The 547,124-nt window shown below is 37.0% G+C and overlaps 1 protein-coding gene and 1 long non-coding RNA gene across 7 annotated transcripts; one reads left to right on the top strand and one right to left on the bottom strand.

The window, feature by feature from the left end:
* The first annotated feature begins 61,633 nt into the window (after window positions 1–61,633).
* Gabrb2 (gamma-aminobutyric acid type A receptor subunit beta2) lies at window positions 61,634–294,381 on the top strand. Of its 5 annotated transcripts, none has more exons than XM_021726465.3 (11): window positions 61,634–62,008; window positions 63,158–63,386; window positions 63,510–63,601; window positions 64,618–64,685; window positions 144,377–144,597; window positions 180,664–180,746; window positions 250,367–250,504; window positions 252,155–252,307; window positions 255,440–255,684; window positions 260,008–260,121; window positions 288,335–294,381. In XM_021726465.3, the coding sequence occupies exons 2-11, from the start codon at window positions 63,310–63,312 to the stop codon at window positions 288,680–288,682; spliced, it is 1,539 nt and encodes a 512-aa protein (XP_021582140.1). In that variant the 5' UTR covers window positions 61,634–62,008; window positions 63,158–63,309; the 3' UTR covers window positions 288,683–294,381. The 5 variants fall into 5 exon arrangements, with proteins under 5 accessions (XP_021582140.1, XP_021582139.1, XP_077908171.1 ...); XM_021726464.3 differs by lacking the exon at window positions 61,634–62,008 and adding an exon at window positions 62,334–62,471; XM_078052045.1 differs by lacking the exons at window positions 61,634–62,008; window positions 260,008–260,121 and adding an exon at window positions 62,334–62,471.
* Window positions 294,382–302,201: 7,820 nt separating this feature from the next.
* On the bottom strand, window positions 302,202–397,069 carry LOC144366600 (uncharacterized). 2 transcript variants are annotated; one of them, XR_013425676.1, is made up of 3 exons: window positions 396,955–397,069; window positions 328,028–328,112; window positions 302,202–303,780 (listed from the first exon to the last, which is right to left on the bottom strand). It is a non-coding gene; the product is annotated as an uncharacterized LOC144366600 (long non-coding RNA). The 2 variants fall into 2 exon arrangements; XR_013425675.1 differs by lacking the exon at window positions 396,955–397,069 and adding an exon at window positions 328,872–329,046.
* Window positions 397,070–547,124: the final 150,055 nt, after the last annotated feature.

Here is a 547,124-nt window from a genome sequence, read left to right as displayed (position 1 = left end):
TCATTAAAGTTCTTGCAATTCTTAATGTTCTGGAAAAGAAACGAGTCTATCAATATTTGAAATATTCTAATCTATGTGTTGTCATAATTTGACTTTATGAATTTGGGCTATAGCTATCTCTTTTTAAGTATATTGTCAATATATATTTTATATATAGTAAAGAGAATGAATCTTAATTGTATAGTTCCATACATTTTCATTAATGTTTACATCAATGTAACAATTGCACACATATAAAGTATTCCCTCCAACCAGAAATTCCCTTCATGCCCTTTTCTTCTCAATTATCTTCAGAGAAAATGACTGATGTGCTTTGTGTCACTGTTGATCACATTCACCTGTTTTGAACTTGATGCAAATGGAATCATGCAGTATGGTATTTCTGTAAATGATCTCAACTTGTTCCTTTTTGTTATGTTATCTTCCACTGTGTGATTATACCAATTTGTGCTCCAGGGAACATTATTCAACAAACGAAGAAGACATATATTTTAATTTCCTCTGAGTTAATTAATACTCATGGATGGTTTCCAGGCTTTCAGGACATTGTGGCTTGACATTATTGGAAAATATGAAGTAGTTTTGTAAAATGGTTTTATCATTCTGCACTCTAAATATCAATATATGAGACTTCCAGTTTTTCTACATTCTTGTTAACACTTGGCATTGTCAGATATTTTAATTTTAGCGGTTCTGATGATATGTGATGGATTCAATATATACATTTATTGAAATCTGATAACTTTGAGAACTTCTTAACATGACTGGTGGCCATGTTTACACCTTCCAATATCTACAATTAGTTCATATTTTTCATATTTATTAATTTCTTTTCATTAATGATTTATAGAAATTATGTGTATTTTATGAAAAAGATTTTTTCAGATAAATATGTAGAGAATTTTTTTCTATCTGTATATGTCTCATTTCTTTCATATTTTAAGGTCTTAAACTTGATTAGCAGAACATTTTTTATTTGGTTAAAGTACACATTTTTAATTGTGGGTTTGACTGTTAATGCCTTTAATGTTCTGTCTGAAAATTGTTTCCTTATGAATATATTTATTTACATTTCTTATAAGGCATATAGTTTTGTATAGAAGATATAGTTTCATATTTTAAGAAAGTAGGTAGGAGCAAAGACTCATATTTTATATAGATATTCAATTATCCCAGCACAATTTGTTGGAAAAGTATTTCTTATTAGAAATATATGAGTGTCTAGGCTCAAAATCAAATATTTATAAGTGTATCTATCTCTGATATCTAGATTTTAATACTTCTTAAGCAGGACAAAACAGTTATTTATGCCCCAAACAATGGAGCATCTATGTACATCAAACAAACCCTTCTCAATTTCAAGAATCAAATAAACCACAACAAAATATTACTGGGTGACTTTAACACACCTCTCTCACTGCTGAACAGATCTTCCAAACACAAACTAAATAACAAAACTATAAAATTAAATAATACGATCAATAATTTAGATTTAACAGACATATAAAGAATATTTCATCCATCAATGAGCAAATATACTTTCTTCTCAGTAGCACATGTATCCTACTCTAAAATAGAACATACCTTATGCCACAAAGCAACTCTTAGTAAATACAAAAAAAAAAAAAACAGAGACAATACCCTTTATTCTATCAGACCACAGTGGAATGAAATTAGAAACCAGTGATAAAATAAAAAATACAAGCTACTGTATCAAATTGATACTAAATAATACACTATTGAATGATGAATGGATAGTAGAAGAAATCAAAGATGAAATAAAAAATTCTTAAAGGTAAATGAGAACACTGATAAACCATATTAAAATTCTTGGGATACTATAAAGGCAGTACTAAGAGGAAAGTTGATTGCATTGAGTGCATTTGTTAAAAGAATAAAAAGTCAACAAATAAATGACCTAACACTACATCTCAAAACCCTAGAAAAAGAAGAACAAATCAACACCAAAAGCAGTAGAAGACAGAAAGTAATTAAAATCAGAGCTGAAATCAATGAAGTCAAAACAAAAGAAACAATTGAAAAAATTGACAATTCAAAAAGTTGGTTCTTTGAAAAATAAATTAAATTAAATAAACCCCTGGCCATGCTAATGAAGAGAAAAAGAGAGAAAACTCAAATTAGTAAAATACAAGATGAAGAAGGAAATATCACAATGGGCATGTCTGAAATACAGAAGATAATTAAAAAGTATTTTGAAAATTTGTATTCCAATAAAATAGAAAATGTCTAAGACATTGACAAATTTCTAGAGACATATGACCCACCCAAACTGAATGAGGAGATCATACACAGTTTAAACAGATCAATTTCAAGTAATGAAATAGAAAATGGCACCAGAAGTGTACCAACCAAGAAAAGCCCAGGACCAGATGCATTCTCAGTCAAGTTTTACAAGAATTTCAAAGAAGAATTAACACAACTACTCCTCAAATTATTGCATGAAATATAGAAGGACAGAACCCTTTCAAAATCATTCTATGAGGCTACTATAACCCTGATACCAAAATCAGATGAAGACATATCAAGGAGAGAAAACTTCAGACCAATATCCCTGATGAACATAGATGCAAAAATTCTCAGTAAAATTCTGGCAAATTGCATACAAAAACATATTAAAAAGATGTTGCACCATGATCTAGTGGGGTTCATCCCAGGGATGCAGGGTTGGTTTAACATATGGTAACCAATAAACGTAATTCATCATATTAATAAACTTAAAAACAAGAATCATATGAGTATCTCAATAGATGCGGAAAAAGCATTTGACAAAATATAGCACACCTTCATGTTCAAAACTCTAGAAAACTGGGGATAGTAGGAACATGCCTCGACATTGTAAAAGCTATCTATGCTAAAGACAAGGACAACAGCATTATAAATGGTGAAAAACTGAATATTTTCTCTAAAACCTGGAACAAGACAAAGATGTCCTCTTTTACCACTTTCAACATCATCCTTGAACCTTTAGCCAGAGAAATTAGACAAAAGAAAGAAATTAAAGGGATACAAATAGATAAAGAAGAACTCACTATTTACTGATGCCATGATTCTACATCTAGAAGATCCAAAAAATTCCACCAAAAAACTTCTAGAACTAATAAATTAATTCAGAAAAGTAGCAGGATATAAAATCAACACCCATAATCAAATGCATTCCTATACATCAGCAATGAATCCATTGAAAGAGAAATTAGGAATACTACCCCATTCACAATACCCTAAAAAAATAAAATAAAATACCTGGGAATCAATCTAACAAAAGAGGTGAAAGATCTCTACAATGAAAACTACAAAACATTAAAGAAAGAAATTGAAGAAAACTTCAGAAGATGGAAAGATCACCCATGCTCATGGATACGCAGAATAAATATTGTCAAAATGGCCATATTACCAAAAGTGTTATACAGATTTAATGAAATTCCTATTAAAAACCCAATGACATTTTTCATAGAAATACAAAAAGCAATCATGAAATTTATTTGGAAAAATGAGAGACCCAGCATAGATAAAGAAATCGTTAGCAAGAAAACTGAAGCAGGAGGCATCACAATACCAGAACATAAACTATACACAGAGCTATAGTATCAAAAATGGCATGGTATTGGCACCAAAATACACTTATAGACCAATGGTACAGAATAGAAGACACAGAGACAAACCCACATAAATATGGTTATGTCACACTAGACAAAGATGCCAAAACATTCACTGGAGAAAAGAGGTGCTCTCAAAACTGGAAATCCATATGTAGCAAAATGAAATTAAATTTCTATCTCTCATCCTGCACAAAAATCAACTCCAAGGGATCAAAGACATAAGCACTAAAACAGAGAACTTGCACCTACTAAAAGAAAAAATAGGCCCAAAACTTCACCATGTTGGCCTAGGATCTAACTTCTTTAACAAGACTCCAAAAGTGCAAGAAGTAAAATCAAGAATCAATAAATGGTTTGGGATTCAAATTAAAAAGCTTCTTCTCTACAAAGTAAACAATCAATAATATGAGGAGAGAACCTACAGACTGGGAGAAAATCTTTACCACATGCACTGATAAAGCATTAATCTCTAGGATATATAAAGATCTCAAAAAACTTAACACCAAAAAAGCAAACAATCCAATCAATAAATGGGCTAAGGAATGGAATAGATACTTTACAGAAGAAGAAATACAGTTGATCAACATATATATGAAAAAGTGTTTAACATCACTAGCAATTAGAGAAATAAAAATGAAAACTAGACTAAAATTTCATCTCACTCCTGTCAGAATGGCAATCATCAAGAATCCAGGAAATAATAAATATTGGGGAGGATGTGGGGAAGAGGTACACTCATACATTGCTGGTGGAAATGCAAATTGGCACAACCCCTATGGAAAGCAGTATGGAGATTTTCTCAGAAAACTTGGAATAGAACCACCATTCGACCCAGCTATCCTACTCCTCGGTTTATACCCAAAGGACTTAAAATCAGCATATTAAATTAATGCAGTCACATCAATGTTTATATCAGCTCAATTCACAATAGCTAAACTATGGAATAACCTAGGTGTCTTTCAATAGATGAATGGATAAAGAAAATGTAGTGTAATATTACTCAGCCTTAAAGAAGAAAGAAACTATGGAATTTGCCAGTAAGTGGAGGGGGTTGGAGAAGATCAATGCTAATCAAAATAAACCAATCCCACAAAAACAAAGGCCTAATGTTCTCTCTAATATGCAGATGCTAGTTCACAATAAGGCAGGGGGCACAAAAGAAGAATAGCACTACCTTAAATTAGGTAGAGGGATGTGAAGGGAGGGGAGAAGAGAGAACATGTGGATAAGAAAGATAATAGAATGAAACAGACATTATTACTTTATGTATATATGTGACTGCATGACCAATATGATTCTACAACATGTACATTCAGAAAAATGACAAATTATATCCCATCAATGTATAATATATCAAAGTGCATAAATGCATTCTACTGTTATATATAACTAATTAAAACAAATTTTAAAAGTAATAAAAAATAACGTTATACTCTCTTAATTTTGAATTTCATAATATATATTAATATAGTTATAGCATGTACTAAAATAAAGAAAAGTCCTCCAAATTTTTGTATCTTATTCAAGGTTGTTTTACACACAAGACATTTTGCATTCCCTTATAAATTTTAGATTCAGTTAATCAGTTTCTTAAAAGGCAACTTGGATACTGATTGGAATTGCAGAGACTGTAGATAAATTTGAAAAGAATTGGCATCTCTTAAAATTTACTATTCCAATTGATTAATATGTCATATCCTTCCATTTATGTAGCTTTTAGCAATTTCTACTAGAACTTTATGTTTTAATTGTAGCACAGTGGGGTTCCATATGTTTGATTAACTTATTCTCGTAGTTCAATGTCTTTCATAGTTTTGTGGAGGTACTTTTTAAAAGTTTCTATTTCATTTTGTTTGTTATTGGAATATTGAAATATAGTCAATTATTTTATGCTGTGTTCTTTGCTTGTTTAAAACATCCAACTATTCTTTTTCAGTAATCTGTATATTATTATTTTTTGCTTTTCAATTACATAGTTATGTAATCTGCAAAAAATGAACACTTTGCTGTTTCCAAAACTTTTTCTTTTTGATTGTTATCATTCTTGCCTATTGCTCTGACTATAACTCAGAACAATGCTAAATAGAGAAGTGAAAAAGGTTTCTTTTCTTTTCGTCTTAGAAAAAAAAGCATTAGACATTTCTCTATTATGTTTGATGTCAGTTATAGGTTCATTTTTAGATAAGCATTTTAAACTAAATAATGTCTCTTTGACTTCTAGTTTGATCAATTTTCTTATATAGTATTGAATTCTATCAAAGGATTTTTGCATTTAGTGAGATAATAATATGATTTTTCTTCTTTATTTTTCTTTTGCTACAAATTATCCTGATTCTAAAGTTATACCAACTGGAGTGTTCCTGAAATTAACCCAAGAATTTTGTCTTCTTATATTTTCATTTTTTGATAAAACGTTAAGTTTTATCCATTGAAAAATGTTTGCATTTATGTAAATAAAGAATGCTGTCTAAAATTTTCTTTTCTTGTAATATTTACTGTTTGGTTTTGGGATCAGGGTTATACCAGACTCATGAAAAATTGATACATGTTCCCTCTGGTTCTGTCTTTGAAAGAGTGTAAATGTTGTGCTGCAGCTAAGAGGTATCCCCTAAAAGTTCATGTGTAAGAAAATGCAAAAGTTTTCACAGGTGAAATGACTAGATTATGAGAGATATAACTGAACTTGTGAATTAATCCATTTATGTGGATTAACTGGGTGGTGACTATAAACAGATAGTGTGTAGCTGGAGGAATTAGGTGGTTTGCATGAGGTATGCCTTTGGGATTTTTATTTTGCCCCTAATGAATGCAGCCCCATCTTTCCTTCCTGATTGCCATGCTCTGAGCTGCTTCCCTCTAACCAGGCTCCACCACAATAATATGCTGCCTCACTCTGGGCCACTGGTATGCAGTTCACTGACCGTGGATTGAAATTGAAAAGCCAAAATAAATTTTGTTTTCCTGTACATGTTTCTTATCAGGTCTTTTGGTCATAGCCATGACAAGTTAACTAAAATAATTTTACTATTTGACCCTTAAATGTTTAAAAGAATTTTCCCGTGAAACCATGTGGCCTTTAGAATATTCTTTATGGAAAGAGTTTTAGTTATTGTAGCAATATTATATTTTTATGTCTTTTTGTGTCTGTTTTAGTCAGTTGTGGGTTTGGAAGGACATTGTTATTTCACATAAATTATTGAATTTGTCAGGACAAGACTCACATCCCCTCAACATCCTTTTATTTTTTTAATATTCATTTTTTAGTTGTATGTAGATGCACAATATCTTTATTTCATTTTTATGTGGTTCTGAGGATGGAACCCAGTGCCTCACGCACGTTAGGTGAGCACTCTACCACTGAGTCACAGCCTCAGTCCCCACCCCATCAACCTTTTAAAATCAGCAAACCATATTCTGTTGCTTCCTATTTCTTCCTCACAGTGGTAATTTGTATCTCTTCCTCTTTCTTGATAAGTTTTTCTATTGATTATCTTAATTTTAAAACTTTTATTCAAAGAAAGCAACTTTTGTTTTTTAAAATTTCCCCCATTGTTTGTTCTCCCTTCAGATCATTTCTATTATTTTTATTTGGTTTTCTGTCTTCTGTTTGGTTTAATTTCTCATCTTGTAAAAAGTCTTCTTTGGGTTGGGGCTATAGCTCAGTAGGTAGAGTGCTTACCTCGAATGCACAAGGCCCTGGGTTCAATTCCCAGCACCACAAAAAAAAAAAAAATCTTCTTTACCTAGTAGCATGCTTAAAACCTTTCACTATTTCTGACATATGAATTTAAGGGTACTAATTTCCCTTTCAACCTGATTTTTAAATTTATTCACTGAGTCAAAATAGTTTCTAATTCTCTTTGTGAATTCTTTATTTTATGGACTATTTAGAAACATTCTGCTTAATGTCATATATTTCAAAATTCTCTAGTTTTCTTACTGTTATTTATTTCCATTATCATTCCATGATGATCTAAGAATGTATGATGCATGTTTTTAATATTGAATCAATTTTAATACATGATTTATATATAGCATAAGGTCTATCTTGGTAAATGTTTCATGTATACCTGAAAAATATATATATATATATATATTGTTCCAGGTAGTGTTTTATAAAGATTAGTTAGTCATATTAGTTAATAGTACTGTCCATAGTTTCCATATTCTTACTGATTTTTGTCTCTTTTTCATCAATTTTTTGAGAAAATAGTTTAATATTATATAATAATCTTCTTTATCCCTCAATACTCATTTTCTTGAAACTTACTTTGCTATTAATATGACTATCTTGTGATTAGTATTTGCTTTCTCTTTCTTTTCTCATTTCCAGCCTGTGTGCCTTCATATATAATTTTAGTGCAACTCATCACTAAAACCTGCTTGTCTTTTTCTGGAGTGTTTAGTCTATATACTTCAAATAATTTTAAGGATATGTTTGGTTAATGTCCATCTTCTGGCTACTGGATTTCTATATATAATCTCTAGCATTTTGCTACTTTATTATTTTGTACTAACAGTACATTTTGTGTTATGCATTATGCCATTTTCTTTCCTTTGGAATCTATTAGCTGTAGATCTTTGTTTTGTTTTTCAGTGGTTGCTTTGAATCGTTAACTTTTTACTGATTCAAAATAGCATTATATCTTAGCATTTATACTTACACTTTCCCATCTGCTAACATTATAATATATTTAAGTTCTGTGACTATCATTGTGCCTCTAAACAGTCAATAGGCAAAAAAATTAAGAAATCTATAATCTATTTTATACAGAAACATATTTACCATTTCCAATTGTCTTCATTTTTTCTTGCATAGGGATTTCCTTACTGGATTATTATTCTTACACTCAAATAAATGTCATTAAACTTTTCATGAAATGTAGGTCAGCTTTTACTTTCCCACTCAAATATGTTGACTTATCTTCCTTTTTATGAAAGCTATTCTGGGAGGAAATATAGAATCCTAGGTGCACAGTTAGCTCCCAATCTATAGTACTGAAAAAGTATCTTTTTCTTCACTTCTGACTTTCCTCCTCCTCCTCCTCTTCCTCCTCCTCCTCCTCCTCTTCTTCCTCCTCCTCTTACTCTTCCTCCTCCTCCTCCTCCTCCTCTTCTTCCTCCTCCTCCTCCTCCTCCTCCTCTTCTTCCTCCTCCTCTTACTCTTCCTCCTCCTCCTCTTCTTCCTCCTCCTCTTACTCTTCCTCCTCCTCCTCCTCTTCTTCCTCCTCCTCTTACTCTTCCTCCTCCTCCTCTTCCTCTTCTTCCTCCTCCTCTTACTCTTCCTCCTCCTCCTCCTCTTCTTCCTCTTCCTCTTCCTCTTCCTCCTCCTCCTCCTCCTCCTCCTCCTCTTACTCTTACTCCTCCTCTTCCTCCTCCTCCTCTTACTCTTACTCCTCCTCCTCCTTCTCCTCCTCCTCCTCCTCCTCCTCCTCTCCTTCTCCTGACAACAGGAGAGTCATCCTTCTCATTGTTACTAAATGGAAAAGCATTTCTCCCCTAATTGCATACAGAATTTCCCTTTATCTTTGATTTTCAACAGTCTGGCTATAATGCCTCTAGGTTTTCTTTATTTAGTTTTGTTTTTGCCTGGAATTTGGTGAGATTCTCAGTTCTGTGGTTTGGTGTCTTCCATCAGAGTTAGAAATATTTTGACTACTATCTCTTCAAGTATGTGTTTTGTTCCCTACTTTCTCTCTCCTTATCTTGAGGGATCACAATTACATATTACCATTTGTCACATGATACTGGTGCCAATGCTGTGCTCTAGTTTCATTTTTATTTTTATTTTTTCTGTTTCAATTTAAATAATTCCTGATCTGACCTTGTATATGTTGATTTTTATTTTGCTATTTCTAGTCCATACAAAGATCTTTTATGCTTTAGACATGTTTTCTTTTTGGTTCCATTTCTCTGCTGTGATTCTCCATCTGTTCACCCATTTTCACCATATTTACAGGAATCCTTTAATTTACCTATAATACCAGTTTTAATGTTCATTAAATTAGATTTTAAAAATTTTATTACTGACTCTAGTGCATAAGACATCTGTAGGATTGTTTCTATTTTTAATTTGAGTTCTGTTTTTCTGTTTCATTCATATTTTATAAATTTTAACTGCATATGGGACATTATGGTTAATATGTTATAGAAAACTCTAGATTATGCCATTGTATTTGAAAGAATGTTTATAAAACCAGCAGATTGCCTTGATCTGATTGAAGATCTAAGTGGCCTGTTAAGAGTCCTGGCTTTGTCCTGAGAATTAGAAGGAAGCCTTTTATCCTTATTGATAAGGATTTCATCAGAAATTGCAAGGTGTTTGCTGAGCACCTCTAACTTCCTGTGACTTGGAGTCCAACTTTTTCTTTTACACCAGCAGCTGAAATTCTGCTCAAGACTTTCTCTAAGCCTGCAGCTTTCTTCAATGTTCTCTTTGATATTGTCTTGCCCAGACAACAGACGGCATCTGCCAAATATTTGAAGAGAGTTTCTATTCAATTTTGGTGCTTCTTTCTTTAAGAAAATTACCCCTTCAATCTCCAGACATTCCAGTAGCTCCAGTTCCCAACCTCTGTCTCTTCATCCCAGTAAAACCATCAATACAAGCATGCAGTGCTTTTCCCTGATTACCGCTGGATGCGGGGGATTACCCTAGCAGAAGAGTTAGGTAGTTACAAACTCTGATAATTTCTTTTTTTTTTGAGGATTATTTCTTTTCTTGTTTTAGTTACTTTCCAGTTCTTTAAAGTTGTTGTTTTATAACATGTTGTTTTCAAAATTGTCCAAGGTTTATAGTCGTTTTTAACAGGATGATTAATATGAAGTTAGCTACTCTCTCTTTTGAAACTAGAATATTCAAGTATTAATTTTAAAATTGATAACATTAGTTAAGCACATTTTTTTAGGAGCCTGATACAACATTTTGTGTGCACTTTAATTTAATTACCATAAAAGTTCTATGAGGTACTTAGCATCTCATTTCTACATTAGGGAAAAAAAAAAAACCTGAAGCACAGAAAGTGATGTTTCTTTCCACAAAGCACAGATAACTAAAAGGAGGCAGCCCTAGGGCTCAGTGCTAGGTACTATATGCCCTTGCATATAATGACTGTTATACATTTTACCTCAGGCTGGGGTAAGATCATTGGTTGACCATTTGCCTGCATGCCCATGGGTTCCATCCCCAGCACCACAAGGAAAAAACAAAAGAAAACAAATCCACTGCACATTGCATCTCTAAACTTGTTCCTTCACTTTGTACCTGAGTATCTCATCTTTAACTTTCTCAAAATGTGACTTATCATACCATTGCAATCTCTCAAATATACATGGAAGGCCATTTGAATTGTTCATTGAATTACCCAAAGTGGCTCTTAACTGAGTTTATCTATGAACTGATATTCTCAAATAACTTTGTACTAAAGGTACAAATTTTTATTGGGGAAAATAAAATACATGTTGGATTGACTTGCCCTTCTTCCTTCATATTTCTAACACCTCTGTATTTTCACAGAATAAGAGATTCTTAGACTTAAAGAAATGTATGGTTGAAGTTTTTTTTTTTACTTGCATGTAAAAGACTAAATGGCCATTGAAGTAAGATGACACCCTATAATATCATACAGTGCTTAGTAGCAGATTTATAATTTTAATAAAATGTTACCTCTTTATACTTTTTTAAAATCACTCTTATATTGAAAAGATGGAGGGTAAGTATGCCCAAGAATACATATTTTTGAAGTAGTAGAAATCTTTGTCCTTGTCCACACAACCTCTGAAATTGTGTTGATTAATTCACTGAGATTTCACAAAGTAGCTCTCTTGAATCAAATCTATATTAAATGTCATGTCATTCAACTTTCTGCTGGTACACTTTACCTTCTTAAAAATCCATAGCTACCCTTCTTTGTTATTAAATTTCATATTCTTTCATTTGCACAAGCCAATCATACATTTTATTTGCTAACTATTTCAGTAACATGGAGAGCTGAATCCAATAATGTATAACTGAGTAATAATAAATATTAATGCTAAGTTGAAGAAAAATGGGGGGAAATCACTGAAAATATTTACAGATGACTTTTTAGGGGAGAAGAGCCATATCTCTTTCAAGAAGTTCTACCAACTAGATATTAACTCTACCCAACATTTTCAGCCCTGGTTTCAGGTTCACAACTTCTATCTACTATCTATCTATCTATCTATCTATCTATCTATCTATCTATCTATTTTTATAGCAACGCTATTTATAACAATCAAAAGATAGAAACAACCAAATGTCCCCAAGAGATGAATGGGTACAGATTACAGTAACATAACTTGTAACTTGCACTACGGTTTACATTTCATCTTGAGAGTATTACAAGCATGCATCCCCATTCTTGAGGCTGATAATGATACCACTTAAATATTCTGTCCATCATTATTTCATCTTTATGCAATGAAAATAATGTGGCCAAGAGAGGTGCAGTGATTTTCTCCAAGTCAAAATAATTGAGTGAGGATGAAAATTGAAATCCCAATTGTCTTCTTTTAAACAAGGTGCAGTTCTCCTGTGGAACTGTACATCTTCCTCAGTGGCCTCAAGTGAGCATGTAGACAAGAAGTTGCAAGCTAAATACACTGAGCTGATGATAAGTCCTACAAGTTTAGTCTCCAAAATTTTATCCACTAGTACTGGTAGGACACAAGAGGGGATATAAAAAAACAATCCTGGTGCTGCAGCTCGGCTGGCTGGGTAAAATAATCCGGAGGGTGACGAGGAACTTGTGTAGATTGATACAGCAGGAGTGGGTGCCATTTATTGTAGGACAGGAGGGGTATATATATATCCACACAGCTTATCTTAATTAACATAAACTAGATACAGCAGTCAACCAATAAGGAATCTCCACACTTAATGGCTTGCTGGCATTACTTTATAAACCTCTCCCTCTGGCAAAATGCCAGGTGTCAGCTTGACTTGTTTACAGACCCTAATACCTGGTCAGAAAAGTATGGCACATGCTACAAATATTTAGGGTAAATATCTAGGTAGTCCAGAGAAAAACAAAAGCATGCCCAGATGAGAATGTCCAGATAAAGTTGTATCTTGAAGGGCACCCACTCTCTAAAACTTGTTGGAAGATACCCACAGACACTGCTTTCTAGCACATATGTCAAGATAGCTGTTTCTTGGGTTGCTGGCCATATAATGCAATAAAGCTAGCTATGATGTCAGTGTTTATATAGTCTAACCTGTAAAAGCCTCTCCTTTTGGTAACTGGTGCAGAACAGAGAACCCTGGAGAAGGTAAGTGGTACTTATCCACTGGTTGCCACAAAACAAAACTTTCTGGTGAAGCAACACGAAGGATGGGGATTCTCCCTGTCCATCCTGTTCCTATAGGACCTTCCCTGTGAACAATTTTCAATGAACTTCATCAGGCACACTGTCTCTGGATGTCTTCTGTTGATCATGTTTCATATACCTGTTGGAAACTGGTAATTTGTATGTCTTGTTTTGAGAACTTTCTATTCAAGTCCTTTATCCTTTTCTTAATTGTATTAGTCTATTTTTCCTTCTATAGTTCAGAGTTTCTTATTTACTTTGAATATTAATCTCTCAGCAGATGTACGACCTGCAAATATTTTCTATCAATCTGCTAGTTGTCTCCTTATTCTGTTATTTCTTTGGTTATACAAAAACTTTATTTCCATAATAATTGAGTTATGGAATCAACCTGTCCATTAAAGAATGAATGGATATAGAAAATGTGTATATACAAAGTGGAATACTGTTCAGCCATTGAGAAGATGAAATCTTACTATTTTTAATCAAATAGTTGAAGCTTGGAGACATTCTATCAGCTGAAATAAGCAAAACAGAAAAAGACAAGTGCTTTCTGTATATATATATATATATATATATATATATATATGCTTTTTTTAGTTGAAGTTGGACACAATACCTTTATTTTGTTTATTTATTTTTATGTGGTGCTGAGGATTGAACCCAGGGCCTCACACATGCTAGGTGAGTGCTCTACCACTGAGCTACAACCCCAGCCCCACTTCCTGTTTTCTTGTATGTGAAATCTATAATGATTAAACTCAGATACAGAGAGTGAATGGTAGTTTCCAGAGACTGGGGCTGGTTTAACTGGAGAGAATAATCAAAACGTACAAAGACTCTGTCAGACAGGAAAAATAATTTTGATTTTTTTATATTTACTTCACAACACAGTGAACATAGATAATAATTGAGTATCGTACATTTCAATATCACAAAATGAGTAAATCTTAAATGTTTTCATCACAAAAGAATAAAATATTTGATGTTATAGATAAGTTAGTTTAATTTAATCATTTAACCCTGTATGAAAAATTATAGCATCACTTTATGCCCCACTAATATGTATATAATTATAGTTTGTCAACATGTATTTTTTAAGGTGTGGGAGATGTATTATACAAAGCCGAGAAGGTATTTTCTTCAGGGCTGAAATGATGTGAGGTTTTATTATACTAATATGTTATGCACACAAGTTTCTAAAAAGGAGAGACATCTCCCCAAATCATTTGACCAGAAGATCTTTTCTCTTTTCCCTGAAAAGCATCTATTACAATAAATATTTGATATACTGTACCTACAAAAATTCTTCTTTAGCTGTTTAGCTTCTCACATAATCCCCAGGACACTGGGGCAGCGTAATATAAATTTATAGAAAGAAGGAATGGACATTAAAATTGTATGTACATTCATAATGATTTATACCTAAGGTACATCTATTATCAACTCCTGGTTCAATAGTGTCACCAAGGGCCATCTTGGGAGACAGAAAGACAGTTAATCATCCCGATGGTGGCCTCAGTGAATGGAGATATATTTCAAGAATTCTACCTCCACTCTACGCTGATGAGACACTATCATTCTTAATCTCATTTAACTGCCATGTCTTTTGAAGTGACTGTCTTTTAAAAAGATTGATAGAACCCATTACTGCATGGGAAATTTTAACTGGGCTTAAACAGCTACAGAGCCACCACTACCTGGGAAATTTGCCATGTTGTTTCCAGAGAGAGAAGTCCGTGAACTGACAACCGTTTTAAGCCTCTTCCAGTTAGAGAATGAACCCTCCCCACAAAAATAGATTGTCCAATGTTCATTCCTCTGGAAGCACTGATTTGAGTTGCCAATAGAACAAAATACAATATCAAATACTATAGACAAGAAAACACAATACCATTTCTCTTAAACTTGTTGGTAAGAGGAAAAAATTCATCCTGATTCAGCTCACTGAATGGAAGATGTATATTTATCATTTACTTTTTACATATAAAGTTTTTTATTTCAATTACAGAATCAAAGCAAGAATTATTTTGCCTACCAGAATTTTTCTATTTAATAGTAAGACTGTAGATAATAAAAAAAAATAAAGTCTTTACTCTCCAGGAAATTAAAATTGAATCAGGGAGAATTAAAAGAACAAACAGTTACTTATAATTCCAGGCAGAAGGCCCTAAGTCATTCCTGAACAAAAAGAAAACACAACAAAGCCAGGCGGAGTGGGGAGGGAGGGGGTAACACATTCTACACTGAGAGATCTAGTTAGGGGATTTTATTGTTGTTGTTGTTTTGGTTTTGGTTTGGTTTTTTTTTTGTTTGTTTGTTTGTTTGTTTTTTGCCATACCAAGGATACAGGGATAGAATCCAGGGCACTTAACCACTAAACCACATTTCCAACCCATTTTTTATTTTTTTATGTTGTGACAGGGTCTTGCTAAGTTGCTTTGGACCTCACTAAGTTACTGATGCAGGATTTGAACTTGCGATCCTCCTGCCTCAGCTTCCCTAGCCACTGAGATTACAGGCATGTGCCTTGGCATCTGGCTATTCAGATTTTACATAGCATAGAACAGGAGTGACAACACTTATCAAACACTACTTCTTCCATTGAGACTTTCCTAATATTTTCTCTGTGAATTTGAGCAGAGGACAAAATACATTGATGGAAATATGGAAAAGAAGGTGTGTTGGATCCAGGACATGAATCTCTTTGAATGATGATTTTACTAAATAGTGATAGAACATTTAAGATTTTTTTAATTAAGAAAATGACACAATTAGTGACAATCAGGATAAATCTGCAATCATTTTTGTGAAAGAGGAACAGAAAAAAATGAACTGGGAGCAGGGCTGAGTAAGTACAGTGTTTCGGGCAAAAGGCCCCCAACACATATAGTGGAAGTGAGAGCTGAACAGCGAAGCTGTGGAAGAGGCATGCCAAGGCAGAAATGGCGAGACAGAAATGGATGAGTCGTGGATGGAGAGGGACAACTGAAAAAATAAACCTCAGCTTTTAAGCCTCAGTGAAAGGAAAACCCAAAATAAACACAAGAAGGAGGAAAGCCAATGTGTGGAGAATATTTAGTGACTATATTTGACATCTTGGTGAAAAAACCTGGTTCAGTTTTTGAAAAGAAGAATGGAAATTTGGACAAAAATTATAAAAGGTAAATTTACAGTTAATAGCTAGTACAATATGGGCAATCCACAGTAACGCATGGGCAACCAGAAAAGTTGCTGGCCATAATTAACTGGCTAAATTATACAGTCTGGCCACTGGAATATCCACCCAAAATTGATGGAAAAGTGACTAAGACCATCCAGGGAGAAAGTATACCACAAAAAAGGTCAGGAGAATGTTTGGGGGAACTTTTGTAAAAGAAGCTGTTAGAAGGAGAACCAAACAAGAGAAAATGACCAGGAGAAGAGGGTATAACACTGAATAGACAAACTCAGGGATTCTGGGAGCCTTGTTTGTATAATTGAAAATATGCCATTATCAATGCTTTCTCATTCCCCCCACTTAGTTTATACTTGTGACTTATCTCTAATTCACTGGATGTATATGAAGAAAGATTACATACCTCCACTATGCATATATCTCACTGTGTTTTAGGTCCTCATGTTTGTGGATCATTGAAATTTTGAATTAGCAAATAAAGCTTTCACGTCATAATATATAATGATATATATTCGTATGTATTACATAATCGGTTGTCATGATGTGGGATAGGTTACACCAATGCCAAGGATTTCAATTTACATGTGAAGCTCAGAGAGATCAAGTGTTTTGGCTAATGCCTCTGCCACAGTTGGTGGAGGATTCAAAAATTCATCCTGGTCTGCTGGGTTCATGGTTCAGAACTCTTTTCTAAATGCTCTTCAAGTTTACCTTCTACTCGTGTTCCTCTGAGTACCCCAATTTATCACATGTTCTTAGAACTTACTCTGTAGTTGCTTTGGTAGTCCTTTACTAAATATAGCAGTGACCCCTCTCGCATCTTCCCAGGCCACACTGCAGACAATCTTTCTAGGGATTAAGCTTCTGCATCCTTCCCTCTAAATTATACCAACTTCAGATAACCTTGCAGGAAAATAGGGTTTTGTCATTGTTTCTCTTTTATTTTGTATGCTGTTTGATCATAGTGTACAATAGAGGTGTTCAACCCTTGCTCACTGGGGATAGTAACAGATAATACATTTCCACATTAAAGCCATTTGCCAGGATGCCAGAGCAGTTGCTTCAATCTGAGCGAGAGAAAGGCTACTGAGGATTAAAATTGTCCTCATACAACCTTTTAATGAATTTAAACTAGAAGGACTTCCTGAATCCCCAGCTCTTCACTCTATTTAATATATACTTGGCAAGTCTTTCCTGAAGACAATCAAAAGCATTTGGATTGATCCCATATTACAGGAAGCATATCCCTTTCTGTTTAGATATTGTCAAAGTGGACCTCACAATTGGGTCCAAGAAGCTTCAGAGGAGAAGTGCATTAACATTGGCTCACCATATCTTTGTTACACAAGTCAAAACCTGTCTCCTCACATACATTTCAGTTATTAGTTTTGCATAGAACTTATCCTATATACTTGCAGAGTTCAAAAGTAAAATGTCTCAAAGATTTCACCCAAGCTTAGAAAGTAAATATTTTTACCATATTTTGCTTTCTTTGTATAACCACAGGCATATTCTTAGGATTATAAATGTCACATGCACATATATTTACTCTGAAATGGGCATGCACATGCTGTACTTGATGTTGAATGCACATAAAGGCATAAAATACATCACCATAAATGGAACCATAACACATTTGCTGAATCAACATTTTTATATTCTGATTGAATGTCTGAGTATACTAGATACAGTAAAATGTTTTTGATAAAATCAAAGACTGGTAAGGAAGACAATTGCTACAAAAATTATAGTGTTTTTTTAAGTTAGAAGGCAATATATTCTATTAACATTATATTACAAGTGAGGAAATTGAGGTATTAAGAGTAAAATTGGAGTTGCTGCATAAACTCAAGCCAAGTTTGGGACTAAGATTGTGACCATACTGCATCCAATCCTTTGATCAATGTTCTATCCAGGAGAATTTTTTTTTTTTAGAAAAAACAGGGTCATATGAATAAGTCATCTTTAATTTATAGATTGAAGATCAGCTTTCTGTACAAAATAAATCTATGCTAATCCTGCTCAATTGAGATTTGGTTATTATAACATCAGATCACTTTTTATTATAATTCCAACAGCTGCATTTATTAAACACTTATTTTATGTCAAAGATCCCATTCAAAACTTTACATAAGTTATCTCTTTAATCATAAAAATCCTAAGGCATCATAGTGTGTTGATCCTCCAAGAAACCTGGAGAGTTTAAGTAATTTCCCAGGATCACATATTTGGGGATCCCATATCCTTAAGAACATTTATGTATGTTAAAAGCATTATCATTAACTTCATTGAATAAACAGGCCTAGGAATGTGCATTTAAAATGTCAAGGCTACAGCAAATTCAAGAATTTACCCACAGGAAAAAAATGATATTCCTACATAGAAGAAGCAAAAACAATATGGAACCACAAAACAATGTTTGGGTGAAATTAATTACTGCTTATACATTAATGAGACAGCTTTTGCATAAGTATTAAATGAGATAATTCCTTATTGCTTAAACATACTAGTTCTGTCTAATTCTATTGTTAACCAACATTTTACATGATATAACAAATGGTGTACCTCATCGTAAAAATCAAGTCCAATTATAATTTGTCAAAAAGAAAAAGAAAGAGAGAAAACTGAAGGATGAACTAAGGATTGGGCAGACACATAAATAGCTAGATGAAGGTTTAAAGTCTAATCATTTCTGGAGTTCAGGAATGGAATGCTTTCCCCATGAAAGCTGTATCTTCCATTCATAACAAGTAGAAATATGTTGCTCCTCTGTTGAAATTCTCCCTCTCTGCCTATTCCACCTGTATTTATCTATCCAGTCCTATTCAAACAACTTATTTTTGTGCAAACTGTTGAACATCTCCTTTACCTACTCTGAGATCTGTCATGACTCAGACAGAACAAAATATATTTTTTACCTTCTTTCTATTTAGCAATTCATTTTTATTTGTGTTATACAAAACCTATCAGGCTAATATACTTACTGGAAAATGTTCTACCATGGAGCTGCACTCTGTCTTAATACTCACTACCTAGCACCGCTCTTCCCACAGAGTAGTTATTCATATTGGCAGTCTGTGGATGTGTTATTCAAGTGGAGTTATTTTGTATATAATAGCTCAGAATCATTATCCCATTATAAATGCTCCTAGACATGATAGGGTTATGCCCCGATAAACCCATTATTAAGTTGAAATTAGAGTAGGTAAAAAAAATTTATTTAATATACCTAACCTTCTAAACATCATATCCCAAACCCTGCCTACATGGACTGTGCTCAGTACACTTTCATTAGCCTAAAGTTGGGCAAAATAATCTAATACAAATGAATTTAATAATAAGGTATTGAATATTTCATGTAATTTGTTGAATATTTTACTGAAAAAGAAAAATAGAATGGTGACCCCATTATAAAGTTGAAGTATCTAAAGTATTTAAATCAAAACTTAGTAAGTTATCTGTATTCTCATTATAATCTTTGGATTCAGTGGTAAATCATGTGTCCATGACTTTGACCTACGTTCCACCAGACCTTGCAATCACAGGTGAGATAAAGCAAGATGGCAACTGTATAATAGCTCTGATGTTCATGCACCAAACTACCTTAACAAGAACTAAGGGAATCAAATGAGAGAATATATGTTTCCTTTTATTGTAATAAAATGAATAGACATATTAAAGAAGGTGAGAAGGAAGGAGTTGCTCATGTCACCTGTCCCCCACCCCTAAGATGCCTTCCATGGACAGAGACATCACCTAGTTGGGGAAGGGAGATGGAATTAAATCCAGGCCTTGGACAAAACCCAGTACTAGGCTCACCATGGTGAAACCCAATGCTGGACAAAGCCTCATGACGCCTTACCCCAGGTCAATATGCATAGACTGAGCATTTGGAACTGCATGAGTCCAGGCTGCTCACTGCAACCACCAGCCCTCCTGCAACCTCAGGGCATGAGACAAGCACAGGGCTTTGTCTAGGCCAGGGAAGCTGGGACAGTGCTTGGTTTTGGAGGCCAGGGCCAGGCCCAAGTCAGTGAAACTGAACACTATAGAAACTGAAGGTCTGATACACATAACAGAATTCACAGATGGAGCTTCTGTGCTAACCCCAGCATCAGGCAGAGAACTGCGAGTTGGTAAGACAGACTCAAATTTTGGCTTAGGTCATTTCTAGCCGTGAGGTGGGCCTGAGGCACTCTTATGCTCTTATAGGACCTTGTGGCATGAAAGTCAGGTGTGACCCATCATAGCCACAGCTTCAGTGGACAAGAAACTATCTTCACCAATTCTCCCCAACCTCAGATAGCACAGCTCCTGGCCACTGCTCATCAGTTAAGCTCAAGAACTTCCCTGGCATCAGGTGGAAACCTACTCCCCAGAGGGAGGGACACTTTTGTATTAACCTGCATAATTGCCAGCTGCACTATGGGACTTTGTTGCTGTGAGATTCAGGTACAAACCAGGTTGTCTTCTGCTCAGAGGCCAAAGGACGGCCATCAGCAACACTGCCCCAACCCTTGACAGCATACTATGGTACAACACCCCATTCACTGGGAATAGGACAGGGTAGTGAGCATATGACTTTTCTCTGGAACTTGGTGCTGAGCTATTAAAAGTTAATACTGGCCAATACTAATGGCCCTCATCCCATGCCTGCCTGTAAAGGAAATCTCTGGAACAGCTCCAGTGGAGATGAAAGCATGCAGCTCCAGTCTGTAGGATTTCTGTTAGCATCATCTGTAGCTTTTTGCAGTGGTCTTGGGTCACAGTGCATCTCAGCAATAGCAGGCCAAGCAGTGTGTGCCCAGGTCCCACCCCACTGTTCTGATAGTCTTGACAGAATGTGGGCTCAGGGTATGACAAGGTTTGCTGACATTGATGCCCCTGGGTGTGACATAGGAGCATGGAGCTGATCCATCCATTGTGTCCATAGGAATAAATTTCTAATCCTCCAATATCCTGGTAATGGCACATGCTAACAAGCCCTAAGAGATTTCAGGAAAATATGACATCACCTAATATTAAAATTAAAGTGCCAGAAACTTCCCAGATAGTGATCAATATTGGAGAACTGTCAGAGAATTCAAAGCCGTTGTTTTAAGGAAACTCAAAGAATTTGAAGAAAATAAAAATGTTGCAACACTCTAGCACAGAAACTTAATGAAGAGATAGAAGCAAATTTTAAAAATCAAATTCCTGAACTGAAAAATGCATGCAGTGAAATTAAAAATTCAACAAAAGGCACCAATACGTGGCAGACCAAGTAGAAGAAAGAATTAGTGAGCTTGAAACAGTTTATTTGAAAATACATGATTGGAGGGGGAAAAAGAATAGAGAAATGAAGATTATGGATAATTCCTGAGTATATTACAAGAACAGATTTTACATTGTGATAAACCACACCAAAAGAATGAAGGAGAAACAATATAGTCATCTCAATACCTGAAGAACAAGCATTTGATAACATTTTATATCTCTTTATGATAAAATGCTAAACAGATAAGGGACAGGAAGAATGGACTGCAACATAATAATGACTACGTATAAGTCAATAGATAATTTTCTATAAAATGGGGAAAAGCTGAAAAGGTTCTAGGCTCTGCAACATGGCAAGGTGCCATGATTTCACATTTTTATCTAACATAATTCTGAAAGTCCTAGTCAGAGCTATAAGGCAAGAGAAAGAAATAATGGGCATTCAAATTGGAAAAGAAGTCAATGTATCATTGTTTGCAGATGACATTATCTTATATAGGAAACCCCAAAATTTTCACTGAAAAACAACCAGAACTAATAAATGAATTCTTCACAGTGGCAGAATACAAGTTCAACAACAACAAAAAAATCAGTAGCATTGCTATTTGCTAATCAATATTTATCTGAAATATAAATTTAAAAAACAATTCTACTTATAATAACTATAAAAACACCACACATGGAATAAACTTAACTGAAAAGGGTGAAATTTCTGAACAATAAAAATTATAACACAGCAATTAAAGAAATCAAGGAGAATACAACAACATGCAAAGGTATCCCATATGTTCACAAACTGGTAAAGCATATATTTTTAAAATGTCTAACTTATCCAGACTTTGTTCCAGATTCATTGCAATTTCTTTCAAAATACTAGTGACATTCTTCACAGAACTAAAAAAAGCAATATATATATATATATATATATATATATATGTATATATATGAATTGCATATATATAAATGCATACACATACACAGGTATACACACACATGCACATACACACATGTGTGCAGGCACACACACACACACACACATACACACACACACACCCACACACATAATCTGAAAAGTCATAGCAAAAAAACCTGGAGGCTTTAAACTACCTAGCTTCAAGATACAGTATAAAGTTGTGGTAATCAAAACAGCATGGCACTGGCATAAAAACAGACCTAGACCAATGTAACATAATAGAAAACCTAGAAGTAAAACAACTTATCGACAGCCAACTAATTGTCAACAGAAATGCTAAAAACATACATTGGAAAGAAGATAGTTATTTCAATAAATGTTGCTGGGAAAATTGAAAACCTACATGCAGAAGAATGAAATTAGACCTCTATCTCCCACCAGTTACAACAAAGCAACTCAAAATGAATTAAAAACTTAAACATAAGACCCTGGAACTATGAAAGTACTAGAAGAAAACATATGAGAAATGGTTTAGGACATTATAATTCAAAATGAGTTTTTTAGAAAAGATCCCAAAAGCATAGGAAATGATAGCTTAAAGGTAGACAAATAGGACTTCACCAAACTAAAAATTTCTGCAAAGCAAAGGAAGCAATCAACAGAATGCAGAGAAAATCCCACCGTGGGAGAATATATTAGCAAACTGTTCATCTGACAAGAGGTTGATATCCAGAATATAGAAAAAAGTCTAAAAAATTTATAGCCAAAAAAAAATACTGATTTAAAAATGAGCAGTAGATCTAAAAAGACATTTCTTAAAGGAAGATATAAAACGGCTGACAGGTATATGAAAAAAATGCTCAGCATCACTAATCATCAGGGAAATGCAAATCAAAACCAGAATGAGCTATCACATCACCCTGGTAACGTTAACTGTTATCAAATGGATTACAGATAACAAGTGCTGGCAAAGATACAGAGAAAAGGGAACACTTGTACACTGGTGGGCATGTAATAAGAGTCATTATGGAAAACATTATGGAGATTCCTTTAAAAAAATAAAGATAGAACTACTACTTCTCAGCGTATATCCAAAGGAAATGAAATCAGTATATCAAAGAAACATCTGCCCTCTCCTGTTCATTGCAGCATGATTCAAATGGTCAAGAAATGGAAACAATCTAAGAGTCTTACAATAGACAACTGAATAAAGAAAATAGTGATTGGTAGGTGCATGTATACTACATATGTATTTATGTTATGTAGATTATATATAATAGATATACATATATATAATATATACAATGCATATGCATATATACCTACATGTATACATATATACTACACACATGCACACACACACACATACACACACACACAATTCTGCCATAAAAAAAAAAAAGAATGAAATCCTGTCACTTGCAAAAATATGGATGGAACTGGAGTCCGAATACATTTTAGAAATCAGTTCAATTATAAGAAAGGCATAAAGGAGAGAAAGAAGTGAAGTAGAAAAGTTTCTTCAGGTGGAAATATCCTTGAATTTCTTGCTATGGAGTTTAAATCATTAACAGCCCCAACATTACCTAAAGTTTCACTGCTCTCCAATGTCTTCACAGTCTTGGTTGATTCCTCAGATAACATGGTTTGGTGGAGGCATGAAGCATACTGCTACTGGGAGACCAAGAAGTCCCACAAAGATATGCTTACAAGGCAGTTCCCATTTGTGATGTGACTTGTCAGCAAGATTTAGGACAGATTCATCAAGAATAGCTCACTCTTCTTTTTGTGTCTAACTTGTTCTATTGACTGGCCACATTTTAAATGACGCTTTAATTTATTTCCTAGGATTGTGGAAAGAGAGTACCATAAACTGGTGGCTTACAACCACAAAAACATATTGACTCACCATCATGGAGGTAAGCAGTCCAAAAGCAAACTGTCACCAGGGTTGGTTCTGTCTAGAGACTTTAGAAGAAAATATTTCCCTAAGTCTCTCCCATAGCTTCCAGTGGCCTGCTGTCAATCTTGAGCTTACGAGGCTGATAACTTCTTCTTTTCACATGGCCTTCTTCCTGTGCATGTGTGTATAACTCCTACTGCTCCTGTTATAAGGACATTATTACTATTAGCAGACACTAGCAGACAGCTTACTCCAGGATGACTCCACCTTAGCTACTTATAATCTTCAACTACCCCATTTTCTCATTCTGAGGCAGTGGGGCAACATATAAATGAGGGGACATCATTAAACCTATAACACTGACATCAGTAGCCTCAACTTCAAGACATGCACTTATGGATCATTATAGTTCATGCAACAATGCTAAAGAACAAGTGCTTTATTAAAAACAATTCTGAGACTCTAGGAATGTAACCTAGTTATTTTGAAATAAAAGTGTAAGAAGAGGAAAGCTGAATTGATCCAATAACAAGGAAAGTATTCTGAAGGTTACAGCTGAATCATCCTGATTACAACAAAACACAAGCCCTCACGCACAGACTCACACAATTTCAGAAACCTTAAAATTAGAACTTACTGGCTCAGCTAACACCGCCTGGATTTGTTTCACCTGTGGAAATTTTCTGGGTCTGATTTGATTTTAATTTGCAATTTGAAAGTGCTAAGTCTGAGGTATGAAAAAAAAGACTGATTTCCCTATTTCTAAGTAAAACTGAAACCAGACCGACCTTCAGTCATAATTTCTGAGAATAGGAACAGAAACAAAGTTAAATGGACAAAATGTAGGGGACCCAGAGAGGTCATACCAAAAATAACTGTTTTACATTGAATATGTGACTAACCTGGGGAAATATTTACCAGGAAAAGTATGATAACACATTAGGTCTTGCAGCCCGAGTTGCTATCATTTGTGATGTCAGAACAAATTAATATTTGTATTGAAGTACATAGCCTCTCATTTTTTTTTACTTTTTCACTTCATTTTTCTGAAAATTTGATGAAAGGAAGGAAGGTCTTGCTCCAATAAAAACACTGCTTTTTATTTATTATTTTGATGGGGTATATGCAATGTTTAGACATGTGTATAAACAGTGTTGTATGTTTACAAATCATGGTAAACATGTCTGTGTCCCAAACATCATTCCTTTATAGCCCAAATATTCAACATTCCTTTTTTAAATACATAAAATATACATAAAATAAAATTAAAAACATAAAATAAAATTTGTACATAAAATTTGTACATAATTATGTATACATATAAATATGTATACATTGCATACATTCTAATCAGGGCAAAACATGTCTATCTCTTCAGTTTCATTTTACTATGATGAACATATTTGAAATATTTTATTTTAGTGTTTTGAAATACACAGTACATTATCCTTATACTTTGATCATCCTGCCATGCAATATCACACCAGAGCCCATTCCTCCTATGTCCCTAGACTCTGGAAACTACCATTCTACTCTCAACTTTTATGAGATTGACTTTCTTGGATTCCTTCTATGAGTGAGATCTGGTAGTATTTGTCATTTCTGTGGTTGGTTTGTTTCACTTATCATAAAGATCTCTGGTTCTATTCATGTTGTCAAAACTGACAGGATTCTATTCCTTTTTTAGGGCTGCATCATGCCCTGTTGTGATAATATGTACCACATTTTCTCTATGCATTCACCAGTTGATGGACACTTAGGTGGTTTCCTTTTCTTAGCTATTGTGGAAAATGCTACAATGAACACTGGAATGCAAATGTCCCTTCAACGTATTGAACAGTCAACTCTCTGTCACCATAACAAGTACCTGAAATAATCAATTTATGATGAGAAAAAAAAATATTATTTTGGCTCACAGTTTTAAAGGGTCTAAGCTATGATTGATTACCTCCATTGCTTTGGGCCTGTGGAGAGACAGTGCATCATGGCAGAAGCGGTACGGTAGAGTGAATTTGCTCAACTCATGGTCAAAAAGCATCAGAGAGGGAAAGGAAAGGACCACCTGTACCACTTGCCAATCGCAGCAAGCTGGGGACCAAGCCTTTAATAATGTGGATCTTTAGGGGACATTCCAGATTCAAATTATGGCATTGCTGATCATTTCCTTTGAATATTTGCCCAATAGCAGGACTAGTGGGTCATATGGCACCTTATTTTTTCAAATTTTTATGGAGTCTTCATCATGTTTTCCATAATGATCACTAATTTACTTTCCTTCTGACAATGTGTGAGGGTTCCTTTTCCTTCACATTCTCACCAACATTTGCAAAGCACCTTTCTGTAGGAGGACCTGGAATGACTTGTCATCTTTCCTGGACAACTTCCCAAGGAAGAAGGCATCAGTCAGGGAAATTTAAAGTAAGAAGCTGAGTCAGCTTATTCCTCTTCTTTCTATAAGCTTCTGTTACCATGATTAGGCTTTCTAGTAGATATTTCCATCTCCAACTCACTAACTTTTAGAAAGTTGCTACAAGCAATAACAGAAACAAATTCCTTCACAAAATGTACTCCATGAAGGTGGTGATTTGTGAAAGGCCAGATTGAAATGGTTTCCATTCATAAGTGGAAATCACATGAATGAGCCTCAGATATTTACCTCAGACCCACGCTACATCATTATAGTTCTTAATCTGAGCAGGCAGAGAACGTAAAATACCATATTTAAACTATGAATTTGTGGCTACTGTGTACTACAGGAATCATATCCATGTTATGAAAATTATAACATGTACCTTTTTAAATATCTGACACTGTCATCAATACATTTGCTGTTACTGCAACTTATGAAAATGTTTCACAACGAAAAAATAATCAGGAAAAGAGAACAGAAACAGCAATTTGCATTTGCCAAGGAAACATATCTGAGACCACTCTACCTGAGAGAATGAGGAAATCAGGATGAATGAAACTTAATCCCAAGCCATGACTGCATGGAAGGGCTGCAGCCTCATTCCCCACCTCCATCTGCTGATATGAAGAGGGCATCCTCCTGGAGAATATTCCCATCCTAAGTCTAGTAAGGGTTACCAATGAACATATCATAGAAGCCAGTCTGAGCCAAGCTTACAGCCTTTTCATCACATCAGCAAACTTCCTCTTGCTTGCTCCTAGCCAACTCCATTCCTACCACCCCTAGAAGGATGCCCTTTCTCATCGTCTGCACCATGATCAATTTTTCCTGCTATCAGATTTTAAAGAAATGAAAGTACACAGTATGTACTCTTCTGGGTAAAATTTCTTTCCCTCAACATATTGGGAGATTCGTCCATATTTTGGTCTGTCTCACTAATCCCTTTCTGTTTATTGAGGAATAACATTCCATCCCGTGTATGTTAGGTGTGCCTCTGTGTGAGTGTGCGTGTGTGTGTATACATGTGTGCACATGTGTGTGTTTAAATCATTCTCCTTTTGATCCATATATACATTGTTTTAGGTTCTTCATCCCAGTTCTTTTTTTTTAACCTTTATTTCCTTTAGTTATTTTTGTGTGATGCTAAGGATAGAACCCAGTGCCTGACGTGTGCTAGGCAAGTGCTCTACCACTGAGCTACAACCCCAATCCTATTTTCCAGTTTGGGGCTATTATGAATAAAGGAACTGTGACCATGATTGTATCCATCGTTTTGTGGAACATAGTCTCTTTCCTTTGAGGAAAATATCCAGAAACAGATTGGACGAACACATAGGTATTTATGCCATTTTATCTGAAATTCCAGACATCTTTCCAAAGTGAGTTATCACATCATAACAAGATGTATAAGAGTTCTAGTTGCTGTACAGTGTCACCAATTTTGGAATTGCCAATCTTTTTAAAACCTGGGCCTTTTGGGTTGGGGTGCAGTAGTATCCGATTATCACCTTCTTCACCATAACTGATAAAAAATAATGCTCAGCAGTTGTTGTGCTTATTGTCAGTTTATGCGTTCTTATGCTTCATCTACTTTTAATTGAGTTTCTTATCCTTTTAGGAGGTTTCATTTTCAGGATATGTGTTTTAGCAGACATATGTTCTAGCCAGTATTTTCTTCCAGTCTATGACTTGCTTATTTTATTTGAATAGCAGTGTCTGGAATTGCTAAATCTTCAAATATTTGAGGATTTCCAGATATGTTATTGTTATTTATTTCTAATTTAATTTAATTAGTAACATCCCAATGACATTATTATTAGAAATTCAATGAATTTGCCAAGTGCACTTGACAAGAAGTTGTGTTCTGAAGTTCTAGAGTAAAGTGTTCCTCACATATCATTTATATCAAGTCAGTATTGTGTTGTTCAGATCCCTATGCCTATACTGATTGTCTTTCTGTTTGTTTCTTTCTTTCTTTTCAATTACTGAGAGGGTATGTTATGTCTCCATATACATTTATTTCTTCCTGTAAATCTGTCAAAGTTTGCTTTAAGTGTTTTGAAATACGTTATGATGCACATACACCATAGGAATTTTATGTCTTGCCATTCATTTTAAAATGCCTGCTCCACCAGCAGTATATACTTTCTTGTATAGCTTACGGATACTAATACAATCAAAGCATCTTTCTTATAACTATGTTTGCATGAAAAATCCTTTGCCATTCTTTTACTTTCACTACATTCAATATAAAAATATTTGTACCGAGCAAACAGAAATTTCCTGCTTTTTTTTAATTCACCTTGGCCATTAATGATAATGTTTTATACATTTAATGGAATTATTAGTGTGATTGAATTTTGTCTGTTATTTTGCTGTTTCTGTTGGTCTGATGTTTTATCCCCTCCCCTCTGTCCTTTTCTTACCTTCCTTTGGTTTGAATATTTTCCAGAATTCTATCTATAGGCCTCTTTTGGAATTTTAGCTATTCTTCTTATGATTAACAGCTTTCGATGTTTCATCTAGAAATGATAATATGCACCCTTAAGTTTTTCTAATCTAACTAAACTTGGTATTGTACTAATTTATGGAAAATAAAATTTTCCATGAGATACAATCTTCATCTCCTCCATTATGGGGATATAGTTGTTCCATACATTTTGTGTAACTCTGCTGTAAACATCACAATATAACATTATACTTTTAATTCAAATAGTTATCAAAATTGTAAGAAATAGATATATGAAATATAGTATCTTAAACTTACATATTTATATTTTTTAATATTTATTTTTTAGTTGTAGTTGGACACAATACCTTTATTTGTTTTTATGTGGTGCTGAGGATTGAACGCAGGGCCTCACATTTGCTAGCCCAGTGCGCTACCACTGAGCCACAACGCCAGCCCCTTACATATTTATCTTTTGCCGTTATTTTTATTCTCTTAAAGATCTAAGCTTCATCTGGAAACATTTTTCTTAGCAAAACTTCCTTTAGCATTTCTTCTTAGGGATAAGGTAGCAGTTTTCAAATACATGATATTTGTTGTTGTTGTTGTTATAGGTATTAAATTCAGGAGAACTCAACCACTGAACCACATCCCCAGCCCTACTGAACCATATTCCCAACCCTACTTTGTATTTTATTTAGGGACAGGGTCTCACTGAGCTTGCTTAGCACCTTGCCATTGCTGAGGCTGACTTTGAACTCGCTATTTTCATGTCTCAGACTCCTGACTGCTGGGATTACAGGCCTGTGCCACTGTGTCCAGCAAAAAACATGAAATTTTTTAATTTCTTTTTACAATCTGGAATGATATTTTTCACAAACACAAATTTCTGAGTGACATATTTTTCTTCTCTCAGTACTTTAAATATATGGTTCCTCAGTCTTCTTAACATCATGGTTTCTGATGAGACTTCAGCAATAATTTGTAACATTGTTCTCTTACGTTTCACCTGATTATTTTTAAATTTATAATGGTGCCAAAGTCACATGCTTTCAGTAGAAACCATACTTTGAGTTCTGATCTTTTCCTGGGCCATCAGGATGCGATACAATTCTCCAGCAATACTGGGCATAGCTCCCAGTCAGTCACACAGTGACAGTACTGATTATTAACTTATGATGCTTGCTAGGTTAGGCATATCAAACGCATTTTCAACTTAAGATAACTTCAACTTGTGATGTGCTAATCCGGATGTGATCACACTGAAAGTTGAGAAACTTCTGGAATGTGTCATTTTTAAAAACTGCTTCAAAGATTTTTCTCTTTATTTTTGTTTTTTTAACAAATGAAGTTTTCTTTGTATTTTTCCCCCTTGGAATTTTCTGAATTTTTTAAATTTTTTAAAATAATTTTATTTTATTTCCCTCTATGTTTACTGGTGCATTATATTGTACATAATTGTTGGGTTCATTGTTACATATTTGTACACACACAATATAAAACACTATAATTTGTCCAATATCATTCTCCAGTATTTCCACTTTCCCTCTCCTCCTCCCAACCCCTGTTCTGTTTCCTCTACTTATCTCCATTCAGTTTTCATGAGACCTTACCATCACCTTTCTTTTCCCTTTTTCTCTTTAGCTCCCTCATATGAAAGAAAACATATGATCCTTGTCTGTCTGAGTTTGGATTATTTTACGTAATGTTCTTTTATTTATTTCACTGAAAACAACATAATTTCTGATTTTTTTCTTAAAAATTAACTTCTGCCTATGGTCAAGTTTGGGAAAGACTCTCTAAATTTACATAGACCTATATCTAGATATCTTTATATATATACACACACATATATATATATATTCTCTATATACAGTTTTTATATAATTATATGTTATATATACATATATATAATCATAGACATAGAAACAGATACAGAGGAAATTTAGATATATCTATAGATAAACTGATATAGATGCACACATATGCTTTTAAGAATATAAATGAAGACCTGAAATGTTATTTAAAAATAGGCTGAGAACAAGGTCAAAAACCCTCAAAACTAAAACTTTCAAAAATCTAAAGATGCCTAGGAAAATCATGCAAATATGAGTTCAATGCAATTTACCAGAATTATAATACTCCCTCTATCATAGACATGCTAAACTCAGAATTAGCAATGTGTCTGACACTTGAAGTTTGGGCATGAATCTTATTCAAGAGAATTGCAAAATGTATGCCTTGGAGCAAAGTTTTTGCTGTCTCCGGAGCTAATCTGATTGTGGTTTCAGATGATATATATGAAATTTCACTGGTGATGTAAAAGAGATTTTTATGTAAAATATTCAGGCCTTCTTCTCTGACAGGTCAGATTAAGCATTGATGAAGGTCTTAATGATCTGGGAAGGCACAGTAGGGTAGGTGAGAGATAGCTGACCATTGGAAGGCCACAGGGGAAACTGGTGTCTTGGAGTTCTGGATTCCAGCTCTGGCTTAGCTTCTTGCTGGGCAAACATATTCTAGTAAATAATATTCCTTTCTCATTTCCTACTAGTTAAGATCAGAGAGGGGAAATCTTCCTTCAAAGTAACAAAATCCCTCATTTTCCTTCTGGGTTAACATTTATAAAAATGATTTTATGAACATTCTACAAAAGCTTAAGTACTATCATACTGAAATTAACCTTGACTCGCGTGAAACATTCGGAGATATCTATTGGGTCTTTTGTAATAAATGAAGTTTGAAGACCTTTAATTGTAGTCATTTAAAATGAAAGGAACATGAAGTCATAAAAGGAAACATTTAATCAAGCATATGTTTAATTAATGATTAATAAAATTTCTTTGAAATAAAACTTTAAGATTATGGACAGGAAACAAATTATTTTTTTAAGTTGAAAATAAATCTAAATGTGCTTATATGGTGGCAATTGTATATTGCCAAATTGCTGGCATGTTTGCTTTCACACATAGATCCAGTAAGTTTTCTTTATAAGTTTAAGTTATTCCTTCTTGATAATCTCTTTCTGTTAGAAATTGAAAGGGACAACCTTAAGACAAAACAGCTCTATTTTAAAGTATTCTCATTGGTGGTGGCATTGCCTAGCTAAATGACCTTGACCACATCAGCTAATTATTAATTTTTCTGAACCTAGATTTTCTTCTCCTATAACAAAAGGATAATAATAACTGTCCTTTGTAAGTCACAAGCTTATTGTGAGTTCATTATGAGTTCTGGGTATAGGATTTGTTTAGGTTACTTTCCAATTGTGATCATTTTACAATCTAAACCTGACTTGTCCTACTATTTTTATGGCAGTTTTAATCACTTGTATTTTTAGAACTGATTGCAATGAAGAGTGATTTGAAACTGGTATCAATAATCCTGATTGCAATATAAAATTGCAAATTATTTACAGAGCTTAGTGCAGCGTGTCTTACTGTGCCTCTACAAACCTCCATGTTACCGCTGTCATTGTAGAATAACAGCTATTGCCTACTTATTTGACCTTCAGCATGTCAACTAAGGATGGTTTTCCTGTGCCTGAATTTTCTTCATCCAGAACAACTAGACAATCAAATCTGTCCTGCCTAAGTCACAGGCTTATTGTGAGGCTATAATGAACCAATGTTTATGCAAATGCTTTGCAAGTTGCAACTGCTACAGATGAAATTTTTATTATTTTAGTTTAGCTTTAAAATTCATTGCAAAGGGGGCTGGGGTTGTGGCTCAGCAGTAGAGTGCTCGCCTAGCACGTGCAAGGCCCTGGGTTCAATCCTCAGCACCACATAAAAATAAATAAATAAAACAAAGTTATTGTGTCCAACTACAACTAAAAAATAAATATTTTTAAAAAATGCATTTCAAAGAAACAGTAATAAAACCAAGACTTTTCTAGAGTCACTGAGTCTAAGAAACAACACATAAAAATGAACTTATTATATAAGTAATAAAGTCGGGAAAAATAAGGTTGAAGTTGAAGAGTTGGTCTCTAGACTGGATGCAGTGGCACACACCTGTTATCCCAGCAACATAGGAGCCACAAAGGCAAGAGGATCAAGTTCAAGGTCAGCTTTGGCAACCCAGAGAGACCCTATTGCAAAACAAAATTAAATCATGGCTGGGATGGGTAGAGTACCTCTGGGTTCATTCCCCAGTGTAGCAAAAATTTTAAAAAATAGTCTCTCAAGTCAAAAGGAATTAGGTTCAAATCACAGTTCAGTTTTTTATTAACTTTGACCTTGAACAAATTAGAAAATGTATTTGAGTCTTTGGCTTCTCAATACAGAAAATACCTACTTGATAACCTGTCAGTTAGGACAGGCTAGGACAGTTTATGCTATGATAACAATTTCCAAAGTTTAGAGGCATACAAGCAAAATTTTATCTGTTTGTTTGTTTTCCTTCTCACTCATGCTATATGTTTTTGTGCATTACTTACAGACTCTATTCTGTTCTTTCTCACTGTAGGATTTTTGTTGATGGAAAATTTTGGTAAAATTTTGTTGAACACTGAAGAAAATTAGAGCAGTTAACCATGCCCTGACTTGGCTTTAAATACTTTTATTTCTAGGGCAAAAGAAAATCATATAGCCTAAAGGGTGAAGAAAAATATCATCTTATCATATATTGGGGTATGAAAATATTTGAAGGATATATCAGTGTCACAAACAGGTTGTTGTAAAAGTATGTAAATATGAAATGCTTATCACAAGTGCCTAGCTCATAGGAAAAAAATTCAATGATATTTTATTGTTTGGTGCTTATTGTCTTATTTTATTTGTATTTTGCAAACAGAAGGAACAGGGAGGTTTTCACAATCTTTATTTACAGTGTCTTGATTGATGAGACAGAAAGAAAATAATCTAACAAACTTAAACACCAAGGTTGTTTGGATATAGGATCATCATCTCCCCCTTAAAGACTCATCTTTCTCCCTTAAAAAATATTTTAAAGAGAAATATAGTGGCTATGATAAAACATCATAGGATGTTTCAAAGTACTTTCAGCTTCCAAAAGTGCAAGAGTAACAAGTAGAGAACCCATTTTGTTGAGAGGTACCCAGAACCATCATTTCTGATGCTTCAAAGAAGGAAAAAAACCTGCAGATGGGCCTCAAAACAACTTTGCAGTTCCTTCCCTGGAATCTCTCTTGATGGTCTTCCATTCTTCATGGAGATTGTTACTCAGGTTGAGTCTCTGGGATTCCCAAAATATCTAGATATCTATCCAATCTAGATGACAATCACAAATAAGCAAGACAGAGAGTAGAGTAATTGGGAAAACAAATTCTTATACAGAGTGACTAGCATAATTCCTCAAATGTGATACATAACCTGAGCTCCATATGCTTTACATTCCATGATAAGGGATCTGTACAAAACCATGGACCTGTAAATTAATACTATTATGTTAAAATCATGAACTTACTTAACCACAAGAAGGAAGAAATGGGTGCCATTTATTCGTACTGCCTGTCTCCACCCCTTATTTTCTCAGCCACTCCTCATAGCTCCAATACAGCCTTAGAAATGTTTCTTTAAAAATGAATAATGATGTTTAATGCCAACCCAGGATTCTGATTGGTTATGTATTGAAAGTGTAGGTAAGCTTCTGGAATATGGTGCTTCAGGGTAGCAGAAAATAGGTGATATTCTTAACCAGCTGAGAATTTGGAGTTGGGAAAGGTGATATTTTATTCAGTTTCAACAATCATCTTCATATTTCCAGGCCTGCCAGATCCATGACCAGATGTGTTTAACGGTGGTCCCATTTAGACATATGCACTGATTTCCAGAAGGCAATACTTGGTTGCTTTGGAAAATACTATTTTGGGGGTATGTGAATAATTGAATAATTAGATATTCAATTTTAGGCAGGTGTTACATATCTGACAGCCTCCCCTCCTCCCCTGCCCCCCTTTTTTTTGTAACTGTATTTGCTGGAATAGAAATTCTAGAATTCTGGCCTCAAGAGCAGTAGCATTTGTTAGTGGGAGAAGGTGTGGGTGGAAACAAATGTACTTTTCGAGTCACTGCCTTGCTCAGCTCTCAGAGCACGACTCCTGCTGTTGGGATGGGTACCTGTGAGTGCTCCTTCCTTGGGGAAACTTCCTCCTTAATTTATGGACATGCTCAGCCTGATTTTAGAAAATACGTGGTGGTGCAGGCGAAGAATCAAGGAAAAATATCAAGTTCTCACAGCAGCCGCTTGCTAATTAATCCCAGTGATTACCCACCTGAGAGAATCATCCAAGAATAGCTGTACTGGGCAGTATTTTTCTTTTCTCCTTTCTTTGGGTATTCACACAGGGGAGAAAATAGAAGGTATTTGGAATCGAATATTTTGACAGTTTAAAGACAATAATCAAGGATGACATTCGTGGTCTTTGCTCGGGTGAGACACACTTAGAAGAGAAGCGGGGAGGCCTCTTTTCATCCACAACCTTGTTGATCCTTTCAAATGACTCAGTTCAGGACATCTCCAGAAGGATGCATCAAGCCAAATAAAAGACTTGAGAGATTTCCTAAAATCCCAAACTCCGGGGGCAACATGATCAATTCTCAGTAGCCTAATCCATCTCAGTCAGAAATATCCAGCCCAAATGAAACTGATAAATTTACAATAAATGTTTTCACTACACATGCAAAAATCTCCTAGTTTATTTTAAATTATCTAAAGTAGATAACAATTTGTTAAGCAATCTAAAAGTTTCCGCTCTAATATTTTTAGATTCCAACTTGTGTATATGTGTGAGTTACACATGAAGCACTCAAAACATCGTATGCCAGGCATTGTATTACATTAATACATAAATTCAGATGTCACCTGTATGAAGTTGTATACTCATACACTTATTTTAAAACTGCTGGTGAATGTGCTTCTGGAAATTATTATAGAGTCAACTTTATTATAATAATTACATGATGATCTAAAATTCTACTACCCTGAGATCTCTGTTAGCATTGCATTTTAAAACCCTCTAGATATTTCTTTCTATATACTTATGTAAAAAGCAAAACTTTCAAAAATGAGATCTATAGGTAATATAGAAATGTAGTATAAAAATATAGTGTAAAAATGTTAAGAAGGAGTGTTTTTTTCAGTTGTGCTATGTTATGTATCATCATTACTATGCAGATGTTTACATTTAGTGGTCCAGATTTCACCTTCTAAAGGATGAGGCATTGTTTTCAAGGGGCTTCACAAAGTTTCATTTTCCAAGAGCCATTCCATCAGTTCCTTTCAGTCCCACCACATTAAAGTAGGAAGATGGGAAACTAGTGATAGGACCTTTGGCAAATATTGCCCATTCCGGAACTTATTATCAGTGTCCATTCAATGACAAAATTATAGTAAATGACTTCCTGAATCTTAATGAAGTTCATCTGATCCCTCCAGGAAGGCCACAGTCTCTTCTCAGATCCCAAACTCCTAGCCTCACCCTCCTGGCCTAATGAAATGGGCTCCTGTTAAGGGAACGCTGCGAAGCTCAGCTTCTCTGTTAGGTGCTCAGGATACAGGATAACCCTGCAGGTAAGAGATTTCCTAAAATCCCAAACTCTGGGGGCAACACAATCAACACATTCTACACCTATGACATGCTGGGTTCTTCAGCCATCCTCTAGATGTAAAGGTATCTCAGCTTGATTCTAGCAGTTGTGAAGGATCCCATGGAGGATACTTGGCCAGGAGATCAAAATGGGGAGGATTTAGTGTCCAGGTCTAGCTAGCCATGACAAAACCATGTCTGTTTGGCTTGTCTTCTGCACCTCACTCTCTTCTCATCTCTAGTGGTGGGTGTTGATGAGGTTACATTGACTTACAAAGCCTGAATCTAGTTCCATGCTGGCCATAAGTCTGTTCTACTAGGAAAGCCCGGTTTACAATGAATTTTCAGAAGCTATTATTTGTTAATAAGTTAGGATAAACATCAATGTCTCCAGCTCCTGGCACATAGCAAGCACTTAATAAATGTTTTCTGAATAAAATAATTCCTGTTTCACCTCTTCTCAAAGTATAAAGTAGACATCCTAGTAGGGAGGAAGGACTTATTTTGTCTACCAAGATATTCACTAATACAGACTGATGACACCTAGATAAGCAGACAGTGTAGGCAAATTAGAAAAGGCCAAACAGCCCGAAAATACTGTTCCTCTGCCTTCTAGAGCTGACCGTTGCTGATTGCCCACTGAGATAATCATAAGTGTGCCTTGAGTTGAGGAGAGATCAGGGACATTATAGAATCAAAAAGTTCAGTGCTGTTTCTCCACTGACACAATTTTATTGGACAAGTACTATATCTTTAGCCGAATGTACATCATGCAGATGAGGAGACAAATATGTGGGTTTCAGTTGGATTTTTGTACAAATATAACCTAAAGGGTTCTCTGTTCAGAATGAGGACAGAATAAGGATACTAGCCCAAAGGTCTTTCCTAAGAAGTTAAACACATTTTTCCAAACTGTCTCTTTATTTGTAATTTTATCATCCGCAGCCTGGTTTACAAAACAGTAATATTCATAGTTTCTAGAAAGTATATTCAAGTCCTTTAACTCCTTAATATTATTGCTTTGTTTTTAGGAAATTATCCCTTGATGCGTGTGTGTGTGTGTGTGTTTGTGTGTGTGTGTGTGGTGTTCCTAAATCCACATCCTGGAATATCAAGGGGAGTAGAAAGGAGAGACTCATTTCATCTACTTAGATATTAGCTACTACATACTGATGATATCTAAGGTATGCAGACCATGGAGGAAAGACAGAAAAGGAGAAATGGCCCAGGAATACCATTTCTTTGCCTTTTCAACCTGATACTTGTTAATGATATATTTCTCTTTTGGAAAGAGAAGTATCAGTAAGGTGAAATCGTTGCAGCATTTTTTCCTTAACTGTGTGCAATCTATTTCTCGAAATGTGTGTCAGTTGCCTAGGAAACCTTAGTAGACTAACATTTGATTTGCTGTCATATTGGACTTATCATGAGAGTTTTGAACATAGTGTTAGGGTGGCATAGCCCTGGATAAGTTGTTCCAAAGATACAACAATGCAGATGCAAACTCTACTGAGTTTTCCATGTCATCTTGTTTCAGTAAGATCTGTGTGTGGAATTTTCAAGACTTTCCTACTAGAAACTATAACAAAATTTTCTCAGTATTAAAAATTTGATATCTTATCATGCATTCAAATTTTTTTTTCTGACATGTACCCTCAGATTCGTAATTTAGGACCATCTTTGAGATTCTTAATTGTGCTTTTCCTACAGAGAAGTAGAACTATTTATTACACTAGAATATTTTATCTACTATGGTTCATGATTAATTTACACATGACATAACATCCAGTAGAGATACACTCCTTACATGATGTATTTGATGATGATTTTAATATCTGTAGTAGAGTATGAGTTATAAACTGTTTCCACATATAATTCCTTGGTCAATTCATTCTGTAATCTGTTAGGTAGGACAAGTCTAATTAGCTCACTTAAAAGATGAGATATTAAAGACCCAGATAGATCAAGCTATTTGTGCATGATCACAAAATTGAAAAATGGCAAAGCTGAAACTCCTATCTGGGTCTACTGTGTAAGTTCAGAGTTCTTCCCACAAGAATTTCTAATTTCCATATCTAATAAAACAGCATGTCCTAGTTAGCTTGAGCTCCAAAATATACCTCAAAACATGTATTTCCCTCATTTTGTTTTATTGCTTATTTTATGCCCCCATCATTTCTCCTTTAGGCTTCCTAAGTATCTTCCTAGATTGTCTCCTAAATAGTACTCTTGTTCTTTAAAATTCATTCCCCCCGTGACAGTTAAAGTAATTTAAAAAAAATTTTTAATGTAGGAGTTTTTGAAGTAAAATGTGCATACCATGAAAGGCACAGATTGTAAAATTATAATGCAATGCATTTTGATAAATATATGCTTCATCTATTCCAAAATTGAGAAAAAGAACATATCCCATACTCCAGAAATTTCTCCCATGCCCAGTTCCAAACCCCACCTCTCAGAGGAAGCCACTATTTTGATTCCTTCACCTAAATTCACTTGGCTTGTTTTTGACTATTACATAAGTGAAATCCTACAGCATACATTCTTCTGATTCTGGCTTCTTTCCTCCACAGAACATTCTTGAAATGCATCCATGCCATGCTGTTGTAGGCATCAGGAAGTTGCTGTTTAAGTGTGGTAGAGTGCTTCCTCATAAGCACAGACCAAATTTTGCTTACCTATTTTACTATTGGTGGACTCTTAAGTTATTCCCTGGTTTGGATTGTAGATCCACAGAATATGTTAGCAAAATTTTTATTTTAAAAGAGGTTCAGATTTATAGAAGAGTTGTGAAGATGGTAAAAAAAACAAAAAGACAGAGTTCCACATCCAATTTCCCCTATTATTCAACACGTTATATTTATATTGGCATAAGTATAGTGTGTTTGTCATAACTAATAAACCAGTGTTGGTACAGGACTATTACCAGAAGCTCTAATTTCATTAAAATTTTCTTAAATTTTACGCGATATCATTTTTCCGTTTCAGGATCTCATCCAGAATACCTCATGACATGTCATAGTAGGTGTATTTCAAATTTGCTTATTTCTCATGACTTTTGAGAGATATCAGGAGTATTGGAGAGACATTATGTAGATGAAATTCTAAATTGATGTCTTTTGTGTTCTTTTTTTCTCTTTCTTCCCATTATTATACTGAAGTTTTTGGTCTTCAGGAGAAAAGCTACTGAGGCACGGTCATCGTCATCATGTCACACATGCCAGGGTCCATGCTACTAGTGTGACATTACTGTGGATACAAACCATGGTCCCCCGTCTGGGGCTGGGTGTGACTTGTCCTCTGTAAATTTACTCTTTCCTCCTTTCCCTATTATAACTTTCTGGAAGGAAGACACCATGGTCAACACTGATGGATGGAAGGACACCCCTACACATACTCCTTGAAATAAAAATATCTTGCTAGAATTTTAATTAGCATGTATGTAGGTTAGGATGGGAAGAACTGACAGTTACATTGAGATTTCTGATCTAAGAACCCAGAATACCTCCAAATTTATTAAGATTTTTAGATTTTTTATCAATATTTTCTGCTTCTGTATCTTTTATATATATTATTAGATAAATACATGTTTACTTACATTTGGGGGATACTGTAAGTAGTATTGTTTTTAAAATTTCAGACTCCAATTTCCTATAGTTGGTGCACACAGTGAGTTTTAAACCACAAGCAATGTCATGTCTGCTCACCTCACTCAAAATGCAAATTCCTTACTCTGACTAACAAGACCCTGCCAGTCAGTCTCCCTAACATAATCTCATATCAAATTTGTCAATGATTTGTGAAGTCCAAAAATCACTATTCTTTTTATTTCTTGACCTATTTCAAGCTACTCATGCCTCAGGGCCTTTTCACATGCTTATCACATTGCCTGGGCTTCTCTTCCCTAAAATGTTTTCCTTTCTGGATCTGTCTCCATTCATTCTTCAGGTCTCAAATTTCAAATGTCAGAGTCGTCTTCCCAACCACTACATTTAAATACCTTCAACTCTCCTTCCTTCACTTCTCTGCATTTACACTTGTTTCATAGTCTTCAAAGAATTTATCACTATTGGACATTGTCTTGTTTATTTGTTATTTTTCCTATCATAGGTCTTTACCCAAATAAAATATAAATTTGATGGCAGTAAAATGAAATGCCTTTTTCATTTGCTGTTATATTCCTAGTAATTATCACCATATCTGGAATATAATGGACACTTCTTTATATATCTTAATTGAATGAATGTATGTTCTTCTAACAAGAAAAATACATCAAGGACAAATACCTCAATTTCATCTATCATTGAGTATCTAAACTACCAATAATTATGCTCTTCTCTGAATCTCTCTAACATTCCTTTCTTTCTTACGTGATTTTTATAGTGCTTCTTGTTGACATGTATCTTTTGTCTTCTACTGTATTACAGAATTACTGAGAACAGGGTTATAATTTATTAATCTACGTATTTTCCATATTTCCTGAGAGAAAATTTTACATTTTACATATTTGCCTGTTGAATTAAAAAAAAATAAATAGCTAGACTGGTAACTGAAAAACCTTGCAAAGGATCCAAACATATTTCATCAATTAACTGTATTACTGGTATTACTGTTACACCTCAGTAGCCTAATTCCCACTCTGTAAAATGAGGAAATTTTAATGGAGGGTTTGATAATCATTAAAAATTTTTAAGGAGCTATTACAGACACAGTGAATGCTCCACCAGACCTCCTGGATCCCTAGTTCTTAAAACATCACACTCACGTGAATTCTCATCTCAGAACCACTTCTCCAGAGCCCATGTGGGGGACAGAAACAGTGGTCAGGAACTACTTTGAAAATCTGTGGCAATCCATAGCTTCTCTTAATATATATATTAAGAGAAGAGGAGAGAGAGAGAGAGAGAGAGAGAGAGAGAGAGAGAGAGAGAGAGAGAGAGAGAGAGAGAGATTTGTACAATCTATGTATTTCAATTTAAGAATCCCTTGACTAAAAATCTCTAGTGTGAGATCTTGTTCTTGAAACCATTCACTCCTTCAAAACAAGTTGAGTATCTTCTATGCTCCTGAAATCATTCTGATTCTCAATGAGATTAAAGTGAATAAGACCAACCAGATCCTTCCTTGTGTGGAGCCTATCTGGAAGCGGAGAAAGGTTTTGATGCCCGTAAGATGGATAAAAACAAGCACGTGTGGTTAATCCCATACATATAATTAAAATGGATAGAAAGCTACTGGGTGACTTCCTCTTTCATAAAATAGATGTAGGGAGGCCTCGTGAAGGATGAAGCATGTAAACTCACACTGAGTTGACAAGCAGGAGCCAACCATATAAAGATCATGGAATGGCAACATGGTCAGAAGAACAGCAATGCAGTTGGAAGGAAGAGTCAGAGCAAAATCTCTCATTAGGCTGAGTTTGAGAAACAAAAAAAGGTCTGAGTTGTCTAAATGTGGCATACAAAGTAGAGAATGTCATCAGATGACCTTGAAAAAGTGTTCTGGCACCTGGTGGTGGAGAATAAGTCAGTGAACTTTATTCTGAGATGGACATAATGATAATCAGTGCTAGTCTTCTACAGGGACATTTTAAGTGCCATAGTCCTGGTTCCTGTTCCTACAGTCTTGAGAGAGAATAGGGAAGATGACATGGTAAGTACCTGAATGAACTGAAGTTCCTTGAAATGACCCTAACTCCATGGCAAGAATTTCCATGAATATTTATACTGACAAAATGATGCTTTTGACCTCTGAGCTCTACTTCAGAAGGTGTCACATGGAGGTGACAACATTTCTGAGCATAAAGGTACACATTGCTGCTGTCTTTTGTCTTTTGTTGCGTAGGTAGATATTTGCATTGATGGCCGTTATTGTTGATTCCTTAAAGACTTCATTTCAAAGAAAAGAGCTAAAGATTTTATTTTATTTTTTTAAAGTCTCTTCAAAGGTCAATAGGTTATTCAAAAGCATAGTAGATATCAGAATCCAATATATGCAAAAAATAAATAAATAAATAACAAGCCTTCTGAAATGTCTTTTTTTTTTTCCCCAAACCCTTTCACTGGCACCAACATATTCTACGACTCATGCCCCTAATAGGAAAGGAGTCTTACTGACAAAGCACGCTTGATAAGACAGCTGGAGTTTCTTGGAGAATGTTGACCAGAGTAATTACTGTATTTCTGACAGCAGCTGTAAAGTTTCTGTTGCTAGGATAGAATTTAACCCCTAGCTAACGGAAATTTAAGAAATTGAATCTGTAAATTTTTTTTTTTTTGCTAATGCCCATCAGGATTATTACTTGAAAACCATGTGAATTATTTATTTGGATAAAGAAAGTAGTGATTTCTGTCTTGATAGTCTAGGTTCACAAGCTTGGAAAAAATTATTTATATAACAGATGAAGAAGAAGTAATTCTCTTTACTGGTCTGCTCATCCCCACTCTGGTTTCCATAGTTGCATGTACCTTAACACTCATCCTACTTAGTAAGCAACAAAATATAAGCTTCTGTGGGATATGTTTAAGCTTGAAGTTCACTTGCTTCAAATTGAGAGCACTGTAGTTCTTCAAGCAATATGGAGGTAGTATAGATGCAGTACCCTCTCCAATCTCAGATTTCCAAAATTATGTTGAAATTTTTTCTCCTACTCTTCTTCTAAGTTTTCAAAGGTCATCGTATTGCCACAGCCAGTTGCCAGGTATTTACTGCAAATCAACTATTTATGAGATGCCAGACTGATCACTAATGAGTTACCAGGAAGCACAAATCATAATCTCTGCCTTCAAAGTTTATGTTACAGGTATCAAAATGAGACACATGGAAAAATAACTATCAAAAGCAGGTAGTAAAGGCACAAGCTTCATAACGATCAAAGTTTATTATATAGTACTTGCTGGCTGCACAGGATTCTAAATAATATTGAAATTAATGATGGAAATAGCATTCTATTAGGAATTTGGAGAATGCCGAGCTGTAAAGTTCTGAGCGTTCAAAAAAGTGAGGAGGAAGCAGCTTCTTCATTTGGTGCCAAGATTCTCTAATGGGTCAAACTTGGGGCACCTGTTCTGCCAAGGTACAGCAGCACCCAATAAGAAAGTTTCCAGTGCCCTACCTACTACATAGTGCCATCCCCATCTCATTTTTGTTTTGGCCTCTTCAGATCTCCAGCATCTTCCTACCAAAAATGTTCCTCACTGTTGCCTGCAGCTCAGAGAGCCAAACTGTTTTTTCCTCCCCAAGAAATCCAGTACAACTTTTATCAGTGATCTAGGATACAAGGAAGCGGGGAGGGGGGAAAGAAAGAACAGAATAGGCTGTATCTTGTAAGCTACTTTTCTAGTGACCCAAATCTCTCTTGAGACAAGGGGTCACATAAAGCCATGTTGTCTTTGTAGAACGGATGGGGAGAAGAGAAACACCACAGGGTAAGCAAAACCAAGTTAATATCTCAGTGAATCACTCTGTCACATAAACATTGAAAACAAACAGGAATGTAATAGGCAAAGAGAAGACAGAGAATTCTAACTCACTCAATAGGTTTTATGTGTAGAGTCTTGTTGCCTAAATGGGATTCTAGCACCTGGGAGTCTGTTAGAAATGCAAAAACCCTAATATGGCATTATGTAATAATGTGGATGTGTAACCGATGTGATTCAGCAACTTGTATTTGGGGTAAAAATGGGAGTTCATAACCCACTAGAATCAATGTATGAAAGATGATATGTCATGAGCTTTGTAATGTTTTTAGCAACCAATAAAAAATTTAAAAAAAGATTAGAGAAATAAATTTAAAACAATTGAAAAAAAAAAGAAAAAGAAATGCAAAAACTCACTTGTTCTTCTGATCAGTAACACAAATATGAGTTTTCACATAATTCCTAAATGACGGGTACACATGAGAGTTGGAGAACCACTGATCTAGGGAGCAAAAAATGCAAAGCTTGTTCAGGATACAGTAAATAGATCATGTGGCCAAAATATAGGGCTTCAATTTGTGCGTTTATAAAGGATGGTTGGTCCAGAGAATCAAAAGTCTTGAAAGCTGATTTCCAGGGATTAGAAGTTCTCGTGTAGTTGGGAGCACCATGGGAAGCTTTTGCACTGGAGACTGACATCATCAAAGGATGGTTTAGGAAGATTTAGCTTGCAAGAGTGGGGAAAAGAGCACAGAGATGTATTATCTCAAATCTTCAGTGTAAAATACTCATCAAAGTCCATCAGACACTTTCAGAACTACATAAACTTTTAGGCTGGTGACATGCACTAACACTTTATGATGCAAAGATATTTTTGATAATGACTTGAAAGAGTCATTTTAGCCTTGTCACTATGTTCTGCAAAGAGGTGGTGGGATGTAGGATCCTGAGGATGAGAGAGAGTTATTGTTCACAGCCATTAGACTCCCATCAGACAGAGATGTAGGGCAAACAAAGCCCTAGGAATACATTTGTATGAATCTTTCATATTCTTTAACACCACAGTTGTGCCTTTTTTCCCCTGTCCTTTGGCAATTTCGTTATTTTTTTGAATTCTTACTTGATGTTGGTCAGGATACAGAGTGAAACAGGATGATGTTGTCATCATCTACAAGCTTCCCTGCCGGTGGTTTGCACCATCCCTGCACATTAGGATCACCCGGTGAGCCACCCAGCCTCTCCCAACCAAGTGAATGATTATTTCTGGTAGTTTCAATTATCCGGCAGTTATGATGAAAGTCAAATAAATGCTCTCAAACTGAAAATTACAATAAAAGAGAAAAAAATCTTGTATTTCTTTATTTAGAGCAAAATATAATGGTTACTATCTATTGCATTTATATCATGTGTCAAATATTCAGGTCTGGTTTCATGCATGTTATCTATTAAGCCAACCTCCATCCCTTGCAGATAAACTGTGTCCAGTAAGATTTTTCTAATATCCTCAGTTTACAGAATAATAAAATGGGACTCAAAGGAATGCATTTTCTGACCCGTATAAACTTGGGAAGCAGCCCAGACGGAATTCAACCTATGAAAAGGAGTTAGAGCCTGACCCTTGGTCTAAATCACAAATTCTGAGAATACTCTGTGGGCTCATGTAGTCCTCCTACCGTGACTCCAGGACTCCAGGCCACTGAATACAATTTTCTAATCTTGGGGAAAGAATGTGCTCTGATGCTCAGTTTGTATGTGCTCCAAATAGTTAGCAGCATGATTGGGCGTTCCTAGGTGCCATTCCCACGGTGCAGTGGGGCCCTGGGTACCATAGACATTCGACAACTGCTTTTTAAATAATGAGCCAAGTGATTGCATGGGAACTTTGAGAAAGAATACAGCAGCATCTGATCAAATCAAACTCATCACCAAAGCACACACATCACAAGGTGTTTTCAACAGCCCCTGTCAATACCTTGGCCTTCTTTGTTTTGTTCCACACTTGTCTGCTACTTTATTTGGAATCTCACATGTTCACTTCATCCATGTTAAAGTGCCTCTATCCCATTAGTCTTTTCTTCTTTCTTAGAATGGGAGAATATTTCCCACTCCCTGTTTCTCTGCTACTCTCATCTTCCCTCCATTTTTCCCCTGGAATCACATGGCTGACACTCTATCCCCGGTCACACCTTCAGGTTCTAAATTAAATGTGATTTCTTCACATAAACAACCCTGACCTCTCAGCATATCCTCCCCTGAAACCTTCCCTCATGCTTTCCCCTTCTTTTCTTTTCCCCACAATATCTTTATTTTGTTTATTCATTTTTACGTGGTGTTGAGGATGGAACCCCTTGCAAGGGAAGCGCTCTGCCACCATCCCAGCCCTCCTCTTAAAACGCTTTTCCATAACGTGCTATGATGCATGAACTTCCAGTTATATTTAGCCAGTAACTGATTCCCCACTCAATACCTTCCTTTAACATCCATATTTGTTTTACCAGTGTATTTCTAGTGCTTAAAAATACTTGGTAGGCAGTAGGTGCTTAGCAAAAGTGTTGAATGTTAATTGTTTCTAAGTATAGAATTGTTTAATTCCTAAAAATAATGTTTAAAAAATTCCCTTCCTTGGGGCTGGGATTGTAGCTTAATGGTAGAGAGTGCTTGTCTAGTACATGTGAGACACTGGATTAAAACCTGAATACCACATAAAAATAAATAAATAAAATAAAGATATTGAGTCCACCTACAAATATATATATGTACATATATATGCACATATATATATTTATATGTATATATATAGATATTTTTTTTTAATTCCCATCCTTGATAAGTGATCTAACTTATATGTAATTGTTTTTCCTCACTTCTGTGTTCTCAATGGATGCTTAAAAAAATAATCAACATATGTAGTGCTCCCAATCAGTAGACTAGTTTTTCAGAAAACCATTTGCCTGCAGGAAGTCACTGAAAATCAATGTGAATTCAAGAACATTCCCCAGAAGCAAAAAGTAACCTGAGAAAAAGAGTTCATCTGAGATGAGAGCTTTATAATATGACCAGGTAATCTACTAGGGAAATATTTTACTCCAAGTAGATTTACACAAGTAAAATGTAAAAGTCTGGTTAATTTTCAGACACAACTCTATTGTTCTAGCATTTCTGTGTTCAGAATATTTAGTGATGACCCCTAATCCATGTCCGTTGGAACAAGAGACTCCATCTATACAGAACCAGTGTGCACTCTCAAGAGATTCCTAGGGGATTTTCTTTATTTGTACCGTCTGTATACTCATTTAATCAATTCACCTCAACAAGCATTGGAAACATGACCATGATACATCTTACAAATTTCCCTTAGCTGTTCAAAATGAAAATATATATATGAAAACCTTAACAAAGTATTAGAAGATCTCCCAACCCATCAAGGTTATAAAAATGAACCCATGATGTGGGTAAGAGAAAGAGCAATCAAGATACCATGTGTTCGGGTGAGCAACAGCACTGTCAAGGGTGTTCCCAATTGGTAGATGGCAAAAGTTATGCGGCTTAATGACAAGTTGATTGGCTTTGAAATTATCTAACCTTTAATTGAATTCTGGCTTTAATATTTATTAGCTTTCCTTGGGCATATCAGCGATATCCTTGTTGAGTTGTTTTTAAGGATTAAAATATGTAAAATATAAAGTCACTTGTGTAATAATTTTCAAAAATGTGTGACTCTTATAACTGATTAGAGGAAGAAGGCAATACCGAGTGAAAGAAGAAAGACTCATGACGAGATTGAAATTCAATTGCTCCTTCGATATAAATTTTATTTCAAATGTATTGTGTGTCAGAGATATTGGATACTCTGTTGAAGAAGATGGAGTTTAAGATTACATTTTAATGGAAGGAGACAGACAAGTGAAAAAAATAGATATAATTCCCAGATATTCAGACATTGCAAGGCTGTAATGTAATAGAGTGAGGCTGGATGGTGTTAGGGAAGTACAACTTTGGCCACTCTAAGCAGATCACATGTGAACCAAGACATAAATATACAATCATTGGGGAAAGCATTCTAGTCAATGGAACAGCTCATAGACAAGAGGCTGGTTGGTGCATATGGCTAGTGTAGATGGAGAGGAGTGGAGGAGGGAGGGAAGGAATAGGGTGACTTTCCAGAAGTAATTCTGGGTCTTAACATTGAATATCTAGAAGACCAGGTAGCAAAGGGTCTGCTGCACAGCCAAGACTGTGCAGGAAGACAGCACAAGTAAAACGACCATGTAGAAGAAAGAAACCTGCCTCTAGGAAAGGAGATGAGGAAAATGAGCCCAGCTGAAGTATAAAGACAGCATCCCTGTCTCAGAATAGAGATATGGAGTTAGGAAATTAGATGCCACAGCTGCTATTTTTTCTTCAAAGGTGAATGTGGACTGTCAACAGAAGTTCAGCAATGGTTCTAATGCCTCTGAGGGTTTGTTTCTTCATTTTGGAATTGATTTTCTTGTTAGTCAAATCTTGGCGAAAGACTTTTGACAAATCTAGGTTGTGCATTCTAAATGCATTACATTCTTCATGGAGAATCCTCCTAAAATAAATTATTATGGAGGCACAATTTATATTTTTAAACAGACTGTTTTAACTTATTCTATCACTCTTCAGGAGACACAATTGTTTTTGCTTTATTGATTTTCCTTACATTTTTCTAGTCACAGGCAGATTTAGTGTTCTGTGCATCTACAAATAATAACTCACATAAACTTAAAATATAAGTGAATGATAATGTACACTTCCTTCAAAGCACATGGATGTTATTTAAGTAGTAAAGTGAAGGGGCTTTTTTAAATAATAATATCCTGTTCTCTTGCTACTTTCAATTTAAAAGAAAAAACAAAACTTTATAATTTTCCAAGTTATTTAAAATGCTTTTCTTTCATCACCTTGTAGTAGAACCCCACCACCCCAACCCCGCATAATGTACATGATTTCAGTTCATAGTCAAGTGCCAGGCAAGCTTCCTAATGTTACCCATATCCATATTCTACCTTGCTATCTGTGTATTTAGAGACAAGGTAATTGACCTTTCTGGTCTTTGATTCATGAATGTTTGTGCAGAGTTTAAATAATTAATATGCACAATGCTGAATGTAGAGTAGGTACTCAGTATGTTCTGATGTCCTTTCACAAATTCAGGAAATAGGTGTTTCAGGTTTAGTTTCCTTTAAATTTTATGTACCATTGTAAGTACTGGAGGTAATAGATCTTTCATCTTGTTTCCTAGTCCTGAGACTCTTTTGGACATCAGACATCTGTTTCCAAATTCCCAATCTCTATGAAACTTCTGGCCAGATTAAATGTCTATTTCTCTAAGTACCTGGATGACTATGATGTCATCAGTTTCTTCTCTACTTTCACTCTGTGGATCTAGACTCATCACTAGTATCTGGTCCCCACTTGGTAATCTGCATCTTTCATGTTTCACATAAGAGTTTAAGGATTTCTGGACTTTTACTCTGTGGGTCTGAGAAACTGATGTGACTCCATTTTTGAGAAACCAGCCTCTACCTCAGAGCAAAGCCTGTCCAAGAAGGGGGCATGACCCTTGTCCTTGGAAAAAGCCTGAGGGCACTCCTAGGCATATACCCATCCTGCTGAGTTGTTTTTCTACAAATAACAGGAGAGATCTGCAGTGCCAGGCGTCCCTGACTCAGTTAAGCTAGGTGAGGACCCATAGCAACCCCCTAGCAACCACCAGTCAGAATGAGACAGGGAAAATACATGGGATGCCAGATTACCCCTCAGCAGTCTGGGTGGTTGATAACATGTTAGGAAACCATGTAGTTTAGCATGTACACCCTCCCCCATGGCTTAAACCAATCAGTTCAAACGAATCCCCCTCTTGTACTAACCAATCACCACTACCCAACTTGTTCCCGCCAGTGAATGTGCTAATCAATGTTAAGAGTTGTTTGGTTTTTCCGTGGTGTGGAATGATTTGCTGTGTGATGTTGTGACACACAGAGTATCCCCCCAAACCTATAAAATCTCACTGAACAAAGGACTGGGGCTTGCTCCTTGAGACCACTGCGTCCAAAAAGGTTGTGGGTTCAGGCTTGAGCTTGCAATAAAGACTCTTGGGTGATTGCATCAGATTCGGCTCCTGGAGGTCCATTGGGGTCCCATGAATCTGGCATTACAGGTCCATAGAAAGTGTTTTAGGAAACCACTGACTTACGTAACAGTCTTCCTTATTATTATTGTATTAATATAATAATTTGTTATTGTTGTTACTTGTTATATAAACTTGGGCAAGTTCTTTAACTTTTTACAACCTCAGTTTCCTCATCTGAAAATTGTGGATGGCACTTTGAAAATTGAAGTAAACAAAGTAAAGCATAGTAAATTCCTAGCATAGTGGCTAACAAGATTAAAAATCAGGCAATCAGGCCGGCAGAGAGGAGCAAGAGAGGGAGAAAGTGTTTTAACCTTGTCACAGACCCAAACACTGCTAAAAGTGGTAATTTAAGACAATTCTGACCTGGGCAGTGTAAGAAATTTATCAACCACTTTACGTGCATTAAGAAGCATTAAGAAAAGTATTAAATTACAGCTGTAATGTCCCAAACCAAGTTATTTGTGCCAGGTTCTCATAGTAGATGATTGTTAGAACCCTGTGAATTAGAACACATTATAATCTACGCTTCTATAAGATATATATCAAAATGAATCCTATTGTCAGATATAACTAAAATAACCAATAAAGAAAAAAGGAACGCCTATGAATGATAAAGATACTCACCAAAAAGGAAAATATATATATATATATTTCTATATATATATAGAAAAGGAAAGAAAGGGGAATTTGTATCAGATGCCACTATTTCTTCACAATCTGCATTTTAGCTGTCATTTAAGGAAGATAAGTAGAAAATGACTCCATCCTCTCCTTTCTCGATGTTTCCTTGTTCTTCAATTTACACACATGTACAAACTTTTTTCCACCAAAGGAGTCTTTACCTTAGTGGAAAAGGACACGCATGTACATCTTGAAGGATTCATTTCAATGAGATCTAAAACCTCCAAATGTTACAAAACAAAGTGGCTGATGCACAGCAACACCAGGGATTGTCAACAGCAAAATCATCAACGCTCAGCATTGTCATTCATCACGTTGTCTAAGCAGAATTGCAATCTCAGAGGAAGTGGGAAGGGGATGAGAAGTGAGAAGTGGCATAAAATGATCAGTTCCGCTCTGAGACGCAGGATGCCTGTGTGCTCAGGACCAAGTCAAGCATCTTAGTTGTGAATTTGTGAATGTGTCTGCGATTTTCACCAAAAGGAAAAAAATGAAGAGAACACAAAATCACATTTTAGAACTGCATGTGATGATGAAAATGTAAGCAGGTTATATTTTATCCATGGTGTTATTTTCTAACATTGCTGAGCTTGTAGACGTGCCCCCACCCCTTCTCCTCCATTCATGTTTTTCCACATGATTTCCTGTTGATGTGAACTCGCTACAAAGAACAAAGCAAATGTGATGTTTTTACTATGAGTCAGTAGGTTTACACATCCATTTTCATTGTGTCCCTCCCAGATGAAGGCAGTTTAGCATCCTTAAAAGCACCAACTCTCGGCAGACTGGCTCGATGTGAATGTCAGCTCTGCCAGTTCTTACCCTATCTTGGCAAAGTTCCTTGACCTTAGTTTGTCTGGATTTCCTCACTTGTTTTAAAAAATGTTGAAGATGATAATAAACAACTTAGGCTACTCAATTCTGCAGTGGTAGCATGAAAACAGGCATAGACAATATCTAAGTTAGTGAGTGTGGATGGTCCATCATTTGCCATTCCCTGTTTTATTTCATAGAAATTGTGATCTGAAAGAAACTTTAGCAATCACTTCATCTGAGCCCATCATTTTATACTGCAGATAACCGAGAGTCAGAAAAAGGATGTGATTTGTGTCGTTATTAAAAATCACGTTATTAAAAATATGACAAGGGCTGGGGTTGTGGCTCAGCGGTAGAGCGCTTGCCCAGCACGTGCAAAAGGCCCTGGGTTCAATCCTCAGCACCACATAAAATGTAAATAAACAAAATAAAGTTGTTGTGTACAACTAAAAAATAAATATTAAAAATATGACAAGCAACTAGTTATGTTCTTATATAACTCATGATAACATTGTCATCTTCAGAGTCCCAAAAAGGATCTCTTCTTTTCCAGAAACAAAGGTATTCCCTGCAATGATGGATCTCAAACTTTCAAAGTTTCTGTCTTAAACTTCTTCAATTCCCTGGAGCTGACTGTAGGAGAAAGATCCATGTGCAGATAAGAAAGTAAGACAGAGAAAAGGGAGAAAGTAATCAAAGGTGAGACAAAAAACAAGAGCCCTGCAGGGAGTCGGTTTCAGCCTGATCCCACAAGGAAACTCTGGAGAACTGTCCTGGTCTTCACTTCTGCATTGGTTAGTGGGTGTCCAGGGAGTCTGCACTCACATTGTTTTCTTCGTGTCCTTGACAATGAAAGAAAATCCATAAATGAACTTGTTTTAGGGTGTGGACCAGAGATTTCTGCTGCAATCTAAGTATCTCTTTGAAGTTTATTGTATTATCTATAAAAATTTGTGTGAATTATCTTCATCAGTTACTTGAGAGTCTTTCCAAATCCATGAGTTTGATTTGCTATCTTCAAAAGTTGTTTTAACTAATATTTGATTTTTTTTAATCTTTAAATTTTAGGATTGTTTTTACCATTCTTTCCTTGGGGTTCATACAACTTCAGTTTAAGTAGAAATAGCTTCTTAATGGTTTTCTTTTCTCCTGTTCCATTTATAGTTTCCTCTCCACATAGGTAAGATGGAAGCCGGTTTCTGATATATCACATACCCCATCTTTAAGAGAAAACCAAGAAGACAGTTAAATAAACATCAATTTTTTACTATTCAGGTTCCTTTCCATAAATTCTTAAGAGTAGAGTTTTTCTAGTCTAATTTTAAAAGAATCTGAGATCTAAAGTTTCCTGCAACTCTACATGAAGATTATAAGGACCTATGATGCCATGCCAAACTTTTCAAATATTTAACTGCCTCTTTACATATGGAAATGACAAGAGACTCTCTCAAATTACAAGTGCTATTGACATGATTGAACAAGTGTGTAGCTTGTTTATTTATGTATTTGTCTTTCCTGGTAAAAACTTTACTAATGTATCCGCACCTCTTGCCCCCACCTATTGCTCCTTAAACCATAAAGTGCACCCTGGGGAAACACCAAATCCCCAAAACAGTCACTACTGCTGTGAATGCATCAATAACTACAACAGCTCATTACTTAACTCTGAAATAATTTAGGATATTTATATTTGAAAATATGCACATTGGTGCAAACTAGTTATGAGTCTTCCTTTTCTACTAAGAACTTCATCTTACACAGCAATGATGTTGCTCAATACCACACACAGTAGGAACACTTCTCCTCATTGCTCTTAATCATTGATTTCACACTAAAACCAAATTAATCTTCTCAGGAACTAGGAGCAAAACGTGTCTTCATGCAGTTTCAAACATAGAAGAACTATGCTAAAACAAATGGAAAAAAAATAGGAGGTTTTATCACCTACTCTTTTGTTTCCAATTAGAGAAGATCTTCACCCTGACAGACTTCAGACTACTTATTCTTCATTTCTCTTTTCTGAAGAGAAGTTTTTCTTCACAACAAAATCTGACACCTTCAGAATATTGTGAAATGGAGATAATATTAGAATTTTACCTCATAGTATTTTGTAAGAATTAAATGAAGTGTAGAGATGCTAGAATATCAGGAAGTATCAGGAAAGGTCATTTAGTATCCACAATGATTTATATATATCATAGTTAAATGCTAAATGTGAAGGTATATTTCTATTATTAAGGAAAAGTCACATGTTAAAAATAATTTGAGAAACTAGGAGCATTAATAAAATTATACTATAAGCACTAATATTATAAATGCCTACACAAAGAAAAAGGTTTTTATGGAATTCATTCAGTCTAAAGTTCATTTATTCAATAAATATTAATAATGCAGAAATGTAGATAATAATGTGATTATTTAACACTAATATTACAATTTTTTTCACTAATAGTTGTTAAGTTGTTGAGGTTTTCTATCTCTAGCCCTTCTTTTTTTAACATTTAAATTTTTTTTCTAATTAACTATACATGACAGCAGAATATATTTTGTTTCATTGTACACAAATGAAGCATAATTTTTCATTTCTGTGGTTGTACATGATGTAGAGTCACACCATTTGAGCAATACCTAGGGTAATGATGTCCATCTTATTCCACCATTTTTCCTACTCCCATGGCCCCTCCCCTCTTGTCTCTCCTTTGCCTAATCCAATGTTCCTCCATTCTTCCAGTATCCCCTCCCCCCACTATAGAGGAGCATCCATTTATCAGAGAAAACATTCAGCCTTTGGTTTTTTTGGTTTGTCTTACTTCGCTTAGCATGATATTCTTCAACTCCATCCATTTACCTGCAGCACAGTATAGTGATGCAGCCACATCAATGTTTATGGCAGCTCAATTCACAATAACTACATTGTGGAACCAACCTAGATGCCCTTCAGTAGATGAATGGATAAAGAAACTGTGGTATATATACACAATGGAATATACTCAGCATTAAAAGAGAATAAAATTATGGCATTTCTCCAGCCATTCTTACTCAAAATGTCTGCAAGTTTTTCTATGAATTCCTGCATGTATTTACTTCTGATTATGCAGTTGTGCCAGGACTATTTTCAGTTTTCAGAACAAATGTTTCTACATATGACTATGTGAGCCAATAAAATGTAAAAAACAATTATCTGCAGTTAATATAAATATGATACCCTCAGGTGTCCTAGATGGATGTTTTCATTCATTCATTCAATTGTTCACCCATTGATTCTTTCATCCAGTGAATTACTGGTGTTCACACAGAACAAGCAAATTAATAAACAAGTACTCAATAAGTATTAACTATGAATAATAATTGCAATTTTAATTATTGCTAAGCACCTAGTACAAGTTAGGTAAACATACTGCACTTCAGAAATAATAAAATCAAAAAGTAATATGTGAAAGTGTTGTCTCTTGTAAAATTTGCAAGGGAGAGGCTTGCAAAGGTGTTTTTAAGGTGAGCAAAGAAGACTAAGATACAGCAATTGTCTGTAGATGCACAGAAGTAGGAAGAGATTAACTCTGCTGGGGGCTGTAAGCACCTGTGACTTTCTGAGACCATCACATGTTCAAATCTTCTAACTTCTTGTGATCACTTAACATATACTATAAAGCATACTGAATGTACCTTTCTGTTATTAAACTTAATTTTGTACAATTATAGACATAGTTTATATTTTGCAGATATTTAATTAAGCATTCATTAATTTTAACACTGCAATTTGATTTTTAAATTTGGAACCAATATGTACACTTTTCAGAATTTCTAAAGTTTTGGTTTTTTTTAAAGAGAGAGAGAGAGAGACAGAGAGACAGAGAGACAGAGAGAGAGAGAGAGAGACAGAGAACCCTCCAATATTTATTTTTTAGTTTTTGGTGGACACAACATCTTTATTCTATTTTCATGTGGTGCTGAGGATTGAACCCAGCGCCCCGCGCATGCCAGGCAAGCGCATTACCGCTTGAGCCACATCCCCAGCCCTCAAAAGTTTTATACAAAGTTTTATACAAAGTCTTATACACACTTATACTCACTAGCTTTGGTATCTTCTAAGTGGATCAATAGTCCTGGTAAGGAAGCATCAGGAAAGGCCTCAGAGAAATGTGAGCTGCATTCTAGAAAAAACAACCATGCATGTTCGGTTACTTATTTCAGGCTTTTCTCAATGGCCATCCTAAGAAAATGACCTGAGAAGTTATCCCACAGACCCTCTGTGTTACTCTTGGTGTGTCAGTTTTGCACATGTACTTACTCGGATAAGTACTTCCCCTTCTTCAGGTTTTGAGAAACGAATGGCCAAAAGGGATTCCTTCCCATCTCATCCCTTTCTGGCACAGGGCTGTGGTGTTTTATGACTGCTGAGACTGTATGTGAATATAATTAGCGTCCTGTGGTGTCAGAGTCTAGGTAATTTCCTCATAGAACAATTTTACCTCCATTTGAAGCATCACTAATTTCATTTTGTACTTCAAGACACACTTTTCTTTCTACATGCCTGAATATTGATTAATCTGAGGTGGTGCCGAAAGGTCTACTCCTTCAAAAGATGTCCAATAACTCAAGCCTCAAATTTTCCTGTTGGTATTAGTCATTTGATTGTTAAAAGTGTAGAGATCCTCTGTGTAGGCTAAAATTTTATTTCTGTTACATTAACTCAGTGTGTGAGGAAAGCTGAGAATTTTGGAATAGACAAATCTAAAGGAGTCTTTCATTTCAAACTCACATAGTTGTAAGAAAGGGCTGAAACCTTTAATATTTTCTTTTTTAAACTGTATGAACTTAGAGCTACTTAATTTCTGCTTTGAACTCCTCACACCTAAAATTAGGATCAAATAATTAACAAATTTACAGGCATATTTGGAGGATTAAATATATTACCTTATATAAAGCATTTGGAACAGCGGTTGACATATTGATTTATTTATCCAAATATTAACACTAACAGTATATTTCATGTTAAATATTTTAAAGTGATTTCTATCTCATAAGGCTTACTGTGGCCAAAAAAATTTCAGAGATGCATTTTCAGTGGTAATACTACCTATTGAAAGAGGCACAAGACTCAAGGGGCATTGAATTTACATTTCTAATTCCACAGAGTAAAAATGTCCATAAACCACAATGCCTTAAAAATAATCCAGAAACCATATATGGAATTCATGGTAATTGAGAACATTTTCCCTCCAGTTTTTGGGAAGGCAAAGTTTACTAGAAAATTAACTGAAGGTGCAATTTTTATTAACATAAGGGTAAAAATATTTAATAAAGTTTAAACTGTTCTAGGTGTATTCTTTAGCACATAAAACATGAGCGCACATTCATATAAATGACATATCAAAAGATTATTTAAAATAATTCTTATTTTTATAATACGCAACTTCAGGAACCCATATACCTGGCAATACTTTGTTTCTAGGTGGCAAGTGTATGCTATTATAGGTACTGAAAATAATAAACACATACATATATGGTATTTTCTTTCTACATATTATTTCTAACTTTCTCCCTATTTGTTAATATTACCAAAATTTCTGCACACAATTTTTAAAAAGCAAATCAATATTCAAAGCTGAGAGCCATTGTTAATTTTTAAAAATAATTATATAATTACATATATTCAAATGCTTAAAGGCATTAGTGAAGTTGGTAATCCACATTCCATGAGGATCTTCTCCAAAACCACCATTTCCTGTTGCTTTTCTAGCAGCAGGTCAGAAGGATCACCTGGAACCTGTGGGTGTATCTCATACTTTTTCAATAAAAATGGTTATAAAGTTAGAAAAACTTATCACCACCCAATAAGTAAACTAAATTATCTGTCTGTAGGGATAGAATCTTGCTAGCAAGGGGAAAGTGTGCCTTACCTTTTGAATTTCAAACCATGAGTGTATAATACCTCTTTGGAATTTTTGTGAGTTTTTAAAGGATTTTAATACATTTGATTAGTTCTCCCTTACTAGTATATTCTGTGTCATTGGATTTGATAATAATGTATTAATTTTCATCTTACCGTTAGGGTCGATACAAATTTGACCAAAGCTTCTGTTAGCTGTCACTGTCTTTTGCTAGAAATTTCTCTTCTAGATTATTAAATATACACACATTCCCTCAAAAATAAGTTTTAAGAATATTCTATAAGTAGTATATTACTATATTTTATAAACAGCAATGAGGAGGGCAAAGAAAAAAAAATCAAGGTAACACTTTTTATTTCCATGCAGGAAGATAGAAAAATAGGTAAAATATGGTTATTATAACATATTCACATAGTTATAAATTATAAAGCAAAAAAAAATCAGAGCAGAAAAGGGAAATATAGTATCAAGATGGAGCATGGAAAGTTTGCATGGACCCCAGTTCATCCCTCAGGTCTGAGCTTTAGTTGCATACAGCAAAATGTCCATGATAAATTGAATTGACTAGATACTCAATATGACCAAAATGAGTATATATCATCTCCATCAACTCTCTTCTACCACTACCACTGAGTTACTCAAGCCAGAAATGTATGAGTCATCCCTGAATCCTGCTCAAACCTCACTCTCCATGTCCCATCTGTCACAGAGGTTAGCAACTTCTCCCACGTGGCTGTAAGTCACTTCTACTCATTGTCATTGTCACTATCCTAATTCAAACCAACATCATCTCTCACCAGGTCCTTGCAAATTCTTCCTGACACATCCCTTACAGCCATTACTGTCTTCTTCCAGTGTGATTAAAACTCATTTGTCACACTTCTGCTTCAACCCTACCATGGTCCCAGTCATCCTTCCCATCTCTTAACTTCTGGGAAGGAGAACTGTCTAAGAAACAATAGCCATTTTTACCCCAGTCCAATGCAACAACAATCTTACTGTTCTTCTCATTCTTCATTTATGCCAACCCTTCTTGACCCAGGAAATTTATTCATATAAGTTCCTCTGCCTGGAATATTCTTTTCTGTATCAGGTTGGCCTATCTTTCAAATTCCAACTGAATTTCTTCAGGCAAGTTTTACCTACAACCTCAGAATGAGCTACATGCATCAATTATGGGTTCCAGGATCTCCTATCTTTTTCACTTCACACATTACATTTACACCTATTTCTATGCTAGTTTTCTCTGCAACAATGGAGTGCAAACTTCAAGATAAGGGTCATGTCTGACTTTTCTGTTCATTATCCCTAGTGCTTGTTCAACAATGCATGATAAAGAGTAAGTGCTGTATATATACATTACATATATGTATACACCATTGAATATTATGAAGAAGAATGGCAGATGATTGATGACTGTTTTTAATTTGCATTTATTTATTTAGTATACAATCAGATTACATTGAAACATGATTTTTTTTTTTTTAAATTTTGGTACCAGGGATTGAGATGCTTATCCATTGAGCCACATCCTTTTTATTTTTTATTCTAAGTCAGGATCTCACTAAGTTGTTTAGGCCTTACTAAATTGGGGAGGCTAGCCTCAAACTTGAGATCCTCCTGTCTCAGTCTACTGAGTTGCTGGGATTACAGGTATTTGCACCACACCTAGCTGAAGCATGATATCCTAATAGTACTTAAATTTTGCCTACTCATTGTACATTTGGGATTATGTTCTCCAGCAACTGACACATTCTCAGATTCCATGTGTTTTTTTTCCCATTTCACATCTTCCTAGCAACCATATCAGGAATGTCTTCAAGAGAGATGTCCAGGGTTAATTTGCCATACAATAAAGACCCATTTTAGGCATCAGTAAATTTAAGGTTTATAACAAGAAGGAATGCAATTTTAATTATGTTAGTTACAGCTACTGATAAGCAAAGTCCCTGTGATGTTACTACCTAGACAAAACCAATATTCTTTCATCCTTTTTAATTTTAATTGCCGCTTGAGTCTTTAATACTAATCTTCTTTTGAACCTTCATTTATTTTCTGGAAATGTCTGCTCCTCCCTTTCTTCTCAAAGCTAAAACTGTACCAAATTTTATGTCCTCTCAATCTTTTTAAATAAATGACACTAAGGCTTCTTTTGCTTTCTTTTCATTCATTATATCTTGTTCATTAAAAGATTGCTTTATTTATTAATAACACAGCAAAGGTTACACATATTACATCATTTTACAACAGTCCAGTGGAGAAGATACTCTTCTTCCAGGAAAGGAAACTGAGGCTTGGAGAGGTTAGATCACTTGTCTAAGTATTTGAGCTAGACTTTGAAGGGAAGGTTTACTTCCTTTTTTTTTTTTTTTTTTTTTTTTGTGGTGCTGGGGATTAAAGCCAGGGCCTTGTCCATGGAAGGCAGGCACCCTACCAACTGAGCTACATCCCCAGCCCTTACCTGCATTCTTTATGCTCAATTTGTACTGCACTATTTTACTTGTTGAGATGCAAACTCCTTTTATTTAACTCTTCTCCCTTAATTTTAGGTACATAGTAGGTCTTCAACACATACTTTAAGTACTCGCTGGGTCATTATCATCGTTTTAGATGGGTGAGAGTATTTGTGGCTTCTTTTGTTTACTAAATTTTGTTCTAAGAACCCAAACTGAAGTAGGCCTAGTAGAAGGGGCTGGAATATAGGAAATACAAAGTCAATAATGGTTAAAGAAAAGCCCCGTTTTGAGATATTTTCTGGGAGAGCGCAACTTTATAAGGATTCCTCTTTTGGCTGCCCGAGTATCAAACTATTTCGTGAATCCTCTGGTTACAAATGCTGATAAGCCAAACTTTTTTTTATTTTTATTTTTTTGCCTCTTCATTATAGTTAGCTTGTGTAAAAGATTCCCACTGTATGCAATACTGGGGCAGGGAGCAGGGGGAGCACGAAAGTCAGCTATTTGCCTTGGCTATAGGTCTGTAACTGGCAACCCAAGTGCATACAGATAGGAGATTTACAGATTCTCTTCCCTTCTTCACCCTCCCACTTTCCCTCCAGTGTTTTGCTTTGGATGGCCTCCAGCGAGTTTCGGAGCCTGATAGAGCGTCACGCTGCAGATGTGCGCTGTGTCTGTAGTTGTTTTAAAGTGCTGTTTTACCCTCCTCTAACCTAGAAACTTCTTTAGTCGGTGAAAGCTCACAGCTCCCCCTTCCCGTTCGTCCTCCCTCCCAGGGAAACCCCAAGCCTTCACAAATTCCTTGGAGTCTTCTCCCTAAACTGCCTGCAAATGACCCTTTAACCCAGGTGGGGGAGGTGAAAAGTTATCTGGAGGTGTGTGGGTCATGACTGCATCCTGGACCGGATGGACCCCTAGTGCTGCAAAGTCCTGGAGCCTGCAGCTCGACCCAGCCGCCTGCAGAGGACCCTGCAGCCCAGGGACCCACCCTCTACAGGGTCCTGCCGGTACCGGTACCGGACTGGGCACCATCGTCCCCCAGCTCCTCTCACCGCCACCTCAAGAGGTCAGCGGGCCGCAGCGAAGATCTGGCAGCAGTCAGGGATCTGGACTTGAAGTTGTCTAGTCTGGTGGTTAGGAACGCTGTTTCCGAAGTGCAATTTTGGTTTTACCTCTCTCCACCTGAGTGACCTTGGGCAAGTTCCAAAGCTTCAGTGTACCAATTTCTAAATCCATAAAATGGGGGCACTGAAGTGATAACTAAAAGCTAGGATTGTTGTTAAGAGTTAATATAGCATTTCCCAGCACGTAGTAGGGGCTCTTAGTTAATGGTTACAACGTTTAGTAGTAGCAGTAGTAGTTAGAGACTAAGCACTGTGGTCCAAAATGCAGGTTTGAGCTCTGGCTCTACCAGTTCTTCGCTAGGGAGTGGGGGGGGGGGGGCAAGGGAGCGGAAGCAAGTGCCCTATCCCTTTACCCCCTTCCAGGGTAAACTCGGGATTACTCAGAGCCTGTAGTCGCGGTCTAGGGGCTCCTTCAGACGGCCCTGACATCCGTGCCGCGAGGGTCCCTTTCTCTGGAGCGGAGGAAATATTTCTTTAGTGAATTGAGCACCTTTTCCCTCCCTCACTCCCCATCTAAATCTTGCTGAATTCTCTGGGTCCCAGTAGCCGCGGTGAACCTACTGGGGCCTCAGGCAGGAGGGAAGAGGCAGCCTCGGGGTGTGCAATTCCCTCCGGGCTGGGGAAGGGAAGAAAGGGAGAGGTGGTGCGGACACCCAGGGAGAACCCGCCTGCCTCAGGCGGTCGCGAGCCTTTTCTGCATTTTGCCTGCCTTCTAGGGACCGCTGGAGCTTGTTGGATCTAGGGGCGCAATCCTTGAACGGCCGGGTGTCCAGCTCCCCAAACCGGACCTAGGGGTTGGAAGCGCCCTCTCCGCGTGCCGCCCGAGTGGGCGGTGAGCTCGGGCCCGCGGGGTAAGGAGGGCGAGCAGCGGTGGGGAGTGTGCCTGCACGTGTGTGCGCGCGCGGGTGCGCGTGCGTTTGAAGGAGTGTGGGGGGCCTAGCCAAGGCGCGTCCCACCCTGCCGCCCACCTGCCCTTCCAGCACGGTGCCGCTGCCTACACCCTCTCGTCCCCCCGCACCTGTGCTAGAGCACTGACCACCCCCCCTGCCACCCCCTGCAGCCCTCAGGCCCCCATGTTCCACCTCCCCCTCCTCCAAACCCCACCCTGCCCACTAATAGTTTCCCAATGCAGATTCAGACCAAAACCTGGAGAGACAGCCTTGCCTTCCTGCTCCCCTCGCCCCCTCCCCCTCCTGCTATAAATAACCAGTACTAGCGGGTCAGGAACGTCACACCGCCAGAAACCAGGACCCAGAGGTTTTCTTCTCTGGGAATAGGGGGCAAAGGGTGAGGAGGAAGAGAAAGGAATCGCTCGTGAGTAGTGAAGAAAAGATTGCTCTTTGACTCCTGAGACAGACTGAGCATCATTTTATTCTTTTTGTTCTTTCCTTTTTTTTTTTCCCTTTTAAAAAATGTTTTCCATTTCTTTCTTTTTCTCCGCACTCTCCCCACCCGCCCCAAATCCATGGGGTTGCTCCACACTCCTCCAATTGGTTTCTTTCCTCCCTCCCTCCGCCCCTGATTCCCTTTCCCACCCACCCCACCCCCACTGAACGTCCCCACCCCCACCCTAGTCTTGCCCCAGGCAAGGGATGCTATTCACCTAAGGAAATAAAGTTCAAACTCCTGGTCCCTGTCAGCCTGCTCAGACCCGAAGTGGGCTTCCGGGCACCCATTTTCCATTCGCACCCGACACCTGCTCTCCTCTAAATTCTTAATCTGGTTTTGCATATTTAAGAGGACACACACACACACACACACACATACACACACACACGAAGGCACACACCGAAAACCCACAACCCGCGAGGTGCAAAACTGCCTCCTGCAACTACTGAAACTTACCAGACGCTGTAGTTGTTTTTGTTTTAACGAAAGATCAACAAAGATTTTACTCTGGAATGATCCTGTGGGGTGACTTTCTATATAATTCAAGTATGTATATATTATACATGTATATGCTTTTGCTTTTTCCCCTTTAATTTTTTTTTTTAAACAAGGAAATCTGCTCCGTCCGCGGCAGCCGCTGCTGCCCCTTTGATGTTTTGGTACGCCGTGCGCATGCGCCTCACATTAGAATTACTGCACTGGGCAGACTAAGTTGGATCTCCTCTCTTCACTGAAACCCTCAATCCCATCAAAAACTAAAGGGATGTGGAGAGTCCGGAAAAGGGGCTACTTTGGGATTTGGTCATTCCCCTTAATAATCGCCGCTGTCTGTGCGCAGAGGTAAGTGTCTTTTTTCCTTTCTTACTTGGCGGAATTCTGTCTGCATACCTCTGTGAGAAGGATGCTGGAGACGATGTGCTTGCTTCCTTATTGATGCCTGTTTATTGTCATTTCTTTCTTTAGTGTCAATGACCCTAGTAATATGTCGCTGGTTAAAGAGACGGTGGATAGACTGCTGAAAGGCTATGACATTCGTCTGAGACCAGATTTTGGAGGTAATGGGGTTGCCTTGCAAATAAGAAACAGCCCAGCTACAGCTGAAGCTGCCTTTTGAGCTTTGTGTGCACTCTCTTCCTCCCCCTTAGTTGAGGGTACATGTGGCACACTGAATGAATCTCTGTCTTCCCATATTGAAAAAGGGATCCAAACTTATGCTGATGTGTTACTATCCAACACTTGAGAGGTCTTTCAGGGACCCTCTTAGTGTGGACTCAGATTTGGTGACTTGCTTTCCTTTGCCTTCACTGTCACAAATCCTTTGCTTTACTGTCTTTGCTTCCGTGAGAGACAAGCCTGTTAAGTTTGGTTAATGGTGTGCCCAGAGAATCTGTCTTGCAGAAGGCCATCGTGAACATTTTTTGAGAACAAGATGTGCAGGCAATTGGTTGAGAGGTGGCATTAACCCCCTGTGCCCGCCTACTTTGGAAGAGTTCCTTTGGCCATGGTTTAAAGTGGCTCATCTGAATATCATCCACTCCTCCAAGCTTCTGCAGCCTGAGGGAGAAGGGGAGGGGCTGTAGGGTAAGAGGGTAGGGGGGCAGCTGGGGTAGGTAGAAAATGACATCTGTCCCTGCAGTCCTAAATATAGTGATATACTCATTTAATTTTGCTTTAGACTTTTCTGGCATTCACAGAGTTAAAATCTACACACCTAGGGGGTGTGGGAAAGAATGAGGAGGAGGGGGTTTTGATGCAATATATAAAAATCTTGTCCTCTAGAATGATTCTTAAGCTTCTTTTAAGTTGTGTGCATTCACAAGCTGAGACATCTACACATGTAGACAGAGCTGGAATCCCTCAACCACCAGCACACGTGTGTGCATATTCAGTGGAGCAGTTCCTAGAGGAGTGGGTGTCTACCACTGTTTTTGCAAAGCAGCAGGAAAGTGAAGCATTTGAGAATTAGCAGTGGAGAGGGGTTTGAGGCAGGGTGTCCCATGCCTAAAAGACAACTCTTGTTAAGAATGAATAAGTTCTCAGAAATCACATGGCTGACCATGTTGGTTTGCAGGTCCCCCCGTGGCTGTGGGAATGAACATTGACATTGCCAGCATTGACATGGTTTCTGAAGTCAATATGGTGAGTATGGAGGTTTATGGCTATGTCTCTGCAGACCTTTGATTAGGAATAGGGTTAAGGAGGGAGCTGGCCATTGACAGTGGGATGTGTGGGAATATATGTGTGAGGAGGAGGAAAGGGCATGACATTTTGCCTTGAAATTCACTGTGTTTGAGGTTACAGAGCTGGCTCATTTTGGTCCCTAATATTTTTCTTTTCAACCTGATTCTGACACTAAGGTCTTGGTGTAGAATGAGAAAAATGGATCACATGTTTGTTCCTGAAAGGCAGCCACATGCTGGAGACCCCTGCAGATGTGACCTTTCTTAAGGCTCCATAGAAAATTCAGTTCATGAGTGGTTTTTTTTTTTTTTTGATGGGGTTAGGTGAAGACAAAATGAAAGAGGTATTTTTTTATTATCATGTAGCAGAAAAATTATTTGACAGAGAGTATAACCTACAAACTAAATTATGGTACAAAGAGGCTAAACAAAAAAATCTTGGATATTGAGACCCACTTGTTGCTTTTGGAAATCACCTACTTATAGTTAATGACAGCCCCATTCCCCATCCCCATGGCTTGCCACAGGCTTTAACCCTTTTAGTTCATGAAAACAAAAGTAAAAAATTATCACTCAGTTCCTAAAAGGCAGGCTAAGTTCCACGTGTCATCTCTGGTCACTTCTGGAGTGTTATTCATCTTGTGCCCTAAGCTTGTATGATTTATTGACAGCTTCTTTAGTGGTTACCTTTCTGGACTTGGGGCTAAGAGGAAAACGCCTCTGTGTTCCCCAAACGGGAAGCACTTGTGGGGGGTTTGCTTCATGCAGGAGCGCCCCCTGCTGCCCATGTTGGAGCACTGCAGACATGCATGACGATAAGTGTCCCAGATTCCCCCACTGAGGTGGGGCATTTGTCTGGTAACTTTTCTAATTTAAAGTTTTTTCCTTTGGAAAAGCCCATCTAGAAGGGCCACACTTTGATGTAAATCTCCAGAGTCACTTTTGACAGAGCACACAGCACATTTAAGAATATTGTGAATTCTTCTGTCCAGAAGGTGGATGGATAACTAAAGAAAGGGGTGTAGTGTGTAAGATTTTATGCAGACACGTCTTAGCCAGCCATCAGGAACTGAGAATTAGGACTCTTATTTATTAACTCAAGATTGTCAGTGTACCAAACTGCTAAGTTTCGAACAGGCTCTCAACATCACACACGTTTCCATATTTCCTGAATTTAAACAGGAACCTGAAATAACCAGTACAACCCTTATCCATTGCCCCCAAATAAGTGATAGTGTGTGTGGGATTATGTCAAGGTTCTGAAGAATCTTATGAAAACTTAAAGGAATGTTCAACTATTTCAGCAATGCTGTAGTGGCATGAATCTTTTTGTGTTCTAATTATTGGGAAAGTTTTTATGATATAGATGTCAGTACTGGCCAAAGACAATATTGGATGTGCAGAACCACACATTATGAGATTCCCTGTGTGGACAGACAGTATTTGTTAAATGAATTTCTCAGCTATACAGATAATCACTTTGGGGGGATTGAAGATTTTTTATCAGTTTATATTCTGAGTTTCAACATAAAAATAGGAAATGGTCCCAATGTGGGTATCTCCTAAGTTCCAGGTACTTGATTCTAGATTGTGTTGCTGAAAACAAAGTTATATATATAAAGTCATGTGTGATTCTGTGTGTCCTATATGTGGATGGATTAGACACTTTTGTATGTTTTTTAAAAAATTTATGCTGTTTTCCTGCTCTCAAATTATATTTTAATGCTTGCTTCCTTAGAGGATTATTAAAATAGTGTTTTGTGGGAAAATAGTGGGAAGAATCTAGAATTCAAAGAGACAATCATGAGATGACTAGAGTTTATTGCAATAGGTTAACTAAGTACTTAAGTTGAGTTCCATAGAAAGTTGTTTGAGTGGTAGAGTTTTTGTTTTCTTTTCCTTTCTTAAGTTGTATTCATTTTTTTCCCTTTATGAAACATTTTGGAGAGATATCTCAGGTGGACTCCATGCCAAGACCTGCAAGTCAAAATATAGATCCAGCTAAGGAGAGGTGTCATAATTTAAAGCTATTTACTGTGGCTGAAAATCATGGGATGTTGAAAGTACAAAAATAAATGTCAAGTTGTAAATGGGACAGCATTGCAGCATTACTGATTAGAACCGAGTGTTAAAAGTTTGAAGCCAAGGCTAGGGTTGTGGCTCAATGGTGGAGCACTTGCCCCACATGTGTGAGGCACTGGGTTCAATTCTCAGCACCACATATAAATAAATGAATAAAATAAAGATCCATCAACAACTAAAAAAATATTTTTTAAAAAAGTTTGAAGTCAGATTCCTTTCTTAGCCTAATGCTAACACTGGTGGATATGTTCAACTACATTGTAGCTTGTTGAAAAATGAGCATCATTTTATCTAGCAACCCAAAGAATCTAAAACTAATCCTCCAAAGAAATTTTTTTTGTTATATCTGTTGCTGCTACTTTATTTTTAAATATGGTTGCTTGCTTCAAAGCAGCAGATGAGTAATTCCATCACTAGTGCTTAAGATGATGTTTGTAGTATATTGTCCTTTGAACACATTTCTAAAAGGGTTAGGATCTTTTGGTTAGTTCCATTAATTATTTAAGTTAAATTTCAGTTGATTAATATGAATATCTCATTATCCTTTTTGGACTGCAGCCTCACTTTCTTATTCTAGCACATCTTTCTTTGAAGAATGCTGGTGCTAGACCATTTTAAATTGCTGTTGACTCATTTGTGTTGAAGAAAAAATGTCCATCTATGTCAATGTGATGCTTCTTATAAGTGACAATGATGAAAAGACCCTGGACTGAATCAGGAGTCTTGGATGGTAGTTGTACTGCTGGTGCTTAGTCATACTGAGGATAGTCACAGCCTGAGTGGGCTCAGTTTCCTTCTTGTTAAGGGAAAGTAATAGTCCCATTTTACCCATCTCAGGTGACCACAGAATTAATAAAAGATATATGTGAATGCATTGGTGTTCTATGAACAGGAATTAATACCATCCTAGTAACCAAGAGACAAAGTCTCTGGCACTCCTGCTGCTCTCCTACGTGTCTTTGCATTGATAATCTACCTCTTTAGGTCTTAGTTTGCTCATCTTTGGAACGAGAAGGAGCATGTTCAGTTCACTTCCAACTCAGAGTTACATGTGTCTCCTGCTTGGTTTGTAATAGCAACTCTACTGTGTATAGAGAAGTTTCAGGAAAACTTGGGGATTTATAAGAGCATTAGGAAAATGCAGAACTCCTAAATGGCTTAGAGTTGAGAGTTCTAAGGAAGGTGGCAATTGTATCTAAGCCATGAGACTCAGATGACTGTCACCCCATGAAAGATCTTTGGAGGAATGAGACTTCAATTAGAATGCTCCTGAGCAGGAAGCTTGGCTTTGGAATGAAATATTTTTAGATGTTTTGGTTAAATTGGCAGGAATCTTTTTGTTAAGATTCTTTGATGAAAAGTGCATTTTAAGATTCAAATTTGGCTCTGAGGATTATGGACCGAAATAGCTTTCTCTTCATTTAAAGCAGATTCTTCTCCATCTTGAAGCAACACATTTGCCAACCAACGAGTGAAGCAATATTTCACTTTTGAGGAAAGAGTTCTAGTAAACACATACACAAATTACCTTTTTATGGAATGGAGAAAAGTATCGCTTTTTTTTTTAAACAGATGTTTCTTGCATCACCAGCTGCACAATTTAAAATTCCATTCAACCAATACTTATTTAGCTGCCACTATGAGCCCAGCATGTGTAAGACCTCAGGGACAGAGTAGTGAACAAGACCAGGCTGTCCCTTGACCTCATGAAACTTAACATCTAGATGTTCTCTAATCTTAAATTCCACATCAGGTGCTTACTGTGCTTCTGCCTAGCTTAATTCTGCTCTTTTCTCTAAACCTTTTCTGCCCAGAAGGTACACAAGTGCATGCACAGTGGTCTCTCTCCTATCAGTTCCTTTATTCCTTGTTCATTTCTCCAGTCATTTCATGCTTGGTATCTCAACTTGCCTTATATTTTAGACAGTTGTTCTATCTTATTCTGTCATGTTTATAATTTATTTCTAGACAAGGCACTGTCTCCTCCAGTGGGTGAATGCCACAAATAATGAATGAGGAATTCACTTTCTTAGCAGGAATTCATGGTTGGTCACCACACACTGTACTATCTATGTAGATAAATAGAGCAGAGAATCATAGCACTCAGCTTTGAGACATTGACCATTTAAAATATCAGCATAGGATCACAAGTGCTTTGAAGAGAAAATCGACAGAACATAGTAGGCATATAGAATACTGATGCACTGCATAGAAATTAGCTTCAGGATAAAGGGGTTAGAGATCTGTGGATAAATGTTCCAAGCAGGGGAAAAAAATGCAAGTGACACAGGAAAAATAAATAGTATTAGGGATTTGAAAATAGGTTTAGATGGAGCAAAGGGGTGAGAAAACTGGCGTTGAAGCCACAGGGAGTGGCCAATTTTGTGTTTACCCAGTAGTACAACTTTTTTTTTCCCAAAGGCATTAGGGACCCAAGAAGGGGTGTCCTTAGGAGAATGACATGAGCAGATTCACACCTCTAAGAGGTGATGTGAAGAGTGGCAGGTGGGCGCATCTGGAGCGAGACTTAAGGTTGGGAGATGAGATAGACACCTGCTGCAGAAACCCGGGAAGTATTGACAAACTAAGAAAGGGGTAAAAACGAGCAGAGGTGGAATTGGTGTATTTACAGAGTAGAAGGGGATTTTGGTAAATCCCACTTCCAGTGGTTTCATTTGTCACTACAGGGAGGATGGGGAGAGCAGTGGATGCTGGGAGGATGAAATATGTGTGTAGACAGTGAGTTGAGCTTGGAAAGTGCTGAATTTTCCTTGCACAAAGGAACCTCCAAGTGGAGTTAACCAGTAGGTGATTCCTTAGCTAGGGGGATTGCAATGATGAGAGAGAGACGGCACTTATAACTGAATGGGCACAGAGAGAAGAAACTGGGCAGACAACCCAAAGTGAGGTCTTGTGAGCACTGTAATTTTCAGTGATAGGAAATCATAAAGGAGCCTACAAAAGAGATTAATACACCACTCAGGAGCAGGCGGAAAGGTACAGTAAGGCCCTCCTGAAGATAAAGCAACAAGAGCATGTGAAAGAGCAGCAGATGACCAGCTGTGTCAGATGCCACAAGAACCGGTTGTAATTAGTTGTGAGACTCGTCTCCCAGGTGTTCTAAGAGGACACGTTGGTACAGTGCCGTCAGAGGAGGTTTGGTGGATGGAGAATACACTTTTGGAAAGTTTGAATCTTAAGGAAATTGGGGAGAAGGAAACAGATGAAAAGGAATCCTGTAAGTTGGAGGGAAATACTGTTTAGAAGGAAGCAGGTTGAGGATGAAGAGGGGAGGTGGGTGGAGGAGCAGAAGGAGACTGAAGGCTTTCTTGCCTGAAAACCTTCAAGTTCTCAGTGACAGGAGACACTTTCTACTGAGATTCAGGGATTAAAATTAGCTGCTGTGAGGAAGAGGTGAGTGAGGTGTTTCAGGAAGCATGACCATGACCCTGATGAAGGGTGTGTGAACTCAGTGGCTACCAGGAGACTCTAATTCTATACGAGCTGTTCTTTGAAACTCCTATTCTATTTGGGCAAGCTCTTTTCCTGACTGCTTTTTCTCCTTCCCTTCCTCCTCCGCCTCCTCTTCCTCCTCCTCTTCCTCCTCCTCCACTGTGTATACAGTGCTCAGCAATCTCCATCATCATTATCAGCAGCAGCATTGGTATCACATTAATATAATAATATCACATATTGTTTATTGAGTCCCTAACTTACACAGATATTGTATTAATGTTTATCATCTAAATCAGACTTCCTGTAGAAACTGAGGTTCCCTACAATCAAAAGGGGAACTTGAGGCCCAGAAAGGTTAAATGGCTTATTCAAGGTCACACAGGTAGCAGGTGATTATTTTCCCATCCCCAGTTCTTAGCATGTGGTACATGTTGCTTTTAAATGCAGCAAGGCTTTCTTCTTTGATCATTTCCATTCCATGCTGACCCTGTTTCTTCACAGCTATTTTTATTCTTGTTTTGGAGACAGTGAGTGGATCAAATAGAACTAATCCTTCACGAGATGCTTCTGTTGCTCCTCTCCATCTTTATCTTCAAAATGTTTTGATTTTATTAAAGTGATTGTTTCAAGCAGGTTTTTTATTCAGTATGGGTTAAATATAAGACACAGTTCCTGTCCTTGGGAAACTTATATTTTATATTACATTTACTTAGCAGAATTCTCAAGGAATAAAGGAAGATTTATGTAGAATCTCAAGGAGTTGGAGGTGTTGCTCTTGTCCTCAATTCTTTCATTGCAAATGGGTGACATTTGTTAGCTGTCTAGTAATATTTCTAGTGCTTCAGCAAATTCTGTCAGGTAACCATCCAGGTTAATAATTTATGATATATAACTGCAAGGAAATGTTGCTTGATTCATTCTCAAGAACATTGTGGTTTTAAGCTTTGGGTGGGTGTAGTGTAAAAGACCACACCCTTTTTTTGGGGGGGGGTGGGTAACAGAGGTTGAACTTGGGGACACTCAACCACTGAGTCACATCCTCAGTATTAGTATTTTTATTTAGAGTCAAGTTCTTACTGAATTGCTTAGCACCTTGCTTTTTGCTGAGGCTGGCTTTGAACAACTGATTCTCCTTCCTCAGCCTTCCAAGCTGCTGGGATTACAGGCATGCACCACTGCGCCTGGTTTTCTTTTTCTTTCTTTCTTTCTTTTCTTTTTTTTTTCTTAAGATAACACTTTCAGTTGCATTTTTTGTTTGTTTGTTTGTGGAGAATGAATAATTTGTGCATTTTGATTGGTTGTCCCTCAAAATAGTTCTCTTAAAGGTGGTTATTTTCACCTCTTGCCTGACCTTATATTTCATCAGTTTTAAACATCTATACACTTGATAGTTTCTCAAACTGTTTCTCTTGGCTAATTCTTGGGATAAACCCTCACTGTTACTTTATGCTACTGAACAATGCTTTTGCTTGACTGAGGTATGAAAATGAGAAGCTGACTATGGGCTTAGTCTGTCCGAGAAAGCAGGTAAGGGAAGTATCTTGGATTTCATAGTTTAAATGTGCATCTGTGTTTTTTAGCTCTTTTTCCCCCCAAATGATGAAATATTCCTGGGAATTCCCACATGAACATAAGTTGGAGAAAGTGTTCTTTGGTGGGGGAGGAAGGCTTACTTTGAGGAGGGACACAGTCTTGTTTTGCAGCTGTTCCATACCAGGTTTCTAACCTTGGTGCTGTTGGCACTTTGAGCCAGACAATGCTGTGTTGTGGAGGGCTGCATTGAGCACTTCATGACCTTTCACAGTGTCCCTGGCCTCTACTTCCTTGATGCCAGTGGCACCCTGGAAATTTTGAAAGCCAAAAAAAATGTCTCCAAAAATTGCCAAGCATGCCCTGTGGAGCAACACTGTCCCCTTGAAGAAGCATGGTGTGAAGAGTCACCGTGTGCTATCTAGCAAGTGGAGAAAAGGGGGGGGGGCTCTTGAGCACAATCGCCACTTTCACTTATGGTTAGTGGGATATTGTGGAAAAAACAATTTAAAAATACTAACCAGCATCCATATCCTCATCTTTTCATTTCACCTGTTTTAGTTTGCCTGTGTAACATCCTAGTTCTTTTTTAGTATTCGTATTTTGCACATTGCACTTAGTTATCTTGTTGATGAGATGTTACACTGTATATTTTAACTTAATAGATCACGGTTATCTTTACAGTGTTATTTCTAAAAAGTACACAACATTTCTACCACCCATGTCAATGGGTGTGTATTTTTCCAGTCTTTGGTTTTACACGTATGTGCTCACACAGGAACATATTGGCAATTTCTTTGCCAACGGCCTGTATTTTTTTTCAAAATGGGAATCTATTAAATCCATTTTGTAGTTTGTTAGCCATAATTCTACTGGTAGACTATTTGAAAATGAAGTAACATATTATTTTCTTTCAAATTCAAAATAGAGAACTGAATTTAAATAATATGGAGGTTTAAGTACGTATTTGTCAATGTTATTTATTACCTTGACCTGTTACTTTGACACAGCTAATCTTTACTCAGCTTCTATCCTGATTTTCCAAAATCACACTGTTTTCAAATGACATAAACAAAACTTTGAAGCAGGCCATTAAAAGAGGAAGAAAGAATTAGAAGGGTAAGAGTTTTTAAAAATAGAAACACAAGATATATTTTACTTCCAATCATGCATTTTATTGGCAAACTATGTGTTTTATTAAATAAGGAGATACATGAGTTTACACTATGCTGTCACAATTTATATGGAAGAATATGGGGGATGTGTTGATCCATTGACTTGCTCTGGTGCTCTGTTTTGCCACATTCTATTGGCATTTCTACTGCCAAGTCTCATTTCCTTGCTCTGTAATTTGGCACCTACTGCCCATTGTCTTGCCAAGAGGCCTTAACTTAGGAGTAATTCTTCAAGCAATTGAAGATGAAATGAGTTCTCTCCTAACACAATAGGAACAATTAAATTAATCAAGTTTTAGAGTGAATCTACATGTATCTTGAAAAAGCGATATGTGAGTAAGCCATAGAGGAAGATCGAGAGATTTTGAGTCCAGTTTCTCTGCATCCCCAGAGCTGAGCTCATGCCTGATAATTACTAGATGCTCAGCAAATATGGACCGAGTTTGTTGGAGGAGTCATTGAAGGACTATCATAGGCTACCAGAAAGCGTGTCTCAAGTCCTAATTAATCTGGCACTGTACCAATTAGGCTGTATTGTAGACTGTATTGTAGGCTGTGTTTGAGACAGGTTTAACACCAGAATTAAACCTCTCTCTAGAATCTAGAAGAATTTATCATAATTGCCTAAGGGAAAGTGAGGGAAAAATGGAGACAAGAATGTTTCAGAGGTGGGACAGGAATTTGGCATATTCCTTAGGTCTAGAACTAGAAATAAAGCATCGAAAATTAAATTTTTTGCAGTTACTTTTAAACTTTCTTGCATAATAAAATTATCAATCTGGTGTTAATATTCATATTTTCTGAACCTATGCTCAGAACCTGATTCAGCAGGTCTGAGGTAGTTTCAGGATTCTTTATGTTTACAAGCTCTCTGGATGACTCTGGTGGAGGTACTATCATGGAGGAGGGTGTTGTGTTCAGAACACTAGTTTAAGTGAAGTAGAAGTGAATATCATCACCTATAACACAACTGGATAACAGCTGACCGTATCTGGTTGTAGTAAGGGTTTTTTTTTTGCAATGATAAAGACCCAATTGTACTGAGTAGCTGGGATTTGTAGAGGAAGATTTCATGGAAGAGCTTGAACTAAGAAAGAAGGAACAGGACAATTTGAATAGATGGAGAGTAAATAGAATTGTCCTGTTGGAGAAGGAAGTGGGACATGGACAATATAAAAAATGTCATTGCGTGTTAGCAATAATTGGGTTACTAAGAGACAAAACTCTAGGGTGTGTATGATCATCTCATTTAACACAAAGAAATCATACGAACTAGGAATCAACATTGCCTCTTACAAATCTGGAAGCTAAGCACTAGAAAGGTCATCTAATTTCTAAAATTCCACAGGAAGTAAGTAGATAGGCATGCTAGGGTGCATATACATGGGGAAGTTTAATTGCATACTACCTTGAGAGCTCTGCAGAGCAGACATTAAGATGTCTTAGGTACAGGCTATGACCCGAGTCTTAAGCATTTTCACAAGAAACAAAGGAGAAAACAGAAGAAACTTGCTTAACGTAAGACTGGGAAAACGAAAAAGTATTTTCCTTTAAAAACTGCCATTTAGAATATCTTCACTAATTTTATTGACACACATGCTACTTTTAGAAAAAACTGAATTAAGTCTAATAAGAGGAGGGATGAACATTTTTTGGTACTGTGAATAAATAGATAATAGCAACATGAGTTACTTGAAAATGTCTGAAAAACATCAGAACATATTGGCATTTTAGTAGACACATTGCTATATGATTTGTATAATCCTTCCTTGTTTCAAAGATGGATGATTGCTTGGTTAGTAGTAGTGGTAGTATCACATACTTTATGTGAGTAAAATGCCACTGCATCCCTTTCTGTCATTACTTGCAGCTGCTTTGTCATAGAGCTTGAAGGTATGCTTAAATGTTAAGGCCTGACTGACGGAGCACCTTGACGTTGATGCCTCCAAGATCCATATTTCACTTTTTCATTGGTGCAAGATCATTAAGTAAAAAAATTTGAAAAGTGTTTACCCACCGATTTCTCTATGATGACTCTGTTAGATATCCATTACTGTGGGGGAAAAAAAATACCTGAGGTAATCAACTTAAAGAGACAAAAGATTTGTTTTGGCTCGTGGTTTCAGAGGTTTCAATCCCTGATCACTTGGCCCTGTTACTTTGGCCTGTGGCAGCACAGTGTGTCTGGAGTATATGGCAGACAAATCCTGTTCACCTCTTGGCAGCCTGGAAGCAAATAGAGAGGGGAAGAAATAAGAGCCTGGTTCCAGTGTTCCTCTCAAGGTATCCCCCAAGGGCTTAACTCCCTCTCCCTGGGCCCCCCCTCTTAAGTGTTCCGCCTACTCCCAGTAGTGCCAGGAGCTGGGGACCTGTACTGTACACATGGGCCTTTGGGGTACATTCCAGACCCACACTACAGCAACAGTTTTAATTAAATGATTAGTCTCCAAAAGTCAATTTTTCACTCTGCTACTTTATTTTTTACATTTAATTAAAATGATGTTATTTCTATGTAAATCTTGTTATTTTGGCCCAAGCACTTCAGAGAGATAAATCTGTTTCATAATTATGCATCTCTTAAAATTATTGGTATGAAATACCCATTAATTCATATCTATTATAATTATATTTCCATAAGTTTATGTAATTTATTCCATCTTTGCACTGTCAATGTCATCATAATTAATATCTCATCATGTATGAATAGGTCATATTCTTATACTAATATGTGATGGATCATAAAATTATAAATATGTTCATTAATATATTTTGTTATATTGACCCTATCATTTCATATAGATAGGAAGTTAGAGTTAGTTATTAGAGCTTTGAATCTTTTCTAATAAATTAACCTAAAAAAAATTCCATTTTACAATGAAGGTTTCATGGATATCACTTGAAAAAATACTTCTAATGTTTATCTTTTAGTATTATGTAACAGTTTCCTGAGTAGGCCCCTCTTTTTGTAAGTCATCTGTATGTGTTCATGTATATGCATGCACACATTTATATATGTGAGTGTACAAACACATATACACATGCATATATGTACACATATATTTGAATGCTTATGAACCTAAAGTTTGTCACATATAAGGTTGTAATTTTTGGACCAAATTGTGAAAATTATTCATAATTTTGACCATGGAGACATTTATCCATGTATGTCTCTAGTAAGAACTAATCATTATTGCACACTTACCATGGGTTCAGTGCCCAGGTTGAGATACATATTATGTTTTAACTAAATTAAACTTCACAATAGCTTTATAATTGAAGGAATCTAACTGTGCTCCTTTTACAGAGGAGGAATTTAAGTTTTGAGTAATTAACTTACTCAGGGTCGCAGGCTGGTTATTGCTGAGACTTAAACTTCTGGCTGACCTGCTCACTACATGTATATGTATCTGTTTCCCTACGTACATCATGTGATGTATTATCCAGCAAAATAGAAATTTAAAGTAGATTTGGTAAAAGTAAACAAGTTATGATATTTTTATCTCATACTCACTATGACACTTACCTAAATTTTTTCACTTCCCATGAAAATAAATATTAATCTCATGAATAGTAGCAAATTCAAGGCTGTTTCAATTTGCACATAATTCTACTAATGAGAAGTATTGCGTAGTAGGATTTAAACTGAGATAATTTAAAAGTGATTGATGTTTTCTATGAGTATAGTCACATTTTCTTCTATGTTGCAATCCCTAAAGCATCAGCACAGAAAGAGTAGTGTTTCAGTGTGTTGAGCATCTCTTTCAAGAGGAAGCGTTTGTTTTAAAGTTGGAACTAATTTTCCTGATTCTTGGGACTACAGGTTAAGTAGGTTGGCAAAGGACTATATCAGATTGTTAGATTTTAAGCAAATTGCAGAAGTCATCTTTCAAACTTACTTGTTTTTGTAAGGTTGCTGATTTCATCAGCCCATTTATTTTTCAAGGAATATTTTTTTTTAACTTGAAACTTGAATGAAACAATTTATGGAACATTTGAAACAAATATCATAAATAAAAAGCTGACATGATAAAGAATTTTAAATATGAATGAACAGATGCCAATTATTAGGTTTTAAAATCTAATCACCGTTTCTTTGTACTTGTCATGGAATCCGCCACAGTTCAAAAAATGAAATATTCGTGCTCTATTCTCTTTTTCTTCACCTACAAAAAGCTTGGATATCTATATTGAAAATGTATACTTCTGTTTCTTTGGCCAAGTGAGCATTTGAGTTGCTACGTTGGAGGAAGATCTCTTGCAGGGTTCTCTGATGGGCTGTGTACATCATTTCTCTTTCAAGCGTGGTTAAGCTTCCGCACTTCCCACACTGGTGGGATTGATGTGCTGGGCTATCTAAATTTGAGTCTAGCTCATTTGTTGGAAGAATGCTTCTAAATGTTTACTTGAATCCCATTGGAGTGCCTATATGGCAAGCCATTTTTAAAACAGAATCCACTAGAGAATGACACCTTTATTTTAAAAGTCATAATATTTTAAGTTTTTGCCAACTTACAGATGAAAGATCTATATAGAATTTGAGACCACAAGAAAAGCAAAACGTTACTTTATTTCCTTCTGATGCTTTCTAGTGCCTTTTCTTAGACCTCAGGTTTGAGAGGCCAAGTTCTGTTTTGTAAGAAATCTAATAAAATCATTGTGCCGGTTTCTTTTGAACACTACAGAGAAATATTTTCTGGCAAATGTATTACTGTCTGGTTATTTGGAAAGATCAGCTCTCATTTTAATATCTTAACTGACATGTTTTCTAAGAGGCCATACAACTCTTCCTATTGATTTGATGAGTCAGTTTTGAGAACCATGTTTTAAACTTAGCTTACCTTGCTTGTTTACCACGGGCTCAGATTTTCATCCTAGGTAATCCAGTTAGGTAGAAATTTGTTGTTTTATGCAACTTTCTTCCTCTATTGGGTTCTTTAGTCAAAGTGGTAAATGCTGTAAATATGTCCTGCTTTTAAAATTCTCAGATTTGGACAAAATACCTCTTCATTGATCATATTCTCATTTAAGAAAGTAGCAACAATCTCTGAGCTCTGGGTTTCCCATTCCATTATCATGTTAGCGCACTGTGCCCTGGAGGTAAGAGCAGCCTCTGCCTATGCTGTTGGACTTTACAGAGAGCAGCGTGAGACCAAGAGAGGGAGGTGGAGAGAATTGAAAGGATGAATATCTGTGGCTTGAGTGTCTTAGTTACTTGAGAAATAAAAGGCCTTTTTTTGTACATCGTAGCTGAGTTTGTTTGGTGTGCAAGAATATTAAAGTTATGCAACAAGGATATGTACTATAAGAATGTGTAAGAATCAGAGGATTGTTTTTCTTTTTGCGTGCTGGGGATTGAACCCAAGGCATTGCACACACACACACACACACACACACACACACACACACACATACACACACACACGTGTTGTTGCTCTGGGTTTTTAAGCATTTCATAGTTTATATACAAACATTTTATTTTGTAAGACTCACTGAAATACAGGTTTGAAAAATTGTATTATAACTCAGACACATAACTGACTTGTCACTGATCATGATTCCTAATTACTGAAACTCACCATTTCTTAAGAAATACTGTGAAATTAAATGCTATTTTAAAGTTATTTTGCACATCATTTAAAAAACTCAGTGAAATAAGAAGTATTGTCACATTTTACAGATGGGTAGGCTGAGGGTTAAAAGATTTCCTGGAAGATAGAATGAACTATAACCAAGAAAAGACAGTCCCCTTTGCAGCATCTAGAAAGTGCTGGAACCAGGATTGGAGCCTGATTTCCCTTATGTCATTATTTTTGTGTTCTAAAGTTAAGGAAAGAGAATTTGAAAAAAAATAAATAAAGTGGATGGGCCACTAACTCATTATTCCAGAATGATGGTCCATAGTCCACATTCCAACTTCTCTGATGATTTTTGAGAAACCCAGAAAAAATCAGACAAATTGAGTGTATAGAATATAGAGTCTTGTAGTCTTGCAAAAGAAGATGGTTCATGTCATTTATGTATCAATTTAACTAATACCTGTTTCAGCATCACAAGAATTTGTGGGTAAATTGAAGGTTATGATCCATATTTTCTTCATTTTTGTAAATCATCTTTCATTTTTGTGGCATGAATTCAATTCTTACTCAAAACAGAAATCTGTTCTGAAAGAAGTGGATGCTAATCCTGAGAATTAAGAGCAAAATTAGATTTTGACTAAATTTTACAAGAGGCTTTCAGAGCTAAGAAAACATCAACCCTCCATGTCCTACTTGCTATTTTAATGAGTCAGTACCTCTCTCAGAATACTCAGTCAACTGATGATTAGCATTTGTATAAAATAGTAATTGTGATGTGTTTCAAGATCAGTTCAAAAGACTTCAGTCTGAATAAGCTTGTGTTCAAATTTGATAAGAGTATGTTGCTCAAACAAAATGTTTCTACTTTCTTTTTCTTTTTTCTAGTTTATCACATATTCAAATGGGCTGACAAAAAATAAATAAAATTATGTTAGATATAGCATATATGTAAAATATTGTGTGTATATGTCCAGCATTTAAAACTAATTAATAAGTCCCATGTTTCTCTAGAGAGGAAACAATACCAAAATGACATTGCATTTTTAATTGTTTATTTCTGTATTTATTCTGAAAATATCAGTAGATCAAAAGCAGGAGTTCTGAAAGTTCTGGCTTTGTCTCATATTTGTTTCTAATGACATTTAAGACAGGGAACAAATTTCTTAAATTCTGGACAACAGTTTCTATATTGGGTATTCAAGACATTTAAATGAAAGATGCAAAGTAACTTCCACGTGATACGTTGGATTTGTAAAGCAGGTTGATTTGTCATATAAATTTCTTCATAATTCTGTATTGACTTTATTACTTATTCCTGTCCATTATAAAAAATAGTAAATATAATAAGTAATACAAAATAAATTTTTAAAAAGATTTTGATAGTTGTAGATGGACGGTTGGCTTTATATTATTTATTTATTTTTTTATATGGTGCCAAGGATCAAACCCAATGACTCATACATGCTAGGCAAGTACTCTGCAACTGAGCTTCAGCCTCAGCCCTAATGTAGTATAATAATATCGTTGTTCAAAAATGATTACCTTCAGACTTCATGGGATATCACATATCTACACATGAAATAAAACAGAATGCTATCACATGTCATGTTCTAAAATATAATTTTTGCATTTACTATTTTGTGAAATTATTTTGATGCTATCTCCAATTTTTTAATTGTTGCATAAAAATTCATCATATGCCTGTGCTATATTTACTAAATCAGTCTTCTGTTGATGGATATTATGATCATTTGGAGAAATTTTGCTATTTTGAACTAAACTATATTGAACACTCTGTATGTGCATATTTAATTGTAAAATTATTTCCCTTGGTAAATTCTTGGTAATTAGTTGACTGGCCCCCAGAACATGTACATCTTACATCTTGATACTTAACCACAGAATTGTTTCTTTAAAAATGTGCTAGCTTTCATCCACATTGCCATATATGCATTCAGTTGACACACCCTCACTTCCCCAGTCTTAGGTTTCTCTCTCTGCATGTATGTTTTTTTTTTCATCTTTGCTACTCTGATAGCTAAAATTGGTTATTTCCTGCAGTAATTAAGCTAACTGAAACTCAATTTTGTGTTTAAAGGCCATTTTTAATCCTTCACTCTGAATTTCCTTTTCATATCACTCACTGATTTTGTTTCCTTCTTTCTTATTGATATGTTAGGACTTAATAATAAGGATATAAGGCCTTGTGCTATATATAACAGAAAAATTACCTTGTTCAAGAACTTTTTAAGTCATGTGTTTTATAGTCCCCAAACTTTATATTTGTGTGCATTAGCATATGTTAATTTTTTATTTTGTAGTTTCTGATCTTTGGTTTCAGACCTTGAAAACACTTGTCTTCACCAAAATTTTTAGAAAAAACTGAAGGAAATGGAGATCTAACAAAAACCTCAGAGAAAAAAGGAGCTCAGGAGTCCAACCTGGTGCAAGTCTCCCTTATCTGCCCAAATCCCTTACCAGTCAGAAGTAAGCCCCACAAAATAGCTGACCAACCCCTACCATGACCTGGCCCTCCAAAATCCTATAAAACTCAGACCTTTGTTGTAGCCAGTCACCATTTTCCCTCTTGAAAATGTGCCCCTCTGCTGCTTAGTAAAGAATCCCTGATCTGTTGAAGTCTTGTCTCCTTTTATTTTTTCTTTTTGTATTCTCTTTCATTTGCTTTCAATAAGCATTCAAATGTGCTTTCAATATTTTAAAAAACTTTTCTTACATTAAAATTAATTTGAAATGTATTTTGGGAGAAGTTCTGAAGCAGAAACCTGTATATGTAGGTGAGTAGATTGATAGTCGTCACAATAAAATTTCATAAAATAATCTATTCTTTCACTAATGGTTACAGGGTTGTTTATCATGTGGGGAATTCCATAAGCCCTTAGGTTTATATTTCTACTCTGCAATTGCTTCATTAATATTTGTACCAGTATCATGTGAGTTTATTTATTCTTAAATATGAGACAAATCTTATTATGTATATACTTATTTATATTTGATCTTCATGAAAAAGTTAAGCATTCATAAAATCCTTAAATCTTAGTAAGTTCAAAAATACTATCACTGTTTTTGTGAAGATACTAAATTTTTTTGAGGAATATAAAGGAAATTTACTTCTCAACAGCAATGGTTCTTTCTATTGAGGAACATGATATTTCTTTCCATTCATACATATTCTTTTATGTTCTTCAGTAAAATTTTATCGTTTTCTCTGTGTGGGTCTTACACATTTCTTGTTAAATTTATTTCCATAGGCCCTCCGTAATTCTTGTTAAATATATTCTTTGGTACTTTGCAGTTTTTATGATTATTGTGAATGGGATTTTTATATTCAATGATTATTTTTTTGATTCTTGGCCAAATGAACAAATGTCAAATAACCCCCTGAGAACATTCATCTTCCAGCTTTACAGTTCTGGCTCCCATTTCCATTTCAGTATATGCATGAGACACCTCCAGTGTGGCTAACACACTAGAAAGACATATGCGGAGACCTCATGCATTTCTTTCAAGTTTATTCTATTCTTAATCAATTTCAACATGTAAACAGTGATTGTTCCAATTTAATTTTAATCCTCTGTCTATAGCTCACTTGGCCCAAAGAATCAACATGAATTACCAATGAGAGTATAATCTTAAAGTTCCCTTCAATGATTTTAACTTGATCCAGTAAAATTTAGATGAAAACTATAGCCCCTGCTTAGGTTATTTCATTTTTATCTTGCATATTGTAAGTGCTATAACAATAAGAAAAATTTTTTAATATAGTCAGCAAATCATTCTCGTGCTATGTCTAACCTATATTTTCTGTTACTCGAAGGATGAATGATTTATTTATAATTTGTGGGTAAGAGATATCTCATGTTGACAATAGTTATGGTCAGAGAATAAAACAGTGTAAGTGACACACTGTGTGTGCATCCTTGCCTCACATAGCTATTTTTGAGTGTTGTGGCTGGATTCAATACAAAAACAGAATATGACTTATATCTGGGTTTTTGATCACCTTAAAATTGAGGACCATGAAGCGCTCCTATTATAGTAGTCTGAGGTGATAATTGATTTGTCATTTTGAATACTTTGACTTGCTAGCCTGTTTTCCTGAACAGTTTTGATGATCATGTGGATCCATTCATCTAAGAATGTCTTAGTTGAGCATGGAGTTCAAGATTTCTAGAAAATAGTTCAAAATATGTTATTGAAGTTCAGAGGAAATATGTCCTATACATTTTAGGAAATTTAGATTCTTCAGGTGAATTTTAACCTTTGTTGTGGTTAAGTCAGATATACCTTCAAGAAAAAGCCAAAAGTGTCAGAAATTACAGGAGAGAAGCATTTCTACAAACCAAGCCAGCATTATTCATACTATGAGGCATTTGGCTGTTGTGGACACACATACACACACACACACACACACACACACACACACACACACGAGAATATAAAATGGATTACTTCTTTTAAAAAGAGCTTATAACCTACAGGTTTGATACTGGTAAACTACAGGAGTAAGATGGGATATAATTTAAAATGATAATATCTTATAGGTCAGCTTGAAAAGATTGTACTTTTTTGGACAGGAAAATATGCTTCCTATAACTTAGTTGAGACACTTGAGAAGAAAGCTGATATTCCATATAGTTTTGCATGAGTTTACTGATTATATATTTAGACTTGCAAAAGAGAATGTCTATCCTGAATGGATGATTTATTAAAAATCAATGTGCTACTCTTTAGTGATTTCAGTCTTCCTTCTGAGCTGATGTATCAGACAGACCTGGTCTTTTGACAATGAAGTCTTGGTTCTATATATGCTAATAGAAAATACAAATACAGTACTGCCATAAATAGCATAATTCTGCATATTCTAGTGTCATCCTCTCCAAAGTACAATCAAGAGGGTGATTGTGCCTTGTGTTCAAATTTGTGTTGTATTAATTTATGAAGTTTTATGACCTAATAATATATGGATGCTTTAAGAAGATTAATATTTTGATTAATATATGAATTAGAATCAATAAAATCTTTATATGCTTCATCCAATGGAGCTTTATCCTGCTGAACAATTGATCTCGTAGACTCTACTTAGGGTAGTTAGGATCACTTCTGTTTCCTTAGCTGTTCCAACCATAGGCAGGTTTAGCTAAAAAGGATCTGACTCAGAGTGGTTACATAAGAAATGAATTAAATTAATGTTAAAATAGCCAATAATCCCTTTTATTAGTGCTTCTTTCTCCTAAGAATTTATGGTGCAACCAAATTATAGTGTTGTTCAAAAGTTATCATTGCCTGCATTTTTCAACCAGCAATTTTTACTCAAGGTTGTTTCAGCTGAATTTTGGAATTTGTTCTGGAAGCCTTTGTACTGCATTATCACAGTAGTCCTACAGTTATGTAAGACTCTGCATATCAATAGAGGTGACAGTAGTATATGCAGAGCTCTTCAAAGAATGCTTCTTATTTGTTGGCCAGCAGATCTAACTTGACATCTTTAGGCAGACAATATTTATTTCTGAATTTTGTGCACTGAGATTGTGGCTAAGATTAAAAACAAAACCCAAGAGCACAGCTAAGCAGAAGTACCAGATTGTACATAAACTGTGGTTTAATTGTTGTGACTGAACTGTGAGAAAATATACCATAATATTTGAAATGTAAGGAAAAACAGGAAAGTCAGCAGTGAACTAATTTAGCCTATCGCATGAATAAAGTTTTAACTTAAGTCCTTGACAGCCTTTTAATACTGAATGTCTTTAAAATTGGTTGAATTGTGTTTAAGGAACAGAATGAAAAATAGCCTGAATCTTATTGCCAGATCAGAACTAAATGCATTTGGTTCTTACCTTTCCAGCTAGTGGAAACACATTTTTTTTCTTAAAACTGATGAAGACAGGGTTACATTAGAAAATTTGTAAAGTACATGCTTTTCCCTTGATATTTTTATAAACACTGGTTGCATCTCAGAGCAGTTGAAGTTCTGAGATATGAAGCTTAACTCTGTTGCTTACAACCTATGTAATGTAGTCCAAATTAATTAATTTATCAACTCATCACTTTTCTCATCAATAGGATGAGAAAAAGAATGGTATCCGCCCCAAAAGATTATTCCCAAAATTTAATGATTAATACATGAGAAGTCTTATCGACGTTCTCTAACCATAACAAATCTTCATAAATAATTCCTACTAATAATATCACATACTCACATTTAATTTTGCATGATTGCACAGCTCAGCTTATTTAGAAGGGGATCCAAATCCAGGTACCAATATCTTGAAAAGCATGTGAAAATTTAATGTTCATAGAAGCTGTTTAGTGGAGAGGCACTAGGGTAGGATTCAGAAGACCTAAATTCCAAATCTGTCATATACACTCACTAGTTGGTGACCTTGGGTAGTATTTCCTCATTTTCTCCCTTTCCTTCCCCCGCCCCCCTCAGCTCTAGTTCTATTTCTGTGAGTGGAAAAAAGGATTGCATTAATATATCCTTCTAGTTCAGAAATACTGAAAATGTTTAAATAATAACAAAAACCAATAGTTTTTTTTTCTTTAAATTTCTGAATGTGCAACCGAAGTTGAAAAGAACAAGGGAAGAAAAGAGCATTGCTTGTAAGGTTTTGGGGGAAAAAAAAAGCTAATTATGGTTGTGTTGTTTATCAGAAAGTGTGCTTCTTTCTAACTGAATGTTTTGCCGTTGTTTTTCAGAATCAGTTCTTTGCAAATTCTGTAGAGTTTTGGTGGTATAATCCTCCCAAGGTGTTCTGTCTGCAGGAGTCTGCAGTAAAATTGTTAGGTGCTAATATTTCTGAATACTAATATCTGTTGACATGTCTGAAAAGAATTTTATGGAAATGCTAAAATGTAAAACAGGAGACTGGCTCTCCTCATAGCTCTTTCTGATGTAGTTTTGTGTCAAATCACATGTTTAATCTTAATTGTGTGATAACACCTAGGGGATTATTAAATGTTCATGAGGCCAATAAGTACTCTATCTTCAAAAGATAAAAGTCCAAGGTTCATATACAGAAAATAACACCCTTTTTTACTGGAAATAGTACAGGTTTCACCCAGGGAGATTCAGGTGCCCCAGTGCACGGCTGTGTGGTGTCTATTTGGCTTCTGTGATCAAGGGAAAAAAATAGAAGAACTGATTTTGCAGCCATGCCAGAGAGACAACTCAGTCTTCTCTCTTTTGTATGGAAATAGTTGCCAAGGTCATTTTCATAGTGCAAAAAATAGTCAAAGAAAATACTGATGTTCAGAAGATACGGCTCTTTCTCCTTTCAAAGTTAGGTTTACCCACTTTGCTGATGCAGAGAACTATGACTTTGACATTACAGACTTGCTCAGCTCTCCATCTCCCAAGATTTGGTGTAGATTTTGTCCTTCAGCTTGCATTAAGACCATCACTTTCAGAACTTTGCTGTGTTCAACCAATGCTCTTTTCTGGTTGAATATCAATACCTCCTCCAGTGATGATACCAGTGTTAATATTGTCACCACATTTGACAAAATTGAAAGTACCTTAATATAATTTCCCACCATATCTGGGAGGCAGACATAACAAGTGTTGGTATTTCCCGTCTCTTTCTGTCTTTCCCTCCCTCCCTCTGCTTAGAAAATAAATTCCAGAGATGTTAAGTGTCCTGTTAATACTGAATGTCACATGTAGAAATTCTACCAAGTAGTAGTATTTGGACTAGAATTCTGATTTTGAAAACTAGTTATTAATTAGTGATCTAGTTATTAATTCAGGAAGCATATTGTTGGAAGATTAATCAAGGAAAATATTTTTCTTTTAAAATTATTAAGAAAGAGAGATGAAGGTGCTCATTGGTAAGGTACTTAGAGCAAGTACCGGATACATTTCTTTAAAGAGCTGGTGAACTTGGTAGTTAACCCCAAAGGCTCAGCTAGGATTTACTAAGCAGCCTTTCATTTTGATATCTGGAACCTGGAGAAACCAGTAAAACTAATGGGTCTCCATGGTCCACAGATTTCTCTAAGTTTGAAGAACTGACACATTTGATCAAGCATCATAAATCATTGGTGTTCTTAGTCATAGTCAACAAAGTAGACCTCCTGCAGACAAGCTACAAAATCAGTAAATATGATTTGTTAGACCTGTTTTCTGAGCAAAGTATTGCAGCAGGTATTGATTGCTTGGCAAAGTTTATTGATCGCTGAGGCCTAACGCTGTGATGAGGAGCTTAGCCACGCTCTTTATTCATTCATTTCATGAGGCAAATATGCTTTCTCAATATTTGTGGAGCCTGCTCTAAAAAACAGAGCTTTGTTCTGGGGGGTTAGCCAGAGTGCTGTCATAGATGTACGTTTCAAAACCGTCTTACAGAACATGTTCCAACCCCAGCATTCGTATATAAAGGATTTGTGAATATAGGCAAGTTATATAATCTCTGAATCTCAATGTCCTCAACTGTGAAATGAGGTAATTTCCTACTTGAAGTTCATTGAAGATTAAATATGATAATAGCTGTATTTTAGGGTATTTTCTCTATATAGGAAACATATATTGAGAAAATATATGTTTAAAAAATATATGATTAAAATCAGCTTTGATACATGTAATGTTGCCATTGCATTATGTCAAGAGGAGCATTAATCCCAAGAAGTTATGGAAAAAAGAAGATGTAATGATAGGTAGCCAATAACTTAATATTAAGAATTTGAACAGACTAAAATAAGCAATAAATTTTTTTGTTTTCTGACTACATAGTTTCATGATAATTTGTTCTTTTTTAAACTAAAGCATACAAATGAAAATTAGCAAGGCAAATGTCACCTTCCATTTTACCAAATTTGTATCCCTTCATTTTATGAAGAGCTGAGTATCACTTAGGTAAGTGTTGAAGTTACAGGTGACACAAGCAGGTACTTTGACATCCAGCTTTTTAAAGATACTCTTCTCTACTACTAGAAGCAGCTGCAGAAATACTTTCTAATTATCTAACATACATAATTTCCTATCCAGTTGGAAGGTGTGGTTGTTTTTCTTTTCATGTTGGTCCAAACCTTTTCCTCTTACCATTAATGTCCTTATATCTCACTTTGCATTCAGTTAGCCAAAAAAACAAGTAACTATGGCTCATTTTATGTTCTTTTCAGTACATAATGTAATATCAACATTGGTTAAAGAGGGAAAACCAACATTGATTAAGAAAATTGTAAAAAGAGAAAATGAGCATGGTGTTAGAATCCATTAAAAAATGTATTTTCTGCTCCACTTTGACCTTGCTTTGCTCATTGGAATGGTATCTTGGACTTACATGTTTAAATCGTAAGATTTATGAATTCAACAAATTGCATAGTGACTTGCTAAGTTTTATCTTTCCTCACCTTTGCTCATTTTAAATAATTTTTTGTCTTCTTAAATTGTGATATTATTATTTTAGTTCCCCATAAAACAGTCTGTGGGATTTTTCTGAGTTTAGATTTGCTTCTTTAATCTGCATTTCCTTTAGCTCTTAGGAACCATTTATTGATTGCCCTCATGTCTCATTTAATCACTGCTCAGTCTTTAGTGAGACTTACATGCAACGTGATTCTTTAAAAATAGCACACTTCTGTAATATGAAAATTGTGCTGATTTCCCCTGCATCAGAAGACAGGTAGCCATCTTTAGTGGGAGACTGATTCTTGAAGGTTAGGTAGCTAGAGGATAGCTGACTCAACCTACTCTATAAATTCGTGAGTATATTTCTGGTAAACCTGTTCATGTTTAAACAAGGGGTGGTGCCTTAGTGTAGAATAAATACAATCACTCTACTCCTAAGCAAAATGGATTTGAATTGTAAGATAATCAAAAGAAATGTTACAGAGCTACTCAGTGTCTACACATGTGCATGGTTGGATTTCTTTTCTCTTTCCAAGAGGGATCCTCTACCCTCTCACCTGCCTATAATCATCTCTTTTCTGTTATGTGCCAGATGTCACAGCAGTTTTCAAGATAGTGACATCCACACTTAACCTTTCTCTGCAGCCTCCAAAGTGGCCATTGGAACAGGTTCATTACCACTTCATAAACTCTGCTTCAAGGCTACTTATCAACCTTATAAAGCTCAAAGGTAGTTTATATGTTGATACCTAAGAAACAATCCATACTGCTTTCCAAAGCTCTTTGTTTTGAGTTGATAAATACCAATTTAAATTAAAATCTAATATTGGAGGTGCATCAATAGCTTGTGCTACGTGTATGGCACAGATTAAAGTCATAGTTTATAATGTCCTGCCTTAGATTTGAAAATAATGAATCCTGCAAAGTATGTAATTATAATGCACTAATGAAAATCAAATTAAAAAGAAAAAAAATGAGCATACTTTAGGATGTCTTCTAAGTATACCCAGTGACTTTATCTGTGTGTCTCTTACTACCTTGCATGAGCCAAAACATTTCCATTTTGTGAACAAACTTAGAGCAAATTTTGAGGATTTTTGGTGCATGCATAATGCTGTGTTTGCAAATGTTTGTGCTCTCAATAATCAAAAAGAATTGTATTGAATAGTAGCCTAATCTTTAAAAGACTCTATGAAGGCGTCATAGGTATTTATTTCCAGTTTTCACCACCAAATGTGTCTTCTACTATGAAAGATCACATGTCGAGAACTCAGAGTCAGAGGATTATTTTTTACTATTTGAAGTGTTAGAACTTAATTCTGAATACCTGTTTTTTTTTTCCCTGTTAGGATATGATGTGTTAGAGTCTGTAAACAAGTCAGGATGGCACCTGGCATTTTGCCAGAGAAATGTTACAGTCTGTAAACTAGTCTGGATGGTGCCTGGCAAAATGCCAGAGGGAGTGGTTTGTGAAGTAATGCCAGCGAGCCATTAAGTGTGGAGATTCCTTATTGGTTGGCTGCTGTATCTAGTTTATGTTAATTAAGATAAGCTGTGTGGAATGTATAAATACCTCTGTTGTCCTACAATAAACGGCTCCTACTCCTGCTGTATCAACGTACACAAGTTTTTCATCACCCTCCGGATTTTGCTGCAGTCAATATCAAGGGATTGTAATGTCACTGGATAAGAGCTTTGTATGAGGCCCCCACTTAAGTAACAGATTAAAACTAAGTCTTTCTTTCCTTATAATTGATATTTTTCCAATCGTTCAATATTGTTTTAGCTCAGGAATTCTGAAAAGTGACTGCTTTTGCATGTTCTCAAAGGGATTTTTCCCTTTTGCACTTTTAATTTTGTATAAAATATTCAAAGAATAAGCTTTTCCCACCTGGGAGGAAAAAGTCAACTAAAGTTCTATTTCTCCTGTGTACCTTAGTGTTCTTTCATGGCCAAATTAGAAGTTTCCAATTTTATTTTGTCACCTGTGAGTTATTTTAGTCAAATTTCCTTTTTTTTTTTCCTCACCAGAATTTAGCTAGGATGTGTTTGTTAGACTTGGCCTTTAGATTGATTTTTTTAAAATGTCTTCTTTTTTAAATCGGTGCATTATAATTATACACAATGGTGGAATTCAATGTGATATGCTCACATATACACATAGGATAATTTGGCCAATTCATTCCTCAATACTTCTCCCTTCCTTCTCCTCCAATCTCACCTTGTTTCTCTCCTACTCTGTTACTTGTCTCCTATTTTCCTAAGATTCACTTTGTTGAATCTTTTCTCTATAGCTTCCAAATATAGGAAGAAACACAGACTCCTTGACTTTCTGAGTCTAGTATATTTTTTAACTTGATATTCTCCAGTTCTATCCATTTTCCTACAAATAACAATTTCATTTTTCTTCATAGCTGAGTAAAGTTCCAGTGGTGTTTGTACCACATTTTCTTTATCCATATATCTGTTGAAATAATATTTACAGCATTGGAGGCATAGTTCCTTGAAATACTGTGATATTTTGTGCATCCTGAGCACAGAGAATGATGTTGGTATGGGGTCACTGCAATTACTGCAATACCCAGCTAATTTACCCTGGGTTTCTGGAGAGGGAGTTTGTATCAATCTCTGGGTCAAGTTTTCTTCCAGTTCAGAATAGGGATGAGAAGCACAGGCATATAAAAATGTATCTGCAGCCTTACATTACCTCTAATGACTTCAGCCAAAGCCACTGGTAAAAGCAGTAGTTATCCCTGACACTAACAAGCCACAGTGGAAGTACATCTTTTTCAACTTAACTCACATTCTTTTTGTAAGGACCTCATCCTTTCCTGTACAAATTTATCTCAAGTGAGTTAACCACAATAGAAGAAGCTAGAGTATCCTATCTGATGAAGAGTCTTCCATGTTGGCAGATATGACCATGTTAGCTCTCCAAGGATGCTGCAGGGTGTTTTCTCAGTGTCACTGACATAAACCCAGGAAAAATTGTGAGTTTTTTTTCTTTCTTTCAAAGACAATCACACCATCTGATAATATTCCATTTTCTCCAGCTTTACCTCCATCTGTAGTGTCTTTTGCGGAAGATTTGGGTACCAAACACCTAATGAGTTCCCTGTAATATCTTTCATCATGTCACTTTGTGTCCTAGAAATTTATGTGTTCATATCAGAGGAGCTGACTGAGCCATTTAAATTTAGTCACAGAGCAGAGCAGGGCATCAAAATCATAATTGACAAATTGATGCTGCCTTAGAGACATGAAAGAAGTAAGGGGTTTATTCCTTCTCTTAAAGAAAGTGTAGGCTGAAAAAAAAAAAAAAAAGAAAGTGTAGGCTGTTGCCAAAAACAAAAGTAGAGATGGCTGAGGGACTGGGAAGCAATAGCCACGGGAACTCATATTTTTCAGTTCCTTGAGTTAGAGCTTCATTCTTGTCCTTGTCTTGTGATCATTTGAGCATGGATTAAGCACAGTTTGAGGATAATATAAATTTGCAGTATTTCAAAGTTGTGTGAAAATTTGATGAAATGTGCTGGACATGGCCCTTAGCAGAATAAAGTCCTTTGCACTGAGAGCTTTCTAAAGGACAAGAACTAAGTCCTGTTTCATGTTCTTTGTAAACCGAGCAGCACAGGTATTCAGAACAGTATAGTTCTTCAGAAACTACACTGCTCTTGAAGCCATGAAATGGCAAGTTTGTGTTTATTTTGTCCCTTATCATTTATTTAATGATATTTGGGAAATTTCAATGCTTGTCCCATGTTCACTTCCTTCAATAATACAGGAATAGAGGTGATTGTGTGAATTTACTATGATGAAATCACATGTCCTTTATAAAATCTATGATATACATATGATTTAAGAGGGATTTGGGATCTAGGTAATCAGTTACCAAGCCTAAAAGTAAGGCTAGTCTATATAGTTTCCTCATTACAAAAGCAAAAATGGTAATAATACCTAACTCAAAGAACTAGTGTGGGTATTAAATAAAATAATCCATGTAAAGTCATTAGCACTAATTTCAAGGGTATACTCAACAAGTATTACCTAAAATATTGATGATCAATATGCACAACTAAAGACTTTAATATTCCTCGACAACAATATTTATAAAGTGTTTTACTCATTTAAGCCCTACCCACTATATGCACCTTTGCTAGCAAGTATTTTTTGGCAGATGAGGAAAATGAGAGTAAGAGGGGAAGTAAAATACTCACGTCCACTCCACGGGCAAATGTCAGAGTCTAAACCCAAAGTCTGCAAGCAAAACTTCAAAGTTCATGGTCATTTTCTAGAGCAGCTGCCTCTTGACATACCTTCATGAAGTGGGAATCCGAAACACTGCCCTGGCATCTGGCTGACCTTGGTATGCCAGGTTGATCATGCCCGAGATGTTCTCAGACACCTTTGTGGCAACGTGTGCTGATTGTCTTTTTGTTCCATCTGTACTCTCTCTGTCTGTTTTTGGTTTGAGTTGCTTAGTCTGTAGATGGAACCTGAACGTGTTTTCTTACCTATCAAATGAATATGCTGATGGGGATCTTGTGAAGCAATTTGAGAATTACATTTTTATTTTATCTGAAATAATCTTGAAGCATTCCAGCCACAAAGTAGGAGTTCATGAATTATTTTTTTGTTATAAACATAAAAGGGAGAAATTCTTTTATCAGCTCTTCTACATGTGCTTCCAACCTTTAGCTCTAAGAAGCTTAGTTAATACATTTGCATGGTAATTAAAAATCAGTGACGTTTAAAGGAACTTAAATCCACTGTGGAATTAATAGGATATGCGAAGCATATCAGAACTTAAACATCTTTTCTTTCCAGATAATTAAAATGCTTAGGAAAAATAAAAACAGAAAAAAATCTCTAGTAAAATTTAGTGTCTCACAGCTATCCTTGTATGCTATGATATATTCATTCATTTTCTGAATTAAAAAGATCTGTTTTGCAAATAATCCCCTGGGTAGAAGAGAACATATTTTTCAATAATAAACTCATATTGTTGAAAACAAAACAGTTTCTTTTACTTTTGAATTTTAAAGAAGAATTTGAATTCCATTTCCATTCATGTTTAGTGAAAGTGCTAAATACAATTTCAGAGAAATCTGTTGAAGGTTTTAATTTGGAAATGATCAGAAGGAGATTTTAAAGAGAAACAATATTATCTTTCATAGAAGAGACTGACTTCGGGAACAACTTATTCAAACTACCAAGTTTGCATAACATGGTCCTCTTGCCTACCTAAGTATTAAGTATACTTAAATATGCATACAATACAGAATACTCTGTACTGTATACATGCAACAGAGTAAGTGAATTGACTTCTGTGACCAGAGCCTTACAAATATGACTGCAATGACAAAATATTGATAAGTGGTATTATAACTACTCTTTAATGAGCACCAGGTTTTGGAAGGTCTTGTGTTTACATACATTTTCTCATTTTAAAGTCATCAGCAATCTGAGAGTAAAGTGTATTTAGTGTAAGGAAAGGAGAGATTGGAAAGAGAAAGCAGTTCCCTATGTTCACACACATCATGAATAAAGGAGGCTGGTCTGACTCAAAATTCATGTCAAGGTTTGAGATGACTGGAATTCAGAGTGATGTGTAGAGATTTACCTTGGCTGAGAAATCTGGGAAACAGTAGAGTACTACACACAGAGTTGTCTAAAAGGCTATGATTCTGCTGTGACTGTAGATCCACTGTGCAAGTTTCATAATTAGTGCATATCATTTGCATGCAAAATGAGAACATTTGGGGGTAGTCTACCTTATAACTCCATTAGAAATGGGAAAAAAATATATATACACACATGTGTATATATGTCTGTATCTACATACACACACTTCTAGAAATAGAGGGAAGGCAAGTCCTCTTCTTATTTCTATTTATTTATTCAACAGATACTCATTAAACATTTGCTCTAGGGCAGACACTATATCTAGGAGATAAAAAGATGAACAAGTCAGACCAGATGTTTTCTCTTATGATGCTTATTCTACTGCAGTAGACAAACAATAATCAAGTCAACATGCAAATAAGAAAATTACCCAGTGTTGTGTGCAGAAACTGAACAGGTGGATACATGAGAGAGTGACTAAGGGTGGGGAATAAGAGGTTGACATTTCAAAGAGGTTGCATTTAAGCTGGGTTATGAAGGATAAGAGAGGCTACTCTTGGGGAAAGGTGAGGGAAGAGTGTCTACACTCTGACCGGAAAACCAGCAAAAACATTTGTAACCGTTTAAGCAAAAGTGTCAGGTGTTGAGCTTTCTCTTTCCAATCTCTCCTTTCCTTACACTAAATATACTGTGGTCTCTGGAGCTTTGATCATGAAATTCTGCAATGAAATCACACTTAGCTGATATTTTTGGCATGGGAAGAGTACAACTATATGGAAAACACGTGCTTTCTTGCTTCAAATGAAATGTAGCCAAAAATGCCTGACTTTGACATGGATTTATTTTTGAATAAGCAACAAAATGATGCTTTTGATAATATATTATAGCTCATCTCCAGCTTCTTTGTAGTTAGCATTTTCAGTGTGTGTTTTCTGTAGCAGTTTCTATTGTGGGTCATTTTTAATTGAGTTTTATGAATAGTTGCTTTTGGGGTGATCAGAGAAGTAGAGTTTTATCTAAACCTAAGTGTGCTACTATAAAATGATTCTAAAAATAAAATTATATTGTCTTGGTGATATTAACAATTGGTCTAGATTGTTAATAATAGTCGTATATTGTTGTCCTGCCTCCCATTAACTCAGAATATTATCTTGGTTAGAAATAGGATTTTTACAGAGGTAATCAATTAAAATGAGTTAGAAGGGTAGGTCATAATGCAATATGACTAGTGTCCTTACAGAAGGGGGGGATTTAGGAAGAGACATTTACAAAGGGAAGATGATATGAAGAGATATAGAGAGAAGACAGATCTATCTACAAGCCAGGGAGAGAGTTCTGGAACAATCCTTCCTTCACAGCCCTCAACAGCAGCCTGTCTTGTAAATACTTTAATTTTGAACTTCTTGCCTCTAGACCTGTGAGACAATAAACTCTTTTTAAAACTACCTACTTTACAGTACTTTGTTATGGTAGCCCTAGCACATTTATATCATCATCAATTTATGAAAATGAGAAATACATAATATACATAGGCCCAAAATAGTTGTTGGTTATATTTCTTGTCCTAAAATGTTATTATTCTGCACCTTTCATTTGAATGATAACCAAATGTCATTTTGTTATTTTGTCGTAATTAGTAGCTTAATAAGAACAGCTTAAGATAAAATTGGGAGGTATTTTTTTTTTCTTGGAGCCTGTATTTTATAGTCTGGAAAGAACAAATTGAAGATCAATTTGGGGATATAAAAAGAAAATGATCCTATCCAGTTTACAGAAGAAAAGAGCAAGATTTATGAAGTGCTTTGGCCTATCTTTTTAACCTTATGCTATGTATTTTCACATGGGACTGTACTAACAATTGCTGTCAATGTGAATCTATGGCTGAAAAATATGCCTAAAATGATTGTGTTTCATACATATATGATGTTAATGCTTTCTAAATTATTGTAGGCCAACATTTTTTACTATGAAATAATGGAGTGTTCAGTTATATAAATGGGTACAGACAGTCCAAATGCAGTTAGTGCCATGATTTTTACCATAACATGATCACCATTTTCTTGACTCTTCTGTAAAAAGAATATAATTTTTTGAGAGAGAGAGAGAGCGAGAGCGAGAGAGAAGAGAGAGAGAGATAATTTATTTATTTTTCAGTTTTCAGTGGACACAACATCTTTATTTTATTTTTACGTGGTGCTGAGGATCGAACCTAGCACCCCGCACATGCCGGGCGAGTGCTTGAGCCACATCCCCAGACCTAAGAATATAATTCTGTTTTAATTTTGTTTATTAGTTGTTGATGAATCTTTATTTTATTTATTTATATGTGGTGCTAAGAATTAAACCCAGTGTCTCATACCTGATAGGCAAATACTGTACCACTGAGCCATAATCCCAGATTTGAAAGAATATAATTCTGAACCTTAACTATGGATAAAATGTTGATAAAAGAAGGGAGAAGATCAAAAGCAGGACATTTAAATCATTTTGAAAATGAACTTCCTCCTTGCCTTCATTTGAAAAGTGAAGTCTCAATGCCAAAAGTAATGTTCAGTTATTTGAATTAATGTCAGATCATTTACATATACTCATATATGTGCACATAAGGAGACCCATGGTCTTCAAGGCTCTAGTGGAAATCCAGGCTTGGAGTTTAAAAGTTCCCAAATAATATGTTGTAAAATCAGGTTTTAAAAGTTGTAGTGGGATAATGTAATTTTTTTTTAATTTAAAGAGGGATTGTCTGAGAAGGCGAAACTCAATTCTAATATGTAGGTGTGGTCATAAATTAACTTTATACAAGGAGCAGGGGGCGCAAAAGATGAAGAGGGAACTGAAGGTGTGAAATGAGAGGCAGGGAGGCTTTGGGAAGTGGTGCAAGGTGTGAGGTGGAGATGACAGTGGTTTCCTTAAGACAGCAGCGGTGGGGCATGGAGGATGGATTCCACCTCATCCCGAAGGCGGTGGTGGGGCATAAGGCCACTGCGCTCATTAGTCAGTTTGCATCCTGTTCTGAATATTAAGTGTTGAGTATATGACTCCAGGGAGGAGGCGATGAGAAGAGAGGTTTGAGAAATACTTAGGAGGCAGGGTCAGCAGGATACACATGTAAATAAAAATGTGTCCTAATATAATGCTTTGAACAGTAATCAATATGAATATATGCAAGGTATAGAGATGGTTCCAACGGGATGACGATTAACTCTTTGAGGTTTACACAAAAGCAAAAGCTGGAGACACAGAATGTGATGTCTGAGCTGGTGTTCCTTATGCAAAAAAAAAAAAAATGGGACCAATGCTTTTCGAAAAGCAAATGGTATGGTACACATTGATTTATACAGCTACACACTGATTTATACAGCTAGACAGTAACGTGAAGGCATTATAGAGATGTTGCTGAAAAGCTGTTTTGTATTGAAAGGTACTGAGCTAGATGGAAATCACTAAAATTTGCTTAGCAAATCATATTGATTTATTTTAAACATCTGTAAATTGTATTATTCATTTATTTATTTATTGTCACTGAGATTGTACACAGGGCCCTGGGTATGCTGAATATGGCTCTCCTACTGAGAGATATCTCCTACTGCAGCCCTCATATTTGATCTGTTCTTTTTATACGATAGTATATCAGTTGCTTGAGCAATTTAGTCAGAGAGTACATTTTACATGCCATGTTTTACCTCTGTGAGGTTGAGGCTAATGCAAAGTGAATGAAATAAGAAAGGTCCTGTGCTCTGTTTAGGTAGTGTTGCTTCATTTCTTTATATAGCTATCTATAATGGAATTAAACATTATTCGTTAAAAATGGGCCACAAAGGCTCTCCAAAGAGAGAATAGCTCAGAGGAAATGAGGTTGTTCTGGCAAATTAATTTTACCTAACCTACACAATGTTGGCTTACAGATTTCTATGCCTTGTTTTTCTAGTAGTAGTGGAACACTCTATAATTATGAGGGCATGAACAAAGATGACCATCTCGATGACACGTGAAACTAATTACAAGTACAGAGCGAGTAATCTGGCCTACACTTTTGTGAATTTGTGTCAGGGCAAAATACAAGACACGCATTCCTTTGTCTGCATCCTTCAGCTGTGTACTTAATTGTCTCTTCTTTGAAACGAGAGAACCAGTCTTAGTTTCCCTTTGAAAAACTCAGCAGTTTATTTTCCTTAACACAAATTTAAATAAAAATGACTTATGTCGTTTTTCTTTAATGCCCATCTACTTCTTAAAGTGACAGCTGCAGAGAAGGGTTGTTGTATTGAGAGACAAGGAATGTATTTATTCTTTTCGCATGGTGGCCTAGTGCCATGATCAGGAGTTCCAGGTCTTGCTTCAGAGAAATTGACTTCAAAACTCATCCCCCACCTCTAAAGCCTCATCTGTAAAATGGGGACACCACTGCAACCCCTGCTACTGTAGTTTTAGTTTAGAACCTGTTTTCTCATCTAAAATGCAAGTTTATACTATCAGGAACTTGAGATCTAGTTTCTCCATAACCCTAGTCCCTAAAACATGGTTTGTCACAACCTAAGTCTTATCAAAATTTGTGGAATAATTGAATGAATTAAAAGCATATGTAGCTACAGATTGGTTTTTAGTGTTTTTTATTTGTACCTTATAGTTTTACATAATAGTGAGGTTCATTTTGACATATTCATAAAATGCATCTAACATAATTTGTACCATTTAAATCCCCAGTACTTCCCTTTTTCCTCCCCTTCTCCCTAGAATCCCCTTCTTTCACTCTACTGGTCTTCCTTGTATTTATTTTTTGTTTTAAATTGATATATTATCATATACTTAAAAATGGAATTCATGTGTATATATGCATGGAATACGATTTGGTCAATTTACATAGGGTTTTAGTGAGGGGCAAATAGGTTTATATGTAGAAAGCCTTCTGCATAGTGCCTAAGAATAGGTAGATAGAAATATAGAAACTCCCTTTTTGTATACATAATCTTTTTGTATACATAGATTTCCATTACTCTTTAGATAAATATCTAGAAGTGGGTTTGCTGGATCTTGGAATAGACATGTCTAACTTTATAAGACTGTTGAACTAGTCTGTAAAGTAGTTATTTCATTTCACAATTTTACCAGTATGTATAGGAATTTGGACTGCTCTTCATTTTTGTTAACAGTTGTTACTGCTCCTTTTAAATTTAGCCATTCTAAAGGGGGTGTAGTGGTATTTCATTGTGGTCTTAATTTGCATTTTTTTCTGATGACTAATGGTCTTAAGCAATTTTTCCATGTGCTTATTGGCCAGTTTGCATATCTTCTTTTGTGAAGTGACTGTTTTAGGTTTTTTTTTTTCATTTTTAATTGGGTTATGTGTCAGTTTATTATTGAATTGTAGCAGTTATGTACATATTCTGGGTGTAGTCCCTTGTAAGACACATGCACACACACATACACACGTATAAAAATAAATTTTCTCTTGGTCTGTGATTGGCCTACTCACTTTCATAACACCCTTTTATTTTTATTTCAGAATAATTTTAGATTTACAGAAGAGCTGCAGTGATAGTACAGAGAGTTCCCAAATACCATTTGCCTAGGCTCCTCTAATAGTAACATCTTATATAACCATGATACATTTATCAAAATTAAGAAGTTAACATCGATGCAATACTGTAAAAAGCCTATAGTTTTCTTTTTCTGATTTTCCCAGTTTTTCTACTAATGTCTTTTTTTTCCAATCCAGGATACCACATTGCGCTTGGTTTTCTTGTTTCCTTACTCTCCTTCATTCTAGGACAGACTATTCTCAGGTTTTCCTTGTCTTTCATGGCCTTGATAATTTTGAAGAGTTCTGGCCAGGTATCTCATAGAGTGTCTCTCAGTTTAGGCTTATTAGGGGTTTGAGGTGTTCCCCCAAAAGCACCTGCATGATTACAGGAATGCTCAGAGGTGAGGTGATCGGATCACAAGCTGTAACCTGGTCAGTGCATCCTAGTCTGGGTGCATTGACTGCTTGGTAACTGTCGGCAGGTGGGGCATGGTTGGAAGAGGTGGATCACAGGGGGGACATGCCCTGGAAACATTCATCCTCCCTCAGCCCCTTCCACACTCGCTCTGTCTGCATCCTGGCTGCTGTGGCAGTGGCTTTGCTCCTCCATGCCCTCCTCTATGTTCTGCCTCGCTGTTCGGTCTAGAGCAGTAGAGTCAGCAGACCATGGAAGGAACCTTTGAAACTCTGAGCCAAAATAAACTTTCCCTCCTTTAAATTGTTCTTGTTGGATATGTTGGTCAGAGTGACACAAAACTACTAACATGTGGCTTAATAGCCTTCTGACAAATAGAAGTTTCAACATTTGGGGAGTTCAGTTTGTTAGTGTTTTATACACAATGAATGCTTCCTATGTTACTCAAAAAACTTTCACCATCCAGAGTTTTACCAGAGTATTCTCCTGTGTCTTCTCCTAGAAGTTTGATAGTTGTCACTTTTACTTTTAGGTTATGATAAAATTTGAATTATTTTTTCCCCTTTCCCCTCACTTCCTCTTATATGTAATTTTGTATAACAATGAGGGTCTCCTTCCATTTCCATGCAATTTCCCTTCTCTCTCCCTTTCCCTTCCCCGTCTCGTCCTTGTTTAATGGTGATCTTCTTCTCATGCTCTTCCTCCCTGCTCTGTTCTTAGTTGCCCTCCTTATATCAAAGAAGACATTTGGCATTTGTTTTTTAGGGATTGGCTGGCTTCACTTAGCATAATCTGCTCTAATGCCATCCATTTCCCTGCAAATGCCATGATTTTGTCATTTTTTAGTGCTGAGTAATACGCCATTGTGTATAAATGCCACATTTTTTTTTATCTATTCATCTATTGAAGGGCATCTAGGTTGGTTCCACAGTCTAGCTATTGTGAATTGTGCTGCTATGAACATCGATGTAGCAGTGTCCCTGTAGTACGATCTTTTAAGGTCTTTAGGGAATAATCCGAGAAGGGGAATAGCTGGGTCAAATGGTGGTTCCATTCCCAGCTTTCCCAGGAATCTCCATACTGCTTTCCAAATTGGCCGTACCAATTTGCAGTCCCACCAGCAGTGTACAAGTGTACCCTTTTCCCCACATCCTCGCCAGCACTTGTTGTTGTTTGACTTCATGATGGCTGCCAATCTTACTGGAGTGAGATGGTATCTTAGGAAGGGCAGCAGAATACAACATACACTAGTATGGCAGTATGTAAAAAAGTGGATGTGTAACCAATGTGATTCTGCAATCTGTATACGGGGTAAAAATGGGAGTTCATAATCCGCTTGAATCAAATGTATGTAATATGATATGTTAAGAGCTTTGTAATGTTTTGAACAACTAATAAAAAATTGAATTAATTTTTCTCCATAGAAGAAGGTGGGGAGTCAAGTTTCATTTTTTTCCCTTAGGAGTACATAGCAAATATTTTGGGTTTGCAAGCCATAAGGCCTTTGTCACAATTACTCATTTTTGACATTATACCATGAAAACAGGTACAAATAATATAGGTATGCTAGATTCACTAAGATTTTGTTTAACAAATTAAGAAGCATCTTGTAAGCAGTAATTTGCAGATAGATACATCAGAGTAAGACTTGAAAGCAGGTAATACAACTTCTTCAACTTAGTTCTTTTTCATAATTCTTTTAGTTATTATAGGTCTTATGAAGGTTCACATAAATTAGAAAATGCTAATTAATTTCTACCAAAGTGCCTGTTGAAAGTTTATTTACGTTGTGTCAAATTCATACCTCAATCTGGGGGGAATTGACATCTTAGCAATATTTTGTCTTCCCTCCTTGAGCAGAAGGTAGGTCTTTATTTACACAGGTCTTTATCTCATGGATGTAGAGGTGCTGCTCATGATTTGTTAAAATGTTCCTCAAGTGTTTTGTACTTTTATGTTTTTAAAAGTTGTGTGACTTATTTTTCAGTTGTACAATTATTGGCTTCACATTCTGTGAACTTTCTAAATTCCTTTATTAGTCGTAGGATTTTATTTGTGAATTCTTTAGGATTTTTATGTTATGCAACCATGTCATCTGTGAATAACAGTTTTCAGACTTCCTTTTTACTTACTTCTGATTATTTGTGTTTCTGAATAATAATTATGATGATATCCCCATACATATATTCTTTATAAGAATGAGGAAGTTCCTTTCTAATTGCTGTGGGTTTCCTTTAATTCATGAATTAGCAATAAATTTTGCCACATGCTTTTTCTAAAATTATTAATACAATCATTTGCTTTTATTTCATAACATTGAATGAATAGATGAAGTACATTAGTCAGTTGAAAAATTCTGAAGCCTATTGACATCCCTGGGATAACCTTTTTTTTTTTTTTTTTTAAGCCTATAGTTCTAATTTATTCTGGATGTGGTTTTATTTATTTATTTTTTTTAATTTTTTATTTTTTTTATTGGTTGTTCACAACATTACAAAGCTCTTGACATATCATATTTCATACATTAGATTGAAGTGGGTTATGAACTCCCAATTTTACCCCAAATGCAGATTGCAGAATCACATCGGTTATACATCCACAATTTTACATAATGCCCAATTAGTAATTGTTGTATTCTTTTGATCATGCTATATGAACCCTTTAATATGTCACTATAATATATCACTAGTATTCTAATACTCTGTTAACGATTTTCATGTCGGTGCTTTTGTGGGAAATAGATGTGTAACTTTATTTTCTATCCATATCCTTTCTTAGTTTTGTTTTAAGGACTATTCTGACCTCAAAAATACGAGGAATATCAAAGATATTTCTTTAGAATCAGTGACATTGTTTTTTTCATTAATTTTGATACAACTCACCTATGAGGCCATTTGGTGTCATAAGGTTCTTTTTTGTGTGTTAATCTCTTTTATCATTTGGAATCATATTTATTCCAGTTATTGGGCTATTCGTATTTTTGCTCCATGAATTGTTACTCTAAATGATTTGCTCTTTCTTCATGATTGATAAATGTGTACACAGGAAATTGTTCATAATATTTTTATTTTCCTTTTAATGCCTTTGGCCTCTGTGGTGATAGTTCCTTATTTTTCTTTTAGATATTGGTGGTTGGGATTCCCTTATCTGTTTTCTCTCTCCCTCTCCTCATTATGACAGAGATTTTCTCAATATGGTTGACGTTTTCAAAGAATCTGCTTTTTGTCTCATTTCTTCTGTTTTGCTGGGTTTCATGTTAATATTTATTATTTCTTTCTTTTTAATTTTGGCTGATTTTGCACTTCTTTTCATCATTCCATAAAGAAAATTCTGTATAAATAGTTTTGAGCCATTCTTCTTTTCAAATATAAGCATATCATGCTACACATTGGACTCTGAAAACTATTTTGGCAGCATTCCACAAATTATGAAGTGTTTTGTTTTTATATTCTGTAAGTGCAAAATATTTTATTATTTCTCTTACTTTTGTGTAGTCAATGAGTTATTTAAATTTGATTTTATATATTGTAAAATTATCCAAAGTTTTCTTCTTCTTGTTATTGAGATCAAATGTGATATTATTATTGTCAGAGAAAATAGTATAAATCACTAGGGATCATAGACTTTTCTAGTATGTGAGTTATTAATTTAAAAAACATTTCATATGTACTAGGATATATACATATATGAGTATTTGGGCATAAATATTAATTTGATTATTTTGATTTGAATCATTTACATCTTCATTTTTCTTTTTTTGGGGGGGGGGACTCTATTATCTGTCAGCTAGTGAGAGCATGTTACCACGTAAAACAAAAATTGTGGATTTTCTTCTACTTTTGCCTTTAGATCTATCAGGTTTCGCCTTATATATTTCACAGCTCTGTTTAGATGCTTATAGATTTCATTTATATCTTTGATGTGTTGATATTTTTATCACTGCAATATTACATCTTTATATTTAATCATGTTTATTTGTCAGAAGCTTATTTTTCCAGTTTTAATGTGACTGGTGCAATTTTCTTAAGATTAGTTAATAATGATATTCTTCCATTCTTTAATCTCTCTCTGCATTTTTAAATTTAGAATGGAAAGCCTGCAAGTGTGTCTTCCTTTAATCCATTTTGATCATCTCTGTCTGATAAATGGAATGTGTAGTACATTCACATTTACATTTAATATAATATGGATATATTTAAGATGTTTAAATCAATCATATTATTACTTCTGTTCCATTTGTCGTGTAAGGTATTTTTGTTTATTTGTTTGTCTTCCCATGTTTTCCATAGAAGGTTTTTTTGTTTTGTTTTGTTAACTTTTTAATCTTCTTTTTCAGTTTTGGTGTTTTTATTTGATTTTTTTAAAAATTAGTTTTCTCTATATCAAATGTATTTCCCAATCTGTTTTCTTATCATGCACACATTTTCCTTTGAATCCACTAAAATATTTATAAAAATTACTTTAAAATCTTTATCAAAAGAAAGACATGGTTTCTAGAACCAGAAAAGACAAAATAAAACAATGCAAACAAACAAACAAAAACCCTCGTGGTCTTCTATCACTGACTATTTTCTTTTTTTTAGAATCACCACATTTTCCTGCTTCCTCTAGTCTAAGGGGTTCTCTGACATCTTTGTTCTCTGGTCCAGTGGAAGTTTCTGAAAACATCACATGAACTGTGAAATTCTCATTCAGCTAACAGATCTCCAGAAGGTGTTTTGCAAAGTCTTAAAAAGCTTTGCCCTGCTCATGAATGTTTAGTTTTAGCCATGTTTCAGCAGGAAACTCCTGTGGCAATTACTGGAGTTTCTTTTCTATGAAATTTTCAGTTCTTCAGAACCCTATCCTGTACTTTGTCCCCTAAATTCGAGCTGCCTCATCAGCATCAAATCTTGATCTTGTTTCTTCTGCTTTGCCAGACTTCTTTTCCCTATTTAGAGTATAGTTTCCTTTGTTGTGCTTTGGACAGAAATACCAGTCAGGAGGTCCTAATAATTGTGAGTCTTCATTCTTTTGCCCAAGGATCACAGCCTTGTGCTATCTAATGTCCAATACTTAAACATAGTTGATTACTGTATTTTTTATAGTTTGATCATTTTTTGTCATTGTTCCTCATAACCAGATAGAATGTATTTTCATTTCTTTTTGCTTATCTCATGTTTTTAGCATTTAGTTTTTAGTTTTAGGTGGACACAGTATCTTTATTTTATTTTTATGTGGCACTGAAGATTGAACACAGTGCCTTATACATGCTAGGCAAGTGCTGTAACACTGAACCCCAACCCAGCCCTTTTTTTTTTAACATTTTTTTTTCAAGACAGAATCTCACTAAGTTGCTTAGAGCCTCACTAAGTTGCTGAGGTTGGCTTTTAACTTCAGATCCTCTTGTCTTAGCCTTCCAGGCTGCTGGCATTATAGGCATGAGCCATAGTGCCCAGCTAAGAAAACATTTGATTCATAGATTTTTAAGTACATATTTTTGTGCAAATGTGCATGTCCCATATCTATATCTAGTAAAGAGATTGCCTCTTTTATGTTGACTGTATTAAATAATGAAACTACTGATCTTTTAAATAATTATCTTATTTATTTAGTATCATCCACATTGTAATGTATCTAAGCCTACAGTTTAGTGAAGTTCATTGTACCAAAACAACTTTATCTTTTCACCTTGTTTTAGGTTCTGATTTGCATCATATTTTCTCTATCAATATAATGAAGTTACATTAGGCTTCCATAAAATAATGGATATATGAACATTTTTAAATTATATTATAGGGGCTGGGGATGTAGCGCGCTCGCCTGGCATGTGTGTGGCCCAGGTTTGATCCTCAGTACCACATACAAACAAAGATGTTGTGTCCGCCCAAAACTAAAAAATAAATATTAAAAAGTTCTCTCTCTCTCTCTCTTAAAAAAATTAAATTATATCATACATATACTATTTTATATAAGGAAATATAAATGTTTCATGTTTATATAAGTATTTACACACAAGTCTAAATTAATAAAAATAATTTTATAATGAATCATTTAAAATACATAATTTAATTTTATATTTCATTCTTTACATTCATTTTACATTTACATATAAAACAATTTAATAATTAAGTAAAATTTATTGTTTTTTTCACAATTTTTAGTTACTTATCATCATATTTTAGCTTTCTTGTCCTTGTAGAAAGGATGAAATTCATAAATGCCTAGATTTAAATACATAAAGATACACAATACACCTAAAAGAAAATGAATTTTAATGTCAAATGAGTTTCACTCGATTATTTTTGGAAAATAGGTTAAGAAAATTTGTTTAATAATGAAAAAGTGTAGCAGTAGTTTAAGACCAAGCACTTCAACTGGTAGGTCTCTAAAACTGTGCCATTAACATTGAAAATCAAAGGATAATTAGGTCACTGTCTTTTAAACTGGCAGAAAGGAAAATAGCATAGTTAACAGTTTCAAAAATACAGCAGTGAAAATACTACTGCAATTTACAATAGATTGTGGAAAATCACAACTGTCTGTTGAAAGACCTGTGGTTGAAAGGTAATTAATTCCACATTGCTAACAATAGATTATTTTCTCATCCCTTAAATACTACTCACAGAACCCCCAACCCCCACCCATTTTGATTGTTTGCACACAAACTTGGTATGAAATAGAAGTTCAGACTTATATTTGGAAGCAAATCTCATACATGTATATAGGTCTTCGTTTTTTCCTTGACTTCAAGATAGTTTTATAATCTATTCAATGAATTTCTAATGTATGTGTTTTCTACAGAACCCTTTATTAAAGACCTTTTTCAGGGATTTAATAAAGGGTTCTGTAGAAAACTAAACACTGAACATCTATTACTTAAAACATCTTTTTAATTAGATGATACATGCCCTTTAACAAATATCAAGAAAAATTGATTAGTAGTAATAGATTGAATTTAAAAGATTTGGGGAAATTTTGACCTTCCTTGCTTAATCTAATTGGACATATCTTTTCATAGCATAAAACTTGAAATGCAAATCACCTATTAACAGTCTCCTTTTAATGAACTGAAGTTTTACTTTCTCAGTGAAAAGAGTATGTATGCAAGTGTCTATAATCACAGAAGGCTTAAGGGAGACCCATGGTCTTAGCTCAGGCATTATTTGAAAAGTGATTATAAAGTAATAGGAAAGAGAAATCAAAACAAGAACAATAGAAGCTGAAAACACCTAGCAAACAAACGAAAGAAATCATTAACCAACGCCCTATCACAGATTACCTGAAAAATAGGCACTTTATATACATTTTGTCAACTAACTTCCATAAAAATCCTACCATGTTATGGTTTAGATTTTGAGTGTCTCCCAGGGGCTGGTGTGCTAAGGCTTGATTGCTAGCCTGTGGTGCTTTACTGGGAGATGGTGGAAACTCTAGGAGGTGGAGCCTAGTGGGTGGAACTCAGGTGACTGGGGATGTGCCTTCATGGGGGATATTGGAACTCCAGCCACACTCTCCCCCAACCCCCACACCTTTTTAGATTCAGTTGTTAGCAATTTACTGTCAAGTTGTGGTATAGAGAAGAGCATGTCCATGACTTGTACTTGGCAGTGTTTTAAAAAAAAAGGGGGGGAAATCAGGCACAGAGCTATATAAGTCACTGAAAAATCACTGTCCAGTGGTCAGAGTGAAGCCTGCTGTCAGTCATAAAGATTTCTCACTCTACTATCATGTGTAACTATTTAGAACAAATAAAAATAAATAAAAAAATGGTGAACAGGTTCAAGGTAAAAGTGTTTAATAAATATCTATAATGAACATTTGTAAATCGTATCTTTTGTATGAAATTTAAAATTATGAACACTGACTGGTCATTCATCCAAAAAACTAAAAGAAACTAAAAGATTTATTTTTCCCACCTTTAAGCCTTATGCAGAAAAGGACATAAAGATAGCCCACATTCCCCTCTGTCTTTCTCTCTCTTTTCACTTCCTGGTTACCATAAGTTGGGAAGTTTCCTCTACCATGTGCTCCTTGCCATCATGTTCTGCCTCACCACAGGCCCATGGGCAACAAGGCCAAAGAGCTATGATTTGGAACCTCTGAAACCATGAGCTAAAATAAGTCTTTCTTCCTTTAAGTTGATTTTCTCAGTCATTTTGTCACAGTAATGGAAATCTAAAGTATTTAATGCCCATTTTACAAATGGATGTGCATTTGTTGGATCCCTAGACCCGTGTTCTTTCCATTGCTATGAATCAACTTCAAGATCACCTATTCTACCCCCTTTGTTTTTATGTACACAAGAAAAAACAAAAACAAAAAAAAAAAGAAAGAAAGAAAAGAAATAGCCAACCAACCAAATATGCACAGAAAATGAAACTGAGTCCAAGAAAGATGGAGGTTCTTAATTTACTTAATTAAGCACACAATGCAGAGTAACCTTAATATTCAGTTCTGGACATCCCCAGAGCTTTTCTATGTAGAAGACTCAGCAACATTTCCCTCATTTCCTCATCTTAAGAAATGAGCTCAGAGAGAGCCCACTTATGCAGATTTTAAAAAGCTGCAATTCTACACCCACAAGACCCATAGACCTTACATCCTGGGGATTTTGAACAACTTGCCTTGTTTTATTGCTTTTGAATGATTTCATTTTTGTCATTGCTTTCCTAGCCAGTAGGCTTGGTATTTGAACCATGAAATCAATTTTCCTCACCAGAGAATGTGAAGGGCTACAGGATATAGTACTTTCTCTGAAAACAATTATTAATAGAGACAAGCAAGGCAATTAGTAGGCATTCACATTTACCATAGTATGTTCCTCTTCCTTCCTATCCCTCAGAATGAGGACAAAACACTTGGCTTTTTCATGCTTCTCTTTTATAGAGTCTGTCTAGTGGGTGTTGTGATAAATGGCTTGAAACCAAGTTTGCTCTCTCCATATTTGCCACCTATTATTGCTCATAATTTGGACATCAGGAAATAGTACATGACTTTTCTCTCAAGTAAGAGAAAGACCTGATAGTTATTTCCTTATTTTGATTTATTTTTGAAATATAGTGATTGATAAGCTAGTATTAGGGGGGAAAAAAGGGTTGGATGTATGGCCTTCGATAAAATATGCCTGCAGGAAGAATCTTAATGGATTACTGTGCTTGATTTAGTGAGTGGAATTTTATAGTCTTTTTTTAAGCTAAAATACAAGGTCATGGCAGATTCAGTGTACCACAGCCAAGAGTACAGAGAGACAGAGATAAGATATTTTTGGTCCATAATTAACTCTAAACTAAAATGGTATTGGTACCATTTTGAAAGAGAGTAGAAGAAATAAAGCTAGATAATTGGAATATTTCTTAACTCCTTATTAAAGAAAAAAGTGGTGATTCTTAAAAGATGTCCAGGTAAGTTAGTACAATTACATGGCACACACATTCTTTGTTATTGGAATTCTAGTAAGGATCAATCATGATATGTTGAAGACATTTTTCTTATTCATTTCTTTCTTCATTTCTTTGTATCATTTACTGCTGACACATAACAAAACATGTTCAAGTACTAAGGAAAAGCCTATAAGTTTCATTTAATGATGAATTTTTTCCCTTTCTGCACCACTTATTGTAGTTTTTCAGTGAATGTTGTGGGTGAAACTATGTATACACATTTTGGTTCCCAAAGTGGATTATTACCAAACGTTTGTCTAAGAAACATCTAGTACCAAAAACAATCAAGGAAACTTTCTAGGATATTGAGTTTGACTAAGGAATCCCAGTAAAGGAAAATTTCACCTAAAGTATATAGGTATAAAAATGGATGGCTACAATCCAAAAATAGAAGTAGGTTCACTGGATGTGGGTTGAGTCAAGTTAGATTTGAGGATAATCCAGCAGCCTCCCTGGAGAAGAAATGAAATAAGTTTCTTGTGACCTTGCCTTCACTCTCTATCCAACCAAGGAACCTGAAAGGTTTTAACAAAAGTTAGGATGTATGATGTATTCAGAGGACTTTGAGCTACAAGGGGGAAGGGATTTTGTGAAGCGAATGCTGTCTTGGTAATGTTTGAATTATACTGTCTCACAGTACAACCTTCACAATTCTACCTCAACATCACAGACTGGCTGAATTTAACCTAGGTTTCCTGGGAATGTCTAGTTTTTCTTTTTTTAAGGCAGTGCATTTAAGTTTGATGATGAGATCACATGATCATGACCTGCTGAGCTGAGATTAGATTCTGCCTATTAGATAGCACACTTCAGCAATCATAATGCCTCTGTCCTGGGCAGTGTTAATGACCATCCCCACACCTGGAGCTGTGTCCTCCAGGTTTATTTCTTGTAGCAAGCCTCAAAGATCAGGGTTTGTGAGAGAGTTGACAGATGTCAGCTGAACTATTTCTAAGAAACCCTACTGTTTGTGCATTTAAAGAAGAGATGCAATCCTTTTTAACTACATGTAAGCTTGAAGCAATGTGGTTTTGATGAGAAGTATAATGCAAGGAATTGGTGAGTTAGAACTCATCTTGGGAGGTTCAATAACTTTGAAACCAGTTTCTGAGCATTTTATATATAAGACGCAAAACTCTAACATCAGGGTGACTCTCCTTAAATGTTTTTTTTTTTTATGGGGTGGGGAGTACCTGGGATTAAACTCAGGGGTGCTTAACCACTAAGCAACATTCCCAGCCCTTTTTTTTTGTATTTTATTTAGAGTTAGGGTCCCACTGAATTGCTTAATGCCTCTCTTTTGCTGAAGCTGGCTTTGAACTCACAGTCCTCCTGCCTCAGCCTTCTGAGCTGCTAAGATTACAGGAATGAGCCGCCTTCTACCACCTAATGTTGAGTATTCTTGAGTTATGCATTTTTGAATGAATAAAGGCTGAAAGGAAGCTGAGGAGCATGAATTTGATAGGGAATATAGCCATTGTTATGTAATAATTAAATCAAGTACTAATGATAATACATACGATCAAATTATTCACTAATGAATCATTTTGCCAGGTTCATAAAGATGCAGTGGTTAAGGATGCTCCTCATAAAGTTATCAATATTGGTTTAAAATGCAATTAACAGTAAAACCACATTACTTTATTGTATAATTACTCTAAAATTGAGGAGAATCCTCTGCAGACAACAACATGATGATGTAGAATATATCTAAGATATATTTTAAGTAAAAAACAAATAATAGTACAGCACGGGTAATATGATCTAAAATATTTTGTGTTTTTGGAATGTTCTATGCCTTTGACAGTGGTTATTCAAAGATTTTAGTTGATTATTAACTTCTCCTTTATTTTCTTATGTTTCTTACACTTGCCTTTTTATTAGAAAATCAATATATCTCTTTGTTTTTTGAGAAAAATAATAATTAGAAATAAAATGAATTGAAAAATTAACAAGTGATGAGCAGCTACTGTGTACCTTGTACCTGTTGGGAGGTTTTTTAATTTTTTTTTTTTAGTTGTAGATGGACACAATACCTTTATTTAATTTATTTATTTGTTTATGTGGTCTTGAAGATCAAGCCCAGTGCCTCACACGTGCTAAGTGAGCAAGCACCCTACCACTGAGCTATAACCCCAGTCCCTGTTTAGAGGTTCTGAAAAATTAAATGCTTTACTCTTTTTAACAATTTTCTGAAGAAACATTATGGTAACTATTTTATGGATAGGAATATTGAATGGCAGAGTTTACATAACTAGTTCAAAGTCCGGACACAAAGTTGGTAAGGAATAGAGTCAGTGATCTCTCACTGGTCTCTTGGAATTTTACAGCCCTGTCCACATTGCCTCCTTGAAGGCATTTTGGTGGGTTGTTGCCAATGGCCATCTATCTCTGCTTTGCTGTATGGGCTGTCACAGTGCCCAGGACCTCTGCATCCAGTGAGGAATGGGAATGGAAAGTCTCACTTGATTGCAGAGTGTGTACTATGAAGGTTTACAATAGTGAACCAAAGATAAGCTCAGTTTATCTTTCCATTATTTTTCTGTTTCTTTGATCCTGCTAATTATGCAGCATAAGGCAATGGAACTGTGTAACCCCTTTCTTGTGCTCTGCTAACCGTGAGGAAGTCTTACACTTCTGCCTTTAGACTAATGTATTTCCTTTTGGAGATGACCCTGTCATGCGTTTAACTAATAGCATAGTTGAAACCTCAGAAATACTTTCAGAGACCAAAATTTACTTATGACTACAATTTTAATCAGAGTCTTGAGTACCATTCACCCTCTGGAGGACAGAATCCATTATTTTGAAATGCTGGCATTTAATTTCTCAAGAGTGCTTTGATAAAGAGGAAATTCAGAATGATTCAGGTCAACCATCTTCAAATTTTTCTAAAAGGGAGTAAACAATAAAGAAAAATTAAAATGAGTGAAACTGAAATGCCTTTTTAAATGTTCAACCATTCATTTATTTCTAAATTATTTTACTATATCAGTCTGTGATTTATTATACAGTATTTTTGTTATGAAATAATAGTTGAACTTTCTACATTATTTTTGTTTTTGAACAAACCATTAGGATTCAAGTAACTGTTAGTACTATGCGAAATAGATAGTTCTTAATGAGTTTATGAGGTAGGACTTAGGTAAGGAAACTTTGCCACTGGACAGGGTGGCACATTTTCCTAATTCAAACTGTTTAGGTGAATGAAGCAGGTGGATACCAAATTTGAGACCAGCCTGAGCAACTTAGCAAGACCCTGTTTTGAAATAATTCTAAAGTAGAGGACTGGGGATGTAGATCAGTAATAGACTACTAGCCTGGATTTGGTCCTAGTATGGCCAAAAAGTAAACAACAAAAGACAGAAAAAGAAAAGTTTGCCTATGATAACAATGTTCAAGTAATCTTACAATCACACATAGGTAGAAAATACTTGTGAATTAAATTTTAAAGTATTTTTTAAATGAGGATGATAACTTTGGAAATAATCAATTGTAATATATTACAGTATTATGTTTTAGTTTTCTTTTCACTTTTGAAACATCAATAAAAACCCTTTAAAATAATATTTTATAATATAAAAATAAATTATGATTTTAAATGTTAGGCTATTGAAAAAATTAATTTAGAAAGCTATAACCAATGAAAAGGACTTTGTATAGGTTATTTTATACTTTTTTCTCCTCATATACTCACAAGGTTTCTAAGTAATGGAATATACTCTGTTTGAGGAGGCATTATGACACATGCCAATGTTATGCTTCTCATTTGAACTTACTTTAGATAATTAAAAAAATAAACAAATGAAATACCAATTGGAATTTCAAGCTTGAAAATGTACAATATTCCAGTAACTCTAACCATTATATGCTGCCTGGAGAAATATCAAGTAGACTGTATAGTGCAGACTTTGGCAGCACTTAGGATACTATTCACATTTAATGCTTTTCCACATAGAAAGATAAATTCACCTTCTTACACCTCAGGAACTACTAGAAATATTTTCCTTCATCTTACACACATATCAGGAAATTTATCTCCACAGCCTTTTGACACCTAGATATAGATAGGAAAACCTCAGAGGTTTATATTCCATATTGAAACTAGTATGGTAGAGAAAAAATTAAGCCAACTTTTATAATTTCTCCTCATTTATAATGTAGCAACATTCTCAAACTCTTATTTTTGCATCATTAACCTTAGAACATCATGCAATATCCAAGCAATTCATATAATATTTTTAGTTCTATTTTAATTCTGTCACCACCATTTTGACTAAAGTGCTTATCCATCATTGGTGTTTGAATTTGAGTTCTTATTAGATATTAGAAGCCATATATTCATAATAGTAGTGATTTTTATAGAAGGTTATACCATATCAAGTAGGGTTTTATAAATCAAGAATGCTTCAACATTAGCAAATAAATTAGTGTAATTTACTATATTAAAGGATTCAAGGTAAAAATAGATTACAGTTTCTGTAGATGCTTAAAAGATATTCTGTTAAGGTGGCCAGATATCATACAAGTATATAAATATTGGCAATTTTTCTCTGTACCAGCAAGAATCCATTAAGCTGTAGTGGAAATATACCTTGAAATACTAGTTATTTATGGTAGGAAGGACAGAGTTGAACCTAAGTAATTTTACAAATAGAAATTTTCTTGAAACTATGATATTCTAATGTTCTTTCAAATTGATCTTGAAACAATGAAATTTTCATCAAAATGTCCGTGTGATTTTTAAAAAGACTAACCTGGGAGTCTTTTATTTCAAAGAGTAAATGTGTGAACTAAGTAGATCAATGAAACTTAGCACATGAAAAGTGACATTTCAGAGAGTAGGGAAAGGAATAAATACCTGAAATGATTAATGGCTATAAGATAAAATTTGAACCTGATAAATTAGAAGATTTTTTTCTTCTACTTCTTTTCCAGAATTAGATTGGAACCACTTACAGTAAAGTATTATCATCTATAATATGTCTCCTTAGTATCAATGATGCAGAAGTTTTAAAATGAGAGAAGGCATTAATGGCAAATTAAAAGAAGTTTTGCAATGAGTACATAAACTATAAATAAAAAAACATTTCTCTCTTAAGGGACACTAAATAGTGACATGGCAGGATTCACTGGCTCAACTCCCATAGCAAAGAACCTCAGGCTTCCTTCTATCTGTTCAGATTTAATTTTTCCTGTATAGTATCAGATTTCTCCTTCTAAGTAATCAGCTGGAGCCCCCATATCATAGGTAGGAAACATGTCTTTTTTATTATTATTAACATTATTGCTATTATTTTCCTGACTTTTTTTTCTGTATCTCTTTAAAAAAAAATCAGTTTTGTTGTTATGGTTAAGTTCGTTAAAATGCTTTTCATTTTATAATGCTGACTTTACCCCAGATGTGTTCCCTTTTAGTGAAGAATATTATTCTTTTGTAGATGAAGGGGGGATTGGGGGCCCCTGATGCCTCAGAGCTTTTCAGAATGCAGAGCTGTTGTAAAGGGAGGAAGAAGAGCTCTAAGTAGTGGGTAGTTCTGATGCCTTTTGGAGAAAGATCCAGGACAAGGGAATGTTCAGAAATAACTGAGGAGGAGTCAGCATGTGAGAACCATGTTTCCCTCTGGAAGTAGAGCAAAAGAATGTTTTGAAGAAGTTCAGCAGAAAGCAGATCTGGGTTTCAGCTTCTGTTAGCTCTGACCAAAAATTCATTGTGAAGTTACTATGTGACATCCATAGCATAAGGCTTTGGTGTCTTGATCCAGTTACTAATTTTAGACCCATGTCTCCTCTTCTGTAAAACTGGTGTACGTTTTAACAGGATAAAACTTGAGAGTTGGGCAGACATTAATAATCCTGGATGCTTGTTGAACACAACACTGTGCTTTTCAGTATGTTAGGTGTTTAGGGGTTACTATCTCAGTTAAGCCTAAGGTGGGTTCTACCAGGAGGTGCCCATCATCTCTCTTCTATTATTCGTGAAGAGGTTTGTAATTGCCAGTGATGTACCCAAGTTCACTTTGCAGGTAAGCCATAAACCACACTTGAGAACTACTTCTCTGGCTCTAAACTTTTTCCGTGGATGATTTCTTCAGACTTTTCTTTTTTTTTAATGGAGATTTATGTTTATCTCCCCAAATGCTGCACATAACAGCTAATGCTTTTAGAAATTGCATTTGGAATCCAAGACAAAATAACACAATTTGTGAAACTGATGAAAGTCTCTTAGACAGTAAGTACAGGTAAATTACTTGCATGGTTACATAACTGAATACATTTGCAGCTGAGACAATATTTTCCCCTAAAAAACACTGAAAGCATTGATTCGTGGGCAGATTTTGTTTTCTTTGAAGTCTAGTGATCAGTTTCTATGCCTGTAGCACAAACATTGGATTTTCTCATGCCCAAAACCATTTTTTCTGTATCTCCTACCCCATGAACCATAATATGAGACTTATTGGCATGCTTTAGAGAAGCGTTTTATTTAACTGAGGATTTAAGTCTATAAAAACAGTGCAATCTCATAAAGAGAAGGAGTTTGTATTCTTATAGTCCTCCAGTGGAGACTACAGTGGGTCTAAGGCTCTTAGGCTTAGTGTAAGTAAGGACTTTTAGTCTAATGCTACACATTTTAGGGTGGCATTTTCTTTATTCTGAAAGGAGAGCTCCTTCACTATATAATCCCTTCAGTGCAGGTTGTTTAACTTGTTACATGGGAAAAAAAAAGTGTATGCAGCCTGAAATGTTGCCCATTTCACTAAGCTACTGTCCCAGTGAAGTCTTCTGCTCTTTAGTCTGGTTTCCTGTGTTTGAGTTTAAATTCCCTCATTTTCTATCTGCACAGCATTTACAAACTCATTTACTTTGCTCGACCTGTAGATTGATTTTTTTTTCATACATAAGAAAGGCAGGCAATGGCGGTAGGCACCCCCTAAGACTACTAATGAAGATTGAATGATCTAATCTATGTAAAGTGCCTGGTATGAAAAACATGTTTAATAAATGTTACCTATTTTCATCTGCTTCATTTTGTTTGCCTTTTGTGTGTGTGTGTGGGGGGGGGGGTTACTAATAAGAAGAGGCTTTCACATAATTTTGAGGATCATCTACATTTTCCTTGAACTCACATTACTACATGATGAATAGTTTAGGCTGAACCTGGGCTGATCATCTCTGCAGGGAAGAAACTGTGATTAGCACGTCTGTTACCCAGAGCTTTGTTACTCAGCAGTCATTCATCCTCAAGGCAAATCATCTGTTTGCTCCAATAGTGGCTGTTTCATTAGAGTCTATGGTTCCAACCATCAGATGCAGATCAGCTTGAATTTTCAGATTTTTCTTATTTCAGAATGTCTCTGGTCTCAAGAATAGGTTTACCTCTTGACACAAAATTGAAGTTTAGGCACTTAACATGATGAAACAAAATAATGGTTGCAACACAACCAGGAGCATATTTTTGATTCATGAGCTTCCTAAGTGCTTCCCTCCCCGCCCCCCCGCCAGCTGGAATGATACCTGTCGCTTACTGTATAGCCAGGATATTAACCTACAGCTTTTGTAAATATTTTGTTCTGAAATGGAACTACACAAAATTAGTAACAAAGGAACAAATACGTTTGTTTTAAGCTGGAAAGGACATGTTTATTGCTATATGAATACTGGATTAATTAGACAAGAGTTTAGAAGTCGTATTAGTTTTAGCACTTGGGGATCATAAAAAGACAACCATAATGTCCAGAACTCATCCATCTTTACAACTGGGAGATTTCCTCAAAACATTCTGTAGTCAAAAGCCAGTAATAAGAAAGTAGTAAGAAGCAATAGCTATTTCCATTTAACTAAAGGATTCACAACTATCTTTCTAGACAAGGAAACTTGTGTTTACAATAATTTCTCAGCCTCACTTCAAGATTAAAGTGAGATAATGCATGATAGATAAAGAAGAATAAAAGACCACAATATAGAAATATTTCATCCCTCTGAGAAGCTAAAGGACAAAGTTCACGGTGCCTAAAATCTGTTCCTAGGATAGAATCTACATATCCACATCACCATATGACTGACAGGGTCTCTTGTAGCTAGTTCTTGAAGTTCCTTATAAGAAAATGAAAAAGTAAAACTAAAAACATAAGTCCCCCAAACTTGGTTCCAGCCATGTTTTCTGGTTTAGTCTCTATGGTGTCTTCCACTTTGCATCCAAACCATTTTGAGTCTTGAAGCAGTAGTGGTGTTAACAGAAGAAGCCATCACGGAGGGATGATGAGGAATTTATCCTTCCTATTCAACTGGCAGTTGTTTTCTGGTATAAGGTGTGTAGAAAAGGTTCTTGGCATTCTAACCCAGGTGGCCATACTCTGGTCCCTTCCAGTTCTTAAGAAATCTTTGACCTGTGTCACTGGGTCATCTGGGTTCCATCAGTAGCCTATCTCAGCAGTAGGCACAGTCTTCTTTCCAGTTCTGAATAATTAAAATATAAGGACATAAGAATTTAGGACAGCAGTAGGTGAATTCTTTTACCTTTTGTAGTCCCTAACTCTAGCTGCCATTCATCCAGTGCTACTCTGTATCAAACCCTAGGACAAGGGCTTCTCACATGTCACTTTGTCTAGTGTTCACAGCTACTTTGTGAAATGGGAATTAATATTACTATTTCACAGGTGAGCAAATAGATAAAAAGAATAAATGAGCAGCCCAAATTCGTACAACTGAAAGAGCAGAGCAGGCACAGAATTCTAAATCCAAAAATATGCTTAGCCTCTTACTGCAGAGTTTCCAGTGCTCACTTTTACTCAAGAGATAGGAAGAACTTTACTCACACCTTTACCAAAACCTTTCTATTTTGTTTCCATGTGATAAAGATTTATTTCACATTTTCCCTTTTGGTCGTTCAAGTTCCATAATTTTCAACCAAATGGTAACGTTAGCAATTTAACAGACATGACATTTTTCACTCAAAACAATTAAGAGTGTAGAAAGTGGGGAATAAAATGACTATTCCAAGACCTTTCTTATTACCTATCCCAGTCCAGTTTGCAATTTGCTTTATCACTGTGGTAAAATAAAATAGGAGATCTATGTGATAATTTGTCATGAGAAGCAGGATATATAACCACACACATATAGTTGTTTAATATACATGTACATTTTGCATATTATATATACAAATATTAGTTTGTTGTTTCAAACTACACACACACACACACACACACACACGTTTCTGTGTGTGCAGTTTGACATACTGAACCACTGGAATTAATTTCCCAGATTAGTTTTTCATCCAACATGAGAATAAGGGGAAAAACATGAGCAAGTTTTACCAGCAAAATTGGAGGAGGAATATTTTTAGAATCTGTGGGTCCACTAAGGCAGGTAGACCTGGAATGAATGTCAGCTCTTTGGTTTTTGCATAGCATGAGGACAGACTGTGGAACAAGATACTTGTTCTACTTGAATTTTGTTTAGGGAGTACCCAGTGTAGTTGCTGAATGAAAGAGCTAATTTTTTGCTCTCGAGAGATTCAGTAAAGACTCCTTCTCGTTCAGCAATTTGAAGCATACAGTAAAACTAATGGCACATGAGTTGTGTGAGCTCTCTTTACTGACATCCAAAATTATTTGTATGAAATAGTTCATCACAGTGACCTTTCTGGCATTTTCGAAGATAGCAGAGCCCCAGAGTTGAGCTGATGGCTCTTTGGTAGGAGTATTTATTATCTCTAGCTGTGGAGGAGGGAACTTAGAAAGATAGGACTGAGTGGGAGGGAAAAGCATATCTATCTTTTCTAGCGTTGCATAATGAATGCAAGTTGATGTATAAATTCCTGCATTACACAGTTGACTTAACAACGGCACAAACGGATGCCTTCACACTGAGGTGCCATCCTTCTGGACTAACCTCTGTGTACTCAGGCAAGGGTATTTATGTTGCTGTGTGAACTAGGCTGGAACATATCATACATGGGATGGGAATCTCTGTCAGTGATACATGCAGGAGATTAAAATGCAATCCATCATTGTTGACAGAGTGCCTTCAGGTGTGCGTTTGCAGGAATTTAGGCTCAATGGGCAATGTCTTTAGTTACAGAGACTGTTCAGTTATAGTGGATGAATGATACAGACCAAACTTGGAGGGCAGGAATGAAACATTTATGATGCTTATTTCCAAGCAAGGAGCCCACTAGTTTTTTTTTTCCTTTCACTTTTTCTCTGCCAATTTTTATCTATTCTTCAAAGTTTAATGTGGATTCATCTGTGTTTGAGTAACCAATAGTAAGAAGTCCACATATCAGTCACAATTCACTTATGGCTAGTGACAGAAGCAGAACACAAACAGGCTTAAGCCAAGAGGGAATGTATAGACTCACTAATTAAAATGACCAGGGATTATTCAGGCATGGCTGAATCTAGGTGCTTACACAAAACCATCAGGAATCAGCCTTTGTTGACTGTACTTGCTATTTTGTTCTCTTTATTTCCAAGCAGGTGCTTTCCAAATGGAGAACTCCTTCCTCCACAATGGGTGCATTCATTTTCTCTCTCTCTCTCTCTCTCTCTCTCTCTCTCTCTCTCTCTCTCTCTCTCTCTCACACACACACACACACACACACACACACACACACACGCACACACACACACAGTATGTGAGAAATGAGGGAGTGAATACCATTGACCTACCTGTAGCCCCCAAAACTTCTCTGAACCAGGAGGCTGAAATAATTTAGCCAGGTTTATCTTTCAACATCTTAGGAGTTGATACCATCTAAATGACATGAACACAGGGAAGAAGGGAGATGGTTTCCCCAGTCATTGGTTCATTGTAAGCAGAAATGCAAGCTGAGTAGGTAGAAACACCAAGTGCCACTTCCTCCCTCTCCTAAACTCTACTACAGGTTGAGCATTCCTAAAGAAAATCTGAAATTGGATGTGCTAGAAAATATGAACGTCTCTAACCATCAAAGTGGTGCCACAAGTGGAAAATTCCATACCTGCCTCTGATGAGCTGCAATCAAAACAGGTGCTCTTAAGATATAATTATTTTTAGATGTATGTATAAGGTGAACATGAAACACAGTGGGTTCTATACCCAAATGTCTCATATGTATGTGTAGATATTCTAGAATCCCCAAATAACCTTCAATTCAAACCATTTTGGATCCAAGTATTTTGGATAAAAGATACTTGATCTGTGTTGTCCATTCCACCCTCTGATTTTTACCATGCAATTATAGTGGCCTTGGAAACAGTGCCCAGTTTGAATCCTGTTCTGTCTTGTAACTGTTTCTTTCAACAAGTCACAAAGCTCTCAGGTTTCTTACTTTGAAAAAAAAAAATAAAAGAGTCTAACATTATCTATGCTTTTGATTTATTATTATATTTAAATATATCAAACATAACCTAGCATGTTTTGTATATATTAAGGCCTCGGTACTGAGCAGAGAAGTTGTTATTCATTACCTCAGCTATAATCACCATGAAATATTTATTTAGTTTAAGCTTTTATCTGACATATATATCTTCTCATATATCATTGATGTCTACAATGACTCTGATATGGCTTTTTAACCTATATCTGTACCCTACCCTTGCCTGACAAGATATTCCTTTTCTCCATACTAGATTTTTCCATTTTGATAGCTGCAGTTTTCAGAGAATCATATCTTTGGTTGAATCTAGTATTCATCTCAAGTAAATGCCTCTATGCATGCTTCTAGATTCAGAATCATATACAAATATTTTATTTTTTTCTCCCATTTGATGATTTTCCTAATGTATGACCAAAGTAATATGCATGCACATTACTTTCCTTCCCCCAGGGTATCTTCAGACCATCTCTTCTAAGTATTACTCATGTTTTTAGCTCTATCATCCTTTTGTTGTCAAAGGTGAGTTGCTTTCTCATATATCCATCTATCTCTCCATCCATATATTCAACAAGTACTTTTAAGCACTTACTCATTATGCCAGTCATTGGTGGTATTAGGATGCAATATTGACCATAATAACCAGAACAGTGACAAGTCCTCCACCTTTAGAGAATAGAAGTCTAGAAGTAAAAAGATAATCAGAAAAGATGATCAATTAGTTACACAGGCACAGGCTTGCATAGATAATTTACTATTTATTATAAGGTGAATTTACAAAGCGTTATATAACTGGAGGACCTGCTTATCAATCAATAGGCATCACACCAGATCTCACTAGAATGATTCATGAGCTGAAACCTGAAGAAGAAATCCCACAGATGCTATGAAAAGAATGATGTCCTCCAAAGGCCAGAGTGGTGGCCTCTTTCCTTATTATCAGTGAGTTCCCAAACAACATTATTAACTGCTTCACTATGTGCTAATGCCAGGCACATATAGCTGAATATGGGAAATATAATCCCTGCCTTGTTACAATTCACAGTACCACAGAGAGAACTGCAAGTGAGAAATTGCAATTCAGTGCAATAAACTCTGCTCCAGAAGAAATATGCAATGCTGTCACAGCATATTGAAGGACATGCAACCCAAATTTGAATAAGGGAGAAGATGGCAGTGAAGGTGAGGAATCAATCATTTTACAAGGCTTTCCAAAGGAAGTAGCATATATTTTACAACCTAAAGGGTGAATAGGATTTGCTTGACTTAAGAGGGGAAGGAAAGAGTGATGAAGATGGAGGGAATAGCAGGTATGAAGGTCTGGATGTTGGAGACCCTTGCAGACCAAGGAAATTAAAGAAGTCCCATGTTCAGTAGTGTGAGCTGTGAGCTTGGGGAAGTCCTAATAGACCACAAGGAAAAGTTTGGACTCCATCCTGAAAACTCTAGAACAGTACTGAAGGACGTGTTAAAAGGGTGAGGGAAGGAGAAGAATTTCATTTTGGGAAGCTGCCTTTGGCACAAGTATAGGGAATGTTTGAGAGCTAACAGGACTGGATGAAGAAGTGAGGCCAGTTGTAGTGACCCAGGTGAGGTGCAATTGTGGCCTGAACGCAGAGGGGTTGTGGGTAGAGACAAGTGTGAGTGCACATGGACACTCAATCGCATAAAATAGACTTCACCCCATGATAGTTGAATGTTCTTTAATATATTCAATATGAGGCATAACCTAATGTTTCTTTAAATCTATGTAAACAGCAGGCTCCATCTTTAGTTTGCTCTGGGCAGAGATTCAGTGGGAGGAGGAATTCCTGAACTAACATGGCTTCCTTTGGAGAATCTTCTCCCCAGCCAACCCCCCTAGGATTGTCTGATCATGGTTGCTCTGTTGTTCTTGAAAAGTGGGTCATTTCTCAGGGAAGACATGTCCAATTATCACCCACATGATAGGGCCTCCATAGGATCCAGTTGAGTACAGTAAAGAAAACTTGCTGAAAGAATAGAAATGGACATTAGAGGGGATGGTAAATACATGTGGTTATCTCCAGGAAATAAATTTTTTTTCAAGATAACTTTATGTAGATATTCTAAATCTGGGAGTAGTTATAGAACACCTATTGTAGTCTCTGAAGCCACCCAGGAATAAAGAGAGTGAGAGATTGAATCAAGACAGGAAGATTCATAATCAACGTAGACGTGTTCAAATTAAATAAAGATCTGCTGCCGCTGCCGCTTTCCGCCTCCTCCTCCTCCTCCTCTCACTCTCCCGCCCCCCCTTTCTCTCTCTGCATTCCCTTTGTGCCTTAATATATGACAAATTTCTCAGGGCCCATATCAGTTATGGCTTTTGAAGATCGTCAGCAGTAAGCATGCCAATGGGCGAACACCACAGGGAATCACGTTTCTTACAGTGGCCACCATCTATCGTTGCAACGCCTGCTTTGCCAGGTAGAGGTTTTTGTTACTGGGAGTATCCAAGCAGAATTTGGGTTACCATCTGTCAGGGATTTGGGCAGAATTCTTTCATTAAGGAGGCAGGTTGGAAAAAAGAAAATAAATTTATGGTAATCTCACCACTTTTAACGTTTTAATGTACTTTGGCTAGATTTTGTCTAGCCAAAACCACAAACGTAGACATATGTATTTTATGATGCTTTATGCTGCGCTTCAAACTATCAGTTCTTGCTTTTTATCACAAAGTATTGGTTTATTCTCATAGCATATCACATTTTAGTTCTCCAAAATCCTCTTTTTTGAACAGTCAACTTTTCTGAACCAGGATTCTGAATCCAGGGATCCAACATACATCTGAGAATTATTTACTTGGAATTTATTTTAATGTAGTTCAGTCCCTTTTTTTTAGAACATGGAGTCAGTGAGAACATCAGATCAATAGTTGAATAGAATATTGTTTTCCCCCTATCCAGTGTCTTAAGTTTTTAATAATGAAATCATTTTATTTATTCAAATGAATTTTTTTTAAGACAACTTATGTGCTCTATTTGGTCAGAGGATTATACATTAAGCAAAAGATCAAGGGACCTGCTCTTGGAATAACTTACAGGTTAAAACAGAAAAGAGAACCAACATGTCCTTCCTAAATCACTGAATCCTCATAACTAAATGACAGAAAGGCTGATTACGGGGCTGCTGCCACATGATAATTCCTCAAGATGTGTTTCAAAGGACTGTGATTCATTACACAGTCACATGAAGAAACCTTGGATTAAACAAGGCTAATAAGTTTATTTACTGTAGGATTTCTCATAGCCATTAAACTACTGTGCATGGCGAATATCCAAGAAAACAATGGATATGTGTAGTGTTTTCCAAGTACATTGGCTCATGGCACAATTTTACTGAGAAATGTTTTAGTGGAACTACTGTTGCATGGAACACATTTTGTCTAGGCTGATGACATATATGAAAATCTTAGCACAGGCAGGTAGGAGACATTCTATGCAAGTCAAGTTTCTCAAGTTAAATTGAATTGTTGCTACTTAGTTTTTCCAGCTGTTAAATGTGGAACAAAATACACAACTCAAATGATAGTCTCTTCCACTTCTGTGTGAAGTAGGGCAGACTTTATTAATGGCTCATATGCCAGGGGGTTAGGCATCCTTGGAATTTTTTGAAATACAGATTCCCCAGGTATGTTTTTAAGAAGAAATTATGTGGCCATGTCCAAGCCAGTGGTGTACTTCCTTTCTAAGACTAGGACTTATAGATTTAATTCTATAGAGAAGAATGTAACCATTCTTTAGGTAAATTGGACAGTGGTACAGTGATCAATTTAACTTACATATGGAAAGGAGCTTCAATATTGACAGACATTAAAGATGCCCTTTTCTTAGAAATTCAAATGGCCAACGAATATGTGAAAATAAAATGTTTAACGTCTTCTGGATTCAATGAAATGCAAATTAAAACTACACTGAGATCTTGTCTATCTTCAGTCAGAATGGCAATCATCAAGGATACAAATAACAATAATTGCTAGCAAGCATGTGGAGAAAAGGTACACTCAGACATTTTTGGTGGTACTACAAATTAGCACAACCACTTTGGAAAGCACATGGAGGTTCCTCAATAAACTAGGAATGGAACCACCATTTGACCCAGCTGTCCCACTCCTCAGTATATACCCAGAGGATTTACAATCAGCATCCTACAGTAATGCAGCCACATTAGTGTTTATACACCTCAATTCACAATAACCAAGTTATGGAGCCAGCATAGATGCCCATCAACAGATGAAGGGATGAAGAAAATATGATATATATACACCACAGGGTTTTTAATCAAGTCATAAAGAATGAAATTGTGTCATTTGCTGGCAAATGGATGAAACTGGAGAACATCACACTGACTGATATAAGCTAGACTCAGAAAGTCAAGAGTCAAGTGTTTTATCTCATATGTGGAAGCTAGTGGGAAATAATGGGGGAGAGAAAGGAATAAGAAAAGGCAAACAGAAGATAGGCCAATAGATTAGAGGAAAGAAATCAAAGGGGGAGAGAGTAGGAGGAGAAAGGAGAAGTACTAAGGAGTGAAATCTGCCAAATTGTGCTCTGTCCATGTATGAATATATCACAATGAATCCTGCATATACATATATACATATATATATACACATATATGTATCTATATCTCTCATATGTAATATGTATTATTTAGAGACACATTATATATAATATGATGTACTGATTGGATATTCATAATAGAGGGGAGATCAGTAGAGTACAGCAAGTGAATCACTGGAAGGGAGAAGAGAAGGAAAGGAAAGCTACTGGGAAATGAAATTTATCAAATTATGAGCATATATGAACACGGCATAATGAGTCCCACTTTTATATGAAGTAATAATGCACCATTAACATTAATTAATTTTAAAAAAGATTATTCATTCTGCCATGAGATATTATTGAGAAAGAAGAATTGAAGTGAGATGGAAGGTAGTAGGAACCCAAAGAAAACAGGAACTATGCTGGAAAAGCTGAGTCCAGTACTTATGGCAGTCTTCTGCTGGAAGTTTCCTTTCCTAAGTCTCTGAAACCCAGGTGCATACACATGCCTGTTGAGGGGTGCCCTTCCGTAAACCACTTGGCCACCCCCATCCTTGGAGGCATTTCAGTGCTGAATGGGAAAGTTTAAAGCAGCCTGGTTCTCTGCTCCTGGTGAACCTTAGGGGAGAGAGTTTGAGACTGTGTTGTCTGACTCCCTGCCCCCATGCAGTCTCCACCCTGACTTTAAGTGCCCATGCAGTTTGAGGCAGAATTATAAGTTTCAGCGTTTCAGTTTCCTCTTCTGTAAATTTAGATTGGATTAAGGAGCTTCCTATGTAGGAAGTGTATTTCCCAGGAAGGTCAGGGATCCAGGGCTCTGGACTGCTTTTGACTCACTTTGGAAGCTGGGAAAGAGGCATGCTTACTTTGGCTGTCTTTCAAGTTAGACTCGACTCCACGTTTTCCGTTCATTATTAAGTTCTGAGTGTATACTGACAACTCTGCCCTCAGAGCCCAGGTGTCAGGATATGTGTGAACTTTCATTTAAGTCTAAGCACATTTTTTATTATTTTTTTCTTGAATGGATTAAATCCCACTATGGTTTATTCTGCTTTGGATGGAATATACTGTACCTTATTAGCATGCTCACTTTGGGCTGTCTCTTTGCAGAAACAATGACTTAAAAAACAGTGCTATTCTAATTGATATTTGTGTCATATAAAAAATTTCAAATCATCATTCTTTTTTTTTCTCTTGAGGAACTGAGAAATTTATTTCACTTTATAAGGAACAGCACCATTTGCCATAGGGTCCTGATAAATCTATGGCAATTTCCTTTTGGAAGTAAATATTATTATTAAAAGATTTATGGAAGAGAAAAGACTAAAAATGACAATACAGATTTTGTACTGAGTTCCTAGTCTGTTCCAGGGTGTGTGTGTGTGTGTGTGTGTGTGTGTGTGTGTGTGTGTATGTATGTATGTATATATATATATATATATATATATATATATATATTAACTTTAATACAAAGACTCTGTATATTTAATATGTGATTTTATTTTTATCTAATTGCCTTTATTCTTTACTTTAGGAAAACTAAATTTTTTATATAAATCAGGCCAGTGTGTTATACTTTGCAAGATACTTGATAAAAAATAAGTAATCACATATTTGGTCACATGCATTTGTTGCTTAAATAGTTGTTTATTTATGTTATTGAGTATTCATATCATGTTTCATATTGGCTCTTCATCTGTCACATGTATCTATTAGTCAATAAGGAAATGTAAATTTGCTATTGATCTAAATTCAAACTGATGACCTTCTGGTTTGGTTGACAGTGGGAATATTTTCTCATCGTTTCTTTTCAAATATGCTAAAATGAGAAGCATTATCACATTCACCATCAAAACATAAACTTTGAAGTGTTCCCTAATGGATAAAAGTAGCACTTTTTAAATTTTATGAAGTGAACTATTGGCCCTGACATGATCAGGTTTACTCTGTTGGTGATATCAGATTCAACTCTGGTTCCTGGTTAACACAATTGTAATCAACTGACTCAAATCCTCTTGAGAAGTGAGTTAATAATGAGTGGTGAAGAATGCTAATTTGTGTCTTTGGTTGAATACAAGAGTGACAACAGATATCTTATTAAGAACAGTTACTTGTTTTACTTGCTTGTTTCAACTAATAATGGCTTGTGCCCATGCTTACTTTATCCTGAGACAGAGCACTTATTGTGCTCTTTAATTCTTAAAATAATTTATTCTGCAGGCATGATTATCTCTGACTTGCAAAGATTATAGGACTTGTCTTATGGAAGGTGGCACAGAACATCAGAGATCTGGCCACCAAAAACCTACTTTCATCCTAATCAATGAATTTAAGAGCTAATTACAGAACGAATCTATGAAAATTTTTAGTATTAGAGTAACAAAAGATTCTGTAATCAACTCCAAAATTCCAGTGACTTGACACAGTAGAAGTTTATTTCTCATTTGGAACAGCTCAGTGAAGCTCTTCCTCTTTTTTAGAAGGCAGGTTTCCTCTGTGTTGTGACTAAGGGATGTTGGCTTCTTATGTTTGGGGACCCTGCCTTTGTGCAGGGTCATAAAAATGAAATGAGGCTCTCCGTGCCCTGAAAGTGGGAGAGCATGCTGGCTTGCATTTGATGACTTCGTGAAGATTGCAGGGGTGGATGTGGTGAAGAGAGGGGAAAAAATAGTTCAAAGCATGGTGTTCTCATAGACGATAGATTATGAAGTCATAGGTGTGTGTGTGCACGTGCATGCGCACACTCGAGTTACAAGCTGCAAGATCTTAGATGCACAATACTGAGAGCACTGTATTGAAAGAGTTCCCTGAAGAAAGATCTAGTGTCCTCATGGTTACTGTGGTATTTTGAGCTGTTGAAGTTTTCTTCATCATGTTCTTTTCATAGTATTCATATTTTCTATAATGATTTCATGAGAGTAAAATCCTTAAAGCATTCTTTCAAAAGACCACCTCCAGACATGTCTAGAGATCTTCCAGGGACTAGTCTAGAGGGAGGCCATGAGGATCAGGTACATGGTGAACTTTCAGAAAGCAAGGTATATGGTAGAACAGTAAATAGATGGGGTGCCTTTTCAAAAACCCCGGAAATCCAGGCCCGGTAGTGTGTTCTGTGGAGATGAATGTTTGCTGCAGAGTGTGATAAAACTCTGTGCTCAATGCCAGTTTGGTCCCTTAAAAAAATATCTTTGCCTTCAAAAGCAGTCATATGCATTTATGTTTCATCTCAGCCATCAGGTATTCTCTTGGAAGTATTGACTAAGCCTATTCTCTTTGCTTCAGTCTAGGTCTGCAAATTGACCTTCTTCTCAGCTTCTACAAGCTTGTCAAAAGTATGAACACAGTGATATGTACTTATTTTAAGATGTCCTTTCCTTTTAGGACTGTCACATCTCTGCAGAGGCTGCTGCTTCAGAGAGAATGAGCCCAGCCCATGCTGAGCAGAATGAAAATAAGCATCTGAAAAATTGAAAAAGGGTCCACATAGCACTTCTTGTCTCTTTCTGTCAGTTTCCTCATATTCCCGCCCCCAACTTTTCTTATAAGTGGAAAAAAATTCTCAGAATCAAAGGAAAAAATGAACTGGTCAATTAAGGGTAGATAGGCATTGCTCATCACAAATGTGAGTGAATAAGGTAAGACATTTATTTGAAATTAAGAAACACATAATAGGATAAGTAGGCATTGCAGTCAGCCATAACAAATGCTCATGAATATCCATGTGGGATATCCATTTGCTTCCCCAATATTTCTTGTGAAGTTATTATTTTGTAACCAGCACATTTAATGAACCATTAGAGAAAACTCCATAGGGGATCAAAAAACACAAGAAGCATGTTGTAAATAATTTTGTTTCGGGGATGCTTAATTATACTGTCTACCACCAGCCAGTGTGCTGTAGGCAGGAAATGGATCTTAAAACTTGGCTCAGACTTGAAAAGATCACTTTTGAGACCACTATCAATTGTTGCACATCGGGCCAAGAGAACAGTTTACATCAGTGATCACTGTGTGTTTAGTTGATTTGAAAGTAAAGGAGTGAAATGTGTGCGAGTTCTGTTTATTATCCAAGGTGAAATTTTAAAAATAACTTGAGAATATCATGTGTTGGAGACATAAAGTCCAGTTTTCCTTGCATTTCTTTCCTAGAAAACATATGTATACCAAGTTTATCATGTTGGTCTAACTAATCTCTGCACAACCCCATGGAAATAGAGAGTTGATGGTGACTTTTTTTACCCCCTTAGTATGTGCAAAAGGAGAGGGAAAGAATTCCAGCTTTTCTTATATTTTTATGATGATATTTCCTGTTAAAAAGTTAAAAGAGGGGCTGTGGCTGTAGCTCAGTGGTAAAGCACTTACCTAGTATGTGCAAGGCATGGATTCGATTCTCAGCACTGCTTATGAATTAAAAAAAAAAAAGTGTCAACAATTAAAAAATTATTTTTTAAAAAGTTGAAAGAATGTTTGCTAAATAACTATATAAAACCCAAAACTTATAGAGAAGGAGATTGTTGGTTTGTGAAATCATTCTTCATGTAGCATGCACAGTACCTTAAATAATGAGTGTCTTTCATATACTTGAGAAAAAAATTGAACATTCAGTAGTTATTATATTTCACACTGGGGTACCCTCAGTCTCCAGAACTCTTTCCATCTTGCAAGACTAAATATCTGTGTATATTAAACAACTCTCCTTTTACTACTCTTGCTGCTCCTGGAAACCACTATTGTTCTTTCTGTCTTTATGAATTGGATTAGTCTAGATTCTCATGTAAGTGGATTTACAAAGTATTTGACTTTTCATCACTGGCTGAAACCATCGAGTTTCTTCCACATTGTATCATTTTATCTTTTCATCCATTGACAGACATTTGAACTGTTTCCATCTTTTAGCTATTGTGAGTCCTATAGTTAAGAACATGGGTGTGCACTTATCTCTAAAAGATGATCATCTTGGTTTCTTTTTCTTTTTTTTTTCTTTGTGGTGCTGGGGATTGAACCCAGCTCTTTATGCTTGGGGCCAAGAGCTGTACCCTGAGATGCGCCCTCTACTTTGAATTCTTTGCAGCATATACCCAGAAGTGGGATTGCTGGGTCATTTGGCAATTCTGTTTTTGTATTTTGTATAATAACCATATTGTTTTCTATGGCAGCTGCATCATTTCTCATTCTCGACAATAATGCAAGAACTTCGATTTCTCCACATTTTTGTCAGCACTTAGTTTATATGGTTTGTTTGTTTATGGTATCTACCCTAGTATGGGTGAGAGGCTCTCTCTTGGTGATTTTTGATTTGTGTTTCTGTAAAAATTAGTAATGTTTAGCATCTTTTATTTATTTGACCATTTGTGTATTATCTTTGGAAAAGTATTTTCTAGGCTTTAGCCCATTTTTAAGTCAGGTTATTTGGCTTTATATTGTTGAGTTGTAGGAATATTTATGTATTCTGGAGGCTAACACCTTATCAAATATGTGGTTTACAAATATTTCATTGGTTTCCCTTTCATTCTGCTGATTGTTTCAACTTTTCCGTGTTCTTATTTGTCTATTTTTGCTTTTGTTGCTTGTGCTAATGGTCATATCCAAGAAGTCATTGCTAAATCCAGGGTCATGAAAGTTCTCCCCTGTGCTTTCTTCTAAGAGTTTTTTAGTTGTAGATATTGTGTTTCAGCCTTTAATCCATTCTGTTACCTTTCGTATGTTGGGTAGGATAAGAGTCCATCCTTATTATTTTACATGTAGTTATATTCTGTTTTCCCAGTACCATTTGTTGAAGAGACTATTTCCCTCTCTTAACTAGTTTTGACCCCCTTGCATGAGGTAGTTTTCCATATGTGCAAAATTTTTTCTGATCTCTCCATTGTAATAAGTTTTGAAGTTAGGAACTATGAGACTTCCTATTTTCTTCCCTCTTTTTGTCCAGGATTATTTTTCTTATTCTTCTCTTCCTCCTTTTTTTTTTTTTTTGGCCTATTTGAGAGTCTTTGAGATTTCTCATGAATTTTAAGTAGATTTTTCCATTTCTGCAAAAAGTGTTATTCAGATTTTGATAGAAATTGCATTAAAACTGTGGATTGCTCTGAGTAGTATTAAAGGCTTTAAATATTAGTGTTTCCAATCCATGAACAGAGAGTTTATTTCCAATTATCATTATTCTTTCATTGCTTTCAGCATCATTGTATTTTTCAGAGTACGAGTCTTTCAAGACCTTGATGCAATTTAATCCTGTTGTAATTCTTTTTGTTGGAATTGCAAATGAAGTTGTTTTCTTAGTTTTCTTTTTTGTCTTGTCCATTGTTAATATATAGAAATGCAACTGATTTTTGAGTGTTGATTTTTGAGTGTTGCAAGTTGTCTACATTGATTTATTTGTTATGACAGAGGGGTTTTTTTGTAGAATGCTTAAGGGTTTTGTGCATATAGAATTATGTCATCTGTGAACAGAGATAATATTATCTGTTCCTTTCCAATTTGGATGTCTTGTCTTTGTTTTTCTTGTCTAATTGCACTGGCTAGTATGGCCAATATTATGTTGAATAGATGTAGTAATAGCCGACACCCTTGTCTTGTTCTCATCATAATGGAAATGCTTTCAGTCTTCCACAGGTGATTATGATGTTGGCTGTGGGCTTTTCTATTCTTCTTATGCATAGGAAGTTTCATTCTTCAGTTTGCTCAATGTTTTCATCCTGAAAATTTGTTGAAAACGTTACTGAATTTTGTTAAATGCTTTTTATGCATCATTTGAAATGATGTGTGATTTTTTTCATATTTAAAATGTGGATTATTACATTCCTTGATTTTCATAAGTTGAACCACCCTTATATTCCAGTAATAGACTCTACATTGTTGTGGTGCATAATCAGTTTGACGTGCTGTTCCATCCTGTTTAATATTTTTGTGAGGATTTTTTTGGCATTATTTATCAGAAATATTGGTCCCTTCTTTTCTTTTCTTGTAGTGTCTTTTATCTGATTTAAGTATTACAGTAAAGCTGAGTGTATAAGTTTGAACATGTTTCTTCCTCTTCTGTCTTTTGGAAGACTTTGGCTGTGATATTAACTCTTCAGATGTTTGGTAGAACTCACCAGTGAAGTCATCAGCTTCTGGTCTTTGCCTTATTGGGAGATTCTTAATATACTTTCATATCATTCTGTTTATATATGACAGCATATGTGTATATTTTCACTCATTCAATTGAAAGTAAATGAATAAATTGTTTTCTTTGTAAGCTAAGTCAGCAAGATAATCCTTCTTCCTCCTGATGTTTTCTTAAACTTTTTGTGAACAAAAACATAAGTGTAACCAGCACACATAAATTAAAGCTTTAAAGGTGATCATAGCTGGCTTGCCCTCACATTGAGTGCCATCATCACCAGGGTTTGGAGTTACATTGTTTTATTTATCCCTATCATCATCCAGTGTGTTAGAATGGAAATGGAAGAGAAGAAGAATAATCTATAATTTAGAGTTTCTTAATGAGTAAAGTTCTGAGGAAAGCTGAGAAAAACATCCAGACTGAATGAATCTCATGGCTGAATTGACTCTATCTCCAAGATGATAGGGGAGACCAAATGATTCCTAATAATCTCCGGAAGGCCTCTCCTATCAAAGCTGGATGCAGGTCTCCAGGTCTTCACCATGCTCACATAAGGCAGGGCAGGTTCACCAAAAATGCATGACCAACAGCTATTCTCTTCTCCAACCCCTTCCTACTAGGGCCTTGACACTGATTCTTGAGCTTGGAACTCTCTTCCTTCATGTCTTTGTATGGCTGGGCTTTTCCCCCTTCATTTAATTCTCTGCTTTAATATCTCCTCCTCACAGATTCCTCATCTGCCCTTTCTAATGTGACTGCTTTCCCCATATCTTGATCCTTTCTCAACATTTATTATGTTTTTCATGTGCTAGCAAGCCTTAGAATATGATATTTGCTTACTTGTTTATAGTCATTCTTTCTTACTAGACTGATAATTTGGCTTTCACCAATGACCCTGGCCTGGAACTATGGTCGTTTGGGGCCACAGTCTCCCTTGGCATCATTCCCAATCCTTAATGGGTATAAATTTTATTTGACTCTGCATCTTTAAACGTCAACAAATGCAGAGGAGTCATTTGGCAAGTCTGACATGGTTGGAGTGCCTTCAGGATCTAACAGCAGTGGTTGATGATATTCAGATATTGTTCTGTGAGTGATGAACATCTACTAACACAACATGGGAAAGGACAGCAGGAAAAAAGTAAATGGTATCATTTTTACCTAAAAATTCATCAAAGTAAGATGCAAAATTAGATTCAGTCTTTGAGTGAGTTTAGAGTCTTATTCAAATGTGTCTTGTCCTTTAAGCAAAATTACTCCTAACTTGGTGTCTCACACATGAAACAAATGGAATCTTTAACTATTATTCCTGTGCTCTCTCTAGGAAAAAAGTTTTTCTTTGTGTTTTATATTCATGAAACTTATGTTCTTTGTATGCAATTTTCCCCAGCTTGAGTCATGGCATCAGTAATGAGTTTGTTTTACAAGACCAGGTTGTTTTAATCTTTCTTCATAGTGTGAGTGAGTTAATGCAAACACCTTTTGAGTAAAATTGTGTCTCTATGCACACTTGGGAACACTTGCATGTGTATACAATTTCACTTTTCAAACTACAGAAAATGCCTAGAAATCAACATTAATCCTTTTTGTTTTCCTCTCCAAGATAGAATTTATATTAAATGTGCTCAAAATTATTTTTATCTTTTTGTTGCTGTGTATGTATGGTAGCATGTGTACACATATTGTTTGTTTATTAAGTTTTGGAGGAAGGTGAAGGAGAATGGAAGCAATGTTTGGAAATGATGGGGACAAACTCAAATTTAGCAGAAAGATGGGTATTCCAGAGGGATCTTGATATAATACCCAGAATGTAGTTAAATATCCCAGAAACTCTATAGCCAGATTGTGCCTTGGAAACATTATTCCCCATTCTGTCTCAGATGAATCACTTAGAAATGAAAATAATGAGAATAAGGCTAATAACAATAGAAAATTTTTCTAGAACACTAAATCTGAGCCAAGCATTCTGCTTTTCACATTCTTTGGGTAAACTCATTTGCTAATAGTAATTATCATTTCCCTTGTTTCACAGAGCATGATCTCTGATGGAGGTTAGGTAGCATGCCCAGGGTCTCAGAGCAGCTAGCAAGTGGTAAATCCTATGTGGAAATTACAGTGTTATTGTGATGACAGGTGAAAGAATGTATGTAAAATGGATGGACCTAGGGGACAAAGTTAGGTATTTAAAATTGGGTACAGAAACATGAGTAAAAAAAATACTCTAAGGTAATAGGAGATAAACTCGTGGAATAATAAGCAGAAATTGATAAGTAATAGATCATGCATATAAGGTCTATTTTTAATGCTGATTTATCAAGGTGAATTGAGTTCAATACTGGTCATATTACATGTAAACATAAAAGACAGAGATGGCCAGTGATAGTGGATGGATTTTATAGACATCCTTACAACTCTATTAGTCCTTAGTCCTATTGCCACTGAGAGGGTAGGTTTATAATAAAATGCAAAGGGAACTATGCAAAATAGTGAAAAAGCTCACTGCCTCGACCATGTGCGTTTTAGTTTCAATGCAAGATGATAATTAGTTGCTTTTGAACTTGGATTTTCCTTATGCAGGTCCCATGTCTCAAATGTGTGTCTAACAATTATTCAGGGCTGATACCGTGTGCTTCTTCCAAAATGCTGCAATTGAACATCTGTTGTGATGGCTTCCATTAAGGCGGAGCTGAGTTTTACTCCATTACATTCTAGTTTAGGAGGTGGCAAATGTGTGTGGACATATTACCATGACCTATAATTGGATCAGCAATTTGTTGGGCTCAGATGTGGAAGACAGAACCTTTTAAAGAGCTGGGAAGATGGAAACAGCTTGTCAGAAAATTTGCATGTCTCTCAGAGATTCCTTTGCTTTAAGTAGATAAGTTGTGTCCTTTGGAAATCCTTGTCTCTGGACCTGTGATCTTAGCTGGTAGAACTGCAGCAGCTGTGAAAAATGAAAGAACACCAGTTGTCTCTTGGGATGTTTGAAATGTGAGAAAAAGAAAAAATGAAAACTAACTTTCAAATGCCAGTTGGTGGAGAGAAACAAGAATTCCTCAGGGGTTTAAGAATAATAGTTAAGAGACTTAAATCATCAAAGTTTAAAACCATGTAGGAAGCATAAAGAAGTGAAAACTCTTTATGAGGCTGGGGCTTGGTGATAGAACACTCACCTGGCGTGCATGAGGCTCTGGGTTCAATCCTCAGCATCACATAAAAATAAAACAAAGGTATTGTGTCTACCTACAATTAAAATACACACACACATACTCACACACAAACACACACACATAAAGAAGTGAATCCATGAACACACACATCCTATGCTAAAGATACAATGCCTGAATCACTTTATAGAGAAGTGATGACTTGGTTTCTGACACTCCCGCAAATTACAAATTAACTAAAAGAATTGAAAACCACATGACATCTCACCACAGAGAGATACCACCATTAATATTTAGGTATATTGTCTTTTGCAGTCTTTTTCTTAATATAATCTATATATTTTCAAATTTAAGTCATGTCATGCACGTTAATTTTCAGCATTTAAAAATTAATATGTAATAATTTATATTATTAACATATCTAGAAAATCTAGCATGTTGATAATTTCACAATATTATTTTTATTCCTGTCTATGTTTCATTGTGTATTTGTACTATATTTAATTTACTTAGTTGCATATTAAAGATTCAACTCTTCACTGGATTTGAGTTCTGAGTATCAGGAGATCTAACCACTCTTGAAGACAAAGCTTTTCAGTCAATTATGAAGACAAGGCTCATAAAGGCTTCAGGAGTTTGAAGTATTTGAAAAGCAGAAAAGATCAGTGTGGATGGGCTTAGCTTTTTGATGTGAAGAAGGAGGAGGGAGAACAGAAGGTGAGATCAAAGAAACGGTTGGGGTCCTGATCATGTAAGGCCATCGTAGTAGGTTTGGATTTTATTCTGAGTGTAAGCAAAAAGATTTTGAATTATTTCATTTAAGGAAGACATATGATCTGTCTGCTTTTACGTTTTGACTACCCTTTAGAGGGCACGGGTGAGACAGGAGACAGTACCAATGGCATTATCATAGCTCACACATAATAGGGCCTTATAATAGATTGTTAGTACTGAAGACAGATGTAAGAAATTTGTGACAATATTTAGAGGGAAAGCTGTGAACACTTACTACTTAATTATTTTCTAAAAATATCACTAGATGAGAAAATTGGAACAAAAATCATGCACATCTTAGAGATCTCTGCACGTGTTCTCAAGAACAGGCGATTAGAGTTCCTTCCATTTACCAGAAAGTGTGCTAAATATTGACTGTGTACAAATGAGTAAGATGCAGTCTTTACTCTCAAGGAGGTCACAGTCTATGATGCCTCATGGCTGTCACCAAAATACCTGAAAGGAACAACTTCGAGGAGAAAAGACTTATTTATTGACTTTTATGGTTTCAGAGGATTCACCCCATGGTTGGCCAGCGCTAAGGCAGAGACATCATGGCAGGAGGGTTTATGGGGACAAAAAGCTGTCAGCCCAGGGCAGCTGGGAAGCAAAAAGTAAGTCAGACAGGAAGGGGCTAGGGACAGATATAGTCCCCAAGGTCAGGCCCCCAGTGGCCTTTTTCTCCATCCATGCCCTACCTTCCTACAGTTACCATCTAGTACATTTAAATTATTAACCTATCAAATGGATTAATCCACTTAGGAGGTTATAGCCTCACAATCCAGTCCTTTCATCTCTGAAACACGCTGCATGAGGAACCCTGCTTTCAACACATGAGTTTTATGTGGGGAGATACCAGTTCCAAATCAGAATATTCTATAAAGTTAGTTTTTATTACAGAATTATTTAGGTGATAATTTATGTATCAAATGTAATGTCTTTGTCCTATACAAGGAAAAAGATCATAAGATTTTACATATAAAAATAGTCTGACATTCTAATCTTTGAAAGTAAGTCATTTTGTGTCACACATATTTAAAAAAATTGAAATACTAATTAGAAAAACGGAAAGACTTTTCTAAACATCCCCCAAATTGAATTATGTCCTGTGTGATAAATGTGCATGTTGAACAAACACTGGGCTTGATTCACATGAAACTGGTGTTGCATTTAAATTAAACATGTTATTAGTACTTCTTAAATCACAGGTTTTTTTACTGCCTTGAAAATATTAGCCCTGACTTAGAAAAATCAAGGACTCAAATTCTCAGCTCAGAAACTCAGTTTTGATAAACCACTAGAAAAAGAATAAAGGATAATATATTAGAAACCATTATTCTTTCAGCCAGGGATGATTAAGAGCAAGTTAAATTATTTTTTTTTCTAAATTATAAAAGCTTTAAAGCAAATTGGAATTTCTCTGGGAACATCTAATCTTAGAAGAACTCAATAAGCAAGACTAATCACCAAAGTTCAAGATTTTAGCCCAGTAATAGTCATTTTCAAAGCTTGGAAAATGGAGCTATAATAAAGAAAATTAAACATCCCATACCTTATCACTGATGGAAACAAGATTTAACAACTGGTTATTAAAAATAAAATGTTATGTGTCTTTTCATCCTTAAATAGAAGACCAAACATTTGTGGAAACAACTCTTTACTCTGCTGTCTTTCCCAGATAGAGAAATGTTAGGAAATAAAACAACAATGATGTTGAGTATTTCCCATATCCATAGTCTTTTGACGAAGGAAGGAAAAGGTCCATAGATTAGAAATGCTTAGGTGCCTAGAGAAGAAGAAAACTTGTGGGAAAGCCACAGAGATAAAGGAGGGACAAGGTGAAAGTCAAACTTAAAGGGTGAGTAGTGGTTCAGGTCCAGGTGGATACAGGCTACCCATCGGCAGCCTGCAGGATCGAGACTAGGAGATACCACACTTGACCTCCAGAAAACAAGTCCTGAGCTGGAAGTGGTCAGGGCAATGCCACAGGTAGGGAAATTATTAGAAAAATGGAAAGTGATCTGCAAGGAGCTACTTTTCACTATTTAATGGTAGAACACCTTCAGGCGTTGGTGTTTGCTTACTAATTTGTCACACTGGTCAACTGAGTGAAAACATTGGTTCAGTATGGATGACAAAGAGAGTTAGAAACTTAGATGAAAAAAAAACCCACTGTGAATATAGACATGAGCTTAATAATGTTATTATTTACGTTAGTCCTAAAATACCTACCCAGGTTATTTATTAATCACGAAGGAATCACAACTTCAAGGTGGAGAAGCCTGGCAGATACTACCTTAACCACTGTGCAAGATGATATCACCAGAAATAAGACATACGGAGAATATTTATCCCTAATATGGTGCAGATGACATTGTCAAGGTGACATTCTGGCCCAAACCAAAAAATCTCAACCTAATCATAAGGACATTTCAGATAAATCCAAACTGGAGAACATTCAACCACATAACACTGCTATTCCTCAAAAGTACTGACATCAGAAACAAGGAAAGACTGAGGAACTGTCACAGGTTCCAGCAGCTAGGAACTAAGGTCAAGTTTGGATTGTGGTTGCATCTTGGAACAGAAAAGGACATTAGTGAATAAAGGTGTGCTATTTTAATAAGCTTTGTACTTTGGCTAATAATAATAAAATGGTAAGTAAAAAAATAAGAAAATGAACTTTCTAATTTGATATTGTCTTATGATCCTAGAAAATTTTAATTTTTGATGAAGTTTTGTAAAAAAGTTCTAAAGAGAAATTCTGTACTAATTTTGCTCTGAACTATAAAATAAATTAAATGGAAAGAGATTTAAAATACAATAACAAAATAGCAAAATTTAGTGTGTATGTGTCTCCAAATTTCCAAAATTACAGTAATAGCTGCTGTTTCCCCAGGTAGGAAAAAAAAATGACAAAAAAAACATGAATAGGCAATTTAAAAATTAATAAAGTTAAAAGAGGTTAGAAAAATACAGAAAGAGAAACACACACACAAATTGTTTCACTATTTATTTTCTAGAATTCTAAGCCAAATAGACAGGAAAGTTTAAAATCTTGGTATAAGGAAAAGAAAATTACAAAGACAGCAAAACAAAAATAAAAATGAAAAGAGATTCAGATGTTAAGAAGATTTTTGCATGAGAGCATGATTGGAATGTGAGTTCAGCAGAGCCTTACATAGAACAGACTGATTTTATTCCTAGAAGTGGCCTCTGAAGCTGCCACGTCCACAGGCTTCATTGTACACAGTGGGATCTGAGAGTCTATGACCATTTGGGATGGTCTGGTCAGGCCCTGTGGGAGACTGTGGAACACCCTTCCCCTGTGCATGGAGGAAACTTACTTTATGCATATGCCTGTTCTCCCCACCCCAGGTATCAAACCAACCCTTGTTTTTTCAAATTCCTAAGTTCATTAGATATAGTTTTTCTTTAGAGTTGGAAACATGCTGTGACTCCAAAGGATTCACTCAAGATCATTCTGAAGGGAGGTGGGACTATTGGGATATGGACACGGATGTGTCTGACCCAAGACATGCTTTTAAAAAGCGCTTACCTGAGTTTCAACAAATGCATAACATCCTATAACCACTGCAGCCAGGAGATGCGGAACAGTGCTGTCGCCCACATCATTTCCTCCTGCTCACCATTTGAAGTCAGCCTCGGAATCACCCAGCTGTTCTTTGCCCATACAGTTTTTCTTTTTCCAGAGTGTCATACAAATGGCATCCTATATGCATATCCTTTTGATCTTGTCTTCTTTGGTTTAAAATTCTACATTTGTAAGGCATTGATGTTGTTTCATATTTTGATATTTTTTCTTTTTATTGCTGAGTAATATTCTGTGTTGTGGATGTATTATGTTTTGTTTATTCCTTCATCTTCTAAGGAATGGTCAGATGACTTCTTGTTTGGACCATTGAAATGGAGCTGCTGTAATATTTGCACCCAGGAGTGGGATTCCTAGATGATAGATCAAATGTATTCTAACTTTGTAAAAAACTGACAAACTGTTTCCCAAGTGGCTGGTAGTTTTGTATTTCTGCTTATAATGTGGAGGTTTTCTTTCAGTGGCTGTGCATTTAAGCACTTGGATCTTCCCATTGTTTTTCATGTTTTTACTTGAAATTTTCTAATGGTAGCGGGATCTCTTTATGTATTTTTGTTTGCTTGTTTGCATTTGTTTTTTCTTTTGTACCAGAGATTGAACCTTGGAGTGCTTAACCACTCAGCCACATTCCCAGACCTTTTAACTTTTTATTTGAGACACGGTCTCCCTATGTTGTTTAGGGCCTTGCTAAGTTGCTGACCCTGTGTTTGACCTTGGGATCCTCCTGTTTTAGCCTCCCAAGCTGCTGGGATTATAGGCATGCACCACCCCAACAGGCTCTCTTTATGGTTTTTAATTTGTTTTTTTCATAATGACTCATGATGTTTAACATGATTTCATAAGCTTAGCATTTGTATGCCTTCTTTTTTTTCTGGAAAAGTCATATGCTTTATTTTACTTTTTAAATTTTTTTATTTGTTTTTATAATGATACATGATAGTAGAATGCTTTTATACACTTTGATATATCATATATAGATGGGATATAATTTCTCATTTTTCTGAGTGTACATGTTGCAGAATCATATTGGTCATGCAGTCACATATATACATACTATAATAATGTCTGTTTCATTCTACTATCTTTCCTATGCCCACATCCCCTCCCCTTTCCCCTCATCAATTCCCTCTGCCTAATCTAGGGTAACACTATTCTTCCCTAGTTGCCACTGCTTTATTGTGAATTAGTATCCACATATTAGAGAAAACCTTCTGCATTTTCTTTTGCTAAGTGTTGCTCATATCTTTTGTATATTTCTTATTGGCTTGTTTGATGAGTTTTGAGGATTCTTTATTCCCTTATGTTGTCACATATGTGGGCGGTCAACATTTTATCCCAGTCTGTGGTTTGTATTTGTACTCTCTTCATTCTGTTTTTCATGCAGCAAATTTTTTTAGATTTATTGAGATTCAGTTGACCAATTTTTTTTATTTTGTTTTATCAGTTGTTCTTTTGGATTTGCATCAGAGAAGTCTTTGTCTAACTCAAGGTCACTAAGAATTTCTTCTGTTTCATTTCAAGGTCTTGTAATTTTACTTCAATCTATGATGGATTTACATGATATGAACTCCACGTCAAGCTTCTATGTCTATTTGCACATAGATGTTCCAGTTAACCTAATTCATTTGTTGAAAGCATTAGACATTCTACAGTCTGTACCTCTGACACAAACCAAGTGAACATACTGGTGTAGGGGTTTGTTTTTAGACTCTCTTGTTTCATCAGTCTGTGTTTCTATCAATGCTACTACTCTGTCTTAGTCTAGCATAGGAGTAACTCTTACAATCACAGTCAGTCCTTCAAGTTGGATCTTCCCTTTTAGCATCATTTTGGCTGTTCTTCTTCCTTTGTTTTCCACATAAATGTTAGAACCTTTTTGTCAATATGTTCAAAAAAATCTGCTAGGTAGTATCTAGCTAGGGACTGAGTTTCATCTCTAGGTCAATTCAGAGAGAATTGGCATCTTACTGTTCACTCTGTGAATCCAGGAACATGCTATATCTCTCCACTTAGGCATGGATGCTTTTGACTCTGTGTACGTGCATGTGTGTTTTACTTTAAGTAAATAACAGAAATAGAAGAAAAATAAAACAAATATGAATCTCCCATCTGTGATGGTCTTTCTTCTCCTTGTGCTGCCCTCTACCATATGCTTTGCAAAGTTCACAGTTAGATGCTATTTTATTCCTTCCAGGATCAGGATTTATCCTCGAAATTAGTTGGAGAAAGAGCATATAGTAGGCTTACTCTAACTTGTTTAATGTTGAAAATCTTTTGTCTTTAGTTTTAATCATCTAAATCCCTTCCTGTTTGGAGATAACATGGATTACAGATTCAAGAGCTTCTACCCCTTTTGATAATGTCAGGATGTGTAATTTAAAAATAAATGAAATGGAAATTGATGTGACAGTTTGCAGAATCACCAGGGTCTGTCTGGGAGCATTTCTTAGCAGGCAGTAACTTGCTGACAAATAACAGGAGTTAGCATGTAACACAGGATCTCACAATATTACCATTTATTTAGCCCCAAAGAGAATATGATTTCATGTGTCCAAACACATCTCAGCTGATTGGTAAACTCTAGCATCTTCCAAACTAAATTCTCCTAAATCTCAACGGGATTTATTATCAAGGAGGTATAAATAGCTTTATCTTCCAATAAAAATAATAATCATATTTTCCATTTTATATGCAAGAATTTGAAATCCCCGGATTCATCCTCTCCAAGTATTAATTGAATTTTTAATATATGTCCTCTTTTTAAGTTATTTGTAATGTACACACATGAAAAAAAATACAACTGGCCTTTTTTTTTCTGTTTTCTAGCTACATAATTTGAGAATCTTCAAGTTTTTATATATATGTATATATAAATAAAAAGCTTTTCTAGAGACTGTGGATAAAACAGAATGCTGCAGAAAAGAAGCCCACCGTGGGATATTTGATATGCTGTTAGAATGTTAATTCATCTTTTGTTAGAAGTTTGGTCATAAATTTAAAAGGTTGCACAGGGACTTATGAATTTCTTCCAAATATGTCCATTTTTGAAACCACAGAAAACATTTTACTGTTTTCACAGGGACTGTAGTTTGCTTTAAAAAACCTATTCTATGTTTATGCATATCATCTTATAAGTTATATTTTCAAATGGTGTAACTAAATTATGATTGTAAATCTCAACCAAGTGTGGGAAATGAGGACTTCATGAAGATTAAAGCATCTTACACACAGAACTGTCCAATTACGGGCAGAAGTCCAACTGGTGTGCCTTATGGGACCCTCATTGATTCATTATTTGTGCCCCAGGCATTGTGTTGCACCTGGGGTTTCCGAGATGATTAAAACATCATCCTAGTTTCTTTTTTCTTGAAACCCCCAAGTAGGGCATAGTGAATTGATTTTGAACTAGAGTTGTAATTATCTTTTTTCAAATGAACATTTGGTCCTTCACTTAGTGGTTCAGATGAAGGGGAGAAAGCAATTACATTGTACCCATAGGCCTCTGGTGGATAAAAATCTTACAGTAAATATGCAGGTGATTCATTCATTATGTATAGCTTTTGTAGTTTATAAATTTCACTTGAGTTGTACATTTAATTCCCTTTATAATTTCCTGATTAGGCCAAGTTTGAATTAAAAGCCCTGGTTATGGTTACTCTAAAAGAAATATAAAGGAAGTGATATAAATGTACACCCTAGAAAAAAAGTAGAGAAATAATAAAGTTGAAATTCCAAGGTCAGTGCTCCCTCTGTAGCATTTCATTTTCTGAAAAACGAGGAGCCCCCGCATGTTGATCCATAATCCATGGATTTAAATTCTCATGTTGTATTGACTGAGTTAATGTTGTTCAGTTAGCTAGGAAGTCAGCTAAGACTTGGTGAAAATGTCACCTCTGCTGGGAAACTCATATGGATTAGACTGATTAGGATTCTCTTTCTTTTTTTTTTTTTAACTCTTGCAATTGCTACAGTAATAAATTAATTACTTTCTAAACTATTCTTTTAAACTTGCATTCTGTACTGAAGTGTGAACTTCATGAGGCTGTTTCTCTTCACTGGTCCATTACCACTCTGTGCATCACTGGGCTCTAAACAGCAGGTCTCTGTTCTTTTCTTTACATATTCCAATCCCATGTTTCCTCAGGTCCTTTGCAGACTCTCCAGTGCTTGGGATATTCTGCTGAGAGCCAGTGAATTGGGCTGTTTACCTGGTCTCAACATGCCAACTCCTTAAAGAGCTTTTTCTTTACAATCCCAGTGAAGTATCTCATGTTCTCCTTTCTTTGCATAGTATAATGGAGCATTATTTGACATTATTTTATCATTTTTCTATGCTTTATTTAAAACTTCCCTGAGAACATGCATTTAACCTTTTTTTAAAAAAAAATAAAACAAAACACTTTTACCCCATTTCCTCCATAATGCCTGTCACATCATACTTACAAATAACACATTTGTTGAATGAGTGAATATATGAAACCTTAGGTCTGATATGCTCATTAATTCTTTTAGAAGACAAGAAAACAAGTACATGGCTATTTTTAAAAAATATGATATAACCCACCTACAATAGTCCTGTATACTACACTTTCAAAAATGCAAATTAATTATCACGTATTTATGTCTTAGTATCTTTCCTCCTGGGAAATATATTATAAACTTCCTATGGATATATTCTCTTCCCTCCTCCTGTATTTAAAGCCCTTACCAAAGTGCATGTATGGCACACAGTGGTTGTCTAGGAAGAATGCATTTAATAAAATATATTTGTGTACTTATCTAGGGGTAGTTTATGGTGTTTGGCCATATGTATTGTTTTCTCAGTAACAATGAGGTGCTTGTCTATGCAACGAGTGTATTTTGGTAACAAATAAAAACTTTTCTTCTCATATCCACAGGATTATACCTTGACAATGTACTTTCAGCAAGCCTGGAGAGATAAGAGGCTGTCCTATAATGTAATACCTTTAAACTTGACTTTGGACAACAGAGTGGCAGATCAGCTCTGGGTGCCTGATACCTACTTCCTGAACGATAAGAAGTCATTTGTTCATGGAGTGACTGTCAAAAACCGCATGATCCGCCTGCATCCAGATGGCACAGTCCTTTATGGCCTCAGGTCTGTAGTATCCATTTTAATATTTAACTTTTCCTGAACAAAATAATTATTGATTTTTGTAACAGAAGAGTAATGTGCTGTTTTCTTTACTGTGCCTGCAATTTTGCTGATAAACAGTTAAACCTCCTATCCAGTAAATATCTGAGAGCTTAGGATAGCATGTTTACAAAGGGACTTAGCACCAGCTAAGACTAAGTTTTTATTTTCTGAATTATCTTCCAAAATCAGCTGCTGATCCTAAAGCTGCTTTCTTTAAGGAATAGGGATAAACAATATCAAAGTAACAGAGATGCAAGGTTTCTTCAGAATGGAAAAAGAAAAAAATCATGGATGCCGAATGATTGTGTTTGAATGTGGCAGATGCTCTGTTTTGTAAATTGCTCCTGAGCTGCCTGAACTGGGTCATGGTCCTCTGATGACAGGAAGGCTTAGTGTGCCCTCGCACCCTCCAAGGAGCATTCTGACCTGAAAATAAACAAAGTAGTTGTTTTATGCTTATTAATAGGATATTCATACTCTTAAAGGTACCTCCCTGTCAGAAAAGAATTGTGATGCTATGCTATGTGGATAAGGATCATTTTAAATTAGGCAATTTCTACTTTTAAATTTTATTTTGTATTAAAAGGAGTATATGACTTCCCGGGGAAAATGAAGAAAATGCACACACACACACACACACACACACACACACACACACACACACACATTTCTGAGAATAATGCAAGGCAGAGAATTTCTTTTCGTTATAGTTCACGTCTTCTCGCCTGGCCTTTGATTGCATTTGATCAACAATTGATACAGATCTTAGTCTGGACATAGTGCAGTGGTGGGAATAAGTCACTGTTGCTAATAAAATAACATTCATCAAGGATGTATTATAGTGGAAGATATTACAAATTTTAACATTTTCAGTAACCTCTGATCTATTCTATTTTATGGAATGGTGATGATAGTACTAATAATAGTATTATCCATTGACTGAACACTAGAGTTCAATGTTGAGCTAAGTGTTTCCCATGCATTATTATACAGTAGTCTCTCCCTTATCTACAGTTTGACTTTCTTCCATTTCAACTGTGAGGTCTGAAAATATATAAAAATTCCAGAAATAAACTACTAACTATTTAACTATTCTGAGTTACATGATAAGATCTTAGTTGCCATCTGGATCTCTCTCACCTGGGATGTGAATCATCTTTTTGTTCAGTGTTTCCTTGCAGTATGTGCTACCCAACTATTAGTCACTTAGTAACTCTCTTGGTAATCATGTCCCATCAAAGTATTGCAGTGCTTGCATTCAAATAACCCTTATTTTTCTCAATATGGTCTTAAATTGCCAGTTCACATATGCCACTTTGGCAGTTCACATGTGCCAAAGAGAAGTTGTAAAATGCTCCCTTTAAGTGAAAAGGTGAGTGTTTTTGAGTTACAAGGAATGAAAAAGCATCATACACTTAATTTGCTAAGATCCACAATAAGGAATTTATCTTTTAAGTGTAAAATTGTGAAGAAGGAAAAAGATTTCCGTGCTAGTTTGCTCTCCCACCTCAAAATGTAAAAGTTATAGCCACAGTAAGTGATAAGTGCTTAGTTAAGATGGAAAAAGCATTAAAATTGTGGGTGGAAGACATGTCAAGAAAATGTGTTCCCATTGACAATAGTATCTTCTGCTAAAAAGAACTGAGCCTAAGAAGACTTTGACACAGGATCCCCAGAAACCACTGACACCAAACCATTTACTGCAAGAAAGGAATGGTGACACCAATTCAGAAATAGGTTTAAACTGAAAAAATATAAAATTTACTGGGAAGGCTGCATCTGCTGATGCAGAAGCTGCTGTCACATTTCTGGCAGAATTGAAGAAGCTGATTAAGGACAAAGGATCGCATCCAAAGTACATCTTCAAATTCAGTGAAACTGAGCTCTTTTGAACTAAGATATGCAATAGAACCCACATTCAAAGAAAAAAAAAACAAAGGAAATGAGGGCGTGAAGTATGAAAGGGCAGGTTGTCAACTCTGGTACTGTGAGGCAATCGGGCATGTGAGAAAGTCAGGCATAGGATGCAGAGTAGAGAATACACATGCACTTGAAACAAAAATGAGTTTTCTGCCCATGTTCTGGCAACATAATCAGAGAGAGTGGGCAACAGCCATCCTGTTTATGAAAAAGTTCTTCTAGTGCTTCATCTCAGAAGTGAGAAAATACTTGGAAGAGGGAAAGTTGGAATTTGAAGTCCTATTAATAGTAGACAGTGTCCCTGGCCATCTTGAATCTGCTTACTATGTAAATCAAAATGCCCACATTCTATGTTTACCTCCAAATACAATCTCATTGCTTTAGATCCTTGGCCAGAGCTTTGTTCAGTTTGTCAAGGCCCCATATATCCACCTGGCATTTGATTGCTTTAGATCAGCAGATGATATAGACCTTAATCTGGATATAATACAGCAATGGTAATAATTCATTCTTGCTGATGAAATAATACCCATCAAGAATTGCAATAATGAGTTGAAACAAGACATTGTCAATATCCTTGGGAGTAACTTAAAGAGTGAGGTAATAAATTATGGTAAAGTCTTCCCAGGGAATGATGGAAAAGTTAAGAAAATCATTTCCAGGACAAGGCAAGTAGGTGGAGAAGGATTTGCCAACACACTTGGTGAAAAAGTGGAACAACATATGGAAGGCCATCAAGAAGTGTTAACAGATGAGGAATTTTAAGAACTCAATGAGTCTCCCATAGAGACAGAATAAGATGAAGAAGAAAAACCTGAAGCAGAACCAGCAGTGTGGGCATTCCTAAAATTTGCTGAAGGATTTCTAATTATTCAGACATTAAGGGACAAGACTATGGAATGCGATCCTCAGATGGAATACAGCATTAAAGTTATCCATGTGATCACTGAAGGATTACAACCTCCGCAGCAGCAATGCGTTGATGAGTTCAAAAGGAAGACCAGCAACTTCTGGTTATGATGTTCTTCCAAAATTTTTCTGCAATCAGCTACCAAAGATCACTAACCACTGACATTACCTCCTCCTGACATCCACCCATCAATATTGTCATAGCTCTGTGATCCCAGATCACTCGCAGCAGATGATCCTCCTCCTGACACAGTGTCAGAAGGTCCGTGGTCACCTAAAGCTGCATCACAATGCCCTTGCCGGTCACGGGTCACTTCTCTGCATCTCCTTGGGCTGGCTTTGCATCACCTCACATCATTGCATAAGAAGGTGAGTACAATAAGAAAATTTAAGAGAGAGCACATTCCATTCGTGTAAACTCAAGTACTGTTTGGTTATAGTTGTTCTATTTTATTATTAGGTACTGTTATTAATCTCTCACTATGCTTTGCTTTATAAATAAAACTGTACCATGGGTGTTTATGCATAGGAAAAAGCATAGTATACATAGGGTTTGATACCCCCCCTCCATGGTGTTAGGCATCCACTGTAGATCTTGAAAAACATCCCTCCCAAGGATAAGGGGGAGCTACTGTATTAATCCTTATAATAACCCCACATATTAGGAACTGTTATGAGTTTACATTCAAATGAACAAACAGAAGATGATGAACCTTTCCCAAGAACACACACACACACAAAAATAAAAATCACTGGAGATGGAATTTGAATTCTGTTCCAGTTTCAAAACCAGAGCCCAGTGCTACACAGGGATACCTCTACTTGAATATTTTTCTTACCTGTTTTATCTCATTTTTATTTTATGCTTGACTCATGTGTGATCATAGACCCTGAGATTCAGATTCTGTTTATCATGGTTGTAGAAAGAGGCATTTAGCTGTCAAGGGAGGGAGAAAAAAAAAAAAAAACAACGACAAAGGAAGGACATAGAGGGAGCCCTGGAGGCAAAATAATGGATTAGACACCCACACTGCTCATGTACATGCTTCTTTAGGAAGGAAGAAAAACAGAGAGAAAATACGCTGAACATTGTCTGAAAAAATACCACCACAGTGGTGACTTTAAAAATCACTAATGGAAATAATTGTGTTCAGCAGATACATTTTGCTAAACATACATCTTGAAGTCAACCACGTAACACAGGCAGTCACAAAGACCTTAATGAATGAGTGGCCGTGTGGACCATGGAAAACATGGAAAGGTTGTAGCTCCCACTTCTTAAAAGTTAAGCATAGAGAGAAGTAGGGATCTGGAAGAAGGCAGAGGAGAGACAGAAATAATAAGCTGGCCATTGGTCAGGGAACAGTGGGAGGACTGCTAATGGCAAGCAGTGGCCATGCAGCGGACTCGGTGATGGACATACATTTCCCATCAAATCATCTCATCTTCAAAGAATTCATGCAGAAATCATCCCGAGCTCTTACTCTTTCCCTACAATACTCACCTATAGGATAGAGATCTGTTGTATTTTCTTTTTAAATCCAGTACTGATACCGGCTGTGGGCACACATAACCTGTATTCTGAGCAGCTTGGGAGCCTGAGGCAGGAGGATCATGAGTTCAAACCCAGCCTCAGCAACATAGTGAGGCACTAAGCAACTCAGTAGGAAACTATCTCTAAATAAAATATTTTAAAACGACTGTGGGAGGGACTGGGGTTGTGGGTCAGCTGTAGAGCACTCACCTACTGCGACCCAGTCCCTGGGTTCCATCCTTAGCACCACATAAAAATAAATAAATTTAAAAAACAAAGGTATTATGTCCAACTAAACAAGGAATAAATAAATAATTTTTTTTAAAAAAAGAGAGAGGCAGGGGATGTGGCTCAGTGGTTAAGTGCCCCTGGACTCAATCACCAATATCAATAATATTAATAATAACAATATGAATAACAAATCCAGTAGTGACAAAGCACCTACATGTAAATAGCAACTCAGTGAATATTGGGAATGAATTTGTGAATGCATACATATGTAGTTGAGAGTACAGGAAGATCAGCAATCAGAATATCTTCAGAATTGAGAGAGACAAGGAATACCAGTACAGATGATGAATTGACTTTATGCATTGTCACTAGTCATACCAAAAAAAAAAAGTGACTACTCCATTATTCATTTGTACCATTAAGACCAAATGGATACCATTTCTGTGCTTTGAACAATTGATGGTAGGAAATCGTCATTCTCCCATCCCCACTTCCCAAAAAGGGCTGCTAGATCAAACATGCAGATTCATGAAAGCATTTGACATGCACAGAGCAGCCTCACAAATTGTGATTGTTTTCTTAATTGTATTGTTAATTCAGAAAATTAATTTTTAAAACATTTATGAATGTATCATTTCATTTTTTATGGATAAATAGTAGAACATTTTATTTCAACTAAAATTTCCACTGACAGGATTGATTCACAGATGCTCAGATCCTCCTCCTGCTCACCCACCCTCAATTTTGTCATTTTTTTTTAATTGCTGGCAGTCTAACAGGAAATTTATCTTGTGTCAGTATTCAATAATGGCTGTATTGAAACAACACTTAAAATATCAGTATCAGAGGGTAGTCCTCAATGAAGGATTTAACATATACTCATCACTCTGTGAGAACTATGCATGCCTTACCTCATTTAATGCTAACTTTAGGTCTACAAAGTAGATGGTACTAGTTTCTCCATATTGCATGAAGAAATGATGTCATGTGTAAGATTACACTGCCACTGTGCTTGGGGTCATAGTCATCTGAACGCTGAATGCAGAGGTATTACTCTTCATCGCTCTGTCCTATTCTTCACATGATGGTAAGATGGAAATAAATAGTAGGAATCACCTGAACGTACCTGGCAGAAAATTAAAAAGAGGTTAAGAAAAGCTTGGTGGAAATAGTTTTCATTGGCTCTATAGATACAGACTTTATTCTTGATTGATCACATAAGGTCCAAAATAACAAGTGCATTTTTACATCTTGAGTTCAAGTGTTTAGGTCTTCAGTTCAAGTTTACTAAAAGATGATTCAGGGTGTGTAGATTCCTAGGGCACTGGTAAGACCATTGTGAAGAACTTGGTGTTGGTGGGTTCATCAGCCTGACTAAAGCAAACTGCAAGGGAGTCATATAGACCTAGACAGGGAGGTTGAGATAGGTAGAGCTTTAAATACCAAGATGGTGAACAAGGAATAACAAGGCCTTTGAGCTGAATGCCAGGTGAGTTCAAGGCATAAGCTAAGAGTATAAACTCTTCACACCTTGAGACCTGGGAAGGCTGGAAGGAGGAGGGACAGACACTCATTCACAGGATCTGAGTGAGCTTCTTTCATAGGTTTTTCTTTGGTGAAATGTTCAGGCATTAAAACACAGTAAGGATAGAGAAAGCCATAAGGCAAAATGTAATGCTTGTTGAACTCAGTGATGGCTATGTAGGTGTTCATTGTGTCATTCTTTCTACCTGTCTGTATGTTTGAAAATGTTCATAACAAAATTTGGAAAGGGAGACAGTTATGCTTCAGATGTCAATAGTCCTTTATTTCTGTTATCTAGGAAACATGACTCATAATTTAAGAGATCTGTAGTCAAGTAATGTTCTTTCTGACCTTTTGGAGGTGGAGAATCATTTAAGAACAGGAGGAGCTGTATTTACAGAAAGGCCATCTCATTTCAGTGTATGTGCGACTCAGTGGGTGGCATCCATGACCACAGATGGCCAGGCTAAGCTACCATCCAAACAGCAAGGTCAAAGCTCTCCAGCTAATACTTGGCTAACTTCCTTGTGAAATTCTCCCACAAGAGCATGCCCATTGCTTCTGACTGTACTCTTCAGCAAGAGTGCCAAGTCTACTCATGGTGATGCATTGTGTTTGGTTAGCATGGGTTTTGAGCATAGCACACTAACTTCTCTGCAGCAAGCCCTCATCAAGGTACCACGGCTGTTGGAAGTTCAAACTGAAGACTGAGACTTAGAAATAGGAAAAATATATTAGATCTTCCTGTTATAGGCTATTTTCTGATCCTGATTAGATCTCTGTTCGTTTCCCCTTCTCCAAAAGCTTAGATGTGCAGCTTCCTCTCTGTTTTCCCATTGTTCATCAGGTTGATAATAATTTCAGACTCAGAGAACAGAGTCCTAACACTGCAGGGGTGGATAAGTGGACACAACTGTGCACATCAACCAGTTTCTGAACCAACCGAGCGCTGTTTAATAGAGCTTGGGCTTTAATTCCGTCTTTGGTCTCTCACTTCTTGCTGAACCTTGATTTGATTCTCCAGGGGCGAATTTGGTGATATAAATTTTGTTATAACTCATCATTTTTGTATCAAGGATCCATGAATGTAAAAGAATGCACCAAAACATCAGACTAGAAAATGAAATGCTTTATGAAGTAGCACACTAACAGGTGGATAGTGAGTCTTTGATGTTACTTGATATTACCGAATCAGTGAATGTAGAGATGGGTAGAAAATTTTAGTTTTACCCATTATTTTTTTCATTATTTTGTGAAGGAAGACAGGAGGTCTTTTGTCTAGAATCAGGAGACAATGCCAGGGTCTCTGCCTGCCTCGTCTAGAATGAGAAGGAGCTAGTGAAGAGAACTTGGAGGACTGTCAGATATGTTGAGGACACAGATGTACTGGAGCCAGGGATCTCCAGCCATTGCATGTGGTTGCTTGAGCTCAACAGTGAGCAATAGTTTTCCTGTTTTAAGACCTGAGCAACTGTGACAGTCTTTAAAAGCTGTCCTGTGGCCCATTTGAAGCACGTGGTCAGTAGCTTTCATTTACTCAAGCATTGCATGATTCTTTTTAAACCAAACCTTTCCTTTCCTTCTCTTCATGTCTTATCACTCCTCCATTTTTCTCAACTTTATTTAAAGAGCTATGGTAAAAAGTTATGAACAATGTGTTTTCCTCCCTATCAGAAAATTGTAGTTTGTGGCTGAAAAATAGTGAAATCTTTGAATATAATCTCACCATCTTATTCCTTTCTGGCTGTTGTGGCACAATGCCATAAAAGGGTGCCTTATAACTTCAGAAAAGTCACAATTACGGAGTCTGTAAGTGCAGAAAGAAGGTACGGTAGCATCTGAGGTTATATAAGGGACTTAATGGCATTGATGATAGCTGTGCCCTCAGGGTCTAACCACCTCCAGAGGCCTCACCTCCTCCTCGTACCCTCACTTTCTGATTAGGGTCAACTCATGAATCAGAAGGAGATGAATATTCAGACCATAAATAAACACACACCCTTCCTAGCTGCAGCTAAAGCCCAATGACTCCACTTTGATAATAAAATAAAATACTCTTATATTTTACTATACTCTTTAGAGATTTTAATCAAGAGATAGGGCCAGGTAGAAGAAGAATGTTTCTGTGGCAGTAACCAAGCTGCAGAACTGTCAATGAAAGACTTTTTAATTGAGTAGGTGTAAGAATTCATAGCTAATTATATACCAGATAGTCCGAAGAGATTGAAGTAGCTTCTATTCCAAAATAATATTGACCCAATCAAGTAAAAAATAACAGAAAATACAGAATTTTTAAAAATATTTTTAGTTGGAGATGGACATAGAACTCTATTTTATTTAATTTTTTATTTTTATCTGGTGCTGAGGATCAAGCCCAGTGCCTCATGCATGCTAGGCAAGAGCTCTACCACTGAGTCACAACTCCACCCCCCAAATACATAATTTTTATCCATAAACCTGGCTAAAGTATAGCAGGTAGAAACCAGTTTAATATAGTATTGACCATTATAAAGAACGTTATATGTGTGTAATTCAGATTGTTATTTATTTATAATATACACATGTTAAAAGTAAATATATCATATATAAGATTTCAAAACTAATGAATAATTATATTATTCAGGGAATTAGAGTCTAATACACTAGTCTGAAAATTAGTAATTCATCTAATTATTTACTTAAATGATTTCTAAATGTTTATTCTACCTCCTAAAACCTATAACTATGTGATTTTGCTAATACAAGGCAAATATCTTTTTAGAACTTCCATTTAATTATGCACATAGCAGTATTTAACATTTTTTTAGTACTCTGGCCATGGCATTTATCTTCTTGAAAAATTTTTAGTTCATTAAAAATAAAAACAATATAATTACATTCATTTATATAAAAGAGCAGTCAACCTGAATTATCAATAAGTAATATCCTTTTGCAAGCACAATAGTGGATATTTTAATAAAAACAGAATCTACAACCAAATTGGACATTATTATTTATGACAAGTAATTAACTTTTCATCATAAATATTTGTCACATTAAAAACTTCTCAAAAATAAAACACAAAGGAAACACCTATCCAATTATGAAATGGCATTTATTTCTCCTTGAAAATTTAGAAAATATGATTAAATTATGAAAAAAAATGTCCCCTAATCCTGCCACTCAGAGGTAACTGTTACTTGTTCCTTTTCTATACACTTTCATATAGTTTTCTTCTAAAAAAGCATGTATGTGATTTTTTAAACAAAAAATGAATCTTCTACGAGGCGCATTGGTGCATGCCTGTAATCCCAGCAGTTCAGGAGGCTGAGATAGGAGGAGTGGGAGTTCAAATCCAGCCTCAGCAACAGGAAGACACTAAGCAACTCAGTAAGACCCTGTCTCCAATAATAAAATACAAAATTGGACTGGGGATGTGGCTCAGTGGTTGAGTGCCCCTGAGTTCAATCTCTGGTACCCACCCCCATCCATAAAAACCTCAAACAAAAACAAAAACAAAAAAAAGAATATTCTTCATACCATTTTGTGTTCTTATTTTTTAAAACAGTTTATGATGTTTCTGGTTGCCTTGTCAATAAAACCCTCCTCAATTTCATTCTTTAACCATTATAGGATATACTTAGGTTAAATTACTTCATCCAATATAGGATGTGGTTTATGGTTTTCATGTAGGGTGAAATGAGCTTGTGGTCATTGCTGTAAAATGTAGGACTATTACTTAACATGCACTTAATGTTTTAATGAGAGGCAAAGCTATTTGCAGCACAGTTTTTCATCTTTCAGTTGTGTTGTTGCAATTTGTTAAAAATGCTCTGGAGCTGCACTGTTGCTGACTTCACTAGTACAGTTCTCTGGAAGGAATGGCTTTCTTGCTCTCTATCATAGCTGACCCCTGTGAAAATAGCCATTTGTTTTTATGTGAGGAGGAGGGAAGCCTTGACTTCACATGCATGCCTCCTGTAGATAACACTGGATCAGAAACTTGTCACTTCTAATTAAAGTTTCACATTCTTAAAGAAAGATCCAGCAGGAAGCAGAAGGCAATTCAGCCACCTCCTGCTACGTCTGTTCTGTCATTGGGAAAATGGCAAAGGATAATGTCAGCCAGTAATGGACTTAGACAAGCAGGGTTTTATTATATTTCATCCTTTCTCTTCTCCAAAAGTTTTACCACAGGGATAACTAAGTAGCCACCCCATGCTGAAATGCAGTCTATTAAACATTAATATATCAATTTTTAACTTGGATTTCCTAATTGGCTTAATTCATTTTCATAGATCTATTCAGTGCATATATTTTGTCAGGCAGAACAAAAGAGATTTTATTAAGAATATCAGTTCCTTCTGGCCAGAGTGTGACAAACAACTCTTTTCAGTTTTCGCAGCCTTCAAACAGAAGAAAAACAAAAGAAAACAAAACAAAATCTCTCTGCCTGTCCCTGTGTGGGAAAAGACTCATAAAATGGAGTGTTACAGAATACATTCTTTTTTCAAAAAGATGTTGTTCATTTTTAAAACACCTTTCTTTCCCATATTTTTTCCATAAGATAGAATTATTTAAATTAAAAATAAAGGTATTGGGAGGTTATTTCAAACATCTTCAAGTTCATCTTCTGGTTTAAAGGGAGATTTGGAGAGAGTAGCAAGTGTACCTCCATATAGAGATACCAGTAGAGCAGAGCTTAACCTCAAACTTCCAACTTCCAAACCAGGGTTTGTTCTTGTTTTTCTTGCTTCTGCAGCTGCTGCTGCCTGTGATGTTACTCTGTTACTCAGAGTTGTCATTGTCTGGCTGACATCAGCAGCAAATAGTTCAAATCCGAATCAACAGTACTAGGATCAGAAGCACACCATCCCTCAGACCTTGGAAACAGAGACACTATGTACCTATGATTCTAGGAAATAACCTTGGGCTTTTTTTGGTTCAACATTTAGCTGGATATTTGTTTAAAAACACTTAAAAAGAGGAAAAAGCAAATCTGGCCACCTTCCTTCTTCCTAAATATTACGGACTCATGCTCCAGTCATCAGTGAGTATCCTTTCCTATCATCTAGATGGGTCCCTCATTGTCCTAATGTCCGTTGACTTCAGAAGAAAGTTTGCTTTGACTGTGTTTTTGTCACAGAGGTGACCCCCTTGCACAGCTGAAGTGACCCTGGGAGTCCATAGGCACCAGTTCTTGTGATTTTTTTTTTTTTTAGAAGAAAGTTAGACAAATCTCACAGAATAACAAGCGGAAGTTTATTAGAAAGAGTGAGAGTAGAGACTTTCAGGACAGACATTGTGTAGGCCACCTTGTGGGGGTGGAGGACATGGTTCTTACAGAGTCAGGGTTTTTAAGAATTTTGGGTCCCTTGTTCTCACCTTAGTTGCTCATCTCCCCAAGTGGTTACTACCCTGTTGTTTAGCCCTCAGCAGCTTTTTTTGTTAAGATTGTATTGACCTAGTCCCAAGGGTAGAGACTGCCTGGTCCAGAGGGATGGGTGTAAGGTGGTCTTGAGATGCTAATTCCCTTAAGGAGTGATAATTAACTATGACAGGAGAGGTTTGGCACACTATTCCCATTTCCCAGGTGCTTGTCTGGTTTGATAAAGTTTTCTGTTACCCCCAGTCCTGTGACCTATTGGGTTCTCTTTGATGTATATGTCTGATGTCCTCCCTGTGGGTTACCGCCCTTCTTTATCCTTCTTCCTACCATTTGTTCATGGTTAAAGAAATACTTAGCATTTGTAGTGTTGAAAGTTGACACCAAGCCCAAAAGTGTAAAGGGTACCTCTGAAGGACAAAAGAATAATCAGAGACTCCAGGGATTTTCAAGCAGGTAGGAAGTACTCCTAAGAAAGACATGATCCTCATGGTTATACAAAATACATGTATGATGATGTGAGAAAAAAAAAAGGATAGGGTCACCTTAGAATTGGGTAGAGAGAAGTGATGGGAGGGGAGGGAAGGGGGGAAAGAAAGGACAGTAGAATAAAATAGACATCATTATTGCTGTGTGTATATACATGACTGCATGACCAATGTGATTCTGCAACCTGTACACTCAGAAAAATGAGAAATTATATCCCATCTGATTCAAATGTATGATATGTCTAGGTCATTGTACTGTCATGTGTAACTAATTAAAACAAAAAAAATTTAAAAAATAAAAAATAAATGACAATTGCGTTATTTTAACAACAACAAAAAAAGAAAGACATGAATCTCCTATTGCAGGCTGAAGAATAAGTATTGTATTGTCACTGAAATGGCAAAAAGGAGAAGCATCGAAATACATGGAGGATATGTTGTTCATAGGCTGTAAAAATGTCTGTGAATGTATAGCATTGCTACACACAGCAATTTCAGCGGTAGAATATGCATATTCCTGATATCATTACATGTGGACCCTCAGTCACCAGAATTCTGCAAACATGAGAAGAACCTAGTTCTTCATTTTATTTTGTTTTGTTTTATTTTATTATAAGCAAAGTGTTTCCTAGTGGATGTTTAAAATTTTACTATTATGAATAATAGCAAATAATGCCTTCATTGTGTAATTGAGGAAACTGAGGTTTTGGGCAGTAAGTAATTTGTTAATGAGTTTCAGGGCTCGAGTTACCTCAAAGTCCATTTTCTCAGTCACCTCTCCAGAGTATGCAACAATTCAGTCTCTGTCCAGGTAGATGCAAAATCTTCTATGGAAAATGTTGATGTAAGGAAAAGAATGGAGAGCTTAAATTTCTAAGACTCCTGAAAGGAATTTTGAACAGCCATTCATTTGATATCTAAATAGAAATCATAGTTATCATGAAGAAGTTGATGAATCTGGCTCTCTTGGCTTTAAACAAGACTCCACAGTAGGGATCAGTGCTATTTCCAGTTAACCTGTAGCTGTTCCCATAGAATATGATATTTTTTCATTAGGTGTAACATAATACGATCACCTCTTTCATGTGTTTTTTTTTTCTTGAAGGAGTTTATCTTATTATGCAACTGCTTAAAAATCCTTAAACACTGAAGGTCATTTTTGTTTCACTTTGAACTCTCAAGTTCAAGTAAAATAGTGCTACATGCACTATTGTTTGTAATTTGGGGCATGGGGATTTGGAAATTTTATTCTATTTTAGAATTACACAGCCATATTGTAGAGTTTTAATGGAGCTCTGGACTAGAGAAAAATGACCATTATTATCAGATTAGGTCAGTCCTCAATTTAATTAGAAACAGGTGCAACATTTTTCATTGGAGGTGCAGAGGCCACAATGGAGTGAGCAGTTTCTTAGAGTGGCCTCTAAAGCTCCCAGACACTTTGAAGGCCACTACAAGTCACTCTGCACAGGTGTTTCTGTTGAATTAAGGAATCGCAATTCATGTAATCCAAGAAAAACTTATTCAAATAACCTGTAAACTTTCATTTCAAGCTTGTGCAAACATTCTTCCTTTGAGACTCTTGATGCTGACTTTAGCATTAGTACTTGTCCTGGAGGGGAAGCAGTAAATGTGGAGCCATTATTTGTGGCTGAAAGGTACCTTTGTCCTCCACCCTATTGAGGAAGATCACAAAGTACGATGAAGAAAACCTATATTTATTTTCTGGAGCAAGTAATGATAGTTGTTTCAGCTTTATTCCTCATGGGGAGGGGGAAAAAGAAGATAAACAATTATCCAATCTATGTAAATTACCTCCAAATTTTTAAGTGATTTTTGGTGAAAGTTTGAGTTACTTGCTTTGCTAAACCGATAGAAGAGGAAGATTTCTCACCTCTTCCTACCTCTTTATTTTGGAGATCACAGATAAGCAAGCCTTCTTTTTGGTAACCAAACCAGTGTAATAGGTTAATGACTTCAATCATATTCACTGTATTATGAAATGCTCAGGCTATCTTACTTCTCAGAAGTAGCTCATTATCTGCACTCTGTGGACAGAATAAAAGGCAACACAATGCTAAATGGCTATAAATCCTTGGAGGAAGATGCTAATTCCATGTTGGATTGTTCTCACTAGGCATAATGGAGAAAATAATTAGGACTTTATATTTTAGCAGCTGTAATAGGCTGACAACTAAGGGAAACTACTGAAATGACCAGAATAAAGAACAAAGATCCTTCTGGCATCAACACACTGGAAAGCATCTGTGCATTTTACATCATTGCATAATGAGGCCAAAGAACACAAAGCCAGTGGAGTAGCAGAATTTCAGTGCTGGAAGAACTTGGACTTGGGATCGACTTCTTTATTTCAAGGCCTGTCTGTATCAAAACTTAGCTGTGCTTCCAACTTTCTGAGCTCCCTTATCAGTAAAATAGTACACAGTGCCTATGTTGTAATAGTATTAGGGAAATTAAGTGAACAAATGATTGTTTGTTAGGAAAGTGCTTGGCACATACTGTTTGTAAAGATTAGTTGCTATTCCTAGCATTGCTGTGTATGACTAACCTTGACCTATTCTACTTGCCGATTACGATAAGTGAGATGTGTTATTCAGCTTCTCATCATTGTGACCAAAACACCCGATAAGAACAACGAGGAGAAGGAAAAGTTTACTTTGACTCATGGTTTCAGAGGTTCAGTTCATGGTTGATTGACTTCATTGCTCTGAGCCCAAGATGAGGCAGAACATCATGGCGGAAGGACATGGCAGAGAAGTGCTACTTCACTCATGGTGGCCAGGAAGCAGAGAGAAAGGAAGGATCACAGAGAAGATGCACCCTTCCAGGGTCCACCTCCAATGACCCACCTTCTCTAGCCATACCCCATAATAATACAGTTAGTACCCAGTCAGTCAGTCAGTCCAAGGTCTGATGGACCAATTAGGTTACAGCTCTCATAATCTAATCATTTACCTCTAAATTTCCTTCATGAAGCCTGAAGCTTTTGGAAGACACATCATAGAGGATGATTTTGGCAAGAGAAAAAGATGCTGGCTGATCTGTATTATTTCTATTACCATGTCAGGCATTGGGGGTTTACAGAGACCAATGAGACATCCAGTCTCTGACTCAAAAACTTGGGAGTTAGTAAGGGAATCCTACATATGATGGAAAGATTAAAAGAAGTAGGATAAATAAATGATAGCCAAACAGTGGAGTCAAGAACTTGGAGGTTGAAATTTACTATCTTTGAATCTTTTTGAAAGTGAACTACCATCTCTGTGTTGAAAAAATAATACCATTTAAGAATGTGATCAAAAGTAAGTAATAAGTCCTTTTATTTTTAAAAGAAAAGGACTTTGAGGCTTACATAAATTTAGTAACTTGTTCTAAGTAGCATAACTATAGATTTAAAAGCAAAGGATAGATTCCAAGACTAATTCCAAAGCCTGGATCTTCTTTTGTGATGTTTTAAACCTTTTAATGCAAAGTATGGACTGGGGTCGGGGGAAATAGCAGACTATGGTGCACTCAGAATTTTTGTAAGTCTAATAATTGAATGTAACTATTTATTCTGACCCCCTAAACATTAATGTCTATGGCAGGGTTGTGAAAGGAAGTTAGAGATGATATTAGAATTACTAATATTAGTAATTCTAACTTATATTTAATGAAATGGACTGATTGTTGTTCAGTGAATCATTAAACATTTAATTCATTTATGCATCAATCCATCGTATCAGCATCTCTCATTGCAAGAGTGACTAAGCCAAATATAGTGCTACCTCCAGAAGCTTCTGCTTACAGAAGACGACGTATATAAACCACCAGCAAAGGGATATCAATGATCAATATAAGTCCTACAAATTATCATGTATTTGTTGAAGAAAATTAAATAGAATTATATAAATTTTAAAAAATGACAGAGATGGACTTCTACTTTAGAAGGAGACATTTGATTTGAGATGTTATTACTGAAAACCATGCAAACAGATACTTATGGTAGGAGTGTGCTAGTCGGAAAGAAGAAAAGCACAGTGGTCCTCAGGGCAGAAGAAATGTATGTGCTCACAGGAAGAACTTCCTAACCTCTTTGACATTGCTTTCTATCTTCTTTCAACTGTGCATTGTTTACTCCGCCTATTGGGCTGTCCTCTCCAGATTATCAGCTACATGAGAGCACAAACCTCTGTTTTTTTTCACCACTGCTTGTATCCTAACATCTTGAACAGTTCCTATCCACAGGAATTAATTTTAAAAAATATTTGTTAAATGAAGAAGCCAATAGCATTTTCTTTCATCGGTCTAATGATTTCACTGTTGGTCGATCAGGATCTCTGGTCTCTGTAGGATTGATCCCAAATTTCTTTGTCATTCAACTAAATCTCAATGCAGGAAACAGATTTGCATTGTGAGGTAAATTAATAGAGAAGCATAAAATCAAATTGATATCATTTGGCACCCAGTCATCAAAGATTATGTTTTAATAAGGTGAAAAACAAATCTAATTGTCCTACCTAATAGACAGTGCATGGTATTTGTGTTTATTGGTGAGGAAGACAGCATTAGCAGGGAGTTTGTGCTTGAAGCAATATCAGTTTCAACAGGTGATAATAAGGCATTTTGAACAAGGATCAGCAACTGGCATGAATTCAACTTCCCACACTGGGACTTAAGTAAAAATGTGAGTTGACTGTGTAGAAAGTAAAAATTTCCATTATCATGGTATTTTCTTATACAATATACCACTTGCAATCCATGCAACATTTTAATCGATCTGCAAGGTAGTCAAGTTTAAGAGTTATACCCAGGTGAAATTTAGGTGACCCTTGTAGATTTCCTACTACCAAAGACGAGTTAGTGAGAAACAACTTTCTAATAAGAGTCTAGTCTTTTCAAATGCATATCTCAGAAATTCATCATGGCTGAGTTTAAGGGGATTATTCTCTTTTATTCACGGTAATCAAATATTATGTAACTAAAAATGTTCAGCTTCTTACTGATTTTCTTACTGATTGCACAGCGGGTATGCATATATGCCATTTGGACAATGCTGACTGTACCATAGAGTGAGTGTGTGTGTGCCCCTGTACACACACGTATTCCCTGTGATATGAGGCAAGGGCAAGCAATGGCAGGAGAGAAGAGAAACTAACTACCATGTGGGCAAAAGGAACACATTTTCCCCAAAGAGTATTACTCCTAACTCTTAAATCTTTGAACTCAACTGGCTGAGTTCATGGTCTGATTTTCTCTTTGGGACATTAGACATAAGGAACACAAGGGTCAGTCTCATACAATGTAAAAGGTGCTCATAATGTGATAACAAGAAACCCTGTGCTGTGCCCCACCCCAGTTGTTGCTTCCTTAACCAATTGGCATGTGAACAAATTGCATTTTTTCACTGTAATACCAATGTGATTGGCTCAGGGTTAGTTCAAGGAATCTTTAAAAGTTTCTGGGTTTTAAGTGGTGAAGCATCACTTCCAAGGGTGGGGAGACATTATCCACAACTTGGTCTTCATTTAAGTTACCTTGGAGAAGGAGAACTGTGTCCACTGCATGGGAGGTCTGGGCTGGACAGAGATACCCCTGAAAGAACAGAGGTGAGAAATCAACCCCAGTGTGAAAGTGAGCTTCTAAACAGAAGAAAAATGGATGCATTACTCTGAGAGGCCAGGCCCCAAATAATCTGAATTAACAGACATTCTGATTTGGGGAACTTCAAGTTCTGAAATCACCAGAGAGGCTCAATTAAGCCTGGGTCCCCGAACAAGTTTTAATATTTATTTTATCGACAAAATGACAGACATCTTAGAAAGTATAGTTCTGGTCTACTTTTCCTTTCTGGAGGTTTTGTGGTTTCAATGGGATACTCAGGCTTCTGTGTGTCTTTGGGGTTTTTGTTGTTGTTGTTGTTATTGTTTTCCTTTTCCCATCATAAATGGAATAGTTGATTCAACTTCCTCCTCCGTGGTATTTTAAAATTCTAAAAACAAAATTCCTATAATTAAATGACAACCTTCTTTAATTGCAAAGAGCTATCTCATCTTGGCAAATTTCTGTACTCATGGGTGGAATAGTGTAACACCTGCAGAGCCAAGTTGACGTCGGATCCTTACCATAGTTGCTTCCTGCAGAGGTCTGAGGCTAGGGAAGGATGTATTCCTGGTGCTGTCAACTATTGCAGCCCAGTTTGGAGTTGAGGGAAGGGGTTCCCTGTGCAGACAGCATTTACCTCAAGTCAGGTACTGAACACAAGTGTATTCCTTATATGGGCCATGGCATCTCCGTGCTTCAAAACGTGGCTTCTGATTCCTTATTTATTTTTCCTACTGCTCTGAGGTTAAGAGAACCAACTGAATTAAGAGCGATTTAGGGACACTGGGCTTTTGACTTCGTTGGATAGCACCATCTGCGTGAACAGATGGGGAAACATGTCATAGGGCTAGAGGGGGACTCTGGGATCAACAAAGAGGAGAGAAATTAAAAGGGAGTGCAGTGGCAGGGGAGAGAAGAATGAGTGTCAGTGCCTGGGAAATCTGTGCACTCTGACCCAGGGAGTGGTCACTAGGAGGTTGCCATCCTGGAATCCAAGGGTCCCCAGGGCAGTGAGCCCTGCATGCAATGATGCAGGCAGATTGCTCAGCACTAGGAATGGGCACCTGCCCACGAACTCTCTCCTGGCAAGGAGATCCCTGGTGCTGTTATTTACAACTCCCATGGAGGATAGCATGGCTTCATTTCCACTAAGCTTTCAACATGGCCACTGGCCAGCGAAAGGGATGCCTCAGTGTCCTGGTGGTAGAGATGATGCCCTAGAGTGGATGCATCATTACAAATGCATCCCCCAAATGGACACAGAACATATATTTTTGCTCATGATATTCATCACATGTTTATTTCTCATTTATTTATTTGTCAATCTTTCATTTTAACTCACACTGAGTAGTTATTTTGTGCCAGATACTATAACAAATGCTTCGCATGCTTTCACTCTAAGAGGTGGGCATTTTTTACATAGAGAAAAACAAATCTCAGGAGCATTAAATCCTGTGCCTAAAGTCACACAGCTGTCAATGGTAGAGATGAATATTGGATCTAGGCCTATTGGACTCCTGAAATTATATCTATTCTCTATTGCTTCTTCTGCCTTCATTTTCTTTGATCACATGACATTATAATTGACAAAGTGTCACTCTTTCTGTTTGAAGATTCATAATGTATGAGTGATTGTTTTCTGAGCTATAGCTCCTGTGTTACAGAAGGAAAAAATCTGTCTGTAAGCTTAGATTCAACACATCTTTGGTAGTCAAGAAACGTTGCTCACATATTAGCTTAGTATAGTATTAGTCGATGTCGCATATCTGTAGGTTTTATGGACTAATAAGGCATGCAGCATAATTGTCGGCATTATAGTAGAATTGTTGTTTAAAAAAACAGACAATGCATGTCTGAAAAAGTGCTGGAATCTCTATTCACAATCTTCTAAGAATCTGTTCAGAAATTTCCTCCCTCCACTCCCTCTTTCTCTCTCCTTTTGCCTAGCCCATACTTTTAATGGACATAATTTTTGTTTCTAGATATCGAAATAATGTGTGATGCTCATTGGAAATCTGAACAGTAAAGAATTTAAAAGTGTTAAATGTTGAAAGAGAAAACAGCCTTGAGAAAGATGCATCGTTAATATTGTTTTGTGTTATGTCTATGAATTTTCTTATGCTTTAATTTCTTTCATGCCCTCTCACATACAAAACAGTGTAGAATGGGTCCCTCTAAGCACATCTTCTTGGGGCATTTTGGACATGTTATCAGATAGTCTTTGTCTGTGGGCCTGTGATATCTTCCTCCCCATAAAAATAAGCATGTATCTCAAAGGCATTATTGAGCAACAAAAGCCAGACAAAAGAGAAGCATACTCTAGTATTGCTATTATATGAAGTAAAAAACAGAAAAAAACTAATCTGCAGGAGCAGAAATCCTAAGAGTGGCTCCCTTTGGGGAGGGGTACTGGTGAAGGGGAAATGGAGAGGGTTATCTAGTGTGCTGTGGTCCAAAAGTTTGGCCCCTATACAATGTCATTCTATAATAATGTACATTGCATATTCCATCCTCATGTGGGTGCTGTTACTCAGGTTGTTTCAATAAAAAGTTTTAAAAGGTTCTATGTTAATAAAGAGTTTAAAAGCATGAACCCTTGTATAGATTTGGTGGCACATCCCCAAATTGGCCTCCAGAGCGCATGGATATAACTCTCAGCATGTAAGTGCCTGCATGTCATCTCTTTGAGTTCTCTTGAGGGCACTCCTATTTACCTTAATTGATTGTTCAGTGCACAGTTAGATAATAGATCCATCCATTTGACTTGCAAAGGAGTTATTTTACACCAAAATGGAATAAGCTCATAGTTTAAATGGTGTTAGTCTTATTTCAACATAAGTTTCTATGAAAAAGGGCAAAGATTGGATCATTGTATTTAAGCCTTGATTTGGTGTCACTCTTGAATAGCTAATATTTGCTCTGGGGCAGGTCAAGCATCTGTGAGTAAAGGTCATAGACCCAGACACTAAAGGGGCTTGTTTCATTACCGAGTGGAGAGAATCTGGAACAGTCTAATGTAAAGAGTGGGAACTTAGAGCAACTGGAGAACCCATCTCACTCTAAAAGGAATTCAGTCTCACAGTTCAAAACTATGCGCTGGCCATTTGAAAGAGTTGGTTAAATTCATCCTGTGGCCCCTATAAAGCATTATTCTGCATATGACTTATTGTGAAGCACCTGGCATAGTTCTTCAGACAGATAGATAAAATGACATTTTAATTCCATTTCATCACTGATACACCAGTCTTATCAGTAGTAGCAGTTCAACATCTACTTAAATAAAATGTTACAGTGACTATGCTTTAAATATAAAATTGTGTTTTCCAAAATTAAGAAACTTGAATTACTAATCTTTGATTATTTTCAAATGAATCTGAGGGTGGAAGTGCTACATCTTTCATTGTGTTTTGCAGCTCTTCTTTAAAAACAAAACATTAATAGAGGAAGTCTTAAAATCCTGTGCAGTGAGATCTGTAGAAATTGCTCATTGTTGTTGAGTGTTTTACTTTTGTGTTTTTGTAGGATACTTGAACAGTTGTTATGGTGAAAGTCCAAGGTATACTTCCTGTGTTCCCTCCTGCTATGGAGGCCTGTTGGATAGAGCATTCCAGTCAGTTATGTAAAAGGAAGGCATAACTGTGAATTTGCTACTCTAGACCTGTTTAAAGTAATATACTTTCATTATAAATATCATCATGCTAGTCATGCAAGTATGTGTCAAAAGACTAATAGCAATGTTTTTGCAATTATGTTTTTACTGCTCCGTTCTTTCTTTTATTTAAAGACTATTTCCCAATTTTTCCCCTGACCTCTCTCAGAGTGTTCAGATTGATTATAGCAATGATGATAGGAGCAGTTAACAAATATTGAACTCTTAGGATTTGGAAGTGACTGTTCTAAGTTTTTCCTGAGATTGTCTTGTTTGAATTCTCGCAAGCAGTGATATAAAATAGGCATTTTTATCCACATTTTACAGAAAGGGAAACTGAAATTTAGAGGAATTTATAGTATCCCCTGTATCAAAGATTTGGAAATACCAGGTCCAGATTGAAATATGAGATGAGTTCCAAATGTCACCTTACCTCTTGTCCAAAATGCTAATGCTGTGTCTTTGGATATGCATTTGTGAATCTAGAGGAGTCTTCCTGTTCTGTTTTAAATCTTGCTTATTTCTCCAACTCACCAATTTTCTGAGAAAAATTTACAGTAGTTCCTCCCATGTCCCTTACTGTGCATATTGACTTTAACTCACAACTCTTCTCTCATGTAATGCATTATAAAAACAATTTACAACAATACCATAGGTAATCCATCCTTACTTATTTCTGCTTTAGCATGGTCTAAATCATCTACCTACCTGTATTATGTGAACAGGAAAGTAGACTATTAGTAATTTAACTGGCTTTTATCATGGTGAGCTTTTATGTTACACTTCCCAGGGAACTTGAGCATAAATGCTTATATCAAAACGTTGTTTCCTGATTCTTAAATCAATTTTTTTTTTCTTTACTGACTTTCTTAATGTTTTTAAAACAAAGTTTTATGATCTTGTCACTCAGATGGTAGTGGGAGCATGTCATCAGGCTATCCAATTCCATGTTATCCTCATATTGACTGTGTATGCCAGGAATCATTATTGCCTCTCTGAAGACAATCACATGACCACCTCAAGCTGCACTGTTGGGAAATGGTGAACACTGCTGTTTGTGCCCAAGACTCAAGTGGCAGAATGATTCAAGGAAATATTCTTTCCTCTGTACTGAACTAATACCAACAAGAGGAATAACACACTCACTTCATAAAATATTTTTGTCCTTTCATCTCCTACACTGCTTACTTTGAGGATAAAATAAAAATGAACTAAAATTCAAGGACATGCATTATTAAAATGATATCTGCACTGGAAGCTCTCCGATGGGGTTTTCTGCATGAGCTCAAGGTTTCTTACTGACTTGGATAAACCCTTCTCCCCCAGTGAACTTTAGGTAGGTGTTGGGCACAGTCATCTTTGGTCACCACTGACTCTGTGTCAATTAAGGTGAACCACTTAGTTTCTCAGAGGCCAATTTTAATCAATTATGAAATCACAGGTCATATCAAGGGCTGCTTAAAATCCACCCTCAGAACAGATTCAATTACTGAAGTATTTGGCATAGGACTTTTTCAAATTAGGGTATCTCAATTTCAAGTTCATATTTCTTTTTTTAAAAAATATTTTTTTTCTAGTTGTTGCTAAACCTTTACTTTATTTATTTATATGTGGTGCTGAATTGAACCCAGTGCCTCACATCAAGTTTATATCTCTTAGTCATCTCTAAAAATATCAAAAGTATCAGAATACTTATTTCCCTCAAGACAATAAGCGGATGCTGAGATGTATCAGTCTGTTTTCTGATACTACAGACTGGGTAGTTAATAAAAGAGTTTCATTTTGTCTCATTGGCTCTGGTCTAAGGTGGGTGGTCTTCTTTTTGTTTAATCTTTAGACGCCACCTATATTCAATCATGGGCAGTGGGGGAGGCGCTCCATTCATAAATTAGAATGTATCTAATTCTAATCACATCTGAAAAACCCCATCTCCAAAGACCATGAGTTGAATTCAGTTCTCAGGCTCTTACTACCTTGTATTGGGGATTAAATTTCAACACATGAGCCCTTGAAGGACACACTCACACAGCACTTGTTTAGATAGAATGTGTTTTCTTTAGTTCACCACAGTCCCCACCCTTCCCTGCTGTCTTATGTTAAAGCTAATCCTCATTCTGTAGAGGCCATACATTTGATCCTATAGGTGCATGACTTTCTGACTTTTGGATTAGACTACTCTACAACTGTAGCATTCTTTGTTCTGTGTTATAATCATGCTGTGCAAATTTCAATAGATAATGCATAAACTAGGTTGTCTGGAATGTATAGTCAACCACTGTTTGCCATCATCTACCTTTCACCCGTTCCAATTTTGCCAAATTTGGTTACTGCTCAAGTTACTCCTTTCATTATACCAACTTGTTCTGTCTCTGATCCAGTTCTCTCATACTGCTTCATGCTACCCTGTATCACGTAGTGTATAGTTCACTTCCTGTGCAGTGACTGCTTCAGTAATTGCCCTCTTGACTAGAAATCTTATATACAAATTATTGGTACTTAATGTGTGATACCCAATAGTAATAAATATAAATCAACATAAGCATGATTAGTTTCCTTCATGGCTAAACATTGTCCATGCCAAAGTATTATGATGTTGTTTTAGTCCTTACATGCATACTCACTGGTATATGTTGTTATTGTTCCTGTGCTGCTGTTACTATTGAGGCTCAAAGAGGTTAAATAAGATATCCAGGGTTACAATGCTGTTGTCATCAGCTTTCTGTCACTGTGACAAAATATCTGAGATGAACAATATATAAAGAATAAAGGTTTTATTTTGGCCCTTGGTTTCAGAAGTGTCGGTTCCATGGTCTTTGACCCTGATGCTTTAAGCCTGAGGCAGCATGGTACATTATGGAAGGAACATGAAGCCAAGGGGACCCGATCATTTCATGATGACCAGGAAGAAAGAGAGAAAGAGAGCAGGAGGACCTCAGGTTCTAATATCTCCTTCAAGGGCACATCTCCGTGATCTAACCTCCTTCCCGAAGGCCCCACACCTCCCAGTGGGGTTGTAGTCTGCTGATCAAGCCTTCAACACATGGGCCTTCGAGGAACATTCAAGAAAACAATTAGAGCAGCTGTTATCTTCCTGATCAGTTTATCTTGTGTCTGGGCTTTGCTTGTAAGGTTATTGAAGTCAAGCCCTGCATCTTAATAGCTTAATAAAATGCCTATGACAGGGCTACCTATCAAGTGTCCTGCTCTCTAAAAGTAGATTCACAGTAGTCTACTTCCTGTCATTCAGCTATAAACACAACACTGGAACTTAATGCTTTTCTAACTTTCATTATCCAAATTATAAAAAATTTGGACACTTGGAAATTTTAGATGATAAGTGTATACACCCCAATTTTAATACGTATACTAATTTTTAATTCCCTAGTAACAGAGAATAAAACAGTGATTACCAGAAATGGGGGTGGGGAGGAAATGGGGAGCTTTAAGTCAAAGGGTACAAAGTCGGAGGTGTGCAGGATGAACAAGTCCAGATGTTCAGGGTACAACATGATGACCACCATGGTATGTGACTGTATTCCACCAGGGATTCCTGCTGATGAATGGAATCTGGCTTCTGTTGTCACACATGCACTGACAGTATGTTGGTTTGCTTCTCTGTATTTCATTACATCATGTTCTAAACATGTATACATACATATATACATATATCTAAACATACATATGTGTATGTACATATATAAATACTATATATGCACAGGTGTATCTATTTGTACATATATACATAGTATATATATTTATACACATACACTATGTATGTATATACACCCACAATGAAATGTAAATAAATAAATAATAACCATTAGCTTGTTGCCTTGTATTTTCCTGAGGAATGACAAATAGTTGCTCATTGTGAAATTATCATTTTTTTCCTCTCAGGTAAAGAAAGCCTGATAAGCTTTGGGTTGGGTTGTATGGGAAAGATAAGGATGCTATTGAGGAAACAAATGTAAAATCAGTTGTGTCACAGTGGTACAATACATCTTAATCACTTAAAAATAATTACTCTAGAAATAATTGCTCATTAGCAACATTGTGGTGTAACACCACCACAGATGCCTTAACTAATGGGACACGTGAGCATGAAAATTACAACCAACAGGTAATGTTGCGTCCAGTGCTTTGGAGACTACTCCTAAACCATTTTGTTAATAATTACCTGACAGAGTCGTGTCTTTACCTTGCCCTTGTCATCTCTAAGCATGTGTTGAAATACTTGAATGTTTATAAACTGCATTGCAGCTCTTTAGATGTGTAATTACATTTAGCAACCTCTGAAGTTATCGTCTGTTTTATTAAGCTCAAATCCATTAAAAGTCAAATTAGCAAATGTGTGCTGAAGCTACAGAAGATTTCAGCATTTGCTCCTGTTTTCATGAACCAGAAAGTACAAGCCATCTCAGAAACCACCCTCCTGGCAGGAGTGGCCCCCACTACATCACCTTGACAGAGGAACCTGATCTGGACACATCAACTCCAGAAAGGGAAGTCTGCCACCTACCCTGGAGAGCCATTTTCTTAGTTTTACAGCTCTCACTATCAGCTAAGTCATCTTTCTATTTAAACTGAATCGCCAAGTCCTTCATGTTAGACTTATGACCATGACTTCCTGCTTGGTCCACAGCAGAAAATGGAAGCAGCTCATCATACCTCCCTGGGGCCCTCCATAATAATGGGGGCTGTTATTATACCTCTTGGTCTTCACTTGGTTTTCCAGTTGGAAAAATTCAAACTGTGTGAAACAATGAATTCTGAGGTTTTAATACCCAGTAGTATTTTACTGCACCATGGAGCCCTTCCGCCTTCTTCTTTTCATTTCTTTTCTTGAGAGAAAAAAAAAAAAACAAAAAAACAGAGACAGAAAAGACAGAGACTAAGCTGGGGTTCAAAGTAGCTGTTCTTGAACATCATGTCCATCGTCTCAGTTTCCCATTCCCTTCTCATTTCCCAGCCTGGATGAAAGGAGATTGTCTATGTGAAAACAGTGTCCTATGTCTTTTATCTTCTGATATCTATTATCAACTTTCTTTTTTCTTCCAGGGATCAGACATGACTATCTTCACCCCTGTCTTTTTGCTGATGTTCTCTAGTAATATTTCAGTGACATTTATCATAAATTGTGTATCTCTTTCAACATATTTTTATTCTTTTGTTTTTGTGAACCTTTTCTGTTTTCTTTGAAATCCTTCTTCACGATGAGTCCGAGTTTCTTTGTATTATGATTCATTTCATTCTGCCTGGATTCATTATTTAGGCAGCTTAGCTTCTAACTGAATGTGCCATCATTTGGGTACAAAGCAATTTTCTTTCTTTTTTTTTTTCTTTGTGTTTTTCAACAACCCTGCATTACGGATGCATTTTTGAAAGAATGTCAGTAAAGTATGTATTTGTTTGTTTGTTTCCTGACAACTAATTTTTTGGTTTGTCTGATTTACTCCTTCTGAGTTTCAGGAGCTCTCTGTATTTCAGTTTGTGGTTGCGGAGACCCGCCTGCCCTCCCCACCCCTACCCCACCACCACACACATTTAAATGAGTCAAAGCTTCTGGGAAATGAAGTGATTCCCCTAATTCAGAAGAAAAGCCTTCTCTTTGCTTTTTGGTCCAATTCTTTTGGCCATGCTTCTTAAGAATCCTGGGTAAGTGATTCTCCAGTGTTCCATAGGACCTTTGTCATATTGACTCCTCCTGTATATATGCTGTTTCAAAGTCTCACAGCAAGAGACGAAATCAAGACCAGAGCTCAGGGATGCTCACTGCTCAGGCTTCTTTCAAATGGTCTTGACCCCCACGCCTGTGTGCTGGATGGTTTTGTATCAGCCCGCCAGACACATGCCTACCACTCCCGTTACAAGTCTGGCAGTGGAGAACACCAACGTGCTACATTTTGCCCTTTAAATTAAATTCACTTTAAAAATTACCAGATATAAACCTGCAGGGCCATGATGCAAAATGTTTCTGAGATCCAGGTCACCCTGTATAAAAGATAGTCCAATTTGTATTCTTATCAGTAATTATGAGAATTTATCAAATTCCCTACTTATTACCTTATTAAAAAATTGACAGTTTGCTGAAAGATGGTACCCTTCTGATTCCATGAAAAGTCCAGCCTGCATCCCCAGCACACACAATATGTCAACTTCAATTCCTGATGGACTGAAGGATTTTGTATAAAATATGAAACCATAAAACAAATTAGTGAGATATTTTATCTTAAGACAGAGGATTTTTCAGATATAAAAGCAGGGTAGGAAAAAAAATGTCAATGATAGCTTTAATGAAAACAAAATACCAAAAACTCTAGTGGACTACTAAAAGAAAGAGAAACAAAACATTCTCTGGACAAAGTGGGGGGGGACCTACAAAGTACATGAATAAATAATTTACAATTAAAGAAATTGAAACTGCTGTTAAATATAGAAAAAATTATCTGATAATCATAGCTTTCCAAAGATGGACTAGGTTCCTTTCAGAGAGAGTGAGTTCCAAGTCACTGGATAGATTCATTAGAACAATAATTATAGAGATCTTATGGAAGGAATTCAGTCTTCAGAAAGATATTTGGATAGAAATCGTTTAATCATCTCTTCTACTTTGAGAACCCATAATTAAGTGATGATATGTCTACTGATATTTTAATGACACATGCAATTTATTGAAGTGGCTCCCTTTGACTCAGTTATGCTGAGCAACATTTCCAGCCTTTACAGAGGATAAATGCTATGCAAATGAAATAAGTTAGTAGCAATGAGCGCCATGGTAGAAATTGAAGCAGACAGGGAAAATGGTCTTTATAACGTTCCTCAGAGACAAACAGTACACATTCATTGCAGAAACAGGGAAACTACAAAAAACATTAGAAAACAAAAATCAATCCTATTTTCTTTGCTTCTTTTAGTATACTTTTAGTAATCTAACTGCACACTATGTATTTTGTCAGAGCCATGGAAAGCTGACCGAAACAGTCTGTGTAATATAGATTTATATTATTTTGTTTTCACACTAATCTCTTAAAGTGGAATTTCATTATCAAAGGATTGTACATTCCGTGGTTTTGCTTAATGTCGTCAAATTACCCTCCACAAAGTTTGTACCAATTTACACTCCCCCCAGCAGTGTGCGCAAAAGGATCTATTTCTCTGCAGAATACATAGTACCTGATCCTATACTTTCTTTAATTTTGTGCTGATTATATAAACACCAATTGTCAAGGTTTAATGTGTATTTCTAATACAAATTAGTGGTTTCTAATGCTGTTAAGCATTTCCCCACGTATTTACTACCTATTTTATGTAAACTACCTCATTTCTAAATAGTAAAAAAAAATATATCATTTAAATGGAAATTCTTACCTTTAGAGATTAGAGTGGCAGCAAGCCTTGAGACTAGGCTGTTTATGGATTTTGTTGAAGTAAAAAATGTGTCCTGAGTTGTAGGTATGTGACAGCAGACAGCTCTAAGTAATTTATTTTTCATGTTTAAAAAAATAACAGCAGCTGTAGCAACAGTAAAACCTATTTTACTTCAGGGGTTAAGGTTATAATAGTTGCAGCCTTGTACTGCAGGGGAACTTTGTGGTCAGAGCCTGACCACAGAATATGTCACCCACTGAATTCAGTTAAGTGTTCTATAGAGATGGTCAGAGAGAGAAAGACACAGAGGGATTGGTCAGGCATAGTTTTCCTCTGCCACCTGGAAGATTGCATGAGGTGGTGGGAAGGGAGGTTGTTTAAGGGCCACTGTAATCCTAGGTTTCACTCCAACGGCAGCACTCTTGCCAGAACTTCCATGCTAGGACCAGCCCCTCATTCCTCTTCTTTTCCCAAATGGTGAACCTTAATCAACATTCTTCAAATTCTGCTATGGAGAACTCTGCCTTGGACAGACATGAGTCTACTAGGGAAGACGGAAAATAACAATTAACAAATACATGCACAGGGTCATTTTAGGTACGGATAGGTATTCTGAAGGAAATAAAAAGGACGAGGGAGTGACCAGTGGAGGGCAGGGAGGGCTACTTTAGCTAGAGCAAGGGGGGAGACTTCTTAGGTGAACCATGATGAACTGAAACCAGAATAATAGGAAGGAGATAGTTTGTTTAGGGTAGAGGGAATGTTCCTTTCCTTCTCCCCATTTCCCAAGACAAAGGACCTTGGACCTGAATGGTTCTATTTTTTTTTTTTTTTGACAGTCTAACTGGTAAGAACCTCAGATTTTAAAATACATTTCTATAATGTATTCTATCAGCCAGAAACCCAACAGGAAACAGATGGCACACTGAAAATGGAATAATTTGAGGAGTGTGCAATAAAAGGGTGATTTACAAATAGACAAACAGCACCCTCCCCTTCCGGACAGGTTGTCATCAGCTCTCTGGTCTTCCAGTCTTAGCGGGTAAGAGCAGGATTGGACAAGGGAACCCTAATGGGTTCCACAGGAAGGGAGGATGAGCAGCAGTTCCCTGGATTTCATTTTCCTTAAACTCCTGCTCTGTTCCCAGTGGCCAGATCTACCCTGAAGCCAGAGAGCCAGAGAGCCAGATTTGGAGATCCAAAGAGTCCAGTATTTAGTGGTACAGAAATTAGGGGTAGAGGGTGGGACTGGCAGAGCAAAGTACCAATCCATCATGTACAGTTTACATTTTAAAATGATATTTGGAAGAAGAGAAAAGAGACCCTGCTGAGATTGGAACTAGCTGTGAATTGACATCCATTGGCCACTTTTAAAAAAAAAAAAAAGACTGGTATAAAACTAATGTCTTGTGTTCTGAAATATTATGTCTCTGATGTGTCATGCATCAAAACAAAATATAATAGTTATGTTTTAATGAATGGAATTAAAAATGTACCCAGCATATTGTTTTAAATTGTGAAAAAAAAAATCACTACTGAAATAATCAGAGTCCCAGCTTTCATTACCTGTATTCGTACTCTGTAAGGTGATTCTCATTCAGTTCAATCTCTTAGTGTGATACAAAGTCAGATTTCAGTTGTTAGATGATGAGTCAAAAAATAGAACAATTGCATTTTCTCAGAGCCTTACACTTCCTTTCAGGCATAGTTTAGGAAGAAGTGGGGATAGTCCCACTACTGATGTGAACATGCAATTTGTAGATGAGACAACCAATAATGCAGTTTGGGAGAGGGGTAAACAAGAGATTGACAACAGAAGAATAATACTTAGGTTGATATGTATTTATCTACTAATATTTTTGATTAAGTAGGATTTATATGTTCACAAAATGAGATTTCATCAGAGGCTGCTGTTCGGATCCCACAGACTTGCTATTTAAGGATGTTATCTTTCATAACAGTGCCCGCATTTGTGATAGACACCTAGGCAGCCCTTTAATGGTCACAGTATCTTTGCAGGGGATAAGATTCCAGAAAACCAAAGAGTCACAGAAGGCCAGACAGCTGTGGAAGAGTACAAATAGCTCTAATCTGAAATGCATGATTTATCAAATGGGAGCATGATTGCTAGCAATCTTACTTTTTTGGGTGATTACAAAGTTGAGCGTAGTAGTGCATGTGACTCTGTGTGAGGACTTATAAAAGAGCTTTTAGAAACAATTATGCATGAGTCTTGGAGAGTTTAATTTAAGCTCAAGGCCCCTGTGAAGGTAAATGAAGAGGACAAAATGGCAAAAAAGAAAAAAAAATGGTGAGGGAGACCTTCAATCGGGAGAATATTAAATAGAACTCCTTGGGGAGGCCTGTATTTTTGCTCGGCTGGGGTGGGCTAATCTACATAATTGACTAAAACAGAATGAACAGCTGTGAAATCCTGCATTTGGATGTGTGGGTAAAACAAAATTACAAAATATACAAGGTCACAGAACATGATGTGTTTTCATAGGATTATAGAATTTCTAAGCTTGTTTGGGCTATAAGAAATTGACCAATCTTCCAGAGAGGCTGAATTACTTTATCAAGGTCATCTAGCTAGTTAGTTAAAGCATACTATTAAATACGTGGACTCTGCAAAGCTTCCTAGATTCACATCCTGGCTCTCCCACTCACCATGGGATTCTTGGGGGAAAACCACTTTCTCTTGTCTCAATTTTCTCATCTATAGAATGAGAATAGCAATCGGACTTAATTGAGGAAAGACATTTCAGTAACACAGAATGGTGTTTTGAACTTATTAGTAAGTCATCAATTAATATTAGGTATGTTTGTCACAAGTGGGAGAGCCAAAGCCGAAGTCACCTACCTCCCATAACAATGTTCTACCTATTTACCTCATAAAAAAACAACAGTAATGAGAGTTATAGGGGAGAGATTAGTTTCCCAACCCAAATGGTTGCAAGACACAGAATAATGTCTTCTTTTAGAATAGGACAACAGAATTGTTTAAAGGACCTTTGAGGGAAGAGGATCAGATGAGAACTTTTTGAAATTTGGGTTCATACACTAATGTTTAAATTCAGTATTTGGACCTTTTATTTGCCAATCTGAAATTCTGAACTTAGATTTTTTTTTTTTGCTTTAAAGCTTGCAAAAATACATATTGATACCTTTTTGATAACTGAACTTTTAACATGTTGATTTTTCTGTGATAATGATGCATCCCAGTGTCAGACGATCCTTTTATTCTTCATAATTAAAATATGTTGTGCTTTTAAGTAAATGTGTATTTTAGCAAAGTAAAAGCATGCTGTGTATCAGAACAGTATGTTTCAAATAAAGTTGTGGATAAGTCATGTGATTTTAACATGAAAATGTTCAATAAATTCTTATGGAATTGGATTGTCACCTGTATAAAAGAATCAACTAAAGCATAAGTACAAAGTCACTTTATTTACTCCTTATAACCTCTCGTTGAAATTCTAACCAGGTTTTCACATGCTCAGATATTTGTGTGACTCTGAATCCTAAAGAGTCTGCAGAAAGGCCTAAGTGATGTTACACTAATTATAATTCTATGGCTTTTCAAATTGGCTGAGTGACAAAACCATCAGTTATTACTTAACAGTTGCCTTTGGTCTTATCCAAACTTGAATTCACAATATCATATCCCACTTGGAATGATATGGTAGCATTGTTAATTCTCTGGTCATAACACTATAAAATTTCTGTTATGGCTTTAGTACAAAATGCTGGCTGAGCTGTTGTATTTCTTGGTTTTATACATGCCTTTAGTGACTCCTTGGGCTATGTGGTGTACTTAGTTTACTTGCTGTACATTAGTATTTTATGACAAAAGTCATTTTGGGGTGACAGCAGCCAATAGCTAAGTAGTAAAAAGTTTATCCAAAGACCTCTTTGCCCAAGCAGAATATTGACAGTTTCCAGGCACAACTTTTATCATGTGGTATAGTTCATCCCCACAGAAGACATTTCCAGCTTTGACTATAGATGGTTAGCCAGAGGTAAACAAGGCACATTCCAGAGCACAGTTTACTGTGTCCTTTGCTTGAAGGCAGAGCTATCTCCGTGTGTGTGTGTGTGTGTGTGTGTGTGTATGTATATATATATTCTTAAAACCTAATTAGGATACCTGTATAAAAGTCTTCTAGCCTCATTTCATAGTGTCCTGCTAGTGTAGGGGCGTTGAGATATTTAAGGCCATTATTGAAGTTTATCAGGATCCACAGAGGCATGTTCACGAAAACCCCATTAACTGTGTTTATTGCATTGACTTATTCCTGTAGAGTCTCTGTCCTGTTTTAAATCAAAAAGTCCCAAAGAACATATTCAGATGCTCATTGCTAGGCTTTTCTGAATAAGATTCCTTCCATGATAACTTCTTCAGTAACAATGACTTGACTCTCAAATTTACTTGAGAACTTTTACATAAATTAGGCACTTAAGGAGAATTGCCCAGAAATTCTTAGTTTGAGAATACTTACAATCATAGATTTTTTTTCTTTTAAATTTATTATTATTGGTATTATAATCATCACCATCATCATCTTAAATTGATGACCTGTACCGGGAACATGTACTTAAAATGCAAACATGACAAAATTGTTTGTGGTTCCTGATCTCAGAAAACACTTGAAAAAGATGCAGGTTTGTTATGCATCCATATAGTCTGTCTGACAGAGTTCCATATACATACATGTAAAGTAATTATTTATTTTGTATATTTATGTTCTGAGAAGTTATTTACATCCATATATGTACATATATATGGTTTATTTATAAGTTTTTATATTCTACATTTCTTCGTTTACATAAACTTGTGCCTAGACAATAAATTGTGGTAAAATATCTTATCGTGGTATCTACTCATTAGCAGGTAGTAATAACTACAGCAGAAGGTGCAGAACATTTTATGAGTTACCAATCTCTTCCTTCTTTTGCCATCCTACAACAAATTAGGATGGCAGGTTTTTATTTGCAAAACAGGGCAACCAAGTGTCAGCAACTACAGATGAAGATTCCAAATGGTTGATTTTGGCTCCAAATTTCCTACTTTTGTCCAATAGGAGACACTTACCAATGCTTTGTGAAGAGTTAATAGAAAATATTTTAATGTCTGTTAGCTGTATAATGTATTCTGCAATTAAAAAAAAATAGTAAGACAGACATAAGTATGAATGATGTGAGAAAAACACTTTCTTCTACTTATTTTTAAGATATGAAGAGGACTTGCTCCTGTGATAGCCTTAGCTATTTTATTTTCCTGGTGCCCATGACATTGGTTCAGAGATGGCAATTGCCATGAATGTGCATTATCACAAAGACTGACCCACCACCTATAGCAACACTGCAATTTCACCTCACTTGCAGTTTGTCCTTCTGTACCTGTCGCCTTCTTGATTATGTGTATGCCTTTCTACCGTTCATGTCTTCTGGATTCATTTTATTCAATGAATTTAATTTTCTCCATTTCTGCAGGTAGGAATTAATTCTGCTATTTTACAAGGGTAATACTGGTGTTTGGTATGCCTATCATGTATCTAATCTCTTTTCCCTTGAAACCTTCCATTCCGCATATTCATGTCTCTTTTAGCAGCAATTCAGATTGTATCTTCATCTAAAAACACAAATGAACAAAACAATCAGTGGACCAGTGAGAAATTTATATAAGTATCACTTAGTTAAAATGAATTGTAATGTTTCAACCTTGATAAAAGAGTGAGATGCGAATGTTAGTTTTAATAGGATTTATGGCATATAGAAATCTGGTAAATCTCAATGAAAGCAAAAGTAATCAAACTGACAATCAGATAAACTCTAGTATTATTTACGTAGGGTTGCTTATATCGGTTAAGTTATATCTATTGTTGAAAATATAAAAAGAACCTTTATAACCTAAGACACATTATGAATTTTAAAAAGAATATAAATTATGCCATAAAATAATCCTTCAAATACAAAGATTTACAGTGAGCAAAACCAACTGCTTACGTCATTCAAAATCCATATGTTTGTTTATTCAACAGATGTATATTGAGTGCCTTGCCTCGAATAGAGTGGAATGTGCCCTTAACACAGCATAAACTTTATTGGAAAAAATAGTTCAAAGAAAAATGAATAATCGAGATAATTTCAGATTGTGGTAATTGCTTAAAGGAAATGAGTAGAAACCTGAAATGGATCATTAGTCATGGCAGCCACTTTGGTGGCCTGCTGGGGAGGGGCTTCTTCGGGGAGGTGATTCTGAGCTGAATGATGAGAGGGCTCTGTGTAGGCCTTGAAGATTCTTGTTCTAGGCAGAAAGAACAGGTGTCATGGCTGAAGGACACTGAGCGAGGACACAGTGTGTTAGGTGATTAGGAAGAAGGACATGGACAGAGATTCCAAAACATAATGGGCCATAGCAAGGACTTGGGATTTTCTTGGAAGAATCACTGAAAAATTTAAGCCGAGGAGTATAAAATCTAATTTATACTCCTGTGTGGAGGTGAAGCAGGGGGACACCTACTCAGGGAGGAGGCAATGGAAAAGGTAAGGAATTGAAGCAGAGTAGTCAACAGGGCGTGTTGAAGAAAAGGAAGGAATAAAAAAGGGAAAACAAAAATTAACAAAATATATACCTCTATAGAAAAGTTTATCGACCTAAGGAGGCAGTGATTCTTTATACTAAGTGAATCGAATATTTTTAATCTTTAGTTGACAACCCTATGCTGTTCTATGGAATTCCATACACTCCTTCTACTTTGGATTACAGGTTTAAACTGTACTCAAGGTTCTTTTAATTAAAAAAAATCTAACTATACACTATTTTTTCCAAGCCAGAACTACATCTTTTTTTCTCTTCCCAGCACAGAGCATCGTGCTCCTCACAATAAGCATAAGTTGGTCAAATTCAACATTAGTTTGTTCTCTTAGTTTTCTTCAGGAGGTGTAAAGTTTAAAAGTTTTAAAGCACTTGCATACTACTCTACTATAGAAAGAAAGGTGAAAAATGGTAGACTGAAGGTAAGGTTGTTGAAAATTGCGATTTTAGGGTCTTGAGAAAGGAAGGAGGAAACCTGAGGGGAAGAGGAATATTGCTTGTCTCTCATTTACCTGTGTGGTTGATAGAACAGTCGGGGGACTGCACCCAGACATGGGAACTGCCTGCCTCACAAACACTGTCAGGTGATTTTTGCATGAGTAGTTAATGGTCCACTCTTAGGAAAATACTGATTTAGTCCAGTCTCTACTTTGTAATCATCATGAGCCTCATAAAGGAAAGTGTTTTATCAAAAAATGCATCACTTCTTTCCTTTAGAGCTTAGGCTAAATCACAGTCACCCAGAGAGTCCAGATTTATCCAAGACACCTGGGTTTAACATTCCAGCTCAGGTCATGGCCCTGCTAATGATGCATATTGCTCTTTCTCTTCTAGAATCACAACCACAGCTGCCTGCATGATGGACCTGCGGCGGTACCCACTGGACGAACAAAACTGCACCTTGGAAATTGAAAGCTGTAAGTGTCTCTGAGAATCCAGCTAGAGGGAACTCTGCTGTAAGCTTCTCTGGGGGCAGGGGCCCCTATACTGGTGGCTGTGCAGACCAAAGTCCTGCAGAAGTTCTGCTAAGTACAAAAAATTTAGTGGTGACAACATCTCCCCTCCATTATGCTGCCACCCTTTTATTCCAGTCTCTATTTCCTTAAAAGAGAGGTTTAATGGAAGAAATAATCTGGGAATAAAAGGAAGTTGATAGGATCCTGGAAGGAGACCAAAGGCTATTCCAGACATTTAAAGTATGGAATTGGTGCAAATGGTTGCAATAGAATTGAGAAAATAGGTGCAGGTGGCGCTGTCTCATAAAATCTCCCAATGGTCTGTCTGTCTGCCTCTCTGTGTCTCTATGTAATTGTTAAGTGATGTGGCCTTCCATATTGATTAGTTAAGGTGTCCTTAAATTATGGATTAATGGGATGTTTTGTTCTACTTTTAAAACTGTTTTTGGTGTCCAACGTTTATATTCTTGTGAAGTCCGTGTGTGTGTGTGTGTGTGTGTGTGTGTGTGTGTGTGTGTGTGTGTATTCATTGTATTTACTGTTCTGAAGCATGGTGGCTTTTGTAGGCTGTGGTTTTAGCTCCATGTTGATTCAGTCACCTGCCCTGTTGGTTGGGCTAAAATGTTGATTGGTAACCTGTCTTCACGTCAAAAATCACACAGGAAGTTATCTGAAGTGGAAGAGCATTCTGAATCTCTTTTTCTTTGTCAATTCTTTGGAATGCTTGCATTCCTTTTCCCGCTAAATAGTTGGGAGCTGACAATTTTACATCCAGTTTTCTAGGTACTCAGTAGCTGGATTGCCTGGAAGACACTCTTATCCTTAGGGAGGAATTTTAGCTGTGGCAGGCAGACCGTGGGACTCCAGATCACTGCTCTGAGCAGAAATGCAGTATTTATGACACATTGTGGGTGTTTTTGAAGAATTTAAAAGCTAAGTTCTGAGGATAATTAAATTTACATGCATTTTGTAAAAGCTGATTGCTTACAAATATTCCAAATAATCATTATTTTCCAGTTAGATCTTTGCCATGCAAAACTATTTTAAGAAAATGGTCAATAGGATTTCAGAGATTTATTGTATGTAAATATCAGTGGGACAGCATCATTATTGCATGTTGCTTTTTCTAAACTTGTGGTTCAGTTTATGGTATAATATTGCTAAGAATTCAAACTCTGACGATTTCACATTGTGGGTGTAAGGTTATTTCTTTAAAAAGCAAGTTGCTGTCCACCACTCATGAATTTTTTGTGATAAGAGCATCTTTTGAGGTAGAATTACAGAGATTTTAAATAGTCACACCCCTCTATGGAGGAAACATTTTTATTGCTCTTATTTAAATAGTCTTCCATATTCCTCTTAGGTAAGTAAATGAGGCCTTTTGAGTTTTTAAATAATTGTTAAGGGTAGATTATAATTACACAGATATATCATGCTATATTTATATATACACATAATATAATTTGATCAATCTCATTCCCCAACACCTTGGCCTTTCTGTTTGAAAGAACTGATGCCTAAGGACCTGAGCAACACCCAAATATTTTGTGATGTTATTAATTTTTGACAGAGACATTTAAAATTGACATGATAATTTATTAAGATTTATACATTTTATTTAAGATTAGTTACTCTATGAAATGAAGTAAATATCAATATTTCTGTCTTTATAACTAGGGTAACAGACTCAAAAATTTAAAGTTATTTGTCCAAGATCACTCAGCTCCTTAATGGCAGAGTAGATCAGTGCTGATGCGGTTGGTACCTGGTTTACCTTAGTAAAGACACTGATTTTGAGGGACCTGATTAAAAGACCTCCACTCTTAGCCCCCTTATTCTGAAAATCAGGAAATTTTCCCGAAGGGAAATTGGGACTTAACAATGTATAGGCAGATAACAGATCATTTCTATAGAGAATAGAATATCATATTGCTTTAACAACATGCAGATACCCAGACTGTGTTATTATAGATGTTTCATATCTGAACAGAGTGAAGCTTACTTTTCTATCCCTTAAACAACTAGCTTCTGATTGATGATTGGCATTCCACCTTATAAATATCAATAAATAAATCCACTTATTTATCCTGTATCTCTCTTTTTCTTTCCCCCTAATCTTTCTCCTTCCACTTCCTTCCCTTTTTCTCTCCCTCTTTTCTTTCCTTCCTCCCTTTCTCAAATGAAATCACCTTAATAGTAGCATTGCTAAATCACTAACACCTTGTCAACATTCAAAGTGGGTTTATTGGTTCAGTTCTTCTCTGAAGAAGATCACATAATTCCTGATTCCTGCTGGCTTGGAGTAGGGGAACCCTAGGAATGAGTTCCTTGCTCATTTGTTCATTCATTAATTTATTTAGGAATTTACTTATTTATTATTTATTGAGTACTAATTATTTATCAGGAATTCTAATAAGCTTTAGCATAATGGAAAGAACAATAGATAGTTTCTGCCCTCTATGATGAGGAGATGGATATAATTTAAATAAACACATACGCAAATATAAAATTGCATTAGTCAAAAGTGCTATCTGGGTATTTAGTTTTATAAGGTCTTAAAGAGAATTTATAGAAGTCTGGAAATAAAGTGCTGGGGATTCTAGGTGGTCAGAATGGACTATGTTTGCTTCATTACTGTTCTTAAATTTAAAATGACAGAGACGTCTTATAGGATCAATGGGATCTGCAGAATTAAATGGGCCCTGATACTATTTATCACTACACAGGCCATGAACCAAACTGCCAAAATAGGAGAATTCATTGAAAGGTGCTTCCATTTATTTCTCTCTCTTAAAGCTGTCTTTCATCTACTTGTTCCTATCATCTCTATGATCAGAGGCTACTCATCATTTTTTGTCTTTGTAGCATGGGCATTTACACATTCATGGACATATCTTGTCTAGATTTGTCTCTGAACCTGTCAGGACAGGTTGGGAGAGGGACACTGTAATATTTTCCCATTTTTTCTAGGGTGTTACTCTAAAAGTACCAGATAACACTTTGCCTATGTAAATACAGTTTTTTGAATGTTAACACTTTGCCTATGTAAATACAGTTTTTTGAATGTTCTTGCTAGTAATAAATTCCAGTACAGAAATAATGAATGGTCTGAAGGTTGCTGATGCTGTTAGCACAAGCCAAAGATCTCTTCCGAGGGACAGAGCAGGTCAGGTTGAGGCCAGGTAGCTGAGCTGTTACAGATTTAACAGAGCCAGCCCTCTAACTATTCCAATTTTGAGGAGTCTGACTATATCCCATTTCACAATTTCTCATTTTTTAATGTAACATACTAAGGAAATTCACAGTATAAAATGTTTTGTGGATCTTATGACACTGTGACTAGAACTTTATATAGTTTTAAAAAGAGAGAAATCTTTGACTCATATTAACAGTCTCAAATCATATTTGGCAGCAGTGGATTTCCAAAGCATTGGTAAACTTGAGACCATTTATTATTTCTGTACTGGAATTTATTACCAAGTAGCAAGAACATTCAAAAGAACTGCATTTCCTTAGTATGTTCCATCCGTAAATTTAAAAAAAAAATGTAAAAAATGGGAGTGGGAGGAAAAAACATATCCTCAAAATGGGAAGAGTCAGGGGTGGCTCTATTAATTCTGTACCAGCTCAGCTTTCTAATACCAATATCAGCTATCTGGCCTCATCATGACCTGCTCAGTCTCATGGAAGAGCAAGGAAGCCTCATTCTGTCTCCAACACCAGTTTCAGGTTCTTCACTGGGGACATGTGAACTCCTTGTTTGGAAAGGAATATGGAATTCTCCCATCTGGATGCTTTGATAAATAGTTCAAGTAATTAAAAATGCAAAGTGTCCTTTTTCCCCCTCTTCTTTTGGTGTGCATTGATCTCATCCAATCTCAGGCCAAGTAGAAAATGTAGACACAATGTCTTAGAGGATGAGTTTAATGCTGTTTCAACTCTGTTGGTTTTCCAGTCAGTCTCAACCTTTGTGGGATCCACAGTGAATCATAAGGTGCAGAACTCTGCTCTTCATTAGGCAGTTTCACAGGATTTACCAAGTGTGGGCTGAGATGGACAGCCTGATATCATCTTTTAAGATCTTACAAAAACTATCTTACACACTGACCTTTTTGACAGTATCAGACATTAGTTATTTCTGGCCTCTAAAGTCACTGATTATCTGAGTGATATTGGAGAAGTCACCCTACCTAACCAGACCTTAATTTCCTCATGGATAAAATGGGGACAATTATATCTACCACGTGAGGTTTTATGAGAATAAATGTAATACTAGAGATGAAGAATCTTGCACATTGGATGTGGTAAATAGTAACTTCAGCCACCTCATAAATAGTAACTTCAGCCATTAATAATAATTACCATAATAATAGAAGTTTTCATTACATTTTTAAAGGGTCCCATTATAGTCAGTCATAGTGACACATACCTATAATGTCAGAGATTCTGGAGTCTGAGGCAGGAGGATCAGAAGTTCAAGGCCAGCCTCAGCAACTTGGTGAGGTCCTAAGCAACTTAGGGAAACCCTGTCTCAAAATGAAACATTTTTTTGAAAAGTGGGGGATGAGGGTGTAGCTCAGTGGTTAAGTGTCCTTGGGTTCAATTCCTGGTACCAAAAATAAAATAATTTTCAGAACTAATAAATCCAGCTAAAGATGGATGCTTAGCACAGCTTTGCCTTTCTTGACTTTTATGGAGTTTATTCTAGTCCTTGTAGTGACATTCCAGGTTTATTTCATCTGTGATGTTATTTACCTTCTCTTAGAATGATTCACCCACCTGCATCTACAGTATAAAATGCAAATTAACATCTTTTGCTTTGGCCTGAGGAAATAGAATTAATAACTAGCTTTAACATCCAAAGACGTATATTTAAAACTGCTGTGACATCTGTACTTGGATGTCAGTTCATTTGTAAATATTATCCGTTCGTGGTTTTAATAATATTTCAACTGGCCAAAGAAGGCCACCACCTGCTTATCAGGTAAAGTTTCCATGACTGTTGAAGAAGGGGTCCCTGTGAGTAACAATAAACAGGCACCAACCCCTCATCCTAAGAGAGATTCACCATGCTGTAGGAAAGCAGAGGGTAGGAGTATGCCTGCTGCTGCCTTACAGAATCTCAGTTTGGATATCTTAAAACAACTTGCTGATAGGTTATTGACGGAATGAAGGCTGTATTTTCTTTATCTAACAATTTCATTTTAAATCACCCTTTTGAAGAGATCAATATAGATGTGTACATTTAAGCATTTGAGGTATTCATTGCAAATATACTATAGCAAAGGCTTAACATTAAATCTTGAAGCCAGATATACTAAATACTTTATTAGCTAATACTTAGATAGATAGATAGATAGATGGCGGTGGGAGTGACCTTGTTAGTGTGGCTTCCTCAAGTTAACTAAATAGGTAACTTAGCTTTTTCAAGCTCAGTTTTATTATCTTTTACAAAATTGTGATCCTTATAAATAATGAGATAAACAAGACAGAGATTTTATGATCTTTATAAATAATGAGACAAACAAGATGTAGGCTTTTGTGCAATGCTTGACACTGATGTTTTTATATGTAGTGGCTCTTATCATTATAAACATCATCATCATCGTTATCAAATTGCACTTGGAATATTGTGCTCAGAGTCACAACACTTTAAAAATATTTAGCAGTCTGAACAACCAAAATGTAAATGGTACATAAACCAGGGTATTTGAAGGACCCAGTAGAAGAAACTGGAATTGGGGACAGGAAGGCACATTTACCCCAAGGAAGGGAAATTTAGGCTAGTGGCGGGGGTGCTGTGTTTGAATAGGATGTCTGTTTTCAAATAAGCACAGAATTTCCTCCCAAGAGAACACACTATATCCAACCTAAGGGCAAAATTCGACCAACCCTGAAAAATGCCAAAAGACAATTTGGGGTTGAAGAGTAAAAAACAGAAAATTTCATAGCAATTGTAACTGGCAAGAAAATCAGATAGGTTTCAGTATTCTTTAAGACCATTTCCTGGGGATGAAGGACTTCTGTCATTGGACCAGTGATGAGGTTGGGATAATTTCTAAGTGGCTTTACATTGAGGGTTGCTTGGCATCAGCAGAAATCAAAGGATTTTAATTAGAGGACAATCAGGCAAGCAATGGTTTATGTGAGGTTGTAGATCCCATATACATATACCTCTGGGAGCAAGCTGCTCCAGAACAGATGAAAATCGCCTCCCTGCTAAGATTTCAAGTAGGAGGGTGCCTATGGCTGATGGTCTATTGTTATTCAGCCCGTAATCTTTCTTTTCTCAGATTTTCTGCATAGGATTACGTTTTACAGTTATGTCTATGTAGAATAAGGTTAAGGCCCTCATATTTTTTTCTGCCTTTCTAAATAATCTAATCCCCCTTGAGTCTTCTGATCTACTTAAGGCTCAACAGAAGATAAGGTGTGTGTACATGTGTCAGTGCACATACACGTGTGGAGTGGGAGAGATGAAGTGGAGCGTGTTAAATAATGAAGCTCCCAAGCATTTTAGCTGACCTTGGAATTATTTTGAATTAGAAAAATATTTCTGTGACATTCCAGCAAGGCTTCGTCATAATTATTTATCAAGGAAATAGCCAAGAACATTGCAAATGCTCCACAGAGTCACTGCGTACAAATTTCATTTGCAAAGCTGTTGTTCTGATAGTTTCTGGAATTGAAACTAGTATTGTGGAACTGAGGGGTTTATCTTCCTGGCAATCCTGTGGAGACATTTTGCTGGAATGTGCTCTTGGTTTAACAGTTATCAGTCCCTGAAGACCAAGGATGAGTACCTGGATGTGTACTTAGTTTCAATACCTCGTCAGTTGTTATTCTGACCTCAGTGTTCATCTGGACTTCAAGATTTCTGTCCCTTCAGGTCTTCTATTATTTGAAAGTGTGGACTCAGATCTAAAGGGTCTGTCTTGATATTGAATTCAAACCCTTTAAAGTGTGTGTTTTTCCCCTGGTACAAAGAAATGTTTTTTTGTTGTTTTTTTTTCAAGTTTTTCATTTCTTCTTTTTATAATCTCCATTTTCTCTTTCTGTGATTCCTACTAGATAGGTCTTGGGTCTCCTATCTTGGTCTCCAGTGGATCTGAACTAAAATGCATAGGCTTTTTTGTCTTTCAGATTGCTAATATTTATTTTTATTTTTTAAAAATTTCATAGAGAGAAGGTAAATAGTTTGTTTGGCAACCATGTTTTCTGTTTCTAAAAACTCTTATTTATTTTTGAATGCCTGTTTTCCACAGTCTCTTGTCCTTCTATTGAATGGCATTTTTAAGGATTCCTGTCTATTTTGAACTTCTCTTCTGCCCCCTTCCCTTTCTGTTCCCTTCCATGATGGTGTATGTTTGTTACCTTGTTTTTTATTTCTCCTGCTGTTGATTTTTCTTACATGTCTTCTGAGCTTAGTGCTCAATTCATGCTTGTAATAACGTCCTAGTTTGATCAGAACAAGTAGCTGATATGGGTTTTCTGAAACAACCTGGGTTTCCTGGGCACTTGTGTGTTGTGGTTTCCACAACCGGCCTCCAGGAAGGGGTCTGGGCACTCTTACTGGGTTCCCTATTCAGGAGAGTGCACCTCTCACACTTAACTGACACTTTGATCTGGGGCTTGGACACTATAGATTATTTCTTCCTTTCACGACTAGGAGGAACTAATGTAACTGAAATTTGGTTTTCCCTGTTTATAGAGGTGCCCAAGGCTCTCGGGGGCCCCATTTTCTGTCTCTCTTCAATACAATACCTACAGGAGGTCTCTACACAGCTTGGCTTTGTGAAAGTCCTTTCTTAGCATCATCCAGTGCGTGGTCACCACAGCTGCTGACATGACAGGGAGATGTTTCCACACACAAGCTCAAGGTCTGTGTTTGTCAGTTCTCTAGGACACAGGTTCTCAGCCTTTCTGCAATACAGTTAGATTACTTGTGATGTTGTGAAATTCCAAATGATGGAGCCCCACCACAGACCCATTGAATCAGTAAATTAGAAGCTCTGTAGGTGATGATGGTGAGTGCTCAAGGCACGGTACTTGTTAGACTGTATAGACCTGTAACCATGTTTTCATCCTCTCAGACGACTCTTGAATAAAACTAATGAGTAAGACGAGGTCAGTAGTGAATTGCCACATCATAGAAAGTATAAAATTAACAATTCCAGATATAAATTTGGGTAATATTTTACGAAGGAAAGTGCCTACTTCAACTTCTAGGATGAAGATTTTAGGGTATTACTTCTTCACACTTAGTTTACATTCATAATGATGTTTGATGAGACTTCTAGGTTATGTGGACATTTTTCTAATACAAAATGAATGAGTATAAGGAGGAATCATTTAATCCTTCAGGAACATTAGAATTATTTTATGCATTGAAAGAAATGAAGAGAAGTAATTTGGAATATCAGAAATCATTGATATTATTGAAAAACTAACTAAAACAGTCCATTTGGTAAGCAAATAAGCCCAGCGTTCAGGGAAACTTAGCCCTTTGACCACGTGGTGACCACAGCTGTGAAGCTTAGGAATGTGCTGGCAAGGAGTTTAGCTTCCAGCCTACAGAACAGCATGGAACAATTACAAGATACAGATTCCCATCCCGAGTTCTTGAAACTGAAGCATTTACTTAACAGCTAAGTGAATGCCTAAACCTTTCCTGACACCGTGTGTTTGATGAGGCTGTGCTGAGAAACCCACCTGGTAGATACTCACGTTTCTGAAGGTGACAGCCACCTTCTTTTAAGTTCCCACTGTCAATATTTGTCTTGCTTTGAAATCACCCATTCGATCGAGGATATATAGATCCTCGCCTGCATATTACCAATTTCTCCGTGGCAAATTTCATAGAGAGAAGGGGTGGAGGCACAAACTTGTTTATTTAGTTATCTTTTAGGCTCAGGAAAGAGGCCAACAATGCCATCATCCTCCAACCTGTCTCTTCCTGGCTGGGCTTCATTTTGTACATGATTCTAATTAGGTGAAAATGTCACATTTGTGGATTCCTTAGCATTTTGAGTAAAGGCTGGAAAGCATTCTGAAAAGCCTGATGTGAAGGTTATGAGCCAGAGGCATAAATATACCTGCAGACCCGGAGCTCCTCCAGAGGACTTCTGTTGTTCTCCTTAGATAGTCACAGTCCGTTGAACTTGGTTTTTTCACAAATTCTGAACTTGGTTCCCTGTATCACCGCTTGAAGATACCTACCTTGCCAAGGGCTGTCAGTAATGCTGGTTCATGTTTGCCAGTCATTTACCACTTTCTCTAATGAAGCCTCCAGAGTCTAGTCTTTACCCCTTCCCGACCTCTATCAACAGCCAGCCCCGTGATTATTACATTACTAGCATGATCACCATCCTCACTGTTATCAGTAGGAACTACCATTTATCACACGTTTCTGCCTGGCTTTGTGCTGTCTGTATACATATACTTCATCTCATCTTGTGCCCTCATATGCTAGCGATTGATATCATTTCCTCTTCAAAGATGAGGACGTGGATCTTAGAGAATTGTAACTTCTGTCACGCTGCTCAGGCCAGCAGGTATGTGTATTGATTAAGGGTTAATGGAAGAGAATAGAACCTGATGTAGCTGATTAAAGCATAGGAGGTTTATTTGGCTTACCGAATTCTTGGAAGGACTAAAAAACAAGACTATTGGCTGAGCTTTTGGCTGTGACTCCCAGGACCACAGCCCAGCCTTCTCTTGCCAAGGCAGACTCTGATTCTTCTGGGATACTGTGACCACACACTGAATGCAGTGCCTCTGCTCTGGCTTCTGGAAACAAACTGTACTGCTTCTTAGGTGGGATACACTATAGATGTGTTGTGTGCACAAAGAGATTAAGTACAGGTCACTGCCTTCCCACTCAGTCTAGACCTGATTGATGGACTGCATCTGATGGGCAGATCCTGGATCACATTTATAACTGTAGATAAAGTCAAAGCTGGGGAACATAGTTTTTAGTGAGATAATATCTTCTTTCAAATAATTTCTAAGCTGGGATTTGAATACAGGTTGGTCTGGTTTTAGAACCTCTGTCTTTGTTGTATTTATTGCTTCCCTGTTTTTAGTGTAACATCAGATTAACTAACACATTTCTTTTGGATTATAACTAATTTATACCTAATAATTCTATTACCTAATTAAATCCTACCTAATAAATTGAATGTTTTTAAAAGATATTTGTTATTTTCTTCTCCCACCCTATGTTGGAACACTGTATTTAAAGAAACCTCTATTCTGTATGAGATTCCACTTCCCATAATGGAAGCCTAAAAAACCAGACACTCGCTTTCAGCTTCTCTGGGGTGCCAAGACCAACACATCACCCATCATATGACTTTGAATTGGAAATCTGGGGCAGAAGAACTGGTAACGTGAGAAAAGTCCAGCTTTAAAAAGGGACTCAGTCATGGCAGTGGGTGGGTGGCAGTGCTCAGTGGCACATGTCAGTGGCATCTGCAAAGAACTACAATATCTTAACCCTGTGGAGCTGGCCCTGATGAATTTACCAGACCAAACATTCGCTGAAATTTGGAAATTTTTCCTCAAAGGATAACATCCACCATGGGCCCCTTGCCTTCTATAAGCTGTTCTTCATCTGTTTAATAAATACCTTTTCTATTTGATTTAGCCCAAGCCACTTTCTATTGTTTGCAGCTAAGAACCTTGATGGCTTGTGTTTATACCGGAAGGGTAAGGTCCTAAGTTATCTTTTATGTCCTTTGGTGCTTTGTACATGACAGGCCATCATTACATTCATCAGTTCACTGTATTTGTTTCATTAAGGTTCACTCTAGACCCACGTCCTTTAACAAATGAACACTAATGGCATTAAGAATCCCCTAATGTCTATGCACCTCTATTGGGATTTATCAACCTTCTTCCTCACAATCTCTTTGGCAAGTGACTCCAGGCTATTTAAATGAAAATATTAGATACTTTGTGTGAACTGTCCCACGGTCATCTTCATGTGTCTGTATCTACCTATCTATTGATGAGTTGCTGGATTCTACTGGGTACTAAATGCATGACATTCACTGTCTCATTTAATATATCAGCCTGATGAGATATTAAAAGGCACAAAAAGATTAAGTAAAGGTCACACAGCTAATGAAGTGTGGAGTCGGGATTCAGTCCCAGACGCTCTCTCCCCATGGATCACGCTCTGGCTCAGCTCTCCACTGAACTGTGTCTGCATTAAAAGCATCCCAGGAAAGACGACACTTAAGTCCTGGGCACAGTAATAGTCTAACCAGGCACTGGCTTAAACCATTTTAGGATGAGAAGTGACTCTGGACACTTTTGTCCCTGGTTTTAAGGAAAGTACTTAACACTTTGTCGATATGGGTATCTTGGGATCCTGGAGTCCATAATGGGCCAAGAATCTCTTAAATCTTTGCTAGTCCCATTGTTTCTGTAAACTTTTTTTCCCCCTAATAAACAGGACATTTTACAGGATCTATTTCTCACCAAAATAAAGCTACTCTCAGTTTAATTAATTGCAAATGTTCCTTTCTACCACCTGTAGAGATAAAAATGTATTTTGGTTATAAATTCTGAGACATTTTGCTTATAATTAAAATTCTGACATAAAGTACAACTTGAGTGTACATTTGATCATATTCACTGCCAGATGGTAAAGGTTGATGGACAGAAACAGGAAAATTGCATTAAGAATGAACTGGCCTTGAGTTCAGTCATGGTGGCTGCTTTGAATTATAATTGTATTGGAATCACTTAATATGTAAACAAAAGACAGTGTATTATACATTGCTTGTATATGCAGCAAAGCTGTTATTTGACTATATCTTTCCAATTTCTCTCTTCTCTTTTTAGTTCTTTTAGGCCATTCTAGCTGGATACAGTTTTTGGTTGTGAAGATGTATTACAGAACATTCTTCAAAGATTTGTTTTTTGTTTTTTGGGTTTTTTTTTTGTACCAGAAATTGAACCCAGTGGTGCTTAACAACCAAGTAACATCCCCCCTTTTTTTTACATTTCATTTAGAGGCAAGGTCTGGATAAGTTGCTAGAGCCTCAGTAAATTGCTGAGCCTGGCTTTGAACTCATGATCTTCCTGCCTCAGCCTGTTGAGCTGCTGGGATTGTAGGCATGTGCCATCCCACTCTCTTCAAAATTTCCCATTAAAACAAAACAAAACTCCCAATAACTACCACTTAAAATGCCATTTTGAGTTATACATTTTGACTAATCTCTTTCCATTGACCATTTTCATTTAATCCACACAATAGCCACTTGGATAGGTATAAAGTCATCCCTACTTTATAGGTGGGGAAAGAGGGGGGTGGTTAAGAATTTAAAACACAACAGTATGCACTGAGATTGAAATTAAGTTAATACTGATTTAGCCTTTTGTTTTGTTTTGTTTTGTTGGTGCTAGGGATTGAACCCAAGGCCTTGTGCATCTAAGGCAAGCACTCTACCAACTGAGCTATATCCCCAGCCTTTCAATTAATTTAGTACTGAAAGTCTAGTCATTTTAAAACTTTCCCCCAGCTTTATTCAGGTTTAAGTGCCAAAAAAAATGGAATATCTGCATTGTGTATGATCAGATACTTGATATATGTGTTGTGAAGTTACTACCACAAACTAAGAAGGTAGTAATTTAACCATGTTATGATACTCATTCACTAACTTAGTAGAAACAAGATTGTTTCTACTAAGTTAGTGAATGAGTATCATAAAATTAAAGCTGATTATTCAGTTTAGCACATACCTATTGATACCTTACCAGTATTGGGAAATCATAGGAAAAATTGGGAGAAAATGTTAAAAAAATATCAGGAGCCTAGGAAGGTATTTATTACAAACAAACAAAAATAACTGGTGGGGTGAGTTTGCAATGGTTATTTTAACCACCTCTCTCAATCCAAGACAATGAGAATATTGTTGTTGTTTTTTTCCAGAAAAATTTTCTCAACTCTCCATTGCCAAGTAAGAGATAGTGACAGTCCTGAAGCAATAAGAAATCATATTTCCTCTGATTCTTCTGTCCTCACAGTTTGAAGCTGCAGTGATCTCTGATCCAACTCCTACCCAGGAGGAAAGTTTGAAATGCATTTGGATTAGGATATTTTTCAGTTTCCTTATGGGGTTCATTTAAATTGTTACTTTTCTAGGTCCAATTTCTGATATTTTGAGCTTGTTGGTTAACTATTATGTGCATCTATAACTCAACAATAGAACCCAAAAATATCTGAGGACAAATTTCTGAATCACAGTATGCAGCATAGAAAATGATGCTCTAAAATTCCCACCTAAAGTAAGTTTCTTGCTTTGGCTATGGAACACAGAAAGATGATCAAAAAAAAAAAAAAAGAAAAGAAAAGAAAAGAAAAGAAAGAAACTTCTCTTTGACACATTTTCCTGGACCTTCCACTTACATTCTTAATCACAAATACCCAGAAGAGGATGTACTAACAATTAATTACATCTTGCAACTTATATGGGGTTGTATAGAATTAGCTGTTGATGGTTGAAAGAAGGAGAGGAGGCTGGTAGCATGGGCAGTCTTGGCTCATCAACCTGTTTTTAGTTAAGATCCAGAGAGGGATCATTGTATTGGGGAAATATGTTTCTTGAAGAGTCTTGGGGATATTTTACTTTGCTGCTCTTTTTTCCTACAATATTCTTTTTCTCTTTCTTTCTTTTTATTTTTTTTGTTGTTGTTTGTTTTTTTTTCTTTTTTGCTTAGCTAGCTCTTATTCACCTTCAAATCTAAAACCAAATTTATTTCTTAGCAAAAGCCTTCCTTAATTTCTCTCTCAAAAAAACTTCTTTAAATAATTTTTTTCACAATTGCAATATTTATTTGTTCTGTTTTATAATAAAGGCCTTCCTTTCTTTTTTGGAATATAAGTACCCTAAGGTGGGCACATGCTCATGTTTTTTAGTTGTTGCATTATAATTATACAAAGTAGTATGATTTATTGTGATATTTGTATATGCACATGTTGTAATGTGTCAATGCCTAGTTCCTCCTCTTTACTTTCCTCCCCCACTTTCCCCCAGTGCATGTCCTCCACTGGTGTCCCATTTGTTTTCATGAGATTGTTTTATTTACTGTTTTACTCTCTAGCTTCACATATGAGAGAAAACATACAATCTTTGGCTTCATGAGCCTGTCTTCATGTATCGATAGATTTTCTTTCTCATTATGTTCAAAGAATTGAATACAAAGCACTGTGACAATTTAGAAATGTATTGAATAATGCATGATGTATAGATGGATAGATGGTTAGATGCATAAGAAAAAGCCAGTTCCAAACCACATTTCATTATTATTTGCTTCACTGAAGGGGCTCTGTTCTGCTTTAACCTCAAACTTGAGCCATCACCACTTGCTGAAAAACAAATAAGATGGCTGAGGTTGTGGCTCAGTGGTAGAGCGATTACCTAGCATGTGTGAAGCACTAGGTTTGATTCTCAGCATCACATATAAATAAGTGAATAAAATAAAGCTCCATCAACATATAAAAACATTAATAAAAAACAAGAGCAAGGAAAATTGTGTTTCCTGGAAACTCTTCATAAATCGATTTCTATTCATGTATGAGTTTGTTAGGATGAACCCAATTATGATATATAACCATTAAGCCCTTAAAAACAAACTAAGGACAACAACAAAAAACCCTTGGGAACCAACTATTACCTACCTTCCCTTCCTTCTAATTTGTCACCAAAGGTGGAGAGTAAATAACCCCTGCCGTGAATGATCCCATGCCCTTTCTTCTTCATTGTGTGGAGAGTTAGTTAATTGAAATTTGAAGGACAAACCACTCATGGAATCCTCTTAGTTGCTCATGATTTATTGCCATTTTTGCACATTGGTGGATGTGATATACTAACTTTGTTAAAGATTTTTGCATCATAAGGGGGATTGGATTATGATATTTTCCTTTTGGATAATACGTTCGTAAGGAATTGGTCTTAGAGTTATGCTGGCCTCAAAAAGCAATTGAAGGCATTGTCTTCCTTCTGTTTTCCGAAAGTTTCTGCTTGTGCTGATGCTTCTTTTTCTTTCTTGAATGTGTGATAAAATTCATAAGTAAAATCATCTGGAGATTTTTTGAGGAAGTTTTGGATAAATTTAGACTTATTAGATAAGGTGCTTTTAGAGATAGGATTTTCTATTTCTTCTTGTGTCATCCTTGGTAAGTTGTGTTGCTCAAGATATTTTTTTTCTTCTAAGATGTAGAAATTTGAATGAAGTTGTTCATAGTACTCTTTTATTATCCTTTTCTTGCCCAACTATCTGTAGTGATATCCCCTTTTCTTTCTTGATGTTAGAGATTCTCTCTCTCTCTCTCTCTCTCTCTCTCTCTCTCTCTCTCTCTCTCTCTCTCTCTCTCTCTCTCTTTCTTTTAATAAGTTTTGCTACACATGTACCAATTTTGTTAGTATTTTCCAAGAAGCATGTTCTGGCTCTGGCCGTTTTCTCTGTCTATCTTCAAAGTTTTCATTATTTTTTTTTTCTGGTTCTATCCAATTTTGTAAAAGATGGTTAAAACATTCCAACTACCTCTGTGTAATTATTTTTTAATTCTGTAAATGTTTGCTTCATGTCACTTTAGGCACTATTTGTGACATACACATTGACTATCTTTAGGACTTGCTGATGAATTTTCCCTTTTATCATTATGAAATTTCTCTTTTCTGTCTCTGGTAATATTGGTTTTGTCTCAAAATATGTCATCTTTATCATGGTCACTTTTAACACAATCAGTCTTTTCCTACCAATTTATTTTCAGTGGATATGCACCTTTATATTTAAAGTGGTTTCTTACAGGCTTCATGTTAGGGTCTTATTTTTCATGAACTTTGACATCTCTGCTTTGAAGTTAGACCAGATGTGGGCAAACTGTGACCCATTGGCCAAATCCAGCCTTGTCTTTTTTGTACAACCCACATGTTAAAAATAATATTTACAACTTTAAAGAGTTGCAAAAATTAATGGGAAACTTTACAACTGATCCTGCTGTAAAATGACTCTAAAATGTGATGGCTTTCCACCGTCTCCTTCACTAGCTACTCATAAAGTTGTACTCCCTTTCTGACAAATCACAGTCTTGTGATTATATGGGGTTTTCATACAACTTTTCAATCAAAGAGCTTTCATGTGTTTTTAGTAAAACTATCAGGCCTTGTTATATAATTTCATCCTGTTTTACTTTAGTCATTCCTTACGTCAGTCATTTCTGCATTCCCATTCTAAAACAGAAACAAAACAAAAATCTCTTGCCATAAACAAATTTGATAATGACATCACTCATATTTAATCTGAATTCTTAATAAAAAAAGTTTGCATGGAATATAAGAATAACCCTGTCACATACACATCAACTCATTAATAAAATGTTTTTTATAAAGTTTTTCAACTAGCTATAGATCCAAATGAACCTTTAAATTAACTCGTACCTACTGATCAATATGATTATCTATTGACTTTGAAAAGAATATGTTTTTAGAGTTAAAGTATGAAATACTAATAACTGATATTTCTTAAATGCTCTATATTACCAATTAACATTTTGATTTATTTCTATGCATTAGTTAATATAATTGTGGAAATTACTATTAATGTTCCCATTTTCAGAAGAAAAATATGAATTATAGAAAAGGTACACAACTTCACCTAAGTTGCACAGAGTAATAGATTCAGAATTTAGGCCCAGGCTATGGACTACAAAACCTGAAATTTAAACAACCTCTCTTATATCAGGACATTACTGAAAGAGCACTCTATTCTGGGACAGGAGAACTAAGTCAGAGTCACCGACTAGGCACACAGAATGGAGGAGTGAGACCAGGTAGTCACTAGGTTCTTTTAGTTCAAAATTTTATGATTGCTCTTGCTTACTAAATATCTGATAATTTCCATATGAAGAAGAGATAAGGAGAATCATAAATACTATCACATAGACCTTTTGTCAAGGTCCTGGTAGACATTTTTGCATCTGAGTGACAGAAATGAGCTTTGAACATAGCTCTGTTCAAGCCACCCCCCAGGGGTGGCTTGGTAGAATTGGGTTTGGGCAGGTGCACAGGACCCCATAATTAGAGGAGTGTCACACTGGTGTAGCGCTCTGCTGTCACTGTTCTGATAACCTTGATAATATCTGAGTAGGAAACCCACATTTCAGTTTTTCAACCCACAAGTTATGGCACTAATCCTACTCCCATCCCTTCTGGAGTAGTCTCAAGAAGCTGCACAGATAGCAGAAGGTTTGCCCCAGGAGTTGGGGCTAGAAGTTGCTCTGGTGTGGGGACACAGTCTGACTCAGTCCCCTCATGGAGCATCAGTAGATGGTGTTTTGATTTTTGTGGTGCATTCTCTTTTGGCTCTTGCCTTTGATACTCTCAAAGAGAAATTTCCCATTACGTTTTGTTGATGTCTTTGGGTCAGTACCTGTTTTTTTCTCCAATTGGAGAAAAAAAGGAAACATTTTTTGCTTAGATCTTTAACTTAGAGATTGAGAAAGAGACATTTCGTAATGTGTTGTCCTCATTTGCTCTCTGGGCATGATTCTTAATGCTAACATTGTGAATTCTTTGTTGACTATGAGGCTATGTTTTCTAACCCATATGAGAATTCAGAATTTATGTTCCAAATAGAACAAGGCCAGATTCCACCCCGAGAACTATTTTACATTCAACTTCCTCTTACTCCCACCTCACTGGACCCCAGGAGAGTATCTTGGTGATTCAAGAAATTAAATGGAATTTTTTTTGTGAAGTAGATCTCCTATTAACCCTTCTTAAGTATTACAGATTAAAAAAAAAAATCTGTCTTGTTAAATTGACCTAACATTCTCAGAAAAAAAAAAAGTGGGGGGCAGGGCTTGCCATTTTAAAACATATGCTCCTGCTTGACAAAGTTAGTTAAAGCAAAACTGTCAAATGCCAACCTGCAGAGTATTAAAATTGCAACAAAATGTCAGGAGAAATGGGAAAACCGCTGAATTTCAGAAAATCTGTCATGACGACCGCATTGCACGTTTCTCTCTGCTAAGTTAGGGTGACATATGGAAGTTTAAAAATATAACCTAATGATGCGTCTTTATGGCAAGACGTTTACATAACCTAATTGCCATAGAACTGCCATTGCTGGTTAATTCATTAGGATAATGAAAGAGCATGTTCCTCAGAACTGAGCAGAAATGAGTTCTACCCAACTACACTGACAGCCGGCGGAAACATACATTTTCTGTTTTTGCTTCTTATTTGAAGCCTAAATAGATGCACATGGTTAAATGTAATATGATATTTTGAACCATTTTCCTTGGCACATGGATGTGAGTGTAAGAACTTGGTGAGTACGAGACAGTGCTAAAGCCCCTCTAGTTCAAGAGAAGGCTGGACATCCAGCCGCAGGAGGATGGAGATGGAGACAAGTGCTAAAGGCTGGTAGATATCCTGCAAGAAGGGTGGGCTCTTAGTTTCCACTTAAGCTTCACTAACTTTTAAATTTTGAAGCAGCCTCAGATTTATAAAACATTGCAAAGATAGTAAAGAGAGTTTCCTCATGCTCCTCACCCAGATTTCCCTCAACATTTCACATAAACATCTACAAAACTGAACAAAAAAAAATCTACAATGTTAAAATCCTGTTAATAAACCTTTATTCAGATTTTTCCATGTTTTCCACTAACATCCTTTTCCTGCTTGAGAATCCAATCCAGTATCCTGCATTGAAGTATATCACCTTTTTAATCTCCCTTAATATGGCTCTCAACTTTTCTTTTTGTTCCATGACCCTCGTACTTTAGAAGAACACTACTGGTCTAGTATTTTTGAGAATAACCCACAATTTCCATTTGTCTGATATTTTTTTCATGGTTAGCTTATTCCACTCAAAGGTTTAATTTACCTCTTTAAGGAAGTACACAAAATCAAGGAGAGCTCAATTAAGGGCAGCAGATAGCATGCCTCCACTGTTACATTCACATTTGACCACATCAAGTCCAATATAGTTAAGCCATTGTAATTGTCTACTTGTTTAGGCATGGGCTGGCTGTAAGTGTGTCATATGCTAGTTTATTTCAGACTTTCTTTAAAGGAAAATAGCACCAAGTAAAATGTGCCAGGTACTATGTTTTATATCCATTGCTAGCTTTTATTGTCATACAACCTACGAAGTAGGTATTACTATTATTGTCATATCATTATCTTGGGGTTGAAAAGAATTTAAGCTCAGGAAAATTTAAGTGAAGTTCTACTTGCATAGCTCATAATGTCTCTGGAAACCATCCTTTAACCTAAATCTTTCCAATTCCAGTGCCTATATTATTTACTCATTAAGCAAGAAAATTTTAGTTCCTATAATTTATTTTGACCCGAGAGAAGACCATGAAAAATATTAGAAGTAAGATGCATTCTAGGGAGTTTTTAGTTGTTCTAGATATTGAAATATGGTAAAAACTTCTTTGAAAAAAAGATGTCATGAATTCATATTGGTCAAAACATACTCCCAAACAATTCCTTAATCCCTGGCTTCTCTCATTATCTGTTCATCTCTTTTCCTCTCCTTTTTCTCTCTCCTCTCCATACATAGGCCCATTTTCTGTCTATGCATGTATCTGCAGAGGTAATATGGAACAGGACATCTGTGAAGGATTATGCTTATAAAAAAATCTCATTGATTGTTGAAATTTCTTATGCTTCCGTACCAAGATGATATTTAGTCAAAGTTCAGGGTTTTTTTCACACTTTCAATATGATTCAGCAAAGTAAAGGATTTGGGAAATATATTTTAGAAAGTTTAGATGTCTACAGTTTTACCGGGTGAACAGATTAAGATCTTATCTAAGGCACCTGCTACATTGGATCATCTGGATGATGACAAACATTTAAAACCTTAACTTCTAATGATTTCAGCCTCAACTTGGATACATCAAATTCTGGAACTGCTCCCATTGTCTGGTGTTATAAGAAAGTGCACTCAATTGAGAGTTACATATTCTCTAGTTCAACAATCCAATTTTACAGATAAGTAATCAATATTTTTCAGGTCATTGATCTGGTTAATGACAGAATCATGGCTAGAGCATCTGTGTCATAAGTCATTTTCTCCTTCATAGCCCACAATTTTTAAAAAAAATTGTTAAAATAAAGCCTTCAATTACACTTATTTTCAACACATGCACCATATGAATATTGTATGTGACATTCTTTGCACTAGGATCAAAGATAGAGTGAAATTATTGTCTCCAGGAATATTATATCTTCTTAATAACATAAATATTAATCAACATGTTGCCAGTGAAGGCAAACTAGATCTTGAAGGTGGCTGAGGTTTGGGGATGCAGTAACTTTAGGCTATTTTATCAGCAGGAGAAATATTTTTAAAAACTCATAGGATGTTATCTGATTTTAGGGTGATTTTTGTGTGACATGAGAATTATTAGATGCATAGTGGCCAGTGCATCTCCCATTATACCTCTTCTAGAGTTAAAATTCACCAAGAATGTTCTATGTTCCATAGGACAATTTTTGTTCCAATATATGTGGTTTATATAATAAAAAGTTAACATCCTAAGCAAATTATATTTCTTGATCTGAAAAATGTGAACCAGTTATAAATAGTAAGTTCATAAAATGGTATATCTTTATTTTATTATTTTCAACACATCCACTGAATAATTTTTAAAGCCTTTTTCTACTGACAGCTTTGATGAATGCAGTTTTGTGTGTCTTTTCTGCTGAAACTTTCAGAAATGTTTTTACAAGTTAGAGTCAAGAGGCTGGCAGTTCATGAATGCAATAGCTATTACTTTATACACCTAAGAAAAATTTTTTAAAAAAATATGTACTCAACAGAATTTTCTATTATCTCAAATCTTCTTATGAATTCTTAGTCATTGAAAAATGTGTGTGTGTGTGTGTATTTACTTGTAGATAGACACAATACCTTTCTTTCTTCCTTCTTCCCTCCCTCCCTTCCTCCTTTTTTTCCTTCCTTTCTTTAATGTGCTGAGCATTGAATCCAGTGCCTCACATGTGCTAGGCAAGAGCTCTACCACAGAGCCCCAGCCCCAGCCGGGATTCTTAGTTATTTACTTCAAGTGAACTAAGAGCAACTCTGAATTTAAAGCTACATGTGCTAGTTTGTGACCCCAAATCACAGCTTTATTGTCTTTATTCTAACTAATCTATGTTTTGGATGCTGTCTGTAAAAATGTGTTGTTGACTTTGTGTGCCAGTTTTATAAGGTATAATTGAAATTAAATTCATACAGCTGTTACACTTTGTGTATTTATTTCAGGACTTAATTGTTTCAGGTAGAGTATTCTAAAAGCACGACATTTTAAAGTATCTCTAAGTGCCTCTGTTGTGAGTAGTTTAACTATTTAAACCAACAGTTTATTATATTATTTTGAATTTGATTTTAGAGTTTCTAGTTTTCAGTGTTAAGTTTAACTTTATAGTCCTTTTCTGATGAAAATAGGTTGGCATGAAGATTGGACTTTCTTAGATCAGTTACATGGAGTTTATTACATACTTCAGCATAAAAACAGAGAAACTGAGCAGTGGTTGTCATTAGTAGTGCATGGATTCTTTGTGGTCTAGATACCCTGCACTCTGTATTTGCACCAATGAATTAATACATGTTTTCTTTGAAATCCAGAGTATTAGCTTTGAGAAAAAAATTACAATTTGAGTTATAAACCTTTATAAAAGGTTCATATTACTTCTGTAATCTCAAAGGATACATTCTTAATAATGCAAACAGATCACTTAAATAATTTGTTCTTGTGGATCAGATTCCTCAGCATATTCTTCATTTATTGGTCAAATTCGAATTTCAATTTTTAGTGGTTTTATCTTTAGAAAATTTCTATGCCAGCTCTCCAAACAGATATTTATTTTAAGATACAATGCAGCCTCATATTGTCAATGAAAATCAATTGAACATTTTATCCAATTGTCAAATTATTCAACTGAATTTGTCTGACAGACAAATTGTTCAATTGATCTGAGAAAACCAGGAGGTATGAGGCTGGGGAAGGCTTCAATGATCACAGCCTCTTGCTTCCCCAAAGGAGATTTGGTGATGTTGGTGTATTTGGCTGAGAGCCTGCTCAGACACAGGAGATGACACAGGGATGACCAAACCTCTTATACCAACAACGCCAGCATAATTAACTTACCTTGTTAGAATGAGCAGTCTCCAGATTTGCACCATCAGGAATACCAGGACAGCAGGCACAGTCAGCACTTGCCACAGATTAGAAAAGGGACAGTTTATTTTAACGACAAAATGTTACATTAATATTTCATCATGAGATACAAATATGAAAACTGTTAAATTCCTTTATCATCCTCGCTCTCATTGTCTTACTATATTGCTAAGACTGGCCTGAAACTTGCCCTCCTCCTGCCTCAGCTTCCTGAGTAGTTAGGATTATAGGTGTGCACCACCACTCCCAACCCTTTGTACTTTATTTGGAAAGAATTTTTTTTCAGTTCTTTCCAGTTGTCTTTTCACCTGGTTAATAATGAATTTCATCACAGGAAAGTAGTCTTTTTTAATGTGGTCTCATCAGCTAGTTTTTTCGTTTTCTGACTTTTAAGCTTTGTGCTTTTCTTATGATATCTCACTACCCCAAGATAATGGAAATATGTTCTTAGGTATTTTTATATGTTCTTTCAAAGTATTGATATAACTCAGTATTCCCATAACAAGTGGTGCCCTTGACTTCTTCAATAGGATTCTGTGTGCCAAACAGCTTGCTGGGATATATGAGGAATAAGGCTAGTTCTCTCTTAACCGAAGGATTGTAAGGGGTTGGCAGTGCAGATTTAGTACAGGTCTAGAGAATCCAGGTGCCAAAATAAGTTTCTCTTTCATCTTCTAGACTGACTTTGCTGAGGAGACAATTGAAGGATACTGAAAATTATTTAAGTGATTTATGTGGCATTAAATCATAATAAGGGTCCTACAGGCGGAGAAATTTTATGTGGGAAATCAACTCAGTACTGAAGATGTTGGCAGAGTTCACTGGCTGAGATAAATCTCTTAAGGGCTGCCTAGACAAAGTGCAAAGCTCATATGGGTGACAAGATGCTTGGTGTACTGTGTCAAACCATGAACTTGTGGGTGTGACTAGTGATCACATTAGCAGAATAATTTGGACATAAATAGAGAGAAACAGAAAAGAAACAATTTGAGTTGGGAGTGCTTAAGAAATACCTAGTGAAATCCAGGGATCCACTCATCTTCTGAATATATAGGTGCACGTATTACATTGCATACCACTTGCACACACACATGCATGTTTGCACACACATTCTCACACTCTTACAATGTACAGTGGGTAACAGCTGTGGAAAGCTGATCTGTGGCAAGCAGTGTTCCAAACTTTCTAAATGTTGTACTTTGCATATTTCACTTCACATTCTTAAGAAGTGTATGAACTCCAGGGATCGTTACTGTTTGGGGGATCAAGGCCACAGACTTGTAGACAAGGTAAACAACTTAACTTGTCTGGTGCAGGTAGAAGAGAGGAAGGAAGTTTGGACAGACGCTTCCACCCCAGAGTTTACATGCACAGCATGACTTGGATGGCCAAGCATCTCCCAACAACCCTGCTGCAAAAGAATTTCACAGGCAATGTTTGTGTAGCCCATTATAGTTTTCAGGATAATTTTGCAGTCTTCACCATGTTTAATTATCCCTGTTATCAGCTACAGTCCCCAGCATGAACTTTTGTCTCCTGATTTTATAAAGAGGAAAACTGAGGCATAGAGTTTATAAATCACTTACCAAAGACCACATAAAAAGTTGGTGCTAGTACCCAGAAGAGAAAGTGGATATTTAGATTTTTTTTCCCTAAGGTGATAAGTTCATTCTCTCCTTTTCAATGGTAACCACAAACACCACTTTGGAAGAGCAGGTGAAAACTTAACAAAACATCGTAAGTATACCAACTGAAGTGTCATTGAAACACTACACTTCTAATTTAAACTGGGTTTTCCACACACAGACTGGATTTACCTGCTAATCCCTCTGCTCTTTTATTGGAAAATGTCTTGAAGGACTGAACTCATGTACTCTGGTACTCTTATGTTCAAAGTCAGTGTCCCCATTATAGATAAATTACTGCCACAGCAGGGACCATATGTATGTCACTCAGTATTCCATATCTATTGGTTAGCCCAGGGCATGGCCCAGGGTGAATAATCAATTAATGCTTGTTGTAGACAAGGTAAACAACTTAACTTGTCTGGTGCAGGTAGAAGAGATATCACAGAAGAATGTTGTTTCGTCACTTTGTGATTATAGTGGCTCTTAAGCCACTGAATACTAAAAAGCTATGATGGATTCCCCTATCTCCCATTTGGCCACCCAGACCTTTTGTCCCCAAAAGAAAAAAAAAGAAAAAGAACAATCTTGAAATACTAAAGAAAATGTAAAGTAACAATTTCAAGCATCAATAACCAAGGTGGTTGATGTTTGTTCTATAAAGAATTTTCCAAATGAGAAGACCGCTGCATATTACAAATGAGGAAGAAGCAAGGACAGAAAAGTTTGCCAGAAAGGTGTTTGCAGAGAAATGTTCATGAAAGACTTTTGCAGTAAACACTTAAAGATGGTTGATGTGCCAGAATTCAGTTGGGAGTATGTGCAGAGGAGCTAGAGAGGGAGATATGCTGGGCAGAGATTTGCATCTGTAGTGGAAGGAAATGCCTATTCCAGTTCCTGAGATAGAGGCTCTTAGTTTAAGGAAGACTTGAGAAAATCAGAGACCACGTGTTTTCTGAATGTTCACCAGGGTGCTGGGGCTGCAGATGGGGATTGCATATTCTGCAGTCAATTTCATGAATGCCTGGGGTTTGGTCCTGGGAAAGAGTATATAAAGAAGGAGTGGTCAAACTGTGATTTTGAAAGAGGAGGACTCACAGAAAATGTAAAACTACATGATTTCATATTCTCATTCCTATCATCCCTAACACCACACATCAAGGGACAGTTCTCCCCATAGTTCTCAGAAAATAGGTTTGTTAGGCAGGATATAATGGGAGCATGGGATTTGTATGAGAAAATGACTGTGCCTCTCTGGTTCACCTAGTAGAGGGCCTGCCTTATAATAAGAACTGGATAAATATTTGTTGTTGAACTCAAAACACTTCCCTTTTCTGATCTTTGTTTTTGGCCTTTGGCACAGTTATTCTCAGTAACATTAGCTGTCCCAAGAGTCAAATTTGAATTCCAGACAAGGGTTCATTAAGAGATCATCTCATATTTATATCAAAACCAATAACTTATCATAGAGCTGGCACATGGCCCATTTTATTAGTGAGTACGTGTTAGGTGAGTGACAGGATAAATGGAAGAAGTAGAACACTTACAGTTCCTATTAAAGAAGCCTGGCATAACCTCCACTGTTCTGAGACACTAGAAAGTACATCCCACCCTACTCCATACTGGCCATGATTATACACTGCCACACAACACATGAACAACCCAGACTCTTATCTCTGTTCTGAGGAATTAAAGAAAATGTGAAGTGTGCAGAAATCTGTCTTAAAGAATAAATTCACTATTCCATATGGTTTAATGGAGGCCATCTCAATTAAAGTGCTTTGTCTTTTTAATTAGCTAGTTGACCACATAAATAAGTTCCCAGTGGAATATATATATATACACACACAATTTTTCATATATTCTCAGAACTTTTACTGAAAATGTGAAGGTATCTCCAGGTTAAAAAACTTAATTATAATGTGAAAATTTCAACATTAACTGCTTATTTGGCATTAAGTAATTATTGTAAATTTCGTGGTGTTCTTTTTAGATGAAATGATATTTTGCCTGAGATCTGCTTGGAAATATCTGTGGTTTGTGTGGGAGGGTAGGATATATTTCAGCACTGTTCACTGCAGTGTTTTTCTATGATGGTCATGTTCAACTGGTTTGTAGAGCTTTATAATGTAAGAGTTATTCACCACAAATAGCTCACGAGCTCTTGAAATATGGCCATTATAGGTGAGGAACTAAATTTTTATGTTGTTTAATGTTAGTTTTATTTCATTTTAATTGGCTAATTTTAATTTGGTTTTTAAATTTTTGTTTTAGTTGTAGTTGGACACAATACCTTTATTTTATTTATTTATTTTTATGTGGTGCTGAGGATCAAACCCAATGCCTCACCCATGCTAGGCAAGTGCTCTACCACTGAGCCACAACCCTTGCACCTTACTTTGATTTTAATTGACAAGTGATAAGTGGCAACTGTATTAGACAATATAGGTACATAAACACATTATTGGCCAAGAAATGATGATACTTAGAGCTAGGTGATGATAATGTCACTTATATAAACTGTTTTCTCAGTTAAATATTGGAAACAGAAACATCCATAGTAAAAATTTAAGGGAATTGAAAATAAACTGAAAGACAAATATCAGGTGATCTCATTAATATGTTGGACCTAAAAAACACTGAATTCAAAACAGAATAGAATGGTACTTGTCAGTTGCTGAGTAGAGAGGGAAAGGGGAAGATACTGATTAAAGCTGACAAACTTTCAGGAGTAAGATATCTAGATTTGGGGATCTCGTAGTACAACATGGATGTGCTAATTATTTTGTGATAATCATTACACAATGCAAGGGTGTATCAGTCTTCACATGATATACCTTGAATACATGCAATTTTTGTCAGTTAAATATTTTTGAAATGGATATTGAAAAAAAATACCCTGTATACACAGCAAGAGGAAAAAAAAATGAATCCTTCAAAGCCCTGCTCTTTTGATGTCTATCCAGGGTCCTCTTTATAGGATGAGCAAAGGCTCTTTGGATTCTTGGCAACCTCCCCTTAGAAATTGCCAAAAGACTAGTGCAGGGGAATGCGTCTGGACTGAAAGCCTCTGGGAATCTATACACTTGCTTGAAAGATAAATGGAAGCCTGGTTTGCCAACGTGAAGAATAGGCCTGCCTGACCATATTACAGGGTGAGCGTGGAACACTGTTTGGAATTGAGCCTTGCGGCTACCACTCTGTGAGAGAAAAACTAAACACAACACGTCACATAATCCAGAAGATTCTATAGCAACAAGTGGAATCTAGGTCCTTGGGAGGCATGTCACAGTGAGTGTGGCTGGGAAGGAGGACACACCATGTGTGAGTGACATCCAGATGTTCACTTACCCAGCAAAGAAAAAGAATGGCTTGGAATAATCAGGAGTGTTTATTACAGAAATATTATGAATCCGGCATCATTTCCCTGCATGATTAAAGACAATGACTCAAGTAGAGGATTGTAGGTGTTCAAACTGTGATTGGCAGAAGCAATGAGGAAAATGGATTAGTGCTACACTAGGAGGCAGGGAGCTTCAAATGTGTCCTCCACCTCAGTCTGATAGGTATCTAAATGACTTGAGTGATGTCTCTGATGGAATAGTTCCTTATTCCATAATGACATGCTCTCCAGACTTCAGGCTGGCTGGGAGAATAGAGCTCTTCCTGGGACTGAAAGGAGCTAACCCTCACAGCCTGACATTTACCCTTATTTGCCACATGTAGGTTCATTTCCCTATTCTTCCTCCTGCTGTCCTTTTTTGCCCCTCCTTTTCCTTTCAACATCTTTGATCAAGTGTAGGCAAAATGAATATTTTCTTCATGCACACAGCAAGGCTAAAATTAGATTGACCATCTCAGAAATGAGTACACTAAAGGTGTGACTATATAAAAATGGAAATGAGCAGAAAATCTAACATGCAAACAGATAATATTACTTATTAGTAATATTAATGGATTAACATGCATTGAAAATACACTGCATATCCAATTTATTACTATGTAAATAAATATTATCTGTTGATCTGCATACCAGACTTATATATTAGTATACTTCTTTAATAGATGAAAAAATGAATTCAGAGAGATTAATCTTTTGATTTAAATTGCAAAGCTAACAAGTAAGAGACCAGATATGAACCTGAATTTTCTCACTCCAAAGCTCATTCTGTTACATGCTTCAGTATTCTTTATTATTTCATCTTTAGCTTGGAGAAGCACATATAATATCACCCTACCTGGTCCTACCTACTTCCTAGTGGCAGAGAACATTTTACTTTTTTGTAAAGAGTACCCTGAATATCTATTCCCATGGTTTAGAATAAAGCTCAGCTACTTCTATAGGAATATGGGCTCAACACAAGTCTTCAACCAGCCAGCCACTCCAGAATATATCCTTGCACATAAAAAATGAATTATCCATACAGCTCACCTGTAGATCTTGCTCCCACCCTTAATCGCCTACCTTGGATCCGCTCTTGCCTTACCTGCAGAGGAGGGCGCAGTTAGCATTACACCCTCTTCTTTATCCTAAATCTTTAGGATGATAATGTTATTGCAGGGACAGGAGGGCTGGTGATGGTGATAGATTCCATCTACTGAAATGCTCATAATTCCAAGGGGTTGCACTCAGCACTTTCATAGATTTGCTTACTCCCATTTTATGAGTGCAGAAACAGAGGCTCAGGATATTTAAGTGACTATCCCAAAGTCTTTCAGCCTGGAAAAATGCAAAGGCTGGAATTTGAACTCTATGCTGCATGATTCCAAAACTCATGTTTCTTCTACTCAAAGTTAAAATGGAAGTAAGTATATGTATAGGGAGGCCTGAGGGCCCCTTTAAAACTGCCATGTGGACATAAGCACCTGTTTTTCCTCATCTTCCCTTGTTCTGAACTTGGTGATATGCTTATGAAGTCAAGCAAAGGTGTGTTTGTTTTATAATAAGAGAGTTTTCTGTCTTTTCCTTGACCGATTCCCACTCACCACCACATTCAATAAAGCCCATTTCTTTACCTCCCTTTAAAATCTTGGAAAGAATTGATCTCTGATCTCTGGTCACATTGTTTTTTGTGGCAATACACAACCGTTTTACTCCCACTTCACTGAACTCTCATTTGGATTCCATGGGACATCTGCATTCACCCTCATGCTTGGAGCATTCGCGGTGTTGAAAGTCTCTGCATTGCTAAAAACTAGATTGAACTCACCTCTGGAAACTTTGCTGGAGATTGAACTAATGTCTTCACATGCAGGGCAAGCACTGCACACTGAGCTATACCCTCAGCCCATCTTTACTTTCTAATTTTAAAAAGTCAAATTCCCTTTTCACAGAATTGAGCGTCCTGAACAGAAAGTTAAGTGACTCAGCATTGCTCCAGAGACTTTTCACAAGATGCTAATTCCTCCTGACAGTCACAATGCCACTCAGATCCAAACTCCTGAGGTCTAGTTGCTACTATCTGCAATTGGTTCCAAGTTGGTGCAGTTGGCTTCCAAACAGAGACTTACGCATGTCATAGAAAAAAAAGAAAAGATAGATGTGTGAAGTCCAGAATTTTGTTAAGCTACAATAAAGGTGACCTGGTTTCCACAAAATAATAAAGCTGCTTTCCGGGACCTAGGTGACAGTTCACACTTTCAATGTAAATTGCTCTGCTGCATGGGGGAAGGAAAGGAAAGGGAGAGATTCAAGAATTCCTGGCACACATATGGCATCTTTCACCGCCCATTTTCACCATCCTCAGATCACCTCAAAATATCTAGTTCCTGAAGTTTCAAAAAAAAAAAGGTACTTTTGTAGAAGGAAATTGCAGAATAAGGCAAGTTTGATTTTAATAATAATGGGTTCTATTTCACACTTTATTAATGTGTGTCCCTTGGATCAAAATGCTCCCCAACATTTACTTAAAGTTTTGACTTCTGGGCCATACTTCAGGCTTAATGAATCAGATTCTATAGAAGAAAGACCCCAAGCAAGAAATTTATGGAAGGATAATTAAGTGACTTAGGAAGGAATTGTGGGTGGTGAACTGTGTATGGTTTGTAGGTACTGGGCACCTATTTGTTACTGTAAGGAATTGTGTCCTTTGTCTCTCTTTCAGCACCTTGCTCCTTTCCTCCTACAGGAATTCCTTCCATATTTTGTCCCATTTTCTCTCTAGAAAGAATTTGCTCATCTCTTTCACACTTGGACAAAACAGGGGTTCCAAGTGTTACCCCTTCTAGAAACTACATTTACAGCTCAACACATGTTCATCTCTTAGCTTCTTTTCAACCTAAAGAGCGAAGCTAGTGAAGCTGTGTTACGTACAATTTGAACTGAGTCAGGAAGAAAAGATCAATGGACATGGTAGGCAGCAAAATCATATTTAAATGGCTATTAGAATTAACAAATGAAACTGTACTCCATGCCCAGAAAGTGTTGCTTCATCATCCAGAACACGTGAACAACTGGAAGACGTAAAAATCAATGTAATAGAAAAGGGATGAAATTGGGGAGAATGTATTATTCTTAATATCTTAATAGAGATCACCTTGTAGGTGTATGGCTCTCTGATTGCTGTGTGACTTTAAAAAATATTGCTTAAATATTTGAAGTGTTTACAAATACAAACACTTCTCAGGTGGAAAAATAAACTCTTGGGGCTGGGGATGTGGCTCAAGCCATATCGCGCTCGCCTAGCATGCGTGCGGCCCGGGTTCGATCCTCAGCAGCACCACATACCAACAAAAAGATGTTGTGTCCGCCGAGAACTAAGAAAATATATAAATGTTAAAATTCTCTCCCTCTCTTTCTATCCTCTCTCTCTCACTCTCTCTTAAAAAAAAAAAGAAAAAGAAAAAGAAACTCTTGAAGCTCAGGAAAGGTGCGTGCTCACACACGCATACACACACTCTGCAGTAGTTATATTATTTTTTTAATATAAAGAGGTGTGTGCGTGGCTCCTTATAAACTTGATAGTGTGAAAAGAGTTATCAAGTCTTGTGTTATCTATCATTTTGTTTTCGCTTTGTTTTTTTATCAGTAGTTAGTAAATATGTCTTATATTGCTTACACAACTATGGGTCTAGGTTTTAAATACTTGTGTTTTCCACTGAGCATGCTCCTGAGGACCTCTTCTTTCATTTAGTCACTGTCTGCATGTCCAGTATCAAACTTTATATGGGTGTGCAGAGAAGTCCAGTTAGGTGCTTATGGATGACACAAGTATGTTTTATTGTTCAAATTAAAAACCAGCATCATTTCTAAGGTTCTTTAAACAAGAAAACAAGAGAAGGTGGTTTGGTGAAGACTGGTGAGAAGGAGGACATCATTTCTAGTCTAGGTGAATCCCTTTAGAAATCCTCTCTCTGGATTGCCTTAAAGTGAGTTGCTTTGACCAGCTCTCCCATGACTCCTGCAAACACATTCCTTTGCACCCTCCCCAGAATTCAGGAAGTCCTCCAACTTGAATGAAACTATAACTGATTCCATTTTATACTATCGTTCTTGCTTTAAAATATCAAGATGTGCTTTTCAAACCATCCTCTCTGATACATTATTGAGAAATATTTTAATCAATTTCTATCAAGTTTTATTTTTACCAAAACAAGACTGGATTTGGGAAATGATGATTATTTAGTCTCAGAAATTCTTTTAACAGCTTTTCCACCTTGTATATCATAGTAAACATATCACCATGATGGATATCGCTTCAAAGCCAGAAATGATCTTTTAGGGAAAACAGATTTTACCTGCATAACTGTACACAAAATAATAAAATAAAAATCACATGACTTCAGTCCAACTGCTTAGCTTATTTTATGGACTGGAGTAAAGTTTTTTTTTTTTATTTATATGTGACAGCAAAACACATGACAATTCATATTACATGTATAGAGCACACATTTTTTATATCTCTGGTTGTATACAAAGTATATTCATACCAATTCATGTCTTTATACATGTATTTTGGATCATGATGTCCATCACATTCCACCATCATTTCTAAAACAATAATAAGTGTTGGTAAGGATGTAGGGAAAAAGGTAAGCTCTTACACTGCTAGTGGGACTGCAAATTGGTGCAGCCAATATGGAAGGCAGTATGGAGATTCCTTGGAAAATTGAAAATGGAACCACCATTTGACCCAGGTATTCCTCTCCTTGGTCTATACTCAGAGGATTTAAAAAACAGCATACTCCAGGGACACAGCCACATCAATATTTATAGCAGCACAATTCACAATAGTTAAACTGTGGATCTAACCTAGATGTCCTTCAGTGGATGAATGGATAAAAAAATGTGGCATTTATACACGATGGAATATTACTCAGCAATAAAAAGAACAAGATCATGGCATTTGCAGGGAAATGGAGGGCATTAGAGAAGATTATGCAAAGTGAAGTTAGCCAATTCCAATAAAACAAATGCCCAATGTCTTCTCTGATATAAGGAGGGTGACTCAAAATGGGGTTGGGAGGGAGAGCAAGGGAGGAAGATTACATCTAGATAGGGAATAGGGATGGGAGGGAAAAGGAGGGAGAAGGGGAATAGCATGGATGGTGAAAGGAGACCCTCATCACTATACAAAATACATGTATGAAGACCTGGATTTGGTGTCAACATACCTCATATGTAATCAGAGATATGATAAATTATTAAATAATGGTGTATTAAGAATTGTAATGCAAAAATAAATAAATAAAATGTGGCATATATACACAATGGAATATTATTAAGCAATGAAAGAGAATAGAATCATGGCATTTGCAGGTAAATGATGGAGTTGGAGAATATAATGCTAAGTGAAGTTAGCCAATCCAAAATAAACAAATGCTGAATGTTTTCTCTGATATAAGGAGGCTTATTCATAGTGGGGTAGGGAAGGGGTGCATAGGAGGAAGGGAACATGAGGTTAGAAATGATGGAGTAAAGTTTTTTGCAAGTAGTTAATTATAGGTATTGTAAGAAATTAAGATTGGTGTAGAAATAATAATTTCTTCCCTCAGGTAGTTCACATATTGGCATTCATGAGACAACATTTTTACTCTCCTCATTAGTATTAACAACATCTATTGCACATTTACTAAGCGCCGCTCAGCTATATAATTAAGATTACTTAAGCCATACAGCCATCTCCTATTAGCTATTATCATCATTCCAATTTACAATGATGAAAGAGTCTCCAAAAGGTTAAGTAAATTTTGCAAGGATAAAGCTAGTAAGCATGTTGTCTTACATATTTATTATCATACTTCCCAGAATTCTCACTCCCAAAGAAACAGGGAGTAATAAAAATTAAAACAGAATCCCAAGTGGGAAATGTTCACTGATTTTTCAACCTGAACAGCATTATGCATATTGGTTAAATATGTAGTAGTAAACTTCATGCTATGTTCAGAGAAATCATGAATCAGAGAGGATTTTATGAGTTGATTTGTAAATATAATCTTTATGTAGGAAAGTTAAATTTCACAAACCAAATAACTGACTTAAAAATATAATAAGGGCTTTTTGTAAGGAGAAAAATAAATGTAGAGTTCTTTAGACTCCTACACTAAACATAACTTAGCCCAATCAAGCAGTTTGATAAGGCATCACATGCTTATCCTGGAGTGTTATGTAAATTGCTTTCCAGATAAAAGTGGTCCCTGCCATCAAAGAACTTGCAATCTAGAACAATTCTTGTTCATTTCTCTTCAGCAGACTTTGGTCACTCTGTTTTTGTTTTCTTCTTATAAGACTGCTAAAAGTTCAAGAGCAAAACCATTCTGGTCAAGTGGAATGATTTCAATTGCATTTTTCTTTTTCTTTTCTTTTTTTTATTTATTTATTTTTTTTGCTGTGAACACTCATTTCTCAGAGAAAGAGTTTAAGCAGTTAGCAATGGTATCATGTTTTGTATTTCTCCCTTAGTAAATGCTTTCTGCAGATGTGAAACACTTTCTTCAGGGACTTGTGGCTAGTTCCTGATGATGCACTATGGGGATTTCTTTTAGGGAATCTGTTTCTTCATCAGGGCTATATAAGGTGCTGGTGGACTACAAGTTTAATGACATATGAGTTTCCACCAGAAAATACAATGACTAATTGACACTCGTAATTCATCAGGTGATACATACACTCAATTATATTTTAAAAGATCTTGCATCAAAACCTTAATACTTGCCAATTGTGACTTACATTTTTTTAAATGCTGTATTTCAGATACAGAGCAGAAGTAGCTTTATCATAATTTAGATAAAGCTTTGACTGTTATTACAATGACAGGTATATTTAAATAAGTTGTCTTGGCTGTGCCAAGTTCTACAGATACTTTTTATTCCCCTCCCTCTGTGTTTTCTTTCTTTCCCTCCCTCCTCCTTTACAGAGTTCATCTCTCGTCTTTTTAAGATATATGTCAAAGCTATCTTTTAAGCATTCTGAAAATGCCTACTATATATTTATTTTCCCAAGGGTACCTCCCTCTTCTATCACAAAACCCATTTGACTTACCTGTGTGATGGAATTGACCCTAATTATAGCAGTAATTAAAATTTATTATAAAAAGGAAAGTATGTCACAGTTTGTATCATTTTTTAGGAACATAGAGGATTGTTACAATTTAGATATGTGATGTCCCCCCAAAAGCTCATGTGTGAGTCAATGCAAAAGACTTTAGAAGTAAATTGATCAGGTTATGAGTTTCTTAACCTAATCAGTGTGTTAATCCACTGATTGGGATTAACCAGATGGTAACCTGAGGTGGACAGGGTGTGGCTGGAGGAGGTGGGTAATTGTGGGGGAGGGGGGTTGTCTTTGAGGTTTGTGTTTTGTCCATATTGAGCAGAGATCTCTCTCTGCTTCCTGGTATAATGTCTGAGCTGCTTCATTCCACGCCCCTCTACCACCATGTTCTTCTGCCTTGCCTCCAGTCCCAAGGAGTGGAGCTGGCTGTCTATGGGATGAGACTTCTGAAACCATGGGCCCCCAGATAGACTTTTAATCTTCTAAAATTGTTCTTATCAGGTTATTTTAAAGGCGAGGGGTGCTTACAGCAGGGAAAAAGCTGACTAAAACAAGGATATTGATAACTATCCTTGATACTAGTAAGTATTAGAGCAGGGAACATTTTGTTTTTTTTTTCAAATGATTTTCATTGGGTTATAAATGTGTATTCAATGAAACCACTGGTTAAATTCATCAATGGCATAGCAATCCATCAGTACTATAAATATCCTTACATAAGCAGCAGTTGAAATTACCTGCAGCCTCTCACCCCAGATGTTTCTTGAATATCTTGTTTTATTCTGATTCTAAGCTGTGGTCAACTTGGGAAGGAGACGTTCTTCTTCATCTTTCCTTACATGGGGTTCATTTCTGACCCTTCCCTCTGTTGGGCCTTATTAATCATGAATTAGGTCATTTCTTTTAGAGTTTAAATTCATCTACATCCTAGAATTCTCTTCACATCATGGCTGATTCCAATTCCACCAGTTTCGTAAATGGAAAGTTCTCTCTGATATCATTATCTCTATTATTAGCCTAAACTAAGGTCAGTTAATACTCTGCCAACCCTTTTGTATCTAAACTAGGCTTTGACTTTCACCCTTTTGTTTCTGTATCTGCTTCAAAGATGATTGAAAATTACATGATTAAAGATGTCTTTGTAATATTCAATAAATGATTTCAAATTTTTAGTTTTTTATAAAAATAACCATGAGTACCAAGCCTTTTAACTTTTTTTTAAATTTAATAAATCTGTGCCTAATTGGCTAAATGATGCAGATTTGATGGAGGAAATAGTAATAGTAAAAAGAAAAAAATTGATCAAAATGCACACTTTGATTCAAGGAGATGCTTCATCTTGACTATTAAATAGAAATAGCAGCAGAAGGTTAAGATCAACTGTAGAATCTAGATTGTGTGGTCAATTATATAACCTAAGTCAATAATTAAATTTGCTAGCGATGAGCCAAAATAAGAATTTTGTTTTCTGGTGGTTCAAGAATCATCATCCAAATAATTATGATCAACGTAATCTTTCTCATCACAAATGACACCACAGCCAACAATCAGTGAAAATGTTTAAATACCAGACTGTTTAAAGGCATTGTCTCTTTTAAACCGTATGATGTTCTTTTGTTACCCTTTATTTTTTATGTAGACAAAAATACAGACATCAAGCAAAAGTCATTCTAATCTTATCAGTAATGGGATTGATACCAGAATCCAATCCCATGTGGTTCAAAAATCCTCCCTTACCTTGTTATAATACTGATTTTCAGGAGCCATCTTTAGTTATGGAATCAATGGGATTGTTATTTTTTCAAAGGAAGAGCCAGCCACAGAGGCCAAGTCACTATGGAGTCAGGTGGGCAACAGTCAGGGAGAAGCAGGACGTGCAGAGATGGTGTCACGCACTGTTTGGAAAGCAAAGAGCCAATCTCCAGTTCCTCCTGATGACATCCAGGACTCCAGGACACTGCTCCTATGTGTCCTGATACCCAGGCTTTTATATGAAATTATTTTTAAGCAGCGCTTGTCTGTTCTCAGATTTAGTTTCCAGGCCACATATTTATAACCTCTATTATAAAGATTTAAACTTGCTCTCTTCCTGCTTGGTGTTTTGAAGCCATTCTTTTGATAAATAGCTGTTGAATACTTACTGTGGACTATGATTCATGCTAGTGTCTGAGGGCTAGAAAGGACTCACCTTAAATACTCAGACAGCTTTCTGAATAATGAAGGATGTGAAAAGCAAATGATCAGTTTCTAAATCTTCTGTTTGTGTCCCACACAAAACTAGATAGTGTAAGACATTGTTAAACATAAGAAATACAGCTTTGAGCCCAGCAGGAGCATTTATTAACTTATTTATTCAACAAAACCTAATATATTGAATTCCTACCACATGCCAATCACTATCCTCAGTTCTACACATGAGCAATTCAAAAAAATTTTTGCCCTTGAGTTGATTATATTATACTTGATTGAGAAAGCAGGTGTAAAACCAATAAACATAATGAGGGAAGTGTAATATGTACTGTGAAGAACAGTTAGGCAACATAGGGAAATACAGAACAAGGAGGTAAAAGTTGCTAATTTATATGTTGTAATCCTGGAAAGCCATTCCAGTATGTTGGGATTTGAACAGAGATGAAGGCAATTGGGGACAGTGTCATGTTTTTATTGAAAAAAAAAAAAAACATCATTTTTAGGAAAAGAGTAAAGTATTTTCAAGGACGAAACCATTTTTTAGGTCTTTTGCTAATCACCTAGAGATTTGATAGCTTGCGTGGAGTGTAGTGTGTGAGAAATGGTTAGATATTCATCATATTTAGAAGTAAATGCTAGTGGTGTATGATGATGGGTATCTTGAGACAAATGAGGACTCAATAATGGAAGAAATGGAGCTTTGCAGCAGTGGAGATCTAGGTGAGATGTAGAGAAAGCACTTGAATACAAAAGAATAGAGTTCAGGAGGGGACTGGGCTAGAGATGACAACATAAAAGAAGGGATGAAAGGCAGAACTCAAGTGATTGGCACAGACTTAAAGTACCATGTTTTGAAGAATGCAGGCATTGTTATGACCTGAGAAAGCTGGAAAGTGCTTAGTGAAGAGATCGGCTATAGAGAAGGAGAAGCTGCAAAGTAAGTGCCATTTGAGGGACCAAATTCCTGGCATGCACAAAAGACACAGGTGGGAGCAAATAGCTGGGGAACAGTGAACTTGAGTCTTGCCTCTCCTTTGCCCAGGATTTTCCTGAATATTCTGACACACAGGAATCTGTTCTGCAAGGTGATCTATCAGAGAGGGAGAGAGAGAGAGAGAGAGAGAGAGAGAGAGAGAGAGAGAGAGAGAGAGAGAGAGGGAGAGAGAGGCGTGTTTTTGTCAGCTTGTTCATTATTGTGACCAAAAGACCCAACAAGGATACTTAGAGGAGGAAGAGTTTATTTTGGCTCATAGTTTTAGAGGTTCTGTCCAAGGTCAGTGAACTCCAAAGCTCTGGGCTCAAGATGAAGCAGAACACCATGGTGGAAGGGCATGGTGAGGGAAAACAGCTTAGAACATGATAGGCAGGAAGGGGAGGGGGGGGTGGGGGGGAGGGGGGGGTGGGGGAGAGGGAGAGAGAACGAACTCTGCACTTCTCACCAGGGAAAACTATAAATATAAACCACATCCCCATAACCTATTCCAGCCACACCCTACCTGCCCATCCACTGAATTAATGCACCAATTAGGTTATGCTTCTCATATTCTAATCATTTTACCTCTGAAAACTCTTGTATTATCTCACATAAGCATTTGGGGGACACCTCATATTTAAGCCATAATTGAGACCATAGCCCAAAAGTAGGAAGACTTAGTACACGGTGATGGATAATATATGTTTCATCAATGGACCAATGAGGGAAAGATGAATTTTTCAAAGGAGGTTCTCCTTGGATATGAACCCCAAAGGAGCTGAATTCAAGAAGTGATGTAAGGAAACTTTCTCTTAATTTCATGAGTATGCTGAGGTTGATTCCCTTGAAATGCATTATCCGTTTGAAATGCTTCTGTAAGTCACAGATTCCGTGGGAATCTGTTGGGACATTTAACCCAGAAAGGCAGAACTTTTTGTGTCTGTGATTGATTTCTCTCTTGCCTGTGAGATGAGAAAGGAATGTTACTTGGGTATTTTTTTTTATGATTACTTAACCATATTCATTGCACTTGGATGCCCAAGGGATACCTTCATATAACACATATTTACATGTGGCTAGGAATTTCCAAGAAGAAAAATTATGTATAACTACATGCATCAATCTAGAAAGCAGCAAATGTGATGATTTGAAATATTTGATCCCCCCAGTGTCCTCCCTGTAAATTTGTGTTCTGTGTTAGTAAGTGTGGCAGGAGCTGCTCATTCCCGAATGGAGGAGTGTTTCAGTGATTTCAGTGCAGCAGAGTGTGGAGTGTAGGCTCTGTGGCCCCTGTGTCCAGGTACATAGTTTGTCTATGTCACTGCTTTCATAACCTGTCCTTTATTTGTTTCATCTGTAAAAAGAGGTATTATAATGCAAAATCCAAATTGATATGAATTTTCAGTGAATTAATGAATCATGCAACATGCTTAGACCCGTGTGTGAAACAGAGTCAACCTTCAATGAATATTGTTAATATTAAATAAATGATGTTGATAACTGGAAGACAGGTGTGTGCATGAATGCTTTTCTGGCAATGCAGAATGGTAAAAAGAAGGGAGAGATATGAAGTTTAGTATACCTTAGTGAATGTTAAATTATTCTGAGTCTTAGGAAAGGCAGATATAAATGAGTTTGTATCTCAGACTCGAAGACACTTTTAGAAATGAACCAAAATAGAAGCTAGGGTCTCAGAGAGTAGTGGCTGTTAGAGAGGTAAGAAAATAAGTAAAATCGAAAAAGCATAACCACAAGGGGCTATGGGGACCACACAGGAACCAGTGGAGCCCATTCCTTTCCTAAAGAAGGTAGACTGCAGCTGCAGAAGGTCATGACCATGTTAAGAGCATCTGATAGAGGCATATAGTCCCAGTGGGTCCACATTTTCTAATTTTTCAAAGAGAACTTACAAATTCTGAAATGTTTGGCAAGTAAATTTTTAAAATCCACACCACCAGAGATGATTCAAAACAAAACATCTGCAGGTCTGACTTGACTTCCTTACCAGCTCTGGGTCAAAATGGCAGTAACAAAAATTCAACAGACAAGAGTCAGTTTCATCTACTAGCTAATCACTGCATTATATAAGAGTTTTATGAGCCATAGGTTTAACTCCCCTTTGGATACAGCAAAAGGACTCTTGGGATTCTTTCCATCATTAGACTCTTAGCATGGACATATACAGTTCCTTCAGTATTGTCACCTGGTCTTCCCCTTGTCCCTGAATACCAGCTGTGAATCAAAGCTCTGTTGCATTGGCCCATTATGGCTCTCTTTATGCCATACTATCAGTGCTTTCTTTCCATAGAAATTCAGATTAACAGTTTTCATTTTTGGTCCACAGAATAATTTAGAGGCTAGTAAAAGAAAAAGGGCTGGACTATGGCTTTTCTTCTTTGTGGATACATATTTTAGAGATGATCCAAAATATATAATACAGATAGATGATGAATGGGAATATAGAGAGATTTGATACATGCATACACACATACATGTAAATATCATTATTTCGAGAGAATTATTTATTCATAATTTAATTTTATATATGTAATTGAATGGTCTTTATTTTTATCTTTTCCTTTAACGTTGAGGTCTTTCTAAAAGTGTCCTTCCAAGAGAATTTTTTTTCCAAATCTGAGAAACAAAGAGCTTCTTTTTAATGGCAATATCTACCCCTTTATATTTCAGATTTTGATTTTTGTCAGAGACGGGGTTGGAAGTAAGAATAGGTCTTAACACTCCCTTGGTGCCCAGTCTGACCAGCTGTCAAAACTAAGAGAAGGAAGAAGTGAGAAAAAGTGTAGGAAAAATAAACTTCAGAAATCTTAAATACCATAGAACTCTTAAATACTACTAGAGGAATTTCTGTGGAAACAGGCTAGGAACATTATTTCCTGCACTGTAGGAAATCTACTACCAAGTATATGCTGAGTTTCCCAAAAGTCGGAGCTTTCATGTGCACATCAATGTTTTCTCCACCAACCTTAGTCATCAAGGCAACATCTTTAATGACCACTTGGCTCCTCTTCCAGTTAGATTTTCCAGTGAACGTTAGAGGTGGCTGCTGCCTGTTGAGTTCAGGTCATTACTGAACATAGCGGGAGGACATTGGAAGTGTGTGGACTACTAAATCACTTTATTTACAAGTAGCAGAAGATTTAATTCTCTAGCTGGGAGATACTAAGTACCTGGTATTGCCAAACACTTAATTGAATTCTGGAAGTGAAGAAAGAAAGCAGATATGTTGGATGATCCATGGCCAATGGGAACATTAGAGCTCAGTCTCCTCTAGGCAAAATGACAGATTTACAGAGTTTGGCTGCAAAGCTCCTGGCACATATTGACAAACGTAGATGGTAGATCTATTCACATCCCTTTTTCTGGATCAGTCATTCTCCTAAAATTATTTTCACTCAACTTCTACACAAGCCATGTCCCTCAAAACTGGAGCTAAATTTATATTTGTCTGCCCTGTGATTGCTAGATTGAGCTAAGATTGCTTACTTCTTGGGAAAAAAAAAAAAGCACCAAAGACCAAATAACACTTGTTCTACCTTACTCCTTTGTATAAACCATTCCACCGTTTTCAGATATGTAATCTGATTTTTTTTTCCTTCTCGTTTTTGAAGAGAAGAAATACCTTCTGGAAAAGGGCATATTCCAATGCCATATAATACTTAACTTTGTTTTTACTTCTTAGTGATTGGTCTTAAGATTCCTACCCTGGGCTGGGGTTAGAGCTCAGTGGTGGAGCGCTTGCCTAGCATGGATAAGGCATTTTGGTTCAATTCTCAGCACCACATATAAATAATAAATAAATAGTCCATCAACAACTAAAAATTATTTTTAAAAAGGAAGAAAAATTTCTAGCCCTACCAGAGTCTTCATTATACTGAGATGGTAGACAAAATTTATGGAACATTTTGGTCATCAACTGGTCTTCAGCAGACTGGAAGGAGAAGACTGAAAGACAGAAACAGCTTAATTTATTATAAAAGTAAAGATCCAAGAAACTGCCAGGGAAACCTTCTTGACATCATTAATTACCTTCTCGAGGTAGTGCACAATAAGAAAGCCGCCACTTAATATTACACTTTGAAGAAAGGCAAAAGCACTAATGCACTGAAGACTCTTGTATTAAAGGTTTTAGATTAGTACCAACATGGTGGGCTTCTAGTTATGGCTGAATATAGCAAGGCTGTAGTGAAAATTCTACATGTAATTTGGCAGATCTATTCCCAAGAAGAAAAGGAGCTTTACCCACCTAAGCACATTGACTAATTTTTAATGACATCTTGATTAACTTAATTATCCATGTCAAAGAGTGCAGTAACCATTCTGTCCCTCTTCCTCCCTCTCAAGTCTTCATTTCCTTCTTCTGTGTCCTCCCCCCTCACTCCCATGATTTAAACAGCAATGGAATAAACCTAACATCTGATTTTGGAAAATCACATACCCTCCTTTCTCTTCCTCCCTCCCTCCCTCTCTCCTCCCCTTTCTCTTTCTTCCTCTCTTTCTGAGAAATCATTTATTCTTTCCAGTGTAAATGAAAAGTTCAAGTCTGCTTTATATAAAATTTATCTTCATAAATGAAGAGATGGTATTCACTCCTATGTATGAGAAATCTGCATGAGATATGCATATTTAATGCATATTCTTATCTATAGAGTCAAAAATAGAACTGCCATTTAAAATATTATTTTAAGGGGGGGGAGGGATGTTCCTCTTAAAACTCCTTAATTGAGAACAATTCAGTGGTCTCCCAGCGGGAGCTGACAGTTTCCCTGCAGGAAATCTATTTCGCAGCATAGATTTGGGTATGGTAATCTTTTTCAACCACATGAGAGAAACTGGGAACTCTATCAGAATTTCTAAATCAAGTTGTTCTAATAATAAGAGCTAAAGAAATCTAAAGGTTAGCAGCCTTGGAGCTAGAAGTTGCCAAATGTAGAACCTACAGATCCAGTCCATAGCATCACTTAGTTGCCAACATATATAATCGAGTCAATTTCTAGTTTCTCCTAAAAATGAAACAAGACCTAATGACACACATTCTGTCATAAATAATTGGACCCTATGTTATACTACCAAGCACCTCTTTAAATGTGAAAATTTGACCTCCAGTACAGATTAAACAATGAGCTGTCAATCCAGAAACTTAGAAGGCAGTGAACTAAAATCAGACCTCACTCTTTCTACCTCATCTCTTAACAAGCTCTACCAAGCCTCCTTCAGAATGTCTCTTACCTTCTCTCATCCAACCTCACAAACACTTCTCTCATAGGAGTCTTTCTCCTGTTTTGTTTGGGCCATAGTATTTGGACTGTTATTGGAAAACCTACATGCCCTCAAATACCAGGCCGTTTCTGTCAGTCAGTCAGACCAGATGTAGAGAGTTCCTCGTCTACAGTAGGCTGTCTCCACTTTGGGAGACTATTGCCATCAGATGCAGATTTTATTTTTGTTTCCATGATAAATTGAAAATCCTCTAGCTTTTTAAATGTGGGCAACAAGTAATGGTGATAGCCTCAGAGGGATCTGCAGGCCTATGTTTGCACCTGTGGACTCTCCAACTACCCTAAGGTTTTCTGTCCTCCATTATAATCTCTAAAATGTTGCTAGGTAAATCTTCCTAAAACCTTCTTTTCTAGTGTGCTTTACTTCTTGAAAACTTAAGGTAATTTCCATGGCCCTACATATAACCTTCAGATCTGCACAGCTGTCCCAGGGGTCAAGACCTAACTGTTTGATTTTGATTTTAATATTATCTGGTATGTGTCCAGTTAGTGATTGAAAACTCATGGAAGACTTTCAGACTGAAGGATGATATGATAATTTTAGCAATTTGGATATTCATCTGTCCATTTAAGGGGAGGTGGCGTTCAGATATTGGTTATGACAAAGGACTGAGAATTACTTTTAGAGGAACAAATCTTATGTCTCCTGGTTTAAGTTTTTTTTAAAAAAATGAATAGAAGGATTGAATAGTCCAGGATAGATAGAACATTCAGTATAGTTAGAAAAATTCAGGAAGTAAAAACAGAAAAAAAAAACCAGTAAAAACAGAGACTATAGGGCTAATTTCTTTCTTTGAAGTCTGACAATTTATTTAAAAGACAACCGAATTCACTTATTGTGTAGAAGACATTTCAATGTTAATGCTTTTCTATTTCCAGAAATTGCACATACATTTTATTTTATAATTTTGCAGTTGGAATAAGTATCACAATCCCCGTTTTGTTTAGGAGGAAGGTTTGTCAAAGCAGACTGCTATGTGTCTAAAACCACAGTGTTAATTGGTATTTAAATCTGAACTGATACACTTATTTCCTAAATCCTAGTCTAGGAGAAATTTTGCTTTGCCAGTTCTGTGAAGACAGGCACTGCAGCATCATAGAGATTTTTCTGCTTTTGTCTTTCCAGTCTTGGGCCTATCACACTTAAAAAAGTGACACAGAAGTCTGTCACTAACCAGTCCCATCATCAGCAATTCACAGTCATATCAGTTGAGTAGACATTTTAGTAGTTAATTCCAGACAAGTATTGATATATTGTGTATATTATTGCCTTGGAGAGGCCTCCAATTTTTCCACCTTTTCTGATATTTTTCCTCTCTAATGCCTAACAAGTTATTTGTGTGAGATGAGATCACAAGGATAAATCACAATATTGCGGAGAACTTAGATTTACCTGTGCATATTAGACAGTAGACATGAGATTTCTATATCAAGTGTGCTGGGTGCAGCGAACTAAATCTCTGCTGATCTGCCTGATGGAACATGCCCTTCAGGACTTCCATTCCAGATGAATCTTTAAAATTTCCCATTAAAATACCTCCTTATCTTCGGAGGAGACATTTAAGACTGTGAAATGCTGTTGTCTGTTTCCCAGTGTTAATGTTTGAAGCAAAACTTGGTCTTTGAAAATGTATGTGATTCCCATTGAACTTTTAAACATGTGGTAACATTTTTCTGAAACTCAAAGTGACATTTCTCAGGATATTGTGAAGATAAGGAAAAATTAGGCTTTCAATAATGCAGTAGAAAGAGATATAGCCAGTAACAGGTGTGCATGTGAATATGCATTGTATTATTAGTAGGAAATGAGGGGGAAATTGAATTAAATATCACAAACCCAAAATTCTAAAGTATAAATTAGAGAAGCTAGAAGGAGGTGGTAATTCTTTCTTTATAAGTTAAAGTTAAAACAATGCTAACTCATAATATTAAAGCAAACTCAAAATATGTGATTGGTTAGTCTTAACAATGTATTTGAATTTTCAATAACAATAACAACATCTAACAATGACTAAGCTCTTAGTATGTACTAGGCCTCATGCTGAGCATCTTCTTCTGGATTATCTCATTTATCTTCACAGTTGACCTGTGTCTTTGTAATAAGTTGTAGCATTCTAATGTATTTTAAAAATCATGTACAGAAAATTTCCTCTATATTTACAATTAGAAAATGTCCTATAAAATGTTAAACTGTGATTTCAAAAATACATAGAGCAGAACTTGAAATTTAATATAGACTACAGCTATCACAAGATTCCCAATCAGGATCTTGAAAGATTAACAAATTAGAAAATATGTTTATTGTCTCACAAAGTTTCCCCTTATCAATGAAAAGTACCTTAAGCAATACCTGAATTTCTAACCTAATAGATTTTTCTTTAAACAATACTTTTTGCTAATGATTCTCAACAAATCAGACTTAACTAACTTACCCTAATGACCCTGTTCTGACTTTTCTATGAAAAAAAATGCGGGAACATTTCTGCATTCTTGCATGCTTTCTTTCAGTCAGTTATTAAGTGGGCATTAATCATGTGCAAATGGGGACAGTAGTGACTGTAATCCCTGCTCTCAAGGTACCCAGATGACTGGTATTTGGATAGAAAAAAAAATGTTGTTAAATTAGATCTCTGCTAATTTTGTTCAGATAATTTCAAATGATTGGTTCTAAATTTATGGTCTTTGTGCACATTCACTTGAATAAGATTCAAGTATCCAAATGTGGAGAACAATCAGCTTCCTATTTCATAGCTAAGAGCAACGGAAACATAGAAACCCTTCGACAGTGGAGAAATAATAGGTATTCTTTGGTCACTGCCTCATCAGCAGTATTCTGCCTTGGAGCTAGCTGTGCCAGTCATACTTTTCATTTCAGATGCACTTTGAAAGAGATTCCCTTTCTATGACTGTCATTTCCTTTCGAAATGGTTTATTGTATTCTTTGGAATCTAGGTTACTTTTTATATCATTGAATCTCTCAGGAATTGGCCAGAACAAAATGCTCCCTGATATTAAAGTGCCAACTTAGCTGGCTTTGTAGAACTCTTACTAGATGAGTTGAGAACTTTTGATGCCATCCCATTGGACACATGAAGCACACAGTATGTGCCAACGATAGGTGAATGGAGGACCCACCTGGGCTCAAACCTATCCCTAAAAATCATCCCAAGTTGTGCAATGTAGTCAGATTTCAAAGACGGAAAGAAAGGCCATTCACAAAACCCATTGTATAACAAGCATAAAAATAAAATAGCACCTCATTAATTACCAGCATTTTCATTACACTATATAAAAGGCTCATGTGCATCCTCCTTGAACAAGATAGTTAACAAGGGAAGCTCCAAAGCTCTGTGAATAAGAAAACACTTTGACTATGAACAGGCAACAAAGAGAATTATGGCTTTGTTACTTATTAGTTAATTTGAGCAGATATCTTAACCTCTTTGTGTTTCTAATTCTTTTTGTCTGCAAAACTGTGATAATAATGTTTTTAATGGGGATACTTCACTGCATAAACATGCCTGTCACATTTTATGTTATTAAAAGGTAAAGGAAGTTGGTGGTGGTGACAAGACTGTAACTAATGAGGTCATATTAAGCATATTATGAGTGACTTAGACATGCAACACTATTACATTAACATGCATTTCAAAAAAAATGATACAAATGGGCATGAAACAATTATCAAACAAATTGAAATGTTTGATATACATTCCAAATTTTGTTTTGTAGTTATTCAAGAAAGGAGAAACAATATGGGTGAAAGAGATAGAGTCTAACAAACATTTAATCTGGATCTTGAAAGTTCAATGTGAGAAAAATCTTGAGTTAGTCACTATTTTTTCTGTAAAAGTGGAATGTATCTTAGAGCCAGACAAAGCAAAAACAGAAATCTAGGCTGTATCATCATAAGTCTATGGTCAAGAGCATTGGTCTGTCCTTTCTGTTTACTCTCGCTCTCAGCTGTCCTTCCACTGCTGCCTGAGGCTCCCTTGGAACCAGTAACTTGCCTTAACATGTCCAAAACCTTCTTCATCTGAAAAAGCATACATTTTTGATCATGACTGAAGACAGGAGGAAGTCCTTGAAAGTGACATTTGGTTGTGAGATTATCTTCTAATGAAACCCAGAAAGCCTTTTTTAATAAAAGAATGTTTGAAAACACATTTTAAATGGTTTTTCTGGGTAAGTCACTTTATCATATAATTGAAGAGTTCTTTAAAGAATATCAAAACTAATCTGTAATTTAAAATGAATTTCAAGAAATCTGACTTACGGTATGCAATCATTATAGTGACTAGAATGACTTCTCTTTTTTTGAAGGGGGAGTCCCCCAGTACTGGTAATGAAAGTCTGTGTGTTATATCATAAATAATTTTTTCTATTTCTCACTAAAGGCATGCATAAAAAGGTCCAATAAAATATTTTAAATTATTTTAAATCCAAATTTTCATATGTATGTTGTCATTATACATGTTTTTGAATTTCATCACTTTGAAATTCAGCTTAGAAAATTATGTGTCCATTCATTATCTTTTTATTAAAAAGCTGCTATGTATTAGATTGTTTTAAGCAATGGGTATAACATGGTAAATAGCACAGAAAGAAAAAAAAACCCATATCTATGTCCTAATGTCTTCCTATTTATCATATATCCAGATGAACTTAATACATGACCCATGAGGAAAACCCTGCAGAGTATAAAAATTAAAATGATTACCAAATAATACAAATAAATGTACACACATGCATAGATTGTCCTATATACATGTCCATATAAATATAAAGAATTGATTTTTGTATATTTTCTACTCATTATACACAAATGAAAATTGAAGTAGTATTAAAAGTAGTATACTCATGTAAATTAATAAGTATTATTCCAAGCTTGTACATTGATAGAATGAATACTAAAGGCCTTATATTTTTAAAAAATACTGTGTGATATTTATCACTTGAATACTCTGAGTAAAATGTGAAGCAGAGATAAATGAGTTTTACAAAAAACAGTGTACCTTGAAGCTGGGTATGTAGGTCAGTAGTAGAGCCCTTGCCTAGCATGCACAGGGTCTTGGATTTAATCCCCAGCAAAACAGAAACAAACAAATCTTTTTTCCCTTTAATTTGTTGAAATTATAAACAGAACACAGATAGTGAAAGTTAACTTCTTTTAGAATCTTCTTTGACTAAAATCACATTATGACTAAGACAGTAATAGCCTCTTAGGCTTTTGAAGCATAGAAAGCTATTTTCTGAATAGCCAAACTTTTCCTAACATCCCATTAGGCCTTATTTGTAAATATAGTTTGTTGCACTGCAGATTAAGGATCGCCTTATAACTCAAATGTTTCATATTGTTGCAGGAAGAGGAAGTTGCAGCTAAAATAAATAAATAATAAAGCAAGCCATGGATCTGGGGTTAAATCCCAGTTGTGTTCTACACTTGTGCTGTGTCCATGAGCAGAAAACATATTCTTTCTTATTTCTTTCATTTTGTTTTTTGACAATGGAAAATTTTAACCATATAGGAAAATAGAAAATATACTGTAATGAGCTCTCATGAAGCCACTACCCAGCTTTAGCAGTCTTATTATTTATTTTATTAATTTTTTTAAAGAGAGAGAGAGAATTTTTTAATATTTATTTTTTTTAGTTTTCGGCAGACACAACATCTTTGTTTGTATGTGGTGCTGAAGATCGAACCCGGGCCGCACGCATGCCAGGCGAGCGCGCTTCGGCTTGAGCCACATCCCCAGCCCAACAGTCTTATTATTTTTTTATTTTTATTATTATTATTATTTTATTATTTATTTTTATTGTTGGTTGTTCAAAACATTACATAGTTTTTGATATATCAGATTTCACACTTTGATTCAAGTGGGTTATGAACTCCCATTTTTACCCCATATACAGATTGCAGAATCACATCAGTTACACTTCCATTGATTTACTTATTGCCATACTAGTGTCTGTTGTATTCCGCTGCCTTTCCTATCCTCTACTATCCCCCCTCCCCTCCCCTCCCCTCCCCTCTTCTCTCTCTACCCCCTCTATTGTAATTCATTTCTCCCCCTTGTATTATTTTTCCTTTTCCCCTCACTTCCTCTTGTATATAATTTTGTATAGCCCTGAGGGTCTCCTTCCATTTCCATGCATTTTCCCTTCTCTCTCCCTTTCCCTCCCACCTCTCATCCCTGTTTAATGTTAATCTTCTTCTCGTGCTCTTCGTCCCTACTCTGTTCTTAGTTACTCTCCTTATATCAAAGATGACATTTGGCATTTGTTTTTTAGGGATTGGCTAGCTTCACTTAGCATAATCTGCTCTAATGCCATCAATTTCCCTCCAAATTCTATGATTTTGTCATTTTTTAATGCAAAGTAGTACTCCATTGTGTGTAAATGCCACATTTTTTTTATCCATTCATCTATTGAAGGGCATCTAGGTTGGTTCCACAGTCTTGCTATTGTGAATTGTGCTGCTATGAACATCGATGTAGCAGTGTTCCTGTAGCATGCTCTTTTTAGGTCTTTAGGGAATAGACCGAGAAGGGGAATAGCTGGGTCAAATGGTGGTTCCATTCCCAGCTTTCCAAGAAATCTCCATACAGTCTTATTATTTAATCTGTTGTCTTAACCATACCCCCACTACCCATCAAGTCTCAGACATCCTGTAATTGTATCCACAGGAATTTCAGTTGTAACATCAAAACATCAAAGCTCTTTTTAAAGCATGAATTAAAACAATTATTACCCCTAAAAATTTGGACTAATTTCTTAATATCACCCAAATTTTATTCAGTGTTCATGCATCTTTAATTATCTCAGTTTAAAACAATTTGGTCGCTCAATTAAGACTTAAGATGTTCACAGCATTGTAATTGTTCTTAACTAATTATTCATGTGAATTTCTTGCCTCCTCCTCTTTATCCTTTTTTCCCCTTATATTTTTTATGTGGAAGAACCTGACTCATGTTTTAATTTAGAGTTTCCCAGAGTCTGAAAGAATGCTGATTGCATTATGGTCATGTGCTACTCTTTAAAGGGTTCTTATCTCTTTTCTTTTGTATGTTTCCCTCAGTATTTTGTTTTGGGCGATTTTTTGCTCTCCCAAGCTTGTGTTAAGGTCTAAGACCATAAGCAAGTTTCAGTTGTATTATTATTTTTTTTGCAAAAAAAAATATTTCATAGTGAGAATTGCTTTTGCATCAGGAGATACATAAGATTTGATTTCCTCTCTTCTTGTGATGTTAGCAACCTACATTTATCACTTCACTGAAGAATGGTCAGTTATACAATTGGTATTGTTCTTTCTTAATTTATTAGCTGGAATATTTATAGAAACACAATTCCCTCATATAATCTAGCTGTTAATCATAGTAGACAAGGGACAAGACTATTCCTCCTTTTATTTACCAATTTTCAAAATACTGAATTGGTTCTCTGCTATTCTCCAGTGTTGACCATTGTAGGGTATATGTGTGTCTACATGTGTGCGTACACAATTGAATTTAAATATATTGTAATATTTTGATGCATTGCAGATTTCATTTTTATTTATATACAAAGCATAACTTATTTTTACAAAGGGGAACCTCTTTAAGTCAACACCTGAGCTTTTTGGATACAACTCTAGTGTTCTTTGGTTTCTTCTGGGCCTTCTAATAGGATCAGATGTTCTAAGTTCATCTAATATGGTCAGCTATTCCTGCCCCAATCAGGAAGACAGCTATTTTTCTACATCGCTGTAGTAGCTTTTAGGGAGAAATGACAATTAGAAACCACAATGAAGGCAGCAGCTTTGTGCATTGCTACAGGCTTGGTCCCTTCTGAGACTTTTCAGTAGACTGCTATAGTGGAAATAATCTCTCTGTTTCATTATCTTTCCCTTTCTCCCTCTTCAATACTGGGCTTGACCCAGAGGTGCTATAACAGTGAGTGAGCTATATCCCTACTCCTTTTTATTTTTATTTTGAGGTAGGGTTTCCCTGAGTTGCCCAGCCTGGCCTTGAACCTACAGTTCTCCTGCCACAGTCTTTTGGGTCATTGGGATTATAGTGCGTGCTGCCCTGCCCCCAACTCTTTTCCATTTTTAAAAGACAAAATATAGCTGGAGTTATTACAGATTCATTAACCCCACTGATTTTCCCCTTGTATCTCCTTTCTACTATATTGTACATTGCAGTTCTTAACATGTTTGACATGTTTAAATTAAAATGAGAATAAGAATAACTCATTCATAGGGTGGTTCTATGAAGACAGAACCCAAAGCATTGTTTACCACAAGGAATGGTAAAGTTTCAAAAAGAGACTTCAAGTTAGTATCTATCTATCATCATCATGTGCTACTAAAGACATACCTATCCTTCCATCATCCACCTACCCTGAGAGGAAGAAATCATGAGTTTAGAAAATGTGCATGTAAAGTGGTAGAGATGCTACCTCATTCCTTTGAGGTCACTTCAATTCAGACTAACCTACAATGGTACTAGCATCAATGAAACAAATCTGAGACTTACAGATGCTTATCAGTGTTTTTCAGAGGTCTCCACACAATACAATCTATTGTCATCGCTACATAGTAAGAAATGGTAACAAAATGACATAGTTCGTGAAGCAAAATAGCAAATATTTCACAAGCCCTCTTGTTGAGTTTTGAATGTGTATATGTGTATGTTTTTGTTTTGTGTAGTACATCTTACCCACAGATCTGCAACAGTTTGGATTAAGCATGCTTAAATGTATTTAGATGTGATAAAATGAAGTAGGATTTCCCCCCATTTTCAATATAAACAAAAGATAGTCCCACATAATGGTGCCCGAGATTTTCATCACTAAAATATCAAGTAAAATTTGCCACTTGTGGATTTCCCAGTAGGGAAGGCTGTTTCTTTGCCATTCTATATGCTGGTTAAGGTATTGCAGAAATGAAGGAAAAAGCTCAAGTAAAGAGTAGTGACTGGTCCTACTTTCTATTCATGACCATAAACTTCAGTCAAACCTTTAATGTTGCAGTGTAGCAGTGTCTTACCTGTCTGGTCCTTTATTCCCCCTCTCATCTAAACAACTCTCTCATCGTTTCTCTCCTCTCTCCTTACTTCCGCAACACCTCCTCCACCAGGCTCACTCTTGGCCATGGTCTAGCTTTCCACCTCACTAAGAAAACTGAATCATCACAGGAGGACTTAGAATACCCCCTCCACCCACCCACACCCACAAAGCCACCTTGTCCCAGCTGCTCTCATACTTACATCTAAATATAATTTCTTCATCTTGCCCACTCAGGGACATGGCTCCAGCCATTCACCCTTTCTCTTGCATCATCAATTTTTGTTTGCTGCTGACAGTATTTCAAGAAGGCTATTATTTCTTCTAATTTAACACACAACAAAATAATAATAATCTTCATTTTGAGCAACAAATACCGCTAGTTACCATGCCACTTCTTGTCCCCTTCTGTAGCAAAATTCTTTTAGTCATCTATTTCCATTTTATTTTGAAGTTATGCAAGATGCCTTTCCCTTCCACCATGACTCCTCTGTGCCTGTCATCATTGTTGATGACGTCTACATTGCCTACTCAGGTGGGTATTCTTCATCTCATAAGACCAGTTTAGCTGAATCACTTGACACTGTTGGTTACTCTTTTCTATTTTACATTTTCCTTCTTTAAATTTTTGGAAACCCCTGCCCCCAGGATTCCTCTTTACCTTACTTATCATTTTTTTCTCATTTTTTTTTACTTTATGGTTCTCTTTCTCTTTAGCCTAAATTCTTAATACAGCTTACACCAAGGCTGAGTTCTTCAAATCCTTGCTAGTCTACTTTCACTTCTGTAAACTATCTCACAAAGGTACATAGCTGTAACTATAATCAACATATTGATTACATACAAATATTTATCTCCACTCAAAATTTCCCCCCCAATACTAGAATTTATATCTACAATTTTGTATACCTGAAACCAAACTCCTTATATCTTCTCTCCAATACCCACAATACATGTGGCCTTTCCCATCTCAATTAATGCTAACTCATCCTTCCATTTGCTGAAGTCAGGACAGCAAACAAGGGATCATAATTGTCCATCCTATTTATTTTACATCCTACATACAGTGCTCTTTGAAACTTCAAAATACTTCTAACATTCCCTACTTCAGATAATTTCTGTTGCTTCTATCCTGCTCTAGGGCATCGTTTACTTACATGAATGTAAGGAGGCACTTTGACTGGTGTCCCTTCATCCTACCAACCCCCAGGTAGAACATTTTAAACATAGAACTTAAAATAATCTCTTAACCCACATGCCAGATGATGTCATTTTTTTTCTGCTTAAAGCCCTCACTCAGAGTAGAAGCCACACACATTTCAAACAATAGTGTATGAAATTCTATATTACATGTCCATCTCCCCAGCACTTTTCTAACTTCGTCTCCTACTTTTTTTTGCTCATTCTGTGGCAGTTTGACATGCCGAATTTGACATTGTTTCTTCAGTGCAGCACTCATGATCCTGATTTGGCTTCTATGCACTGATTTTCCTTTGTCTCTGCGATGCTCTTCCACAGATAGACTCATGGCTGAGTCCTTCATCACTTATGTTTGTCCAGATGCCAGATTTCCTATAAGGAAACAAGGGCACCTTGGTACCTTTCTAAGACTATAGATACTTCTTACCTTGCTTTACTTTTTCAGTTATTCAAAGCACATATACCTTACATTATTTTCAAACATAGTATGTAATTTACTGATTTGTTATACATACTGAATATTGTCTCTCTCCGAAATAGCAATACCTGGCACATAGCATAGTGCAAATAGCAGTACCTAGCACATTTCTTGAGTAACCCTAGATACAAACAACTAGAATTTTTTAAAATCACATTTAGAATTACTTTTTAAATTTTTTCAATTATAATTTATAATGCATGTAACTGTAGACATGCAGTGCATATTTCCTGAATGAGATCATAGCCACAAGCAGTCTCAGAGACCTCCTCAAAAGAATGCCCCATATTCTCTGGGAATATCTAGGACTCCAAGGATATCCAGGATTCTTTGTGAACCGGGACCTAGACCACACTTTAAAATGAGAATAGCTCTCTGTTTCGCTCTTGGAACCCTCTGATTTTCCCAAGAGTCCCATCCACATTTTCCACAACTTCATTGTTCTGTTTCTGCATATGGGCTTCCTCCACTTCCTCATTGCCAATTTTGGTCTCTCCGTTCCTGTTCTGTCTTTCCCTATGAAACTATAATCTTTTCATATTCCATTGGAAATGAACTGCCTGTCTCAACATCTTGAGTCCAGATTCTTAGCAAAGGAGTATGATTGATACAGCATGAAGCAGACAACCACTCAAGTATAATCATCCATAGCAGGGATAAGGAAGTAGTAATTTATCCACCCTTGCCATCCTCTACAGTCTGTCATGCGCCCAGCATAAATTACAAAGATGGATGGAACCCAGATTCAGATCATCTAGGGCCTTGTCAAACATAGGGCTACTTTCAAATGATGTGAAATTATTCTGGTGCTTTTATATAATCAAGATTCAGTTAGCCTTTTCAAGTGCCAATTTGCTCACATTTGGTAAATTCACAAATTTGAAAAAAAAATGTAGTGAATATCACTCTACTTTTGCCTTCACTTGATCCTAATCATGTAAATGTGTTGATTCTACAGTCCCAGTCCGTCTTTCATTCTCATTTACCTCATTCTTGCTGTATACTGTGTGTTAAAACCATATATTCATCATCGTGCCTTGTAATGTTGGACAACCTTGAGGTTCCAGTCCTAGCAATAAGTGTTGGCGAGGATGTGGGGGAAGAAGCACACTCATACATTGCTGGTGGGACTGCAAACTGGTGCAACACTCTGGAATGCAGTATGGAGATTCCTTAGAAAACTTGGAATGGAACCACCATTTGACCTAACTATCCCACTCCTCAGTCTATATCCAAAGGACTTAAAAATAGCATACTACAGGAATGCAGCCACATCAATGTTTATAAGCAGCACAATTCACAATAGCTAAACTGTGGAACCAATCTAGATGTCCTTCAATAGATGAATGGATGAAGAAACTATGGTAGTAATTCACAGTGGAATATTACTCAGCATTAAAAGAGAATAACATTATGGCATTTTCAGGTAGATTGATGGAGTTGGAGACTATCATGCTAAATGAAGTAAGCCAGTCTGTAATGGGGGGAGGCATGGGAAAAATGGAGGAACTTTGAGTAAAGAGGAGAGAGGGTATGGGGCAGAAATGATGGTGAAATGAGATGGACATTACTACCCTAGGTACATGTATGACTGCACTCATGGGACAATGCTGTATTGCATGCAACCAGAGAAATGAAAAGTTGTGCTGCAGTTGTGTGCAATGATTCAAAATGCATCCTGCTATCATATATACCCAATTACAATAAATCAATGAATTTTTAAGAAAAGAGCAGACTAAGGTATGAGAAGTAAAGTTGTTATGTCAGCAAATTATTAACATAAGTTGACTTTTGAGTAAGATATTTTTGTGATTCAAATGAGGCACTTTACAGAAGTATCATCACCCCTGTTGTATAAAGACAGTACTGCAAGGATTGTTACTTTGTAATATTAATATTAAATAAGTTTTCATGCACTTGGCAAAGCTCCCATCTAAACCAAGAACTATGAGCCTATCTGTATATTTGTTCATGTTTTATGTGTTTTTTTAAAGTTCATCTGCTCCTCTGATATGTTAAACTTCACATCTATTTAAGATGCGTTTGGTGTATTTGAACATGTTGTAGATGATGAGACCAATTTTAGCTATTATATACTTGTTAGTCAACAGTAAGAATGAACTTCATCTTAAACACTCAAAAACTTGTTTGGAGCACCAGCTGGGCACCAATCAATATTATAGATGCTCGTTCTCTTACACACATCCCACATTGAACAAGAGAGACACATTTCTGACCCGTAGAAACTTATATGATTGTTTCTGAGTGATCAACTATAAATAATATTAAGCAAGGAAATATTGCAGAAAGCAGTTCAGCAGTTACCATGGGGTGTCCTGGTGACACTCACCATAGGACAAGGAGATCAGGCTTCATGAGGGGGTCACTGAAGCAAGCCTAGATGGAGAACAGATGACGTCCATCTAAAGATCTGCATGAAGTGAATGCAGGAAAGTGCTAAGGTCCAGAGACAGGGGAGTGAGCATTTAGTATATAAAGAACAAAAGAGAAGTTTAGATAGGCGTGGCTAAAAGGACAAATGTAGAAGATAGCTTCGAAGAGGTAGGCAGAACAAAAGTCAATCCTATGAAGATGTTTGCTTTACTTCTTTGGTAAAATGGGAAGTTATTGGGAGTTTTAAGCAGAGTGACACTGTTGAGTTATTCTTTTAAAGCTCACTGCCTCCTCTAGATTGTAGGGTCTTAAAAGTGGAAGGAGTGAAGCCATCTAGCCAGGTTCCCAGGCATGAGATGATGCCGTCACAGTCATGTTCTATGATATTAGTGGGAGATAGGGAGAATTAGAGTTGGTGGGGGAGATCTCATACAAGTTTCTGGAAGTTGCTTTGGGAAAGGTGAAAGGGTCACCATTGCAATTGATAGAAAGATAGATAAATAGGTAGGTAGATAGATAGATAGAAGGAAAGAATACTACTTATTCTTTTAGATCTCAAAGTTATACTCTCAGAATACCCCATGTATAAGAAAATGTAAGTACTTACTAGGGCATTCTTGAATTTTTTAAGGATTTTTTTCAAGCTGTAGAGCACAGTTTCTTTTTATGCTTAAATGTGACCCATGAGTCAGAGTCAGCTAGTACAGTTGTTAAATATGAAAAAGGCTCCTAGGTCCAAAACAAGTTTCCACAGTTAGAGTCTCCAAGAGGTCAAGCCCAAGAACAGAAATATTTAACAGGCTCTGGAGGAGATTTGTCGGCACTGTAAAATTTGGGGACATTGCAGAGTTGAATTATTCTTAATGTCCTGGGCCACTGCTTTTTTGTTTTGTTTTAAATTTTTTTAGTTGTAGATGGACCCAATATGCTTATTTTTATCTGTTTATTTTTATGTGGTGCTGAGGATCAAACCCAGGGCCCCATGCGTGTGCGAGGCAAGCACTCTACCATTGAGCTACAACCCAGCCACTCCTGTGACCACTGTTTTAATTGCTGGTTTTCTACATCAGTAGTATTGGTTCTTTTGTTTTTCCTTTTATCATCAAAACCATTTATAAATAAAACTGTAGTTCTTTAAAGGTAACATGATTTAGAGAAAACTATTCCTCAAATTTAAGTCTGTTGGAAATAGAAATTAACTACAATGAGCTTCTACTGCATACCCATTAGAAAAGCTCAACTCAAGCATCAAAGAACAACTATCATCTTTTGTTTACAAGTGCATTACCTATTGAAGGATGTTTTTTGGTTCCACATGAATTTTCTGATTTTTTTCCTATTTCCATAAAAAATACTGTTGGAACCTTACTAGGGACTGTACTAAACCTGTGCACTGTTTTCGGTAGTATAGATGTTACAACAACATTTATTTTTTACATTCAGGAGTCTTTCCATTTATTGTATCATCTTCAGTTTCTTTTATCAAAGTTCTTTACTTTTCATTGTGCAGTTATTTCACCTCATTTGTTGAATTTATTCCAAACTATTTTTGTAGCTAATTTAAATAGGATTGTTTTCTTGAACTCTTTTTCAGATAGTTTATTGTTAATATTTGGAAATATTGATTACTATGTTGATTTTTTATTCTTCATCTTTACAGAATGTGTGAGTTCTGTCACTTTTCAGTGCAGTCTCAACATTAGGTGTATATTGCCGCAGTCCGGCTGCAGCAAACTAACTGGGGGGTGACAAGGAACTTGTGTAGATTGATACAGCAGGAGTGGGAACCATTTATTGTAGGACAAGAGGGGTATATATACATTACACACAGCTTATCTTAATTAACATAAACTAGATACAGCAGTCAACCTATAAGGAATCTCCACATTTAATGGCTCGTTGGCATTACTTCACAAACCACTCCCTCTGCATAATGCCAGGCGCCATCTTGATTTGTTTACAGACTCTAACAGTATATGTCTGATCATGTCATCTGCATACAGAGATCTTTAAGTTCTTCCTTCCCAATTTGTATTCCTCTCATTTCTTTCTCTTTCCTCATCTCTCTGGTGAGGACTTCAAGTGCTGGGTTTAGTACAAGTTGTGAAAGTGCACGTCCTTATCTTGCTTCTGATCAAAGGAAAGCTTTCCACTTCTTACCAGTGCTTAGGATGTTAACTGTGGGCTGGTCATATGGTTTTTAAGAGTTGAGAACATTCCTTCTATACTTATCTCATTGAGTGTTTATGTTGTAAAGGTTTTACTACTTATTTATTTGTGGCTAACAAATTTACCTGTAAACTTTAAGGAGCAGACATTTATTCATAGTGTCTGAGATTCGGGAATAGGAGTTATCTTCACTAGGTGACTCTGGCTCTAAGTCTGTCATGAGGTTGCAGTCTAGCTGTTGTCTAGGGCTGCAGTCTCATCTGAAGGCTCAAATGGGCAAGAGTCAGCTTCCAGCCTCACAGGGTGTTGGCAGGCCTCAGTTCCTTGGAAACCTTTGGATTAAGGGCCTCATGTCCTCTGAATGTTGGTTGGAAGCCTCCCTGACTTCCCTAACACGTGGGTCTCTCCATGGGGCAGCTCACATCATGGAGGAGCAAGGAATCGGGAAGATAGAAAAATTGCACAAGCATATCCAAGGAGCTTCAGCCTTGTCATAACCTCAAGTGAAATTCCATCACTTTGTTCTGTTTGTGGGAAGCATAATGTTAATTCCAACCCAAGCTCCACCGGGAAGGGAAGAAAGACCTACCCACCGTTTGTGAGTGATAATAGTGGCAAATTTTATACTTATCTTTAAAATCACCACTGCAGGCTAATTCTCTGTCCAAACTGAATAAAAAGATAATGAAGACCTAAAGATGCTTCAGTTAGCTTGGCTGAATTTGAGTCTTTTCTTGGTGATTATTTAATTTTTATATCTTTTCATGTCCTATATTTCTTCTTCAGTGTTAATGTTATCTTTTATCTATTAAGAAATTATTCTCTTCTCAAATCAGGAATAAAATCAATGGTTTAGGAGGAAAAAAGGATGCACATGAACATTGGTAAAGTATACATGTGCTACTTAAGCCATTTTCTGTATACCTTTTTTTTTAAAAGATGAGAATGTTTTATTTCATGTTAGAAGTCTCCAATATGAACTCCCAGATTTTCACTAGTGAAACTACTCTCAGGGTCCTGTTTCTGTGCATAAATTGCGCCAGAGTTTAGGGGCCACACTAAGGGAGTGGCAGCTTACTTTATCTACATATGTAGGTAGACCTTCTACTTGATGGAGAGGCAGATATGGCTGGACAGTACCTTCAATTGTAAACAAATGTGTTAGTTTTTTACTATAAAAAGGCAATTCCTGTCGTCAAAGGAGATCACATTATTTATGTTGAATTTTAAGAATTTTGATTATATATATTCTTTTTTTACTTAGTTGAGACATAAAGCTGACCTTTAAGTCTTTAGCTATTCAAGACTAAATTGTTTTTACTTGTATTACATAGGAAAACAAGGTTGTTAGTTTGGGAATGATTTTTAGTGATTTGAAATTTAATGAATTGTTTAGTTTTATTTAACACCTGGGAGTCCCTGAGACCTTCGTAGGATGTCCTCAAGGTCAAAGCAACAGTGCCAAAACTATATTTGTCTCATTTACTCTCATTTTGTCACAATGTACAGCCATACTTTCCAGAGGCTACATGAAATGAGTTTTTACAATAACTCACTGCAGAAGCAAACATGAGAATACAATTATTATCTGTTAAATCCCTAACAATAAAGAAGTCTGAGAAATTTTGAAAGAAAATACACTCTGTTCATATTTTTTATTAATAAAAATATAATCATTCTCCACAGAAATTGTTGTTGATATTGGCAAGTAATAGGATACTATTGTTGATTTCAACTAATTAATGATAAGTATCTTTAAATGCATGCTTTAATTTCTAGCATGGCAAATATCAATAGCCATAACTCATACAAACAACAGTCTTTTGTAGTCTTTAGTAATTATTCAGCATGAAGGGCAACTGAGACCGAAAACTTGCAAGGTAGTAAATTAGAACAAGACTATCTTTTCAGATGTGGAAACTGAGGTTTGAGTGTATGAATTGCTCAAGGTTCTATGGCTCATATATAGCAGGACAGGGACAGAAATCTAGGTAGATCTTCTGATTTGTTACACCATATGGCTCAGCCTCTTAATATTCATTAAACAGTGGGAGATCCCCTGCAGCAGTTCTCAGCTGTGCTTCTGAATGCTATCCTGGTAGTGAAGTTGTATATTCCATACTACTCCACGGGGAACAGAAGGCTTTGTTTTCTGTTTTAAATAGAACTTAGTGTTTGCTACTTAAGTATTTGCTACTTAAGGATATAACCCAAAACCTAGAGGATTAAAACAAAAGCCCTTATCATTGCTCCATGGGCTACAGGTCAGCTGGGAGGTTCTGCCAGGCATTGCTGATTTTAGATGCTCTCACACATGCATCTATTGTCCTCTCACAGGTAGGCTGGGGACTTACTGTCTGCTGCAGTGAAGGTAACTGGTCACATGCCTCTCGTCATCCAAAGGGTTGCCGAAGAGTAAGGGTGCATTGCAAAGCATCTCAGAGCCCATGTTCAGAACTGGCTCACTATTCCTTTTGATTAAAGCAGGTGGCTATAGCTGCTCAGCTTCAAGGTGTGGGGAGGTAGTCTTCCCTTCATGGTAGGAGTCACATTGCAAAGTGGAGTGGAAACAGTGAGAGGAAACAGCAAAGAAATATTTCCACCACATTACAGAATAATTCAAAAATATGGCTTTGAATCATACATGAGATGATAAATATGGTAACTGAGGGATTGAGTGCAAGCGTTAAAGAGGAATTAATTCAGTTCCCATTTCTGACATTGGGGCAAGTGACTTAACCTCTTTAAATTGCAGGTTCCTCATCTGTAAAATAAGGAAAACAGTTTCTATGTCAGAGGGTTTTATTAAGGCCTAGATGAGGTAATGCTCATGAAGCACTTGGTTTCACACAGGAAATGCTCTGAAAACATGAGCTAGTGGCTATTTGATGAAGCCCTTACTCTGGCTCAGTTCAGTGAACTCTTCCTGACTCCCCCAGACAAAAGAGCAATGGCATATTTAACAGTGCATGTCTGTCTGCATGAGCAGCATGTAAGCCATCAGCTCCTGTGGCCTCCCTCCTGCTGTTTACATAAGCCTCTCACCAAGCACAGTTCCAGTCCCTCTCAGTAAACACCTACTACACATCTGACACTCACTACTCACCATGCCAAGCTATGTAGATTGCAAATTTACGGAACATGTTTTCTCAATGAGACAGTTGAGTAAAGGAGCTGCATACCTTACCAGGAAACATGAATTAGAGTTATTGAGTACTCACAGGAGGCATTATACAAGCACATGTTAGGTGCATATGTCCAAAGTGTATGGACAATATAAACTTTTTTTCTTATCAGTGAGGATGCATACTTACAATCTATGTCACGAACAACTCTTTAAATCAAAAATTTCTCTGCAAGAGCATCATGTCTCTCTCATCCCTTAAATAAGCAAGTCCTCAGCTGACCCCATGTCCCAGTGAAGATATGCAAAAGAATGGAGTAAGATGAGAGGCCCAAATCAGTTCTGACGTCAGCCAGCTAGTCCTTTACTTCCTGTGTCACCCCTTATTAGGAAGCAGACGGGTTGGAATAACAGCTGATGGCACCAGATTGCACAGCTGTATATATCGCCTTGGTCATTCAATTGGCCTTGTTTTATTACTCCTTAGTTAACAAACTCTTCTTTGTGGCTATACCCACTTCCCACCAGGGGAGCATTATTGCCTTTGAGCTGTATGTACCGGCTCCCTCTGGAGACTTGTGTGGCAGATTGGTTTCCAAAATCTACCAGCCCCCAGGAAGTCATTTCCAGAGCGCTGTGACCACTCAAACAGTACTTTTGTTTGTCTCAGGAATGCCCATGTGTATTAAAAGCAGCATCAGGAAGATTGCTTCAATACAGAGGCCTTTGCTGCAGCCTGGTAGCTCCCTTTTATGGACTGGTACTGGCGACACTGCCTTTCTTTAATGTTGAGGCTACTGCACAGGACTTCTGCATCCAACCACAATGGCATTCACACTTGCCATCCCAGTCACTTGCCATTCAGGGAATGGCATCTGCTTATGACTACCCTGTCAAAGGGGGATCTGATGGACCACAGGCAAAGGTGTTAGTATGATCACTCACAGTTCAATTCAGCAAGCTAGTCCAATGTCACCCTGAGTTAAGACCTTTATCAAGAAGAGAAGTGCCACAGAGAGGGACCATATATGGCTCCTGATAAGATAGTGGCAAAAACCAGCACATCACCCAATTCTCTAATGCAAAACTCTCTGTGAAAAGCACGGTAGCAGAAAACAAGCTGTAGTGCTATAGAAACATGAGGTAAGGAAAGAGAGAAAAATGAGATAGAGTCTTGTTGGAAATTGAAGTTGTTCCTTAGAAGATGCAGACACTTGATGTGAGTGGGAAAATGTTTCGGGTAACAAATAACTGGAAATAACTGAGAGTCAGGAGGTTACTGAAGGTTGCTGAATAGGATGGGTAGTCAATGAAAGACTTGAAAGAGAAAGAAGTATAATAGAAGACAGGGCTGCACAAAGAAGCCACATGATGGAGTTTCAAATACCCTACTGAAGAATTCTCATTTAATTCTGGACCAACTGGGAAGGCCATCTGGAATTTTTCTGTATTTTTGCTTTTCATATTGTTTCATCTTATTAAAGCATAGAAATCGCATCATCGGTCTGTTTTTAAACAAGCCGCAGTAGTCACTTTTGTAGCGTAATTTGGAGAAAGAGGAAACCCCTAAAAGGTTGCTGACTAATGCATTGAGGAATATAAATAAAAAATGAGGAAGTCTAAAGAGGTCAGTAGTCTTAGTCCTACTAAAGCTAAATATTTAAATAAAACTGGTACAAATATAAATGAGAAAAATTTTGGACCTAACCCCATCTCCTATTCTCTGTTGTTAGTGCCTGTTGATGATTATTGGTCATTAACCATTAATGAAAACCAGGCCTCTGGATAGACAGCATCAGAAACTTCTCTGTCCCTCATAAGAAAGGCATAACTAGGAAAAGGCATTTTAACTTTGGACCTCATAAAACTTTTCAGAAAAAAAAAAAAAACTCGTTCTACTCTGGCTCAGGCTATATCCAAGATATTCCTTGCCTGCCTCCTTTGGCACAGTAAAAAACAATCGCTCTGTAAAATCTTTTAACCCCTTGCTATATCAAGGACTGTCCATGGACAGGCAGTATCAGCTCTTCTGGGAGTTTGTAAGCACTGGAGAATCTCAGGCTTCACTATTAAATCAGAATCTTCATTCTAACAAGATTTACAGGTGATTTTTTGCACATCAAATTTGAAAAGCACTGAACTATTTATTAAGCCAAAATTTTTCAACCTCTTCTGTATTACTTTGGTACTTAGAGTCTGTTCATTTGGGCAAATCAGGGTTAGATGCAGGTAAGATCCTGATAACCATAGCCTGCTCTGGTTCTCTATAGAGACAGGACTGTGTAAAGAGGTGCTTAGGGTTCTACATTCTGCACTTGGTAGTTGCTATAATTGTTTATTGTGGCTATTTTTGTTTATTCATATTTTAAAGTTTTTATCAAGGACCTTTACACAAATTGCTTAATCTCTCCAAAAATGATTTTTTTAAAACTTAAGAAACACATCGTGGAGCTAAGCTTGCAGGAAACAGCCACCAGATAATCCTACACCCAACACAAACAACAAATACAGAGCTCTGCATTAAAAATCTGAATGGAGAAATGTTCTTTAAAGCCCACAATTGGACAGTTTACCTCATTATTATAGATTTTCTATTATCTTTCATCATAAGATTTGAATTTAAAAGTGGCAGTCACACACACACACACACACACACATACCACACACACTCACGCGCGCACACACACACACACACACACACACACAGATAGGTTATCTTTGAATGCTAGGCCATGACTTGATGGTGTCTTTACGAAGATAACACTGCATAACACTAGGTAATCAATTCTGACCTACCCTAGGCCAATTATTTTAAACTGCTTGAGGTCTAGAAATGATTTGACAGCCGAACATTTGTGTCTAGCAGACCATCTAAAGAGCAGAGAGAATAAGATGCAATTAAGGAGTTAGGGCAGTCATCAGAGTGTCTTTGGAACACTTTCACCCTGTTGAATTTGAAGAGCGGTGGCTGACAAGTGTGTGTCTTTCTCTTTGCTTCCTGAAAAAAACCCTGTATTCTAGCAGAGCATCCAGGTCTGTGAATGGAGTGCGTGTGTTCTGATTGTGGACCCATAAGCTTCTGATGAGGGCCACTTGAGTTAGATGGTGAGAGCTGTTTGTCTTTTTGCTGAGTACGTCATCCTGTTACTTCCCTAAAATGTAAAATGTTTGCAAACCCCCCCCCCCCCGCACCTGCCCCATGCCTTGCTCCATTAACAAGGCAGTTCTGTGTTATTCAAGATGTTTTCTTCTCTTCTGGAAACTTTTTTGGAGAAAAAAGTATTTACTAAAGAATCAAGATAAGGTTCAGAGGGACTGTGGGGCTTTTCAAGGGTTTACCTCACTGTAGGGGTCATTACTAAAAAGGATTGTATTTAAGGTCTCTAAAAATCTTCATTATTTGTCCAGTGTGTAAGGAATGATTACACCTGGGTGGGTATTTTTATATGCTAAAAATTATCTGGTAAAATAGATTTGGGTTATGACATGGCTAAATAGAATTAAATGGATTCTTTATTGCAAAATCTTCTATTCTTTGTTGTGTTTAATGTTTTGTGACTTTACATAACAAGTGGCCCAAACGTGCTGTTACTCTCAAATATTTTGAAGGTGGAATCCTTTTTCCATGAAGCACACTATAGGATGAATGACTCTTAGAACAGAAATCAAGACTTACCAATAGTTTTTTTTCAGACTAATAATAGGAATCACGTGAAATTTTTAAATACTGAGAGGCAGTTGCATGCTAATCTTTTTAACAATGAAGCATTTGATTCAGAAAGTACATAAAGTGTTGTGGTGGTCACATAAAGGAAAGAAAATCTGAGGTAAGATGTTTCTTGAGATGATTCTTAAAAAATCAAACCACCTGTATCTTTTGTGAACTGACATAACACTGACTCTAAATTCTCACTCATTCCCCACAGGGTATGATGACAGAATCCACAGGTTAAAACCACTGAGAAGTGACTATGATTTTGTAGGATCCAATGGGAAGTCCCATGTATATAATTGCCCTAATACATTTACTAACCCAATCAAGGAGCAAAATATTAAATAAGTAATGATAAAAACTATGACTCACTTTTTTGGTTTTCCACTAGGAAAACATAAATGGAGGCATCTGGGAATTTACTTCTTTCCAGTGTTCTCATAGCTGCCTATAATTTAACGTCTTGGTACAGCTTTGACTTTTGGCATGATAAATTATTCTAAAATAAAATATTTACTTAATAAATAACAAAATATGCATGTACACTGACAGCAGAGACAGAAAATCTTTTTTAACATATCATGTTATACAATAAAATACTGTCACAATTGTAAGAATGTATTCAGTTATTATGTGGATGTGTTTAAAATGGCATTTCTGTTCCTTAGATCTTGTGGAGTATGTGTTTTTATCAGTATTTAAAAGAGAATGTATCTATCATTCATTTTTTTATAAATTTATAAATGTGTGTATTTTTCCTTCCTGATCAGAGGCTTATAAGCATGTCATATAACTTTAATTCCTCATGGTAAATGACAATGAATTTATATTTTAGTTTATTCACAGACCATCTGAATTTATTACATTTTTTATGCTAATGTTATAAAATAATTGAATGACTCAGCTTCTGGAATTCCATGAATAAAATATAAAAGATAGGTTTGATTTGCAATACATAAATGAAAGGCTTTCGTGCATCTCCTACTGATATCTTTTTAAAAGAATCCAATTATTTTTCACTCATTATGAGAGCTGTAAAAGTTAGGTCATATATATTTGCATATGTTTTCATTTTAATCACTTATAAAGGCTTTTAAATATTCCTCCAGAGAAGACTGAAAATAAGAAGAAAACTGGGTCCACTTTAAGCTAATCCTATGCAGTTCACTGAACTGGATTTTGAACTTGACCCACCATGGCTGTGTTATGGATCATTCACTTTTTGTCTTCAGAAATGGATGATGCAAAAGAAACCCATTTGCTTTCCACCCGTAACATTTCATATTCAGCTAAGCAAAATGATTTCAGGTGATTTTGTTTTTGCAGTAGCTTAAAAGAAGGGTATACAATATGCTGCTTCATTGTGTTGAATTCTAAAACCTTAGACATCAAAATAACCTTCATATTTCTTATTATATCAGTGTCCAAGCACTTTTCTAGAGTTGCACAGTGTGGTCAAACAGCTGAGCTTCTCCTTTTGAAAATGCTTATAATAAGCAGAACTGGTGTCAAAATGGTATGCAACTAGATGTTCATTTTTTATAATTCTTACTAAATTACTATCAGCTAAAATTTATAATCATTATATGCCAAGTACCTTTTTAAACATATACTTTTCACCTACATGCAACTCTTTGAAGCAGCCATTATTATTGTCCCAATTTGTAGATGAGAAAATAGGAAACAAAAAAGTAACGTAATTTAGGGAAAACTGTCACATAGAGTAACGTAAAATAAAGAACCTCTGGATTCTTCTTAAAGGTGCTTATTGCATTCTTCAAATTCATTTTAACAATGTTTATTTAGTGCCAACTCTGTGCCAGGGACCATGCTAAGAGCAGGGGACAGAGATGTGAACAGCCTGTGTCTCTTCACAATGGGTGAACATCTGGATAATGCTTCAACAGAAACAACCACCCACCCAAGTCCACATCTGGATAAGATTATCATTTTATCCCTTCCATAACATTTACTTAGTATCTGCTCCCTACCACATATTAACTAGCAAATACTGTCAAACATCTGGCATTTTGACAAAAGTGTATTATTCTTGGTAATGTTTCTGCATGTGGAACAACCAATAGGTATCTCCTATACCACTGAGTTGGATTGGCATAGGTATTCTCATTCTTCTACCTGCAGATAGTTTCTGTGATAGGATTTATAGTAATGGACACAAGAAGGTAAATACTGAGGAAGGTAAGGAGGAGAGGAATCTGGAAAATTAAAAATCCTCCTCCTAAGCTTAGACTTGGTCCATTATGGGAAATATTGAGGTGACTCTTTTCTTATTCTCTTTCTTTGAAGATAGCTGCATTTTATTTGTATAAAAAATGGATAATTACTTTCTTGTACATATGTTTGGTATTTCCTAGAGGAGATGCAGTAGGAAAATTCTTTCTTTGGGTCAGTCACATTTACATGACAACAATTCTTGACTCATCAGATGTGTCATTGTTTTTTTTTTTTAAAAAAAAAAAAACTTCTTTGTAGTTGTAGATGGACAGAATGCCTTTATTTTATTTCTTTATTTTTATATCATGCTAAGGATCAAACCCAGTGCCTCACATATAGTAGGCAAGCGCTGTGCCACTAAGCTACAGCCCCAGCCCCAGATGTGTAATTTTAATTAATTAACTTGCCGTATGGGTGTCTAATAGTTGTAATGCATATAAGTACTGCTCTCTGTGGAATGATTATTATGAAAATTAAATGAAATAATTACTGGGAACTCTACTAAAGTTTTTTTTAGTTTTTTTTAGTAGAGTTCCCAGTAATATCGATGGCAGTGTTCAATAAGTTCATTTGCTATTATTTTAATTCTTTTCATCATCTTCCTCTTTATTTGCTAGACAAGTGGTTCTCAATGTTTTACACATGCCAACTGCAATAGAATTATCTGCATAGTCTGAACTATCAGGCCCTGGGCCAGTGGCTGGCTAACTCACTAGGAATCTCTGATGAATTCTCAGGAACATGAAATGATGAGCCCAGGTTCCTGGGTTTTGAACTTGAACTCTCTGTGAACAGGAAGGGTTGATGGCTCTTGAAGCCTGTGAACTGAATCAGTCAATGGTGGTTGGGATTTAATAACATCTATATGTTTATCATAGAAGTCAAGGAGAATCTGAGGGCTGCTTTCAAGGGAGATGATTATCTTCCTATTTCAAAGATACCCCTTTTATGTTTAGACATTATATTTTCAATGTTAGGATGCTCTTCTAACTACCTAGTTTGATTCTAGGAGCTATTGCCATTTTTTTTCTGTTATTCTAAATTGTTTATTGGTGGTGGAATTATCACTATTACTGAACTAGTTTGTAACAGAGATCTGTATAAAGAACCAATGAGAAATTAGATTGCATTTGAGATGTTGTTCTAGACCCATGGTATATGCGTCCATATGAGGAAAATTGAAACCTTAGAAAAAGTCCAGTTATCCTTTGGGGCAGTCACATGTCAAAGGACAAAGAACTTACACAATCTTTTTTTTTATTGATAGATGGGCATATACCTTTATTTTATTTATTTTTATGTGGTTGGTACTGAGAATCAAACCAAGTACCTCACACATGCAAGGCAAGCACTCTGTCACTGAGCCACAACCCCAGAACTTACACAATCTTTATGATTTGTATGTGCGTGTCTCTTAGACTTGCCTGCCTCTTAGACTTGTAAACAATCCAGATGCAAAAGTTCTTTGAAGAGATAAATATGGTATCACTTTAAATTTAATATATGCAAATGTATGCATTTTGGGGGGGAGATTTTTTGAGGGGGTGAATAAGTGTGTAAAATGTCATTAATATACACTGGACTCCATTGCATACTTCCATGTATCACACTGATTGTGGTCCAGTGTGGTGTATTCATTACAGTTAGATGTTTGAGTATTAGTTATTGATATCTGTGCTTATTTGTTGAAATTGTACTCAGATCCATGGCTTGAAAATGTCATTGGAACAAAGAACAGGTCTTTGTTATACACACTCCTTTCCCTAGAGACTGCACTGATGAGCACCATAGGTATCTGATAAATAACTGTGTACATAGCGTGTACGCTGCTCCTCAGAACTATTGGAATTAGTGTTATATTGATTTGGGGATGTTTTTAATTGGATGTGTTATAAAATCAAATTTAGAGATCATGTATGTGAATATTGAAAAATTGATTACCCACTTCTTCATAATCATTCCTCTTCTGACATGAAAGCCAAATATATTGTAATTCAGATATTTTATATTATTGGGGAGTGTTTGGTAGCTTTCAGTACTGAGCTGATCATTTCCATGAGTTTTCTCCTCTTCTGTCCTCTTTGAGTGCAATTTAGAGTTATGTGGTAACGTGATGGGAAAGAGTTTCCTAAAGTGAGGTTTATAACCAGATAAACCTAGTTTCAAGCCCCATCTGCACTTCCCAGTTGCAAGAGGCTGTGAGTAGTTCATTTCTCTACACCTGTGTTTTCCCATGAGGGTCTAGTCATATTTCCCTAGTAGGATCTCTATAGGAGGTTTTAATGTGGTAATAGACTCTACATGCTGACTATGGTATTTGACACATTATGACCTTTAGGTGTAGCTTTTAAAGTTGCTTTTCTAAACAGATGTTCTTTTTCTTTTTCTTTTTCTTTTTTTTTTTTTTTTTGGTGTGTGTTTCCTTTTACAGATGGATATACCACTGATGACATTGAATTTTACTGGCGTGGGGATGACAATGCCGTAACAGGAGTAACCAAGATTGAGCTCCCGCAATTCTCCATCGTAGACTACAAACTTATCACCAAGAAGGTTGTTTTCTCCACAGGTTCGTATCAGGGAAATGAATCTTCATCATAGTTTGTCAAAAGGCTTCGCTTTCACTGAGGTCCTGTCCCGGGAAGGATCAAGCCTCTGAAGGATTTGGCTCTGCTGAAAACCCTGCTCCCCACAGAGCCTACAGCTCCATCCAGAACCCAGGCAGCTCCTCTCCAGAAGGTGCCCCAGCAAAGCTCAGAGGGTCATCTGCATGTACCTCGTGCTAGAGAAGGGACTAAGATTTTAGAAACGGGATACAGAAGAGTTGAAGACCTGAGTCAGAGAGGTCCCCAGCTCAAGGCCTTCCTGAGAACTTAGGATCATCCCGGGGCCTAGAACAACACAGTGGAAGTCCTCAGGCAGCAGAGGAGAAGAGTTTTATGATCTTCACCATTCTGCCCCTTCCAGACGTTGACATCATCCTACTGTCTTTGCCATCTTGGCCCTTTCAACTCTGAGACTGGAGGTTGCCAGACTTGATGTCATCGACATAATTCTTTTACATTTATTTTTAAACAAAAAACCAGGAAAACAATTATTTGCTAGATATTAATTTAGTAGCAAAAGAAATTGAAATCTTAACAAGAATGACCCACTTTATATAATTTTTCCATTGAAGTGAATCCCATTGGCACAGTAATGGCTAATACTGTAACAGTAAATATCGATCACCTTTCTGCTAAGAATTCAGATACTTCTTGTTCCTACAAACCACAAACCATTTAAAGCAAGAGCTGTGTGACTTGGTAAATATACCAAGTTGCCTCTAGCTTAAAAGAACTATTTCCAAAGTGGGATGTCCTCCAAATCCCTAAAAAGACAAAAATATAAAGGAAAGAAAACAAACTGAAAACTTTTCCAAAGGATAGAATCTTTAAACCCCTAAAGCTCTTTGGAATGAGTTGCTGCTTCAAATAATCTTACTTTCATATTAGCCCAAGAAGACTAAATAAAGCTTCTCTCAAATAGTGGAAGTATCTCCCGTGCAGTGCATTAACGTGAACTTTTTATATTGTGAGAATGTGCTCTCCTGTGACTCTCATCCAAAGAGTAGTGCCCTAGATCACTACAACCAAAAACCCAGACTTAGTAACCTATACTGTTAGTTGTTTTTTCCCAAAAATGTTGCTCAAAAGCAATGATTCTTCACCATCTTGAGAATCAGGGAGCATTGAAATTGTTAAGAACTAATAAAGGATCTATGCACGTGAAAATCTACACAGAAGGGACTTTTATTTTCTATGATCAGAGCATGCAGCTTTATTCTTATGTAAGAGAAAAGCGATAGGGTGAACTTGCTGGGGGACAATTAAGAAAGGCAACAAAAGGTTCTCCCAAAGAGTCTTGTCATCACAATGGCAGAGAATCAGTCTCTGTTCCTTCAGTGTATGGCGCTGAGTAGGGAAAAGCAGGAATCCTTTTTAATCACTGGTGAGTATAGGATGTATTCCACACTGAGTAGCTTCTGCCACTCAGTAGCTCCTGCTAATTAAACCCCAGTGCTCACAGACTGTTTTTGCTGGGGGGGGGGGAGGACAAGTTCCTAAACCAAGAGCTAGAATTGAATTTAGGGAATATGTCAAAATGTTTATGGACTTTAATGAAAAGCATTGTGTAGCTATTAATTAATAATGATAACATTCTGAAATTGCCTTTCTAGGGTCCTATCCCAGATTGTCCCTCAGCTTTAAGCTTAAGAGAAATATTGGCTACTTCATCCTGCAAACATACATGCCTTCCATCTTGATTACGATCCTCTCCTGGGTCTCTTTCTGGATTAATTATGATGCGTCAGCTGCCAGAGTGGCTTTAGGTAAGCCATTTTCCAACTGCCTGTGGGTTTCACTCTGTGCCTGCATGTCTGTACATGCATGCAGTTTCCTACCCAGGGATTTGTAATGCCTGACACGACTGGACCTTGCCCATTACAAGAGTTTAGCCTTCAGACTTTGGGTGATCTGATTCACCATTAAATCAATTAAACACGAATTAAAGCTCTTGCGTGTCAAAATTAGTTAACTATATAGCTGTTGGTAATGAAATTAGATTCATTGGTTTCATATTTTTATTGAAACATATTTCATGTAATATTGCTTGCATAAGTGTTCAATTTGCATCTATTGCATGCTTCTATACCTGAGAAGAGCTCCTTTCCAACTTTTCTTCCATAAGACAAGGATATGCAATATGTAGTAGAAGGATAAGTAAAAAGGATTCTACAGTTTTATTAATGGTTTTGAGCAGCATACAGAGGATAGAGACAGCAGAATAAGAACACTGGGAAATAATCTGTGGCATGGCATGTCATAAGGCTTTTTTCTCTTATAACAACAGGAGGAGGATATTAAATTATATTTCTTAAATATTTTTGTTATTAACTCTGGGTAAAGTAAATTTATGACCTTCTGTACAATCTTCATTATTTCCAGTTCTGACTATTCCCCTTAAAATATTGAATTGTTGACTTCTTCACCACGAGATCTCAAATTCCATTATTGCTTTCTTAGAAAGTCATTCATTATTCATTCAAAAAAATATCTGTTGAATTCCTGATAGGGTCTAACCAGACGGTGCACTGGGTACAGCAGTCTTCTTCTGGAAGATTTACTCAGGTAGTAAAAGATAGACAACAAATTGAATAACCATGCATATTATAGTAGAGGATAAATCCATAGAGGGAAATCAGCCAGGTAAGAGGGCTTGAGTGTACAACAGAGAACAGTTTAGGAAAATCAAGGCTGATCTGAGGGCAGAAGTTGTCCATAAAACACAAGAGTTCAAGACGAAGACCCAAGTAGCTCATTTGGTGATGATATTCCCTGCTACTGCGAGTACCCTGAGGCAGGAACCATCAAAATAGGTTCTCAAGAATCTTCTGAGGCCAGGATAGAGTAAGCTCAAGGGGCGGAGTAAAGATGATATTGGGGAGGGAGGAATGAAAGATCATGAAGGTTTTTATAGACTATGATACAGACAGACATTGCCATTGAGCAAAAAAAAAAAAAAAATGACAAGATTTGATTTCAGTTTGAAAGGGGTTCACATTGGCTGATGTTAAGGTTAGAATATGATGGCCCAAGGATGGAAGGGAGTAGAAGAAATGACCTCTGGCAAGGCCTGTGATATATACTCTTAAAATGCTGCCCTATGAGGACTAGCCATAGGTATAACTTTCATTCTGCGATGAATTTTCTCCCACAGTACTGAAGGATCTCCAGGGGAAGATCCAAATCTGGTATTGTATCCACAGTGTCCTGCCTGGGGAATGGTGCTCAGTAATTGTTCCCTGAATGAAGAAGGAATGCATACAGTTTGAGAATATCCTATATCTACTTTGTGTGTATTGTAGAATCAAGAAATAATCATTTACTTTTTAAAGGAGATTTTTGAAACATCTTTTTAGGTGAGCAATTTGCTAATATTTTCAGAAATACCTCAAAATCGGACTTAGTCAAATCAACATTGTCTCATCATGTGGAGCAGGGTAGTCTATAGTTGACATGGAGAAGAGAACAAAAATGATTAACATAGAAAAGAGAGGAGAACCGTTAAGATACTTCATTTAACATAAAGCAAAACCAAGGCTCAAATCTATATTTTCTGAAGTTTTTCATGAAAATCTACAGAAGCAAAATTAGAAGTATGACGCTGTTGCTAGATAAAAATCGAATCAGAAAACTATGTCCTCAAAAAGTCATAGAAATAAAATTTAGCCTTTGAGATATGCTGTTTGGGTAGTGTTAAAGGGAACAGTTAGAAAGACGCTGTTTTAAACAGTCATGGTACGACTTCCCATCTGTGTGATCTTGACCTCTGAGCTTTGTCTATTTTCACGTTCACTGTTTGGCAACAAAGTTGGAATTTATCATGCTCAGAGCTCTGGACTCCTGTGCTCTTTACCTTCCAATTACAACTTCGAGGAAAACTACTTGCGACAGCCAGAGCTCTCCACTCTACTGGAGGAGCAGTTAGAGTCTAACCCAGGGTGGCATTTCCCATAGAACTCTTATAATACTTCTGAGCTGTTTATGTGGGCATTGTGCCTGATTGTCCAACCCTAAGCCATGAGAACTAACTCCTTCTTCTCCGCTACCCTCCACTTCCAGTTTCTGAAATGTTGACAAGTGGTTCATTTAATGCCATCTGTATAATGTGTTCATTGATTTCAGAATCATTGCTCTTATTTTACTTCCCCTCTGTCATTTAAGTGGATTTTTCCAGAAGCCTTTGAACTGGTGTCCTTTATTGTCTTGCTTGTGTCTGACCCACACTCCACCCTGCTACCAGAGTGACTGTCCTAAATTCAGTTGTCTATAAGTTTCCTGCTTGAAGCTGGCCAATGCTTCACGTTGCCTTTAATTTAAACGTCTTCTTAGGCTCCCCATCTTGCAGCCCTTTCTTGAATCTCCCCTCTTCTCACAATTCAATTCATCCTGCTTAATAATGCACCCATAATTTTTCTTGGAAACCCAACCTTTTATATCAAGTTTTCTCCACCCCAGTACCCTGTTGTATTCTTTAAATATTGCCCTCCAGGCCTTGTTTACCAGGGTAATGATCACTCAGTCTTCAGAAATCTGCTCAGACATATCCATTTCCTATTCTCCTCCCCACTACGTCACAGAACTGCACTAGGATCTTCCCCCATGTACTCATTTTATGCATACGGTTATGATAGCATTTAATTCACTAGTTATAATAAGTATAAATAAAAGGAAACATAATGAAAGGAAATCTCCCAAAGTGATTAATGTTCACCATAAGCTAATTTATGTACATCCCCAGGGCCTATCACAGAGCTGATATATAATAAGTGCCCAGTAAATCTGTTGTGGTTTATATAAATGAGTAAAATTAACCTTTCCAGTGATTGTAAGAGCAAAAAAGAAATGGGAACATCATTATTCTAACTTTTTTTCTTTTTCCTTTTTTTTTTTTTTTCCAGGAATTACAACTGTACTAACAATGACCACAATCAACACTCACCTCCGGGAAACTCTGCCCAAAATCCCTTATGTGAAGGCCATTGACATGTACCTAATGGGGTGCTTTGTCTTCGTTTTCATGGCCCTTCTGGAATATGCTTTGGTCAACTACATCTTCTTTGGGAGAGGACCCCAACGCCAAAAGAAAGCAGCAGAGAAGGCTGCTAGTGCCAACAATGAGAAGATGCGCCTGGATGTCAACAAGGTAAATTCAGAGGGCAAGCCCTCTTGCTTCTTAAGTGCATAGAGGAATGCTACTAGTATAGGCTAATGGCCTTCCTCAAAACAGGAGGAAACCAAAGCCCCAGGGAGAGAATAGATAATTTTCCCCAAATTACAAATATATGTAGTGAGAAAGGCACAATTATGGCCCAAACTCATCACCCAAGCTTTGGGTGATGCCCTTTCCATGAACTGTAGGTTTTCCCACAACTTTGTCTGAGAACCACCTATGTGACTTTTTCCCCAGGCATAAATATATTGTCTATTTTATTTACATTTCTTCAATTTATTCACCTTATTTAAATTTTTATACTTTATGTCACTCAAATTATTATTACTTTCTGGAGGATTTTTTTTTAAAAAAAATAAAAATAAATAACAGGACTTTGGACCTAAAATATTTATTCTCTTAAACTTAAAAGTATAATAAACCATTCTAGAGATGTGTTAAGACCCCCCCCCCAGCAACAAATTGAGACTTCCCCCTTGAGGTCATCAGACAAGTGTGGAAGAAAAAAAAAAAAGAGGAATAGATTTTTTCATTTAGTGACACAGGATTACTGAACACCTTGCACATATACCCTTATCATTGAAGCAGTTGACATATGAGGCCACCATCTTGTTTATGTCAGGCATAGTCAAAGACTTCCTGCATGATAGTAAACACTGTTTATTCTTTAGAACAACCGTTTTCAACCTCAGCTGCCAAATGGAATGATCTGTAGACGATTAAAAAGAATACTGAAGGCAGGATCCCTTCCCCCAGAATTCTCATTTGACTATCTTGGGGTATGTCTTGATTGCATACTCCTTAATTTCCTCAGGAATTCTGATTTGCAGCCAAGTTGAGAAATCACCACTTTGAGGCTTCTGTCAAGAATCCCAATGGAGTTAATCCACATTAATCCCAGAATGGAACTTTACCTGGCTTCCTGTTATAGAACTTTCTGCACTAGACTCTATAATTGTGTATGCATTTCCCAATAGTCCAGATTTAGATCCTTTGAAATAGATAATGAAAACAAGGTCTTGACTTAGTATCTGCTTGAAGTAGTGTTTAGGAAATAATGTGTAATATTGAGTTCAATAAAATGGTAATAGGACAAAGAAAGCAACCAAATCTTTAAACCATATGGAGTTATTCTGTATAATAATAATAATTGATTATTTAATTGATATTTTAATTTTGTCTAGCTTCAAATTAATTTCAGGATAGAACATATAAATAATCTCTACCATTGGGATTTATTTGAGTAAACCCTGTGGAAACTTATGTTTCCCACATACCCATAGGTCTGTTATTTGATTTTAGACTGTTCTCTAACCAAAGGCACTTCTTTCTCAGAACATGATGTTAATAATGATGCAAATAATAAACATAGGCTTTGTAAGCCAATGAGCCATGGGGCCAAGGAAATTATTAATTTCTTACCAATGCCCAGGGTTTCACTGAATGGAGTCTTTTGGTTGGTAGATTCCAACCTACACTCACAGCTTTCTTGGGCTGTCAAATGTCAGAGTACTTTTAACATCCATTTCATGATTTACCTAATATTATAGTCTTAGTAAACGAAAGAGAATGAATAAATAGCACTATCTCAGAGGACTGCAGCTTAAGATGAGTTTAAATCAATTGCCTAACACAAGGCTGACTTAATAAGATAGCATCTGAGCTCTCTCACTTTCATCTACCCTATTTTTCATACTAATTTGCATTTAAATGATAAATTTAAGATCTAGATGGTGGATATTTTATATGAACTGAATCTGGAAAGCTTTAGGTGTTTTACACTCAGTACTGAGCTGGAGTAGAGAAAGCTTCACTTATCAGGTACCTCACCAGGTTGAAAAGCCCATCCTCTTGGCTGCAGATAGATCCACAACTGAGGTGATAAAATACAAGAGAATAAGAAAGATATTTAGAAATCCTCCTTTTTCAGTGTTTCAAAGACAGGGGCTATTTTGTCTCCCAGAGAATTCTTGACAATGTCAGAAGATATTTTTGGATGTCAAACTGTGAAAAGGGTATTGCTACTGGTATCCAGCATGATGAGGTCAGGGACGCTACTATCCACCTGCTAGTGCAGAGGACAGCTTTCTGTAGCAAAGACCTGTCCAGCTCAGAGCATCTGCTCCTCAGTCTCAAACATGAGAAACTGAGGGCAGAAAAGAACAATATGTTTGTGTTATTCTTAAAATTCTTTAATAGAAGTGACCTCCATACGAGGTAAGGACTCTGCTAGTTGTAAATATTAATAAACTATTAGTGTCAGGCATTATTACTTTAAAAATAAAATTTATAGTTTCCACACTTATGGGCGATGCTTGCCTGTGCGTTTTATGGTGGTCTAGCATGTAGGGGGCAGTCACAACCCTTAAGGAGAATATGACCTGGAAAGGAATGTTGTATGGCAGAAATTATAAAGTTAAAGCAAGGAAATCACTTTTCCATGAGTGTTCACTCTAAAGTTTATAACAAACCCACTATGTCAAGCTTTATTGAATAGAATGGAATACATCTAGATGAGATTAAAACAAAAAAAAAAAGTTGCATCTAATATTCCAGGTCCCCATGGTTTCTTTTTCAACCCAGCATGAAAGACTAGAGGGGATCCACACTGGGTTCTGATTGTCCAATGCTTTCTTTTGTGTTGATGTCAGGAATAATGCTTCTATTTCTTGTAGAGAGCATTGTGAATGGGGTAGTTTTCCATGTCCCTTCTTTTCATTGTCTTTTTTCAAAGATCAGGCACATATCATCAGATAAATATTTTATACTCTGGGGGGAAAAAAAAGTCAGCCAGTAGGAGAGGGATTGAATTTTTCACCTTTGGTAGTTTCCTAGAGTTGAAAGTAGTGTGTCCAGCCACCTAAACTTACTGTTAAACTGCTCTGCCCTGAGGTCAGGGATGGATCAAAATGGGAAGCCAGCCCAGATGGGAACCCATTGTTCCTTGAGCAGATTTTTCTTTTCCCATTTCTGTGTTGTTTTTCTCTTAACTTTTTATTTGAAGAAAGGAAAGTTGTGGCTTCTAAATTACTATCTTGTCATTTTAGTGATGCAAAAACTAAAACCCTTAAAGAAAATGCAACAGCCCAGGTTGCATAGCGAAGTAAACACCTCTGAGATGCGCTTTGGGTTTTCCTAGCCATATTCAGTGTCTATTCCACAGTGCTAACAAATGAAAAAAAATAAAGTTACATTGAAAAGGTCGTTCCACATCAGTTCATATATTCAACTCAATTGACTTCACGAAAAAAAAAAAAAGAAAAAGAAAACCTCTCTGCACATAGAAATCCATAAGCAAGTGTCACTTTCACAGTTGCCTTCATGTGACAAATGACGATGGGAAATATCAAGACTTTTTAAGCAATCTTCACACCAACATGAAGTCTATGAAGTAGTTTTCCCAAGAGTCCTCTACAGTTCAGAAAATATAATACCCTCCAAAATAAGAGAAAAAATAAATTTTTAAAAATCCAATCTCCCTGCTAGTGTTAGGAGAGTCCTTTCTGTTGTCCCTTGAATTCTTGTGTATATGTGTGCACTACTGAGTGTTTCCTGATAGAATTTGCTTTTGATTAATTTTCCTCCCTGTTTCTGATCAGGTCTTCAAGTTTTCAACTCTCCTTTATTTTTCCTTAAAGTCTTATGTTTTCTCCTGGTTTATTTTTTCTGCCAATTACTAAGTATATGCATGTTTGAAAAGTTAGTTAGTCTTGCCTTTTAGCCACGATACTTATTACATATTTGAAATGCCTCCAGTATCTTTACTGCATTGAGAAACCCACAAAACCCCAGTTTTCTTTTTTATTCAAGTATATAAATAACTTTATGCTGAAATTTGATAGAAGTCTTGTAGAAATTTTAAATTCAATAAAGTAATACATAAAAGATGAACATTTGAAAATATGTAATTTTCATATACACCAAAAATGAAATCAGAAAAATAATCATATTCATAAGCATCACAATAGAGATGCCCCAAAAGATCTTCATTTGAAGGTGTTCTTTATTCTACATTCATGGTTGTTGTGAATCTCTGTATTGTCTTTTCCCATTGTGCCTAATCTTTTGTAATGCAAAGCCGCTAAGATTTCTTTAATCTATTTCTACTGCTTGTAATTAATTTTTTAAAAATACATTTTTTAAACCCAAATAATTGGCTGCTCTGCTAGCATTGCTCTATCTTTATGCTTTCTAGAGACCAGTAGCATTTATCTATATCCAATTTACTTTAACAACCCATCCCAAACTACTGGCATCAGTCGACTTAATTAGCACATTCTCTACTTTGTCTTCCAGATTTTTTATAAAGATATTAAACAAAATGGGACCCAATATCGATCCTTGTGGGACCCCACTGGAAACCTCTCCCCAACTAGACGGACTACCAATTACGATTTCTCTCTGTATACGGTTAGATAGCCAGTTTTTAATCCATTTATTTGTATTTCTGTTGGGACCAATTTGCTTAGCTGTTCCCTTTAAAGTAATGTTTGAGATCTTTGCAGATAATTTATAGACATGCATCCATAGAGATTTCGGGATAAGTTCAGGTTTTCATGAGACCTTAATGGGGTTTTCTTGGGTTTGTTTTTTTCGATATGGCTATGGTGGACCTAAGCCTCAGTGTTCCAATGAGGAACTGCTGTTTAAGCTGGAGAAAGGAAGCAATTGGCTCTTGCTTTGAGATCCCTTTGCATTTTTCTTAAAAGAATAGAGTATAGAACATTTGATGGCATTTCTTGGTTTTGTTGTTGGTTGTTGGTTGTTTTTTGTTTTATTTTGTTTTGTTTTTTCCTGGTTAGTTGAGTAAGTAGAAAATGAAACGTTTCCAACATTTTATTGGTTGGCTCAGAATTCAGGAACCTGTACTTTCTATCCTAGATTATTAATTTGTGTCTAAGGATGTTATACTTGCATCAAGTCCTTGTTGCTTTATGATTTATTTTATGAATATATATTATCTTGGCAGGCTCAGCACTATCATAACGATGGATATGAGGCACCAATTGAAATTATTGCTTGTCAAAAATCATGATTTAAATGAATTTTTAAAATAGTGGTTTTTTTTTTTTTTTTTTGCCGATACTTTACAGTTTAGCTTCTGAATCCTCGTGTGTTTGCTATTTTAATTGGCAAATTGTTATTCGTATTGCTCTTCCAACTGGAGGAAGAGCAGGGGGATGATGATCATTGGCACTATCTTACCTGATCATCCACTTAATTCAACTCCAGGGTTTTTGATTTTGTCTTATTAATTACTATTTCTCGGTGAGGCAGTGAATAATATTGGACGTTTCTAAATGTTTCTTAAAAGGACTTGATGCCAGGACTTGACTTCCATTATTTCAGCTTCTGCGTATGATACTCTTCCTTAATTTTATTGCTTTGAGTTAGAATCCTGGATGCCTCATTGTTTTGCCTTGGGCTTGGGTGGGGTGGGGCAGATATGGATAATCTATGAAATGGCTACTTTATTGGGTGACTTGTTACTGGTTATGAAATTTCCTGAGAGATAGCTTTCCAGAGCAGAGATGTTTGAAAGGTTAATTGCTATATTAGTTTTAATCCCCTCAACATTCTAGCACCTACTGTGTCTGAACTCTTGGGTTATCTCAATTATGTTGTTGCCACTGTTCTTACTTTTTAACGTTAGCGCGTCTTGTTGAAATAAGTCGATTGATTTCATTGGACAAGTATTCTGTGTAGAATGCTAATAATTAGAAGAAAACATGAACGAAAGTTAGAATTTGGATTTGTGAGAAAAGCGAAGGGTTGAAGAATGGGGTATTTTTTTTTAAATCAAAGCACAGCTTGTGATTGGTCCAGTGACTGGGTTAAGCCACTGGAAAAATCAGGATGTCCTTCTACCATGAGGATATCTTAAAGCAAACTTGCTCCTTTAGTATATTAAATTGTTTACCTGATGGCTTGAAAAAGTTGATACAATAAGATCTAATTATTTAGAACCTACTTTTTCAAGCTCTCTTTCTCTGTTTCTCAAAAATAGTTAAAGAGAAGATTCAATGATTTTCACTAAAGCATAAATTTTTATGTCTTCTGGTTTTAAACTTCTTTCTTTCAGAAAAGTCTGTATTCTATTCTTTGAGTCCTCTTTTAAGTTCATATTTGGAGTATGAAATAAGGATTAATATTCAGCAGTTTAAATAATGAGTTTTCTATGATCAAACCTGGAATCTTTAAATCAGCGAGTTGTTGTTGGTGATTCTGAGGGGCACTGGGGCCCTGGTGGATTTCAGTCAGGCTGAGCTGAGTTCACATGCAGGCGTCGTCTTTTATGAGCTGTGTGACATTGGGCATATTTAGCCTGTCAAGTTCCTCAGCTGAAAATTGAAACACTAATTTCTGCCTTATGGAGCTGTTACGAGGATTAAGTGAGATAATTGTGTTAAGGACCTTGTACAGTACCAGGCACAGAGCCTTCTATCCATATTTGGTATTCATATCAAGATGGTGGTAGAGAGTGTGTATCTTTCTCAGTTTTTCTTTTCATTTTTAAGCTTTATTATTATTTTTCTGATTATGAAGCTAATTCATAATTATTCTTGAAAATATGTTTAAAAGGCAGTGAAGACCATCTCTACCCTCTGACAGATACAATCCATAATATCTTGTTTGTTATTCACATTAGGTGATGCTCTTTTACATAAATCATCTGTTATAATTTTCTACTTTACCTCTTCATATATTTAAGTATGTATCATTTCTAATGGCTATATTTTACTGAATGTAAATACCACAATTTAATTAACACTTATTAAGTGAGTACTTACTATTAGATGTCTTCTTTGTTTCTAAGGGATTCCACATTATAAACAGCTCTAAAAGAAGCATTCCTGTTGCTAACATGTTCCCACACCTTTGATTTCTGACATATTTCTTAAAATGGAATTGCTTGGTCCAAAATGATGTGCATCTAAAGTGAAACACTGATGTATATGTCCAAATTTCTACCTAATACATTCTGCTATAGTTTCCACCTTAGAAAAGTGTGGCAGTGCCTATGTACATGCATACATGCACATGCCTGCACATAATCACCTCACTCATGAAAGGAGGAAAACACACAAACTGGCATTTAATTATCCAGTTATGACAAGAATTAAAGTAGCAAACCAGAAGAATCAAACCCCATATAGAGTTTCTCTCTCTCTGTCCAAAATCACATAGGATAAAATAGAGAAAATAAAATCAAAGCAATCAACACCCAATCCAGATCAAGACTGCACTGGGCAGAGATGCAAAAGCAAGGAGAGTATTAGTATAAGCACATGCAAGAGAAACATCCCCAAGCTATAGTTGAGCCAATGAGAAAACCCAATAGCAATGTCTCTATCAAAATGAAGAATCTCAGCAAAGAAGCCGTATGTCCATTGTGCAAAATAAACTTACCAAATGCGATGAGGAAGACCTCATGCAAAAGACAGATAATGACTCTTTTGCTGGGGGCTGAAAAAACAAGTATATCTCAGAATAAACTTAAAATTTCCATATCAAAGTGGTTTTTTTTTTCTTTTTTCTTTTTTTGGTACTGGGAATTGAATCCAGAGGCGCTAAACCACTCAGCCACATTCCCAGCCCTTTTTTATATTTTATTTTGAGATAGGGTCTTGCTAAGTTGCTGAGGGCCTCACTAAGTTGCTGAGACTGGCTTTGAACTTGTGATCCTCCTACCTTAGCCTCACACACTACTGGGATTACAGGCCTAATCTACCACTCCTGGTGTTTTTGTTGTTGTTGTTATTGTTGTTGTTTTGTTTTGCTTTGCTTTTGTTTGTTTGTATTGGGTATTAAACACAGGGCTTTTAAACACTGAGTCTTATCACCAGCCCTTTTTACTTTATATTTTGAGATACAATCTCACTGAATTGCTGAGGCTGGCCTTGAGCTTGAAATCCTCCTGTTTCAACTTCCTGGGTCACTGGGATTACAGGCATGTGCACCATGCCCAACTCCATAATGACTTTTTTCTCACCAAAAATTAAAAGAGCATAACAAACCAAAGATCAAAAATGAGATGAAAGATATTAGAAGAGGGAAAGTGAAGCCAAACACATCTTTATATAAATTAATAAATGAATATGTCTTAGAATGTCATACTTACATTATCCTAAACTGACAGAAAAATCTAACTTCCAATCCAAAAGAGTATCTGACCCAGAAGTCTTGAACTATAAATTTTATCAAACATTAAAAATCAAGTGCCTTCAGTGATGTTGGAATTCTTCAGGTCATTAAGTAGAAAAACTTATGATTTAGAAATTCTATGAATATGATGATAAACCACATTTAAGAAAAACAAATTCATGAGAAAAAACTATGAATCCCCTTCAATAAATGAATACTGAGAAGAAGCAAAATCCTTAGATCAATTTGAATATAGAGAAAACTGAATGCAAACTGTAACAAAACAGCAAAATGTTGTCTCAAAATACAAGGATAGGGGCTAGGGTTGTGGCTCAGTGGTAGAGTGCTCGCCTATTATGCGTGAGGCCCTGGGTTCGATCCTCAGCACCATATAAATACAAAATGAAGATATTGTGTCAACCTAAAACTAAAAAATAAAAATTAAAAAATATTGATTTAAAAAAAATACAAGGATAATATTTATCTCATGTAAGTTGAAAGAGTGAAAAAATTTTCCCTTTTTGATGCCAAGAAGACTATTAAAAATTTAATCAAGTTTGGCTTTAAATTTAAATCCCTTAGGAAATTAGAGAGCAATGAACATTCCCTGCATGGGTCTCCCTCTTTGTGTTTATCTACCATACTAACTGAAGCTTTGTCTCTTGCTTTTCATCTTACGGTGAAACAGTAAAGACCAGGAAAAGAAATGGATGCTCACCATTGCCCTGTTAATTAACTTTAAAAAAATATTAGCTAATGCAGTTAAGTGAGAAAAAGAAAGAATTTGGAAAAGAAGGAGGAATAAATGAATGAAGAAATTTACTCTTAAGCAAAAAGCAAAACCCAAAAGAAAAAGTACATGTCATTTTATTTAAGCAAAACACAGGCAACCTAGGAAAATCTTTCAGAAACAGTATGAGAAGTTAGAGGATTTCCATGGCTTTCCTATGTAAAAAATATGTAAATAGTATCCAAAATGGAAGAAAAGAAAGCTCTTATACCAGAAAGTTCTTACTGAAAGAAAATTTTGCTTTTCCCAAGAGAAATCTTATGTTATTTAAATACACAACATTTTAAAAGGGTTTATTCTATGAGTTTAGTGTTATTTCATTGGTTACTACAATGAACTTTAATTTTAGCTTTATTTCTTCGGTGGTTTGTTTTAAATTTTTGACACAGTAATCTGAAAATTTTATGAAAAAATACATATTGTGATTAGTAAAATGAAAACTGATGAGAGAAGAGTATCTCTATTAGAAGTTCAAGTGAACTGTGAAACCACAGCCGAGTGCACCATATAAAGAGAATAGAAACTGGTTTAGAAACATAATCAAAGTAAGTTCTTAATAAATATGTCATTTCATATCATTGGGAGTATGAATCATTCAACTAACATCAGTAAACAACTATTTGTGAGTATTTAAATGTAGTACCATTTATTTAACCTCCTTGAAAATTAAATTATAGATAAGTCAAAGATCTATTTTTTAAAAAGAGGAAATACTACATAAAAGGCAAAAAAAAATGTATAAATGGCATGAAAACATGGGTTAGGTAAAAACATGAGAGAAAATCTTGAATCCAGGAAATAATATATTTGACCTTGTAAAAATATTCAATTGCTGGATTTTCCTTTCTCTCTCACCATTCCTATCAGTAATCCTTTTCTTTCTACAATAAATGCATATTTTTATCTTTCTAACTATCTTTTTAAAGCACATGGTTATTTTTCACTTGCATAATAGTTAAAAATATAGGAAAGTGAAAACCATCTGACTCCCATTTTTCCTCCCTGGGAAGAAACACAGGCATATTCTGTAATATTTTTTCCTGTATCTGTTTCTACCTCTGTGTGAGAAGACCTTTGTTTTCACTGTTCTTTCGTAAGCTTTGATTGCTGCTTGCTCTTTGCGGCTTATTATGGGTGTAATCTTTCGTAAATTTGTACTTAACAGCTGACCATCTTTCCATATGTCTATGTGCTGTTTTAATTGGCTTCTCTGTGAATTTGATATTCCTTTTCTCATTCATTTATCTTAAGTATCCTTTGTTCTCTATTTTAAGAGTCCTAAGTATCATTAAGATACTAATCATGCATTGCTATGTGATTTTCAGAAATATTTCCCAAGCTATCATTCATGCCATGAGTTTTTAATTCTCATCCAGTTATTCACACATTTGTATATTGGGGGGTCTTCTGAAAGGCCAAAGTCCTCTTGAAATCCCTTTTGAGCATGTCAGGGGACTTAGGACCCAGGTCTCAACTTGGACATCTGTTAAGCCAAATAAGTGAGATGACACAAGGCAACTCTCATGAATCAGGGTGAGATTCCCATGATCTGATTCACCCTAAACATCATGTCTTTCTAGAACATTTCAGTTTTCTCACCTGAATTTCACTGGACCCTCATTTCCTTTCAGTTAAACAGACTTTCATTTATTTCCCTCACTTCCTTTCAGCTAAACCTACTTTTATTTCTTTCCACTTTAATGTATATGTATGCACACTTAAAACAGGGTGTCTGTCCTACTGTATCTTATAGAATCTTTTCATTAGCAAGTCTACTTTTGGGAAAATGAGGGGGGAAACTCTATAGAGAGAAATATTCTAAAATAATTTCTTGAGTTAGCAGTAACTAAACGTACTATCCTGTCCTAAAAATGACTCATCTAAAAGGATATGCTTCTTATACTGGATAAATTAGGATATAATTTAAATGGTTTTAAGTTGTCAGATGCAATGATTTAGTAGGCAGGAACATAAAATTATTATAACATTGCACCCTGGAATAGTGTTTATAACATTTCAAAATGATTACTATGGAATCTCATTTAATTATCCCAATAAAACCTCTAGATACACAGAGGGTAAAGCTAACCCCATTTAATAGATGTGAAAAGAAACACAGACACGTAGGATGTCACTATGACACAGGCTTTGGGGACCAGTGCTGGTGGACCCTCTGGTCCACCATGTCCCTTTCCCCTGCTGTGATTGCCTCTCTGTGTCCCTTCTGAGTCAGTGAACCTATCTGGTCATCCTTGTTCCTACAAGGAAGCCAAGACTCTGTTATGACCCATTGTCTTTCAATCTGGTGTTTTTCTAAAGTGGGAATCACAACCAAAGAGTTCAATTTTATAAACATATTTAATATGTCAGAAAACCTAGATCGCCACTCAACAAAATTGAGCCAACCACAGGAAAAGTTCAAATGTGACGCTAAGATTCTTCCAAGTGCAGGCTTGGTTTCCATTTTGGAATTTGAAATCCAACATATGCAGTGTACCTCTACCATGTTGCTAGGTCATGCTCAAAAGCCAGCTGTGGGTTATTAACCTGGTTTTCAAGGAAAAGATATCGTTTTTAAGGCAAATATTCACCTCCTGAAGCTCCTGAAGTTAATAGGAAACTTCAATTCACTATGAATATTTATTTTTTTATTCTTTCTTCAATAAGTATATCTGTATTTTATAGTATTTACTTTATACTCAATAAAATTTTAGATACTAGGAAATGTCATAGCAGTTCTACTTCATGAAAAAAATTCTTGCTGTGAAAACTTTGGAAATATTATGAACTGTTTATTGAAAAAGAAAGAAAGAAAGAAAGAAAGAAAGGAAACTATGTTCCTTGGGCAGCTCTGGGAAGCAAGAGCTGGCATTAATTTTTTATTAACCATCTTTCTATTAATATTAAATTATTTTGTTATAAAAAAAACCAGTACCTCCAGCAAGTACCTCCTCGTGTTCCTAAAGAAATTAAGAATTTTTTATATCCTCTGCTGCAAAGAGATTTGCAGAGTTGCTTGATGCTTATTTAATTTTGACAAAGGGCACCTAAGGAGAGAGAACAAAAATGGACCCTGACATAATTTTGAAATCTCCTTAAGCAATAAATAAGCTGCATCTTTGCCTCTCGACATTTCTACAAGCTTCTACTGCAGAATATTTCGGGAAGCTGGACCACCTTCAAGGGCTCTATATAGTAAACGTCCCCCAGTGAATCAGAGAATTCTTGCTTTGGCTCCCTAGGAGGGAGTTCAGCTAAGAATCCATGTATCACAGTGTGTGGAGCAGGGGCATAGGCTACCCCAGCTGGCACTCTGAGAATTCACTGCAAAAGGAGTCCTCATGTGGGAATGCTGCCTTATGAGGGTTTCAAGTTTCTTTGGTTTAGGATCAAAGATTATTATTATTTATTAATTGCACATATTTATGGATGCAGCGTGAAAATCCAGTGCATGTATGCAAAGCGTACCGCTCAAATCAGGGTAATTAACATTTCCATCTCCTTGTCATTGCTTTATGTTTGGAAAGGTCAAGTTCCTCTTTTCTGGTTCCTTACATATATAATAGGTTATTGTGATCTGTAGTTACCCCACTGTACTATAGAATGCCAGAACTTATTTCTATTTCGTTTTTTTTAAATGATATTCTTGTCTTTTTTAGTTGTAGACGAACACAGTACCTTTATTTTTATTTATTTATTTTTATGTGGTACTAAGGATCCAAGCCAGTGCCTCACACGTGCCAGATACGATCCCAGCTCCTCATTCAGTTTTCATGCCTGTTGTCCAATGCGACCTTCTTTCTTTCCTGCCCCTTTCTCCACCCCTCCTCCACACCCTTCACAGTCTCTGGGAATCACTGTTGTGCATTCAGGTAGACTTTTAGCTCAAGGTTCATTTAAAATAGTAGTTGAAAATGTTGGCCCCCTGAAACCAAAGATAGGAGCTATGTTCCTTTGAGAGTCACCTATAGTTTTTCAACTTATAGTGGCCATTTGCAGGACAACCCCAAACTCTTCTTCATGGGGTACAGATTTGGAAGGAACATCATGAATGTGTTGATCACTCAGCAAGCATTTATCCAGTTATTGTTCCTGAAATCTAGTCTGGTGATTAAGGTCACAGGGAGACCAGCTCAGTCAAATCAACCTGGGTTTGGATTGGAGATGTCTGCACGGCCCAGGCCTCAAGACTGCCACTTATTAGTGAGCATGGGAAACCTCTTTGAGCTTCAGTTCCCTCATGTGCCTTAGAGTTTACAGTTCCACCATGAAGAGATGGTCTTCAGAATTACATGGGGTGTACCTAGAAAGTACGCAGCAGGCACTTGAGAAGGGGTCACTGCAGAGTTGATGTCTACCATGAGTGGTTCACAGGGACTGAATTCAGACTTTTCTGTTTCTTCAGGGTTGTTCCTAAACTTAGTAGCATTATTTCTCTCAGTGTGATGGAATAGTCCACTAGCATGATAATATTTTTAAATCCTGTGTGATAATCAGAATGGTTAACATTCAGTGCAGATATCATCTGCTATTGAATTTTGGAAGAGAGAGATAAAACCTTTAGATGCATGTACGGGAAAAACTTCATGGAACAAAAGTATAGTCTATCTCAAGGCAAAAGAAAAAAATAAAGAAGGGGTAATGAGAACCTGCACAATCCAGCCAGGCTATATGTGTTAACCATGGAAAAATATTATCTTAACCCTGGTAACAGACCTAATAGGTCTTCTGATGTTGTATTGAAAGATACTGATGCCCAGAGAGAACAAGTGACTAGTCCAAAGCCACACAACAGATACATAATAAAGACTAGACTCTACTCCAGTGATTCAGGATAACCTGCCCATTGTGCAGTACTGCTTTCCATTCATGGACAGGATAGTTCATCATAATTTGACCTGCATCTGTCCTCAGTCTCTTTGTTCCAGCAAAGCACCTCTGAGAACCATGAGAGACAAGTCCATGTGGAACTGACAGCAGTTCTCCTAACAGAGACTTGGACAGGGAAGGTAGATGGTGCATGGGACAGTACTCATTGGGGGTAATTCACTGTGTAATTGGTCAAATGCACAGAAGCCAATGGACCACAGCTGTGCAGGGATCCCTGGCTGAAGTGCATCTCCTAGTTCCCTCTGCAGCTCACTCTCCCCTGAGGGTTTAGTTGGAAGTTTGCCTGTGATTAATTCATCCTTTTGAAAAAAGAGCACACACACACAACATAAAATATTACCAACTAACCCTCCACTCTCTTCCAAGCTGGGATGAAGACCATTCAGCACTTCCCACCCCCAAATGAGTCTCTTCCAAGGGGACAGGTGTATCAAGACTGACTTAAACAATTTCAGAACACTTGGAGAGCTATCCAAGGCTCTTGGAAAATTTCTTTCTTTTTTTTTTTTTTTTTGAATTCTATTGGCATAGACTTTCAGAATGCCATGAGATTTAAAGTGTCGTTTCTTGTTGCATCTTAATCTTTAATGTGCCCAGAAGTGACCTAGGGGTCTTGTCAAGGACAGACTTGTATTCAAGAGGTCTAGGACAACATTTCAGAGACTACATTTCCCACACACTTTTCAGCAATGCCAAAGCACAGTTTGGATCACACTGAAGAGCAAGAATGAAACCCAGGAAATGCCAGTGAGTGACACTTTTGAGTATCAGCCCTGAGAACTATGCTGAGGATTTTGTAGCTGAGTTTGGGGTAGCTGGTCAATTTGTAGTACCCACCGTAAGCTTAGGAACAGGAAACAGAGCCTCAAAAACTCCCCTCATGTTAACATTTCTGTGGCTTACTCTTGATCACACAAACTAGTAAATGGTAGAACAAGGACTAAATAAAACTGGAATGTAAACCTAGATTTTTTTTTCTCCCCAAGTTGCACATTTTAATCACAGATTGCATGTGAAACTGCTTTAAAATATCTCTCCTCAGTTCTATAATTGGCAGAGCCAGTCAGAGAATCCAATTTGGATTCAGGAAGCTGGGATACTCAACCTAGCTTAGTGTCTGAAAAGCTCTGTTACTATTGCAAAAGAATTTCTCTGGGCCTAAGTTTTCTTATCCAGAAGATGAGTGAGTCCTTATTTGGTTTTTCAGATTAATCCTGATATTATAGACAGGAATGAGCTAAACTTTCTGTGACAGAAAGTGAGGGTTTCAAATAAATTAAGGGAATTTTTATTACAAGTTCTATTGGAAGACGATGAAGTTTCCTCACAGAACTAGTATATTTAGAAAAGAATAAACACACACACACACACACACACACACACACACACACACACATACCTTTCATGGTTCTAGGTTAAATGTATCTGAAATGATTGAAGTTACTATTTGGGATTTTAATTGAGTCTCTTTCATTTTTCTCCCCACCTTTAATGTGTCTGGCCTGTGACAACCGTATACAATCATGGGTGGGGGGAGAACAAGTCAACTGGTAAAAATCTTATGAACAATATCTTGTTCTGACATCAGATGGCATCCACTAGTGACAAGGTGCCTTGTCTCATCATTCATATCCAGAAAGAGAGATGGAAACTTATGTTGCATTCAAAAGCCCCCAACAAACTTTTCCTGTCTTGTCACTGACTCAGTTGACTCAGTTTGCTTTAAGTCAGTCTTGGTACACCTATCCCTTTGAATCTCTTCCAAAGGGATAGGTGTACCAAGACTGACTTAAAGCAGCTCATACCTGAGACAGGAAGTTGGTCTTCATTGTTATTGCAATAAATGGGGTGGATTCCGCCAGAACACCCACTGCACGGGGACAGAGGAAAACTAAAAGGAATTAGTTTGTCTGCTTATATAAATCAGCCACTTTGTATATTCTGCACAAGTGGTAGCAGTGTCAAGTCGCAAATCCTTTTGTTATGTATCTAATCATGTGAAGACATGATTATGTCAGTGAGCTTTCCATTACCGTAACAAAGGCTAGAGATAAATCAACTTATAAATTAAAAAGTTTGATTTCATATTATAGTTTTGGAATCTTAAGTCCATGACCAGTTGGCCCCATTGTTTAGGGCCTGTGGCACCATGTCATGCGGGACATGGGCATGGAAGAGCAAGACCATTCACCTCAGGGTTGGGAATGAAAAGTATAACAGAGGAAAAGAAGGAGCTGAGGTCCCCACTCGCCTCTTTACAGGTATGCCCCCAAGACCAGAAAACCTCCCACAAGGCCCTACCTTGTGAAGTTTCCAATGTCTCCCAGTAGCAACAAGGGCTAGGTCTTTAAAACATGGGTTTGGGGGAGACATTTCAGATCCAAATCATAGCATACCTTAAACACCTTACCTCAATCTTAAAATAACCCTCCAAATAATGCAGTGATGTAACTCAGTTTTAAAGATGAGGAAACTGAAGCTCAACTAAAATATGGAACTCACTCTAAATCACACAGCTAATGAGTAAAGGAGTTGCAATTCAAAGCTGACTCCAAAGCTCATGTCTTCGGGATTTAATTAACTACATAAATGTTCTTATCTCTATTGAAATTTAAAATGCTACCATATAATACCATCCATAAAATGTAATTTCATATTATCATTATTATCATAATGAAACTCCCTTTGTAGATGCACTTAATTTGGAGGAAGAAAGACTTATTTCCCCTAAATAAATGAAGCCAGAAATAGTCTGAAAACTTAGTTTTGCTGATGAGTGCAAGCTGTCCTTTCCCAAACTTTGACTGGTACTGTTGGCAGATAACAACGCGGAATATTTTTAGTTACTTTTTGCCTCTGCCCTCTGTCAGGATAAAGAACCAAGCAAGGTCTCCAAATTAAGCACTGGAAAGAAACATTATTCACAGTCTCTTCTTTCTGTGAATAATGAGTTCTCAACATTGGACATTTTCCTGGCAGAATGAAACTAGAAGATTCACATAGCTCAAAACCTAGAGGAAGCTCCCTGCTAAAGGCTGTAGCAAAGACAAGCACCTGGGTTGGTGTACATATTTGTTTTGTAAAGAGGGACGGAGCAACTGCTCTGTATCTTCCTCTGTCTCCCCCACAGATGCTTGAGTTGGAAACCAGTTTACAACCAAACCTTTCCCAATGAAGATAGCCTAAGTTCAGTTCCACCACCCCCTCACTTCCACAGTATTAAAAGTCACTCTTCCTTGAGTCTGTCCTTTGTAGCATTTAGTGTTCTATATGAGTTGCCATACGTAATCCTTACTGCAGTCCAATAAGCAGATATTTTTGTACCTGTTTTACAGTGGAGGATGTTAAGGCTCAGAAAGTTTGAGTATCTTACTCACGATCGTAGTTTGGGGACCTTACCTTAAACCCTGAGTATCCTGGCTTCAGCATCCACCTTCTTAAACACAGTACTACTGCTTCAGGCCAAAAAGAACAGGAATTTTTACAGGAACTCCCTGAAAGTCCCTGCAGTCTGGGGGTAAAGACTCTTCTAATATGGGGTCCTCTCATTTCATATATAGTGACTTTTTCTAAAATGTAGTCCAACCAAAGGTAGTAGAAGGGGTCCATATGGAAGACCCCTCAAATTGTCCTACTTGGCACTTACTAAGTGTAATGTGCAGACACAGGGGCCTCCTCCCATCCCCTTACTTCCTCCAAGCCTAACAGGTCTGTGTTCCCCTTGAGTTTGTCCTTATTAATGCCCAGGGACACCTTTATCCTCCCCCATGATCTCTGTCTCCTGTCCTCTGATCTGATGGGAGTTCCCACAGGCATTATTTATCAATCCTATTACCTCAGTCCTCCTCTCAACACAATATAGGGAATTTCACTCTTTGAAGGAGACATATATAAGGTCCTAGGAGGCACTATAGTGTGAGTCTTAACTCTGAGAACTAAAATCTGACTTTGGGGTATAAATCTCAGCTCCTTCATTATTTATTGTGCTACTTTCAGCAAGAGCCCTGATTTTCTTCACTCTCAGCTCATTCCCTATGGTATGAGGGCTAATCATTGTTCCTACTACAAACATTCGCAGTGAGGAATCAATGTGTTAATCCATGTACACTGCTTAAAACTGGGCTAGGAACATAGTTTGCATATACACGGTTATTGACTAGTGGTCTTATCTGCTATTTCAGTGGATATTTCTTAGACCTTACCAAGCATGAACTTTGCCCTCACCGATGGCACATTGCAATGAGAAGACATACCTTAAACAAATTCTGACAGAAGTATTAATATATAATTCTTAATGGCAATAAGGATAGGGAAGGAAGTATTCACATTGCTTTGATAGCATCTATTGTTGACCTGGTAAAATGCAGAGGGATCAAGGAAGGCTTTGCAATGGAAGGAACATTTGAACTTAGATCTGAAAGATGCAGGCCATGGAAGAGTAAGGAAGGATGAATGAGGATCCTGCAGCTCTCACTTATCTGAAGAAGCAATTGTTAGGAATTCCTTGGTCCTATTCAAATAGCTCCATAGTATTCCGCATCAAATGAGTTCTACTAAGAGAACTGTATGGACTTTGTGAACTCTTTTTGATTAATCATGAGCCACTCACATTCACTATGACATTTGGTCCATAGTCACACTATCCTTAGCATCAATTATTTAGTCCTGGTTGTGCACAGTGCTTACCAGGACACATTTTAATTCATTTTGACCACACTATGGTTTTTAATTGCTGCTAAGTCAGTTTTCCTCAGTAGTTTTTGTAAGTATTAAATATGACTCTCAACTTATACTCACAGGATTCAGTAATCAGTGAGAATCCATATATCCCAACCAACCCATCTCTGTTTTAGAGATCTGTTTTGATGTGCCCTCTCCTTCAAGAGCCAAAGGAAACTCAGATGCTATAGGAGAGAACTTGAATTCTAGGTCCCCAGCACATTCTCTGGAACAAGCGCCTGCTCCTTCTTCAGGCTGTACTTTTAGGTCATGTTCATGGAAGTCCTGCCCACATGGTTTGCATTACGTCAGTTTTCTGGTTTCTTGACCAAATTAGATGAAGAACAACAGGAGGTAGAGGGTAAGATTAGGGAGAGTGACTGTGTCTCTCAGACATGAAGTAGAGCTGATTATAGTCTAGAAGGGATATTTTAAAGTCTGTAGACAGATTCTGTTTCTGAGTTAGTATATTCCAGGGAGAAGGAGTGGTCAGATTTTAGATGAATTAAAAATTTGGTGCCTTGCCTAAGAGGCAGAAATAAAACTTTCGTTTCTATGAGTTGAAGCTAGAAATAGGTTATAATTTTCCTCTCACCAATAACTGAGGCAGTGAATGGATTGGTATGTCCAAACTCATCTTCATTAGTTTATGGAATAAGATTGGGGTTAACTTAAAAAGCCATGAACAAGAGAAAAACATGGGTCCCCCAGTGATTTGGGAAGATATAAGTGACAACTTTTAGGTCAGTCAAGGCTATCCAATAAATTTTGAAATTTGACCTGATCAACTTCCACTTTCACTATTTACTATTGTAGGCTTTGAAAGACTGTGAGGTGAAAGGAGTGTGGCTGCAGCCCCTCCAACCCCCCACCTTAGCGATATAAACTCTCACAATTTTTAACAGCACGTGCAAGTCTTTGGGGACAAATCTATTTCCTCTTCTAAAGGTTATCTGTCCTTCCCCCTCCCTCACCTCTGTGCATTACAAACAGTAGACTTGGCTGTCTCCAGCATTCAGAAAGACACTAAGCAAGTGTTTTCTTTGGAATTATTAAAAAGTAAGTTGGGAAATTGTGTTACTAGTTAGATGATATGTACAGAAACCCTCAGCAAGACACCTCCCATGATGCTTTGAGGTGAGTGAACCAGGGAACAAAAAGATAGATCAAGGGCTGGGGTTATGGCTCAGTGGTAGATTGCTTGCCTCACACATGCAGGGCCCTTGGTTCGATCCTCAGCACCACATATAAATAAGTAAATAAATAAATAAAGGTATTGTGTCCAACTACAAAAAAATAATTTTTTTTAAAAGATAGATCAGTTGCCAGGTGATAATGAACTGGAACAAGCCTTCGCCACTCTTAAAATTTTTTGTGAGTTATCAGAATTGCATAGGCAGATTCTCATATCTGCCTTTCTTAAACTTGTTAAAATTAAGGTTTTAAGCCAGATGCAATAAAGTGGACATATTGTTCCAGCTACATGGGAGACTGAGGCAGGAGACTCTTTGAGAATCTCTTAATCCCAGAAATTTGGGATCAGCCTGGAAAACAGAACAAGACATACCCTATCTCTTTAAAAAAAAAATGGTTTTGAGCTCATTGTAAAACCCAGCTACACTCCGTACTTTAATAATTCTAGTCCTCCTTTGAAGGAAAGAAATGTTCATTAAAATTTACAGATCACAAATAAGCTTCCTTCACTTGTTCCTTATTCAGAGATTTTCAATCTCATCCCAGCCTCTTTTTTCCCCTATACAATGAAGATGACTCCCTCCATTCAACTTTAATTGAAACTAGTAGCATGTACTTTATTAAATTAAAAAAAAAGCCACCCAGAAAGAATTCTGGAACGTTCTAAAAGAAATTACTCAATTCATCATGCATTCACTCCTTGTGCTTGAACAATATTAAATGTAGCAATTTGAAATGTACTCTCCTCCAAATTTAACATTCATCCTTCCATATCAATCCAAATATTCTTTACAAAAAAAAAAACAGTGATCTGTAGTTAATGTGTCAATCTTAATGGATTCCACATAAATTAATACATATAGAGAAAGGAAGCATTCTCTAGAGGAAATTAACTTGTTGCTGTGAGAGTGAAAGGGATTGAAGACTGTAAGCCACAAAGATTAAGGAGGCCACATGAGCAATTCTATGAAGGGAAATTTCTGCAGAGGAAATTTGCTGCAGCAAGGCCCCACGGAATGAGGGAAAGAAGTGCTAGTACTGGATCCAAACCCTGGTTTGCAAAGGAGCTGCAAGACTATAGGAATTTTGCCAGGCAGATTTTTCTTATCTGTAATTCTTAATGTTATACCATAGATTTAAAAAAAGAAGAAGAAGAAGAAGGTAGTTGGTGATTGCAGATTATATGGACCTGGGAGGAAAATTTTTATAAATTAAACCTAAAAGAAACTTTGCTAAAACAACCTGTGGAATGAATGCTCAGTTATGGTTTTGACCACTACAGTGATGTTTAACATTTTGAATTGAAGTGGGCTTCAGGCAGGCTTGTGTTTTCAGTTTGGTTCACAACAGAACCAACTTCTTCCCGTTCTCCATTTCACCTGCTTTACATTGTATGACTCTCCTAGCCCAATTTTGAACGGGTGATCCCAGACTTAGTCTAACCCTGCCAGACATGCAATTAGCAAGTTTTGTCTTGAATGCTTATTTTGTACCAAAAATGTTGTGGTCAGCATTACAGATACATAAGGCAGCAAGGCCCATGTTCTGCCCATGCTTTCCATCTTTGGGGACATAGAGATTCAGTTAGCTTCCAGCAAGAAGATTGAACTGGTAGAGGGAGTGTGCCAAGACTTCCCTTAGCCCACCTACATTTTCTGCTTAAAACCACACTGAGGCCCAGACATAGTAAGCCAGGATTAGAACCCGTGCTCATTACTGAGGTCAATATCCTTTTCACTCTGCTAGTGGGCTTTGAATAGGGCAGGAATCTGTATGAGAAAGACCAAAAGGGTAAGAACATCCATTGAAAGACTGCTTAAGCTTGTCATAGGATTCCTCACTACTGAGGCTATTAATTACAACTTTTATGTGAAAGGCTTATCTTCTGAAGACCTTTGGAAAGGAAAACCTTACTGTTCTCCTTCTGCTCCTGAGGTCGGCCTCCTACTTCCTCTGAAAACATCATTATCTCTCAAGTCAGTTACCTAAAACCTCCCCAGGCTCATTTGATTTCCCTGCTTGGCCAGATGGACTTCTGTGTGTGGGAAGCAGAATCGTTTCACCTTATCACAACTTTAGAGGAGGAGAACCAGGCAGGTCACTCACCTGATCCATGAAAAATGAATTCATTAATGTGTTTCTTTACCAAACAGTTTACTAAAGAAATCTTGAGGAGTGTATCCATGAGAATTTAGAAATTGAAAATCAAAACAATAAAAACATAGTAGCATGTTTCCAAGCCGCCAGCATCCCCTTTCTTCATCCTACACTGAAATAATTAGCAGAGAGTGCACAAGGTTTGAATCTGTAAACATAAATTTAAATATTTTCAACTATTTAACTAGCTTTGAAATAGCTAGGAACTTCTGTGTTTTGTGGGTGTTTTCGTTAGCTTTTGTGACCAAAAGACTTGACAGAAACAAGTAAGAGGGGAAAAAATTCTATTTGGGCTCATGGTTTCAGAGGTCCAGTTCACTGACAACTGATTCCATAGCTTGGAGCCTGAGGTGAGGCCAGACATCATGGTGGAAGGAAGCCGTGGAGGAAAACAGCTCACGACATGGCCACCAAGCAGCAGAGAGAACTCCACTCACCAGAGACAAAATATAACCACCAGAGGCACACTCCTAACGACCTACTGCCTCCAGCCACATCCTACCTACCTACCTACAGTTACCACCCATTAACTTATATCAGTGGATTAATCCATTAACAGGGTTATACCATTTATAACATAATTACTTCACCTCTGAACATTCTCGGGTTGTCTCACACATGACCCTCGGGGAACACTTCATATCCATACCATAACAGATGGGAATGGTTGTTACAGATAGCTGGTAATGCTGACTCCATCCTCACACTCTGGTTTTGAGAGTGTAGACACTGTACAGAAATCTAATAGAAGTAAGAAAAATCAGAGTAAAAAAAGTCCCAGTTTTTTTCCTACTGATTTTATTAAAGATAACTATCTTTTTATAAGAGTCCAGAAATGACAAAGATCATATGGTACTTGCCTTTCTGTGTCTGGATTATTTCACTTAACATAATCTACTCCAGGGTAATCCATATTGCTGCAAACACATTAAATTGTTGTATGTCAATTAAAATTTGTTTTTAAAAGCAAAACAAAAAAAAGGAAAAAGAAAAAGAAACCCTTCTACATCAACAACAATAAAAAAATAAATAAAAAACAAAAGACGACCCTCCTGCAACTACCTGAGTACTTCAGCTGTTCTCTCATATATCCTTTCCAGTTGTAAACTCCCTCTGTTTGGGTTATTATTTCTCTGTTCACTTTGGTTCAGGGATTTAAAAGAGTCAAAGATGTTGGCCTCTCTTGCTGTCCTCCAATTCTGTTTCCCATTCTGTTGGGTGAACTTTCTTTCACCTCTTAGAGTACTGAATGCATGCCAGGTAGTTTCAGAGTGTTTTTCCTCTGGAAAGAGTGCTTCGGATATTCCCGTGTGGTCAGCAGTTCATTGCCTTAGCAGTTCAAGTCTCACAGGTCACAATGTCATTTCATGGATGATAAAACAAGATCTCCTACCCACAGTAATTGGAAATCTCACAGTGAGGATTTCTTGGACTTTCACAATTTCTCACTCTTCTTTTGATGACATGAGAGGTGAATTGGGATTTAAAATCGTACCATTCTCCATCTCCAAGATAAGCTTGAGATGCTCTTTGGTCACTGAGGGATATGATCTGTTTTTCTGTATATGACCATAGACTATTCTAAGGCCATTCCTTCAGAGCACATACCTATCACGGAGAAAGGTGTAGAAAAGGAAGTGGTAAACTTGAAACCAAACCTGGAATTAACTGACTATTGTGTAAAAATAAGGCCCACCCTTTGGTGGTTAATGCAATATCTTTTTAAAGCAAAACAGAACTCTATTAGCCAAAGATGTTTCTTTCCTAATTGTGAAAAATGTCCGGGATGAGGAGAAGAAAAAGAAACATAAGCCCTCTTAATCTAAAACATTCAATGTGAATTCGCCATTATTAGAACCATCAATTCATGGGTCCTTCTGGAAAATAAGTCAATTCAGCAGAGAAGTCTCTCCCTCTATGCAGTAGAACAGTGGAATTGGCTAGTGTTTAAGCTGCCCTCATTTACAAGGGATCATTGCAGGAGTCTCTGGAATGGTGGTATGAATTAGTCAGTCTATTTCCCAAAACTTAGCACTTGATTCTTGATTGATAAGCACAATTAACTCCAGATAAAGCACAGTTTCAAGAGCACATTGTTGAATTGGAATCAGGAGAGAACTTAATAGAACCTCATCAAAAACCATTTTGTCAGCTAGGCACGGTGGTGCACACCTATAATCTCAGCAGCTCAGGAGGCTGAGACAGGGGGATCACGAGTTCAAAGCCAGCCTCGCCAATGGCGTGGAGCTAAGCAACTCAGTGAGACCTTGTCTCTAAATAAAATACAAAATGGGGCTGGGGCCATGCCTCAGTGGTCAAGGGACCTGAGATTGATCCCCAGTATACCTGCCCCACCAAAAGAAAAAAAAAAGAAAAAAAGAAACTGTTTTGTCAGAAATGGATATATAAACTTGAGCATGGATAACAACTAGTGCAGAACCCAGGATGCACTCAAGGTCTGCCCTGGCACTCATGCTAAGGCAGTCTATGCCCAGGAACAGCAATCTGTCCAGTGCTATCTCTCTTTCTTCCATTTCATTTTGTTTCCCTTTGCTTCCCTCTTTCTTGTTTCAAGTGCTATAGACAAAATCTTCACATCGCTTTGAATAGATGAAAATGAATGCCAAGGAATTAAATTTTTGATAAATATTTTGGTATGTTTTATAGGACAGTAGAGATGGCCAAGTATCCCTTCTGATTATTTATCAGAAAGCTGTCTCTCATTAATGTCCTCATAAAAATAGGGACAGATCCATGGTTTCTCCAATATCTTCACTGCTCAAGTGAAGAGAAAGATCGGACAGGTTGGTTTTAAAATTAGCTAAATTCCTTTTTTCTAAAAATTTGTCACTTAACTATATTCTGCAGAGTATTCCAAGACAAAACTCCTAACTGAGGAAAGTCTCAAGATATCCAGTCATATAGTCTGGTAATTAAGAACAGGAACCATGGGAAAAAGAGATTAAGTACCAGCTCCACTACTTACCAACCGGGTAACTCTGAGCAAATCGCTAACTACCCCTAATCCCCAAGCTCCTCATTTTTAAAATGGGGACATTAGTAATACCTCTTAGATAGGATTATTGTCAATATCAGGACTAAATGATAATTGCATAAAACCTTTAATACGATGCCTAGTAAATAATAAACAACAGCTACATATGTTCTCGGGAAAGCTGCTTCTCAGCTGGGAGGTATTCAATTTTACATTATTTTTTTGGCCTCTGCTGCTCCTTCTTTGAAGTCATGTCCTTGTACTGCTTTTCAGTAGACTAGGGGTTTTCCAGGCATGGACCCCTAGAGGAGCAGCCAAGAGTTACTGGGAACTTGTTAAAAATGCAGATTATTGAAATTCATTCCAGACTTACTGACTCAATAACCCTGGCAGTGGGGACCAGAGATCTGTTTTAATAAGACCTCAAGGGGATTCTGATGAACATTCAAGTTTGGGACCCACTACAGTAGACTCTCACCAACCAAACCATAACTAAGTCAGGCTTCCCTGATTGATTTTCAAGATAAGCTGAAGGCAGCATGTCATATTTCATTGATTGTCATAAACAGCTCAATATTGTTAGGCACTTCTCTTATTACTTATTAATAGTAAAATTTTAAGTAATTCACTTCATTTTTTTTCTGAGCTTCAGTTTCCTGCCTTGTCAAATAGGAATGGTCTTTCTTTCACCTCTTAGAGTACTGAATGCATGCCAGTTTTATAAAGACTTAACTTCATATAAAAAAAAAACACCTTATAAAAATAGATGCCTCAGTGGAAGCCATGGAAGGGTAATTAGTATTGAACTGAACATGAAGCTATGAAAAGTTGTTTTCCTTTTACATAAACAGTGGCAGATATGAAAAATAAATAAACAAGACTTTCTACCCTTGTCCCTTAAACCACATGTAAGTCTGTCCATCTCCTCTGTTATCTTTGCTCTTGACCTGGGAAGTTCATGCATAGCACACTTTATACTTTTTTGGAGTGGGGGTGGCAGGGAGGTATTGCACTCAGGGGCACTCAACCACTGAGCCACATCCCTCGCCCTATTTTGTAGTTTATGCCTTTTGTTGGGAAAACAACAACAGCAACAACAAAGAAACAAAGAAATTTTTTAAAAGGTGTAGTCAGTTTAACAGCCTAGCAACTGCTGGGTTCTTAAGTTCCGGCCAAAAATATTGAAGCCCAACTCTGTGCTACATACTGAAAATGGTATTGCTCTAATGGATTTTCCATCATTCCAATTTGAGTAAGGAAAAAAAATCTTATACAAGTGAAATTCCTTTCATTTCTTTCCTGCTTTGCCTATATTACAGAATTGTTGAAACCGAAGAATATTCTCCCTCAGTGTCACCAAATCAGGCATGGGCAGATGCAGAGATACGGTGGCATTGGGTCGTGAGCTCTCTTTTGTGTTGGTTCTGTTCTACGTTAGAATCTGCATTCACAGTTAACTATCTCAGTAGCTTGTGTAGATTCAGGGCCCTTTGCTTCTAGATGTACACCTTGAGACAGTATTTGAGAGTCTTCATTTAGGTGTGTCTATCTGAATGCTCCTGTATGTCTTTGCTCAGAAAAGTTTGTGTGCCCCTGCCTGAGGGGTGCTGTCCAGAGAATTATGGTTGGCACACACCCCACCAGAGTCACAGGAACTGAGAATGGGGAAGTTGTGGGTTCCCAGACAGCTCTTGGAAGGAATGGGGTTGAGGAGCAGCCGAAATCCAGATGTCTTCTCTCCTTCCTGGAAAGTGCTGAAGTCAACAGGGCTTTATACCAGTTCTCACCTTTAGTGACCTTTAATTCCAAACTCTCACCATCCCTCTGTAAAGAAAATTTGCAAGATTCCAGCTGACAGTCCCTGCCACGTATGGAAAGAGTCTTCTTTTATGAGCTCTGAACTGCTGCTGGGATGTCTGGGCCATCATGTCTCAGCATGGCCAAGTGAAAAAGACCTGATTCTAATTCCTGCCCTGCCCACTTATTCACTGTGTGAACTTGTATTGTTTCCTAACCTCTCTGTAACTTTTTGCCCAAGCATGAAATGGATTAGTGCCTGCCCTACAAGGGTACTGGGGTAATAAAAGGGTTCAGTCCATAAGTTCTTAGTCATAGCTTCTAGATATTACTTGCTAGTTGCCCTTCCCTGAGGTAACAATGGGACATCTCTTGTGGAAGTGGTTCATGGTGCCATGGCAATAAAGTTTCCAGATCTCAGGTACCTGAGCATGCTGCTCTAGAAAGAGAACTGTATAACTAGAGGCAGAAACCGCAGAGCAGGGAAGGAACTCAAGAGGTAGGCCCCTGAATTTCCAGTCTTCAGACTGGGATTGCAAACCTAAACCCATCTTACTGATGCCTCACAAAGAGATTTAATTACTAGAGTTATAAAAAGAACTAATTTCATTCATTAATATTTACTTATTGAACATCTACTATTTGCTAAGAGTATTCCAGAAGCTTGGGGATTCAACAATAAATGAAACAGACCTTATATGTGCCCTTATCAATATGATTTGAGCTGCTTGTGGTGGCACATGCCTATAATCCCAGCAGCTCTGGAGACTGAAGCAGGAGGATCATGAGTTCAAAGCCAGCCTCAGCAACTTAGTGAGATCCTGTCTCAAAATAAAATACAAAAAGGCTGGGAATAATGCTCAGTGGTTAAACACCTCACCAAATTAAAAAAAAAAATTTATATATATATATATATATATACACACACACACACACACACATATACATATATACACATATGTATTTATAAATATTTATATATATATGTTTATATGTACACATATATATATTGGGTTTATATATGTGTGTGTGTGTGTGTGTGTGTGTCTCACCAGCACAGGAGATGTCTCTCTGAGGCCCTGGCCTCTGGGCTGCATATTTCCCTGCATATCAGTATCAAGCGGGTGAGCTCTGTGAACTTGGGGCCCCTAGTACTGTCTCTCAGTCTGTTGTTCCCTCTCCACCTAGGAAGTGAAATGCAGCTTCTGTTTGTCTTACCTCACAATAAAAAATAATTTGGGGGGCTGGAGATATATATTGGAAGAATGCTTGCCTTGCATGCACAAGGCCTTGTATTCAATCCCTAGCACCAAAAAATAATAAATAAATAAATTAATTAATTTGTTTTAGAATTTTTATCATATTTAGTAAAGTCATTTATGTTTGGTAACAAACATACAGTGTTTAGTAGCTATTAAGAATTATTCTCAGCATTTTACAGAGGCTACTAAAGGAAACAATATTTTTTTAAATTATGATGATTTCCAAGTTCTGGTTTGTTTACTTGTCAATGGCATTTAATAACAAGGCAGTAGGAGATCAAATGCAACCATTCAATGAACATCTATTGCATTTTTATACAGAGATCAGTTACAGTCTTTTCAGTTCTTGCTATGTGCAAAGTAGGGCTAAGTACTTTTTTGATGTATTGTATTTTTTTTTTTTTTTAGAGAGAGAGAATTTTTTTGAATATTTATTTTTCAGGTTTTTTTTTTTGGCAGACACAACATTGTTGTTTGTATGTGGTGCTGAGGATCGAACCCAGGCCACACTCATGCCAGGCGAGCATGCTACCACCACTTGAGCCACATCCTCAGCCCAAATGTTCTGTTACTTATTTCCTTCAAACAACCCCAGTGGACTGGAATCAGTATTTTCCCTACTCTACATTTAAGAAAACAGAGAGGTTGAATGATTTTTCCCAGGGTCTCAAGGCTGTTACCCCAGAATCAAACCCTACATTGTCTGAATCCAGAACTCAGTGATTGTTGGTAGCCACATCCTCCATTCCCCACCTAGTAGACAACAGGTGCAGTCCCAGGTGTTGATTGAGTCACTGTGCCAGACCTCCAGGAAGTATGTGTTGGTGGCCCAGGAGTGATGTACATGGACAATCTACTGTGGCTTACAGGGAGGGATTCACCTATTTTTGGGGGGGGCGGGGCCGGCAGGGAGGGAGTGAAATATAGACTTTGTAGAAAATATGTGAAAGTAGTAGAGAAATTGGTCCTTCAAGGAAAGACAGGATGGGATAATCAGAGCAGTGTCTTGGGCTTTAACCATGATGTGCAGCCTAATGAACTACAGCCAGCTTTGTTCTGTCCCTGTTGAGAGATAAATTACACCTGGAGATGGTTATACCTTATCCCTCTCCACTTCACAGCTTCATGGTCATGGATAGGTGCTTTCTAGGCAAAGTTACTTTCCTTGTTCAGGTTAATTTGTTCCTTGACTATTAATGCGTTAATTGAGTCTATATGAGTCTTATAATACGGCTGAAGTATTATGATGATATGACTGACCCCAAAGAGTAACAGCACCTCATTAATTGATGTTACTATTCAATACACCTCCCCTGCCACCCGCACCCTCCCACCTCCCCCTGACCAGATCTCCAGTGGGGATGACATGATTATCTTTACCTACAGAAAGGTCATTCTCCATCCCTTTTTCCAGAAGGTCAAATTTATTCGTTCAATCAATGTCAATTGCATTTTTATAACAAGATCGGTTACAAAATTTTGAGAGCTTACAGTGTGCACAGCGGAGCAACTCTGCAAGGCAAGGCACTTATCTTTTGGCAGTAGTTTTGGGGAAGTGCTTGCTTATGTATTGTCAATTTTTTTTCTTTTTATCTCACTGGGACCTGTATATATATATATATATATATATATATATATATATATATATATATATATATATATATATATATCCTACTTCATGTACAACATGTAATAATAGTTAACTTGTAAAGTACTTTAATGTCTCAAGTTCATGTTTTAATTCAGCTAGTCTCCCCAAATCTCTGGAGTTCTTAGATACCAATATAGTTGAAGAAACCCAAATTCAGAGGCATTTATTTTTCCAATGTCAAAAATAATAAATCAGGGGCTAGGGATGTGGCTCAAGCGGTTGTGCTCTTGCCTGGCATGCGTGCGGCCCGGGTTGGATCCTCAGCACCACATACAAACAAAGATGATGTGTCCGCTGAAAAACTAAAATAAATAAATAAATATTTTAAAAAATTCTCTCTCTCTCTCAAAAAAAAAATAATAATAATAAAAAATCAGGGTGCTGGGGTTGTGGCTCAGTGGTAGAGTTCTTGCCAAGCATGTATCAGGCACTGGGTTTGATCTTCGGCACACATGAAAACAAATAGAAATAAAGATATTAAAAGAAGAAAACAGTTAACTATTAAAAAAATTTTAAAAAATTAAGGTTATCCCCAAAGGACAACCTTTTGACTCAAAGCTGGTGTTCTTTCTGGAGACTGTTACTATCATGGGGACTCAGCCACCATGCTGACTTGCCCTACACTGCATCTAGACTATTTGGCACAGTACCAGGCACACCGAGGGTTTTCAATCAATACCTGTTAATTGGTGAAATGGAAAAATAAGTCAATATCAGGCTTCAGAAATGATCTAACTCAGCTTTTGATTTCTGTAGGTAATAAGATGGGACCCCAGTAAGATTAAACAGACTATCTAAGGACAATTAATTTGTTTTAAACCTAAAACAAGTTTCCCCTCATAGTAGTCCATTGCCTATAGTTTCTATTACGGTTGTTACTGTTTTTTATACTTTTAACTCAGCCAGTTCTGGTATCAAGTCACATATTCTTATTATAATTGCTCAATGAAAAAAAAAAAAAAACAGTCATGCTGGTGTTTGAGAGGGGGATAGCCCCCCGAGTGTCCTCATGCATAGTGGCCAAAAGAATGTTTGCTAAAAAACTATTTTCTAAGTGGTTAAAAAAAAAAGTTTATAACCCAGAGAAGAACAGAAAATAAGCACATTATTGAAATATCAAGGAGCCACAGGTTTCCCATTCTCACCAGCTTTGCGTTCCTTGGGTTTTGGAAGGTGGCACCCTCCGGCTTCTCACCTTTGAGTTTTAATGACCAAGGTTTGAGTCCCAGTTCCATTTAGTATCCGTCTGACTCTGTGAAGTTTGATGAATGCCCTCACCTGTAAACTGGGAGAAGAATGCCTTTTAAGAGTATGTATGCTCTTGTAGCTGCCAAGAACTAGAAAATAGCACCAGCCTTTAAATATCTCTTTGCTTCCCTGGGGAGCAGGAACCCATCACTAAAACCATTAATCGACCTTTCTTTGACAGATCTCTTTCAAAATGTATTGAGTTTAGTTTCCAAGTCTTAAAAACATTTAAAATTAATTTTAATAATATATCTGTTTAGTCTTTTTACTATGCAAAATGCCACCATAGATAAACATACAGAATATCCGATCCAGGGGCAGACTAATTGGTCAGCTAATGCATACCAGCATGTTCTATGTTTTTGTAGCTTCTGTTTCTCAAAAGCTATTTGATTTTAATTTATAATGCAGGAACGGTAAACCATTTGAAAGCTAATTGTTAACATATAATCTTAGTAACCTTTTTTGCCATCTGCATAATTCATGAAGCTCAGAGCATTCATCATATCTTTCAATTGAGTCATCTTGTTTCCATGTGTCATTGGTGGCTATCATTTTTTTCCTTTACTTTGTAAATCCAAAAAGTTTAATGGAAATTTTTGTATTCTTATTCTCTACCAAAATAAGTAATAGTCTATTATTAATGATAACTTCAGATGGCTAGGTTCTGTTATGTGTAACAATTGAGCCCTTTTAAAATTAAGGCACCCCATTCTTAACACAGCACTAAACATTATATAATGATTCAATGTTTGAGAATCAGGATGTCAGTGTTCATCCTTCACTTTTGTCTTTGCAAGAAGAAATCATCAAGAGAGATGACTCAGGTCTGGCATTGTAGCTCAGTGGTAGAGCGCTTGTCTAGCACATATGAGGCACTGGGTCCAATCCTCAGCATCACATAAATAAATAAAATAGAAGTTTTGTGTCCATCTACAAGGAAAAAAAATTTTTAAAGAAAGCTGAATCAAGAGAATGCAATTGAGCAGTCAGCCTTGGGCCTGCTGTCTCTTCTAATCCTGTCCCCTTTCTTTCCTTTCAAGCCAGTCCCTTCCTAGACTCAGAACTCTCTACCTCCAACTCTGTTTAGTTGTTAGCCTCTCATTTTCAAATTCCTCGTTCTGAATTCTCTTATATTCTGGCAAGTCAAATGTGGCCTGTTTTATATTGCTCAAAATGGTTCCTTTAACTTATTTATATTGACATTGCAAATTTAAGGTGACATCTCTACTGTGGTTGTTCAAAAGTATCAATGAAATGAAATCACACACAAAAAAAGTACTTGCCATATATAGCATGCCGTTACGAATTACTCACTACTTTTACTGCTAGTTTTGCCATTAAATCATCTACAAACTCTTATGAGCATAATCCAGTAATTCATTACCTGACGTTATCTCATACCAAGTACAGTTTAATATTTTATGTGTTCATATAAAGACTATACATTCTTTAAAACATATCAGGCCACCTTCTAGTTACCTGCATACCCTAAACAGAAATAATGATAGGGATACTAACAGCACTCTATACTGCATTCTAAAGTTACATAATTGCCACAGTTCTCCAGGGCTGGATTCTTATACCATTGCATGGATGGGAAAACTGAAACTCAAATCCATTATGGGGACAGAGCCACACTTCGGACTCAACAGTGAAACAGCAAAGCCAGTTGTCTTTCCCACTGTGTGTCTTATCATATTTCCTTGCATTGTAAGCACCAACCAGGGCTTATTATTGTTTGAGTTGTCTTTTCTGATTCTTCTCCCTTGCAGATGGACCCCCACGAAAACATCTTACTGAGCACACTTGAAATCAAAAATGAAATGGCCACATCGGAGGCTGTGATGGGACTCGGAGACCCCAGGAGCACGATGATGGCTTACGATGCCTCCAACATCCAGTATCGGAAAGCCGGGCTGCCCAGGCACAGTTTTGGTCGAAATGCTCTGGAACGACACGTGGCTCAAAAGAAAAGTCGCCTGCGGAGACGCGCCTCGCAACTGAAGATCACCATCCCCGACTTGACTGACGTGAATGCCATAGATAGGTGGTCCCGCATATTCTTCCCAGTGGTTTTTTCCTTCTTCAACATCGTCTATTGGCTTTATTATGTGAACTAAAACATGGCCTCCCATGGGAATCAAGGACTCGATTCCTCCTCAGAACAGTTGTACAGCCTGACGTAGGACTTGGAAAACACATCAATCCAGGACAAAAGTGATGCTAAAATACCTTAGTTGCTGGCCTATCCTGTGGTCCATTTCATACCGTTTGGGTTGCTTCTTCTAAGTAATGAATACACTAAGGTCCTTGTGGTTTTCCAGTTAAAATGCAAGGGATGTGAGCCCATGATGACAGAATGGAGCTTGAGTGTTCCGTTTTCATCCTCGTAGTAGGCAGCTACTCGGAGGGGAAACATTTAGAAGATACTCTGAAAAGGCTCAATAGCATTGTCAGTCATCGCCCTAAGATATGGTCATATCCAGCACTCTCTGTGTTCATTCTTAAGGTTGGCATGCTATTGAAATAGCGCTGTGCTCATGAAACATTATCAGCAGTACCATGCACACATGTTACTTTGGGATAGTCTGTGCCTATGTTATTAAGGTGATCGTGATGTCATGGGGAGATAATTACCACTGAACTGGTAGCTTCTCATATAGTTGGAGCAGGATTAGGGTGGGGAGCCCACGGGGGCTGGGGCCAAGGCAGAGACTTGGTCAGCAATTTAGTCATTGTCTGTGTTTGATGGAGTATAGGGAATCAACTAGGATATCTTTCATTTTGGCATTTAGAGATAGAGACTCTTCTGAACATTATCATACATGGGAGTACCCAAAAAATATTTTGCAAAAAACTATTTTCTAGGTGGCTAAAAAGTTAACAACACAGAGCAGAGTCAAAAATTCCAGAAATGAGTGTTGTAGCAAATTTAAAACAAGCAAGCATAACTATCCCTATCACCGCCCCACAGCATCTGGTCTGTACATACTGTGTCCAGTGGCAAAGGGTAGAGAGAGAATTATTTTTTTTCCAACATCACAAGATTTTGACAGCATATCTAAAGAGGTTTTGTAATTTATCTAATCAGAATACAGCCAGAAAATAGAAAAGTTAGGGGAACTAGAAGTATCTTAGATGTTCAGGTTAGATCGGGAGTCATGCAGGAATATAGAACACAGACATGGCTAACAAATAGGTTATCTTCCTTGGAGAGTGCCAGGTATCTCTGGAACATTTCCCTATGAGTTTACTTTTTGAATTGAATAGGGTATTTCAAAAGGAGGATTTGTTTATTGCTTTAAAGGATTAATGGTCCTCTTCAGATTTTCTTGCTTCCAAACTTCTGATAATATTATTAGGAGACAGGCACAGTAAGCCTTTGGGAGAGTGAGTGAACTCTATTTTCATAAGGGCAATGAAGTTTACCTTTATAATTTTGAAAGCAAACAATACTTTAAAAGACAAACTGCATGAAAAAAGTTTGTGGGTTCACTGGATTTGATTTTCTTAACGGGTGCTTCCATTGTGTATATTGCAATCTGCTTAATCAAGGAAAATATGAAAACTAGTGGACAATAGGATAATAACAGAACCACATTAATCTGTTGAGAGTTATGAGCCTCGGTTGATATTGAAGAAAAATATATAACTGATAATTAGGCTGATGTGGTATATTGGTTTATTCTACCTTAAATTATGCCATTTGTTTCTTTTTGTATTAATTGGACATATGCATTCATATGTTGGACAGAAATGACAATAGGCTGATAATATTTTATTTCTATTGATGTGAGGCTCATATGTTGCTTTTTGTGTAGAAAATAGTGAATTGTTAAATTTTTTGTGAAGTTTGATTTGAGTGAACTTTTTCTCAGAAGATGACTTTGCTGTTTCTACTTAGAAAACAAAAGCATCCTCTTTTCAGAGTAACATTTCTAATCATGCATATGGGCCAAGGCCAGTTATTTTCTTGTGGATAAAATGTATGTTTTCTTCCCCTCCTAATTCAGTAGTTTGGAATATTATGGAGTCTTGTTGCTCTCCTATTCTACCTAGTAGAGAACAACAACATAAGAAAAAATAGTTTGACATTCAACTTTCTGAATTTGCCCCAAGGTGGGATAAAAAAAAAAATTTTTTCCCCAGTGTAGAGAAGTCTGGCTTTTATTTCTGATTACATACTTGAACACCTCTGAGTATAATCTCTGGGCAGAATCTGACCAAGGATCTTCCCTGTATGCTCAGAGTAGAGGTTTCTCATGTTTCTCCAGGGACATGCTTTCTCCTAGGCAATCATTTTTTGGGGCGCCACACTAATAAAAGTGCCTGCCCCTTGTGGCCAGGGAGTAAAGTTTGAGTAGAAAATAACAGGAAGGAGATTATCAATAACTCAGGGGCACAAGTCTAAAATGTCATTTCAGAAAGTATTTTCTAGATATAACTCAGAGCCCAAGTCTAGAAGTGGGCTCTTATTTGCAATTTCCATAAAAGCCATAAAAATTCTTAATATTGTCATTCATGATTACAACAAAATTCTGGATGTCTAGGCAAGTCAACAATCTGAATCAATGTGGAGGGATACATCTTCATAGCATGAGCCTCAAATACATATGACCAGGAATTCATTTCTGCTCTCAACGATGTAAAGAAACGAGGTAAAGGAGAGAAGATGGAACCTTGAAATGTGTGTCCTAGATGGAAAATCATATATTGGCACTCAGTAAACATATAGATAGAAAAAAAACTGACTCATCCTGTCCAGAAATAACAGTAGACATAGAATTTATTCTAAGCTATATGTTTAGTGAATTTGAATGCAGTCATCAAACGCAAGGAAGGGTGCTAGGCTTCATAAATCCAGACAGCCAGTCAGCTTGTTATCCAGTGGTTAAACTAAAGGACCACAAAGGTGTGTTTTTGCAATTCTGATATGATATTACTATCAGTTTATACATATGTATAGTTTTTCTTTTGATTATAAAACTGCAAGATAGCCAGCAATTAAGGTGTTTTCTCATCTTTGTGAAATTCATAGGAAATCTGACTCTAAAATGCACAGACTAAATGAAATCTTCGATCTCAACCTGTATATATATATTGTACATGACTGCTAGTAGGTATGAAATGCACTTCAGAATTGAAAACCCATGCAACATAATCATGTGTTTGCAAAGGAATGTTACAATTCTTTCTACTGCAATTTAATAACAGGGGAAAAGACTCAAGCAGTGCCATCTAGACCTTTACTCATTTCTTCAAAAGCAGTGCTAAGTAAAATACTACTACTACTACTGATGATGATGATTTGTAAACCAAAAGACTTTACCTTCTAGCATTAGGAATACACAAAAATCTCGTCAGCTTAAAAAAGCACAACACATAAAGGAAGTGCAGTGGAATGCATAATGGAGAAAAATGAATCACATTTATTTTGAGCAAGACCTGCATTAAATTGGCAACTAAGACAATTTCCATTTTCTATAGGTAACTGTGTTCCTGTTTTATGACTAACTTCATATTCAAAAACAGAAACAGCAAGACAACATCAACAAACACAGGTCTTACAACATATCTACATGTGTATATGTGTATATATCGATCCATGTAAACATACATACATATATATGCATCCATATGTTGGAAAACAAAAGGAATAAGCTAATACGTTTTGTTTCCTTCACCAAACCAGTGTATATGTATTTTTAATTTAGCAACCAACAATCAACATATTGAAATAAGTAATACAGGGTACTGAGCATTTCTCGTATCAGCGCATCAATGCCCACAGTTCTTATGAACCTTTGCAGAGTTCGACACTACAATAGTACTGTACCTCGGAATATCCAAGTTAACTAGTTCTCACATTGCCTGTCTAATTGCTCTTTTTTAAGGATACAAATAATGTTGTCCATCAGTGATTTAAAAGCAAAAATGTCTTAAGAAAATGGAAAATGATAAAAATTCCTCCTGGGAGGAGCAAAAAAAAAAAAAATGAAACTAAACCCACCATGTTGGTTAGGGAAAAATACAGCTGTAGCAATCATGCCATTTTGCTAAGTGTACAAAGTACATGTTATGTGAGCAACCATGACTTTCACTGAGAGTGTGTAAATATTAAAACAGATTTCTTAAATATTTTTAACTTCTAATTTGTATTTTATGGTAAGGCAACGTGCTAATTCTGTTTATGGCTTAAGTTGATGTGTTATAATATTATGTAAATAATCAAACATGCTGTAAATGAATAGTCAGTAGATACAAATAATTGTGGTTTTTTTTTTTAATTTTTTTGTTTGTACGGTTACTGGAGTGCCCCAGCAGAGTAATTTAAACACCCTTTTGCATAAATGGTTTGGGAATCCCAGACAGAAGGGTTTCAGTTTGCTATCTCATATGCGTGCACACGCACGCACACAAACACCACACACACACACACACACACAGACTCAAACATTCATAATCTTCCACTCCCCTCTGGTTCACTTCCTCTCACTCTCCCTGTGCTATGAGAAAACCTGGTAGTGTTTTCTGTAGTCAATTTGACAACCAAGAGATAGCCTTATAAATGGAAAATGGAAAAAGGAGAAATGATTATTGATATCTTAATAGAGTTTTTTTTAATATGTCAGATTACTAGAAACCAAAGTTTGCAAATTAAATGTCAATTTTCAAAAAGTGAAAGTTTGTATTGATGACACTACAGAAAATAAAAATGCTTATTCATAACAGCTCCAGACAATTGCTACACAATGCACACTAGAAGGTTTTTTTTCTTCTTCTTCTTTTAAACAGTAGCCTTTTTGTCCATAGATAGTATTGTTCCTTTCAACCAAAGACTCCAGAATTATTTTTTAAAAGGAAAAAAAAAAAAAAACAGGGGAAATGGGGGGGTGGGAGACACTGCTTCACACCAAAGGTTTATAAAACATTTTCCAAATGCACTAGAAAGATTGTAGAAACTAGTAAGGAGTCAGCAGGATACTAATAAAGATACTTCCCTAAAGAAATGATTTTTAAAAGTGGGGGTGGGGGGCAGCACTCTTAAATAGCTTAGTTTTTAGAAAATGATAAGTAGTAGAACATTGCTGTAGATGTTAACAATTCTGACATCAAATTTTAATTTGCTTCAAGAAGTGCTTTTGTGATAAAGATAAATATGATCCAAAATGAAGAAAAACAAAATTTATGTTCTTTGAGTTCCTAACCAAATGTCACTCCCCTATCACATTGACCTCTAATCTGATTCCATGTCTGTGTCCTCGTACCAGTTGAAACAAGTTGACAGTTCCCTCAGCTTACTTTATTTTTTGGTTCAATAATGAGAATTTAGCCATGATAATTTTGAATCTAATTAACTCAAAGTTGCCTATAATTAATTCCATACATTTTTAATTTTCCTTTGCATGGGTGTTTAAATAGTTCTGTTATAAATACTGTCCCTGCATAGTTCTGAACTGTCCTTTTATAAAAAGTGATATTCTAGTTTCTTCACAATGTAGTGATTATCAGCCTTACTGATGACCTTGTAGCCTTTCTTAACATGCACATAATGCACATTTCCAATGTCTACAAAATGCAAACACCAAGTGGATATCACCGCATCTGTTTTCATGTCTTTCTAAAAAGAGAACTATACTAAAATCTCTGGGATAAATGAGATAGTAAAAAAAAAATGAGGATTATAAATGAATAGCACATAAGAAATATTTTCTTGAATTTAAACTTATTGCAGCCAGTTTCAGCATGTAAATATATAATAATGTTGGCTAGTGTGTAATTCTTAAACTAAGAAATATAAATAAAAATTAAAAGGTTGTGTGTGTGTGGTTTCATTATATTCAGAATATTTATATCTTTGAACAGTTGTATGAATTATATCATAGAGTCAAGGATTTTGTGTCAAACAAAGTAAAGCTTGGGACCTCAGGACCTGCTGTCAGGCAGACTTCTATTTGAGTTTTGATTTGCCACTTACGAAGCAAATGAATATGCATAGAAGTCTCAATTTCATTGTCCATAAAGCAGAGACACAATTTCACTTCGCTTATAGGGTAATTGTAAAGATTAAAAGAAAAAAAAAATCCATGAGGCCCCCTTAGCAAAGTACAAAGTACAAAAGTGGTCTGTAAATAATATATGCGGCTCTTATCAGTTGCTGTCATTCTAGAATATTCAGTGTATATCTCACAAGTGTTTTTACTACCATATGTAAAACTTCACAGCCATTATTAAATGTTCTCGTTGTTTAGATATTGGATTTTAAGGATAAAAGACCTTGCTTTCTTCAGGAATCATGATAAACATGAGATGTTCATTTATTTGATGTCTAAACATACATCTGCTGAAGACACACTACCCATTTCACAAATTGCATCTTTATTTAGTCTTTACCATAGTCCTGAAAGTAGAAGAAGCTCAAGCTCAGCAAGATTAAGTACCTTGTCAAGGAGAGGAAGAAGCAGCTGGATTTCTACTCAGGCTGGACTCACCCCTAAATCCTTCCAAGTGATTTCCACCTCATCATTAAGAGTGGGTGACCAGGCTTATTTAATTCTTATTTGTTTGATCACTTCACAAGAAACATTTGTTGATAAACTCCCTGCCAGACCTAATAGACACACAAAGTCCCTGCACATTCCCAAATACATGGAACTATCCCAAGTCCAGTGAATCAGTTGGTGACAATTCTCATATTCTTTCCCCTTAGTGACTTTGAAATGACCAAACAGTACCTCAGTAGACTCATGCTATGGGAGGTAGGGTGTCTGGACCCAATCATTCAATGAATTCACAGTTAAAGAAGAGTTATAACTACTAATGAGCAAGCAGCCCCGGTTCATCTCAGCTGGTGTTATAAATTATAAAATCTAGGAATGTGAAATTCTTAAACTTGCACTTGAAATCCCTCCTGCTAAGTTTCAGCATTTCTTATCTTCAGAGCACATATATGCTCAAATACATGAACATGCTCCTATGACTGGTGGTGGTGATGGCAGTAGGATGTATGTGTGTGTCTGTCTATGCATGGGCCTGTGCTCAGTCAAGCCCAGGTGGGTGGTAGAAAGACGATGGGACCAACAGGTACAGGGTTCATGGCCCACATACTGCAAGAAGGGAAAGTGCTGAGATATTTACCCCCCAAAGAGCTGGTCAGTTCGTGTTGAGAAAAGTTCCTCTCTTATTTTCCAACCATTGTAGGATCTTCGAGGAGTCTGTTTATTAGATAGACTTGCACTCTTCTAAGACTTGCTCTAAATCTAAAATACATGGGATGTTTCAGGAAAATTATTTCTCTGAAAATTGAAGAAGACACAAGAAGTGGAAAGCCTCCCATGTTCATGATAGGCAGAATTAATATTGTTAAAATAGTTAAAGTAATACAAGAAATATACAAATTCAATGCAATCCCCATTAAAATATCAATGATATTCTTCACTCGGCAAGAAAAAAAGTCTTAAAATTCATTCAGAAGAATAAAAGACCCAGAATAGTCAAAACAATTATAAACCAAAAAAAAGCAATATGGGAGGCATCACAATACCTGACTTTAAATTATACTACAGAGTGGCTGGGGTTGTGGCTCAGCAGTAGAGCACTCACCTCGTATGTATAGGGCCCTGGGTTCAATCCTCAACACCACATATAAATAAATAAAGTATTGAGTCCACCTACAACTAAAACATTTAAAAAATTTACTATGGAGCTATAGTAACAAAGACTGCATGGTACTGGCATAAAAACAAACACACCAAAACAAATAAACAACCCAATCAATCAATGGGCTAAGAAGCTGAATAGACACTTCTCAGAAGAAAATATACATTCGATCAACCAATATGTGAAAAATATTCAACATCTCTAGTAATTAGAGAAATGCAAATCAAAACTACTCTAAGATTTCATCTCATGCCGGTCAGAATGGTAGTTATCAAGAATACAGATAACAATAAGTGTTGGCAAGGATGTGGGGAAAAAGATACACTTATAAATTGCTGATGGAACTGCAAATTGGTGCAACCAATCTGGAAAGCAATATGTAGATTCCTCAGAAGACTTGAAATGAACCAGCATTTGACCCAGTTAGCCCCCTCCTCAGTCATACCTAAAGGACTTAAAATCAGCATACAATAGTAATGCAGTTACATCAATGTTCATAACAGCTCAATTCACAATAGCTAAACTGTGGAAGCAACCTAGATGCCCTTCAATATATTAATGGATAAAGAAACTGTGGTATATATACACAATGGAATATTACTCAGTATTAAGAGAGAATTATAATAAAATTATGGCATTTGCAGGTAAATGGATGGAGCTGGAGAATATCATGCTAAGTGAAGTAAGCCAATCCCAAAAAATCAAGGCCAGATTTTCTCTCTGATAAGTGGAGGCTGATCCATAGCAGGGAGTGGGGAGGCATGGGGAAAATGGAGGAATATTGACAGGGCAAAGGGGAGGGAGTGAAGAGAGGGTACATGGGGGCAGGAAAGATGGTTGAATGAGATGGACATCATTACCCTAGATACATGTATGACTGCACATATGGTGTGATGCTACATTGTGCACAACCATAGAAATGTAAAGTTGTGCTGCAGTTGTGTATAATGAATCAAAATTCATTCATAATTAAAATAAATAAATTAATTAAAAAAACATTCAGAGACAAACCTCACAGATACATTCATCTGATCCTTGACAAAGGTGCCAAACACACATGCCAGAGAAAAGGGACAGCCATTTTACCCAATTGTGCTGGGAAAAATGGTTATCCATATGTAAAAGAATGAGACCAGAGCCTTATCTCACACTGCACAAAAATCAACTCAAAATGGATCAAAGATCTATTAATAGGACCAAAAATTATGTAACTCCTAAAAGAAAATGTAGAGTTAACATTCCAGCATATAACCACAGGCAATGAGTTTCTCAATAGGATACCTAAAGCTTAGGAAATAATGCCAAAGGTTAATAAATGTGATGACATCAAACTTAAAAAGTTTCTACATAGTAAACAAGAATGTTCATAAAGAGAGAATATACAGACAGAAGAAAATCTTTGCTGTGTACTTTTCTGACAGAGAATTAATATCTAAAATATGTAAAGAGGTTTAAAAACTCAACATCAAAAAAATAATCCAGGGGCTGTGGTTGGGGTTCAGTGGTAGAACGCTTGCTTTCACATGCGAGAACTGGGTTCGATCCTCAGCACCACATAAAAATAAATAAAATAAAGGTATTGTGTGGGTTATTTATGAAAACAAAATTTAAAATAACCCAATCAAATGGGAAAATGAACTAAACAGACACTTCTCGAGAGAAGAAATACGAATGAGCAACAAATATATGAAAAAAAATTTTAACATTATTTAGCAATTTAGGAAATGCAAAGCAAAACTACACTGGGATTTTATCTCACACCAGTCAGAATGACAGACATTAAGAATACAAACAATAATAAGTGCTGGAGAGGATGTGGAGAAAAAGGAAGACTTTAAATATCTAGGCATGGAACTACCATATGACCCAGTATTTATCCTAAAGAATTAAAGTCACCATACATAGCGATAAATGCATACACCCATGTGTCTAACAGCATGATTACAACAGCCAAACTATAGAACCAGACTTGATATCTGTCAACAGATGAATTTAAAGAAAATGTGGTATATATGCACAATAGAATTTTATTGAGCCATAAAAAAATGAAATCATGTTCTTCTTGCGAAAAGTAGAGAACTTGAAAATATTATATTGAGCAAAATAAGAAACTCAGAAGGTCAAAGGTGGTATGTGGACGATAGAAAGGAAAGAGGAAAAGAAAGGTGAGGAGAGGGAATCTCATGAAAATAGAAGGGAGATCATAAAGAGACCCAGGGGGAAGGAAAAGGGGAAATATTAGAGATTTGTTTTTTATTATAACAAATGATATTATTATATTGTGTGCATGTATGAATATATAACAACAAATCCGACTATTATGAACAACTATAATGCACCAATAAAAATGTGGAAAAAAGAAAAATAAACATTTTGTGAGAAAAATAAAAAGACCATTTCTCAGAACCATGAAATTCGTCTCTGAGAATAACAAAAATTTAAAGCTGAAAATTCTCAGGCATAACAGTAACCACAGTCAGTTCATAATGTTTAATTACCTAAAACAGACAGCAGCAAAATATAAGAACATGTATGTCCTCTCAAATCTCCATGAAAGAACATTACCCAAAAGTTCAAATCCTCTCTTGCCCTCTATACTACAGGGTCACCTCCCCAAAAAACATGGGCTAGAACCAAGGAACTATCTTGGTTTGATGATTGTCAGTTGATAAGTTTTGATAGTTTTGATAAGTGTTGATAAGAAAAATTATCAATGTATCACTTTGTGCAAGCTCTGGTCTTGATTCTCCTCTTTTTTTTTTTTCCCCTAGAGCTAGGTGGTTTTGTGTATTTATATGCTTGCTTTTGCACTTCAGAGATTTCAATTGGAAGAAAGGAGAAACTGGTAAGGCATATCCAGAGATGCTGCTTAACTGTCCCACAAATACTGAGGACAATGAAGGTATCTTTAAGGGTAAGAGAGTGGAATGATTTCTTGGAAACTGGGGAGGAGACAAGGTGGGCAGCAGGTTCATCCAAGAAGAGATGTGGACTTTATTCAGTGGCAGTGCTCTGGGGAAATGGCAGCTCTCAGAGCATATGCTTAGGAAGCCATGCACAGGGCACTATCACTGGAATCTGCTAGGATGGCCAACCACACCAAAAGAATAAAATAGGACAAGGCAACTCAGCAGTAGAGAAACGAAGCATTTTTCTATATAGCTTTCTTTGAAAAGTTAGATTTATCACTCTGCACCCATCTGAGACCTAAGATTCCTTCCTAGTCTCCTCTCTCAACCTCAGTAGGTGAGATGAAAAACAAGAGAATGAATGTGATATTAGAATCTAACACAATGTTCCTAGAAGTAGGCATCCAAAAGGGTTGGTGCACTTGGCTCTAGATCTAGAAGTGAAAAGGCTAACAAGATGGGAAATTTTAGGGGCTGAGTTTGCAACTCAGTGGCAGAGCACTTGCCTAGCATGTGTTGGGCACTGGATTTGATCCTTATCACTGCATACAAAAATTAGCACATGAAATAAAGGCATGCTGTCCATCTACAACTACAAAAAAAATTAAAGATAGGAAATTTGAGTAGACCATCAATACATTCTTTTTCCTATGCCTTGCAAACTGAAATGCTTACAGATGGCTTAGCAGGAACTGTAAACAGGTAAGAGACTGGTGTCATATACTAGGGAGTGCTGGGATCTATACAGAGCTCGGTTGACAGCCACTGTCGAGCCTTGCAATTGCAAGCCCACTGTTGCCAGATCAAGAATGCAAGAGCCCCCAAGCACCGAATTCTTCCACATTCCACACAGGTGTGTTCTGGTTTGAGCTACCTGACTGCTCCACTTTTCCTGTGCCCAAGGCCCATGCTGATAACCTATTGCTGTCATCCTCCAGCTGCGGCAGAGGAGGGAGCAGATCAGAAACTTCCTGAGACTGTATGTGGATGCACTTCTGTACCATCTAACTGTGCCAGGATCCGTGTTCTCCCCTGTCCTGGAGGTTGACGCCATGCAAACTCAAGAAAGTAAAATGAGGCATTGGGGGATTTTTGTGTTTGTTCAAGGCAGGAAAGAATTCTTTTTTGGAGCTGGTATACACAGGTAAAGAAAATTGCAAACAGAAGTTGGTGCACAATGTGAACAGTCTTGTGGGGCATTAGATCACACTGGAAAGTCTTTGTCCTCCTGCTTGGCTGATCCAGAAGCCCCTCATCTTTCCCCAGCAATTTCTGGACTTGTGGAGCAGGGAACGGGGCTGTGAGAAACAATCCTACGAAGAGATTTTGGTGAAGAGCAACAGAGTTATAAATGGGCAAGGCGTTGTTGAGAGAGCCAGGGAGAGAGATCAGGGAGAACACAGGGATACAGGACTCAAGGGGAGGGACACTGTCATTTAAGAAGACATGACCAATTAAGGAGAAGAGCATGGGCACACCAATCAAACAAGCTGTAGGCACTGCTCACAAAATATAGGGGCTCCACGGACCTGCTGTAGACTGGACATGAAGTAATTCACACTTGAAATCCCAGCATCTTGGGAGGCTGAGGCAAGAAGATGATTAGGTCAAAGCCAGCCTCAGCAACAGTGAGGCGCTGTGCAACTCAGTGAGACCCTGTCTCTAAATAAAATACCCAATAGGGCTGGGGATGTGGCTCAGGGGTCTAGTACCACTGAGTTCAATCCCCATTACCTGCCCATACCAAAATAAAAAAATTAAATAATAACCAAAAATATCTAAAAAGAAACAGTAGTGAGGGAAAGAAGAGATGTAAAAGAGGAGAAATTTGGTTTTAGTTACAATAATAAATGTCTACAGTTGATAAAATAGTTCAAAACCACTAGCATATAGGAGCCTGATCCCAGCTTAGATGTCCCTGGAAAGGTGCAGGAATAATGGGGAGGAGGGCAGGAAGAAATGAAAGGAGGAAGGAAAGATGAAGTTTAGAAACTTTTTGCACCCGACACCGCCAACACTCTAGTGTGTGTTGTGAATTTAATAGAGGGAGCCATGAACTAGAATTGTCATGTCTCTGCTGCAGAGGACACAAAACTGCCCTTGGTATTACAGCCCACAATAGGCCAACTTCAAATCCCTGGCAGTCAGCCCCTTTGCTTTACTGCTACCAAATGTGTCCGGTGGCTTTAGTTCAGCTTTGGGGATAGCATCCTGGAAAGGGAAACCGGAAACAAGACCAAAGTTTTAAAAAGAAGGAATGAATTTTTATTCTTAAACTTCTGTTTCATGTTTATAGTTTCAGATTTATGTATGTGATTGGAAAAATATCCAAACTATCAAAATCTAGATCTTTAATTTTGGCCTTGACTTATTTGGGTGAGAGTTTATAACTATTTAAATAAATTGAATGAATAACTTAAAAATAGGGTCTAAAGAACTTTGAGAGTCCCCTTTCTTGCTTGTTTTCTCTCTCTTTAAAATGGTTATCTTTTTTCTATCTTCTTTTAAAACAATTTTGAATTATTGAAGCAATACCTCTTGATGTAAAAGATGGTGTTAAGTATTTTTCTTTCCCCTTTTCCATCTCCAAACTGAAGGTTAAAGCTTTCACTACAGCTGAAACAACACAGAACAAGAAAGAGCATACCTCTCTGGTTATCTGGTCAATAGGACATGAAGAAGCTGACTCCTCCCAAGATATCAAGTGAGTTTCTGAATATTCAGGCTAATAATTGTTCCCAAAATCTTGTGCTATTTGTGGCAGGGAAATGTCATGTATTGTGTAAACATGTATTGTGTGCAAACATCAATATAAGAGGGGCCCACAGTATATTTCACATTTCCCATTCTCTAAGTAGAACAATTCTGACTTAAACCAAAAAGAAGAAGGAGGAGGAGGAGGAAGGGAAAGGGGGGAGAGAGAAGTGTAAGGGGGAGGGGGAGGGGAGGAAGAAGAGGAAAGAAATGAAAGGATTCTTTTTTCACTTTGTTTCCTTTAGAGGTTTGAGGATACCCTTGAAGGAATCGAACTTGAAGGGATCAAAGCACCACTCCAGGCTGGCCACCTTTCAGAAGCAGTTTGCCAAATCTTTATTTATTCATTTTAATTTCTCATTCCACTTGCCAGGGATTCGTTTGAACATTTAGAGAATCTTTCACAATATACAAAATGAAACTATTGATGCATACAAAGTACAAAATGATTAATAAATAAAAACTTTTAAATGTTTAAGGAACTTCAGCAAAAATTAAATTACAGGGGTGGAGGGAATCTTGCCAGTGTGACATGAGCTATTGTTTCCATCTTTGGCAGCACCTGGCTCTGGTTCTATTTCCATGGCAGTCTGGGAGTGCTCAGGACTGCATCTTAGGGTTCCTGGTTTGTGATGGGCAAGCAAAAGCAAATTCATGGGAAGTTTCCCAAGCCCACAAAGCACATGCTGAGCCTGCTGGTCCTCTGGATTTCAGACTCCCTTTCTCAGATGTATCAATTAGGCTTCTCCAGAAAAAAAAAAAATGGAACCAATAGAGTACATAAACATATATGGAGGGATTTACTGTGAGGAATTTCTCACATGATTATGAAAGCTGGAAAGTTTAAAATCTGTAAGGTTGACGAACAGTCTAGAGATCTAGGGAAGAGCTCATGTTGTGGTTCAAGTTCAAAGGACATCTACTGAATTCCTTCTTGCTTGAGGGAGGTCTGTCTTTTGTTCTGTTCCAAGTCTTCAACTGATGGGATGTCACCCATCCATACTATGGAAGAAAATCTGCTTAGTTCAAAAATATACTAACCTAAATGCTAACCTTATCCAAAAGTACCTCTACAGAAACATCTAAAATACTATTTGATCATTTACGAGGGCAAGATGGCCCACAAGCTGACACATAAAACTGACCATCACATTGGTGTTTACCCTATAGCACAGCCAAGGTAATGTTTTCAGAATGCAAATATAATCATTCTACTTTTCTGCCTAAAATCCTTCAAAGTTTCTCCTTTATCCTTAGGAAAAGCCCAAATGTACCATGGCTCCCAATGTCTTCTGTGATCTACTCGTTGCTCACTTTAGGTCTTGCTGATTCTTGAACTTCAGCTCCCTTCAGGTTGAATCACTTTCAATTCCACAGACACTATTCACACCTTTACCTTCTTGTTCTTACTGCTTCTTCTTCCTAGAACATTCTCCTTCATTCCCAAAACTTTTCCCTCATAAATTTCTATTCATTTTTTTCCTAGTAAAATTTAGACTTCACTTCCTCAGGGAGAGCCTTCCCCATTCGAGAAATGCAATTATTGACTTATTCCCAGCACCCAGCTTTCTCTCCAGCACATAGCATCTGCTTAGTAACCATTTCTTAAGCAGCTAAATGAAATCTGCATGTTCTACAAGAATAACTCTGAGTTTTATGGGTATGTGTAGTTTTAGGGGACGGCATACCCTTGATTGCTGTTTAATATACTTGCATTCTAAAAATCACTTATTTTACAAAAGTCTTTATTAAAAGACCTGTTTGATTAACACCAAAGGGCATGCTAGCAGAGAGCTTGTTCATGCCAGAAGTTAAGTGTGTGGTGCAGCCATTACAATGAATGGAAGTTCAGGTTCAGTTCCAGTGCCACCTCACTTCTGAGTCTGTTCCGTAACCTACAAAATAGGAGAGGGGGAAGGTAGATTAGATGATAGATAGATAATTCAAACTATTTTTTATAACTACCGAAGTTTCCACGTGTAGCTCTGGCATAATTTGATACATGATGTAAAATTTGGAAACTGGCCCAGGTTTGAATGTAAAAGGGCATCGAGTCACCTGTCATAACATAGAAATTAAACTTATAAAACACTATCTCTATGACACGTTGTGACACCGGATTGACCATATGGAAATCATAAGGTAATTAACATGACTTTGAGTGCCACAGCAGCATAATCATTTCTGGTGCTTTTACAACTACATTTTGATGTCAAAAGAACATGAGACTTCTGTATTTATAGTTGTTTGGTTAATGCATTATAATTACAGATGTAATCAAAAAGAATTTTTTTTTACCTAAATGACACCTTTAATGAATTCTGAATAAGGCATGACTCCAATTAGAGATATCTTCAAAAAATCATACCTAATAGCCTCATTTATTAGAATACCAAATAGAAACTCTTTATTTCAAGGCCATCTCCTTTAATCTGCTTTTCAAGGGAAGGGCATGGCTTCCTGAATATTATGGAAGAGAAAATTTTTTTTTATGACTGGAGTTCAGCAAAGCTCATCTTACAGCAGAGAAATTTATTTTCTTGGTTAAAATAAATTCAACCGACCATTTTTTGACTGCCCACCAGATGCCAAGTGGTATAGAAAATGTAGAAGTGAACAAGTCTCTAACACCTGCTTGCAGTAGATGCAATGGGCAAGGGACAGCCCTGAATTGGGCCTTGAGGAATCAATCAGTAGAAGAGAGAAGGTCTGTTCTCTTCACAGGAAGAGAAAAAGAAGCACATTTCATAGCCTAAGAGTCTGTGAGAGGGAAAGAGAGGTAGCATATTTGTGGATGAATCAAGTTAAGATGAGGTCATATTGGGGTGGACCCTAACCCAATGAGCATTTTCCTGGATAGATGAAGAACTTTGGGAAGAGAAACTCAGAGGGAAGAAGACTGTGTTGAGATGAAGCAAACATTGGCATTATGCTGCCATCAGCTAAGGAATGCCAAGAATTACAAGCACCACTAGACAGTAAGAAGAAGCAAGAAAGATCCTCCCCTATACCCTGAGAAGAGAGCCTTCCTGGCCCTGTTATCTGCTTTGAGGAAGGTGTATCCTGGAAACCACTCACCCCAAAAGAAATACAAAAGGAATAGATCTGAACTCAATATAGGCAGCAGAGTTACATCAGCCAACCAGGGAACTAGGGAGGAGGACAAATGCTGTCTCTTTCAAGCCATGAAAATGGGAAGTTATTTTATGGCATTAAAAAAAAAAAAAAAGCTATTGCAGCATTTCTCTTGGTTTTAACTTGTTTTGCCTACCCAATCATCTGTTTTCCGTTTTCTCTGACCTTCCCCAAAGAAAAAGCTTTATCTGATAGACAACTTCCTACTTACCTAGTGATGGAAAATCCTGTTTTTGAGACTTAAATAGTTTATAATCCCTCACTTCTGGACATTAGGATAGAAAGAATTTTCCATGAAGCTGTTTGACAACATGCTTTCTCAGATAATTTCTTAGAAGCTTCCACATTTTTTGTGTATGGAAATGTGTTTCTCTCAAAGAGTTAGAACATTGGAAGAAGTAACCACAGTGATCAGAGTCCTCGGTGCCCAGTGTCTTACCTTGTGGAAGACAGGAACTCAACTAGCTTTCAATACCTGAGGATGATTGAGCACCTTTTGCTTCAAAAACATACATAAAATTATCCAAGGTGTTCATTTTAGGAAATATATTTTAAAAATTTGGAAAGGTTTAGAGAGATTGGCTATCCAAATGGGATGGCCTGAGCTCTATAGAATTGCCACAAGTTCAATAGCAAAGGCAGGCAAGGAATACAGAATATTTTCAACAGAATCCAGGGTTGAGGTTAACAATGGGATTTTAGTGCCACAGGCTCTACAACTGAAGTCTAACCCTTATGAGTTCTTAGGTAAAGTATCTTGGTTTCTTCTCTTCATCTGTAAGCTGGAAATGAAAATATTATTAACAATGCAAGAATTTTTTGTGAGGATTATGTGATCAAAGTAGGTGTAAAATATTCAGCATGCACAGTGGGGCTAAAATAAATGCTAGCTATTGCTACCACTATTCTTGTTATTTTTGGTTCTTCATAATTCAGATTTTTGACCACTGAATGCTTGTGTCTCCTGAGATTCCTATGTCAAATACCCCCAATGTGATGGTACTTGAACATGGGCCTTTGGGAAGTTATTAAGCCTAGTTAGGCACAAATGTGGGGCCCTCATAACTGTTTTGGTGACTTTATAGGAAATCACACCAAGAAAAGTCTCCATGATGCTATAGTGAGATGGAAGACACCAACAAACCTAGAAGAGAGCCGTCCCCATAGAGTGAGTCCCCTGGAACCCCAACCTTAGACATTTCAGCCTCCAGAACCACAAGCAAATGAATTCTTGTTGTTTAATCCACTTGGTACAATATATTGCACAACAGTCCTAACAAATTAAAAGAGATTTCATTCTATATTTTTATTCTTCTAGTTATTCCACCCTTTATGAGAATTAATACTTCCTAATTTATTCATATTTCGGCTTTTTATAATCTCTGTATTACTTAAGGCTCTTCAAAGAGCAAATAACAGAAGCCTAACTCAAACTGGCTTAAAACAAAACAGAGAATTTATTTACGCGTACATATTACTAACCTACCAAACATCACAGCCTAACAACACTGCGGGGTGGTGGTCTTTTACCCCCTCCTACTCATGTGGTTGATTGGATGCTGTGAATCAAATTTGCTGCTGAGTATCACAAGACAGTGGCACAGGAGTTGGTCAAATTTCAAAATATACTTTCTGCTGAATGAATATTATTGTTGCAATTAATATTGTAGAAAATTATTGTAAAGCAAAAAAAAAATGTAAATGAAATGATCTGAAGTCTGAGGACCTTGTATACGTAATGGGAGGAAATCCTTTGGGCCCCTCTCCTCTGTCTACTTTTGCTTTTAACCCTTCATCCATTTGCTCAAGAGAGATGGATGCTAGACAGTTTTCTCAGACTGTGAATAGCCAAGGGCCATGTTGACTGTGTGCAAAGCCACTAGGCACCTACACTGTCTACCTGGCCACTCCAGGTACAGTAGGGCCTGCGCTTCTCTTTAGAGCCATATGTTGGCATCAGGATGTTATGAAGGGAATGAAAAAAGATAGAAGAAGCCCAGAAGGAAAGACTGAAGCTCTGCAGTACATGCCATAATGAGTGAGGAACTAAGAGAGTGTGATTCAGAGACGTAAAGTTTTGGCCAGCTTTGCAGTTGAATTTCTATAGGGTAGATTTCATTGCTAAGAGAATGCTAATCAGTTGTTTGAGAAACCTTCATAAGTGGCAATGAATTTAAGCAAACAAAAGAAAAAGTTTGGTCAGACATCTTCTTTAAGGCATCTTCTGCCTTTAACAGTCTCAAAATTTACCGCCAAGAGTAAATGTGGAATTTCCGACACTGAAATAATCAGTAAACATAACCTTGTATCATCATCAATAGCATCTCCAGCACCTTCTATTTGTAACCTGGTGGAAGCCATAAACTGAGGGGGATAGCTTCAGTTTTTTTCCCAGGACCTTGAAGAGCTTATGATCTAGAATGAGATGATTTCTGGATAAATTCCTGCCAAAATCCCATCTTTAAAATCTGAAAATTAGAAATTCATATTTTTTTCTGCTATGTGATGTAATAGTTACTGTGACAGCATTTGCCACAACAGTGTTTGTGATTTGTGATGAGGCAAACTATACCAACTTTCTGACATGGCAGTGTCTGAAGTCCAGCCTTATGTTGGCTTAGGACTGGTTATTTGGAGCATTGGACCTGAGCTACTTTTAATGAATTTTTTCCATAGACCCTTCCTTCATGACAAACTCTGAAGAGGATCATTCTTTAGCTTTTGAAAATAAGTCCTAAACAAGTTAATATTGACATTCATTTGGAATACTTGGTTATAAAGGGACTTGCCAAGTCAACTTATCTGAGTATTTTAAGAATGGTACATGCATCACCACATTTTTTATCATCTGTGTAATCAGGATACTGCTTACCAAATTCTCTGAGCTGTTAAAATTTTGTTTAAACCATTTTCCAATTTGTTATGTATTAAAAGACAACCATTTTATTTTGCTTTTATTTCACTGTTAGATCAAACCATTTTTATTTCTTTTTTTTGTGAACTAAGAAGGGACAAAAATAAAAATAGATACATTTCTGGATACCAGTTTAAACAGAATTGAAATCAATGAAATGGCAGGCATTTTATATTTGAACCAATACTCCAAAGTGACCTTTCCTGAAGGACATAAAAAAAAACTTGTGTTATTTTAAATTACCACTGGCTAAGTTCTTTGATTTTCTCTTCCTACTCATGAATGATCAACATGGCTGCCTTTGTCAATCAGTGCAGTTTATTGTGCTTCCTCCAACAATTATTATGTACAAGTATCCAAAGACAACCTTGGGTTTCTGAAAAATGGTAGAAACCGGGGAAATAGACTTTGATTACTGTTATAATTCATTCAGAAGAAATCCCACAATCATATAAATTGAGAACTTTATTGACCCTTGGCGCTTGATTCAGTCTGTTATCAACATGTCATCTCATTCATTTTGTTCTAGCAACTATATACTATACTTTCCAATCTTCAATTTAACCATGGGGAGAACCCATCAAGTTAGAATCAAGTTAGCCGGACCCAGTGACACATGCCTATAATGCCACTGACTCGGGAGGCTGAGGCAGGAAGATGGCTAGTTCAAACCCAGCCTCAGTGACTTAGAGAGACCCTAAGCAACTCAGAGAGACTCTGTCTCCAAATAAAATATAAAAAAACACTGTGACTCAGTGTTTGATTGCTCCTGAGTTTAATTCCCAGTACCCAAAACAAACAAACACACACAAACACAAAAAAACAACTAGCTAGAATCAAGTTAAATCTTGAGTTTCTAGACCAGGGTTTTCCAAAATATTCACTGCTGGTGGATCACTCACATCTCAATCACCTGGGCAGCTCCCTCCCTTATCTACCAAATTATGGTCTCTGGAATAAAAACTTAAAACTTCATGTTTTTTTTAACAATCCCCCAAATGTATTTGTGCTATATCCTATTCTCTGAGATATTTAATTATTGCCTCTCTTGCTTTTAATGGAAGAGCAGAGTAGCATTAAACTAGCTCAAATTTTATTTCCAATTATCATATTGCTATGGAATTAATTCACACATTCATTAAACTAGAGTGATAAGAAGGGAAAAACAACAGGAGAGATTCAGGTTGTGGAGCCTGAAGTTTTGGATGAATGTTATTCCCCAAACTCGCCAAAAATGTACAGAGCATCCCTTATTTAAGAGGCCCTTCACTTAGTTGTCTTAATAAGACCCAGCCAACTGAAAGACATCTTTCACAAATGATGAAGGACATGGTGCCTCATGTATTAACAATGTGATGTCCTGAGAGCCCATTGGTTGGGCTGAGAGCCAGACAGATCTGATATAAAGTAGCCTCCCAACTTCTTTTCTTATGACCTCCAAAGCCTTCCTCAACAACTTCAGCTTTCTCATCTTCAGTTTTGCTAACTGTGCTAACAGTGACGAACACTTATTCTTTTTTTGTAAATATTTAAGTATTCATAAATTTTCTAGTGTTCATAGATATTTATTAAAGCCCAATACAGAAAACGGTTAATCAAAACTACAAGTCTGTGTCCAATATCAAAAGAAAATGGAATAGCACTGAGTTGTGGGTCCTTTAATTGATGGCTTTTATGTACTTTAATAAAGGAATATCTGATGAATCTGTTATGTTTCCGTTGACCTGAAAGATGAGAAATCAAAAAAAAAATCAAGTTTCTTTCTCTCAAACAACATGATAAGAAACAAAAGAAGCTAGCTCTTAGCCTCCAATTTGTTGAACTTCTTGTGACCTTAAATTTTGTTTCACTGAAAAGGACAAGCCAGTTGATCCAATAAAAAGATATCCACTATGTGTAAATGAGTGGGCCTAGGAGCAAGAAAACAAAGTAAGAAATAAACTTACCTCTGACATAACAACCACAGGAAGTGACTAGAGAAGAGACTCAATTTTAATAACAAAGAGTGGAGGAAACTCTTCCAAAAGCAAGGGTCCTGGGTGGAAGGGCTGTGGTGTGTGGGAATCTCTTTGAATGAAGCCATGTGACCCAACTCAACTGCCTACTTCCCTTTGGACTGAATAAGGGAGTAGGACACTCAGGAGTCTCCTACAGTTGTTCTTGGCTTCAGTCAAGCTTCTATGTTTTTCCACTGTCAGAATGAGCTTTGTGAAGCAATTGGCCAGTCCCTCTGCACTCATGATTTGTGCTGGGGTGGACATGTCATCCACAGGCTATGTAGAGCTCTTTTGCAGGAGGCTGATATGGAATTTGGGAGAGAGATCTATTTTTTGGAAGACACAGAGATTCCCAAGGGCACTGTTCAGTGTCTACATTCAACTATTTACAAAAGCCTAGGACTTTACAGTTGCATGAGCCAATAAATTCCTTTTTTATGCTTTACCTAGTTTGACTTGATCCATTAGCAGTCTAATTTCATTGGTTTGAGTGACTAGGCTAGAAAAAAACTGGAACTACCACTAACTCAGTGGTCTTCACCAACAGTTGGCTGTTTTGAAGCATTTTGAGATGTTCCAAGAGTTTCTGCTGCTCCTGTCATTATTGCTCTGTTAACTTGAGATTTTGATGGTCACAATGGTGTTTTTATCTCACTAATTTTGACCTGTATTCACACCTACAAGCACTTGTTTTCTCCTTATTTTGAAGACTGGGTGAGCTTTAGAGCATGCAGTTGGCTGGAAAGACCATAAACAAGACTGGTTTTGTGAGAAAGAGCCTGCCAGGAATGCTGTCTTAGGCATATTGTGTGAGCAGCTGTCCTCAACAGCAGTGAGAATCTATCAGAAAAGAAGATGGAGAAATAAGTTTGCAAGCAACAGTTTGAGATCAAGGGGATGCAGAGTGTGGAGCCCTTGCATGTATCCTCACTACCAACAGGATAGAAACCAGATGAGAGGAGCACGACCCGTCTATCCCCGGGAGTGGAGTACAGGTTTGCTGTAAAGCCATCTGCATTTTGAATGGAATTCATCTTGTGCAAACTCAAATGATGATTCACTCTGTACTTGGACCCACTCCATTGAACATGCTGTGCGACCTCCATGGCTGCCAGGCCGAATGGAGAGTATCCAAGTTGCTTCTGCTGTCCTGTCTCCATCTCCTCCATTCTTGAACCTTCTCCAATCCTAAGTGACCTTCCAGGTCACTGGGACCTAGCCAATAATCCTGGGGAATATTGGAATGGTAAAATAGGATGGCAAAGAAGAAAGGGTAAATTATGAAATCAGACAGAATTGGGTTTGGGTCTCAATTTTTCTTCTTTGCTCTCTTTTCCCTTCCTTCATTACTTATGAAGTACCTACTATGTTCACATACTGTATTAGGTACTAGGGATAAAGGGATGAACTAAAACAAACAAAAAGATAGTATTTGCTCTTTTGAAATACATAGGAACATTCAATAATTGAACAACTTTATAATTGAACAACTTTATAATCCCTGGTTTGGACCACCTTAATTCATCTGTCTCAGCCTCGGTCCTCACCTGTAAAATGGATAGCAAAATGCCCACCTTGCATAATTGAAGAAGAAGTAGTGAGATCTTGGAACATATAAACTTGAGGATTCTAGAGTACAAAAGAAATCTTCCTTAAAAGATTGTGAAAGTTCATTAATATTATGCAGAATCTCGTATATAATTAACTCTTCTTGTGGGAACTAAGCAGAAGAAAAACTATGAATCTATGTAGGTCAATTGACCTCAGCTGTTCTTAGCCTCCCAGATTGTCACTGTATGGAATGACAACATTGAAACAACTGGCATGATAGGGTTGCCAAAGAACTTGAGTTAGTTTCAAAAAAAAAAAAAGGCAAACATTTTGATAACCCATTGCAAGCTGAAAACAGGGGTTTTCAATTGGAGGAGGTCACACACAGGTGACAATTAGTCTTGTAACCAGGGAAGGTGCTACAGGCATCCATTTAGTGGGTAAAATCCCTATACGCTGCCAAATAGTCTATAATGCACAGGACAGCTTCACCCTCATCCCTCCATACAAACCCAAGAATGATAGGGACCAAAAGGTTAAAAATGTCAAGACTGAGAACCCAGATTGTAATAAACTATGGAAATTCAAATTAATGTTCTGTCAGTTATGCCTGGATGATTTCAGCTACACATCATGGAGGAAGGACTCAGGAAGGAAGGATCTAACAATACTTCCCTCAACAATCTGAAATGTTGAGGAAAGGAAAGAAGACTCACACATGAAAATAATTTGTAGAACAAAATAGACATCTCATACCCTAGTGTTATATCCCTGGTTTAAGTTAGGTGATAATTCTTTCAGATTTGCTATTCACTTATCATACGACCATGTACTAGCTGTTTATCATTTCTGGAGTATTCAATTTGCCATTGAAAATGGACTAAATGGTTCTGAAAGCAGAGTCCGCCTTTAGAATTTCATGAGCTTAGACTTTAAAAAGAAAGGAGTGTCATTTTTAATACCTTTATTATTTTTTATTTATTTTTAAGTGGTGCTGGGGAACAAACCCTGGGCCTCATGTGTGCTAGGCAAGCACTCTACCACTGAGCCACCACCCGAGCCCAAGCATAGACTTTTGAATCCAATATCAGAGACTCAAATTCTTCTGTTTCCTAGGTAACAAAACTTGGATAAGTCATTGAAGGTCTTTGAAACTCAGTTTTATATATCTCTCTCAGTAAACCTCCTAGCATATATATCTATGGTTTCCAGTTATATCATGAACTGTGGGAAATATTGAAATATTTTACATGGGACTGCATACTTTCACAGCATGAGTCAGTAACAAAGAAAGAATCAGGCTCTTTCTAAAGTCAGTGCATGTGGTCTCCCAGTAAGTCTCTTAGTGTGACCAACGGCTACTTTAAATGCATCATGAGCAAGTTATCGCACTTCAGAATACTCCACCACCCCATCGATGGGAGAGAATAATTGCTACCCTAAAAGAACTATAGGATGTTATATGTTCTCTGTTTTCTAACATCCTTGCCTATCAGCTGGATATTCTCAGCTTCTTCATGTCTAGATCCAAAAAAAGAACAAATCTTTCTTTTCAAATCAGTCTCAGGGCCCTCTTTATTTGTGCCAACACCAGGACATAAGTGGAAAGAAGTTAAACAAAGAAATCTAGTACAAACATAAGCTGGCTCGGGGATTTAAACAGGAGCAAACAGACCATGCATTGCTTGAGATGGGGGTGGCAGTTTGGGGGAGGACACGTGGGACAGGAAAGTTTGGGCAACAGCAATGGTATGTGTAACCTATTGAATATGAAAATGGGAGGGAGAGGATTGCTGTTTTAGTCAGCTTTTTCATTGCTGTAACCAAAATTCCTGACAAGAACCATTTTAGAGGAGGAAAATTTTATTTGGTGCTCATGCTTAGTCCACAGACAGCCAAATCCAAAGCTCTGGGTCCAGGGTGAGGAAGAGCTTATGTCAAAAGGGTGAGGTGGAGAGAGAGAGAGAGAGAGAGAGAGAGAGAGAGAGAGAGAGAGAGAGAGAGAGAGAGAGAGAGAGAGAGATATCAAGATCCTCACTAGGGGAACAAAATATGTACTCCCAAAACACAGCTCCAGTGATCCACCTCCTCCAGCCAAACCCTACCCGCTTACATACCACCCAGTTAACCCATATGAGTAGATTAATGCTCTGATTAGGTAAGGCTCTCATAACCAAATCATTTCACTTCTGAACCTTCTCATGTTCTCTCACTCATGAGCTTTGGGGGGACTCCTTGTATTAAACCATAATGATTATTCTTGAGTATTAATGAAATCAGTGTGTTGAAGATATCTGCCTTCTTGGTTTCTTTGTAGCACTAGTCACAGAAGTCAGCATATAAAATTGACACATCTATTACCAAGGACAAATGGATTGAGAAAATGTGGAATACACAATGGAATATTATTCAACTACAAAAAGAAAGAAATCCTATCATTTGCACTAATACAGATGCCTCTGGAAGGTATTTTGCTAATTGAAATAGGCATAGAAAGGTAAATACCACATGGTCTCACTTATAGGTGGAATCTGAAACAGTTCAACTCATAGAAGCAGGAAGTAGAGTGGTGGCTACCAGGGGCTGAGGTGGGTTGGGGGCAGAAAAGGTATTGGCTGAAAGATATAAAATTCCAGTTACCAGAGAAGTAAGTTTGGGACTCCATCATGTAACATTTTGAATGAAGATCATGTAATAATTTATGGTAAAATATTATTTAAAAAATTATATATGGAAAAATATTCTGCTGTCCCCATTATTTATCTAACACGTTTTCAACTTTATTTTTAAACTCCCATTCAGAGAGGCACTGCTGATAATACACTTATACACTAAATCTATTTATTTTTTTAGGTATGTCCTAAAAATAAAGCTAATATAATAATTCATCAGGAAAATCTATTCAATTGAGAATTTCTACTGTTGATTTGAAATGCAGTAATTCCAGAATATCTGCATGTCAATTTACTTCTGAAGAATGCAAAGAGAAAGGGAAACTCTTTTTCAATAAAAATATTCAGAAATGGAAATTATCATAACCATTAAACCATTAACTGTCTGCCAAATCCTCGAAGTGTGTTAGCATGTGAAGTCTCTCTTGACATTTACTTTGTGGAATTTTTGGTTACACGCACGTACTATTTAGAAATCAAATATGCTGTTCGTTGGATGTTGTCATCTCCTCTGTGAGTTTTTAAGGAACTAAGTAAGATATTCATAAGTTGAGATTGCCTAGGAGAGTACTCAGGATTGTCATGAGATGAACTCTTGCGCAAAACATAGTTCAACTACTGCAGAATAAATTCTACCTTCACTCAAGAGTTCTCAGAAGAAACAAGTAGAGATAAATCCAGGAGTGAATATGCTAGACAGACAGAGAAATCAGTCTTTTTGGAGGTAAAACTTATTCTGTAGTAGTTGAGGATAGACACGTGCAAGGGGGAAAATGAACTACTATACTAAAGTCGCCTCCCAGGCCCTCACAAACATTTTTTTCACAGCATAGCAGTTTCCTTCCCCTATGCTAACTAATCCACGGGGCATGGCTCCTCTGGTCAAAAATAGAGCCAATCTACCCGATAAAAAGTTGGATATTGACTTCATGGAGACTGCAGGTCTCATGCAGTAATTTCATGAGTGAAGAAGCTGATCTGTCCTTTCCCTCATCTATCAGAGAATAGTCTCAGGAGTGTAAAGAAGTTTGGGACAAATTCCAGGTCCAATTCAATATGAAATGTAAACAAATAGTCTTGTCAATAGCCTAAAGAAGTTGATCTTATTTTAACATTCCAACAGATTTCAGTTCTGTCAATGACATTATCAACTATCTGTTGGCAGTAATATTTTCGACTACTTATGCAATTTTGTGAAACGCTGTGTATATTTTTTCAGTTTTATTGAGATATCATTCACTTACCATTAAATTTACCCTTTTGAAGTAAATATACAGTTCAACAGACTTTTGCCAGTTCACTGACTTGTACCACCATCATCACTATCACAATGTTTAGTTCTCCTTTCCCCTAAAACAAGCTGTATTCATAGCAGTCAATCCTTATTCCGGAACCCTCCTTCCCACTTATTCCTCATAATTACTAATTTACTTATTTCTCTTGACTCACTTGCTCATATTTCACATAAACTCAGTCGGTAGTCTTTGTGACTGATTTCTTTCACTTAGCATAATGTTTTCAAGGATTATTCAGATTGCAGCATGGATCAGTACTTCATTTCTTTCTCAAGTGAACAATATTCCACTGTATGGATGAACTACATTATGTTCATCCATTGAACAAGTGATGGACATTTCTGTTATTTTGACTTTGGGAGCTATTATGAATAATGAATGATGTTATGTGCATCCACAGATTTTTATATGAACATGTTGTAATTCTCTTGAATGTATATTTATGGAGATTCGGTGCTTCATAAATTGAGATATGACCAAATGGTTTTCCATTGTGACTTCACTGTTTATAGTACCATCAGAAACAAATGACATTTCCAATTTCTTTACATACTCATTGAGAATTATTTGTCTGCCTTTATCATTATAGAAATCTCAAGAGTCGGTAGAAAATGGTTCTTTTTTTTTGGGGGGGGGGGTAGGAGAGTAACTGCGGATTAAACTCAGGGGCACTCAACCACTAAGCCACATCCCAAGCCTTTTTGTATTTTATTTAGAAACGGGGTCTCACTGAGTTGCTTAGCACCTTTCTTTTGCTGAGGCTGGCTTTGAACTTGAAAGCTTTCTGCCTCAGCTTCCCGAGCTGATGGACAGGTGTGTGCCACTGGGCCCAGCTGAAATGATTCTTTATGTCCTTATTGGTCAATTTTTTTTCTTTTGTGAAGAAATATTTATTCAAATTCTTTAATCATTCTCTAGTTTGGTTATTTGCTTTTTTATTATCAAAATTCTGAATGTATTCTTTAACAAGTCTCTTGTTAAATATATGGTTTGCAATATTTTCTTCTTTGTGTTCTTTGAATTACAAATTATTTTATTTCAATTAAGTTTTTATCTATTTTTATTTTGTCCCATGTGCTTCTTGTATCATATCTAAGAAGCATCACCTAATCCAAGATCAAAGTATTTATTTCCATTTTTTTTACTTAAAAAGTTTATAGTTTAACTCTGATATTTATGTTTCTCATCTACTTTTTACTGAGTTTTATATACGATGTGAGAAAGGGGTCCAGCTTCATTCATATCCATGAGGAAATCCAATTGTGTCATAACCTTTTGTTGAAGAGATTATGCTTTATCCACAGACTTAGGTTAAAACACTTTTCAAAAATTAATTGACCACAAATAAAGGGTTTATTTCTGGACTCTCAATTCTATACCATTGATCTGTGTTTTGCCTGATTGCAGTACCAACATTCTGAAGGTTTCAAAAATCAGGACATCTGAATCTTCCAATCTTCTTCTTTTTCAAGATTGTTTGACTCTTCTGCAACCCTTGAATTCCAACATAATTTATAGAATAAGCTTGAATTCCAACATAATTTATAGAATAAGCTTGTCAGTTTCTTCAAAAAGTCCTGTGGAATTTTAATTGACACTGCACTGAATCTGTATTATAAGTGTGAGGATTGTTGCTGTCTTAATAATATTGTGTTCTTTCAATGAACATGGGATGTCATTCCATTAATTTATACTTAATTTCTTTCAAAAGCTTTTTGTAGTTATCAGTGTACCAATTTTCCCCTTCTGCTATAGTTTTTTAGTTATTCTTTTTATTGCTATTGTAAGTCGAATTACTTTTATAATTTCATTTCAAATTGTTCTAGTGTATATAATTGACTTTATGTATTGATTTCCTACATTGTATGTTGCATATTTTGTTTCTTGAAATCTTTCTGAAATTATTTGCTAGTGCTGATTTTTACTATATTTCTTAGAGTCTTTTATATGAAACATGTTATCTGTGAATAGGAATAATTTTACTTTTTTCTTCATACTGTAACTGTCTTTTATTTAATTTCTCCATTAATCACTCTGGCTAAGATCTCCACTGCAATGTTGGTTATGTAAGTAGTGAGCCCAAATGTCCTTGGATTATTCTTGATCTCAAAGGGAAAGCATTCAGTCTTTTATCCTGAAGTATGATCTTAGCTGTGGTTGGGTTTTCCAAGGATGTGTTTTATCAGACTAGGGGAAGTTCTTTTCTATTCCTAAGTTGTTGATGTTTTTACAATGAAAGGGTGTTAGATTTTGACAAGTGCCTTTTTTAGTATCGACTGAACCAATCATGTGTTTTCCCTCTTTATTCTATCAATATAGTATATTACACTCATTGATTTTTTTTACGTGGATTGATTTTTGTATGTTAAATGAACAAGTGGATACATCCCATTTGTTCATGGTGTATAACCCTACTTATTTGTCATTCAGTATGACTTGTTAGTGTTTCCTTGAGGATTTTTGCATTTATATTCCTAAGAAATATTAATTTTCTTTTCTTGTGAATTTTCTATATACCTTGGTATTAAGTTAGTAGCATCCTCTCAGAATGAGATAGAAGGATTCTTCCTGTTTTCAACTTTTGGGAAAAGTTTGTAAGACCTAGAATTAATTATTTTATTAATTAAATATTTGGTGGAACTCACCAGTGAAGCCATTAGTCCCGGGCTTTTCTTTATTTTATTTTATTTTATTGTGGCATTAGGAATCGAACCCAGGGGCACTTAATTACTGAGCCACATCCCCAGCCCTTTTTAATGTTTATTTTGAGACAGGGTCTTGCTCAGTTGCTTGGGACCTTGTTAATTTGCTAAGTCTTGTCTTGAACATGTGATCTCCTGCCTTAGCCTGCTGAGCCACTGGGATTGTAGGGATGCACCACTGTGTAGTCCTGGGCTTTCCTTATAGGAAGATTTTGATTAATAATTCAATTTCTCTGCTTGTTCTATTCTTGTTACTGAGAATATTCATTTTTTTATAGAATTGGTTTTTGTAGTTGAAGTCTTTCTAAAGATATTTCCATTTCATCAAGGACATTTCATTTGTTGGCATACAAATGCATATTATATTCTCTTACAGTTCTTTATATTTATGCAGAGGTGATAGTAATGCCCTTCTTTTATCCCTTATTTTGGCAACTTGAATCTTCTCTTTTCATGGACATAGCAAGGAGATGGCAAATCCGTAATTTAGTTTTACATTCCTTTGCATCTGGGCTTTTCTCTTTGTCTCTCAGTCTGTGGAATTCTCCGTCTTGTGAGTAAACATAGGTGATTCTGCTTTGAAATCTCACTGTGTACATCAGTATCTATGAGGCACTTCACAGTGGAAAGACTTGTTCTCTCAAGTGTGGTCCCCAAAACTATAGCCCCAGTACCATCTAAATGAAAAACTTGGGACCCAGCTCCAGATCTGCTAAATCATAATCTGCATTTTCCCAAGGTCCCTGGGTGATTTGTATGCACATGGAATTTGAAGAATCCTCAATTTAAAGGAAAGAGAATTTATCAAATCAGGCCTTTCCCTGTCACTATATTTCATCTGAGTCTCCAACATAGATATACAATTTATGGGATGAGAAAAATCTCAGGAAGTTATTACAGAAAATTTCTTACCTGTTCCTTTCTTCCTCAAGGAATGTGATGGGCTGCCCCCCCACAACCCAGAGGCCCACAGTAAATACAGTCATGTCAGCACCTTTCACCCCATTCTTCTCTCTCCGTACTCCATCACCTCATTTCCACAGCCTCATGTGGCTGAAGACTCATCTTCTTCCCTCAGGAAATTTGACTCTTGGTTTTTGATTTCACCCTGAAAGTGCTTAAGCCTTCAGAAAAATATTTATGATGTTCTCATCTGCTCCTTCAACATGGCGGGAGATTTCTAAGGATCATTGAAAGGGTAAATGCAAGTCCCACCATTCCAGATCAGACATACCAATACCCAGCCTCAGCCAGGTTGGTTTCTTTTACTAGTTATCTCTCGTGACAACAAATATTGCTATTCCTCAGAGATAACGTAGTCTATACTGACTTAATATTATACCAAAGGGATTTTTTTAAAATTCTTTAAATTTCTTTAACCACTCCCTCTATGGGGAAACAAACAAACAAACAGCCTTCACCAGCTATATCTCTCCTCCATGTTGGTGCTGATAATTGATAGCTTTTTATTACCTCACCTGAAAACTGTCTGATTTTGCATGAGAAACACACCAATATCAATGTTGCTTCTATTTGTGTTTTAGAAGCAGTAATTCCATCTTCAGTGTATCTACTCTGATGCATACTCTTTTTTAAAAATTTTCTTTTTTAGTTGTAGGTGGAAACAATTACTTTATTTTATTTATTTATTTTTTATTTATGTGGTGCTGAGGATCGAACCCACTGCCCCGGGTATACAACCATGCTACAACTGAACCACAATTCCAGCCCCTGATGCATACTCTCTTAATTCTGTTTTTTTTTTTTTTATTATGGAGTAGATGTTCTAGTTTATATTTTCAAACTCACTGCAAAGAATAACATCTATCTGGGGCCAGCCAACAAAAGTAGTCACACTGTGTGAAATGATACCTTCCCAGGACTATGTTTGCTGTAGGTAAGATGGGACTGTGTTTTGAGAAAGTTTCTCACATTCTCATTTTCAATGAGTGCCGAGGTAAAAATACACTCCATACAAAGTTCATTTTAAGAAAAAAAAATTTCAGCTTGGCTTAATAATTTTGTCTCCCCAAAGTCATAACTTGACTAACACCATGTTAGTAAAGGAAACTCAAAAAATTATTTCATTCAACATTCTATCCTCGAGAAGAGAAAAATTTAAGCCTTGTCCAAACAAAGAAAAAAATGGACCAAGAAAAAAAAAGTAAAATAAATACTAAACTCTCAAAACCTAATAAAATGGGCTGGGGATATAGCTCAAGCGGTAGCGCGCTCACCTGGCATGCGTGCGGCCCGGGTTCGATCCTCAGCACCACATACCAACAAAGATGTTGTGTCCACCAAAAACTAAAAAATAAATATTAAAATTCCCTCTCTCTCTCTCTCTCAAAAAAAAAAAAACCTAATAAAATGTCTTTTCCAACAGTCTTTTTATTTCCACATTCTTTCTCCATTTGGCTTATATACTTGCTTTCAACCATTTGGGTACCAATAACAGAAAGCCATTTACACTAACTCACATGTGACTAGTTTAGGATTTGCTACTGTTGTCATTTTTAAGGTTACCTCCGAAAACCAAAGTCAGGAAATCCATTACAATAACAGAGCAGAAGCGTTCAGAAAGTAGGGTGGCCATTCTCCCTCTCTCTGGGAATTTACAAACTCACTTCTTTACTTCTCTTTCAGCTTCTTCTCTCATTTCCTCATCTTTTCTGATGTCCCGCAAATGTCTTCATAAGGACAGCCCCACTGCTCCCAAGTTTAAATGTTGTCTGAATTCAAGCACCAAAAGAACCTGACAACTTTGAAAACTAGTTGTCAACTCTCGAAGGAGAGAATGTGAAGCCCAGTTTGCCCAGGCTTTCCCCAGGCCCAGATGTGTTCTGCCAGGGGCCACTTGCAGTTACTGACAGAGAGAATGGGGTTGGGTCATTGGCCCAAACAGTGTATATTGTGACATTCTGACTGTTTCTCACCCCTACCTTCCTTTTTCAGAACAGCAGCCCACAGGTTTTTCTTTTTTTTCTTAAGCATTTCAAAGATTCAGTTCCATCCATCTCAACCCTTTTAAGTACAGAAAGAATCCATGGTGTTTCTGCCAAGGAAAACAGTGAGATGAGAACAAGGATGTGGTAGTTTTTTAGGGCAGTCCAAGAGCCTGCAGATTGTGATGAGGCTCACACGCAGGGCGGCTGAATGAGGTCTGCTATCCCAGGGAGTTACTGATGGATAGAAACCTAGTTCCACTCGCTTTTGTAGCCTGGCAGTTCACACATTAAAGTCACTGCTATTAGTCGCTCTCAGAGCAATGTCCAAATAATGTAATAACATTTCACAGTTATTAGCCTCCTCTAAGTTATTGCACTTAGCTCCATCTTGGCAAAAAGCCCATGTCCTGGAGCAGAACTCAACTTTTAAACACCATAGCGATTGTCCTATTTTAAATAATGGACTTGCCAATGGAGACAAAAGGATTTTATGATCCTTGCAGAATCACTCACTTATCAATTCTAAATGTTAGGGCTTTATTGTTCTTGGAGATTAAATCAAAGCTGGAGCAGTGATTTCTCTACAGGTGTCAGAAGAATTGGTGAAACTACATTTCCGCCTTTGAGCTCCCTATCTGTGGGGTTCTAGTAACCCAAAAGGAGAATTCTCCATATTGGAGGAGGTTATAGCTACAGAAGTTACCTGGGGGCGGGGGGAGCAGAGAGTATGTATGGGAGCTGGGGGAGATTGCTGCAAAATAAAACGACAATGTCTGTTATCCTAAATGTCTTATCATGTCCTCAAATGACAAAGAGTCTCTTCTCAGTGGCATAATTAAATCCCGTTATGCCTGAATAATATTGGGACAAATCAGTATTTCTTTATTTCTTGAATTCTAAAGGAATGTTTGAAGATGGAGAGGTACTCCATATCAAATACTTCAAGCTTTTCTCAAGAAAGGAACCCTGCCTACCTTGAGATGTGAACTTTCTCTTCCTCCTCTGTATTTCCTTCCTTGTAAAATATCCCATCACAGCCTCGAAAAAAAAAAATACACTTATATACCTTGACCCTGAAGCTGTTTGAACACAGATGTATACCTGAACTAACCTGGGCCCTTCACAAGATCTCTCCTGGGAAGGTAGAACTACAACCTAGAAATTGGTGGGGGGCAGCAAAAAAAGGAAGATTATGTAGACGTCAGAGGTTTCCGTTGCCACCAAACTCAGCCCTGTACATATAGGTGAATGGACAGAGATACTGATCATTCGAAGGAAAGAATTAGGTGAATGTCTAGAAGATATAAATGTTGATGGAAAAAGACAAAACACCTGAGTCCTTGACAGTTGTCCCTATGATGTATGGGACTGGATTTCCCAAGTATTAAAGGTTTCTAGGATCCATATGATACATTTCACTTAGTAAGTGACTTTGAGTCAGTTTGTATTTCTCTAGATTTTCCTATTTTTGCATTCTGATTAAGACATTATATTCATTGGAGATTTGTTAGAACAAAAGAAGAACAAAGTTTCTATTTATGGCCAAATCGTGCATTATTCTGCCAAATAATGATACACAGAGCTGGTAGTTGTAGTCAAAGGGCTTTTACAGACACAGCAATATTTAACCCTTATACCGATCAACATAAGCAAAACTAATTTTACAGATAAGGAAAAGTCAGGCTAGAAAAGTTAAATAACTCCTTAAAAACTGACTAAATCACATATGACAGAGACACAACAGACTGAAATCTGACATCCACACTGCTACACAGTCCACAGCATATTCTGAGAACTGAAGATAAGCCCTATGACTGAATTCCAGTTGCCAAAAATGAATTCCTGGTATGTCATTAGTTAGAATTGGTAAGCAAGTACTCCAAAAAATGTCCTGATTGCTCCCAGTTCCACCAACAATAGCAAGTAAGCATCTGCATCTTATTCTTCACTTATAAAATGCATGTAGCATGAAGGCTCAGCTTAGAGATGATAACTGAGAAGACCTCAGCACAGTGCCTGGTATTCAGCACAATTGTGCCCAACACATTTCCATTACAATATAGGACAACCCTTCCTAGGCGAAGGAAGCAAGATAGAAGTGGGTCCAGTTGCATCTTTTTCCTACTCTGCTCCCCTTAAGTGGCTTCCAGGTAGCAGATTGACCAGCAGGGCATAAAAGCATTCAGAAAGGCTGCCCCTCTGCTTTATGAGTGGGCTTTGTGGACTTTATACTTCCCTAAGCTCTGGAATTGATGGTTTTACCTCTGGGACATTATTCTTTTATGTTTCTTTTCATAGCTCCTCCTTTTTTGAGTCTGGCTTGGTAAATGACAGCAATCTTTAGTGGTACATTTTCTCTTATGTAAGGCCTATCTTTGGTCTGAATCTCTGCCCCAGATGAATTTCGAGCCACAGGGCCAAGCAGGATTTCTACGTACAGACACAAACTCTTCACTGATGATTTCCAGTGATTCATACTTAATGGAGTCCCTTTCAGAAACAGTTTTATTCTTAATAAACTCTTACCTTTCTCATAACACTTTATATTTCTTCATTGCATTTTTTGATGTGACTTTCTGATGACTTTCAAGTGCATCTAAAACACATAATTATCATAGGTATTTTCACTTACATTTTTGGACTCTTATCTACCCTAACAATGATATAAGCACAGCTCCTACCAGGAGAGCTCTCCAAAATCACCCATCATTTAGACTTTTGGTCTCTCTCCCATTCTATAAATTGCTTGGACATTTTTGTTTGCCCAGAAATAACTGTTCCCAATCCATCAACCACCTTCACCTTATTTCTTATCTTCTCATTGTAAAACACTTACAACAATTTGTGTAAGAGGCACTAGATAAAAATAAGCTGAATGGCATCTATGTGAGTGGCACCATGACATTTAACTCACAGCTGCGTATGTGGGAAAGTTGAAGGGGTAGCCTCTCAGGGCAGGTTCTCTCTGTCTCTCTGTTTCTCTTCATATCTATCTCTCTCTCTCTCTCTCTCTCTCTCTCTCTCTCTCTCTCTCTCTCTCTCTCTCTCTCTCTCCCTACAATAGAACTAATGAATGTTAAGAAAAAAGAATTAAAATGCTTAATATGCTCCTGTCATTTCTAATTAGAGCTGCATTATTCCCTTCTAAGGTGAAAGAAGCAGAGTTGAGGAATTACACTATTTGGAGGGAAAATAAATCAAAGATCTGACTTCCCCCTCAACCCAAGATTAATCTCGATAGTGTATGAACATTGACAATCACCTCTTCCAGAAATGGAAAAGGATTCCTACTGGTTGAGTCTATCCTGGGAAGGAATGCCAGTGACATTGACCTTGAGTTGTGTATCATTTTTGTGGGGCATCGGGAATTACCATTGCAAACATCTTGGTTTTGCAAAGTTAAGCCAAGTGCCTACACCAGAATAAAGAAGCACAGATATGAGGAGTTGAAAATACAATCTGCATCAGTGGCAGAATATATTTCTACAGGGGGTAATCTAGATGTTTATTTCTGCTTCCTTTGTCTGTAGTGAAGTACGGACATGGTGAAGGGTAAGAAAGGGGCAGTATGTATGTCATAATTTGGAAATGGAATGTCTCCCAAAGTCCCATGTACTTAAAGGTATGGTCTCTAAGGCAGCAATATCCAGAGTTAGGGCTTTGGGGAAATCAATGGATCACGAGGACCCTAACTTTATCAGTGGATTAATCCACTTGATGGATTAATACTTTGAAGGGAGTATTTGGAGGTGGGAACTAGTTGGAGGAAGTGGGTCCTTGAGTTGTGTCCCAGAAAGCATAGCCTTCTCCCCAGCCCCTCTGCCATGTCACTGCTCTCTCTTTTCTTCCAGGTATCATGAACTGAGTAGCTTTTCTCCACCTTGTCCTTTCGCCATGATGCTCCAGCAGTGGAGTCAGCCAATGATGGACTGATACCTCAGAAACAGTGAATCAAAATAAAACTTTACTCCTTTAAGTCGTTTGTATAAGGTGCTTTTGGTCTTAATAGTGAAAATCTCATACAACATGCATATCTGTGAAAGTGTACCAGGCCAGGCAGGGATGAACTCCCTTTCTTTCAGAAATCAATGGGTCCCAGGAACAGTGATATATGATAAAATATAACTGCTGAAAAAGTTGAAAAAGTTGAAGTGTTCCATTTCTGCATTTAATTTCCTAAATGTTATACTTAGGTCTACAGTTTAAAATATTGGGTAAGCACCATAACCTGGGATTAGCCATGTTTGGGAAAAGGACATATAACTGGTTCATGTGGGAGGCTAGAAGGACTTTTGCAGGAAGAGGTGACCATTAGTGGAACATGCAATAGAGTGACAGAGTGAGAGGAGACAAAAGACACCAGAATGGACCTCAGCAATGCATTATCATTCCCAGAGGATCTGCACAACAACCTGAAAGGGTAAAGGAGAGAAACTGATAGATTTTCTGCAGCTGTGAAGGATGGAACCTCAGACGGTATCAGATGACTGCTGAAAAATGACGCTGAATGCTGAGAAAGGGAGGGCATTCAGATTGCACACAGCCCCGCATCTGTAAGGCAGTGGGTTTCTTGGGCTGATCTTTGCTCTTAGAGATTTGACATTTGAAGATATATCACTCTTCTTTCTTTACTCCTCTGATAATTCCGTGTATCTGCTTTATTCCCTCACAGTCACACCTCGGAGGAGAATTTTTATCTGTTTCTGTCTGTGTTGCTATAATACATGTTTGTATTCAAAATCCAGTTAGTCAAGTCTCTGAGGGAAAAATTCAAAGGAAAACTACAGGGTGAGCAGGGTGGGGGAGTGGGAGGAAAGTGGGGGGCGCTGACCTGCTTGGCAAACAGCGGGGGCCACACACACTGTGCAGACCTGATTTCCTTAGCATCTTCCGTAGTTAAGATGAGGTATCACGATCATCTAATTTAACTTGTTGTCACCAACTGCACATGGCAGTGATGTGATCCTGAGAGATGACCTTTTATGTTAGGCTGCATCATTGGCCAGAAACCAGAGAGGACTGACTCAGATATTACTCCACAAAAGCCACTGTCAGGCAAAGTAGAACAGAGAGAAATGAGCTTAGGGAAGCGTGCCTTTTACTGACAGGTCTAAGCAAAGTCCCTCGTTCATGCACAGAGACATAAATGTAGTCTGGACGCTCCACAGGTAGATAATTTGCTAATATTTACTGAAGCACTTGTTAAGGGCCCAGCCTTGATTGAGCTAAATGCTTTATCTATCATCTCATCACACCTAAAACCACTGAGGGAGATCAGTTCTATTATTATTTATTTAAAGGAATAAAGGAAGATTCAGAGAGGTTCAGACATTTGCTCAAGGTCTCAAGAATACAGTGAAGAACCGCAGGGGGTTCTTCCAGCTGTCATGCCTCTCAGTTTCTCCTGCCCTGCTTTCTCTACAGTTACTCATGGTCTTCTCTTACCTGTCTTGCTTTCCTTCCATGAGCCTCACCTGTCCCAGGTGACTCCCATGTTTAAATGTCTTGGGATAGGCCAAGTGACTGCAGCAGGAGAGGAGGATCCTAGCTATCCTCATCTGAACCTGCTCTCTCCTGCTGCAATAATCCTTCTGAAGAGTTTTTCTGGGGGATACTAAGCCAGCTTGTGATTATCTTTTAACTCTTATCAGAGATCATGTGATCACAGACTGAAAAGCCACTTAGGTAGATCTCCAATTTGAAAAGTTGAGCACATTACCAGAGCTCTTTCTTATACAATTACTTTCCCCGGGTAGAACAATTTATTTAAATTTTTGACCTTCAATGTCTCACCCACAAAATGGAGCCAATAGACTGCTACCCCATAAACAAAAGAGATGAAGTAATCCCTGAGGTAAGGTATGTGATGTGTAAGGTTTACCTGCTACTATTAATAATAATAATCAAGAAAAGTTTCTAATCTCCATTAAACAGCAAAAGAAACTGAGATCTTTTTTTTTGACTCAAATTCTACAACTAGTCTTTGACAGAGTCAAAAGCAAATCTTTCATTTAATAAGCATTAAATGAACATGTACCATGTGCCACACTCAATAGTAAATGCTGGGGACACTCAGATTAAAATGTTTGAGGCTCTCTTTCCAATTAGGCATATTTCTCTAAATATTCATCAATACTCTCAAAGGAAAGCTGAGGATCTTAGAAAAATGAATTGTCATCTCAAGGTCAAATGTTAGATCCTGCAAACTGTGTGCACAAAATAATCACTCAGACACTCTGACACCGAGCCTGCTGCACATTCCATTCTACGGTGCTGCCTTCAGCCAAATGTAATTGGAAAAGAATATCTTCAGGAGCCTAACACCCATTATGCAACATATTCCAACATCAGCTATAAATTATTCTCTCCATCAGTGCAGGAAATTGGGTGTTGACTGTGTTTAAGTTAGAAAAAAAAAAAACAGTTGATTTAAATTCTACATGAGAATATCATTTAGAGAGTGAGGCCTCTGTTATCAAGAGCCATAGACTAAGAGTTTTGAAACGCTGCTTCCTAGTCCAATTTGTTTGGATGCCGTTCCCTCCTATGCTGAACCCCAAGGCTGTTCTGGAACTAAGGAAGCATGTGTGCATGTGGGGAGGGTTAGGCTGGGGGCAGGGGGAGGAGTGGGAAAGAGACCCAGATATTCACATATTGCCTTTCTTGCTGGCTCTCTCTTTACATTCACTTTTTAATTTATATTAGTTGCTTGGAGAATCACTTCTTAGAGTCTTTATTCACAAAGAATGGAAGAGGACACATCCATTGAAAGGTACTGAATCATAAGACTTTCTGGGGATGAACTCCTGGGCCTTGGGTTCTGGGAAAGGAGCACAAGAAAGGGAAGAGGCCCATGCCCTCCCAGCTGCAGGATTAAATCACCCCCAAAGCAGCCTTTCCCACTCAGATTTTCATCCCAAGTCCTCACCTTGCCCATCTTGTCCTAGTCAGAATTGCAGTGAGGTAACCAGAGGAGACAAAGTGTCAAAGGATGACCCCAGGCAACACGAGACCTAGAGAGAAGTGAGCAGAGAAGAAATGGAAATGTGACCTCTGTATCTTGGTGGGTAAAGGAATAATGGTTTCCATTCTGAATGTCTACTTTGAGTCGAGCATTATTCATAAATTATGTACAATTCTTAAAAACTAGTTAAGTACTACATCTGCATTTTAAGAGATAAAAAAAATGGAGACTTCTGAGGTTCAATGACTTGCCCAAGACTAAACAGTAATTGTCAGAGCTGAGTTTTACTCATGTCTGTCTCTAAAATCTACTCCCTTCCTACATGCTGGGGTATATGAGGATACAACAAAGAAAAAGAGAGAGAGAGAGAGAAGAATATTTACATCAGCTACTCTCTGTATTCAAAACCCAAAACATTCAGTTCCCTCCTCTTAAAAAACAAAGAGACTGAGGTCCCATCCAGAAGCATGATTTTGGACAAATAGAAGTTAACACGCCCTGAAATCTTCATTGGCAAGTACACATTAGAGTAATTCAAAAGTAACCCTCATCTGATTCTCAGTAAATAAAATCCAATTTGGAGAAATCAGATAGATAAGATGAGCACAATAGCCATGTAAGATTCTGCAAGTGAAGACAAATAACTCTAAGCATGAAAAAATAAATTTCAGTTTCTTAAGATTCATGAAGCCTACAAACTATAATAAAGATGGATCTTTGCGTGTAGCACCCTGACAATAAATCACAGGAGGAATGGTTGGGAGGGACTTTTTAAGGTCATTTTTTTTTTCTTGTGCATTCACTGTACCTTCATCAAGTAATCTTCCAGACTCTGCTTAAACATGTCCATGAATGTGGAACACATTGATTTTGGAAGAATTCTGGCACTGAGCTCAACTTCCTGCCATGGTAAGTCATAGAGAATACAATGCCTAAATAATTCATTTAGTTGAGAAATGCTGTTCATTTGGCACTTTCCCTGGCTTCTTGAGAAACAAGCTGAAATAAAGGAAAGAGAAAGTTCAAACATTTTGGTGAAGTGTTTTCAAGATAACGGTGATGGGAATAATTAATGCAAGTACAAATATGAGATTACTTTCTGGAAATGCTTATCTTACGAAATGAATCATAATTATAATGGCAAGGCTTGGCATGAAATGAAAAGAAAGGGATAAAAAGTCTCCACAAATTTCTTTCCTTTTTTTTTAATAAGATCTAGACAGATCACTTGGTATTAGCTATTTCCTGAGGTTTATCATCAAAGGTATTCTTTTTTTAGGCTCTAGCTTTTCTTCTAAAGCCACATTTGCTCAGATGAATTGATTTGGTAGAAGGAGAGCATTGAATGTCATTTGGTTGGATTTGTAAATGAAAAGCCCTGGTGAATCTAGAAGGAATGAATGTTGTGGTATCATTGCTGCCTGGGGGGCACATGTCCTCCTATATCATTGCAATATGCTCTGATCTCCTCTTGTTTCCCTCCACTCTCACACCTCACCCCTAAATTATTTTTGCTGTCCTAAATCCTTACTCCCAGTACCAATCTGCTCTCCATAGCATCCAGTGGGACCTGTTAAAATCAAATGCAATCATATTCCTTCTCTGCCTAACCCTCTTTGGAAGCTGGTTGCTCTTACATTTAAGCCAAGTTTGTTTGTTTTGTTTTGTTTTTAATATGAAATATGGGGCTGCACAATCAAGTTCTGCAAAGACCATTCCCCCACATACTGATCTCACAAATATCTCTCCTTCCCCTTTCTTTGCCCCTTGATCTAATGTTCTTTTGGCTGAATAAGCAGAAATAAATTATTCCTGTCCTATGACAAGGTCACTTCCCCTTATACTTGTCCTTCCTGGTACTCATCACCATTTATATCTGACATTTTGAGCACTCTTGGGATTTCCCATTACACTACAAATTCAGAGATAGAACTACTTGCCATTATATGCCCAGTGTGTGGCACCAAGTAGGGCACATAAGCATTTGCTTAATAAATATATTCCTCAATGACCTGCTTTTATCTCCATTAACTCTTTTCTTTCTACTTCAACCTCCAGAACATCTTCAGGCATCTGTACAGAAAACTTTCTGATAAATCACCCTGGACTTCCTCCATTCTCAAATTCATTTTCTGCATCTTAATAATTTGTTTGTTCCCTTCCACATAATCATGCCGTCTTGATGGACAGGGGCTATAGTTGTACACTTCTGTGTCATTAGACAGAGCATAGTGCCTGACACTAGCAGAACCCCCCAAATCATTTATTAACCAGTGATTAAGCTACAGGGTATGGTACTGTAGAGCTGCTCTCAACTAATATGCTGGCTGCTTCTAAAAAAGATCCAAGTTACACCTATTAAAAAAAATGCACCTGTACACGGGGGTGGGTAGAGTTAAGGGGTGTCTGGAGGAAGCCAACACTTATTGGAATGTGTCCTTGAATTTTCCATACCATCAGCACACCTGTCTACAAAAGCAAAGGAAGTGAAGGGTCTGCTGAGCATATCTGCAGGAAGAGAGCCTGGATGGTTCTGTTTTAACCCAATTAATTCATTGTTGAGATTTGGCTAGCCCTATAGGAAGCCTCCCGGGTGTCTTCATTTGCTTTTGAAATATGAAAAGGTTTGTCATTGTTTGGCAGGAGTTATCCTCTTTATATTCTCCCTGAGGTAATAAAAATTGAAAAAAAATCATTTTAGAAAAAAAAATGTGGTTCCTCAATGAATCCTTTCAAAATGAAGAACAGGACTGTAGACATAGTCGCCATCCTCTCAGTCCACACCACACTATGCAAAGTATGCTGTCTACCTCCAGAGCAGGGCTGAGGGTGGGTGGTGGCACTGACACTGTATCTGTGTCACATAAATCCTAAATTATTGGATCCAGAGCATATTTGACTCAAGTGGTTTAATTCCTATTCTTCTTCCAGGATTCTGGAATTGGTATTTCGGGATTCTGTTCGTGCTTCCTTTTTGCTTGCGTAGAGAAGGAATAAGCTGGGGGCTATAACCTAGAGAAAGAGGCGAAAATGACAAAGGACAGCAGCAGGGAGGAACGTAGACAGGGCTTCAGTCAGACAGGACAAATGAGCAGACCAGCTGCCTTGATGCCTGGTACCTGTTTACTTCCACTGCTTTTAAGTCTGGATGGCTCAGGCTTCCTGTGATCAACTCCTGTTTCCTTCCAAGTTGCTCTCTTGATGTAATCTAGTTTGAGTACTTCCCTTACTTGAAACCAAAAAATACTTGACCAAGGCCAGGATTTTATACTAGTATGGAATATATATGCTTATTCTGAGTCTTTAAACTATATTGAGTCTCAAAGCATTGAGAAAGGACTTTATTTTTTAAAAAATTGGAAAAGAAAAGAAATAGATCCCAGATCCGTAGAGCAGTGAATGGAGGTAGAAGTAGAGCCAAAGGGGAGAGGAGTCTTGCTTCCAGGTGACTGGCATGGGGACCTTTTGTCCTTCTTTAGGCAAGAAAGAGCAGCAGATTGCATAGAGTTCCTGGCATGGTACCTGTTTCTCTGTCATAGAGAAGTTACCAGGTGACTAGAAAGCAGTAGTTCAAATGGTGTAGAAAAATCCAATTGTGTGCTAATCATTTGCTGGTTAAATTACTGAGAGAAGAGCTTATCTCCTAGTCCCTAAGCGCTTTGTTTTCTTGGCTATTCTTCATTGTTTTGGATTCACAAAGGATGTTTTTTGTTTTTGTTTGTTTTCTCTAATGTCTATGGAGGACATAATGGGTTTTAGTAAAAGAGGTATAAAAATACATGGGCCCCCAGAATAGCCCAGTCTCAAAGCTGTGTTCCAAGATTTTAAGTGAAGAAACATCATTGATATTAGTGTAGGATGATGTCAACTATTAAAGAGCTGTCCTGGAAATGCACCTGTGTCATTTGTTTGATGAGGATGTAAAGTAATCGCAGTGCTATATAAAGCAGACATTTCCTGAGAGGTGAAGATACCCACTCTTTAGTAGCCAGAGTGGCAATGACATCAGTGGCAATTGCTATTCGAGGAGAATTACTCTGTGCCAGCCACTTTGCAGAGGGCTTGATGGGGAGTTCATCAGAATCTTCAGCAACACTGTGATGAACATGATTTTATTTTTTTTTGTTTAATTTAATTTTGAAAATGATTTTAATAGGAATTGCATTAAATCTGCATAGCGCTTTTGGTAGCACAGCCATTTTGGCACTGTTAATTCTGCCTATGCAAGGAGATGGAAGATTTTTTCCATTTTCTAAGATCTTCTTCAATTTCTTTCTTTAGTGTTCTGTAGTTTTCACTGTAGATGCCCTTCACTTCTTTTTTTTCAGATTCACTTCCAAGTATTTTATTTTTTTGAGGCTATTGTGCATGGGATAGTTTACCTAATGTCTCCTTCAGCTGATTCATCATTGGTGTATAGGAATGCTTTTGATTTATGGGTGTTAATTTTATATCCTACTACTTTGCTGAATTCATTTATGAGTTCTAGAAGTTTTCTGGTGGAGTTTTTTGGGTCTTCTAAATACAGAATCATGTCATTGGGGGGAAAAAGATAATTTGAGCTCTTCTTTTCCTATTTGTATCCCTTAATTTATTTCTTTTGCCTAATTGCTCTGGCTAGAATTTCAAGGACTGTGTTGAATAGAAGTGATGAAAGAAGGCATCCCTGTCTTGTTTCAGGTTTTAGAAGGAATGCTTTTAATTTTACTCCATTTAGAATGATGTTGGCCTTGGGTTTACCATATATAGCTTTCACAATGTTGGGTTATATTCCTACTATCCCTAGTTTTTCTAGTATTTTGAACATGAAAGGGTGCTGTATTTTGTCAAATGCTTTTTCTGTGTCTATTGAGATGTGATTCTTGTCTTTAAGTCTATTGATGTGGTGAATTATGTTTACTGGTTTCTGTATGTTGAACCAATCTGGCATCCCTAGGATGAAACACACTTGATCATGATGCACTATTTTTTAATGTGTTTTTGTGTGTGATTTCTGAGTATTTTAATAGAATTTTTGCATCTGTGCTCATCAGGGATCTTGTTCCGAAGTTTACTTTTCTTGGTGTGTCTTCGTTTGGTGTCAGGGTGATACTAGCTTCACAGAATGAGTTTGGAAGGATTCACTCTATTTCTATTTCATGGAATAGTTTGAAAAGAATTGCTTTAGTTCTTCTATGAAGGATTGGTAGAACTCTGCTGAGAATCCATCTGGTCTTGGGCTTTTCTTTGTTGGTAAGCTTTTGATGGCATCTTCAATTTTATCACTTGAGATTGATCTGTTTAAACTTTCTGTGCCCTCCTGGTTCAATTTGGGTAGGTGATATGCCTCTAGAAATTTGTTAATGTATTCAATATTTTATAATTTATTAGAGTGTAATTTTTCAAAAATAAATCTGTAAGTTTATTTTGAAGAGGCCTTGATTCCTAACAAGTCACTGAAATTTATCAAAGCACAAGGAAGACCAAGGGTTAAGATAGAACCAGTCCATTTAAGCAAGCTTCAGTTACATACACCGGTTGTGAATCTTAGAGTAACTGTCAGGGAAAAAAAAACAAAAGTGAAAGAAGCACAAGAACGCAAAGCCTAAAGCCTTCCTTGAAAATATTTAATATTGGAGACGTTTCAGTCTCTTGGAGTTTTAGCTTCCATTTTCAAAAGGTCTGCTAGGAGTATTTCACAGAGTCGTTTGAAGATGATTTTTATTTTTCTTGTGGTTAGAAAGGAAATAAAGAAGATTTTGCTAATGAGGAAATTCCTCAGGATTATAACCCTGAGGTGATCTAATTTGGTAAAAAGGAAAAAAAATCATTTCTGTATGAAGTACTTAAAATATTCATTTTAAGTACTCTCTCTGACATTTGATAGTAAGGCTCTTTCTGAATGCTTACAGAGTCTCTGTGTGTGTGTGTGTGTGTGTGTGTGTTTTCTAGGTGGGAAAGGTACATTATAAAGACTCAAGGGACCTAAATGATGGTCCTGCCTTTAGCCTTACTGAGCATGCTAAACAACCACTTCTCTTCCATTTCCCCATTCTCCTCAGCTGTGAAGAAGAAATTAGAATGTATTGGGACTCCTTTTAACAGTGAAAATGCAAATACAGTTTATCCTATGTTTAACTGTGGTAGTAAGTGCTAGGTATTATGTGCTTATCTCACATGGAGTGGTGATCATTCACCAACCACAGGAAACTTTTCCCTGGAAAGGCTTTCCAAAGTGTTTTTGTTGTTGTTGTTGTTATTTTCATATACCCCTTCCCTTGCCTTAGCCCTTTAGAAAGCATTATTGATAGGGTAACGGTACCTTGAGGGTTAATGGAAATTTCTGTAGCATAACATATAAATGTGATTGAAACAAATGGAGCATTTAAATCAATAACAACAAATCATTAGAACAGCTGGTAATTAACCTTTCATCTCTGTAAAGGATTATTTAGACACTAAGGCATGGAAACATCTTGTATACAAGTGTGGTGTTAGTAGAAAACCTGCTGGTCCAAACACTGTTTTAATCATGAGTTGGAAATATGAAATGGAGCATAATTTAATTTTAAAACTGCTGTTTTTCAGATACAAAATTTCCAATGGTGACGGATGATAAGAGCACAGAGTTTTCCATTTACATAGCGGTACTCTTCTTTAGATTACAGTATATTTTTATAAACACAATTTATTTAGGCTCTGCATGACTGGGATAAGGAATAGCTTTTGAGAAATGAGAAACATATCATTTAAAGAGGAAAAAAAAACACTCTTCTAAGTAAGAGAGAGGAGAAAGAATTGCCCTTTCGTGAAGTCAAATCATCATCAAACCATTAAATAATCTTTGGTGTTTTTATCTAATTTATCTGTCACCTTTAGAGAAATCACAAAAGAGTTCAAGGTTGATTTGAAATAAACTAGACTTAGAAAGACAATAGAACTAATGCACAGCATAACTTCAGCAATGTGAACTGGGACGTTCTTCTTTGGCAAATGGTAGGACCGATAGCATTCTTTTGTTATTTATCCATGCAACAAAATTATTGAAGACCTACTATGTGCTTAGCCCTTTACAAAAGACTGGAAAAACACAATGACAAATTAACCTATTTTTTAAACTCAAGGAAAATAAAAACTAATGAGGAAGACAGGCAATTCATAATAGCTATATCACTGGATAAAGCAAGAGCTCATACAAAAGATGTCATCCACTCTGAGAGGTTTGAGAAAGGACGTTAGTAAAAAACATAATCTGAGACCTGAGGAGTGAACAAGAGTTGGCCAGGGGAAGAAACAAGGAATGGATCTGTTTTTAAAGAAATATCAAATGTGGTAAAACTGAGAGAAACTGTGGAGCTGTCAACACTTCCAACTAGCAGGAGGAGCACAGAGTTCAATGCTGGGAGAGGAGAGAGACAGGGGAGAGAGAAGTAGCAGCCATGTCATGAGGCACCTCAAGCATCCTACTAAGATTTTAGAGTGGGCTCTCTGACATGATTCTATGCCTTCAAGTCTCTACCCCACCCCTTCCCAGAGGTGCTCTTTGACCTATAATTTAGATTGCAGGTATATTTTACAAAGTCTTCCTCACATGTTTCCCAGAGCCTTATTATCAAATGTCTCTAGGGATACTGGTTATCTTCATACTTCTGTGCCCTAACCAACAGCTTTTTTTCTGGAGTATACCAAAGGTGGCCTTACTTCCATTGTTTTTGACTCTTGACCTATTGGGGTAACCAAACCTTCCTTGACTGTGTCATAATTATCTTTAGTTGGTACATTACAGCTAGATTAGGAATATGTCAGTCTCACCAAAAGATTCTTTTCTAAGGGTCATGCAAATCATCCATAAAACAAGCCAAGAATGGACACCTTTGTGATAAAAGCCAAAATAAAGCATCCCTTAAAGACAACATAACTGATTCAATAACCATTGGATCACACAGTTCTACTTTAATAGAGAAGAACCTAGTTAAATCCCTTTCTGAGGTATAAATCAGCTTCAATGGAAGCCTTAAAAACATTGATTTGCATTCAAAAAATATTGTTAAGCTGTTTTTGTCTTATTAAAATTATTACAAAGTTTGTCATATAGATATAATCTGAAGAGCTCAATTAAACTGGGGTTGACCTAGTTGTCATTTTGGAAAAATTTGATTTCCTTGAGTTACTAAGAATTACAAATTTTTATATTTTATCAAAAGTGGAGAAAACAAGTTAGAAGTAGAGAAGCTGAGGGAGTAGCTTGATGGTAAAGTACTTGTTACCATGGCTGAGGTCATGGGATCAGTCCCCCAGTCCTCCATACCACACCCCCCACACACAAGAAAGAAAGAAAGAAAGAAAGAAAGAAAGAAAGAAAGAAAGAAAGAAAGAAAGAGAGAGAGAGAGAAAGAAAGAAATAAAGAAAAGAAAAGAAAAAAGAAAAGAAAGAAAAAGAATTGGAGGAGCGTGGAGGTAGAGCAAGATGGCGGCCAAGGAAGGGCGTCAGTGATTTCTTCCTACAGACCCACCAAACTCAGTAGCTATTCACCAACAAACTACCAACAGAAAAAATAAGGAAATCAGATAAGAGACTTCAGCACCTGCCTTTTCTCTTACACGCACACACACGTGCGCGCACACACACACACACAATGAATAAGGCAAATAGGAAGGGTTGCCTGTGTCACCCTTCCCACAAATCCAAGGAGCACAGCATGGAGGAAGATATCTTCCATTTCCTGGAGGGAGAGAGAATTTTTAGGCCTGAGACTTGAAACACAGTACATGGTTAACTCCAGTACTGGGTAAAACTCCATAATCCCTACTCCAGAGTGGAGCACATGGAACCACTTAGCTGGGCTGCTCACTACAACCACCATCCTCCTCCAACCACCTGCATTAGTGGTAGCTGAGCAGGCAGCAAGACTCTACTCACTGGGAGTAGGGAATGAAAGCTAGCACAGGGTTTGTCTTGGTGCCCAGTGCCAGGCCCATTGCAGTGAAACCCAGGAGCTGGTTGAATCTGAAGACATTCTGTGCAGGTTGGAGCTCATAGGTAGAGCTTCTTATTGGCCTGCAACACATTTACCATTCTCCTGAAACTGTGAAGGTCTTTGTGGCTGTGAGACTCTGCTGTAACCCAGCTTAGTGTCAGCTTTGGTGGCCACAGGAACATTACTACCACTTGTACCCCAATTGTGTTCTCAGATTTTGCCAGACTGGTGCTTGCAGAAGGGGCTGTAGATCTGGTACAGCACCAGGCAGAGTGGGATGGATTTTTGCTTTGGGCTTATACCACTGCTAGCTGTGTGTGCATTTTGGTGAACTCTAAGAACCTGCAGCTCCTTAAGGCTGTGAACCTCAGATGTGAATCACCATAATGTCAGCCTTGATGGCCAAGGAACTGTCTTCACCAACATTCCCGAAAACTTCAAGCAGCATAGCATGATTCAAGACCTCATCTTCTGAGGATAGACCAGTGTAGTAAGCCCATGATTTTGTCCTAGAACTTTGAGCTGGGCAGATGAAACCTAGCATAGGAGAAATCCTAATGGCCCCTATCCCCAGGTCTCCCTGCAGATGACAGCTCCAGGGCCAGAAGAAGATACACACCCAGTCCATCAGACTTCTACTCCAGTTATCATCACTTATGGCTGGCTGTACTTGCCTTGGGCCATGAGTCCATCTCAGCAACAGGCAGCCTACAGACCTTGATCCTGTGCTGGTTTTGTGCTGGTCTTGATGATCTGTGGGCTCAGGTCATGACACTGCTTTTTGAAATAGGAAACCACATGTGTAACATAGGAGTCTAAGGCTGGTCCTTCCATGATGTCCCTGCCCACAGTCTGGCAGATCGCCACAGTGACTAACAACATGTTATTTTCCATGGACAAAACATCTGCGTCTGTTTGTACCCCAGGGAAAAAACTGAGTAACAAATTATTTTTTCTAAGTGCTTACATGATTCTTTCTGAACACTCCAGCAACAGTGGATTTGGCAAAAACCTGGACTTATATCACTCACTCTCTTACCCTAAAACAATGACCACACTCTGGTAGCAGACTCCCAGTGCACATGTACCTGGGCATCATCCAAACCTGAAATAGTGGAAGTGACTATAGGTGCAAAGAAAATAAGCAGCCTGTTTAAAATTTCTGGAAAGACAAGCATAAAGTCAGATTAGGAAGACTGGAATAAATACTTAAACCTTCAAAGACCAGATAATGTAACATACCAACACATATCAAAAACTTTCATGAAGCCATGAATTCCCCTAATAATCAAAATAAGGATTCCCAAATTGGCCAGACAGTAATCAGTATGGGAGATCTCTCAGATGGGGAATTTGTTCTAAGCAAACTCAATCAAGTTGATGAAAATGCAGAATATTATTTCATTACTCTAATAGAGAAACCTCACAAAGTGATGGAAGCAATTTATAAAAACCAAATAGAGATTCTTGAGCTGAAAATGTACTTGGCAAAACTAAAAATTTCAAGAGAAAGTATTGATGGCAGAATAGATCAAACAGAAGAAAGAATAAGTGAGTTTGAAGATAGGCAACATAAAAATACATAGAGGAGAAAAAAGAAAAAAGAATAAGGAGGAATGAAGAAAGCTTACGGGGACTTTTGAGCCATAATAAAAGCAAATGTTCAGGTTATTGGGGTTAAAGAACAACTAAAGAATGTGAAATGAGTAGAAAGGATATTCAAAGAAGTAAGAATATAAAACTTCCCAAACCTAAAAAAAAAAAAAGATACAAATTTCCTGGTAGAGAAAGGTCGAAGTTCACCTGTCAGATTTAAATCAACCAAGTCTGTCCCATCATTTTATGGTCAATTTCTCAAAGGTGAAAAACAAGGAAAAAATTCTAAAGGCTACAAGAGAAAAGAAACAAAGGACACATAAGAGCATCCAATTAAGCTGACAACAAACTTCCTAGTAAAAACCTTGCAGTTCTTGTAATTGATTTTTGCTTTATGTTTACCATGATGATTATAACAAATATTTTTCTTATAATGAGCTAATTGAAATAATAGCAACATAACATGATTGTTAACAAAAAGAACAAGAGAAACAAAAAGAACAAGAGAAAATTACTCTGAACAGAATGAAATGAGAATTTTACTGTGCTGAAAGAAAAAAAAATCTTCTGAGAATACAGCACCCAGCAAAAGTATGCTTTAGAAATGAAGAAAAGATAAAGATATTACCAAACCAAAAAAAGGTGAGAGAATATATTACCACTAGACTTGTTCTACAAAAATATTCCAAAGGATGTTTTAAAACTGAAAGAGATGTTAATGAGTAAGAAGAAAACATGGGAAGATATAAATCTCACTGGTTAGAGTAATTATGCAAAAGAAAAAAATCAGAATGTTCTAATACTGTAAGTGTGGTACACAAGTCTTTTATATCTTTCCTACAAAAATTGTACAAATGATTAACAGCAATAACTACATTAATATATTAAGAGACAGACAATAAAGACATAAAATAGGATATTTAAAATTCAAAATGTGAGAATAGAGTGAAAGTGTATTTTTATGTTTATAGTAACTTTTCTCTTATTCTTTTTGTTTGTTTCTGTTCTTATCTTTACAATCATATTACGTCAATCATGTAATTGTTTTAATTAGCTCATTATAAGAAAAATATTTGTTATAAGCATTATGGTAATCATAAAGCAAAAATCAATAAAATGAGTCCAAAATAATAATTAACTAACTAAAACTCACTACAAGTATATAACTTAGCCACAAAAGAAGACTCTGAGGGAGAAACAAACTACAACAAAACTAGAAAACAAGTTTAAAGATGGCTGAAGTAAGTAAGACCTTACCTGTTTGTATTTACCTTCAGTATAATTGGATTAAATTTGCAATTACAAGATATAGAAGGGGCTAGAGCTCTAGCTCATTGGTAGAGCTCTTACTTCGCACATGTGAGAGATTGGGTGAGGTATTGAGTTCGATCCTCAGCACCATATAAAAATAAATAAATAATAAATAAAAATAAGGATATTGTGTCCATCAACAGCTAAACAAATATTTTTTTAAAAGACATAGAAGGGGTTGGGGTTGTGTCACAGAAGCAGAGCACTCACGTAGCATGTGCGAGCCCTGGGTTCAATCCTTAGCACCACATAAAAATAAATAAATAAAATGAAGGTATTCTGTCCAACTACAATTAAAAGATAGATATTTTTAAAAAGACAGAAGGACTGAATAGATTTAAAAAATAAAGACTCAAATATATGGCTTACAAAAAAACTTGCTTTAATTCTAAAGATAGACATAGCCTAAAAGTAAAGGTATAGAGTAAGGCTTTCCATGTAAATGGAATTCTAAAGGAAGCAAGAGTGGCCATGTTTATCTCACAGAAAATAGACCTTAAATAAAAAGAGACAAGAAGGTCATTAAATAATAAAAAATTGGTCAATTCAGCAAAAGGAAATTATAACTCTAAATATACATGCACCCCAAATCAGAGCACCCAAATATGTAAACATTGATAGACCTAAAAGAAGTAATATATTACAATGGAGTAATAATTGAAGACTGTAATATCCCACTATCAGTAATGGGCAGATAATACAGATGGAAAACCAAAGAAAGAGTAAAGTTAAAAGCATTCCAGGTCAAATGGACCTAAGGAACATCTATCTATAGCATATTCTATACAACAGTTGCCAAATGCATTTATTCATCAGCCCATGGATGCTTTTCTAGGATAGATTATAGAGATATTTTTAATTTTTTTTTTTAATTTGAAATTGGATCAAGCATATTTGATGACTGTGATGTAATAAAACAAAATCAATAACAAATAAAATTTTGGAAACTATGAAAATACATACAGACCAATGGAATAGAATACAGATCCCAAAAATATAGCTACACATCTATAGCTAACTGATTTTTAACAAAGATTCTAAGACTAATACTTTTACTTTTGAACAATCACTTCATCAAAGAAGAAATCAAGAAGAAAACTAAAAAATTTCTTGAAACAAATGAAAATGGGGAGACATAATATACCAAAACCTGTGGGATAAATTAAATGCAACACTAAGAGGAACATTTATAGTAATCAACTCCCACATCAAAATTATAGAAATATCTCAAATGAGCAACTTGATGATGTACCTCTAGAAACTAGAGAACAAACCAAACTCCCAATTGAAACAGACTCCAAATCAGGAAAAGAAAAAGAGGAATAAAAATAATAGTGAAATAAATGAAATTGAGACCAAAAAAATAAATGAATGAATGAAACAAAGAGCATATTCTTTGAAAAGATAAACAAAACAAATGCTTAGCTCAACTAAGGAAAAAAGAGAAGACTTCAAAATCAGAGATGAAAAAGAAGATATTATAGTTGGCATCCCAGATATGAAAATAGATTATTACGAACAACTGTATGTCAAAACTTTAATCACGAGAAGAAATGGACAAATTCCTAAATATTTGTACCTTGTCATGAATGAATCATGAAATAACAAGAAACTTGAAGAGATCAATAAAAGTAAGGATCATGCTTCAGCACAGAGTGTCCCATCAAAGCAAGCTCCAGGCAAAAGGGCTTCTTTTGTGCTGAGTTCTATCGAACATTTAGGAAGGAATAATACTAGTTCTCATTAAGTTATTAAAAATATAAGAAGGAAGAATTCCATAAAGTTCATAAAGCCAGCGTTAATTACCCTGATAGCAAAACCAAACAAGGACACAGACACCCAAAGAAGGTAACTATAGGCCAATATCTTTGATGAATATAGACTCAAAAATCCTTAACAAAATACTAGCAAACAGAATCCAGCAACATATTAAACAGATGATTTCTGATGATCAAATGGTTTTTATTCCAGAATTCAAGGATAGTTTAATATATGAAAATCAGTAAATGTAAGACCACACCAACTGACTAAAGGACAAAACCATATGACCATCCCAGTAGATGCAGACAAGGCAAATGTACTGAGCAAATTAGGTCCAGGAGAAACATACCTCCCCATAATAGAGGCCACTCATAATAAGCCAACAGCTAACATATTGAATGGGAAAACACTGAAATCTTTCTTTCTAAGACATGAACCAAGACAAGATGCCAATTTTCACCACTTTTATTCTATGTAGTATTGGAAGCTTTAACCAGAGCAATCAGACAAAAAAGAAAAAAAAATAATGGGCATTCAAACTGGAAAAGAAGATGTTGAATTATCACTATTTGTAGATGCTGTGATCTTATATATAAAATGCTACAAAATTCCTCCCTAAAAACAACTATAGTTAATGAATGAAATTCGTAAAGATGCATCATACAAAAGCAATATACAAAAATTAGTACATTGCTATTTGCCAATAATGAATCATCTGAACTCGAAACCAAAAATCAATCCCATTTACAATATCAACAAAAAATATCTGGGAATAAATTTAACTAAATAAGTGAAAGATCTTCATAATGAAAATTATAAAGTATTGATAAAATAAATTGTAAGTATCAACATTGCTCAAATGTCATACTGCCCCCAAAAGATTTACAGATTAAGTGCAATTTCCATCAAAACACCAAAGACCGTTCTTCAAAAGACTAGAAAAATATCCTAAAATTTAAATGAAACCATAAAAATACCCCAAGTACTTAAAGCAATCTTGAGCAAAAACAACCAAGTTGGAGGCATTACACTGCCTGACTTCAAAGAATGCTCTTAAACTGTAATAATAAAAACAGCATGGTATTTGCATAGAAAGACACACAGACCAATGGAATAGAATACAGAACCCAAAAATATAACTACACATCTATAGCTAACTGATTTTTGACAAAGATTCTAAGACTACACATTGAAAATAAAAAGACAACCTTTTTAACAAATGATGGTGAGAAAATTGAATCTTCACATTCAGAAGAACAAAAATAGACCCTTATCTCTCACCAGTTCAAAAAAATCACCTCAAAGTGCATTAAGACTTTTTAAAAAAAATACTTAAATGTAAAACTTGCAACTCTGAAACTACTAGAAAGAAAACATTGGGGAAATGCTTTAGAACATTGGAATGGGTCAGGTTTTGAGGGCAAGATCCCAGAAGCACAGGAAAAAAAGCAGAAAGAGACAACTGAAAATACATCAAGCTAAAAGGTTTCTGTACACCAGAGGAAAAAAAATCAAAATTGTGCAGAGACAACATACAGGGTCAAGAAAATATATGCAAACTACATGTCTACAAGTGGTTGAAATCCAGAATTTATAATGGACTCCAAAAACTCAATAACACAAAAAAAAGAAAGAAAGAAACTGTTAAACAAAACCAAATACTCTAATAAATGAACGAAATCCCTCAATACATATTCCTCAAATGAAGACAAATTGTCAAAAGGTGTATGAAAAAAAAAGTGTTCAATATGGCTGGTTACTGGGGAAATGTGAATGAAAACTACAATGAGATAATGATATTGCCTCACCTTAGTAAGAATGGTAATTATAAGAATCATTGAAGATAGCAAATGCAGGGAGGGATGTGAGAAAAGGGAACACTTTCATACTGTTGGTGGGGATATAGATGTGACTAGCTATCGCACTACTAGGTATATGTCCAGAGGAAATGATATCAGTATGCTTGGGAGACATCTGCACTTTCTTGTTTGTTGCAGATCTATTCACAAAAGTCAAGAAGTGGAAACAACTGAAGTATCCTTCAATGAGGAAAGGATGAGGAAATGTGGTACACTGTGAAATTATTCCATCATAAAAAGAATGTCATTTTCTGCAATGTGAATGGTCCTGGAGGACATCCTGTTAAGTGAAGTAAGCCAGGCTCAGAAAGACAAATCCTGCCTGGTCTCGTCGCACCTCTGTGGAAGCTAAAAATCTTGATCTCATAGAAGCTGAGAATAAAAGGGTATCACCAGAGGCTGGGGAAAGTAAGGTGAGGGAGAGATGGGGGAAAGTTCATCACTGAGTACTAAGACAGTTAGATAAAAGAAAGAAGTTCTGACCTACTTTGCAAAATGGGGATAATAAGGACTGGGAACGTGGCTCAGCGGTAGAGCACTTGCCTAGCATGTGCAAGGCCCTGGGATCAATCCTCAGCACCACATGAAACTAAATAAAATAAAGACATTGTGTCCAACTACAACTGAAAAATAAATATTATTTAAAAATGGAGTCAGTAATATTATATTGTATATTTAAAAAAAACTGGAAGATAGAATTTTGAATGATTTTACTGTAAAGATAAATATTGGAGGATATGGGTATATGTAGCCTTATTTGAACATTACACAATATACATATGTATCAAAGCATTACATAGTACCCCCATTAATAAGTATACATTTTTATATTTTTGTGTATTTATAAAAATAAGTTTTATAAAAGGAAGTAGAGGAAGACATTCTGAGAAAAGCACTATAATTTTCTCTAAGCAACATATTCACAATGCCTAATGTAAGTAGGTGCTAGAAAATTCCAGCAAAATTACTCATGCCTTCTTAATTCTTAGAATCATAGGAAGGGTGTGCTACTTTAGTCAATTTTTGAAACTCTCCTCCTTTCTGTTGCGTTTGATTTGAACATGCATAAACTCTATGTCCTTTGTCATTCGAATGCTTTCAGATTTCTTGCTTTTCTCAAATCCAGCTAGGGTAGGGCAGTAGAGTCATTCATTCTAATAACACATTTTAAATTGTGAATAAGGGCTTAATATTGAATAGCCAAATAAAAAGGAGATTAATAAAACCTTTCTCCTCAGAGAGGAAATGTGCAATGAAATGTTATTATTAGCACAATAGCCACTGCTGCCATTTGCCAGGCACTGTGATAAACTCCCAGCTACCCAGTGGGCCCAGGCATTTTAAACTCCATTTTACATATGAAGAAAATCTCACAGAAAGAGATTTAGCATTTCATAGGTCATGCAGAGTGGCAGAGCCTGGCTACTTCCTAACCCAATCTATTGTGTCTTCTTTCTGAAAAATACTGAAAAAAGATTTCCCACCTTTCCCTCGGAAGCTGATCATGACCTTGTTCCTGAGTTTTAGCCAATGCACTTGGAGAGGAGTGGGCAGTTCCGCTTTCAGACTTGATTCATTATATATCCTATATGCTTCCTCCTCCTTTTTCCTAGAATTTGGAAACCATCTGCTATAGTTTGGATTTTAAATGTACCCCAGTGGCTCATGCTTCAAAGGCCTAAAGTGATGCTATTGGAAGGTGGTAGGAACTTTAAGAGGTGGGACCTATCGGGAGACCTTTAGGACATTGTGAGCATGACCATAAGGGTATTATGTGACCCACAGCCCCCTCCTCACTTTCTTTTGCTTCTCAGCTATAAATGTTGCCTCGCCCCCACCACAATGTGCTGCCATAGGCCCAAAGCAATGGAGTCCACCTGATCATGGATGAATGTCTCCAAAACTATGAGTCGAAATAAACCTTTTCTCATTATACCTTGATTATCTCAGGTGTTTATAACAGTGACAGCACTCTGACTGATGCACCATCTTTGAGCATGGTCAAGTTAGAAAGTAGATGCAGTCCCAGTTTTTGAAACACTACTTTTAGAACAGCCACTAAGAAATCAAGAGTATTTGTTTTAGTCTTTTAAATACAAAATAATAGAGATCTATTATATTAAACCACTGAGATTTGGGAGTTTAGTTTTGACAACATCTGGTGTTACCTTAACCAATATATATATAGCTAGAAACTGGAGGAGATCGAATTTTAACTAAGGCGTGCATGCCTTACCCCAGAACAAATAAATACTCTTAATCCGTCATAGCAATCAGGCAATACAATGACTCCAAAATGTTGTCTGCAGGATCGTCATACTAGATATCATGTTCCTGAAGCATTTGCCAAATCAGTTCCTAAATGTCAAACACAGTGCTGGTTTCATCTGGATGTTAGGCTATTTTTTTCTCTAGGAGTTTACAGCCATAGAAAATATGATATGCCTAACGAATTGCAATGTGATATTAACAATGACTGCTTATTTATGATAACTTGTTTGCTTATTTAGTAGTTTCATTGATTAACAATTTGAACAATTGGGAACAATTTTAGCAATTGTTTTAGCAATTGTTCCCCGAAGACCAAAAGACATAAATTATATGGGCTTCACTGACTGAGTTATTTGTCATCTAACACTATGGAATTTAGGTACTTAAATGTGCATTAGAATTTGGCAATATAAAAGTGAAATGAATTTCTGTTTCTGGGTATATTCATAATTGAGGATAAAAGTCATCATCCAGATGAAATTTTGCAGACCTATTTGTATTCTAACATTTTGGTCTAAATGATATTTTTCTGGAAATTCATTCTGCTAGCATCAGGAAAATGAATTGTGATGGGATGTATGCTGGTGTTTTCTGATACTGTGTTTGGCCCCTCCAGCCACTCTGTACTCCTGAAATCTAAAAGAAATAACCTTTCAAGGGGGTTTAGGAGTGAATGCTGTGTTTACCAGGACACTGAAAGAGCTATTCTGTTAGGATGTCATCAATTCATTATCTCATAAATGATTCAAAATGTGTACTGCAAGGTAAATGATACTCTGAAGTAATGTATTATTTTTGAGCTGCAATATGGAAATTCTTTTTTAATTGAGATACAATATTGGTACATCCCAATGGGATATATTATGGTAATTTGATACATATATACAATGGGTACTAAAAAAATCAGGTTAATAAACATTTCCAACTTTGCAAACATTATGCATTTTTTTTATGTTCTGGGAATTTTGTAGTCTTATAGTCATTTTGAGTGTAGATTGTTTTAACCAATAAAGGGTTTGTATTTAGATCTGTGATTTGGGTTGCTTCTTGTGTGTATGGTGATAGAAAGGGATCTAATTTCATTCTTGCCTTACCAGAAGAAGAACTATAAATAATGCATCTCTGTGTTTTGGTGCTTTTCTTTTACTTTCTTTCTATTACCCTTCCTCCCTGATCTTCTCAGTCTCTAGAACTACTATTCCATCCTGTTCTTCTTTAAGAATGATTTGTTTCCACAAATGCATGAGAACATGTTTTATTTGTCTTTTTTTGTGACTGGTTTATATTTTTTAACACAATGACTGCCACTTCCATCCATGTTTTTGCAAATGACAGGATTTCATTCTTTTATATGGCAGAATAGTACTCCAATTATGTACATATGCCACATTTCCATTATCCATTCATCCACTGGTGGGCATCTGGATGGATTATATATTTTAACTTTTATGAGTAGTACTGCAATAAATATGGAGGGCAAATATCTTTTATTCATAATAATTTAATTTCCTTTGACTATATTCCCAGTGTTGGAATTGCTGGATCCTATGAATGTTCTCATTTTGACTTTTGAAGAACCTATATACTGTTTTCCATAATGGTTATATTAATTTACATTCCCACCATCAGTGCTTAAGAGTTTCCCTTTCTCCATATCCTTTCCTGCATCTATTTTTTTTATAATAACCATTCTTATTGGGATGAGATAATGCTTTATTGTGGTTTCACTTTGCATTTTTCTAATTATTGGTGAAATTGAGCATGTACTTTTTGATTATTTGTCTTCTTTTGAGAATTACCTATTTAGTCCTTTAGTATTTTAATTGGATTATGTATGTATTTATTTATTTATTGGTTGTTTGATTTTGTTTTTAATTTCTTTCATAGTATGGATATCAATCCCTTGTTGGCTGAATAGTTTGCAAATAATTTCTCCATTCTGTAGAATGTCTGTTAAACCTATTGATTATTTTCTTTGCAATGCATAGGATTCTTAGTTTAATATGTCTATTTTTACTTTTGTTTCTTTGTGGTCTTATCTAAAAAAAAAAAAATCATTGCCTACCCAAATATTTTAAGTTTTCTCCTGCTTTCTTACAGTAATTTTATAGCTTCAGGGTTTGTATTTAGATCTGTGATTTTGTATTTAGATGTGTGTATTTGGGTTGTTTCTTGTGTGTAGTGATAGGAAGGGATCTAATTTTAGTCTTCCAATTTTTCCAGCACCATTTATTGAAGGAAGTGTCTTTTCTCTGTTGCATATTCTTGGTTCCTTTGTCAAAAATCAGTTGTTTGTCTGATCTGAACATGAATTAATTTCTGGGTTCTCTACACTGTGCCATTGGTATGTGTGTCTGTTTTAAGCCAGTGTGCCATGCCCTTTTGGTAATCACAGCATTGTACTGTTTTTTTGAAACCAGGTATCGTGATGCTTTTTGCTATACCCCAATATCAGAAATTATTTGGTTATCCTAACAGGACTAAAACCAGTTGGAGTAAACATTCCCTGGTTTCTATTTAAATATCTTAGGAAGTAAGATTTTTTTTTTTATCTAAGAAAATCACCCCATCTGTTTTCTGGTACTTGATGTTGTTTATTGAGTGACAGTATCAAAATCTCAAAGGATATAAAAACCTCCCTTGCTTAGTAAATATAAGCACTAAAATTTAAACAACCTGAGATTAACTTTATTTCAGAGTTGTTGTTGTTTTAGTTGAAATCTACAAGAATTGTAATAACTCCATGTCATAAAGAGGACAAAAGGTTCAGGAAGAAGAGGTTGAGAGCTTCCCAAACTAATTTTCTCTCACTTCTCAACTCTGCCCTGGGTTAGTTTGGTAATCAAATTTTATCTCCATGAATGTATGCATAAAGTAGAAATCACATTCTGTACCTACTTTCGGTCATGGCTATATTGCATAAATCTATTTCCACGTCCCCAATATACCTTTTAAAACCTGGGAGCCAAGCAATAAAAGCTTTTTTAAAGCTTCAAGTTGATGATAATAATTAATTTACAAACTTAGTTGATGGTAAGTGTCACATTTAAAACTCATTTCCATGGTGTATGTGTAGGCTTCACTTTTAATATGCAAAATACCTTGTTTGAATTTAATCTCCCTATGCTTATTAATCATATACAATATTAGGAATGGAACCTCAAAATAACATGGGCTCCCAGAGAGTGGCTTTTCTGTAGCTTCCTTGAGTACATTAAACACTTAAGTACAGCATGAGAAGTCGTTCCTGCATGCTTAGCTATTAAATAAAATATTTTAAAATGTACTTTATTGCCTAACATGTTTTTAAAAAATGTGTATTCTTATCAACCTAATTACTTTTTCGCTGGTAGAAAAAGTGGTTAAAGAATAAGATGATGAAAAAGATTAAGGGATATTTATCTTAGGTCACACATGCTATATTTCTTATTTGGGAAGGACTATATAGACAGAGGGCAATAGCAGAGATGGGGTGGGGGACTGCAGAGAAATACTTCCTTCCTCAGGGGAATCCTGCATCAACTTTCCTTTCTAAACCAAGAATACAAGATAATGTGATTGGTTAGGTTCTGGATCATTTGCTGGTCACAGTTCCCTAGGAAACATGTATCAAAGGAGCAACACGGATGCAGTTACCTTCCCCTCCTCCCTCTCTGGTCTCCTGTGTTTTGCTGCCAGGAGGCAGGAGCTAGAGGCTGGAGATGAGACTTGGCATCAGGAGACAGGAGTGGCCCACCGGGGCCTTTTCTCTCAGCCTCCTCTGCTCACCAGAAAGTTCTGCTTCCGGTGTTTCAGCATAATCTCCAAGGGATACTTGGATTTCAGTTTTGCCATTTGTAGTTCAGTCAGGAATATCATCAAAAGAAAGGAAAGTTATAATTGGGGGCAGAGAGATGGCATTCCAAGGTCTCTTCATAAGAATACCATTTAGTAGTCACTCCCACAAACACTACACAATGCTTATGTCACCATATTTACTCCTCCCAGCAATAAACATGAGTGAAAGGAGTGATGATTACACTGATGAGATCTTTGTCAAAGCAACAGAGACAGGCGCTGTCATATTTTTAGGAGGTTATACAGTTCAAGGAATAAACAGTAAATTCCGCCTATAGTTTATTGCCTTGAGTTTCCACCAGATGAATTTCCAGAAAGCATTCCTACTTGGAAATTAATTATTAATCTAGATAACATTAGTAATATTTGTCTATTTTGTTTAGTTATATTTTAATGTCTAGATAGTACCACCGAAGCTCTATGCCAGCTCTCTTCCATGGAAAACATAATTCAGGTTATTAGAGGATTTTTTCTTCCTCTTTGGACAAGTGTGGACCTACCTTGTCATTATTGTCCGAATGTGATTTGGTGTTTTGTCCAAGCTTTGATGAAGGATGAAGTACTGGTGTGGCTGATTATTTGTGCCGATCTTTCAGGATGGGAATTACTTTGAAAACTGTGCTTTTTCCTTCCAAATAATTTCCACTTACAACTAATGGAACCCAAAATTAATCATATGCTAAAACTTTCCCTTACTTTATCCTGAATCTCAAAAAAAAAAAACAAAGAAAAGAAAAGAAAAAAATTACATTAAGTATGCAACAGGAATATGGGGAAATTAAAAGAAAAGGCTGTGTTCCACATTTGTTGAAGATGACAGGAAAGAGAGCAGACACAAAAAGAGACAAAGGAAATATAAAGAATAATGAAAGCAGCATGCAGATTTCTTGGAAAATTGGGAATGGAACCACCATTTGACCCAGCTATCCCTCTCCTCGGCCTATACCCAAAGGACTTAAAAACAGCATACTACAGGGACACAGCCACATCAATGTTTATAGCAGCACAATCCACAATAGCTCAACTATGGAACCAACCTAGATGCTCTTCAATAGATGAGTGGATAAAAAAAAATGTGGTATATATACACAATGGAATATTACTCAGTAATAAAAGAGAATAAAATCACGGCATTTGTAGGTAAATGGTTGGAGTTAGAGAAGATAATGCTAAGTGAAGTTAGACAATCCCAAAAAACAAATGTGGGATATTTTCTTTGATATAAGGAAGCTTATTCATAGTGGGGTAGGGAGAGGGAGCATGGGAGGAATAGATGAACTCTAGATAGGGCAGAGGAGTTGGAGGGAGAGGGAGGGGGCATGGGGTAATTAATGATGGTGGAATGTGATGATCATTACTATCCAGAGTGCATGCATGAAGACACAAATTGGTGTGAATATACTATGTATACAACCAGAGATATGAAAAATTGTGCTCTATATGTGTAATAAGAATTGTAATGCATTCTGCTGTCCTATATAAATTTTTTAAATGTACATAAAAAAGAACAATGAAAGAAGAGAATCACAGTAAGAGATGACCAGGAGAAACAAGATCCTCCCATAGAACCACAGAACATCCTCCACACTTGGGGGTCAAACCATATTTTAAAAGCCAAGCACTGTGGTTTGTCACGGAAGAGTCCATGCCTTGGAGGCTTGATCCGCTGTGGGGCCTAGTAGGAAGCCCTTGTGGGTGCTGCCTTGGGAAGGGAATCTGGGTCTTCTGGAGTGAGCAGGGTTTATAAAGGCCTGGACTTGACCTCTGAGGATCTTTCTGTATCAAAATGAAATTTCTTGTCCCTTTATACTTTGTAAGCTGGTGTGATGTAGCAGAGAGAACCTTCAGCAGAACTGAGATGATTTGGGCCCTTAAAGCTCCAAAACTCTGGGTTATATTATTCTCTTTTCTTTACAAGTAGCCTGTCTCAGGAAGTCATTAGAACAATAATTAACGTACAACTGGTGAACATACTAGGGAACAAGATAATATAACTGGACTAAAAGGCCTTGGTCCTCTCCATGCCAACCAGATGCACCATGAAATGACAGCTTCCCCTCAAGGTGGTTACCTAGAGGTGGCACCTAGAGTGAGCCTCCTGTTGAAACCTAAAGGCTGCTGTCAGGGAGACAGTGACTGCTAAGGACAATAAGATCTAGACTCCTGCAGGAGATATTTCCAAGAGGCTAAGAAAGAGGTCTGATGCTAGACCCATCACATCATTATGCTACTGCAAGCAAGTCACCTGCCATCTTTGTGCTTCTGTGTCCTCTAAATGGAACCACAGCATTATCAACGGCATAGAGTGTGGTAAGGGCTAAGTGCCATCATGCAGAGTGATCACTTACTGAGCTGCTGGCGCGGTGTTAGAGCTCATGGGCTCAGTCTCTGTTATGAGCACTGAGATACCCAGGATGTGGAGAAGTTTTCTAATTCAATCATTCCCATTGTAGCGATGGGAAACTCTCCCACAGAAGTAACAGGCAATTAATTATAAGCAAGGTAGTGATTAAATGAGATGTTTTTAACCCTAATTCACAAACAGGACATATAAGCCACAGAAGAGAAATAGATACAGTGGCAAAAGGACATTCCGAAGCTCAAGGATCGGTGCCTGAAACTTGTGACAATTACTTTCATGAAAGGCAAAGGACACGAGTGTCTATAGGAGCCAGCAGGCTACGGGGCTGATAACGTGTTTCAGAGGTGAAGTCGAAGGTAACTATAAGCCACTTGGTAAATCCCCAGGCTCTTCTCAAAGTAGAAAGCTGAGGAGGCTTCCTGTTTGATGCTCCAGTTCTAGGCTTAAAAAAACAACAACAACAAAAAAAAATCCAGCATTCCCCAGCTTCCTCATTGCTCAAGGTGAGCTGAAATAGGGCACATCATGCGTGGCTCACAGGCCGCTGTTTTTGCTCTCATGTGTGCTTTTCCCAACTGCACAGAGTCATGTAGTGTGGTCTCTGCCAGAAGCCCCACACATGCTCAATGCAGCTCCCACCAATTGTGAAGGCTTTTTCATGGTGGCAAGGAATAATTACCATTGCAAGGCATAAGGCTGACTCTTTTAATAAAACAAGGGAAACAAATGATCTCTTTTTACATCTTGATTATCTTCTAGAATGGAGTCTCTGAGGACTGCAAGAGATCTCTCTCTATTCTCATCCAATACATTTAAGATACAAATATTATGAGACATAATTAAATTTGTCTGAATCTATTAGGCCAAGCATTGGCCTCAGAACCTATTTTAGAACACTGAAACTCAGAAACACACACCTAAAATTTAGAATGTTTAGAACTTTGTTGGGCTGCTCCCGAGTCTCTTGAAATCAAAAGCAAAACTGCGTTTTAGGGGCAATACCCAATATTTTTTTTTTCTCAAATGTTAATAAGAATCCCTGTCATGAAAATATTAACAACTGCTGACCTTAACTGGCTCACAAAATACCGAATCTGAGTTTCTACTACAGCCCCACAGTCATAATACAACTAGTGGCTAGTTTGCAAGGGCCTCAAACCCAGTTCAAAGTGACTTAAGAGTTGAAATGAGCACATTGTTTCTTGTGCTTTAGATATGGCTAGATATAATATTTTATATAAGATCATGAAGATTAATTTGTTTTGTTCTCTGTTTGTTGAATATAGTCTTTCTCAGTTTCAGGAAAGACTTTGCCACATGTAAGCAAGAAATCCATTGTAGTCCCCATCTTACAGCTTCCTAGCTGAGCAAACCTGCAGGAAATTGTGCATCTCCTACCCAGGAATTCCAATAACTGACTCTGATGGAACTAACTGCAGTTACCTCACTTATCCCCAATCTGATTACTGTAGCCCTGTAGATCTCAACTAGTGGCAATTTTGCACATTTGGCAATGCCTGGAGACAATATTCATTGTCACAATGTAGGTGCACGACTGGCATTAAGTGGGTTAGAGGATAGGGACACTACTCAGCATTGCACAAGGCTTGAGTCAGTCCTTACAATAAATAATTAACAAGCTCCAAATTCAAGTGCCAAGATTGGGAAAACCTGCTATAGCCAATGTAACTGAAGATTGGTCAGGTCTGTCTGGAATGGGAGAAGAATACCAAAGCATCAAAAGCACAGAAGGGAATTTCTAAAGGAAAATTAAAATGTGTGGCCAGAGGAAGGATTTATTCCAGACAAGCAAAATCAAAAGAGATGTCTTCTAAAGGCATCTTGAACAGCGATGAGCTCCCCATCATTGAAGGTTTAGGAGTCAGGAACTACAGTAAATGTATTCTGAAGTTATTTTTTAATCCTTACATAAGAATGAATTTGTTATTATTATGTACATTTTATAGATTTAGCATTTAATACCCACCTACCTTGGAGGCAGTGGAGTATTTCAGATTTGATTTCTGACTCCATATTTGATTTCTGACTCCATAGTCTCAGCTCTCTCCATAGTATTATGTGTCTCATAAGATTCACTTTGGAGGAAAGAAAAAAGCGACACTTGCAAAGACAATAAGAAGACATAAAAGAATCTTCTCAAGTGATTACTCAGATTGGTTTAGATTCCAAGGAAAATGAATGCTTGCCTTAAAAAAATACACTGCATAGGTTGTACATATTCTGAGTATGCATCCACACACTGGTATGTACTTTACATTTTAGATTACTGAATTATTCCTTTTTCGTTTTACCTGCATGAGTTGAGTCTTGGGGGGAGGAATCATCAGTCTTTTAGGACATACATTTTCTGACTTCTTACCTATTTTTTTTTTAATCACCAAATGTTAGGTTTCATTGCTTGCCATAAAGTATTTGTGATTTACTCTTCTCCCCAACTTCTGTGAATTGGTAAGATAGTCGGTGATGACTATTTCCAAAAAGGAGCCTACACCCCTAGATTTGTATGCACGTGTATGCAGGTATGTTTTAGGGGCTGGACATAAGGAGTTAATAGCTTTATTAGCAAAGAGTCAAAACTGACTCTGTGTCTGTCTCAGCTATTGTGTTTTGTTTATAAATCACATCATATTTTAGACTTTGATAATTTTTTATAACTTTTTATTATGTAAATTTTCAGACATACCCCAAATAGAACATAAAATCACCCTGTCTATCAATTAGCCAACATCAGCTGCAATTAGTTTGTTGCTTTCCTATTCCATCCAATTCTTAGTTTTTACTGAAGTACTTTGTTGCAAATATCAGGTGTAGTATCGTTTAACACCTAGTTATCTTAATTTATATCTCAAAAATGACATTCTAATACAACCACAATGCCATTATCACACAAAACAAAGAGGATATAAAGTTCTTAATGTGGTCAAATGCCAAATCCAGATTCAAATTTCCCTAATTCTCTAAAAAGTTCTTTTTACCTTAAGTTTCTTCAAATTCAGTATTTAAGAGGGGTTCACAAATGGTAGGAAGAGAGAAGAACTGCTGAGTCTCTTGAGAGAGAACAGTCCTCCTCTCCATTCCCATTCCTTATGTCACTCATTTGGTGAAAAATCCAGATAGTGTGTACTGCTCTGAATTTACCAGATTGTTTTCTCATGGTGCACTTGGACGTATTTGTCGTGACCATGAATTCTGTAGACTATGATGTAGAGCTAAAATCAGATTCAGGAAAAATTGAATTTTCAAGAATTGATCATTGTGTTTGTATTGTATTCCAGGAGAGGATACATGCCTCACCTTCAGGGATACTTATTGATCTCTAATGAGAGGTGGAAGCAGCCTGATTCTTTCATTATAAAGTATTGCATTTAATCTTCTGCTTAATAACTAATGATTATTTGAAGACCTTTTACTTCAATAAGCTATTTTCCTGTGGGTCATAAAATGGAGGTTTTTCCAAATTCTGCCAACACTTTTGCATTTGTGAACTGTAATACCTTGTAAAATAAATTTCCCTCATTCATCAGGGATATTTAATTTCCCTGAGATCAAGTTCATAAGGAAAAACCAAGATCAATACTTACTTATTTCACTCTAATGACCAATGTTCTGAGTAATTGTTGGTATCCTAGCAGCCATCAGTAGATTTCAGTTATGTGTATCTTGTTTCTATATCTCATTTTGAGGGAGAGATAGGATGTCCTCTAATAAATTTGTGTGTGTGGGGGTTGTATTGATATTTATTTTATATTTTAGTTAAATGCAGTCATTATTTTTTCTTATAATTTTTTAATATTGAAAATGTTAAATGTATGAAATTTTTGAGGGAGGAGAGTAAATAGTGAATTTATATATCCATCCCCTATTTTCAGAGATCACCAATTCATAGAAAATAATTTTCCTATAGATACATATTCTTTGTTTCCCCAACCCATATTATACAAAAGTAAATTCCAGTTATGAAGTTTTTATAATATTAATTATGTGTATCTTATAAAGAGACTCATTAAAAAATGTATACCTCCTATCATTACAACCAGAATTAATTTCTCAAAATCATAAGATAACAAGTTAGTATGTGTCCCAAATTCTCTTACAAATATATGTATAAATGTTTATATATATAATTATCTTACAAATATATGTATGAATGTTTATATATACATTTTCTTTTTCCTCTTCTTTTCTTTTGTCCTTATTAAAATTGCTATTATTATTTTGAAGAAACTAGCTTTTAAGTACTCTTGGAGTTTGCTGACTTCATAACTATTAAACACAAAAACAATTTCATTCATTATTTTTTTTTTATTCTTAAGTTATCCCATCCTTAGCTAGTGGAAGACAGACTTAATACAAGTTGTTGTTATTTAACTTCATTTTGTCTCATAGTACAAAGTTAGAGAAAGTGTTAAAATTAAGGAGTAACTAAGGGAATAAAGAAAAAAAAATATAAAGTTTTCTAAACATTAAAAGAAATTTTTAAAGGTAAAACTGGCTTTTCTTGATTCTGATTTTTTAAAGTGATTCTAAGTAAATCACTTAGTAAATCAGTAAATCAGAATCGAGAAAAAACATTATTTCATGTCAATATAATTAGTGGATTCTCTTTCCATAATAAAAATATTTTCAAATTAAATAACCAAGAAGAATACAATTTTATATTGAGTATAAGATGTAAAACTTTAACAAAAGAAAAGGTAAAAATAAGAGAACAGCAAAGATAAAGTAGGAGAATTTATGTAATAATGAAATTAGGGATCATTATCTTACATCAAAGCAGAGAAAAATGATGACAAAAATAAAATCAAAGAAGAATAATTTATAGTACCAAAGACCATAATTCATAAAGAAGATATAGCAATCACTAATATCCAAACCCCAAAAAACACAGGTACAGATTTGATGAAGAGATTATCGGCAATGTAAAAAAGAAGAAATAAAAAGTCAAATAATAGTTCACTTTAACAAAGCCTTCAGTTCACAGCAGTTCAAGTAAAGAAATCATTACTAAACAGAATACTTTGTCTGATTGTATGGTCAGCATTCTGTCACTGTAACAAAATACCTAAGAAAATCAACTTAAAGGAGGAGAAATTTATTTCAATTCACAGTCTGTGATTATTTGGCTCTGTTGTTTCTAGGCCTGTGATGAGACAGAGCATCAGGTTTGATAACTCATGGTGAAGCAGAGCTGTTCACCTCATGATGGCCAGAAAGCAATAAGAGTAAGAAAGGAAGGGTATGTCCCCGGTAAACCCATTTCATCTCACCAGGCCTCACCTCAAAAGGTTTCCAATACCTCTCTATAGACCATTAAGTTATGAATCCATTAATGTCTTGAGATGAGATCAGAACCTTCTTGATCCAATCGCCTCTCAGAAGCCCCAACTCTGAACACTGCTCTATTAGGAACCAAGCCTTCAACGCATGAGCTTTTAGGGAATATTTCAGATCCAAACCGTAAAAGTCAACTCAGGCTATCATAGCAAAAGACTGCAAATTAGGTGGTGTAAACGAAAATGATTTCTTTTTCACATTTCTGGAGGCTGGAAAGTCTAAGATCAAGGTGTTGGAAGATTCTCTTTGTCACGAGGGCCCACTTCCTGACTTGGAGGAGATGACTTCTGGCAGGGGGAGAAAGTCTGATGTCTTCCTCTTCTTATAAGGCTACTAATCCCATCATAGGAGTTCCACCTTTATGAGCCCTTCTAAACCTAAATACATCCCAAAGGCCCACCTCATAATACCACCAATAAGGGACTAGGGCTTCAGCAATAAATTTTGGGGTGACACAACCATTCAGTCCATAAATAAGCATAATAAACATAATAAATGAATGCAACAAGTTGTACACAAAAATATAAGCCTTGATCATAGAAATCACTCCACTGCATCTGCATATAGAGTATTAGTGAATATTGATTGCAATTTATGAAAAAAATTAAATTTAATACATTCATGCCTAAAAAGTAAAACAAACAAAAAAGCCTTATCTATGATGACAGTACAATAATGTCATAAATTAATAAGATTGAGATAAAAAAAAAATCACTAAAGTTCTCCCACCTGGTACAAAAGAAAAGAAAAGAAAAGAAAAGAAACATAAAACCCAAAATACCTCTGCTAAAATAACTGAGGAGTGTGCAGGAATTCCCGTTGCCTTACACCTTCATCAAGACTTGTTATGGGCAGTTTTTTTTTTTATTTTTTATTTTTTTTTTAATTCAGCCTATCTAATGGATGAATAGAAAGCATAACATATCTTTTTTTAAGTTTTATTTTTATTTTTAACTGACATATAATGATAATGTTTGTACATATTTCTGGGGTACCATATGATGTTGTGATGTGTTCCTTGTGTTCATCAAATCAGGGTAATTATCATCTCCATTACTTTAAACAATCACCATTTCCTTGTAGAGAAAACAGTCAAAATCCTTTCTCCACGTTATTTTGAAATACATAATGTAATATTGTTAACTGTAGTCACCCCATTGTGCAATAGAACACCAGAACTTATTTTCAATCTTTCTCTACCTTTATGTTTTAAGTACATGTCTTATAAAAGCATGTGTTTTGAGCGGTGGATATAACTCAATGATAGCGTGCCTGCCTACCATGCATGAAGACCTTGTTTGGTATCCCAGTACTGCAAAAAAAAAAAAAAAGTACATGTATTTTGTGTTTCTTATTTTCTTATTTTTTTCTAAATATTTATTTTTTGGTTGTAGTTGGACATAATACATTTATTTTATTTATTTATTAATATGTGGTACCGAGAGTTGAACCCAGGGCCTTGCATGTGCTAGGCAAGTGCTCTAACATTGAGCCACAACACCAGCCCCTTACTTTCTTATTTTTAATGACTGACAATCTTTACTATTTAATTGGCTCATTTAGTTCATTCAATTATTGATCTAAAGTTAAATATATCTTAATATTTTCCATTTGTTCCACATATTTCTGTTTGTTTCTGTCTTTTATTGCATTCTATAGTTTTATTGATCTTTCCCTTATTTTACCCCTCCCTCCCTTTGAAGGATATATAGTCTTTCACAATACATTTAGTGCTTTTTCTAAAGATTTTCCATGCGTTCTTGACTTATTCAAGTCTAACATTAATCTCTATGTTTATCTTGGTTTTGAACATAGAAAGACCTTAAAACATTTTAATTCTATAGACCCCTCTTCTAGGATATGATAGTTTTTGGGTATTTTAATTCCAGTTTTCAGGTATTTTTATTCATTTATTCAGATGCAGTGCTGAGAATCGAATCCAGTGCCTCACACATGATAGGCAAGTGCTCTACCACTGAGCCCCAAACCCAGGCCGATCCACTTGTATTTTAAATCCAAATAAATGGTGTTGTACATGGCCAATATTTATTTATATATGCCCACATTGCATACTGTTCCATAGCATGATATGTTTTTTTAGCTTTCTTGGTGGGATCATTTTTCTTCTGCCTGAAGAACACCCTTATGTATTTTCTTTGTTCAGGACCTAAATAACCTAAATACTTTCTCCACTTTTATAACTAAAAATATTTTAATTTTAATTTCATTCTCGGGCAGTGTTTTTTTGGTGAATATAGAATTCTGGGTTCAGGATGTTAAGATGTCATTGACTTCTGTTGCCTTTGAGCTTTCATCTTTCCTACTAATAATTCATTTGCTGCTTAGAATATATTTGTGTGTTTTCCTGGCCATTCAGGATTTTCTCTTTTTTATTGAGTTTTCAGGATTTTTTCTATAATGTATAGACTTGTGCATTTATTTATTTATTTATTTATTATTTATTTATTGTCATGCTTGGGGCACTTAGGGACATTCATCCTGTTCCTTAGCTTAATGTTAATCTGTTTGGAAAACTTTCAGCCATTATCTTCACAAATATCTTTCTTGTCTTCTCTCCTTTTAAACATCTATAACACATATTAACGACCTTCTCTTACCTCTTTGAATTTTTATGTTAGTCCTTATACTTCATATGTTCCATTCTAGTTGTTTTAGTTATTTTTACCTATCTTCTGGCATGCTAATTTTTCATTTTTCTTTAGTTGTTTTCTGCTTTTAACCCATCTTCTGAGATCTTTATTTCACATGATTTGTTATTTTTTTGGTTCTTAGATTTATATTTTTATAGTTTCTAGTTCTCTGACTCAAACTTTAAATTTCTTTTTTTAAAATATTGTTTTACTTTTCAATAAACCATTATTTTAGTTATTTACATGTAGTGCTGAGAAATGAACCCAGTGCAGGCATGTATTTGATGTAGTATTTGTTCCAATAGTTTGAGCTCTAGGAAGATGTTATCTTCCTATTGGAAGAACATACACTTGGCCTGTAAGAATTAATCCTCTAGGATGCCTTGATACAGTGGTCTCCCTTCAGGAATTGATATGATTTATATTTGAAACTCTATCACCAGTGAAGCCTCTGCAACTCTGAACTCTTCTCAGCCTCCCCAAAGGGAGGGGGTTTTCCAAACTCATTCACGATTTGGAGTCCTGAGGCTCCAAATCCTGTAATCCTAACCCTTCATCAAGAAGCCTTTCTCAGACTCTTAGTGACAGTTTAGGATCAGAATAACAAATGAATAAAACAAAACATAACTCCAAGTAATACAGCCCCTGACTCCAGAGTGATTGACAAAGGAAACATGATGGCAGCAAAGAAATTTTAACAAGGTAAAACCTTGTTAAAATTATCATTTTAAGGGGTTTTTGTAATTTTTTTTACTTTTTTTAAAGATATATTTAGGGTATGAAACATGTTTATTTCTTTCACTTTCCAGAGAAGTAAGATATTTTAAATGTCAGGAATTTTTTTTTTTTTTTCTGAGTGAAATAGTACAATTGTTGCTCACTCAGTGGTAAGCTAAGAGACCATCATGGCCACTCAGGAGTATTCATGACAAGGTCCCCATCGTGTACTGCTCTGGCAGCAGTTGGAAACTGAGGACTGCAGAATACCATAGGCAACCATGAAAGGAGTACCCATGCATCAGGATCCACAGGAGAGATTTGTGGAATTGACCAGAAACTGAATTTTTACTGTGGCCTGTACTGAAGCAGGTGAATGCTGTTCCTTTAACTTTCAAATCACAAATTTAAAATCATTTGCCATCAATATTGGTCTGCTGTTCCTTCAGCCTATCAGGTGATCTTGTTCTTCAAGACAGTGACTTACACTGAGGTGCCACTTCTGTGCCACTGGCTACTGCAAGGCAGTTGCTCAGGGTTCACGGTGTCCAAAGGCTCTCCCCACTTCTTATTTACAGCACAGTCCCCAGGCAGCAGGAGCCAGGCAGCAACAAGAAGAGCAGACCAGGTTCAAACAAGCAATTCCTTGTTGCTGCTCTTTAGGGTCATCTCTAAGGGACAGTATGTCACCTTCACTGGCTAATGCTTAGCACTGTGGTGACTTTGTCTCTCTTTCCTTCCCCCTGCCCTCTTCTTCATCTTACTAGCCTTGGGGGAAGTGACAAGGTCTAGATGAGGACTTTTCCAAGTCCCTGGCAAACAAGCTGTGACCTAGGCGTGTTGGTTGTTAAAGGCATAGAAATGGAAATTAGTGACTCAGGTTAAGAGGGACAGAGAGCAGTAGCAGTGAGAGTTTTGCAGTTGTTCTTGTCTGTTTTCAAAACAATCTTTTACCCTTTGCTTTTTGAGTTACCAATATTCCAGTAAATTCCTTTCAACTTAAGTCATCCAGATGAGGTGTTTCTTTTTCCTTTTTGTTTTTGTTTACACTCATAGGTCATGAGTAATATAATCATCATCTTATTATCATCATCTTCTTCATCATTTTTAATAGGTGAAATGTCCCACATGTGTAGGACTTACTGCACACCCTGGTGAATGGAATGCTTCATGGATATTATTTAAAGCATGTCTTTCAGCAAAAATGAAAGTCCCACAATTCTAAGAGGTGGGGACCATAAGTATCCTTATTTGACTTTTGATAAAACTGAGGATGAAAGAAGTTAAGGCATTTGGCCAAAGTTAATCCCAGCACAAAAGGTGAAACTTGAACTCAAGTGTGTTTACTCTCCACACTGCGCTGTTTAGTTTAGCATGGGTAGTGTTACTAATGTTACTGTGGTACTTCCTCACTCTTTAAGAAGCGTTGTTTCTAAAGTCCTATGTTATACTGCTATTGCAATGATCACATTTCCTTGTGAAATAACCTTGGGAAGTACCATGTGCCTCCTTTTAGAGACCTGAGAAAATACCTCAGTGAGTAGGTATTGAAGACGAGGATTAAATCCAGGTCTTTAAGTCTACTTGATGAAGTTTTATTATACTAATAAAATTCTAAAATCAGTTGCTCTAGTTTTAAGACCACTGTACTAATAGTAATCACACTCTAAGACACTGAAATTCAGAAGCTATGTGTGTTTCCGTTTTTATTCCCAAAAGATCTATGATCCTGGAAGGCTTTTAATTCAAAACTGGTTTTGGTGATAGATAAAACAGTACTCCTCAACCTTAAAGTTGGGATACTTTTAGGAATTGCAGTGGGATTTTTTTCACTTTTAATTTATTTTAATTATTGATAATTCTGAATTTTCTATTGCTTATCAAAACTACTATCTTATTTAAATAACATTAGAAGTCTTTCATCAAAATCTACATGATAACAGTTTCAGAGCATTAGAGGCAGATTGATGCCTCTCTCTACCTCCTCTCTCAACTTTTTCCTACAACTTTCTACCTGTTTGCACTGTTCCAACCATACTGGCTTTCTCAGCATCCCTTGAATATGTCAAGTAGAATTAAACCTCAGGGCCTTTGTACATTCTCTTTTATTTGCTTTGCTTTGAACAATATTCCCCTAGCATCTGCATGGTTGGTTCACTGATGTCACCGATGACTGAGATACAGAGCTGTAGCTGCGTGTATCACAGAGCCCTGTCCAACAGCATCCTGTCACAGTCACTCCCTACCCTTCCCCACTCTGCTCTCTTCTTCACTGCATTTCCACCTGACTTAGTGTGTGTGCACACATTTCTATATGTGAATGTTTAATTGTTAATTGCTCTACTCTCCCAGTAAAAATACTAACACACACACATTGAAAACATGTCCTTGTTCTATTTTGGTCACTGCTAAAGCTTTAAGGACCAAGTCAGTGCTGGACACGTAGTGCTTGATGAATATTTTGGTGACTAAAAGAAGTGTGTTTATTGCCTTATAAGCCTACTGCTGAATTTCTAGATGGTTGTTTTCTCTTGTGCTTTTGAAAAATCCTTGTCTTTTCTTGGCACAGTCGGGTTCAGCCCTGTTGGTCACAGTTAGGCTTTTACCACTTCATACCAAGCAATTGTTTTATTCCTTAGCATAGCATGTTTGAATAGTGAGATTCTTTCTTATACTTTCTGACACTGGATTGGGACTTTGGCCTTCCCTGTAGATTATTCTGAATGTTATCAAGCAGAATCTCTTGTAGATTTAAAAGGGATCTTAAGAGTTACAAATGGTTTTGTGATGCCTCCTTCTTGCTAAGGATTGCTTTGGCTATTCTGGGTGTCTTAGTTTTCCAAATGAATTTCATGATCACTTTTTCTATTTTTATGAAGAATTATATTGGGATTTTAATAGAAATTGCATTAAATCCGTATAGTGCTTTTGGTAGCATAGCCATTTTGACAGTATTAATTCTGACTATCCAAGAACATGGGAGATTTTTCTATTTTCTAAGGTCTTCTTCAGTTTCTTTAGTCTTCTATAGTTTCCATGTACAAGTCTTTCACCTCTTTTGTTACATTGATTCCCAAGTTTTTTTTTATTCTCAAGGTTTTTTTTTTTTTAATTTTTTTTAGGTTATGGTGGATGGAGTAGTTTTTCTAATTTTGCTTTCATAGGATACATCAATGATGTATAGAAATGCATTTGATTTATAGGTGTTGATTTTATATTCTGCTACTTTGATGAATTAATTTATTAGCTCTAGAAGTTTCCTGGTGGAATTTCTTGGATCTTCTAAATATAGAATCATGTCATCAGTAAATAGTGATAGTTTGAGTTATACTTTTCCTATTCTTATCCCTTTAATTTCTTTCATCCATCTAATTGCTCTGGCTAGAGGTTTAAGGATTATGTTGAAGAGAAGTGGTAAAAGAGGGCATCCCTGTCTTATTCCTGAATAGGGGTCATATATAAGCTTAAGCATTATTTACTAAAAGAGAAAAAACAAAATTGCAAAACACAAATTAATTTTACAACTTAATTTCATTCAATTTCTTTTTCTGTAATGAAAATAATGACCATAATTGCACATTAATGAGATGAATGGATTTGAACTACAATACCAGAGAAGAATATTAGATTTAGAAGTAAACAAAAAAATAGACCAATGGTACAGAATAGAAGATACAGAAACAACCCATAAAAATATAGTTATCTCATACTAGACAAAGGCACCAAAAACATACATTGGAGAAAAAATAGCCTCTTCAACAAATGGTGCTGAGAAAACTGAAAATCAATCTGTAGCTAAATGAAATCAAACCTCTATCTCTCACCCTGTACGAAACTCCACTCAAAAGTGGCTCAAGGACCTAAGAATTAGACCAGAGATCCTGTGCCTAATAGAAGAAAAAGTGGGCTCAAATCTTTATCATGTCAGCTTAGAACCTGACTTCCTTAACATGACTCCTAAAACACAAGAAATAAAATAGGAAAAGAATTAGTAAATGGGATGGATTCAAACTAAAAAGCTTCTTCTGAGCAAAGGAAACAATAATGTGAAGAGAAAGCCTACAAAATGGGAGAAAATCTTTACCACACACACCTCAGAGACAGCATTAATCTCCAGGATATATAAAGAACTCAGAAAACTTAACACCAAAAACCCAAATAACTCAATCAATAAATAAGCTAAGGAACTGAACAGACACTTCACAGAAGAAGAAATACAATTGATCAACAAATGTATGAAAAATGTTCAACATCTCTAGCCATTAGAGAAATGGAAATCAAAACTACTGTAAGATTTCATCTTACTCCAGTCACAATGGCAATTATCAAGAATACAAGCAATAAAAAAATGTTGGTGAGGATGTGGGGGGGAAGGCATACTCATACATTGCTGGTGGGACTATAAATTGGTGCAACCACCCTGGAAAGCAGCTGAAATGCATTCTGCTGTCATGTATAGCTAATTAGAATAAATTTTATTTTCATTTTCTTTACTTTTTTACTTTTGTTGATTTTATTTTTTAAATACACAACAGCAAAATTCATTACAATTCTTATTACACATATAGAATACAATTTTTCATATCTTTGTATATAGAGTATGTTCACACCAATTCATGCCTTTATACATGTACTTTTTCTTTGCATTACAATTCTTATTACACATATATACCACAATTTTTCATATCTCTGTTTGTATATAAAGTATGCTGACACCCAATTTGAGTGAATTATTGAATAAATTTTAAAAATTTAAAAAATAATTATATATAGAAATTAGTAGAAAGACTTTCATTTTTTTTAAGTGAACAAAATATACCATCAAGTAGGTTAACCTGAAACTAAGGGAAAAAAAAGTTCCACCTGTTCAGTTGTTGCCCTCATTCCTCTACTAGCTAGAAGGAATGAGAATAAGATTAGTGTCCATTCTATCTTTCTAGGGGAAGACTTTCTCTCATGCCTCACTCAGGATTGAGAAAATCTGAAAGTTGAACCAGACCTGATGCAAAATGATCCCTGAATAGGGTTCATATGTAAGCTTAAGTATTATTTGCTAAAGGTGAAAAAGCAAAATTGCAAAACACAAATTAATTTTATAATTTAACTTCATTCAATTTCTTTTTCTGTAATGAAAATAAGAATCATAATTGCACATTAATGAGATGAATGGATTTGAACTACAATAACAGAGAAGAATATTAGATTTAGAAGTAAACAAACTTGTTTGAGATATACCAGCCACCATATACTAACTGTGTGACCTTGGGTGACATTGCCTCTCTGAGCCTCTCTGAATTATAAAACAGAAGCATGGGACTGTTTCTGGAGAATCAGCTTATTTATTGCCACATGGTGCATCTTATCTGATCCAAAGCATATTATCACTTGGTCATTTGACCTTAATGTTTTTATATCTGCTACATCAGATGCAAAAGACCTGTCCAATACTATATGCCTTTAGGTCAACCCCATAAATAGCCCATTACAGAATGCCTTTGTGACTATCTGTCAATGAGCTCTGGTCTTTGGAAACACTCTCGCTTCAGGTTAAAAAGTAGAGATGTAAAGAATCTCATGCTCTCCATTGTTACTAGAAATGTCAAAACAAATTAAAAAAATGATTATCTCATTAATGGGGATAGGACCCATTGAAGGACTTACCTTCCTGCTTGCCTTTCTTTGTACTCATTCTGATTTTTTTTCTATTACTTTAGTAAATTGTGTCTTCATCAAAAATTTTTCCTTTCATCTAAATTTTCCAGTTTTTTAAAAAAATATTTCCTTTGAGGTTTTTGTTTGTTTTTAATGTCTATAAGATCTATATTGAGTTATTTTTCATTCCTCTTTAGTGTGTGCATATGTGTGAGTCTGTGTTTGTGTATGCATGTGCATCTCTCAGTAGGTTACATCTAAGTGCTTATTGATTTAGTTTCAAAGAACTAACCTTTAGCTGGGTGTGGTGGCACATGCCTGTAATCCCAGCAGCTTGGGAGGCTGAGGTAGGAGGATCATGTGTTTAAAGCCAGCCTCAGCAATTTGTCAAGGCCCTAAGAAACTCAGTGAGAACCTGTCTCAAAATAAAAAAGTAAAATGGGCTGGGGATGGCGCTCAGTGGTTAAACGCCCTAGGTTCACTTCCTGGTACCGAAACAAACAAAATAAAACAAAAGAACCAACTTTTGTCTTTGAAGGTCTTTTTCTTCATGATTTATTCTCTGTTGAATTTCTTGTCTCATATTCAGACTATCCTTACTATCCTTTGGGTTTAATTTGGTGTTGTTTGTCCTAAATTCTCAAGGTGAATACTTAGCTTATTCATATTCAGCCTTCCTGAATTTGAAACTCCAGTTTTTCTGTATGTATTACATTAGCTGCAGCCCACACATTTTGATAGGTATTTTCATTATCATTCAGTGAAAACCACTCTCTAATCTGTATTAAAATTTTGTACTGGGTTCATAATTTATTTAAAAGTGCATTTATTATATTCTACAGGTTTGTATTTTTTCAAATCCTATTTTTTAGTTACGCAGCGTATTTACATGTTGTCCATCACAGTGATTTAAATCATTTGAAATGTGCTAGGTCTTATTATATCACCTTCTACAGGATTAACTTTTGTAAATATCCCACATATATTTGAAAGGAGTCTATCTTTTGCATATTGGATGCAGTATTTACATATAGATGTTTCAATGTGGGATATATATGAGGTCTATCTGTGTATTTATATATTTGAAGAGAATCAGATGTATGGGTATCAAATCTTCTACACTGTTATGTATCTTTGTGTGATTTTTCTATCAAGTTTGTCATTTGTTCAATAAATATTTGTTGAATCTAAGTATTGGGTAGTGTAAGGTACTCCCCATGAATCATTTGATTCAACACTCACAACAATGCTAAGAAATCAGAAGAACAAAACTGAGGGTCTAAAAGGTTAAGTAATTGACCATAGTCACATGGTTGGTGGTGCTGAATGTGGTGGGTTGAGAGGGATGATTGAGATGGATGTGGTGGGATGACCAAAACCAGTACTGGAATCCTGTTCTACATTAGTCCACGTTTACATACTCATTGCATTTTTCAAAATTACCTTAGGTAACAGTTTCTATCATGTACACAGCAAGCATTTGTTTGACTTTCACCATCCATCTGTCTGCAATGTCCCAGAACACTGATTTCTCCTTACCTAGGAATTATTTTCCATGGTAATATGGCAGCTTTGACCTACAGATTTGAACTAGTGATGTTGTCCTTTTCACAAAAAAGAATAAATCTACTATTTATTGGGAAAAATAACTACATCCAACTGGGAGTATAATCTGAGACAAGATCCCTATTTGTCTGAGAGAGATGAATGGATAGATAGATATTTTTTACTCTACAGCCCTCTTAATCATCCCCTAGACAAAAATACCTGATAAGTGTTCATCTTCAGTACACGAGTTATTTCCTGATAGGGACTTTATTGGATTTGTTCATTACTGTATCTCTCTAGTTCTTAGCACAATGCATGTTCTTTGTAAATATTCGGTAGTGGATTAATGAATTAACATACTGTTAAGATATGTAAAGAAGTTCAGAAAAGGACTTGTCATTAAAATTTTATAAAAGTATGCACTGTAGATAGAACACGGGTAAAACTCCCCAAAGGATTTCACTTGTTTTATTTTAACATATATTCAATTTCCATTTCAAAGTCTCAGTGAATTAGCCTCCATTATGGTAAAAAATAACAAGATAATCTTACCCTAGAATAAAAACTTCCAGTTGGGAACTTATCTGCAGGATTTCTGATGTAACTTTCAATCCACAAATCATTTAGCTTATCCAGGTATGATGAACTTTAAGTAGTCTCCAGACAAAATCATCCTGATAGCCTACTTTTATTGCTAGTACAGCTGGAAGGAATTATGGTCAGTCCCTTATTGAAACATGTATGAGGCAATGTAGTAAAAAGTGAGAATTGTACAATAAATCATTTTGACCAGGTATGGAAGCAATAAACATAGATCAACTAAAAGACTAGCAGATTGACTAATGACGCAATCATGATTATTTCTGTAGGGAACAACCAGTTCATCTTTTTGGTGAACATGTGCCATTGCAGAAAGCAAAATCATTCTGGCTTATTTTTATTGTTGTAGCTTCAATTTTTTATAGCACAACAGTTTTGAGTATGGCTTAGTAATATGAAAAGCCCAAATTTGAAATCTGTATGCACAAGTCTTGTGATGCTGTAATAATTTTTTCCATTATTTTAAATGCTATTTGTAATGTTTCAACCCATCAGATAGTTGCATATGCGAATATAATAGGTGTTGATCCAAATTTAATATTGAAAGCTTTGGGTTTAAATTTAAATTTGGAAAGAACTTTCTATAAGCATGAATCCTGAAATACATTTAACAACTTTTCAAATCTCTGGAAGTTTTCACTCCTCATTTTAGTGGAAGAAAGAAAAATCATTTCACTGAATAATAAAAAAAAAATTCTAAGAGGAGTGAACTGGACTTGTGGGAACCTGCCTTATTGGATTCTGTAGGCAACAGTTGGCAAGGTGTCACAAACACTTGCTCATCTGCTCCTTTTAGTGTCAATTTCAATGCTGATTTATAAGTTTTATGCCAGAATCAAATGGCAGAATTAGAATCATTCAAAAAATTTTGATACCTAGAAGGATGAAATTGATTTCTTTTTTTTTTAAGAGCTTTATCAATGGCATGATTGGCATACAATGAACTGCACAAATTTGAAGTGTACACTTCGATAAGTTTTGACCTGGGTATTCACCCATGAACCTGTCACTGTGATCCAGATACTGAGCAGATCCGTCACCTGCAAGTTTTCTCACACCTCTTTTGTCATTGTTTACACCCTGCCTTCCCTGTACTCTTCCTACTGGTGATAACTAGTGTGTCTTCTGTCACAATACATTGCTTTGTATTTCCAAAATGCTTATATGAGTACAAAAATGATAGCATATATTCTTTTTTTGACTGTCTTCTTTAATTACACATAATTGTTTTGAGATTCATTCATGTTTTTGCTTTCAATATTAGTTCATTCCTTTTTACTGCTGGTTGGAAGTAATTGTATGGATATTCTGCAATTTTTCTATTAGTTCCCTCATTAACAGATATTTGATGGTTTCTAATTTTGTGTTATTAAAAATAAAGTTTCTCTGAATATCATTATACAAGTCCTTATAGAGCTATGTTTTCATTTCTGTTGTGTAAATACTGGGAACTAGAATGGCTAGCTCATACGTTAGTAGTATGTTTATTTTATCTAAGAAACTACCAATTTTTTTTTTCCAAAATGATTACGCCATTTTACAATCTTAGTAACAGGGAGTGAGCTCCAGAGTCTTCATGTTTGTGTCAATGTTTGGAATGGTCAGCCTTTTAAATTATTCATTCTAAATTATGTATTATAGGGTTTTCCATTTTGCTTTTAATTTGCATCCCGCTAATAACTACTGAGGTTGATGAACATATTTTCATGTTTGTTGATTCCGATTTTCTGTCCAGTGGAAAAAATTGGCTCTTTTCCTCTTGATTTTTTAACAGTTCTACGTGATTTCTGCACTCAAGTCTTTATCATATTTATGATTTACAAACATTTCCCCACAGTGGATTTTCTTGTCATTCTTTCAATATACTTCTGAAGAGCAAAAGCTTTTATTTTTAATGAAATCAAATGCTTAAATTTCATTTTTTCCAAATTCTGATCTTTAACTTGATGCAGTACAATTATATAAAATAGTGGGATTCATTGTGATACATTTGTACCTGCACATAACAAAATTTGGTCAATTTCACTGCCTATTATCTCCCCTCTTCATCCCTTCCTCCCTCCCCTCATCCCCATTTTCTACTCTACTGGTTTTCCTTTCCTACTTTATTTCCTCTTTTCTCCCTCCCTAGCTTCCCCATGTGAGAGAAACTATATGACCTATGACTTTATGAGTTACTTAAAATGATGTTCTCCAATTCTATGCATTTTTTTCTGAAAATGACATGGTTCTGTTCTTCTTAATGGCTGAGTAAAACTCCATTGTGTATACGTATCACATTCTCTTTATTTATTCTTCTATTCATAAATACCTAGGACTGTGCTTTTCATATCATATGTAAGAAATCTTTAACTCAAGATCACTAAATCTTTCATGTTTTCTTCTGAAATTTTATAATTTTAAATTTCTATTTAGTTTTATGGTTCTTATTTAAATTTCAAGTAGTTCAAGTATGATTTTTGGCAAAAACAAAACAAAACATTTCTCTGTTGAATTTCCTTTTGCATCATTGCTAAAAGTTAGTTTTTTCATTCATGTGTAAATTTATTTCAAGAGCCTTTATTTTGTCTATTGTCTATTTCTCTAACTTGGTCTATTGTGTAACTTTGATATTTGTCTAACTTTGTGCTTATATTACACTGTCTTGATTACTGTAGCTTTTATTGCATGCTTTAAAATTAGGTTGGTGTTAATTCTCCAATAACATTATTTTTTCATTTTTAAAAGTTTTTTTATCTATTCTGTGTCTTTTTTATTTCTACATATTAGGAATCAGTTCTTCAGGATCTAGGAAAAAGATCTGCTGCTACTGGAATTGTATTAAATTTATAGTACACTTTAGGAAGAATTAATACTTGAACGATATTGAGTCTTCTGACCTAGGAACAAGGCACAGCTCTCCATTTTTTTTCAAATGCTTAATTTCTCCCATAATGTTTTGTAGTTTCCAGTAGAATGGGTCCTTTAAGTCATCGGTCAAAATTATGCCTAAATATTTAAGATGTAGGTTGTAATAAATAGCAATATTTTCTTCATTTCACTATCTCTTCATTGCTTATATACAGAAATAGAAATTTGTGTGTTAATCTTTTATTTTGCATTTATGCTTATCTTACTGGTTAGTTTAAATAAGTTTTTTTTTTTGTAAATTCTATCCAGTGAAATAAGCTGATTTTCATTTCAACTGCAAATTATGACAGTTTTATTTCTTCTTTCCCAGTCTGAGTGCCTCTTATTTCTTTCCTCTCTTGTCTTATTGTACTGAACAGAATCTCAAGTACAATGTCTAATACAAATGGTAAGAGTAGATATCCTTGTCCTGTCAGGCTCTCACCTCTGCACATAATGTTAGCTGTCTTTTATATGTATCCTTCTTTGGGTTAAAGAAGTTCTCTTCTCATTCTACTTTGCTGAGTGTTTCTTTCAGGAAAGAATATTTAATTCTGACATATGTTCTTTCTCTGTTGAAATGGTTATCAATTTTATAGATTGTATGGTTAATCATATTGATTGATTTGCATATGTTATATCCATTTTGTTTTCCTAGAATAAACTTTAATTGGTTATAATATATTATACTTTCATAACATTGGATTCATCCTGCTGAAGTTCTGTTAGGATGTTAGCACAGATCTTTATCAGGGATATTGGTCTCTAGATTTCTTTGCTTGTAAAGTCTTTGGTTTTGGTAATTGATCTTATAAAATGAGTTAGGCAATATTTCTATCTCTTCAGTTTTCTACATGATTTGTATAGAATTGATGTTATTTATCCTTCACATAATTGATAGACTCCACCAGTGAATCCATTTTGTCTTCGAGTTCTCTTTGTGGGACAATTTTGAACTCTTAAGTTCATTTTTTTTTTCATTGAGATAAGGATAGTGTAATGTCTTCCTTTATAGGTATTCTCTGGTAGTTTGAGTCCCTGGGAAAGTTATAGAAAAAAATCATCTATTTTTCCTGTTTTCTTATCAATATCTGTAGATTTGTAGTTCATTAATATTGGTAATTTGTATACTCTATATTTTTCCTAATCAGTGTGGTAAAAATTTCATTCAAGATTTTCTTGATCTTAAAAAATACGTTTGATTTTGTTGATTTTTCTTTGTTGGTTTTCCACCTTCTATTTCGTATATTTCAATATTAATCCTGATTATTTCTTTTCTCCTGCTAATGATCTGTTTATTTGCCCCCCCTTTTTTTCTAGTTCCTTAGAGTAGACACTGTGATCACTGATTTAGAACCTTTTTTATTTATCTGATATGGGAACCATGATATTAGTATGTACACAGTAGAAAATGTTTCACATTTTGTTTGAATGACTAGCCCTTGAACATGTTTCAATCAGGAGAAAGAACATGAAAATACAGCCAGCTGGCATGGTGGTGCACATCTATAATCCCAAGGCAGAGAATCACATGTTCAATGCCATTCCTCAGCAACTGAGGGAGGCCCTAAGTAACCTGGCGAGACCCTGTCTCAAAATAAAAAATAAAATGGGCTGGGGATGATGTGGCTCAAATTTTAAGAAGTCCTGGGTTCAAACCCTGGTACCAAAACAAAACAAAACACAAAATCCAGCCAGGCCATGAGGATCTCTTCAGTACTGTATCTTCAATTCACTTATGGGAACCCAGAGTTGTACAAAAAATCAAACTAAGATGTTTGCACAAAGAAAACTTAAGAGGAAGAGTCAACGGTTAGGCCTTCAATGCAAAAATAACCCAGTGCTGAGCAGAAATAGGATACTCATTGAGCTGCTCAGTCCCTGGGCTCTGAGTGTGCCTCAGACTCTTCCCAGATGCCGAGCAAAGTAGCAAAGAGAGGCTACACTACAGCAAAAAAATCAACCAGAGCAGTTTTGGGTAAGATAAATCCTTATTACCAAAAGCGAGGTAAAAGAAGGAGCCAAATTGCACAATTGAAGTATGTGCTATTGTTATGTGTCATTTCACTTCAGTAAGATGTTAAAGTACACACAGCATAAAAATGAAATATAAATACAAAGATTTATCAACAAGTTAGCTTCAGATCCAATAACCTTTTAGTTAAAAACCTATATTTTTATAGATTTGTTTTCCTCTTGAATGTTCTTTCCTTTTTTTTTTTTTTTATTTGTATCAGGGATTGAACCCAGGGTGCTTACCCATTGAGAAACATCCCAAGCCCTTTTTATTTTTATTTTGTGACAGGCTCTCATGAAATTTCTCAGAGCTTCTGTAAGTTGCTGAGGCTGACTCTGAACTCGTGGTCCTCCTGGGATTATAGGAATGCATCACCACACCTGGCTTATTATGTTTTTTTAATTTTTTTTTTATTCCAGTTTTTTGGTTATACATAGTAGTTGGGTTCACCTGAAAAACTCACACATGCATGGATATCAGTTTCAGTTCATGATCCCTCCCTTCCCTCCCACTTTTTTCTCCCATCCTCTCCCCCTCCCATTTCCCTTCTTCTACTAGACTTGCTTTCTCTGTTAGTTTATATTTGATGGGTTCTTTGTTATCCTCCTTCCCTCCCCCTTTCCTTTATTTTGCTCCAGCTTCCACATAGGAGAGAAAACATTGCACCTTTGAGTTTCTGAGTGTGGCTAATTTCACTTAGCATGATTTTCTCCCAAAATATAGAATTTTGGAGTGAGAAACATCTGAGTTGCAAATTTTGCTGTAGTGTGTGCCAGTCACATGACCTGGGAGGAGACATTTAATGTTCTTGTTCTTCAAAAGTACCTGAAAGATAGAGATAAAATGGATAAGCAAAAAAAAAAAAAATGTTTCCATATTCAGGAGAGTCTTGAAAAGTGAGGATAAAAGGGAAAACAGGGCTGGGGTTGTGGCTCAGGGGTAGAGCACTCACCTAGCCTGTGTGAGGCACTGGGTTTGATCCTCAGCACCACATAAAAATAATTTTTTAAAAAATAAAGGTGTTGCGTTCATCTAAAAAAACTAAAAAAAAATTTAGAAAGAAGAAGAAATAACCACAGTCAGAAAAGAAAACACAGTAACATTAAGCAATCATAGAGAACCAACACAGAAATACATAAAAGCGTAAGATCACAAAACAGGAAAATTAATGAAAAAGAAGAATGCAGAACTCCATCCCTAAAATCAAGGAAAAGTATTTCATTGTTACAGGAAGCATTTCACACGCTCAGGGAAAGTTTGTAGTCAATGTATTGTAGAGGAAAAGGGTCAGCTCAGCAATAGATGTTTAGAATAATGGAAGTGGAAAACTGAGATGCTGTTCTGGTACATCTTGAGGACTGATCTCACCCTTCTCCCCCTCCCCCCCCAGTGATAATGGGGGCTGCTGACACGGAGAACATGATGTTTCTACATATTTCTATAACTGCAAATTCTTATTTCAGTAAATGTTCATTCTCCTGGAGTCATGTTAAAAACTAAGGACTATTGCACAGCCACAACTCCGCTTTCCTGATCGAGCAGGTTTTTCTCTTGCAGGAAATAATTCACCCATAGCTACTGGATGGCATTCAAGAGTCTTAAAACCAGGGAAATCTCTCATGCAAGGAATAATTTTTCAAATAATGTCAGAGTAGGAGACCTTTCTAAATATTGCTCAAAAACCAATAAAGATGAAATGATTCTCAAATTTCAAACACATCACTTTTACACACACACACACACACACACACACACACACACACACACACTTTAGAGAAACTCAGGAAAATATTTTATCTTCTCAAGTACTGTCTACAGACTATTTCTTGATATGGAAAGTGTCTCCAAATCGATAGACAAAAAAAAAAAAAATCCTAGTAGAAAAATTAAATAAATGACATGAATGTAGCTTACAGAAAAGAAATGATTTTCTTTTTCTTTTTTTAAGTATTTGGGAAGATTTTCAACCTTATTCATGAGGGAAGCAATACAAATCAAATCTAAAAGCTGTCATCTTCACATGTCACATTAACAAAGATCTGAATTTTAAAACATCACTGGGTTGTGAGGGTGTGGGTCAACAGGCACCTTCTTCTTTTGTTAGGTGGTAAATTGGTTTAATTGTAACACAATTCACAATCTTTTCTAATTTAAATATGTAGTCATTTTCACTACAAATTCCACTTTTAGCAGTTAACCCAAAAGGTTAATCTCAGTCATATATATAAAAATTGCGTTGAAGCATCCTAGTGATGTCAAAAAGATTAGAAACAATATAAATATCTACTAGGAAGCATGAGGTGAAGTAAATAATCCACATTTACACCATCTAAAACAAGGCGATAGCTTAACAGAACTGGACAATTTTCATATATTGATATGTAGCCTCTGGGATACATGAGAAAAGTAAGTGAAGAACAACATTTATAATATGTCAATATTCATGTTAAACCTCAAAGAACATTCCTTCTAATGCTCACATACATAAGGACCATTTCACCAATAGCATTGATGGTGCTTGTGTACCTACAGGACTCCAGGGTACAGATCTGGGAGGGAGACTAACTTGCTATTGATGCTGCCTTGTAATTTTTAAATTATTTACCATGCTTGTCTAGAAACGATTGGATTAAACAAATAATTCAAAAATAAACAATAAATTATGCATGTATATATTGGTCATTCATATCACTTGGGATTTAAACCAAAATGTCAAGGAATTTGTTAGGGATTTTTTTTCCTCCTAGTTACAAAAATATTGATCCCCAAATTCGCTCTCTGTGTGTGTGTGTGCATACACATATGCATGTAAAAATTTATTTCTCTACTTATATAAAAATGGTTTGTATTTATTTGTTCAGATATCAATTTCTTAATCATTGGTTTGTCTTGATAAATAACTTAGGTACTTTAAATCATTTTCAATATAAATCAACCAACCAAACTCCACTAAGTTGAACACAGTTTTAATGTTCATTTCATCCTGATGTTGAACTTTAATTCCTTTTTCAGTACTTTATGTAAAGATTTTTAAAATTTATTAAGATCAATAAATAAATGACCGACAATGAGCTCCATGTATTTAAAATGGGAAAATTGATAAATTCTGACACATTTTACTGTTTTATGCTCATCATATTATGCTAATATTTAATTTTGATCTTATCATTGCTATGATAAGGAGAAATTATTATAACCACTAAATAATTGAGCTGCAATATACCAAAAATAGTAAAAGTTTGCAATTGGATAAATTTTCATACATATGTGCTCAAGAAATCATCACCACAATTAAGATATTGACTGTATCTACCAGCCTCAAAACTTTCTTCATGAGTTGGGCATGGAGGCAGAGTCCTATATTCCCAGCGACTCACGAGGCTGAGACAGGAGGAGTGCAAGCTCAAGGCCAGCCTCAACAAATTAGTGAAGCCCTCAGCAACTTAGTAATACCCTGTATTGAGATAAAAAATAAGAATTGTGCTGATATAAACATTGATGTGGTTGTGTCCCTGTAATATGCTGTTTTTAAGTCCTTTGGGTATAGATCGAGGCCAATCCTAAAAAAACAAATGGTGAATGTGTTCTCTGATATAAGGTGACATACACATACAAATGTTTGATATGAGCTAAAAAAAAGAGCAGAAAAGAAAGAAATTATGTGTTTATATTATTATAGTTGAGTAGGGAGGGGAGCATGGGAGGAATAGATGAACTCTAGATAAGGGAGAGTGGTGAGAGGGGAAGGGAGGCGTCAGGGGGTTAACAGTGATGGAGCAATGTGATGGACATCATTATTCAAAGTACATGTATGAAGACATGAATTGGTGTGAACATACTTTATATACAGAGATATGAAAAATTATTCTATATGTGTAATAAGAATTCTGATGCATTTCACTATCATGTATTTAAAAAATAAAACCAATAAAAATTTTTTAAAAGTAAAAAATAACAAGGGCTGGGAATGTGGCTCAGTGGTGAACTGCCCCTGGGTTAAATTCCCAGTATCAAAAAAACAAAAAACACCTTTCTTCATGCCCTATTCATCACCGTGTTTTCTTTACTTTCCAAGCAACTTTTTTTTTTAAAGAAAGAGAGAGAGGGAGAGAGAATTTTTAATATTTATGTTTTTAGTTTTCGGTGGACACAAGATCTTTATTTTATTTTTATGTGGTGCTGAGGATCGAACCCAGCGCCCCGAGCATGCCAGGAGACAATGCTATTGCTTGAGCCACATCCCCAGCCCCTCCAAGCAACTTTTAACATGCTTTCTACAGATTAATTTACATTTTCTCGAGTTTTATATGAATAGAATTCTACTGTATATACTTTTGGTCTGTTTAGCTTAGCATAATTATTTTGATATTCATCCCGCATTGTTACATGTGCTAATAATTCTTTCTTCTTTTTTGTGGAATGGTATTACATTATATGGGTAGCCATGAATTGTTTATTTATCCCCATGTTGATCGAAATTTGATTTAGATTCAGTTTTTAGCCCCTTTAAACAAGACTGTCAGGTCTTTACATTTTCTTTCTTTTCTGCTCTCTTTTTTTTTTAGCTCATATCAGAGAGTGAAATGATTGTACAATATGGTAAATGTAGGTGTAACTCTTGAAATTTGCCGAACTGTTGTCCAAGGTCATTGACCCATATTGTAATCCCAGCAACAATGTATAAAAATTTTTCTTCTTCTACATTTCCTCCTACAATTGATGTAATCAAGTCTTTTTAAAGTTTGTCATTGTGATAGTATGAAGTATTATCTCCTTGGTAGTTTTAAATTGCAATCGCTAATAGCTCTGACAATGGCTTCACATTTATACAACGCTGCAATCACTGTATGAGATTTCCAATCTCTATATACTTGCCAACACTGTGTGTAGTGCTTAAAATTGCATATATACAAGACTGAAAAAACTAAATAGAGGTATTCTTACCTTAAGGTGAATACTTGCGTTCTTATTAAGCCTGATGTTAACCACATATTTTTCCACACAGGTCCCTTATTAGGTTGAGGAAGGCCATTTCTATTCCTAGTTCACTGAGTATATTTTGTCATAATATGGAATTGAATTTTTTTCAAATGCCTATTCTGCAATAAATGAGATAATCATGTAGATTTTGTCTTTTTACTAACAATAGGTATACTACCTTGATTAATTTTTATATGTTGTACTAATCTTGCATTAATAATGTCTACATTTACCACATTGTAAAGCCATTTCACTCTTGGATTTGAACTAAAAAAAAGAACAGAAAAGAAAGAAATTTCGCGTCTATACAAAGACATGGATTTTCATGGCAGTTTTGTTTAAAGGAGCTAAAAACTGAATCAAAACCAAATTTCCATCAATATGGGAATAAATAAACAATTCATGGTTATCCATAAAATTGTATTATAGTACAATTTTTATATGTTGTACTAATCTTGCATTAATGTAGAATAAATCGCAATTGGTGGTGGTATATTATATGTTTTAGGTTGATACATTCTGTCTTCTACTTTTTGTTGAGGGCCTTGAGTCTATACTAATAAAGGACATTGGTTTGTCATTTTCTTATGATGTGCTTGTCACCTTTCATATCACAGTGGTGTTGTCCTTATAAAATTATGGCAGGATTGTCCCTATTCTTTTATTGCTTGGAAGAGTCTGTGAAGGGCTGGTGTTAATTCTTTCAATTGTTGGTAGAATTTACCAGTAAAATCTTCTCATCCTGGGCTTGGCTTTAGGAAAAAAATCTTTGGATTACTAATTCTATCTCTTCCTGTACATGTATTGAAATTTTTCTATTTTTTCTTGTTTCAATAGTTTATGTCTAAGACTTTTCTACTTTCTCTAAGCTATCTAATTTGTGGACATTCATATAATTCTCTATAAACCATTTCACCTTCACATTTTGAAAGATAGTTTTGCTAGCTATGGATTTCAAAGGCAACACAATTTGCTTTCAGTGCTTTAAAGAGGCATTTGGCCCTGTGGGAGTGCCAGGTTACACTTCAATCCTGTGGCTGCTTCTTCCCTCCTGGGCAACTTTCTTCCACTCATGTGCTGACCCGAACTCTGTGGACCCTCTGTGGCCATCTGCGTTTCCATCCCTGCACTCTGTCCTATGAACTCCCCTGCTTGTGTTTCTTCCCTCACTGTAGTATATCCCGGGAACTCTCAAGGAACTAAGCTGGAGTACCTGTAGGACTTCCCTCAGGCATTTCCTGTTTCTCAAGGACCACTTCTTTTCATTGCTGATGTCCAGTTTCTTGATAAGTATTATTTCATGTGTTTTTATGATTTTTTTTTTGGTTTGATGTTTCCAGTGGGAGAATACATGTGATCCCTACGATACCAGATTAGCTACAATCACAAGCTTATATATGAAAAGGGTCCTTGTTGAGTATTATTACAAACATCCCAGTGGACTTAGGGTCTCCACATATCAGAAAACTGATACCAGCAAAATCACCTCGATTCCTATCATTTTCTTGTCTTTTTATACACACCTGCATTCATATATTAATCATTCAATACATGCATGTGTATTAGTGTGAGGTATTTTCTAGTCATAATAAATATAGTGGAGAAAAAGCTAAGCACATTCTCTGTGCCTTAAAAGGGTCTTATTGATGATTGAAGAAAAAATATGTTCCCAAATGCTGAAAAGATCTGGCCCAAGGAGCCTACTTTAAACAAAATGAATCCTAAATGTTACTTTAACTAAGTTGAACTACATTTTTTGAGTATTAATTTCTTGTGTATCTTTAGTTAGGGTGTGCTACAGGGACAATTCTTGGCAGATTTGGAGAAACAAACATATCTGCTAGTCTTTTTAGGGAAGCAGGAGCTGGACCTGAAACTTCTTTGCATTACCTTGGATCATTTTTCATCTGACATCTGAGCAAGGGTATACATATGTTTGGTTTTGTGCTAAATGACCCTGGCTTCCACAGGACACTCTTGTCCCTGAGGTTAGGGACAAGAAGAGCTGCCAAAACTTGATCTGGCCTCTGGATTCCAGTAGACTCTACTTCCACCCCACCTTACAACCATCTTCTCTGTTCACAGGACACAAAGTTAACCCCCTACAGAGAGGGTTTAGCTTCCATGGTTGCTTAAGTCTAATGCCCTGTTTAAACTCCCTTTACCTATGTCTGTATCTGAATAACTTGCAAAGCTCTCCTAGCTGTTCAAGTTTGGGGTATGAAACTAAGTGTTTTATCTCCCTAACTTTGGACCTTACCATAATTTCAGGAAAAATTTTACCTTATGATCCTATTCACTTTTATACTCAAAACAATGAAGCCATCAAAGGATTTTTAGGATGGTGCATAATATACGATTTGCCTTTCAAAAATATAGCTCTGCCTCCTATATGATAAGCCATAAAGAAGACATAAGGCAAGATGTATACTTAAGATGCTATTTGGGCAATTCAGAGGGAAAATGATAAAAGCATTAAAGATTAAGATGCTTTGATAAGGTTATTAGGAAGTAGAATTGATAGAATCGGTCATATTTGACGTATATTAGTTCATAAAATATTTGCATCTTGAAAGAGAAAATAACAGATAATTCAGAAAAACAGATGAAAATTTGCTTACTAGTGACATTTTGGGCACCAAGATTCCTAAGTAGAAAATAATTTTAAAGAACAAAGATGTCTCTTCAATATCTCTTAGTAGTGTGACATCACCCTCCTTCTAAACTTGATTATATAGCTTCTTGCAAATTGTGTTCTATGCACCAGAACCTCCTCCATCGCTGGGAGTTTATTAGAAATGCACAATGTTAAGCCTCATGTGTTCCTTTCTGGATTAGGATCTGCACCTTTGCAAGCTCCCCAGCTGCATCACTTGCACACCAGTCAGAAATGCTCTGCAAAGATTCTGGCAGGTTGGAAAAACTCTAAATCACATCTTGCTCTCCTGACCCTTTAAAGTATAACTTTGCAGACCCAAGAGAAAATGACTGGCTCTAGAAATGTTTAGAATTTTCCTTCCCCCGTCTCAGAGCATCATGGAAAAGCTTCACGTTCTTCTTCACACTTATTACCTTCAAAGTACTATTTTAGCCTCTTCCGCTTGGCTGGAGCAGGTGGGACTCTTGACATCTTATCACCACTTGTAATTTTTTGAACATCACAACAGCCATGGCTGTCAGTGGGATTTTCCAAAGCATTTGGCAGAGAGCAGACTTAGCACAAATCCAGCAAAGCTAATAATAAAAGATCTCCCTTTGGGATGCCTCAGAAGCAGATGTAAAACATTATCTAGTTATAACTGGATTAAAGAAGTTTCTTCTGATGAAGGCATTTTTCCTCTTTTGTAATGTTCTCTTACTAGTAATGAGCAGAGGCTAGATGATGTTATTTATATCTCCAAATGCTTTTAATGAGACCAGAGTGAGCAGTGGGCTTGAAAGCAAAAGCATCATGTTCTCAGACAAGTACGTGTTCATAGATAGCAACTGTCCCTCACACTCAGCAGAAGTTCACTCATTTCAACTTGCTGTGGGGGGAAGTGCCTAACATTGTGCTCCACCAGGAATTATTCATTGATGTATAACCAAATAAATGAGAACCTATGGTATTACTGTTTAATTTCCGACCGTCACCAACGTATCAAGCTATTTAAAAAGTGGAAAATCATGCAAAGTGCATAATTCCCTAATATAAGAGGCCAAGCATCTGAAAAATTTTGATTGAGGTAAATGATTTGATTTCCTTCTCTGTGCCCAGAATTGGAAGATTGATCCATGTTCCCTTCTTGGCTCTATGATTTGGGAAGGAAAATGAAAGAGAGATGCTTGCAGTCATTGGAACCTTGGGTTTAATAATCTAGAAGTTTCTTCCTATACCAAGTGCTGTCTTTCACTGAGAAAGGGAATAATCAGGGAAGCATGATTTAAGGGAAGAATTGTCTTTGAAAGAATTTATATTTTGACATTTTTAGTGAAATCATCCCTAAGGTATCAGGCAGTGGAATCCTGAATAGACAAAGCAATATTTTTCGATTTCTAGATCCTGACACTTAAAAAATAATATTTGTGTCTTTGTTCTCTTAAAGAAGTCATTCAACACATGACAGCCTGTGTGTACCAGGCATTGTCCTAGGCTCCAAAGACATAATGATCTAGGAAAACAAGGTCACCCCTGTTGCTACCATTGGAGAGGTCTATGGGTAATGAAATACATGAAGGAGAAAAGGATCACTCCACATATTCATCTGTGGCACAACCGAGGTGAAGCAGGGAGTGTTCATTGAGAGTGACTGAGGGGTGCTTGTTTTGGTTTGGGTATCAGAAAAGGCTTGTCAAGAAAGAGGACATTTGAGTGGAGACTGAATGATAGGAAAGAACCATCATGCTTTCCGTGCCTTTCCTTCTCTCCTTCCCTCCATTCACCTCACCCCAAATTCCTATGAGCAAACTCTGGCGTCCCTAGAATTAGGCATTCACTTTTGACCCAGGTGTGACGCAGTCACATCATGTGACTTTGAGGGGAAGCTGCTGGGGAGAGGGCAGTTAATCTTGTGGCTAGTAGATGACCCACCTCTTTCAAAGACAGCTGTGTCCTACCACAGCCAGGCATATGCTGGTGTGGAAGAAAGAAAATAGAAAAAGACTCGAGGGGAAGAAAGCTCAGATGTGTGAGGTGTCTTCCTTCTTAGAAGCGAGGGGGTGAAATTTGGGTCTTCATGAAAGTTGTACCTCCAAAAACTTCTGGTTTAAAACACAGCACAATGGCCAGCACATGCCTGTAATTTCAGCCTCTGGGGAAGCTGAGTTAGGAGGATCATGAGTTCAAAGCCAGCCTCGGCAAAAGCAAAGTGCTAAGCAACTCAGTGAGACCCTGTCTCTAAATAAAATACAAAATAGGGCTGGGGATGTGACTCAGTGTTTGAGTGCCCCCACAAAAGAAAAGAAAAGGAAAGAAAAAAACAGCACAATGAATATAGTATCCAGATTGCATCATGTAATTTAGAGTTAAACAGTCCAATCTCAATAAAACATCTTCTCATTTCTTCAAACTCTGCCTTCCTAATGATGCTCCCTGTACAGAGGGACAATGTAATTGTTGCTTGTTGGTGTATGAATTCAATGTAATTTCTCTGATTATTTAGACAGCTCAACACGTGCTTTTCTATATGTGATTCCAGGCAGTGAGACTGGCTCACTGCATCACTCACCTGTTTTCCTTTTAACACCAAACCCTGCAAATTATGGTGATTTATGATTTTTCATTCAAAAAAATAAGCCTGTTATTCCTTTATTATTTCTGCTAAGTGTACAGTACCTTTGACCTCATTGAATTCAGTGAAACCTTTGAATTAGCAAGAAGTTTTCAAAGATAATAGGAAGGGGAATGTATATAAAATTTTTAGTATTTTCTCCATGAGATCCTGAAAAATTGATGAATCCATCGGGATTTCAAAGAGTTCACAGTTTAGGAGGATTCCCGTCTTTGGTTTTCTTCATTTAATGAAGGTTCAAGTGTAGAGTAATGGTTTGTCAGTAAGAAAAGAGGATGAGCCAGAATTCCTCCTCAGTGGAGTGCTGAGGATCAGCCAGAGGAATTCTTGGAATGGTACATGGTATTCCCAGCTCTCTTGGTTCTGAAATTATTTGTAGTCACCAAAGAACCAAAGCTTTCCATAGTGGTTGCACCAATTTGCAGTCCCACCAGCAATATAAGGGTGTGACTTTTTCCCCACATCCTCGCCAAAACTCATTGCTGCTTATATTCTTGATGATTGCCATTCTGACTGGAGTGAGATGAACTCTTAGTTTTGATTTGCATTCTCTAATTGCTAGAGATGTTCAGTAGTTTTTCATGTATTCGTTGACCAATTGTATTTCTTCTGTGACGTGTCTGTTCAATTCCTTAGCCCGTTTATTGATTGGTTGGTTTGTTTTTAATGTAAAGTTTTTTGAGTTCTTTGTATATCCTGGAGATTAGTGCTCTATCTGAAGTGCGTGTGGTAAAGAACTTGGAATGGAACCACCATTTGACCCACCTCTCCCACTCCTTGGTTTATACCCAAAGGACTTCAAATCAACATACTAGAGGGACACAGACACATTAATGTTTATAGCAGCTCAATTCACAATAGCTAAGCTATGGAACCAACCTAGATGCCCTTCAATAGATGAATGGGTAAAGAAAATGTGATATATATATATATATATATATATATATATATATATATGCACACCCACGCGCGCGCGCACACACACACACACACACACACACACACACACATATTACTCAGCCTTAAAGGAGAATGAAATTGTGGTATTTGCAGATGAATGGATGAAGCTGGAAAATATCATGCTAAATGAAATAAGCCAAACCCATAAAACCAAAGATCAAATGTTTTTTCTGATAAGCAGATGCTGATCCATAATGGGGTAATGAGAATTAAGGGCCTTTGGATTGTGCAGAGGAGACTGAGGGGAGGGCAGGAGCGTAGGGATGGAAAGGACAGTGGAATGAGACAGACATTATTACCCTGTGGATATGTATGATTACGCTACTGGTGTGACTCGGCACCATGTACAGTCAGAGAAAGGATAAGTTGTGCTCCATTGGAGTATAGTGTGTCAAATGCATTCTACTGTTGTGTATAACTAATTAGAACAAATAATAATAATAAAAGAAAAAAAGCAATTATAAGAATGGTGACAGCTTAGAACATTGAGTGGGTGTATTGCACACCAGGTGTTGTGGTAATGTGTGCAGTGTACCTGACCCTCACAGACCCTAGCTGAGCACTGCCCTGGAGGACCAGATGTTGATAGATTAAGTGACATTACTTCTGAAGCTGAGGAAAGCATCAGGTATTCTAGCCTAGCCCGTATGCCATTGCTGTATTGGCCAATATGAGACAACTTAATGTCACCTTCAAAGACAGAGGCTAATGGCCATCTCCAATTATTTTGCAAGTTTCTGAGATTTGCAGGTGTTTTCTTTTTCCAGAAATCAAGTACTTACAGAGCTCCTCTGTCAAAATTAGAACACTTGCAATTTTTGGAAAATATCTTTTGAAAATTTTTATTGATTATTTTCTTGTCCTTAAGGCAGTAAAAATATTGTTTCTCAGGTTTGTTGCATTTTCGGATTTTGTCTGAAACCAGAAGTCACTAGTAAAGGAAAGGGTCAGAGACTTAGTTCATTATTATAACAAGTCTTGACAAGTGTTTGTTGGTTTTAGTCACAAACTCATGCCTGGGTGCCACTTCCAGAGAGTCTGACTTCATTGGTCTGGGGTTTAGCCTGAGCAGTAGAGGGTTTTTGTTTTTGTTTTGTTTTGTTTTAAAGCTTGCCTGCAGATTACACTGTTCAGGTTTGAAAATTGAGAATCACTGCTTTATAATGCTTTTCTGATAGAAAGTACAGAAGTGTTTGCTCCAATTTCTTTATTTGAAAAATGAGGGCTTTCAAATAATATTTTTTTACCAGTCATCTTTTAAGGAGTAGAGGCTCTTTGTATGAATGAAAAAAAAAATGTCAGGAATAAAATTTAATCAAAGCTTTACTTCATAAGCTTCTATGATGAAGGTGGGATGGGGCAGAATTTGGAGGAAAAAGGAGAATCGGCTTGGTCACCAATAATTCTGCACACCCGTCTCCCCTCCACTTCAGCTGAAGCCATCCTAAAGTAGCATTTTCACTTCCTGACACATAGGAGTTGATAATACTTGGTAGCTCTCCCAGGTGAACGGACAGACTGCTAACAGGATACGCCGGGAGGTAATGATTGGGGGTTTAGCCACCACTTCAGTATCATTCCATGGCTGAGGGGTGATGATTTGAGGGCATCTGAGGCCAATTTATGGCACTCTAGTTAGAAATAAGCTCTGCCTTAAAAGATAAACGTAGAAACAAGGATTCCTAAAAGCAGTGTGAAAACCAGTCAGTGGTCCCTAGGCCCTCTTTGGACCCTGAAAATGTGTGACCCAGAAAATAACTAATGCGTGGTTGATTGAGTAAATAGGTTTTGATGACTCACAGTGAGAGGTACTATTCCAGGCTCTGGAGATACAGCAATAAACCCCAAAAAAGTCTCGTCCTTGTTCTCAGGAATTCTTAGTCCACAGAGAAGATGTGATAACAAATAAGCGGCAAATATTTTAATAAATGTTAAGGTAGCGGTGTGAGATATTAACTGTGAGGTTGACTTCAGTCAAAGAGGTCAGAGAAGAGGCACTTTGTGAAGGAGATATTCACGCCACAGTGGAAAAATTCAGCAGAATTAAGCGACTTAATATGCAGGAGCAGGTGCTGCTGGGAGAGCGTGAACTTTAGGAGCAAGCAGCCAGAGCATTTGCAGAAATCCTGCAATGAAAAAGAGAGCTTGCTGAGGTCAAGAAGGCAGAAGTTAGTCAGTGTGACTCGTGATTGATGGGAAGTGGGAGAGGGACCCGACAAAGGGAAAACAAGAAATGGCTAGAGCATACAGGCCTTCAAGGTCACAGGGAGGGTTTGTGAATCTCTTTTGACAGAATGAAAGGGCCCTGGAAAATTGAGACATTATGTGCAAAAAATTTAAAGGTGATCCCTTTGGCTGCCACATGGACAATAAACTGGAGGATAACAAGAGTGAACAGAGAGTCCATTTAGGTGGCTACTGCAAGAGTTCAGGAAAGAACCAGGGCTCAGACAAGGGATTGACCCAGAGGGAGAGAAGTGGATGAATTTGAAATTCCTTTTAATGAATCTGAAAGACTTTCTCCTGGGGGAAGGGACCATAAAGGCAAGGGATCCCATTCAATCCCAGTCTCTAGTTGGAGATTATTATCCCTGTCCTGTTATCATTCAGTCTACTGAGCCACTGAGCATCATGCACAGAGAACTGAAGAGTGTGGTTTTTAATTCCCTAATCTTTCTGAAAGTTGGGATACAATTTACTGTGATTATTGTGAAGAAAAATGGAACAAGCCCCAGGAATCCTTCATGAAGATATCAAATGCAATGGAAATGCAAACCACCAGCTACTGCATGTCTTGGTACTGGAAGTCGCCCACATCAATTTAAAAAGTTGTCAAAGTTAAACGGACAGATAATGTCATGCTGAGCTTTAACGTCTAGACTATTTACTTCTTAATAAGAATTGATGGCTTGGGCTGGGCTTGGTGATTTATTACTTTATAACCTGGAAGAGCCAGTAACAAGTCACGTGCCATGTGATGGACATTGTGCTATGCAAGCAATCTTTACTTCATTTGCTCCTAGCAAAAGCTAACTGTAGGACTCGTCCTCATGTAACAGCTAAGAGAGATATTTCTCAATGAGACTGAGACTTGGTTATTTGAGCTGACTTCGTAGCTGGGAGGGGATTCTGGCAACCAGAACTCACACCAGGTTCTCATACCATTCTCAGTTTTTATATTTCAATTTCCACATTTGGATACAAGTGTGTTCCTGAAAATATTCCAGGTTGGTTGTGAAGATCCAGTTAAATAGCATATATAAAAGATAGCTGCATATTGCAGTACATTTTAGTGAATATATGGGATTTGAGGCAGACCATAAGCACCATGTTTTCATTCTGTTCTACAAGATGCCCATAAACTGGATACTTCAGAATCTCAGTGTGCAGTGCTCTTCCAAGGTCTGAAGATGTCCTTTTTCTAATTAAAGCTCCATCTCCTGGTACTTGTCTGAGGTGATTGACATGAGATAACTGTTTATATCTTCCTCCACATCATTGAATTTAGAAATGTCACTGATGAGACAGTAAGCTTTTTAGGATGTTTTGAGATGATGCAATTTGGGATTAAACTGTGCCAACAACCAAGAATTATAAACTTCAAAATGTCTTCATAGATAACGAAATTCCACTTAAGGCCATATGCTATAGAAATTTGGGCAGATATCTTTGTCTCATTTCTGACTGTGCTCAAAAAAAGAAAACAATTAGAAGAGATGAGGGAATTGCTCAGAAAACCAATGATGAAATAACTCCATTCTCATATTGAAAATTTGAGAGTCATATAGACCAATTTATGTAAAGCAGACAATTAGTAGAAAAGAGTAGCAGATACTCCCTTTCTTTGCAGACTTAACCATGCAGGTGACATCCCTGGGCATTTCAAACCTACCTTGATTAATTGGAAAGATATATAGATGCACACAAATACTGTGATTTCTGTTTAGTCCAATAAAGAACACAAACTCAGCATCCCAGTAGAAACAATACATCTTATCCCACCTTGTCCTGGGTTTATCACTTGAGGAAGGCTTAAATGTTGTTGGCACTTCTTGCAAGATAAGGTGATATTGGACTTAAGAAAACCCAATTTGTGGTGACATCACCAGTCACAAAGAACTTAATTAACTCTGTACTTGCATTTGTGGGAATATTGATAGCTTCTAGATTTTTCAGGGAAAGAAAATAGCATCAAATTTCTCTGGACAAAATCTCTGCCTACATATTTTCACAAATTCTAAAAGACCTAACTACAGTCACTTATGAGCTGATCAGGTGCTTTGGAAATTCTTCTAACAAGTGAGCAACTGAAGTGATTTTTTTTTCATCAAAAATCAAAACCTGATGGGAATAACACCATTTCTACATAAGTCTCTTGAATTGGAATCATATACGGTGGATCTGAGTCATGTAGACATTGGGATTCAACACAAGGAAGTTCGAAGTAAGCACATTGGTGCCAAAGACAGCAGTATCCCTTGCCAACATGTTGCCCGGTTGTAATCACTGTATCTGCCAATTAATTCTAGTCACTAGAAAAAGGTTAGTATTTACCAATAGTCCCTCCACTAAGTGCAGAATGAAGTGATAAAGAACACAGACATTGTCCTCAGGGTTCTAAAGGTCCAGCCAAAGAGAGAAGACATATGTGTACAAATGGTACTCAAAGTACCATGCAGTCAACAAACAGGGCTTCAGTAACTTGTATTCTATTTGAGCTGCTCAATTTAAATATTTCCCATTTATTCAGCAGCTTTGCAATTACTTTGGTTAAGGAAAGACTAACTCAATTAGAAGACAGAACTAACTTTCCACCAAGGTATTCAAAATTGTACTTGCAGGACCCTATCTGAGTTGTCTTAAAGGTCAGGAAGAATTTGAGAGAGGGGAGGGAGAATGTCTTACCAGGTGGGACAAAAGTAGGAGCAATGGTGGGTTTTGAGTTGAGGCCAACAATATAGGAACTTAAACTAGAAGGGGGGAACCGTGGGTTAGGAACTGCCCACATGGTTTTCGCCACTAAATTTTACTATAACTTAGTATGTTTTATTATATACTCACATGTATACACTCACACACACATACATACCTATGTGTATTTATTTATATTGGTTTAATATCTCTATGCAGATTAGATACTACCTTGCAGCAGAATTCAGCGGAGATTAAAGGCATGAAGCATGAAGCGTGGTGCCAAGTACATAACTAGAGCCCTTTAAGTGCTAGTAGCCACTATTAAATCAGGCAGATATCTGTGATCGTCATCAGAGGAGGAGTGCATTTATTATAGAATTATTTCTTGCCTGTATACCTCACTATGAGTTTGTTCAAAAACCTTAACAGAGGTGAGGATCAGTAGCCTTGAACCAGAAGTAACTAACTCCCCAGGAAGTGCTGTGTTCTTTGCTGAAGCTCAAGTGGAAAAGTGAGCTATAAAGAATGGAGATTCAGTCCTCTGAATTTCCATATGAGGGCCTTGGCACCTTGGAGACACCAGTGACTAGTGGCACTGTTAACCCTGAAGAATGACACATAGTAGTGCTCAGGAGAATCAGGCTACAGATCACACAGAAGCAGCTGTGGTGCCCAGAAGATTGGAAGATGCAGAGGGATGACCTTGCCTAGAAAGCAGTCAGAACCAGAGGAGAAAATGTGGTACTCTTTTAATGATAATGGACCAAACTTGTTCAAAAGTCACTTCTGGGCTTGTGGGAGTTCTTAGGAAGGAAGATAACCCTCCAAAGACTAGAAAGCCTGCAAACAATGTAGAAGAAAGATTGTGGTTGGCTTGATTCCTGCCTTGGTCCCTCTGTCTTCTCCTTCTCAACACCATGGACATCTGCACAGTAAGTGCCATAAGTGACCAGCCAATGCCCTACACTAAAATTGTGCTTATAAATAAATGCATTGAGAAGAGATAAGCTTTGGAAAAAATAGCAGGTCCTACAGTAAAAAGATTACCAAATGCTTTCATGGTTGAAGCAACAGTATAAAGAAACAAGGAACAAAAATGATCACAATGGATATAGAGGTCAATGTCTACTTCTCAATGAATATCCAGTAAATAGAAAATGCTCCGAATGAATGAGATCAATTGTGGAGAAAAATCAATGTGGTAAAGGTATGTGAAAACCTTAACTTTAATGGTTCTCATTTTTATGGATAAATTCTATTTCAGAAGGAGCCAAGGAACAATAAAACCACTTGGGCCAGTCCTTCTCTATTTTCTTCATAGGATAGCTGTATTTCTGGAGCCCAACCTAATTCCAGGTCATGCAGAAACAGAGGAAAAACTATTTCATCTCATGATGTCACATAACTGTTTTGTCTTCTTTTTTTTGTGATGAATCTATCTTTAGAAAAACTGGGTTATTTACAATAACCCTTGAATTGATTGCAATTATTAAATTCATCATTCATTCATCAAATAATTGTGAATCTTTTCAATGCATCAACAAGCACTGTTATAGATATATGTAGAGACAAGCAAGACACATAAGTACCTGTTCCTACAGATATTGTATTTCATGATGTAAGATGAGCCATAAAGAAGGAAGCAAATAATAAAATTACTTCATGAAGTAATAATGTTATAAATAGCAAAAGTTATGCGCTGAACAGAGCATTTGTGTGGCGGAGGGTGCTCATACATATGCACCACACTAGGTAGAGGGATCAGGAGAGGCTCTCTGAAAGAGTGGGCTTTGAGGTCTGAATAATGGGAAGCCAGCCATGTGAAAAGCGTGGGAAGAACTCTGTAGTCAGAAAGAACTGTAAGTGAAAAGCTCTGGGTCAGAAATAAACGTGGAGCAAATAAGTTCTTGAAACAGAAGACAAATGAGCTGGAACATAATGAAAAAAAAGTGAGACAGTACTAAGAAATGAGAGGGGAGAGAGAGACAAGGGCCAGGACCTGGAGCGCTTCCTAAACTTCAGAAATGCGATTACGTTTTATCGGAGCACACTGGGGAACTACTGGAGGGCATTCAGAAGTGATATGGCTTATTTTGATTCTTTAGAAGATTATTTTGGCTGCAGTGTAGAAAATAGATTAGCCAGTAAATCTCTTGACTTCATAACTGCACGGTTAGATAGTAACTACCAATTCCTTGGCCAAATTTAAAGGCGGAAAATTTATTCACTGAACCACGCTGTGCAGTGGAAATACAGTGGCAAAGATGTTGCCTCTGATCTTGCGAATCTTACAGTCTGCAAGAAAGTAAACAAATAACTCGTTATACTTTCGACTTTACCCAGATAAAAGTACAGAGAATGCTCAATTTCTACCTAACTTGACTGGACGATTTGACTACTTAACATGGACTAGAGGAATGGAGCCCGTGACTCCTAAAGTGAACAAAACTCATTTTACCAAAGGGCCCTCTAATAAGCAGAAGCTCTTCTATTGTCAGTCCTGCTTCAGTTGAAACCAAACTTGAAACTCAGTCAAACCAGCTTACAACTAGAGGTGTCTTGGAGATCGCTGGCTTCTTATAACCGGACACTCCAGCCCTGAATAGGCTGAGTTAACCTCCGTCTTGCTCATTTAAGGAATCAGGTGGTGAACTTCAGTGCAGCCAAGGAAGTTGGAAAGTCAAGGCAACAGTATTGGGGGGTAGGGGAGACTATAGTCTTGGGTCCCAAGATCCACAAACAAATCTGAAATCCTTTGGCAGTCCCTGAACTTCTTATTACAACAAGGAGAATCCACAGTGCTCAGCAGATAGGCAGATAAAAGGATCAGTAGACAAAAAAATAAATAAATAATTCATCGTCAATGTAACCTATGTTACAAGCAATATTAAAGACAGTTCTGCAGGCTGGAATGAAACCAAGGAATACGGGATGGAAACCTGTACTTTCAAGAAGAAAGAAAGAACACTGAAAGTCTAAATTAATTAATTAATTATTTAAAATATTTTTTATTAGTTGTTGATGGACCTTTATTTTATTTCTTTATTTATATGTGGCATTGAGAATCGAACCCAGTGCCTCACACATACTAGGCAAGCGCTCTACCACTGAGCCACAATCCCAACTCCTAGATTTATTTTTTCTTCTCTTAATTTCTTTAAAAGACATGACTATTCAAAGAAAAATTACAACATGTATTATAGGGTTGATTATTATATGCCTATACAATATATAAAGTCACAGTAATAATAACCCATAGGCTAGAGAATGATTGAAACCATAGTGTTGCCATATTTTTCTATTTTTCTACATGTTTTATAAATTAATTCCAAAAACACTGTGATAAGTTAAAGATAAATACTGGAATCATAGAGCAGGCACCAAAATAAAGTCAATAGGATTAGCTAAAGAGCCAAGAGGGATTAAAATGAAAATTTAAAGGCTACCTATTAAACATAAGAAAGTCAGAACAAAATAGGAAAAGTTTTAAAAATTACAAAATAGTAGTTAAATATAACTATAGTGAAGGTTACATTTTATAGACTAAATACACCAATTAAAATATTCACTATTGAATTGCATTTAATAAAAGACCTACTTATATGTTATATATGAGAAATCTGGTAAAAGTATAACATAGCTAGGTTAAAACTCAAAGAACAGAAAAGAAGTGTCACATGAAAGTGGGCTGAGAAAGCTGGAGGGTTTATATTCATATCAGAAAAAAATAGACTTAAAGACAAAAAGCATTATCAGAGATAAAAGGAACATTTCATGATGATAAACAGGCAATTCATCACAAGAACAAAACAACCATAAATGCATATATGCCCGATAGCTTTAAAATACATGAAGGAAAAATTTATAAAACTCAAGGGAGAAAGAGATAAATCTTCAATCACAGCTGGATATTTTAACTCTCTGAGCTAATTTACATTTATGGACTTCACCCAGTAACTATAGATTTTACATTCTTTCTAAGTGCACATAGAATGATCACCAAGATCATCCCTATGCTAGGCTAAAAATAAATTTTAATAGATTTCAATGTTAAATGTTAATATGGGTTTAAAAACCAATGATGAGGGCTGGGGTTGTGGCTTAGCGGTAGAGCACTCATCTAGCACATGTAAGGCCCTGGGTTCGATCCTCAGCACCACATGAAAATAAATAAATAAAATAAAGGTATTGTGTCCAACTACAACTAAAAAATAGATTAAAAAAAAAACAATGATAAGAGTTTCCAACTTAAAGAGGTAGAAAAAGAACAAACTGAACGTGTAAGTAAAAAACATCAAGGGAAACTTAAAGAAAATAATTTCAATGAGAAAGACAACCAATATAGAAAATTAAGAGAGAACTAGCCCATTTTCTAAGTTCTACTTCTTGTCTAACCATTAAAATAGGGTGAAAGTAAAGAAAGCATTAGATTTCCAGGGAATCCCTATGGTTTTGTTGTCTCAGCACCAACTTGGAGTCTTAAGTTGGATTTTCTCAAAACAGAAGCAGAGCTTAGTCACCTTGGACACAGACTAATTCTCCACCTCCAAGTTTCTCCACGTGGTTGGTCCAGGAATCTGCTTTTTACAGTCACCTCTGGCATTCAGCTCCCCTGTGTGACAGCTAGATAAAACCTGCTTCATTTCCCCATGCAGGCCCAAGTCCTGCATGATGTAGACAGCACCTCTGTGTCATAGCATGCATCAACAACACTCCTGCCAACACCTCAGCCCGACTTTTCCTGGGCATAGCTCTCCTACAGAGGGGCGTTCTTGATGGGAATAAATAGGACCCAGGTCAGGCAAGAGCCAAAAGGACATGTGCAGTATAAGCAAATTTCCTGCCAGAGGGACAGCTGGGGATCAACCCCATTGATCAGGATAAATAAATACCTGTGAAACACATGCCCCAAGCATCCAAGACCAAGTTCTCTGGAGCCCCGTTAGGGCAGGGCTAGACTTTAAAGCCACTCTCAAGAGAGAGACCTTAAAATGAAATTGGGTGGTGAAAGGGAGTATAAGATACTAATAAGAACCCATATACTAACTTACTTTTCAGTGGTAACCAGAAAAATTCAGGGACACATATAAAATAAATTCACAACTTGAAGCTTTTTGGAGTGTCCAATTATTTTAAACTTGTTCTTCAAAGCCCCTTCAAGGAAGTCTTTTTATTAAACATTTCAGGGATGCCCATACTCTGCTTGGTATCAAGACAGCATTCATTATAGTCTCCAGGGTCTAGAGAGACGTCTATTTCTGATTCATAACTTACACCAAAAGTATTGACCTGAGTTGTCCCAGTGAAAGTCTCCTATTAGAATCTCCATTTTTCAGGTTTTCTCAAAAAGACCCTGGGAAACTGAAGCCGAAACTCACCAGTTTTAAAATACTTGTAGGTCAAAAGATGTTGCAGTTTTCTGCCTATCCCCGTGGGTTTAAAAGCAGAGGGCAGTGAACATTTTCTGTAGAGTCACACTGTAAATATTTCAGGCACCAATGATGACTTATGGGGTCTCTGTCACCCTTCCTTAACCCTGCAGGGCCATGCACAATAAGTGAATGAAGGAGTAGATTGTGTTTCAATTAAAGTTCATTTACGGAGATTAAAATTTAAGTTTCATGAAATTTTCATGTGACACTGTTTCTCATAACCATTTTAAAATGTAAAAACCATTCTTAGCACAGGGAACACCCAAAGCAGGCTGCGGCCCAGATATATCTCACAGGCTACAACCTTCCAACTACTGACCGAGAAGTTTGCCTGATAAATTTTTGCTTCTTTGTTAGTCTTCACTAACATATATTTATACGTTATACATATGTGTGTGTGTATCATATGGATGTGTTAAATACATGTGCACATACAAAGTTGACCGTGATTAGATATTCAGCTAATCACATTTAAAAAGTTGAGAAAATGTGTCAAAACATATTAGAAATGCCTTGAGATTCCATTAATTCTCCTAGAATTTTGTTCACTCTACTTTTAGACTTATATCTTCATGAAGAGTTTGAATTGGAAAAAGAATCCACTGAGCGTATTTCATAAAATATAAATTAAATACATTCGTACATGTGCTTAGTTGGGTCCTTAATTTGAAATTTATCTATTTTTACCTTAACATAATAGAATTGAATTAACCAAAAGACATCAATTTTAGCATAATGTTTAAAAAACATTAACAAAGGAAAATACTAGGTATTCAATATGTTCACATGTTCAATATTGATGCCATTTTACAGTAATATTTTTAAATATTTTTTTAATTGTAGATGGACACAATACCTTTATTTTATTTATTTATTTTTATGTAATCTTGAGGTTTGAACCCACTGCCTCACATGTGCTAGGCAAGCCCTCTACCACTGAGCTACAACCCCAGCCCCTTCAGTAATCTTAATAACTGTTTTGTAATAGGATAATATGCATAATAGATGTTATAAGTACTTCTTTTGACATTAAATGTATTACCAAGATAAAAAGTGTTGACTGAGGACCATCAATAACTTTCGTCTCTAAGGGGGAAAAAAAAACCCACAATCTTACAATGATATTAATTAAGAGTAGGGGGGAAAAACAATTAGTGTATAGTATATTATAGTAGAGAATGTCAATATTTAAAACATAAAATGTAGAGAGATTGGATTAATTTCTGAAAGCAAAGTGTGCAGCTTAAAAGAAACATGTCTTCTTTCCATGAGCCAAGCAAAGTAATCTTTACAAGTATTAACATTGGTGAATAAAAACATACAAGATCTGTACATCTATGGTCAATTGATTTTCAACAAATGTGTCAAGGCCATTTGTGTTTAACAACTTGTTAAACTGTATACCTGCATGTAAAAGAATGACATTGGATCTGCCTCATTCCATATGCAAATGTTAACTTACCAAGGATCAAAAATCTAAACTTAAGAGCAAAATCTATAAAACTCTTAGAAGAAAACTGTCTATTTTTATTTATCAAGTAATCCTAGGAATAAATAATAAGTAAAATTCCTTGAATCTTCTAAAGGATATGAAATCTAAAATCAAAGGCATCTTTAGGGTGGCTAATTGAGTTACTTGACTTGGTACAAGACATGTACCAAGATACTTTTCCATAACTGTGAAAGGGAGAGATTCAAGGTTTTTCAACAAACACAATATACTTGTCTTACCTACATCTTCCAGAGGGCTTTATTCCACAGGTTTCTGAATCTATAAATCTGATTTTGAAATCTAAAATCTTTTAAACTAAAATATTATGAATCCCAAGATGTTTTTAACTTCTTTTCAAAAACAAGAATACAAAATTAAAACAACTTAGCCCTGGACCTGAATCAGATGAAAGTTCTCAGAATCATCAAAACCCAAATGATAATTATACTTGAAAGCTTACCAAGGGTGAGGATGCAAAAACAGGGTCTGAATTTCCAAGAGAACAGCACGGAGAGCCAATATGCTTATTGTGCCCTGAATGCCAAAAAAGCTTGAATTCTCTAAGTGTATCCAATGTGAGGGTTGGTTTTTTTTTTTTTTTCCAGTGTTTCAATAAGACATGAAAGATAGCCTTGAAAAATAGCCCATGAAAGATAGCCTTAATCTAATCCATGGAACTACAAAGGATCCGAACCTACTGAGAAACCTTATCTTGAAATCCTAACCATGAAAGCAAACTATTTATTATTGGAAGATATTGTTTCAAAAAGAAAAGGCGGAGATGACACATGGGTGGTAGTCACAGACTTGTGGGCTTGATCAGGAAGGATTGCATTGGATTGGAAGGGCTCTCTCCTAATCAGAGGGGCTGGAGGGCCTCACACGAAGAAGCTGATATTTCAGCCAAGATTTCAAAGAGGCGAGAGTGGATACTCAGCAAAGGACAATAGAAAAGTATTCGGCTAAAAAGAAGAATACCCCCTGTGCCTAAGCAGAAACAGGAGGATTCATGCTATAGAAAAGGAAGAAGGAAGGCTTTGTGGCTGGAGCTCACCAGGAAGAGGGGTGGAGACAAGAAAACTGGCTTAGAGCAAGATGGAGAGTGTTTTGTTTATTTGCTTATTGTTGTTGTTTTATTTTGTTTATGTATAGATTTTTTAATTTTTTTCCCTAAAAAAACAAAAACAGGGATTTGATAGGAGAGGACTATGCTATGTTGCGATGGAATCTCAAGAGTGTATTCAAGGAAACTGAACAGAACAGAGGTATCCAGGAGGTGCCAGTCAACCTGGAAAGAGGGACAGATTAAAGAGGGGAATTGGGAAGAAAACACACACAATAACAAAAAATGATATGTGCTTGAATCATAGCTGAGGTGTTTTTAAAAGACTTTAGCACCACATCATGGAAGAGGAAGAGCCTGCCTATGATTCTCCTGCAGAAAAACAGCTCTAAAATCTAGACATAATAAAAAGAGCAACTCCTCAAGACCCTGGAGACTGAGCAGAAGGCAGGCTTTGGTGGGAGTTCACTCAGGACAGAGGAACAGGAAATGGGTAAAGTACTTTCTGTTTCTCAGTTTTTAGCCCAGAGCCACCTGCAGTTGGTAGGGCTCAGGGAAAGTGAAAGGTTGCTGTGGAAGAAAAAAAAATGCATTTTCATTTGGCTAGAAGAACTGTGGATTGTGAAAAAAATGGGGGAGTTTCAGAAGAAAAAATGAGGATCCTCAAATTCTACCTACATCTCTGGTTCATCACTGAACCACATATGACCAGATACAGAGCCACTTGGCTAAAGACAATATCAGGCAATGACAGAAATAAGAGCAAGCTAGTTTCAAGGCAGAATAAGTAGAAATTATCCAGTTTGAGAAACAAGATAAAGAAAAAAATAATTAGACATAGCCTCAGGGGCCTCTTAAATAATATCAAATGGTCCAATATATATGCAATTTGTATCTCAAAACCAGAGGAAAGAAAAAACTTAGGACAGCAAATATACGTGGAAATTAACAGGCAAAAAAAATGTTCTCCATATCTGATTAAAAGAAATTTGAAGACATGAGATGGTTAATGAAAATTAAGTGCAGTAAACATGAAGAAGCCTACACTGAGAATTATCTCCAAGTCTAACTGCTCAAAGCCAAGGATGAAAAGCAAATCTTTAAAAACCACTCAGGGAAAATGATATATTCTGTACTGGACAACAGTGATCCAACACACATCAGACTTCCTATCAGAGACCAGGAGAGAGTGGAGCAATGCTTTTAAAGGGCTAAACAGGAAAAAAAAATATATTCATAACAGACTCTAAACCTTCAAAAATAAAGACAGACTCAGACAAAAGGAAAGCCAGAGAGATCCCTGTTACCAGACATGCCAAAGGGAATTCTGAAGCCTGAAAAGAAATGACACAGGAGGGAAAATTCAGGTGATCAGACACTCCTGAGGGACACGGGAAGGGGTAAATATCTGAATAAATTCAAAAGAATATTTCATTCTTTTTAAAAAGTGCAATAAATTATCTGAAGCATTTGAAGAGACTGTAGGATGCTGAAGAATTCTTCGGAAGATTTGGGGGACTGAAGTGACATGTGAGAACCTGATTAGAAGACTTCTAATGGGCTACTATGGCATCCAGGGAACTGTGACCCTCGAATCTCCTTTAAGAAAGAACTTACCATTCTGTACGATGCAACAATACATCATGTAAAACCAGAGAAATGAAAAGTTGTGCTGCAATTGTGTACAATGAATCTAAATGCATTATACATCCAAATGTAATACATACCTAATTAAAATAAATAAATTAATAATATATGTATTTAAAAAAAAAGAAAGAAAGAACAAATTTGCTATTATGTTGCAAGGAGGGCATTAAAGCTGACAGAGTCCAGCTGTTGATCCCTTCAGAAGCTTCTGCAGCTTTATGCTGAAGCCATGCTCTCCCTGAGCATGATGAGAACCCCAGGGCTTGGACATTTCTAACACAGAGCTCCTCTAATGGGAAATATTTGCTCCAGAAATCCTGCAATGAGTTGGCCAAGACTTTTTTTTTCATAGCTACACTGTGGTTGGAAACTTTTCCTTTTATCTTTAGTACAATATAACTTTTACTCTCCTAACTCCATCTAAGCATCTCTTTCCCAGAGGACCCAACTAACACAGTTCTCTTTCTAAAGCTGGGACCCTGCCTACTTTTTTTTTTTAACAGCTCTTCAGAAATTCCTTTGATTCATCTGAAACAGGAAAAAGTCAGAGAATGAAGCCTCCTTTCTGCCTGAAGATTGTGAGAAGGGATATTTTGCCACATTCTTACGCTTCTTCCCCCAAGAAGCACAAGACAATGGCATAGAATTATGTAGTGTCGAGGTAGTAATTGCCACAGTAAAGATCACATCTTTTGTCCTGGCTCTCCCTGCCTTGTAGAGAGGTGAGATCAGTATTCAAGCCTTAATAATAAAAATTCACAACAGGTATTTTCTGAAATAGACCTGACACTTGGAATAAATTCAAGCTATTTATATTTATTGTCATAACACATCATTCACAGAAAAGAAGAGAATTTTATGCTCTTTTTTAAAAATTTTATTCCTGTACTAAAATAAGTATGTAACCATTATACAGGGTAAAAGTGATGCGAATGGAAATGTAAGAATGAGGCAAATCTCTTAGGTGTCGCTGGCCTTAAGAGAATACTGGAATCAAAAGGAGGCCCTTTTAATAAGAAAGAAAAGGATAATTTTGAGAATAGAAGCAGATAAAAAGCAATTTTGCACTTTTTCAAAAGGACAATATTGAGCTCCAAAAACAAGCTAGTAATGCATTTAACACTTTGCTATTCGGAAAGCTGAAACTTGGAGGACAGTGAGAAGTCATTCAGTATACGGGAAAGAACACAGGCCTGGACTTGGAACCAGCTGGCTCTTCATGTTCTCTGTGGCCATGGGCTCATAACTCAATATCCTCACCTGCATAATGGGCAGAATAACACCTGGCAGGAATGCTAGGCAAATGAGGGGTGAGAAAAGGATAAAACAACCTATTATAATAACTGACTTCCCAAATTACTCTCAGATGGTTACATGACCAATTTTCTTAGTAGCATGTTGATGATCTGCAGTCCCTCTCCTATTCCTAAGAAATTCACACTAAATGAGAAAGTGACAGACAATAGAACTTGAAGCAAACTTTTATGGGTTCAAGGAGTTGCATAAACCACCTGACAGCAGCCATCAAAGCTACAGGAGCGCAACAAGCAGCTTCCCTATAAGGAGAATGGATATTGACTTGGAAGTTCATCTTTGAAAACAGAGAGAAAAATATAAAAGACAAAAGAGCAAGGCACCCTGAGAAAATGTCAGAAAGATAAGAAGTCAAGCCACACAGAAGCCATAAGACACACCCGATAAAGGACTGTGATCCAATATCTCCTACCAACACTCTAAACTCACAAATAAGAAAACCAATGACCCAACTAAGAAATGGGCCAGACACAAGAACAGACACTCACCAAAGAAGATTTACAGATAGCAAGTAAACATGTGGAAAGATGTTCAATATCTTATGTCCTCTGGGACATGCAAATTAGGACAACAATAAGATGCACTTCCTACCCATTAGAAAGCCCCAAGTGTAGGACACTGACATGCTATGGGGGGGCATGTGGAGCATTAGGAACTCTCACTCCCAACCAGAGGCAATGCAAAGTGGCACAGCTCCTTCAGAAGACAGCTGGGAGGTTTCTTAGAAAACTAAACATTCTCTTACCATACAATCTAGTAATTATGCTCCTTGGTAATTATCCAAAGGAGATGAAAACAAAGGAGTTATTGAAAACAAAAACCTGCAAATGAATGTTTATGGCAGCTTAGTAATAATTTCCAAAGCCCGGAAGTAACCAAGATATGTCTCCATAGATGAGTGGATAAATAAATGGCGATGCATTCAGACAATATAATATTATTCAATGATAAAAAAATGAAATGGATGGTCAACTTGTGGAAATACACAAAGGAACCTTAAATTTATAAAACAAAGTAAAGAAACCAATATGAAAAGTATGCACACTGTATGATCCCAACTATACAACTTCTGGAAAAGACAGAATGCGGACACAGTAAAAGATCATTGATTGCCAGAGGATGAGGGAAAGTGAGAAGAATAAATCGATAGAGCATAGAAGACTTTTCTGAACAGTGAAGTGCTCTGCATGATACTCTAATATATGTCACTAAACATTTGTCCAAACTCTTCTAATGTAACAATATCAAGAGTATTCCTTCTGCCAGGTATGTAGTGCACACCTGTAATCCCTGCAGCTTGGGAGGCTGAGCCATGATAATCTCGAATTCAAAGCCAGCCTCAGCAACTTTGCAAGGCCCTAAGCAACTAAGCAAGACTCTGTCTCTAAATGAAATATTAAAAGGGCAGGAGATGTGGCTCAATAGTTAAGCTCCCATGGGTTCAATCCTCAGTAACAGGAAAATTTTTTTTTTAGAAGAGTGCACCTTTCTGTGAACTTTTGTTTTCTCTGATATGCGAATGATAATTCACAATGAGTGGTAGGGAGGGGGGCAAAGGAAGAACAGAAGTACTTTAGGTACAGGGGAGTGGAGGAAAGGGAAGGGATACATGGGTAGGAAGGATAGTAGAATGAATCAGACATGATTACCCTATGTACTTACATAACTATACAACAGTCCCATCAAGTACAACCAGAAGAATGAGAAATTATATTCCACCTATGTATGATGTATCAGAGTGCATCTACTGTCATATATACCTAATTAAAACAAATAATATAAAGTGCTTTTAAAATTTAAAACATACAAAATCAGAAAGGCAAAAAATGCTGAAATATACATGTTTTATTTGAAAAGCCGATCATTATTTAGATCTGAAAAGATTAAACAGTCTTTGATGATCTCAGGGACTGTCTGTGCATCCATCCACCCATCCACTCATCCACCCATTCACCCACCCACCATCCACCATCCACCATTCATCCATCTATCCATCCATGTACTCATCCACCCTTCTATCCATCCATCCATCCATTCATCCATCTACCCATCCATGCATTTATTCACCAACCCTTCCATCTTTATGTTCATTTATTTTTAGCTTTAAAAATGAACCTAACTAACTGCAAAACTTGGTTTTAAAAAAGACAAAAACAATGTCATTTTTTCTTGACCAGGTCAGGCCCTATAAAATATTGAAAGCAGGAGCCCCAAACACCAGCTGACTAAGAATATTACTTGAATATCAGTCTTCCTAGGCTCAAGTTCTAGTTCCATCCATGTGACCTTGTGCAGATCTGTGCCTCATTTTTCTCATTTGCAAAGTACAGGTAGTAATAGTTCCTAATTCAGAGAGTAGAGGATTAAAGAAGATTTATGTATGAAGTGGACAGTTTATAATTCCATAGTTAGCTCTAATTATTATCAGCTACCAACATCTCATCAACCATTGCATTCAAGTGACTGCTGTTTTGTCAGAGAAGAAAGATGCAATGTGTTTAAGAATGGTTTTTGAGGGAGAAAGCTGAATTTCTACAGCTTTCCTTCAACTCACAGCAATCTTGGACTTGCTTCTATCATGGACTTTAGAGGGAAAGTGAAGGATTGAAGGAAAAGCAGTCAAAAGAGATTTAACTAGGAGGAAGATGTGGATGAACATTTATCAAGAGCCCACTCTCTGCTTAATAGAGTAGGACTTCACATTGTTAGATTTTTCAAATCTTTGCAGTCCTACGTGTTAAATGCTATAATAGCCATATTACAGATAAGGAAGCTGAGCCTCAGAAAGTCTCACAGACACAACCCAGGCCATGCAACTAGATGTGGCCGAATGGGGATATGCCTGAAACCAAAGCATAAGGGAAGAGGGGCAGGAGAGAAAACTTCAGTCTATAACACATTACAACTAACATTACAATTAACCCATATTTGATTTTATTTCAACTTCACAAAAGTTAAGTAAGTAACTCTGCAGGTTGGATTTTATAAATAAGAAATATAGAAGCTAAATAAGGTTATATCAAATGTCCAGAATTAAACAACAAAAAAGTAGAGAATTGAGGTATTCAGCAGATAATTTGGATCCCATCCCATCCTGTTTCCCTGACTCCATTCTCAACTAAAGAGAAAACAGGAAGGAATCCAGTGTTTGCAAATAGCCCCCAAAGAGATGTGGAATTTATGTCTTCTGATAATTTATGTCTTCTTGACAATTTCTCTTTTCCACATGCAACCTCAATCATTATAAGGCATTGTAAGCTCCATGAGGGCAAGAAAAAAATCAGTTATGCCACTATAGTACCTGTCAGAGTGGTGACCTTGGGTAAGCACTTGGGACATAGTGGTTGGATAAGTGAATGAGTTAAGTAAATGCAGAGCGTGCCATGCCACCAAACCCTTAATAAGAACAAATTTGCTGCTTTGGCAAAAAAAGGCTCACCTATAATACCTTTCAACTATCCTCAAATAAGCCTGATTATATCCATGGGTGCTTCGTGAATAAATTTCAGTTATCTTTTTCAGATGTACCATGTGGTTCTTTTGCGGAGGATTGTTTTCCACTTCTAGAAAGGCAGTTTTCTGCATTTGCAGACGGCTCCTCTTGCCTTCCAGGAAGAAAAAGAACATCTTGCAAGCACTGACCTGTTAGCCTTCAGAGCAGCCCAAGTCCTGCAGCATCTGGCCTGCATCCAGGGAACCACAATTTGGAGTCCTGGTGAATGTCTTTGACCTCCTGCCAGGTCAAATGATGAAGAATGAAGATTTGCTTTGCAGAGTTTAATTACATGGAGTTAAGTTATTAGCCTTCTTCAGCAATCAATTTAAAATGAGTTTAGCCTGACTCCTAAGGCTAGAATAACATAGCATGGTACACCAGATAAAAGCTAATAAATAGCAGAAAAGGGACATTTTTCTTAGGAGACAAAGAGTGAGTGAGGGAACATAACCCCATGGCAGAGCAAACATACCGGGTCCTTTAGCTTGCCAAATGGGAATCTGAGGTCCCAGGGGGAGGGACTGAGCCGTGGGGTGTCTCCACACTAATGAGGTTTGCCCTAGAATTTGAGGAGACAGATGGATCTGCAGGTTGGAACCCCTCGGCAATCTCTGTGGGAGTTGGCATGATTGCACTGGGCTGATTCCCGCCTTTGGTCACTGCCTCCTCTTCTACTTCTTTCTGTGGCTTCCCTAATGCTCTGTGCTACTGTCAGTATCCTCCCCTGCATACTTCCTCCTGCGTCTCACTGACCAACCGATTTCCTGGCCTCACAGAAATCTCACTCCCCCTTTCTTTTGGTTCCTTTTTTTCCTCCAGTATTTTAATATGTAACAGCTTCATCTTGATCCTTCCTGACCCCATTAAATTCCTGTTTATTCTCTAGTGTTCCGGAACGGGGTCATGTATGAATTAATGAAAAGGAAAGGAGGATACTATTAAAGGCTCTTATTTCTGTGTCTGCACTCAGAGTTTTATGCTGGGAAAATAAGGAAGAAAATCCTCCAGCCATTTGAGGATGTGTGGGAGTCTTCCTACCACAGCTGGCCTTTAGGTTCCTGCAGATGTCAATGCATGTGATGCTCCAAACTCAGACAGTGGGACACAAGTGTATTTTCATGCACCAGGATAGTTACCAGGGATCATGCTTAGGGACTGTGGTTGGCTGGTCTTCATGAGGGAATACATTGCATTCCAGGACCAGTCCTTCTGGTGGAGCTTGAATATTACAGCCCTCCTGTGAACTATTTCATCTCCCTGAGAACTTCCATCAGTAATAGCAGAGTACCCCTGAGGAAGTAAAGTATCCCATTTGAGAATCCAGGAAGTGAGACAGTATTTTCCTACAGTGAAATGTTAGCCTTAATGAAGAAGGAGTCGAGTCACATGCTACAACATGGATAAAGCTTGAGCACATTACACCAGGTTTATGAGCAAGTCGCCAAAAGACAAACCTTGGGATTCCATTAGTATGATGTACTCCAGATCATCAATTTCACAAAAACAAAGCAGAATGGTGGCTGCCAGGGACAGGGGCAGGTGAAATAAGGGGAGTGGTCCAGGGCAGGCAGAGGATTTCAGTTTTGCAAGATGATAGACTTCCAGAGACCTACCTCACTGCAGTGTGATTATATATTCCACACTACTGAACGGTGCACTTAACAGGATTAAGATGATAAAATTCCTGTTTTTAACCATAACTTTAAAAAATTAAAGAATGCATAAAGTTGTAAAACTTTAAACAAAAGGAAAAAAAGAAAAGAATGAATGTGGAACTTAGAGCAATGATTAACTTGAGTTGGGGAAGACAGGGAAATGAGAGAGGCTGGTTTGAAGAAAACCAGAGGGATAGATACAGGCCATTGTCACAGTGTCATCGTGATAAGGCCAGAGGAGTTATTGAAATTGACTAACATAATCAATTTTTTAAAAGTTCATGTAAGAGTCAACAAGAAAAATATGGAAAAAGTGAAAAATGATGAATGGTTATAGTACAGATCAATCCTTACTGAAAAATAACATAAAAGAAAGAGAGAGAATTTGGTTTCATCAATCTTCACTTTAAAACACTTCACAACTTCTTAATTTAAAAAGACTTTAAAATTGCTCTCAAGGCCCTGGTGATAGATCCCTGCATCTTCTTTGGTTCACGTGCTCACTGTAGGCCCTTCCCCTGTCGTCCAGTCCCGTGATATTCCCCTCATGTTCTCCTACACCCTGCGGTTTGCCTCCAGGGATGTCAGGTTGCTCCCCTGCTGCCCAGAAAACTCGTGCCCTGTCCCCTTTTCTGGCTAGATAATACCCCTGCAATCTTGGTGGGAGTATCCTTCCCACCCTCAGTGAGGCCTTCTCTGACTCCAGGTGAAGCTGGTCCTTTTAGACATCCCTATCAAACACTGACCATGGTTACTGCTGTCCCCGTGATCCCTTCTCTCCCTACCAGAGGCAAAGACATGTCTGTCTCACTCATCACTTTACCAATTGCTAGCACGAGAACCGGAGCATTAGGAATAGGAAAGGATCCAACAACAAAGTGAGAGAACTTGGGGTCAAGCTCTAATCTCCCTTCCCACAAGATCTCAGAGCTGGGGCCACTTCTGGCTGAATGTATCCTGACCATCAGGAGCAAGTTGCAAAGGCAAATCTACTGGCTTTGCTGCCATTCCTCCAACACAACAGGTATGTTCCCAGCGGAAGCTCTACGTGTTCCCTTTGCCTCAAGTGTTTGCCCTCCCCCTACTTACCCTGTGGAAGTCTTTCCTAGAATATCTCTTTTAAAAAGACTTTGTTTGCTATTTATTTAATACTGACCTTCCCTCTGCAATTGGCCCTTGAATCCTTCCTTACATATCCTTTTACTTTTTCCATAGAGCATATCACCTTCTAATACATTTTTGTTATAATTTTTGTTATCATGTTTACATGGACAGGTAGCCTCACTGAACTAGAATAAATCTGGGTTCCATAAGGAAAGGTATTTTTTATTGTGGTGAAAATACAAATCATAAAATTTATCATCATCTTAGCTCTTTTTAAGTGTACAGTAAAGAAGCATCAACTATATTTATGTTGTTATACAACAAATCTCTGGAATTTTTGCATCTCATAGACCTGAAACTTTCTAACAGCTAAACAACAGCTTTTTTTTTCTTCTGCCATTGATAGGTAGCCTCTGGAAACTACTTGCTCAAGGATCTCAGTTATTTATTAAGGAGGAAATTACAGGGATGCTTTAAGCACATGGAAGAAGTATTGACTCTAGTATCGAAAGGACAGGGAAGTTGCCCAGAAAGTTGTAATTGTAGTTTAAATATAAACTACTTTATATTTCTATGAATTTGACTACTTTAGATATGTCATATAAGTGTGATCATAAATTATTTGTCCTTTTATGATTACCTTTTTTTTTACTTAGATTAATGTCCTCAAGGTTAATTTATATTGAAATATGGGGTAGAATTTCTTTTCTTTTTAAGGCTGCATAGTATTCTACTGTATAGATATACCACTTTTGTTTATCCATTCCTCTGTTAATGGCTGTTCAGGTTGATCACACATCTTGCTTATTGTGAAGAGGAGGCAGGGTGTATCACTCAGGGCTCTCCAGAAAAACAGAACTAATTAAATGTATGCAATTATAACAGAGGATTTATTGATTTGGCTCAGATGTTTGATAGTTCCATAATGGTGTCTGCCTATTGAAGAACCAGGAAAACCAGGAGCTTCTCAGTCCAAGAAGCTAGAATACTCAGAATGAGAGAAAGAGGCCAATGATGCAGCTCCAGCCTTAGGATGAAGGCCTGAAAATCCACCTGGAGAGCTTCTGGTGCAAGCCACATTCAGAGACTGGAGAACCTGGAGTCTGAGATCCATGGTTGGCAGTAGAAGACAGTAGCTTGAAAAGAGTCTGTGTGAGCAGGGGAACTAGCACCCCACTTCTACTTTTTCTTTTTATCTTTTTTCTTTTCATTTTCATCTTTTCTACCCCAGCTTTGTGCATGGAGCTAGCCCCCCACTTCTACTTTTTCGTTTTTCTTTTCATTTTCATCTTTTCTACCCCAGCTTTGTGCATGGTGCATTCACCTTCAGGCCTGGTCTTCCCCAATCTGTTTGGTGGCCCACGTGCCAATTTCCTCTTCTTATGCCTTTGTAGAAGTATGTGTTCCCAATTTTCTATGCATCCCTCAATCCAGTCAGTTTGACAACCAAAATTAATCATCACATGGGATTTCTGTTTGCATGGTTCATTGGTATATTCCAAGCACCTACAGCACTGTCTGTAATGTAGAACATGCTTAATGAAAGGTTTTTTTTGTGATAAATGAAATATAGAGAGGAAAGTGGAGAGCATTTGATAAAACTACAACTTTCTGGGCAACTTCCCTGTCCTTTTGATACTAGAGCCTACTTCTTCCATGTGCTTAAAGCATCCCTGTAATCTCTTCCTTAATAAATAACTGAGATCCTTGAGCAAATGAGGTAGTTAGGGAGCTAGGAGGTCTGACTGGCTGCACATTTCTTACCCACAAAGATACTCCAGCAAAGTCTTTGGAATGAGTCTTGCTGCTGTATATTAAAAGATACAATGTCATCATTTTAGCTGGTTAAAGATTATACTTCATTTGAGATTTAGGAGCAAAGATCTGGATGAGTCCTCGACCTCCAAGAAAGAAAAAGACCTAATTCAAGTGAGTTCTAGAGAGAAAAAGAGGTTTGCTCAGGTGCAGGTGTACCCCATGGCATGGTAGTCTCTCCATTTTAGGGAAGATTTTGCTGCTAAACTGTAAACTGTATGAATTTTGTCAACCAGCTCTCAGTTGGTGAGTGACTAGAGACTGGAATTCTGCTATTCCCCTAGAAATCCAGGAAAAAGGCTCCCCTCAATCCAGTGACTTCTAAAAAGCAAGGAAGGTTTACCCTGACTTACCACTTTTCCTTTTAAAAAGAAAATCTTCCCAATATTTTCATGCCTCTAAGATCTCCGTAACAAATCTGAAGGTAATTACAAATGTTTGCATTGGCTTAATTTATTTTCCCCAGGAAATTCTTGGTTATTGAATTCTGCCATCAGATTCAGGCTTCCAGGTAAAAATTATAAAAAAAAAAATGAGATGGAGAGAACAGTCTGGCAGCCTCTCTGTAGGGGCTGGAGGTGGGCTATCCCTAACCTTCATTTATACACATACTGCAGACCCTTGGCATTCTAAGGAGTGGGTTGGCAGATATTCAGAAATCTCCAGTTGTTCGACACTCCCATTGCGTATAAATTTCCTTTTAAAAATCAGTCAGATATTTTAAATGAAGGATTTCTTTCACATTCTTGATTCTATGTATCAGGGGAAGAGTTGCTTCTGAATCACAGTTCCCTGGAGGACTGTGTTTCTCATGCTTGGCCCCGAGAGAGGCATTTCCCAGGAGTAGCTGCACATCCTTGACTGAGGAGTCACACCTCAGTGAATGGCCTCCCTGCCGTGCACCACCTTCCCAGGGCACAAAAGTGGGTGCTTCCACAAAAATCAAAATCACATATCATGGGGAATTAGAATTCCTTAGAAAGCATCAAAACCTCATTAGAAAAATAATCTCTAGATGTTCATGTCCATGGCATAGCTTGATGCAATAACACAGCAGGAAACACAAAGGTTTTGTAGTTACTCCTATGTAAGTTTAAGTCTCAGCCCAGTCACTTCATTTTAAGTAATATGGGACAAATCCCCACCTGGCTCTTTACTCATGACATCTAAATATAAGCAATGCTTCCTCGTGGTGTGTCAGGCAGATGGGCATCACAGAGATAAGATTGAAGCTACTGCTCCAGCCTGGCCTCTGGCCCCACAGTCCAATCTTAGTGCCGGGAGTGATTTTTTGAAGTCACTTAAATCACTTGAGGGTGTAAAGCTTCCAGTGACCTTCCATTGTAGTCAGTGGAAATCTCAAGGGAGTCAATCTTTGACCTCTTCTTAAGCATCCCTTTCTCACTCAATATGCTCCACTCACACCAACCTTCACTGTGTTTCTGAAATGCATAGAGTCCATTTCCCAAGTCCATTGGGCCTAATGCATTCCCTTCCTGCACAATGTCCACCCCATGTCTGCTTGGTTGACTCTTCTCATCTGACCTCTTATGTCATCTCTGAAGAGAAACCTTTTCTAAACCCACTCTGGGTGACATTATTTGATTTTATTAGTTCCATAGCTCAAATCATGACCCATAGACATTTTGCTAATTTGTTTTGTCTTCTATCCTTATATCCCCCTACTAGTACATCACTCAGTTCGTTTTTTTGCATTGACATATGTAGGCATTCAGTAAATGCTGGCTGACTAGTGGAGAGATGCATGGATGGGTGGATGGATGGGCAGATGGGGAAGCCTGTGCCGCCAGTTGTGGCACTATGCTTGGTGACGGTGTGTTAGGAAAGATGTATATCAGTCTACATGACAAAGAAAACGTCACAAAAAGGGGGAAGTCATCACCTAAGGATGCTTGGAAAACACAGGAAGGGATCAGACCACTCAAGGAAAAGTGAAATTGAGACAGAGGGAGGAACTTTTTAGGGAGTTATTTAACCTCCAAATCTCTGAGGTTTTCTTCTTGTTCCTTAGGGATGGAGACAAACGTGCCCCTCATTTATGGGAATGTTCTGGAGTCAGAGATAATACATAAAAGCTTCTGAGTGCTAATTAGCTCTATCTGTCGGGGCACAGGAAGCCAGCAGGTCTGAGTAGCTGATTGCAAGGTCTGCAGCTGAAAATACTTCTTGCCAACTGCCTGGAGGGGCTGATAAGAGAAATGACTACATTCTGTAAATTAACATATTCTAAGCAGGTCAAAAGTCCTGGGTTGTAGAAAACAGTGATAAAGATGGAAAGAAAGGTGAAAGCCTCCCCATTTTAGTTACCATGCCTAAGTAATAAAGCTATAAATTCCTTGACAAAGATTGTTGCCTTGGAGTCAGTAGTGGGTGGCAGCTGAGTATAATTTTTAGGGATAAGTACTGGCAAAATTAAGAAAGAAGAATACTTGTATTTATTGTTGCTGATTTTTTAGTTCTCTTTCCATTTTGCCCTTTCCAAACTGAAAGATCAATTCCACACAGTTTTCTTTCGCAGCAGAATATTTTTAATTCTGCTCCCTGCTCTGAGGTTGCTTTCTCAGGATGATTTTTCAAGCACCAGATTTCCTTGTGGTTTAGGAGAAAAAGCATGGAACTAGACACCAGAAAATTAGACACTAGAATCAGGTTCTGGCTCTTGTTCTGTGGGCATATTAGTCATGACTTATTTGGTTTTTAAGCTACAGAAACCCAAATCAAAGTACCTCAAGGGGAAAAAAAACCCATAATACTATTGACTTACATAATTGAGACTCAAGGGAGGTGAATGTTTCAGGTATTAGTGAATCCTGAGGCTTCTCGATCACAGCAACTTCTCTGTGTTTTCCATCTCTCAACATTCCTTCTTTTGACCTAATTTGAATTTAGTCCCTTTTTATTTAGTTTTTGTTTTTGTATTTTTTGCATTTTTATTGGTGCATTATAGTTGGCCATGCTGATGGGATTTGTTGTTATATGTTCCTACATGTACACACGATACAATATAACAATGTAATTAGATGTTTCTCTCATATTGACTCCATGTGATAGCAAATATGCCTGTGGTTGTCCCAAGCATTTTGTCTTACAACTTGCTACCCAGAGGAAGGATCTGTCAATCACTCCCTGGTCCTTATACCAACACTCAAGGAACCAAGGGAATGTGATCATCTCAAAAGTCACGCTGGCCACACACTGAACCCCATGGGTTGACAGGATGGAGAGGAGAACAGCATCTCATGAGCACCTGAAATGACATCATCACCACTTAAAGAGGAAAGAGATCCACCAAAGGAAAGGAGGTTTGTCAGAAAGACACTGCTCTTCCTATTAGTTCTTCATCTGCAAAATAATTGAGTTTTTTAAGATTATGAATGTGGATATGTTTGGAATCAATAAACCCAAGCATAAATGAAAGCAGATACTGTCAGAGAAAACTTTCCTGCATTGTATTTCCTGAAACTGCTAAAGTTGGCTTATTTGCTGTTGGAATGAGAAAGTGATACAACAGGTGTAAGAGCTCCTCAGAGTATCTGGCATGAAGTCAATGCTCAATGCTAATGTTTCTCTTCATGCCACATAATGTGCAATTTGCCCCAAGTTTTACCTGTTGAGAAAAATCTAAGGGTTGGAATTAGTCCTTATTCCCGCCAAATGGCAAAGACATGGGGGCATAAGTGGATAAAATTGCCAGTATTAAACTTATTCTTTTCTCTGTGTCTCTTCCTCTTCTCTCTCACTCCTTATGCACGTTTATTTATTTATTTATTTATTTTGCAGATGGGGAGAGGCAGGTATTTTGTAAAATTGAACTCATGCATACTCTCTTAAGTAAGCACATTTGCATATACTGTTGTGCTGTATGAATTGTTAGTGCGTGATATATAAATGTAACACATTAGTATTAGTTGGGTGATTGATGCTTATGATTTTGACACTAATATCCATTGGGATAATAGATGTCACTACCAAGGCACACATATAAAAAAAGAAAGGCCTTTTCTTATATGAGCTGCTGCCCTGCCTTAGCATGTCTTCCTCCAGGCAGAGCCCCCTCACGGTGGGAGGGCAACGTGATATGGTAATTACTGAGGTCATGGGCATCTTGTATGGATCTCTCACTTGTATGTTACATTGTCAGTAAAGAATGAGTTCTCTGCCAGCAGTTTCTGGAGAGGCCCAAGAAGGAGTGGCCTCTCAGACAACAGTATCAAGCTGCAATCAATGGCAGTGAGATGTGGTATGTGGTACAAGGAACACTACACTGAAATCAAGGCCCCTGAGCTCTCTTGCTGACTTGCTCCATGACCTTGGATCAGGCACTTTGCTTACTGATGTTGGAGGTGACATTTTTCAGTTTGTTTCCCTACACTTCTGGGGACCAGCCTCCATTTGGAGCCAGGACCTGTACATGGTGGTTGTGTCTTCTCATTCACTTCCCCTGAACTTCATACTCTGACATTTGCCAGTTTAGTTTCAGAACAGGAAGTTTAACACTGACCTATGAACCCGCCTATGCATGCACATCTCCAACAGCTCCATCTTTGATGAATCAACTGTCACTTTAGCTGACATAACTACCTCTGTGGGAAGACTTTTGGACATGACCATGAACACTGCTATGCTGACTCCATAATGATATTCATTGTAAATCTACAGAACAGAGGCAGAGGCCTAAAATTATTCCTTTTACTCCATGAAAATGTAAACAGGTCTTTTGTCTTTTCAATTCTTTTTTCCCAGTTTGATCCTTTTTCTAGCCCCCATACATCTACATAGTGACTCAAGTTTAATTTCTATGTACAGGCAAAACTGATTCATTCAAACATCACTGAACTTTATTTCCAAGGACCTATTTTGTCTTTCTGTCCATCTACATAAAATAGCATGGCTCATGTCTTTACTAGATAAAAGCTTGAGAGCAGATGTCCTCTTTGTTTATGGAAGAAACTCCAATCTTTACCATACTGAATAATATGTTGAAAGTCAATCAATAATCAAGTAAGTAAATACATAAGAGAATGCAAAATGATTAAAGGGACTTAATGGTATTTTGGTGGTGAAATTTATATAAGAACCATTTCTTGAATTTATCGTGTACATTTAGAGTAGGTTCCCATTCATTGATTTGTAATGCCATCCACCAACCAATTGCAAGCAATTGTACATTGGTTGCTCCCTCATTGTCTTATGCATATCTATGGAAGAAAATCCTGTTCTGAATTAGTCAAAATTCAGCTTGTTGGGCACAAGTAGATTGTGACATATTAGCATACAGATATATAGATAAATAGCTGTTTATATCCAACACACTTGTACAGGAGAGGTTTGGTTTATTTGAAGTAGATGAATAGAGGTAGGAGATTACAATAGTAGGAAGGAAGGAAGAAAGAGATCCCCATGACTAGGGAGCTGGAAGTAGCTGAGATCCATTCATGGCATAATTTGTTTAAGCAATATCACCAAAAGAATGTCATGATCAGCATTTGTTAAAGGTAGTCTGGAGTTACTTTCATCCTTGCCATTTTGCAGATAAGGAATATAAAGTTCAGAGAGGTTAGGTGCCTGGCTGGTGGTCCTACTAGTAATCTGGGGTTCTCTCCCCAAATTCAAAGAGAGCCAGAGATGTAGGATTTGCAAAGCATGGTAAGGGTCAAAGGCCATTAAAGATGGTCATGAGATATGAATAAATGGAGAGCCGGGGTTGTCTGTGAGTTTTAGGAGATCTCAGGGATCTCTGATTTTACCTCCTCTCAATTTAGGATCTTACCTCTAGAGTCCAACCTACAGATATTCAGCTCCTGGAAATGTCCTTTCAAGTTCTTCAGTATCCTTCCACATGTCCTTTAGATTATTACCTCCTTAAATTTACAGACTAATAACTGTTTTTGAATAAGTGACAATAGTGTTTTCTCTTAATCTTTTCAGAAGAATTCATACAAGAAGCATTGGTTCAGATAAATATTTTTAATCTCCAGTAGCTAATTTTTATTTTTGGAACTTTGAAAGTTGAAGATTCCTGCCAGCAATTCACAAGACCCCTTGGAGATTCTGAGGTAGGTGGTTCACAGATCACACAGGATCTGTGAACCTGTGTGTGTGTGTGTGTGTGTGTGTGTGTGCGCGTGTGGAGGGACATATATATATATATATTTATTTTACAAAAAAAACAAATGTCAAGAAAACACCTAAACAAAATATACAGCAGCAAATGAGCAGTTTGTATGTGATCTATGCTCCATCTGGGTGTCCAACAAACACTCACTAAATCAACAGGTACCTGAGGGTAGGATGGATGGATAGACGGATAGTTGGGTGGGTAGATGAATGGATGGATGGACACAATAGAAGGATAAATAAATGATTGGGTTATGGATGCATGAAACTTGCTTTCTTTTCCTTTGTAGCTATTCCAAATGGTGATTTGGCTAATATCACCAAAAAGCTCTTCTCAGATACATTAAAATCATTTCCCTATGTGAAATTATTATAATACATGATAATAGGTGGGTATTTACTCTTCCAGGTTGACTTGCAGTTGTTCTACATTGAGTAGAACTAGAATCACTTTTTTTTTGAGGCATGATAGGTTAATATAAAATATCTCAGTTATTTTTCTTGATCTGGGTATTTAGTTCTCTGGCTGCTAGAAAACAAATTTTGTTTCTGTTATTTACAAACCACTATAGTACTATAGCCATTACCCTTACTGAATAGGATTACCTCAAAAATAATTTGTTAAGTAAGGTTGCTAATTATGAGGCTAAAGCATACCCATTAAAGACATTTACCTTGTAATTTGTGGTGAGAGACGCTGAGTGAAATAAAGCATGAAATATGATTATTGTGGCTGAGAATTTAAGGATGTAAACCTACTCATTTATTTTAGGACTAGAAATTAATTTAGAATGATATGTTAACTTTGGAAAGGGGACCCTTATGGACCAATGCTCTTTCTGCCACCTCTTCTGGACAGAAAGAGGTGATCTAGCTCATCAGTTGCCTTGTGTCACCTCCTTATCCCTCCCCTCTGTCTGAGACACCCAAAGTTCAATGCTGGACCTCTATAGTTTGCTAGATTCAGCCATTCCTAACACAGCTTATTGTAGGAGTTGAATGTGTAGGCTCTAGATACAGAATGCCTGGCTTGAAATCCTGGCTCTTCCACTGTCCAGTATTCAACCTCTCAGTGCCTCAGTTTCCTTATCTGTAAAGTGAAAGTAACAATAGTAATCAAATCCCAAGGTTATTATAAGAAAGAAGTGAGCTAGTACTGCAATCATCATTTAGAGTAATTCAATAGTTTAAATTTTCAATAAGCATTTTTGGAAATTTTTTTCACCATGAAAACAATTTAATAACTTCATAGGAACCATGCAAAAAATGAAAATAAAAGCACACTCATAATCCTAAGGCATTAACCCCCTCCCAGTACTTTTCATTTTAATGTGCTGACTTTTGAAAATGGAATTTTGTCTTCTGGATCCTTTCCTTGCTTTGAATAAACCACAAATATGACCATTAGCTTTTTACCCTTTTCTCTTAGAGAAAAGATTTCTTATACATCTAATTTTAAATTCCCAAATTTAATGCCCAATTTAAACATATTTCTATAGCTAACAGGTACTTGTTCAGATTCAAGTATATCACCTAAGAGGAGCATCTTATGAAGTCTGTAGCTAATCCATGTGTCTGGTATAATAATAATTATTATTCCTACTATTATTGTTATTATTATTTTGGCTATGCTGGGAATTGAACCTAGGGCCTTGCACATGCTAGGCAAGTCCTCTATTACTGAGCCACATCCCCAGCATGCATTTATTTATCAGGTTACTCTCCTCTCTATGAGGTTTTTAACTATCCCATAGTACAGCTGGCATAAATACAATGTCAGAATCATTGACCTTGAGTTTGACATCAGCTGGACCTGGGCTCTAATCTGGAATCCAGATCTATGATTTGGGGTAAATGGCTTTGAGCTTCTCAGATGGGTCGTCTGGAAAGATAAGATTAATAACCACTTCTAGTGTTGTGAGAATTATAAGGATAAGAAATGATCTTGTTTTAGCTACCAAGTTGGAAAGTGGTGAACTTTCCCTGAGGGAATGGCAATATAATAAAATGTTTTTTCCTGAAACTAAGAAAGCTGGAGGCAAAGATATTTCTTTGGTACTATAGGTACTAACTGTGCTTTTCTCTCCCCATGTGACCCAGGCCCACTGTAATGAAGAAAATCATTGTGGATGCTAGAAAACAAAGTGTGCCCTAACTTTGTGAACATTCCCCACATCACAACTACTAATTGATGGACTCCTAAGTACGAAAGAGCAGGGATCTGGCAAGACTAAAGCTTTCCCATCCAGCGTATCCCTTATGCATGGACAATGTTGTCAGTTATGGCTCCCTCAGAGACTGTGGAGCTGGTGTGGTCAGTTCAGGCTGCTGTGAGAAAATACCATAGGCTTATGGCTCATCTATAACAGACCTATATTTCTCATAGTCCTGGAGGCTGGAAGTTCAAGATCTATGTGCTCGCTGGCTGGATTTCTGGTGAGAGACTGCTGGTTGGCTTCAGATGACCACCTTCTTGTTGTGTCCTCACTTTGTGGAGACAAAGAGAGGTCAAGTTCTCTGGGTTCTCTTCCTGTAAACACTCCCATCAAGAGGGCCCTGACCTCATGACTTCACTTCACATTAACCACCTCTTTATAGAACCTTGTTTCCAAATATATTCACATGGAAGGATTGAAGGTTCAACATATGAATTTTGAGAGAACATAATCTAGCCCATAATAGGGGCAAAAAGAAGAATACTGAGTTGTGCTATGTTCAGTCTTCCCAATGATCTAATTAAGTCAGAACTTAACCACAGCTTACTAGGGGTGTGTGTGTGTGCGTGTGTGTGTGTGTGTGTGTCCTCTTTCTGCCAAAGGGTAAGCCACTGAAATTGTTGCAGGTACCCATTTTTTTCCTTCCCATAGTTTCAGGGTCTAAAAAGCTAAATGTGCATCTCACACCATGGGAGGCAACAGCTGAGGCCAGGAAATCTGGGCTGTGGAAAAGAAGGGGTTGGCCCCTGTTTCTTGCTTTTACCACCAAGATAACACCCACATGCCACCCACAGGGGGCTGTAGCCATACCTCCTACCTGTTTTCTGTTAAATATACCTTTGGATAAACTAATAACCCAGGATGCTAGAATTTATTTGAGAGGCACATTACACATTCAGATTTCCTATCAGGAATCCTTTTACGAATTTACAGAGTCAGTTTTCTGTCTTGATGACTCGATTCAGCTTCTTCAACCTGACTCCCTGCTAACGGATGATATGAGACTTGACATCCTGGAGAGATGCGATCAAGGAATACAAGCTCCTTGCTGAGAAACACATTAGCGCCATTGCTGAAATATGCTTTTTAAGCTCTTTTGATCTAGGATATGTGTTATCCTTTAATAAATATTAGGCTGGCTTAGGTTCTGTCTACATGCAATAGAAACATCTGCTGGCATGTTCCTTTAAGCAACACAAAATAAATTATGTTTCAAATATTTTTTTAAAAAAATTATTTAGTTTTTTAAAATTTTTCAAAACAAAGTTGTGTGTCAAGAAATTTAAATAGCATAATTATAAAGTGTGCATCAAGAAAGACTTCATTCCTCCTTAAAAGTATTAATTAGTCTCTTCATAATTCCACTTGCAGATCATATTATGAACTTGTTTTTCTTCTAACTGCCTCTTTTGATTGTGCATAAATAGGATTTAATTACATATGGGTGAAAGGTTATTATATACAAATATGTTGAGAAATTATGTGAATAAAATGTACAATAGGCTTTAATAGTCTTCTCATAAAATAATGCAGATTAGGACCCAATGAAGCAATTGTTCTCTTAGTATCTGCATTTTCTATTCCCTTTTCAGATTAGTATTATGGAGTATGTCATAGAATAGAAAGAAAATAAATAGTTGTTATAACCTCCAGCTAAAAGGAAACTTAATTTCTTTGTATTTCTTCTCAACAGGTGAGTTCTTAATACCACTGCTATTATCTATATACCTTTAAGATGGATCCATAAATTAACATTTTATTTTTAGTGGAGGAGTGAAAGGGAAAGTATTTAGGGGACAGTTGAAAATAATGGTTGATTTTAGTGATGTTTGCCTATATCACAAATATTTTGTATTCAAAAAAAACTTCACAATGGAAAGACTTTACAAAAAAAAATGAAAATTTAAGAATAAGTCTGCAAATTTTATTTCCTTTCCTATTTGAACAGGTTATTACAACAGAAGACTCCAATGTGAAACTCAGAGGATGCCTCCAAGTGTGTGTGCTAAAGAGCTAATTAGCTGTCAGTTACCATAGCAATGTTTACAGGAAGACAGAAAAGCTCATATAGTCTAGCTACCACATTTGAGAGAGGAGAATCCACATAATTTCTTCTTTTCAATCCCTAGCGGAGTTTCTGGCAGTAATTTTAAGATGAGTTTTTACTTGGCAAGTTCTTATATGAACAATTGAGATGCTTTGTTTTGAGCAGAGAATGTTGATTTGAGTGAGAGGTGAAGAGAATCAGCCTGCAAGAAGCCTTGGGATACTAAAACAGTAGATTCCTGGCTGGACTCTGAAGAGAGCTGTTGATCACTGTTCAAATAGCCCTGGTCCAGCATGGCGCCATCTTCAAAGAGCTCTGCCTAACCCCATGAATTCTCCAAACAAATTGCTATTGATTGCTTATAAGACACAGCATTCTTTCAACATGTATTTTTATGCATCTGCAATGAATCAGCTCAGACTAGCTTCAGGGATGCCATGGTGAGCAGGGTTCAAGACAGATGTCGGTGGGGTCAGGAGAGGTCATAAAGATATAAGTAGGAAAGACCTAAAGCAAACTGAGGCAGAGAGTATTTTAGAAGGATGACCACAACCATATTCCCAATCCTACATGCTTTTCTGAAATGTGATCTTCCCAGGGGTTTTCCATCAATTAGTGGAGTCTATGCCCTCTCCCCTTGAACATGGGTAGACATTTTGATTTCTTCATCTAGATTTTCAGAATGCCATGTACTTACATCACATTCTCTGAAGACATTTGCTTTTGAACTCAGTCACTTTGTAGTAAGAAATCCTTTAAACTAGCCCCTGCAAAAAGACAAAAAAAAAAAAAAAAAAAAAGAGGGCACATGTTGGTATTTCACCATTGCTGGATGATGTCCAGATAGTAGCCAACTCCAGCTAGAGAATATGTGAGAGAATTCTTCTCCAGCTAACATATCCCTCAGCCTCTGCTGAGAGCCATAGCCGAGTTCGAATGACACACCAGCAAGCCATTGAGATGATAGTGGTTATGTTAAGCTGTGTATATTAGACCCCTGCTGTCTGCCTCAGCCTGCTACTTTGGAGTTCTCCCGGGGATTCCCAGAGAGTTCCCATTGATTGGGGAAGTGCTAGAGGAGGGATTTCCAGTTGGGTGTTGCTGGAGGAGCCATGCGGTGTTAGGGAGAGTTCCCAGGGAGCGTGTGTGGAGTGTGCTGGTGGAGTTCAGAAATAAAGTTTGTTCCTGCTTGAGTGGCTCCTGATTTGTGCCCAGCCAGACTGCGGCAAGCCACTTGGGTGCTCTCAGTCTTTACTTCTTCCCCAGTGAGACCTTAGTCATTGTAGAGCAGAGACAAGATGTTCCCATGGTACCCTACCTAAAATCCTAACCTAGAGTGGATTTGTTATTCAGTAGTAGTAACTAGAACATTCTATATGGCATTTACCCCTTTTTGCTGAGGCAGTGGGGAGCTACTCAAGGATTTGAAGCAGGTGAGTAACAGGATCAGGTTAGCATATTAGAAAGATCCTTCTAGCTCTGACATGTGAGGGAAGCATTTTTGAGGGCAAAATCTCAAGTAGGAAAGCCAGTTGGAAAGATACTGTATAGATTCAAATGATACGAGAGGGGCCTGAAGTAGATGGAGAGAAGATATGAAGAGAATAACTCATGAATACAACAGAACTAGTACCTATACAGGGCTTAGTTCTAGATTGGACCGGGTGGGTGGAGAATAGGAATATTGAAAACAGATTATGTAAGGAAGGTTTTGTCATGCTGACAAGGTAGCTGATGGTACCTTTCACTTAGATATGAAAAATTGGAGGAGTTAGGAAAAAAAAAGAGATAACCAAATTCTGTGGGTACTGTATGGATCCCTTAACCTCAACTGAATATGTCCAGAAAGGACTAGGCTATTTAGGAAATTTTCAGATATTTTCTTCTATTCTCCTAAGTAGCAAAAAAAAAACCCCAAGTATTCCTTTCTAAAATCTATGCAAATTAGTCAGAGGTGATTATTTAGCAAATTTATGTGAAAAAATCATCTGGGTTCAAGACCCTGACTGGAACTAAGAACATGGGGGACAGAGTGATCAATTAGTCATAACTAGATATAATTCCACATTTAGTCCTCAATCCAGGAGTCTAGTAAGGAAGTAAAACTTGTAAAGATAATAAATATAAGCAATGAAGAGAAGACAATGGAGCAAGACAATATTTAGAAACAAATAAATGCAGGAAGGGATGGTGCTCCACAGGGTTTAAGAAAGTGGGCTTTCACATCAGGATTCCCTGGCTTAAATGACATGTCTTCTACGACTGCTGTTCCATGTCTTTGAAAATTTTGTAAATCTTTTTCCAAATGTGGACTGGAGATTATACTAATGGTACCAGCCTTCTACTCTGGTTGAAATTATTGAAATACAAGTCATTCATATGAAGTACTGAGCTTGCTGCCTAGAACATAGCAAACATATAATGGAAGGTAACTGTCATAGTCATTGACAGCATCGTCAACAGCATCACTACCATTAATTTTTATACCTATGCAGGCAAAGCGCTAATAGAAAAGAATAAGATCACATTTCTCACCAAAACTTTTCTCCGTTTTGGAAAGGAGAGCCTCAATACTTCCATGAATAAATACTTTCCCAGGTCGTTCTGCTTCTACTTAGATTATAGAAATATGGGGGGAAATGTCACTCTCGTTCAAATAATGGAGGGAAAGGGATGAGTAAACTAGAAAAATCACAACTTTTGTTATTGTTACATCCCTGCGAGATGAGTTGGAGAGAAACCAAGTAGCCTGAAATTCAGAGTCAGGCCTCACTCCCCAAAAGAAGTAGGATGCTGAGTTAAACCTGAGCTCATGTGAGTTCACCCAAAGCTCATGTGAGGCCCTATATAAGAAAATGTAAGAAAGTTCAGAGGTGAAATGATTGTGGTATGAGCACCTTAACCTAGTCAGTGCATGATTGATGTGGATCAACTGGGTGGTAACTGCAGGGTGATGTGGCTGGAGCAGGTGGGTCACTGGGGGTGAGCCTCTGGGGGTTATATTTTGTCCCTGGTAAGTGCAGCTGTCTGTGCTCCTGATTGTCTTGGCCTGAGCTGCTTTCCTCCATCATGCTCTTCTGCCCTGATGTTCTGCCTTACCTCTGGCCCAGAGCAATGGAGTTGGCCATAATGCAAGAAAAATAGAGAACCACCATAAAAGTAGGAAGAATGTCATCGATTAATTGTGTAACAAATTGCTGAAGCTCACGTCTTCCACTAGTAGATATAATGAAGCTCAAACCTGAACCTTCATAATGACATAGAAAGCTTGGAGCCACTGACAAAAAGGGATTTGGGCACATTTGCAAGGTCATTTCTCTGAACATTCGTCAGGTGCTCAAGAAGAAGATTCAGGGCAACTCAAGTGACCACAGAAAGCCCCCCTGGTCAGTGCAAGTATGATGAAATGTTCAGCCCTGACCTGCAAACTGCCTCTCCAATAGACATTTTTAATCATCTAAGAATAACAGCCAAATCTACAACTCCCAAGGCACCAAGAGAAAAAGCAATATTATTGGGGGATATACAGAAAATAGCATTCTGCTCATGAAGAAAGAGACCAAGGGAATCTTAGTGCATGATCTCATAATAATATTATCATAGGTCTTATACCACTGATATGAGGAATGCAACTGTTCCAGACTTTAGACATAAGGGAGACTTTGGCTACTGGCCATGAAGAAGGATAGGATTGTTACAAAACCCCAGCCCCAAAGCCAAGGAATAGGGACTACCTTGGACTGAAGCAATAACAGGTCATAGAAGACACCGCCAACCTACCCACCAGCCTGGAAAGAATCAAGTAGATCATTGCTGAGAGCCATAGGCAAGTAGGAATGGCATTTTGGTTTAAAAGGTGACCCTACTCAGGGATTAGGGCAGCTCCAGGTTTAGGGTGGATCCTGCTGGATTAGGGTGGCTCCAGGTTTAGGGTGGATCCTGCTGGGAATAGGGCGTATCCTGCTGCCTCAGGGGCCGGCTCCTTGAGTTCCTGAGGAGTTCTCGAAGGGTTCTGAGAGAATTGGCGCAGGGAGCCCAGTGGAGGCAGTGTGTTCCCGGGAAGTGTGTATAGAGTGTTGGTGATAGTTCGGGAATAAAGTTGTTCTGTTTGAATCTACAAGGCTTTGTGGTGGCTCAGTTATTTTGTGCCCAGCCAGACTGTGACAGATCATGAGAATTTATCACTGCCATGGAACAAGACTATGGAGAGTCTCCTTCTGGGGGCACTGCTATGTAAAGAGGGCTGAAATCTTTTAGTGGAACAAACAATATTTTAAAAAAAAAGAAAAGAAAACACAAAAGCAAAGCAAAACCTATGACAACCCTAGCCTCACCCTAAGCCCAAAGTATCATTAGAGGAATAAAAAATCTTTAGACAGAAGGGTGAAATAGTGCACGCCTTGAATCCCAGCAGCTCGAGAGGCTGGGAAGAGGATACCAAGTTCAAGACCAGCCTCAGCAATTGGTGAGACCCAGTCTTGAAATAAAAACTCAATAGGACTGGGGCTGTAGTTCAGCAGTAAAGCACACCTGGGTTCAATCTCCAGTAACAATAAAGAAAAAAAAAATCCCTATAGATTACTGAAGGAAACCACAGCAAAAAGAAATCCAAACTTTAGAAAACTCCTGATGAGAGCAACTCAATCCTCCATACTTACTGCATGAGAAGAGAATGGTTTCTTTTCCAATGTAAATGTTATTCAACTCATTGTCCTCTATGTCACAGAAGACTGCCTGGCATTCAATCAAAAGCCTGAGACATAATAAAAAAAAATCAAGACCAAACATTCCCACCATAAAAGCCAAAGCAAAGAAAAGAACAAGAATCAGACATGACCAAGCCTTGGGAACTATCATCATGGACTTGTAATGTAAATATGATTAACATATTAAATAACATTTTGACTAATGTAATAGAAATGGTGCATATTTTTAATATATAGTAGATAATTTTACTACAGAAATAAAAATCATAAGAAAAATAAGTACATATACTAGGGTGTGGTACACAATTTGTTCCCCAAGATGTCCATAATCTGCTTCCAAAATTTGTGAATATATCACCTTGCATGACAAAAGGAAGTTTGCAGATGTAATTGATATTAAAAATTTAACATGAGTAGATTATCCTGGGTTTCCCACTTGAAATCCACTAAAATTCTCCAATTGAAAGATTTAGACAAGCTAAATGGATTTTTAAAAAATCAACAATATGCTATCTCAAAGAACTTCATTTCACCAGTAAAGGCACACATAGACTGAAACTATAGGTTGAAAATAGATATGCCACCCAAGCTGAAACCCAGAGAAAGCAGGGGTAGCCATATTTGTATCAGATAAAATTTCCATTAAGTAAAAAACTATACAAAGAGACAAAGTAGGCTACTATGCAGTGGTTAGTTGACCAAGTCAACAAAAGAATATGACAAATGCAAATATATATGTGCCCAAGGCAAGAGTACCCAATTATGTAAAATATTATTATATCTACAAGGAGAGATAGACAGCAACAGAATCATCACTGCGATCTTCAACATCCTTTTCATTTAATTTCAGGTCATCCAGACAAAAAATCCTAAAGAAACATCAGAAATAAGTTATACTATGGACCCAGTAGACTTATCAGATATTTACTGGACATGTGACCCAATAGCTACAGGATACACATTGTTCTCATCAGCTCTTGGAACACTTCCCACGAGAGATGGTACAAACGCTCAACAAATTTACAAAAATCAAAATCATATTTTTCTTTGACCATGTTGAATAAAAGTAGGAATCAATGCAGAAAACTTTTTAAAGAAGTTGTACAAATAAATGCAAATTAAACAACTTGCTAAGAAATGAGCAATGGGTAAGTGAGGAAATAAAAAAGGCTTTAGGAAATTTCTTGAAACAAATAAAAATGGAAAAACAACATACTCAAACCTGTGAAATGCAGGAAAAGTAAAGTAGTATTAAAGGAAAGTTTTTAGCAATAACCACCTACATTAAAAAAAAAAACCCTGAAAGTGTTCAAATAACAACTTACTGATACAACTCAAAGGACAAGTAAATCAAGAAGAAACCACACCCAAAATTAATAGAAAGAATAAAGATTAGAATGAAAACAAATTAGAGATTTAAAAAATTTCAAAATATAAATGAAATGAAGAGTTGGTTTTTTTGAAAAGTTAAATAAAATTGAAAAACCTTTAGCTAGACTAACCAAGAAATAACATAAAAAAGTCTGATTTAAAATGGGCAAATGATCTGAATTGAAAATTTTTTGAAATAAGATGTGCAAATGGCCATGAAATACAGGAAAAAATGTTCAATATCACGAATCATTAGAAAAATGCCAATCAAAACAACTATCCTGAAATATCACCTCATCCCTGTAAGAATGGATATATAGAGACACTCTTGGAAATGGGGAGAAAAAAAAAACCACACACTAAAGTGGAAAACTATATCAGTATAGCCATTATGGAAAACAATCTGGAGCTTCTTTAAAAAACTAAAGATAGAACTACCATAGAATCCAATGTCCCACTGGTAGGCATATATCAAAGGAAACGAAGTCAGCTTGTCAAAGAAACACAGACACTACCGAGGGTATTGCAACACTGCTCATCAAGCCAAGATAAGGAAGCAACCAAGGCAGGCGCTGGCAGATGAATGAAGAAAATGTGGTCAATCTGCAGTGAAATACATACATAGAGAAATATAATTCAGTCTTAAAAAAAAGAGAATGAAATTCTGTCATTTGTGGCAAAAACTGATGACTGAAATAAGTGAGGCAGAGAAAGACAAGCATTGCATGATCTCACTTATATGTGGAAGCTAAAGACATTGATTCAAAGAAGGAACAACTATTGGGCACTAAAGGATAGGAAGGTAAAGTGGAGGAAAGATTCAGGGAAGTTGGATAACAGTGACCAAAATAGTTAGAGAGGAGGACACAGGGTGATCGTAAAATATATAACAACAACCTGTTATATATTTTATGAAAACCAGAAGAAGCTTCTAATGCTAAGTAATGACCAATGTTTAAGCAGACGGAAATGTTAGCAACCCTGATGTGATCATTACACTGTGTACACATTGAATTATCACACTGTACCCCCATAAATATGTTTATTATATGTTGATTAAAAAAAAGGGGGGGGAGTAGACTTTAGGAAAAGAGTGTTAACAGGAAAAAATATTGCATAATGATAAAAAGTGTCAATTCATCAGGAAGTCACAAGTATTCTAAATGTTCCCATACCTAAAAACAGAACATTAAAGTATATGAACCAAATGCTAATAAAATTAAAAGGATTAGCCTGGTGTCATGATGCAAAAACAGCAGTGACTCGGAAGGTGGATACAGGAGGTTGGCAAGTTTGAGGCCAGTCTGGGTAACTTAGGGAGACCTTGTCTCAAAATAAAACCTCAAAAGGGCTGGGAATGTAACTCAGCCATAAAATGGTAAAAAGTCTCTGGGTTAGTGGCCTAATACCAAAAAAAAAGAAAAAAAAAGAGAAGTGTATAAACCATAATTGTGTTTGGAAACTTCAATAATTTTTTCTCAGTAATTAATAGAATAAGTAGAGAGAAAAATTAAAAAAAAATAGAAGACTTAATCAATGCCATCAGCCAATTTGAACTGATTGGCATATATGGAACATTCCACCCAATGGCAGTAGAATATAAGTTCTTCTCATCTGCAGGCAGACCATGTTCTGGGCCATGAAACAAAAGTTTTAAAAATTAAAACCAAACACAGCATGTTCTCTGATAATGATAGAATTAAATATAAATAAATAAGTTTCCAATAACAAAAGACTGCATCTTCCTTTAGAATTTGTTATCTGGTAATAGCAGAAAAATTTGTCCGGAAAAATAAAATTTTTAAGTAATATTATCCTTAAGCTAAGACTTCAGAACTTCAGTACTATACAGTATTTCAGAAAGGAGTTTCACCCTCATGATTCAGAACGAGAAAGTGAGACCCATTATGACTGGATGATTTACACAGGCATCCAAGAGCTGAATTCATCATGATCTTGGGGCAATCTGCCAAACTATGATAGCATTCGAACAATAAGATCAATGGTTTCCCTTTGGAATCGATGTCACCAACTTGTTTGGGGAGGGGGGGAAAAACGTCCATGTTCTCATAGTGCCAAGTCACAGTGCTTTAACATCCTCAACTATTGGAGATTAATGTAGAAAATCTGGGTTATCCATGATCACTGTTGGAAATGAACAAAAGAGATATATACCAGAGTCAAAGAGGAGAGAAGGAATAGGATTCACCCTTTAATGATGGACCTGTATATTTGGACATTTGATTTTTTAAATAATAATCCTTATATATATCTATAAAAATAAGTATTTTTAAATTTTTTTTGATTAATTAATTTATTAATTCTAATTAGTTATACATGACAGAAGACTGTATTTCAATTCCTAGTATATAAATAGAGTGAGTACATTTTTAAGTACATCTTCTTAGGTGCTGCCAGCTAGTTAAGGATACTCTCAAATCTTTTTAAAAGAGAGGCATTATGATTGTTATTTAGAACTTGAACTCAGGATTTAAAGGGCCTGTATTTAAATTCCCAGGTCTGCTACTTTGTAGTCATAAAACCGCACTACAGTGCATAGTGTTGACAACAGCACCATCAAACAGCTTTGTAGTATTAAATCTCTGAAAACACACATGAAGAAACAGTATGGATCCTGGCATGGAACAAAACTTCTTTTGGGTGTATTTGCCCTCTGCTCCCGATTCAGCTACACCATTCTGCTTCTGTTGGTTTGTCTTTCTTTGCCTTCTAGATGAAGCTCGTTTTGTTACTGCCACATTCATCAATCACAAATCAATTTGCAAATGTTTTATGAATGTTCAACATATGTATAAATTTTTTCCATGTGTGGAATTTTCTGGAAGCTGAGTCTTTAAATCTAAAACGTTTGCTCTTAGTAGACAGGCCTCAAATGGGGATCATCCAAGCTGTGGGGAGAAGATGACTTCACACATTGATTGAAATTGAGATGGAAAATTCACCTCACCATCAGGCAAATGTTAGACTAAATGTAACTCAAATTGAGTTAATAGTCTTTGCACAAGTTCTGTACCAGATAACAATATGTAGATACTTCTACAGTCTGAATTGTATAATTCTTGTTAATTTCCACTCAGAATTAAAGAAAGGAAGAGAGAGAGAACCTATGAAAACAGAATAGCTCTACTTCTCTCAAAATAAATCAGACTGTTATATCAGCAAAGTAAGCTGAGTAATTTTGATGTAATAAAAGTAAACAGGTGTCTTCACGTGGAAGCTTATAATACCTTTGTAAATCTCCAATGTAAGTGTAGAACATGCAAGTGTTTTTCATATGCTGAGGAACTCTTTTATTTTCTTTAGAGCATTTTTCAATGCTGGGGATTGAAAGAGTCCTCTTTGGGAATTTTTGTAGTCACTCTTTCTTTCTCCCTAGCTGTAATATTTTGGAACAGAAATAATAGCAAGACTCAGCTTGCTATCCATGCCAGCAAAGGAGAAAGTACAGCAGTATGCTAATATCCATTAGCTTCTTTGCCTCATTATGCAGTGACTTCCAGATTTTGATTAATGGAAGCATTATTAGAAGCAGCGGCACTTGGTTCTTTCTCACACAGACAGCCCATTACTCCTAAAGGTGGCTGCATTAATCTTTCTTACTTTGTTTACTTTTGCTCTCCTTCTTCTTTATAAATAGATATCAATACCATTTCTGGAATGCTTTTCATTTGGATGAATGTGGCCACCAGGAAATATCCTCTAGTAGAAAGGGATTTAGGATAAGAAGTAAATATGGCTCCTCCTGTGTCTCTCATTTTAATGAACTTCTGCAATTGTAAGATTCAATTTCAGTAAAACTATATTTCAGGGCTCTTTTTTAAAGTGATAAACTTACACAGCTTGGAAAGCAAGGAAATAAGCATACATAACTGTTAATGGAGAGTTTCCTGGCCCCAAACAGGAAAATGCAAAATAACTGTTAAAATTAAGTAATCTAAAATTAGACTAATCTACTCACATGAAGAATGAAAAATCTAAGTTCTTTGGTATAATAAGGAAGAATGCCTGGGATCACTTAAACAATCAATAAAAGACCTAGGGGTAGAATGTATTCTCCTAATGCACAGAAAGTTGCTCTTTTGCCTTCATAACAAGCATCTCAAAGGATTTGCTAATCCTATTTCACACCTTAAATTGGTCCCACTCCATTGTTTCTTTGAATGTCATCCCCATCCATCCAAGAATGCCTATCTTCAACAAAGACTCGCTCTTGACTATTCAGAACTTTCCCTCAATCCATCCTCAAGTCCTGTTGGCTCAGCCTTCAAATATACCCATCAACATACAATTATCTGTACTGATGACTATAAGCTCACTCAAAAGGTAAGTCAAGCTGACCCCATTCTGCCCAGATGCCTCACCCTGCTCCCCCTCCCATTGCCCCTTCCTGCAAGCGCCCACTTACATAGAAGCTGACACTCCTACCCACTTGCACCCTGAACATAATACTCACAGAGGTTAACCTACTTTCCAAGTTTGTGCAGGGGCTCCCAGTTCCAAGAACTGGTGGCAATGTGCTTACTCCCATTTCCCCCTCCCCTTTGTGGTTCTTGAGGTTTTGAGGTTTGCTCCCCAAATGCAATAGCAAGGGCTAAACCCGCCCGCAATGTACAACCTAGATTTTGACTTATAAAAGTTTGGTTCAGAGGAAAGCTGCTGCTGTTCTCTCTGTGCAGAGGCAACCTGGAAGATTTCTGACAATAAGCTGCTCTTGGCTTGGCCTTTGATGGGTTTGAGTGATTATTCTGGCACTAGTTTCCTAACAATGTACCAAGACACAACTTTCTTCAACTAGTTTCCATTTGTCTCCCTGATCCCATGCTTCATTCTGGGAATCTGTAATCCATGTAAAATTGGAGTGATATTTTTAAGACAGTATTTTTAAAAATTCTCTAGTAAACAAACAAACAAACAAAGCCTAATTTATTCTCTGCTGATTTCCATGGTGTAAATTCTCCCATAAGCTTGATTTTAAACTAGCACCAATGAAAGTATAGTTGGGAAGAACGGAGGCAATGCCATTCTCATACTCTGGTGTGAGCCAGCTGTAGCATATCATCTGTGGACAGAGCTCTTCAGTTGTAAATTGCAAGAAAGTAGATTCAGATGTAAGTTAAAAAGACAGAGAATTTGTTTTCCGGTTCACGTAAATGAAAAACTGAGGAGAGAGCTACTTCCTGGCATTTGTAAATTTAGGTGTTCAAATGTCATAGTAGAAATTCTGTTTCATTCATTTATTTATTCATTTATTAAAAAATAATTGTTAAATACTCACTTGTGTTGGGCACTATTCTGAGTGCTAAGAGCACTGTGGTAAATATGCCTACTTTCACTTTCGAGAAATGATGATTTCTGATCTAATCAGTAAATGAGTAAATGTGAAGGATGGTAGATAGTGATAAGGGTTTCGAGGAAACAAAGACTAAGGAAAAAGGAGTTATGGTGGGATTTTAGAGCAGGCTACAACAGCTAGGGAGATCAAGGAGGTGACAAAAAACAGGAGATTCCTGTATAAGTACCTTGGGGAGTGCAGCCCCATAGAGAGAGCAGCAAGCATACAGGAGTCTAGACTGGAACAAACTTGCATGTTGAGCAATGTCTAGACATTCTCTGTGGTTGGAGCCAAGTGGGTGAAAGGGAAAGAGGTAAGGAGTGGGAGAGGAAAGGAGGAGCTTACATATAGACCCTGGAGCCAAGGTGAGTCATCTGGATTTTATTACAAAACTACTAGAGAATTTGAGCTGTAAAATGCCATGATTTCTTTCTTATTTTCAAAAAACTCACCAGTTAGATGAAAAGTGTTGTCTGCAGGAAGCAGGACACTCTGAGAAGCAGGGACCTAGTTAGTGGGTGAATGGTCCAAGATAAAGTAGCTTGGGCCAAGATAAAGCTGGAATGGTGGAGAGAGGTGAACAGATCTGTGACCCGCGTAACTTAATGATGTGTGATGAAAGAGAAGAAGGAGAGTCACCGTGGGACTCTGATATTCTGGGATCCAAACAGAAGAAAATATTGAAGCATGTATATTTTGAGATTCACACAAACTACCTCAGGCGAGAATTCAGGGCTGAGGATAAAAACATGGCAATTATTTGTGAGTTGAAAGATAATGTGTAAAGCCATGGATAATAAAGAGGACCCAGAAGGAGAGAATCTGGCCACGAAAATGAGAAAGAAACAAGAGGCAGTAAGCGAAAAACAGAGGTCCTCAAAGTCCCCTGAAGTCAGTATGTCAAGCAGATGGGAGTGGTGAACAGTGCCCTGTGCTAGTGACACATTCAGCCAGATGAGACCTTGGCAGGAGCAATTTCAGTGGGATGATGAAGTCAGAGTCCTGAGCGGTGAAGGTTCAACAGGAAAAGAAGAGGAGACAGGAAGCATATAAAATACTTTTGAAGGGTCAGGCCCAGTAGTGCACATCTGTAATCCCAACTACTCAGGAGACTGAGACAGGAGGATCCCAAGTTCAAGGACAGCGTGGGAAACCTAATGAAACCTTGTCTCAACATACCATAAAAAGGGCAAGTGATTTTTGCTTAGAGGCAGAGCACTTGCCTAACATGCATGAGGCCCTGGGTTATCCCTAGTACTGGGGGAAAAAAATGGTTTTGGAACAAAGTTCACTGTGAAGGACAAGAGAGAAAGAAAAAAGAACTTGAAAGAAGATGTAGGAGTTAAGGGAAGGAACGTTTTAAGGTCGAAAGGAATCACAGAAAGCTTATAAAATAGTAGCAATAACACAGCAGATAGGAGAACGTTGAGGGTGCAGGAGAACGAAGTATAAATGAAAGTTCAAATTCAAAGTAGCAGGTGCCATGCTTTGGAATCGAGGGCACTCAGACAGGGGTTGATATTAAAAAACAGGCAGGGCAGATCACCATTGTCATAAAGGGAAGAACACTATATGGCCACAGAAGCTAGACTATTGATAGGTTGGCCAGTAGAAACATAGGGAGTTCTCATCTGATTCCTTCTATTTTCACAGGGAAATAAAAATCACAGTCATAGGTTGAGAATGAATGGGTAGGAAAACATATTGGAAGCTTGAATAGAAAGAAGAGGGTTATAAGTAGACTTCTCAGAAAATGAGGGAGTCAGCTGAGGAGGGGAATATGCTAAAACGGACAGGCACTGCCAAAAATGCTCACTCCAGACCATAAGTCACGTTTCTGGAACCTGTCTTCATTCTCTGGCACATGCAATCCTGCTTGTGCCAGAATAGCTACCTGCTTCTCTTGGCTTCTATCCTACCACCTGAGCAAGACCAGTGGGAAAAAAGCCTTTGGCCCAATAGTTCCAAAAACATTCTGCGTGAGGATTCCACCTTCTGGGTCCCCTTCTTCCTCCGGGAGAAGTCTTTTCTTCTGTCCTTTAATAAATTTCTAATTTCTACTCTGACCTTGCCTCGGCGTGCTTCTTTGGTGTTATTCTTCAACATCGGGGAGCAAGAACTCGTCACCGGTCAACAGCGGTAACATATTGGAGGTCCCATACCGAGATATTCTACACCGAGGTAAGCGCCTCTCTACGCACCCCATGTCTGTTTGAGGTGCATCTTTCTCTCTCTCTTTCTGGAGGGTAAAGTGGGCACCCGTCGGCTACTTAAATGCAACTAGTGCAGCCGCCACTCTACAAGACTCGGGTGAGAGGTTTCTCGGCCTAAGCAGCTCTCAATCACCTGTTCGGTACAGAGCAGGCATGTTGGGTTCTGCCAAAGCCGTTTCCAACTTTTCTGTGTGGGCCTGGAGAGCAATTGGCGTGAGTACACAGTGTCCCGAATCCCGATCTGCCTCGGATGCGTGGAGGTGGAGGAAGGAGTTTGGAACAACTGCGGAATCCCGGTCTGGGCTACTCTCAGACGTTTCCAAAGGTTCCTTTCTCTTGAGCCCCCTCCCGACAGCCCTCAGGGGTATCTAAGGTGATCAGTAGATGAATGGCACTGAGGGAAAGCCCCAATCACATTTGCCTCCGTTTGGGCCATGCAACACTCCCAACCCCGCATCCATTCCTCCTGGATGCTTCCCTTCCTTCGCAGGTCAGAAACATTAGCAATTCAGGTTGTAGGACTGAGAAAAAGGCATGGGATAATTAGTAAGATCTGCCCAGGTTCCCTAAGGTGCATAGGTAACTTTCAATAGTCTGTTTTACCGCCCAATGTTTAAAATGAGCTGTGTTCCTTAAGCTGCTAAGAGAAGCATTTTTTTAGAATCAACTCCTCCCGTAATCTGCTAGTTTACAGAGCAAAGGCGACAAAGAGCACACAATTCAATGGGTTTTTAGTGGCCGGGAGGAAAGCAGTAAAGCCCTTAAGTCTGAATCCTCCCAGGGTCTTTGGCACAGGGCAAACTGAGACCCTAGCACTTTGCTAAAGGGGACCAGAAACCCCTTGGCAAAGCCAGGTGAGAGACGGGTTTTCTGGACCGTTTAGGAAGCTCAAGGTTAGGGAGACGTCCCTAAGGAGAACAGTTGTCTCCGGTGCAGCATGGGCGCCTGAGTCCTGTTTTCCTCACTCAGACAGGAGCTTCTCTCTCTCCAATACGCCAGGTGCACCACTAGCCTGCGTATTGAAAAATTGGGATAAATTTGAACCTCAGATGCTCAAGGAAAAAGCGCCTCATTTTCTTGGCCTGGCCTCAATACAAACTCTCTGATGGAGAGACCTGGCCACCAGAGGGAAATATCAATTTTAAGTTTTACAGTTTGATAAAGTTTACAAAAAAGGAAATGGTGTGAGGTGCTGTATATTCAGATTTTCTTTGCTCTAAGGGAAAATCCTAAATTATGCCAACAGTGTAAAGTAGACTTAGCTATGATATCTGCCATGGAGAGAAAAAATCTTGGACTCACTGAGGAAAAAGAATCAGAGAAAAATTTGGGCTGATCAAAGTACATACCCCCTTCCCCTTCAAGACCTAAGGCAGATTAAAAACTGACTCTACTGGAAGGTTAGGAGATAAGCCAGATTGCCTGGGATTGGATCTATCCAAAGGAGCTAATCTTGCAAGTGAAGGGGAAACTGAGGAATTCCCAGCAGCTGCCAAAGCCATTTTCGCTTTGGGGAAATTTCCTCATAATTTCCCTGCACTGTAAGAATTACTCCACCTAAATGCAGTAAAGTCAGTCACACGGAGACCCTTGATTTTACACCTATAGTTGCCCCTATGTGAGAACATCTGGTCCACTCATGGGAAATCTAAGGTGCCACTGATAGGAGTCATAATTAAATGAAGGTTCAAAACCTGGAGAGATATTTTCTTATCTGGTCTGTTTTAAAGGTTATAGATTGTTTCTTGGATGATTTTGGCTAAATGTGCTTTTTTGTAACAATCTGGTATCTAAATGAGTTTGAAGCATTGCATAATCTTGCAGTTAAAAGTTAGGGTTAGGTAATTGTTAAGTTTGTGATTCAGATAATTCATGCCAGAGAACTTAAATACTTAGGATAGAAAATTAAAAGAACTCTACTTCCAAGTTGGCAAGTAACTCCCAATCATTGTTTTATTTTTTCATCAATTTTGAACTGGGTAGCCTAAGGAGATTTCACTAGGTATGCAGTGCATTGATTTGGGCAAGGATAGTAAATTATGATTTAGTATCTGTTTCTCTCAGTGTGTAGGATTTAGGAAAAAGTGTTGAATTAAAACATTGGTCTGGCTTACTAAAATGACATTAATTAGCAACAGTCTTGGGAATTTTCAAAGCTTAATTTTAGATATACATGGTAGTGTGTGGATTTTTTTCCAGGTGATTTAATGTAACTTTAGGAACTTCAGAACAAAGAAAGTAGCTTAATGATCCTGAAGGAACTTCTTCTGATGGTGTCTTTTATATTATCAAAAAAAGATCCTATTTTCAGTTTTGTGTGAGCAAGTTTTTCTAGTGTAAGAAGATATAAAGATGAAATTTTGTAAATTGTATCTTATTTCTACTTCCAAACCTGAAAATTGTGACTTATGGTTAAAATGCCTTAGGCATGAAATTTCTGCTCAGAATTCCGGTTTTCCAGGTCCTTCCAGACCTCAGCCAGGCTTACGCTGATATGCAAACAGAAGCAGCCTGAAGCTCAGGCCCAAGGAAAAAAAAAGAGTAAAAGTGTCTTTTTATGGGAACTCAACTGGATTAAACCAAAGAGTAAATTGTATGGCATTTACTAATTACTGGCCGGTCAATTTTTTCTAGGACTTTTGCCTTTTCTTAGATTCTATATTCTTTTGAGCTCATGATTTTGTTCCTACAGACAAGTTAATGTTTTTCTGATAAGTTCTATTTTTGATCAACTGGAGTATTTTTTAAACATTGCAATGAGATTTCACCTGAGAAATCTACAAGGCCTTTTGTGTTACACTTGTGTTACGTGTTGTGTGTCGGTATGTCTGTGTGTATGTCCATATATCATGCAGTGATATGACAATTGACAGATGAGGAGCGCTCATGAAAAATTAAAAATGGATCCAAATATCTTTGATTCATGTGGTTCAAATGGCTCAATTTAAATTTGGTAAATAGATTAAAAAAGAGATCTTAAATTAAGCTTATAAGTTATTCTAGGTGTTCAAAAAAAGGCCCTAATAAATTTATTGTCTATGAAATAATCTGCTCAGATTCAAAGGTTTACAAATATTGTTTCAAGATGTGAACAGAAGGAGGTTAACAGATGAAAGAGAAACTAGAAGGTTCTAGATATGGATTTAATAGAGAGAAAATGTGTTTCTGGATTGAGTAATTAAGAGGGTTTAAGTAAGTGATAAAGAAGGTCTGTGCAAGTTGGTTATAAGTGTAAGTTTTTGAGCAAAGTAATATTAAAGAAATTGAACAGCTGGTTAAACAAGTGCTGTTGTTTTAGAGAATTGTGCTATGTTAAACTTGATTAATATAAAAACATCAATGTAATTGGTGCCATTAATGTGTTCATATACAAGTCTGTAAGATAGAAGCTTTAGAAAGAGCATTATATCAAGCAGGTATTCTCAAATTGTATGGTAATTTTAGGCTTAAAAGAAAAACATGTTGGAAGTTTATCATTTGTGTTCTATAACTGGACTTGTTATCAATAAGTTATGTAAAGTTCCATGTTACTTTTTACATTGAGATACAATTTAAATGTATTTGTAAGTTAATGAGAGCCTAATCTATGTGAAGGTTTTATTGCAAAACACAAAAGTACTTTGCTACTTTTCTACAAAAAAAAAAAAAAAAAAAAAAAAAAAAAAAAAAAAAAAAACATTCTGCGTGAGCTTCATGTGTTGGACGTCAGCCCTCTCTCAGGCTTGATCTCATTGCTGTGGTCAGAGGTTTACTGTGCTGTCATGCATCCTCCCGAGGAGCCTGGAGTGGGGGTGAATTCAGCCAACTCACACAAGGATATAATGAGGAGTAGTGGTTTACTCGAGAAAACGATAGCATGTGTCACCATCTGAAGGAGAAATAGAAGGTGTTCAGGCAAAACAGCCCATATCTATCATGAAGTAGTACTAGCATATTCGCTTGCTAAAAATTTGCAGGGGACAGTCAGGCATGGTAAATGATATCTACGATTCCTTTCAGTTCTATTAGTCTGTAATTTCCTAGCTTTGAAAAATCCCAGACTGGGCATATTTGGCTAATGAAGGGAATGTCCCCACAATCATTGATAAATTTTATGGATTCTCTGATTTTCAACAATCCCCACCAGCAATACCTACTCAGTGCCTTCTCTTTCTGCTGCTGATAGGCACACTTTCTGCAGACCTGTCTTATGTTGTTTCAAAAGCATTATTTTCTTGAGGATTTTTCCTCACCTGTCATATTTCATTGAATTTCTCAGTCAGAGTTTCTCATATTTTAAAAAATCAGATTCATCTTTAGCACATACTGTACCATCACCCCTCTGAAACTATTTGGTTTTTATTTAATTGTAACTGTATATGTGTTTTTAAAAAAGGTTACCTTCTAATAGTTTTGTCATGGATTTATAGTCTTAGTATCCACACATTCACATAAGTTGCTATGGAAATATTACAAAATCATTCTAAATTGCAAAGCTTCCCTGAAATCATGCATGCTGGATTTAGGAATAACATTGCTGAAAACCCTGTATTTCAGTTAAGAAAGTCTCAGGTAAGCAGAGACTTACTATGGTAAAACAAAACAAAAATACTGTCTACTGCCTTATTAAGTTTTGAGATACCATGCAGAGGTTGAAAGCAATGTCTTTAAAGGTTCATAAGTAAGTAATTACCCTCTGGGACTCAACTATGTACACTTGATGACCTTCTCACACTCCTTGGGTTTGCAAAGTGGCATTGTCCTTGCTTCTTATTCCTGATCCCTACATCAGTTCAGAGTCTGTATTTATTCAGCAAAACAAGAGCTCCAGGCTGCCCAGATTCACTGCAGGACTCAGGGGGAAAGGAGCCTCTTTGACTCCAGCTTCTCTGTCAGGAAGCAGTTTTGAACTTGACCTCAACAACCTGAGAAGACAGAAGCATTTTTGATCCCAAAGAGGCCCTGCTCCAGCGCTGCATCAAATGTCCCTCTGCCCTTTTGCTCTTGAACAGTACAAGAGACCTCACTGGGTCTCCTTAGAGAGGGCCATGTGAGGAGGTCATTCTTCCTCGAAGGCACCTCACTTCAATCCTAACACAGGTCTTTCACAGAAGGAGGAAACTACTTTCAACTTGAGGATTTCAAAGAAGAATTGAGCCTAAAGTTTTTCCCACCGAGGACCCTACAATGGTTTCTTCCACCCCCACCTTAACTAAAACTTTGAATCATTGCTCCAATCCTGGTCAGAAATGATAACCAAAATGTTTTATGGTTTGGTTGGAGGTACTGTTTGGATTTTCAGCTGGACAATATTTGAAAACTGAGTTTTAAATATGGCACACTCTCTGGATCAACATGGCGGTGGACGCGGAGAGATCAAGTCTCTGACCTCTTCAGCTGTGCAGGCACAGGGAGTCATAAACAGCCTAAATCTGTTTGCTCAGGATCACTAGGCAATGCTGAGCTGATGTGTATCTGGGGCGAGCAGTCTGGGCCTCTCAGAACACACACTGAACCTGGATGGGCTGAATTCAAGCTCCCATTCGCCTGCTTCCCGCAGACAAACAGCTGTGACTCAGCACTAATCCATCCGGCTGAAACAACCGGTCAGCCCTTCTGATCCTACAGAGGGAAATGCCAACCGAGCCTTCATAGGTAGTGGCCACAGGTTTGAAACGGGGCTTGGGAGAGACAGTAAGGACCCACCCGTTGCATTGGTCACCCGGCAAAGGGAAACAAACTGTCGCCATTTGCAAGAGATACCACCGTGGCAGAGAACGGACTTCATCAGACTGCGGCGGAGGAGATAACTTCATTGAAACCTGCAGCTACAGGTGTGTAATTCCCTAGCCTTCCCTCTCCACACATCGGGAAACCTTAAGGGCCAATTCCAGCTCTCCCGTAAGGGCCCCTCCCAGCTCTCCCGTGAGCATGGTAGCCAGACCGAGGGAATTAGAGGTGGTGCGGCACCCGCGGCGCGGAACTACCGCTCCCACCAGTGCTGACAGCTGAGGTCTCTTGCACCAGCTACCGGGGGTGTGGCTACCGGAGGGGCAGTAAAATTCGCTGAGGATTCTCAGCCCCAAGCTCTATAAACTTAGGGTCTGAGGGAATGGCAAACTGGAAGAGTGTGCCCAGTCATTCATGACAACAGGGCTCCCAGGAGCAGCAGACCTGGCGTGTACCCAGTATTGTGGTGAGCGGCAACCATGAGAGGGGCCTGGCTAGAAAAAAAGTGGGGAAGTGACTAGACACATGAGGAAGCCCTAGGCACTCAGGATTGGAGACTCGCCCAGTCTGGGAGGAGGAGCTGCTGAACAGTGATTGGTTCCCGTGTATTGATAGGAGAAACTTGGCCTGGTGGGCACAGCGCCACCTACTGGAAGAGAAGTTAATCAAACTCTAAGACTGCATTTATTAGGTTTTTTTTTTTTTTAAAATTTTGATTTGGGGTTTTCTTTCATTTTCATTTATCTTTCTTGTTTTTATAATTTTTTTTACAATTTTTTTAAAATTTTTTTTCTTCCAATTTTAATTTTAATTTTTTTAAATTATTTTTTTAAAACAAATCTTTTTTTCTTTTTTATTTCCTATTTTTTTCTTCTTTTGTCTTTTCATTTCTTTTCAATTATCTTATCCCCCCTTCCTTGAATTCTACCTGCTTACTCTCATTCTCTTTAGTGACTTCTTCCCTTCCCTTCTAATACCTTTCCTCCCAAGCATCAAATAAATTTATAGGAGTAAACAGTAACTCAGCAGTCACACAGAACAAGAAGTAACATGGGAAGCTTCAAAAAGCAAGGAAGAAAAGGAGTACAAACAATGCATGACATCCTAAATATTCAGGAGGACCTAGAGGCATCAGAAAAATGGTCATATAAAGAACTCAAGGAACACCTTAGACAGATGGAATGGAACCTTAAAGAGGATACAAGACAGCAAATTCAAGCAGCGAAAGAACACATTGAGAATGAATTACATAAACAGATAAAAGAAGAAGTTAAGCATCTTTATCAGGAGATAGAGATTATAAAAAATAATCAAACAATAATTCTAGAAATGAAGGAAACGATAAACCAAATTAAAAACTCAATTGAGAGTATCACTAATAGAGTGGAGCAAGTAGAAGCCAGAACGTCAGATAATGAAGACAAAATATATCATCTTGAAAAGAGTCTAGCCAACTCAGAAAGGCTGGTAAAAAATCACGAGAAAAACATCCAAGAGTTATGGGATAACATAAAAAAACTAAACTTACGAGTCATCGGGATAGAAGAAGGTACAGAGATTCAAACCAAGGGAATGAGTAACCTGCTGAATGAAATAATTACGGAAAACTTTCCAGAAATAAAAAAGGAAACAGATATACAAATTGAAGATGCATACAGGACACCGAGCACACAAAATCACAGTAGACCAACGCCAAGACACATTGTTATGAAGATATCCAATATACAGAACAAAGAGAAAATATTAAAAGCTACAAGAGAAAGGAGACAGATTACATTCAGGGGTAAACCAATAAGGTTAACAACGGATTTTTCATCACAGACACTGAAAGCAAGAAGGTCATGGAACAATGTATTTCAAACACTGAAAGACAATGGATGCCAACCAAGAATTCTGTATCCAGCAAAATTAAGCTTCAGGTATGACAACGAAATAAAAATCTTTCATGATAAACAAAAGTTAAAAGAATTTGCAGCCAGAAAACCAATATTGCAAAGCATTTTGAGCAAAACACTACACGAGGAAGAAATGAAAAACAATAACCAAAACCATCAGAGGGAAGTGCCTCAGTAAAGACAGAGGGCGAGGGGAAAGATAATCATGGAGAAACAAACTAAATTTTTTAAAAAAAGGATAAATAATCAAACATGGATGGAAGTACAAACCATATATCAATAGTAACTCTGAATGTTAATGGCTTAAACTCTCCAATAAAGCGACATAGGCTGGTATCATGGATTAAAAAAACAAATCCAACAATATGCTGCCTCCAGGAGACACATCTGATTGGAAAAGACATACACAGGCTGAAGGTGAAAGGATGGGAAAAAATATACCACGCACATGGTCCTCGTAAGCAAGCAGGATTGGCCAACCTCATATCGAATAAAATCGACTTCAAGACTAAGTTATTCAAAAGGGATAAAGAAGGACATTATATACTGTTAAAAGGAACCATTCACCAACAAGACATAACAATTATCAATATTTATGCACCAAATAATGGGGCTGCAACATTCATAAAACAAATTCTCCTCAAGTTCAAGAATCAAATAGACCACAACACAATAATTATGGGTGACTTCAACACACCTCTCTCACCATAGGAAAGATCCTCCAAACAAAAGTTGAATAAAGAAACTATAGAACTCAATACCAAAATCAATAACCTAGACTTAACTGACATATATAGAACATATCAACCATCATCAAATGGATATACTTTTTTCGCAGCAGCTCATGGATCCTTCTCAAAAATAGACCATATATTATGCCATAGGGCAACCCTCAGTAAATATGAAGGGGTGGAGATAATACCATGCATTTTATCTGATCATAATGGAATGAAACTGGAAATCAATGATAAAAGAAGGAAGGAAAAATCCTACATCACATGGAAAATGAACAATATGTTACTGAATGATCAATGGGTTACAGAAGACATAAAGGAGGAAATCAAAAAATTCTTAGAGATAAATGAAAATACAGACACAACATATCGGAATCTATGGGACACAATGAAAGCAGTTTTAAGAGGAAAATTCATCGCCTGGTGGTCATTCCTCAAAAAAAGACAAAACCAACAAATAAATGAGCTCACACTTCATCTCAAAGCCCTAGAAAAGGAAGAGCAAAACAACAGCAAATGTAGCAGAAGGTAAGAAATAATTAAAATCAGAGCGGAAATCAATGAAATTGAAACAAAAGAAACTATTGAAAAAATTAACAAAACTATAAGTTGGTTCTTTGAAAAAATAAATAAGATCAACAGACCTTTAGCCATGCTAACGAAGAGAAGAAGAGAGAGAACTCAAATTACTAACATACGGGATGAAAAAGGCAATATCACAACAGATGCTACAGAAATACAGAAGACAATTAGAAATTATTTTGAAAACCTATATTCCAATAAAATAGAAGATAGTGAAGACATCGATAAATTTCTTAAGTCATATGATTTGCCCAGACTGAGTCAGGAGGATACACACAATTTGAACAGACCAATATCAATGGATGAAATTGAAGAAGCCATCAAAAGACTACCAACCAAGAAAAGCCCAGGACCAGATGGGTATACAGCGGAGTTTTACAAAACCTTTAAAGAAGAATTAATACCAATACTTTTCAAGTTATTTCAGGAAATAGAAAAAGAGGGAGCTCTTCCAAATTAATTCTATGAGGCCAACATCACGCAGATTCTGAAACCAGACAAAGACACCTCAAAGAAAGAAAACTACAGACCAATATCTCTAATGAACCTAGATGCAAAAATCCTCAATAAAATTCTGGCGAATCGAATACAAAAACACATCAAAAAAATTGTGCACCATGATCAAGTAGGATTCATCCCTGGGATGCAAGGATGGTTCAATATACAGAAATCAATAAATGTTATTCACCACATCAATAGACTTAAAGATAAGAACCATATGATCATCTCAATAGATGCAGAGAAAGCATTCGACAAAGTACAGCATGCCTTTATGTTCAAAACACTTGAAAAACTAGGGATAACAGGAACGTACCTTGACATTGTAAAAGCTATCTATGCTAAGCCTCAGGCTAGCATCATTCTGAATGGACAAAAGTTGAAGGCATTCCCTCTAAAATCTGGAACAAGACAGGGATGCCCTCTATCACCACTTCTATTCAATATAGTTCTTGAAACACTGGCCAGAGCAATTAGACAGACAAAAGAAATTAAAGGCATAAAAATAGGAAAAGAAGAACTTAAATTATCACTATTTGCAGATGACATGATTCTATACTTAGAAGACCCAAAAGGGTCTACAAAGAAACTACTAGAACTAATAAATGAATTCAGCAAAGTGGCAGGATATAAAATCAACACGAATAAATCAAAAGCATTTCTGTATATCAGCGACAAAACTTCTGAAACGGAAACAAGGAAAAACACTCCATTCACAATATCCTCCAAAAAAATAAAATACTTGGGAATCAACCTAACAAAAGAGGTGAAAGATTTATACAACGAAAACTACAGAACCCTAAAGAGAGAAGTAGAAGAAAATCTTAGAAGATGGAAAAATATACCCTGTTCATGGATAGGCAGAACTAACATTATCAAAATGGCGATATTACCAAAAGTTCTCTATAGGTTTAATGCAATGCCAATCAAAATCCCAATGGCATTTCTTGTAGAAATATATAAAGCAATCATGAAATTCATATGGAAAAATAAAAGACCCAGAATAGCAAAAGCAATTCTAAGTAGGAAGTGTGAATCAGGCGGTATAGCGATACCAGATTTCAAACTATATTACAGAGCAATAGTGACAAAAACAGCATGGTACTGGTACCAAAACAGACGGGTGGACCAATGGTATAGAATAGAGGACACAGAAACTAATCCACAAAGTTACAACTATCTTATATTTGATAAAGGGGCTAAAAGCATGCAATGGAGGAAGAATAGCATCTTCAACAAATGGTGTTGGGAAAACTGGAAATCCATATGCAACAAAATGAAACTGAATCCCTTCCTCTTGCCATGCACAAAAGTTAACTCTAAATGGATCAAGGAGCTTGATATCAAATCAGAGACTCTGCGTCTGATAGAAGAAAAAGTTGGCTCCGATCTACATATTGTGGGGTCAGGCTCCAAATTCCTTAATAGGACACCCATAGCACAAGAGTTAATAACAAGAATCAACAAATGGGACTTACTTAAAATAAAAAGTTTTTTCTCAGCAAGAGAAACAATAAGAGAGGTAAATAGGGAGCCTACATCTTGGGAACAAATTTTTACTCCTCACACTTCAGATAGAGCCCTAATACGCAGAGTATACAAAGAACTCAAAAAATTAGACAATAAGATAACAAATAACACAATCAACAAATGGGCCAAGGACCTGAACAGACACTTCTCAGAAGAGGATATACAATCAATCAACAAGTACATGAAAAAATGCTCACCATCTCTAGCAGTCAGAGAAATGCAAATCAAAACCACCCTAAGATACCATCTCACTCCAGTAAGATTGGCAGCCACTATGAAGTCAAACAACAAGTGCTGGCAAGGATGTGGAGAAATGGGTACTCTTGTACATTGCTGGTGGGACTGCAAATTGGTGCGGCCAATTTGGAAAGCAGTTTGGAGATTCCTGGGAAAGCTGGGAATGGAACCACCATTTGACCCTGCTATTGCCCTTCTGGGACTATTCCCTGAAGACCTTAAAAGAGCATGCTACAGGGATGCTGCCATATCGATGTTCATAGCAGCACAATTCACAATAGCTAGACTGTGGAACCAACCCAGATGCCCTTCAATAGATGAATGGATAAAAAAAAATGTGGCATCTATACACAATGGAGTACTATGCAGCATTAAAAAATGACAAAATCATAGAATTTGCAGGGAAATGGATGGCACTAGAGCAGATTATGCTTAGTGAAGCTAGTCAATCCCTAAAAAACAAATACCAAATGTCTTCTTTGATATAATGAGAGCAACTATGAACAGAACAGGGAGGAAGAGCAGGAAGAAAAGACTAACATTAAACAGAGACATGAGATGGGAGGGAAAGGGAGAGAAAAGAGAAATTGCATGGAAATGAAGGGAGACCCCCATTGCTATACAAAATTACATATAAGAGGTTGTGAGGGGAATGGGAAAATAAACAAGGAGAGTAATGAATTACAGTAGATGGGGTAGAGAGAGAAGATGGGAGGGGAGGGGAGGGGGGATAGTAGGGGATAGGAAAGGTAGCAAAATACAACAGTTACTAATAGGGCATTATGTAAAATTGTGGATGTGTAACCGACGTGATTTTGCAATCTGCATTTGGGGTAAAATTGGGAGTTCATAACCCACTTCAATCTAATGTATGAAATATGATATGTCAAGAGCTTTGTAATGTTGTGAACAACCAATAAAAAATAAATAAATAAATAAAGTACTGATCCACAGGGAGGAAAAAAAAAAGATTGCTACACATTATGTCCTTCATTTAGGATGAATTGAATGAAATTACCTGGCCAAAAAAAAAAAAATATGGCACACTCTGATGAAGAATGAGGAAACATTTTCATGACAAACAAAAATTAAGGATTCACAGTATGAATCTCTGATACACTGTGCCTTGATAAGTAAGTAACCCCCAGTCAACCGATCCTTCTCTGTTTTCAGGACTATGTGGTTCTGATTCTTTGCTCCTCCTCTGCCTTCATTGGTGATGAATTACTAATGACTCTAATGTACCAGGAGGCTTCTCTGAGTTCTTGCTCTCCATGGATGTGATAGTTAACTTCAGTGGATCAACTAGATGGGTCATAGATGTTTGATGAAACATTATTCAGTGTTTTGGGGAGGGTGATTTTGGACAACCTTAACATCTGAGTCAGCAGAATGAGTAAAGCTAATTGTCCTCCCCAACATCGGGGTGGAGGGGGCCCCATCTGATCCAAATAGAACACAAAGGCAGGTAAAAGAACATTGCCTCTCTCTGCCTGACAGGTTCTGAGCTGTGACTTTGTTCTTCTTTTGCCATTGGACTCAGACTTGGACTGAAATTTTTAACACCAGATCTGGTTCTCAAACCTTCAGACTCAAGATGGGAAATATACCATTGATAACCCTGGACTACTCAACCTCTAAAACTGCCTAACCCAATTATACACAAATAAATAGATAGATAGTTACACCATTAGTTGTGACTCTCTAGAGAACCCAGATTACTACAATGATCATCACTATGGTATTGAGCTTGCCTATGGAAACCTCATTTGAAATAGATCACTTATGGGTTTATTGAGCACATATTATTTGTCAAGCTGTAAGGAAATATGGCCATAGAGAACATAGCCTTGCCCTCAAGGAGCAAGGAGAGTCAATTTTAATACTATATTAAATGACAAAAAGAAGGCAATCTGTGAGCACAGAGAAAGAGACACTGAGCATCTAACCTAAGCTTGGAAGAAACCAAGGATATGGGGAAAGACTTTGTAGGAGAAAGGAACTTGAGGTGCACATTAAGTATAGCTAAGATTTCAGGTGGTCAGGAGGGCTTTGGAGAGCTGGACTAAGGAAGAGACGTAGGGGTGATAATGAAAATACTAAAAACTCCAGAGAGAAACTTCTTATTAGATAATATTGGGTACAAATTAAACACTTGTTAAGTAACAGGTATTGGCACAGCTTTGTGCACACATTATTTCACTTACTAGGTAGGCAAACTACAATATTTAGAAAGAGCTAGGTGGAAAGTAACAGAATACCAGATATTAATAATAAGATATTTATGGGCTCGTATAATTACACAGTTCACAGGTGTATCTTGAGGTTTGAGAAGACTGATTGGCCTTTGCAAGAGAATGGGGAAGGGAGCTAAAAGTTCCCTTCACCTGTAATGATAATCCTATTCAGGTCATCTTTAAACACCCTTCCTGGTTTTATACCCTGATTCTTCCACTAATTATTTAAAAAAGAAGAAGAAGTTAACTTCTTAACTTTTCTGTGCTTCAGTTTCTTCACCCGCAGAATAAAAATAATAAGACCTACCTGACAGGGTGTGAGGATTGAATCCACATAAAGTACTTTGAAAGTTTTCTAGCAAAAAGTAAGTTAAAAAATAATTTTAGAAGTTATTTAGTCTATTTATTCAGAAGCCCTGACCATATCTCAAACCAGAGGCATTATTTTTTCTTGACCCAGAAAAATAAGTAAAGTTTCCTATCATATGAAATTCTAAAAAGCCAGAAACTTCTATGAACTGCCACATCTCTTCATGAGAATTATTATGCCTAAGAAGAACCCAGAAAAACATTAGAAAATTGCAGGGTTGGTGAATTACTCTCGAGAAAAGATCCTATTATTTTCACTGTGATTATGTTGTTAAATACAATCTCTTAAAATTTGGGTGCTAAGTACATTCTTATAAAGTTCTAGTGTCTGTGATCAGAAAACTAGCATTGCAGTCACTCCCTAGATATGTAAGACATTGTTCAAGGTGTCTAGTGGTTGCCTCAGTTTCCTCCTCTACATAGATAGAGATAGATAGGGAGCTCAACCAGAGAACCTGAGAAATCCCTTCCAATGGTTATATCCTATGGCCCTACTAATTGATTATTTTTGTGTACTATATATAGGAATTAGAGACTTCATGTAATTACATCTTTTCTTAATCTAGCAAACATTCACAGCTACATATAGACATAGATGTCACTGTTATAGGTTTCAGGTATACATTATTGAATAAGAAAGTCTGAAGCAGGGTTTTGTAAAGCTCATCGACTCATAGAGTGGAGCCATCAAGTACTCCAGACTGTCAGCTGAGTGGAAAGTTCATAGAAAATTAGCACAGTCAGAGAATGTCTAGTTCCACCACCCAAGTTTAGGAACAGGTAGAATTCAAGAAAAAGGCTTTATTGGGTTTAAATAATGAAAAGATAATAATCTATTGAAAGTGGGATCTTACAATGGGTTCCCTTTTTAAGTGGTGAAAAAAAATCTATTCTGATGAAAATTCTCTTTTCTTTGTTCATTAGGACAAAGACATTTGTAAAGAGCTGCTTCAGTCCTCTGCTTTTTTTCTTACGTATTAGACCTGTCTGGGCCACCTGGCAATAATCTGCACTCCATTATTATCTAAGAATCTTCTCATTGTACCCCTGGTTGATATGCAGGTACCATATAATTTTGATATTCAGATGATATGTTAAGGCTGAACATGAAGGATCCTAGCCATGATTTTGGCATCAAGCCCAATATTTCAGTGCTCACCAGCAAGTGCTGAAGATCAGAGGATACCAAGGTCAAAATGGAAAAGTAGAAAAAATCACATAAAGATTAACATCTCTGAACTGATGGAAAAGATTTCCACCAGAATGCTGGCAATCTTATTAAACTCTGAGTTTATAAGACATGGGTGGTTAAGGTGACTATGGAGGTGTTTTAAAAGTAAACTAGACTGTGTGCTAAAATATGTTACCATTTCATTCATGCCTACATCCACAGGTAGCAACAGAGCACATCAGCCATGGGTCAGGCAATGAACTGTAGGGGAATGCAACACAGCACACAACAGACAAGGTTTCTACTCTCAGAGAATTTATAATTCAGTGAGAGAACAGAAAAAAAAAGAAAGAAAATTGTGATTCAAGATTTGACAGATTATTTATAGGTCATAGGGAGCAATGAAGATCTGTTAAGGCTGTGTGGTGCCCCTGATGAAAGGAAATGCTATTGTCAGTAATAAACTTACTTTCCAAGAAAGTTAACATCAAAGGAAAGATGAGATTTCACAACACTTTTCTCACAACTACTGGTGTACCAGCAATGTTGGCCTTTGTGCTTGTAGCCAGAACCTCGCTAACCTTCACTCACTCTACACAAGCAAATTACTTTTAGAAGTGAATTTCACAGTTGTCCACTTTCCCAGTAGGACTCTAAGTCTCATGTATCATCATACTAATGTTTTAAAGGATTAGCCTTGTTATGGTTTGGATCTGGAATGTCCTTCAATGGCTCATGTGTTGAAGGCTTAGTCTCCAATGTAGCTGGTGTTTTTGTGAAATAATTGGGTCAAGAAGACTCTGATTTCATCAATGTATCTATTCATTGATGTATTTATAATTGAATGGACTATTAAGAGGTGGTGGGAACTGTAGGAGGTGAAAAGTAGTTGGAGGAACTTGGTCACTTGGGTTGGGCGGTTGGGCCCTAGAAGAGAATATCTTGTTCCTAGCCACTTCTCTCCCTTCCTCCTTCTTGAATGCCATTAGATGAGCAGATTTGCTCCACCACAATACCCTCACCATCATCATTTTCTGCTTAGCCTCAGAATCAAAGCAATGGAGCTTTCAGTAGTCTCTGAAACTGTGAGCCCAAATAAACATTTTAAGTTATTTATCTTGGGTATTTTATCACAGCAATGAAATCCTGATGAGCAAAAAGGATCCCATGTGCTTGACATTCTAAGAGACATGAGTTTTGGTTTCCCCACCTAAAAGATCTTGCAATTATCTTGTCACATTGCCTCATAAGCATGACAGAATAAAATTACTTTCCAAGGAGCATCTGGCCTAACTCTAGGCTTGTAATAATTCAGAGAAAAGATTGTTCTCTGAGTACAAAGCCAAGAGCTTTCTGGGGTTTTGTCAGGGAGGAGGAAAACAAGCATGATGAGGACCAATAAGAAGAAAAAGAAAAGGAAAAGCAAAAAGAGGAGGGAGTTCAAAAAATAAAGAGTAAATCAGAAATCCCTTGAAGAAAGTTTAAAAATTAGGCAATTTAGTCATTTCTCTGGACTTTCACCACCACATGTTTCTCACAGCCAGTTATGGCTCCCATTGCTGGCCCAAGTCCTTACCACCAGGTACTTTCACTTCTGGGCTCAGAGACACCACTGAGAACCCCAAACAACTCTTGCAGCCACCATGGATGCATTCTCCACCTTTTCCACTGAGGATCAGTTTTCATTGTAGTGGGATCCAGCTGACTGACCAATAAAACCCCTACATCCCCCAGACCCAGAGCTGCTGCATGCCCACAGAGTTGACACCCTGAGCTCCACTATATCTGGGGCCACACAATGTTCTCACATGTGCTTCTAGTTGGCACCCCTAGCTGCCTTCCAAATTAAGATCTTTCTTTACCAAAGCCACTCCACCAAGTCTGAAGGAGGTGACTGCCTCTTCAAATGCACACACACCAATTCAAAGAAAAAAAAACAATCAGGGAGCAGGAGAACACCACAGGAATACACTAAAGTTGCAGTTAACAACCTGAAAGAATGGAAATCTATAAACTGCCTGACACAGAATTCAAAACAATTGTTTCAAAGAAATTCAGTGGGTAGAAGAGACAGAGATAAATAAATTTTTAAAAAATAAGGAAAGCAATATAAGAACAAAAGCAGAAGATTGACAAAGAGAAATAAATTTTAAATAAGAACTAAAAGAGAAATTCTGGAGATAAAGAGTATAATGAATAAAGTAAAAAGGCAATAGATAACTTTAATAGTAGATTCAACCTGCAGAAGGAAGAGTCAACAAATTTGAAGACAAGCCACTTGAAACTATCCAGAAACACATTTAGCAAGGCATATTATGATTAAATTGTTGAAAATCAAAGTCAGGACCAAATCTTGAAAGCAGTATTAGAACAATGATGTTATATATAAGGGAACCCCTGTTAGAAACATTGCTGGACAGTAGATAATCAATCAAAATACTAAAATGAACTAACATCATCAAAATGGCGATATTACCAAAAGTTCTCTATAGGTTCAATGCAATGCCAATCAAAATCCCAATGACATTTCTTGTAGAAATAGATAAAGCAATCATGAAATTCATATAGAAAAATAAAAGACCCAGAATAGCAAAAGCAACTCTAAGCAGGAAGTGTGAATCTGTAGGTATAGTGAAACCAGATTTCAAACTGTACTACAGAGCAATAGTAACAAAAACAGCCTGGTACTGGTTCCAAAACAGGCAGGTGGACCAATGGTACAGAATAGAGGACACAGAGACTAATTCACAAAGCTACGACTATCTTATATTTGATAAAGGGGCTAAAAGCATGCAATGGAGGAAGGATAGCATCTTCAACAAATGGTGCTGGGAAAACTGGAAATCCATATGCAACAAAATGAAACTGAACCCCTTTCTCTCACCATGCACAAAAGTTAACTCAAAATGGATCAAGGAGCTTGATATCAAATCAGAGACTCTGCGTCTGATAGAAGAAAAAGTTTGCTCCGATCTACATATTGTGGGGTCGGGCTCCAAATTCCTTAATAGGATGCCATAGCACAAGAGTTAATATCTAGAATCAACAAATGGGACTTACTTAAACTAAAAAGTTTTTTCTCAGCAAGAGAAACAATAAGAGAGGTAAATAGGGAGCCTACATCATGGGAACAAATTTTTACTCCTCACACTTCAGATAGAGCCCTAATATCCAGAGTATACAAAGAACTCAAAAAATTAAACAATAAGATAACAAATAACCCAATCAACAAATGGGCCAAGGACCTGAACAGACACTTCTCAGAGGAGGACATACAATCAATCAACAAGTACATGAAAAAATGCTCACTATCTCTAGCAATCAGAGAAATTCAAATCAAAACCACCCTAAGATACCATCTCACTCCAGTGAGATTGGCAGCCATTATGAAGTCAAACAACAACAAGTGCTGGCGAGGATGTGGGGAAAAGTGTACACTTGTACATTGTTGGTGGGACTGCAAATCGGTGCGGCCAATTTAGAAAGCAGTATGGAGATTCCTTGGAAAGCTGGGAATGGAACCACCATTTGACCCAGCTATTCCCCTTCTTGGACTATTCCCTAAAACCTTAAAAGAGCGTGCTATAGGGACACAGCTACAACAATGTTCATAGCAGCACAATTCACAATAGCTAGACTGTGGAACCAACCCAGATGCTCTTCAATAGATGAATGGATAAAAAAAAAATGTGGCATTTATACACAATGGAGTATTACTCTGCACTAAAAAAAATGATAAAATCATGGAATTTGCAGGGAAATGGATGGCACTAGAGCAGATTATGCTAAGTGAAGCTAGCCAATCCCTAAAAAATAAATGTCAAATGTCTTCTTTGATATAAGGAGAGCAACTAAGAACAGAATAGAGAGGAAGAGCATGAGAAGATCACCACTAAACAGGGATGAGAGGAGGGAGGGAAAGAGAGAGAAGGAAAATTGCATGGTAAAGGAAGGAGACCCTCATTGTTACACAAAATTACATATAAGAGGAAGTGAGGGGAAAGGGGGGAAAAACAAGAGAGAGAAATGAATTACAGTAGATGGGGTAGGGATAGAAGATGGGAAGGGAGGGGACAGGAGGGGAGGGAAGGGGAGGGGAGGGGGGATAGTAGAGGTTAGGAAAGGCAGCAGAGTACAACCTACACTAGTATGGCAGTAGGTAAAAAAGTGGATGTGTAACCGATGTGAATCTGCATTATGTATATAAGGTAAAAATGGGAGTTCATAATCTGCTTGAATAAAATGTATGAAATATGATATGTCAAGAACTCTGTAATGTTTTGAACAACTAATAAAAAAATACTAAAATGAAAACAATATCCTGCAGGGTGCAGTTGCATAAGCCTGTAATCCCAGTGGTTTGGGAGGCTGAGGCAGGAAGATAGTGAATTTAAAGCCAGTCTCAGCAATGATAAGACACTAAGCAACTCAGTGAGACCCTATATCTAATTAAAATACAAAATAAGGCTGGGGATATGACTCAGTGGTTGAGTGCCTCTGAATTCAATAACCCATCCCTCAAAAAAAAAAAAAAAAGAAAGAAAGAAAGAAAGAAAACTAATATCCTGTCAAGAAACTATACCCCACTACACTATCCTAAAGATAAAAGGTAGGTAAATTTTTTTTCACATAATAAAAATTGATGGAATGTGACACCCTTAGACATGCTTTAAGAAATGCTTAAGGTATTTCTTCAAATAGAATCAAAACACACCAACCAGTAAGTAAAAAGCATATCAAGGTATAAATTCCACAGATAGAATTAAAGATATAGTTAGATACAGAATAATAATATAACATTGTGGTGTTGGCATAAAATTTACCCTAATATAAAAGTTTAAAAAGAAACAAAAGTGTTAATAGCTATAATCATAAAACTTTGCTAAATACTGTGAATAGATTCACAATATAAAAAGAAATAAACTGACTTCAAGAAAACAATGTGAGGGGAGATTGGGAGTGTAGTAATAGCATACAATTTTTATAAGCCATTAAATTTATATTATTATCAAATTAAAATAGATGATTAGAAATAAATGATTTATACTAGCCTCATGGTAACCTAGGAAAATATTTGGTAGAGACACAAAATATAAAAAGAAAGAGATCAAGCCACACTACTACAAAATCACCATATTATAAAGAAAGATAATAAGGAAGAAAAGGGGAAAAGAACTATAAAACAGACAATAAGTCAAAAAAGGCAATATTAATTTCTTTCCTATCAAGATTCACTTTAAATGTGAGTAGATTAAACTCTCCAATCATAAGACTTACGGCTGAATGATTAAAATATTCAAACCCAGTAATATGCTGTTTATAAGAATTCAGATTAGCTATCAGAATACACACAATAAAAGCGAAGGAATAGAAAAGATCTTTCTTGCAAATGGCAATAAGAAGACAGCAGAGGTGACTATGTTTATCAGACAAAGCAGACTTTTGCATATTGTCACTAGAGACAACAAAGGTCGTTATATCATGGCAAAGGTGTCAATTAAAAAGAAGCTATAGGAGTTATGAATATGCAAGCCCCTGGGTTTGATCCCCAGTGCTGCAAATAAATAAATAAATAAATAGGTAGGTAGGTAGGTAGGTAGATGGATACATAAATAAATAGTCTTAAACTCATGAAACACATATTGTAGAGCCAGCATCACACCGGTTTTTATGCAGCTCCTCAAAAAAGACGTTTCCCTTTCTACCTCCTAAAGTGCATGAGCACGTGTGAGAGTTACTCCAAAATATCTGTTAAATAATAAAGGAATACAACCGTGAGGTCATGGTTCACAGGAGTAATTCCAGCAATTTGGGAGAGTGAGGCAGGAAGATTGCAGCCTGAGCAACTTAGCAAGTCCCTGTCTCAAAAATTTAAAAAGAAAAGAAAATAGAAGAAGAAAGGACTAACTGGGGATGCAGTTCAGTAATAGAGCACCCCTGGCTTCAATCCCTTATGCCATAGAATCAATAGAGAGATAGGGGAAGAAAGGGAAGAAAGGAAGGGAGGGAGGGAGGGAGAGGAGCACATCATTTACCCATAGCTTAGTCAGGGAGGAAACATGATGTGAGAAAGGCTCAGATGTAGTTTGGCTGGAGTAGAAGCTATTCCAAGGGGAACAATGAAGATGAGAAGGAAAAGGCAGATTGGAGCCATGTCCAGAGAACTCTCCCCCTGTATAGAAAGCAATGGAGAGGTGCCTATATTCCTGAAGAAAAGGAAGACTTTTCCCAAATGATGAAAACTCACGTGAGCGTGGAAAATACCATATGGCTAACTTAAAGCACAGCTTTCACCAGACAGAAGAAAGTGAAGGGATTATTCCCACTGTACACCATGCTAGTGGATGCAATAGAACACGTTCCTCATGCCATGCCTGCTCCGAATTTAAAGCTCTGAAGCAGCAGGTTCTGGGTGCAGCCAGATGCAGCTTCGCCTCAGCTGTTGTTTTGGAACTTACTGGATTTAGAGCTGCTCTTCTCAGTGCAAGTTGAACGATGTGGCCCCCTGGGAGAAAAGGAGATTCGCTTTTGCCTTCAGACCACGGGTTATTAAGCTGAAATTGAAAAACAACTGTGGGTCCATAGCTTAGCTTCAGGGAATTTCTTGGAGACATTTGAAATTACAAACAAATTTTTTGTGAGCATATAGATTTCTTGGCAGGGCTTTTATCCATGGAATATAACCACCACCACCACCACCACCACCACCACCCCCCAAAAAAGAAAACCCCAAATTTAAGTGCACTGCATCTAAAGAGAGGGATGCAATCTCTTTTGCCAGCATGTAGGATTCTCAGGGCTGTCATTCGTCTCTCTGAGGGTTGGGGAGGTAATCACAGGCTTCTTTAAGGGACATCTTCGCTGATGATGACTAATAAACCAAAAATGTGCACAAAGAATGTGACTATTTCTTGGCTTTTCACACATTTTTCAGAATATTCCTATTCATCCTAGGTGGCTATGTACATGACATAATTTGAGCAAGGAAACACTCCTCAAAGTCAAGATAGACTCCTAAGGCTCTTAATTTCCTTCTGCTGATATGACTAATGCACACATACTTAATGACTTTACAGGACACTCATTATCTGAAGCCTCTGGAGGTCTTCTGACCTCTAGGTCATAAGGCCCAGAGTCAGCCTGGCAGAAGTTTATTGGTAGAGTTGGTTTCTCCTGGACCTCCCAGCAGGAAGCTGTTTCCTTACCTTACACAGCTTCTTGAGACAGCTGGATTCCTTGCCTCATGGCCTATCTCTCTACCTCCCAGTCAGCAGGTCGGGATCTCCAAGTGTCTCTCTGCTTCCAAAATCACATCATCTTCTCTTTGACTCTAAAATCACTGCTTCTTGGGAACTTACTTTCAGCTTACCAAAACTATCCAGGATGATTTTTCCCTTTAAAAAAATACTTAATAACATCTTCAAAATCCCTTTTGCTGTGTAAGTTAACATAATCACTGGTTCCATGCATGAAGACATGAACATTTTAGGGGTCTCATTAGTCAAGCTACAATTCAACCCAGACTGCATGTGGAGTTCTCTGGCTTAAGATAACTGAAGTATTATATTCAAGTGAAGGACCTTGCTTAAATAGCATATTGTGCCGCTCTTTGTCTCAGAATTCAATTCACTTTTGTAATATCACTCTGAGGAAATGGGCACTGGACACATAAGATTTTATTTTATTTGTTTCTTTATTTTTGCCTTTTTGAGATTAAACCTAAGGCTTTCTGTGTGCTATTGAAGTGCATTACCTTGGACCTACACTTCCTGCCGTTTTATATTTTTTTAAGCTGATATTTTTGTCTAATGATAAAGGTAGTTCTTTCATATTTTTAAAAACACTAAATTAGAATACAAGGTTTGACATAACTTTCCTACCCAGAGATGGCCACCACTAATATATTGTGTATTTTCCTTTTAGACCCTCTTCTATGGGTGAGTACAAGTATTTACACATTCATATGTATACTTAAATAAACATGCTTCTTTTCTCACCTGTTTGACACATCAAAGGATAAAAAATTGTTAATCATCCTCTTTTCCCACCTAACATTATGTAATAAACATATACTAGATAATTAGGCTTTTGGAACTTGAGTGTCAAAATCTAATTTTAATTTTATTTTGGGTTGATAAATAATAATTGATGTTTAGATATTTTTTCAAAAATAATTACCAGGAATTTTTAACCATTCTCCTATTTTAAATGTTTTTTAAAACTAACATAACTTTATGTAAGTATAATTAACTAAATTCAAACATTCTAATGTATTTACCTAGGTGAACACTGAAGCCAAGATATAGAATATTTCCATTATGCTAGAAAGTTTCTTTGTGCCTTCTTTCTGTCATTCTGTCTGTCCTGGACAAGAGTATTCTTACTTCTATCATCATATGTTAGTTTTTTAATATTCTTGATGTTCATCATTAACATAAAATATTTCATAGTGAATGTAACCTTTTATGTCTAGATCTTTTACTCAATACAATAATTTGGAAATTTCTCCATATAGCTCCATGGATTTTCTTTTTGTATTATCAAAAAGTATTCCATTTCATAAATGTGTCACAATTTCGATGTGAAATATTGTTGATGGGTATCAGGAAATTTGGATTGCTTCTCATTTAGGGCTACGATAAATAATGCATTTGGGAACATTCCGATAAAAGTTATCTGTGACCACATGTGTTTATTTCTCTTGGATACACACTAAAAATGGAATTGCTGGGCCACTGAGTTGGTTTCACTTTAAGTTTATTAGAAACTTCCAACTGATTTTCTAAGTAATTATGTTTTTTTACTCCCATGAATAACATTTAAGAATGGAGCTATATCCATACTTCACATCTTCACTAGCACTTAGTCTGTCAGCTTTAAGTCTTTAAACAGTTGTAGTGGTATGACATTTTGCTTTTAAAATTTGTTTTCCTCATATTAATGATTTTCATGTAGTTACAGATCATTCAAATATTTTCTTTTGTGAGGTAGTTTATATTTTTATTATTGATTTGAAAAAGTTCCTTACATATTCTAGATGTGAATTCTTTTGTTAGATATGTACATTTCAAATATTTCTTCTTAGTCTGTCATTTGCTTCTTCCTTTCATTCATGTTGTCTTTTGATGAGCAGACATAAAAGTTGGTGAAGTCTAATTTATAATATTTGTTCTTTAAGGTTAGTTTTGTTTGTGTTCTCTTTAGGAAAACTTTTGTTTTTCTCAACTTCATAAATATATTCTGTTTTCTTCTAGAAAACTGGACAGTGTTAGCATTTACTTTTAGTCTAGGATCCATCTCATAGTAAAGTTCATTTTATTTTGCAGGAATATCTAATTGTTCCAGCACCTTCTATCAAGAAAACATATCCTTTACTATTTGCCTATATGAGGGCCTTTGTAAAATAAAATGACCATATTAAAAAAAACTACAATTATTTATAGTTTTCTTAAATATTTTATAAATCACTTATTCAGAAGCACTTCATTGTGTCATTCAATTATATTCCTAACATAGATGACCAAAGTGAAATTGTTGAGTTGAAGAATGTGGATGTTTTAATGCTTTTAGTACACATTGCCAAACTTGTTATAATTTACTTGCTCTAGTTTATACTCAAACCAACAGTAGGTAAAAGCATTCATATAATTACCCTATCAGTATCAATAATATTAACTTTAAAATATAAACAATATAGGCAAAAGAATATAGCACTGTTTTAGCTAAGCTTGTAAGAGCAAAACTCAGTATTAGAATGCTTGGATTTGTGGCTCTGCTACTTACTAAACTTGTAATATTGGAGAATTGGCTAATATAATCTGTGCTTAGTATCTAACTGACAAATTCTATAAAGAAGAAGAAGTGCAAGAATTAAATAATTCAAATACAGATATAGAACTTGTAATAGCAGCCATTTAGTAAGTGTTCAACAAGTGCTGGCCATTAGTAATATTATATAACTTTATACTGACCACACCTTTGAATTTCTTTGAAAGTTTTTTTTAACTCCTTAAAAAAAAAAAAAAACATTTCTTGCAACTTAGAAATATTTGACAGAGTTTCACCAAAATGGAGACATGGAGACCAATTTCAGGCACCCATGAGGGCTAAATAAAGAACAAATAGAATGATGAAATAAATAAAAATTACACTTTAGCTTCTTCAATAATGTGCCCAGAGGTGGCCTTAGAAACAGCTATAAATTTTATTTCAGGTAAGGTTCTTTGTCCTGAAATTCCAACAAAATTGTCAAACGCCACACACATACATTTGCATTTTTCTGGGAAGAAAGTTTAACACCCACCCTGAGACTTTCTAAAAGACAGAGAGAAATCTTTTGTGGCATCCATTAATTAATTGGAGAGTCATCCCTTTAGGTTCTCTTGGGAAGCCCTGTACAGAGACTGTCAGCTTTGGGTGGTCATTGAAAGTTTCTCTACTGTAGTTTACAAAAAGTTTAAGAAAGACTTGAGCAAGGACGTAACTGGCTGAAGCTTATAGAGCTACTTACTGGCAGAGCCTGGCCTTAAAGTCATAACTTCTTGTTGAGCACCTTTGTAGTTACACCACATAAATGTGTCCTTCAGGCAGACCCTTCAGCTTGCTGCAGTGGCACATTTCTTATGGCAACACAGGTAAAGGTGATGATTAAGTAACTTCTTGGTGAAAGTAGGAGAGTTGTGGGATGAAGCAAATGTGTTCTCTGAAAGAAGAACATAGACATTGCACGTGATGAGAACATATACCTTATAGCCTTGATAAATCATTATTAAGCACTTGAGGGCTGGGGATGTGGCTCAAGCGGTAGCGCCCTCGCCTGGCATGCGTGGGGCCCGGGTTGGATCCTCAGCACTGCATACAAACAAAGATGTTGTGTCTGCCGAAAAACTAAAAAAAAAAAAAAAATATTAAAAATTCTCTCTCTCTCTCTCTCTCTCTCTCTCTCTCTCTCTCTCTCTCTCTCTCTCTTAAAAAAAAACCCACTTGAAACCTTACTGGGCACTGTGCTAGGCATTGATGTGGCAATGATTCCCTGCTTATCCCCTTAAGATACCCAACATTTTTCCCGTTCACACAACCTACAAACACTCCTTAGATCTCATGCAAATTAAAAGATGATAACATCGAAGGACAATGTCATTCATTTATTCATTCATTCATCCAACATGATATTTTTTAATCACTACTATGGTCCAAACCTTATGCTGGTCTAGAGACATAGGTGATCACACAGCTGAGGCTTTTAGATGTCAATCTATCTGTAGTTCTTGGAACTCTTTCAACATATCTAGGCTGCAGAAATTTTGAAGGGAAAAAACAATGGTTTGTGTATAAATTAGCTGACTAATCATAAAGGCTGGTTTTCTTGAAAGGTCTTTATATCTCTGCTTTGCTCTTTTTGAAGTATGCAGATGTTAAACTCAATTTAAAAAAAAAACCTATTCACAGATTGGAAAACAAGTATTCAAAGACTTAGTTCCAATTAAAACCAAGTTAAGGACAAAGAGGCTTGTATCTCTAGATGGATTCCCTACTGGCTAATTTACTGTGTGCCCTGTAAATCAAATTACAATTTTTCTTGTCTAAGAAAAGCCATCCATCAAACTTATTCAAAGGTTATGTCGTTTTCCTTTTAGACATGAATGAGTTGAATAACTTGAAAATGTGAATAATGAATGTCTACCACATAAAAATTGAATTATATCAAAAACCTACCTCAGTAACTACTCACTGAGTACCTTCTCTGTGCACATCAATGTATATGTGGGAGACATGGAAATTAGTATGTTTTTCTACACCATGGAATCTTATTACCTCTTTGGTAAACATAGGAACTATCTACAATTAGGCAAAGTATGATGCACTGGGCAGGGAGGGCTACCTTTCATAAATGCAAAGTGGTAACTGCTTGAATTTCTGGGAGAAAATGCCATTGGATTGAATGCTTCAAGCCCATCTCTGCATCTTAGAATTCATTTCTCCCCTGGGAGAAGGAAGAATCATCCAGTGGGGAATCACCAATGGGCCGCACGGCCTTGGCACATAGAGAGAAAAAGAGCACTGTCTTTGATAGGCAATAGCAGACCAGAATCAATTTCCTGGATTTTTAAATTCTAATATAGTTATTTAAGCTATCATCATAGGTAAAGACAGGATAAAGAGTTCTCAGCATCTTTCCTTTTCTTTGAAACTTCTTGTGAATCTATAATTAATTCAAAATAAACTTCTTTAAAATATCTGTATTTCTCTGGGTTTATGCTAATATTATAGCTGCTGGGCACTTAAGGTTTTTGAGAACTTGAGATGCCTTGTGTGAGATTTATTGTTAGAGTCTGTAAACAAGTCAGGATGACGCCTGGCATTTTGCTAGGGGGAGTGGTTTGTGAGGTGGTGCCAGCGAGCCATTAAGTGTGGAGATTCCTTATTGGTTGACTGCTGTATCTAGTTTATGTTAATTAAGATAAGCTGTGTGGAATGTATATATACCCCTCCTGTCCTACAATAAACGGCTCCCACGCCTGCTGTATCAATGTACACAAGTTCCTCGTCACCCCCCGGTTAGTTTGCCCAGCCAGCCAGGCTACAGCAATCTATATCAGATTTAATATGACAAAAAGAAGAATATTAAAACAATTAAAACAATTTAATTGTTTTAATATTGATTGCCGAATGTATAATGTTTTAGTATTTGAATTAAATATATTTGTTATAATTAATTTTGTTATTTTAAGCTTCTTAATATAGACAGTAGAAATTTTATATTACATAAATGGCTCCCATTATATGTCTATTGGACAGAGGATTGTAAGTAATCTTCCTGAAAAGCTTGGGAGGCAAGCTCTAATTTTGCAATCTCGTCATATAAATATCTTCTTGGTAGAATAAAGTTTTCCCCCATTGGATGTAGACCTGGGTAAGGATAGAGAAATAGGGAAACCCTTAGGTCTAAGTTATATTTAACAATCCAGGAAAATATGTCATTTATGGACTTTTAAGCCTCATTTATTAATTATTCCATTTGGCTTCTTGTGTCTGTTTCAGTGTCTAGAACTGGGACAAGAAGACAAGACTAATTAGGCTTCCTTTAAACTCCAGCATAAAGAGACAGTTGAACCACCAAGAGAACACAGAGAGGAAGAAATACCTATTAATCCAAGTGTTTCAGTCAGCCTTTTTGCTACTGTGACTGAAGGATCTGATCAGAACAATTACAAAAGGCTCACGGTTTCAGAGGTCTTAGTCCATAGAAGGCCGGTTCCATTCCTCCTCGGGCTCCAGTTGAGACTGAATGAACACCATGGTGGGCGAGGGTAGTGGAGGGAAGCAGCTTGCAATACGGTGAGCAGAGAACATAAAGAGAGATTCCACAAATATACCCAAAGCCACACCCCAATTCCCACCTCCTCCAGCCACACCTTGCCACTTCAATTACCACTCAGTTAATCCCAATCGGGATCAAATCACTAATCATTTCTCCTCTGAACCTTCTTTCATTGTCTCACATGTGAGATTTTGGGGGATACCACTTCTAAACCATAACATCAGGATACATAAAATGATGAATAATAAAATGGCATTGTGTTGAGCTATATATACATGTAGAAATTTTCTAGAAAAAAGCATATTAGAGACAATGTCATGAAGCATGAAAAGGTGGGGTAAGTTTGAGAGACCAGCTAATTAGGCTGTACAGAATATAGAGTCCCCAAGACAATTTAGGACAAATTATGGAAGAATTTGAATGCAGGCTATGAGTTTCAGGATTATTCCATAGACAACGAGAAAGGATAAAATACTTTTGAACAAAGGAATGAGATAATTGGGACTCAGGTTTGAAATAACTTCTAGTGATGGGAAGAAAAAATTGACATAAAGGGAACATGAAGTCAGATAGACCAAAGTTCTCAATATTTTCCCAATGTTCTATAAAACCCGGACATTGGTGGTTAAAACAAATTGGTAACCGTATTTTTTTTTTCATTTGAATTCAGTAAGTAATTACCTGTCTGCCAGGCAGGTGGGTTATCTGTCTTCATTGAGAATCTAATCTATTGGGGAAAAGAGGCATTAAATATTTAAAGTATATCACTGAGCATCATGAAGGTCAAGGACAAGTATTTCTGGCACATTTAACAGAGACCCTCCCTCACCATGCCTTGGAGTCAGTAAGTGACCTTTTAGCCAAGCACTGAAAAATAACTCACCAGAGAGGACTCGGTGAACCAGGGAAGGGAGAGAAAATGTACCAGGTCAAGGAGGCAACAGGTGCAAAGGACCTAAGGTGAGAAAGAGCATGGTATGTTTAAAGAACTTACCAGTTTCATAGGACTGGAAGGTGGGAGCAACAGGGGAAGAAGAGAAGGAATGATGATGGTGAAGTCATGCACAAGCTGTGTTGTAGTGGAGATTACAGTTCACATTCTTTCAAAAAGAGGGTAAACGCTGAGGAATTCATACAGGAACTAGAAGTGATTAGACAGAAATTACATCTTGGAATGAGAAGGTAAGTGGAACCCCACTCACTCACCCACATGGCTAAGAGGACAGGAACAGAGGTGTGCTAGAGTAGGTTGAAAACACTGTCCAGAAGAGGCATAAAAATATTGGCTAGATGCATGGATAACAGAAGGAGAAAGAGAAGGGAAAGAGATTTTTGAGGTGGCTGCTATTTTATGGTCAAGAGAGAGCTGGTAGTTAATTGAGTTTTGGCTGTGCTGGTGGGGAGTGGAAAAAACACATCAAAGAGCCTAGAATTATTCAGGAAGAACCTGAAGGCTTGATTGACTGGATATAGGGAGGTGAGTGGGCAGGAAAAGCCAGAGTCTACACGTTGCTGGCTGGGTAGATGAGACTTGCCACTATGAAAAAGAACAAGGAAAAGTGAAGGAATAAGATGTTAAAACAACATGCATAAAATATGCAGCCCTTTATATCCTAATTGGATTCAATTTGTCAGGGAGATTGATATGACTAATTCCAACACCATTATGTTATACATGAGGAACATTCAGATTTTGAGTGATATTAACAAGGCTTCACAAGTAAAGATGCAAGGGAAACTAAACCCAGACCTCCTAAATTCTCCAAAGGATCAGCACAACCATAACCAGGAATCTCACCAGAAATGTACCTCTAACGCCCCACCCACTCTCTCTTGAATGAATCTGCATTTCAGCAAGATGCCCAGGGAATGTTGAGCTTAGTCTTCATTTGATATCACACATTCTGATTTTGTATGTGAAAGTCCAAAGCTAAGTCTACAAAAATCTACAAAAGATCATTCTTTATAGCTTGAAGATAAATACATTTATTTCCCCTTTTTAAAATAATACATATAAACCAGCACAATAAATCTCAATTTTGAGTTCAGTAGAAAGAATCTTCTGGTCATGCCAGCAAGCAGCTTAGAGTCTTGGAAAAGAAAGTTTCAAAAAAACTCAACATCACTGGGGTTGGGGCTCAGTGGTAGAGCGAGAGCTCATCTTGCATGTGTGAGAGACTGGGTTCAATCCTCAGCCCCACACAAAGATAAATAAGTAAAATAAAGGTGATGTGTCCATCTACAAATAAAAAAAAAAAAGAACCTCAACCAGTTTTCCTGTGACAGAGATTGAAATTGAATATAGCTATGAGCTCAAAATATAATCAATCTGCTCTATATAACAGTTTAAATTAATGTTTTTTAAAAATTGAAAAAAGATCTTTTTAGTTGTAGGTGAACACAATGCTTTTATTTTTGTTTATTTATTATTTTATGTGGTGCTGAGGATTGAACCCAGTGCCTCACTTGCACAAAGCAAGCACTCAACCACTGAGCCATAATCCCAGCCCCTTAAATCAATCTCAAGGATATAGATAAATGGTGCTGGCTTTGTAACTTATCCTTGACACCATTCTAATTAATTCTAGACAGACATCTTATTCTCAATTATTTCTTGAAGGAAAGAACATGCTCTTTACTCCCAAAGGCTGCTGTGGACACTCCCCAAATCCTCTGTTTTGCACAACAAGCCTTCAGGGTATCTATGAAAAACATAGAAACTGGATTGATTTGCATCAGCTCAAAGTTTGAAGACTTTCAGATGATTTTTTTTGGTGCAGCATTAACCCCACGGATGGAAGCACCACCAACGTTTACTATCGGTGTGTACATCCTGGCGCCCTGGCCAAATATTGCTTCCTTTCTTCTCCTCTTGTCATTTTTCTTTCAAAAATGCGAACCCAGCCATTTTCTTATACTGCTCCCTCCTTTTGCCTGAAATTAGCCAGGTCATCATCAGTTGCCATACTGAGACCATATTTTCATGACAAAGGTAGCCTCCTGAAGGCACAGCAAAACTTTCTTTGTTCCCCAGAACCTGGCACACTGGCCTCTGATTCTACCAAGATTCTTGAAAAGAAATGGGCATGGAGAGAAAAAAGAAAATGAAGAAGAAGAAAATGAAATAGACTTAGACAATAAGGAAGTTTATTCCATGAAACTTAAAAGTTCAGGATGTGTTCTGATCTTGGAGGAGGCTTGATTCAGTAGTTCAACCCCACCGTGGCCAGGTGCCTGATCTCAGAAGGGAAAGTTTCCGTGGTTCGGGGCTCCACACCACATTTTCATATTTCCCCATCAGGAGGAGGAACAAAGAATCTCTTCTAGTTGCTGCCATGGCAGAGAGAGAAAAATCTGATTTGCAAGAAGCCCAATAGCTTCATATGTTCAATGGGTGATGGTAGACCTACTGTTAAATCACCTACTGTTGAATCATGTCCATGAAGTAGAATATGTCCATTGGCTTAAGCTAATACAGGACACCCTTGAGGTCTGTGGGTGGAGCCCAAGCAGGCACCTCAATGTATGTACACCCTTGAGAATGTGTAGGAAAGATATGTAGATATGTGTAGGAAAAGAATGTGTAGGTATGTATAGGAAAGAGAAACTTTGTTACCCGAGAAAGGCAACAAACTAAAGATTTCTATTCATTGAAACAATGAATGAACTATTGAATTCATATTGATTTAAGAGAACTTAGAGCCAGGACTTAAAATGCAGTTTAGGAAAGGTAAATATTGTTTTGGGGATACCTTTTAGTAATGCTAAAAGCTTCTGGTCATTCAAAGAATGACCAACTAACCTCCTCCTTAGACCAATTAACCTTCTTCTAGTCTCCATTCCTCTAGATAAATTTTTTTTTCATGTAAATATTTAACCCCTTTTCTTCTGTTTTGAATGTGATGTGGCTGAATCCTGATCCTCACTGATTTTGCTGTTATGCTGAGATCTGAAGTGTGTTCAAACTCTCAGCTCAAAACTAATCTTGAAAGGCCATACAAGTATTAGTTTATCCCTTCTGCCAACTCCAAGATTGAAGAATGAATGTCTCAAGGCTTTGTTTTTCATTTGCCTTCAACTCTATGTCTCACGGCTGAACTCTGCGTCCATCTGTAGTTAACCATGGACTCCCAACCCAGCTGTGTACCCCTTTAGTCTGGTAGTGCATCTATTCAATGTGGACTGAAAGAACCAGCTATTAGAATCATCTCCATAATAATGTGAAAGATTCCAGTCAATGAGTATGAAGTTGCCTTTAGATAGGAATGAGTTCAGGTATTCTGTTGCACAACTTGATGACTAGAGTTAACAGTAATGGATTGTACATTTCAGAATAGCTACAACAGAGGATTTGAAATGTTCTTACCACACAGAGATGATAAATATTGGAGACGCTAGGTATGCCAATTATCCTGATTTGATCACTGCACAATGTAGACATATAACGAAGTCTCATATTATACCTCATAAATATATATAATTATTATTTGTCATTTTAAAATTAAAATAAAGCAAAAAATATTGGTGTGTCAGTTGAGTTTTGAGGTCCTTCTTCTTTATCAGCATCTTTATTTTAGTCAAATGCTGCTTTAAAAATATTGTTATTAACAGCGTTCAAACATAGGTCCTTATTGTCTAGGTAAAAAATATATATTTTGTATACCATTCTAAGGAACTTGTATATTAAAATTTGTATATGAAGCTGAGTCCTCTTAATTATAACATAGACCTCTAGTTAGTTTTCTTTTTTCAATATTTTTTAGTTGTTGATGAATCTTTATCTTATTCATTTATTTACATACATTGCAGATAATCGAACCCAGTGCCTCACACATGCTAGGCAAGCGCTCTCTACAACTGAGCCACAACCCAACCCTGTTTTTGTTTTTATTATTTGTTTTATTTTCTAATTAGCTGCTGTCTCAGTGACAATTGTCAACGACTGTAAATATATATTTTAGTATGGATATAAGTGGTTTAAATATCCATACATGAAGTTTCATGCTCTGCTTCCTTCTTGGACTAATCCCAATGAACTAACTATAAAAATCTAATTTTAAAAATTGCAATGGCATAATTAAGACTGTGTTCACCATGACAGCACCAACACATTTTAGATATTTTTAAAGTTGTAGAATTGGTCATTTACTAGAAAACCATGTGAAATATTTTGACAGAGAGTGGTAGGACAATTTCCTTAAGACAACACAGTAGCTTTTTTTTTTTTCCTCTTCTTTCTCTCTCTCAACTGCTGGTTTAGACTCCATGTTTAGTAGATCACTGCCGTGGGCTCCATGTTTCAAGTATAATTTACTACTTCAGAAATGTGTTAGCTTTACAAATATGCTCCAGACCATCATGTGGTCCTATGAGGGTGTACTTGAGAGATGGATTTAGATTCAAATCTCACTTATGCAACTTATTTGCCTGACGATGTAGATAAGTTGCCTACCCCTTCTACCCCCACTTTCCCTCAGAATTAAATGAATTAATGCAGAAAAAATCCTCTTAGTATAAAATGGGCACTGTATAAATCCTCAGTGAACACTTTCATAACCCATATGTTCTCAGAAATTCTTCTTCAACTCTTCCTGGAGGCAGCGTGGTTCCGGTGCATGGTGGGTAGAGAAAGGTTTCAGATATTTAGGGACATATTGGTTTTTTGCAGAGTAAATGTTTTGAGAAAAGCATTTTAGGGTAGAAAATTAGAATGAATAACTTTTAATAAATTTATCAGAAAATGGCCTAGGTTACAGTCAAGTGTATATTATAGGCCTAAAGTAGCCACATGATTTTGTAAGCAAAAACTTAAGGGAACACAATCTCCTCCTGACTGATCTAAACAACATTCATCCTACACATATATGTTCTTATCTTTGCTTTCATGCCACATGTAGAATTCAGTAGGTGCAAATTAGACCATCAGAACTACAAAGCCTAAAATCTTTATCATCTGTCCCTTTAACAAAAAGTTTTGTCAACCCCTGGGTTAGAGCATCATTTAAGATCATTAAAAGAGGAATGTGGACATATTCAATGGATTCGTGTAAATTACCTTCCAAATCCATTTCAACGATTTTCTACTACCTTAAAAATACCTCAAAATGGTCCGTAGGAAATACAACCCAAAAGGAAAGAGATGATTTTTTTCTCTTAGCCTTACACCCACATATTATAGCATTTTGAGTTCTCTGAAAGTATCTTGAGATAAGCATTTGAGTGTGGGTAGTTTATTTTGGGGAAATGATAGCAGGAAACTGCCCTGAAGGATTAGAAAAATAGAAAGAGCAATGAGGGCAGAATGTACATTGAGCTGATCAATGCCAGGGGCATCAGAGGGTCCAATCCTATAAAGACTCCCTGAAGAGCAAAACCCAACTAGAGTGTCCCCTGCAGGGCTGGGAGAAGGGAACATCCACCTGCCAGCTTTGATCTCTCCTAGAGCAAGCCCCCCATAGGATGTTAACCTTTATGTTTCCAGATCTGCACACGCACCCCTGCCAACAGGCTTTCCACAAAAATCCTTCCATTCAGCCATGGAGAAGGTCCAGGTTTCATGGGAGAAGAGGTGTCTCCTAAGAATGGTCCCATGAGTCGCTGGAGAGAAAGGAGAGCTCAACTTAGGACCAGCAGGTTTCTCGGCATATGTGATGGAAAAGAACTTCAGCATGTGTCAATCAAAGACATAGACAGAAGCTTCTTTAGGAAGGCAGGTGCATAATCGAGGGAGGATGACGGCAATCTCAAGAGAGAAACACATTTGGTGTGAAGCAAGGAATACACTTGCAAGGGAGAATGAAGGCCATTGCAAGAGTAGGAGAGATGTTTTATGGGGTTCCTAGCTTTTCTTTTCAAGGAAACTTGGTAAGGCCTGGGTATTCAGAGTGTAGAAGAATATCAATCCAATGATCTGAGGACAGGTTCTGGTGTTCTATTCAATCTTAGAACCCTTGGGCTCATGTTTTCTTTGTTATCTGATTAGTAGATAGCACAGTAAAGTCCTCTAAATTTATAGACTCCTCAAGATATTGCATCTCTTTTTGCTTAATCTAATTATTACATAGATAGATTTGCAGATTTCTTAGGAATTGGGAGAATGGACCTAGAAGGGAGATTGGCTTAGCAGGTGAAAGGCTTGAAAAATTATGCAGAGATTCTGATTTAAAGACCTATTTACTTTTCCTCCCTTTGTGTCTTTTTTTAAACATATTTTACCCTACATTATTCCCCTGTTTCCTGATACTTTGATCCCTCCATCTTAAAGATTGGCAAGGGGTGGAGATCTATCTTCTATGGCTGCTTCAGGCTAACAAGGAGCAATGACCCTGCCTAACTTGTGATCAGAAGTCAGAAGTGACTGATGTAAACAATATAAAGAAACACTGGCCTCTGTTGTGGGCATGGGTTGAATTCTTCTATTGGTATCTTAGCATGTAATTGTTGTAATCGGAAAGACACAAATTTATCACAAAATTAAGAAGGCAAGGAGTGGGAGCATAACAGGTCCTGATGGTGGTGACAGGCAGGGGAAGATAGAATAGGAAGGTTTTGTGTGTTCCTTTTGGTGTATGCATGGCTTTACAGTGGCTCCCGGGGGGAGCATATATAAGAAGATGAGGAGTAAAAGGATCAGGTTGCCAAGAAAAAGCAGATCCCTAGCCAAGAGTCTGGTTCCTAATGCAGTCTATTGATTCCCATAGCCAAGGTCCTACAAGAATGCAAAGGAAAAGTATTCCTGGCCTATAGGACTTAGGGAAATCTGCCTTGAATGGGTTTGCATTTATTTATTTATTTTTATTTTTTCAAACAGGACTTGTAAATCCTCTAATGACTCACAGAAATACAAATATTTTTTTTCTTCTTTTGGTGCTGAATGGTCCTACTCCTGTAAAACCTCAATGGAGACAGGTGTAATTTTATACTATCTTGTAAGAATTCCATTGGAGAGGAATTTCGGAAGTCAGTGCCACGTTCTGTCTCCTATAAGCCCCAAAGTAGAACTACTATTATAAACTATAAAGCAGAATACAGAAGAGGAAGCTCAAATCAGAAGATCTTTCATTTACAACATTATATGGGTGGGGTTTAATGTCCCCATGACCTTCCTTTTACCCCCATAATAGTGCATTTGTCTCTGTTTATACTTTCCTTATGAGCATACAAGACAAAATACATAGTCCTCAGTTGGGCAAATATCTTTTTGTAGAACTTTTGCCAAGGTCAGTCAAGGATCCCCAGGGGTTGCTCTTAGGGACTTGGTGAGGATCCACTTGGCTTTTTTAATCTTTCTCTTTTACTAGTTATGCCATATGCCAGTGTAGGTTCAGGTCCCACTGACTATATGGCTGCCCTTAGAAGCACTGGGGATATTTCTCTTGCTAATGACCCTTTTTGTCAGGCTGTGCATTGGTCGGTTTTGGATTCTGGGGTCTTGAGATCCCCTGGGTCAGGAAGTTGGATAACTCACCAAAGTTGCAAGTCCCTTATGGAAGTTCTGTCATTTCCTGACCTTGGAGGGAAAGGTCCGAAACATTGACTGCATTTTCTTTAGCTGTTTTATTTGCAGGCTTTTCTCCATGTCTTAGCTGTTAAGCACCCAGACAGTTAAGTTTGGATGATACCAGCTTGGAAAAGTGTTTTATTTTTTTTAAACTTTTTCATTTTAGAAGGCTTACATATTTTGGTAAACACCAATATAGTTAACACATAAAAACTATTAATAATTAGCATCACAATTACATGGCAATATAAGTTGGCTTTTGGAGTGAAATTCAGAATCCATGGCTCAGTAAGATAACTATGGGTAGTAACACAAAAATAATAGTTGTTCATTTAATGAGAGCTATAAAGTGGTAGTTTAAAAGACCCTCAAAGAAGACATACTTGAATGAATCTTGACTCTGTTGGGGCTCAGTTTTTTAAGTGATGACAAGAGATTATCTTGACAATGTGTAAAATCTTGTTTCCTTAAACTGAATTTTTACAAATGTTACTAAGAGCAGAAAAACTTATTTCTGTAGATATGGAGAATTGAATTCTGCTTTTACCTCATTGTATTAAATTTTTGACCTTAGAAAACCCTTTAAATAATCCTTTATGTTATATCCAACTTGATCACACACACATACAACCTTCTAAAAATGACTTAGTCACTCTGAAAATTATTTATATCCTTAGTTTTTGCTGTTATTTGATTGTATTTGTTTTTATTCTAGCCCTCTTTTTTCATCTTGGAACAATTCAGTCATTTTATTTTAAGACAAAAAATCCTTCCAGACAAAATTATTTCTCATCTGAAAGCATTTCCTTTTTCTTTTTAACTTTCTTTAACAAAACCTCTCCTTATACCTATAATTTTTAAAAATATTTAAATATTTTCTTTTATTTACAGTATCTTCTATTGCTTTAATACTTTTAGATGTTCTTAAATCTTTTCTTAATCTGCTTTTTAAAATTCTTATAATTTCCTCATGGCCACACACAAAACTATCCTTAAACAAATTCACTGATAGAATATTTTTGAGCATTTTAATAATTCTTATACAATGACTGGGTTATACACTCAATCTAGGCTAGTCAATAAAAAGATTGAAAACTCCAACGTGTTTATCATTTAATCGGTTGTTTTAATTGCTTACTATTGATTAGATGACTAGAGAAAAGTGTATATCCAAAGTATATTGTAATCAATAAAGATGTTGGAGTCCTCTCCAAGTCCTTGCAGGCTTTTAGGCTTTCATTATTTAGCTTCTAGGTGGTAGAAAAATGATCCGAGTCAGTAAATAATATTGAAAATGCATTAATACATTGTAACATGATTTTCATGGCACAGTGTACAGGGACTTCCCATGATTAAAAACAAAGGCAGTTTCCCAGCATGAAAAGGTAAGTTAGGCCTTACATTAGCCTGGAGTCATGAAGCTAGAATCAGAAATCATGAGTTGAAGGTCCAGCCTTGTCACACCTGTGGTCCAAGCAAGTCCTTCAAAACCTCAAAGGCAGTCTGATGATTTCCAAAATGAGGTGAATCATACCTTCAGTCCTTCCCTAGAAGGTGAAGTGAGACTATGTACCTGAGAACATTCAATATAATAGAAATGTAAGGGGTGCTTTTCTGTACCCTTGAATACAATCAACAGATTGTTGTTCTCAAAAGTGATGCAACTATAATCCAAGAGTCAGAGGCATTGACGTTTAAAAACTTCAGATAATCTGTCAAGAGTGAATGATTGTAGTTACTAATTATTTTTCAGTAGGACACCAGTCAATGAACTTGGTACTTGAAAAATTAGCATATTTTTCTTATTCTGGTAGTTAAAAAAAAACATAAAACCTGCCATCTTAATCATTTTAGGCTTTTTGGCAATGTTAAGGATGAAAGCTGGGGTCTTGAACATGCTAGTTTAGTGTTGTACTACTGATCTCTATCCTCAGCACCTATCTTAACCATTTTCAAAAATGAAATTCAGTGGTTTTAAGTACATGCAGATTGTTGTCAAATCGATCTCCACAACTTTATCATCTTAGAAATCTGAAGCTCTGTACCCACTAAACATCCCTCTTCTTCCCATCCCCTTAGCCCCTGGTAACCACTACTCTACTTTCTCGTTTTATGAATTGCTAAACTTTATTGTAAACATTTTCAGATTTAACGCTTACCAAGTACCAGATATTTATCTAAGAACTTTTTAGACTTTCCTATAGTATTGGGGAATCTATAAAAATTTAAACATTCTACTAAAGGCCACAAAAGAAATTATTTTTTTAAAGTTTTTCTCTGCACTTGCAGTCATTCAGTCATGTAGCCTATGCTTCTTCTATTTCTAGGTAAAGCATTCTGTTACAGTATTCTAGAACTTCAATTTTCTGCATTTGGATTCAGATTAATCAATGGCCTGTGTGGGTGGGAAAGTGAGTCCAAACATGCTTGCAGAACAGGAACGCCTAGGTGCTGCAGGAAGATGATTGACAGGTAGGGTGATGCTTTGGGGGAAGCTCTGCTGGGAAGCTTGGGCTTGCTTTATTCCTGCCTCTGCAGTTTCAAAGGAAAAGCTTCTTCCTGCCAAAGCTCCAGGACAAAGAAGAAATGACCTGCTCGTTCTCCATCTCAGAGCAAAAGAGCCTGAAGGGAAATGGCAGTGGTTGAAATAAACTTTGTGTGATGTTTCTGCAGGAAAGTACATGCTGACCCTGACATTGCTCCTGGTTCCTTTGTCCAACTCTCCGTGTATTTTCTCAGCTGGTGATTTAATTCCCCTTCCCTTTACAGGAACTTTTGCAATGCTTCTTTCCACCTTTATTCAGCATTCTACTGCATTTAGAATAAAGGCCTCAGGAGACATGTTCCTCCAGTTCAATCACAAGGCCCAATGCTGGAATATTTCTGATTTACACACACACACACACACACACACACAGACACAGAGTAAAACACTGTCAGCATGGGTATAGACTCTGACTTACAAATTTATTTTTTTATTATTATTGTTATCATCATGGTAAGAGTAATGAATATGAGATCTACTCAGTACACTTTTACATGTGCAATGTAGTGTAGGTAAATATCAGTATATGTTGTAGCTATACTGATATTTAGTAGACAGTAGATGTCTAGAATTTATTCATCTTGTATAATTGAGACTTTACATCCATAGGTTAGCAACTCCCCATTTCCTTTCTCGTCAGCCCATGTAAACCATCATTGCCCTCTCTAATTCTGTGAGTTTGACCAGTTTAGATATTTATATAAGTGCGGTCACCCAGTAGTTGTCCTTCTGTGACTGGACGTATTTACTTCACTTAGTATAATGTCCTCAAGGTTCTGCCATGTTGTCACATAATGCAACATGTCCCTGTTGTAGAAGTATCATATTTCCCAGAAATTCCACTCCTGGGTATTTGTCCAAATGATTCAACAACAGGATCCCAAATAAATATTAGCACTCTGGTGTCCATCGCTGCACTATTAACAATAGCCATGATGCGATGACAACCTAATGTCCAACAACAGAGGAATGGATAAAGAAAAGATGGTGTTAAACAATGGAATATTTATTATTCATTCCTAAAATTGATGTGCATGGCTTTTTTTAAATTGGCACAGAGTTTTAAGTTTATTTTTGTTTGTAGTTAGAGTTAATCTTCTTCCAATATTAAAAAAATTGAATATTTCACACACATACAACAAGAGATTTCTGCTTTGTCTTAGAATATTGGCAGCTTTACAACACTGGGAACCATTCCTCTATGGTGATGACCCCTGGAATCTTAGATGGGCTGCCTTTTTGAACTAGGCAAATACTCTTAATATACCACAGTCCCCTCTGGTGTTGTTACGTTTCCTGACTAGATCCTGTAATATGTAAATATCTTCTGATTTCAAAACCTCATTTTTACCTCCAGTGACTATATATACCTTTGTCTGAGTCATCAGTCCCCAAGAAAGCACAGTTACAAAGTTACATTTTCCAGTAACAAAGCCTTTTTTTTTTTTTGGTTGATTGTTTTTATATCACTTTGGCTGATGATGTAGATCCCTTTGATATAATAAAAGGAACTAGAATGCACTAGAATATGTTTTATGCACATAAGAATTTTTGTGCTTTCTTCATGACAGTATCTGCAGTATCTAAAAAGGTACCTACTTATAGCATACCATAACTTTTATTAAGTGACTGCATGACTAAACCCCTGTGAAATCTCCCTAGTCTCCCTGCTTTTTGAGGTAGAAGAAGGCTACTCTATAAGTTTTTGTTTGAAAATCATTCTAAATCCTTACATTGTCTTGTAACTGTGATCCTCTATGCAGGCCCAAGAATGAAACCAAAGTTCTAGACTATTTGATTTCTATATAGAAGAGAGTCAGTAGTTAAAAGCAGTGGAGAGTTAAACTTGGAGAGCATGTTTCAGTTCGCCACTGAGAGCTGCATGACCTTGGACAGCTCCTGTATGTTCTGCCTATAAAATGGCATCAACCTCATACAGCCTGAGGTTCCTTTTGCAGAGTATTTAGCACATAGCACATGCATGATAAATGCTAGATGTTTATGCTGTACCTTGAAGCTTGTTTTAGAGTAGAGGCTAGTAAATCATTTAACCTGGAACAGAGAATTCACAGAGAGCAGATAGGGCTAGAATTAAATAGCTTAGCAGTGAGAGCTATACAGTGTAAAGCAGGGAAAAGACCTAACCCCACCGCCATACACACACACACACACACACACACACACACACACACACACACACACACACAGTGCACTAGAAAAATTAATCTAGCAGTAGCAGAGAGGGAGCTGACCTTAAGGCAGGTACCCCCATGATCCCTATATGTTGGACAGATATAGAGTCCAGGTTTTCTTTAACTTGTTTTCTTGTGATGTTGATAGAAATCATTATTTCTTCAGTTTGAGGAGTTTGATTTGGTTCTAAAAGGTGAATTGGTTCCCAGCTCGGGGCCTCTCCTCTGTGTCAGCACAATCTTCATGAGCACTTCTCAGAACAATGCACCAATCAAGGAAGGAAACTTCCCTCTGACTGTGTTACTTGGGCTTTTAGAAACAACAGTCTCTTGTGACCAAGAGGTCACCTGGGAAGCTATCTTGGGAACTGTTTAAGTCAGTACTCTCAGCACATTTCCTTGTGACCCAGCGAGGAACGGAAGCAAAGCACACACTGTTTGGGGGCTGTTTTTAATCAGTGTTCCACTTGGACTTGCTCCATCCATGGATGGAAAATTTAGTTAAGACTCCAGCTTTTTGGCTATTTCTCTAGAACTAATAAAAAAATATTTTCTGGAGTAGAAAATGATTAAACTGGAGGCTTCTTATAATTATCCAGTCAAATAACCAAAGAAGGAGACCACTATTTAATAGCATCCTGAGAAGAGATAGGGTTTGGAGAAGAAAAAGAAGTTAATTCAATTTTATATTCAGATCATTAGCCTTTGATTTATGCATGTATTCATTCATTTATTCATCAAATATGCAGTAAGTACCTAATCAAGTCCTGTTCCTACTTATTTAGTGTTGAACAGCACAATCTCTTTAACAACAAGGAATTGTAAATACACACCCACATTCTACACATCATATAATTAATACCTTTTAGAAGTTATATGGAATAACAGTTAACAACTTGAATACTGGAGTCACCCAGAACAGGATTAGAATACTTTGTTATTTGTATGTTTTGGGGCAACTTATTTAAATTTTCGAAGTAGTAGCTACCCTAACAGTAAGCTGGGAAAAGGAATATCTATCTCATATACTCTAGAAAGGATCAAAAGAGGGATTGCATGTTGAGTGCTTATCATAATACCAGAGACATGTGGTCTATAAATGTTAGATAGTATGGCAAGAGTGATGCCTATCGTAAAGGTAGACTCTTCATTGAGTCTCACTTCATTTTTTTTTTTTTTGATACTGGGGATTGGAATAAGGAATTCTCTGCCACACCCTGAACAATGCCCACTGGCCTTAAACTTGGGATCCTCCTAACTCAGCCTCCCAAGTAGGTGGGATCCTACCAGCTGATTCTCATATTTGTTAAATATCTCATTCCAACAATAAATTTCCATCCTCACTCCACTTCTCTGTTTCTGTACAGCTATTGGTAGATGTTTATTTGTTTGTTTTTAATTAATCTGGCCGTGAAAAAAAAAAAGAAGGAAGAAGAAAGAGGAAGCAATGCTCATAATTTTGATAGACAAACAGTAGATTGAATCTATCAAGTTGGCTTCATCAATATTATCAAAGAGCCACCAGTGTGAGATAAAATATTTAAGTGATTGATTACCTTAAGTATTGTCCATTTCTCATTTGTTATGGGTAGTTATAATAAAAAATCAAACAAAATACATAATATTTAATCAACTAGGTACACTAATCATTAGAAAGGTAAAAATTAATTTTGGGTGCCAAATAATCTTTGTGGTTCTCAGAATCTTGGGTCAATGAAATGATTTTATTCTAACCTAAAAACTGAAGAGTCAAGAAGTGGAAGACTAAAAGAAAAACCTTTAACTTACAGATTGCTAAATTGTCTCTGTGGATCAAATCAGAATTAATGATGTATTAGATATTCACTATTATGTTCATAAATGCTTATTTTTTCCTGAAGATCTATCTTTCACCCTTTTAACACCAAACCATTCGTGGGGAAAAGACTAACTTTAGAAACAGCAAACAAAGTGGCAATTTATACTATTTGATTTTAAAGGTCAAAGAGATTTTACATATTTCTTCCATGCTTAACTAGAATTTCAGTTATTTCCTTTAATTACTATTAGTCATGGAAAATATAAACATTTAAGTCTTTATCAAATCTTCGTATTTTTTACATCAATAAATGTATTAACATGTTTGTTTATATGTGAATCTATGCTCACTGACCAAAATTTAAAAGGTTTTAAGGATTGCTAATAAGAAAGGAAAAAATCTCACTTCTCTTTTTTTATGAAGCATAACCAATTCTCAAAGTCTCATACACAAAGTTAGATGCACACACATTTATTTTTTCTTTACATAAATGAGATCATATTACACATATTGCTCTTTGATGCATTTTTTCAAATACAATGTATTTACTTGATGGTCTTCCTAGGTTTGCTAGTGTAGAGTCCCTCTGTTTTTATGGCTGCATGGTAATGATGTTTTATTTAACCATTTTCCTTAATGGTGAACTTCAGGTTATTTCCAAATATTTGCTATTTCAAAGAATGCTAAAATGAATGTTTTTGTATAAAAGTCTTTCTGCATATGGGTGAATACTTCTTTGGAATAATTTCCTACATTCTAAATATAAAATTGCAATAATAATGCTTAGTGCCTTTAAAAATTGAGTGATTGTGTCAAATTGTCCTCCATAAACACGTCATCAATTTAGAATCCCATTGTGTTTGTTAGGAATTTTGCAAATAATAAAAAAAAATATTTAAAAGTATTCTAAATAAATGGAATTTTCTTTTGCTTACAAAAGAAGAGGTTTGGGAGTAGACAGTTGCTGGTATTTGCTCAATGACCTAAAAATACCATGAGTGCTTACTGTAAGTTGCTTAGCCTTTGTCTTTATGACAAGATGACAGCCATTGCTCCAGGCAGCATGTTTACATTCCAATCAAAATGAATCAGAGAAGGGAAGCACCTACTGCAATTCTACCTTCTCATCAAGAAACACTTTGTCACATACCTCTATGGCCCCGGGGTAACCAAGGATTACACTCAGGGGCACTTGGCAGGCCACTAGGCTACATCCCCAGCCCCATTTTGTATTTTACTTAGAGACAGGGTCTCACTGAGTTGCTTATCACCTTGCTTTTTATTGAGACTGGCTTTGAACTCTTGATCCTCCTCCCTCAGGTTCCCAAGCCACTGGGATTACAGATGTGCACCACTTTTCCCCAAACACCATGTATTATTTCCATCAACCCAACCCACCTCCTGGGTAGATTAACTTTCTTACGTGTGTATTTCCTTCATGACCTAACATCTTTCCATGAATCAGACCAGAAAAAAGAAAACTACAATCAGAGGCTTCCCTCAGAGCCTCAAAAAAAAAAAAAAAAAAGACAAAGAAATGGAACTTTGAGTTCTGAAACTATTAATATTGGCCTCAAAGACCCAAAAGCACAGGGATTCTAAGGGAATTCAGAAAGATCATATTTTTGTTGATAAAAGTTTTATGCTCTGAATGAGAATTGACTTTCCTCAGAACTCACTGCCTCTCATGGAATGAAATGTCAAAACAAGTCAATCTGGGGCAAAGTGTCACAGAGACCTTCGCTGCATACAAAGGCTAATGACATATTTTTACCAGAGGGTCTTTGTTCTGGAGTTAAGTGAGTATGTTTCTGAGGGGGGGGGGCAGGGAAGAAAGAAAGAATGGTTTGGCTTTGATGGAAATGGCTTGTTGGCTGTGGCCAGGACCTGTCACACGGGCATGGCAAAACTGCAGTATTTTATATGATACAACAAAGAGGGGAATTAGCGATGGAAATCTGGGTTCTGTCAGCAGCCAGAGTGGTGCTTCCGAGGAGACCCTTCACTCACTCTGCCGTGGTTGGGGACGATCATGTGAAACACACGTCTACCTCAATACCACAGGGGGCTGAGCTGTTCTAATTATTATGCACTGGGGGCAAATTAATGGAAAACACATTGGAAAGAGACAGATAATTTACTTTCAGTCATGGGAAATTTCTAGTGTCACTTGGGAATGGGATTACTTAGGCAAATAAATGAAATTGAATATGGTAGCTTTATGAGTTTAATTTATGCCTATAATTTAATTGAGTTGACTGCTAGCCACACGTCTTCAGTCACTTAGGCACACCAGGGCTTGTGTGGCCGTGGGTCAATTTCCCCACATCACCCTTGTTCAAAACCGGATCCTATCTGGGGTCCCTGAGTCACCCTTTTTACAAGTCACCCAACTCATTTCATGCTATGTATTGGGGAAGTAATTAACCAGTATTAGAAAATGCTGATTGAAGCATTATGATTAATTCGGGCGTCTTCAATTCTACTTTATCAGTTCTGTTCATTTGAATCTGTTCTCGGCACCTCATTTTAGCCACTTCTTCTTTATTTAAATTTTTTTTTTTTAAATCAAAATCTTCTCTGTGGGGGAAATCTGAGGTTCTGTAGGGTTATGTTTTGATCTATTTGCAAGTTCTTCCCGAGCTGAGAGCCCATAAATTTATTTATGCTAAGAACATTTTTAGACTGAGTTTTATATCCAGTGTGGATTTCAAAGGAACTTTAAGCAGCACATTTCTCTCTCATTGAAGTATCAAGGACCAAAATGGTATTTGATGTCCAAGGAACTTACAAAGCATTCGTTTTCCTTTGAGCAAAGAAGGTCATAATTTTCCACTATCAAAAAGAATTTAAAGTCCCAATTTCTATATTTTTCTCACAAGTGCTCTCTTCTCCACTCTGATTGCCTTCCCCACTAGCTTCTCCTCGTTCTTAGTGGATGTTCTAGTCCCAGACTCCTTGGATTGGTTCCTTCAAGTCACCCTGAAGCTGCACATTGCCATCTAGCCCCTGTAAAGTAGAATATCATTTCTGTGGGATCAAGCTCTGCCACCTTAACTGAAAATGGATTTTTTAGAAACTTTTTGTACCGGGGATTGAACTCAGGGGCCCTCGACCACTGAGCCTCGTCCTCAGTCCTATTTTGTATTTTATTTAGAGATAGGGTCTCACTTGAGTTGCTTAGCAGCACCTCACTTTTGCTGAGGCTGGCTTTGAACTCACAATCCTCCTGCTTCAGCCTCCTGAGATGCTGGGATTACAGGAGTGTGCCACCAAGGCTGACTTTGAAATGAAATTGATAAACTGACCTTGAGGAAGATAAAGTATTCAAAGAATGAGCTCCCGTGGACAAGTGCACAGTGACAGGGAAATTTCAGCTACACTGTCTCATGTGTCTTACTCCGTTTCAGGTTTTCCTGCACCAGTGTGCAAGGATCAGACACACTTAAGTTAGTACTTTTTTATTCCATCCTTGGAAAAGGTGGCATCTTGAGAATTTGCGCATTGGTAAAGCCGTAGAGATTATGCTGGGGGCATTTCCAACACTGAAAATAATTCATTCAGAATGTATTCCTCCTGATATCACCCCTAACTCCACTTCTACCAAAATGACCCAATATGATTAAAGGAGACAATTACACTAGAAAAGTGGCACATGTAAAAACTGTTCCATTCCTGACCACATGCTCTCGTGTCACTAAACATCTAAAAAATTTTTCTGGATAAATAACACATGCTGCCATTGTGTAATTCCTGCTACTCCCAGAAATTGAAATAAACCATGAAAAGAAAGCAGGTTGACACTACCAAAATTATAAAACTCAATAGAACCAACCACATGAAAGTGATTTCATAGGAGGGAATTTATAGTTCTGCTTCAACAAAAATCATGTGCTTATGTGGGTGGGCATGGGCATGGAGATCCTCAAAAGAGTCTAATGTAAATGTGTATGGTTAATTAAAACTTATTGTCCGTAATTTATGCACCAATATTTTTTATACTACTGAACACTTTCACTTGAATATAACCTGCATATTGCTATTTAAAGGTGTTTAGATAGGCCTAGTAGATCTCTCAGTAGAAGGTTCTAATGTCCCAAATCACCAGTTTTTAGGTCCATGAATTAAAGAAAAAAATATTATATATATACATATATGTATATATATGATTAATATAAAAATATTATATATACATATATATGGTTAATATAAAAATATTATATATATGGTTAAGGAACCATTATCATATGGAGAATGTTCTGGTTGTTATGATATAATTTTGTAGTATTATCTCGCTTTTTATGAACTAGCTTGACTATATTCATATAATTAATCAATTATCATCCACTCTTTTTTGCATCACACAAGATTGAACCCAAGTGAGTTTTACCACTGACCCACATCCCCAGTCATTTTTTATTATTATTATTTTTTTATTTTAAGAAAGGGTCTCACTTAGTTCTCTATGCTGGCCTCAAATTTGTGATCCTCCTGCCTTAGCCTCCCAAGTTGCTTGGATTATGGAGATACACCACTATACTTGCCTCACACACTCTTCTGTAAGATTAGAAGGGAGAACATTAGAAGATATGTATCCAAACTGCCTTGAGACTCTGCAGATGGCCTTGATTTGACATACTTTTCCCCAATATCAACACTTGCATCTGAAAAATGTAAGTGCATGATATATTTTTGTTTTAATAAGTTATACATGACAATAGAATACATTTTGACACATCATACATAAATGGAGCATAACCTCTCATTTTTCTGGTAATACATGATGTAGAATTATACCCATTATGTAATCATGTGTGCATCTAGGGTAATAATGTCCAATTCATTCTACTATCATTCCTACCCCTACACCCCTTCCCCTCTCTTCATTCCCCTCTGTTTAATCCAAAGTACCTCTATTCTTCTCTAGCCACCCCTTATTGTGAATTAGCATTTGCATATCAGAGAAAACATTCAGCCTTTGGTTCTTTGGGATTGGTTTATTTCACTCAGCATGATAGTTTCCAGCTCCATCCCTTTAAGGGGCAAATGCTAAAATTTCATTGTTCTTTAAGTCTGAGAATAGTCCATTGTGTATGTACACCACATCAATGGTTATAACAGCTCAATTCATAAAAACTTTTTGAGTCTGTACTAAGATTGATGTGTAGATGTAATGAGGTAATGGCCATGAGTGAATTTCATTAAAGTTCAGAATGGTTGCATTACACAAGAGGATCCCAGTCTAAAATCTGAACACAAAATAAAAATCATTAAAGTCAAATTACCTGTGGGTCAAGAATTCTTTAGACACAGAATTTGTGGTAGTGTTGCCAAATTTTGCAAACAGAAATATACTAGGAAAATATTCATCATTTATCTGCAATTCAAATTTAATGGTGTCTTAGTCCATTGGAGCTGCTATTAAAAAAAATGCCATATACTGGGTGACTTATAAAAAAGAAAAATCTGTTTCTTACAGTTCTGGAGGTTGGAAAGTCCAAGATCAAGATACTGGACAGATTGGTTGTCTGGTGAGAGCTACCTTTGCATTGTGTCAGCAGGTGCTAGGTAAATGGCAAGACAGCCCTCTGGGCCTCTTTCATGATGATGTGAACCTATTCATGAGCCCTAATTACCTCCCTTACCTCCCGTAGGCATCACCTAATATCATCACATGGTGGTATCATTTGTGGGGAAGGGAGGACTCAAACATTCGGACCCTCGCACTGTATATTCTGCATCTTATCTGGCAGCCACAAGCGTGGCCACTTCATATACCATGAGAGTTGATATGAACATCTCTCAATAAACACATTTCAGCCTGCTGTTTCTACAGTTTGGAAACAGATCTATATTTCTTCCCTGAGAAGCAGGTATAGAAATTTGGCTCACAAGCGAAATTATGTGAAAAATTTACCCCTTTGGGCACAGACACACACAGTAGGGAGAAAAGAGAGGTTTGTGCAGAGACCCACAGGACCTAAGGAAGGAGAGCAGATGAATTCCTCTTATCTCTTGCTCATTCCAGGGCGTAAACTTAGTGAACGGAAGCAAGGAGGAACTGCAGATGGCTTCTGCTTTTGTTTTATCAAGTTAGAATAATATGTATTAACATACAACCCAAAAATTTTCTGAAGTGCCATAAAATATGATAAATTTTACTATGAAACAATTAATCAAAACCCTTCCTATAATGTCTGAGTAGAAAGAGAAACTTTGTATTCAAACCTAAAACACATCTTTGTGGTCCATGGTCGATCTTGAAAACCAAAACCACATCAGTAGTAATCACTACAACAAAGTCACAAAGACCAGTGGGAGACTTACTGACTCTGCACTTCCTGTGGGAGTTATAAAATGCAGAGAACGACCCAGAGTGAGCGTGAAGATCTTCATGTAACATCACTACCATAAATCAGAAATTTGGAATATAAACATGGGACACATACATTCATCACCCCAACAGCTGAAATGGAAATTTAATGTTTATCCCACCAGAATCACAGAATTTTTCCCCTTTACTACCCACATGATAAGTTATTAAACAATCTATTATAAGTTATAAGTAAGATAGAATAAAATAATTTAATCATTTTAACAAACATGCAAAATTTACATAAATTTTATGGTTTACAGCATATGTTTATGGATTTAAATATGTGTGTGTATATTTATAGGTGTGTGTGTTTGTGTGTGTGGAGAGAGAGAGAGAGAGAGAGAGAGAAGAGAGAGAGAGAGAGAGAGAGAGAGAGATAAAATGGCAAAAAATATTGGTGGGTGGGGGAATCTCATGAAAATAGAGGAGAGAACAGTAGAATAGAAGAAGAAAGACCAGGGTGAGGGGAGAGGAGAAATAAAAGGGAGGTACTGGGGAATAATATAGACCAAATAACATTGTTATATTGTGTGCATATGCAAATATTTTACAACAAAATCAACCATATTTATATAAGTATAATGTAATAATAAAAGACATGGAAAAATAATAACATGCTTATTTGTCATGCTTAAAGTATCTTTAATCATAAATCATTTTGAAAATTAATATATAATTTCAGACTCCTTAGTTTCTTCTTAATTCCTTTGGGCTGCTGTAAAAAATATATATATATATATATATATATATATCTCCTGGATCAGATGGCTTATGAAAAACAGAAATTTATTTCATGTAGTTCTGGAGGCTGATGTCCATAGTCAAACTGTTAGCGAATTTAATGTCTGGTAGGTGCCTACTTCCTTCATAGACGTTTCCTTCTCACCCAGAACTTTACATAGCCTAAACCTTATATTGGTGTATGCTAAATCTATTCTCTGAATATTCCTCTGCTCACATGATCAATTACTAACAGTGAAGTGTGTGTAGTTCTATTTTGAAGTTGGGATTCCTTACATCTTTTCCACTGTGAAGTTCATGTGGTATCAACATCAGTTTTTTTTTGTTGTTGTTGTTGTTTTTAAAGCAAAAGCAGTAGTGATTTGAAATTATTCCACATTTCTTTCATTTCCTTGCACAGTTCCCCTGGTTCATAGGCTTCAAATATTCTCTCTTGTTTAACAATGTGTATTTCTTCGTGTAAATTAGCATAATCTGAGATAAAATGAAAAACACCTCAATACTCAGAGATTTGAGATTCTTTTGTTAACAGGGAAACTGAAATAGAATATAATCCCTTGTTTGTGAATAAAACACTTGAATGTAGATAGAGGAAGTTGAGTTGCTTGGTAGGAGTCTAAGATTTTTTTTGTATTTGTAATCAATACTGGGGAGCAAGGAAGTAAACCCTAATTTCTGAGGTGGCAAATGAACTTTCACGAAGCAACAGTCTTTGTTCATTTACTACATCTGGCAAATGATTAGTTTGCTGTTTCATGACTGGAATTATGAGTTTCCTCTCTTTGACTTAATGTGGCATAAACACTGCAATGTTTGTGAAACTACTCAAGTATAAAATCCTCTTCTTGCTCATGCTTATGAGAGTGTTCTGTTTCTTGGGCTTGCATAGGATTTAAGGGTGAAACCATGAAACTGGTCTGTTCATGAAAGAGAAATTTTACTGAACTACTGCTCCATGTATAGGGCCAAACTCTTATAAGAGAGAGAGAGAAAATATTTCTTCCAAAAATCTTCCAGTAAAACTTACATTGTAGGAGGACCTTCATGCATATTCTTCTGTTTCCTGCATTACACAGTCTACCACAAAGAGCCACATGTTAGATGATCCATTCAGTGCAGAGAAAGAAAGTTACTAAACTCATTATGGACAGAATTTTTCTGGGCGACATAATTTATACCTCCACTTAGGAGGTAACTAAAATTTCTAATAAAATAACAGAACAATTATCCAACTGCCTTTCATGAGACTAATTCCCTAAAGGAAGGGAAAAATCTCACTTTCTCTGTTTCCACTGCCTCACAACCTTAGGGCAAACAGGCAGAGATAGGACAATGTACTGCATGCAATGTCAAGGACTCTCCCTTAATAATCTTTAATTGGACATTTATTTCTTTCCATGGCTTTCTCTATGTCTCTATAAGGAGAGAAGTTTTTTAATTGGTTTTCTCTTGGGTCTCTCCCTTTGAGTCTAACTAGATATAAGAATTCTTCACCTGTTTGTAATCAGTTTTTCTGAGACAGGGAGACATTGCACAGAACTGGATAATTATAAGGTTTTCAAGGAAAGGCCATCCATAGCACAACACTGAGGATTTGGAAATGCAAAATGGGGAAAAGGTAGCTCATGAAACTTGTTTTATAATTTTTTTGCATCAAGTTTTCTCAACTCTCTCCATATTGAAATTGAAATGGAACACTCTAAAAGAGGACTTAAAAGTCCTGTATATATTTGATAGAGATAACACCAATTTTAAATCATTTAAATTATTCTGACAAGCTAAATAAATATTTAGTTATTTAAAGCATATAATTTACCTGTTTAAATGCACATATTAATACACTAATTTGCTGATAGATTATAATTACTAACTAGCTCAATCAATATTTGGCAATATACATTAATTACAAAGACAAGTTCCTCAATAAATTCCTGCGTTAAATGTTTACTTCTATTGAAGTTCCAAATCTCAATTTTAAAATAACATATTGAAGTACTATTTGATTTTTTTACATTAGCATTTATTAGAAAATGTTATTCAGAGATTAAACTTTAGAAACAGAATAAATGTTTTTGTATACAAACAAAAATCCACATACCCAAGAATTAATGGGACTTCCTTTCTTCAACACACATCATATAAAAAGACCTCTAAACTCACCCAATACATTTGGTATATTTTCTTTGCCCTCTCATCCCTCCCCCCAAAAAAATGAACTCAGGTGTTACTTGAAGGCATAGAGAAAAGCTGATATACTGCTATGGTCCGAATATATTACCCAAATTCACGTGTTGAAACCTTGATTCCTAGAGTAGCAGTTTGGGGAGGTAGGTACTTTTGGAAGGAGTTTGGGTCGTGAGAGATTAATGCCACTGTACAGGGGGCTTAGAAAAGTGGGGTCTCTCCTGCTCTTCTTCCCCGTGAGGGCAGAAGCTTCCTCCTCTCTGGAAGATCCATCATCTTGGAATCAGAGACAGAACCTACCACAACCTTGAACTTCTTGAACTTCTCAGCCTCCGGGACTGGGAGAAATAAACTCCTGGTTATGGCAACACAAAACCAAATAAGTCATACAATAAGTGCCAAAGAACATAAAAATAGTTTAGTATTCCTAGGCGTCTCCCACCCCACACCGCTTCAATGAAAAACTTAAAGCTTTGAAACGAATCAATATAAAAGTAGATTGTAGTATCAACAGACAATATAGATGCTAAAGTATATTGGGCCATCTCTCCTTTTCCTTTTCTTACAAAAGGAAACAGAACAGTTCCAAATGTTGGAAAGCTGCTGTTGCTGCCTCTGCGGCTGCCATTGTTCAAGTGACAGGAGACGAGGGTTTTAGTGACCAACCACAGGAGCCAATTTAAACTGTGAATCACAGAGCTGTTTTCCTAAAGCAGACTCTTTTTACAGGGAAAGTTGGCATATTTGGGTTTAAATGGGTTTAAATGTTATACTAGAAGCATGTTCTTGGCACCAAATGCACATCTGAACATTTAAATATGCTAACAGATGTTTCTAACAAGAGCATTATAAAACCAGATCTCACTTGAGTTAGGAATGCATTACCATCACTTAAAAAATAATCTCTATACCTTATAAGAGTTTCATAGGCAGACAAAAAATGGGAAGGTATTAGAGACTGATTCCTCATATTTAATATATCAATTAGTTCAGTACATTTGTCACCAACAATGACACACGATTATTAACTAAAGTCTCCACCTTGCTTTGATTTTTTTTTTCCCTAATGCTCTTTATTGGTTCTAAAATTTCATCAGACATGCCACATAAGGTTGGTCATTGTCTCCTGAGGTTCTTAGCTGTGATGATTGCTTCCTGTCTTTGATGACCTTGACAGTCTGGAGGAATGCTGGCCTGGTGTTTTGTAGAATGTTTCTCCATTGAAACTTGTCTGATGTGTGTCTCATGGTTAGAGACGAATGGAGTGTTTTGAACAGGAAGCCCACAGAGGGGAAGAGCCATTCTCAACATATCATACTGGGGACATATTCTGGTGCTTTGGCTTATCCCTGAGGGTGCTGAGCTTCACCATCTGGCTGAGGCTGGGCTGTCAGTTTTCTCCATTGTAAAGGCTCCCATTTTTGCCCCATCCACACCACATTCTTTGGTGAAAGTGACTCTGCAGTCCAAGCCTGTGGGAAGGGGGGGAGAGTCATGTCAGAACCCAGAGGTTGTAACCCCTATGTGAATTATTTGGAGTCCTCTGCCCAGGAGTTTTGTCTCTTATCTCTCATTTATTTATTCATGCATGTATTCATGTCACTGTGGACTCGTGGATATTTATTTTATACTTTGAACTATAATCTAATACCAACTTACTTATTTGTTGTTATAAATTATCCAACTGCTCTTCAAACTACCTAAAAAAGTGTGTGCATAGGAATCATGTCCTAAGCATCTGTCACTGCAAAACAGTCTAGACCTGTCTTGTTTATATCTTGCTCCAATTCTAAATCAATCATGTTTCTAAGGTGCTCTAGTTTCTTTTGATGAAAAATATTAGAATCTACCTTCAGGACACAAGATATGCTGGTTTCTGCTGGATGGTCTTTGTAGCCCTTGACAGAACAAGAAAATATAGTAAATATACCAACCCATATTTATACACATATCTATAAATATTCTATGTGTACCATCTATACCTAGCTCGATATAGATTGAGCTAAATATGAGTAACTACTGATGTCTCCAAATCTAATCCATTCCTATGGGGCATATTCTCACCCTCTCATCTCTAGGGTCCCACAGCAACGAGAAACTTAGCTGTCAGCATCCACCATCCTTTCATGTCATCATTCAGAGACAATGTGCATATATAGTGGTTTCCACATTTTATGTGTGAAAGGTATTTCTCAAAATGTTATAATTAGGAGCACAGCCTGACATCATAGCGCTCTCTCTCTCTCTCTCTCTCTCTCTCTCTCTCTCTCTTTCTCTCTCTCTCTCTCTCTTTCTCTCTCTCTCTCTCTCAAGAGTCAGAGTCTAAGTAGGATAAGGCCAAGGATGTTGGACAACTGGGACAGAAGGGAGAACAAAAGCAATACATGTCACTCATTTCCTAATTTTTCTTGAACAAGCTGCATAGTGTAATTGCTTCCAATTTGTAGAGAGCCAAGTTTGTTCATTTGTTCCATGAGGTATCATTGGTGTGCCAGCTACGAGCTCGGAAACGTAATGGGCATACAGAATATCACCACGTCTAATACATAACCCCTCATGTCTTATGTGGACTTGTGGTTTCTCCATCTAATATGAGATGAGAACGCCCACCAGGTAGAATGGTTGGCAGGGCTAGATGAGCTTTGCAGTATGAAGAGTTCCTGGAACCTCAGGTCTCTTCAGTGTCTGATACTAGAATCCCCATGATTTTATGGTGGAATAAGATCCATTCATGCTTCTTTCAAAAGAGGGAAGAATCTTCACCTCCTCGGCTCTCCTTTTGCTCCCTCTATCAGATGTGATCATGGAATTGCCAAAAGAATAATAAGATTCAGAGGAAACCTCTCTCTGAGCAATCACTTAGGCCGCTTGTTGAAAATAGGGTCCTCCTCCGGGGTTTAGATCTACTGGTTCAGAATTTCCAGTGTGAAGAATGGAGGTGGAGGGCCTGATGGTCTCTATGAACAAACAGAAGAAGGGATTCTTTCTTGTGTGTGTGTGTGTGTGTGTGTGTGTGTGTGTGTGTGTGTGTGAGTGAGAGAGAGAGAGAGAGAGAGAGAGAGAAGGACAGTGATAACATTATGACACTGATGGAGGTGTAGCTACTATCCGCTGTGAAATGCCTGGCTCTGAACTGAGCATTCTAACAAGCACTGGCCGGATCCACACATCTCTATGAAGAAGACGCTGTTAGTTTCCCCCTTTCTTACAAGTGAGTTAATAAGCGTTAGTTAGTTGAATTCATCCAAAGTCATCTGGTAAGCGGTGAAGAACTTTTTTGCCTGACTTCGGCAGCCACTCAACTACAGCTTAAGCATAACAATCAGGATGAGGTTGGAGATTTGCGTGCCAGGCCAAGCTTTCATCTTGTTCAGATGCTACACTGCACTGCGGAATTCAATATCTGACTAAAGAGTAATTTTAGATCCATAATTTCACATGCCTACTTGCCCTGAGTGTAAAATGAGGGAGAGGACTGCGTGTTCCCCTATTTCTAGCATTCTCTGTGGCCTTCTCTTGCCCACTTCATCTTACTTTTGGTTCTAGCCTTTGTTCATATATTAGCTTTCTAATATAAGGACAAAATTCTGTAATCCTCACTGTGATATATATTGCTTCAGTAATAACTCAGTAAGAATTCGGTTTCTAAGTAAACAAAGTTCTGAAATTATACAATGTTACACCAAATAAGATCTAATGATCATTGATTATTTTAGAAATTGTTTTATTTGAATATTTTGTCAAGGAAAAACAAAAATCAAGATGGAATTGCATTGGTTTGGGGCACTGAAAATGGAGTTGATAGAGCATTGTTGATCAGATCTCAGGCAGATCTACAGGTGAATCTCTGAAGGGGCTGTGGACACACCTCTGGATGGAGCTGACCTCTGAAATGCTATTAACCTCTGCTGAAATTTCCCTAAGCTACCCAGAGACTGAGACCACATCCCATCTCTTTGCACAAGACAGCTTAACTCCTGCCAGAACCAATCATATTTTCTATAAGTCCCATAATTACAAACACCCCTAAGACTTAAAACTATAAATAAAGATGCCATTTTCTAAGACCTTTGAGCATCTGATTTCAAGATTGCATGAATCTCTTTTTCCTACTTGCAATCCTTACTAGCCATAGAGAAAAGTAATGCTCTTTGTTCTCAACTACATTGATTTTAAGCCTAAGTGGCTGTTCTTCAACTAGTGATTGGGATCCAGAACAGCTTTTCCAGGCATCCAGGGTTGCTTTTGGACTGTGCTTTGGTACCAACAGCACCCACTATCTCCCTGGATATCCTTGGGCCTAGTGCAATGCAAGGCTGAGTCCTTCTGGATTCAGCCTCTAGTTCTCACTTCAGTCAAGGCCTGAAACCTCTATTGGGTTGCTGTTGTGGTCAACATCCCTGCTCTTGGCAAGGGAGCTCCATCTCTCCTTGTAGGCAAACATTTGGATTTTAATTCAAATTCTATCTCTGCCACCAGATAGAAGATTGAGGTCTCAGTTTAAGCTATGGTCTCCATCCTTAGGCAAAGATGTGGGTTCCAGTTTCTGGCTGAAACGTAACTGAGTTCTTAGTGAGATCTTGCAGCCATTTCAGATTTTATAATCAGTATCATTTCAGTGAACCAAGAAAATTCTAGACAGAAAATTCAGAGAGTGTCCTTACTCTGAATAAAAAAAAAAAAATCATTGCTCTTTTCAACACTTTGGGGTGTTTTAGGTAATTGAAACTATTACAGGGCATGCCATTTTGCTGAGCCGAGGCAGCCATATAGTTTTCTCACCCCAGCTCCTGCCATCACACCAGGATTTCAGACATGTCACTCAAAGTAGCAGGCATGAATTTATTGCAAGGATAGGAAAAAGGATAAGGGGACATACTTGAGAGGGAGGAGTCCTCTCAGAGAGCAGAATGATGGCACCCCTTCCCCCCCCCCCCCCGAGTCCTTCAGTTTTAGTGAAGGTCCCAGGGAAGTTTCCAGACAGTCCTTCCCAAATCCACCTTTTGACTTTTGACTGACAGCAAAGGACCTGTGGAGACCACCTGGAAGAGAGGATGGGGTGGTGCTCACCGAGTTGGAGTTTTTAAAGAAATGAAATCTCCCTGTTTTTGCCTCAATTTCCTGTCCCCTTGAAAGGTTGATTACCCTTTGAACAGCCTCAGGAAGCTTTCTTAGTAAGAGCTTTGATGATTTGGTTGCCAGGGTGATTGGGGGTTGTGACATAGCTTGAGTGATAAGGTAGAGTCCATGCCACCTGGTAGGGTGGGACTTGACCTTGAAACCATAGCTTTTGATAAGAGGATGGCTGGGGAGGTTTTGACCACCAGGCCTCCTCTTCCTGGTGCTTGCCTGTCACCTGAGACGACTTGTGCTTTTCAGTTGCCCTTGATTGTCCTTTCCCTGCTCACCCAGCCGTGGATGACTAGCTTCCTAACAAAACCTTGGAGTGTCCAGATTCACAGCCAATGACATACAGCAGTCTCTAGGGATTTACAAATAAACATACCAACCACGGGTCAGAGGGAACAATTTTGGCTTATCTGGGGAATTGCACATAAAAGACTGTCAATCTCCACACCTTAGCCATTGAAAATAATTTCTAGGTCTGTCAGATATTGAGGAGCAGAGATTTATTCAAGAAGCAAGGGATACACCTTCACTGATTCAAGAGTGAGAGATACTTTGGAGTTCTCAAACACTTGTTTTAAAGAAACTTGGTGGGTGGCATATGTAAAGGTATTTGGGATGACATCAGTCTGGGGATCACAAGGTGGATTATGGGAGTCTGGGTGTTCTCAGGATCCTTAGCCACACGTCTTCTCCATTACTTGATTAATAAATAATGTGGGGAAAATACCCTTTATTATAGATTGCATATCTTTCTTTGTTCAATCTGTTCTAAAAATGCATGCATTAGTGGGCTGATTTACACTGAAATTTTTGTCATTGAATTTCTAGTAACTTTAATATTGTGAATGAAGATTTATACATTTCCAAGAAATTTGGGAATAACAGGCCTGGGAGAGAGAACAGGCTTGGGGAGGGAAGTTATGAGGAATTTTGGCACAAAGTTTTTAGATTAAAGTTATAGTTTCCTTTTCCTTTTTTTTTCCCTTTGTGTGTGTGTGTTTGTGTGTGTGTGTGTGTTTGTGTGTGTGTGTGTGTGTGTGTGTGTGTCCTTTCTACCCACTTTTATCTCTGTTAATTCAGGTAGACCACTCTAAAAATAATGTTGATTGACAAATCCCTTCAAAACTCTAGTTGAATTTATGTATAACCATATGATATACTTCTCATGTAAATTCATTGGTAAATGAGCCCAAATAACTTGGGAAGATTTGAAAATTGCATTGGCCAAAGTGAGAAACTTTTGAAATCCCCCAAATTTAGTTTATCTGTGTGTATAATTATAAAAAGCTTGTCTTGGAGTAAAAGTGAATGAGAGATTTTTCAATGGTATTTAAAATTTTACCAATTCAGCTCAGAAAATGTTTGCCTCCCAGCAAACAAAGCAAAGATAAAGAGAGACTGTCTCTGAACTAAAAACCTCCAAAAGCCGTTTCCTGCTCTCTGTCTCCTCCTGCCATCAAGACCACGGCAGCTTCCTGGTGGTTTAGGGGTTAGGATTTGGTCACCGCCATTCTTGGGTGTGATTCCCCATCACAGAACCAGGACAATTCTTTGTATCCCTGATAGGCAGCTGCAGCTTACCACTTATAGATATCCTCCCGCATTAAAACAAACAAACAAAAAACTTCACAACTCCATAAAACTTTCCCCAGGGATGCTGGGAGCATTTCCAGATCTTTCCTTTTGTCCTTACTAACACCTAAGAATAGATTAAAATGTCTAACACTGGAAGACAAATCTTGGACCCAGATAGATGCTCTTTGTCTTCTCAATTTCACCTCTTACCCCTCTCTTCAAAGGACTAAGCTGCTCAGATGATGGGGTGTCTAGTGGTACTATGACATGGTAAGTCCTAACTCACAGTGTTCCAAGTGGGGCCTTTTCTAGGTTCTCAGTCCTTTCTGCTGATTCTGTCTGCAAGGATTCATCTTCTTGTAGGGATTTCTTAGAAATTCAAAGCCAATATCTCCTCCTCTCAGAAGCCCAGAGCAAATAGAGCAATCGCCATAACTAAAACAACTAGAGCACCCAGACTCAGACTATGATGACCTGCAGACTCTAAAACTCCTGCCCCACATGGTTCTCATTCTAAAATTACTGAAACAATTAAACCAGAAGAGAAAGCTTTAGAGAGTTCTTTCCCAGGCACTCTTTCAGAGAAAAATCTCATTGTCCTATTCAGTGAAGGTGTGTGCCCTCAAGCCAGTGACCTGATTAGAAAGTGATCAAGATCGGAAGCATTTACCAACTAGACAGGCCTCCAAAGTGTGACTTTCTGTTAGTTCGCTTCTTATTTACAGAAGAAATTTAGATCTATAAATTTAGATATTTTCATATGTAAAGGCATCTCCTTCTGCAGGCTCTCAGAACAGGGAAAGATATTAAGTTAAGTCTGCATAGCAAGCCTCGTTTCAAGCCTTTTGTTATCACTGGGTCTTTTAGTACATCTTTCTTGTCTCAGCAAATACTGGTGTTTAGATCTAGGTTCTGTGTTCTGGAGATGTACATTTTCTACCTTGTTTCACTTAAGATTGTTATGCTCGAATTCAGGATCCCTGAAAAGACCACCAGAGACCCAGATCGATGTAAGCAGCAAAGTGGTGTTTATTGCAAGCTAGCTCTGTCCTCCACGCGCACACAGCAACAGGTGATGCTGAGCAGCCTGGAGCCCAGGGTTTGCAGCAGTTTTATACACTCTTTGGGAAGGCAGGGACCTCATGTACATCCTAGCATCTCTTAGCAAATCATCACACACGGCGGGAAAATCATAAAACAACTCTAAAACATGATTAGCACATTCACTGGCGGGAACAAGTTGGGTAGGGGTGATTGGTTAGTACAAGAGAGGGATTCCTTTGAACTGATTGGTTTAAGCCACAAGAGGGGTACTTGCTAAACTATATGGTTTCCCAACACGTTATCAACCACCATAAACTACTGGGAGGGTCATCTGGCATCCCAAGTATTTTCCCTGTCTCATCCTGATTGGTGGCTGTTAGGGGGTTGCTATGGGTCCTCACCTAGCCTGAGTCAGGGATACCTGGTGCAGCATATCTCTCCTGTTATTTGTAGATAAACAACTCAGCAGAGTGGGTATGTGCCTAGGAGTGCTCTGTGGGTCTTTCCAAAGACAAGGGTCATGTCCCCTTCCTTGGACAGGCTTTGCTCTGAAGTAGAGGCTGGTTTCTCAAAAATGGAGTTTCTCAAAGAGTCATATCACTGGAAGTACAAATTTAGGGTCAATGTTTTTTTTTTAGATTGATGGAGAAATAATCAGAAGATTGATAGTGTCAAGGGGGAGAAAAGCTTTTAGAAGGTAGTAAATAAAGAATCTAAATCAAAGATATAAGTCTTTGTTTTCTGGGTGTGTTTCATGTACATTTGTGGACACTTTTATTGTATGTTATGTCTACACATGTGCTTTTGTCCACATATGTATTCACGTAGTATCTACATAGTACCAAAGTGAGTTGCAAATAAAGGAGTGCTCAAAAATTAAATAACATGAACCCAAATGTTTTTCAAAGTCTACATTACCTGGGAAAATCTTAAGTAAATAAGACTATCACCAGAGGGGTTTTGAAGAGGTGGTAGAGAAGGGAAGACCAACTCAAGACAACGGAATCCTTGACAAACATCACAGAAAGAAATTTCAAGACTTTTTAGTGGGAGGCACCAACAGATTTATTAGGAAAGCAAGGAGCTTCTATCCAAGAGACCACACAGGCTACCTAGAGAGCTGAGGTGTGCTTTGGGGTCTGGGGCTTTGCTCTTTACAGGAAACTTTGTGAGGGTGGGTTTGGGAAGATGTGTGAGGATGACTTTAGCCATGAGGTCCCAAGAAGGTGTCTGGGGCTCCGGCTGTTCTCAGGTTGTGCCCCGTCCATTATCTGACCAATAGATAAGATTGGGGAAGCCCCTGCATTATAGGTTTCACGTCTCCCTTTGCTAAATCTATTCTAAAAATACACATGCACCAGGCAATTCTTATAAGTTAGTGAATTTTCTGTAATTTCAACATTGTGAGTGAAGATATGTAGATTTCCTAGAAATTTGGGAGCAGGCAGGCCTGGGAGAAAAAAAAAAATGGCCTGAGGAGGGAAGATGTGAGGAGTCTTACTAGCACACGCTTTCAGACCGAAGTTAAAGTCTCCTTTTTCTTCCTTTTTGTCTCTTTTCTTCATATTTTTTATTTTCTTCTACCTTGAGATGAGTGTGATATTGTTGGCCTAGTAAAATACAGCTGTGTCTTGTGATGAACTAGACATCCCTGTGTCTAACGGCACAGAGTTCTTGGATGAAAGCTGTCTCATGTTGCATACTGGGAAGATGGTTGGCCAGAAAGCAACCTGAGATGATGGCTAGCTACTCTTTATCAAATTTCCACAAGCAGTTCAGGTCATTATTAAGGAGTAAATTCGGTAAATGCAAATGGGATGCACATTTGTAAAGAAATTCTTCATAGTTTCAAAAATATCTTTCAGTAACTTAAAATCTTAAGGTTATGTTACACCAAATTAAGCAATATGTATTAGATGTCTAGACCTTCTCTAAGTAAGTTAAAATGCTATGACATTAAACATAAGGTTTATATACTTTGGTGTTCTGCTTTTATATGAATAAAAAAAAGGACTAAACACATTTGGATCTGTTTCGATGCTTAAAATTTTTGCTATCAGAAACCACATATTTATAAAAACCATTAGTCTACATAATTGCTAAGGATTGTTAACTAAATGATTGGTAAATTAAAAACAAGAAGGGAAACAACTTTGTATGTAACGGAAAGGAGACATGTTTATTTATAAAGTCAATTATGGAACAGGAGAATGTGTTGAATCAAAAAAAAAAGAAAGTTTTGTCTTAAAAATGACGGTGATTATTCCAAAATAGGAACAATTTGTATTTTACAATATTAAGAGTTTGAACACACTGGAAAAGGCATGAGAAAGGTATATCAAGGCTTTGGAAAGGAATGCATCTTGATTTTATGTGTGATCAAGTTGGTGGGAAATTATGTTTTTCTAGAGGCTGAGCATAAACATCAAAGGTACATTGATACAAAACGGAAGTTTGATTCCTGGTGTTTAAATGGCAGCATTTCTTGGAGCATTAATCTGCTCTTAACAGGAAATGATGGCAGACTTTTTTTTCACTTTTAGATAATTGGCCTGGAAAATAAAGATTCTATCATTGCTTGAACATTGTGCCTAAATAAAATTGCTGTCACCGGTTTTATTCTGCAGTGCTCCTATTTAACTAAATGTGTTAGACCTTTGTTATGCTTGATTAATTTCCCAAAATAAAATTCTAAAATTAAGTTTTTCTTGTCAAGATCCAATTTTGGAGTTCCCAGAAGACCTTGGAAGTCCAAAAGATGCACGCACATTACATTTTTTGGTATGAGATTTCTAGAAGTCGGATCTATTTTGTGTCAGTTACCAGTCACAATTCTAATGCTAAATTATTGTATACTACAGAAATAACAAGATGTCTCTGTCAGTTGTAAATAGTCATCAAGTCTTTGACCAGTATTATTTAAATCTTGGCCACAAAGTACTTTATTGGGATGCCTTCCTGGAAGCTATTGACCCAGCAATTGTTATCCAAAGTATTGGGTTTTCTAGGAGGTTACAAGGATGAAAAGAACTTACACAGATTTCCACAGACTTGGAATTCTTACCCAGAATTTCCCAAAACCAATGAAGAAACTGGTGGATATGATACCACTAATCAATCAGAATCCAGGTGAGATGAAATGAACAGATTAAAAGGAGTGAGGGGTTTCTTTGACCTTTTGTTTCAACCTAAGTCCATTGACTCAAATTTCCAAAGCCATGGGACTTTCAGCTCTGAGGAAACAAGAGACTATTTCCTCTCTTTCTTTAAAGCCTTGGGAGGTACCTCATTGAACCTGAATCTTACCAGGTCTTCACTGGGCCCTAACAGATAATGGTGTTTCTCTGCCTTAAACTTATATAACCCTTAGGTGGTTAGCTTCGGGAGAAAGAACACTCGGAGGGTCATCATTTCAAATTGCTCTTTGCTGGTTGTCATGGTCTCGTTTAAATTGTCATGGTCTTGTCTTTTGCCTTGTTGGAATTGCTTGCCGTTGGGATAGCTCAATATCTCCAAAATACTAAAGTAACCTAGCACCTAGAAAATCAAATTTGCCAAGCCTGGGTCCACTAGACACTACTGACTTCAGACACTTTGATTCATTTTTTACCTCCCTGAGACTCTGGTGTGTCTATCACCTCTTTGTTGCTTAAACTGTGACCCAAAGCCCCAAACCATAAGTGCTAATTACAAATCCATCCCTCAGCATGGGACATGACTTCCTGGGACCCATCTATCCAAGGGACATGGGATTTCTGTTCTTAAATACTTTCCTGTGCAAAGATCTTGATCAAATATCAAAAATCATAATGCAATACCATTGTTTCAGGGCACTTAAAACAGAGTCAGGAGACCACTGTCAGTCAGACATCAGGTCTGCAGCTGAACCTTTGAACAGGGCTACAGACACACCATCCCCAGTTGTGAATTGATCTTTGAAATATTACCTCTGCTGACCTTCTGTACAACAGATCCCTTCACTAAAACTACCCAGAGATTGAGACCACTGTTAGACCACGATGCAAGAAAAGACCACTGACTCCAATTAAAAAAAATCAAATTAAAGCAAGCTTATTATTTCGACCGGCCGGGCTGCCTCTCCCTCCCAAAACGGCGGGAACAAGACAGCACCCCAGCTTTCCTGCAGCCCAGCTTTATAGCCCAGAAAGTTACACAAAGGGGGGTTACAGATAACAGAACTCTGACAAGCATCACACTAATGGTAGTTCACATTTTTTTTTTTTTTTGCTGGCCCCAACATCAGAATTTATGAGGACCATTAGAGCCTCAGAGAGGGTCGTTGTCTGGCCAGGGAAGGCCAATATTTATGAGGTGTCACTAAAGTTTCAGAGAGGGCTGCTATCTGGTCAGAGAGCCAGGCATGGGTGAGTTCAAGGCATGGGCAGGCATTCCAAGCAGGTTCAGAATTTTCAGTAATTTATAGTAAAGCCGAAATTATCTTTTCATGGCTGTGTGGCAAGATGCCCAATTTTAAGAAAAGATCAGGTTGGGTCTATCAACCACCTTCAATCCTTTCTTACAAGACAATTATACTTCTAGCAGCACTAATCATAATTGCTAACTAACAAATGATATAATTACCAATCCCATTGCAGTTTAAAGATATAAATACAGCCTCCATTTTGTAAGATCTTGGAGCATGTTTTCAAAGCTGCTTCAACCTCTGTTTTCCCAGATTGCAATCCTAATGAGCCCCCAAATAAATGTAACTTTATTTGTTCTCTACTAGGTTCATTTTATTTTAGGTTGACAACCCTTAGAAATTGCTGGAGCCCCATTAGGGATTCTGTCTTTGAATTGAGTTGATATATATTTGACAAAAGAAGCAGAGCTATTTTCCCCAGCAGTTATAGACATATTTTCCTTATTTCATGTGCTACAATTGGGGCCTATAAACAGACCCACCTCCTAGGATAAAATGCATCTCCTCTCGCTCCCTTTATGGTCAGATCTTTAGTTACTGAAAAATCTTAGACAAGTCCCACTGCCTCTCTGAACAAGAAGTGCACAGCTAGAAGATGTGATAAAAAATAGTTATTGATTTTTTTCAAGAAGAATCTCAGTATAAAGGTTTAAGAATTTGAGAAACATAACATGAGGCATTTGGAAAGTTCTCTCTTGAGACTTTTTAGCTAAAATAGGGATATTTTCATGATGAACTCTCCATTTCTGAAACTTGACTACACTAACAGCAATCTTAGTAGAGTGTGAAGGACTCTATAGTTGTTCTGCATTGAAAAGTAAATGAAAAAAAAAAACATGATGAGTTTTAGAGACTTTCTCAAAGCCAGGAATTTAGTGGGCGAGCAAGCATTAGAACCCCCAAATTTTTGCTCCTATTCTAGAACCTTAATTTACTAATTTATTTCCTATTCTTTCCAAATCCTATTAGAACCACATTTAGTAAATAGTTAAGTGTGAAGGATGTGTATCATAGAGTTAAGTAAACCATTATATTTGCTGAAGAGAGATGATTTGTCAAACAGAGGTCATAAAGATATGTCACCACCTTCAAATGGCTTCTCCTCTGGGGAAACAAACAAACAAAAAAGTAGCCACATCACATGTTACAGCAGAAACAGAAGGTGTTCTGGGATAAATGGGGCTCAAGGTGTCTGGAAATTTTTCATGGAGCAGTTGGTATTCATGTTGGCCTCAAAGAATGATTAAGAATTTTGATATGTGGCAATACATCATGTGGGAATACAGTCCAGAGATTAGCATGATCAAAGGAGGGGAAGGGGAAATCAGTCCCTCATTTACAGGACAGAGGAGTGAACTCAGTGTGGCTGGACACCCATAAGCGTGGGAGGAACAGAGTGGAAAGAAACAAGAAATGAATCTTGGAGTTCCCTGGAATGTTCTGAATGTGACGTGGGGAAATGATGTTGGTGTTGCTATTGTCTTAGCAAAGAAGTGACCCACTCCCGAGTCTTGCTTCAGAAAAATCTGAGTATATCAGAAATTTACATAGAGGGTCAATCTAACTGTGAACTGACCTGGCAATAAGGACATGAGTTAGGAGGTGGTTACTGAAGTGCCATGAGAGGGACTAAAGGTTTTAGTAGTGGGAATGTCACAGGATGGTGAGGGAAGATGAGTGGATGGGAAGCTCATAGGTGGGCTACTCCCCTGCACTCCCCAGTACCAGGGAGGACAAAGTACCAGTTCTGAGTGCTCCTGAAGAAGACAGGCGGTGATCCTCAGAGCCTGTCCTTGTCACTGGCCTGTCACTTAACTTCTCTTTTGAGTAAAGAAAGGCCTGTCTCTTTTCTTTTCACAATAACCACTGAATAAACAAACCCTTCTTTACCAGAAATATAATGGGATTTCAGTTCAGCAAGTTGGGATTTGTGTCTGGGTTCACCCATTTATAGCCATTTCAAGTGGGGTAAGACACACACACACTCTCTCTGAGACTCAGTTTCTTATTTTAGAGGGTGATGGAGAAGGAAAAGATTCACAGAGTACAGCATGTGAGCAGTTGCTCAATAAAGGGTAGTTGTCGTTTATATCACAGATATTCCCATGGAATGGGAAGGGTACAGAGGCTTTGGAGAGCATGATCAAGAAGCTTGTCCAAGGTACAGTTCCTTTCTTTATTTATTTGCAACTAAAGCAGAACTTACAACCAGTTTTTCCCTTCTTGCTTATATGTGTTTATACCACGTTTGCCAAATGTCCTGTTTGTGAGAAATCAATTTTTCATAGCTTACTGGTGTTCTTTTCCAAAACAGAGAAGACTCTCCTAGACATTTGAATAAGAGTTAAAATAAAATGAAACATGTTCTGCTTACTCCAAGGCTTTATTTGCCATGACAACCAATACTTTCTATTACACATTTAGCAGACCTCTTCTAACCTCCATTTGCTATTGTACTTCTTGAAACAAACTTGATAGAGCAGCACTGTACATTTTTAACAGCTATATTTTAAACAAAAATGTAGCTCCTAAGCCATGGTACTTCTTCCTACCACAGCAATAACACAAACTCAAAAATAATAACATCATGTAGTATTTATTGGATGCTCATTGTATTCTCTGGATTCTTTAGAGTTGTACAGGATGATCTCATTTAATTATCAAGAAAATCTTGATAAAATAAGCCTGCAGTAAATGTTAGAGGCTCATGATGTCTTTGTTGCTACTCTCTGCGGTCTTTAACCTATTGGTAGTAGCCCGTTTGTGAGGGTTGTTTGTTTCCCAGAGTTTTTACAAGAAATGTACCTTCATTCTTCACCTCCATCTCCTCTGTGTCCCCCATTCTAAATGATGTGAAGAAAGCAACTCAAACTCTTTCCCCTTCTCATGGACTGAATTATTTCTCGATTATCCATATGCTGAACTTCTAACCCCCAATACCTCAGAAAGTGACCATGTTTGGAGACAGGACCTTCAAAGAGATGATTCAAGTTAAATGTCGTAGGGGAGGAACCTCAATGTGACCATTGTCCTTATAAGGAAATGAAGGCACACTTAAGATCCTTCAGCAGGAAAGGCAAATTGCAAGCCTAGGAGAGGCGTAGGAGGAAATAAAACCTTCAGAGGCTTTGCCTTGGACTTCTAGCCTCCAAAACTGCTAGGAAACACGCTTCTGTTGTTGGAGCCAACCAGTCTATATTCCTTGTCAGACTTTGCCCAGTGTATCTTGCCTATTTTCAGATCATGCTCTATAACGTGGAATCAGCAGACACAGTTGTGATGGGTTTTGTTATGGTCCTTGCCGTTTTGTCAACCTGAGGATCTTTGTGTTTTGCTTGGAATGCTGAGTCCACCCACACACAGTGCAATTACTGCTTAATTTGCTTTACTCACCAGACTCAGTGGCGCATGCCTGTACCCCAACAGCTCAGGAGGCTGAGGCAGGAGAATTCCAAGTTCAAAGCCAACCTCAGCTATTTAACCAGGCCTTAAGCAACTCAGTGAGACCCTGTCTCTAAATAAAATATAAAAGGACTGGGGAAGTGTCTCAGTGGTTAAGTGCCCCTGGGTTCGATCCCCTGTACAAAAAAAGAAAAAAAAAATGCTTTACCATGTTACCATGTTGGTATCCGTTTTCTTTTTTTGCTTCATTTATTCATTTCTTTAATCCTACTTTTCTGCATTTCTTTTTATTAAACAAATGTATTTTACTATTCCATTGTTAACGCTTCCATTTACTGCTTGGTTATACCTTTTGCCTTATTAATTTAGTGGTTATTCTAGAGATTAAGATATGCATCCTGAATTTATATGTTTTCCCTTTAATTAGAAATACTGCCAAAATATTGCAAGAGTTTGTAACACTAACTATTTTACTCATTTTCACCCTGCAAGCTATTGCTTTCATATATTCTACTTCTATGTGTGCAAACACCACGACAATAATTATTGCTTAAAGCTGTCAGTATTCATATAAATTTGTATTTTCTGATTCTTTTAATTCTTTCATAGAGCTTTGTGCTTCCTTGAGATAATTTTCTTTCCTCCTGAAGAATTTCTTTTTTAATATTTTTTTTAGTGTCAATGCTCTGGTCACAGGTTCTCTTCACTCTTATTTTTTGGAAACATCTTTAATTTGCATTCTTTCCCCCCATATTTTCATTGCATTATAATTAAATATAGTAGGAGGGTTTGTTGTTACATATTCATGCATGGACATGATATAATAATGTGATTTGGTAAATGTCATTCCCCAGAATCTCCCCTTCCCTTCCTTCCTTAACTCTACTGTTCTCCCTCCTATTTTCATGAGACCTGTGCCCCCATCCCTCCACCCACCAACTTTTGTCCTATTTTATCTCTAACTTCTACATATGAGAGAGAACACACGATCCTTGACTTTCTGAGTTGGGCTTATTTTGCTTAACATAAAGCTCTCAATTGCCATCAATGAAAATGACCTAATTTCATTCTTTATGGCCAAATAAAACTCCATTGTGCATCTAGACCACATTTTCTTTATCCATTCATCATCTGACCTACATCTAGGCCGGTTCTATAATTTGGCTATTGTGAATTCTGCTGACTTCCACAGCTCTTATTGGAAAGTCTTACTATTGTTTTTTTTTTTTTTTTTTTTTTTTTTGGTCTCTGGTTGCTTAAATGCTTTCTTTGGTCCTCGATTCTGAGCAGTTGGACCCTGTACCGTGGTCCAACTTATTTTTATCTTGCTTGGATTTGCTTCTTCAATGTGTTTGTTCACATTATTAATTCATTGTAGAAATATTTCAGTCATAAGCTCTTCTATATCTCTGTTCCTTTTCCTGGGTCTCTGCATGAATATACATCTTCTACATCTGTTCCACAAGTCGCTTTTACTCTGTTCTTGAGGCTTTTATCCATTTTTCTCTCCACACTTTTGTTGTACATTTTCTACTGACCTGTTTTTGAGTTACTAATCCTGTCTTCTGCTGCCTAATGTCTGGTGTGGAACCCATCTGTTGAGTTCTTAGTTTCAAATGTTGTTTTTTTCATCTTAAGCTGTCCATTTCTTTATAGACTGACAATCTCCAGGGAGATTTTCTTTCTCATCTGTATCGCCCATCTTCTAGTTTTAAAACCTGCTTATAGTCGTTATTTTAAGTTATTATTCTGCATTCTCCAACATCTGTGTCTCTGCTTCTTAATTATGGGGCACATATTCCTGACACTACATGTCTCTAGTACTTTCTTTTGGCATATCAGCTATTGCCTATAAAAGAACTGTAGAGAATGAGGTTCGTGTTATTTTCTCCCTTTCCTCTTTCAGACACAGTCAAAAGAGTTGGGCTGGGTCAGGACCAGTTGCAAACATAGTTAGATTCTCTGTCTCTCCAGTTGCTCTATCTCAAGGGCGAAGGGTGTTGGGTACTCAGACTAAACATAGTCATGCATCACTTAACAGTGGGGGGTATGGTTTGAGAAAAACATGTCATTAGGTAATTTCATCTTTGCGCAAACAGAGAGTGCTTTACGAAAACTAAAATGGGTATGATGATACCAGGCAATATAATTTTATGAGATCACCATCAGTTATTGAGTCTGTGGTTGACTGAAATGTCATTGAAGCATAAGCCTGTTCCTTTTTCTTCTAAATACTCCAAGATGGTGCATGATTGTGCTATTCCTCTCCTGCCCAGCGTCCCTGCTTCTCATGTCACATCAGCCTGCCACAAATGTCCTGGCTGAAAAACCAACCATTCAAGAAGAGATATTCTACACTTCAGATTGCCAAAGAAGCAGTCATGAAATAGTCCACTGGTTTTCCTCTTTTCCTATCAGCATCCTTCTGGCAATAGCAAGCCAGATTGACAACCTCATCCCAGACTTGGCAAATGTCTCCACAAAAAAATAAAGGGACATTAATCTCTGCTTACAGGGAAAGGGCTCTTTCCTCCCAGGAATTTTAGTTCATCTATCTCTCTTTGCATCCATCCTTCTCCAATGTCTTTAAAAATATATCTACATATTAGTTTACTTATGTTTTTTGTTTTTTTTTTTTTTTGCATAGAAACCATGGCTGGGTTCTTACTGCATGTTTTATTTAGCTTGGAAACAGAATTTCTGCAATAAATTTGAGTTGTAAAATCTCTTCAAAACGTCCCTGTTCATTAACTCACCATCTTGAAAAATCAAAAATTCATTCACGCATCTATTCAACAAATACTTATTATTGAGTGTTTATGAAATACCAGGCACCACGTCAGTTTATAATACTATCATGTGTAGTATATATATGGCCCTTGTCATCATAGAACTCACAACTGAGAGGGAGAGTGAAAACTTAAGTGCTATGGAAGAGAAGCGTCGAGTAAAAGAGTTCATGTGATTGCTGGCTTAGGTTGGGGGTCAGGAAGGTCTGCTCTAAAGTGACAATCAATATGAGACCCGAGAAATAAGAAGAAATTATCTTAGTAGAGAGATAAAATAAGATCATTTCTAGCAGCAACCTAAAGTGGGAAAGTTTTGAGAATACCTAAGCTTGAGTGAGAAGGGAGCATGGTGGTAAAGGAGGTTAGCAGGGAATTCAGGCCCAGGGGATGTTGAGGTTTTATATTTTACTCACTGAATAGTTTTAAGCAGAAGAAGTCCCAGTTTGCTCTGTGAAGAAAAGGTTGGAAAAGGGACAGAGTGGATGTAAAGAGATGGACGAGGTGGCTATCAAATGTACCCATGTGAAAAATGACAGTGGCTTGGATCAGGATGGCAACAGTGCACATGAACATCTGGTTGGATGTGAATTATACCCTAAAGGTGAAGTCACTGGATGTAGTGATGGAACAAAAATGGTGATGAGTGAAAAGGAGATACCAAAAGCTTAGCTTAAAAAGATCAAAGTTTCCTCCAGGTCTTTTTATGTCTTAAAATCTTATTTCTTTTTAGTGCTAGATAAAATCCCACTGTCTGGATACACTGCAGTTTATTTATCCACGGAGCTACTAATGGGAGTCTTGGTTGCTTTCAAGATTTAGCTGTGATAAATAAACCTGCTATGAACACCCATTGTAGTGTTTTTTTGTTTTTGTTTTTTTTTGTTTGTTTGTTTGTTTTGTTTTAGTATGGAGATAAATTTTCAACTTCTTTAATTCTTTTTTTTTTTTTTTTTGCTACTGGGGATTGAACCCAGAGGTGCTACTGAGCAAAATCTTCAGCCCTTTAATTTTTTTTTTTTTTTAATTTTGAGAGAAGTTTAAGTTGCTTACAGAGGGCCTTGCTAAGTTACTGAGTTTGGCTTTGAACTTTTCATCCCCTTCCTCTGCCTCTCAAACCACTGGGATTACAGGCATATACCGTAGTGCCCAGCTTAACTCTTTTAAATAGATACTATGGAGCCTGATTGTTGAATTGTATTGTGAAATTATGTTCATAATGCATATTACTAAGTAAAAGAAGCTAATCTGGCTAAGTAACATTCTGGAAAAGGCAAATCTATGGAGACTGTAAAATGATCAATGGTTGCCTAGGGCTGGGGTTGAGGAGAAATGAATCAGCTGAGAACAGAGGATTTTAGGGCAGTGAAACTATTCTGTGTAATCCTGTGGTATTGGATACATGTTTTTATATTTGTTCAAACCCTACAGTGTGCAACACCAAGAGTGAGTTCTAATGATAACTTTGGTGATGACCATGTATCTATGTAGGTTTGTTGTATTAAGTGTAGCACTTTGGTGGGGCATGCAGATATGGAAGGCTATGATGCTATGTACATTTGAAGGCAGAGGGCATATGAGAATCTCCCAACATTCTGCTCAATTTTGCTATGACAAAAAATCCTAAAAATCCTAAAAATAAAATCTATAGGGCATACATATGATCTATATGTTCACATAAGCCCATATGTTTGTATGCCCTTTTGTTTATGTAAATTTTACAAAATACTTCATCTGCATTATCTGACTTTAGCCTCATAGTAATGCAACATGATCAACATTATTATCCTTTTTTGCAGATAAGAAAAGGGAGGCTCAAAGTTGTCAGGTGTACTGTGTATTGTTACCTGATAATTAATTCACAGCTGAGACCTGAAGCAAATTCTACAACACTCTTTTAGGACTCTTTTTCCTCTTTAGCTTTATTCCTTTAGTGTTTAAGGAACACAAGACAGGGATCTTATCACAATTGTCAGACTTGATGTCTCTACCATTTCCTCAGTCACTACCAAAGTGCATCCATGCCCATCACCAAGTAACTCAAAGCCAATAATCTAGAAACTGTAATAATCATGGTACTATTAGATGGAATAGATACTAACCCACTCTAGATATGCTAATTGAGGCACAAATGGATTGAATAATGTGTCTTAGATAACAGCACTAGTATTTGGCCAAACTAAGATGTAACCAAAGTCTACACTATATTGCCCATTAAGAATTCCAGAGAAAAACTTTAATAGTAAAAGCAAGGAATAGATCATAAAATTGCAAGAAACGGTAGACTTTGTGAATCAGGATTTCAGCCCTCTGTCACCTTCAAGACATTCCTCACCTCTCAACTCCTACAGTAGACTCAGTTTTCTTCTCCTGTAAAATGAAAGGCTCTTATTGTCCTATTTCTCAAGCCCTTTCTTATTCTGCTCTATTGGGTTTTGCCTGGGTTTTACCTGCTTTTAGTGAAGCCTCTTTTCAAGAGTTGGTTAATATAACTTGTGTAGCTGTCTGTCAGTCCCTCGCCAACCACCTCCATTACTTTTCTCTTTTGCTTGAAAATCATCCCTCTATAGCAGAGTCCCAGAGCTTCTTAGATGATTCTCAGCTGGTTTACAGAGTGCTCAAGAAACATCGCTCTGTTGATAGCTTGGCAATTAACTCATCCTGCTAGCTCACTTGCTGTGTTAAAGCGCTAAATTGCAGAGGGTGTTTATCATATGTCAGGCTGACAGACTCCTGCTGTCAGCTTAGATTTGCTAAATACCTGCAAAAAAATTTGGTGTCTAGAACACCTGGTCTGCAGAGCAGGCTGCATGCAAAGCTGTAGGCAGCATCTCAAGAGATCCCTGAATGCCCTCCTGTGCCGCACTTCACCCTCCCCTTTTCAAAGAGAAGGGAAGAAAAAGAGGTAGCACCCTGAAGGACCAAGATGGATCTTAGTCTGGACTGAAATGATTGAGAACAGAAACCTCTACCCCATTTTCTCCACTGGATGATGCTATATAATGATAAAATGGTAAGCCATTATAAAGTGTTTCTTACTATACACCAGGATCTATGTCAAATATACCAACTGCACCAACTTATTTAACCTTTATAACACCCTGGGACTTGAATTTGTGCCAATCATCGGCACCAGGTGGGATACTTTAGAAGAGTCTATTGGGTTTGCCTGGTCCAAATCTCTGCAAAGCTTGAGAATTTACTCTCAGGACTCACTATGCTTTCCCTGTTCTCTACACTTAGAAATGGCTATCCTTTCTGGAAAGTAATGATGCATTAGCAAGCAAACTAATTTTTCTGCTTTACTTTTCATCTCAGTTGTATAATTCTGCTGCTCAATACAAGCACAGTTGTCCTTAGTCAAGATTTGAAGAAACAATACTAAGTCAGCAATTTCCCATCCCCTTGGATAAACAGGAGAAGAGATTAATGGGTGGCTATCAAAGGGTACATTAGAGCTTACCGAATCCTCTATCCTTGTGATAATACTGATTCTGCATAGATGCCATCTCGTAGCAGCTCTATGGTGAATCAGCTCAATTGGACTAGTATTTTATTAAAAATATGTAAATATCACAACCAGGTTTTATTGCTAAAACATAATTTTTTTGAGTCATACATACATGAATGAGAATTTGGGGGGTTTTGTATGTGCAATTTATGTCATCTTAGGCAATTTGTTTTTATAAAGCCCATGGTCCTTATCTGTAAAATGGATATGATAGTGTTGCTTATCACAGAGATTAGTATGAGGATTAAAGTGTAAATTGCATAGGATAAGGGAGTGTGATACCATGAAAATGCATGTGACTCTGGCCTTTGGGACTTTTGAGTCACCAAGTAAGTCACCCCTGGTCTCTGAGTCTGTGTTTCTTGCCTACAAATGGGAATAACAATCTGCTTCAGGGTTGGGTCAAGAACTGCATCAAATAATGTATATCAAGCACCTAGAACAGCACTTGTCACAGAATACGAGGACAATGAGTGAAGTTCCTTCTGTTCATATACAACCATATTTTAATTAATTTTTTGACTTATATATAAACTAAATGACTCAATGAAGTCAGTCGAGAAGGAAATATCAATTAGGTTAATGAACATAAATATCACTCAGGAACTCAGGGGGTTTAACATCTTTGGAGACCAACAAGTTTCTCCCAGCCTGTGTGGTTATCAATTCGGGACTCTAACCACAAAGACATATTGGTGTTAGTCCACAAGGACTGACATGACAAACTCCCCAGACTGAGTGGCTTTCCAATGACAGAAGTTTGATTTTCACAGTCCTGGAAGTTAAGAAGTCCAGGCTCAAGGTGCTTGAGAGGTAGCTGGAGAGGCTCCACTTTTTGCATCATAGACAGTGTCTCTTGCTCTGCCTTCACATGGTGAGGAGCAAGGGAGCTCTCCAGGGTCTCTCTCATAAGGGCACCCTCAATCCTGCTCATGGCCCAATCCCCACCCACCTCCTATTAACCATAACAATGGCCCTCCACGCATGAATGAAGAAGACCTAGGCATTCAGTCTATAACCGGTCAGAAGAGGGACTGATCAAAATGATGTCTTAAAAGTTGTCAACCGGCCATTAAAGTGACAAAGCAGCTCAGGAATGCTGGTGAGGAGATGTTGTGGCAGCAGGTGGATTTTGTTAGCAGAGCAGTGGATTTCCTCTTGAATCAGTTCACTACAGTAATTAACACAGTGAGCCAAGTCCATCCTAGGGAAGACAGAACACTCTCTGGGGACAAGTAGTGCCTGCTGTCTCTGCCCTTCCCAAATTGACCCTCTTGTACCAGGATGTCGAGAGCCTACACTTGACAAAATACCTCCTACTATTTCTCAGTTTTTTGCTCCATGACATTTCCCATTCAGTCTAATTATCTGGTTTAATTTCTGGGTTGGGAATAGGAAACTATTTTTTCTTAGAGAAGAACAAGACATGCCTTCTTTTGGGTCTACCTAACAACAAGGCTGTAATGGTCCTTGGGAGAAGGAGACTGGCATTTAAAGAACATATATGCAGTCTTCTGAGGTATGTTCAGAGAAGCTTATCTGAATAGATACATAGACTACTGGTTCCTCCAGGAGATGTTTGCATCTATGGGGGATCTAGAAGTGGGCAGAGTCCTTGCACATAAAAGCTACCTTGTAGGGCACGAGGAATGTTGAGAGCCTTGGATTTATGATACAAGAAAGTTCAGTAGTTCAGAAACCAATACCCAAAGTGCAGGTGCAGTAGTCAAATTGTAGCAAATCAGAAAGATATATCAAAAAAGAGGAAATGTGGAGAAATTATTGCAACAAAGTACTGGGTTTGGAGTCAGAAAAACCTTGATTAAGCCTCTGGTTAATTAAGCCCCTGTGATGGGGAATCAGTTATTTATCCTCTGTCCACATGAGCTTCTTTCTCAGTAAAGGAGAAGATACCAATGTTCTCCTTAGCAGGGTTTTGAGAGGATCAAATGAGATTTATGTACACACACTCCATACAGCAGATTTTGAAAATAAATAAATACACGCATAGCATATTTCATTTTCAGTTTCTTGTGAGAAAAAAACAAACCCTTTAAGGTGATGTAGATTTTAAAACATGTCTTCTGATCTTCATGTCTAAAAAGAACATTCAGACTTGGGTATTAAATGCTAGTTAGTAAGGGACAGTGGAACAGTTACTGCATAGGACATAGAGCTAAATGATTGATAGGTACTCTTATATGAAGAGTCACCTTTTGTTTTCACCTCCATTTCACAGGTAAGGAAACTGAGGCTCCAGCTTGACATAACTTCATCAGTGACTATGTTTTGAAGTAGGAGAATCAGGCGGAACCCATGCCTACCAGAGTTCATTGACAATGCTCTCATCTACCCTGCTCTTCAACAACATTGAATTTTTCACTGAACTTATTTATATATCTATATGAATATAGACACAGATAAGTTGTGTGTGTGTGTGTGTGTGTGTGTGTACATGTATTTTCCCCTCCCCTGACCTCTTCTAAGTATCTTCTTTGCAGTAAACCCTTAACATATTTGGGATTTGAGCATTCTTGTAGGAAGACCACTGCTACGATTTGTTCAGCAAACACTTCCTTTGTATCCAGTGTGAATTCATGGTACTGTGGGTATGTTTGAACTACTTAAGGAAGCAAACTCTCCTCAAGTGTGCTCGAGGACAGCAGTAGTACAGTCATGTACAATAGCTGATGAGCAGCTGTTCTTGTTTACTCATTAGATCAAGCTGGGCAAACGTGTCATTCTAACTCAATTCCCATGGTCTAGAATACCCAGCTAGAAGTAGCTCCAGGGTTTATCTTGTCCATCTCCCTCATTTGATAGCAAATGACATGTGGGCACTGGAGGTTAATAGTAGCAGCATGGTGGTAGAACAGCAGCAGTAGAAGCAGCAACAGCCACAAGCATAATCAGCATAATAGTCACAGCAGGTACTCCTAGGGCTTCTGATGAACTGTGTTCACTGTTATGGACTTTGTCTGCATTATTTCATTTAGATTTCATAACCAACTATGAAAATTTGGCATTATTTTGGTCCTTTTCCATTTGTGAAGAAACAGAAAGGCTAGTAATTTGCTCAAGGTCAGCTAGCCAACAAATAATGATATACTAACATTTCTGCAGTGTGTTCAGCTGAAACATACAGCATCCACACAATGGACAAGTGAAATATAAAATATATCAAGTACATCTTAAAAGCATGGTCACATTGGATTCTCCATTCTACTCACATGAATTTGGTGGGAAAATACTTATTAAAATATGGAAGAACACATAAATTCAAACAAACAGAAACATGTGCCTGGAAGATCTGTGAACTAACTTCCTATAAAGATTTAAAATAAGGAGCAGCTAACTATGACACATTGGGCCAGATCCATACTGCTAGTTTTTTTTTTTTAAGAAAATATTTTTAGTTGTAGATGGACACAATGCCTTTATTTTATTTATTTATTTTTTTAATATGATGCTGAGAATCAAACCCAATGCCTCATAAATGCTAGGCAAACGCTCTACCACTGAACAACAACCCCAGCTCCATACCACTGTTTTTCAATAGAGTTTTATTGAAACACAGTTTTGCCCATTCATTCATATATAATCTGTGGTTGGTTTTTTTATATGACAATGGCACAGATGAATAATTGCAATAGTGATTTTATAACCTTCAAAAGCAAAAATAAATAAAATATATATTTGTATAAAAAAGGTCAAAATATAAAAAGAATATATTATCATCTGGCTTTTTTTGTGGGGGAGAAATGTGCTGACCCCTAGACAAAAGCATCCATTTCTGAGTATAAACCTAAGTTCCTCCCACCAGCTTTCCAGCCTCCCCTCTGTTCTCTGAGGTAATCACTATTCCAAATTTGGGGTTTACAATTACTTGCCTTATGGAGTCATCAAAAATATTTTATATCATTTTGTTTTCTTTGTTAAGAGAAACTTTTTATTGAAATGCACACGTAAAAAGTCACAAACATAAGTTTTCAGCATGTAAAAAGAATACTATTAGTAGTTGGCGTTGTAGCAGAGCTATTATCCCCCAAAAAATCCACTATCCAGATCAATATGCAAAACATTATCAGGATTCTAGTACCTGCCCTTATGCACCTCCCCAGCCTCCAGGCCCTCCCCCCCCAAGTACTATTCTGTCATCTATTAGCATGCATTAGTTTTGCCTCATTTGGTGGGGGGTTAGGGGGTAAAACCACTGTGTATGTCTAGATTTCTACATCCCACTGATTTCTTATGCCTGAGTTAAAATTGTAAATGGTGTATTGAAAATTTCCACTGCAATTTTGGATCTATCAGTGTGCCCACATTGTTCCATCATATATGTGTATCTCTCTACATATACACTTATATATGTGTGTATAAGCATATATGCATATGTGACATATACATGCACCTGTGTATGTATATTTTTTTAAATATTTTTTAGTTATAGATGGACACAATACCTTTAATTTATTTTTTTTATTTCGTGCTGAGGATTGAACGCAACACCCCCGACATGTGAGGCAAGCACTCTACCACTGAGCAGCTATTCTTGTTTACTCTACCACTGAGCTACAACCCCAGCCTCTGTGTATATATATTTAATGGGATATAAACAATTATTTTTTCTGATAAATTGAAACTATCTTTACTTAATAATTTCATTGCCAATCATGTTATTTATCTTAAAACACAGATAATCTCATAACTCAGTTGCCTTTTGGTTAGTACTTGCCTTATGTGCCTCTTTCCATAATTTTTCTTCAATTTTCCTATAGTCTTAAGTTTTAAACTTATGCATTTTAAATATTATATTTTAAATTTTTATGTTATATTCTCTGTCTTCTGACAACCATAATCCATTTTAATTATTACTAACATATTTGAACTGATTTCTACCATCTTATTTTTTTCCCTAATTTCCTGCTTTTTTATGCTGTTTATTCCATCTCCTTACTATTCTTTTTTTTTTTATTTTTTTCAATTGACTGGAAAAGTTTTTTTTTTTCTGCTTGATATTTTCTTCACCGCCCCCCCCTTTGTTTTTTTGGTTTTTGTTTGTTTTGAACAGCAACAAACTCCTCCTAGCTACAAAATTCCACCCTATTTAAAAAGTCATTGTGCAGGGCCATGTCCTATATTCCCAGGGACAAGAAAGGCTGAGGCAGGAGGATCACAAGTTCGAGGCCAGCTTCAGCAACTTTGTGAGACCCTGTCTCAAAGGAAAACATAAAAAGAGCTGAGAATGTAGCTCAGTGGTATACTGCCCCCGAGTTTAATAGAAAGGAAGAAAGGGGAAAAAAGCTAGCCATTCAGTTATAAATGATGATTTGGGGGGGGTCTATAATATTTGAGTTCATTTCCAAAGAGAATCCCTCCTGTGTTCATTTTTTTTTTCCTTTTAAACTCTCAATCATCTCTGCAGTCATTGGAATTTAAAGGTGTTGATAGGAATGCTTTGATAATGGGGAAAAACAACCACCTTGCAGCCCGACTGATATTTCACAGAAGGATATGAATGAGGCTCAGAAAAGAACATACTATGACCATGCTTGAAGCAATACAGAGGCAACAGAGCAGCCACACTCTGCAGCCACACATGACTAAGCTTTGCCTCTTATTGACAGGAGTGATTTGTTTGCTTCTTTGCCAATTATACCTCTAGACCCCTCTAATTCTTCTTCTAGAAAAAATTCATTAAGTTCTCCAATCAACTCACTGCCCCTGCTTCTTGAAGAGCTTGCAATCCCTGCTTCCTTAAGTAATGATGAGATTATATTGGTATTGGTTTTATTCCAACTTAGTAATTCTTCAAAATTCATCATTCTTCACATTCATCCTCAGAAAAATCAAATTGCTTTAATAAAACTGACTTTTGTTGGTAGGATTTGAAAAATCATGCATGCAATAGATACAGTCTAAGCCATGAAAATAGTAATTAGTTCCTTGCTAATATAAGAGGCAATGTAGCAAAAGAGACCATTGGAAGCATAATATTGTACTGTAGGTATCCATATAATTTTCCCTACTGTGTGACTTACCTTTATTGACTTTTATTTTCTCCATTGGTTAAATGGACATATTAAAATCTACATGCTGATCTCCTAGTTTTTCTGAGAAAAGAACATGGGGTACAGTTTATTTCTAGAGATCTGTCAGTGTACCTATGGAAATATAGTGCATATGTGATAGCAATAGTTCTCAATTGTTGCTGCATAATAAAGTCACTTGAGAATTTTTAAAAATTTCATTGTCCCTACCAATTTAATCAGGATTCTGAGAACAAGACCTTAAATCAATATTTTTTTAAAAACAAGTAAGATAATTCCAGTGTACAGCTAAGTTTAAGAAACAATGTATTAGAGTCATGCTTTTGAGGGTGATGGTTCCAGGGATTGAACTCAGGGGCACTGGACCACGGAGCCACATCCCCAGCCCTATTTTGTATTTTATTTAGAGATAGGCTCTCACTGAGTTGCTTAGCACCTCACTTTTGCTGAGACTGGCTTTGAACTTGTGATACTCCTGTGTCAGCCTTCTGAGCTGCTGGGATTACAGGTGTGCGCCACCATGCCTGGATGAGCCATGCTTTTTAAACCATATGTTCACGCAAATTATTTTTTTTTAAATGCAAATAGGCTGTATTGGCAATGGGAGGGGTGAGGCTATGATTCTGTATTTCTAATGACCTCTAGGTGATGTTCATAGTGCCTATCCATGATCCAGCTAGCAGGAGTAAATAAAGACTCAGTAGTAGACTATGGGGAAATCAAAATTATAAATATTATAAATTATAAATACTTTCATAGCTCAAGTTGACAGCCAAAGCTAATATAAAGTTTTGTGCCAAAGACAGTGACTTCCAAAGAAGCTAGAAAGAAAAAAATACACATTGTCTACGTACAAAAGAATGTTTTGTGGTTATATCTCTACTCTCTTATTCCTTCACCTTCTCAGTGGATTAGGAGAAAAGCAAACTGAAAAGGTTAAGCACACAGTGGAGAAAACAAAAAATGGCAAAAGAACAAAAAATTAACAGATTTAGTCTATAAGGAATTTTAATACTTATGGAAATTATTTTCAGTTTGTTCAGCAAATTAAAAAGAATTGTTAATATGTGTACTTAAATTTTGTTATTTATACAGTACACTTATAAATAATGTTCTACTAAAAAAATATGAGCCAACATATGTTAATACACTGAGAAATATTCTGGGTACACTACAAATAGATGCTTCATTAGGTGGAGAACAAAAAAGAAACTCGAAAAGACTGTGAACATTAAAGATCTTCAGCATCCTGTGAGGCTAAGTGTGTTTTGCAGGAACTTCCACAGGTCTGATACTGTCCAGAAAACAATTATGATCTCCCAGAACAGACATTCTGCAAGTAAAGTGTCAACACTGAATACCTACTATGTAGTCATATCCAAAGATACAAGATAAATAAGACCTGACCCCTGTCTTTAAGTGACTCATAAGTCTAGTAAGAACATGGCAATGTCACTGCTAGAATTTAGACCCTTTCCATTTCTCCTGTTGGCTGCAAATTTGGTTTTGAGCTTGCTATTTCTTTTTCTGCCTCCCAGGGTTTGGCCAACAGCAGGAGGACTTCTTTAAATCCTGCTAACATAATACCCTTTGAGGATAAGAGGAATAAGAAGATTAGAGTAGGAAATTCTTCAATTGTCTTGATCTACCCAGCTTATGACCTATTTCAGGCACAGCCAGACCCACTGTTGATGAGATATTGGTGGACAATCTAATAAGAGGCTTTGTCCTTTCCCAGAGATTGTCATCTGGGCTTCAAATTCACAATGAAAAAAAGATTTGTTGTCCCAAGGAATTAGGTAATGGGATGGACAGTGGCTAGCACAAGAGTTGGAGTTGTGCGATTCCTCAACACTTCCTGCTTTGATCTGAGCGTTCACTTCTCAAGGGTGTTAGTAGTTCCTGCATGAAGAAGTCAGGCCATATGTGGGACACTCTAGAAAGAAAGAATGAGCGATTGTGGGATTTCAAGAAAGAAAAACTAAGCACCAGCAGCCAGCCTTAGTGAGTCCTCATGAAAGTGATGTCAGTCTATTAATAGGCTCATCTGTGCCCTCCCCAGGTGTGAACATACCTGCCACCATATTCAGAAGAAGTGGAAAGTCTCCATCATTTTGTCTGGGGAATTGTATGTAGCTGAAATGCTAAGAAGCAACTGACACTTTCCTCTGAGCCAACGGTTCTTTTCCAGATAGAAAGGGGGTAGAAAAGTGCTCCAAACATGGCCAAGTTGAGTAGATTTTATCACTAAAATGTTGAGTCTATCATTAGTCGTATGTTCCAGAGTCACAAACAAAGACCATCCACAAGTGATCACAAGGTGTCTTGTCAAGAGATACTAGGTTCCATCCACCTCCATGTCACCATGGATACAAGAGTTAATCGAGTGCCTGCCACAGAGTCTGGCCAAAGATCGTGTGACCCTCAGGGACGTTCAGCTGTGATGTGTCTAGGTGTGAGCCTGCGTTTAGGAAAATTACTACATTATTTCTCCAAATATTGTTTTTCTGCTTTTCTCTGTGTTAGTTTCTTCTAGGACTCCCGCTGCATGTCTGATAAAACCCTCGATGGTGTCTCTGATTTTCGGTTCATTTCTCTTCACTTGATTTTTTCTCTGTTCTCTAGATTGAACAATTTCTTTTGGTCTATTTACAACTTCACTGATTCTTCTGTCAGCTCAAATCTTCTCTTAGTCCTTCTAGTGATTTTGCATCAGTTATGCTATTTAAGTTCAGAATTTCCATTTTTTATTTTTTTTATTGCCATGTTTTCATTTCATTCTTTAAACATGGCTCCCTTTAGTTACTTGAATATATTTATACTGGCTACATTAAAGCATTTTTTCTGCTAATTCCAGTATTTGAAACACTTAAGAACAGTTTTTATATTTGGTTTTGGTTGGTTTTTAATTTTGTTTGGGGTGGGGAGACTAAGGATTGAACTCAGGTTTGATTTACCACCTGGCTACATCTTCCATCCTTTTTGTTTTATTTTATTTTTTATTTTATTCAAAACTGCAGACTGAACTCAGGTCCTTGCATATGCTAGGCAAGTTCTCTGCCACTGAGCTATATCCCTATCTCAAAATAGAGACAGGGTTTCACTAAGTTGCTGAGGCTGGCATTGAACTTGTGAGCCTCCTGCCTCAGCCTCCTGAGTCACTTGGGATTGTAGGCAGGCATGTACAGTATGCTTGGCCTCTTAGGAACAGTTTCTATTGACTATATTAAATGTTTCCCCCCTGAATGTGGTATATGCTTTCTGAATGTGGTATATGCTTTCTTAAAGTCTCTGCCTGTCAGATAACTTCGTGTCCCAAACTAGACTTTTGGTAACAATTCTTTCTGTACTTCTCTATCTTTTCCCCAAAGGTCATTATTACTATTTTTCTTTGTATCTTGATTTAGTAACATGCCTTGGCTCGCTGAAATCTGCCTGTCCCAGGATGTCTAGCCTGATGTCTCTGCTCAAGGTTTCCCTCCTCCTGTTCTTCCTTCCAGCCTGGTTTTCAGGGGTCACCGCCTAAGTGTGGTCACATTACATAAGTTAATTGCTAGCCCATGATTTAAAAGAAGCTGAGCTCAAATACCTTTTGTGACCAAATCTCTCACTTTCTATCAATGTGTCTGTATAGATAAGGAACTGCACAAAAGTTCAGATCATTTTAAAATGTGACTCACATTTTACTTTCTGCTGGCTATTTTCCATTGAGACATGGGCTGCCTTAGCCAAGAACACATTTTCTGCAGCCATAACTGTAAACTGCAGCTCGATAAATCATGTGTCACCCGACATCTCTCATTTTTACCAAAAATGCTGATGAGCATCGATCCTCTCCAAATCCAGTGGTTTTCCTTTCAAGTGTGAAAGAGAAGCTATTGCTCCTCAAGGCTTGTCCCATCCTGGAAGAACTTCTTTGGTAATGGAGCTGGGTGTGGACATGGGAACTTTCCCAGGCAGCAACCACAGACTCTCACTGTTGAGCAGCTTTTCAGACGTAAGCATTCCTCAGATTGCTTTAACCTTTGTGTCAGTTTTCACAGTGCTAGATAGTGATTGCTTTTTTTCCTAGTATGTAATTCCCTGCTTTTCAGTGACAAGGTCTGTTGTTCTCAAACAGCCATCTTCAAACATCCTCTGCTTGTCCTCCTTTCTGAAGGTGACATGGATCCTGCCCCTCTGGCAGTGCTTCACCACAGTTCTTCTGGAATCTAAAACAGGTGCTTTGGCAAAGGGGTCGTCTATTGTGTCCCTTGAGGATTACTTCAACCTCCCTTGAACCATCCTGAGGGGGGCTAGTTAGCAGGGGACCGGTTCTAGTTTGTCTCTGAGACTTACAACAAGCGGGGTGAGAGTGGGAATTCATAATGAAATGAGCACCAGAAAAGAAAACCGGTGAAACATGACTTTGAAATCAGTCAGTTCTGGGCTCCTGACCTTGTGAAGCTCCGACCTTGGGTAGGGAATTTGGGGTCTTCAGGTTTTAGTAACTGCACTTGAAAACCACATGCACAGTAGCACCTGCTTCCTGGCATCTGTGGATTAAGTGGCATATGCAGCACGGTCACCTGGTGCTCAGTTAGTACCTGTTGTTTCATTAAGAGATGCTACAGGAACCCACTGTGAACAAGCCCGATTGTGTTCACAGTGACGAGAGCCTAGAAGCGGGATGGGGGATTCTGGAGTGTCTGCTGCCCTCTGTCTGCCTGGGTGAATTTAGACTAGACAGCCAACATCTCTAGGTCACAGCATCTCTTATTTCAAAAAGGAAATCACAACAAATTATTTTTGAGAATCCTGGAAGCTCTAATATTAACAAGTCTATGAATCCTTCCCTGTGGTCCAATTCAGAACAACATTCATTTGAAATTTACCATATGCTACTTTTCAATATCTACCCAGCCAAATTAAGTTACTCAGGGGCTGAGAGGCTATTCTAACTCCTTTTTGTTACATCCTAAACACCCTATGTTGGATTTGCTGATGGCCTTTAGTGAGCAAGCAACTTTCAAGAATGGAGAAAACCAATCTCCCCAGTCCAGCTCTTCCCATCCAATTTTTTTAAATATCCTGAAACACTGGGAGATTGTTCCCTGTAACTATGGGATTCCAGTCTTAGTGTCAGCAACGTGGAAATAGCTCAGCAGGACATAGCATGGATATGCAAAAGTTCTATTGTTGTTATGTGTCTCCTTAAAGAATAATGAAATCTAGAGTCCTGAGTTCCTATCTTGGCTTCACCTCTTAACTGGCGAGTTTTAGAATCTCATCATATCTCAGTGTTCTCATTTATAAAATAGGAGTAAGAGGAAAATAATACCTTCATCATCACACAAAGTGATAGGACTTTTAAGTGTTTGATGTTGGTGGTAGCGATTATTATTGCTCTTGTCATAAAATGTCAACATTCAAGTGTAAAACTGATTCTCAACCATGGATAATGTTATGAGTTGAACTGTAGCCTTCAAAATGGTGTGTTGAAGTCTTAATCCTCAGTACCTGTGAATGTGACTCAATGAGAAGTAAAATAAAATAAAGGTAATAAAATAAAATAAAATAAAATAAAATAAAATAAAGGTAAGGTGAGGTCGTATGAATTAGAGTGGGCCCTAAACCAAAACAGGTGTCCTTGGGAGAGGAGAATTTTATAGACATACAGGGAGAGCATGGCAGAATGAGTTATCTCCAAGCCAAGGAGTACTCAGGCTTGCTAACAATCATCAAGAAGGTAGGAAAAGTAGCTGGGTATGTGTGATGTTGGTGCACACTTGTCATGCCAGTGATTCAGGAGGCTGAGGAAAGAGGATCACAAGTGTGAGGCCATTCTCAGCAACTTAGTGAGACCTTGCATCAAAATAAAAAATAGGAAGGGCAGGGGTATAGCTCAGTGGTAAAGTGTCCCTGTGTTCAATCCCCAGTACCAGAAGAAAAATAAAGGAAAAAAAAAAAAGGTAAGAAGTGAGAAAAATATCCCACCCTAGAGTATCCAGAGAGAGCAAGATCCTAATGACAATGTGATTTTTGACTTCAAGCCTCCAAAAGTGGAAGAAATTTCTGTTATTTTTAGTCTTCCAACCTATGGTAATTTGTTATGATAGTTCTAGGAAACTGATAAATACAATCAAATATTAAAGTCACCAGGGAAGCGTTTTGAATGTGTGCATGCTTGGATCTCATACAAGGAATTTTTTGTTCATGAGATCTAAGAGGAACTGAAAAATCTATATTTTTTTTATTCTTTTCAAAACTCTTCAGATAGTTCTATTGCACAAGCAGAGTTGAGACCTATTTGCATATAATACCATTGGCAGTTACATAAAAGTTTACATAGATTGGCATTTATTTATAATTATGTATAAATGACTAAAACTGACAATGAAATATGTTGAATTGGGAGAAACATCTTATAGCTTTTTCTCACCCCCAGTGACCATAATTTTTCATGTCATCATAGATAGTACATGTTAAAAGTAATGTCTGTTTTGCTAAAGTCTGTTAAATGCTTTATTATAGATTCTTATTTAATGCTAACGAAAATACTGTGAGATGCAATCTATTAGTATTTCCCATTTCAGCACATCAAGATTCAGAGAGATAAAGTGATTTTACCAAAGTCACATAAGCCTGTTAATTGGGCAGACTCAGACAGTCTAATTCAAAAAAGCAATTTCCAATGGAACACTCCTTCAATATTTTGGTTTAATTTAGGATCTTTAAGGTGAAGAGCACTGTTTCTACAATTATGAGATATACAGGATGAAAATGAATTTTTTTTTAAATTAAACACCATGAATGGGAGCACAAAGAGGGAGAAAGGGTCATCCATGGGCCATTGCCCCTCTTGGGGTCCAAGGTATTATCCGTATGGGTTTTCTGCAGGGAGTTTTATTTGAGGGACTTAAAGTGAGCAAGGTCAAGTTCTAGCAGATCGTGCTGCAACTGAAAGGTGGTTACTATGACAAATCTGCATAGCCCATGTGGAATATGGGGGTCAGTGAGACCAGGCAAGTCAGCTGTTTGTAGTTACCCCTGGGGAAGTGGTTATCAGGAGAGAGTTTATATAAGGCAGACATCTGCATCAACCACACTGAAGAGCTGGGGAGGTGAACACCTAGGATCTGTGTCAAGGATGAAAAATCTCTGCATCTGGTATCAGAAAGTTAAACCTGTGTTCAAAATGGATGCTGTAGTGATATAAAATTTATAATGGTTTCCTAAAAGAAGGATGTGCATGTTCAATGAGCACGTGGCTATTGGTGATCTATGATGTTGTGGTATTAAGTAATATAATGACACAGGTATTCTCCTTTATATTCTTTTCAATTCTGTCTGACTCCATGAACAAGAAAATGTGTTTGGTGATAATGTTGAACTCCTCTATAATATTATTTAACAAAGGAATAAATCTCAGCCTGTGAAATCTCAGCAGACAGTGGTATGCAGCAATAAATGGTATGAATTTCTACATCTTCCTTGATTTATAGCAATTAATACTGGTTTCCTACTTGTAGCAGAAATAGTTACTACTGTGTGTGGCTGGGGGATGGGTTTACTGGGGATTGAACCCAGGGCCAGACAAGAGCTCTACTACTGGGCTATATCTCCAGTTCTTTTTCTTTCTTTCCTGTTTTTATTCTTTTTCTTCTGTGGAATAAAGGGTCTCACTAAATTTTCCAGGCTGGCCTCGACTTATCAATCTCCTGCCTCAACCTCCCAAGGAGCTGGGATTACAGGTATGCACCACCATGCCCAGCAATTTTTTTAGATAAATTCATATATATTTTAAATAGATAAGTTTACTTAAAGAAAAACGCATATTATCCTCAGTAGTAGACCAAAATGGCCCCAAATCCATAAGATGATAATGAATGACTGAAGTCTGGAAAATGTAGAATCATGCAATGTAACACTCACTCCTTCCTGACTATTCCTAGCTACTGTTACTCTGCCCTTGGACCAACATCTACAGTCACTGCTTCTGGGGAGAGTGTTTAACCAAAGGAAGGAGGAGGGAAGAAGCTGACTGTTCCCCAGGAGCAATTTCCTACGCTTCTTGAAGAACTCCTGGAAGACATTGAGTACTGGAGGCCCCTCAAGAGATCAATATTGTGCTAATGAGCATGTGAAACGCTCTAGGAGGTTGATACACTGCACTGTCTGGAAGCCGAGGGCAGAGTCATTTGAGGACTGGGAAATAAGGAGACAGCCCCTTAAGTGAAGCCCAACCCCGTTCTTTTCTGAGACCCGACTTTCCCCACCACACATACTGTGGCGGCTGATGGAAGATATTTCTATTATGTGACCTCTTCTCTTTGGTTCTGCTTATGAAAGCAGGCATTAAATACTGGCTCAGACCGAGACTAATCCAAAATATCTCACATGGGAATTCAGGATTGAAATAAGACATACTATTCAACTTTTATTATCACTACAATAAGTGATAATAAAATAATAGCAATTAACCAATCACTCGTGGTAAAGACAGAAGTAAATTATACACATAAAACATAGAAGAATCTATAAACTGAGGTATGTCAATGGTACGAAGATCAATCCTTGCTGTAGGCACAGGAAAATAGAGGTAGTCAGTCCAGAGAGAGAGTGACATAAGCATCTAGCAAGAAAATGGAATGAAAGACTTCACAGGCTCATAGAGCCAAGTAGGTTACTGGTACCAATTGCTATTGCAACAGATTAACCCCAAATTTAGTGCCTTAAAAATGATCTTTTTATTAGGCCTTATGATTTTGTGGGTTAGGCAGAATTGGGTTGGGTGAATCTAGTGATTCACATGTCATCAATCTAGGTTATTCAGTCATGTTTAGCAGGCAGACAGGCTGGTCTGGAGGGATCATCAAGGTTTCACTCATGTATTGGTCAGGTTTCCACTGCTATAACAAACATACCCAAAGCTGTATAATATATACAGAAAACAGGTGTTTAGTTCAAGGTTTTGGAAACTTGAAAATCCAAGGTCAGACAGGCCCATTTGTTTGCCCTCTGGTTAAGACCTCACAGGGGACAGCATCATGGTGGTTCAAGAAGAAGAGGTCATAGGATCACAGCAAGCTGGAAAGGGCAGTCCTTTTCTTTTATTAACAATCTACTCTCAGAGGAACTAACTGGAAAACTACAAAGACTACTTAATCTTTTTCAAGGTGATGCCCTCAATGACCCAATCACTTCTCACAAGGCTCCCCCTCTTAAGTGTTCTACCACCTCTTAATGCTGCCTCAGTGAAGACTGAGCTTGCAACACAAGACCCCTTGGGCATAAACCACACGGGAAGCTGCAACTCACACGTATGGTGCCACGGTGAAGTTGAGAGGAAGGGTTAGCTAGGGCTATCAACCCGACCATCTGCACATGGCCTCTGTAGTGTGGCTGTCAATCTCAGGCTAGTTGGGCTTCTTTCACAGTGGCTCAGGATTCCCTTGGAAAGTATTTTAAAAGAGATCCAGAAGCTGCGAGTCCCATGAGGTCAAGGACTGGAAACTGCCCCTGCATTCCCCTCTGCTGCCTCATTAATTAAGCAACTAAGTCCAGTTCAGATTCAAGGGGAGGAGAATTAGACTTGACTTCTCCATTAAATGAGCTGAAAGGAATTTGCAACCTTCCTGAATCCACCACACAGTCATTCCAGCAATGGGGTCCCCTGGAATGTTCTGTGCTTCCACAGGAGATACCCCATTTTAGGTAAGCTAGTTGGAGACGGCTTTGGTTATTTATAGTTAACATAGGAATTCATCCATTATAAGATCAGTGCTCTGTTTTTGATTGACACTCTTGTTAAGAGTTTCAGAAAACTTTTGGATGAAGTAAATATTTCAGTGCATTGAGTGACACTGGGATTATCAGGACAGACTTATGAGTTAGACTCTGCTTCAAGGAAGATCAAGGTTCAAATGCTGGCTTTAAAATTTTCTAGTTTGGGGACCTCAGACTGGATACTTTCCTTTTCTGAGCTTATCCATAATGGGGAAATAATAGCAATTAACCAATCACTCCTGGTAAAGACAGAAGTAAATTAGACACATAAAACTTAGCACAGCGCCTGGCACATAGAAAGCACCCAATAAATTCCACTATTATTATTTTCATTAATTGTTTTTAAAGAGTTTCCACCTGTTAGAAAGAAAGAAAGAAAGAAAGAAAGAAAGAAAGAAAGAAAAGTATGTGCTTGTGAAGACACAACCTAAGTGGAAAGACAGAGCATCCCTACAATTGGAAAATTAATATTACAGCCAGTTTTATATTGAAGTGAGAAATACCACAGAGAGGCTATTTTTTAAAATATTTATTTTTTAGTTATAGGTGGATGCAATAGCTTCATTTTATTTTTATGTGGTGCTGATCATCGAACCCAGTGCCTCATGTATGGTAGGCGAGCGCTCTACCTCTGAGCCACAACCTCAGTCCCAACAGAAAGACTATTAGGACAGGACACTATTGTAGATTATGCAATCAGAAAAGGTTTCAAAGTCAAGTTCAGGTTTGTGACAGACTCTGAAGGATGCACAGGGTTTGGAGAGTGGGGACAGAGAGAGGGGATTCCAGGCAGTTGCAACCAAAGCAGCAAAGATATTCAGGTAAGAATGCTTTTGCATGGTTCAGAATCCTCAGGGGACCAGTGCAGATTGAGAACCATGGGGAGTGAGGTGAAGAAAAGCCAGGCGCCCAGTGGATTGAGAACTTTGATTGCCAAGTCAGGGAATCTGAACTTTATATTCTTGCCTGTGAAATTCTTTGGAAAGTTTAAAAAGAAGCTTATTAATCATATGTTCATCTCATAACAGTTTTTAGGAGTGGGCAAAGAAAGAAAAGTTTTTTCAAAGAGACTGTTAACCTCTGGACATAATACAGACGTAAGAAGAGTAAGAACGGAGGACGCATAGCAACCATTCTGAAATGAATGATGAGAAGGCAACGTCGTCGGGGCTGATGGAACTTGTGACTGATCAGATCTGAGAAGAGAGGGGGAGGAGCAATGTCACCCAAGTTTCATTTCTGAATGAGATGAACCATAATTGACCCACTGACAGGAGCAGCAATGTCTGAGAAGATGGCTAATTTGAAATGAGGAAAGCTGGGAGAAGGAGAGAGAGAAGAAGCAAGCCTTGGATGGAGGACAGAGAGAGAATGAGAGGACAGAGGAAATTAATAGGGTACAAGACACCGCTATTTCTTCAACCTTCAAAGGAAAAAATATATAGTAGAAGCCATGAATCACTCAGCATCGAAGCACAGGCATTTACATACCTGAGTTAGAGCTGAGAAATAATGGGGCATGTGGGAGGCCATTTGTAATCTCAGGCTCCAGAGACTGCCTCTTGTGACTTTGAGAAGCATTTAACTACAAATTGAGAGATGAAATAAGGGGTTCTCCCTCTCCCGGCCCTCTCTCCACATTCATTCACCTGCACACTTTGAGATTGTAAATTCTTTTCCTGCATTTCTGTGTTACAAGGTCTTCTTGGTTGTGTGTGTGTGTGTGTGTGTGTGTGTGTGTGTGTGAGAGAGAGAGAGAGAGAGAGAGAGAGAGAGAGAGAGAGAGAGAGATAAACATGTCCCCAGGAAACCATTTAATTCTTCATAAACTAGTTCCATGAGAATCAGTGTAATTACCTCAACCCAGAGGCACTTCTTCCAGACCTAGGACAGTTTTCCTGACTCCCTGCCTCCTAATGTATCCCACAGCTGAGGTAAGCAGAGAACCTGCCTCACTCAGCATCACACATACTCCAGTCTGGTGGACAGGAGCCTTCTCTCCAGGACCCACAGAAGTGGGGTGGAATTACCTGGAGTCCAAGCCCCACAAGGGCAATCTGAGGATGATAGTCTGGGATGACCACTTGAGTCAGAGGTGACCATTAGTGTTCACTTCAAGGAACAGAGAATTTCTAACTCATCTTGCCACATCTATTTCATACCTATCATTCCTAATACATTCCTTCTAATACAAATCTCAGTGAATAGCAGTGGCTGTATCCTCTTCTTGTCCAGGGAGGATATTTTGTAGTCTTGCTTCTTTCCAGGTGAGTCCCCAGCCTCCTTTCTTCCCAACAGTCTTCTTGTATCCATTTGGAGAATTCTTTTTGCATTGTGTATTATCTTGGCAGAAGAATTTCCAGTACCTGCTCCACCAACTACAGTAGTGCTATACTTAGTCTACCAGCCATCTGCTTCATCTAGGGGCTTTCAGGAGACGCAAGCATGACCAATCAGGTGAGCCCTCCCTGGACCTTGAATCTTGGCTCACTATCAGCAGCAGAGGCAGCCGTGATAATGGCAGGTCCTTTCTTATCAGGCTCTTCTGGTGGCCAGTCTTGGTTCCATGCATCTTTCTTGGTCCTGCAGGACTTTTTTATTCCTATTTCCAACATGGCCAAAGAGATGTGCCCATCTGAGACCCACCTGCCCATATTGGATACCCAGATTATTCCCTGTCTAACTGGCCTCTGACTGTATCCACAATTTCCCCACATTCACAGTCCTGAGGGCAGATTGTACCTCCCCTGGTGTGTGCGCCCCTAAGACCAAAGATTGACCAAGAAGGACCATGTTGCAAGGAGGTAGCACAGTACAGTATGAATAAAATTCAGTCTGGGTTAGCCATATTTGCTCTGTCAAGGATTATGAGGGAGTGAGAAAATAAGAGTGGAAGGCAGAGATTTCTTGGAGAAATTAAAAAGGCAACATTGTGGGTAGTGCTTGGAGCACTCAGTGAACAGAAGTTGCCTAGTTTGGACAAGGAAGGGTGAGGAAGAACTTCAAGGTTATGAAGTGAGTTCTCAGAATGAGGGGTAAAGGAGTGAATAGTAGGCCAGCCACTGGGCATAAGACTGAGAGCCTCCAGCACACCTCAGAGGGGGAAAAAGTGGGAGCTTACCTTATATTTTCCTGAGCCATCAGGGGACTGAAGGAAGAAGGATCCAGCAAGCCGGGGAGGGGAGGATTCTTAATGCCCTCTCCTGAGTTATTTGGAAGTAACTGCTGCTTTGTGCATGTATTTTTGTCGTCATAATGAAGACATTTGGTAAGGGCAGGCAGAGGATAGGACATATTGGATGTAATCATTTACTAGTTTGATGTATATTTTATAGATTTGAACAGGTGGTATGTGGGTCACTGTTTATGCTCTGGCCCAGGCCCACAGATGTTTGGCGTGGTCTTCTCACTATTCTATAGGCCCCAAGTGTCTTCTAATACATTCCTTTTTGCTTTGGAATATCAGCGTCAACTTCTGTTGTGTCAGTGGAATCTGATGTTGGAGCTTTGCTTTGTTTGGTCTAATTAACCCATAAGCCATATTTATCCTTTTATCGAGTGGCTATAGTTTGGAAGTGGGGTGTAGGTCTCTCTCTCTCTCTCTCTCTGTGTGTATGTGTGTGTGTGTGTGTGTGTGTGTGTGTGTAAAATACAGAAAATATAAAGAAGAAAAACCCAGCCAAAGTCCTTTGAACATTTTTGTGCAGTCTTTTTCAATATCTCATTTTCAGCTGAACTGGTATGATATTTTCTTGACTTTATATCTATTCTTTTCACTTACTATAATTATTTTCCCATCAAAAATTCTTCAGAACAGTATTTTTAATAGTGGAGTCCTGTGGTGTGGATATTTCAAAAAATAACAAATTCCAAAGTTTTCTCGTTGGTATAAATGATACTGAGATGCAGATCAATGTGCACAAATCCTTTTCTAGATTTCTCATTATTTAGGTAAAAAACTAGATTCCTAAAGGAGACATTGTACATTTTTAAGAAATTGATAGATATTGCAAGTTATCCTTTAGCAAGATTTTACCAATTTTCCCTTCAAGACAGCAGCATTGGAAGTGTGGACTTGCCCTAAACCTTCACTGTCCACCTGTTTCATCAAGTGTCCTCAGGTCTGTTGTTGGCTGCCATTTTGACCCTAAGGGAGAGCCCTCAAAACACACACACACGCACACACACACATTCTCATATTCATATTAATTCTCTTTCTCTTTCCCTCTCTTTCCACTACATCTTACTTCATTACCAAGAAAAAGAAGATTCCCTGACAGGTTATAAAAACAAAATAGAGAAAAGAGATTTTGGGCTGAACTAAAGCAGAAGAGGATTCTCTCTTGGTCTTTGTCTTATGGAATTGCTTAATTATTTTGATCCTTGAAGTTAGAGACCTGGATCCTCCTCCTAGATGTCTACAGGACTTCTTCCTTTCAACTTGGAAAGCCAACGGGAAAATAAGGTAATAGAAAGGGAACACTTAGGCCAGCCCTCACATAGACCAAAGATCAGATAGCATCTCACAGTTGTGTCAGGCAGGTTCAGCAGATGTGTGAAATGCGAAAGAGGTGGAACTGGAACCTTAAGAGTCCTGATGAGTGGTGATTGTTTGCCTGAACTAACTTCTGATCATCCTCTTCTCCAGGTGAAGGAGATGAGAGAACAGGGTTTATAGCGGCTATGTGAGGCAGATAGATGGCCATGGGCTTAGTGGCTTGGGATCTTGCCATGAGAGACCTAATGCTGTTAACTTTTACTTCAATTTTATTTCTAATAGGCATCTGCCACAATGAAAAGTAGAGGAAATTAGAGATCTGGTTATTTGGTGAGTGGTAGAAAATGGAGTTAAATGGTACTTCTCATAGAGACTCCCCAAAAGACAAAGAGATACCAACCAAGGATGTTAATACAGGTAGAAGCATCCTGGAGCCTGGGGTTGGAGTGAACCAGGTGGTTTCCCAGAATGGCCCAGTGTGGGAAATGTTAGAGGTCAAGCATAAAAAGTGGAAAGAGGAGTGACCTGGGAAAATCAAGTTGTCCGATTCAGATGGCTAAAAATGGGAGAAAGCTCCCATGAGAGCTGAAACCAAGTGCAGAGCCATGGAGGGTACAGGAATCCACACCGAGTTTTCCTGATAATCATTGGAGCACCCATACTTTAGAAGTATGGACTTCATGGGTTAATTTACGGAGCTGGCTTAAAGCACAGCTTTGTAGGCCACCTAGTTGTGGATTTCTGTCCACAAGATCATTAATGTATCTTAAAATAATGGATGCATCCTATGAAAATAGTGATATGATTTATCTAAATAAAAAGCACACTTTATAATGTTGTGCCCCCACAACTCAGGACTTGTCTACCATTAGACATTTGGTAGATAAATGTAGTTGGTTCAAAATCTGATTTGTGTATTTCAAGGAGATTCCTGTTAATCTTTTCTACTTTTTTCTCTCTAATATTTTTTAGACTGTGATGAGAACTCAGATTTATTTCTTTATTAAAAAAAAATAGACCTCATATCTTTAAAAGTGAACTGCCAGGTTCTGAATATCTGAGTTACTTGCAAAAATTCCAAAGTGCTATATACTGTGGAAAACTGAAAGTTTATGTGTCTATAAAGTATGTATATCTCACCCTCAAAAGACATTGTGGAAAAATTCTTCTGTGGTTCATGGGAACTGACCCTTGAAAAGGGCTTGAAATGTTATTTTTTCCCTCTAGTTGGAACTCTCTTTTTGTTGCTGTTGTTGTTCGTTTGCTTGCTTTTTCTTTTTGTTTCTTTTTTTCTAAGTTATACTGATGCTCTCAGAAAACTAAAACCACTAGGAGAGAATATTCCAAACTATAACACAGACCAACTAGAGAATGAAACCTGATTGTACTGCTTTAAAGTGAGTTTACCACCAGCTCTAATTTAAGTGTCAAAAAGCATCATGGTCCATGTTTATTTGGTTTCTGTCCCAAAGTAGTTAGATGATGTCTGGCCTTAGGAAAGGAAACAGAAGCAGATGAGTAGATTAGAAAATGTATGTCTTGTAATAGAGTAGCATGAAAAATACATGTATACTACCAGCATTTTTAAATATTTCAGTTTTTAAATATCCCAATTTTTTTTTGTTGTTGTTGTTTAATATCCCAGTTCTAAGTTTCCAAGCTGATGGGGGAAAGGACAACGAATATGGTAGAAAAAAAGTCAGTTATTCCCTTCAACGCTCATCAGATTTGGAAGCTAGGCTTTGAAACTGCATTTGCCTTTATTCTTCTTGACTTGAGTCAATGGGATGAAAATAGTTTCAGAATACATCATTTCTTTTCCAATTTCACATAGCTGAAAACCCTTTATTAAGGAGAGCTGACCTTCCACACTCTAGCGAGTGTGTTTTGTTCTCTTAATTTCTCCAGCAAGCAGATAACTGGTCCAATGTCACTTGCCAAACCTGGCATAGCACAGTGATCATTTAATTATTCCTGGGGTAGGCATAATGTAGACAAAAGCATTATTCGAGAGAAAAGATGATTCTTCTCCAATTGGCCACAAGTGTAGACATGGCAGGATTTGTAATTTCATATCTCTTAATGAAATGTTTCCAGTCTAGGGAGCAAAGCACAGGAGGTCTGTAGTGACTTGTTTTAAGTTATCTTGAAGGCTCACCAACAAAAATGATAAGACAAGAAGAATATGAAATTTAGATTCAGAAAAACTTAGGTTAAGTACTGGTCTCCACAACTAGAAATATAATCTGGGTCATTACTGAACAGAACATTAACCAAACATTGTCACACATCAGAACCACCTAGAGGGCTGACTTAACCCAAGGAGGCATTGTCTCCTAAATGATGCTGAAGTGTAAGTATGTTTGGAGAACTTTCCTCTAATTTCTCTATAACACGGTTTCTTCATCAGTTAACTCATCTAAGATGTTGTTCAATCTCTACCTCATGTGAAAGTACAAAAGGAAATCAAAGACATGAAGCATAACCCACTTGAATCTAATGTATGAAATATGATATGTCAAGAGCTTTGTAATGTTTTGAACAACCAATAAAAAAAGAAAAAATAAAATAAAATAAAAACAAAGACATGAAGCATATATTTCATTGTCCTGCACTCATTACAAATTATACTCTGAATTAATTAATTTTCTATAGCTTGAACATGGGTGATATCCCCCAAAGATCCACAAGTGCGGGTTTGATCCTCAGGTTATTAGCACTGAAGGTAGTCTGGACCCTTAAGAGTCCAGGGAGCTGGAAGGAGGTCCTCAAGTTGTGGAGGGTGGGGGCATGTCCTCAAAAGGAATTGTAGGACCTTACTGGTGCTCTCGTGTCTGCATTTTGACTCATGCTGTGAGAATTCACTCCAACATCTATTAATGCCCTGGTGAACGCCATCACCAGAGACCCAAATGAGGGGCACCAAAATATTGAACTTGAACTCCTAGAACCAAGATCCAAAATAAACCTTCTTTTCCTCATAGGGATCCTCTCTTGAGTATTTCATTTATATCAATGTAAAGCTGACTAATAAAATGGTTTTGAGATGGATTCCTCCAGAAGATTTCAGCTGAGTTTTTGGAAACAACCTCTTGGTCATAACAGCCATGTATTTATTATTTCTTTACCATACAAAGTGATTATGGCAATTTCACTGCTAGTAGAAACCAATCAAGAAAACAACGAATCACAAACAAAACATCTGTCAGAGAGGCACGAGCATGAAGTCTGAGAAACATTTTCTTATTTTTTAATCAGAGATTCAACTCTGCAAAAATCAGCAAAAATAAAGATCAGAATTATGTGTCCTTCTCCCATTTTCTTTTCATCTGAAAGTAAATGAAGAAGAGAGAACCAGTTTGTAGCAGGTGATCATGCTAATTTTCTGGGTCATTTCCTCAAGGTGTCCTTAAAAGGAACAATCATCTCTCTTCAAAGCAATTTCCTCCTATTAGATAGATCAGCTCCCCAAATGTTTGACACTTTATAATAGCCGCTTTCTGTTACCTCAAAAAGCTTGCTATGTGAATTAGCTTTTCTACAGCCTTGTTCAATGTGAAAATTGCAACACTGTAAAAACGATAACCACTGCCAAATTTTTGGTTTTTTTCAGATGTTCTGTGATGATTTCCATATATCTGTATAGCATCTTTTAAAATTCAAACTCTTCATAACACCCTATCAGGTCTCAGAGAGAAAAAGCAAGTTTGCTGCCTTTCAAATGATGAAAAACTAAGGTACTGGAGCTCAAATGAGATGATGGGTTGGTTGAATGAGTAAGATAAGAGTCAGAAGCAAGGATATATTCTTCAGGACTCAAACTCAAAAGGGCTCAAGTGAAAGAGAAGTTTGTTGGCTCTTACTTAGCCCCAGGAATCCAATGGACAGATACAGTTGTAGGTACAGAGAATTCCAGGAAGTCCAATGAAAACATCAAGTGTCGGTAGCATCGAGTCTTCCTAACTCTTTATGTGTGTGTGTGTGTGTGTGTGTGTGTGTGTGTGTGTGTGTGTGTGTGTGTGAGAGAGAGAGAGAGAGAGAGAGAGAGAGAGAGAGAGAGAGAGAGAGAGATTGTGAATGTTGTAGCCCTATCTTTCACTGTCTGTATATTTGTTTTATGTGATCTGTATAAATATATGTCTAGGATATCTCCTCTTTTTGTGTCTTTCTGTCTTCTTTTCCTCTCTTTCTGCCTCTCTCTCATCATCATCATTATCATCATCATCATCTCTTAAATTTCATTTTCAGACAGGTTTCTTTCATATTGTGCAAGTTGGCCTCTTGACATTCCAAGCTTCTATTCTCCAGACCTTACTTGTATAATGGAGATCTCTCTCTCTTTCAAAAGCCAGCGGGCGGGGGACACGACCCTCCAAACTTGATTCCCTTTTGCCTCATGGGTGTGCTCACTGGGTCCATTCTGGTATTCTTATTGGCCAGTCTAGGTCACATGTTGGCCCTGTGAAGGCTCTTTTTAATTTAGTCCCATCAGAATCACATGGAGTAGAGAATGACAGTTCCCCCTTGGAGGAGTAGCCCTGTTTAAACAAGGGACAATGCTGTTGAGAAGGAAAAAACAATACAATTCCCAACAGACTTCTGTGTGTGGTATTTTTAAGAATTAAGAATTTTACTCCTTTAAAATTAGGTCAGAAAATAACAACTCTATATATTACCTGTAATAATACTTTTTGATTGCAATCATGGAGGATAAAAGCCACATAAATAGGCTGTTTGTGTTTCCTGTAGATAAACTTCATCCATAGAAGACTTTTATGAGAAAAAAAAAGGTCACCTATGAAGAACAAGTATAACAGAGAAAAGGGGTATGTGGGTTAGTCACATTGTCACTGAGCCTCAATTTCCCCATTTGTCAAATGAGATAATATAAGTCAGGGAGACTTTTACTGACCACAGAATTCACTATGGCTGGTTCACAGGAATTAATTTATCATGAGGTTACATAATAATCTCTGGGAACTTATGTTGAGCTGCTATTTAACCAAGAGCAAGTGCACTTAGGAGACATGTCCAGCCACATGATGGGCTGTTCTGTGAAGGCTCTTTGGTAAGTTTCACCCACCATTTGGGCAGTTTCCCCCTAGCTGCCTCCAAAGAGATGGACACTTCCACAGTGGTTCTTGCAGGAGACCTTATCCCAGTGGAGATAGCTACCACTCTTTTTGCTCATTCCCCACATGCAAATATAGAATTGGCACGAGCCTGCTTCTGGATGTGAGAGGAAGGACTGAGAGTGTTCCTTATCAACACATCAAGTGTTCCTTATCACATTTTCCCTGAACATTCTCAAAGAACAGCAATGTCAAGTTGGAAAGTATGAGTTTTGGATCCAGACCAACCTGTACTTAGACACTTGATTTCAAAACTCTTTTAAACTCTGCATTTTTATCTTCTGCTGAAAGGACATCCCTCTGAATAGAAATGCATGCACACACTCAATGCAAGTGCTTTTTTTTTCCCCTGAAAAACTCAAAACAAATGTGAAAATATGTAATAGGCATGTTTTTGCTGTCACTCTCATGAGCATCTCCTTGGCCCACCTGTCCACACACAATGCACTGAATTCATCCCCCTGCAAATAATGTTAATAATTGGCAGCCTTTATTTCCAATTTATAATACAATCCCTGAAGCCTTCCTCTAAAACTCACAAAGCAGCGTAGCTACCTCGTGCCACGCAGAGCCCAGGCATATACAACAAAGGTGGCTTTGCCCCTGGTCCTTGGAGAGGGACTCTCCAAGTACTTCACAATAGACTGCTGAGAGCTCTGCTTCCTGGACACCGGGGCCATTGCCATGGTATCATTCAGCTGAAAATAGGCCAGAGGCTTATTTCAAGATGCATGGAGGGGAAACAGAGAGAAGGGCAGGTGATTGACAGGAGAAACTGACAAGCCTTTCTTCAAATACAAGAACCAACCCCACTCCTCTAAGAGTTCTCAGGGACACCAGCTTTGTTGCCACCTCCTGTCCCTCCTGGCCCATAGCAGTCAGCTGATAAGCTTATACCTTGAACCAGAATTGTAATTCCCATCCTTTTTCTCTCTCTCTCCCCTGCCCCTCCCTCTCTCCTCTCTTCTCTCTTCTTTATAAGACTGTAAAACTCTAGAGGAGAGGACTCAAGAACTCTTCTTTTTCAACATTCCCTCAGTTTCAAAGTGTAGCCATGAAATGGACTTCTCTCAGCTACTCACTATGTGGTACTAGGCCAGTCACTTAAATTTCTTCTGTTTCCATATCTTAGAGAAAGATGTTTAAATAATATAATTTTAAAGCTTCCAACATAATGAGTACATGATGAGTACTCCCCTGGCATCAGGAGATCTCTCTCTCTCTCTCTCTCTCTCTCTCTCTCTCTCTCTCTCTCTCTCTCTCTCTCTCTCTCTCTTTCTCTCTCTTCATGACCAGTAACTAAACACGTGGGCCCTAAACTCAGACTCCCTGGGTCTTTGTGTTGACTCCGGCACTTCTTGGCAGATTTAGTTTAGTTATTGTATCATTGTATATAATTTTCCACATCTTCAAAAACGAGTCTTTAATAGTCTATCATGTATAGTGGTGTTTGTGAGTGTTGAGCAAGACAAGCCTTGGAAAATGTGCTTCCCAGAATGCCTGGCACGGGGCAAACTTCACCAAGGTTTGTTTTGCCTTCTTTTCAGAGGCCAAATTTAGACCGTCTGAAAGAAGCCGTGCCACAAGAATCTCCTCAGCCTTTCAGAAACATTTTTGGGGACTTTCTTTTTAATTAAATCAACAAAATATTTCTCAATGACCCCCGCCTCATCGTTCTTGTATTGCCATAGTTCTTCATTCCTAGATTACCACTTGCAGTTGATGTTTGATATTGCTACAAAACAATCTAGTGGAGGTACTTTCTGCTGTTAGTTACCATTGGAGCATCAGGACTCTTAAAGACAGAAGAGAGTACATTATTGTCCAAGACCCTGTGTTTCCCCTTCCATGCTCCAAGGGCTGAAGGAAGAGTAGAGCTGGTCTGTTCAGGCAATACGGCTCCCCCCGCAGGATGGAGTAGATTTGGGGCCTCTCGTGGCTCTGATAACACAGTGTAAGATCACTCCCAACTTTCTCACAATACAAATTCAACCGGAGGATTAAGCAGGGTGTTATTTCCCAAACATGACTCAGGCAGGTGAATTTCACACTAACCCCAGCCCACAGTTACCTTCCCCATCGCCGATGTCATACATTTCTAGTCTAACTTAGAATTGCTTGGATCGTGCTTGTATTCTAACTTCATCTCATTCTGTTTAGTTTGTTCTGCTTCCATATTATCATTACTCTTGTCCACATAGGGTTTTCTATTTTCAAATGACACATCAATATGCTCCTAAGAGAGGACCTTGAACTTCACATTTTTCCTTCCATTTAGAGAAAGTTGGAGGATTTTGTCAAGAGGAAAGCAATGATTAAAAAGTGTTCCAAATTTTTTTTTTTAGTAAAAAATAAAACATGTATTAAGTGCCTTTTCTGAGTCCCAAAGTCCTCACATTCAGGTGAAGAAGCAGACACATGAAGAACATATGCCCTCATGACACGAGAACGCACATCCATGTTCTGTCTCTGCAAGAAAGAAGCCCCTGAGCTGATGGCTCAGCAAAGGCTCAGGGGTCTCAGAATGTACTCCTCCTTTAGAATGAGCGGTAGTTGCAGGATCTTTCCCTTGAGTAACATTCTATCTCTTTAAACTATTGTATCTTTTATGTATCTTCTCTATTGGCATTAGGTGTTTTGTGTTGGTCACATTTTGCTGCTGATTTTTTTTTTCTGAATTCAAAAACTGATAGGATGTTATGGGCCTATATTGTGCTTTGACTGGGACAGTTTGGGATTAATATTCCTGTTTGGTGGGTAGAAAAGACAAGCTGAAAGTTACAGAGTGTTCTTTTCTCTGATGGTAAAGGGATATAAACTCTTCTTGGACATAGATTCTTGGGAGAACCAGATGGATGTGGGCAAGATCTCTCAAGTAATGGACCTTTGGTGGCCTCTAAATAGTCTGGAACCCAGAAACTGGAAGAACCCCATGATGGGTCAGCAAATCCCAGATTTACTGGAATGAGGCCACAGTGGGAGGGAAGGGAAACATATGTTAAGAATTTCTTCCATTTTGAATGCTAAAATGGAATGCTAAAATTAAAAAGAAATGAAGCTGAATCTAATAAGTGATTGCACTTGCAACAGAAGAAAAAAAATCCCATATGAAAAAGTAAGAAAGCATCAAACTTCTAATTAAGGAAAAAGCCAAATTCAAATCCCAATTTGGCTCTTGCTTCATCTACTAAGTGGCAGGTGGGCAAACAGATTCTAGAGAACCATTTTCTCAAGTCCTTGTGCACACAAGGAAGGGAACCATATTTAATAGATGATTGAAACAAATATAAAATCTGGAAGCAAGTTTTGAGATGAGAATTATTACCTGCACTTGTTTTAGGGGATGAAGTCAAATCCCATTAGGGTAGTCAGCATGCCAGTTACCCCTGGCTCTCAATGTCAGAACTCATTTGAACTCGGGACCTTGGCCACTATCCACTGCTCTTTGAAGTCTATGACACTTATGTCTCTGGAAGAATACTCGTGTCTCCTCTGGAGGAATCTATGTCCAAGAAGAGTTGATATCACTTTACCATCAGAGAAAAGAACACTCCTTATCAGAGAAATCTTAAATATTGTCAATGAGGAAAAAAAAATCCACCAGTCTGGTATTATTGCTTTTCTAGTGTGAGAGAATTGCCAATCACCCTGACATTTATTCTTCCAATAACACAGTTGGAGTCAAGGTTGCAAAGTTGCTAATTGTGATTAAAGTGTAGGATGCTTGATCACACTAATGTCAGAGAAGCAAGGAAATTGGATACTGAATTTACATTGCAGAAATCAATACAGGAATGTCACATCTCGACAGGGGGTTGGGTTCTCAAGTCAGCTTCTAAAGCAGACACAACAAAGAGTCAAGAAATCACCCTTCAGCCTTCCTCAGAAGGTACTGCCTTGGAGATTCCAATCCTAACTCTCAGCTCATCCAATGCAGACTGCATTTGCTCCAATTGTAGAACAGATTGCTCTTTCTTCAGGGGAGGACCAGATGAAGTAGTGAGTTGGCTTGCGTTCAGGGGCAATGTTGTATGAAAAATATGGATTTTTTAAACACTAAACATGCAGCACAGTGAGATGCTCACTCCATGGGAGGTCTGGCTACCCTTGGAGGAATAGCATACCCACAGCTACCGTGTCAGGCTGCCTCAGGCAGGACATGCGTTCAAGTAGAATCACTAGTGAGATCGCCTGTGTGATTTAAACTCTTCCAGTCCTCCTTCCCTCTCCTTGTTTTTAACCCAGAATTAAGTGTGCCAAAATTAGATGTATATCAGGTCTTGACTGTGGGGTTTAGCCAGGTGTGTCGGAGGTCCCTGGTTTGTGAAGCTACGTAGACACATAGATGGGCTGACTTAGGAAGACTTCTCTGCCAAAGAGCCCCTGGGCTTCCATCTCACCCACATTCTCAAGGCAGCAGCTGTATTAAGCAGAATGTTGTATAAGGTGGTGCCATTGGGAGTCAAAGGAACTATGTCCTCACCCTGGTTCTAGGATTAACTAGTTGAGAGACCTTGCAAGAGTTGTCCAATCACTCATTCTTGGGTTCTTCATTTTTCAAAGAAGACAGGTCTCAGGCAAGATATCCTGTTTTAGGATTAAATCTGTTTTAGGAGCAGACACAGATGGTTACTGAAAACACTGGAACCTCAATCAAAATAGAACACAGTGGGGCTGGGGGTGTGGCTCAGCGGTAGAGCTGTGTTCAGCATGCATGAGGCTCTGGGTGTGACCCCCAGATCCACATTTAAAAAAAAAAAAAAAAAGAAAAGACATAAGACTCAGTTGGTGATGGTTTCTTTCTCCTTTCTCTGTCCTTTGTCTATCCCTCTCTCTTTTTCCCTCATCTTCTTCCTTTCCTAGTTGCTTTCTGATCCCTCTCCTCTTCTGATCCATCCTCTCGTCAATTCCTCTACCTCCCTCTCCTCCTTCCTTCCTCTTCCTTCCCTTCCACTCTTCCTCCTCTTGTTTCTTCTTTCCTCTCTTCCATCCTCGCAAGCCATCATTGGATGAGGCCCTAAGGATACAAAGACAAACTTGAGATTAGATCATACCATCTCTAGGACATAGAAAAGACTTTTCCTTTCCCTTATTTTAAATGCAACTGAATAAGTCTAACCTGATACTATTGACATAGAATAATTCAGTATGAAGATTCTTCAGAAAAAAATAACATCCTTTATCCAATTTAGATAAAGCAAAAGTACTTTTTAGGCTCTGGTAGGAAGTCACACAAATTCTTCTAAATTATTGAAATGTTTCCTGAAGGTGTTTCTGCTCTATTTCTTTATCACACACACACAAAAAAAAGGACAAAGGGACTAAAACTTCTAGCATAGTATTATTATTCAGGGCCATGTGAAATATTTCTCCCATTATATCCATTTGATCCCAGTTCTAGGAGTCGAAGACAGTGTGGTTTACTAAAAAAAAGGAGCCCAGGTGAAAGCAGATAGACAAGGTTCACATGGTAGCCCCCTACCACCTACCAGTGCTTACATTGGATGCATAACTTTACTTGTCAGAGTTGCTGATTCTGCATCAACAAAATATAAGTGATAATATCTACCCAGCAGAACCGCGGTACAGAGGAACATGGTACAGACAAGTGCTATTTCTCACCAAAGCTCTGCCCAGATAATAGGTATATGCATAATGATCACTGCACACTTAGACATAGAAGAGAAGGAAACTGTGTGATTATGAGCACAATTCAAGAGAAAGCCACTCACATTTACATGGCACCTGCCTTGGGTCAAGGATTGTGTTGTCCAACGTGGTCAAGCAATAGTAACAAAATTGATCTCAAAGTGTGTGCTGTGATGTTTAGTCAAGCAGATGATCCCTTTTCACTCACCTGAGCACATGTGGATGTTCTCTGTGGACAGCTAGCTTTCATCCATGCAGTGATTCTGACCCAGGCTCCTTTCATCCTGTCTTCTGGCCACCCTCCCTGGCACAGGTATTCCAATGACAGAGATGAAGAAATCTTACAAGTATTGGTTTTAAAGTGATACATTTCACTCCTTTGCTCAGTCCAACATTGAGAATTCCCTAAAAGGCCACCTCTGACTCTAAGGGGAGCTAGGGATGTAGTTATAGCCAGGCTGTCACTTCTCAGAAATGGTTCTGTACCAAGGAAGGACAGCAAAATATTGGTGGACAGCTAACTGCTCTCTGCTATGGTGACTTGGAGCATGTTAGACCACTTTCGTCTTTGAAGTAGGTATTAAATCCCTCATCTTATTAATAAGGAAATTTTGAGTCAGTTTTCAGGTGACCACCGGGCCATGTGTCTCACTCTAATGTAGACTCCAACATTCCCAGTCCTGTCTCACCATAGTCCTGTGAGGCAGAAATCACAGACTCCTACAAAACTTGTCCCCAAATGTACTAACTTACATGTAAAAAACATGCAGTTACTGGCTTCCATGGACAGATGAACATCTGGCACTCTGCGTCCCCATTCCAGCAGGGACACAATTACCTGAGGATGAGCATTTGTTCCCTGATTCCCATGCTTCGAAGGTGGCATGTGCCTTACAGTCCACACACCAATAGGCCATCCATCTCCACAGTATCCCTTCACCCATCAAAGTCATCTACCTATTCTCTCTTGGCTTTTGAGCCTAGCAGGTGCTATAAAAGGTATCATTGTTGTCTCATGTCTTAGGAAGGGACTTCAACGTTTAGCTCTAAAAACTCAAAACAGTCATGAGGAGATCAAACAAAATATATATGTATATTTCTTTTTGAACTGGCAGGAAAAGTCTATTTAATACTCTTCAGCATCTTTAAATTTTGTTCTTCTCACTCCTGTCTCTCACTTCAGATGATTATTCATTTCTGATTCACAAGCTTATCTCGGTAAATTTCCCTGCAGCCTGGCCCCAGTGGTATTGAATGAGCTCTCCTAGGCTGCAAGATTGGCTTGGTGTCTTTTTTCCTGGTTTCCTTCCTTCTGGCTTTATCTTCATTCCTCATTCCACTCCCAACAATAGCTTTGTTTCTATCAGTTCCATTCATCTAATCAATGCATCAGCTATTTGTCAGCTGAGCCCAGTGAGTTTTAACTCCATGTTCTCAGGATTAGAGTTCAGTAAAGAAGTTAAAAAGCAGAAGACAAAAGGGCGGAGAGGGGAGATTTACATTGATTGAAAAGCAAGGAAGCAGCATGAGCCCATAATCTACTCCCTCTGAGCCTGAAAACCAGCTCAAGCTTTACAGTCTGAGGCTGGGCACCTCAGGGAATGGTCATTGTCCACCCAAACCATTCACGGTTAATTTAGTGCAATGTTAATTAAAATTCTAACTCTTTTCAGTAACCATGTTCTGCCCTGACAATCTAGTAACTTATAGGGGAAGCATAGAATTCTCACTTTCTAAATTTATTATTTAGGTTCCCAAGAATGTGATTTTTTTTTAAGACTTCACCTCACCTTGTGCAATTTTCTAACATTTAATGGAGTATTCATTCAAATTCTTAATGTTCTACATGAGAACTGAGTCTTGGTTTTAAAACTATTTTCTTTACATTCCCAGGAGCACATTGAAACTGCATTTTTACTGTATTTTATTTTAAAAATGTTTTTTATTGTGTTGGGAACACTTACCATGAGCTCTATCCACTTACAAAGTTTTGAGTGCACAACACCATGTTGTCAACTATAAGCACAATGTTGCACAGCACACCTCGGGAACATAATCATCTTGCTTACCTGAAGGCTTATATCTATTAAACAGCAAAACCCCCATTTTTACCCTGCCCTCAACTCTAGACAAACACCATTCTACTTGAGTCTTAGAGTTTGACTATTTTAGATTCCTCATGCACGTGGAGTCACACATGTTTTTCTTTGCTTGACTGAGTGTAATCCTCTCAAGGTTTATTTATTCATGATGTCACATATGGAAACATCTTTATCTTCTAAGACCAAACAGCATTCCACATTGTGTACATGCTACATATTCTTTACCTAGTCATCTGTCAATGAAGATATAGATTGCTTCCATTTCTAAGTTAAATTATGTTGCAGTGAATATGGTAGTACAAAGCCATATATTCTTTGAGATCCTGATTTCAGTTGTACACCATGGAGTATAATTGCTAGATCATATGGTATTCCTATTTTTTTATTATTATTTTTTCAAGAAACCACCACAGCGTTTTCCATGGTAGCTTTACCATTTTCCATTCTCACTAATGGGGTACAAGTACTTTATTGTTTTTCCATATCTTCTCTAGCACTTACCTTTTGAAAATAACCATTCCAGTAGGTGTGAGATGTGTCTTCTGTTGATTTTAATTTACAGTTCCTTAATGATAAAAGTCAATGGGGATGTTTTCCTGTATCACTTGTATGTCTTCTTCAGGGAAATGTCCACTTAAGTCCTTTGCCCATTTTTTAATCAGAATTTTTTTTTTTGCTGTTGCATTATACATGTTCCTAATGTATTTTGAATAATAATCCCTTAATAGATAGATGGTTTCAAATATTTTCTCCCATTCTTTAGGTTGTCTTTTCACTTTGTTGGTTTTTCCAGTGTTGAGCTGAATCTTTTAGTTGGGATTCCCACTTACCTCACTTTGTTGTTTGGCCTGTGGTTCTGATAGCATGTTATCACCTGTCATGAAGGTTTTCTCCTGGGTTTCCTGTAGGAGTTTTAAGTTTCCAGATCTTACATCTAAGTATTTTTTGTTGTTTTCTATATTTTTTTATCTACCTCTAAATCTTTAATCCATTTTATGCAGTGGTGAAACATGGAAAGCACTTCCTCTAAAATAGGAAGCAGGGCAAAGGTGCCCACTCTTGTCACTCCTATTCAACACACTTGGGGAAGTCCTAGCCAGTGTAATTAGGTAAAGAAAAGAAATGAAAGTCATCCAAACTGGACAAGAAGAAGGAAGATTATTTCTCTTTGTAGATGACATGTTCTTAAGTGTAGAAAAACCTAGACTTCATACACACACACACACACAAAAAAAAAAATAACTTTGGAGCTAATAAACACAGTAACATATCAATATACAAAATCAACATATAAAAAATCAGTTGTATCAAAATCTTTGATACACTATCAAAAGATCAGAAAAGGAGATTAAGAAACAATTATAGTATCAAAAAAAACAGAGGGATAAACTTAACTGCATAGGTGAATAAGACAAATATTGAAAAATTCAATTTGCATGGACCGGAATACTTGGTATTATTAAAATGTCCACATGATACAAAGAAATCCAAATATTCAATGCAATGCCTGTGAAAAGATTAATGGCCTTTATTTTTTGCAAAAACAGAAAATACAATTCTAAAATTTGATTGGAACCACAAAAGATGCAAAATTGCCAAAGTGATTTTGAGAAAGAAGAACACTTCTTATCTAAGAGAAAGGCCAAGAAAAATGTATTCCATTATTCTACACAGTATGTCCTGTAATTGGTCCCACAGAACATCAGTGCAAAAAGGAGTGCCTAACAAGGTTTCATGCTCATGCAAGTTTTGATAAAGCTACCTAATATATTGTCCTTTAGCATTCCTGACACAAGTTAATAAAGCAAGAGCTCTGAATGTGCTTCTGTTAACAAAGTAAAAACCTTTAAATAAAACACTGTGCTTCCCATATTTAACCTGCTCTAGCATCCCATCCCACCCTCTGTGTCGTGAAACACCTAGACACATCTGCTGGAAATAGTGTTCCATATTAAATATTCTGAGAAATGTTTTTTCTACCCAAATGCTAGATGAAATTGTTGGTTACATTCTTTATTCCTTCCTGCATTCATCCTCTCTGCCATGAAACTTTAAAGTTCTTCCCATTAGCCTTCACTTTGTTCTTGACCACACAACTTGCTTTGGCCAATGGTATGTTAACATACACCTTAAGCAACAACTTGCATAGGTGAGCTTGCATTGTAGAACTTATCCTCTTGTACAAATGCCATGAGCATGAGAAGAACATACCTCTGCTAATTAACTATCCCAGAAGGAGGAGAGAGACCCATAGGGAAGGATAACCCTGGTCAACCCACAGGCCTGCAGCCTAAAGCAGGGCTTCCTTGCTACTGGAGAAGCATGATCAAGAGATCAAAGTTTGTTCTGCATGATTCTGATATTCTGATATTGTTTCTCATGAATCCACAACTCGCTAACCTAACATGCTAGGTTTTGGTTTTGAAAATGTCAGGCTATAAGTAGTAGAAAAAAAGATCTTTCTACCTTCAATGATCTCATTACAAATAAAAAGAGGAGAGATAAACAATTAGTTATAATTCAAGGCAAAAAAAAAAATTGAGAGTGCTGAAGGAAGTACCAATAATATGCTATGGAAAAAAAAAAAGATGTGAAACTAACATTATCTCCATGTCCTTACCCAAGAAGAGAGAGTCTTGGTTGATTCTTGAGGAATTAAAAAGATCACACTTGAAGAAGAATCAGGAGAAAAGATATTCCGAAGTAGTGGAACAGCATGCATGAAAAAAAGAAGGGTAAATATTTCTCCCCCTGAGGAAATGGGGGTGTGTCAGTCAGTTTTTCACCATTGTAAGCCAATACCTGACACAAATAACTTGGAGGAGGAAAGGTTTATGAGGGCTCATGATTTCAGAGGCTTCAATCCATGGCCTCCTGGCTCCAAGGCAGAACAGCATGGCGGAAGGATGAGTTGGAGTAAAGCTGCTCAAATCCTCACAACCAGGAAGCACAGAGAGAGGAAGAGAGAAAAGATAAACTCTTCTAAGGGCAGGCCCTCAGTGACCTGCTTGCTCCCACTAGGTCCCACCTTCTAAGAATCATTCAAATGATTAATCCATTACATCAATTAATTCATTGATGCAGTTGGAGAGCCTCATGGTCTAATCATTTCTTAAAAGCAATGATAACAGATCATATTGTTTCTTATATTTATATTGGTGTGCCCTTTTTGCAACTAGAGATACTAGATAATTACCCAAGCCTACAAAGCTGTTATATGGCAGAGCTGAGTTCTATAACCTAGGTCTCCTGACTCTAGTATACACCTCTATTCCACAGATGTTTACAGAATCTGGCAAGGAATGGAAAAGCAAAAATGAAAAATTAGCTTGCTGTTGTGCCTGGAAATAGCCACAAGGATATAAAAATAGGGAAAAAGAAGCAAAATGTATGTATCAGTAATTATGTTTCTCATCATAATCATAACAACAGAATCAACCACAATAAGAACAAAACTGCAATAGCATATAGCCAATGACAGATATATATTGCACACTTACCATGTTCTATATATTTTTCTAAGTGCATTTTGTATGTTACCTGTACTTCATCATCATAACCCTATGCGGAAGTTTCTGTTAGTTCACTGAACAAGATGAAACAGGTCAGAAGAAAAGTTCTGCCACTTTTCATGGTCACATGGTCACAGTAACTGGGGGAGCTAGAAAACAAAGTTATCCCTATCTGTCTCAAGAAGCTAAACTCTAACTACCGTGTTCAACTCCAGCAAAAAATAAGAGTCATTTAGAGGCTTAACAAATATCAATATACTAGAACCTCGGTTAATGGGGTACCAGGCATCAAACCATCTTAAAAGGCACCCAGGAGATTTTTTAGTATAAGTGTTAGAGCCAGGCTGGATGGAGTCAGGTGTACAGCATTCACACACAAAGTGAAAAAAGTCCTATTAGATAGAAGTCAGAGTAAAACTTGCCTATGTTCATAAATTTATTAAATCAATTGGGGAAACTTTGGAATTACCATCCTGATAAAGAAGATGATGTCCTAAATGGAGAAATAATTCTAGACTAGCCCACTGGGATGTAATTGACCCATCTCACAGATGATCTAAGTACCAATAGTACTAAATAGCACTTGAACTCACCAGCGGAACAGCAGGGGAAAGCAATGGCAGATTCTGTCATCTTTCCTGTCCTGATTCAGGCATCGTCTCACCCCAGTTTCTTAATTTTCTCATATTGCTTTTCATGTGACTAAGACCTGGGAAACTGTGCACATTTTCCTTAGCTCTCCACTGCATGCATACACTCAGGTCTCTGCAACTCGATCTGTGAACCATCTATCTCAAAATGACAGCTTCTGTGAGCAACACTAGCTGTGGTGTAAAGTCCTCACTAAGGCTGGACACAGGCTGGGAACACTTCTGTGTATGTTATGCAGAACTTTAAAAGCCATCAGCACTGGAGCAGGGATAGGAATCTCTCCACTACCCATAATCTGAAAGCCAAATTAGGAAGCAGCCAGGCAGCGGATCCACCTGAGAACCAGGTAAGACTGGGCAGCTGCTGAATGCAAGTCATTCTCCTTGCCTCATCCATTTGCTTAATTGCTCTTTAGATCTTTCTTTGTCAATTACGATTTTTTTTTTCAGTTTCACTTGCCAAGCCTGACCTTGCGTGTTTTCTTGCCTACTACATTTGAATGAAGACTCCGCTGACCAGAGATGCAGCAGCACGTGGTAGAAGATGAAGCCCCTCATTCATTCATGTGCTGTGCTTTACAGAAGTCCAAGCCAAGAAGAGCAAGGTCACTTTGCTCCTCTGCAACCCCCCAGGAGTGATGCAGGGCGACCCCTGTTGGTCAAAATCATGAAGTCGAAGTTCAACATGGAATGAGTATCAGAACTTTAAAATCTTAGGGTTGGAAGGGAAATTGTCTTGACTCACAGCAAAGCTTATATTAGGATGGGAATCATTTCTTCATCCAACCAATATTTTGCTAAACACACCCTGGGCCTAGTAGCAGGCTCTCTCTAGGTCGAGACAGATAAATAAAACACATTCAATGTCCCCAAAGAGTCTAAACTCTGGAACAGTGATTGACAAATGAGGGACTGTGGGCTGGATCTGGCACAGGGCCTGGTTCACTAAATCAAGCTTTATTGGCGCTCAGCCATGCTCATTCATTTCCATGTCGTCTGCAGCTACTGTCGTGCTGTCGCAGCAGAGCTGCAGAGTGGTGACAAAATCTGTGTGGGCTCACCAAGCCAAAAATATTTATTCAGTTTTTACAGAAAAAAAGTTTGCTGATCCCTGATCCAGTAAAAGAAGGGTTAAGTGGAATCAAGTGTGGCAAGTACCAGTAGAGAATTTTCTGTGTGAGACACAATAGTGTGGGCTTCAAATGAAGGAGGGGGTGAATTCACAGGGAAGAAAAACGTCTTGAGAGATATCCAAGTAGAGAGGAAGGATATAGGAATGCCAGGCAGACATGACAATGTCGGCCAAATAATGGAGAAAAGAAACAGCCAGGCTTATGAGAGAACTGCCAATACTTCAGTGTAACTGGCATTTGTGAGCCGGCAAAGGAAATGGAGGAGAGGAGTCAGGAGAGTGGTGTGCAGATACCGCCTTGGAGGGCTTTGCATACAAAGCCAGAGCTCCTGACTATGAGCCCAGGGACCCAGGAGACTTTTGAGTGACAGATAGGGGCTCTACTGAAAATGAAATTCTATACTGCCTGTCATTCCAGGCCAGGCAACCTCCTAGGAGCATTTGTGGGTTCTGCAATTAGTGTGTCATTATATCATAACATGAGTTTTTAGTTTCAATGGAATAAATTGAACCTCTGTTAAGTGGGTTTTAAGCTATTTCCTATTCTTATAATAGTTCATGGCCACTAGAATAATAACTAAGAAGGAGAGTTACAGGGTATGGTGGGAACAGATGATTTTGAGATCTAGTTTAATCTAGGGGAGTTGAAACAGTTGTCCCCGGGAAGGGACAATGACTCAAGAGCTGAGTAGATACTATCTAGGGAAAGAGTCAATGAATCACATGAGAATTCTCTTAAGATTTCAAATCTGCAAAACCAGTTCATCCCAAATGATACTCCACTCCCTATTATGGTGCTATTATATGGTATACCCTAGAAATGGTCATGTGTTGAAAATTGGTCTCTAGTGTGGCCATGTTGGAGGTGATGGAAACATTAAGAGACAGGGTCCACCAGGAGGTATTAGATCATTTGGGACATCAGCCTCTGGAAGGATGAGACTTGCAGTGTAAATTAGTTCTCATGAGAGTAGGCTGTTATAAAAATAGGAAGGTTGGCCCCTGTGTGCTCTAGCTTCCTTTCTTACCATATGATCTCTTGCCCCCCAACCCCCCATACACATTCCTGCTATTGTGATGCCATCTACCATGGAGCCTTCACCAGAACCAAACAGAAACCAGGGTCCTACACTTGGACCTCCAGACTCATGAGCTAAATAAACTCTTTTTCTTTAAAAATTACCCAGCTTCAGGTATTCTGTTATAGTAATAGAAAACAGGTTGATATGAAGGACTACTGGATTAAAATCTCATTGCAACTACCTATAAGATAGAAATAATAATGGCATCCAACTCAGGGTATTGTTCTATGAACAAAAGAAAGTGATGCATAGAAAGTGCCTAGCATAAGATCTACCATATACTGGGCATTCAAGAAATGTTCGCTATCAAGCTTGGTACATGTCTTTTTATTCTGTTCTCTAAAAATGGTGAGCCTGCCTTATTTACCTTATACCTCTCTCAAAATCCGGAAATTAAAAAAAAATT

The sequence above is a fragment of the Ictidomys tridecemlineatus genome, chromosome 1, assembly GCF_052094955.1.
Source record: "Ictidomys tridecemlineatus isolate mIctTri1 chromosome 1, mIctTri1.hap1, whole genome shotgun sequence".
NCBI lineage: Eukaryota > Metazoa > Chordata > Mammalia > Rodentia > Sciuridae > Ictidomys > Ictidomys tridecemlineatus.
This window is presented reverse-complemented; position numbering and strand designations above follow the sequence as displayed.

What these genes read in the sequence shown, in the direction of transcription:
- Gabrb2 (XM_021726465.3), top strand. Translation starts at nt 63,310, where the DNA reads ATGTGGAGAGTCCGGAAAAGGGGCTACTTTGGGATTTGGTCATTCCCC. An exon ending in TGGTTTCTGAAGTCAATATG is followed by an intron (nt 64,686 to 144,376) that starts GTGAGTATGGAG and finishes TCATATCCACAG; the next exon opens with GATTATACCTTGACAATGTA. An exon ending in CACCTTGGAAATTGAAAGCT is followed by an intron (nt 180,747 to 250,366) that starts GTAAGTGTCTCT and finishes TTCCTTTTACAG; the next exon opens with ATGGATATACCACTGATGAC.